Here is a 488,711-nt window from a genome sequence, read left to right on the forward strand (position 1 = left end):
TCCGAAATGATCTGCATAATTTCTGGGTTAATTAGATTAAGCAGGTCAGATTTTAAGACTACGGCATTTAGATGTGTTCCGGGAAGTAGATGCATTTCTGCTCTTTCTAGCCCAACCGCCAAGCATCTAGTGCTTTCTGTTTTCTTCAGCCCCTAGCCCAGGGTGGGAGGCTTCAAAAACAGCCAGAAGCTCACCCCTTCCTATACATTCTCCTGTCTGCCTTGTGGCATTGCCCCTCCTTCCATCAAGAAGGGTTTATTTTCCACCTCCTTGAATCGGGGCCTGAACAGGTGACTTGCTTTGGCCAAAAGAACAGTAGAATATATGATGCTACTTTGAAAAGCGCTTGTGCATCAGGGCTTGTCCCTTCTTACCAGCCCTGGGTATCTTCCAACTGCTACTGTGCAAATAAGCCCCGACCAAGTAGAGAGAGGGATCCCAGTCCTCTCTGGATCCCATCTGACACAGTCTTTTCTGCATCCCTCTAAAACAAATCTTCCCGTAACACCGCTTTCCTCCCCTGTTCAGTGCACTGCAATGCAGTTGTTCTCACGAAGTGTGGAATAAAACTAAAATCCTTCACTTGGCTTTCAAGAGCTTGACTTTGGAGCCCGACCCCGTCCTTCCAGACACTGTCCCCACTTCATGCCCTGAAGAGCTCTCGGCTACAACCTGGCTTCTTCCTCTCTCCAATCCCCAAGGCCAAGGCCCAGCCCCTTTACCTATTCCGTATCCTCTTTCCTACTGTTCAGAGTCAGTGCTAACTCCCTTTGGCATTCACACCGAGACCCTCTTCTCGGGAAAGGGAACCTCTTACGCTGCGATGTAATGGGAATGCAAGCTGGGGCAGCCACTCTACAAAACAGTACGGAGGTTCCTCAAAAAGCTAAAAATAGAGCTACCCTACAACCCAGCAATTGCACTACTGGGTATTTATCCAAAGGATACAAACGTAGTGATCTGAAGGGGCACGTGTACCCCAATGTTTATAGCAGCAGTGTCCACAATAGCCAAACTATGGGAAGAGTCCAGATGTCCATGGACAGATGAATGGATAAAGAAGATGTGATATACACAACGGAATAGCATTCGGCCATCAAAAACGATGAAATCTTACCATTTGCAACAACAGAGATGGAGCTAGAGGGTATTAGGCTGAGCGAAATAAGTCAACTAGAGAAAGACAATTATCACATGAGTTCACTCATGTGGAAATTAAGAAACAAAACAGATGATCATAGGAGAAGGGAGAGAAAAATAAAATAAGATGAAATCAGAGAGGGACACAAACCATGAGACTCTTAACTCCAGGGAACAAACTGAGGGTTGCTGGAGGGGAGGTGGGGGGGGCGGGGTAACTGGGGGATGGGCATTAAGGACGGCATGTGATGAAGTGAGCACTGGGAGTTATATGCAACCGATGAATCACTGACCTCTGCCCCAGAAACTAATAAAACACTATATGTTAATTAATTGAATTTAAATTAAGTAAATAAATAAAAAGACGTTTCTTCTCCACAGTCTTTCCTGATGATTCCAGATTCTTCATTCACACATTCATCCAAAACTGTGGAGACACAATGGAGAGATTGCTGAGGTGCCCGGGGGGCTCAGTCAGTTAAGCATCTGCCTTCCACTCAGGTCATGATCTCCGGGTCCTGGGATCCAGTCCCGCGTCGGGCTCCCTGCTCAGCGGGGAGTCTGCTTCTCCCTCTCCCTCTGCCACTCTCCCCCTGCTTGTGCTCTTTCTCAAGTTAATACATAAAGCGAAGGAAGGGAGGGAGGAAGGGAGGGTGAAAAGAAAAAGAAAGAAAGAAAACTGCTTCAGTCCCTGCTTTCACAGAGCTTGTAACCCAGGAGTAAAGCAGAAACCTTACAGCCATTCACTTGACCCTTAGCGTACATGTCCCTGTATCTGATAGTCAATGGATAAGCTCTTTAAGGTCTAGGGCATCTTTTCCTCCATCTTGTAAACATCTGTGTACTTCCTACAATACCTAATGGAATGTCTTGCGCAAAGTAGACACCTAACAAATATTCCTTGATCGGGAGGCTGCTTGCCCTGAGAAATTTCCTAGACTTCTTCACACTCCGGTATGTCTTCAAGTTTTACGGATGTAAATAATTGTGTGGGCCTTGCTGGTTCTTCCAAGTTCACAGTTCGGATGTCCGTGACTGAAGGCACTGCTTGTTGCTCCGTCCTCTGCTTCGCTGCCACGTCGTCATGTCTTTGAAACCGTTAGAATTCCAGATAATTCCACTCACTTCACTAGGCTTCGCTTTGGTTTTCTTGGTCACAATGATATCAAAGTTTTGAGATATAAGGTGACAGAGACAATGTTTTTAACCTCTTTATGCCCTATACCAAACCAAGCCAAGCAATATTTAGATGTACCCTGTATTTCTCCCAGCCTCTGCCAGAGGTGAGGATTTTCTTTTTCCCTTAGCCACATAGAGCAAGAGATACCAACCAGCAAAGGTCTAGCCACATCCCAGCTATCCCTCCACAGCGGAATAGGTAAACACACCGGGATGTGCTCATGCAGTGGGATAAGACCCTGGGGGAAAAATCAACGCACTGCGCCCACAGGCGACAATACGGGCAAATCTCTGTAACAGCGTCCAGCGTCCACAAGACAGAACAGTGCGTGCGGTATGAGTCCGTCTGGACGAAGGTCCACACCCTGCAAAACAAGACAAGGTATTATTTCAGGATACAAACATGTAGTGGACCTACAGACAAAGGGGGGAAGGATAACTTCCAGGAAGGAAGGTCAGGGCAGACAATGGTGGGAGGTGCTCTGGGGGCCGCAGAGATGACTGAGCTCATTGCAAAGACTTGTCAGATCTGGACCCTGAATGCGGCTGTTTCCACCTGTCAGATGGATCCCACGGAGTCTCCCCATCACGTCACCGCAGTGTGTCCCTCTCATTGGCGTAGCCTGGGTCATGTCGCTACACCTGAGCCGCCAAGGCAGAGCGCATGCGATGTTTTCTGCTTCTTTTGTGGGATAGAGTCCCTGCTTCGCAGGTTAGGGGCCTCTCGTCACATGGAAAGGGGTTTCTGATATGGTTCAGCCTAAAGGAATTATTGGGTCCAAACACAAAGTTCTCTGGAGACCCAGGACAAGCAAAGTATAAAATTTAGACTCTCTAAAGAAATACATGGACTTTAGGGCTTTGCTAAGTGATAACCAGCCAGCGCTGTGCTGGAGACCAGTTCTCGAACACCCTGGGTCATGATCCCAGGGTCCTGGGGTCGAGTTCCGCATTGGGTTCCCTGCTCAGCAGGGAGCCTGCTTCTCCCCCCCGCTTGAGCTCACTTGCTTGCTCTCTCTCTCTCTCTCTCTCTCTGACAAATAAATAAATAAAATATTTTTTAACAAATTATATTTTTAGGGGTGCCTAGGTGGCTCAGTGGGTTAAAGCCTCTGCCTTCGGCTCAGGTCATGATCTCAGGGTCCTGGGATCGAGCCCCGCATCGGGCTCCCTGCTCAGTGGGGAGCCTGCTTCCTCCTCTCTCTGTCTGCGTCTCTACCTACTTGTGCTATCTCTCTCTGTCAAATAAAGAAATAAAATCTTAAAAAAATTGCCAAGGGAAGGGAAGGACTACTTGGTATAAAATTATCATAGTGACTCCTGATAATTTATTCCCTAATAGTCGAGGCTGTGAAAAATATTTATGCATAGATAAGGAAGAGAGTGTGGAAAGAGTAAGAGCCCTCATTCTGCTCCATATTAAAGTGGCCTTTTGATTGGTCAGCAAACAAGTCAGGCACATTAATTCTCAGCATCTTTGCTCTCTCTCTTCCTTTGGCTAGAAGTGTCCTCTGCTCAAATACATACATGGTTTAGGCACACCTGGCTGGCCAGTCAGTAGAGCATGTGATTTCAGGGTTACAAGTCTGAGCCCCATGTTGGGTGTAGAGGGTTGCAAGTTTGAGCCCCATGGTGGGTGTAGAGATTACTTAAAAATAAAATCTTAAAAAAAAAAACACATGCATTTTACTCCATCATCTTCAAATCTTCACTCAAATGTCACCTTCTCAGTCAATCAGAAACTGAACATCCCCATTTAAAACTGTGATCTTTCTCTCAAAACTCCCAATCTTCTTTACGCGGCTCCATATTTTTCCCATAAGATTTCATCACATTTGAACATACTCTATTATTTCCTTATATGCAATATCATGGTTTAGTTTCTGTTAGAAAGGACAGCAGAGATTTATTTCTTCTGTCCCAATACCTAAAAGAGGGTTGGAGAATACGCAGTGAAGCTAAAACTTCCAAGGTTCTAATCATGGCTTCGTTTTATCTAGTGTCCAGCCCCACCCAGGAGCCCACCAGAGTGGCCTCATACAATGACCGTGCCATCGCCCAGGAAATTCCTAGGGATTTAGAAGCCCTGTGTCACACATAAGCTGCAAAGACCAAACTGCAGAAGCAAAGATGCACTTAGTACTCTTGTCATTTAGGGAATTACAAGAGTTTTAGTGCCTCGAACTGGAGGTAGAGACCAATGTATATATTTTCTATTCTATACCTTTAAAATCAAATATTGGCCTTATATAATTAGATAATATTTGAAGAGTGCAGGGTAAACTTTTTAACTTACTCCTTTAACAAGTTCAAAGACGACATTTTTCATCTGGACGGGATCTACTGCAGAGTCAAGCCCTGTTGTTGTCCGGAAGCGGACTAAAGAGAAAAAAAAATAATTGTTTATATATTTGATAGTTTCATAAGATTTCAACCACCCTATTATTCAGATGTAAGAAAGTACAGAAAATTATATTTAAGTTTACATACATTAATTCATAGTGAGGTAAAGAAACTACATCTTCCAGATTCCTAGACCATGTTCAAGGAATAAATGACTCACATTAAAATGACATTTTTTTTAAGATTTTATTTATTTGACAGAGAGAGACACAGCGAAAGAGAGAACACAAGTAGGGGGAGTGGGAGAAGAGGAACAGGCTTCCGCCAAGCAGGGCGTCTGATGCGGGCTCCATCCCAGGACTCTGGGATCATGACCTGAGCTGAAGGCAGACGCTTAATGACTGAGCCACCCAGGTGCCCCTAAAATAACATTTTTACACCTTCCAGTTAAAATAAAAAATTGGGGCACCTGGGTGGCTCAGTGGGTTAAGCCCCTGCCTTCGGCTCAGGTCATGATCTCAGGGTCCTGGGATGGAGTCCAGAATCAGACTCTCTGCTCAGAAAGGGAGCCTGCTTCCCCCTCCCACTCTGCCTGCCTCTCTGCCTACTTCTGATCTCTCTCTCTGTCAAATAAATAAATATTTTAAAATGAAAAATTATTTCCCTCTTCCCCTATCATATCTAAGAGAAATTTAAACCAATCATTCTCAAACTCAACTCTGCATAAAAATCACTTGAGAAATGTATAAATGCAAGTTCCCAGGCCATGGCCCAGAATTTCTGGTTTATAGTTTTAGAAAAAGGCCCAGGACAGTTTGCATTTTTAACAATCACCCTAAATTATCCTGATACAACTGGTCAGGGATGCACACCACAAAATTCATTGCCTTAAAATTAGCATAAAAACTGGCACTAACATTTTTTTTTTAAAAAGGGTAAACCTTAAAAGAGATTATTTCACTTTTCACGCAGCCTCCTCCTCTAGCAGCTGTTATTACTTGCCCTCAGATGATATATATCAGTAATGACATCATTAAGAATGACAGTGAAAGCTTGAAAGACAGTAAAATACTTCAGATCAACTACAGGGAACTATCACAAAACTTTCTTAAAACCTCTCCCCTTTGGTTAAACTTCCCTACTGAACAGAAGTAAGTGAGTAATTAGAGCAATTTCTAATTTCCTCAGAAGAAGACAAAAATATTGTCTTTAAGACAGAAATTTAGATGCAAAAAAAAAAAATCAGTAAGCAAAACTAGAGTTTTGTTGAAAACACTTAACATACCAAGAATACACAAGTTGGAAGAGTAAATGTAGTGTAGTAATTCTACATTGGATACTAACAGTTTTAGCCCACTACATTGTTTATTTAAGGATTTATACAGAGGGACTTTATAAATTATGCAAATTAAATTTATAGCCAAACCACTTGAACCTTATAAGAAATTATAAGGCAATGCACTTCATATTTTGATACATATTTTTGTTTAATATAAGAAATTAAGAAACATAAAATAATAGCCAGAACTAACCCCACCCCTCCAGTATCAATCATATGGTGTCCCTACACTGGTTGTGTTTTGAAAATGAGGAGACAAAAGAAGGTGACTCTGACTATAAAAAGAATATTCTGGGGGTACCTGGATGGCTCAGTCAGTTAAGCATCTACCTTCCGCTCAGGTCATGATCTCAGGGTCCTGAAACTGAGCCCCACATCCGGCTCCCTGCTCAACGGGGAGCCTGCTTCTCCCTGGGCCTGCTGCTCCCCATGTTTGCACTCACTCTTTGTCAAATAAATAACATCTTAAGAAAAAAAAAAAGAAAAGGATATTCCTGGATGGATGTTAAAATCTCATCTAAGGTTTGATGATACAAAAACCTTAAAATATCTGGGGTAACATGCAAGTTCTGGGATGAGGTCCTGATCCAAACCAACTGTTATTCTTTTTTTTTTTTTTCTAATTTTATTTATTTATTTGAGAGAGAGAGATGACAAGCAGGCAGAGAGGCAGGCAGAGAGAGAGAGGGGGAAGCAGGCTCCCCGCTGAGCAGAGAGCCCGATGCGGAGCGATCCCAGGACCCTGAGATCATGACCTGGGCGGAAGGCAGAGGCTTAACCCACTGAGCCACCCAGGCGCCCCTGACCAACTGTAATTCTTTAATTGTTATCCGTTTTTCTCTCAAGGTAAACAATCCTAAAGAACATAGAAAACACAAGGTAAAAACTGAATAGCTGAGAAAGCAACAGGAACTACTTAGGATGGGCGTTATTACTTCATTTTAGACTGGCAAACGGAGAACTATGAGAATCGCTTGAGGCAATTCTTAATTGTATACTAAATTTATATATATATATATATATATATATTTTTTTTTAAGATTTTATTTATTTGAGAGGGGGTGAGAGAAAGCACACAAGTGGGGGAAGGTGCAGGCGCCTCGATCCCAGGACCCTGAGATCATGACCTGAACTGAAGGCAGATGCTTAACCAACTGAGCCACCCAGGAGCCCCAGATTTTTATACACTTATGTATTATATATACATTTTTCATAAATTTATTAGTGTGTCTTTGAAATAGGGGACTATTTCACTTTGTATTGTTATTATAAAATTATTCTACATGTTTTCAAATTTTATAACTGGACAGGTGTAACTTTCTAGAAGTCTGGAAAACCAACCATTACCAGAAGCTAAGCTAACATTTTTGCTATAACATAATCCTTGGAACATTAACAAAATATTAATTATTTTCTCAAAATAAAACTTGAAATTCGTACAGTGTCTGAAGGAACTTTTCTTGTAACCCACAAAGCAATGTAAATATAATGAGCCCTGATAATGCAGTTGGCATGTAACCATAACAGATTAAAACTTTTCTACTTCAATGCAAAAAAACACCTCAAATTGACCCAATCTGTGAACTGTTGACTTAGGAAAGAAAGGCCTAGACACCAGAACAGTAAATGCTGGGGCACCCAGGTGGCTCAGTGGATTAAGCCTTTGCCTTCGGCTCAAGTCATGGTCTCAGGGTCCTGGGATCGAGCCCCACATCAGGCTCTCTGCTTAGCAGGGAGCCTGCTTTCCCCGCTCTCTCTGCCTACTTATGATCTTTCTCTCTCTGTGTCAAATAAATAAAATCTTTAAAAAACAAAACAGGAAATGCTTCTTCTCTCCTGTCTAAGGCAGACTATGAAAAATAGTCAAGTATTTAAAAGATTAAAAATAAAAGTCAGATAAATAAAAAGAGCCTTCACCAGAAAAACATGGATTTTTTAAGAGTCCATAAATGCCAAACAGCAGCAGAAAGAAGAGAATCAGACGAGTTCGTCTCAGAGAATCTGGAGGAGGAAAAGAAAAGAAAAAAAAAAACTTAAATAACAACAATGACAAATGACACCTTGATGAAAAGCAAGAATTAGGTTATTGACAGTAATCATATTCCATCAAATGCAATTTTGGAACCTGACATTCTTTTGTATAATTGCCATGATTTCCTTTCAGCACCCTATTATCAAAAACCTCACGAAGGCACTCATGCTTCTGTCCTTGACTCTGGTTCTCATTTGAGAAAAGGGAGAGTGTCAACAGGTATTTCCATTTTGACACAGCTTAAGTTACAAATATAATGGAATATAACCAATGAAAAGGTGCATATGTGTTAGAAAAAATATGTGTAATCACTTAAAGGTAGGACTATGACTTCCTTTTAGATATTATTCCCAAATATGGATGGTGTCTAATCAACTTACCATTGGTTTTTTGCGTTAGGGCTTGAGCTTTCAGAAAACCCTCTGCAAAACCGGTTTTAAATGCATCTTGGTGAGCTTCAGGTAAATTTTTGGTTTTCATGAGTTTGTCCAAACTCTCAACATCTGATCCCCTGTCCCGCAACAGGAACCCCTAAATACACAAACAAGGCATCAGTACTGACTTACTATACAGATAACACTGCCCAATAATATAATGATCACTCACAAAAAAATCCTTTCCAAAATTCTAGAATTTCTAGTTTTTGTTGATCATCAGAAGAATTACACTAAGACTCAAAAATAAATTACTTGATCAATGGCAAGGAAACTAACTCTGGAACTTACACTTCCATCCATTGATTAATAAAGAAACTCTCTGTAAGAACACTATACTGAAAACAGTAGGTCGCATGTGGACTCAGGGTTCCAATGGTTTGATGTTCACACTCCTTTATCTCTACTAGAGGAAAAACCTCATTAATTTATTAAATGTTTACTGAGTACCTTTTACAAACTTGAACTTGTATAGGTTGTGAAAATGTAAAGATAAATAACCACTGATCAGAATGTTTTCAGTCTACTGGGGAGAGATAAACAAATAACTAATTTTTTGAAATCATTTTGATATTATGTTAGAAGTTCTAGGTCTGGGAGCACCCGGGTGGCTCAGTCGGTTAAGCACTCAACTTTTGGGTTTTAGGTCAGGTCATCATCTCAGAGTCATGGGATCAAGCCCAACATCAGTCTCTGAGCTCAGCAAGGAGTCTGCTGAAGATTCTTTCCCCTCTCTTTCCCTCCCCCACCCTGCTCCTCCTCTGGTCGCATGCATTTCCTCTCTCAAATAAAGAAGATCTTAAAAAAAAAAAAAAAAGAGGTTATAGGTCTGGTGGTAAAAAAAAATGCTACCTCAGAAGTCAAGAGAGGCATCACAGCGAATAGGATTTCTAAACCACAGGGAACACAAAGCATAAACAATCTGACAGAGCCATGAAATAACAGGCCTTAGCACTCAGGAATGGCAAGCGATCTTGTATGACAGGACTTTAAATGCCAAGAAACAAGCGGAGAAGAGGTTCAGAGGGGGGGCCATATTTAAAGGTGAGAACAGAAAAATGGTTTGCAGAGGCCAAATGGATACTCCAGCAGGAAACTGACAAGAAAGCAGGGGAATACACTTATTACATTAAAACATTTTAGATGGATGGTGGCTTGGTGGCAGTCTGGAGGCTGGAGCCTGGAGAACTAGCCTGCAGCTCAGAACTTTCTACCTTGCCTCTCTGCCATGCTCAGCATGTGTCTCATCTGCAGACTAGTTCCCATGTCACAAGCTGGCTGCAGCCTTCTCAGGACCCCATTCACCCACAACAGCATTGAGCAGAAGGAGGGGGACTGCTTATCCATGTGCTTCTGATAACAAGAGAAGAGCCTTTTCTCCAAGAACACGAAGGCCTCTCACATGCAGTGGCATGCCTGCATCAGATTCAATAACTGACAAGGGAACTGGGTCACAATGGCTGGCTTAGATCCACTAGAATTTCTTGCTGGGGTCTGGATACTGTATCTTTCTCAAGGCGCATGAGTTAGGGTTACACACTGGAATGCAATAAAGACTCTACATCCCCAGAAAAGGTGGGAACAGTTTTTAGGTAGGCAAACAAGATTTTTATTTCAGGTAACACTTCTGGAAACTTTGACATGCTTCCCAACGTGTATAGAAGAACACCAATTGCAACTGTCCACAGCCAATCTCAGACCACCTTGACTATCCTATAATGCTATCCCATCCCAGGAATAGTGTGAGACTTCATCTGAAACTGTGCTAAATTAACTTGCTCCATTTAGTCTGCTTTTTACGTGGCTAGACAGGAAGTGAGGTGGGAGCAACATCTATTTCTTCTGAGAAATTGGGCTCCTCTATCCACAACCTCCTCTGAAAGAACATACACAGTAGCCTGCTACATCCCTTTCATGTATGCCACTGAAGGTTCTGCTGGCCACTTCACAACAATGCTCAAGGCAGCCCAAACCTAACAGTAACCGCACACCGCTTTCTTTTAGATAGAAAAGTAAGTCGTAAAGCAATATAAGCAATCTTTCATCTAACAACTATTCATTGAGCTCCTCTTACATTCTCTTGCCTGGGACTATGGAATTAATGATTGGCAGACATAAGTCATGACCTTGTAGAGCTTGAGTCCAGTAGGGAAGATAGGCATTATTGGCTAACAATAATAATAGAAGCAAATGTAAAATTATCAGTGATAAGTGCCAAGAAAGAGCTGCAAGGCAGGTCCACGAAGGCAGACTCGAGGAGCTGAAGCTTGAGCTTATATTGTGGGAAGATAGGAGTCCGCTTGGTAAGTAGTGGAGAGGTAGAAGAGTGATCCAGACAGAAGGAGCCTCATGTGAGAAGACTCTGTGGCTAGAGAGAACATGGCCAGAGAAGTTGGAGCATGGAGGAGTGAGGGAGGTGGTGCAGGTGAAAGCCAGAGTCTAAGGGAGGGGCCAGATCATACAGGCACTGGTGACTTATGTTTAGAAATAGTCTTTATCCTAAACGTAAAGGGGAATTTCTGAAGTGTCTTGTCTAAGCGGTGGTATCAACAGATTCATATTTGAAAGGGTTATTCTGCCAGGGTGAAGGTCAGATTGCATACAAGAAAGCCATTTTTAAGGCTAATAATGTAGTAGTCCACATTAAAAAAAATGTTGTTCAGACTATGGTGGAAAGTGACAGAAGAATTCAAAAGATGTTTTGAAGGTAAAAATTTTAAAATTCAGTGGTTGATGGGATGAGAGATAAACTAACCTGTCCAAATGAAGGGTGGTACCAGTCAATGAAAAGGGAACATAGAAATAGGACTTGGAGTAGAGCGGATATCAAAAATACAAGATCTTCTACAACTCAATAGCCAAACAAAACAAAACACAGTCGGATTTTACAACGAGTAGAGGCTCTGAATAGACATTTTTCCAAAGAAGACATACAGATGGCCAACAGGTACTTGAAAAGATGTTCAACATCATTCATCATCAAGGAACTTCCAATATATGTGCCAACTTTTCAGATGTTGTGCCTCGTTAGCCCACTAACAATGGATTATTGTCTATCTCATTTCCTTAAGACCCATAGGACAATTAACAGGATACAAATTATTCCTTAAAGTCAAGCTTCTTACCTGGTTTTTCATTCATAACCACTGTCAGAACCTTTCTTTCCACAGCTTTGCTGTCAAAGTAAATGTTAAATACTCTGAGAATGCTGTGTAAAATAGTGTAGAAACTGTCATTGTAAGACTATGATCAATTCTCTCAAACTAAACAATCTAGTTTTCAGGGCGGGGGGGCCGGGGGACATTTTATTATAAGTCTGTTTCCAAGTTTTCCACAAGGAAAGCACAGTCATCATGCTAATATAATGGGTTGACCCTTTATAAAATAAACTTAGCCTAAAATATATGAGTATATAATTAAACTTCTCAGTATGCTGTTGAGGTCTACAAAAGCTTCTAATACCTGGCACCAAGAACGTTTACCCAGAAGAACTCTTCTTTTCTTATATTCTCCAGATTTGGCAAGAGCCATCTTCCCAGGCACTCACTACAGAACCCTTATTACCTTTGTGAGATGGAAATTAATGAAAGTAACTACATCTAGAGCTTTCGTTATTGGCATAATTATATCACCACACATCAGTATAAAGAAACATCTCCAATTCCCTGCTTTGAACACAAAGATTTTAGTCCCAAGATTTCTGTTGGATGTCTCATTTCAGGATTCCAAACGAGTCCTACATACAATGGGGCAAGGGAAATCCAGTCACATTTGATGATGGGGTGGGAAGGTACAGAGGGAGGGATAGAAGGAGGGTGAGGGGAAAAGACTGATTTTAGTTCAGGAGACTCTGAGACCAGAAATTCTTCTCGAGTCAACCTGACCACCATTATACTTACTCATAGAAGTCAATGGCTAAAAAGAACAGGAAATACTCGAGGGTAACAACAGATCAAACCTTTAATTCTCTCTAAGAGACTTTCCTCCTAGGTTGAAGATCTCCAAACTTAGATCTAGTCCTTATCCATAATTATGAGCTGTGCATTTTCCCTGCACTTAGTAGATTAGTTCTTACTACATTGGGAACATTGGCCTGGGGCCATGTTACTATCCAGATACTTTCTTAGGAAGATATAATGGACATGGGTTACACTTAAAATCTGTCCATAAACCTTTTCTTTTGATTATTGCACCTTGTGTGGTCCATATAATTCTTATGCCAAGTGGACACACAACCCAGAGCCATCAATGAGGGTCTTTGTAGGAATACGGGGAGAGAAACTAATGGCTTCTGAGATTGATGGCTATGAAAATCATGAAGGTCTAGGGCTGCTGGGGCAGTCTTTCCTGCAACCCGGACAGATGTGAGGAAGGATGAAGACAACAGGGGAAAAGCAACAACAACAACAGAACCAACAGTAGAACATCTATATGTAACTGTTTGAAGTTATTCAAACCTTGAACTTTTAAGTCTCATGCGTGGATAAATTCCCCTTTGTTTAAGCTACTTTGCACTGGGTTTCTACTAACTATAACCAAAAGGGATTGGACTGATGAAGAGAAGGAGAACAGGGAATGAAGGGACGGTGAGGACAGGAAGGTCTTATAACTATAGCTAGACAACAGCCTTACAACAGCATTTATGACAGGAAGGTGGTTGGTTCCCCATTGGTTCCCTTCATTTGTCTTTTGTAGGCCCAGGACAGTTTGCTAAACCAGAATATGTAAACAGAGTTAGGTCAGAGCTGAGGAGTGGGTGGAATTGCCTTCTACTTTTTGCTTCGGCCTTAGGTACGCTTCTCCTCCTCTGATCTCTTCCTTCTTCCTCAAACACAACGTCAGCACTCCCCTCGCTTCAAAATATCATTTCTAGGAGAGTTCAACTCTCAGCACAGCTGACATTCTTACCCTCCTTCTCCTCCTGCCTATATTCTCTGCCAGCTCATACCCTTGGACCAGACAGGGAACTGCTGGCCAAGACCACTTTACATCTGACTTCTCATGGTGTAACCCAGTTTAAGTTGCCCATTGCCTTTTTCACTTACAAAATCCCCAGAGAAACTCCTTTCCCTTGGGCTGAGATTCCAACCATTTAAACCATTTAAATCCCATGCATATGCGATGCATATTATAAATCTTATTCCACCTACAAATTCTTATTTAATACCATAACTCTAGCCTTGTAGTCTATGAGCCTGTATTTGAGGGAAAGTTATAACCAAATGTCCCCAAACAGCTTGTAATCTTTAAAAAAATGTAAAAAATGAAAAACAGCAGTGTCAAACTTTTAAAAATAGGAAAGTGGTGCCATCTTGTGGTTACAAAGAAGTAAAAATAAAAATTTTATCTCACTTTTTCAATATATTAAAGAATCATTGCCAAAATCAGGCCCACTTTAAACAACCATTTCCCTCAGTGTTCTGAAATTCCCAGATAAAACCTCTTTATTCCTCCTTTAGAATATTTTTCATGTGGAGAGTTTTCCTTGTCAGTCAGACTTATTGCTATCTCAGCCAGGAAAATCTAATTTCCTGAAAAAATAGTTTCCATGATTATACTTTGATTTTTGAATCAGAGACAGATCTTAATTCTGAATGCTAAGGTAATGCATTCATGGAAAAGAGCTCTAAAACATTTTTTAGGCATTAACATGGTAATCAGCAAATGTCTTTGAGAGATGATTCCAAGCACTGGAAACAACATATGACTGGATTTTTTAAGAGTCCATGAAAGTATAGGTTGACTTCCAGAAAACGTAATGCTATAAAAAGTGTTAAAATCTTTCTTCCCAGAAACATCTGGATTGACCAAAGAAATAAGATGAGCATGAGCTAAAATGTCCTCCCATATGCTGCACATCTCATAGACTAAAGGAAAATGCCATGAGCTAACTAACAAGCATCCTTACTTTGAATACAAAATGGTGCCATGGAAAGCAGAAGCAGGCCTTCTGCATAGTAAAGGCATTCTGGTACTTCACATCTGTCCATGAAGACTAAAGGGATATCCCCATAAGCAATAATATTTGGGTGGTCTGCATTTATACTTATAGGACCTCCTAGTATAAGTTGATACAGTAATTTAAATAGTTTATGTTTAAATTTAATAATATACCTCAATAAGAAACACGTTTGTGGGCGCCTAGGTGGCTCAGTCATTAAGCATCTGCCTTTGGCTCAGGTCATGAATCCAGGGTCCTGGGATGGAGCCCCTCTTCGGGCTCCCTGCTCTTTGGGAAGCCTGCTTCTCCCTCTCCCACTTCGCCTGCTTATGTTCCTGCTCTTGCTGTCTTTCTCAGTCAAATAAATAAATAAATAAACTCTTAAAAAAAAAAAGGAAGAAACACATTTGTACTTTATAGGACTAGAAAATAAATATACAGGAGAGCCTGCGTGGCTCAGTTAGTTAAGCATCTGCCTTTAGCTCAGGTCATGATCTCAGGGTCCTAGGATCTAGCCCCACGTTGGGCTCCCTGCTCAACCAGGAGCCTGACTGCTTCTCCCTCTCCCTCAGCCCAACCCCCACCACTCATGTGCCCTCTCTCTCTCAAATAAATAAATAACATCTTTTTTTTTTTTTTAAGTAAACATACAAATCTGCACTATTTGCCTGATGGGAGTTATTGATAGGAACAATGAGAACAGAAATAGTAGCAGACTTAGAGGATGATTGTGGCGCTGACTAGAGCAAGAAGAAAAGAAAAAAAGTGAAGAATGAAAGAGCCAGGTCAGGGAGAGAGGAGGAGAGCAAAAAGGTATTACATAAGCATAGGGTAAAATTGTTGTGTGATGATCACATGTGGCTGAGCAAATTAAAGAGTAGTAACAATAAAAGCCAACATTTGTTGAACACTCACCATATGCCAGGTAGAATGTGAAATTCCAACTGTGTAATATTTAATCATCTTTGAAAAGGAAAAAAAAAGTAGATGAGCTTCCTAACACTACTAGAATTAGACAGCTAGATGGGATATTCTGCAGAATTTTTCTCTAACTTCAAAATTCCAGAGATGGATTTTAATGTATATGACATTTTGCTTCAGAACCTTGCATGGTGTCTGTACATTAACTAAACAAATATGCCAGACTTTTTTTTAAAGGAGACACTGAAACATTTTTAAGTGTTCTAAAGTCAGGATAAAATGGCCATATACACACAAATTTTTGAAATCTCTCTCTTTCTTTAAAGATTTATTTATTTAATAATAAATAGAGAGAGAGAGAGAGAGAGCATGCGTGCAAGCAGGAGGAGGGGCAGAAGGAGAGGGAAGGAGAGAGAGAATCTCAAGCAGACTTCCCACTGAGCGTGGAGCCTGACATGGGGCCCCATTCCACAACTCATGAGATCACAACCCATGTGATGACCACCTGAGCCGAAATCAAGAGTCAGATGCTTAACCAGCTGAGCCACCCAGGCGCCCTTCTTGAAATCCCTTTTGAAATCACTCTTGAAAGTGAATGACATGAACTTAAAAAATAAAAACAGTAAAGAACAGGTCTTCCATGATGAAACAAACAAACAAACAAAAGGTGCAATCTTATACCACAACCTTGCACCAAATTAAGATATAATGCCAGGGATGGAAAAGTGACTCCCTTTCCAGAGAAGAGTATGCAAAGTAGCAGCAAGTGGGAAAATTCTGGAAAACCCGCCGTGCTGACAGGTCAGGGGCAGAAAGGGCATAGCTGGTTTCCAGCCTCTTTCCCATGCTGGCAGGAAAGGGCTCAAGGCCCACACTTGGAAGAATGGCCAAATTTATCTTCCACTCTGGCCCAAGGAGAAAAAACTGAAGGGCCAAAGTGCAATCACCATTTGTACACTCCTGGCAGTGGAAGTAGCAGTGATTCAGCTAAGAGAGGAAAATCCAGAACTATTTTTTTCACATTTGAATGTCTCTGTAATCTAACTGCTTAAAAAACTACAGCAAAAGAAATTTTCCATCTCCCAGATGGAAGAGTAAGTGATAATACAATCATCATTCCTTGTATTTTTTCTTTACCTTTGAATAGAAGAGTTAACTTTGCTGTGTTTTTTAAAAATTTTATTCTAAATGTAGGTCTCTGATTTTTTTTAATATCTTCTAAAAATTAGTCCATGAGGCATTATCAGCATAGAACTAATATGCATTTACCATATGAAGAAAATATTTGTTATAAGAAAATAACTGCCCTTCCATACTCATTTGTGGATCTCTCTGGGACTTTCTAGGACCTTTCTTACTGCTAATAGAACTAGATTTTGCTCTAGGCTCTGAAATGGGACAGAATGGTTTATTAATTGAATGATCTCAGTGACCGTTCTGAATTTAAAGATGAACGTTCACTTCTGTTCTATTTCCTATTCCAAATTTTGCCCAGCTATATGGCCCAACATAGCCTCTCAGAGTTTCTGCAATGAGGTTAAATAACAGCACTAAAACATTAAAATGAAATCAAATATTCCAAATTAAATTAAAATATTCCAAAAATCATATATCAACATACCGTGATACTCCTAAATTCAATAAGAAACTCCTCCCATTGTTAATTTCCCATTGATATAATTAAAAGATATAAATCTTAAAAAATTAAAATCCAAAATCTTTTAGTTGAAGTCCCAAAGGGCTAAAGTGTGAAAAAATTCTGTTGTCCCTGTGCATTACGAATCCAAGAAATTAAAGTCCCAAATTTCAGTTTAAAGTCTAAATAATCATTCTCTTCAACTGCTCATTTGCTCAATTTCAGTTAGATGAATTTTCCATGTCTTCATTCTTTAAGCAGCTGCAGCCTGGACTGTCTTTCTCTAGAGTGGCTGCAGTTCAGGACCTCAGATTTTGTGTCTGTTTGCTTGCCACACAGCTCAGCAGCCTCACTATGAAGGATCTAAAGCTTATAAAATTACACAGCAATTGTTTTTCACACCTACATATTAACAAAAATAAAATAATCCCCAAATCTAAAAGATAGTTAACCCAAACATAATTATGCTCCAAATCTCAGCACTTAGTGTTGTCAAAAGTCATAACAGAAACTCAAAAGTATCTGAAAAATATTTCTTTCAACTTTACTAGTCAACCTATGTTGCTTGTCTGGGGCCCATGATTATGACCCCCAAAACCAATTAGGATTGCACAAGAATGTCCATAGCAGGGCACCTGGGTAGCTCAGTTTGTTGGGCAACTGCATTCGGCTCAGGTCATGATCCTGGAACCCCAGGATTGAGTCCCACATCGGGCTCACTGCTCAGTGGGGAGTCTGCTTCTCCACTGACCTCTTTCCTCTCATGCTCTCTCTCTCTCTCTCATTCGTTCTCTCTCTCTCAAATAAATAAATGAAATCTTTGGAGAAAAAAAAAAGAATGTTCATAACATTATGCATAACAGCCAAAAAAAAAAAAAATGCAAACAATCCAGGTGTGCCTGGGTGGCTCAGCTGAGTACCCAACTCTTGCTTTCAGCTAAGGTCCTGGTCTCAGGCTCACTACCCTGAGGTCGGCTAGGCTAAGCGCTCAGCAGGGAGTCTGCTTCTCTCCTTCCCCCTCGCCCTCTGCCCCTCCCCACTGCTGTCTCTCTCTTTCTCAAATAAATAAATAAATGTCTAAAAATAAATGTAAACAATCCAATGCCATCAACTGATGAATGGATAAACAAATGTGGCTCATCTATGCAATGAAAAATTATTCTGCTAAAAACTAATGGGAGTTGCTACATGCCACGATATGGATGAGCCTTGAAAACATTATGCTGAAGTGAAAGAAGTCAGTCACAAAGGCTACACAATGTGTGATTCCATTTATATGAACTATCCAGAATCGGCAAATCTGTAGAGATAAAAAGTAGATTAGTGATTACCAGATGGTGGGGTGGAGAGAAATGTGACTGACTGCTAATAGATGTGGGGTTTCTTTTTGGTGTGATGGAAATATTTTGGAATTTGTTACTGGTTTTAGTTAATGGTAAACTGGCAATAGTGATAGTTAATATACTAAAAATTACTGATATGTACATTTTTAAACCAAGAATTTTATTTATATATTTATTTATTCATTCATTCATTCATTCATTCATTTTTAATCAGGGTGCCTGGGTGGCTCAGTCATTTTTAATTTCAATCATTTTATTTTTTTAAATTTTAATTCCAGGGTACTTAACATAGTGTTAAATTTGTTGCAGGTGTATAAGATAGTGATTCAACACTTCTATACATTACTCAGTGCTCATGATAAGTGCACTCTTTCTTTTCTTTCTTTTTTTTTATTTTATAAGTGCACTCTTAATCCCCTTCACCTATTTCACCCATCCCCCCACCCGTCTCCCCTCTGGTAACCATCTCTGGTAACCGCTCTCTATAGTTCAGAGCCTGGTTTTTGTAAACGAGTCCTTTTATATCTCAATTTTTAAAACCCTTGGGAGAATATCTCAAAAGAGGTTAAATTTGATACTATGAGATTTACCACTTTTGTGGGACGAGGATGTGGTAGGGGCTGGGAGTCACTCATTTCTTTTCTCAGGGATTGTCATTTGAGATATTCCCCCGCCCCTCTCTCTTTTTCCCTTTAAACTGGCAAGGGAAGCAGTTGGCATCAGACCCTAAGAAGCAGCTCTTCCCGTTCAGTTTCCACTTCCCCTTGAGGGCCATCTTTCTGCGTCGGTGTGGGCTCCCACATGGTGACAGGGCCTGCACCCTCTCCCAGGAACCGGTGTTTTTGGTCCAGAGCCACAATAGAGACTGCCCCTTGCTGTGGAACATCTTAGGTCTGTGAATCCAGCTTCCCAGGGAATGTTCATCCCCAGAACTATTTCAGCAGGAGAACCAGTTTCAGCAAGTTCCTGAAATAAAGGGGCTTTTGGTGAAGTGCGCCTCTAGAGGCCTTGTGGGACAAATCCCTGTGTCATTTCTACTGGAGACCCCACATCCTAGGGTTTGAGATGTTACAGGCTCTGGACGTCAAAGTGGGGAATGAATCTTAAAGGCTTTTATAAACCATGCATATCCATGGCTTAGTCCCTCCATAGATTCCTCCCTTGGCTCTGAATTCAGTTCAAACAGAATTAAAAGGGGTGCACGTGTGAGTAAGTCGGTTATGCATTTGCCTTTGGCTCAGGTCAGGATCCCGGGGTCCTGGGATTGAGTCCCTGCTCAGCTGAGAGCCAGCTTCTCCCCCTCCCTTCCCCTCTGCCTGCTGCTCCACCTGCTTGTGCTCTCCCTCTGTCAAATAAATAAAATCTTAGCAAATACAATTAAAAAAAAAAAAGCATAGAAAGAGAGCAGCCAACCCACGCCTGCACAAGCCCTTTACTTGCAAGCTAGTTATCAAGCTCACACACATGAATTAGCTGCATTAAATTCTTGGCCTGCAGACCTGGTTGAAAATCAAATTGTAAAAGCACAAATAATTATCCCCAATCAAGATGCTCTTGTCCCTTTGAGTGAATCCTTGCCTCAGATGCACTTGTTACTGAGGTCCTGATGGCCCCCTGTCTGCAGGCAGTGAGACCCTGTAAAGCTATTAAATACCAGTGTCATTCAAAATAAACTGTTGTAATTCAAATTCTAAAGCCAGCCTCTGCTAGGCACCATGACCACCCACCATTAGTTCAAGACCAACATTTAAAACAACCACTTCCCTATGGTCAGAGTGGCCATAAATCACAGTGACTCACCAAAGTCAAAATCTCACGTTGCCTAAGACTTTAAGTGTTTGCCAGGGGCCATGAAAAGTTAGAAAGAAAAAAATTATTACAATCTCACTGCACAAAATAGGCCACTGCAAACTCCTAAGGATATGAATCCAGGCTCTAGAGAAACCAGTCTGAATATCATTGTGTTCCTGATTCACAAACAGAAATGGATAGATTATCTGTAACTTCCTACATAACCTCAAAGCCCTCAAACCTTAACCAAACACAAAGCTCTCTCTGTATAATGATCTCAATGGCTTTAAAAATAAGCATCAAAATCCTACGCTCCAAAACAGAATATACAAAAATGGTAACAACAAGTGTCTTCAAGTGATTGGATGGTGAATGATTTTATTTTCTAATTTTAATCTCCAAAATTTTTCTATAAAAGTTTCAATTATTTACACAATGAGAAAATTCCCTAACTGCCTCTGTGTCGTGGAAGGGCCACACTTCCTGCTTTCACCTCCAGAAGCCAAGGGATGATTAGAATTCTGACACTTCCTAGAAACTGCTACAGCCTCCTGACATTGGAATGAGTCTGGATCTCACAGTTGTATCACCGCTAGCCCAGGAGCCTCTATTTCTCCCATAAAGGTATGGGGTTTAACATAGAATCTCTGAAATTATAAGCAAAACAAAAATAAAGCAAAGTGACCAAATGTTTGGATTTGTCTTCATTTACCAGATAGCCAGTAAGCTCACAAAAGCCTTGACTGTCTTCCAGAGAGTCCTAGAGAACAGAGGACAAGACACAGTTTTACTTTCACTAGCTAAACAAGTCCACAAGATGGGGCTATGATCATTTTCAATTTAGAACAGTAGCTGAACGAGAAGAAATCTCAGCAGGCACTAAACAGATGTTTACTGTCATGGTGAAGTCTATAAAGATACATTTTAAAGTTAAAAGAATATTTGATCAGGGGTGCCTGGGTGGCTCAGTGGGTTAAAGCCTCTGCCTTTGGCTCAGGTCATGATCCCAGGGACCTGGGATCAAGCCCCGAGTCAGGCTCTCTGCTCAGTGGGGAGCCTGCTTTCTCCTCTCCTTCTCTCTCTGCCTGCCTCTCTGCCTACTTGTGATCTCTGTCAAATAAATAAATAAATAAATCTTTAAAAAAAATTTAATCATACTGAATCAAACTCAGCATGATGAACAACATGCCGTATACACACATACACAGCCCCATCCAATGTTTATCAATGTATGGATTTAAAAAAAAAGTGAGTCATCTCCCCATCACCTAGTAAGAAAAGCAGTTGAGGTAATAATTTGAAATTCCCTTCCCTCCACTGTATGGGTAAACCAGCCCTCCCTCTTCTGCAAGGGTCCTGAAGGAGAGGAGAGCGGCACGGGCCTGCCTCCAACCGTACTGTCTCTTCTTCCTCATCTCCCTGTCCCTCCTCAGCTTTCCGCACCAAGCCACGGAAACTGCTTTTGCCCTCTTGGTTACCAGATTCAATGGGGACTTTCTTGCCCTCAGCTGTATTTAATATTGACCCCACTGTCTTTCTGTCACCACATAGTCCTGGTTTCCTCCTCCCTTTTGGACAATTTCTCCCTGGCTCCTTGGCTGGCTTCCCCACTGCTGAAACAATGAATGTTTCAGGGCTTCAGGGCTTCAGGGCTTCAGGGCTCACTTCTGGTCCTCTTCCCTATACAAACTCTCTGCAAGTGACTTCATCTAGTTACATAGCTTGGAAGACCATATACAGACACTGACTTATATTTCCGGGTCAGACTTTCATCCAAGTTCCAGTCTCATGGACCAAACTGTCTACTCCACACCCCCAACTGGCTGTCTATCGAGCATTTCAAAATTCCTATGTCCCTAATGGAACATTCCCTTTCTCTCTCCCTTTCTCATTTCAATATGTTCCTTTCTATTCGTCACCATCTCAGCAAATGATACCATTACATACTCAGCTATTCAAGCCAAAACCTAGGAGTTTCCTGGGCCTCCCAGTCCAATCTAGCCCTGACTAGTTGACTCAGCTATCAACATACCTTCCCTGGAAAATTCCAATTGTCTTCTAAAGGGTCTTTCAATTTACATTCTGGCCTCCTTATATTCCATAAGGCGAAGTTTGAAAATATCAATTCAGATAAGGTTACTTTATTGCTTAAAATCTTTCAATGACAGGCAACTGGGTGGCTCAGTCAATTAAGCATCTGCCTTTGGCTCAGGTCATGATCCCAGGGTCCTGGGATGGAGCCCCACCACTGGCTCCCTGCTTCTCCCTCACCTCTCTGCTTGTGCTCTCACTCTCTCTCTCTCTCTTTCAAATAAATAAATAAAATCTTAAAAAAAAAATCTTTCAGTGACGTCCTATCATACTTTAAACACACATTTTTAAAGATAGTCTACAAAGCACCCTGTATGACCTAGTTTACAATTTCATCTTCTACTATATATCCATATATTTGATTTTTTTTCTATTTCTTTGTTACCTCAGATCTTGGCACTTTCCCCTTTTACTTTTGTGCTACAACTGAAGACTTTTTAAATAAGTCTTAAGATTCTTTTGATCAAACCAATATTTTAGATAACCTATTGGAGTTGTTTTCAAACCTTCATAAAAGTACGGCCAATTAAGGATGCATCCAAATTCTTTGCCCCAGATAATAAGCCATGTCTTCCATTGGGAGCTGTAGGGACTTCCTGGAACCGGCAGCCTGTAGAAATGGTTCATTTAGCCTCCTAAGATTCTGGGATTACTGCTTCAAACGTCTAATGACAACATGAACATTGATTCCCTCCAAATCCAAAATTGTTAACCCTAGCTCCCCTGATAAATTCTTGGGACTCTTTTACAAGCCTCCAGGCTTGCTGGAATGGACAGATTCAACCTCTTAGTGTTTATGCTGTTTACACTGTCTAAATAGTGCAACTATGGAAGGCTCTCTACATAGTGTAGCTTAATGAGGCCTACTATTCCCCCTGCAGATTCAGTGTGGCCACTGCTGCCTTTCACTGACCAACCTTCAGAGCAGGAGTCCCCTGTTGCTTATTTCTTCCAATGGTGTTTGCCAAGGTCTCCACTTTAGTGGGATCTCCAGCAGACATTTCCATGCTGTGAGTCTTGTACTGTACTCTTATTGGGTCAACATGAGTCAAATAGATGCTCTGCAGGGGCCTTTCCTGCTCTTCTGAGATGGTCTGGTGATGAGAGTAGCTGACTTTGGTTGACAGCGATGGCACTGATGACTCCCCAGACGGTGGTACGGCCTTCTAGAGCTTGGTAAAGAAAATAATAAAAATGTTATATCTTTTATTTCCCAAATTAATTCTAAGGGTAACAGTGATGATAAGTAAATAATATGAATTTTTAATGACTGTCAATATAAGGAACTGTGCTGACCCGGGATCAATAAAACATGGTACTTGACTTCTCCCTCTTTTACTATCTTGGACAATGATTCACAAATTTTGGAGTGCATTTAAAAATCTGGGAAAGGTGGGAGTGACATCACCAAAACAACGATGTAGGGACACCTCCATCCCTTCACAAAGATCAATAATCAGAAAGCTCTCCATGAACAAAAACGGCTCTGGAAGAGCTCAGGAGTCCTCTTAAGAAACCTTAGCAACACAGTGAAACAAAAAAACTTGAGAATAATTGCACTAGAAAAGAAGAACGTTTCATTTTGCCTACATCATCTCACCCCTCAAGCTGGCACTGCTCAGTGCCAAGAGTCCCCAGCCAGAAGGAGTTCCACTTACCAGAAAAGGAAAAGCAGAGTGAGGGACCAGCTTCTCCAGGCTTTCGGGATACTGCACAAAGGCCCCAATTCAGGATTACCCTACCCAGAGACCAACAAAAGTGAGATATGCAGAGATGGTTAGGAACAAAAGGAAACAAAATAGCTACTAATAGCAGCCACGTAGCAGGACCCCTGCAGTGAAGCCCAGCAGGTTTTGCCAGTGAAGAAATCAATCGCCAACTAAGCCTCCATGGAAGTAAGTTTCACTAAATTTCACTAAGGTGAAAACCTGCAGTTTTCACCAGCTTTCAGGTATTGGCATTTGCTGACACCCGTTGTCTGAGTCTCTTCCCTCTAATTCCCCTCTCTGGCTGCAAAAAGAGCCTGGGAACTGCACCAGCAGCCAGCTCAAGCCTCTGTTTTTCCCCAGGTGTAAGATGCCAGTCTAAACCCCCAACGCTGACCCCACCCCCATGGGTGCACTTGGGGCTACCCATCTAGCTGTGCACTTGCACGCTGCAAGCCTGGTAAGCCTGAAAATTGTCACTGGCCTCTGGTGAAGTGTGTAGGCCTTGGAGTAAGACTGTGGCGACATAGGGGAGCACACCAACAGCCAGGGATTCTGTAATTGCTTGTGGGCCTGGATTAGGCCCTGTATTCTGTCATTAGCCCCACCAGCTGTGCACCCACACATCCCAGGTTTGAATCCTGCCAACAGTTTACACTACTGTGAACCCATGGCAATACCCAACAGCCACAGTAGTGCATGCCAGTGAGCCTGTAGCTGGGCCTGTCCTTTGCTGCCTTCCATGACCCCACCACTGCATGATGTGCCCAACTGACACATGACACGACACAGGCACCTGCAGCTGGACTCTGCAGCCAAGTATGCCACCACGAGCTCTGGCCACCATCACTACATGCCTGGGCCCTAGCCATTGTACCTGGAAGTGTCACTGAGGACCCCAACTGCCATTGAAGCCACTATGGACCCCTTGAATGCTTATCAAGGACAACAATGTTGTCAATGCTGTGGACCCTAGTGGCCTTAGCCAAAGAGAACCATGCCACTCACACCCCACACTTGGTGCCCAGCATGCCCCCACTTTGAGGTCAAAGTCTTATATTACCCAAGTCAGGCCATAAAGTTCAGGTGACTACTTCAAATGCACAGACCTACAAAAGGCTATTGGAATCACAAAGAATTAGGGAAAGATGACTCACCAAAGGAATAGAGTAAACCTCCAGGAACTGGCCCCAAAGAAATGGAAATTCAAGAATTGCTCAACAAATAGTGCAAAACAGTTGTTCTAAAGATGTTCAGGAAACTATTTAAAAAAAAAAACACATATAAACAACTTAACAAAATCAGGAAGACAATACAAGAGAAAAATGAAAAGTTCAACCAAGAGAAAACATTTTTTAAAAACACCAAACAGGGGTGCCTGGGTGGATCAGTGGTTAAAGCCTCTGCCTTCGGCTCAGGTCATGATCCCAGGGTCCTGGGATCAAGCCCTGCATCGGGCTCTCTGTTCAGCAGGGAGCCTGCCTCCTCCAATCTCTCTCTCTCTGCCTGCCTCTCTCCCTACTTGTGATCTGTCTGTCAAATAAACAAATAAAAATCTTTAAAAAAATAAAAAATAAAAACAGCAAACAGAAATTTTGGACCTGAAGAATACAGTAACTGAATAGTTCAATAGAGAGCTTCAATATCAGACTCGACAAAGCAGAATAAGGAATCAGTGACATAAAAGAGAGATTAACTGAAATTATCCAAATAGGGGAGCAAGAAGGAAAAAGAATGAAAAAGAATAAAGAAAACTTATGAAAATTATGGGGCACCGTCAAAACAAAACAAAACAAAACAAAAAACAATGTAAGGATCACTGGAGTCCCAGAGGAGGAGAGAAAAATGTGATAAAGAGGTTAGTTAAAGAAATAATGGCTGAGGGGCACCTGGGTGGCTCAGTGGGTTAAAGCCTCTGCCTTCGGCTCAGGTCATGGTCTCAGGGTCCTGGGATCGAGCCCCGCATCGGGCTCTCTGCTCAGCGGGAAGCCTGCTCCCCACTCTCTCTCTCTGCCTACCTCTCTGTTTGCTTGTGATCTCTCTCTCTGTCAAATAAATAAATAAAATCTTTAAAAAAAAAAAAGAAAGAAAGAAAGAAATAATGGCTGAGAACTTCCCAAACTTGGGGGAGAGATTTGGAGATCCAAGTTAATGAAGGTAATATGTCACCACAAAATTTCAACCCAAAATAATCTTCTACAAGATGCATTATAATGTAACTCACTAAATCAAAGACAAAGAAAGAATTTCAAAAGCAACAAAAGAAAAAAACTCTCTCATACAAGGTAAGCCCCATAAGGCTACAGCAGATTTCTGAGCAGGGACCTTGCAGGCCAGGAGAGAATGGAATGATATATTCAAAATCCTGTGAGAAAGAAACTGCCAAAGAAGAATATTTAACCTGGCAAAGTTGCCTTCAGAAAGGAAGGCAAAATGAAGACTTTCCCCCAAAAAAGGAAGGTGATGGAGCTCACTACCACTAGAACTGCATTCCAAGAAATGCTGAAAGGAATACTTGAAACTGAAGTGAAAGGATGATAATTAGAAACATGAAGACACATGAAAATACACAACACTGGTATGTTAACCATTTAACTCTAGTTTAACAGTTAAAGGACAAAAGTTTTTAAAAATAACTACAGCTACTTATCGCCTGGAGCACTGGGTATGGTGCATAGACAGTGAATTTTGGAACACTGAAATAAAGTAAAATAAAATAAAAAACTACAGCTACAATGATTTATTAATGGATACACAATACAAACAGAAGTAAACTGTGACATCAACAATATAAAAAGGTAGTATATAATATAATATATATATACTATATAACATATATAGTATATAATATAAAATATATTGTATATTTATATGTATTTATATTTATAATATAAACATATAAAAGGGAGTAAAAGGGTAGAGTTTTCATGTGATTCAAGTTTAATTGTTATCAGTATGAAATAGACCGCTATACATATAAGATGTTTCATGTAAACCTCATGGTAACCAAAAAGCAGAAACCTACAATAGATTCACAAATGATACGTGGAAGAGAATCAAAGCATACCACTACAGAAAATCATCAATTCAGAACAGAAGGCAGTCAAAGAGGAAGAAAGGTATAAGGGAACTATAAAACAGCTAGGAAACAATGAGATGGCATAAGTAAATCTTTACCTATCAATAATTACTGTAAATGAAAATGCACTGATTTCTCCCAGGAAAAAAACACAGAGTGGGTGAACAGATAAAATATATAAGACCCACATATATGCTTCCTACAAAAGACTCACCTCAGTTTTAATACACATAGGCTAAAATTGAATGGATGGAAAAAGATATTCCATGCAAGTGGAAACCAAAAGAGAACAGGAGCAGCTTTACTTACATTAGACAAAAGAGAATTTAAGCCAAAAATAGTAACAAAAGACAAAGAAGGCTATTACAGAATGATGCAAGAGTGAACTGATCAAGAAGATACAACAATCATAAATACATATATGCATCCAACACGAGAGCACCGAAATATATTAAGCAAATACTACTACATCTGAAGAGAGGGGCGCCTGGCTGGCAGAGTTGGTAGAGCATCCAGATTTGGGATTTGGCTTAGGTCATGATCAGGGTCATGAGATGGAGCCCTGCATCACGTTCTGCACACAATGCAGAGTCTGCTTAAGACTCCCTGTCCTGGGTGGAAAACAACTTACCATACTAATGGACATCAAAACAAAGCTGGGGTGGCAATCCTTATATCAGATCAATTAGATTGTAAGCCAAAACTGATAATAAGAGATGAGGAAGGACACTATATTATGCTCAAAGGGTCTGTCCAACAAGAAGATCTAACAATTTTAAATACCTATGCCCTTAACATGGGAGCAGCCAACTATGTAAACCAATTAATAATAAAATCAAAGAAACACAATGACAATAATACAATAATAATAGGAAATTTTTACACCCCCCCCTCACTGAAATGGACAGATCATCTAAGCAAAAGATCAACAAGGAAATCAAGGCCTTAAATGACACACTGGACCAGCTATATTCAGAACATTCCATCCCAAAGCAACAGAATACACATTCTTCTCTAGTGCACATGGAACATTCTCCAGAATGGATCACATCCTGGTTCATAAATCAGGTCTCAACCAGGATCAAAAGATTGGGATCATTCCCTGCACATTTTCATACCACAATGCTCTTAAGCTAAAATTCAATCACAAGAGGAAATTTGGAAAGAACGCAAATACATGGAGACTAAACAGTATCCTTCTAAAGAATGAATGAGTCAACAAGGAAATAAAGAAGAATTGAAAAATTCAAGGAAACAAATGATAATGAAAATACAACAGTTCAAAATCTGTGGGACACAGCAAAGGCAGTCCTGAGAGGAAAATATATAGTGATACAAGCCTTTCTCAAGAAACAAGAAAGGTCTCAGATACACAACCTAACCCTACACCTAAAGGAGCTGGAGTTAGAACAACAAAGAAAACCTAAACCCAGCAGGAGAAGAGAAATCATAAAGATCAGAGCAGAAATCAATGAAATAGAAACTAAAAAACAATAGAACAAATCAACGAAACTAGGAGCTGGTTCTATGAAAGAATAAATAAGATTGATAAACCCCTGGACAGACTTATCAAAAAGAAAATAGAAAGGACCCAAATAAATAAAATAATGAATGAAAGAGGAGAGATCACAACCAACAGCAAAGAAATACAAACAATTATAAGAACATATTATGAGAGTGCTGTGAAATGTGTAAACCTGGCAATTCACAGACCTGTACCCCTGGGGATAAAAATACATTATATGTTTATTAAAATAAAAAAATTTAAAAAAAAGAACATATTATGAGCAACTCTATGCCCACATATTTGACAATCTGGAAGAAGTGGATGCATTCCTAGAGACATATAAACAACCACAACTGAACCATGATTCTTTATATGGAAAACGCAAAAGACTCCACCCCCAAACTACTAGAACTCATAGAGCAATTCAGTAACGTGGCAGGATACAAAGTCAATGTACAGAAATCGTTGGCTTTCTTATACACTAACAATGAAAATACAGAAAGGGAAATTAGAGAATCAATTCCATTTAGTATAGCACCAAGAACCATAAGATACCTGGGAATAAACCTAACCAAAGAGGTAAAAGATCTGTACTCAAGGAACTACAGAACACTCATGAAAGAAATTGAAGAAGACACAAAAAGATGGAAGACCACTCCATGCTCTTGGATCGGAAGAATAAACATTGTCAAAATGTCTATACTGCCTAGAGCAATCTATACTTTTAATGCCATTACAATCAAAATTCCACTGGTATTTTTCGAAGAGCTGGAGCAAATAATCCTAAAATTTGTATGGAATCAGAAGAGACCCCGAATTGCTAAGGAAATGTTGAAAAACAAAAATAAAACAGGAAGAAATAGAAAACCTGAACAGACCCATAACCAGTAAGGAGATTGAAACAGCCATCAAAAATCTCCAAACAAAGAAAAGCCCAGGGCCAGATGGCTTCCCAGGGGAATTCTACCAAACATTTAAAGAAGAATTAATTCCTATTCTCCTGAAACTGTTCCAAAAAATAGAAATGGAAGGAAAACTTCCACACTCATTTTATGAGGCCAGCATCACCTTGATCCCAAAACCAGACAAGGATCCCATCAAAAAAGAGAATTACGGACCCAAGTCCTTGAAGAACATAGATGCAAAAATTCTCACCAAAATACTAGCCAAAAGGATCCAACAGTACATTAAAAGGATTATTCACCACGATGAAGTGCGATTTATTCCAGGGCTGCAAGGGTGGTTCAATATCCACAAATCAATCAATGTGATACAATACATTAATAAAAGAAAGAACAAGAACCATATGATACTCTCAATAGATGCTGAAAAAGCATTTGACAAAGTACAGCATCCCTTCCTGATCACAACTTTTCAAAGTGTAGGGGTAGATGGTACATACTACAGTATCATTAAAGACATCTATGAAAAACCCACAGCAAATATCATTCTCAAAGGAGAAAAAGTGAGAGCGTTTCCGCTAAGGTCAGGAACATGGCAGGGATGTCCATTATCACCACTGCTATTCAACATAGTACTAGAAGTCCTAGCCTCAGCAATCAGATAACAGAAAGAAATTAAAGGCATCCAAATCGGCAAAGAAGTCAAACTATCACTCTTGGCAGATGATATGATACTATATGTGGAAAACCCAAAAGACTCCACTCCAAATCTGCGAGAACTTGTATAGGAATTCAGGAAAGTGTCAGGATATAAAATCAATGCACAGAAATCAGTTGCACTTCTTTACACCAACAACAAGACAGAAGAAAGAGAAATTAAGGAGTCAATCACACTTACAATTAAACCCCAAACCATAAGATACCTAGGGATAAACCTAACCAAAGAGACGAAGAATCTATACTCAGAAAACTATAAAGTAGGCATGAAAGAAATTGAGGAAGACACAAAAAAATGGAAAAATATTTCATACTCATGGATTGGAAGAATAAATATTGTGAAATGTCTATGCTAAAGTAATCTACACATTTAATACAATCCCCATCAAAATCCCATCCATTTTTTTAAAGAAATGGAACAAATAATCCTAAAATTTATATGGAACTAGAAAAGACCTCAAAGAGCCAAAGGAATATTGAAAAAGAAAGCCAAAGTTGGTGACATCACAATTCCAGACTTCAAGCTCTATTACAAAGCTGTCATCATCAAGACAGTATGGTACTGGCACAAAAACAGACACATAGATCAATGGAACAGAATAGAGGGTCCAGAAAAAGACCCTCAATTCTATGGTCAACTAATCTTCGACAAAGCAGGAAAGAATGTCCCATGGAAAAAAGACAGCCTCTTCAACAAACGGTGTTGGGAAAATTGGACAGCCACACGCAGAAAAATGAAACTGTAACACTTCTTTACACCACACACGAAAATAGACTCGAAATGGATGACGGACCTCAATGTGAGAAAGGAATACATCAAAATCCTTGAGGAGAACACAGGCATTGACGTCTTCAACCTCAGCCACAGCAACTTGTTCCTAGGAACATCACCAAAGGCAAGGGAAGCAAGGGCAAAAATGAACTATTGGGACTTCATCAATATCAAAAGCTTTTGCACAGCAAAGGAAAGAGTAAACAAAACCAAAAGACAACTTACAGAATGGGAGAAATTATTTGCAAAGGACATATCAGATAAAGGGCTAGTATTCAAAATCTATAAAGAGCTAAGCAAACTCAACACCCAAAGAACAAATAATCCAATCAAGAAATGGGCAGAGGACATGAACATACATTTCTGCAAAGAAGACATACAGTTGGCCAACAGACACATGAAAAAGTGCTCCACATCACTCAACATCAGGAAAATACAAATCAAAACCACAATGAGATACCACCTCGCACCAGTCAGAATGGCTAAAATTAGCAAGTCAGGAAATGACAGATGCTGGTGAGGATGCGGAGAAAGGGGAACCCTCCTACACTGTTGGTGGGAATGCAAGCTGTTGCAACCACTCTGGAAAACAGTATGGAGGTTCCTAAAAAAGTTGAAAATAGAACTACCTTACAACCCAGCAATTGCACTACTGGGTATTTACCCACATGATAAAACGTAGTGATCAGAAGGGACACATGCACCCAAATGTTTATAGCAGCAATATCCACAATACCCAAATGATGGAAAGAACCTAGATGTCCATCAACAGATGAATGGATAAAGAAGATGTGGTATATATACACAATGGAATACCATGCAGCCATCAAAAGAAATGAAATCTTGCCATTTGCGATGACGTGCATGGAACTAGAGGGTATTATACTTAGCGAAATAAATCAATGGGAGAAAGACAATTATCATATGATCTCCCTGATATGAAGAAGTGGAGTCGCAACATAAGGGGTTTGGGGAGTAGGAAAAGAATAAATGAAACAAGATGGGATCTGGAGGGAGACAAACCATAAGAGACTCTTAATGTCACAAAACAAACTGAGGGGGGTTGGGGGGAGAGGGGTAGGGAGAGGGTGATGGGGTTATGGACATTGGGAAGGGTACGTGCTATGGTGAGTGCTGTGAAGTGTGTAAACCTGGAGATTCACAGACCTGTACCCCTGGGGCTAATAATACATTATATGTTTATTAAAAAAAAAAAGACACCCTGTCCCCTCTGCCGTTGCCCCCACCCCATGCTCCCTCTCTAAAATAAATAAATCTTTAAAAAAAAAGTCTGAAGAGAGAAACAGACAAAATCATAAGATTGGAAGACTTTAATACCCTATTTTCCATAGTAGATAAACCACCCAGACAGAAAATCAACAAATGAATAAATTTTGGGGTAAAATGGGCAATAATAAATACCAGAGCAAAAATAATAAAACAGAGACCAGAAAAATAATAGAGAAGATTAACAAAACTAAACCAGGGGTGCCTGGGTGTCTCAGTGGGTTAAGCCTCTGCCTTCTACTCAGATCATGAGCCCAGGGTCCTGGGATCGAGCCCTGCATCGGGCTCTCTGCTCAGCAAGGAGCCTGCTCCCCCCGCCCAGCTCTCTGCCTGCCTCTCTGCCTGCTTATGATCTCTCTCTGTCAAATAAATAAAAATAAAAATAAAAAACTAAACAAAACTTTGGCTACACTAAGACTGAAAGAGAAGAAGACTCAAATAAATAAAATCAGAAATGATTTTCTATTTCCTCCTCATTCAGTTTTGGAAGATTATATGTTCCTAGGATTTTATCCATTTCTTCTACTTTGTCCAATTTGTTGGCATATAATTTTTCACAGTATTCTCTTATAATACTTTCTATTTCTGTGGTATCTATTGTTACTTCTCTTCTTCCATTTCTGTTTTTGTTTATTTGGGTCCTTTCTCTTTTTTTCTTGGTCTCAAAATACCTCAAATAGACATAGCAATCTTGAGAAAGAAAAACAAAGCTGGAGATATCACCATTCCAGATTTCCATAATCAAAACATTATGGTACTGTCACAAAAATAGACACACAGATCAGTGGAACAGAAGAGAACTCTGAAATAGACCTATACTCATTAGTCACTTAATCTATGACAAAGGAGGCAAGACTACAAAATGGGGAAAAGACAGCCTCTTTAATAAACGATATAGGGAAACAGGAGAGCTATATAAAAGAATAAAAATGGACCACTTTCTAAAACCATACACAAAAATAAACTCAGAATGACTTAAAGTCCTAGATATGAGACCTGAAACCATAAAAATCCTAGAAAAGAACACAGGCAGTAATTTCTCTGATATCAGTCATATCAACATTTTTTAAGATCTGTTTTAGATATGTCCCCTAGGGCAAGGGAAACAAAAGCAAAAATAAACTATTGGGACTTCGTCAAAATAAAGAGCTTTTGCACAGCAAAGTAAACCATAAACAAAACAAGAAAACAACTAACAGAATAAGGGAAGATATTTCCAAGAGACATATCCAATAAAGGGTTAATATCTAAAATACATAAAGAACTTCCATGACTCAACACTTAAAAAAAATTCCAGTTTAAAAAATGGGTAAAACACCTGAAAAGGACTTTTTCAAAGAAGACATACAGATGACCAAAGACCATGAAAAGATGCTCAACATCACCCATCATCAGGGAAATGCAAATCAAAATGACAATGACATATCATTTTATACTTGTCAGAATTGCGACAATCAAAAACACAAGAAATAACAAGTGTTGGAAAGGATGTGAAGAAAAAGGAATTCTTGGGCAGTGTTGGTGAGAGTGCACATTGGTACAGACACCGTGGAAAACAATATGGAGGTTCCACCAAAAATTAAAAATAAAAATACCATATGACCCAATAATTCCTCTACAATTTACCCAAGAAAAGGAAAATGCTAATTTTGAAAAGACATATACATCCCTACATTTATTGCAGCACTATTGACAATAGCCAAGATATGAAAGCATCCTAAATTTCTATCAATAAACAAATGGATAAGGAAGAAGTAGTAAATGGAACAAACTGAGGGTTTTAGAGGAGAGGGGGGTGGGGGATGGTGATGGGTATTAAGGAGGACACTGGGTGTTATACACAAACAATGAATCAAGGAACACTACATCAAAAACTAATGATGTACTGTATGGTGACTAACACAACATAATAGGAAGGAAGGAAGGAAGAAAAAAGACAAGACAAGACAAGAAAAGAAGAATGAAAGAAAAAAGGAAGAAAGAAAGAGAGGGAGGGAGGGAGAGAGGAAAGAAGAGAGGAAGGAAGGAAGGGAGGGAGGAAGACAGAAAATGGAATTTTATGCAGCCTTAAAAAGGCTGAGATCCTGCCATATGCAACAAAATGGATGGACCTGGATGGTATTATGCACAGTGAATTAAGTCATACTGAGAAAGACAAATGTGGAATCTAATAAACTCAAATGAATAAACAGACCAAATGCAGAATCAGACCTATAAATACAGAGGATAACCTGATGGCTGCCAGGGGAGTAGGAGTGAAGGGATGGGCGAAAACGTATGAAGGGGAGTGGAAGATATAGACTTCTAGCTATGGAACAAATCAGTCATGGAAATAAAAGCCACAACATAGGGACTATAGTCAATGTTATTGTAATAGTATTGTATAGTGAAACATGGAAGTTACAGGGGCACCAAGGTGACTCGATCAGTTAAGCATCTGTCTTCGCCTCAGATCATGATCTCAATGTCCTGGGATTGAGACCTGCACTGGGCTCCCTTACTCAGCAGGGAGTCTCCTTCCCTCTCTCCCTCTGCCCCTCCCTCCTGGCTTGTGCTCTCTCTCTCTCTCAAATAAATAAATAATCTTTTCTTTTTTAAGTGGTTTAAAAAAAAACCATGGTAGCTACATTTGTGGTGAGTATAGCATAACGTATAGAGAAATTGAATGACTATATTGTACACCTGAAACTAATGGAACATTGTGTTAACTCTGCTCAACCAGAAAAAAACAATTAAATAAAATCAGAAATGAAAAAGGAGACATAACTGACACCACAACTATACAAATATCATAAAAGATTACTGTGAACCATTATATGGCAATAATTGGAAACCAAAAAGAAATATATAAATTTGTAGAAACATATAACCTATAAAGACTGAATCATGAAGAAACAGAAAATATTAACAGACCAATAATGAGTAAAGACATTGAATCATTAATCAAGAACCTCTCAATGACAAGAAGACCAGGACCAGATAATTATATTCGTTGAATTCTACTAAAGATTAAAGAAGCATTAACAACAATCCTTATCAAACTCGTCCAAAAAATTGAAGAGGAAGGAATACTCCCAAATTCATTTTACATGGCCAGCATTGTCCTGATACCAAAGCCAGATAAGAACACTACAAGGAAAAACAAAACAACGAAACCAAAAAACCACAGACCAATATCCTCTCTGAACATAGATGAAAAATTCTCACTAAATATTAGCAAACCAAATTCAAATCGCAATAAAAGTACCATACACTATGATCAGGCAGGATTCATCCTTGTGATACAGGGATGGTTTAATACACACAAATCAATAAAAAAACCTAATAATAATAAGAATGGGTAATAAATAACATCTTTAATAGAATAAAAGATAAAAATCACATGATAATCTCAGTAGATGCATAAAAAGCAATTGACAGAATTCAACATCCATTCCTGATAAATACGCTCAACAAATTAGATAAAGAAACATACCTCAACATAATAATAAAAGCCATATGGAATAAGCACCCATATATCATACTCAATGAGGAAAGCTTGACAGCTTTTCCTCTAAGATCAACAACAAGACAAGGATCCCCACTCTCACCACACTGACTCAGTGCAATCAGGCAAGAAAAAACAAAACAAAACAAAAAGTTTTCTGAATCAGAAAGGAAAAAGTAAGTTCTGTCTATTTGCAGATGACATGATTTTATATATAGAAAATCCTAAACATTCCACCAAAAAAACTGTTAGATGTAACTAACAAATTCAGGAAAGTTGCAGGATACAATATCAACATACTGATATCAGTAGTGTTTCTATACAATAACAACAAATGATCTGAAAAGGAAATTAAAAATCCCACTTACAATAACATCCAGCACAATTAAATACTTAGAAATATATTTAACTAAGGAGGTGAAAAGATTGTGAATAGCCAAAGCAATCTTGAGAAAGAACAAAGCTGGAGACATCATACTTTCTGATTTTAAACTATGTGTAGTAATAGAGCTATAGTAATCACACAGTGCAGTATTGTCATAAAAACGGGCATTTAAATGGAACAGAAAAGAGATCCCAGAAATAAACCCATACACTTAGAGTCAACTAACTTTTGACAAAACATCAAGAATATACAATAGGGAAAAATGTCTCTTCAATAAATGATACTGGGAAAACTGGATATCCATATGCAAAAGAATGAAACTAGACTCATTTCATCATTCACAAAAATCAACTCAAAAAGTATTGAGGACTTGAAGGTAAGACCTGAAACAACAAAATTCTTGGAAGAAAATATTAGAGGTAAGCTCTTTAATGTCTTAGCAATGACCTTTTTTTTTTTTTTTTTGGATACCAGAAGCAAAGGCAACAAATGAAAAATATACATATGGGACGGCGTCACACTAAAAAACTCTGTGCAAGGGTGCCTTGCTGGCTTGGTCAGTAGAGCATGCAACTCTTGATCTTGGGGTTGTAGATTTGAGCCCCATTTTGGGCGTAGAGATTACTTAAAAATAAAATCTTTTCTAAAAAATTAAAAAAGAAAGAGCTCTATACAGCAGAGAAAACCACAACAAAAGCAAAAGGCAAGCTATAAAACAAGACAAGGATGTCCACTCACCACCTTTATTCCACATATTCATGGAAGTTCTATCTACAGCAATCAGACAACAGAAACATATAAAAGGTATCCAAATTGGTAAGGGAGAAGTAAAACATTCACTATTTGGAGATGACATGATACTATATATAGAAAACCAAAAAGACTCCCCACAAAACTGCTAGCACTGATAAACAAATTCAGTAAAGTTGCAGGATACAGAATTAATGCACAAAAATCTGTTGTATTTCTATACACCAAATATGAAGCAACAGAAAGAGAAATTAAAAAAACAATCCCATTTACAACTGCAATGAAAATAATAAGATACCTAGAAATAAACCAAAGAGATGAAAGTTCTGTACTCTGAAAACTATAAAAAACTGATGAAAGAAACTGAAGAAGACACAAAGAAATGGAAATACATTCCATGCTCATGGATTGGAAGAACAAATATTGTTAAAAGGACTTTGATACCCAAGACAATCTACACATTTAACACAATCCTATTTAAAAAAAACAATAGTATTTTTCACAGAACCAGAACAAACAGGTTTAAAATTCGTATGGGATCACAAAAGACCTCAAAGAGCTAAAGCAATCTTGAAAAAGAAAAGCAAATCTGGAGGCATCACAATTCTGAAATGCAAGTTATATTACAAAGCTGTAGTAATCCAAACAGTATGGTACTGGCACAAAATTAAACACAGAGATCACCTGAACAGAGTAGAAAACACAGAAATAAACCCACAATTGTATGGGCAATTAAATTATCTCTGACAAATCAGGAAAGAATATCCAATGGGGAAAGGTCCTTTCAACAAATGGTGTTGGGAAAACTGACAGCAACATGCAAAAGAATGAAATTAGACTACTTTCTTTCAAAATACACAAAAATAAATTCAAATTCAAAATGGATTAAAGACCTAAATGTGAGGCCCAAACCCACAAAAATCATAGAAAAGAGCAAAGACAATAATTCTTCTGGCATTGGCTATAGCAACGTTTTTTTCTAGATAGGTCCCTGAAGCAAGGGAAACAAAAGCAAAAATAAACTATGGGGACTACATCAAAATAAAAAGCATCTGTGCAGTGACAGAAACAATCAACAAAACTAAATGGCAAACTATGGAATAGGAGAAATTTACAAATAACACACCTGATAAAGGGTTGACATACCTAATAAAGGGTTAGAATCCAAAATCTATAAAGAACTTACAAAGCTGAACACACACAAAATGAATAATCCAATTTTAAAATATGCAGAAGGCACAGACATTTTTCCAAAGAAGACTTACAGATGGTCAACACACACATTTGAAAAGATGCTCATTATCATATATCATTATCATATGCAAATCAAAACTACAATAAGATATCACCTCATACGTGTCAGAATGGCTAAAATAAAAAAACACCAGATATCAGGAGTGGTGAGGATGTGGAAAAAAAGGAACTCTTGCAATGTTGGTGGTGGGAATGCAAACTGGTACAGCCACTGTGGAAAACACTATGGAAGTTCCTAAAAAAGTTAAAAATAGAAATACCTGACAATCTAGTAATTGCGCTACTGGGTTTTTTTTGGGGGTGGGGGGTGGGGGTTGTTCTTGTTTTTGGTTTTGCACTACTGAGTTCCTAACCAAAGATTACAAAAACACTAATTCAAAGGGATCCATGCACCCCTATATTTACTGCAGAATTACTTAACAACAGCCAAGATATGGAAGCAACCCAAGTGACCATTGAGAGAAAAATGGATAAAGAACATGTGGTATATATACAATGGAATATTTTTCAGCCATAAAAAAAGAACAAACATGGTTAAAACTAGAGAGTATAAGGGTGTATAGAGGGAGAAGGAGCAAGATGGCAGAGGAGGAGGAGACCTAATTATCATCGGGTCCCAGGAGTTCAGCTAGATAGTTATCAAACCATTCTGAACACCTACAAACTCAACAGGAGATCGAAGAGAAGAGCAACAATTCTAGGAACAGAAGAGCAACCACTTTCTGGAAGGTAGGATGTATGGAGAAGTGAATCCGAGGTGATACACAGGAAGATAGACTGTGGGGGAAGGGGCTGGCTCCCAGGAAGTGGTGGAGAAGCAGAGCACAAAATCAGAACTTTTAGAAGTCGATTCCACTGAGGGACCTCTCTCCAGAGGCTAAGCAGGGGTTAGAGCCCTCGCGGGAACAGTGTGGTTACAGAAAGACCAGGGGTGTCTGAGTGTGGCAGAGCTCCCAGGTTTCAGAGCAGGGAAGATGGCAGCAGAGATGGAGCCGAGGAGGGGCTCTCAGCTCGGGGTTACCTTCAACCGTGATCTCAAAGAGCAGGGACCACACAAGTGGCTGATCCGGGGAGACTCACCTTCCTCTTCCGGGAAGAACAGGATGGCAGGAATCTGCTGGGCTTGGAGACTCCAAACAGGGCCCTGCACCAGAGATAGAAACACTCAGACACAGGCTGGGTGAACTTGGAGTGTGGCCAGAGACCAGGGAGACGGGAGAGATTGACGCTTTTCTCTCAGGGCGCACTGAGGAGTGGGGCCCTGAGCTCTTGGCTCCTCCAGCCAGAGATTGGGAGACCGGCATCATTATTCCCGTCCTCCAAAGCTCTACAGAAAGCGTTCAGGGAACAAAATCTCCCAAGACCATAACTGTGCAGATTACTTAGCCTGGCCCCTGGCAAAGGCAGTGCAATTCCGCCTCGGGCAAAGACATTTGAGAATCACACAGGCCCCTCCCCCAGAAGATCAGCAAGAACATCCAGCCAAGACCATATTAACAGATCAGTGAGAACTGAGGAACTCCAGAGCTAGGGGAATGCAACACATGGAATTCATGGCTTTTCCCCTTGATTCTTTAGTCTTTCAAAGTTAAATATTTTTAATTTTATTTTTTTCTTATTTGGTTTTTAAAAATTTTTCCTCTTTCCTATTTTAACCTTTTTAAACTATTTTATCTTATCAATACCTTTTTAAAAAATCTTTTAAAATTTTCATTGTTATATTCTGTCCCTTCATTGTATTTAACCTTACTTTTTGTGTACATATAGACTTTTCTTTCTTCTGGGATACAGTTTCTTCTAACAGATCAAAATATACCTTAAGTCTAGTGCATGGCTTTGTTTCAGTCTCCTGCCTGCTCACATTCTTTCCTCTATTTTTTTCAACCAACTTATCTTATCAAAAATTTTTTTAATCACTCAGCATCAGGGAAATACAAATCAAAACCACAATGAGATACCACCTCACACCAGTCAGAATGGCTGAAATTAATGAGTCAAGAAATGACAGCTGTCGGCAAGGATGTGGAGAAAGGGGAACCCTCCTACACTGTTGGTGGGAATGCAAGCTGGTGCAACCACTCTGGAAAACAGCAGGGAGGTTCCTCAAAAAGTTGAAAATAGAGCTATCCTATGACCCAGCAATTGCACTACTAGGTATTTACCCTAAAGGTATAAGTGCAGTGATCTGAAGGGGCACATGCACCCAAATGTTTATAGCAGCATTATCTGAAATAGCCAAACTATGGGAAGGGACTAGATATCCATCAACAGATGAATGGTTAAAGAAGATGAGGTATATACACTGGAATACTATGCAACCATTAAAAGCCCAAAATCCTGCCATTTACAATGATATTGATGGAACTAGAGAGTATTATGTTAAGCAAAATTAGCCCACCAGTGAAAGACAATTATTATATGATCTATCTGATATGAGGAATTTGAGAGGCAGGGCAGGGGGTCATGGCGGTTCTCCCTCCCAATCCCAAGATGGGATTGGGAAGAAGACAAACCATAAGAGACTCTTTTTTTGTTTGTTTGTTTGTTTGTTTGTATTTATTTATTTATTTATTTTTAATTAAATTTTTTATTTATTTTCAGCGTAACAGTATTCATTGTTTTTTCATCACACCCAGTGCTCCATGCAATCTGTGCCCTCCCCAATACCCACCACCTGGTTCCCCCACCCTCCCACCCCCACCCCTTCAAAACCCTCAGGTTGTTTTTCAGAGTCCATAGTCTCTCATGGTTCACCTCCCCTTCAATTTCCCTCAACTCCCTTCTCCTCTCCATCTACCCTTGTCCTCTATATTATTTGTTATGCTCCACTAATAAGTGAAACCATATGATACTTGACTTTCTCTGTTTGACTTATTTCACTCAGCATAATCTCTTCCAGTCCTGTCCATGTTGCTACAAAAGTTGGGTATTCGTCCTTTCTGATGGAGGCATAATACTCCATAGTGTATATGGACCCCATCTTCCTTATCCATTCATCCGTTGAAGGGCGTCTCGGTTCTTTCCACAGTTTGGCGACCGTGGCCATTGCTGCTATAAACATTGGGGTACAGATGGCCCTTCTTTTCACTACATCTGTATCTTTGGGGTAAATACCCAGCAGTGCAATTGCACGGTCAGAGGGAAGCTCTACTTTAATTTCCTGAGGAATCTCCACACTGTTCTCCAAAGTGGCTGCACCAGTTTGCATTCCCACCAACACTGTAACAGGGTTCCCCTTTCTCCACATCCTCTCCAACACATGTTGTTTCCTGTCTTGCTAATTTTGGCCATTCTAACTGGTGTAAGGTGGTATCTCAATGTGGTTTTGATTTGAATCTCCCTGATGGTTAGTGATGATGAACATTTTTTCATGTGTCTAGTAGCCATTTGTATGTCTTCATTGGAGAAGTGTCTGTTCATATCTTCTGCCCATTTTTTGATATGATTATCTGTTTTGTGTGTGTTGAGTTTGAGGAGTTCTTTATAGATCCTGGATATCAACCTTTTATCTGTACTGTCATTTGCAAATATCTTCTCCCATTCCGTGGGTTGCCTCTTTGTTTTGATGACTGTTTCTTTTGCTGTGCAGAAGCTTTTGATCTTGATGAAGTCCCAAAAGTTCATCTTTGCCTTTGTTTCCTTCGCCTTTGGAGATATATCTTGAAAGAAGTTGCTGTGGCTGATATCAAAGAGTATTATGTTAAGCAAAATTAGCCCACCAGTGAAAGACAATTATTATATGATCTATCTGATATGAGGAATTTGAAAGGCAGGGCAGGGGGTCATGGTGGGTCTCCCTCCCAATCCCAAGATGGGATTGGGAAGGAGACAAACCATAAGAGACTCTTAATCTCAGGAAACAAACTGCAGGTTGCTGGAGGGTGAGGGGAGGGATAGGGTAGCTTGGTTATGGACACTGGGGAGGGCATGTGCTATGGTGAGTGCTGTGAATTACATAAGACGGATGATTCACAGACCTGTACCCCTGAAGCAAATAATACATTATATGTAAAACACAACAAAACAAAACAAAACCAAAAAAAAACTAGAGAGTATAAAGCTAAGTGAAATAAGTCAGTCAGAGAAAGACAAATACCATATGATTTTATTCATATTTGGACTTAAGAAACAAGGCAAATGAATAAAGAGGGGAAAAAAGAGAGACAGACAAACCAAGAAACAGACTCTTAACTAGAGTAAAGAAACTGATGGTTTCCAGATGGGAGGTGGGTGGGGAGATGGGTGAAATCGGTGATGGGAATTTAAGAGGGCCCTTGTGATGAGCACTGGGTGATTACATTTTTTTTTTTAAAGGCAACCTATGAAATGGGGAAAACATATTTCCAAACCATAATCAATAAGTCATTAATATCTAAAATATACAAGGAACTCATGCAATTCAATAGATAGCTAGATAACCTAATTGAAATATGGTCAAAAGATCTGAACATTTTTCCAAGACATAAAAACACATCCATGAAAATGTGTTCAACATCACTAATCACCAGAGCAACAAAATCAAAACTATAGTGAGAAATAACTTTATACTTCTTAGAATGTCTAGTACCAAACGGAAAAAAAAAAAAAAACCCAAGAAGTACCAAATGCTGCTGAGAATGTGGAGGAAAGGAACCCTAATATACTCTTGATGGGAATGTAAACTGGTACAGGTACAACTGAAAACCGTACGGAGGTTCCTCAAGAAGTTAAAAATAGAACTACCATAGGATCCATGAATCCCACATCTGGTATATGTATCCAAAGAAAATTAAATTATCTCAAAAAGATATCTATCCTCCTATGCTCACAGCAGTATTCACAACAGCCAAGGTACAGGAAAAATCCTGTTTTCATTGATGGATGAATGGATAAAGTAAAATGGATAAAGTAAATATATATATTTACTTTATCCAATTACCCAATTCATTTATATATATATATATATACACACACACACACATATGTGTATATGTATATATATACACATATATGTGTATATAGATAGATAGATAGATAGATAGATAGATAGATAGCCTTTGAAGTAAGGAAATCCTACCATTTGCAAGAACATGAATGGACTTGGAAGGCATTATGCTAAATAAAGCAAGCAAGAGAAAGATAAATACTGCATGATAACATGTATATGTGGAACCTACAAAAGTTTTTTTTTTTTTTTAAGTTGAACTCATATAAACAGAGCAGAATGGTGGTTTCAGAGGCTAGAGAGTGGGGAAAATGTGTAGAGGTTGAGAGAAGGACATAAGCTTTTAGTTATAACATGAATATGGTCTGAAGATCTAATGTGTAACATGGTGGCTATAGTTGATAATTCTGTGTTGTGTAATTGGAATTTGCTAAGAAACTAAAACAACTGTTCTCACTAAATAAATAAAAAAATAAATAAATATGTGGGGGGCAGAATGCATTAATTAACTAGATTGTGAGAATCCTTTCACAATGTATACATATATCAACCCGTCACACTGCACACTTTTTTTTAGAGGTTTTTTTTTTTTTTTTTTTTTGAATTCTAGTTAGTTAACATGCAGTACAATATTGATTTCAGGAGTAGAATTCAGTGATTTATCACTTACATAAAACACCCAGTGCTCATCACAACAAGTGCTCCTTTAATACCCACCATCCATCTAGCCCATCCCCTACGCACCTCCCTCCATCACCACTGTGTTTGTTCTCTATAGTTAAGAGTCTCTTATGGTTCGAGGTGCACCTGGGTGGCTCAGTCGTTTAAGCAACTGCCTTCAGCTCCAATCATGATCTCAGGGTCCTGGGATAGAGCACCACATTGGGCTCCCTGCCCAGCGGGGAGCCTGTTTCTCCTTGTCCCTCCCCTCCTCCACCCTGCTCATGCGCTGTCTCTCTCTCCCAAAGAAAGAAATAAAATCTATTTTAAAAAAAAGAGTCTCTTATGGTTTGGTTCCCTCTCTTCTTTCCCCTCCCATATGTTCATCTGTTTTGTTTCCTAAACTCCACATATGAGTGAAATCATATGGTATTTGTCTTTTAATGACTGACTTATTTTGCTTAGCATAATACACTCTAGTTCCATCCACATCCCTGCAAAAAATAAGATTCTATTCTTTTTAATGGCTGAGTAATATTCCATTGTGCATATATACTACATCTTCTTTATCCATTCATCAGTCGATGGACATTTGGGCTCTTTCCATAGTTTGCCTATTGTTGATAAAGCTGCTATAAACATCAGGGGAACTATACCTCTTTGAATCTGTAGTTTTGTGTCTTTGGGTAAATAACAAGTAGTACAATTGCTGGATCATAGGGTAGTTCTATTTTTAACTTTCTGAGGAAACTCCATACTGGTTTCCAGAGTAGCTGCACCAGTTTTCATTCCCACCAAAAGTGCAAGGGGGTTCCCCTTTCTCCACATCCTTGCCAACACCTGTTATTTTGTCCGTTGTTATTTTTAGCCATTCTGGCAGACATGAGGTGGTATCTCATTGTGGTTTTGATTTGCATTTCCCTGATGATGAATGATGTTGAATATCTTTTCATGTGTCTGTTAGCCATCCGGATGTCTTCTTTGTAAAGGTGTCTATTCATATCTTCCTCCCATTTCTTAACTGGATTATTTGTTTTCTGGGTGTTGACTTTGGTAAGTTCCTTATAGATTTTGGATATGAACCCTTTATCAGATATGCCATTTGCAAATATCTTCTCCCATTCCATAGACTGCCTTTTAGTTTTGTTGTTTCCTTCACTGTGCACAAGCTTCTTATCTTGATGAAGTCCCAATAGTTCATTTTTGGTTTTGTTTACCTTGCCTCTGGTGATGCATCTAGTAAGAAGCTGCTCTGGCCAAGGTCGAAGAGGTTCTTACCTATGTTCTCCTCCAGGAGTTTGATGGTTTCTTATTTCACATTTCAAGCCTTCAACCATTTTGAATTAACTTTTATGTACGGTGTAAGAAAGTGCTCCAGTCTCATTCTTCTGCATTATGTTATCCAGTTTTTCCAAACCATTTGTTGAATATCCTTTGGATATTCTTTCCTGCATTATTGAAGCTTAGTTGACCGCGTTGTTGTGGATCCATTTCCGGGTTTTCTCTTCTGTTCCAATTATCTACATATCTGTTTTTGTGCCAGGAGCATACGGTCTTGATGACTACATTTCTGTAATATAGCTTGATATCTAGAATCACGATGCCTCCAGCTTTCCTTTTCCTTGTTCAGGAGTGCTTTGGCTACTCAAGGTCTTTTGTGGTTTCATATGCATTTTAGGATTGTTTGTTCTAGTTCTGTGAAAAACACTTGTGGTATTTTGATAGGGATTGTGTTAAATGTGTAGATTGCTTTTGGTAGCATAGACATTTTAACATTTGTTCCAATCCACGAGCATGGAAAGTTTTTCCAATTCTTTTTGTCTTCTTCAATTTCTTTCATAAGTGTTCTGTAGTTTTCTGAATACAGACCTTTTACCTCTTTGTTTAGGTTCATTCCTAAGTATCTAATTACATTTTATGCAATTGCAAGTGGTATCAGTTCCTTGATTTCTTTTTCTGCTGCTTCATTATTGGTGTATAGAAATACAACATATTTCTGTATATTGACTTTATGTCCTGTGACTTTGCTGAATTCATGTATTTGTTCTAGCAATGTTTTTGGTGGAGCCTTTCAGGTTTTCTACATAGTGTATCATGTCATCTGCAAATAGTGAAAGCTTGATTTCTTCCTTGACAATTTGGATGCATTTTATTTCTTTTTGTTGTCTGATTGCTGAGGCTAAGACTGCCAGTACTATGTTAAATAGTAATGGTGAGAGTGGATATCCATCTTGTTCCTGACCATAGGGGGAAAGCTCTCAGTTTTTCCCAGTTCAGGATGATATTACCTGTGGGTTTTTCTTATATGACCTTTACGACATTGTGGTAGGTTCCATCTATCTCTACTTCGTTGTGGATTTTTATCAAGAACAGATGCTGTAGGGGTGCCTGGGTGGCTCAGTGGGTTAAGCCTCTGCCTTCGGCTCAGGTCATGATTTCAGGGTCCTGGGATCGAGTCCCGCATCCGGCTCTCTGCTAGGCAGGGAGCCTGCTTCCTCCTCTCTTTCTCTTTGCCTGCCTCTCTGCCCACTTGTGTTCTCTCTCTGTCAAATAAATAAAATCTTAAAAAAAAAAAAAAAGAACAGATGCTGTATTTTGTCAAGTGTTTTTTCTGCCTCCATTTAGAGTATCATATGGTTCTTATCCTTTTATTAATGTGGTGTATCACATTGATTTGTGAATATTGAACCACTCCTGCAACATAGGAATAAAACCCACTTGATCGTGGTGAATACTTCTTTTAATGTATTATTCAATTTGATTTGCTAGTCATGTTCATCAGAGACACTGGCCTGTAGATCTCCTTTTTAGTGGGGTGTTTGTCTGGCTTTCACATTGTACATTTTACAGCTAAAAATTTTTTTAGAAAGAACAAAAATGTAGTCATTCCCATTGTCTGATTAGTGGTCCCTAACCTTAACCTTTATTTCTTTCTTAAAAGCAGATCCTCGGGCACCTGGGTGGCTCAGTCATTGAGCATCTGCTTTCAGCTCAGGTCATGATTCCAGGGTCCAGGGATCACGTCCCGCATCGGGCTCCCCACTCTGCGGGAAGCCCGCTTCTCCTTCTCCCACTCCCCCTGCTTGTGTTCCCTCTCTCACTGTGTCTCTCTCTGTCAAATAAATATATAAAATCTTAAAAAAAAAAAAAAGAAAACCCTCAGTTAATGAATTAAAAAAACCATGTTCTCAAATAATGGAAAACTAATTATTTTAAAACTTTTTTTTTTTTAATTTACTTATTTGTTAGAGAGAGAGCGCGAGGGAGCACAGACAGACAGAGTGGCAGGCAGAGGCAGAGGGAGAAGCAGGCTCCCCGCTGAGCAAGGAGCCCAATGTGGGACTCGATCCCAGGACGCTGAGATCATGACCTGAGCCGAAGGCAGCTGCTTAACCAACTGAGCCACCCAGGCGTCCCGGAAAACTAATTATTTTAATACATTTTTTAAAGACCCAAAGAAAATGTATTTAAAAATGCAATTACCCCAATTTAAATTCCTATGGCTAGGTCAGACAGCAGACTGGATACAGCAGAGGTGACAATTAACTTGGAAAATAGAAGAAATAATTGAAAATATAAGGAGAGAGACCAAAAAACCACCATGGAAACAAGAAAAAGAGGTTAAGAGATATGAAGTTTAGATAAGAAAGCCTGAATATGTTTTGAGATACCAAATCATAGATTCAAAAAGCCAAACGAAATTTATTATGTAGTTAGACAGGATATAGTACATCATAAGTTTTTGTTGTAGTGGTCAATGATTTATTAGTTGCATATAACACCCAGTGCTCATCCCAACACATGCCCGCCTTAATACCCAACACCCAGTTACTCCCTTGTTTGTTTCCTGGAGTCGAGAGTCTCTCATGGTTTGTCTCCCTCTCTGATTTCATCCCATTCCATTTTCCCTCCATTCCCTGTGGTCCTCAACTGTATTCTTTATGTTCCACATATGAGTGAAACCATACGGTAATTGTCTCTCTCTGCCTGACTGATTTCACTTAGCACAATCCCCTCCAGTTCCATCCATGTCAATGCAATATTGGGTATTCATCCTTTCTGATGGCTGAGTAATATTCCATTGTATATATAAACCACATCTTCTTTATCCATTCCTCTCTTGAAGGGCATCTCGGTTCCTTCCACTATTTGGCTATTATGGACATTGCAGCTATGAACATTGGGGTGCTGTGCCCCTTCTTTTTACTACATCCTTATCTTTGGGGTAAAGACCTAATAGTGCAATTGCTGGGTCATAGGGTAGCTCTACTTTTCACGTCTAGAGGAAACTCCACACTGTTTTCCAGAGTGGCTGTACCAGCTTGCATTTCCACCAACAGCACAAGAGGATTCCCCTTTCTCCACAACCTCACCAACATTTGTTTCCTATCTTGCTAATTCTGGCCATTCTAACCGGTGTAAGGTGGCATCTCATTGTGGTTTTGATTTGAATTTCCCTGATGGCTAGTGAAGTTGCATATTTTTTCATGTGTCTGTTAGCCATGTGGATGTCTTCTTTGCAGAAGTGTCTGTTCATGTCTTCTGCCCATTTCTTGACTGGATTGTTTGTTTTTTGGGTGTTGAATTTGAGAAGTTCTTTATAGATCTAGGATATCAGCCCTTTATCCAAAATGTCATTTGCAAATATCTTCTATTCTGTGGATTGCCTCTTAGTTTTGTTGACTGTTTCCTTTGCTGTGCAAAAACTTATCTTTATGGAAGTCCCAAAAATTCATTTTGCTTCTGTTTCCCCTACCTTTAGAGAGGCATCTTGAAAGAAATTGTGGCCAGTGTCAAAGAGGTTACTGCTTATGTTCTCCTCTAGGATTTTGATGGTTTCCTCTCACTTTGAGGTCTTTCATCCATTTTATCTTTGCATATGGTGTAATAGAATGGTCTAGTTTCATTCTTCTGCATGTTGTTGGAGAGTTTCCCCAGCACCATTTACTGAAGAAACTATCTTTTTTCCATTGGATGTTCTTTCTTGCTTTGTTGAAGATTAGTTGAATGTAGAGTCCATTTCCGGGCTCTCTATTCTGTTCCATTGATCTGTGTGTCTGTTTTTGTGCCAATACCATACTGTCTTTTTTTTTTTTCTTAAGATTTTATTTTTATTTGTTTGACAGACAGAAATCACAAGAAGGCAGAGAGGCAGGCAGAGAGAGAGGGGGAAGCAGGCTCCCCGCTGAGCAGAGAGCCTGATGCGGGTCTCGATCCCAGGACCCTGAGATCATGACCTGAGCTGAAGGCAGAGGCTTTAACCCGCTGAGCCACCCAGGTGCCCCAATACCATACTGTCTTGATGACTGTGGCTTTGTAATATAGCTTGAAGTCAGGCATTGTGATGCCTCAGTTTTGGTTTTCTTTTTCAACATTCCTTTTGCTATTTGGGGTCTTTTCTGGTTCCACACAGATTTTAGAATTATTTGTGTTAGCTCTGGGAAAAATGTCTATGGTATTTTGATAGGGATTGTATCGAAAGTGTAGATTGTGCTCTGGGCAGCATAGACATTTTAAGGATGTTTATTCTTCCAATCCATGAGTATGGGATGTGACTTCATCTCCTTGATTTCCTTCATAAGTGTTCTGTAGTTTCTAGAGTACAGATCCTTTGCCTCTTTGGTTAGGCTTATTCCTAGGTTTATCGTGGTTTTTGGAGCTGTTGTAAATGCAATTCTAATTATGGAACGTTATTAAGATAAATAATAAGACATCCAAATCTAGACACATAAGAGCATACCTGCAGTAAATGAAAAAGTGTTTTTTTTTTTTTTTTCCCATGAGTAAAATCTTTAAAGTAACCAAAAATTGTGGGGAAAAGGAGAAGAGTGGGGAAAAGATTATGTTCAAAGGAGAAACAGGGAGACACCTGATTTCTAAAGAGCAATTATGAAAGACAAAGGCAGTGGAATAACATTTTCTGTACGATAAACGAATATAACTATTCACCTAGGATTCTCTATGCAATGAAAATGTATATCAAGAGGAAGAGGAAATAAAGACATTTACTTATTTAAAAAAAAACTTTTATTCATTTGTAACTGAGTGATAGAAGAGGAGAGAAAGAGGGAGCACAAGTGGTGGGGAGGGGTAGACAGAGTGGAAGAAGACTCCAGGCTGAGCAGTGAGCCTGAAGTGGGACTCAATCCCAGGACCCTGGGATCATGACCTGAGCCAAAGCCAGACATTTAATCAACTGAGCCATCCAGGTGCCCAATAAAGACATTTTTAAATAGAGGTTCATTACCTGGCAGTTCTCACTCATGAAAATTTTAAAGTATATACATAAACAAACAGAAGAAAAATAATCCCAAATAGAAATTCTGAGATGTAAGAAGAGAGGAAAAAACTTAAATATATAGTTCAATTTAAATGAACATTGAGAGTATCCTATAAAAGTTATAAAAATGTTGATTTTTTTAAAAGATAAAAGACAGAAAATACAAAGCAACAATACACATAAGTTTGAAGCCAAGTAAATTGAGTTAAACGTATTCATATCCCTTGTATTAACATTGTCCTAGGACAGGAGAAAATCCTCACTAAGATATTAGCATATCAATAGTAGCAATGCATGAAACAAATGAATGAAATCACAACTTACTTCAGTTTACCTGAGAAATGCAAGGTTGGTTTAACATGAGCACATAATGTAATTCACCACACTGACAAATTATTAAAAAAATTATCTCAATATATGCAAAATAAACATTCATTCAACATTAATCCATGATAAAACTTAGAAAACTAGTAGTATAAGGGATCTGTTAATATAATTATAAAATAAAGACCCTTGATGACCCCATAATAAATGCTCTTTGGTGTTCTCACCTTTTATAATCCTTTCCCTTAAGTGTAGCCAAGATCTGTGACTTGACTCTAGCCATTAGAACATGGCAACTGTAATGGAATCTTGCAGATATAATTAATTGTTCATTTCAAGTTAATCAAAAAGGGATTAGTCTATGTAAGCCTGATTGAAGCAGGTGAAATCCTTAAAAGACGACTGAGCTCTCTCTGCAGGGAAATTCTCCTTACTGGCCTCAGGAAGTAAAAAGCCATATTGGAGAGGTCTACCTGGCAAAGAACAAGGAACAGCCTTGCTATAGACTGAACATTTCTGTCCCCCCGGCTCCCAAATTAGTGTGTTAAATCTTAGTGTTAATGTAATTGTATTTGGAGGTGGAGACTTTGGGAAGTGATTACTCATGAAGGTTGAACCCTCATGAATGGGATTAGTGCCCTCACAAAGGAGTCCTGAGAGAGCCCCCATGGCCCTGTGCAGTACGAAGAAACAGGAGGAAGACCACCATCCATGAACCAGGAAGCAGGCCCTCACTGGACACTGAATCTGAGAGTGCCTTGAATTTGGACTTCCCAGCCTCCAGAATTGTGAGAGACAATACAATAAGATAGTTTAGCAAGATAGGTGAATCTAAGCTCAATATGCAAAATAATTTTATTCCTATATCCTAGCAACAGGAAATGAAATTGATTTTTTAAAATAATATTTATAATAGGATCAAAAGTATCAAATAACTGGGAATAAATCTAAAAAATATCCACAAGACCTTTATAGGAAATTTTTTAAACATTGGGAGTTAATCAATTAAAATCGTGTTTGGAAAACTCAGTATTATGAGAGAGAAAACACAAGCAGGGAGAGCAGCAGGCAGAGGGAGAAGCAGGCTCTCCAATGAGCTTGGAGCCCAATGCGAGACTCAATCCCAGAACCCTGGGATCATGACCTGAACCACCCAAGCATCCCTGATCTGAATTTTATCATAAGGAAACATAAGAAAAACCTGCACTGAAAGACATTCTACATTACTGGAATTAACTCTTCGAAAGACTAAAAGTCATGAAAATCCAGGAGAGACTGACTAAGGAACTGTTCAAAACTGAAAGACTAAGAGACACAACATCTGAATTAAATATATGGCTCTGAACAGGACCTTCCTTGCTGTAAAGATAGTACAGACAAGTGGCAAAACTTTAAAAAAGCATGAGGATTAAATGATTAAATGATAGAACGTATAGTGTGCTTAGGTGGCTCCGTCGGTTAAGCAACTGCCTTGGGCTCACGTCATGATCCCAGGGTCCTGGGATGGTGTTTTGTATTAATCTCTGTTTTCAGCAGGGAGCTTGCTTCTCCATCTCCCTCTGCCTGCCACTCTGCCAACTTGTGCTCTCACTGTCTCTCTCTCTCTGTGTCAAATAAATAAATGAAATCTTAAAAAAAATGTATAGTTGACACAGTTTGAATGGGTGCATTTGTATTCAGATTTTTTCAATAAATACATGACAGTACTGTAAGTGTATTTTCTCTTCCTTATGATTTTTTAAAAGATTTTCATTTATTTATTTATTTATTTATTTATTTATATGACAGAGAGAGAGACAGAGATCACAAGTAGGCAGAGAGTCAGGCAGAGAGAGGGAGGAGGAAGCAGGCTCTCTGCTGAGCAGAGAGTACAATGTGGGGCTCGATCCCAGGACCCTGGAATCATGACCTGAGTCGAAGGCAGAGGCTTTAACCCACTGAGCCGCCCAGGCTTCCCCTCTTCCTTATGATTTTAATAACATTTTCTTTTTTCTAGCTTACTTTATTGTAAAAATATAGTATGGAATACATATAACATATAAAACAGAAGTTAATTGTTTTTGTACAAGTAAGTTTTCTGGTCAACAGCAGACTATTAGTACTCAAGTGCTTGGGGAGTCAAAAGTTATTCACATATTTCTAACTACAAAGGGTCAGTGCCCTTAACCCCTGCATTATTCAAGGGTCAACTGTATTTGAATTAATTGTCTGATTGTCAAAGTTGTACAGTAGTTATGTGGAATGTACTGACTTGTAGGATATAAATGCTATGGGAATCAGGCATAATTTAACAATTGTCTTGCAAATGGTTCTGGGGTAAAAGTTCTTTTTTTTCTTCTAATGTTAAGACTGTTCTCAAAAAGTAAATAAAAAATAAACAGAAAAGGTGAAAAGCCTTAGGCAAATCTTATTTCACCATGAGGGAAGAGCTATGAATCACTATTTATTTATTTATCCATTTATTTTCTTTTCTAAAGATTTTTCTTATTTATTTGACACAGAGAGAGAGAGATCACAAGTAGGCAGAGAGGCAGATGGAGAGAGAGATGGAAGCAGGCTCCCCTCTGAGCAGAGCACCTTATGTGGGGCTCAATCCCAGGATCATGAAACCATGATCTGAGCTGAAGGCAGAGGCCCAACCCACTGAGCCACCCAGGCGCCCCAGAATCAGTATTTAAAACTAAAATCATACATAGGTTTTATGGCACTATAAAAATGAGAATACATGCAAACATTGACAATAAACATAGCAGCAATATATCAAAATAATGTCTGTCTAAATATCTAGGTTCATATGTAGTAATAAAAATTGGGAAATACCAAAAAGTTATCAATTAACATGACTGAAGTATTCATGAAGTCTTGGTTGGTTGGGTGCTGTTTAGAAAGCTGGTATTTGGGCAGCCTGGAGCATGTAAAACCCATAAGGCTGATTTCCATATAAAAAAATCTGCTTAAAAGTTAATTAGCTGCCAAGAAACATAGCTCCAAATATTATATAAACTTTCCTTACACACATGATCCAGAAATATTTTCCTTTAGTAAAGATTTTTTGCACATCATCCATTTAATAGAAAACAAGTAAAATGTTGTATAAACATCTGGTAAATAAATTTTTACTATTTATCTTTCAGATGCTTTACTTTTTCTTCAGAAACTGTGAGTAACCTCTGTATGATTTCAGTACGTCGTCACAATTTATATGTCTTTCAAAAGTAGATTCTAAAGAGGTGGCCCCACCAGATGAGCCTGATGCAAGGTAGGAGGTGTGGCGTGGAGAAGTGAATCCAAGGTGATTTATGGGAAGATAAACTGTTGGTGGGGGGAGGGGCATAAACCACCTATCAGAAAGTGATAGAGCAGTGGCGTGCAAACTGGAATTTTTATAAGTCCAATCTGGTGAGGGACATCCCTGCTTGAAAAGCACTCAGGTGGAGAAGTAGGTTGGAATCCTAGGTAGAACTGCCTGATCTCAGGATCCCCGAGGTCACAGAAAGAATGGGGTGCCTGAGTATGGGAGAGTTCCCAGGTGTTTCAGCAGGGAAGCCAGCTGCAATCAAAGAGCAGAGGAGGGGGCTTTCAGCTCAGTGTTGCCATTAACCACAAACCCCATCCCATTGGGTAACGGCTCTTAGAGCAGGGGCCCAACACACAGAAAATCCAGGGCAAAACCTCCCTCCCTCCCCCTGGAGGAGCGGCATGAATGCATGCCACAGGAGACTGCAAAGTTTGGAAACTCCAAAGGGGGTTGCATGGCTGAAATAAAAATGCTCAAAGGCTGGGCATATACAGAGTGCATACAGAAACCAGGGAGACAAGAGTGATTGACAGCTTTGCTGTGAGGGCACACTGAAGAGTGGAGGGTGCCTGCTTTCAGCTCTGGGCTGGACACTGGGAGGCTCACATTTTCATTCTAATCCTCTCAAGCACTGCAAAAGCCACAAAGGGGAATCTGGAAACCCTTACTTAGCCTGGCCCCCTTGCAAGGGCAGTGCAATACCACCAGGGCAAATACCTCTGAGAATCAGTTCAAGCTCAAAGGCCCCTCCCCCAGAAAATCAGCAAGAACTTCCTGCTAGGATCAAGTTTAACCAATCACAGAGAATTGCAAAACTCTAGTGCTGGAGGAAAATATTATATAGAACCCATGGCTCCTTAACCTTTCAAGTTTAATTTTCTTTTTCTTTTTCCATTTCAACCAATTTCTAATTTTATCTACTCGGGTTTTTTAAACTTTTTTAATTTCAATTTTTATAGTTACATTCTATCCTTTCGTAGTGTTTAACGTTATTTTTGCATATATATATATATTTTTTTCTTTCTTAACAATTTTGGGATGCAGTTCCCTCCAGCAAACAGACCAAAATGTACCCAGAATCTAGTGTATTGCTCTGTTCTCATCATCTGTCTGATTATATTCTTTCTCTTTTTAAATATTTGTTTTATTTACTTATTTATTTTGGTTTCTGGTCTCTTCTCATTGGTTTAAGATTATATTTCTCCGGGGTTGTTGTTATTTTAGTATTTTGTTCTCTCATTTTCTATTCTTCTCTAGACAGAATGACTAGATGGAAAAACTCACCTGAAATAAGAGAACAGGAGGTACTACTGACTGGCAGGGACCTAATCAGTATGGATATAAGTAAGATGGCAGAATTAGAGTTTGGAATAACAACTATAAAAATACTAGCTGGGCTTAAACAAAGCACAAGACACTGGAGAATCCCTTTCTGCAGAAATAAAAGAACAAAAATATTACCAAGTTGAAATCAAAAGGTTATTAAGGAGATGCAATTAAAAAAAAAAGTGGAGGCTCTACCTCCGGAAACAGTTTGGAGGTTCCTCAAGAAGTTAAAAATATGACCTTGTAATTCTACTGCAAAGTATTTACCCCAAAGATGCAAACATACTGATCTGAAGGGCACCTGGACACCAATGTTTATAGAAGCAATCTCCACAATAGCCAAACTGTGGAAAGAGCCCAAATGTCCATCAACAGATGAATGAATAAAGAAGATGTGGTGTATATATAAATACAATGGAATATTACGAAGCCACCAAAATGGATGAACTCTTACCGTTTACATTGATGTGGATGGAAATGGAAGGTACTATACTAAGACAAATAAGTCAATCACAGAAAGACAATTATCATATTGTTTCATACATATGGGGAATGTAAGAAAGAGTGCATAGAATCATAAGGGAAGGGAGGAAACACTAAATAGAAGAAATCAAAGAGGGAGACAAATCATGAGAGACTCTTAACTATAGGAAAAAAACAGACGTTTGCTGAAGAGGAGGTGGGATGGGGTGAGGTAATTGGGTGATGGGCATGAATCAGGGCATGTAATGTGTAGAGAACTTGGTATTATATACAACTGATGGTTAACTGAACACTATATCTGAAACTGATATATCATGTATCAGCTAATTGAATAGAAATTTTAAAAAATTCATCACGTACATAATGGGTAATGGTGAAATAAAACACTACTTATCTTTTACAGACTTACTGAGCTGTAATTAACTAATAAATATTAACTGTTTCAAATTTTAGAAATTGGAGGCTCTAACTGCTAGGCTAAATGACACAGAAAGGAGAAGTAGTGACATAGAAGACAGAATGATGGAGAATAAAGAAGTTGAGAAAAAAGAGAGATAAACAATTATTGGATCACGAGGGGAGAATTCAAGACATAAGTGATACCATAAAGCAAAACAATATTAGAATAACTGGAATCCCAGAAGAGGAGGAAAGGAGGTGTGGCAGAAGGTATATCTGAGAAATTATAGCAGAGAACCTCCATAATCTGGGGAAGGAAAAAGGCATTCAAATCCAGGAGGCACAGAGACCCCCCTTCAACATCAATAAGAATAGGCCAACACCTCGACATATAGTAGTGAAGCTTGCAAATTTCAGAGACAAAGAGAAAAATCCAGAAAGCAGCTCAGGACATGCCAGAAAGGACTGGCATGGTACAGTCAGGGTGCTAAACCAGAACAATATGCAGCCAGGAATACTTTATTCAGCAAGGCTGTCATTCAAAATAGAAGGGGAGATAAAGAATTTCCAGGACAAACAGAAACTAAAAAATTTGTGACCACCAAACCAGCCCTGCAAGAAATACTAAAGGGGATCCTTTAAGCAAAGAGAGAGCCCCAAAGTGAGATAGACTAGAAAGGAAACGAGACAATATACAGAAACAATGACATTACAGGTAATACAATGGCACTTGATTCATATCTTTTGATAGTTACCCTGAAAGTCAATGGGCCACATTCCCCAAGCAAAAGACATAGGGTATCATTGGATAAAAAAGCAAGACCCATCAATATGCTATCTGCAAGAGACTCATTTTAGACCCAAGGACACCTCCAGATTGAAAGTGAGGGGGTGGAAAAACCATTTACCATGCTAATGGACATCAAAAGAAAGCCGGGGTGGCAATCCTTCTATCAGACAAATTAGATTTTAAGCCAAAGGACATCATAAGAGATTTAGAAAGAGACTATCATAGTTAAAGGGTCTCTCCAAAAAGAAGATCTAACAATTGTCAAGGTTTATGCCCCTAACATGGGAGCAGTCAATTACATAAGCCAACTAATAACAAAATTAAAGAAACACATCGAGCATGATACTATAAATAGTAGGGGACTTTTACACCTCACTCACTGCAATGGACAGATAATCTAAGCAGAAGATCGACAAGGACACAAGGGCTTTGAATGACACACTGGACCAGACAGACTTCACAGATATATTCAGAACACTCTATCTCAAAGCCACAGAATACATATTCTTCTCCAGGGCACATGGAACTTTCTCCAGAAGAGATCACATACTGGGTCACAAATCAGGTCTCAACCGGTACCAAAAATTTGGGTTCATTCCCTGCATATTTCCAGACCACAGTCCCTTCAAACTTGAACTCGATCACAATAGGAAATTTGGGAAGACCTCAAATACACGGAGGCTAAAGAGCATCCGCCTAAAGAATGAATGGGTCAACCAGGAAATTAACGAACAAGTAAAAGAATTCATGGAAACAAAGGAAAATGAAAACACAGCCGTTCAAAATCTTTGGGATGCAGCCAAGGCAGTCCCGAAGAGGGAAGTATAGAGCAATACAAGCCTTTCTCAAGAAACAAAAAAGGTCCTAAATACACCACCTAACCTTCCCCCTAAAGGACCTGGAGAAACAACAGCAAAGAAAGCCTAAATCCAGCAGGAGAAGAGAATTAATAATGACCAGAGCAGAAATCAATGAAATACAAACCGAAAGTACAGTAGAACACAGCAACAAAACTAGGAGCTGGCTCTTTGAAAGAAGGAATAGGATCGATAAACCCCTGGCCAGACTTTGCAAAAAGAAAAGAGAAAGGACCCAAATTAATAAAATCATGAATGAAAGAAGAGAGATCACAACCAACACCAAGGAAACACAAACAATTTTAAGAATGTATAATGAACAGGTATTTGCCAACAAATTAGGCAATCTGGAAGAAATGGTAACAGAAAAACCTGAACAGACCCATAACCAGCAAGGAAACTGAAGCAGTCATCAAAAATCTCCCAACAAAGAAAACTCCAGGGCCAGATGGCTTCCCTGGAGAGTTCCACCAAACATTTAAACAGGAATTAACACCTATTCTTCTGAAGCTGTCTCCAAAAATAAAAATGGATGGAAAACTTCCAAACTCTTTCTATGAGGCCAGCATTACCTTGATCCCAAAACCAGACAAAGACCCCACCAAAAAGGAGAATTACAGACCAATACTGCTGATGAACACGGATGCAAAAATCCCCACCAAGGTACTAGCCAACAGGATCCAACAGTACATTAAAAGGATTATTCACCATGACCAAGTGGGATTTATTCCTGGTCTGCAAGGGTGGTTCAATATCCCCAAATCAATCACTGTGACACAATATGTTAATAAAAGAAAGGACAAGAACCATATGAGGCTCTCAATAGATCTAGAAAAACCATCTGACAAAGTACAGCATCCCTTCTTGATTAAAACTCTTCATGGTGCAGGGATAGAGGGAACATACATCAATATCATAAAAGCCATCGACAAAAAGCCCACAGCGAGTATCATTTTCAATGGGGAAAAACTGAAAGCTTCACCCCTAAGGTCAGGAAAACGGCAGGGATTGCTACTCTCACCACTGTTGTTCAACATAGTACTAGAAGTCCTATCCTCAGCAATCAGACAACAAAAAGAAATAAAGGCATCTGAATCAGCAAGAAGTCAAACTCTCACTCTTCACAGATGATGTGATACTCTATGTGGAAAACCCAAAAGACTCCACCCTAAAATTGTTAGAAGTCCTACAGGAATTCAGCAAAGTGGCAGGATATAAAATCAATGCACAGAAATCAGTTGCATTTCTATACACCAACAATGAGTTAGAAGAAATAGAAATTAAGGAGTCAAACCCATTTACAATTGCACCAAAAACCATTAAGATACCTAGGAATAAACCCAACCAAAGAGGCAAGGGATCAGCACTCTGAAAACTATGGAACACTCATGAGAGAAACTGAGGAAGACCCAAAGAAATGGAAAAACCTTCCATGCTCATGGATTGGAAGAACAAATACTGTTAAAATGTCTATGCTTCCCAGAGCAATCTATACATTCAACACAATCCCTATCAAAATACCATCAACATTTTTTCAGAGCTGGTACAAATAATCCTAAGATTTGTATGGAACCAGGAAAGACCTCAAATAGCCAAAGGAATGTTGAAAAAGAAAACCAAAGCTGGTGGCATCACAATTCCGGACTTCAAGCTCTATGACAAAGCTCTCATCATCAAGACAGTATGGTATTGGCACAAAAACACACACATAGATCAATGGAACTGAATAGAGAGCCCAGAAGTGGACCCTCGACTCTATGGTCAACTAATCTGTGACAAAGCAGGAAAGAATGTCCAAAAAATGTCCAATGGAACAAAAGACAGTCATTCCAACAAATGGTGTTGGGAAAACTGGACAGCCACAAGCAAGAAGAATGAAACTGGACCATCTTCTTACACCACACACAAAAATAAGATTCAAAATGGATGTAAGACCTACATGTGAGACAGGACCCATCAAAATCCTAGAACAGAACACAGGTTGTATTCTCTCTGACTTCGGCCAAAGCAACTTCTTGCTAGACACGTCTCCAAAGGCAAGGGAAACAAAGACTTCATCAAGATAAAGAGGTTTTGCATAGCAAAGAAAGCAACTGACAACACTAAAAGATGATCTACAGAATGGAAAATGATATTTGCAATTGACATATCAGATAAGGGGCTAGTATCCAAAATCTATAAAGAACTTATCAAACTCAACGCCCAAAGAACAAACAATCCAGTCAAGAAATGGGTAGAAGAAATGAACAGACATTTCTCCAAAGAAGTCACACAAATGGGCAACAGACGCGAAAAAAATGCTCAACATCACTTGGCATCAGGGAAATAAATACAAAAGCACAATGAGATATCACCTCACACCTGTCAGAATGGCTAAAATGAACAAGTCAGGAAACAGCAGATGTTGTCAGGCATGCAGAGAAAGCAGAACCCTCTTACACTGGTGGGAATGTAAGCTGGTGCAACCACTCTGGAAAACAGTAGGGTGGTTCCTCAAAGAGCTGAAAATAGAGCTACCCAATGACCCGGCAATTGCACTACTATGGATTTACCCCAAAGATATAAATATATTGATCCAAAGGGGCACCTGAACCCCAATGTTTATACCAGCAATTTTATTGATTTATTTATTTGAGACAGAATGAGAGATGGGGGAAGAGGCAGAGGGGGAGGAAGTAGCAGACTCCCCACTTAGCAGACAGCCTGAAGTGGGGCTCTAGCCCAGGACCCAGGAATCATGAGCTAAGCTGAAGGCAGTCACTTAACCAACTAAAGCCACCCAGGCAACCCTCAGTACCCCACATTAGACCCCATTTGGGGTATTCAGTGAGAGGATAACTTCCATGAGAAAGGTATAAGTAAGAAAATTCTAGATGGGGATATTTGTAATATACAGCTGACCCTTGACCAACATGGATTTGAATGATGCAGGTCTACTCCACTTACACATGGACTTTTTTGATACTGTATTTTAGTGTATTTTCTCCTATGTTTTTCTCATTAACATTTTTTTCTCTAGCTTTATTGTGAGAATATAGTATATAATACATGTAATGAATGTTACTGAACTATTTATGTTATCAGTAAACCTTCAGTCATCAGTAGGCTATTAGTAGTTTAGTTTTTTAGATTCCATGCAGAAGTGAAATCATATGGTATATGCCTTTCTCTGCATTATTTCACTTAGCATAATACTAGGTCTATCAATGTTGTCACAAATGGCAAGATCCCATTCTTTTATTCTTTTTTATAGCTGAATAAATATTTCATTGTATATCACACATCTTCTTTATCTGTTCATCTATTGATGGACACTGGGGTTGCTTCCATACTTTGGTTATTGTAAATAATGTTTCAAAAAACATAGGGGTGCATATAACTTTTCAAATTAGTGTTTTCATTTTCTTTGGGTAAATACCCAGTAGTGGAATTACTGAATGGTACTGCATTTCTATTTTTAATTTTTTGAGGAATCATAACACTTTTTGACAATAACATTATATTCAGGCCTTATAAAATTAATAATCTGACAACATTACTAGACAGCCTTGTAAAACTAATAACTCAATACCACTTGATGGGAGAAACTTTTATTGAAGCAATTTTATAATACCATTAATAAATACTATGTAAAATATAAAACACTTTTTTATATGACATGACTTAAGGAATTACCAATGTGATGTTACTGTCTTTTACCCAAGAGCTTTTCCTAAGTATTTACTTCTGTGACTTTTATTTCCAGGTGAGAACTGTGTTTAGATGGTAGAAATAGCTAGAAGTCCACTAATAAGGAGAATGCATTTGCAATTTTATTTATATTTTTCCATTTATCAAAAAAATAGGAGGGTGAGAAAATTATACACAGAAAAACAATATGCAATGTATCAGCAAATTTTAATTCAAAGAATTATTAACTAGGATTTTCTCATAACTGTTAGTTTTCAAACTATGGCTCATAGAAATCTAAGGTTCCACTGGGACACAGCAGGATTGAGGGACAAGGAAGTCTACAGGTGTAGTCTCATCTCTCCTTTAGCTAAACAGCTCTACTTGTCTCTGTTTTATATAATATAGTTAAATGCAAAAAAAAAAAAAAAGTTAGTTCTATTCTTTGGAAAAAAAAAATTTTCCCCAGAGGTATAAAAGTCACTAACTTAGTCAAAGTCCTTAATTTTACATAAGAGACAAAAAGGCCTCAGAGAGATTGTAGTTTGCCTGAGGTCAAAATACCACCTAGTTGCAGGCCAGGAATTTGCTTTAGGTCTTACTGAGCTTAGAGTTCTATGCCAGTTACTTCCTCATATTCAGGAAAAATACATGCATTTTTAACTAGAACTCAGAGAAAATGAATACATAAAACTTTGTCATGTGGCTCAATAAAGTTAAGGCATTAGGCAGAAAACAGCTTTCTAACTAAACTATAAATTTTTATAGTCATGAACAAAAATAAAGGAAGAGAAGTTATCTTAACTCCTATTAGTAACAGTCAATATACTCAATTTATAAGCACAATTTTTTTTAACTTGAAGGGACAGGGAACTTGAAGGAGAAAATCGTTAGTTGAACCAAAGAACCTGAACCTGAGGAAATTCTTCCTTGAAAGAATTATTCATTTCCTTCAAATAAAACTTGGTTTATCAAAATCAATGAACAAATGAGTTACCTATGTTGTGAGTTATTTATAGCGAAATTTAAAACACTGAACAGATTTCTCTTTGCCATCTAGCCTCTCCATTAGTTCATATGTACAAAAGACACAATTAACTTTAATTATAAATTAAATTCACTCAGAAATTACAGGTAAATCTTCATTTCCATGTGAGAACATTTCTCTACCTTCTTCGTGACAGGAAAGGAGATTTACCTAGTGGGTGAATTTGGGAGAAGGCACTCAGCAGTGCCTATGTGCTTCCAGATCTCTTCTTTGAAAAGCTATGCCTGCCATAGTAACATGAATCAAGGTCTGCTTTCATCTTTGTGGGTTGGGCATCAAACACCTCTTCCTTCCATTTACAACTGTGTGTGGAAGTGCCTAATTTGAAATAAAGCATTAGGAAGTTTTCTGTGGCTACATACCTAAGCCACATCCTCCAATTTGCTAGTATGTATTAAAGTCACTAGGCTTATCTCCAACTGCCTGACTCCTGTGTCCTCAACTCAGAAAAAGAAGAGCAATGTCATCTGCCACCTACTCCACCACAGTTCCAACAAGAAAAATGATCAGACAATACTTAGAAAGGGTTTCTTCTTCCTTGACTTGATACCTAACATTCATTGTTCAAAGCAACATACTTTAAAGAGGGAAAAAGTTGAAAAGAACAATTGCAGAAATAAACTCAGAAAGTCAGACAAAATGAGGAGATAGAGGAATATGTTCCAAACGAAAAAACAATACGACACTTCAGAAAAATAACTAAATGAAACAGAGATAAGTAATCTATCTGATAAAAAGTTCAAAGTAATGGTCATAAAACGCTCAGCAAACTTGGGAGAAGAATGGATGGATTCAGTGAGAACTTCAACAAAGAGAAAATATAAAGAAGAACGAATCAGAGCTGAAAAATACAATAACTGAAATGAAAAATACACGAGAGGGAATCAACAGCAGATTAAAAGCTGCAGACGAACAGATCAGTGATCTACAAGACAGGGTAGCAGAAATCATCCAAGACAAAAAACAAAAAGATAAAAGAATTTTCAAAATGAGGACAGGTTAAGGAACCTCCTAGGATCAAGCCCCACACCAGGCCCCATGCTCAGGGAGTCTGCTTCTCCCTCTCTCTGTGGCCCTCCCCTCCCATCTGTGTTCTCTCTCACTTGCTCTCAAAAATAGATTGAAAGAAAGAAAGAAAGGAAGAAAGAAAGAAGAAAGAAAGAAAAGGCCATAACTAGAAATAAGGAAATTATGAAAGAAAGAGTTTTATTGGTAAAAGCAAACATACAATAAAAGTAATAAATCAATCACTTTATAAAGCCAGTATGAATGTTAAAAGACAAAAGTAGTAACAACAATTATATCTACAGTAATTAGTTCAGGGATACACAAAATAAAAAGATGTAAACTAAGACATCAAATACATAAAACAAGGTCGGTGGAAAAATGTAGTGTTTTTAAAATGTGTTTGAACTTAAGTAACCATCAACTTAAAATAGAATTCATGGGATACACATGGGATGTTATATATGAACTTCATTGTGATCACAAAAATCTATAATATACAAAAAAGAAAAAGAAAGGCAACCAAGCATAACACTAAAGAAAGTCCTCAAATTAGAAGGGAAGAGAGCAAGACAATAAGGAAACCAAATAAAAGAACAAGATTGAGGCCTCATTTACCATGAGCCTATGCTACCTTTGTCTACATTAGTAAGACCATGAATATACCTTCAAAACCATAAACCTATGTACATTGATTGAAATGGATATTTTAATAACAATGATACACAATGGAAACTAGCTGCTACTTAAAGACTCCCTATTATTCCCATTTTAGTCATCAATCATTCAAGTGATGGCAAGGTCGATATACGTGAACTTCATTTGAAAAATTCCAATTGTGGGGCACCTGGGTGGCTCAGTCAGTTAAGGATCTGATCTTGACTTTGGTTCAGGTCATGATCTCAGGATTGTTGAGACTGAGCCCTGCATCAGGCTCTGCACTGAGTATGGAGCCTGCTTACCCTCTGCACCTCACCCCCCACCACCAGCTTGCACACACGCTCTCTCACCCTCTTTCTCTCTCTCAAAAAAAAAAAAGAATCCAGTATTTGCTTGATTTAGCGATTTAGAAAATGCTCTACAATTGCTCAGCAAGACATTTTGTAAAAATTGAAATAGAAGTGTTATAAGTTTTAATAAATGCTCCAAGTAAGATAACAATTAAGGATGTACTCACAGGTAAAAAAAAATGACAACAATTACAACTTAAAAAGAAAAATTAATCTCTTTAGCATTACAAGTTTATTTAAATCATAAAAAGGACTTATCATGGATTCTTTTAAATAATAAATATCCATATGTGATTAAGTGTTTGGATTCTTGTTGTTCAATTATACATAGGGGTGGGAAAAATGGGTAACAGCGAACTTTAAAATTGTTATGAACCACTGCCAACCAGGCAATTAGTCAAAGCATCTAAGTATAGATTTCATTAGTGAGCAATAATATTTACTTTCTAAAATTGAATTTAGATGTAGGTTTTCAAGAAATTTAAAATGTGTCCGTTTTGGGGTGCCTGGGTAACTCAGTCAAGTGTCTGGCTCTTGTTTTTGGCTCAGGTTCTGATCTTAGGGGTGTGAGACTGGGCCCCATGTAGGGTTCCACACTCAGCAGGAAGTCTGCTTCAGAGTCTCACACTCTTTCCCCCTCTTGTACACTCTCTCTCTAAAATAAATAAAATCTTGAAAAAATAATAAAATATGTCAGTTTAGTTACATTTATCGAATAAAGGTAATAATAGGTAACTCTTGAAAGTAAGAGCTCCAGGAACTAAGAAAAAAAATCAAAATTTCTCTCTCATTTCTTTATTAGCACAAATAATTATGACTTTTACTTAGTCTGTATTAGTTAGCTAAACAACTCAGAATTTTACCAAATTAAAAACAAAAATTATATCAGAAATATGAAACCCAAGGTAAAAAAGGATGGATAATATAACTAACCTTGGTCAAGAAAGTCCCGATGTCATTACTTGAACGCCGTGAGTTTGAGGTATGAATCACCACATCTTCTCTTAGAGCAACATTTCTATTGAATAGTGAACTATTATTATTAACATTTCTACCATAAGGCAGATCAAGGGCTGCCTCATATTAATAGTGTCAGGCAAAGTTTGCTTCTGCTGCTTCTCCACCAGAAGTTTGGTACTGGTCTCTGCCAGCCTCTCACTAGTCCTGTTCAGATTACAAAACACAATGCTTAGTATTTCATTTCTCCCCAAATCAGTCCTAAATTACTTTCATTTTTTTAAGTTTCCATAATAGTAAACAGAATGTGCCGTTAAATAGTGTTTTAACATGCTAAATGTGACAGAGCAGACGTACTATGTATAATTATAGGTTTAAAACTGTTCTAAAGAAGTACATATATTTCTAGGGTTCCTAACTAACAAGTAATTCAAATTAAGGAGGGAGAGAAATGGCTATCAGTGATGTCCATGGCTTAACAGGTAATACCCGCTGCCTTCTGGAATGGTTGTACTTCAAAGATTCTTGGGGATGCCATGACACATACTTATATTTAGTAAACCAGTTTAGAGCTGCAAAAATAAACCATCCTGGGGGGTCTGGGTGGCTCAGTCAGTTAACCATCTGCCTTCAGCTCAGGTCAGGACCCCAGAGTCCTGGAATTGAGCCCCACACTGGGCTCCCTGCTCAGCGGGAAGCCTGCTTCTCCCTCACCCTCTGCCTGCTGCTCCCCTCTGCTTGTGCTCACTTGCTCTCTCTGTCAAATAGATATGTAAAATCTCTAAAGGAAAATACAAATAAAAAAACATCCCTCAAAGACATTTTTCAAGCATTGGCTTTCACCACTCTTGCACACTTCACACATTACCTCAGAGAAATTGGGCATTTGGCACTGAGGAATAATTTAGACGAACAACTGCTAGGGGAGAAGTAGATGGCAGAGTTGTGATCAGAAAGAACTGAAACAGCTCCAGAGGCAATTAGGTTATAACACAGATACCAGGGTAGTGGAGGTGGAATCTGCCCTTTCCGTCTGGACCTTTTGGGTTAAAGATGCACTCTTCCAAAAATAAACTAACATTAATAAATAAATATTAATAAACTCATTTCTATTTAGGATAATTCTGACAATTTTATAATAATATGCTGTCTAAATTATAAACCTTCAAACAATTAGTTTAAAGTTTGGGGAGTTTGTTAAGAAAAAACAAACAGACAGAAAAATGGGTGACAAAAAGAGTTAATAAGATACATAATTTATATAGCAGAAATTGGTCTCCATTAAAGTGGGAAGTAATAAATGTTAAGATTAATTTTTTTAAATTTTTAAAAATTTATTCGTTTGGGAGAGATACGGAGAGACAGCACAAGCAGGGGGAGAGGCAGAGGGAGAGGGAGAAGCAGACTCCCTGCTGAGCTGGGAGCCTGACATGGGACTCGATCCCAGGACCTGGAGATCATGACCTGAGCCGAAGGCAGACACTTAACCATCTGAGCCACCCAGGTGCCCCTAAGATTAATTTAATAATGACAAACAGTGCTAATGAGAAGAAGCCCATAACTAGAAGCAAGACCTAAGAAGTTTTTCTTTGTGTTTTGCCCCATTTAGGATGTCATTACCTGTTCATTTTGTTTTTTAATTTATTTGACAGAAAGAGATCACAAGTAGGCAGAGAGGCAAGCAGTGTGAGAGGGGGGGAAGCAAGCTCGCCGCTGAGCACAGAGCCCGATGCGGGGCTCGATCCCAGGACCCTGGGATCATGACCTGAGCCGAAGGCAGAGGCTTTAACCCACTGAGTCACCCAGGCACCCAAACCTGTGCATTTTTTATATATGACCTTTATTATGTTGAAGTATGTTCCTTCTAAACCTACTTTTTGAGGTTTTTTTAATCATGAATGGATGTTGTGGTTTTTTATCATGAATGGATGTTGCACTTTGTCAAATGCTTTTTTTTTTTAAGATTTTATTTATTTATTTGACAGAGATCACAAGTAGGCAGAGAGGCAGGCAGAGAGAGGGGGTGGGGGGAAGCAGGCTCCCCGCCGAGCAGGGAGCTTGATGCAGGGCTAGATCCCTCGATGTCGGAATCATGACCTGAGCCACCCAGGTGCCCCTCAAATGCTTTTTCTACATCTTTTGAAATGATTAGATGATTCTTCTCCTTTTATTAATTTGGTGTATCACAATGATTGATTTGCTGATATTAAAACACCCCATAACCTAGGAATAAATCCCATTTGATCATGGTGATGATTTTTTTAATGTATTGTTGGATTCAGTTTGCGAGTATTTTGTTGAGGATTTTTGCATCCATGTTCACCAAAAATACTGGCTTAGAGTTCTTTTTGTGGCGTCTTTGTCTTATTTTGGTATCAGCGTAATACTGGCCTCATACAATGAATTTGGAGTTTTTCCTTCCTTTTCTGTTTTTTGGAATAGTTTGAGAATAGGTACTAACTCTTCCTTTAAATGCTCGGTAGAATTTGCCTCTGGTCCTGGACTTGTGTTTCTTCATAGTTTTTTGATTAATGATTCAATTTCTTTGCTGGTTTCAGTCTGTTCAAATTTTCTATTCTTGTTTCAGTTCTGGTAATTTATATGTTTCTGGGAATTTATCCATTTCTTCTACATTGTCCAAATTGCTGGCATATAGTTGTTCATAATATTCTTTTATAATTGTCTGCATTTCTGTGGTGTTGGTTGTTATTTCTCTTCTCTCATCTGTGATATTATTTTGGTCCTTCTTCTCTTCTTTCTGATAACTCTGGCTAAAGCCTTATTGGTTTTATTAATTTTTTTAAAAAACCAGTTCCTGGTTTCATTGATATCTCCTATTTTTGTCTTTTTAAAGTTTCTATAGTGTTTACTTCTGCTCTAATTTAAAAAAAAATTATTTGAGAGAGAGAGAAAGTGGGGAGAGGGTCAAATGTAGAGGGAGTGAGAGAACCCTCAAGTAGACTCCCTGCTGAGCACAGAGCCAGAAGCAGGGCTCAATCCCAGGACTCTGAGATCATGACCTGAGCTGAAATCAAGAGTCTGCTGCTTAACCAACTGAGCCACCTACTACTACTACTGCTCTAATTTTTATTATCTCCTTCCTTCTGCTGACTTTAGGCTTCATTTGTTGTTCTTTTTCTAGCTTCTTTAGGTGAAGGTAAGGTTGTTGTAGATTTTTCTTATTTCTTGAGGTAGGCCTGTATTGCTATATACCTCACTCTTAGAACCATATTTACTGTATCTCAAAAGTTTGGGCAATTGTGTTTTCATTTTCACTTGCTTCCATGTATTTTTTTTTAATTTATTCTTTTATTACTTTGTTGGTCCATTCATTATTTAGTAGAATGTTACTTAACCAACATGTATTTGTGGTCTTTCACATTGTTTCCTGTGGCTGACTTCTAATTTAATAGTATTATGATCAGAAAAGGTGCATGGTATGACTTCAATCTTCTTGTATTTATTAAGACCGGTTTTGTGGGTATTATGGAGGGCACGTATTGCATGGAGCACTGGGTGTGGTGCATAAACAATGAATTTGGGAACACTGAAAAAAAATAAAATTAAATTTAAAAAGAAAGACTTGTTTTGTGGCCTAATATGTGATCTATTCTACAGAATGTTCCAGAATGTATATTCTGTTGTTTGAGGATGGAATATTTTGAATATATCTGCTTAGTCCACCTAGTCCAGTACATCATATAAAGCCACTGTTTCCTTGTTGACTTTCTGATCTGTCCATTGATGTAAGCAGTGTGTTAAATTACCTAAATATTGATTATTTTTTTCTTGCTTCCTTTTTTCTTTTTTTCTTACACATTTTATTTTATTTTATTTTTATTTATTTTTATTTTTTATTTCTTTTCAGCATAACAGTATTCATTGTTTTTGCACCACACCCAGTGCTCCATACAATCCGTGCCCTCCCTAATACCCACCACCAGGCTCCCCCAACCTCCCGCCCCCCACCCCTTCAAAACCCTCAGGTTGTTTTTCAGAGTCCATAGTCTCTCATGGTTCAGCTCCCCTTCAATTTCCCTCAACTCCCTTCTCCTCTCCATCTACCCTTGCCCTCCATGTTATTTGTTATGCTCCACAAATAAGTGAAACCATAGGATAATTGGCTCTCTCTGCTTGACTTATTTCACTCAGCATAATCTCTTCCAGTCCTGTCCATGTTGCTACAAAAGTTGGGTATTCATCCTTTCTGACGGAGCATAATACTCCATAGTGTATATGGACCACATCTTTGTTATCCATTCATCCGTTGAAGGGCATCTTGGTTCTTTCCACAGTTTGGTGACCGTGGCCATTGCTGCTATAAACATTGGGGTACAGATGGCCCTTCTTTTCACTACATCTGTATCTTTGGGGTAAATACCCAGTAGTGCAATTGCACGGTCAGAGGGAAGCTCTATTTTTAACTTCTTGAGGAATCTCCACACTGTTCTCCAAAGTGGCTGCACCAGTTTGCATTCCCACCAACACTGTAACAGGGTTCCCCTTTCTCCACATCCTCTCCAACACATGTTGTTTCCTGTCTTGCTAATTTTGGCCATTCTAACTGGTGTACGGTGGTATCTCAATGTGGTTTTAATTTGAATCTCCCTGATGGCTAGTGATGATAAACATTTTTTTTTCATGTGTTTGATAGCCATTTGTATGTCTTCATTGGAGAAGTGTCTGTTCATATCTTCTGCCCATTTTTTGATATGATTATCTGTTTTGTGTGTGTTGAGTTTGAGGAGTTCTTTATAGATCCTGGATATCAACCTTTTGTCTGTACTGTCATTTGCAAATATCTTCTCCCATTCCGTGGGTTGCCTCTTTGTTTTGTTGACTGTTTCCTTTGCTGTGCAGAAGCTTTTGATCTTGATGAAGTCCTAAAAGTTCATTTTCACTTTTGTTTCCTTTGCCTTTGGAGACATATCTTGAGAGAAGTTGCTGTGGCTGATATCAAAGAGGTTACTGCCTATGTTCTCCTCGAGGATTCTGATGGATTCCTGTCTCACGTTGAGGTCTTTTATCCATTTCGAGTTTATCTTTGTGTACGGTGTAAGAGACTGGTCGAGTTTCATTCTTCTACATATAGCTGTCCAGTTTTCCCAGCACCATTTATTGAAGAGACTGTCTTTCTTCCACTGGATATTTTTTCCTGTTTTGTCAAAGATTATTTGACCATAGAGTTGAGGGTCCATATCTGGGCTCTCTACTCTGTTCCACTGGTCTATGTGTCTGTTTTTATGCCAGTACCATGATGTCTTGGTGATCACAGCTTTGTAGAAGAGCTTGAAATCAGGTAACGTGATGCCACCAGTTTTATTTTTGTTTTTCAACATTTCCTTAGCGATTCGGGGTCTCTTCTGATTCCATACAAATTTTAGGAGTATTTGCTCCAGCTCTTTGAAAAATACCGGTGGAATTTTGATCGGAATGGCATTAAAAGTATAGACTGCTCTAGGCAGTATACACATTTTAACAATGTTTATTCTTCTTCATAAAATCTATCTATGAAAGACCCACAGCAAATATCATCCTCAATGGGAAAAAGCTTGCAGCCTTCCCGTTGAGATCAGGAACACGACAAGGATGCCCACTCTCACCACTCTTGTTCAACATAGTATTAGAAGTCCTAGCAACAGCAATCAGACAACAAAGAGAAATAAAAGGTATCCGAATTGGCAAGGAAGAAGTCAAACTCTCTCTTCACAGATGACATGATTCTTTATATGGAAAACCCAAAAGACTCCACCCCCAAACTACTAGAACTCATACAGCAATTCAGTAACGTGGCAGGATACAAAGTCAATGTACAGAAATCAGTGGCTTTCTTATACATTAACAATCGAAATACAGAAAGAAAAATTAGAGAATCAATTCCATTTACTATAGCACCAAGAACCATAAGATACCTGGGAATAAACCTAACCAAAGAGGTAAAGGATCTGTACTCGAGAACTACAGAACACTCACGAAAGAAACTGAAGAAGAAACAAAAAGATGGAAGACCATTCCATGCTCTTGGATTGGAAGTATAAACTATTGATTATTTCTATTCCTTCCTAAAATATCTGAATTGTACAATGTCTTCATGGATACTTTTGCAATTAGGAATAAAAGCAATGAATTTCATTTAAAACATATATAATAAAATTAAAGGGCCCTAGTATTATTGTATTATTATCAATTAGTTCTTTTATGTTAGTCATTAACTGTTTTTTGTACTTGGGTGATCCCATGTTGGGTACATAAATATTTACAATAGATAGTTCTTCTTCCTGTCAGACTGTCCTCTTTATTATGATATAGTGCTCTTGTCTCTTACTACAGTCGTTCTTTCAGACTCTATTTTGTCCAACATAAGTATTACTATTCTGGCTTTCTTTTGATATCCATTTGCAGGATACATGTTTTTTCCATCCCCTGACTTCCAATCTGCAGGTGTCCTTATGACAAAAATAAAACTCTTGCAAGCTGCTTATACATGGGTCTTGTTTTTTTTTCTTCTTCTTTTTTTTAATCCACTCTGACATCCTATGTCTTTTGATTGGAGCAATTACCCCATTTATATCCAAAGTAATTATTGATAGATATGTATTTGTCATTTTACTACTTGCTTTGTGGTTGTTTCTGAGGATTTTCTCTGATCATTTTTTGTGTCTTCGATGTTTTACTGGTTTTCTTTAGTGATATATTTGGATTTCTTCCTCCTCTTTGAGTGTTTTTCAGTGGTTTTGTTTCCTTTTTAGAGAGGGCATGAGTGGAGTGGGGAGAGGGAAAGAGAATCTTAAGCAGACTCCATGGCTGGAATAGAGTGCAGTGCAGGGCTCGATCTCATAACCCTGAGATTATGACCTGAGCTGAAATCAAGTCAGATACTTAACCAACTAAGCCACCCAGGCACCACTATTAGTGGATTTTGATATATAATTTGTATATAACCTCTTCTGCATATAGCAGTCTATATTAAGCTGCTGGTCTTTAAGTTTGAGTTCATGCTTTTCTCTTCTTCTCCCCATGCTTTAGGTGAGGTATTATATTTCATATCCTTTTTTTTCCTGAGTTCCTTAACTTGTTTTTTATATAAATGTTCATTTTTGCTACTTTTGTGTTTCCTGCCCTTATACTGTCACATTTGGTCTCTTCTTTCCACTCAAAGAGTCCCCTTTAATATTTCTTGTGGGGCTAGTTTAGTAGTCACAAACTCTTTTAGTTTTTAATCTGGGAAACTCTATCTCTCCTATTCTGAGTAATAGGCTTGCTGGATAGAGTATTCTTGGCTACAGATTTTTCCCACTCACCACGTTGAATAGATAATACCACTCCCTTCCGGCTTGCAAAGTTTCTGCTGAAAAAGTTCCTGCTAGCCTTAAGGGGTTTTCCCTGGAAGTTACAGACTTGCTTTCCTGTTTTTAAGATGTTTTCTTGATCAGTATATTTTGCAAATTCAGTTACAATAGGTCTTGGTGTTGGCCTACTATTGTTGATTTTGATAGTTTTCTGTGTCTCCTGGATCTTGATGTCTGTTGCCTTCCCTAGATTAGGGAAGTTTTCTGCTATTATTTCTAGAAACAACTTTTTTTACACCTTTTTTCTCTCTTCTACTGGGACTCCTATAACATGAATGTTATTACATTTGATGGAGTCACTGAGTTCCCTAGGTCTGGTCTCATTTTGCATAATTCTTCTTTCTCTCCCTTCTTTGGCTTCATTGCTTTCCATTACTTTGACTTCTAAGTTGTTAATTTGTTCCTCTGTTTTTTTCCAGCCTGCTGTTCATTGCATTAGGTGTGTTTCTTATCTCATTTATTCCACTCTTCATCTCTGATTCTTTTTTAGCTCTTTTATCTCTGTTGTAAGGGTCTCACTGATGTTGTCCGTTCTTTTCTCAAGTCCAGTGAGTATCCCTATGATCACTGCTTTAAATCCTCCATCAGGCATGATATTTACATCTGTCTCACTTCAATCTCTGGACCCATGGCCTTATCCTGTTCTTTTGTTTGAGATAAATTCCTCTGTTTTCTCATTTTATCTAAGTCTCTACCAGCTTCTCTGTGTTAAAAAAGCCAGTTACATCATCTGCTCCCGAAAGTAATGGACTTATGAAAAAAGACGTCATGTAGTGCCCAGGGTCTCGTGCTTAGGGGAGAATCTCTAGTGTGTGCTGCATGCACTCTGCTGTTGTGTTCTGGCTGCTCTGTCCTTCAGGCCAGACATCTGCAGAGGCTCTCCCTCACTGCTGTGGGCAGTGTTTAGTACCTGGCCTGAAGGTAGCAACTTTTAACTAGGTGTGCTCTGGTGTGCTTGTGAAATGAGACCTGTCACCACCTCCACTGGAACTGAGGCCCTCCCGAATCTGGTCAGATGTGGTGTGGGCAGGGGCTTGTGCTGATTTTCTGGGGGAAAGGCCTGCTGTGGTGGAACTGAGGCAAGAATGATTGAGCAGGGCAGTTCCACTGGAGTGCAAGGGGATGGTGCTCAGTGTAAGCAGATTAGGCAGCCAGTGTCAGAGCTGCCCTGTGTCCCACAGATGGCTCTGTGCTTGTGCTGAGGGGCACTGGACGGAAATGGTACAAGCTGGTTCCTTTGTTCCTAGAGAGGGGTCTCTGTGAACACTGCCTCTCAGGGAAATGCTCTGAGAAGACTGAGTAATTTCCCTACTGTATGCCCCAGACACTGTTCAGATCACTGTTTCCATGCTGTATGTTCCCAGGTGGTTTGCCTGCCTTCTCTCCAAGAGCAGCACAGTGCCCTACAGGCTCTATCCCAGCCAAACCCAGTGACTTTTAGAATTCCAGGTTTTAAGTCCCCCTAGTTGTAAGAACTCATGACATTATACTCCTCTCACTTTCCTGTGTAGTCAGTGGCTACAGGGAAACGTTCTCTTTCTGCAGTCCCATGTCTCACTCCTGCCCTTCTCCATGACCATGACTCCCTCTCCTCTGCAGTAGCCAGGATGTGTTTCTCTCCTAAACCACATCTATGTACTTCCTGCCTTCTTTGGTGTGGCCTCTTCTCTCTAATAGTGGACTTTGTTCTGTTAGTCTTCAGGGATTAGTTGAAACTAGGCTCCTCTTACTCTGCCACCATATTCTTTTCTCTTAAGATATTTTTCTAAGATTCCCTTCAATTACAAATTATTACAACTGGCAGAAACACCTTTTCAGAATTTCCCCTCAAGTTAGGGGAAAAGAAAAACTCGCAAGCAGAGAGACAATATGATTTGAAGTATAATAGCTGAAAAACTAGAAATAGTTTAATAACCAAAATTTGACCTTTTACCTGATCTCCATTAACTGAAATTCTAAAAGAAATAGGCATCTTTGAGTATTTTTTAACCAATCTAATACTCAATCTTTATTCTGCTTTCATCAGTGAGGAAACAAAGACAACATTATGAAATCATTCTTAATCTTTTCAGTAGAAAACCAAAGGTACTCTCCTTTGGCATTATTTTAATTGAATATAACTTCTCCTTTATTTTACTCCAAGCTTGTTTATGTGGGGAGGTAAGTAAGACCATCTCATCTTTATGTTGTGCCACAAAGCTTTCCCTATCATGCAAACAGGCTTTGAAATTTTTTTTGGGAATTCAAACTGATTATCTACTATGTGTCTCTGATAACCCCATTAAATAAAACCTGATAATTTACAGCTGTATTCTTGAAATAATGTAATAAGTGTTTATTCCATTAATTACGTATTGAGCATTAAAGTACATATCTTTCTATTTAAACTAAAAGAAGACAGATAAAGACACCTGTGTTTTCTGAGAATGTAGGATCTGTGCCAAGAACAGGATCAATACCAGTGTTATACACAAGAACCAGGTCAAAAGAGTATCTAATTGTGAGTTGCAATTTTGGATTAGCAGGATTTCAAAACAGGAAAGCTGAAGGCCCAGAGTTCATCTTTTCCTTCCTACATGGTGAAATTTATGGATGAGTCTACACTTTATAGCAAGTTCATAAAACGTAATGAAGTAAATAGTAGACGGCAGATCCTACAACCAAGATTTGATAAAAATGGATATGCGAGGCACTGAGTGAGAGACTAAAGATATGTATAGAGAAAAGAAACAGGACTCTAGCTTTCTGAGCCTAACTTCTCATTGGATCATGGAGTCAGCAAGGCATAAGTTGGTAAAAGTCTCCTTTTTAAGAAGCAAAAAATGTCTATAGGAGTATAGTTAAGTTCTCCTACAGTGACTTTTTACTATTACATAAGTGAGTGGTAATTTGCAAGACGACTAGGGAAGATGTCTCATAAAATTTGATTGGACAGTGACATAAGGATAGACATATAGATCAATGTATTAGAATTGACAATCTAAAAAGAAATTGCTACATTATGGTGAACTGACGTACAACGAGGGTATAAAACAATTAAATGAAATAAGAATAGTCTTCTTAACAAATGGTACTAGGACAAATGGATATCCACATGCAAAGTAATAAAATTAAACTTCTACCTCATAGCATATATACAAAATTAACTCAAAGCATAAGAGCTAAAACTATAAAAAAACTTAGAAAAAAACATAGGTGTATCATTTGTGACTGGATTTGGCAACAGTTTCTTAGATATGACACCAAAAGACAAAAAAAGATTAAGTATATTTCATTAAAATTAAAAACGTCTTTGCTTCAAACGTTGCCATCAATAAAGTGAAAAGTCAAGCTACTGAATAAGAGAAAAGATTTGAAAATCTTATATCTGATAAGGGATCTGTATTTAGGATACACAAATAACTCTTACAATAATGAAAAGACAATCCAATAAAGAAGTGGGCAAAATAATTGATTCAGTCTTTAAGGAAGATATAGAAATGGATAATAACACACATAAAAAGATGAGAAGCTCAACATAATTAAGTTTTTGTGGGTTTTTTTTTTAACATTTTATTTGTTTATTTGACAGACAGAGAGAAAACAAGCACGGGGAGCTGCAGAGGGAGAGGGAGAAGCAGGCCCTCTGCTGAGCAGAGAGCCTAATGCAGGGCTTGATGCTGGAGGCATCACAATTCCAGACTTCAAGCTCTATACAAAGATGTCTTCATCAGGACAGTATAGTACTGGCCAAAAACAGACACATAGATCAATGAAACAGAATAGAGAGCCCAGAAATGGACCCTCAAGTCTATGGTCAACTAATCTTCAACAAAGCAAGAAAGAATGTCCAATGGAAAAAAGACAGTCTCTTCAACAAATAGTGTCGGGATAATTGAACAGCCACAAGCAGAATGAAACTGGACCATCTTCTCATACCACACACAAAAATAGACTCCAAATGGATGAAAGACCTCAATGTGAGACAGGAATCCATCAAAATCCTTGAAGAGAACACAGACGGCAACCTCTTTGACCTCAGCCGCAACAACTTCTTCCTAGAAACATCCCCCAAAGCAAGGGGAGCAAGGGCAAAAATGAGCTATTGGGACTTCATGAAGAGCAAAAGCTCTTTGCACAGCAAAGGAAACAGTCAACACAACCAAAAGACAACTGACAGAATGGGAGAAGATATTTGCAAATGGCATATCAGATAAAGGGCTAGTATCCAAAACCTATAAAGAACTTATCATACTCAACACCCAAAGAACAAATAATCCAATCAGGAAATGGGCAGAAGACATGAACAGACATTTCTGCAAAGAAGACACCCAAATGGCCAACAGACAGATGAAAAAGTGCTCAACATCACTTGACATCAAGGAAATACAAATCAAAATTACACTGAAATACCATCTCACACTAGTCAGAATGGCTAAAATTAACAAGTCAGGAAACATCAGGTGTTGGCAAGGATGCGAAGAAAGGGGAACCCTCCTACACTGTTGGTGGGAATGCAAGCTGGTGCAGCCACTCTGGAAAACAGCATGGAGGTTCCTCAAGAAATTGAAAATAGAGCTACCCTATGACCCAGTAACCACACTACTGAGTATTTACCCTAAAGATACCAATGTAGGTATCCAAAGGGGCACATGCATCCAAATGTTTATAACAGCAATGTCTACAATAGCCAAACCATGGAAAGAACCTAGATGTCCATCAACAGATGAATGGATAAAGAAGATGTGGTATATATACACAATGGAATACTATGCAGCCCTCAGAAGAAATGAAATATTGCCATTTGCAATGACGTGGATGGAACTAGAGGGAGGGTATTATGCTGAGCGAAATAAGTCAATCAGAGAAAGACAATGATCATATGATCTCCGTGATATGAGGAAGTTGAGAGGCAATGTGGGGGGTTTGGGGGGTAGGAAAGTAATAAATAAAAGAAGATGGGATCGGGAGATAGACAAACCGTAAGAGACTCTTAATGTCACAAAACAAACTGAGGGGGTTGGCGGGAGGGGGGTAGGGAGAGGGTGGTTGGGTTATGGACATTGGGGAAGGTATATGCTATGGTGAGTGCTGTGAAGTGTGTATACCGGGTGATTCACAGACCTGTACCCCTGGGGCTAATAATACATTATATGTTAATAAAAAAATAAAAAATTATATTAAAAAAATGGGCAGAAGACATGAACAGACACTTCTCCAAAGAAGACATACAAATGGCTAACAGACACATGAAAAAATGTTCATCATCATTAGCCATCAGGGAAATTTAACTCAAAACCACAATGAGATATCACCTTACACCAGTTAGAATGGCCAAAATTAACAGGATAGGAAACAACAAGTGTTGGAGAGAATGTGGAGAAAGGGGAAACCTGTTACACTGTTGGTGGGAATGCAAGTTGGTGCAGCAGCTTTGGAAAATAGTGTGGAAGTTCCTCAAAAAGTTAAAAACAGAGCTACCCTAAGAACCAGCAATTGCACTACTGGGTATTTACTCCAAAGATACACATGTAGTGAAAAGAAGGGCCATATGCATCCCAATGTTCATAGCAGCAATGTTTACAATAGCCAAACTGTGGAAGGAGCACAGGTACCCTTCAACAGACGAATGGATAAAGAAGATACGGTCCATATATACAATGGAATATTCCTCAGCCATCAGAAAGGATGAATACCAACATCTGCATCAACGTGATGGAACTGAAGGAGATTATGCTGAGTGAAATAAGTCAAACAGAGAAAGACAATTATGGCATGGTTTCACTTATTTGTGGAACATAAGGAATAGCATGGAGAACATTGGAAGGAAGGGAAAAATGAAGGGGGGAAAATAAGAGGGGGAGATGAACCATGAGAGACTATGGACTCTGGGAATCAAACTGAGGGTTTTAAAGGGGAATGGGGTGGGGGAGTTGAGTGAGCCCAATGATGGATATTAAGTAGGGCATGTATTGCATGGAGCACTGGGTGTTATACACAAACAAAGAATCACAGAACACTACATCAAAAACTAATGATGTACTGTATGGTGACTAACATAGCATAATTAAAAAAAGAGAAAAAGAAATGCTGGGATAGAAAAATAAATAAGTAAATAAAAGTATTCCAAAATTTGCATAAAACATGACATCAAACCAAAAACTTTAAATACCCTTTGTTAAACAATCAGTACCTTGTAGACCTAAACTCATTTTTTCAAACAGTCGCATACTACATTGTTTTACAGGGTGAAAATTTACTTCCCTATTGACAGATACTTAGACTATCTCCAACTTTTTAACCCCCCCACCCCCCGCCGAGTGGGGATCATAATTGAGAAGCAAAGAGAATTTCCCATTGACCCAAAAACTTGGTAGCTAGCCTGTAAAGCAGAAAGTGATCTTCCATGGTTTACAAAAATGCTGACGTGGTTATAAAGCATAAACACATGAACTCTCATGTTTATAGCAGCAACGTCCACAATTGCCAAAACATGGAAAGAGCCCAGATGTACAATAACAGACGAATGGGTAAAGGAGATGTGGTAAATATATATAATGGAATATTACTCAACCACCAGAACGAATGAGGTCTTGCTATTTGCAACGACATGTTTGGAACTAGAGATAGGTACGATGCTAAGCAAAATAAGTCAGAGAAAGACAAATACCATGATTTCACTCACATGTGGAATTTAAGAAACAAAACAGATAAACATAGGGGAAGATTAAAAACAAAGAGGGAGGCAACCCATAAGAGACTCTTAGCTCTAGGAAACAGAGGGTTATCAAAGGGGAGATGGGGTAAAAGTGTGGTGGACATTAAGGAGGGCACATGATATGATGAGCACTGGGTGTTATATGCAACTGATGAATCACTAAAGTCTACCCCTGAAACTAAAAAAAAACACAAAAAACAAAAAAACCCCAATAACAACAACAACAACAACAACAACAACAACAAAACATCTATAGGGACCTAAGCCCTGCTAAAGGGAAAGTGCTGGTCCTACCCTCAAGACACCTGCAGCCAGGGGCACCTGCATGGCACAGTTGGTTTAGCATCTGACTCATGGTTTGGGCTCAGGTCATGATCTCGGGGTCGTGGGATAGAACCCCACATCAGGCTCTCACTCAGTGAGGAGGCCGCCTGAGATTCTCTCTTCTCTCCCCTCCCCACTTTCTCTCTCTCAAATAAACAAGTCTTTAAAACAAAACAAAACAAAACAAAACTGAAGCTGGTGTTGACCCGAGTCTACCAAAACTGCAACAAAGTCCCTACTCAGTTCAACTAAAGATTAGATTAACTCAGACCCCTACATTTACTTTCTGAGAGTAAATACTATTTTCCTTTCCCTTGTTTTTTCACACATTAGTTGCCTGATCTAATATTTAAAATTATGGCACATTCAAAGAAGGAAGAAAATGTGGGCTGTGTTTGAGAAAGGAAACAATCAATAAAAGTGAACCCAGAGATGGCCCAGACAGTGGCCTTATCAGACCAGGACATTAAAATAACTATAATAAATATGTAAAAGAACCTAGTAGGTAAAAAATGGATAATGCATAAATAGATGGGCAATATCCAGAGAGAGCAGGAAATCATAAAAAAGAAACAAATAGAAATGTTAGAATTGGTGCCCAGGTTGCTCAGTCAGTTAAGCAACTGCCTTCAGCTCAGGTTACGAACCTGGAGTTCTGGGATTGAGGCCAGCGTCCCCCTCCATCAGGATCATTGGGGAGTCTGCTTCTCCCTCTCCCGCTGCCCCCTCACACCACTCATGCTCTCTCTCTCTCAAATAAATAAAATCATTAATAAAATAAAATTAAAATAAATAGAATTAAAAATTAAAAACAAATAAAAACATAACATAGAATCATTCAATGGACTCAGCAGACTAGACACAGCAGAGGAAAAGAAATCAGAGAGGTTGTAGACAAGTAACTGAAATTATTCAACTTAAACAAAGGTGGAGGGGGCAGAATGAGGTTAAAAAGAGAATCTGAGTTCTGTGGGACAGTTATAATAACGACCTAACATCGTGCATGAAATGGAGTCCCCAAGGGAAAGGGAGAGTGGAACATGGGGAAAATCCGAAGAAATAATGGTTGCGAAATTTCTTGGATTAATGACATTAACTCACAGATTCAAGAATCTCAGGGGCCTCCGAGCAGGATAAACATGAAGAAAACCGCTCCTGGACACAACAGAGCCAAACTGTTAAGAACCGAAGAGGGGTAGCAAATCTTACAAGCATTCGCAGAGGGGAAAAAATTGCTTTAAGAGAAATAATAATGCGAGGGCCGCCCGGGGGGGGGGGGGGGGCTGGGCTCAGTCGGTTGAGCCTCTGCCTGCGGCTGGGGTCATGATCTCAGGGTCCTGGGATGGAGCCCGGCATCAGGCTCTCAGCTAGGGGGAGCCGGGTGCCTGCTTCCCCCTCTCTCTCTGCCTGCCTCTCCGCCTACTGTGATCTCTCTGTCAAATGAATAAATAAAATCTAAAAAGAAAAAAAAAAGGAGAGAGAGAGAGAGAGAAATGATGATGCAAATGATGGCTGAATTCTCCCAGAAACAATGAAAACCAGGAAACACCAGGCCGGCATCTTTAAAGTCCTGCAAAGGGAGGGGTGGGGGAGGGGAACTGACAAACTAAAATTCTATATCCAGCAAGATCTTTCCTCCAGAACCGAAGGCAAGGTAAAGACACTTTCAAATGGCGTAAAACTGAGAGAATTCATTGCCAGCACACTGTCGCTGCGGGAAATGCCCGCAGCAAGTTTTGAGGCTGAAGGGACGTGACGCCCACCAGAAGCAAGACTGCAGACAAGACGAGGAGCCCTGGGAGCAAGAAACACGTGGGTTTAGACCAACTCAGCCTAAAAGCGCGGCGTTCATCCCCAAGCCGTGGTCACCAACACTTTGCCCTAATGGGTGTGTCACGGGAGGTGGGGACCTGTCCCCTACCGTGTCAAGGGTCAGCCGCCGTCTCTAGCTCCGCTGTGACAGTGGTGAGCCCTTCCCCTACAGACACCGCCCCCGGGGTTCTTCCTTTCTTTCCCCTTGACGACGGCTCTTCCGTACAGACCGTTTAGACGGAAACCTGAGACGCCGCCTGCCTGCGATGCGGCAGGAGCTGACGAGTCTGAGCGACCCCAGAAGGGCAGGAGCCTCGGGGTGGGGCAGGCGGCGGGGAAGCGCGCAGCGGCCGGAGGGGCCGGAACTCAGACCCGCTGCAGCGCGGCTCGCAGGGAGCTCGGGTGCAGCCGGCCGCCGGCTGAGTGCCTCTGCTGTTCCCGTCCGAGAGAGCTCCTTGTTCTGGGCAGGCCGTCGAGGCAAATCAAAGCCGCCTTCTTTCTTTATTGCTGGGATCCCTGCTGCGTTAGTTTAGAATTCACAGCACACAGAGCCCAGAATGTGTCCCTTACTCAGCCCACCCCCAGAGATAGAATAGCGCAATTGTCTTTCAACTTTGCAGGGGTTTTGGGTTTTTTGTTTGTTTGTTTGTTTTGTTTTGTTTTTACCAACCCCCCCTTACTTTCCCATACTGTTTCCAGTTTTCGCCCCTTTGTGTATCTTCTTGGGTATTTTAATGGGAAAGTTACAGAGGTCCCACCAGGTAAGTACAATTTTTTTTCACTTGTATTATGTAAACTTTCATAGATACAGGAAAGCAGAAATAATTTTACAGGGGATACTCGACCTAAAGTATTGCTTAGGATTGATAAATTTTAATTTTTAGACACATATGACAATAGATTTTAGTTTAAGTAGGTTGTGGTTATACACGTTCTCAGGACCTAACGAGCATTGGCTATGCTTTAAGATATTAATAATAAAAAATAATTCACCACGGAAATAAAAACTGGAGTATAAATAATTGGGCTATAACAGATGTGTCTGTGTAACATTAATACATGGGGAACCGAAGCAATCGCTTCAACTATGCACGTTTTAAAACCTTTTTGTGAGAGTTACTTGCACAATTTTTCACAACTATCCATGGCATTCCAGATAAAAATCAGCCAAATGAGGGCAAAAGAGAAATCAGTGACCTCAATGTCAATCTGGGCCTATGTTGTGCGAAGTGCAAGTTTCCCTAAAATGTAGATCAATCTTAGAATTCAAGAGATCTCCTTTTGTAGATGCTTTTTAAAGGATATTATCTAGTTATATAGTCTCATGCCAGGTGAGGGCAAGAATGAGAGGCTTCTTTTGGCTTTTGTGACTCATCACCTTCTCATACTTCCAAGATTTGCGAGAAAACCCCAGCAGCAGTAAATGGGGTGACTTCTTGAAAAGTCACAGGATGGCCTCAACGTCCTTTAAGAGAGGCACTTACACTCCAAGTTTTTTAAAAAGGGTATGTTTTATACCAAAGCCTTGGTTGCAGTATTCTTCCATGTTACTTCCCCCCCACCCCCCATAATACAGCATTTTAAAACATCCCAGCCAAGGGACCATAAAGCACTCTTAACTCTTATATAACAATTCCCTGCATGTTGTTGTTGTTATTATTATTATTTAAAATCACATTCCCCTGGCACACGTTACAAAGTTTTCCTACAGATCAAAACCAAGAGCTTGGACGGAGCCAATGTTCATTTCAACTTGAATCACCACCCACCTGGGCCTGACTCAGGCCGGCAGTCCAAAGGGAAAATCCTGCCTAAGTGCATTATGGTCTCTGGATCGGTCCCCTTACCCAGGTGTGGGAAAGAACCTGGGTTGCTCGTGATTCCAAACCGTTGCCAAGAGCTTGCTGAAGCTTTCAGCGAGAAATGCTTTCAAGACAAGGCTTTTCCTTCTGGAGACGCTTAAGACCTGAACACCGGCCATCTTTTGTTATTATGAAACTTCACAAGATATAAAACTTTAAAACAAAGATTCGTGTTCAAGAATCATATTAAAATACAAAGAAGCTAGAATTGATCTGTTCGTTGCCTTTAGAGATCCCTTTCAACTTGAGGTTTTTACATACCCGAAGTAGGATCCCTTTTCAAATTAACTTTCAGGAAAAGGAAGGGGAGTTTTATTGGATAATTATTGCTCTTTCCTTTCTCCCACGGACCGGATTTCGCCAGGTGGGTAAATAGTGTCCATTGGCTGAAGCTACCTGTAAATATCTTTAGTTCTCTTAAGTCTCCAGGATATTGTTTATTTAGGACAGGCATTAATCACCCTCTACCCAAGGGCCTAGCGATGTGGTGGGTCTCGTGAAAAGCTGGTGGGGAGGAGATGCTGAATGCCTTAGGTTGGGTTAGTCAAAAGGCCAGAAGCCTGGGAGACCGTGTTGGTCGCTCCTGGAAGTTTAATCCCTGTAACTGTTTGGAGAACCCTGATAGCATTTCCAGCCGCTCCATCCATCGCGGCTGGACAGATCGAGACGAGGTCCTTAATCTCTAAGGCCCATTTCCTCATCTGTAAAATGAGACCAATAGTAATGCCTACATCATAGCGCTGTTTTCAGGATTTGTGATGCATGGAGAGCACAAAGTAAATGTTAAGCATATGTCAGCATTGCTATCATGTCTGTGTGTGTGTGTGACTCACAGAAGTGCAACGAAGACCGATTTTTAATTTGTGCCAGTAGGATTTCATTGTCAGCTTTCGTCAGATAGGTCATGTTCCTAAAATTTTTTTATGACCATGAAAAGATCACAAAAAAACACTGACAATGAGGGGCGCCTGGGTGGCTCAGTGGTTTATGTTTCTGCCTTCGGCTCAGGTCATGATCTCAGGTTGTGGGATTGAACCCCGCATCGCGCTTTCTGCTCAGGAGGGAGCCTGCTTCCCCCTCTCTCTCTGCCTGTTCCTCTGCCTACTTGTGAACTCTCTTTCTCTGTCAAATAAATAAATAAAATCTTAAAAAAAAAAAAAAGACTGAGAGCTGAGGCAGAGGGAGACTAGGGATCTCCCGGAATGGCTGCTCCCAGGGCCCCTTCCAGTTCCAGCACCATTGAAAGCTACCTTTTGGGACCAAGAGAGAGCACTCTCGGGAGCCTCTGTGAAGCAGGCTTAGTGTATGTGTGTGATTATTCCTCAACAAATATATGAAGCTCTGCTTTGGGGACACATGTCATAGATCCACAAAAAGAAATCCATAGAAACATTATGGACCTAAAAAACTCTGTAGGGACCTCACTAATGCTCAATTACTTTTGTTGCTTATATTTATGAAGAAAACCTTCAAATTACCAAAAAAGGTGACCCAAACAGGGACAACATAAACATGCTTTTAATGTCACTAGTGTCTAGATGGCTACAGTTTAGTTGCAAATAAATTCACAACAAATGAAATTACAAAATGCAGCTTCTGTCCCCATGGGATGATTTTATGGCTTTTGTATCCGTTTTGCCAAGTACATTCTCAACGTGGAGGCCTACTTAGTGATCAGAATCACTAGATACTAGGGAATGAACTACACTGAAAGACATTCGGGTTCTTGGGAATTTTGGCTTTTTCTTTCCTATTTTACTTTTTCTAAAAGAAAAATGTAATTCATTTTTTGCTTGTATTGCCAGAGAAACATGGAAGGACTCTTCATTTTATTTGCATTTGAAAAGAGGTCATAATATCACACTTTGGATTCTGACTCCTAGTCAGACATTCTGAGCCACAGGGCAACACGGCTCACAAACACTCAAATTCACAATGTGGCTGCTGACATCATAGGGAATTATTTTATTGTTCTATTGGCCAAATACTGGGGGGGGGGGGGGGAAAGTCAGATATTGAATACAACTCAACTAAATATTAACATCTCTTAGCATTTATAACACATTGTACTCTGGTATCACCCGTGATGCTGGAAGAAAAGATATTTTTTCTAGGTTACGTAAATTCTTGATTTTCATCTTCTGAGATGGTACAAAGTCTACAGAGGGCTCATAAAATCATACGTGTCTTAATTTTACACACAGACAGTGGCATGAAACTGAAAGGCTTTAGTTCACCCACTCTTGTGAATATATTCCTATAGAAATCCCCCAGATTAACATTAAACTGATGCTTTAATTTTGCCAGGAATGTATAAAATTCAGGAAAATGATAAAACAGGGGACATTTGATTTCGATAGTCTAATTGGTCCTAGATTGTTGATTTCTTAAAACTGCAAATCCTCCAATTTCTTTTAGACATATTTTCCAGGAGGTATTTATAAACACTAACACAATTCCTGGTGGTGTGAAGACACTGCCTTAACATATTTTTGGAATAGTGTAACTTCTGAAATTAAGGGACCAGTGTTACCAACCGTTTGTCCATTGAGGATATTAATAACAAGCAAAACCCGACCATTAATTATCCCAGCATCCTCTCAGCTCAAATGTAATATGTCCAAAAACGAAACTGCTCATCCTTTCCTGCCAACACAAACCGGTTTCTCTGGTGTCATCCAGCTTAGCCAGTGGCACCCCCAATCCAGCCAAAAATGTCTGCTCGAGCCAAAGGCTTAGCAGTTATTCCTGACTTCTTAATTTCTGTCACACCTGGCATCCAATGTAGTAGCAAATTCCTTTGGGTCCATCCTTCCCAATTATCCCTAATCCAATCACTTCCCAGCTCCCTGACCTCCCAGCACTCTGGTCTAAACCATCGTTCCTTCTGGGCTGATCTACAGCAGGAGGCTCTTAACTGGTCCCTTACGTCCCCTCTTGCACTTGGTGCTTAGCCCGTTCTCCCCAGAGCTGCGAGGGTAATCCTTTTAAAAGACGGATTAAATTATTTCACTCCGCTGTGGCTTCTCCAGCCCATTAGAATAAAGCCAACTTCCTTCCATGGCCTACAGGGCTCTAAATGACCTGCCCCTTGCTTACCCCAGAACCTAATGCTGTCTCACCCTCCCGCTGGCTCACTCGGTTGCACCCAAGCATGCAACCTTCCCACCCCGAGAGCACACCAAGCCTGCACTCACCCCAGGACTTGGCCTGTGCGGTCCATCTCCTTGGACTGCACTTCGGATAGGCTCTTGGCTCACAGTCTGTCCCCTTTGGGTCTCTTCCCATGTGACTGAGTCAGAGAGGCAGTCTCGGACCACCCAGCTAGAGGAGCATTTATGTCCCTCTCTAACCCAGTGGTTCTCAGTTCTGGTTGTACATTAGACCTACCTAAGGAGCTTAAAATTCCAGTTGCCCAAGCTGTACTTCAGAGCAACTAAAATAGAATCTATCCGGGTGGGATGAAGTCTTCAGCATTTCTTAAAGCTCCCAGGTGCTGGGAGGCCTGGGTGGCTCAGTCGGTTAAGCATCTGCCTTTGGCTCAGGTCATGATCCCAGGGTCGTGGGACTGAGTCCCACATGGGACTCCTCACTCAGCATGGAGCCTGCTTCCCCCTCTGTCTGCTGCTCCCCCTGCTTGTGCACGCTCTCCCTTTCTGTCTTGACAAATAAATAAAATCTTTAAAAGAGAAAAGCTCCCAGGTGTTTCTAGTGTTGAGCCAGGCTGGAGCCTCACTGCTTGGACTCATGACCTTGCTTCATTTTTCTTCATAGCACTTATTACATAATTACTCAATACATAGCATTATGCATTTGTTCATTTTTTGGAATTTGCTTTGGAGCTAAAAGGCTTCCTGTGTTTCATTCACTGCTAACACGTGAGGACCTAGGACGGTTTCTTGCAAATTACAGGAATTCTTTTTTTTTTTTTTAAAGATTTTATTTATTTATTTGACAGACAGAGATCACAAGTAGGCAGAGAGGCAGGCAGAGAGAGAGAGGAAGGGAAGCAGGCTCCCTGCTGAGCAGAGAGCCTGATGCGGGGCTCGATCCCAGGACCCTGGGATCATGACCTGAGCCAAAGGCAGAGGCTTTAACCCACTGAGCCACCCAGGCACCTCAAATTACAGGAATTCTTAATTAATTTCATAAAAGGGCATTCCCCCCACTGCCAAAACAGAAAGAAGATAGCATCAGAAATAAGAACATAGTCCTTTCCAAGAAACAAAGTTTGACTTTGCTATGCTATTTTTTTTTTTTAGCTTTGAGTGCAAAAATATTGCGATGTGATGTTGTGTGTCATTTGATTATTTTCCTTTAGATATGTTTCTAACATGGGAGTCCATATTTAACACTGCAGAAGTAGAACTAAAAAGCCGGCTTGTTCAGTTGCTTCATTTTTAATGCCATATCAAAAATGGCAACAACATTCACCACAATTTTTTACTAAACCTGAGACAGTCTCCCAAGATACCAAGAGGAGCTCAGAAGACCAGACCCCACTCCTCACACTATCCAAAGCCAAGGGCTTAGAACCAGGTACGAGTGGTGGCTGAGCGCTGGAGGGCTCTGCCACATCTTTCCAGCCTTGAGTAGCCAAACATCTGGCAGTATTCTTTCTCTTGGTCCTGGGGAAGTGAGGATGGGACTTTTGGGGAGGGGGAGGAGGCAAGAGAAATGGATATAATCCTTCTGAGTACACAGTTATCTAGGAAGAAAAGCACATTCCTCAGCATCTTGAAGGGGAAGAAGCAGGTATCACAGGTGAATGAAGCCTAGTACTGGTTTCCCTTAATCTGTTAAATAAAAAAGAAACTTCCTCTCCCACTCCCACCAGCAGAGAGTTGAATGGATAAAGCTGTCTGCATGGAGTTTCATCCTCTAGCACGTGTGATATCTCATGTCAAGAGAAAGCCCAGTCAGAAGACATGAACAGACATTTCTCCAAAGAAAACGTATAGAAGGCCAACAGATACATCAAAAGATGCTTAGCATCAGTCGCCATCAGGGAAATGTAAATCAAGACCACAACAAAATATCACTTCACACCTCTGAGAATGACTAAAACAAAACAAAACAAAGCAAAAAAAAAAAACACAAGAAACAAGTGTTGGCGAGGCTGCGGAGGAAAAGGAGTCCTCGTGCACTGTTGGTGGGAATGCAAGCTGGTGCAGCCACTGTGGAAAACAGATGGAGGGTCTTCAAAATGTCAAAGACAGACCCACCTACCATATGATTATATACGCAAAGAGTACAAAAACACTAGTTCAAAAAGACACATACACCCCTATACTTATTGCAGCATTATTTACAAGAGCCAAAATATGGAAGCCAAAACTCAGTAACAATCTTTCCGCTCCATTAGGACGCCAGAACACATGGAGCCTCTTTGTCTCCGACTCTATGCACCTGAGGGAGCTCTGGCCTCACTGTTGCAAACCACAGGGACCAGGGAAACAGCCACATATGCTGTAGAAGGTCCACCGCCTTCTATTAGAGAAACACCTACAGCCACAGCTATGTGACCGCCATTGCTTCGTCACGGCCAACTGTTCGAGTCTCCTGATTTGTTTAATTGTCCTTTGTTAACGAATATTCATATTATATTGCTCCCAGCCTCCAGCTTTTTACTATGACAAAAAATGCCACATTTCTCCTACAATTGTCCAATTCTGCAAGATGGGAATATTTTCTTTTTAAATCTTATTTTACAGATGAAGAATAGAGAGAGACACGGGGAAATGAAAGAAAAAGGGGAAATACACTAACCTTTATTTAATAGATTAAGTAAGATGTTGGAGGAGTGCTGCAGTGTGCCCACCAGCGGCTTCACTACCATTTGTAAACATTATTTTCTAAGCTCAGCTCATGTTTATTTTTGTGCTTCTTACCTTACATTGCTGTTACATATGATCTTTCATATGTATCATCCACAGCACAATTAAAACGATAAAAAATCTTGGTACCAGTATAAAGATGTGTGGGTAAAATCTAAAGAAATGTTCTTAAATGTTTAAAATTTTTGACCTATTCCAACATGGCTGAGGAAAGGAGAGATTGGAATGGTGATGTGGGAACCCATGGAGAGCATATCTCAAGTTCGTTCACATAGTGGCCTCCATGACAATCATTTATCTGGCACCCCTTTCCTAGGAACTGCCTTTTACCCAGAACTCATGGTTATGGTGGGAGGCACTATGACCCCACTTTTGGGACACGGTTGGTCCAAGAGTGATGACTTGAGCCAAGAGATTGTTCTGGTGGTAATTCATTTCCTGGCCAAGGCCAGTTGGTCTATAAGCAGACACATGACTCAGGCTAAGCCATTCAGTGTCTTTTTCTCAGAATCTTAGAACTGGAATTGGCAATCTTTTGAGATTTAGATTTATGCCTGTTAGGACTTCCGGGGGGGAAAAAAAAGGAAGCCAAGGCAGACAGAAAAACAGATGAGCCACAAAATTCTTGGTGGCATTCAAGGCTTGGTCCCAGATCTTCCTGAGGCCCAACTAGACCCCAGACCTTCTAGAAGCTAAGTTGCCTTGTAAGACTCTATAGTTTACATTTAACAAATTATTTTTTAAGCACTTAAAAAATTTTTTTTTCACATTTACCTGACAGAGTTCTGATTTCTTTGTCAGTGAATCAGCAGGTAGTGCTGTAAAATCACAAGGCAGCTAAGGGGTGTCTCAGTGGCTCAGCTGGGTGAATGTCTGACTCTTAATTTCAGCTCAGGTCATGAGCTTGTTTCGGGGTCAGGTCCCACAGTAGGCTCCGCGCTCAGTGCAGAGTCTGCTGGAGATTCTCTCCCTTTCTCTCCCTCTGCCCCTCCCCTGATCATGCTAAGTAAATAAATAAATTTTATTTACTTTTATTTACTTATTTGACAGAGAGAGAGAGCAAGAGAAGGAACACAGCAGGGGGAGTGGGAGAAGGAGAAACAGCTTCCCACTGAGCAGGGAGCCCATGCAGGGCTCAATCCCAGGACCCTGGGATCATGACCTGAGCCAAAGGCAGATGCTTAACCAACTGAACCACCCAGGCACCCCCAAAAGGCAGAGAATCTTAAGCAGGCTCCACACTCAGTGCAGAGCAGGACTTAATCTCAAAACCTGAAGATCATAAATGGAGGCAAAATCAAGAGTTGGATGTTTAGGGGTGCCTGGGTGGCTCTGTCATTAAGCATTTGCCTTCAGCTCAGGTCAGGATATCAGGGTCCTGGGATTGGGCTCCCTGCTCAGCGGGAAGCCTGCTTCTCCCTCTCTCACTCCCCCTGCTTGTGTTTCCTCTCTCACTTTGTCTCTCTCTGTCAAATAAATAAATGAAATCTTAAAAAAAAAAAAAAGTTGGATGTTTAACCCACTGAGCCACCCAGGAACCCCCGTCCTCATTAGTTCTAAAATTCTTTAGCTCTCATGTTAAAGACATCAATGGTAATTCATAAATTTTTGAAAGTTCTAAAAATAGGATTTTCCTATTGAACATAACTGTCAAAAATGGAGGTCTGAGCTGACTTAGTTCCAATAGTGAAATCAGACCGACTGCTTCAGAATATTCTTTATGGGTTGGTTAACGAATTTGTGTTAATGACAAATTGTTATTACCTCTCAGACGTGATTTGTGAAATCTACGTTATAGTCTATACTTTTTAGATGCTAAAAATACATAGAAATGTTGCATACAGATCCAAGAAAGCAAAATCCAATCTCTATCATTTTATTTCTGTATAGCTTTTAATTTAAAATTGCTGCTCAGCTCAAGATCCAATTCATATTTATTTTCATTTTCAAGTCTGGCTCATTTTTCATTTCACACCAGTGGTTCACTTTATTATGAATATTTTCTTCACTGTGACTTAGAACTATATATTATACACACACACACACACACACACACACACACACATATATATATATGTAAATATAATTAGAGTAATGATTACCAAACATTTTGACAAGTATGGAAAATAGTAGTTAATGTTTTCCATCTGCTACATGGTATGTCCCTCAAAAAACCACTGATCCTACAGAATAAGGAAACACCTACACAAGTACATGACAGAAATATAAATGTCTAATGAACTTATTTTCATCATTTACTCACACATTTTTATAAACGTTACCATATGTTGTTGAAATTACCCATTATCACAACTAGTGCCTGAATGCTGTCACTTCCAGAACTTCACTCTGGAAAGCATTTTAAAATTGTAATTATTTTATTCCTGTAAAATAGATCATCCTTTATTTCTAAATATTTAATTGCTAAAATTCAACAAGAGCTCTGAAATCTATTCCTTACAACAGCTTTCGCAGTGTTGTTGCAAAATCCTTTGTTTGTTTGGCAGACTTGAGTTCTTTCAAGAGTCAAAACCTGTATCTAATCACTTCAAATTCAGACTGCAAATGGCAGAAAGGAAGGGCAGAATGCTTCATTCCTTCTGTCTGCAGGCCTGGAAAGAAAGCGCTGCAGGTTACCCGTGTTCCAGGAGCTCGCCGCAGAGTGTGAGGACCCATCTGTCCCCGCACTACCCAGCCTTCCCAGGGACTGTGCTGGGGCAAGACGGCTCAGTCACGGCAACACAGGAAAGCCTAAGAAACTCTTCCTAGATTGAGTCCATTTCACCGAATGGCACAAAAAGAGAGCTCAGGAAGGCATATCCAAACAATCGCTTCAGGTATTATAAATAACTGGCATAGTTCTTTTGTTGTGCATTGGGCATTTATTGAGTTTGTAAAAGTGCTGGCACTATCTTACACTCCTTAGAAGCAGGTGCTCTAGTTGTCCCCCATTTAACAGACATCTCACTGTAGAGCTCATGCCACTAACTGGTGTACGATGCTATCTCTGAATAAATGAATGTGAGGGGCTAGATTTATTGGTAAAAATGACACAAACATGACTTCCTGTCTTCTTGCCCTAGGTTATAGTATGAGGGATTTAACTAAGCAGTTTTCTAGCCTGACATTTTTTTTTAAAGATTTTATTTATTTATTTGACAGACAGATCACAAGTAGGCAGAGAGGCAGGCAGAGAAAGAAGGGAGGAAGCGGGCTCCCTGCTGAGCAGAGAGCCCGATGCGGGGCTTGATCCCAGGACCCCGAGATCATGACCTGAGCTTAAGGCAGCGGCTTTAACCCACTGAGCCACCCAGACGCCCCAAGCCTGACATTTTTTAGGCTTTTTTTTTTCTCTTTTTCTTCTTCCTTTTTTTTTTCCTTTTTAATTTTATTTGAGAAAGAGAGAGAGAGCATGAGCTGGGGGAAGGGCAGAGGGAGAAACAGGCTCCCCACGGAGCAGGGAGCCGGATGTGGGACTCAATCCCAGGACCCTGGGATCATGACCTGAGCCGAAGGCAGATGCTCAACCGACTGAGCCACTCAGCCGCCCCTATTTTTTTTGGTCTTATATTAATATTTACAGACTCTGGTGTATCACAGTTAGTATTGCATGTGCAAATTCCACACAATAAATTTTTTTAAAAAATAGGAATTGGATCACATAGCTGTCCCATTTGCAGTACTGGCAAAATGAGTATCAAAGAATCTGTTCTGGAAAAAAAAAAAAAAAGAATCTGCTCTGCTCTCAAACTGCTAAGTCAGAAATGAACCCCACGAGGGGCGCCTGGGTGGCTCAGTGGGTTAAGCCTCTGCCTTAAGCTCAGGTCATGATCTCGGGGTCCTGGGATCAAGCCCCGCGTCGGGCTCTCTGCTTGGCAAGGAGCCTACTTCTCTCTCTCTTCCTGCCTACTTGTGATCTTTCTCTCTGTCAAATAAATAGAATCTTTAAAAAAGAAAGAAAGAAAGAAAGGAACCCCATGGAGTCAGGAGCTCCCAAAGACAGGCAAAACTGTGAACATAGGCGCATGTACACATTTTCCCTGAGAAGAGGTTCACGTGGCCTTTATCAGATATTCACATCCTAATACATGAAGACCCACTGCACTAAAATCTCTTAAAATGTGAAGCTGACTTCCCACATTACTTTCTTACCTAGGAAAATGTTAATCCATAAAAGAAAACCTTGCCTGTGATATATTTTTCATGGTAATGTAATAACTTGATACTGTCATCTATTCAAAAGCAAAGCTAGAGAAAAACTGAAAATGTTTGCCATAAGGTTTACAATGAACCACTATGTTAAAAGAGGAAGCAACATTAAGTTGATACAGTGTTGGCTGTTTCATCAATACGTGGGCCTGGGTCTCTGAGTAATCTTTCCTTCACTTACTCCCAAAGGGACAAGAATACATGGTTCTGTTCTGTTTATAATATCTCCTTACAAGAGTCACAGCACTGAATTCCCATCTCAGAGATTATCCTTCTTTAGCTTCCACATTTGAGTTCAAGTGCATTGTTACAACAGGAATTAAAAACTTCAACTGTATGCTGATGATATAATGCAATCACTTGACATCTTTGATAAAAAGCACCTAGGGTGTATTTATTGCCGAAAAATAGCATATTTTAGAAATTCAACTATGAATGTCCTGAATACTCCATCCCATTTTGTAGAACGGAGCAGGGAATGTGAGAAGGAAGAGAACTGATGTAGAATGTAACCAATTAGAGAAAACTAAAGCTTACTCACAGCACATATTCCCCTTACTATACAAACACATTACAGCAAAGAGATAAAATGGTCTTGCCCAATCCTGGTATCTCTTCTCTTTATGCAGCAAGTATCAACAAGATGAGTGCATGTCATGTACAGTGAATAAGGAAACTGCTTTTGAATCGTACAACATGTGCTTTTACTGATTTTTATGTTACAGAGAGTTAGGAATTTAATCTCTCTCACTCCCTCTCTTTTGTGAGAGAGATAGAGTCTGCACATGCGGGCATGGGTGTACAAGCAAGGGGAAGGGTTGGGGCCAGGTTAGAAGGAGAGAATTTTAAGCAGACTCAGCACTGAGCTCTGAGCCCTAGGTAGGACTCAATCTCATGACCCTGAACCATGACCCAAGCCAAAATCTAGAGTCCGACTCCTAACTGACCAAGATATCTGGGCACCCCAAGGAATTTAACCTGTTCTAGGAGTTAACAAATATAAGGACTCCATCCTTTGAGTTGCAGGAAACAAAAACAGAATTCACGGTCTTGTTACATTATCACTATACAATTGAAGTGTTTGAGTCTAGACCTATCCATGCACTCCAGTAAGATCAATGACATTCATGTGGTATCCAGTAATTGTTGTGCAAAACAGCTTTAGATTTACTTACTTATCTGGGAGAGAGAGAGAGAGAGAGAATGCTCACATGAGTCAGGGGCAGGAGCTGAGAGAGAAGGAGACAGAATCTCAAGCAGACGCCAGCTGAGCATGAAACCCGACTAGGGGCTCCATCTCATGACTCTGAGATCATGACCTGAGCCGAAATCAAGAGTGAACAATCAACCAGCTGAGCCACAGAGATGCCCCAAGTGTACTTTAATCTTGATAATGGATGGAAGGAGTTTCCTCCTTCTTTTGCAAAAGAAAGAAACCCTATGGCAATCTATAAAAGGAATGGTTTTTTTTTTTTTCCCCAAACTAGACTACAATATTTGGTACCAAATATGCATTTAATATTTGTTGAGCATCAGCATAAAAAGAGATAGACTTATATATAGAAATACTTACGATGTATCCCTGAAAATCATTGATGATCTTGCTTTGGACACTTATTCCAGATGTCCAGAAACATTCTTAGGGCATTAAAATGACATTGATGAACAATCCAAGACTTATGTTTCTTTACTATACTGTTAACCCAACAACACCAAGCTCAAGCTTCAGATAGAGCAAAGCCAAATGCCTAGCAAATCAAGTAAGTCACTAGCACTGATCGTGTACAGTAGAAATGTCAGTCTTAATCCAAAAGCAAAGACAACAGAGGGTCGGGAGGGGAGTCTAATCCACAAACAAAAGTGGCTGATAGGAAAAACAGGCAGAGCATCAGTAGGAACCCAGAGCCAATTAAATCTTGGGCCAAGAGTCCATTGAGGCTTGTGAAAAAATAGCCAAAGACTTACCTCTTTCCTTATTGTAGAAACAGACATTTGAATTAGGGCTCTCCTGACCAAGAAAACACAATCATTCATCTTCTTTTAAGAATTTAAGCCCAGTGCGCAGCCACAATCTTTGAATACAGCCCCTATTATCAATGGAAATCACAGCAGAAATCTACCAGCTATTTTCATAATTCCCAGATTTCACTCAGTTTCACACTGATAAATGTTTTGAAATTTTACACTCCATTTTCTCTCATGGTCGTTTTGCATTCTTAATCACCTCTCCAGAAACTGTGTTTCTTTAAATTAGGCATCCTAATAAAAGTGTATAAAAACATATACATGAACACACATCTTATTCTTCCTTGGCTTTTCCCTCAGCCTCTGAACCTGCAAATTTTTAATTTCTTTTTGTCACGTTGTCCATAATAACAAGACACCCGATATTCTTTCCTTTGTAACTTTCCGCAATTTCAATGGCATGATGTGTGAACTTGACTGACGGAAAGGGAATAGGATATATTTTTAAAGATTTTATTTATTTATTTGTCACAGAGAGAGAGAGAGAGAGAGAGCACAAGCAGGGGGAGAAGCAGAGGGAGAGGGAGAAGCAGGCTTTCTGCTGAACAGGATGCCCAGCTCCAGGCTCACAACCAGGACCCTGGGATCGTGAACTGAGCCAAAGGCAGACACTTAACTGACTGAGCCACCCAGACATCCCAGGGGAATAAAGTATTGTAAAGTTTATTTTATTTTTTTTAATTTCGAGATTATTAATCAAATCATTTATTTTAATTCTCAAGTTAATATTACTATTATTATTTCAGGCAAAATTATGGGTTTTTTGCAAAGTTATTGGCAAATTAACTTGAATCCTCCCAAATATTTCATGGCAATATAGTGCAGAGATAAAAGCTCTTTATCTCTGCACCGGAAGAGACAAACACTCTTCCACCTTCCCTCTGACCCCAAATCCCTATAAATGACAGGGGAGAAATAATTAAAACCTAGAACAGTGCAGGAAAGCAAGAGAGTAGAAAAAGTTCCGAGGCATTTCTGAGAGACGAATAGGTAGGACTGGCTGAGGGAAAAGCCAAGGCAAAAACACACAGGAAACGGAATGTGAAACGGAATGCTCTGCAATTTCCAAACTCAGAGAAGATGCTTGCGAGGTGGATGCTGGATGCACGGACCCTCCCTCCTGCTGCAGAGACCCTCTTCCCCATCGTCGAGGAGCAAGTCGCTGAGGCATCCGCTCCAGGCTGGAGAAGCGAGCGTAGATAGCTAAGTTGCTCCTTGCAACTGGTGTCTCTCAGGCCGAGCAAAGTGGTCCCCTCCAAAGGTATGAATGCCTAGCATGTTTCATCCAGCAACCCTTCCTGTTCCTTCTCCCCATCATGGGAGACAGACCTCGACACGTACAGTACCCAAACCCAAAACTGCCACATACAAGAGGGAAATCAGTATTATATCAGTATCACATACCAAACTTCATTATTACAATGAAACTGGAGGGAAAAATGCTTAATAGAGCAAACAAAATGAGGCTTTAATAGAAGTGAAACTATGATCCACAGGAGAACATCATCACTCTGAAAAAAGAATAGGTATTATAAAAATGTAACTTTAGATCTTAAAAGTAAAAAAAAAATGTTTTATTATTATAGTGAAACTCAATATATCTGCTGGATGATAGAATGGACACAAGGGAAGAACAAGTTAATAAGCTGATCACCCAGCCCTAAAGGCAGCGCAACACAATGAATGGGTGGGAAATATGACATAAACGTTGAGGTTTGAGAGGGGTTCCTGGGTGGCTCCGCTGGTTAAGCATGTTGGTTTCCTCTCAGGTCATGATCTCGCAGTCGTGAGATCGAGCCCTGCATCGGCTCCACACTCAACACAGAGTCTGCCTGAAATTCTCTCTCTCCTTTTCCCTCTGCCTCTCCCCACTGCCCCCTCTCTCCCCCATCTCTCTCAAATAAATAAATCTTAAAAAAAAAAAAAAAGAATCCCAGGCGCCCCCAAGATTTTATTTTTAAGCAACCTCTACACCCAACATGGGGCTTGAATTCCCAACCCCGAGATCAAGAGTCCCATGCTCCACCAACTGAGCCAACCAGGCACCCCATGTTCTTTGTTTCAATGACAGATTACCTACAAGAACAACAGCAACAGCACCAACAAAATATCAGGTTGATAGCAAAGCTCTCATCGGCAAAAATAAATGCCAAAAGATAGCAGGAAACTATCTTTCACATACCTAAAGTAAAGAACTCAAAACCTAGAATTCTATACATAATCAATGACTGAAGAAGGAAGATAATTCAATATATATTCAAGTACAAAAAAATCAGAGTTTACTCCTCACTGACATTTGTAAAGGAACTGCTGAAGACTATGCATCAGCCGTAAAACTGATTCAAAAAATGAAGGAGGAAATTCAATGGTGAGTAAGTTCATTTGGCTAAGCTAAATGAAGTACTGAGTGTGAAAAAAAAAACAAACACCACAGTATGGGGTGCCTGGGTTACTCAGTTCGTTAAGCGTCTAACTCTTGATTTTGGCTCAGGTCATGATTTCATGGTCTTGGGATCAGGTGCCACACTCAGCAGGGAGCCTGCTTGACGATTACCTCTTTCCCTCTGCCTCTTCACCCCACCTGATTCTCTCTCTCTCTCTCTCTAAAATAAAAATAAATAAATCTTAAAAGGAAAAAAAATAACAACAGTAGTTTTCATGGATGTGTTTAAAAATCAGAAAATTCTAGATAACAATACTAGGAAAGCTGATAGCAGGATATTTCAACTTGAAATAAAAAATTACAAATATTTTCACTGCTTTTGGAAGAGAACAGTTAGTAATTAACCTTGGAACTTGTTGGAGAGGGGCACTTGGGTGGCTTAGTTGGTTAAGAGCCCAACTCTTGGTTTTAGCTCAGGTCACGATCTCAGGATCGTCAGCCGGAGCCCTAGAGTCAGACTCCCTTCTTACTCTCCTTCTTTCTCTCCTTCTGCCCCTCCCCCTGTATGCATGCTCTCTCCCCCACCAAATAAACAAATAAATCTTAAAATAAAAAGGAAGACCTTGTTGGAGAAATATAAAACTAAGATACATGTTGAAAATTTAAGAGTAACTTTTAAAACAAACCATGAGAATTAAGAAAAATGTACTACTCCAACAAAAGGAGCAAGAATAAAAGTAGAAAAAGCAAGTAGGGATAAAATCTTGGTAAAAAGATGACATAAGGTTGGACAAATTCTAAGGAAATTAATAAATTTTTGAAAATTTATCTTTAGAACACTACCCATCAAAATCTGTAGGGTCATTTATCCAGTATGTAAGTGAAAAGTCATAGTTTTATATGTACTTATTATAATACAAGAAATAGTCAACTTAAATCTGGAAAATAATTTAAAAAGTTGGAAGGATGAAATAAAAGCAAGGGTAGAAATTAAAGAAATGATGATCAAAGAATTTTAAAATAGAGTTAAACTGCAAAATCAGAACCTGCTTTTCTTAAAAGAGTAGTAAATTTAAAAAGCTTTAAAAGCCTTCCTAAGGAAAAAAGAGAATAGACACAGATTAATATTAAGAATGGGAAAAGGTTCAAAAGTACAGATAAAGAATAGATTTTTTTTAATTTTTAAAAGTGTTTGAAAATGTTATGGCAATTTAAAAATTAATGACAAACACATTTTTAGAAACATTTTCAAGCTGGCTAAAGAAGAAATTTAACACTTGATTCACCCAACACTGTCAAAGAAATTGAATTGGTTGGTAAAAATTTCCATCTCTTAAACGCACTAGACCCAGATAAGTCAGAGGAGAGATTTAACAATCTTCTAAGAAACAGGTTATTTCTGGTCTGTGGGGGAAAAGGCAGAGTAGGAGGGTCCTAAGCTTGTCTCCTCTCATGGATGCAACTAGGTAACACTCACAGCAGTGCAAATCACCCAAAAAATGACCTAAGACTTACAGAAGAAAGAGAAGATGTCACATTGAAGAAAGTTAGGAAGGATGAAGTGACAGCAGACAAAGTCTAAGAGCTAAATGGACTGTGGACATGCTTGGTGGAGAGGGAGCTGGCAGTGCAGAGAAGCATAAAAAACAGACTTTCACATTGGGTAGCCACAAATGGGGATGACAAATCCCCAAAACATTTGCCTTTGAAAGAGAGAGAGGACAAATTTCATGCATTCTTATAAATAGAGGGACTTAAAGCCTGGAATCTTAAAAACTGGCAGGCTCAGCTTTAAGAGAGCCCAAAGGGTCCAGGAAAGCAGAGTCCCCACCCTTAAAAAGACCCCATAAGGCAATCAGCAGAAACTTTGCAGGCCAGAGGGAATGACATGATATATTCAAAGTGCTGAGAGGAAAAAAGAATGCAGGTAAGAATATTCTATCCAGCAAGACTATCATTCAGAACAGAAGGAGAGACAAAGAGTTTTCCAGACAGGGGCACCTGGGTGGCTTGGTCAGCTAAGCTTCCAGCTCTTGATCTCAGCTCAGGTCTTGATCTCATGGTTATGAGTTCAAGCCCCTCATTGGACTCCATGCTGGGTGTGGACTATACTTAAAAAAAAAAAAAAAAAAAAAGAATTTCCCAGACAAACAAAAACTAAAGGAGTTCATGACCACTAAACCAGCCTTGCAAGAAATACTATAGGGGACTCTTTGAATGAGAAGGAAAGACCATAAGAGAGAATATGAAAAGTAAAAACACAAAAGCAGTAAAAATAAGTATATTTGTAAAAATCAGTCAAGAGATTCATAAAATAAAAGGATGTAGAATATGACCCCACATACCTAAAAATGTGGAGGGAGAGGAGAAAAGAATGGGTTTTAACTTAAGCAACCATCAAATCTGCTAGATGTAGATTTTATATATAAACGTAATGGTAATCACAAATCAAAAACCACTAATCGATATGCAAAAAATAAAGAGAAAGGAATCCAAGAATATCACTAAAGAAAGCCAACAAATCACGAAAGACAGCAAGAGAGGAAAAGATCAAAGAAAATCTATAGAAGCAACCATAAAGCAAGCAACAAAATGGCAATCGATATGTATCTATCAATACTTCCTTTGAATAAAAACGAGCTAAAGGCTCCAACCAAATGACATATGTGACAGACACCCAGCTGTATGCTGCCTACAAAAGACTCAATTCAGACCAAAAAACACCTGCAGATTTAAAGTGAGAAGATGGAGGAACATTTATCATACAAATGGATGTCAAAAGAAAGCCAGAGTAGTAATAGTTAAATCAGACAAAACAGACTTTATTTTTTTTTTCAGACAAAACAGACTTTAAGACAGAGATTGTAACAGACAAAGGATACTGTATAATAAAGGGGACAATCCAACAAGAGGATATAACAATTGTAAATATTTATGCACTCAAATACATAAATCCATTAATAAAAACATAAAGGAAATAATTGATAGTAATACAATAATAGTAGGGGACTTTAACACCCTCCATGCATCGATGGGTGGATAATCCAAGCAGAAAATCAACAAGGAAACAGTGGCTTTGAAAGACACACTGGAGCAGACGGATGTAACAGACATTCAGAACATTCCATCCTAAAACAGCAGAATACCACATTCTTTTCAAGTGTACACAGAACATTCTCCAGAACAGATCACACATTAGGCCACAAAATAAGTCTCAACAAATTCAAAAAAATATAAGTCATACCATGTGTCGTTTCTGACCACAATGCTATGAAACTAGAAATGAACCACAAGAAAAAATTTGGAAAGAGCACAAATACATGGAGGTCAAATTACATGCTACTAAACAATGAGTGGGTCAATGAAGAAATAAAAGAAGAAATAAAAAATTACATAGAAAAAAATGAAAATCAAAACACAATGATCCAAAATCTTTGGGATGCAGCAAAAGTGGTTCTAAGAAGGAAGTTCATAGCAATAGAGGCCTGACTCAATGAGCAGGAAAAAATCCCAAATAAACAATCTAACTTGTACCTAAAGGATCTAGAAGAAAGACAAAACAATTCAAACCCAGCAAAAGGAAGGAAATAATAAAGATCAGAATAGAAATAAATATATAGAAACTAAAAGGAACAAAAGAACAGATCAATGAAACCAGCAGCTGATTCTTTGAAACGGTCAACAAAATTAATAAACCTCTAGCCAGACTCATCAAAATAAAGAAAGAAAGAAAGAGAGAGAGAGAGAGAAAGAAACCAAATAAACAAAATCACTAATGAAAGAAATAACAATGAACACCACAGAAATACAAAGAAGTTTAACAGGGTATTATGAAAACCTACAACAAATTCAACAATCTAGAAAAAAATGGATAAATTCCTAGAAACATAAAAATAATCAAAACTGAAACAAGAAGAAATAGATAATTTGATCAGACCAATTACCAGGAGTGAAATTGAATCAATAATCAAAAAACTTCCATAAAACAAAAGGACCAGACAGCTTCACAGGCAAATTCTATCTAACATTTAAAGCAGAGTTAATACCTATTCTTCTCAAACTATTTCAAAAAATAGAAGGGAAGGAAAACTTCTAAATTCATTCTAATGAAGCCGGTATCACCCTGATACCAAAGCCAGATAAAGACACTACAAAAAAGAGAAACACAGGCCAGGATTTCTCATGAATATAGATGCGAAAGTCCTTAACAAAATATTAACAAACTGAATACAACAGTACATTAATAAAAAAAAAATCATAAGCACAATCGAGTGGGATTTATTCCCAGGATGCAAGGTGGTTCAATAGTCCCACAACAATCAACATGATGGGTCACGTCGTTGAGAGAAAGGATGAAAACCATATGATCATTTCAATAGATGCAGAAAAACCACACAACAGAGTACAACATCCATGCATGATAAAAACTCCCTAGAGAGTAGGTCTACAGGAACATAAACTCACTATAATAAAGGGCTTATGTGATATGTAGAAAACCCTAAAGACTCCACCAAAAACTACCAGAACTGATACATGAATTCAGTAAAGCTGCAGGATATAAAATCAATGTGCAGAAATCTGCCGCATTTCTGTAAGTCAAGAGTGAAACAGCTCAAGGAGAACTTAAGAAAACAATCCCATTCACATTCTAAGAATAAACTTAACCAAAGAGGTGAAAGACCTCTGAAAATTATAAAAAACAAGCAAACAAACAAACAAACACCAAACAACTGATGAAAGAAATGTAAGATGATGCAAAGAAATAAAAAGGCATTCCATGCTCATGGATTGGAAGAAAAAATATTATTATAATGTCTATACTACCCAAAGCAATCTACAGATTTAATGCAATCTCTACCAAAATATCAACAGCATTTTTCACAGAACTAGAACAAACAATCCTCAAATCTGTATGGAACCACAAAAGACCTCAAATAATCAAAGCAATCTTGAAAAAGGAAAACAAAACTTGAGGCATGACAATTTCAGATTCCAAGTTACATTATAAAGTGGTAGTAATTAAAACAGTATGGTACTGGCATAAAAATAGACACATAGATCAACGGAATAGAGTAGGAAACTCAGAAATAAATCCATAATTATATGATGAATTAATCTTCAATAAAGGAGGAATGAATATACAGTGGAGGAAATACAGTATCTTCAATAAATGGTGCTGGGAAAACTAGACAGTTACATACAAAAAAAGGAAACTGTATTACTTCTTTCCACCATCCATAAAAATAAACTCAAAATGGATTAAAGACCTAAATGTGAGACCTGAGACCATAAAAATCCTTGAAGAGAGCACAGGTAGTAACTTCTCTGACACTGGCTGTAGCAACACTTTTCTAGGTATGTCTCCTGATGCAAGGGAAATAAGAGTAAAAGTAAACTATTGGGACAACATCAAATAAAAAGCTTCTGTACAGTAAAGGAAATAATCGACAAAACTAAAAGACAACCTACAGAATGGGAGAAGATATTTGCAAATGACCTATCTGATAAAGGGTTAGTATCTGAAATATATAAAGATACATAAATATCTTTATATACGAATATATAAAGATATAAATATAAAAGATATATAAAGATAAAATATAAATAAAGATATATAAATATATATAAGATATATATATATCTTATATATATATCTTATATATATAAGATAAACATATATAAATACAAAAGATCTATAAATATAAAAATATAAATATAATAAATATAAACATATAAATATAAAGATATATAAATATAAAAATATATAAGGATACAACTCCATCCCAAAAAACAAATAATCGATTAAAAAATGGGCAGAGGACATTAACAGACATTTTTCCAAAGAAGGCATCCAGATGGCAGACAGACACATGAAAAGATGCTCATTATCATGTATCATCAGGGAAATGCAAATCAAACCACAATGAGATGTCACCTCATATCTGTCAGAATGGCTAAAATCAAAAACACAAGAAACAAGTGTTAAGAAGGACGTGGATAAAAAGGAACCTCTTGCACTGTTGGTGGGAATGCAAACTGGCGCAGCCACCGTGCAAAAGAGTATGGAGGTACCTCAAAAAAAATTAACAATAGAACTACCCTGTGACCCAGTAATTGTACTACTGGGTATTTCTCCCAAAATACAAAAACACTGATTCAGAAGGATACATGCATCCCTCCTGCTTGTTGCAGCACTGTTTACAATAGCCAAGATAAGGAACCAGCCCAATGTCTATCGACAGATGAATAGGTAAAGAAGTGATACACAGACACACATACACGCATGCACACACACACACACACACACACACATAATGGAATATTATTCAGTTATAAAAAGGAATGAAATCTTGCCATTTGCAATGACATGGATGGAGCTAGAAAGTCTAATGGTAAGCAAAGCCAAAGAAGTCCATCAGAGAAAGACAAATACCACGTGATCTCACTCATATGTGGAATTTAAGAAACAAAAACCAGTGAAGGGAAAAAAAGAGCAAGAGAGAAAGAAACCAGGAAACAGAGTCTTTCTTTTCTTTTTTTTTTAAAGATTTTATTTATTTGACAGACAGACACAGCGAGAGAGGGAACACAAGCTGGGGGAGTGGGAGAGGGAAAAGCAGACTTCCAGCCCGATGCGGGGCTCAATCCCAGGACCCTGGGATCATGACCTGAGCTGAAGGCAGACGCTTAACAACTAAGCCACCCAGGCGCCCCTAGAAATAGAGTCTTAACTCTGAGAACAAACTGATGATAACCAGAGGGGAGGTGGCGGGAGATGGGTGAAACTGGTGATGGGTATTAAAGAGTACACTTACCATGATGGAAAAATAAAATAAAGAAAAAGAAGTGGGGGGAACAGGTTACTTCTATCTCATATAAACTTCTGCAGAGAATAGAAAGAAATTTATTCTTATAAGGCTCCTATAACACTGTTACCCAAATTAGACAATAAAAGAAAATTAGAGGCCAATCTCACCTCAGCATGAATGTACTAATGCTATATAAACTTTAATAAAATGAAACTGCATTATATTCTGACATTTAGGGTTTTCAAGCATTTTTTCAAGATTAAAAAACAATAATAATACCATTTGTCACATGCGTAGAAGGAGAGACTCCCTATGTTCTTCCCAAAAGATTAACACACATGATTTGATGAAAATTTAACTCACTCATGAAAAAAATACTTTGTAGCAAACTTTCCTTACCTCCATAAAGGTATAAAACTAAAACAAACAAGAAGTCCCACTCAATGATGAAAATATTTCTAACAATTAGCCCTCATTGAATTTCATGTGTTTTAAATAATTTCACATGTTTTAAATAATTTAATCCTAAGAACCCCGATAGTAAGGTCTTATCTTCTCCATGTGACAAATGGAAATTGTGACAGAGAGAAGTTAAGTAACTTGCCCCAAATCACACAGGTAGTAAGAGGTTGAGCTGGGCAGTGAACCCAAGCGCATCAGCCTCAAAGTCCATACTTTTAACTAGGATGCCAGAATTCCTTGAAAAATATCCAAAACAGCTTCATTTCCACTGCCCGTGTGGACCACAGACTCCCGGATTGAGTGTGTATTCTGTCTAGTCCTGTTTGAGCAGAATTTATGTGGGCCCTAGAATTTGTGTCTTAGGGTCACTTTCCCCCGGGGTCCCCACATCCATTTCAGCTTTAGAGTCATTCTCAGCAGATTCCTGAACAGAATCTGCTCTTCATGCTCCTGAAGTCTATGCCCCTTGGGGCCTATAATGAGGTTCAATACTTCTGCCATGTTCTCTCCCCCAAAAAACTAACCTTAATTGGCTTTTGGATTTTCTATAGTCTTAAGAAGTTACTTGACTTCAATGGGATGCAGAAGATCTTCCCTTTCTCACGTTGTTTTCTGTGGTAGAGATCTATGACAAAGCTCTTCCAGGCTACATTTCCCCTACTCTTTTAAGAAGGTTCCCTTAATTTTACAAATCTTATCCTGCCCCTCACAGTGATCCCTTTCCTTATCAAAAACCTGTCAGCAGCCCTGTTGGGTGGGACTGAGTGTTCTCCCTTCATTATTTCCCCTTGGTTTAGGGCTCAGACATTGCTTTGTTAACATAGTCTTCTATTTTTGTTTTAGGAAGGTTCCCACAGGACAGAAATATAAAGCCAAGGAGTTACTGAATGATCAAAACCACCCACTGTTTACCGAATCTTGCCCACCTTTGCCTCCATTGGAAAACTTCATACTCACCCAGTAGCCACCCGGCCCAGGTCAATCAATTTGGTCCCTCCTAGTTCCTTGTAGTACTTCTCCTCTTTCCTGTGCTTCTCTTTGGAGAAGATTTAACTCAAGAAATTCTTGGTCCCCTAGGACTCAGGAGATACAAAAATCTTTACCTAAATAACTTTATCACTTCGAGACTGACAATAATATGTGAAAGGGTCTAATTTAACCGTCCTTGTTCTAGACTGAAAAGTCTGTTCAGATGTTTTGTAGCCACTCTGACTAGCTCTCCTGCTCTTCAAGGGAAAATCTCCAAGGGCACTTGCAGTTACTCAGTTATCTCCTGGATTTGTGCTCCCTCTGGGAGCATTAGTCCGGTTTCCTCTGTTCCATTTTTCAAGACTCTAGTCACTCTCTCTAACCTATTAATTTTTAATTATTCCCTGCCCCTTTAAAGTCCCCGGTCAAGTCTGGTTATTGTTGCTGTATTTTCCTTTCTGTATGTTGAGTGTGGCCTTCAAGATCGCTACTTCCCTGTTCTAATTTGTTCTCCCAAATTCCAACAATTCCTTTAAGGAAATCTCTATTTTTCTTTCTCTCAAGCATTCTCCAGCCTGTCTTCTGCTATTTCCCGAGCCATGTTTTGGGGCATCACTATACTAAAGAAAATGAGAGATTCACCTTATTATATAAAAAGAAATTTAATGATAAAGGAACTACTTCAAAAAGTTTTACCATCAGCATTGTGAACCCCAAGTCCATAAAGACCTGAGTTCTCTTGCTTCCAAGAAGGCAAATCCCAAATGCATAAGTACTTATCAACCTTCTGTTTGTGTCACAGTTGCTCATGTCCCATGGGACCAAATAAGTCACATGGCCAGTGTGGGAGGGAACCACAAAATTCATAAATGCTGGGAGCCATGATTCATTGGAGACCATTAGTATAAAAGCCTACCACTCTACCATTATGTGTACATGCATTTTAACCATATGTTTCTTGGGGTGCCTGGGTCACTCTGCCAGTTAAGTGTCTTCTCTTGATTTTGGCTCAGGTCATGATCTCAGGGTTGTGTGATGGAGCCCCAAGTCAGGCTCCACACTAGGCATGGAGCGTACCTGGGATTCTCTCTCCCTCTTCTTCTGTTCCTTCTCTCTCTCTCACTTTCTCTCTCTCACACACACACACACACACAAAGAAAATTTTTTTCTTCCCCAACACTACATTCATGATCAGTTCTTGCTGCTGTCGCTTTTCAGTTTCTTAACTATTCATCTCTCAGTTTTACAGCCTCTCCTCAATGGCCAATCAATTTTTTAAACCTTTAGATTTCAATCTAGAAAAGGAAAATTGAGTGACTTCATGACACTCGGTGATGGATTATTATGCGAGTTAGGAGGAAAGCTCTACTGTTTTAATTTCAACAAGGAGCAAAGGAAAAGGTAAAAGGCTTAAGAGAGGGCAGCGCAAAAGTCGCAAAATGATACCTGGTGCTTCAACACAGGCATCTGAGCAGACCTCCAGCATCTACAGAATACATTTCAGCCATTATTATTTCTGCCATTTTTGAATTTTATAATTTCTAGAGCTGTGGAAAGACAAGCAGTAGCACCTAAGTTATGACTAACATGAGAGTGTCCTCTGAACAACAAAAACAAGACGTCCTCCTTGTCTCTGAGGAGCTCATACTCAAGTGCAGGAAACAGAGTAACCAGTAACTAAAATACACAGTTAAAAGAGAAGCATCTTATGCATAGTAATGGGCAAAAATGTTTTTGAAATAAAAAATAAAAAATAATGGGCAACTGCCCTTTATTTATACCAAACTCAGTTTGGCTAACCTGAGAGAATGAGACTTACAAAAGGAGAAACGGGGCAAGAGAAAAAAATGGGACACGGGGGCTGCTTGAAAGGACTGGGGAACAGAAGGAAATGGTATCCACATAGCGATAAGAGATAAAGAAAAGGTAATGCTTTGCCTGTTTAATTTTACCTAGACTGAAGATGGATAAGAAATAGACTAGATAAAATTTTAAGTCCTAAACTGTATTCTTGAATTCCCAATACCCACCCCCTTCTCATCCAGAAGGCATTTTACAAAGTATGGAGAATCCAATCCTGACAAAGTAGACACCATTCTCAGATTAAAGGCCAGAGTGTTGTGTGAATTGAGAGGAAGCAACTTAAGAGACTTGTCACTTAAGCCATGTGACTTCTAGGCCATGTGCTGGCTGTACTGGATATAGTCTAGAGCTCCAAAACCAATATGAAAAGCTTTCACAACTCAAATATAGCAGATGAGCTCATTTTAAAAATGTCAAATTCCTTTTGTGGAATGATACAGAAAAACTGGTGGGGAATAACTATTAGTGATATTTTTTATTGACCTTCTAAACCCACACAAACATTAGTAATCTACATAACTAGATTAGTGAAATTAAATAATCTAGAATTAATAAACTAGAATGAAGAAACTCAATAAAATCAAATCTCGAGGTACATATTTTTCTATAGAATTTAGTACTTCACGGTGGCTGATTTATGAGCAATTGTAGAAGTTTAGGGTTGTGTTTTGAGAATGAAAAAAAAAAAAAACCACGCTGATGTTGTGCTAAAGAACTACCATAAAGATGGGCAGTAAAAGGCCCTAGTTTTGCACATTACAGAGTACTTGTGAACACCCTCCCTCTAACATTTCATCCTCAATGTTTAGGACAAGAACTGAGCCATTCTTGCCATAATATAGATATGGTTTAACAAATGGAATTCCCAAATCAGTTCCCCCATTTTTTTAATGTGATACAGATGCCATTAGATTTATACCACACCAATGATAAACTCAAGATATAGCTATAACTAGGACTTGCAACAAGCAGACGAAGAAGAGGAACCCTCCTCCCATTTACTGTAACTTTTAGAACAGAAAACGGGGGCCACCTTGTAGTTATTAAGGTCACCCTTAAACAATGACTTTCTGGAAAGCCAACTTAATATCTCCTATTTCTTTCTCCTTTTAAATACTGTTAAAGATATCTTCCTTAACGTCTTGGACTTGACATTCTTACAATCTGGAGATTTCATTAAAACGCGGTATCTCCGCACATAAAAACACAACCACGATGACTGCTAAGTGACTGCCAACCACGGAAAACATGGCGAGCAGTTTTCCTAATTCGAGGACCCGCTCACCACCTGCCTGCCTTCTAGTCACCTGCACGTTAAAAGGTAGGTGAGGACTTTCTTAAAAATGGTGCCATGAACACAGGGGTCCCTCCGTCCTGGGAACTGTGGAACAGACCAAAGATAAACACTCATTTTTCCTTCTACATACTGCTTTCTAACTTTTTACGAGGAGAATGTTTATGTTCGGTCTGATGAAAATAATAAATTAAGTGTACCAGGCTCACCCTACCCAAGAACGGTGTTCCTGGATGATCCCAGAAAGGCTAGAACGTGTGTGTGCGCGCGCGCGCGCCAAATTCCCCCCAAAGATGTAAGCCTCGTAGAACAGGCACGCATCTTCCCTTTAAGAAGTGCTTCTGTATTAACTCGACTCCGGAGGGCACGGGCACGCCACACGCAGATTTGGGGCCAGTCGGGCCGTGGGTCAAAACACGTGCTCCCCACCGAAGCCGCAGGCTCGGGCGCGAGCGGCCGGAGTCAAACAGACTCCCCGTCGAACTTCTCCAGGAAACCGTCGGGTGCGGTGGAGGGGGGCGCGCCGGCCGGTGGCCGCTGTCCCACCTGCCGCCCGGAGTGAGAACGTTGCCTTTCCTTCCCGGAAATGGGCCTCAGTCCCTCCAAGGTTGCGCCAGGGGCCGGGCCCCAGTCCGCAGCCCAGAAGCCGGAGCGGGAGCCGGGGCCGCCGCGGCAGCCGCAGCGGGAGGCGAGTCGGAAAGCCGAGGCCCGGCCCTGGCCGGACTCCGGGAGGCCGTCGGAGGGGGAGGCGCGCCCGCGGGCACAGCCGCTCCCCGCCTCCAAGCCCGAGTCAGAGCGGCCCTGGCAGTCACGTCAAGGACGGGAACCCAAGCTTAACCGGGCTTCCGGGCAGCGCACGCAGTCCCTTGGGGCGTCGCACTCCCAGTCGGGGTCAGCGAGGGGGCGTTCGGGCCTGCCGGCGTCAGGGTCACGCTCAAGGTCACGGTCGGGAAACCAGCCATGGGAGAGACCCCGCTGCCACACCGACTGCCTGGAGGCGCCCCTCTCCCGCGCCTTCGGAAGGCTGGGGTGGGTGGTGGGCTCGCACCCCTGGGTCTTCCTGCTGGCGCCCATTGCGCTGACGGCCGTTCTGGGCACTGGCTTGATTTACTTACCCAAGGATGAAGAGGAAAACCTGGAGGAGCAGTACACCCCCATCGGGAGCCCGGCCAAGGCTGAGCGGCGCTTTGTGCAGGGACATTTCACCGCCAACGACTCCTACCACTTCTCCATCTCCAGGAAGAGCACTGACGTCCATTTCGCTTGCATTCTGGCGGTCTCCAACACCACCTCCCTGCTGGAACAAGAAATCCTGGAAGAAATCAGTCAACTGGACGCTGTGATACAGGATCTGTATGTGACCAAGGAAAACGGAACCCAGACGCGCTACGATCAGGTGTGCGCTAAGAACGAGGATTTCTGCGTTCCCTCCAACCCGCTCCTGGCTGTCTGGCAGAGGAACAAAAACCTCGACCTGGGAAACGTCACCTTCCCAATCTTCAACCCAACAGGCCAGCCCATCTACCTGGCCGGGACCCTTGGAGGAACATTTTTAGGCAAGAGGATGGGGAAGAACCAGTTACTCGTGAGGGCCAAGGCCATGCGGCTACTGTACTTCCTGAAGACTGAGGATGGCGAGGTCAACGAGCTTAGCAAGATGTGGCTGATCCATTTCCTGAACCAATTTAGCAACATCGAAAAGAGTCTGGCCTTGAAGAAGATCCAGGTACCTGGTGGCTGGGCCTTAGAGGGAGGCCGGGAGAAGGTGGGAGGAATAAGGGCACTTTTCCAAGGATTGTAACGGTAGCGCTGCCCAATTATTTGATGGAGTCCTTGCCTTGACGCTGGGAGTGCTCTACTCTATTTGGTACTTAATCCAATGTCCTTAATCTCACACATCAAAGGATGCCACAAATCTTAAATCCTTAGTAATGTTGATGGAAAACACAAATTCTACATCCTCAAGGTAGGTCTGTTCCATACAGACATTGCTCATCAGGTTTCCTAGTCAAATGTCTTTGAAATTCCTACTTTTAGTTAAAGTCTTTGCTGTTTGGGGAAGCTCCCTAAAACTTGTTTGGAGTTCACTGAAATTAAAAAAAAAAAAAAAAAAAAAAACCAACGACAACAAAAAACCCTTCAAGCAGAATTCATGGTGTTTATGAAAAAAGAACTAGCTTAGCATTTTCTGCGTAAGTTCTAGCACAGTGCCAGGCACATGCTAACCATTCGGTAATGTTGGGCCAGCAAGCCCTTTAATACTTGTGAATAAGCCCGGTAAAGTGAGACAGCTCCTGGAAAAAGCCTTTGAATACCAGATCTTTCTGAAATATCAATGCACTTAAAATAGTAAAAGTCAACAACCTAATGAAATTTAGAAAAAGTGACACTTTTCTGTGGCTATTAATGACTTCACGGTCTTATACAGAACTCAGATTTTGTATATTCAGGAGTTTTAAACTTTGGGTTTTTGCAAGAGACTTTGGAAACCATGCCATAGAGTTGTGGGAAGAAGCAAATCTATGTTGTCTTCTTTATTCTAAAGTCATAGTCCACAAATTTTAACATGTCGTTTCAATGAATAAGCTGTAGTGTTTCAGTAGTTTTTGTCGCTTACACACAAATATTGGAATGAAAAGTTATTTACTTGGGTATATTTTCTGTGGCAGGTGGTCTACTTTACATCACTTTCCAGACAACTAGAATTTCAAGCCACTTCTATGACAGTGATCCCTTTGTTTCACTTGGCATACCTTCTAATCATATTATTCGCAATCATATCATGCTACAGGTAAAACAGTTTTATTAGTTGCTTAACTCTTTTAAAAAATAGTTGTGTGTGGTGAAATACATATAAAAGATATAAAATATGTCATTTCAATCATTTTTCAATGTGCAATTCAGTGGTATTAATTAGATTCACACTGTTGTACAACCATCACAACTATCTGTTTCTGAACATTTTTTATCACCCCAAACAGAATTTGTATAAGTCTCAGCTGGTAACCCACCATGGCCTCCCCACATCCCAATCCCTGTTAACTTCTTTTTTTTTTTTTTTTAAGATTTTATTTATTTGACAGAGACAGTAAGAGAGGAATCACAAGCAGGGGGAGTAAGAGAGGGAGAAGCAGGCTTCCCCCTCAAACAAGGAGCCCCACGCAGGGCAATCCCAGGACTCTGGGATCGTGACCTGAGCCAAAGGCAGATGCTTAACCGACTGAGCCACCCACATACAACCTTCCCCTGCCCCCCAGTTAATCTTTATCTACTTCCTATTTCTATGAATTTGCCTATTCTAGAGATTTCATCTAAGTGAAATCATACAATATTTGTTCTTTTGTGACTGGTTTATTTCACTTACTATAATGTTTTCAAGGTTCAACTATGATGCAGCATGTATCAAAACTTCATTCCTTTTCCTGACTAATGTTTCATCATATATAAACAGTGCTGTTTATTCACTTATCTGTTGTTGGGCACTTGAAATGTTTCCACCTTTTGGCTATTGTGAATAATGCTGCAGTGAACACGGGTATACAAATATTTGTCTGAGCTCCTGTTTTCAATTGTTTTCAGTATATACCTAGCAGTTGAATTGGCAAGTTATGTAGTTCTGTGTTTAGCTCTTTCAAGAAGTGCCAAACCACTTGCCACAGAGGCTACCCCATTTTACATCCTACCAGCAGTGTTTAAGGGTTCTAATTTCCACACATCCTCACCAACATTGATGACAGCCATCTTAGTAGTGGCAAAGTGTGGTTTAATTTACATTTCCCTAATTATGAATGATGTTAAGTATCTTCATGTGCTTATTGGCCATTTGCCTGTCTTCTTTGGAGAGATATCTATGCAAGTCCTTTGCCCATTTTTTTCCATTGGGTTGTTTGTCTTTTTGTTGTTGAGTTCTGTTGTTAATGAGTACTTTGTGTATTTTGGATAGTAAACCCTTATCAGATTTGTAGGGACATCTGGGTGGCTCAGTTGGTTGAACGTCGAGCTCTTGGTTTCAGCTCAGGTCATGATCTCAGGGTTGTGAGATCAAGCCCTGAGTCGGGCTCGGTGCTGGGCATGGAGCCCACTTAAGATTTTCTCTCTCTCTCTCTCTCTCTGCCCCTCTCCCCTGCTCATGTTCTTGCTCGATTGCTCTCTCTTTCTTTCTCAAAAAAAGATATATGATTTATGAATATTTCCTCCCACTCTGTCCTACGGTCTCTTCACTTTCTTGATAATGTCTTTAATGCACAAAAGCTTTTAATTTTAAAGAAACCCAATTTATCTTTTACCATTTTTCTTTTGCTACTTATGCTTTTGGTGTTACATCTAGGAATCTGTTGACAAGTCCAAGGTCATGTACCTTTGCCCTGTTTCTTTCTAAGAATTGAAAACCTTCTATGGTTTTAGCTCTTATATTTAAGTTGTTGATGGGGTGAATGGGGTGAATAGAGGTCTAACTTCATTCTTGCACATATGGAAACCTAGTTCTCCAAGTACCATGTGATGAAGAGACTGTTCTTTCCCAGTTGACTGGATTTGGCATCCTTGTCAAAAATCAATTGGCTGTAGAGGGGCACCTGGGTGGCTCAGTGGATTAAGGCCTCTGCCTTTGGCTCAGGTCATGATCCCAGGGTCCTGGGGTCGAGCCCCACATCGGGCTCTCTGCTCGGCGGGGAGCCTGCTTCCCCCTCTCTCTCTGTCTGCCTCTCTGCCTACTTGTGATCTCTGTCCATCAAATAAATAAATTTTAAAAAATCAATTGGCTGTAGATATATGGGTTTATTTCTGTGGACTCTCAATTCTATTCCATTAGCCTACATGTCTGTGGTATGCCAGCAACACACTGTTTTAATTGCTATAGCTTTGTTGTGAGTTTTGAAATCTGGAAATCTCAGTCCTCCAATTCTTTTCTTCTTTTTCATGATTATTTTGGGTATCCAGGGATTCTTGCAATTCCATATGAATTTGAGGGTTGACTTTTCCATTTCTTAAAAGAAAAAGGCAATTGGCATTTTGTAATAAGTAATAAATTTATTTATATAAATAAATTTATTTGTAAATTTAAATAAATAATTTAAATAAATAATTTAAATAAATCTGTAATAAATAAATTTATTTATATAAATAAATTTATTTATTAATAAATTTTGTAATAAATAAATTTTGTAATAAAGATGTTGAATTTATAGGAAAAAAAAAAAGCCTGCTTCTCCCTCTCCCTCTGCCTGCCACTCCCCCTGCTTGTGCTCCCTCTCTCTCTCTCTAACAAATAAATAAATAAAATCTTAAAAAGAAAAAGAAATTGTGGACAGTTTTGTTTGATTTGGTGTATTTTTTTACCTTACATATTTGCCAATTATGACCATTTGGAGGCAGATATGCTGATAGAACTAAACAACAAGTCCTTATTTCTAAGTTTGAACTAGTACTTTTAACTATATAAAAATATCTTTAATTTAATTGACTTAGATATCTTCATTGTTCTGATGTGGGCTTTATCTTGTTAAGCACTTAAAAATTGTTATCTAGGCCTTAGGGTTAATTTAGTCTCTTGTGATCACAAAGCTAAAATGTGAAAAATATCGACAAATAAAAGAATTTAGGTGTAGAAAGTACACTACAGGTTATATCATTCCAGTGATTCTCACAGCGGAGTCACAGAGACAACTGTTAAGCCCACGTATTCTGAGGCCTTGCTCTATTGAATCAAGTCTCTGGGGCTTCAGTTTGAAAATCTTATTTCAAAAACTTGTCTACTTGATTCTCATTTGTAGGTTGGTTTGGGAACAAATGATATAATTCAACCTCTAGATTTTAAGGTAGAGGAAAATGAGGCCCCAGTAGGCAAAGGGAGTCAATTAACTACAATGGGTACCTCTTTAGAGTCAATAAACTACCTCACAACTTTGTTATTCTGGAAAGAAAGACCACAATGCCCTAGAAAATGAACAAACCAAAATACTAAACAGCAAGTGTAGGAGGGAGGGAGGGAGCAAGTGAGAGAGGCAGAATGTGGAGAGGGGAAAAGACAAAATTCTGTCTTTTTCAAGTCAGTAGAGTTAAAAAAAAATGTTAAACTAGTGTGGAATCTACAAGGTACCAACAACTGGTTTGATAAAACTTGTCTACTAGATAGTTGGTTCTGAAGATACAAGTTCATATCAATTCTTGCTTATCTTTACAAATGACTATGGACAGTAATACAGAAAATAAATCCTGTACCAAAGGCAATTAGAAAATGATTTATATTTATGTGTCTTTGAAGACTTTATGTGTTTGTAACCAACATACTGAACACATAGGACTCATGAGGTATAAACATACAGCAACTTTATTTTTGTCTCCCTTTGTTCTCTTTAAGTTTTGTAGGTAGAGCAGTTCTTCCTCTGCCCCATGAAAACTCAGGCAGGCCCTGTGACTTTTGTGGTCATTCTTAGGTAAGACAAAATCCTCCAGTCTGAATTAAAATGTCCATGTCCATGTAATAGACAAAACAAAATCATGTAATAAAAAAAAAAAAAGCAAAAAATAACTAGATTTGAAGCTAAGGTTCCCCCCAACCCCCACGCCGCCAGCACTCTTAGGCAGAGTGTGCTGCCTGGGACAGTCCTTAATGGGGAAAAAAGGGACTCACCAGTCCTCTTGTAGCACTTTTCTTCCTACTTCTCATCTTGCTAAGTTGGCTCCTGGTTGGAGCATGCCCAAGGAGAAGAGGAAAAGGAGCAGGAAAATACTTAAAGTAAAGATGTTGCCATGATGGTTCAATTCATGCCTTTTCTGGTATCAAAAATAAAACCCATTCTCCTGTGAGAGTGTTTCTAAGTTTCTTAGACACCTCCCACTCCTCTCTCTCTGTTATCACAGAGAATCTCTTATCTCTGTTCTGGGCCGGGCCTCCTAGACAGTCCCTAAAACATTGGCCGTCCTGCTCGTCTCAGATCCTTACACAGGAAGGCTACTCCTTGCATACCTGCATTTGCCTCACACAGAAGCCTTGCTCGAACACATTTTAGGGTTCAATATTCATTGTCTTATAGTGAAGTCATAAGAACAATAGTAAGACTTTTCCAACTTTATGCTCTAACCTGAACCTCATTCTACAGCACAGTAGTGGTATGTTGAGCTTCCAGACTATTTCAAACTTGTCTAACATTTTGGAAAGGTCAAAACTCACCCCAAATATTCAATCAGTTTCTGAAACAATCTGGGGAAAATCTTTCCCTTCTCAAATACACTGGAAATTATTGTTTACTCATGGGAGACATGATTACCTTTCAAGGGAGATAAGGATCTCTCACCAAACATACAGAGTGTTTTCTAAGGACAGTAATTTCTAGTTCAGCCCTTCTCTGCTAAGTGAATTAAAACTTCAGAGGATGGGCCATCTTGCTGTCAGCGATGCCCAAATCGGCCTGAGCACTGGAATCATATGAGGAAAGATTCAGACGTTGAGACCCTGCAGCTTCCCCACAAACCTGTCGCGTCAGGACCTGCAGAGCTAGGTCCCAGGAGATCCGAAGTTCTAAGACTCTCCGAGGTCATTCTGATAAACTGCTTAAAACCGAATCCTTCTAGGGCACTGGAATATCTGCACATGTATCCACCAAACTCCTACAGTGTTCACGTTCAAATTTTTTCCTCCCTGGTCTATTGAACATTAAAATAAAGGACATTGAGGGGCCCCTGGGTGGCTCAGTGGGTTAAAGCCTCTGCCTTCGGCTCGGGTCATGATCTCAGGGTCCTGGGATCAAGCCCCACATCGGGCTCTCTGCTCAGCGGGGAACCTGCTTCCTCCTTTCTATCTGCCTGCCTCTCTGCCTGCTTGTGATCTCCATCTGTCAAATAAATAAATAAAATCTTTAAAAAAATAATAAAAATAAAATAAAGGTCATTGAGAGAAAGTCAACTCAGCAATTAAAATCATATCTCCCACCCTCTGGAAAATTTATACCAAAAAATCCGGAAACTTGAAAGAGGGAATGGAAATAAATGTGTCATATGTAACTTTTATCCTCCTTAATCTTTCTGATTTCAGAGTTCATCTTTGTTACCTTCTTCTTTTAAACTGCCATAAGCCAGTATTGTTTTTTTAAATTATTTTTAAATTTTTTTTTATTAACATATAATGTATTATTAGCACCAGGGGTACAGGTCTGTGAATCGACAGGTTTACACCCTTAACAGCACTCACCATAGCACATACCCTCCCCAATGTCCATAAACCCACCACCTTCTCCCTACCCCCTTCCCCCCGGCAACCCTCAGTTTGTTTTGTGAGATTAAGAGTCTCTTATGGTTTGTCTCCCTCCCAATCCCATCTTGTTTCATTTATTTCTTTCCTACCCGCCAAGTCCCCCACATTACCTCTCAGCTTCCTCATATCAGGGAGATCATATGATCATTGTCTTTCTCTGATTGACTTATTTCGCTCAGCAATAATACCTTCTAGTTCCATCCATGTCGTCGCAAATGCCAAGATTTCATTTCTTTTGATGACTGCATAGTATTCCATTGTATATACATACACACATTTTCTTTATCCATTCATCTGTGGATGGACATCTAGGTTCTTTCCATCGTTTGGCTATTGTGGACATTGCTGCTATAAACATTTGGGTGCCTGTGCCCCTTCGGATCACTACATTTGTATCTTTAGGGTAAATATCCAGTAGTGCAATTACTGGATTGTAAGGTAGCTCTATTTTCAAGTTTTTGAGGAACCTCCACGCTGTTTTCCAGAGTAGCTGCACCAGCTTGCATTGCCACCAACAGTGTAGGAGGGTTCCCCTTTCTCCGCATCCTCACCAGCATCTGTCATTTCCTGACTTGCTAATTTTAGCCATTCTAACTGGTGTGAGGTGGTATCTCATTGTGGTTTTGGTTTGTATTTCCCTGATGCCGAGTGATGTGGAGCACTTTTTCATGAGTCTATTGGCCATCTGGATATCTTCTTTGCAGAAATGTCTGTTCATGTCCTCTGCCCATTTCTTGAATGGATTATTTGTTCTTTGGGTGTTGAGTTTGCTAAGCTCTTTATAGATTTTGGATACTAGCCCTTTATCTGATATGTCGTTTGCAAATATCTCCTCGCATTCTGTCAGTTGTCTTTTGGTTTTGTTAACTGTTTCCTTTGCTGTGAAAAAGCTTTTGATCTTGATGAAGTCCCAATAGTTCATTTTTGCCGTTGCTTCCGTTGCCTTTGGCGATGTTCCTAGGAACAAGTTGCTGCGGCTGAGGTCGAAGAGGTTGCTGCCTGTGTTCTCCTCAAGGATTTTGATGGATTCCTTTCTCACATTGAGGTCCTTCATCCATTTTGAGTCTATTTTCATGTGTGGTGTAAGGAAATGGTCCAATTTAATTTTTCTGCATGTGGCTGTCCAATTTTCCCAACACCATTTGTTGAAGAGGCTGTCTTTTTTCCATTGGACATTCTTTCCTGCTTTGTTGAAGATTAGTTGACCATAGAGTTGAGGGTCTATTTCTGGGCTCTCTATTCTGTTCCATTGATCTATATGTCTGTTTTTGTGTCAGTACCATACTGTCTTGATGATAACAGCTTTGTAATAGAGCTTGAAGTCTGAAATTGTGATGCCACTAACTCTGGCTTTCTTTTTCAACATTCCCCAATAGGGATTGCATTAAACGTGTCGATTGCTTTAGACATTTTCACAATATTTGCTCTTCCAATCCATGAACATGAAACATTTTTCCATTTCTTTGTTCCTTCCTCAATTTCTTTCATGAGTACTTTATAGTTTTCTGAGTATAGATTCTTTGCCTCTTTGATTAGGTTTATTCCTAGGTATCTTATTGTTTGGGGTGCAATTATAAATGGGATCGACTCCTTAATTTCTCTTTCTTCTGTTTTGTTGCTGATGTATAGAAATGCAACTGATTTCTGTGCATCAATTTTGTATCCTGACACTTTACTAAATTCCTGTACAAGTTCTAGCAGATTTGGAGTGGAGTCTTTTGGGTTTTCCACATAAAGTATTATATCATCTGCAAAGAGTGATAGTTTGACTTCTTCTTTGCTGATTTGGATGCCTTTAATTTCTTCTTTTTGTCTGATTGCTAAGGCTAGGACTTCCAGTACTATGTTCAATAGCAGTGGTGATAGTGGACAGCTCTGCCATGTTCCTGACCTTAGCAGAAAAGTTCTCAGTTTTTCTCCGTTGAGAATGATATTTGCTGCAGGTTTTTCATAGATAAGCCAGTATTGTTTTAAGAAAGTATTCATTATAGTCAAATTTTAGTCTAACAAAGCAACTTATTTTTGCTCTGGAATTTTGTCTGTGTGGTTGATTTAGGGCCCTGAATTTAACTCCTAGAACTGGTGGGTTGACAGAAAGTGAGCTACAACCATGGTGCAGAACATTTTTTTCATAATAAGAAAGTTTAGCTATTTTACTGTTACAACAGTAAAAGGTCTTTAGTCATGTTGTTACTGTATTAGAATCAATGCTTCCGTTTCCATAGTTGACTCTTAGGTTTCAATCCAAACTTAGTTTGTCTCTCCTACTAAAAATGTCTAGAGATGAGTATCAGTCATTTGTTTTGAAGCACTTAACAAACAATGTGAAATATAAATTTTAAAATTTTTAAATGTAATGTGGTGGGCACCTGGCAGGCTCAGTCAGTTAAGTATCTGCCTTCAGCTCAGGTCATGATCCCAGGGTCCTGGGATCAAGTCCCGCATCAGGTTCCCTGCTCAGCAGGGAGCCTGCTTCTCCCTCTGCCTGCCACTCCCCCTGCTTGTGCGCTCTCTCTCTCTGAAAAATAAACAGATAATCTTTTAAAAAAGTATAATGTTGTGGCTGTTGGGTAGGTAAAGTACTGAACCCATACTTTAAAATGCTGTCTATATATTCCCACTTCTGGGAAATGGGCCCAGGCTGTGTTATTCTAAATGGACTACATTTCCAATTCTTTTGCAATTAGTAGCAACTTTTCTAGAGCCCGCTTCAGCAGTAGATGAAAATCCTGAAAACGTCTTAGGAGGAGTCTTTCTACATTTTGCTAACCAAAATACATATTGAACTGGCTCTGAAATACATGAGCTATTTAGGCTTGTATCTATGGTGAGCTGGAGTCAAGAGTTGGGTGAAAAGAACACTGGATATGGATACTTACTCTGCTAAGTCTTGCCCTCCCTTTGCTGTGGTAGTCCATTTATACCCTTTGAAGAGCAGAGTGGAATTAACCATCAGGAGTGTTTTAGTATAACTCTGTGGTTCTCGACTACCAATCAGTGGAGTAGTAGCTTGCTTAGCTGCAGAAGAATCACCTAGAAAGTTTTGTAAAAGCTCAGATAGCTTTTCTGTTCGCTCTCTCCTTTTTCCTACTTGGTCTGGGATAGTGCCTGGGAATTAAAGGTCTCCACTAGACTAGTACGGGAATTATTGCCCAAGAGCCTTCTGAACAGGTGTCCAAGTAAAAAATGTTACAAACTGATGGAATTTCAGTATAGAACCTACCACCACAAATCCCATGATTTTTCCTTCCAAATTTACAGGTGTGACTGCGTACGTAACAAAATGTGGACTGCAGCCTTTGGGGTGATTTCTGCTGCCTTGGCAGTGGTGAGTGGCTTTGGCCTGATGTTGTACATGGGGGTGCCATTTGTGATCATAGTTGCAAATTCACCGTTTCTTATTCTGGGTGAGTAAAACAAAACAGGAGGTTACATGTTGTATATGTGAGGGTGTGGGGTAGATAAGGGAGGGAGTTTAGGTTAGATTAAGCAAAATAATTATATCTGGGTGGTTCTATAGATCAAAATGAGGTGACAGGAAAAAAGAAAATAAAATTGAATTGTGTGTCTTTAGAGGGAGAAAATCTAGCACCCCAAATGGAAAAACACAGACAAGGGACATGAACAGATGGGTCACACCCAAATCTAAAATATGAATCACTGGAAATAATAAGAAAAAAAATTGACCTCTCAATTAACCAAGGGATACAAATTAAAACAAAAATGGACACCTTGTTTTCATATCAGATTAATGAATATCGGCAAGACTGAAGGAAGGTTGTATGGAAATGAACACTCATCCTGCTAGCGGAAAACTGTAACCTGGTACACCCTTTTTTGAGTCCAGTTTTGCAAATCAAAAGACTTAAAAATTAAACAGGGAATGTCTTTGACTTACTGATTCCACTTCCTAGGAATTTGTCCTAATAATTGGACAAGTGCTCAAAAAGTAAAAGCATGTTCACTTTGGCATTATTTAGAACAGGAAGGTTTTGAAAACCATTTAATTCCCTATCAGCATGGGATTGGGCAACTCAAATGTAGCATATTAAAATTGTGAATCATATTCAATCCTTAGAAAGAGGTAGATTTATAAGGTATATAAGGTAGACAAAAGATATATAACCACTACCAGAAAAATGCTTGTTATGAAACAGGGTGTTCAAAACAGAAAGATATAGTTGTATTGGTGTATTTGTATAGAGCAAATTCTGGATGGATATATGTAAAAATGAAGGGTGGAATTACAGCTGTTTAAATTTTTTCTCCATATTTTCCTATACTTTCAGAATTTATTTTATAGGGGCGCCTGTGTGGCTCAGTGGGTTAAAGCCTCTGCCTTCGGCTCAGGTCATGGTCCCAGGGTCCTGGGATCGAGCCCCGTGTCGGGCTCTCTGCTCCGTGGAGAGCCTGCTTTCTCCTTTCTCTCTGCCTGCCTCTCTGCCTACTTGTGATCTCTGTCTCTCGGATAAATGAATAAAATCTTTAAAAAAATTTATTTTATAATAAGCATGAGAAAACAAAGGTGTTTCTCCTTGAGAAAATAAGGAGCTTGGAAGAGGTAGTATTTGGTTTCCCAGGGGAGACAGTGGATGAACTGTATGCTGGATGTCAGGGCATCTCTTCCTAGTACACAGCCATACTTAGTCACTCACCACCACCCCCCCACAGCCATTAATAACAAGGTTAAGGTGTATCTAATTGATTTCATGTAAACCAGGATTGTATAGTTTGTGTATTCACAGGAGTGTGAATGGCTCTGTGTGTGTGTGATTTAAACAACTCAAGAAATGTGCGAGGACAATTTCTGAATAAGGTTCTATAAATAATAAAACTAGTTTTTAGGGCGCCTGGGTGGCTCAGTGGGTTAAGCCTCTGCCTTCAACTTGGGTCATGATCTCAGAGTTCTGGGATCGAGTCCCGCATCAGGCTCTCTGCTCGGCAGAGAGCCTGCTTCCTCCTCTCTCTCTGCCTACTTGTGATCTCTCTCTGTCAAATAAATAAAATCTTTAAAAAATAAAAAAATTTAAAAAAATAAAACTAGTTTTTAAATACCTTGTAAATATCAATGAATTCATTCTTGGTCCTTAGTACTTCTGATTCTTCCCTTTTGTCCCACTGAGTACAACTGAAATCCTCAAGGCCGCTAGCCATGGGATGTCAGGATGCATTTGTGACATTCTGTGTAGCCTTATGTTAATTTAGATCCTTCGGCCTGCTTGATCATAACCAGAGAACATCTGATTAGAGACAAAGTTGCAATTCCTAGTACCCTCCTGTAGAGAAGATACCCCCAAATTGAAGTGGAGAACAGCATTTTATTCTACCTTGTGTATTTCCTTGTTTATTTCATTAAGTTTGTATCAATATACATGGGTGAAAGTAGTGTCAACTCTAGCAGAAATCTTGAGGCAGGTGAAACTTATCTGCAAATGCTCTTGCTGTCCTCACTATCCCCATTCTTCTTTCTAGTCCTCCTTTCCAAGTTTTCAGTGGTGATTTCAAAGTCCTCAAATGTTCTGTCCTCTCTATTCCAAACCCATCATGAAACATCCTTATAGAAAAGGATTACCTAGTAGATATTAATATGCAAGGGATTCTTTTTTTTTAAAGATTTTCTTTATTTATTTGACAGAGAGAGATCACAAGTAGGCAGAGAGAGAGAGGAAGGGAAGCGGGCTCCCTGCTGGGCAGACAGCCCAATTAGGGTCTCGATCCCAGGACCCTGGGGTCATGACCTGAGCCGAAGGCAGAGGCTTTAACCCACTGAGCCACCCAGGCACCCCTATGCAAGGGATTCTTGAGATTTACTTTGGTGCACATGTCTGATCTCAAGAGTACTTGCATTTTAATAATAATGCCTTAACCTGGGAAAGTAAGTTTAAGTGATAACATTCTGGGTATCAAAAACAGGCTAGGAGGAAAACGGTGTGTGTGTGTGTGTGTGTGTGTGTGTGTGTGTGTGTACTATGCGGTGCCTCTCAAATCCTACCACATTGATACTTAGATGCTAACTGTAGAACAGATAAGTCCAGCTTATATTTTAAGCAACAGAATGTTGGCTCAGTGTGTCTGTACATTTGTGTAAAATGGTTTATGAGGGAAAATGGTCTCTCAGATAATCCAGTGGAATCAAAGATAACATTGCTAATCCTGCTTCAGCTAACATCCACAACAGGTTTCCTGACTCATCGTTAAAACACCCTGCACGAAGACTAGGAGCAGAGTATCGGGTCTATCCTATGCTATGTACAAATAACAGGAGGGCATACAAAGCCCAGAGTTGTTACAGAGGAAGGGGCGAATTCTGGTGTGCCTTCAGAGGCAAGCAAAGGAGGCAACAGAGAACATAGTATCAAAGCACAGATTGGGCGAGATAAATCAGACCTTAAGAGATGGACAAAGAAGATGGTTTGAGTTTATGCATTTAATTTTTAATGGATATTAATATGTATGAAGATGGATTCTTCTTCTTTTTTTTTTTTTTAACAGGTGTCAGGGTTGATGATATGTTCATAATGATTTCTGCCTGGCAGAAGACCAGCCTCATGGATAACATAAAACAGCGTCTGTCCAGTGTCTATTCCAAAGTGGCAGTGTCGATTACAATTACCACCATCACCAACGTCCTGGCCTTCTATACAGGGATTATGACCTCTTTCAGGTCCGTACAGTACTTTTGCATCTATACAGGAACAACCCTGCTCTTTTGTTATTTCTATAACATCACCTGTTTTGGGGCATTTATGGCCCTGGATGGTAAAAGAGAAAGAGTCTGTCTACGCTGGTTGAAAAAGCCAGAAAATCCTGACCAAAAATGTTCCTCATTAAAAAGATCCTGCTGTCTCCCATGTGATTCTCTCCCGGACGAAGAAGAAACCGATGTCCATCCAATGAATGTGTTCTTTCGAGACTATTTTGGCCCTTTTCTCACAAGAACCGAGTCCAAATTTTTTGTAGTGCTTGTATACATTTTGTACATCATAAGTAGCATCTATGGGTGTTTCCAAGTGCAGGAAGGTTTAGACCTTCGAAATTTGGCAAGTGACGATTCCTACATCACACCATATTTTAATGTAGAAGAAGAATATTTTTCAGATTATGGTCCCAGAGTTATGGTTATTGTTACAGAAACCTATAACTACTGGGATGAAGGTGTTAGGCCAAAACTGGAAATATGTCTGTCAAATTTGGAAAACAGTGACTATGTAGATAAAAGTCTTACAGAGTTTTGGTTACGAGAGTATGTGCAATATATGGAAAAGAGCCAGCAAGATTTAAGTGATAAGGATACTTTTATGAATAATTTGCCCAATTTTTTAACACATTTTCCACTTTTTATGTATGATATTAACATTTCATCATCACATGAAATCATTTCTTCCCGGGGCTTTATTCAGACCGTGGGTGTTTCTTCTTCAATCAATAAGAAGACGATGTTATCCCAGTTACGAAGCAAAGCTGAAAAGTGCGAAATTCCCCTGATGGTGTATAACCAGGCATTCATATATTTTGATCAGTATACTGCAATATTAGAAAATACTGTTAGAAATGTCATTGTTGCATCAACCGCTATGTTCATTGTTTCTTTATTGTTAATTCCTCACCCACTGTGTTCCTTGTGGGTAACTTTTGCTATTGCTTCTGTGATTGTGGGAGTAACAGGTTTCATGGGATTCTGGAATGTCAATCTTGATTCCATATCCATGATTAATCTTGTCATTTGTATAGGGTTTTCTTTCGATTTTTCTGCACACATTTCTTATGCATTTGTTTCCAGTTCTAAGCCCTCAGTAAACCAAAAAACAATTGAGGCATTGTATCTGCTAGGCTATCCAGTGTTACAAAGTGCACTTTCAACAGTAATAGGGGTGTGTGTTTTATCTGCAGCTAAAGCATACATCTTCAGGACATTTTTTAAGATTATGTTTCTTGTTATGGTATTTGGGGCTGCTCACGGCCTAATTTTTATTCCGGTATTCTTAACCTTTTTTTGAAGGTTTGTTTGAATATCTGCTAACAAATCAAAGACCAATTTTAGAATTCCTGATTGCCAGAATCCAATCTGATAAAAATGCACTATCAGAAATAGTCAATAAACTTAAAACAAAGGCATGTTTCCTTGGCTTGGAAATCCCATTTAAAGATGTTATTTAAAATATCCTGAGAAAAATTAATTAGTCTTACATTAAAATATCTTTACTAAATTAGGAAGTGTTGTCATCTTTATTATAGTCTATACAATCAAGCATAAGGTATGACTTTCCAATTATTTTTTCCTTTTGTTTCATTGTTAGAAGTTTATGCCTGGAATTCAAATATTTTATAATTATAATATAAATGGAATATTATTTTCATTGTACTTCCTCTATCATTATTATGTAAAAGTACAACTTATTATTTATTCTCCCAGTCTGGTGCTTTGTATGCATTTTCTTTTTTTTTTTTTTTTTTTTTAATTTTTTATTTATTTTCAGCATAACAGTATTCATTGTTTTTTCACCACACCCAGTGCTCCATGCAATCTGTGCCCTCCCTAATACCCACCACCTGGTTCCCCCACCCTCCCACCCCGCCCCTTCAAAACCCTCAGGTTGTTTTTCAGAGTCCATAGTCTCTCATGGTTCACCTCCCCTTCCAATTTCCCTCAACTCCCTTCTCCTCTCCATCTACCCTTGTCCTCTATATTATTTGTTATGCTCCACCAATAAGTGAAACCATATGATACTTGACTTTCTCTGCTTGACTTATTTCACTCAACATAATCTCTTCCAGTCCTGTCCATGTTGCTACAAAAGTTGGGTATTCGTCCTTTCTGATGGAGGCATAATACTCCATAGTGTATATGGACCACATCTTCCTTATCCATTCATCCGTTGAAGGGCATCTTGGTTCTTTCCACAGTTTGGCGACCGTGGCCATTGCTGCTATAAACATTGGGGTACAGATGGCCCTTCTTTTCACTACATCTGTATCTTTGGGGTAAATCCCCAGCAGTGCAATTGCAGGGTCATAGGGAAGCTCTATTTTTAATTTCCTGAGGAATCTCCACACTGTTCTCCAAAGTGGCTGCACCAGTTTGCATTCCCACCAACAGTGTAAGAGGGTTCCCCTTTCTCCACATCCTCTCCAACACACGTTGTTTCCTGTCTTGCTAATTTTGGCCATTCTAACTGGTGTAAGGTGGTATCTCAATGTGGTTTTGATTTGAATCTCCCTGATGGCTAGTGATGATGAACATTTTTTCATGTGTCTGGTAGCCATTTGCATGTCTTCATTGGAGAAGTGTCTGTTCATATCTTCTGCCCATTTTTTGATATGATTATCTGTTTTGTGTGTGTTGAGTTTGAGGAGTTCTTTATAGATCCTGGATATCAACCTTTTATCTGTACTGTCATTTGCAAATATCTTCTCCCATTCCGTGGGTTGCCTCTTTGTTTTGATGACTGTTTCTTTTGCTGTGCAGAAGCTTTTTATCTTGATGAAGTCCCAGAAGTTCATCTTTGCCTTTATTTCCTTCGCCTTTGGAGACATATCTTGAAAGAAGTTGCTATGGCTGATATCAAAGAGGTTACTGCCTATGTTCTCCTCGAGGATTCTGATGGATTCCTGTCTCACGTTGAGGTCTTTTATCCATTTCGAGTTTATCTTTGTGTACGGTGTAAGAGAATGGTCAAGTTTCATTCTTCTACATATAGCTGTCCAGTTTTCCCAGCACCATTTATTGAAGAGACTGTCTTTTTTCCACTGGATATTTTTTCCTGTTTTGTCAAAGATTATTTGACCATAGAGTTGAGGGTCCATATCTGGGCTCTCTACTCTGTTCCACTGGTCCATGTGTCTGTTTTTATGCCAGTACCATGCTGTCTTGGTGATCACAGCTTTGTAGTAAAGCTTGAAATCAGGTAACGTGATGCCACCAGTTTTATTTTTGTTTTTCAACATTTCCTTAGCAATTCGGGGTCTCTTCTGATTCCATACAAATTTTAGTATTATTTGCTCCAGCTCTTTGAAAAATACTGGTGGAATTTTGATTGGAATGGCATTAAAAGTATAGATTGCTCTGGGCAGTATAGACATTTTAACGATGTTTATTCTTCCCATCCAAGAGCATGGAATGGTCTTCCATCTTTTTGTGTCTTCTTCAATTTCTTTTAGGAGTGTTCTGTAGTTCCTCGAGTACAGATCTTTAACCTCTTTGGTTAGGTTTATTCCGAGGTATCTTATGGTTTTTGGTGCTATAGTAAATGGAATCGATTCTCTAATTTGCCTTTCTGTATTTTCATTGTTAGTGTATAAGAAAGCCACTGATTTCTGGACATTGACTTTGTATCCTGCTACATTATTGAATTGCTGTATGAGTTCTAGTAGTTTGGAGGTGGAGTCTTTCGGGTTTTCCATATAAAGAATCTTAATGGTATATTTTGATAAACTGAAATTTTTAAAGTTTTGAAATCCATTTTATCATTTTTTTAATGACTAATGCTTTCTGTGTCCTAAGAAGTCTTTGTCTATTCCAAGATGACAGAAAAATCCACCTATGATATCTTCTCAAAGCTCATAGTTTTAATTTTACATTGAGGTCTGTGATCCATAAATCTTTTGTTGAGAAGTGTGGATAGAAGTTCATTATCTTCCCATAATAGTTATCATCCAGTTTTCCAGCATCATTAGTAAAAAGACTATATTTTCAGCGTAGGATTAAGTTGGCACCTCTGTCAAAGAATCAGCTGACAATTTATGTGTGGCTCTATTTCTGTGCATTGATCTGTTTGTCTATCCTAAAGCCAATACCACAGTGCCTTGATTATTGGACCTTTCTATTAAATCGTCAAATTAGGTTGTATAATGTGTCCAACATTTTTTTTCTTTTCTAAATTATTTTGGCTATTCTTGGTTCTTAGCATTTAGATACTAATTTTAGAATCACTTGTCAATTTATCAGAAAGCTTTCTGGGTTTGTGACTCAGTTATAGTGAATCTATACTTTAATTTGGGGAAAATAGGTATCTTAGCCATTTGGAATCTTCTAATCTATGAACATGGTTTATCTCTCCATTTATTTGTGTCTTCTTTAATTTTCCTCAGGACTACCTTATAGATTTAGGTAGATTTACTTCCAAGTAAATTTTCATCTTTATGGCTTGTAAGTAAATTTAAATTCCTTTTCCATTTTGTTTTTGCTACTATATAAAAATACAATTGATTTAGGTATACCTAAGTTATATTGTGTAACCTTGTTAGGTTCATTTATTAGTTCTTGTCGATCCTTGTAGTTTCTTTAGCAGTTTTTATCTGTGCAATTATGTAAAGGACACATAAAGGCATTTTATTTCTTCCCATATAATCTTTCTCTCTTACTTGACTTATTGTACTGGCTTAAAACATCCCGTAAAATGTGGGAAAACACACTAAAGGCAGACCTCATTGCCATGTTCCCAGCTCTGAAATGTTCAATATTTCATCACTAAATATGATTACCTGGAGGTATGTCATAGCTGTTTCTATCAGATTGGGGAAGTTCCCTTTTCCTTCTAGTGTGCTGAGAGGTTTTACCATGGATGTGTATTGAATTCTGTCAAATAATTTTTGTCCATCTATTAAGATTATCATTTTTTCTATTTTAATCTACAAATGTGACAATTTATGTTGAATGACTTTTTAGTGTATTCATCAACCTTGCATTCCTAAGATGGCTCATATTAGGTCATGGCATATTAGTGTTACTGTATATTACTGTCTTTGTTTTGTCATTTTTTCAATGATATTTGTTCCTGTGATCATGAGGGATATTGGTCTGCATTTCCCTTTTCTCATAATGCCTTCTTCAGGTTTTGATAAGAGGGTTATGCTTCCCTCAGGAAATGAGCTGGTAAATATTCCTCTTCTATTTTCTGAAATATATGATGTATGGTTGATACAATTTCTTACTTAAATGTTTAGTAGAATTCACCAGTGAAGTCAACTGGGCATAGAGCTTTTCTGGAAAGTTTTTTTAATTTAAAATTCACTTTCTTTAACAAATATAAGGACATTCAGATGTTTTCTCCTTGGGTCATTTTGGTATGTTTTAATTATCCCTTTTAGCTAAATGGACAATGGATAATTTTCTTATTATCATTTTAATATCTCTAGCGATGTCCCCTGTGCAGTTCTTGATATTGGTAATTTGTATTATATCCCTTTTATTTCTTGATCAAGGAATTATCAATTTCATTAAATTTTTCTAAGAACCAACTGTTGACTTTATTGATTTCTTCTTTTATTTCTCTATTTGCTGCTTCACTGCCTTCTACTCTTTGCTCCTTCTTGTTTTCTACTTTGAGTTTAATTTTCTCTTCATTTTCCAGCTCTTTAAGGTAGTAGCTTGATTTTAAACCTTTATTCTTCTAAGAAAGCATTTAATGCTATAAATATCTTTCTTACTACTGTTTTAACTGTATCCACAAATTTTTATACAATGGGTGTTCCTTAACATTCCTTTCAAAATAAGTTCCCATTTCTCTAGTGATTTCTTCTTTGATCATGGACCAAATGATCATGCCTTTGCTTTCTCTTCATTTTTTTTTTTTAAAGAATACTTTAACTGGATTTACAACTCTAGGTTGAGAGGGTTTTTTCAGCACTTTAAAAATGTCCTTGCATCGTCTACTTGACTAGAATCCAGTTTCCATTGTTATACCATTCTTCTCTATGGAATATGTCTTTTTTTTTCACTAGCTGCTTTTAATACTTTCCTTTGTTACTTGTTTTCAGCAATTTGACTATGATGTTGTTGTGTGTGGTGTTTTTTTCTATTCAACCTTCTTTGGGTATCTTGAGCTTTTAGGACCTGTAGCTTGATATTTTCTATCATATTTGGAAATATTTTAGCCTTTACTTCTTGAAATATTTTTCTGCCACATTGTCTCTATCCTCTCTTTCTGGGACTCTAATTACAAATATGTTCTTGTTATTCTTAGTTCATGCATAATATTGTAATATTCTTCAAGTTTGCATTTTGCCATTAATAAATTTGAATTTGTTGATACCTTCAATAGACTCTTCTCTTTAGCCCGTATTTGATTGAAAAAACAAGTGTTTCTACATATGGTGAGATTCCTGGTCAGCTCAGGAATAGTCTACTCTGTGAAGGTTATTAATAAGTATGGAAATATTTAAATAATTCAGTCAATATATGTTCATCTACTGTCTCTTTTTATTTCATTGAGATTATCATTCTTAGAAAATATTTTATAACACAAAATTCATCAAATAAATTCTATCTCGGATTATCTTCAATATTTGGCCAACAATTGGAGATGTTGCAAAATAATAGGTCTTTTCAATTTCATTCCATTCATTAAAGAATGTAAATTTATCCCCCAAATGGAAGCTCATCAAAAAATTCTTCTCCCAAGTTAAGAAATTACAAAACACAATTATAAAATTGCAAAATTAAATCAGATACATTGTTTGAGCTCTCCTTGTTTGATTTGTTCATTTCCTTCCTGGCTTTTGTAGTGATGAATTCAACGGCTTCCCATTCACACATTTTGTTTTCAATAATTCCAGTTTGCTAAAGGCTTCAAAGCTTTACGTTTCTTTGGTCTTCCCTTCATTGAACACTTGATTAAAGATCACAACTGATTTTGAACAAATTGCAACAAGAACAAATAGAGGACTCATTCACAAAGTAGTCCAATACCATTGTAGGGCACTAGATTGATTTTCAAAGTAGTTTTTCAAAGAGTCAAGCATTTGTAAAATCTGGCTGATGTTGGACCGTTAAGAGGAAAAAGTACATACTGTCATGCTTGAATATTTTTAAATTCAGTGTCCGCTTTATCAGCAAATATTTGTTGTTCACTTACTTCAGGTATTTTATTAGCTCATCTTGTTCCTTCTGTGTGTATTCCTCAGATGTAATCTTTGATTACCCATTCATATTTATAAACGAAGCCTATTTTGCTTAGTATAGGTTATTATTAAATTTTCTATGTGATTGTTAATTCTATCTCCAGCAGCCAAAACTGGTTTTCCACTACTGTCCTGGTATACCACTTAATTTAAATTAAATTTGAATGTCTTATTTTAAATGAAGTATTATTATTATTAATAGTTGAATTAAAATAAGCCGGGATTGGTTTGATATACTTCTGCTTTTTACTTTCAGATTCTTCCTGGTCTAGTGATATGGGTGACACAGGTGCACTGAATAGAATTCTCACTTTAACATGTGGTTAACTCTGAAAGTCACCCATGGTAAATCACCTCTCTTCCAGATCCTTTACAAATGCTATGTAACTAACACTTCCCTTCCACTGACAGTTGGCAGAGTGTTCACTGAGTAAAATGAAGTGTGCTCAGACACGAGTGGTTAGGGACAGCTATCTCTTCACTGGATACTTTATTGGTAAAGCCATACTAGCCACTTTAATAATATGGCCCAACATTGTAGTGGCTTATCCCAATGGAAGAATGTTTCTCACTCATGTAACAATCACAGTAGATTTTCCTAGTCAGTGAGTAGCTATCTCGACCATGGTAGTTCAGGGACCCAAATTCCTGCCAACTTATAGTGCCACAATTTAAATGGGTTCCTCTGTTGCCTCAGTCTAGATGGCAGGACAGAGAACTTCTTAAAGGTCTTGGCCTATAGGTGATACACATCACTTCTGCTTATATTCTGTACTTGATTACAGGCCACATGGCTACACATGTATGCCAAAGGGACTAGAATATGTAGTCCTTGAGTGGGCACCCATGTTTCAATTGCCATTCCATATTATGGAAAGACAGCACAATTTTTGCTTAACAGCAAGCACTCAATGTCATTGATTCTTAACCTCTTACACTATACTAAAATAAATTCCAGATGGTTATTTAAATTTTTTATGTAGTAGTTAATTACAATCACAAAGTCTGTCTATTATGACACAAAATCTAGAACTCATAAAAACAAAGTGTTAGTTAATTCACCTACAAACATGTGCCATGGTCACCAACAAAGGTGGCAGCGGTGGGTGGGTGGAGGGAAGAACTTATGACTCAAAATACAAGTTAAAGTGATCCTTTCTTTAATATATGAATGGTTCTCATAAATCAAGAAGAAAATCCCAACAGTCCAAAAGGTAAACCAGAAAAATGGTTGAGAGCTCACCCAAAGAAGAAATATGATGATTCTAAGCAATAATATAAAAATAAAACCAAAGTAAGATACCAATGACCCAAATCAAATCATTTACTGACATTCTGGTATAGGCTATGTCAAAACAAAACCTCATACACTGCTTTTGAGGGTGTAAATTGACAAACTCTAAGCATATTAGTTTATCAATCGCTCTAGAAACTTGAAAGGGGATATCCTCTGGCCCAGTAAATCTACTTCTAGAAAATTATCTCACAGATATGGATCTTGTGTTCTGAATAAAAGACATTCATTCACTTAGCATTATTTACAGCAATGTTCTTTTTAACAGTCTCTGCTTATAACAGAAAAGACTCTAAACCACCCATAGATCAATAGGGTTATGACTAATTTATGTTTCACTCATACACTGGAAGATTAGAGAACAGTTCAAAAGAATAAGATATCCATATGCACAGACATGTTAAGATCCTTTGATATATTATGAAAAATGAAATTTGCATACACAAATAGTATATAACATTTATGAAAAACATATACTTACATGTATTTTGAAATGTGCAAATGCATAAAAAATGGTTTGTTAGGATGAACACCCATTTTTCATTTTACGTAATTCTAACTTTTTACAAGGAGAATGTATGCACCAATTTTGTAATTAGGGAATGAAAATAACTAAATTAGGTGTACAGGTTCACAAAAGCCCTACCTAAGAACTATGCTGCAGGATAATCCCCTGGAGGGTAAAAACTGCCAGTTGGAATTCATTTGTATGTGGGTGTGTGGGTGTGTGGGTGTGTGTATCTGTGTCTGTGAACAAGCCAAATTCCCCCTATAAACTGTGAGTCCTGTAGAACCTGTATGCATTTTATGCACCTTTAAGAAGTGTTTCTTGTATTAACTTAGCTCCTGCGAGGACAGACACACCACAAACCAGTTTTGCTCAAACTGGTTGCTCCCCACCGTAGGAAGATCCCAGGATCTGGGCACAAGCAGCAGGAGCTCAAACTGACTCTCTTAGAATTTCTCCAGGAATCTGTGGGGTGGGGTGGAGACGGGCAATCTGTCCAGTAGCTGCTGTCTCACCTGTGGTCAGGTTTGAGAACATCCTTACCTTCCCAGAAATGAGCCTCAGTCCCTCGAAGGCTATTCCTGAGCGGAGTCTGATCACTACCCAGGACCCAGCCTGTAACTGAGAGCCAGTCTGGAACCAGAAGCCAAACTGCAACCAGAAGCAGAGCAGGGCCGGGGCCAGGACTTCTTGTCAACCTGAGAGGGGTTGTCAGCAGTCATCAGTGGGCACTGGGGTCAGAGTGGTTAGGATCCTCAAGGGAAGTGTCAGAGCAGCTCTAGAAGAAAGTGTAGTGCAGGGGTCAGGGGCCAGATCCAAGCCAAACATCCGGACCTAGGTCACAAATCTTCGGGGTCCCTAAACTAAGTGGAGACCGGCATCAGGAGGGTTTCTGGAAGTGTTCTGGGTGTCAGAGCACAGGCTGATGGCAAGCCAAGCAGGGAGTCAGCCCTGTTCCTTGGGACTGTTGGACCTGGTAGAGATTTAAAGAGAAAGATGACCCCAGTAGGTAAAAAGACTTGAACACAGTGAGTAACCCTGATAAATTACCTCCTAATTCCATTATTCTGGGATAATGGCAAACCACATCTCTTAAAAAACAGAAAGGAAGGGGAGGAACAGGAAGAAAAAAAAAACTGGTGTTGTAAAATTAGTGGGCTAAAACATTTTAAAACGTTCTGGCTCTCTCCAACCACATATCCTTCTCATCGACCTGCTGAACTGGCTCCTGGGTTAGAGCCTGTAGGCTGGGCTGCACAGCTCCTCGCGTCCTCTGATTAGGATTCCTGCTTAGGTAAGATTGTGAGCTCTATTCTGCAGTATGCAGGCTTCGAATTTGCTTCCCTGCCTGGGTGTAGTGACAGAACAGGGTCCGAGGCTGGTATGGCTGGTTGGATGGGTACCTGAATCAGGCAGAACTTGCCACCAAGTTTGCTGACCCAACAGGCCCCTGGCTTGGCTCTGGAGATCAGAAGAGCTACCGGCTGGGCTCTCTGTGCAGCTGCTCCTACTACATATTGGGGCTGTAGGATCGTCTATGCAGTGTCCCAGGTACTCTGGTTAGGCTTCCTGCTCCGGCAGGACAGGGCTGTATTCAGTATCAGGCAGGGCTTTGAGCTCACTTCCCTGCCAAGGCAGAAGGACTGAACAGGCTCCCAGGTGTGTATGGCTCACTTACTGTGGACATAATCCAGCTGAGCTGCTCCCTGGCCAGACAGGGCCACCAGCTCAGCTCTGCAGATGGGCAGAGCCATTGGCTGCCATGCCTACTTGCTCGCTCCTGCAAGAAGAATGCTGTCAGCCAAGGTCTGAGCACCAGTTGCTGTAAACTCTACCCCAACCCCTCCATCTCAGTCCCATCCCCAGGGATCAAACCTCACAGATTTCCCCTATGATCCTTGTGAGGCAAGACCCAAGTGGGCCCTGCAGGAAACATCCCACAATGCCGGGAGAGCTAGATGTTCACCTTGGGCTCTTTTATTTTTCCCACCAGAGAAACCATCAGCCTGAGGGGAGGGGAAGAAGAGGGGTGCCTCTCAGTGCATCCCGGTGCTGGCCTGTGGATGGGTGATGCCATCAGAGTGTAACTGCTCTTCTTACCCTTCTAATGCAATCCCTTTTCAGTCTCTGTGTTCTGGGGGGTAGGGGGATGCTTCAACCCTACCCCCATGTCCTGGATTTTCAAGTGGTGTCTTGCCTATGGATAGTCACTAGTTGTTCTTGGGAGGAGGGCTGCATTTGGGAGCCATTGTGTTGCCATCTTGATGACGTCACTCCGCTCCATGCCTGGTTTCATCTTGAGACCATGCTTTCCTAACAGTTCTTTGGACTTGATCTTTTCCTAGAGCCATTTCTTAATTTTAGCCTTGTCTGCTATTTGAAGAGATGGGGCACTTTCAAACCTAGCAGTTCCCTCGTGTTTAACAACTTTTCCTTTAACTTTTCTCTCTCTCTTCTTTACGTTGAGCAACAAACTGCAAAAGGAAGCCAGATGGCACCTGCAACATCCTGCCCTAAAAGATTCTTAGTTTAATCATCCAGCTGACTCAGGGCCTTCTCTAGTTCCCAGGATTCCACAGTATCATGGCCATCGACCATGCCTTTCAACTTTTGGCCACCATGTAACAGGGATTCTCTTTTCACCACTCTCCACAATCATATTCTTCTCACTTTCCACCTCCGTGGCAGCCTCCTCAAGGGCCACAAGGTTGTTAGTAGTAGCTCCAAGGCCTTTGGCCTTTCACTAAAAGTCTCCTTAAGATATTCTAGCTTTTTGGGGCGCCTGAGTGGCTCAGGGGGTTGAGACCTCTGCCTTCGGCTCAGGTCATGATCTCAGGGTCCTGGGATCGAGCCCCGCATCGGGCTCTCTGCTCAGCAGGGAGCCTGTTTCCCTTCCTCTCTCTCTGCCTGCCTCTCTGCCTACTTGTGACCTCTGTCAAATAAATTAAAAAAAAAAATCTTTGGGGCGCCTGGGTGGCTCAGTGGGTTAAAACCTCTGCCTTCGGCTCAGGTCATGATCCCAGGGTCCTGGGATCGAGCCCCGCATCGGGCTCTCTGCTCAGCAGGGAGCCTGCTTCCTCCTCTCTCTCTCTGCCTGCCTCTCTGCCTACTTGTGATCTCTGTCTGTCAAATAAATAAATAAATAAATCTTTAAAAAAAAAAAAAAAAATCTTTAAGATATTCTAGCTTTTGAGGAAGAGTCAAGATGGCGGAGAAGTAGCAGGCTGAGACGACATCGGATAGCAGGAGATCAGCTAGACAGCTTATCTAACCATTGTGAACACCTACAAATCCAACGGGAGATCGAAGAGAAGAAGAGCAACAATTCTAGAAACAGAAAATCGATCACTTTCTGAAAGGTAGGACCTGCGGAGAAGTGAATCCAAAGCGATGGGAAGATAGACCCCGGGAGGAGGGGCCGGCTCCCGGCAAGTGGCGGAGCAACGGAGCACAAAATAAGGACTTTTAAAAGTCTGCTCCACAGAGGGACATCGCTCCAGAGGCTAGACTGGGGGAAGCCCACGCGGGGTCAGCATTGCCCCAGGTCCTGCGGGGTCACAGAAGGACCGGGGGTGTCTGAGTGTCACAGAGCTTGCAGATATTGGAGCGGGGAAGCCGGCTACATGACAAAGCCAAGTAGTGAGCTCTCAGCCCGGGCTTACCTTGTGCCGGTCGCTGGCTGGGTGGGCTCGGAGCGTGGCTGGAGGCCACAGAGACGGAAGCGACTGGGCGCTTTTCTCCAAGTGCGAGCGATTGAGCGCTTTCCTCTAGGCACGACCAGAGGCCAGGGAGGCGGGGCGGTTGGGCGCTTTTCTCTGAGGGCACACTGAGGAGCGGGACCCCGAGCTCTGGGCTCCTCCGGGCCGGAGACTGGGAGGCTGCCATCTTCATTCCCATGCTATGGACTCTATGGAAAGCACTCAGGGAACAAAAGCTCCCAAAAGCAAACCCGAGCAGATTACTTAGTCCACCCCTGGCAAGGGCGGCATAATTCTGCCTGCGGCAAAGACACTTGAGAATCACTAGAACAGGCCCCTCCCCCAAAAGATCAACAAGAAACCCAGCCAAGACCAACTTCACTCACCAAGGAGAACAGTGGAATTCCAGAGGAGGAGAAAGCAAATCTTATCTGGACAAAATGACAAGGCGGAAAAACTCACCACAGGAAAAAGAACAAGAGGCAGTACCGAAGGCTGGGGACCTAATCAATACGGACATTGGTAATATGGCAGATCTAGAGTTCAGAATGATGATTCTCAAGGTTCTAGCTGGGCTTGAAAAAGGCATAGAAGATATTAGAGAAACCCTCTCCAGAGAGTTAAAAGCTCTTTCTGGAGAAACAAAAGAACTAAAATCTAACCAAGTTGAAATCAAAAAAGGTATTAATGAGGTGCAATCAAAAATGTAAGATCTTACTGCTAGGATAAATGAGGCAGAAGAAAGAATTAGTGACACAGAAGAGCAAATGACAGAGAATAAAGAAGCTGAGCAAAAGAGAGACAAACAAATGCTGGACCACGAGGAGAGAATTCAAGAGATTAAGTGACACCATAAGACGACACAACATTAGAATAATTGGGATTCCAGAAGAAGAAAGAGAGAGGGGAGCAGAAGGTATATTGGAGACAATTATTGGAGAGAATTTCCCTAATATGGCAAAGGGAACAAACATCAAAATCCAGGAGATGCTAAGAACGCCCCTCAAAATCAATAAAAATAGGTCCACACCTCGTCACCTGATAGTAAAATTTACAAGTCTTAGTGACAAAGAGAAAATCCTGAAAGCAGCCCGGGAAAAGAAGTCTATAACATACAAGGGTAAAAACATTAGATTGGCAGCGGACCTATCCACAGAGACCTGGCAGGCCAGAAAGAACTGGCATGATATATTCAGAGCACTAAATGAGAAAAACATGCAGCCAAGAATACTATATCCGGCTAGGCTATCATTGAAAAGAGAAGGAGAGATAAAGAGCTTCCAGGACAAACAAAAGCTGGAAGAATTTGCAAACACCAAACCAGCTCTACAGGAAATGTTGAAAGGGGTCCTCTAACCAAAGAGAGACCCTAAAAGGAGTAGATCAGAAAGAAACAGAGACAACATACAGTAACAGTCACCTTACAGGCAATACAATGGCACTAAATTCATATCTCTCAATAGTTACCCTGAATGTTAATGGGCTAAATGCCCCAATCAAAAGACACAGGGTATCAGAATGGATAAAAAAACAAAACCCACCAATATGCTGCCTACAAGAAACTCATTTTAGACCCGAAGACACCTTCAGATTTAAAGCGAGGGGTTGGAAAACAATGTACCATGCTAATGGACATCAGAAGAAAGCTGGGGTGGCAATCCTTATATCAGATCAATTAGATTTTAAGCCAAAGACTATAATAAGAGATGAGGAAGGACACTATATCATACTCAAAGGGTCTGTCCAACAAGAAGACCTAACACTCTTAAATATCTATGCCCCTAACATGGGAGCAGCCAACTATATAAACCAATTAATAACAAAATCAAAGAAATACATCGTCAGTAATACAGTAATAGCAGGGGACGTTAACACTCCCCTCACTGAAATGGACAGATCATCTAAGCAAAAGATCAACAAGGAAATAAAGGCCTTAAATGACACACTGGACCAGATGGACATCACAGATATATTCAGAACATTCCATCCCAAAGCAACAGAATATACATTCTTCTCTAGTGCACATGGAACATTCTCCAGAATAGATCACATCCTGGATCATAAATCAGGTCTCAACAGGTATCAAAAGATTGAGATCATTCCCTGCATATTTTCAGACCACAATGCCCTGAAGCTAGAATTCAATCACAAGAGGAAATTTGGAAAGAACGCAAATACATGGAGACTCAACAACATCCTTCTAAAAAGTGAATGGGTCAACCAGGAAATTAAAGAAGAATTGAAAAAATTCAAGGAAACAAATGATAATGAAAACAAAACGGTTCAAAATCTGTGGGACACAACAAAGGCAGTCCTGAGAGGAAAATATATAGTGGTACAAGCCTTTCTCAAGAAACAAGAAAGGTCTCAAAAACACAACCTAACCCTATGCCTAAAGGAGCTGGAGAAAGAACAACAAAGAAAGCCTAAACCCAGTAGGAGAAGAGAAATAATAAAGATCAGAGCAGAAATCAATGAAATAGAAACAAACAAACAAAAAATAGAACAAATCAATGAAACTAGGAGCTGGTTCTTTGAAAGAATTAATAAGATTGATAAATCCCTGGCCAGACTTATCAAAAAGAAAAGAGAAAGGACACAAATAAATAAAATCATGAGTGAAAGAGGAGAGATCACAACCAACACCAAAGAAATACAAACAATTATAAGAACATACTATGAGAAACTCTACGCCAACAAATTCGACAATCTGGAAGAAATGGATACATTTCTAGAGACATAAAAACTACCACAACTGAACCAGGAAGAACTAGAAAACCTGAACAGACCCATAACCAGTATGGAGATTGAAACAGTCATCAAAAATCTCCAAACAAACAAAAGTCCAGGACCAGGACCAGATGGCTTCCCAAGGGAATTCTACCAAACATTTAAAGAAGAATTAATTCCTATTCTCCTGAAACTGTTCCAAAAAATAGAAATGGAAGGAAAACTTCCACACTCATTCTATGAGGCCAGCATCACCTTGATCCCAAAACCAGACAAGGATCCCATCAAAAAAGAGAATTACAAACCAATATCCTTGATGAACACAGATGCGAAAATTCTCGCCAAAATACTGGCCAGTAGGATCCAACAGTACATTCAGAGGATTATTCACCACGACCAAGTGGGATTTACTCCAGGGCTGCAAGGTTGGTTCAACATCCACAAATCCATCAATGTGATACAATACATTAATAAAAGAAAGTGCAAGAACCATATGATACTCTCAATAGATGCTGAAAAAGCATTTGACAAAATGCAGCATCCCTTCCTGATTAAAACTCTTCAAAGTGTAGGGATAGAAGGCACATACCTCAATATTATCAAAGCCATCTATGAAAAACCCACCACAAATATCATTCTCAATGGAGAAAAACTGAAAGCTTTTCTGCTAAGGTCAGGAACACGGCAAGGATGTCCATTATCACCACTGCTGTTCAACATAGTACTAGAAGTCCTAGCCTCAGCAATCAGACAACAAAAAGAAATTAAAGGCATCCAAATTGGCAAAGAAGAAGTCAAACTATCACTCCTGGCAGATGATATGATACTATATGTGGAAAACTCCAAAACTGCTAGAACTTGTACAGGAATTCAGTAAAGTGTCAGGATATAAAGTCAATGCACAGAAAACAGTTGCATTTCTTTACACTAACAAGAAGACAGAAGAAAGAGAAATTGAGGAGTCAGTCCCATTTACAATTGCACCCAAAACCATAAGATACCTAGGAATAAACCTAACCAAAGAGGCAAAGAATCTATACTCAGAAAACTATAAAGTAGGCATGAAAGAAATTGAGGAAGACCCAAAGAAATGGAAAAATGTTCCATGCTCATGGATTGGAAGAACAAATATTGTGAAAATGTCTATTCTACCTAAAGCAATCTACACATTTAATGCAATCCCTATCAAAATCCCATCCATTTTTTTCAAAGAAATAGAACAAATAATCCTAAAATTTATATGGAAACAGAAAAGACCTCGAATAGTGAAAGGAATATTGAAAAAGAAAGCCAAAGTTGGTGGTATCACAATTCCAGACCTCAAGCTCTATTACAAAGCTGTCATCATCAAGACAGTATGGTACTGGTACAAAAACAGACATATAGATCAATGGAACAGAATAGAGAGCCCAGAAATAGACCCTCAACTCTATGGTCAACTAATCTTCGACAAAGCAGGAAGGAATGTCCAATGGAAAAAAGTCAGCCTCTTCAACAAATGGTGCTGGGAAAATTGGAGAGCCACATGCGGAAAAATGAAATTGGACTATTTCCTTACACCACACACGAATATAGACTCAAAATGGATGAAGGACCTCAATGTGAGAAAGGAATCCTTGAGGAAAACACAGGCAGCAACCTCTTTGACCTCAATCGCAGCAACTTCTTCCTAGGAACATCGCCAAAGGCAACGGAAGCAAGGGCAAAAATGAACTATTAGGATTTCATCAAGATCAAAAGCTTTTGCACAGCAAAGGAAACAGTGAACAAAAGCAAAATACAACTGACAGAATGGGAGAAGATATTTGCAAACGACATATCAGATAAAGGGCTAGTATCCAAAATCTATAAAGAGCTTAGCAAACTCAACACCCAAAGAACAAGTAATCCAATCAAGAAATGGGCAGAGGACATGAACAGACATTTCTGCAAAGAAGACATCCAGATGGCCAACAGACATGAAAAAAGGCTCCACATCACTCGGCATCAGGGAAATACAAATCAAAACCACAATGAGATACCACCACACACAGAATGGCTAAAATTAACAAGTCAAGAAATGACAGATGCTGGCGAGGATGCGGAGAGAGGGGAACCCTCCTACAATGTTGGTGGGAATGCAAACTGGTGCAACCACTCTGGAAAACAGTGTGGAGGTTCCTCAAAAAACTGAAAATAGAGTTACCGTATGACCCAGCAATTGCACTACTGGGTATATATCCTAAAGATACAAATGTGGTGCTCCGAATGGGCATGTGCACCCGAATGTTTATAGCAGTAATGTCTACAATAGCCAAACTATGGAAAGAACCTAGATGTCCATCAACAGATGAATGGATAAAGAAGATGTGGTATATATATACAATGGACTACTATGCAGCCATCAAAAGAAATGAAATCTTGCCATTTGCAACGACGTGGATGGAATTAGAGGGTATTATGCTTAGCGAAATAAGTCAATCGGAGAAAGACAATTATCATATGATCTCCCTGATATGAGGAAGTGGAGATGCAATGTGGGAGGGTTGGGGGGGTAGGAAAAGAAAAAATGAAAGAAGATGGGATTGGGAGGGAGACAAACCATAAAAGACTCAATCTCAAGAAACAGACTGAGGGTTGCTGGGGGTTGGGGGGACGGGAGAGGGTGGTGGGGATATGGACATTGGGGAGGGTATGTGCTATGATGAGTGTTGTGACATGTGTAAACCTCGCGATTCACGGACCTGTACCCCTGGGGATAAAAATACATTATATGTTTATTAAAATAAATAAATAAATTAATTTTTAAAAAGATTTTAAAAAAAAGATATTCTAGCTTTTCCCTACTTTCTCAGTCCCAAAGTCACTCCTAGATTTAGGGGGTTTTACTAGAGTGGCAGTACCAATGTCTATATTAACTCTCTATTGTTCCCTAAGAAATTAGCCCAAAATTCAGTGGCATAAACCAGTAATCACATTTACTGTCTTTCATATTTTCTGTGGTTAAGGAATTGGGGAGTGGCTTTGATTGGGCGTACTATCTCGCAGTTCTCGTGAGATTTAGTCAGATGTCAGCTGGGGATGCATGTATCTGAAGGCTTGACTGGAACAGGAAGAAGATTCATTTTCAAGGTGGCTAACTCATGGAGATGGCAAGTCTCAGTTCCTCTCCACCTAAGCCTCATTATGGGGCTGCTCATGGTGTAGCTGCTGGCTTCTTCCAGAACAAGGGATCCAACTGTCCTTTTGTCCTAGCCTAGAATGTCACACAGGGGCACCACTAATGCACTCTGCTGATCATAGCAACTCATGCTAACACAATGTGCAAGAAGACTAAAGGGCATGACCATCAGGAGGTGATGGTCATTGAGAGCCATCACTGAGTCCCGCTACTGTTTGCTATTTGTTGATTTCTACCAAAGTTGTGAGTCATATTTTCCTTCTTTGTGTGCCTAGTAATTTTGCATTGGGTGCTGGGCCTTGTCGACTATGTATGTTGAGTACTAGATTTCTTTGCTTCCTTTAAATACTGTTGGACTTTGATCTGACAGGAAGTTATGTATGCATCAGTCTGATTTTTCAAGACTTGTTTTTAAGCCTTGTTAGGGCAAGTCTAGAGTAGTCTTTAGTCCCAGGGCTGGTTTTGCCATAATATGAGGCAAAACTCTCTGGAGTTTCTACGGAAAAGGCCAAATGAGGACTCTGCTTTCTGGCTGTTCAAAACATCCCCCAGCTCTGGATGAGCTCAAGCAACTTTTTAGCATCTATTTCTCTAGTTATGTTTTGCCTCATCTCATGGAGTTTTATCCCATGCATGTGTGGCTCAGTGTTTGGTGATAGGCTCTGGCCAAGCTTTGCCTGACTTCAAAGAAGTTGATCGTCCACATCCGTGACTGGGGATTTGAGGACAAACTGAAGGGAACCCTGAGTACATGTCTGAGGCACTATATCTCCAGAGTTACCTCCTCCCTGGCATTCAGCCTCACATATTCCAGTCCCTCCCCCCCCCCCCCCCCCCGCAAACTCTGCTTGGTCTCCTTGACTTGGAGAAAATGCTGTGCTTTGCTTAGAATCTCCTTCCTGGGCTGCAGTCTGGAAGATGTCTCTAAGGAGGTCAGAGGGGTCCTATGGTTCACCTCATTTGTTTTCTTTTTTCCAGGGATCATAGTCCTCCACTATTTATTGCCCAGTTTCTGAAGATAATAGCTCAACATATTTTGTCCCATTATTTACAGTAAGAAGACAGTCTTCCATTTATCTCATCAGAGCTGGAAACAAGTCCCCTATCTTTCTTCCTACTTATGTCATTCATTTTGCTATCTAAGTTTACAGTTTGGGTTCACTCTAGTTCATCTCCTTGAAGTAAGCTTTGAAGTAAATTAATTATATGGGACTTCAATATATCTGGAATATCCCTTTTCTCTCTCAATAAATTAATAGCCATATAACACAAAAATGATCTTATAATTCCCTTGATTGGCTCTTAAATTTTCTAAAATAACAACAAAAAGACTTTGCTTTAACAAAGTAAATAGGTTTTCAAGGAAGTTGCAAAAGAGACTGAATGCATACTATGCCAGTTGCGCAGAAAGTTCAGAAAAGTTCTTCCGTATAACATTTTTGTCTTCAAATTCCAAAGAATTACATCACCACTATAAATAATATCCTTTTATCCTGTAAATCTGCAAGATAAGATGACTTTTACCCCTATTCCCATCCTCTCCCCACTCCCAACTTTTTTCTTTTTCTTTATGGAGAAAGATCCTTAAGGTGATTTAAGTATAGCTTTGTTGGTCAATGTTTATCAAAGTATAGATTCATAGCATCTAAAGTTAAAGAATTTGTTGGCCATGTAAGTATCAAACTAGAGGGGTGCCTGGCTGGCTCAGTAGAGCATGTGACTTTTGATCTCAGGGTTGTGACTCTTGATCTCAGGGTTGTGAGTTCAAGCCCCATGCTGGCTGTAGAGGTTACTTAAAAATAAACATTTTTTTAAATATCAGCTGAGAGTAACTTTAAAATAAAAAGAGATAGGGTGCCTGGGTGGCTCAGTGGGTTAAAACCTCTGCCTTCAGCTCAGGTCATGATCCCAGGGTCCTGGAATTGAGCCCCTCATCAGGCTCTCTGCTCAGTGGGGAGCCTGCTTCCTCCTCCTCTCTCTCTCTGCCTGCCTCTCTGCCTACTTGTGATTGGTCTGTGAAATAAAGAAATAATTTTTTTTAAAAAAAGAGAGATAATCAAATTATAACATGTCTATCCTTATAGTGAAGAATATACAAGCACTTAAAATTGTCACTTTGATTTGCTACTCAGTCCACAACTTATATCTGTTATTGTTTTATATGTATGTACACATGTATCTATGTATACATATATACACACATACTACATACATAATACAGAATAAAATATTTGTTATCTGATGCTATGCTGAGGAGAGTTGATTATTTCTGGCAATTATAGATTTAAAATGATCTTACTGCTTATTTTTCTAACATCAGTAGAGACAGTCAGCATTCATTTTCTCTTTTTGCTTAGATAATTGCAAAGAATATATTCTTTTCTCCAAAAAGAAAAAGGCTTTAAGAATTCTAAAGTTCAAGATTTTCTCAGAGGGCATCTGACCTGAATCACAGTGGAACAATTGTGGACTTCATCATCTTTACGCTGCATCGACAATGCCCTGAGACAGAATCCTTTTGACCAGATTTTCTTCAAGAGTCAGGGCAGGGACTGCAAATAGAGTCAGAATCCAGGAAGAGCCACTGCAGCCACATATCTTGTTAGGCATTTCAGTCTTGATAAGAAGAACAGACTCAGAGAATATCCTACTAAAAGAGGGAGGGTAGATGAGAGGTAGTTGCTGACACTCCTTTCTTTTTGATAACAGTAATAATAAATCTCTTTTCTAGTGTTAAAGGCATGCAATGAGCTCATTGACTTCACAAATATTTTTTTGAGCATTTGTATTGTGGCAGACATTCTTGTGGGCACAGACCATAAAGCAAAGAACAAAATAAACAGAAGTCTCTGTCCCCATGGAATTTACATTCTAGCAGCTGAAGAAGAAAACACACAAGATAAGTAAGTAAGTTAGGAGGTGATAATTGTCAGGGAGAGACCTAACAGCAATTACCAAGAAGTCCAGCAAGACAACGTGAGACCTCATCCCTGAGGAAGAGTGTGTGTGTACATGTATGCGCAAGTTACTGTCTGTGCATGTGTCCACGTGTGTTGGTGGGAAGGGCAGGAAATTGCCACAGCAGTTGATAACAAAACTGGGGCAGAAATGAAAGTTTATTCTTATAAGTATATTAACATACATTAACCTGGGAAGTAAATTTAGGTAGAAGAAGTACAACTCCCCTACACATTATCAATCATGATTACAATTTTATTCGCTTTTCTAAAATGGCTTGGGATCAGCATCAACCTTCTGGGTATCAACAGGGAAACTGATAGTGAATTATAAATTATGTATTTTATTTCAACCAAATGTATTAGATTTAAGGGTTCACTGTAAGGTTTTTAGTAAGTAAAAAAACAATTTAAAAAAATAGCACTGACATTCCAGGGAGACTTCACAATAAAAAGCCCACACCTCATTATTTTGCCGTAACAAAAGTCTTCACTCACTGGACACTCGAGCCAAGCCCTCCAGATCTTCACCACACTCTGGAATGTTGAAAGATAATCTTCAAAATGCAGGAATCATGAAATTTGTTCTATGGAATACTACCTTTTTGAAAGTAGAAGAGAAAAAGGAATTCCATAATGTGACACAACAAAATCCAACCAAAGGTACATTTTTCTCAAGTCTGGTGTGATATCTGTGCCCTAAAGAGTTATGGAGAATCAGCCTATCAGACACAACAAGACACGTGGAAGTAAACTGACTTCAGGGATATACGAAACCCAGTATCTAGCAACATAGAAATATAGCAAACAGCATTGGCATGTACTTCCAGGCAAAATAAGCAATTATGTTTTGTACAGGCATGTCAGATGTCCAGAGCCTGCCTTCAGGGATTCAGAAGGGTACCATTTTTTTTTCATCCTCTGTTATAATGTTGGTCCAACAAAATAAAACTCACACACTTAAAGTTTCAGGTTGACTAAGCCCATATGACAGTTAATTCATTCAAATAATAACTATCATCAACAACCCAATGAGGAAAATCATCAAGGTCATGATGTTAGAAGACCTTGAAAAAAAATTAATAAAATGAAATAAATAAGTTTTCTTCCTCCAAAATAAAAACGATATTCCAGGTGTTAAACTGCTATGGAAATCATAAAAGAAATGTTAATAGGAAAAACACACAGCTCACCAATAAAAACCTAAAGCCAACTAAATCTTGAGCCAAGAATCAATTTCAAGCCGTGATAGAGGTATTGAGGTTTTTTAAAAGTCATTTATTGCAGAAACAGATATTTGGCATAGAGATGGTAGAGCCTAAAACATCCTTAGTAGGTATGCATAGCTTTTGAATAGATATTACCAATAGAGGTAGCAGTCACCAATCCCTCTTACTTTCTTCCCCCCTCTCTCTCTCTCTCCTATTTCTCTCTCTCTTTCTCTTCTGTCTCTTTCTCCCTCCCTCTCTTTCTCTCTCCCTCTATGTCACACACACAAGATGGCAAACAGATTCCCAAATATATTAATTCTTTAAGGTTTTCCTTTCCACTCTTCTCTTTCCACAAGTATTTTTTCAATAGATACTCTCTATTCTCTAGGAAGCTAATGAAATCACACAAATATTCACCCACGTAAAGAAACACAGACTTTTTTTCTTGGTTTTTGTATCCTACCCATACTGGTTCTATCTCTAAAGCAGTCTTTTATAATGTTATTCAAATAACAGGCCACCAGATATTGTTCCCTCTAAAAGCACACCTGTGTCTTTCATCAACTCTAATAGAAATTCTGGGAGCACGCTACTGCTGCTCAGTTCAAGAGTCAAAGAGGGGACAGGGTTTTATGAATTTTTCAGATTGCTGACCAAGAAATATAGTTCATTTCCTACGTTATCTATACCATTTAAAAGTGAAGGTCATACTATTTCAAGAACAGAAATTTGGTAACTTTAAAAATAAGCAATAGCTTACTTTTATTTCAATACTTTTTCTGGTGTTTAAAAGGAAATAAATTATCGAGGCCTTTTGCCAAAAATTTGTTAGTAGTAAAATGAATAAAAGCTAGTGTGTTGCACAGTTCCTTTGCCAGTAAGGAATGAGTAAATATAATCTATAATCTCAATACCCTTTTCAACAATACTTACAGATTTTCCACACTCCTGGTGGCTTATTTAATCTCAAACAGACAAATGCGTACAAGACAAGCCATTGTCCCCACAGCACTTCCTTAATATCTTGCTGAAATGTGGTGAAATGCATTAGTTTCAGGTGACTTCAGGAATGTTGAGAAATACTTTGCCCATTCCCTGAGAAAAAGTTTCATTATTTTCTTCATATGAATTCTGCTCCTAGTTGATTCCTCCTGTATTAGCGTTTTGAGACCAAAAACTTTTCAGCAGACTTTTTTCTAGGATAGAGCTCTACTTCTCACAGGCTAGTTTTTCTTCACTTTGTCCCCATTGCCATTGGTTAGAGGGACTAGGTGATTTTGAAGCTTCTAATCAACAACGGCTGCTTGCCTAAATTTGGCTAAGGCGTCCTCCTCTGACCGAAGGAAGAATCTTCAAATCATTGAGGGCTGGCAGCACCAGAGGGTACATATATGAAGACCCAAGATCAGCTTAGGAGGCGTTGTGCTGCTCCTTACTTTACCACATTTATTCTGGGGTCAGCTGTGCTGAGAAGCAGTTGGGTGTACTTACACGTAAAGTTTGAAGGCACCTAGATTTCCATGTACCCCTTCAGAAATGCAGAGATGATAACCCTGTCTATGCCTTTTGAAAAGAGCAGAGGTAGTCGTCCTACTCAAGGAGGATCACAAGGGCCTTCCTCCCTTTCAGTCACCTCCTCTCCTGGCCATCTCCCGCCATAGACTGCAGAGACAGTGCCCATCACTAAACAAGAAATTATCTTATCTACTGCTTAGTGACCCCGTTCCACTTCCTAAAGATCAGAGACCAGCTCCACTTTGGGCCTGTGCAACAAATCCCAAGGACAAAATGGCAAAATCCAAAGCGAAGGTTCGTACTATGTTTATTCACAATTATGAGACACAGATCTTGACATACTCCTTCCTGTGCATGTGACATTTATTTTGACAGGTAAAGAGTCTCCTCGAGTCGGGGGTATTTATTTCAAACCATAAATGTGTCAGCTTGTGTCCATTATCTTGGATCTCATTGGTGGGGTCTTTGCCTTCCCCAATGCAGATACTCTTCCAGCTGACTGCTCTTAAAATCCCTTTTGTGGTTCACGCCACACAAACTCCTGCTGAGGTCCCCTGCCCTCCAGAGAGGGACACATCTGTTCACTCAAGTGCAGCTCCTCTGTGCAATATCCACCAATCCATGAAATCACATATCCTTACTTCCCAAGTGGCATGTTTTTCTGCTGCCCTTCCTCCTTGCCCTGCTAATGGCTAACTCCTGCCAAAGTCCTCCCTTTAGAATTCTCAAGGCAAGAGTCTGCAAGTCTCTCCACCAGGAGGAGAGAGGAAAAGCCACTCACAGACTCGCATGCACTCACATACGTATGTATTCCTGATGCATGTCAAAGAAAACCTCAAGAAGTCTTTATTCCTTTTTGACTGTTGGAAATGGCCATCACTGAACTTTATGGATGCAAGGAAGAGTCTATCACCCGCTGTTCTCAGCTGAAATTCTGTGAAAACAGGGAAAGCTGCATTCCTATTTTGTTTTCCAGGTCTGGATGTTATCGTAAAACAAAAACAAGACCTGAATTCTTCATACATAACACAGCCATTGATGCAGAGGGAAAACCACCAGACAAGCAAGAAAATCACAATTCGCACACTGTCGCCATGTCCTTCCAGCTGCACCCCTGGATAAAAGTAGTTTTACCTCAGTTTAACTTCCGGTTGCTCCACTAGAAAATGAAAAACACACATATACACATACCTCTAGAATATCTAGAATAGGATGGCTAGACTATCTAGAACAATATCTCCCTTATCATTAAATCGAATGCTACAAATTAAAACATTTTATGAGCAGGACATCACTAAATTATCACCTCCTTAAATGCAGGGACCATGTCTCACATTTCCAAAGCAAGTGCCCAAAAGTTTACCAAATGGATACATTTTTGAATCAACTTAAAATGGAAGAAATACTAAGATGACAAGGATGTGAATGGCACCCAAATATGTCTGCATCCTATTTCCCAGAACTCATGACTATGCTTTGTCACATACCAAAAGAGAATTAAAGTTGCGCTTGGAATTAAGATTGCTAATCAGCCGACCTTGAGACAGGGAGCAGATCCTGGGTTATTCAAGAGGGGCCAGTGTACTCTCCAAGCTCTTAAAAGTGGTAGAGACTGGGAAATTTCTGTGTTTTCCATTCCACAGTTTTTCTTTCACCTGTAAATGAAATTGGTGAAAGTGCTTAATTTTCACTTTTATTCCTGAAACCCAGCACAACAAGATTCTGCCCCACGATGGAGATAACTTTTACGTATATACATGCAACAGCAGAAGGAAACCGAAGCACATGATGTTTTGCCAAATTCTTTGCTGCACACGTACAAACGTGTGTGTGTGTGTGCGTGTGTCCAGGCAATTGTGCGGTGCTTACCCAGCCATATCAGTGAGGAGAACTAGCCTGCAGCTCAGAGCTTTCTACCTTCCCTCTCTGCCATGCTCAGCATGTCTCTCATCTGCAGACTAGTTCCCATGTCACAAGCTGGCTGCAGCCTTCTCAGGACCCCATTCAGACACAGCAGCATTGAGCAGAAGGAGGGGGACTGCTTATCCATGTGCTTCTGATAACAAGAGAAGAGCCTTTTCTCCAAGAACACGAAGGCCTCTCACATGCAGTGGCATGCCTGCATCAGATTCAATAACTGACAAGGGAACTGGGTCACAATGGCTGGCTTAGATCCACTAGAATTTCTTGCATTCTCAAGAAATTGAGAATCAATTCTTCTCATTCTCAAGGTGCATGAGTTAGGGTTACACACTGGAATGCAATAAAGGCTCTACATCCCAAGAAAAGGTGGGAACAGCTTTTAGGTAGGCAAGCAAGATTTTTATTTCGGGAAACACTTCTGGAAACTTCGACACGCGTCCCAACGTGTATGGAAGAACACCAATTGCAACTGTCCACAGCCAATCTCAGACCACCTTGACTCTCCTATAATGCTATCCCATCCCAGGAATAGTGTGAGACTTCATCTGAAACTGTGCTAAATTAACTTGCTCCATTTAGTCTGCTTTTTACATGGCTAGACAGGAAATAAGATGGGAGCAACATCTATTTCTTCTGAGAAATTGGGCTCCTCTATCCACAACCTCCTCTGAAAGAACACACACAGTAGCCTGCTACATCCCTTTCATGTATGCCACTGAAGGTTCTGCTGGCCACTTCACAACAATGCTCAAGGCAGCCCAAACCTAACAGTAACCGCACACCGCTTTCTTTTAGATAGAAAAGTAAGTCGTAAAGCAATATAAGCAATCTTTCATCTAACAACTATTCATTGAGCTCCTCTTACATTCTCTTGCCTGGGACTATGGAATTAATGATTGGCAGACATAAGTCATGACCTTGTAGAGCTTGAGTCCAGTAGGGAAGATAGGCATTATTGGCTAACAATAATAATAGAAGCAAATGTAAAATTATCAGTGATAAGTGCCAAGAAAGAGCTGCAAGGCAGGTGCACGAAGGCAGACTTGAGGAGCTGAAGCTTGAGCTTATATTGTGGGAAGATAGGAGTCCGCTTGGTAAGTAGTGGAGAGGTAGAAGAGTGATCCAGACAGAAGGAGCCTCATGTGAGAAGACTCTGTGGCTAGAGAGAACATGGCCAGAGAGGTTGGAGCATGGAGGAGTGAGGAGGTGGTGCAGGTGAAAGCCAGAGTCTAAGGGAGGGGCCAGATCATACAGGCACTGGTGACTTATGTTTAGAAATAGTCTTTATCCTAAACATAAAGGGGAATTTCTGAAGTGTCTTGTCTAAGCGGTGGTATCAACAGATTCATATTTGAAAAGGTTATTCTGCCAGGGTGAAGGTCAGATTGCATACAAGAAAGCCATTTTTAAGGCTAATAATGTAGTAGTCCACATTAAAAAAAATGTTGTTCAGACTATGGTGGAAAGTGACAGAAGAATTCAAAAGATGTTTTGAAGGTAAAAATTTTAAAATTCAGTGGTTGATGGGATGAGAGATAAACTAACCTGTCCAAATGAATGGTGGTGCCAGTCAATGAAAAGGGAACATAGAAATAGGACTTGGAATAGAGCGGATATCAAAAATACAAGAAGATCTTCTACAACTCAATAGCAAAACAAAACAAAACACAGTCTGATTTTACAACGAGTAGAGGCTCTGAATAGACATTTTTCCAAAGAAGACATACAGATGGCCAACAGGTACTTGAGAAGATGTTCAACATCATTCATCATCAAGGAACTTCCAATATACGTGCCAACTTTTCAGATGTTGTGCCTCGTTAGCCCACTAACAATGGATTATTGTCTATCTCATTTCCTTAAGACCCATAGGACAATTAACAGGATACAAATTATTCCTTAAAGTCAAGCTTCTTACCTGGTTTTTCATTCATAACCACTGTCAGAACCTTTCTTTCCACAGCTTTGCTGTCAAAGTAAATGTTCAATACTCTGAGAATGCTGTGTAAAATAGTGTAGAAACTGTCATTGTAAGACTATGATCAATTCTCTCAAACTAAACAATCTAGTTTTCAGGGCGGGGGGGGGGCAGGGAGACATTTTATTATAAGTCTGTTTCCAAGTTTTCCACAAGGAAAGCACAGTCATCATGCTAATATAATGGGTTGACCCTTTATAAAATAAACTTAGCCTAAAATATATGAGTATATCATTAAACTTCTCAGTATGCTGTTGAGGTCTACAAAAGCTTCTAATACCTGGCACCAAGAACGTTTACCCAGAAGAACTCTTCTTTTCTTATATTCTCCAGATTTGGCAAGAGCCATCTTCCCAGGCACTCACTACAGAACCCTTATTACCTTTGTGAGATGGAAATTAATGAAAGTAACTACATCTAGAGCTTTCGTTATTGGCATAATTATATCACCACACATCAGTATAAAGAAACATCTCCAATTCCCTGCTTTGAACACAAAGACTTTAGTCCCAAGATTTCTGTTGGATGTCTCATTTCAGGATTCCAAACGAGTCCTACATACAATGGGGCAAGGGAAATCCAGTCACATTTGATGATGGGGTGGGAAGGTACAGAGGGAGGGATAGAAGGAGGGTGAGGGGAAAAGACTGATTTTAGTTCAGGAGACTCTGAGACCAGAAATTCTTCTCGAGTCAACCTGACCACCATTATACTTACTCATAGAAGTCAATGGCTAAAAAGAACAGGAAATACTCGAGGGTAACAACAGATCAAACCTTTAATTCTCTCTAAGAGACTTTCCTCCTAGGTTGAAGATCTCCAAACTTAGGTCTAGTCCTTATCCATAATTATAAGCTGTGCATTTTCCCTGCACTTAGTAGATCAGTTCTTACTACATTGGGAACATTGGCCTGGGGCCATGTTACTATCCAGATACTTTCTTAGGAAGATATAATGGACATGGGTTACACTTAAAATCTGTCCATAAACCTTTTCTTTTGAGTATTGCACCTTGTGTGGTCCATATAATTCTTATGCCAAGTGGACACACAACCCAGAGCCATCAATGAGGGTCTTTGTAGGAATACTGGGAGAGAAACTAATGGCTTCTGAGATTGATGGCTATGAAAATCATGAAGGTCTAGTGCTGCTGGGGCAGTCTTTCCTGCAACCCGGACAGATGTGAGGAAGGATGAAGACAACAGGGGAAAAACAACAACAACAACAACAGAACCAACAGTGGAACATCTATATGTAACTGTTTGAAGTTATTCAAACCCTGAACTTTTAAGTCTCATGCGTGGATAAATTCCCCTTTGTTTAAGCTACTTTGCACTGGGTTTCTACTAACTATAACCAAAAGGGATTGGACTGATGAAGAGAAGGAGAACAGGGAATGAAGGGACGGTGAGGACAGGAAGGTCTTATAACTATAGCTAGACAACAGCCTTACAACAGCATTTATGACAGGAAGGTGGCTGGTTCCCCATTGGTTCCCTTCGTTTGTCTTTTGTAGGCCCAGGACAGTTTGCTAAACCAGGATATGTTAACAGAGTTAGGTCAGAGCTGAGGAGTGGGTGGAATTGCCTTCTACTTTTTGCTTCGGCCTTAGGTATGCTTCTCCTCCTCTGATCTCTTCCTTCTTCCTCAAACACAACCTCAGCACTCCCATCACTTCAAAATATCATTTCTACGAGAGTTCAACTCTCAGCACAGCTGACATTTTTACCCTCCTTCTCCTCCTGCCTATATTCTCTGCCAGCTCATACCCTTGGACCAGACAGGGAACTGCTGGCCAAGACCACTTTACATCTGACTTCTCAGTTTAAGTTGCCCATTGCCCTTTTCACTTACAAAACCCCCAGAGAAACTCCTTTCCCTTGGGCTGAGATTCCAACCATTTAAACCATTTAAATGCCATGCATATGCGATGCATATTATAAATCTTATTCCACCTACAAATTCTTATTTAATACCGTAACTCTAGCCTTATAGTCTATGAGCCTGTATTTGAGGGAAAGTTATAACCAAATGTCCCCAAACAGCTGTAATTTTTAAAAAAACATAAAAAATGAAAAATAGCAGTGTCAAACTTTTAAAAATAGGAAAGTGGTGCCATCTCGTGGTTACAAAGAAGTAAAAATAAAAATTTTATCTCACTTTTTCAATATATTAAAGAATCATTGCCCAAATCAGGCCCACCTTAAGCAATCATTTCTCTCAGTGTTCTGAAATTCCCAGATAAAACCTCTTTATTCCTCCTTTAGAATATTTTTCATGTGGAGAGTTTTCCTTGTCAGTCAGACTTATTGCTATCTCAGCCAGGAAAATCTAATTTCCTGAAAAAATCATTTCCATGATTATACTTTGATTTTTGAATCAGAGACAGATCTTAATTCTGAATGCTACAGTAATGCATTCATAGAAAAGAGCTCTAAAACCTTTTTTAGGCACTACCATAGTAATCAGCAAATGTCTTTGAGAGACGATTCCAAGCACTGGAAACAACATACGACTGGATTTTTTAAGAGTCCATGAAAGCATAGGTTGACTTCCAGAAAACGTAATGCTATAAAAAGTGTTAAAATCCTTCTTCCCAGAAACATCTGGATTGACCAAAGAAATAAGATGAGCATGAGCTAAAATGTCCTCCCAAAGGCCTCACATCTTATAGACTAAAGGAAAATGCCATGAGTTAACTAACAAGCATCCTTACTTTGAATACAAAATGGTGCCAAGCAGAAGCAAGCCTTCTGCATAGTAAAGGCATTCTGGTACTTCACATCTGTCCGTGAAGAAAAAAAGGATATCCCCATAAGCAATAATATTTGGGTGGTCTGCATTTATACTAACATATAGGATCTCCTAGTGTAGTTGATATAGTAATTTAAACAGTTTATGTTTAAATTTAATAATATGCCTCAATAAGCAACATGTTTGTGGGCGCCTAGGTGGCTCAGTCATTAAGCATCTGCCTTTGGCTCAGGTCATGAATCCAGGGTCCTGAGATGGAGGCCCTCTTTGGGCTCCCTGCTCTTTGGGAAGCCTGCTTCTCCCTCTCCCACTTTGCCTGCTTGTGTTCCTGCTCTTGCTGTCTCTCTCAGTCAAATAAATAAATAAATAAATAAATAAATAAATAAAATCTTAAAAAAAAAAGGAAGAAACACATTTGTACTTTATAGGACTAGAAAGTAAATGTATAGGAGAGCCTGCGTGGCTCAGTTAGTTAAGCATCTGCCTTTAGCTCAGGTCATGATCTCAGGGTCCTAGGATTTAGCCCCACGCTGGGCTCCCTGCTCAACCAGGAGCCTGCTTCTCCCTCTCCCTCAGCCCAACCCCCACCACTCATGTGCTCTCTTTCTCTCTCTCAAATAAATAAATAAAATCTTTTTTTTTTAAAGTAAACATACAAATCTGCACTATTTGCCTGATGGGAGTTATTGATAGGAACAATGACGATAGAAATAGTAGCAGACTTAGAGGATGATTGTGGAGCTGACCAGAGCAAGAAGAAAAGAAAAAAAGTGAAGAATGAAAGAGCCAGGGAGGGAAGAGAGAAGGAGAGTAAAAAGGTACTACATAAGCATAGGGTAAAATTGTTGTGTGATGATCACATGTGGCTGAGCAAATTAAAGAGTAGTAACAATAAAAGCCAACATTTGTCGAACACTCACCATATGCCAGGTAGAATGTGAAATTCTGACTGTGTAATATTTTATCATCTTTGAAAAAGAAAAAAAAAAGTAGGTGAGCTTCAGAACACTACTAGAATTAGACGGTTAGATGGGATGTTTTGCAGAATTTTTCTCTAACTTCAAAATTCCAGAGATGGCTTTTAATGTATATGACATTCTGCTTCAGAACCTTACATGGTGTCCATACATTAACTAAACAAATTTGCCAGACTTTTTTTTAAAGGAGACACTGAAACATTTTTAAAAGTTCTAAAGTCAAGATAAAATGGCCATATACGTACAAATTTTTGAAATCTCTCTTTCTTTAAAGATTTATTTATTTATTTTAGAGAGAGAGCATGCGTGCAAGCAGGAGGAGGGGCAGAAGGAGAGGGAGGAGAGAGAGAATCTCAAGCAGACTTCCCACTGAGCGTGGAGCCTGAAATGGGGCCCAATTCCACAACCCATGAGATCACGACCCATCTGATGACCACCTGAGCCGAAATCAAGAGTCAGATGCTTAACCAGCTGAGCCACTCAGGTGCCCTTCTTGAAATCCCTTTCGAAATCACTCTTGGAAGTGAATGACATGAAGTTAAAAAATAAAAACAGTAAAGAACAGGTCTTTCATGATGAAACAAACAAACAAACAAAAGGTCCAATCTTATACCACAACCTTGCACCAAATTAAGATATAATGCCAGGAATGGAAAAGTGACTCCCTTTCCAGAGAAGAGTATGCAAAGTAGCAGCAAGTGGGAAAATTCTGGAAAACCCACCGTGCTGACAGGTCAGGGGCAGAAAGGGCATAGCTGGTTTCCAGCCTCTTTCCCATGCTGGCAGGAAAGGGCTCAAGGCCCACACTTGGAAGAACGGCCAAATTTATCTTCCACTCTGGCCCAAGGAGAAAAAACTGAAGGGCCAAAGTGCAATCACCATTTGTACACTCCTGGCAGTGGAAGTAGCAGTGATTCAGCTAAGAGAGGAAAATCCAGAACTATTTTTTTTTTTTCACATTTGAATGTCTCTGTCATCTAACTGCTTAAAAAGCCTACAGCAAAGAAATTTTCCATCTCCCAGATGGAAGAGTAAGTGATAATACAATCATCATTCCTTGTATTTTTCCTTTACCTTTGAATAGAAGAGTTATCTTTGCTGCATTTTTTAAAAATTTTATTCTAAATGTAGGTCTCTTATTTTTTTTAGATATCTTCTAAAAATCAGTCCATGAGGCATTATTAGCATAGAACTCATATGCATTTATCATAGTGAAGAAAATATTTGTTATAAGAAAATAACAGCCCTTCCATATGCATTTGTGGATCTCTCTGGGATTTTCTAGGACCTTTCTTAGAATTAGATTTTGCTCTAAGGTCTGAAATGGGATAGAATGGTATATTAACTGAATGATCTCAGTGGCCATTCTGAATTTAAAGATGAACGTTCACTTCTGTTCTATTTCGTATTCCAAATTTTGCCCAGCTACATTGCCCAACATAGCCTCTCAGAGTTTCTGCAGTGAGGTTAAATAACAACACTAAAACATTAAAATGAAATCAAATCTTCCAAATTAAATTAAAATATTGCAAATATCGGGGCGCCTGGGTGGCTCAGTGGGTTAAGCCGCTGCCTTCGGCTCAGGTCATGATCTCAGGGTCCTGGGATCGAGTCCCGTATCGGGCTCTCTGCTCAGCAGGGAGCCTGCTTCCCTCTCTCTCTCTCTGCCTGCCTCCTGCCTACTTGTGATCTCTCTCTGTCAAATAAATAAATAAAATCTTTAAAATATTCCAAATATCATATATCGACATACAGTGATACTCCTAAATTCAATAAAAAACCCTCCCATTGTTAATTTCCCATTGATGTAATTAAAAGATAAAAATCTTAAAAAATTAAAATTCAAAATCTTTTAGTTGAAGTCCCAAAGGGCTAACGTGTGAAAAAATTCTGCTGTCCCTGTGCATTACTAATCCAAGAAATTAAAGTCCCCAATTTCAGTTTAAAGTCTAAGTAATCATTTCCCTCAACTGTTCATTCTGCTCAATTTCAGTTAGATGAATTTTTTGTGTCTTCATTCTTTTTTATTAAAGATTTATTTATTTTTTTTGAGACACAGAGAGAGATCACAAGTAGGCAGAGAGGCAGGCAGATAGAGAGAGGGAAGCAGGCTCCCTGCTGAGCAGATAGCCCGATATGGGACTCGATCCCAGGACCCTGAGATCATGACCTGAGCTGAAGGCAGAGGCTTTAACCCACTGAGCCACCCAGGCACCCCATGTCTTCATTCTTTAAGCAGCTGCAGACTGGACTGTCTTTCTCTAGAGTGGCTGCAGTTCAGGACCTCAGATTTTGTGTCTGTTTGCTTGCCACACAGCTCAGCAGCCTCACTATGAAGGATCTAAAGCATATAAAATTACACAGCAATTGTTTTTCACACCTACACATTAACAAAAATAAAACAATCCCCAAATCTTAGGATAGTTAACCCAAACATAATTATGTTCCAAATCTCAGCACTTAGTGTCGTCAAAAGTCATAATAGAAACTCAAAAGTATCTGAAAAATATTTCTTTCAATTTTACTGGCCAACCTATGTTGCTTGTCTGGGGCCCATGATCCTGACCACAAAAACCAGTTAGGATTGCCCAATAATGTACATAGAAGCCCACCTGGGTAGCTGTTTGTTAGACGACTGCGTTCGGCTCAGGTCATGACCCTGGAACCCCAGGATTGAGTCCCGCATCAGGCTCACTGTTCGGTGGGGAGTCTGCTTCTCCACTGACCTCTTTCCTTTCATACTCTCTCTCTCTCTCATTCCTTCTCTCTCTCTCTCAAATGAATAAATGAAATCTTTGAAAAAAAAATGTTCATAACATTGTGCATAACAGCCAAAATAAATAAATAAATAAAACAATCCCTCTCCTCTCTGCTAGTGCTCTCACTCTCTCTCTCTTTCAAATAAATAAATAAAATCTTAAAAAAAAATCTTTCAGTGATGTCCTATCATACTTAAAACACACATTTTTAAAGATAGTCTACAAAGCACCCTGTATGATCTAGTCTACAATTTCATCTTCTACTATATATCCATATATTTGATTTTTTTCCTATTTCTTTGTTACCTCAGATCTTGGCACTTTCCCCTTTTACTTTTGTGCTACAACTGAAGACGTTTTAAATAAGTCTTAAGATTCTTTTGATCAAACCAATATTTTAGATAACCTATTGGAGTTGTTTTCAAGCCTTTATAAAAGTATGGCCAATTAAGGATGTATCCAAATTCTTTGGTCCAGATAATAAGCCATGTCTTCCATTGGGAGCTGTAGGGACTTCCTGGAACCTGCAGCCTGTAGAAATGGTTCATTTAGCCTCCTAAGATTCTGGGATTACTGCTTCAAACGTCTAATGACAACATGAACATTGGTTCCCCCCAAATCCAAAATTGTTAACCCTAGCTCCCCTGATAAATTCTTGGGACTCTTTTACAAGCCTCCAGGCTTGCTGGAATGGACAGATTCAACCTCTTAGTGTTTATGCTGTTTACACTGTCTAAATAGTGCAACGATGGAAGGATCTCTATATAGTGCAGCTTAATGAGGCCTACTATTCCCCCTGCAGATTCAGTGTGGCCACTGCTGCCTTTCACTGACCAACCTTCAGAGCAGGAGCCCCCTGTTGCTTATTTCTTCCAATGGTGTTTGCCAAGGTCTCCACTTTAGTGGGATCTCCAGCAGACATTCCCATGCTGTGAGTCTTGTCCTGTACTCTTAATGGGTCAACATGAGTCAAATAGATGCTCTGCAGGGGCCTCTCCTGCTCTTCTGAGATGGTCTGGTGATGACAGTACCTGACTTTGATTGACAGCGATAGCACTGATGACTCCCCAGATGGTGGTATGGCCTTCTAGAGCTTGGTAAAGAAAATAATAAAAATGTTATATCTTTTATTTCCCAAGTTAATTCTAAGGGTAACAGTGATGATAAGTAAATAATATAAATTTGTAATGATGGTCAATATAAGGAATTGTGCTGACCAGGGATCAATAAAACATGGTACTTGACTTCTCCCTCCTTTACTATCTTGCACAATGATTCACAAATTTTGGAGTGCATTTAAAAATCTGGGAAAGGTGGGAGTGACATCACCAAAACAACGATGTAGGGACACCTCCATCCCTTCACAAAGATCAATAATCAGAAAGCTCTCCATGAACAAAAACGGCTCTGGAAGAGCTCAGGAGTCCTCTTAAGAAACCTTAGCAACACAGTGAAACAAAAAAACTTGAGAATAATTGCACAAGAAAAGAAGAACGTTTCATTTTGCCTGCATCATCTCACCCCTCAAGCTGGCACTGCTCAGTGCCAAGAGTCCCCAGCCAGAAGGAGTTCCATTTACTAGAAAAGGAAAAGCAGAGTGAGGGACCAGCTTCTCCAGGTTTTCGGGATACTGCACAAAGGCCCCAATTCAGGTTTACCCCACCCAGAGACCAACAAAAGTGAGATATGCAGAGATGGTTAGGAACAAAAGGAAACAAAATAGCTACTAATAGCAGCCACGTAGCAGGACCCCCTACAGTGAAGCCCAGCAGGTTTTGCCAGTGAAGAAATCAATCACCAACTAAGCCTCCATGGAAGTAAGTTTCACTAAATTTCACTAAGGTGAAAACCTGCAGTTTTCACCAGCTTTCAGGTATTGGCATTTGCTGACACCCGTTGTCTGAGTCTCTTCCCTCTAATTCCCCTCTCTGGCTGCAAAAAGAGCCTGGGAACTGCACCAGCAGCCAGCTCAAGCCTCTGTTTTTCCCCAGGTGTAAGATGCCAGTCTAAACCCCCAACGCTGACCCCACCCCCATGGGTGCACTTGGGGCTACCCATCTAGCTGTGCACTTGCACGCTGCAAGCCTGGTAAGCCTGAAAATTGTCACTGGCCTCTGGTGAAGTGTGTAGGCCTTGGAGTAAGACTGTGGCGACATAGGGGAGCACACCAACAGCCAGGGATTCTGTAATTGCTTGTGGGCCTGGATTAGGCCCTGTATTCTGTCATTAGCCCCACCAGCTGTGCACCCACACATCCCAGGTTTGAATCCTGCCAACAGTTTACACTACTGTGAACCCATGGCAATACCCAACAGCCACAGTAGTGCATGCCAGTGAGCCTGTAGCTGGGCCTGTCCTTTGCTGCCTTCCATGACCCCACCACTGCATGATGTGCCCAACTGACACATGACACGACACAGGCACCTGCAGCTGGACTCTGCAGCCAAGTATGCCACCACGAGCTCTGGCCACCATCACTACATGCCTGGGCCCTAGCCATTGTACCTGGAAGTGTCACTGAGGACCCCAACTGCCGTTGAAGCCACTATGGACCCCTTGAATGCTTATCAACGACAACAGTGTTGTCAATGCTGTGGATCCTAATGGCCTTAGCCAAAGAGAACCATGCCACTCACACCCCACACTTGGTGCCCAGCATGCCCCCACTTTGAGGTCAAAGTCTTATATTACCCAAGTCAGGCCATAAAGTTCAGGTGACTACTTCAAACGCACAGACCTACAAAAGGCTATTGGAATCACAAAGAATTAGGGAAAGATGACTCCACCAAAGGAATAGAGTAAACCTCCAGGAACTGGCCCCAAAGAAATGGAGATCCAAGAATTGCTCAACAAATAATTCAAAACAGTTGTTCTAAAGATGTTCAGGAAACTATTTAAAAAAACGCATGTAAACAACTTAACAAAATCAGGAAGACAATACAAGAGAAAAACGAAAAGTTCAACCAAGAGAAAACACTTTTTAAAAACACCAAACAGAAATTTTGGACCTGTAGAATACAGTAACTGAATAGTTCAATAGAGAGTTTCAGTATCAGACTTGACAAAGCAGAATAAGGAACCAGTGATGTAAAAGAGAGATTAACGGAAATTATCCAAATAGGGGAGCAAGAAGGAAAAAGAATGAAAAAGAATAAAGAAATCTTATGAAAATTATGGGGCACCATCAAAACACAACAAAACAAAACAAAACAAAAAACAATGTAAAGATCACTGGAGTCCCAGAAGGAGGAGAGAAAAATGTGGTAAAGAGCTTAGTTAAAGAAATAATGGCTGAGAACTTCCCAAACCTGGGGGAGAGATTTGGAGATCCAAGTTAATGAAGGTAATACGTCACCACAAAATTTCAACCCAAAATGATCTTCTACAAGATGCATTATAATGTAACTCACTAAATCAAAGACAAAGAATGAATTTCAAAAGCAACAAGGGAAAAAAACTCTCTCATACAAGGTAAGCCCCATAAGGCTACAGCAGATTGCTGAGCAGGGACCTTGCAGGCCAGGAGTGAACGGAATGATATATTCAAAATCCTGTGAGAAAGAAACTGCCAACCAAGAATACTTAACCTGGCAAAATTGCCTTCAGAAAAGAAGGCAAAATGAAGACTTTCCCCCCCAAAAGGAAGGTGATGGAGCTCACTACAACTAGAACTGCCTTCCAAGAAATGCTGAAAGGAATACTTGAAATTGAAGTGAAAGGATGATAATTAGAAACATGAAGACACATGAAAATACACAACACTGGCATGTTAACCATTTAACTCTAGTTTAACAGTTAAAGGACAAACGTTTTTAAAAATACAGCTACATATCGCCTGGATCACTGGGTGTGGGGCATAGACAATGAATTTTGGAACACTGAAAAAAAGTGAAATAAAATAAAAAACTACACCTACAATGATTTATTAATGGATACGCAATATAAAAAGAAGTAAACTGTGACATCAAAAATATAAAAGGGTAGTATATAATATAAAATATATATACTATATAAAACATATATAGTATATAATATAAAATATATTCTATTTATATGTATTTATATTTATAATATAAACATATAAAAGGGAGTAAAAGGGTAGAGTTTTCATGTGATTGAAGTTTAATTGTTATCAGTATGAAATAGACCACTATACATATAAGATGTTTCATGTAAGCCTCATGGTAACCAAAAAGCAGAAACCTACAATAGATTCACAAATGATACATGGAAGAGAATCAAAGCCTACCACTACAGAAAATCATCAATTCATAATGGAAGGCAGTCAAAGAGGAAGAAAGGTATAAGAGAACTATAAAACAGCTAGGAAACAATGAGATGGCATAAGTAAATCTTTACCTATCAATAATTACTGTAAATGAAAATGCACTGATTTCTCCCAGGAAGAAAACACAGAGTGGGTGAACAGATAAAATATATAAGAACCACATATATGCTTCCTACAAAAGACTCACCTCAGCTTTAATACACATAGGCTAAAAGTGAATGGATGGAAAAAGATATTCCATGCAGGTGGAAACCAAACGAGAGCAGGAGTAGCTTTACTTACATTAGACAAAAGAGACTTTAAGTCAAAAATAGTAACAAAAGACAAAGAAGGCCACTATAGAATGATGCAAGAGTCAACTGATCAAGAAGGCACAACAATCATAAATACATGTATGCATCCAACACGAGAGCACTGAAATATATTAAGCAAATACTACTAGATCTGAAGAGAGGGGCGCCTGGCTGGCACAGTTGGTAGAGCATCCAGATTTGGGATTTGGCTTAGGTCATGATCAGAGTCATGAGATGGAGCCCCGGATCACGTTCTGCACTCAATGCAGAGTCTGCTTAAGACTCCCTGCCCCGGGTGGAAAACAATTTACCATGCTAATGGACATCAAAAGAAAGCTGGGGTGGCCTTATATCAGATCAATTAGATTTTAAGCCAAAGACTATAATAAGAGATGAGGAAGGACACTATATCATGCTCAAAGGGTCTGTCCAACAAGAAGATCTAACAATTTTAAATACCTATGCCCTTAACATGGGAGCAGCCAACTATGTAAACCAATTAATAATAAAATCAAAGAAACACAATGACAATAATACAATAATAATAGGAAATTTTTACACCCCCCCTCACTGAAATGGACAGATCATCTAAGCAAAAGATCAACAAGGAAATCAAGGCCTTAAATGACACACTGGACCAGATGGACATCACAGCTATATTCAGAACATTCCATCCCAAAGCAACAGAATACACATTCTTCTCTAGTGCACATGGAACATTCTCCAGAATGGATCACATCCTGGTTCATAAATCAGGTCTCAACCAGGATCAAAAGATTGGGATCATTCCCTGCACATTTTCAGACCACAATGCTCTTGAGCTAAAACTCAATCACAAGAGAAAATTTGGAAAGAACCCAAATACATGGAGACTAAACAGTATCCTTCTAAAGAATGAATGAATCAACAAGGAAATAAAGAAGAATTGAAAAATTCAAGGAAACAAATGATAATGAAAACACAACAGTTCAAAATCTGTGGGACACAGCAAAGGCAGTCCTGGGAGGAAAATATACAGCGATACAAGCCTTTCTCAAGAAACAAGAAAGGTCTCAAATACACAACCTAACCCTACACCTAAAGGAGCTGGAGAAAAAAACAACAAAGAAAACCTAAACCCAGCAGGAGAAGAGAAATCATAAAGATCAGAGCAGAAATCAATGAAATAGAAACTAAAAAAACAACAGAACAAATCAATGAAACTAGGAGCTGGTTCTTTGAAAGAATTAATAAGATTGATAAACCCCTGGCCAGACTTATCAAAAAGAAAAGAGAAAGGTCCCAAATAAATGAAATCATGAATGAAAGAGGAGAGATCACAACCAACAACAAAGAAATTCAAACAATTATAAGAACATATTATGAGAAACTCTATGCCCACAAATCTGACAATCTGGAAGAAATGGATGCATTGCTAGAGACATATGAACTACCACAACTGAACCAGGAAGAAATAGAAAACCTGAACAGACCCATAACCAGTATGGAGATTGAAACAGTCATCAAAAATCTCCAAACAAACAAAAGTCCAGGGCCAGATGGCTTCCCAGGGGAATTCTACCAAACATTTAAAGAAGAATTAATTCCTATTCTCCTGAAACTGTTCCAAAAAATAGAAATGGAAGGAAAACTTCCAAACTCATTCTAGGAGGCCAGCATCACCTTGATCCCAAAACCAGACAAGGATCCCACAAAAAAGAGAATTACAGACCCATATCCTTGATGAACACAGATGCGAAAATTCTCACCAAAATACTGGCCAATAGGATCCAACAGTACATTAAAAGGGTTATTCACCACGACCAAGTGGGATTTACTCCAGGGCTGCAAGGTTGGTTCAACATCCGCAAATCCATCAATGTGATACAATACATTAATAAAAGAAAGAATAAGAACCATATGATACTCTCAATAGATGCTGAAAAAGCATTTGACAAAGTGCAGCATCCCTTCCTGATCAAAACTCTTCAAAGTGTAGGGATAGAAGGCACATACCTCAATATTATCAAAGCCATCTATGAAAAACCCACTGCAAATATCATTCTCAATGGAGAAAAAATGAAAGCTTTTCCGCTATGTTCAGGAACACGGCAAGGGTGTCCGTTATCACCACTGCTGTTCAACATAGTACTAGAAGTCCTAGCCTCAGCAATCAGACAACAAAAAGAAATTAAAGGCACCCAAATTGGCAAAGAAGAAGTCAAACTATCACTCCTTGCAGATGATATGATACTATATGTAGAAAACCCAAAAGACTCCACTCCAAAACTGCTAGAATTTGTACAGGAATTCAGTAAAGTGTCAGGATATAAAGTCAATGCCCAGAAATCAGTCGCATTTCTTTACACTAACAACAAGACAGAAGAAAGAGAAATTGAGGAGTCAGTCCCATTTACCATTGCACCCCAAACCATAAGATACCTAGCAATAAATCTAACCAAAGAGGCAAAGAATCTATACTCAGAAAACTATAAAGTAGGCATGAAAGAAATTGAGGAACACACAAAGAAATGGAAAAATATTCCATGCTCATGGATTGGAAGAACAAATATTGTGAAAATGTCTATTCTACCTAAAGCAATCTACACATTTAATGCAATCCCTATCAAAATCCCATCCATTTTTTTCAAAGAAATGGAACAAATAATGCTAAAATTTATATGGAACCAGAAAAGACCTCAGATATCCAAAGGAATATTGAAAAAGAAAGCCAAAGTTGGTGGTATCACAATTCCAGACTTTAAGCTCTATTACAAAGCTATCATCATCAAGACAGTATGGTACTGGCACAAAAACAGACACATAGATCAATGGAACAGAAGAGAGAGCCCAGAAATAGACCCTCAATTCTATGGTCAACTAATCTTCAACAAAGCAGGAAAGAATGTCCACTGGAAAAAAGACAGCCTCTTTAACAAATGGTGTTGGGAAAATTGGACATCCACATGCAGAAAAATGGAACTGGACCACTTCCTAACACCACACATGAAAATAGACTCGAAATGGATGAAAGACCTCAATGTGAGAAAGGAATCCATCAAAATCCTTGAGGAGAACATAGGCAGCAACCTCTTTGACCTCAACTGCAGCAGCTTCTTCCTAGGAACATCGCCAAAGGCAAGGGAAGCAAGGGCAAAAATGAACTATTGGGACTTCATCGAGATCAAAAGCTTTTGCACAGCAAAGGAAAGAGTAAACAAAACCAAAAGACAACTGACAGAATGGGAGAAATTATTTGCAAAGGACATATCAGATAAAGGGCTAGTATCCAAAATCTATAAAGGGCTCAGCAAACTCAACACCCAAAGAACAAATAACCCAATCAAGAAATGGACAGAGGACATGAACAGACATTTCTGCAAAGAAGCCATCCAGATGGCCAACAGACACATGAAAAAAGGCTCCACATCACTCGGCATCAGGGAAATACAAATCAAAACCACAATGAGATACCACCCACCCCAGTCAGAATGGCTAAAATTAACAAGTCAAGAAATGACAGATGCTGGTGAGGATGCGGAGAAAGGGGAACCCTCCTACACTGTTGGTGGGAATGCAAGCTGGTGCAACCACTCTGGAAAACAGCATGGAGGTTCCTCAAAAAGTTAAAAATAGAGCTACCTTATGACCCAGCAATTGCACTACTGGGTATTTACCCTCAAGATACAAAGGTAGTGATCGGAGGGGCACGTGCACCCGAATGTTTATAGCAGCAATATCCACAATAGCCAAACGATGGAAAGAACCTAGATGTCCATCCACAGATGAATGGATAAAGAAGATGTAGTATATATATATACATATACATATATATATATATATATATATATATATATACATATATATATATACAATGGACTACTATGCAGCCATCAAAAGAAATGAAATCTTGCCATTTGTGACGATGTGGATGGAACTAGAGGGCATTATGCTTAGCAAGATAAGTCAATCGGAGAAAGACAACTATCATATGATCTCCCTGATATGAGGAAATGGAGATGCAACATGGGGGGCTTGGGTGGTAGGAAAAGAGTAAATGAAACAAGATGGGATCTGGAGGGAGACAAACCATAAGAGACTCTTAATGTCACAAAACAAACTGAGGGGGCTAGAGGGAGGGGGGTAGGGAGAGGGTGGTGGGGTTATGGACATTGGGGAGGGTATGTGCTATGGTGAATGCTGTGAAGTGTGTAAACCTGGCGATTCACAGACCTGTACCCCTGGGGCTAATAATACATTATATGTTTATTAAAAAAAAAAAAAGACTCCCTGTCCCCTCTGCCTTTGCCCCTACCCCATGCTCTCTCTCTAAAATACATAAGTTTTCAAAAAAAAGTCTGAAGAGAGAAACAGACAAAACCATAAGAGTGGAAGACTTTAATACCCTATTTTCCATAGTAGATAAACCATCCAGACAGAAAATCAACAAATGAATAAATTTTGGGGTAAAATGGGCAATAATAAATACCAGAGCAGAAATAATAAAACAGAGACCAGAAAAATAATAGAGAAGATTAACAAAACTAAACCAGGGGTGACTGGGTAGCTCAGAGGGTTAAGCCTCTGCCTTCTGCTCAGATCATGATCCCAGGGTCCTGGGATCGAGCCCTGCATCAGGCTCTCTGCTTGGCAGGGAGCCTGCTCCCCCAGCCCAGCTCTCTGCCTGCCCCTCTGTCTGCTTGTGATCTCTCTCTGTCAAATAAATAAAAATAAAATAAAAATAAAAAACTAAACAAAACTTTGGCTACACTAAGACTGAAAGAGAAGAAGACTCAAATAAATAAAATCAGAAATGATTTTCTATTTCTTCCTGATTCAGTTTTGGAAGATAATATGTTCCTAGGATTTTATCCATTTCTTCTGGTTTGTCCAATTTGTTGGCATATATTTTTTCACAGTATTCTCTTATAATACTTTCTATTTCTGTGGTATCTATTGTTACTTCTCTTCTTCCATTTCTGGTTTTGTTTATTTGGGTCCTTTCTCTTTTTCTCTTGGTCACAAATTACCTCAAATAGACATAGTCATTTTGAGAAAGAAAAACAGAGCTGGAGATATCACCATTCCAGATTTCCATAATCAAACATTATGGTACTGTCACAAAAATAGACACACAGATCAGTGGAACAGAAGAGAGCTCCGAAATAGACCAATACTCATTAGTCAACTAACCTATGACAAAGGAGGCAAGACTACAAAATGGGGAAAAGACAATCTCTTTAGTAAATGATATAGGAAAACAGAACAGCTATATAAAAGAATAAAAATGGACCACTTTCTAAAGCCATACACAAAAATAAACTCAGAATGGCTTAAAGTCCTAGATATGAGACCTGAAACCATAAAAATCCTAGAAAGAACACAGGCAGTAATTTCTCCTATATCATTGTGTTAACTCTACTCAACGAGAAAAAAACAATTAAATAAAATCAGAAATGAAAAAGGAGACACAACTGACACCACAACTATACAAATATCATAAAAGATTACTGTGAACCATTATATGGCAATAATTGGAAACCAAAAAGAAATATATAAATTCGTAGAAACATATAACCTATAAAGACTGAATCATGAAGAAACAGAAAATACGAACAGACAAATAATGAGTAAAGACATTGAATCATTAATCAAGAACCTCTCAATGACAAGAAGACCAGGACCAGATAATTATATTCGTTGAATTCTACTAAACATTAAAGAAACATTAACAACAATCCTTATCAAACTCGTCCAATAAATTGAAAAGGAAGGAACACTCCCAAATTCATTTTACATGGCCAGCATTGTCCTGATACCAAAGCCAGATAAGGACACTACAAGGAAAAACAAAACAAAACAACGAAACCAAAAAACCACAGACCAATATCCTCTCTGAACATAGATGAAAAATTCTCAATAAATATTAGCAAACCAAATTCAAATCACAATAAAAGTACCATACACTATGATCAGGCAGGATTCATCCTTGTGATACAGGGATGGTTCAATACATACAAATCAATTAAAAACATAATAATAATAAGAATAGGTAATCAATAACATCTTTAATAGAATAAAAGATAAAAATCATATGATAATCTCAGTAGATGCATAAAAAGCAATTGACACAATTCAACATCCATTCCTGATAAATACCCTCAACAAATTAGATAAAGAAACATACCTCAACATAATAATAAAAGCCATATGGGATAAGCACCCATATATCATATTCAATGAGGAAAGCTTGACAGCTTTTTCTCTAAGATCAGGAACAAGACAAGGATGCCCACTCTCACCACACCAACTCAGTGCAATCAGGCAAGGAAAAAAAAAAAAAGTTTTCTGAATCAGAAAGGAAAAAGTAAGTTCTGTCTATTTGCAGATGACATGATTTTATATATAGAAAATCCTAAACATTCCACCAAAAAAAACTGTTAGATGTAACTAACAAATTCGGGAAAGTTGCAGGATACAATATCAACATACTGATAACAGTAGTGTTTCTATACAATAACAACAAATGATCTGAAAAAGAAATTTAAAATCCCATTTATAATAACATCCAGCATAATAAAATACTTAGAAATATATTTAACTAAGGAGATGAAAATATTGAATAGCCAAAGCAATCTTGAGAAAGAACAAAGCTGGAGACATCATACTTTCTGATTTTAAACTATGTGTAGTAATAGAGCTATAGTAATCACACAGTGCAGTATTGTCATAAAAACGGGCATTTAAATGGAACAGAAAAGAGATCCCAGAAATAAACCCATACACTTAGAGTCAACTGACTTTTGACAAAACATCAAGAATATACAATAGGGAAAAATAGTCTCTTCAATAAATGATACTGGGAAAACTGGATATCCATATGCAAAAGAATGAAATTAGACTCATTTCATCATTCACAAAAATCAACTCAAAAAGTATTGAAGACTTGAAGGTAAGACCTGAAACAACAAAATTCGAGGAAGAAAATATTAGAGGTAAGCTCCTTAATGTCTTGGCAATGACTTTTTCTTTTTCTTTCTTTCTTTCTTTCTTTTTTTTTTTCTTTTCTTTTCTTTTCTTTTTTTTTTTTTTTTTTTTTGGATACTAAAAGCGAAGGCAACAAATGAAAAATATATGTATGGGATGGCATCACACTAAAAAACTCTGTGCAAGGGTGTCTTGCTGGCTTGGTCAGTAGAGCATGCAACTCTTGATCTTGGGGTTGTAGGTTTGAGACCCATTTTGGGCATAGAGATTACTTAAAAATAAAATCTTGTCTAAAAAATTAAAAAAGAAAAAGCTCTATGCAGCACAGAAAACCACAATAAAAGCAAAAGGCAAGCTATGAAACAAGACAAGGATGTCCATTCACCACCTTTATTCCACATATTACTGGAAGTTCTATCCACAGCAATCAGACAACAAAAACATATAAAAGGTATCCAAATTGGTAAGGGAGAACTAAAACATTCACTATTTAGAGATGACATGATACTATACATAGAAAACCAAAAAGACTCCCCACAAAACTGCTAGCACTGATAAACAAACTCAGTAAAGTTGCAGGATACAAAATTAATGCACAAAAATCTGTTGTATCTCTACATACCAAAAATGAATCAACAGAAAGAGAAATTTAAAAAACAATCCCTTTTACAAGTACAACGAAAATAAGAAGATACCTAGAAATAAACCAAAGAGATGAAAGGTCTGTACTCTGAAAACTATAAAAAACTGAAGAAACAAACTGAAAATGACACAAAGAAATGGAAAGACATCCCATACTCATGGATTAGAAGAATAAATATTGTTAAAAATGCCTTTGAAAAAAAAATGCCTTTGATATCCAAAACAATCTACACATTTAACACAATCCTATCAAAAAACAATAGTATTTTTCACAGAACCAGAACAAACAGGTTTAAAATTCGTATGGGATCACAAAAGACCTCAAAGAGCTAAAGCAATCTTGAAAAAGAAAAGCAAATCTGGAGGCATCACAATTCTGAAATGCAAGTTATATTACAAAGCTGTAGTAATCCAAACAGTATGGTACTGGCACAAAAATAGACACAGAGATCAACTGAACAGAGTAGAAAACACAGACATAAACCCACAATTGTATGGCCAATTAAATTATCTCTGACAAATCAGGAAAGAATATCCAATGGGGAAAAGTTCTTTCAACAAATGGTGTTGGGAAAACTGACAGCAACATGCAAAAGAATGAAATTAGACTACTTTCTTTCAACATACACAAAAATAAATTCAAATTCAAAATGGATTAAAGACCTAAATGTGAGACCGAAAACCACAAAAATCATAGAAAAGAGCAAAGACAATAGTTCCTCTGGCATTGGCTATAGCAATTTTTTTTCTGGATAGGTCCCTGAAAGAAGGGAAACAAAAGCAAAAATAAACTGTGGGAACTACATCAAAATAAAAAGCATCTGTGCAGTGACAGAAACAATCAACAAAACTAAATGGTAAACTATGGAATAGGAGAAATTTACAAATAACACACCTGATAAAGGGTTGACATACCTAATAAAGGGTTAGAATCCAAAATCTATAAAGAACTTATAAAGCTGAACACGCACAAAATGAATAATCCAATTTTAAAATGTGCAGAAGACACAGACATTTTTCCAAAGAAGACTTACAGATGGTCAACACACACATTTGAAAAGATGCTCATTATCATATATCATCAGGGAAATGCAAATCAAAACTACAATAAGATATCACCTCATACCTGTCAGAATGGCTCAAATAAAAAAACACCAGATATCAGGAGTGGTGAGGATGTGGAAAAAAAGGAACTCTTGCAATGTTGGTGGTGGGAATGCAAACTGGTACAGCCACTGTGGAAAACACTATGGAAGTTCCTAAAAAAGTTAAAAATAGAAATACCCGACAATCTAGTAATTGCGCTACTGGGGTTTTTTTTGGGGGGGGTGGCGGGGTTGTTCTTGTTTTTGGTTTTGCTCTACTGAGTTTTTAACCAAAGATTACAAAAACACTAATTCAAAGGGATCCACGCACCCCTATATTTACTGCAGAATTACTTAAACAATAGCCGAGATATGGAAGCAACCCAAGTGACCATTGAGAGATGAATGGATAAAGAAGATGTGGTATATATAAAATGGAATATTTTTCAGCCATAAAAAAAGAACAAACATGGTTAAAACTAGAGAGAATAAGGGTGTATAGAGGGAGAAGGAGCAAGATGGCAGAGGAGGAGGAGACCTAATTATCATCGGGTCCCAGGAGTTCAGCTAGATAGTTATCAAACCATTCTGAACACCTACAAACTCAACAGGAGATCGAAGAGAAGAGCAACAATTCTAGGAACAGAAGAGCAACCACTTTCTGGAAGGTAGGATGTATGGAGAAGTGAATCCGAGGTGATGCACAGGAAGATAGACTGTGGGGGAAGGGGCTGGCTCCCAGGAAGTGGTGGAGAAGCAGAGCACAAAATCAGAACTTTTAGAAGTCGACTCCACTGAGGGACCTCTCTCCAGAGGCTAAGCAGGGGTTAGAGCCCTCGCGGGAACAGTGTGGTTACAGAAAGACCAGGGGTGTCTGAGTGTGGCAGAGCTCCCAGGTTTCAGAGCAGGGAAGATGGCAGCAGAGATGGAGCCGAGGAGGGGCTCTCAGCTCGGGGTTACCTTCAACCGTGATCTCAAAGAGCAGGGACCACACAAGTGGCTGATCCGGGGAGACTCACCTTCCTCTTCCGGGAAGAACAGGATGGCAGGAATCTGCTGGGCTTGGAGACTCCAAACAGGGCCCTGCACCAGAGATAGAAACACTCAGACACGGGCTGGGTGAACTTGGAGTGTGGCCAGAGACCAGGGAGACGGGAGAGATTGACGCTTTTCTCTCAGGGCGCACTGAGGAGTGGGGCCCTGAGCTCGTGGCTCCTCCAGCCAGAGATTGGGAGACCGGCATCATTATTCCCGTCCTCCAAAGCTCTACAGAAAGCATTCAGGGAACAAAATCTCCCGAGAACAAAACTGTGCAGATTACTCAGCCTGGCCCCTGGCAAAGGCAGTGCAATTCCGCCTCGGGCAAAGACATTTGAGAATCACACAGGCCCCTCCCCCAGAAGATCAGCAAGAACATCCAGCCGAGGCCACATTAACAGATCAGTGAGAACTGCAGAACTCCAGAGCTAAGGAATACAACACGAAGAATTCATGGCTTTCCCCCCATGATTCTTTAGTCTTTCAAAGTTAAATATTTTTAATTTTATTTTTTTCTTATTCGGTTTTTAAAATTTTTCCTCTTTCCTATTTTAAACTTTTAAAACTATTTTAACTTATCAATACCTTTAAAAAAATTTTTTTTAAATTTTCATTGTTATAGTCTATCCCTTCATTGTATTTAACCTTACTTTTTGTATACATATAGGCTTTTCTTTCTTCTGGGATACAGTTTCTTCTAACAGATCAAAATATACCTTAAATCCTGTGCATGGCTTTGTTTCAGTCTCCAGCCTGCTCACATTCTTTCCTCTTTTTTTTTTCAACCAACTTATCTTATCAATTCTTTTTTTTTAATCGCTCAGCATCAGGGAAATACAAATCAAAACCACAATGAGATACCACCTCACACCAGTCAGAATGGCTAAAATTAATGAGTCAAGAAATGACAGCTGTCGGCGAGGATGTGGAGAAAGGAGAACCCTCCTACACTGTTGGTGGGAATGCGAGCTGGTGCAACCACTCTGGAAAACAGCAGGGAGGTTCCTCAAAAAGTTGAAAATAGAGCTATCCTATGACCCAGCAATCACACTACTGGGTATTTACCCTAAAGGTATAAGTGCAGTGATCTGAAGGGGCACATGCACCCAAATGTTTATAGCAGCAATATCCAAAATAGCCAAACTACAGGAAGAGACTAGATGTCCATCAACAGATGAATGGATAAAGAAGATGAGGTATATACACTGGAATATTATGCAACCATCAAAAGCCCAAAATCCTGCCATTTATGATGATGCAGATGGAACTAGAGAGTATTATGTTAAGCAAAATTAGCCCACCAGAGAAAGACAATTATTATATGATCTATCTGATATGAGGAATTTGAGAGGCAGGGCAGGGGGTCATGGTGGGTAGGAAGGGAAAAAAAGAAACAAGATGGGATTGGGAGGGAGACAAACCATAAGAGACTCTTAGTCTCAGGAAACAAACTGAGGGTTGCTGGTGGATGGAGGGGAGGGATAGGGTAGCTTGGTTATGGACATTGGGGAGGGCATGTGCTATGGTGAGTGCTGTGAATCACGTAAGACTGATGATTCACAGACCTGTACCCCTGAAGCAAATAATACATCATATGTAAAACAAAACAAAACCAAAAAAACTAGAGCATAAAGCTAAGTGAAATAAGTCAGTCAGAGAAAGACAAATGCCATATGATTTTACTCATATTTGGACTTAAGAAATAAAACAAATGAACAAAGAGGGGAAAAAAGAGAGACAGACAAACCAAGAAACAGACTCTTAACTAGAGTAAAGAAACTGATGGTTTCCAGATGGGAGGTGGGTGGGGAGATGGGTGAAATCGGTGATGGGAATTTAAGAGGGCCCTTGTGATGAGCACTGGGTGATTACATTTTTTTTTAAAGGCAACCTATGAAATGGGGAAAACATATTTCCAAACCATAATCAATAAGTCATTAATATCTAAAATATACAAGGAACTCATGCAATTCAATAGATAGCTAGATAACCTAATTGAAATATGGTCAAAAGACCTGAACATTTTTCCAAGACATAAAAACACATCCATGAAAATGTGTTCAACATCACTTATCACCAGAGCAACGAAATCAAAACTATAGTGAGAAATAACTTTATACTTCTTAGAATGTCTAGTACCAAATGAAAAAAAAAAAAAAAAAAAAAAAAAACAAACCCCAAGAAGTACCAAATGCTGCTGAGAATGTGGAGGAAAGGAACCCGAATATACTCTTGGTGAGAATGTAAACTGGTACAGGTACCACTGAAAACCGTACGGAGGTTCCTCAAGAAGTTAAAAATAGAACTACCGGGACGCCTGGGTGGCTCAGTTGGTTAGGCAGCTGCCTTCCGCTCAGGTCATGATCCCAGCGTCCTGGGATCGAGTCCCACATCCGGCTCCTTGCTCCGCGGGGAGCCTGCTTCTCCCTCTGCCACTCTGTCTGCCTGTGCTCACTCTCTCTCTCTCTCTCTGACAAATAAATAAATAAAATCTTTAAAAAAAAAAAATAGAACTACCATAGGATCCATGAATCCCACATCTGGTATATGTATCCAAAGAAAATGAAATTATCTCAAAAAGATATCTATCCTCCTATGCTCCCAGCAGTGTTCACAACAGCCAAGGTACAGGAAAAAGCCAGTTTTCATTGATGGATGAGTGGATAAAGTAAAAAAAAAAAAAAATAAATAAAAATAAAAATAAAATATATATATATGTGTGTGTGTGTGTATATATATATACACATATATATGTGTGTGTATATATACACACACACACATATATATATGTAAATTAGCCTTTGAAGTAAGGAAATCCTACCATTTGCAAGAACACGAACGGACTCAGAAGGCATTATGCTAAATAAAGCAAGCAAGAGAAAGATAAATACTGCATGTTACCATGTATATGTGGAATCTACAAAAGTTTTTTTTTTAAGTTGAACTCATATAAACAGAGCAGAATGGTGGTTTCAGAGGCTAGAGAGTGGGGAAAATGTGTAGAGGTTGAGAGAAGGACATAAGCTTTTAGTTATAACATGAATATGGTTTGAAGATCTAATGTGTAACATGGTGACTATAGTTGATAATTCTGTGTTGTATAATTGAAATTTGCTAAGAAACTAAAACAACTGTTCTCACTAAATAAATAAATAAATAAATATGTGGGGGGCAGAATGCATTAATTAACTAGATTTTGAGAATCCTTTCACAATGTATACATATATCAACCCGTCACACTGCACACTTTTTTTTAGAGGTTTTTTTTTTTTTTTTTTTGAATTCTAGTTAGTTAACATGCAGTGAAATATTGATTTCAGGAGTAGAATTCAGTGATTTATCACTTACATAAAACACCCAGTGCTCATCACAACAAGTGCTCTCTTTAATACCCACCATCCATCTAGCCCATCCCCTACGCACCTCCCTCCATCACCACTGTGTTTGTTCTTTATAGTTAAGAGTCTCTTATCGTTCGAGGTGCACCTGGGTGGCTGTCGTTTAAGCAACTGCCTTCAGCTCCAATCATGATCTCAGGGTCCTGGGATGGAGCCCCACATTGGGCTCCCTGCCCAGCGGGGAGCCTGCTTCTCCTTGTCCCTCTCCCTCCTCCCCCCTGCTCATGTTCTGTCTCTCTCTCCCAAAGAAAGAAATAAAATCTTAAAAAAAAAAAAAAAGAGTCTCTTATGGTTTGGTTCCCTCTCTTCTTTCCCCTCCCATATGTTCATCTGTTTTGTTTCCTAAATTCCACATATGAGTGAAATGATCTGGTATTTGTCTTTTTCTGACTGACTTATTTGGCTGAGCATAATACACTCTAGTTCCATCCACATCCGTGCAAAAGGTAAGATTTTATTCTTTTTAATGGCTGAGTAATATTCCATTGTACATATATACTACATCTTCTTTATCCATTCATCATGTCGATGGACATTTGGGTTCTTTCCATAGTTTGCCTATTGTTGATAAAGCTGCTATAAACATCAGGGGAACTATACCTCTTTGAATCTGTAGTTTTGTATCTTTGGGTAAATAACAAGTAGTACAATTGCTGGATCACAGGGTAGTTCTATTTTTAACTTTCTGAGGAAACTCCATACTGGTTTCCAGAGTAGCTGCACCAGTTTTCATTCCCACCAAAAGTGCAAGGGGGTTCCTCTTTCTCCACATCCTTGCCAACACCTGTTATTTTGTCCATTGTTAATTTTAGCCATTCTGGCAGGCATGAGGTGGTATCTCATTGTGGTTTTGATTTGCATTTCCCTGATGATGAATGATGTTGAATATCTTTTCATGTGTCTGTTAGCCATCCGGATGTCTTCTTTGTAAAGGTGTCTATTCATATCTTCCTCCCATTTCTTAATTGGATTATTTGTTTTCTGGGTGTTGACTTTGGTAAGTTCCTTATAGATTCTGGATACTAACCCTTTATCAGATATGCCATTTGCAAATATCTTCTCCCATTCCATAGACTGCCTTTTACTTTTGTTGTTTCCTTCACTGTGCACAAGCTTCTTATCTTGATGAAGTCCCAATAGTTCATTTTTGGTTTTGTTTACCTTGCCTCTGGTGATGTGTCTAGTAAGAAGCTGCTCTTGTCAAGATCGAAGAGGTTCCTGCCTATGTTCTCCTCCAGGAGTTTGATGGTTTCCTATTTCACATTTCAGTCCTTCAACCATTTTGAATTAACTCTTATGTACGGTGTACAAAAGTGCTCCAGTTTCATTCTTCTGCATTATGTTATCCAGTTTTTCCAAACCATTTGTTGAATATCCATTGGATATTCTTTCCTGCATTATTAAAGCTTAGTTGACCACGTAGTTGTGGATTCATTTCCGGGTTTTCTCTTCTGTTCCAATTATCTACATATCTGTTTTTGTGCCAGTAGGATACGGTCTTGATGACTACAGTTCTGTAATATAGCTTGATATCTAGGATCACGATGCCTCCAGCTTTGCTTTTCCTTGTTCAGGAGTGCTTTGGCTACTCAAGGTCTTTTGTGGTTTCATATGCATTTTAGGATTGTTTGTTCTAGTTCTGTGAAAAACACCGGTGGTATTTTGATAGGAATTGGGTTAAATGTGTAGGTTGCTTTAGTAGCATAGACATTTTAACAACATTTGTTCCAATCCACGAGCATGGAATGTTTTTCCAATTCTTTTTGTCGTCTTCAATTTCTTTCATAAGTGTTCTGTAGTTTTCTGAATACAGACCTTTTACCTCTTTGTTTAGGTTCATTCCTAAGTATCTAATTACATTTTATGCAATTGCAAGTGGTATCAGTTCCTTGATTTCTTTTTCTGCTGCTTCATTATTGGTGTATAGAAATACAACAGATTTATGTATATTGATTTTATGTCCTATGACTTTGCTGAATTCATGTGTTAGTTCTAACAATGTTTTTGGTGCAGCCTTTCAGGTTTTCTACATAGAGTATCATGTCATCTGCAAAGAGTGAAAGCTTGATTTCTTCCTTGACAATTTGGATGCATTTTATTTCTTTTTGTTGTCTGATTGCTGAGGCTAAGACTGCCAGTACTATGTTAAATAGTAATAGTAATAGTAATGGTGAGAGTGGATATCCATCTTGTTCCTGACCATAGGGGGAAAGCTCTCAGTTTTTCCCAGTTCAGGATGATATTACCTGTGGGTTTTTCTTATACAACTTTTATGACATTGTGGTAGGTTCCATCTATCTCTACTTCATTGTGGGTTTTTATCAAGAACAGATGCTGTAGGGACGCCTGGGTGGCTCAGTGGGTTAAGCCTCTGCCTTCTGCTCATGATTTCATGAAATCATGAGGTCATGATTTCAGGGTCCTGGGATCGAGTCCCGCATCGGGCTCTCTGCTAGGCAGGGAGCCTGCTTCCTCCTCTCTTTCTCTCTGCCTGCCTCTCTGCCTACTTGTGTTCTCTCTCTGTCAAATAAATAAAATCTTTAAAAAAAAAAAAAAGAACAGATGCTGTATTTTGTCAAGTGTTTTTTCTGCCTCCATTTAGAGGATCATATGGTTCTTATCCTTTTATTAATGTGGAGTATCACATTGATTTGTGAATATTGAACCACTCCTCCTGCAACATAGGAATAAAACCCACTTGATCACGGTGAATACTTCTTTTAATGTATTATTCAATTTGATTTGCTAGTCATGTTCATCAGAGACACTGGCCTGTAGTTCTCCTTTTTAGTGGGGTGTCTGTCTGGCTTTCACATTGTACATTTTACAGCTAAACATTTTTTTAAAAAGAACAAAAATGTAGTCATTCCCATTGTCTGATTAGTGGTCCCTAGCCTTAACCTTTATTTCTTTTTAAAAGCAGATCCTCGGGCGCCTGGGTGGCTCAGTCATTGAGCATCTGCCTTCAGCTCAGGTCATGATCCCAGGGTCCTGGGATCAAGTCCCGCATCGGGCTCCCCACTCTGTGGGAAGCCCGCTTCTCCTTCTCCCACTCCCCCTGCTTGTGTTCCCTCTCTCACTGTGTCTCTGTCAAATAAATATATAAAATCTTAAAAAAAAAGAAAACCCTCAGTTAATGAATAAAAAAACCATATTCTCAAATAATGAAAAACTAATTATTTTAATACATTTTTTAAAGACCCAAAGAAAATGTATTTAAAAATGCAATTACCCCAATTTAAATTCCTATGGCTAGGTCAGACAGCAGACTGGATATGGCAGAGGTGACAATTAACTAGGAAAAGAGAAGAAATAATTGAAAATATAAGGAGAGAGACCAAAAAACAACCATGGAAACAAGAAAAAGAGGTTAAGAGATATGAAGTTTAGATAAGAAAGCCTGAATATGTTTTGAGATACCAAATCATAGAAGCCAAGTGAAATTTATTATGTAGTTAGACAGGATATAGTACATCATAAGTTTTTGTTGTAGTGGTCAATGATTTAGTAGTTGCATATAACACCCATTGCTCATCCCAACACGTGCCCGCCTTAATACCCAACACCCAGTTACTCCCTTGTTTGTTTCCTGGAGTCCAGAGTCTCTCATGGTTTGTCTCCCTCTCTGATTTCATCCCATTCCATTTTCCCTGCATTCCCTGTGGTCCTCAACTCTATTCTTTATGTTCCACATATGAGTGAAACCATATGGTAATTGTCTTTCTCTGCCTGACTGATTTCACTTAGCACAATCCCCTCCAGCTCCATCCATGTCAATGCAATGGTGGGTATTCATCCTTTCTGATGGCTGAGTAATATTCCATTGTATATATAAACCACATCATCTTTATCCATTCATCTCTTGAAGGGCATCTCGGTTCCTTCCACTGTTTGGCTATTATGGACATTGCAGCTATGAACATTGGGGTGCTGTGCTCCTTCTTTTTACTACATCCTTATCTTTGGGGTAAAGACCTAATAGTGCAATTTCTGGGTCATAGGGTAGCTCTACTTTTAACGTCTTGAGGAAACTCCACACTGTTTTCCAGAGTGGCTGTACCAGGTTGCATTTCCACCAACAGCACAAGAGGATACCCCTTTCTCCACAGCCTCACCAACACTTGTTTCCTATCTTGTTAATTCTGGCCATTCTAACCGGTGTAAGGTGGCATCTCATTGTGGTGTTAATTTGAATTTCCCTGATGGCTAGTGAAGTTGAATATTTTTTCATGTGTCTGTTAGCCATGTGGATGTCTTCTTTGCAGACGTGTCTGTTCATGTCTTCTGCCCATTTCTTGACTGGATTGTTTGTTTTTTGGGTGTTGAATTTGAGAAGTTCTTTATAGATCTAGGATATCAGCCCTTTATCCAAAATGTCATTTGCAAATATCTTCTCCTAGTCTGTGGATCGCCTCTTAGTTTTGTTGACTGTTTCCTTTGCTGTGTAAAAACTTAGATTGATGGAAGTCCCAAAAGTTCATTTTGCTTCTGTTTCCTCTACCTTGAAGGAGGCATCTTGAAAGAAGTTGTGGCCAGTGTCAAAGAGGTTACTGCCTATGTTCTCCTCTAGGATTTTGATGGCTTCCTCTCATGTTGAGGTCTTTCATCCATTTTATCTTTGTGTATGGTGTAAGATAGTGGTCTAGTTTCATTCTTCTGCATGTGGTTGTAGAGTTTTCCAAGCAACATTTATTGAAGAAAGTACCTTTTTTCCATTGGATGTTCTTTCTTGCTTTGTCGAAGATTAGTGGAATGTAGAGTCCATTTCTGGGCTCTCTATTCTGTTCCATTGATCTGTGTGTCTGTTTTTGTGCCAATACGATACTGTCTTGATAACTATGGCTTTGTAATATAGCTTGAAGTCAGGCATTGTGATGCCTCAGTTTCGGTTTTCTTTTTCAACATTCCTTTGGTTATTTGGGGTCTTTTCTGGTTCCACACAGGTTTTAGAATTATTTGTGTTAGCTCTGGGAAAATGTCTATGGTATTTTGATAGGGATTGTATCGAAAGTGTAAATTGTGCTCTGGGCAGCATAGACATTTTAAGGATGTTTATTCTTCCAATCCATGAGTATGGGATGTGATTTCATCTCCTCAATTTCTTTCATAAGTGTTCTGTAGTTTCTGGAGTACAGATGCTTTGCCTCTTTGGTTAGGCTTATTCCTAGGTATATCGTGGTTTTTGGAGCTGTTGTGAATGCAATTCTAATTATGGAACATTATTAAGATAAATAATAAGACATCCAAATCTAGACACATACGAGTATACCTGCAGTAAACAAACACAAACAAAAAAGGTGTTCCCCCCCCCCATGACTAAAATCTTTAAAGTAACCAAAAATTGTGGGGAAAAGGAGCAGAGTGGGGAACAGATTATACTCAAGGGAGAAACAGGTAGTCACCTGATTTCTAAAGAGCATTTATGAAAGACAAAGGACAGTGGAATGACATTTTCTGTATGATCAATGAAAATAACTATTCACCTAGGACTCTCTGTGCAGTGAAAATGTATATCAAGAGTAATAGGAAATAAAGACATTTACTTACTTTTAAAAATTTTTTATTCATTTGTAAGAGAGTCAGAGAAGAGGAGAGAAAGAGGGAACACAAGTGGTGGGGAGGGGTAGACAGAGTGAAAGAAGACTCCAGGCTGAGCAGTGAGCCTGAAGTGGGGTTTGATCCCAGGACCCTGGGATCATGACCTGAGCCAAAGCCAGACATTTAATCCACCGAGCCATCCAGGTGCCCAATAAAGACATTTTAAAATAGAGGTTTATTACCTGGCAGTTCTCACTCATGAAAATTTTAAAGTATGTACATAAACAAACAGAAGAAAAATAATCCCAAATAGAAATTCTGAGATGGAAGAAGAGAGGAAAAAAGTTAAATATATAGTTCAATTTAAATGCATATTGAGAGCATGATATGAAAGTTATAAAAATGTCGATTATTTTTTAAAGATACAAGACAGAAAACACAAAGCAACAATACACATAAGTTTGAAGCCAAGTAAATTGAGTTAAACGTATTCAATATCCCTTGTATTAACATTATCCATGGACAGAAGAAAATCCTCACTATGATATTAGCATATCAATAGTAGCAATGTATGAAACAAATGAATGAAATCACAACTTAATTCAGTTTACCTGAGAAATGCAAGATTGGCTTAACATGAGCACATAATGTAATTCACCACACTGACAAATTAAAAAAATTATCTCAATATATGCAAAATAAACATTCATTCATTCAACATTCATCCATGATAAAACTTAGAAAACTAGTAGTATAAGAGATCTGTTAATATAATTGTAAAATAAAGACCCTAGGTGACCCTATAATAAATGCTCTTTGGTGTTCTCACCTTTTATAATCCTTTTCCCTTAAGTGTAGCCAAGATCTGTGACTTGACTCTAGTCATTAGAACATGGCAACTGTAAAGGACCCTTGCAGGTATAATTAATTGTTCATTTCGAGTTAATCAAAAAGAGATTATTCTATGTAAGCCTGATTGAAGCAGGTGAAATCCTTAAAAGACGACTGAGCCCTCTCTGCAGGGAAATTCTTATTGGCCTCGTGAAGTAAAAAGCCACAGTGGAGAGGTCTACCTGGCAAAGAACAAGGAACAGCCTTGCTATAGACTGAACATTTCTGTCCCCCCGGCTCCCAAATTAGTATGTTAAATCCTAGTGTTCAATGTAATTCTATTTGGAGATGGAGACTTTGGGAAGTGATTACTCATGAAGGTTGAACCCTCATGAATGGGATTAGTGCCCTCACAAAGGAGTCCTGAGAGAGCTCCCATGGCCCTGTGTAGTACGAAGAAACAGGAGGAAGACCACCCTCTATGAACCAGGAAGCAGGCCCTCACTGGACACTGAATCTGCCAGTGCCTGGAATTTGGACTTCCCAGCCTCCAGAACTGGGAGAAACAATATAATAAAATAGTTTAGCAAGATAGGTGAATCTAAGCTCCATATGCAAAATAATTTTATTTCTATAACCTAGCAACAGGAAATGAAATTGATTTTTTAAAATAATATTTATAGTAGGATCAAAAGTATCAAATAACTGGGAATAAATCTAAAAAATATCCACAAGACCTTTATAGGAAATTTTGTAAACATTGAGAGTTAATCAATTAAAATTGTGTTTGGGAAAACTCAGTATTAGGAGAGAGAAAACACAAGCAGGGGGAGCAGCAGGCAGAGGGAGAACAGGCTCTCCAATGAGCTCGGAGCCCAATGCGAGACTCAATCCCAGAATCCTGGGATATTGACCTGAACCACCCAGGCATCCCTGATCTGAATTTTATCATAAGGAAACATAAGAAAAACCTGCACTGAAAGACATTCTACATTACTGGAATTAACTATTCAAAAGATTAAAAGTCATGAAAATCCGGGAAAGACTGACTAAGGAACTGTTCAAAACTGAAAGAGACTAAGAGACGCAACATCTGAATTAAATACATGGCTCTGAACAGGAACTTTCTTGCTGTAAAGGATATTACAGACAAGTGACAAAACTTAAAAAGAGCATGAGGACTAAATGATTAAATGATAGAACGTATAGTGTGCTTAGGTGGCTCAGTCGGTTAAGCAGCTGCCTTGGGCTCACGTCATGATCCCAGGGTCCTGGGATGGTGTTCTGTATCAGTGTCTGTTTTCAGCAAGGAGCTTGCTTCTCCATCTCTCTCTGCCTGCCACTCTGCCTACTTGTGCTCTCACTGTCTCTCTGTCAAATAAATAAATGAAATCTTAAAAAAATAAAAAGAATGTATAGTTGACATGGTTTGAATGGGTGCAGTTATATGAAGATTTTTTCAATAAATGCATGACAGTACTACAAGTGTATTTTCTCTTCCTTATGATTTTTTTTAAAGATTTTATTTATCTATTTGATAGATCACAAGTAGGCAGAGAGGCAGGCAGAGAGAGAGGGAGAAGCAGGCTCCCCACTGAGCAGAGAGCCCGATGTGGGGCTCGATCCCAGGACCCTGAGATCATGACCTAAGCTGAAGGCAGAGGTTTAACCCACTGAGCCACCCAGGCACCCCCCTTATGATTTTTTAAAAGATTTTTATTTATTTACTTATTTATTTGACAGAGAGCGAGAGAGAGATCACAAGTAGGCAGAGAGGCAGGCAGAGAGAGAGAGGAGGAAGCGGGCTCCTTGCTGAGCAGAGAGCCCAATGTGGGGCTCGATCCCAGGACCCTGGTATCATCACCTGAGTCAAAGGCAGAGGCTTTAACCCACAGAGCCACTCAGGTGCCCCCTCTTCCTTATGATTTTAATAACATTTTCTTTTCTCTAGCTTACTTTATCGTAAAAATATAGTACACAGGTTAATTAACTGTTTTTGTACAAGTAAGTTTTCTGGTCAACAGTACTCTTGGGGAGTCAAAAGTTATTCACATATTTTTGACTGCAAAGGGTCAGTGCCCTTAACCCCTGCATTATTTAAAGGTCAACTGTATTAGAATTAATTGTCTGATTGTCAAGGTTGTACCGTAGTTATGTGGAATGTACTGACTTGTAGGATATAAATGCTATGAGAATCAGGCATAATTTAACAATTGTCTTGCAAATGGTTCTGGGGTAAAAGTTCTTTTTTTTCTTCTAATGTTAAGACTGTTCTCAAAAAGTAAATAAAAAATAAACAGAAAAGGTGAAAAGCCTTAGGCAAATCTTATTTCACCATGAGGGAAGAGCTATGAATCACTATTTATTTATTTATCCATTTATTTTATTTTTTGAAAAGATTTTATTTATCTATTTGACAGAGAGAGAGAGATCACAAGTAGGCAGAGAGGTAGATGGAGAGAGAGATGGAAGCAGGCTCCCTGCTGAGCAGAGACCCTGATGTGGGACTCGATCCCAGGATCATGAAACCATGATCTGAGCTGAAGGCAGGGGCCCAACCCACTGCGCCACCCAGGCGCCCCAGAATCAGTATTTAAAACTAAAATCATACATAGGTTTTATGGCACTATAAAAATTAGAATACATGCAAACATTGACAATAAACTTAGCAGCAATATATCAAAATAATGTCTGTCTAAATCTCTAGGTTCATATGTAGTAATAAAAATTGGGAAATGCCAAAAAGTTATCAATTAACATAACTGAAGTGTTCATGAAAACTTGGTTGGTTGGGTGCTGTTTAGAAAGCTGGTATTTGGGCAGCCTGGAGCATGTAAAACCCATAATGCTGATTTCCACATAAAAAATCTGCTTAAGGGGCGCCTGGGTGGCTCAGTGGGTTAAAGCCTCTGCCTTCGGCTCAGGTCATGATCCCAGGGTCCTGGGATCGAGCCCCACATCGGGCTCTCTGCTCAGCAGGAAGCCTGCTTCCTCCTCTCTCTCTGCCTGCCTCTCTGCCTACTTGTGATCTCTCTCTGTCAAATAAATAAATAAAATCTTTAAAAAAAAAATCTGCTTAAAAGTTAATTAGCTGCCAAGAAACATAGCTTAAAATATTATATAAACGTTCATTACACACATGATCCAAAAATATATTCCTTTAATAAAGATTTTTACATATCATCCATTTAATAGGAAACAATTAAAATGTTGTATAAACATCCAGTAAATAAATTTTTACTATTTATCTTTCAGATGCTATACTTTTTCTTCAGAAACTGTGAGTAATCTCTGTATGATTTCAGTACATCATCCTAATTTGAATGTCTTTCAAAAGTAGATTCTAAAGAGGTGGCCCCAACAGATGAGTGTGATTCAAATTCAGCAGCAGCTGAAAAGGAAAAAAAATTAGTCTTTATCTACAATACTTCATTCTTAACTAAAAGTTAGTAAAAAAACAAAGTTGAAGCCTTATGAGTGTTATGAAGAACGAAAAATGTCTAATACAACTACAATATAAAATACAAGATTACTTTTAAATGCATTTTGCTCATGGTTGCCCACTGAGGTAATTGCTATTGTGGATAAATATCAGAGCTTCTGTTTTTCTCATTACAAGATGATAACAGAGCCCACCCATGAACAATCATATACGACAGACTGAAAAATCAAACAGGCAACTTTCAGAGTTGAACATAAGAACACAGAAGGAAAATGCTAGTTTTCTATCAATATTGTCTGCTTTTTGGTGGAGGGTATATGTAAGTTGATACCTGAAGGACAGGGAAGAAGTGTGCCAGGTAGAGGGAAGATGCATATACAAAGAACATACACAGAGAGTGAGGAACAACACTTGTGGAATTGCAAGTAGTCGACGCTGAAGAGGTGCGAGAGCAAAGCAGCAGAGTAGGGTAAATGTTAGTGATAGAGAAAGTTTGAAAAATCTGGCTAGAACCAAACTGATTTGGGTGTTTTTATTCCATGTACGGAGCTTGGAATTTTACCCAAGGGCAAAAGGTAAATCAATGAGAAAATCAATGACTGAAGATTTAAATGTCACCTGTCAAGTGACAGCTATTTGAACTATAATTGCTTAACTAAGTATTACCTAAGACAAGACTGTTTTTTTTTGGGGGGGGCATATCATTAGCAGAAACAAGGATTTGAGAAAGCCCACATATTCAGGTTGACAGTTCCAAAGGGATGGCAGAAGTGAAGGAAGATTACAGCTTGAAATAACAGATAAATAGGCATTTGGAGATTTTCTTTTTTAAAGTCTGAAACACAATGACTAAATGAGGAATAAGTATATTTCTCATTATGTTTATATTTTACATTTTATTAGATATATATTAAAAATTTTAACATACTACCTATTATCCAAACAATGGAAAGCAATGCCATTTACCATTCATAGTCTATTTCAGAAATCAATGACCATCTTAATTCAGAAATTTGGCAACATACCTTCCTCTACTTCTCTAGCTATATTTTTTTCCAACTCCTGCTGCATCTGAAATAAGTAAAATATTATTTATAATGTTCAAGTTAAACAAGAGACATTATTGTAGGAATCATATATAGCTTATGAAGTGTGAACTTAAAATAACACTATTATGTCCTCCATGTTGTTATGCTCCACAAATAAGTGAAACCATATGATAATTGACTCTCAAGAGAAGAAGGGAGTTGAGGGAAATTGGAAGTGGAGATGAACCATGAGAGACTACAGACTCTGAAAAACAATCTGATGGTTTTGAAGGGGCGGGGGGTGGGAGGTTGGGGGACCCAGGTGGTGGGTATTATGGAGGGCACAAATTGCATGGAGCACTGGGTGTGGTGCATAGACAATGAATTCTGTTACACTGAAAAGAAATTAATTTAAAAAATTTCATATAAAACCACTATTAGGAATAAAAGTAAGTTAGGGATTGCTTAAATAGAAAGATAATCACATAAATAAAATAAATCCCTACTTATTTTAATCTTAGGTAACAGAAGAAATACATGTAATGCTATTTAGATAAATCTGATAAAAAGTACAATTAATATTGGTCTATTAAATATACAAAATTTCTGGAAGAAGAGGAATATGGCAGAGCCATAGGGGACCATAGTTTTGTCCAGTCCCTGGAATTCAGCTAGAGGTTTCAAATCATTCTGAACACCTGTGAACTCAACCTGAGATCTAAGAAAAGAACTGTTATAATTCTACAAATAGAAAAGTGACCACGTTCTGCAAGGTAGGAGGTGTGGCGTGGAGAAATGAATCCAAGATGATATATGGGAAGATAAACTCTTGGTGGGGTGGGGGGCATAAACCGCTTATCAGAAAGTGATATAGCAGTGGCGTGCAAACTGGAACTTTTATAAGTCCAATCTGGTGAGGGACATCCCTGCTTGAAAAGCACTCAGGTGGAGAAGTAGGTCGGAATCCTAGGTAGAATTGCCAGACCTCAGGATCCCCGAGGTCACAGAAAGAATGGGGTGCCTGAGTATGGGAGAGTTCCCAGGTGTTTCAGCAGGGAAGCCAGCTGCAATCAAAGAGCAGAGGAGGGGGCTTTCAGCTCAGTGTTGCCATTAACCACAAACCCCATCCCATTGGGTAACGGCTCTTAGAGCAGGGGCCCAACACACAGAAAATCCAGGGCAAAACCTCCCTCCCTCCCCCTGGAGGAGCGGCATGAATGCATGCCACAGGAGACTGCAAAGTTTGGAAACTCCAAAGGGGGTTGCATGGCTGAAATAAAAATGTTCAAAGGCTGGGCGTATACAGAGTGCATACAGAAACCAGGGAGACAAGAGTGATTGACAGCTTTGCTGTGAGGGCACACTGAAGAGTGGAGAGTGCCCGCTTTCAGCTCTGGGCTGGACACTGGGAGGCTCACATTTTCATTCTAATCCTCTCAAGCACTGCAAAAGCCACAAAGAGGAATCTGGAAGCCCTTACTTAGCCTGGCCCCCTCGCAAGGGCAGTGCAATACCACCAGGGCAAATACCTCTGAGAATCAGCTCAAGCTCAACAGGCCCCTCCTTCAGAAAATCAGCAGCAACTTCCCCCTAGAATCAAGTTTAACCAATCACAGAGAACTGAAAAACTCTAGTGCTGGGGGAAAATACTATATAGGACTGGCTCCTTAACCTTTCAAGTTTAATTTTCTTTTTCTTTTTCCATTTCAACCAATTTCTCATTTTATCATCTCAGGTTTTTTAAACTTTTTTAATTTCAATTTTTATAGTTACATTCTATCCTTTCATAGTGTTTAACGTTATTTTTTTCTTTCTTTACAATTTTGGGATGTAGTTCCCTCCAGCAAACAGACCAAAATATACCCAGAATATAGTGTATTGCTCTGTTCTCAACACCTGTCCGATTATATTCTCTCTCTTTTTAAATTTTTCTTTTATTTATTTATTTATTTTGGTTTCTGGTCTCTTCTCATTGGTTTAAGATTATATTTCTCTGGGGTTGTTTTTGTTATTTTAGTATTTTGTTCTCTCATTTTCTATTCTTCTCTAGACAGAATGACTAGATGGAAAAACTCACCTGAAATAAGAGAACAGGAGGTACTACTGACTGGCAGGGACCTAATCAGTATGGATATAAGTAAGATGGCAGAATTAGAGTTTGGAATAACAACTATAAAAATACTAGCTGGGCTTGAACAAAGCACAAAAGACACTGGAGAATCCCTTTCCGCAGAAATAAAAGAACAAAAATATTACCAAGTTGAAATCAAAAGGTTATTAAGGAGATGCAATAAAAAAAAAAAATGGAGGCTCTACCTCCGGAAACAGTTTGGAGGTTCCTCGAGAAGTTAAAAATATGACCTAGGAATTCTACTGCAAGGTATTTACCCCAAAGATGCAAACATACTGATCTGAAGGGGCACCTGGACACCAATGTTTATAGAAGCAATCTCCACAATAGCCAAACTGTGGAAAGAGCCCAAATGTCCATCAACAGATGAATGGATAAAGAAGATGTGGTGTATATATAAATACAATAGAATATTATGAAGCCATCAAAAAGGATGAACTCTTACCATTTACACTGATGTGGATGGAAACGGAGGGCACTATACTGAGATAAATAAGTCAATCATAGAAAGACAATTATTATATTGTTTCATACATATGGGGAATGTAAGAAACAGTGCATAGAATCATAAGGGAAGGGAGGGAACATTAAATAGAAGAAATCAAAGAGGGAGACAAATCACGAGAGACTCTTAACTATAGGAAAAAAACAGATGTTTGCTGAAGAGGAGGTGGGATGGGGTGGGGTAATTGAGTGATGGGCATGAAGGAGGGCACGTGATGTGTAGAGCACTGGGTATTATATACAACTGATGGTTAACTGAACACTATATCTGAAACTGATATATCATGTATCAGCTAATTGAATAGAAATTTTAAAAAATTCATCACGTACATAATGGGTAATGGTGAAATAAAACACTACTTATCTTTTACAGACTTACTGAGCTGTAATTAACTAATAAATATTAACTGTTTCAAATTTTAGAAATTGGAGGCTCTAACTGCTAGGCTAAATGACACAGAAAGGAGAAGTAGTGACATAGAAGACAGAATGATGGAGAATAAAGAAGTTGAGAAAAAAGAGAGATAAACAATTATTGGATCACGAGGGGAGAATTCAAGATATAAGTGATACCATAAAGCAAAACAATATTAGAATAACTGGAATCCCAGAAGAGGAGGAAAGGAGGTGTGGCAGAAGGTATATCTGAGAAATTATAGCAGAGAACCTCTGTAATCCGGGGAAGGAAAAAGGCATTCAAATCCAAGAGGCAGAGAGAACCCCCTTCAACATCAATAAGAATAGGCCAACACCTCGACATATAGTAGTGAAGCTTGCAAATTTCAGAGACAAAGAGAAAAATCCAGAAAGCAGCTCAGGACATGCCAGAAAGGACTGGCATGGTACAGTCAGGGTGCTAAACCAGAACAATATGCAGCCAGGAATACTTTATTCAGCAAGGCTGTCATTCAAAATAGAAGGGGAGATAAAGAATTTCCAGGACAAACAGAAACTAAAAAAATTGTGACCACCAAACCAGCCCTGCAAGAAATACTAAAGGGGATCCTTTAAGCAAAGAGAGAGCCCCAAAGTGAGATAGACTAGAAAGGAACCGAGACAATATACAGAAACAATGACATTACAGGTAATACAATGGCACTCGATTCATATCTTTCGATAGTTACCCTGAAAGGCAATGGGCCACATTCCCCAAGCAAAAGACATAGGGTATCATTGGATAAAAAAGCAAGACCCATCAATATGCTATCTGCAAGAGACTCGTTTTAGACCCAAGGACACCTCCAGATTGAAAGTGAGGGGGTGGAAAAACCATTTACCATGCTAATGGACATCAAAAGAAAACCAGGGTGGCAATCCTTCTATCAGACAAATTAGATTTTGAGCCAAAGGCCGTCGTAAGAGATTTGGAAAGACACTGTCATAATTAAAGGGTGTCTCCAAAAAGAAGATCTAACAATTGTCAAGGTTTATGCCTCTAACATGGGAGCAGCCAATTACATAAGCCAACTAATAACAAAATTAATGAAACACATCGAGCATGATACAATAAATAGTAGGGGACTTTTACACTTCACTCACTGCAATGGACAGGTCATCTAAGCAGAAGATCAACAAGGACACAAGGGCTTTGAATGACACACTGGACCAGATGGACTTCACAGATGTATTCAGAGCACTCTATCCCAAAGCCGCAGAATACATATTCTTCTCCAGGGCACATGGAACTTTCTCCAGAAGAGATCACATACTGGGTCACAAATCAGGTCTCAACCAGTACCAAAAGTTTGGGATCATTCCCTCCGTATTTCCAGACCACAGTCCCTTCAAACTTGAACTCGATCACAAGAGGAAATTTGGGAAGAACTCAAATACACGGAGGCTAAAGAGCATCCGACTAAAGAATGAATGGGCCAACCAGGAAATTAACAAGCAAGTAAAAGAATTCATGGAAACAAAGGAAAATGAAAACACAACCCTTCAAAATCTTTGGGATGCAGCCAAGGCAGTCCCGAAGAGGGAAGTATAGAGCAATACAAGCCTTTCTCAAGAAACAAGAAAGGTCCTAAATACACCACCTAACCTTCCCCCTAAATGACCTGGAGAAACAACAGCAAAGAAAGCCTAAATCCAGCAGGAGAAGAGAATTAATAATGACCAGAGCAGAAATCAATGAAATAGAAACCGAAAGTACAGTAGAACACAGCAACAAAACTAGGAGCTGGCTCTTTGAAAGAAGGAATAGGATCGATAAACCCCCGGTCAGACTTTGCAAAAAGAAAAGAGAAAGGACCCAAATTAATAAAATCATGAATGAAAGAAGAGAGATCACAACCAACACCAAGGAAACACAAACAATTTTAAGAATGTATAATGAACAGCTATTTGCCAACAAATTAGGCAACCTGGAAGAAATGGTAACAGAAAAACTTGAACAGACCCATAACCAGCAAGGAAACTGAAGCAGTCATCAAAAATCTCCCAACAAAGAAAACTCCAGGGCCAGATGGCTTCCCTGGAGAGTTCGACCAAACATTGAAAAAAGGAATTAACATCTATTCTTCTGAAGCTGTCTCCAAAAATAAAAATGGACGGAAAACTTCCAAACTCTCTCTATGAGGCCAGCATTACCTTGATCCCAAAACCAGACAAAGACTCCACAAAAAGGAGAATTACAGACAATACTGCTGATGACTACAGATGCAAAAATTCTCACCAAGACACTAGCCAACAGGATCCAACAGTACATTAAAAGGATTATTCACCATGACCACGTGGGATTTATTCCTGGTCTGCAAGGGAGGTTTAACATCTGCAAATCAATCAGTGTGACACAATACGTTAATAAAAGAAAGGACAAGAACCATATGATACTCTCAATAGATGCAGAAAAACCATCTGACAAAGTACAACATCCCTTCTTGATTAACACTCTCCATGGTGGAGGGATAGAGGGAACATACCTCAATATCATAAAAGCCCACAGTGAGTATCATTTTCAATGGGGAAAAACTGAAAGCTTTACCCCCTGGGTCAGGAACACGGCAGGGATAGCTACTCCCACCACTGTTGCTCAACATAGTACTAGAAGTCCTAGCCTCAGCAATCAGACAACAAAAAGATATAAAGGCATCTAAATTAGCAAGAAGTCAAACTCTCACTCTTTGCAGATGATGTGATACTCTACGTGGAAAACCCAAAAGACTCCACCCTAAAATTGTTAGAAGTCCTACAGGAATTCACCAAAGTGGCAGGATATAAAACCAATGCACAGAAATCAGTTGCATCTGTATACACCAACAATGAGATAGAAGAAAGAGAAATTAAGGAGTCAAACCCATTTACAATTGCATCAAAAACCATTAAGATACCTAGGAATAAACCCAACCAAAGAGGCAAGGGATCAGCACTCTGAAAACTATAGAACACTTATGAGAGAAACTGAGGAAGACCCAAAGAAAGGGAAAAACCTTCCATGCTCATGGATTGGAAGAACAAATACAGTTAAAATGTCTATGCTTCCCAGAGCAATCTATACATTCAACACAATCCCTATCAAAATACCATCAACATTTTTTCAGAGCTGGTACAAATAATCCTAAGATTTGTATGGAACCAGGAAAGACCTCAAATAGCCAAAGGAATGTTGAAAAAGAAAACCAAAGCTGGTGGCATCACAATTCCGGACTTCAAGCTCTATGACAAAGCTCTCATCATCAAGACAGTATGGTATTGGCACAAAAACACACACAGAGATCCATGGAACAGAATAGAGAGCCCAGAAATGGACCCTCAATGCTATGGTCAACTAATCTGGGACAAAGCAGGAAAGAATGTCCAATGGAACAAAAGATAGTCATTCCAATAAATGGTGTTGGGAAAACTGGACAGCCACAAGCAAGAAGAATTAAACTGGACCATCTTCTTACATCGCACACAAAAATAAGATTCAAAATGGATATAAGACCTACATGTGAGACAGGAACCCATCAAAATCCTAGAACAGAACACAGGTTGTATTCTCTCTGACTTTGGCCAAAACAACTTCTTGCTAGACACGTCTCCAAAGGCAAGGGAAATAAAGACTTCATCAAGATAAAGAGGTTTTGCATAGCAACGAAAGCAACTGACAACACTAAAAGATGACCTACAGAATGGAAAATGGTATTTGCAATTGACATATCAGATAAGGGGCTAGTATCCAAAATCTATAAAGAACTTATCAAACTCAACGCCCAAAGAACAAACAATCCAGTCAAGAAATGGGTAGAAGAAATGAACAGACATTTCTCCAAAAAAGACACACAAATGGGCAACAGACGTGAAAAAAATGCTCAACATCACTTGGCATCAGGGAAATAAATACAAAAGCACAATGAGATATCACCTCACACCTGTCAGAATGGCTAAAATGAACCAGTCAGGAAACAACAGATGTTGTCAGGCATGGAGAGAAAGCAGAACCCTCTTACACTGTTGGTGGGAATGTAAGCTGGTGCAGCCACTCTGGAAAACAGTAGGGTGGTTCCTCAAAGAGCTGAAAATAGAGCTACCCAACGACCCGGAAATTGCACTACTATGGATTTACCCCAAAGATATAAATATATTGATCCAAAGGGGCACCTGAACCCCAACGTTTATACCAGCAATTTTATTGACTTATTTATTTGAGACAGAATGAGAAATAGAGAGCATGGGTGGGGGAAGAGGCAGAGACGGAGGAAGTAGCAGACTTCCCACTTAGCAGACAGCCTGAAGTGGGGCTCTATCCCAGGACCCAGGAATCATGAGCTAAGCTGAGGCAGTCACTTAACCAACTAAGCCACCCAGGCAACCCTCAGTACCCTACATTAGACCCCATTTTGGGCATTCAGTGAGAGGATACCTTTCATGAGAAAGGTCTAAGTAAGAAAATTCTAGATGGGAATATTTGTAATATACAGCTGACCCTTGACCAACGTGGGTTTGAATGATGCAGGTCTACTCTACTTACACATGGACTATTTTTGATACCGTACTTTAGTGTATTTTCTCATGTGTTTTTCTCATTAACATTTTTTTCTCTAGCTTTGTGAGAATATAGTATGTAAACATGTAATGTACAAAACCTGTGTTAATGAACTATTTATGTTATCAGTAAGCCTTCCAGTCACCAGTAGGCTATTAGTAGTTTAGTTTTTTAGATTCCATGCAGAAGTGAAATCATATGGTATATGCCTTTCTCTGCGTTATTTCACTTAGCATAATACTAGGTCTATCAATGTTGTCACAAATGGCAAGATCCCATTCTTTTTTATAGCTGAATAAATATTTCATTGTGTATGTATCACACATCTTCTTTATCTATTCATCTATTGATGGACACTGAGGTTGCTTCCATACTTTGGTTATTGTAAACAATGTTTCAAAAAACATAGGGGTGCATATAACTTTTCAAATTAGTGTTTTCATTTTCTTTGGATAAATACCCAGTAGTATAATTACTGAATGGCACATGGTACTGCATTTCTATTTTTAATTTTTTGAGGGATCATAACACTTTTTGACAATAACATTATATTCAGGCCTTATAAAATTAATAATCTGACAACATTACTAGGCAGCCTTGTAAAACTAATAACTCAATACCACTTGATGGGAGAAACTTTTGTTGAAGCAATTTTATAACACCATTAATAAATACTATGTAAAATATAAAACACTTTTTTATATGACATGACTTAAGGAATTACCAATGTAATGTTACTATCTTCTCCCCAAAACTTTTCCTAAATATTTATTTCTGTGACCTTTATTTCCAGGTGAGAACTGTGTTTAGATGGTAGAAATAGCTTGACGTCCACTAATAAGGAGAAGGCATTTGCAATTTTATTTATACTTTTCCATTTATCAAAAAATTAGGAGGGTAAGAAAATTATACACAGAAATGCAATGTGCAAGGTATCAGCAAATTTTAATTCAAAGAATTATTAACTAGAAGGATTTTCTCATAACTGTTAGTTTTCAAACTATGGCTCATAGAAATCTAAGGTTCCACTGGGACACAGCAGGATTGAGGGACAAGGAAGTCTACAGGTGTAGTCTCATCTCTCTTTTAGCTAAACAGCTCTACTTGTCTCTGTCTTATATAATACAGTTTAATTTTTTAAAAAAAGTTAATTTCTATTCTTTGGAAAAAAAATATTTCCCCAGAGGTATAAAAGTCACTAACTTAGTCAAAGTCCCTAATTTTACATAAGAGACAAAAAGGCCTCTGAGAGATTGTAGTTTACCTGAGGTCAAAAAACCACCTAGTTGCAGGCCAGGAATGTGTTTTAGGTCTTACTGAGCCTAGAGTTTTATGCCAGTTACTTCCTCATATTCAGGAAAAATACATGCATTTTTAACTAGAACTCAGAGAAAATGAATACATAAAACTTTGTCATGTGGCTCAATAAAGTTAAGGCATTAGGCAGAAAACAGCTTTCTAACTAAACTATAAATTTTTATAGTCATGAACAAAAATAAAGGAAGAGAAGTTATCTTAACTCCTATTAGTAACAGTCAATATACTCAATTTATAAGCACAATTTTTTTTAACTTGAAGGGACAGGGAACTTGAAGGAGAAAATCGTTAGTTGAACCAAAGAACCTGAACCTGAGGAAATTCTTCCTTGAAAGAATTATTCATTTCCTTCAAATAAAACTTGGTTTATCAAAATCAATGAACAAATGAGTTACCTATGTTGTGAGTTATTTATAGCGAAATTTAAAACACTGAACAGATTTCTCTTTGCCATCTAGCCTCTCCATTAGTTCATATGTACAAAAGACACAATTAACTTTAATTATAAATTAAATTCACTCAGAAATTACAGGTAAATCTTCATTTCCATGTGAGAACATTTCTCTACCTTCTTCGTGACAGGAAAGGAGATTTACCTAGTGGGTGAATTTGGGAGAAGGCACTCAGCAGTGCCTATGTGCTTCCAGATCTCTTCTCTGAAAAGCTATGCCTGCCATAGTAACATGAATTGAGGTCTGCTTTCATCTTTGTGGGTTGGGCATCAAACACCTCTTCCTTCCATTTACAACTGTGTGTGGAAGTGCCTAATTTGGAATAAAGCATTAGGAAGTTTGCTGTGGCTACATACCTAAGCCACATCCTCCAATTTGCTAGTATGTATTAAAGTCACTAGGCTTATCTCCAACTGCCTGACTCCTGTGTCCTCAACTCAGAAAAAGAAGAGCAATGTCATCTGCCACCTACTCCACCACAGTTCCAACAAGAAAAATGATCAGACAATACTTAGAAAGGGTTTCTTCTTCCTTGACTTGATACCTAACATTCATTGTTCAAAGCAACATACTTTAAAGAGGGAAAAAGTTGAAAAGAACAATTGCAGAAATAAACTCAGAAAGTCAGACAAAATGAGGAGATAGAGGAATATGTTCCAAATGAAAGAACAATACGACACTTCAGAACAATAACTAAATGAAACAGAGATAAGTGATCTATCTGATAAAGAGTTCAAAGTACTGGTCATAAAAATGCTCAGCAAACTTGGGAGAAGAATGCATGGATTCAGTGAGAACTTCAACAAAGAGAAAATATAAAGAAGAACGAATCAGAGCTGAAAAATACAATAACTAAAATGAGAAATACACGAGAGGGACTCAACAGCAGATTAAAAGCTGCAGACGAACAGATCAGTGATCGACAGGGTAGCAGAAATCATCCAAGACAAAAAACAAAAAGATAAATGAATTTTTTAAATGAGGACAGGTTAATTAAGGGACCTCCTAGGATCAAGCCCCACACCAGGCCCCATGCTCAGGGAGTCTGCTTCTCCCTCTCTCTGTGGCCCTCCCCTCCCATCTGTGTTCTCTCTCGCTTGCTCTCCAAAATAGATAGAAAGAAAGAAAGAAGAAAGAAAGAAAAGGCCATAACTAGAAATAAGAAAATTATGAAAGAAAGAGTTTTATTGGTAAAAGCAAACATACAATAAAAGTAATAGATCAAGCACTTTTATAAAGCCAGTATGAATGTTAAAAGACAAAAGTAGTAACAACAATTATATCTACAGTAATTAGTTCAGGGATACACAAAATAGAAAGACGTAAACTAAGACATCAAATACATAAAACAAGGTGGGTGGAAAAATGTAGTGTTTTTAAAATGTGTTTAAACTCAAGTAACCATCAACTTAAAATAGACTTCTATATGCATGGGATGTTATATATGAACTTCATTGTGATCACAAAAATCTATAATATACAAAAAAGAAAAAGAAAGGCAACCAAGCATAACACTAAAGAAAGTCCTCAGATTAGAAGGGAAGAGAGCAAGACAATAAGGAAACCAAATAAAAGAACAAGATTGAGGCCTCATTTACCGTGAGCCTATGCTACCTTTGTCTACCTTAGTAAAACCATGAATATACTTTCAAAACCATAAACCTATGTACATTGATTGAAATGGATATTTTAATAACAATGATACACAATGGAAACCAGCTGCTACTTAAAGACCATCTTAGTCATCAATCATTCAAGTGATGGCACGGTAGATATACGTGAACTTCATTTGAAAAATTCCAATTGTGGGGCACCTGGGTGGCTCAGTCAGTTAAGGATCTGATCTTGACTTTGGTTCAGGTCATGATCTCAGAATTGTTGAGACTGAGCCCTGCATCAGGCTCTGTACTGAGTATGGAGCCTGCTTACCCTCTGCACCTCACCCCCCACCGCCGGCTTGCACACACTCTCTCTCACCCTCTCTCTCTCTCTCTCTCTCTCTCTCTCTAAAAAAAAAGAATCCTGTATTTGCTTGATTTAGCGATTTAGAAAATGCTCTACAATTGCTCAGCAAGACATTTTGTAAAAATTGAAATAGAAGTGTTATAAGTTTTAAAAAATGCTCCAAGTAAGATAACAATTAAGGATGTACTCTCAGGTGAGAAAATGACAACAATTACAACTTAAAAAGAAAAATTAATCTCTTTAGCATTACAAGTTTATTTAAATCATAAAAAGGACTTGTCATGGATTCTTTTAAGTAATAAATATCCATATGTGATTAAGTGTTTGGATTCTTGTTGTTCATTTATACATAGGGGTGGGAAAAATGGGTAATATCAATCTTTAAAATTGTTGTGAACCATTGCCAAACAGGAAATTAGTCAAAACATCTAAGTATAGATTTCATTAGTGAGCAATAATATTTACTTTCTAAAATTGAATTTAGATGTTGGTTTTCAAGAAATTTAAAATGTGTCCATTTTGGGGTACCTGGGTAACTCAGTCAAGTGTCTGACTCTTGTTTTCGGCTCAGGTTCTGATCTTAGGGGTGTGAGACTGGGCCCCATTGTAGGGTTCCACACTCAGCAGGAAGTCTGCTTCAGAGTCTCACACTCTTTCCCCCTCTTGTACACTCTCTCTCTAAAATAAATAAAATCTTGAAAAAATAATAAAATATGTCAGTTTTGTTATATTTATCAAATAAAGGTACTAATAGGTATCTCTTGAAAGTAAGAGCTCCAGGAACTAAGAAAAAAAGTCAAAATTTTTGCCTCATTTCTTTTTCTTTTTTTTTTTTTTTTAAGATTTTATTTATTTATTTGAGAGAGAGGGAGATCACAAGTAAGCAGAGAGGCAGGCAGAGAGAAAGGAGGAAGCAGGCTCCCCGCTGAGCAGAGAGCCTGATGTGGGGCTCGATCCCAGGACTCTGGGATCATGACCTGAGCTGAAGGCAGAGGCTTTAACCCACTGAGCCACCCAGGTGCCCCTGTCTCATTTCTTTATTAGCACAAATAATTATGACTTTTACTTAGTATGTATTGGTTAGCTAAACAACTCAGAATTTTACCAAATTAAAAACAAAATTATATCAGAAATCTGAAACCCAAGGAAAAAAAGGAAAGATAATATAACTAACCTTGGTCAAGAAAGGCCCGATGTCATTACTTGAACGCCGTGAGTTTGAGGTATGAATCACCACGTCTTCTCTTAGAGCAACATTTCTATTGAATAGTGAACTGTTATGATTAACATTTCTACCATAAGGCAGATCTAGGGCTGGCCTCATATTAATAGTGTCAAGCAAAGGTTGCTTCTGCTGCTTCTCCACCAGAAGTTTGGTACTGGTCTCTGCCAGCCTCTCACTAGTCCTGTTCAGATTACAAAACACAGTGCTTAGTATTTCATCTCTCCCCAATCAGTCCTAAGTTACTTGCATTTCTTTAAGTTTCCATAATAGTAAACAGAATGTGCCATTAAATAGTGTTTTAACATGGTAAATGTGACAGAGCAGACCTACTATGTATAATTATAGGTTTAAAACTGTTCTCAAGAAGTACATATATTTCTAGGGTTCCTAACTAACAAGTAATTCAAATTAAGGAGGGAGAGAAATGGCTATCAGTGATGTCCATGGCTTAACAGGTAATACCTGCTGCCTTCTGGAATGGTTGTACTTCAAAGATTCTTGGGGATGCCATGACACATACTTATATTTAGTAAACCAGTTTAGAGCTGCAAAAATAAACCATCCTGGGGGGTCTGGGTGGCTCAGTCAGTTAACCATCTGCCTTCAGCTCAGGTCAGGATCCCAGAGTCCTGGAATTGAGCCCCACACTGGGCTCCCTGCTCAGCGGGAAGCCTGCTTCTCCCTCACCCTCTGCCTGCTGCTCCCCTCTGCTTGTGCTCACTTGCTCTCTCTGTCAAATAAATATGTAAAATCTCTAAAGGAAAATAAAAATAAAAAAACATCCCTCAAAGACATTTTTCAAGCATTGGCTTTCACCACTCTTGCACACTTCACACATTACCTCAGAGAAATTGGGCATTTGGCACTGAGGAATAATTTAGACGAACAACTGCTAGGGGAGAAGTAGATGGCAGAGTTGTGATCAGAAAGAACTGAAACAGCTCCAGAGGCAATTAGGTTATAACACAGATACCAGGGTACTGGAGGTGGAATCTGCCCTTTCTGTCTGGACCTTTTGGGTTAAAGATGCACTCTTCCAAAAATAAACTAACATTAATAAATAAATATTAATAAACTCATTTCCATTTAGAGTAATTCTGACAACTTTATAATAATATGCTGTCTAAATTATAAACCTCCAAACAATTAATTTAAAGACTAGAAGATCAGATTAACTGAAAATACTCAAGGGAAAAAAATAAAATCATTTAAAACCAAAAATAAGAGAAATGCAAACTGTCTTGGACTAACATTTCAACAGTAAGTTCATTTACAAACATCATTTTTCAAAATTATAGTATCTAGTTGGCTTTCACTTACTACTGTTCTCATGAACGTGGCTCCAAAAAAATTATGGTTTAGAGGCAAATTCATAAGCTAACTCTACTTTCCATGATTGTTTTAACTTACTTGTTCAGTTCATTTGTCGATGACATTCGATGTTTTACTTCTTCTAGGTAGAGGTGCTTGTATCTGTCCAATTCTGTTTTAGTAACATCTTGACAAGTTTTCATTTTGGATAATTCAAATTCCAGCTCTTTAATTCTGAGTTCCATTTGACTTCTTACTGAAGCATTATTATTTTCTCTTAACTGTGCTAAGCTTTCTTGAAATGCTACTTGTGTCTAAAGCAAATTAAAAGCATAGTTTTAAAATTGTTACAATCTGGGTTATTACAGTAGATTTCTTTCTTTTAGTTTTGTGTCAATGATTCAGAGAGCATTTTTAAAGTGAAAAAAAAAGTTGAAATGTAAAATATTTATCATTAATGTGAAGCTGAATTAAATGTGAATAATGTTCATTCTTACATGAGAACTCATGCAATCTGATAATTCAAAGAATAATAAAATCATTTAAATTTTTAAAAAGTGAACAATACAACTTAAGAATAATTGAGGTACATGGGGTGCCCGGCTGACTCAGTCATCTGAGTGCCTGACTCTTGGTTTCTGCTCAGATAGTGATATCAGGGTCCTGGGATAAAGCCCTGTGTCGTACTCAGCATGAAGTATGCCTGGAATTTTCTCTCTACCTGTCCATCCCCCACTCGTGCTTTCCAAATAAATAAATTAGATACTTAATATAAAAAAAAGAATAATCCAAACATGGTACCATTTCTTTTATGTAGACATGCCCAGAATGGAGCCCAAACAAGCAACCGAATGAGCCACCCAGGTACTCCATGGTAAAAATTTTTAAAGCACAATTTTTTCTTTTCCTCTCAATAGCCTTATTTTATACTAACTGGTCTTAAAAAATAAAATAACTTTCTACTGTGAATCATTCTGAAAGATCAATTTAGTGTGAATAATGATGAAAACTGAAATTTTGAAAGGGAAGGAACAAATGCTTCCATTAATTTACCAAATTGCTATAAAGGAAGTAGAGGAAAACTCTACACTGCCTATAACCAAAATGTAATTTGCAGTGAAATGAATTAAAGCATTTTATAGACAAATAAATTAACCTCTAAAAATCTATCGACTTCTTTTAATTTTTCTGCTAGGGTCAATCTTGTCCTTTCTTCAAACTCCTGTTTATATTGTTCTATTTTACTGTATTCTATCACGTTGACTTCTACACAACTTCTGAGGTTTACTACTTGTTGTTCCAACTTCTTTTTATTCTTCTCTAGGTTTTCACATTTCATCTGTATTTCTTTCATAGATGATAATTTCTGAGTAAGAATCTGGTTTTTTGAAGACATAGTTTCCAGTTTTGCTGTAAGATCATCAACCTGCATTAATAAAATAATACAGTTTAGATGTAGAGTGAAACGAGTCTAATGCAAAACTAAGGCGCCAAATTTTTTTTTAAAGATTTTAAATCTCTGCACCAAACATGGGGCTTGAACTCACAACCCCAAGATCAAGAGTCACATATGTTACTGCTGCTCCAGCCAGGTGCTCAAATTTTAAAATAAGTTCATTTTCAACAAAATGTTATCTATATTGTACAGTCTTGGAATGTGGAACCTCAAATAACTCAGAAAATCAAGAACAAAATTAAAACCACTAGGAGTTGCTAAAATCAATCTCTGCTGTCATCCTCTTTGCCACACATTTGTATTTGATTCTTATATTTTTATTTTTCTATGATTGTTTCAGATTTTTCCTCCATAAAATAACTGTAAGTCACGTCTTAGTAGAAAGTGTCTGAACCCTTCCCTCACCTTAACACTCCATAATTTTTTTAAGGATTTTATTTATTTATTTGAGAGGGAGAGAGAGCAAGAGAGCGAGAGCACAAGAGCAGGGAGAGGGAGAAACAGACTCCCCACTGATCAGGAAGCCCAGCATGGGGCTCAATGCCAGCATCCCAGGATCACGACCCAAGCCAAAGGCACTTAACTGAGCCACCCAGGTGCCCTCGTACTCCATAATTTTTAAAGAAGTTTTAGGAATACCATATAGACTTATGTAGGTCTGAGCCAATAAATGCTTACCAAAATAAGACTTTGAAAATAAGACTCTAATTAATGAATCTATAAATACTGATTCTAATGCCATCAGCCTTTTTCTGAATTACAAATGTTTTATGCTAATTTGAATTGCATTCTGAGGAGAAATGATTCACAAGGTTAAGAAAGCACATCTCTCAGTAAAAAAAAAATTAGTGGGGAAAAAAATTTAGTGAGATGATCCATATATTTTTCGACAAAAAAAAAAAAAATTCCTTAACTCGACAGTGTTATAGTCCTTTGTTACTTCCCACAAAATAAGAGAATATACTAAGCAATGAAAATAGCCAAAAAACTTGCTGGAGTTTCAGTTTCAACCAAAAAACTTTCTTCCAGTTGGGAAGACCTCCTTTCCTTTAGATATGATTGGAAAGACAAGGTGAGTGGATGTGGTGGTTTTATAAATTGACACTTCTCCCATGACAATCCCTCCCCTTAATGTGCGCTAGCCTTAGTAACTGGTTCCTAGTGAACAGAATATGGCAGAACTGCTGTGTGATTCTTAAGGCTAGGTTAGAAAATGTGATATAGCTTCCATCTGACTTTCTTCTTCTAGGAAACCTCACCCTTAGAATCCAGCTGTTGTGGGAAAGCCCAGGCTACCTAGTGAGTCTTCATGCAAATATTCCAGCTGAGACTGCCCTAGCTAACCACCTAGCCCAAAGCCAGCCTCAACAGCCAAACATGTGCAGGAACAAGGTTTTAGATGATTCTAGTTCCCAGCTTCCAGTCACCCCAGGTGAGGCCAAATGAAGAAGAAATGAGTTGGCCTTCCTCAGCCTTGTCCAAAGATTTGTGAACAAGATAAATGCTGTTTTGAGCCACTAGGTTTTGAGATGGTTTATTATACAGCAATAAATAACTGGCACAGATACTGATATTAAAATGGGGTGCGGCCATTAAAAAAAAAAACCAAAAAACTAAAACTAAACCTTCTTCGAACCAGGAGGTGGGTGGAACCTGAAAGAAGAGTAAGAGTGCGAAGTGGAGAAGAGTAAGAATGAAAACCAAAAGGGCTTCCAAGAGACTGTTAGTGGAAACCTGATGGCCCCTGAAGAGGCTTACAGCAAAGGCTTCTAGACAAGGGAAGAAAAGGACACTAGAGGGAAAAGGAACTCGTGCCACAAACCACTTGAAAGTAAAACTGATAGGAGAGATAAGCTAAAGAAAGACTATTCAATATGAAGGAACCAGGACTTACTGGGTTCATCTATCTGTTCCTCATTTACAGCCTCTCCACATGCTGTATTGTCAAATAACGCTAAAAGAAAGAGATGGTTTCTGGGTTAAAAGCAAATCCAGGAAGACATGGCCTATGGATGAAGCCAAAACTATAAACCCTTTATTAAGACTTGAGAAGGATTTAAGGTGTGCCTCAAATTTCTTTAAGGATCTTAAGAGTAGGAGAATTTGAAACGCATTGTCAAATGAGAGCTGCACAGGAAACCTGAGGTGAAAAGCTTATCTCAAAAAGACCCGGGAGAATGGCTTTTCTAATGGCATGAAATCCAATCATATTCACGGAAAATTCAAAAAACTAAGATAATTACAGTAGCAAAAACACTGTTTGCGAGCTTGGACTAAAAGAGACCAAGATAGTACAAACTAAAAATAGGCCTTTGAGTCTTAGAAGTCCCACCAGGAGGAAGCAAGCTGAGAACGAAGCTACAAACACAGGTCATTCCTTATGAAAAGGACAGAACCAAGAGCTCCAAGAGTAAAGCAAACAGCCATGGAGAAGCATTCCCATGGTTAGGACTAAGTCCTAACTGAAGAACTGACAGCATGCTTCAGGGTGTGTTTCAAAACTGCTGTGGACTAGTGTGCCTCCCATTTTCTTTCAATGGGAGAGTCCTGAGCAGGTTACCAGAGTGTTCCATTTGGAGTGGTAGAGAACTGCCTTCCTTAATTCCCAAGTGCTCGGATGGAGAGGACTTGGACTCAAGGGACTATACTTCAGGTACCTTATCCCTGCTGTACCTGATTAAGATGGTAAGATCTTGGACTCAAGCTTAAACCCAATGCCAGGAGAACTGAGATTTGTGGGAGGTATGGGGGGAAGGTGAGTGTATTTTTCATGTGGGAGGAATACAAAAATTTGTGGCCACTGGGTAAATCATGCTGCTTTTTAAATGTGTCCATAGGTTTTTAAATATTCATTCCATTTAAAAAAAGACCATGGGCCTACCTTCGTGACTTTCTCCTAACAGAATATGGTGAATGTGATGCTCTGTGTATTCCAAGGCTAGATTACAAAAGACAACAGAGCTTCTGCCTTGCTCTGCAGCTCAGGCAGCTTCCTTGGAATTGAGCCCCCCATCTTGTAAGAAAGTTCAGGCCACAAAGAGGCTAGTGTGCCAGTGTAAGTGTTTTGGCTGCCTGCCCCAACTATAGCCCTAGGCAACAGCCAGCATCAACACCACCAGATGTGAGTGAACAAATCTTCAAACAGTTCCAGCCCCAAGACTTTCAGCTGCCCCACCTGAAGCTAGGGGAAGAGAACAACCTGTGCTGGCCACACTTTTCCTAACAGTAGATTTGTGAACGAAATAAATGTTATTTATTTAAGCCACTAAACTTTGGGGAGTTTGTTAAGAAAAAACAAACAGAAAAATGGATGACAAAAAGAGTTAATAAAATACATAATTTATATAGTAGAAATTGGTCTCCATTAAAGTGGGAAGTAGTAAATGTTAAGATTAATTGTTTTAAATTTTTTAAAATTTATTCATTTGGGAGAGATACGGAGAGACAGAGCACAGGCAGGGGGAGAGGCAGAGGGAGAGGGAGAAGCAGACTCCCTGCTGAGCTGGGAGCCTAACATGGGACTCAATCCCAGGGCCTGGAGATCATGACCTGAGCTAAAGGCAGACAAACCATCTGAGCCACCCAGGTGCCCCTAAGATTAATTTAATAATGACAAACAGTGCTAATGAGAAGAAGCCCATAACTAGAAGCAAGATCTAAGAAGTTTTTCTTTCTGTTTTCCCCCATTTAGAATGTCATTACCTGTGCATTTTTTATATATGACCTTTATTATGTTGAAGTACATTCCTTCTAAACCTACTTTGTTGAGGGTTTTTATCATGAATGGATGTTGTACTTTTTTATCATGAATGGATGTTGCACTTTGTCAAATGCTTTTTTTAAAACATTTTATTTATTTATTTGACGGACAGAGATCACAAGTAGGCAGAGAGGCAGGCAGAGAGAGAGAGGGGGAAGCAGGCTCCCCTCTGAGCACAGCACGGAGCCCGATGCGGGGCTAGATCCCAGGACACCGGAATCATGACCTGAGCCAAAGGCAGAGGATTTAACCCACTGAGCCACCCAGGTGCCCCTCAAATGCTTTTTCTACATCTTTTGAAATGATCAGATGATTCTTCTCCTTTTATTAATTTGGTGTATCACAATGATTGATTTGCTGATATTAAAACACCCCCATAACCTAGGAATAAATCCCATTTGATCATGGTGATGATTTTTTTTAATGTACTGTTGGATTCAGTTTGCGAGTATTTTGTTGAGGATTTTTGCATCCATGCTCACCAAAGATACTGGCTTAGAGTTCTTTTTGTGGTGTCTTTGTCTCATTTTGGTATCAGCGTAATACTGGCCTCATAGAATGAATTTGGAGTTTTTCCTTCCTTTTCTGTTTTTTGGAATAGTTTGAGAATGGGTACTAACTCTTCCTTTAAATGCTCGGTAGAATTTGCCTCTGGTCCCGGACTTGTGTTTGATCATAGTTTTTTGATTAATGATTCAATTTCTTCGCTGGTTTTCAGTCTGTTCAAATTTTCTATTCTTGTTTCAGTGCTGGTCATTTATATGTTTCTAGGAATTTATCCATTTCTTCTACATTGTCCAAATTGTTGGCATATAGTTGTTCATAATATTCTTTCATAATTGTCTGCATTTCTGTGGTGTTGGTTGTTATTTCTCCTCTCTCATCTGTGATATTATTTGGGTCCTTCTTCTCTTCTTTCTGATAACTCTGGCTAAAGCCTTATTGGTTTTATTAATTTTTTTTAAAAAACCAGCTCCTGGTTTCATTGATCTCTCCTATTTTTGTCTTTTTTAAGTTTCTATAGTGTTTACTTCTGCTCTAATTTTTAAAAAAAATTTATTTGAGAGAGAGAGAAAGTGGGGAGAGGATCAAATGGAGAGGGAGTGAGAGAACCCTCAAGTAGACTCCCCACTGAGCACAGAGCCAGAAGCAGGGCTCAATCCCAGGTCTCTGAGATCATGACCTGAGCTGAAATCAAGAGTCTGCTGCTTAACCAACTGAGCCACCTACTACTACTACTGCTCTAATTTTTATTATCTCCTTCCTTCTGCTGACTTTAGGCTTCATTTGTTGTTCTTTTTCTAGCTTCTTTAGGTGAAGGTAAGGTTGTTGTAGATTTTTCTGATTTCTTGAGGTAGGCCTGTATTGCTATATACTTCCCTCTTAGAACCATATTTACTGTATCTCAAAAGTTTGGGCAATTGTGTTTTCATTTTCATTTGCTTCCATGTATTTTTTTTAAATTTATTCTTTTATTTCCTTGTTGCTCCATTCATTGTTTAGTAGAATGTTACTTAACCAACATGTATTTGTGGTCTTTCACATTGTTTCCTGTGGCTGACTTCTAATTTAATAGTATTATGATCAGAAAAGGTGCATGGTATGACTTCAATCTTCTTTTATTTATTAAGACCGGTTTTGTGGGTATTATGGAGGGCACGTATTACATGGAGCACTGGGTGTGGTGCATAAACAATGAATTTGGGAACACTGAAAAAAAATAAAATTAAATTTAAAAAGAAAGACTTGTTTTGTGGCCTAATATGTGATCTATTCTACAGAATGTTGCAGAATGTGTATTCTGTTGTTTAAGGATGGAATATTTTGAATATATCTCCTTAGTCCACCCAGTCCAGTGCATCATATAAAGCCACTGTTTCCTTGTTGACTTTCTGATCTGTCCACTGATGTAAGTGGTGTGTTAAAGTGCCTAGCTATTGATTTTTTTTCTTGCTTCCTTTTTTATTTCTTTTTTTACACATTTTATTTTTTTTTAATTTTTTATTTCTTTTCAGCGTAACTCTATTCATTGTTTTTTCACCACACCCAGTGCTCCATGCAATCCGTGCCCTCCTTAATATCCACCACCTGGTTCCCCCAACCTCCCACCCCCCGCCCCTTCAAAACCCTCAGGTTGTTTTTCAGAGTCCATAGTCTCTCATAGTTCACCTCCCCTTCCAATTTCCCTCAACTCCCTTCTCCTCTCCATCTCCCCTTTTCCTCCATGTTATTTGTTATGCTCCACAAATAAGTGAAACCATATGATACTTGACTCTCTCTGCTTGACTTATTTCACTCAGCATAATCTCTTCCAGTCCCGTCCATGTTGCTACAAATGTTGGGTATTCATCCTTTCTAATGGAGGCATAATACTCCATAGTGTATATGGACCACATCTTCGTTATCCATTCATCCGTTGAAGGGCATCTTGGTTCTTTCCACAGTTTGGAGACCGTGGCCATTGCTGCTATAAACATTGGGGTACATATGGCCCTTCTTTTCACTACATCTGTATCTTTTGGGTAAATACCCAGTAGTGCAATTGCAGGGTCAGAGGGAAGCTCTATTTTTAATTTCTTGAGGAATCTCCACACTATTCTCCAAAGTGGCTGCACCAATTTGCATTCCCACCAACAGTGTAACAGGGTTCCCCTTTCTCCACATCCTCTCCAACACATGTTGTTTCCTGTCTTGCTAATTTTGGCCATTCTAACTGGTGTAAGGTGGTATCTCAATGTGGTTTTAATTTGGATCTCCCTGATGGCTAGTGATGATGAACATTTTTTCATGTGTCTGATAGCCATTTGTATGTCTTCATTAGAGAAGTGTCTGTTCATGTCTTCTGCCCATTTTTTGATATGATTGTCCTTTTTGTGTGTGTTGAGTTTGAGGAGTTCTTTATAGATCCTGGATATCAACCTTTTGTCTGTACTGTCATTTGCAAATATCTTCTCCCATTCCGCGGGTTGCCTCTTTGTTTTGTTGACTGTTTCCTTTGCTGTGCAGAAGCTTTTGATCTTGATGAAGTCCCAAAAGTTCATTTTTGCTTTTGTTTCCTTCACCTTTGGAGACATATCTTGAAAGATGTTGCTGTGGCTGATATCAAAGAGGTTACTGCCTATGTTCTCCTCTAGGATTCTGATGGGTTCCTGTCTTACATTGAGGCCTTTTATCCATTTCGAGTTTATCTTTGTGTACGGTGTAAGAGAATGGCCGAGTTTCATTCTTCTACATATAGCTGTCCAGTTTTCCCAGCACCATTTATTGAAGAGACTATCTTTTCTCCACTGGATATTTTTTCCTGTTTTGTCAAAGATTATTTGACCATAGACTTGAGGGTCCATATCTGGGCTCTCTACTCGGTTCCACTGGTCTATATGTCTGTTTTTATGCCAGTACCATGCTGTCTTGGTGATCACAGCTTTGTAGTAAAGCTTGAAATCAGGTAACGTGATGCCGCCAGTTTTATTTTTGTTTTTCAACATTTCCTTAGCGATTCGGGGTCTCTTCTGATTCCATACAAATTTTAGGATTATTTGCTCCAGCTCTTTGAAAAATACCGGTGGAATTTTGATCGGAATGGCATTAAAAGTATAGACTGCTCTAGGCAGTATAGACATTTTAACAATGTTCATTCTTCTTCATAAAATCTATCTATGAAAGACCCACAGCAAATATCATCCTCAATGGGAAAAAGCTTGCAGCCTTCCCGTTGAGATCAGGAACACGACAAGGATGCCCACTCTCACCACTCTTGTTCAACATAGTATTAGAAGTCCTAGCAACAGCAATCAGACAACAAAGAGAAATAAAAGGTATCCGAATTGGCAAGGAAAAAGTCAAACTCCCTGTCTTCACAGATGACATGATTCTTTATATGGAAAACCCAAAAGACTCCACCCCCAAACTACTAGAACTCATACAGCAATTCAGTAACGTGGCAGGATACAAAGTCAATGTACAGAAATCAGTGGCTTTCTTATACATTAACAATGAAAATACAGAAAGGGAAATTAGAGAATCGATTCCATTTATTATAGCACCAAGAACAATAAGATACCTGGGAATAAACCTAACCAAAGAGGTAAAGGATCTGTACTCGAGGAACTACAGAACACTCATTAAAGAAACTGAAGAAGACACAAGAAGATGGAAGACCATTCCATGCTCTTGGATTAGAAGAATAAACTATTGATTATTTCTATTCCTTCCTAAAATATCCAAATTGTACATTGTCTTCATGGATACTTTTGCAATTAGGAATAAAAGCAATGAATTTCATTTAAAACATATATAATAAAATTAAAGGGCCCTAGTATTATTGTATTATTATCAATTAGTTCTTTTATTTTAGTCATTAATTGTTTTATGTACTTGGGTGATCCCATGTTGGGTGCATAAATATTTACAATAGATAGTTCTTCTTCCTGTCAGACTGTCCTCTTTATTATGATATAGTGCTCTTGTCTCTTACTATAGTCGTTCTTTCAGACTCTATTTTGTCCAACATAAGTATTACTATTCTGGCTTTCTTTTGATATCCACTTGCAAGATACATGTTTTTTCCATCCCTTGACTTCCAATCTGCAGGTGTCCTTATGACAAAAAGAAAGCTCTTGCAAGCGGCTTATACATGGGTCTTGTTTTTTCTTCTTCTTCTTCTTTTTTTTTAATCCACTCTGACATCCTATGTCTTTTGATTAGAGCACTTACCCCATTTATATCCAAAGTAATTATTGATAGATATGTATTTCTCATTTTACTACTTGCTTTGTGGTTGTTTCTAGAGATTTTCTCTGACCATTTTTTGTGTCTTCGATGTTTTACTGGTTTTCTTTAGTGATATATTTGGATTTCTTTCTCCTCTTTGAGTGTTTATCAGTGGTTTTGTTTTCTTTTTAGAGATGGCATGAGTGGAGTGGGGAGAGGGAAAGGAATCTTAAGCAGACTCCATGGCTGGAATAGAGAGCAGTGCAGGGCTCAATCTCACAACCCTGAGATTATGACCTGAGCTGAGATCAAGTCAGATGCTTAACCAACTAAGCCACCCAGGCACCACTATTAGTGGTTTTTGATATATAATTTGTATATAACCTCTTCTGCATATAGCAGTCTATATTAAGCTGCTGGTCTTTAAGTTTGAGCCCTTTCTTTTCTCTTCTCCCCATGCTTTAGGTAAGGTATTATATTTTATATCCTTTTTTCCTGAGTTCCTTAACTTAGTTTTTATGTAAATGTTCATTTTTGCTACTTTTGTGCTTCCTGCCCTTATACTGTCACATTTGGTCTCTTCTTTCCACTCAAAGGGTCCCCTTTAATATTTCCTGTGGGGCTAGTTTAGTAGTCACAAACTCATTTAGTTTTTAATCTGGGAAACTCTATCTCTCCTATTCTGAGTAATAGGCTTGATGGATAGAGTATTCTTGGCTACAGATTTTTCCCATTCACCACGTTGAATAGATAATACCACTCCCTTCTGGCTTGCAAAGTTTCTGCTGAAAAAGTTCCTGCTAGCCTTAAGGGGTTTCCCCTGGAAGTTACTGACTTGCTTTCCTGTTTTTAAGATGTTTTCTTGATCAGTATATTTTGCAAATTCAATTCCAATAGGTCTTGGTGTTGGCCTACTATTGTTGATTTTGATAGTTTTCTGTGTCTCCTGGATCTTGATGTCTTTTGCCTTCCCTAGATTAGGGAAGTTTTCTGCTATTATTTCTAGAAACAACTTTTCTTACACCTTTTTTCTCTCTTCTTCTACTGGGACTCCTATAACATGAATGTTATTACATTTGATGGAGTCACTGAGTTCCCTAGGTCTGGTCTCATTTTGCATAATTCTTCTTTCTCTCCCTTCTTTGGCTTCATTGCTTTCCATTACTTTGACTTCTAAGTTGTTAATTTGTTCCTCTGTTTTTTCCAGCCTGCTGTTCATTGCATTAGGTGTGTTTCTTATCTCATTTATTCCACTCTTCATCTCTGATTCTTTTTTAGCTCTTTTATCTCTGTTGTAAGGATCTCACTGATGTTGTCCGTTCTTTTCTCAAGTCCAGTGAGTATCCCTATGATCACTGCTTTAAATCCTCCATCAGGCATGATATTTACATCTGTCTCACTTCAATCTCTGGACCCATGGCCTTATCCTGTTCTTTTGTTTGAGATAAATTCCTCTGTTTTCTCATTTTATCTAAGTCTCTACCAGCTTCTCTGTGTTAAAAAAGCCAGTTACATCATCTGCTCCCGAAAGTAATGGACTTATGAAAAAAGACGTCATGTAGTGCCCAGGGTCTCATGCTTAGGGGAGAATCTCTAGTGTGCGCTGCATGCACTCTGCTGTTGTGTTCTGGCTGCTCTGTCCTTCAGGCCAGACATCTGCAGAGGCTCTCCCTCACTGCTGTGGGCAGTGTTTAGTACCTGGCCTGAAGGTAGCAACTTTTAACTAGGTGTGCTCTGGTGTGCTTGTGAAATGAGACCTGACACCACCTCCACTGGAACTGAGGCCCTCCCGAATCTGGTCAGATGTGGTGTGGGCAGGGACTTGTGCTGATTTTCTGGGGGGAAAGGCCTGCTGTGGTGGAACTGAGGCAAGAATGATTGAGCAGGGCAGTTCCTCTGGAGTGCAAGGGGATGGTGCTCGGTGTAAGCAGATTAGGCAGCCAGTGTCAGAGCTGCACTGTGTCCCACAGATGGCTCTGTGCTTGTGCTGAGGGGCACTGGAGGGAAATGGTACAAGCTGGTTCCTTTGTTCCTAGAGAGGGGTCTCTGTGAACACTGCCTCTCAGGGAAATGCTCTGAGAAGACTGAGTAATTTCCCTACTGTATGCCCCAGACACTGTTCAGATCACTGTTTCCATGCTGCATGTTCCCAGGTGGTTTGCCTGCCTTCTCTCCAAGAGCAGCACAGTGCCCTACAGGCTCTATCCCAGCCAAACCCAGTGACTTTTAGAATTCCAGGTTTTAAGTCCCCCTAGTTGTAAGAACTCATGACATTATACTCCTCTCACTTTCCTGTGTAGTCAGTGGCTACAGGGAAACGTTCTCTTTGTGCAGACCCGTGTCTCGCTCCTGCCCTTCTCCATGACCATGACTCCCCTCCTCTGCAGCCGCCAGGATCTGTTTCTCTCCTAAACCACATCTCTGTACTTCCTACCTTCTTTGATGTGGCCTCTTCTCTCTAATAGTGGACTTTGGTTCTGTTAGTCTTCAGGGATTAGTTGAAACTAGGCTCCTCTTACTCTGCCACCTTCTTCCTTTCTCTTAAGATATTTTTCTAAGATTCCCTTCAATTACAAATTATTACAACTGGCAGGAACACCTTTCCAGAATTTCCAGAATTTCCCCACAAGCTAGGGGAAAAGAAAAACTCGCGAGCAGAGAGACAATATGATTTTAAGTATAATAGCTGAAAAACTAGAAATAGTTTAATAACCAAAATTTGACCTTTTACCTGATTTCCATTAACTGAAATTCTAAAAGAAATAGGCAGATTAGAGTATTTTTTAACCAATCTAATACTCAATCTTTATTCTGCTTTCATCAGTGAGGAAATAAAGAGAACATTATGGAATCATTTTTAATCTTTTCAGTAGAAAATGAAATGTACTATCCTTTGGCATTATTTAAATTGAATATAACTTCTCCTTTATTTTACTCGAAGCTTGTTTATGTGGGGAGGTAAGTAAGACCGTCTCGTCTTTATGTTGTGCCACAAAGCTTTCCTAGATCATACAAACAGGCTTTGAAATTTTTTTTGGAATTTAAACTGATTATCTACTATTTGTCTCTGATAATTCCTTTAAGTAAAACCTGATAATTTATAGCTGTATTCTGGAAATAATGTAATAAATATTTATTCCATTAATTACATATTGAGCTATTAAAGTACATATTATTCTATTTAAACTAAAAGAAGACAGATAAAGACACCTGTGTTTTCTGAGAATGTAGGATCTCTGCCAAGAACAGGATCAATACCAGTGTTATACACAAGAACCAGGTCAAAAGAGTATCTAATTGTGAGTTGCAATTCTGGATTAGCAAGATTTCAAAACAGGAAAGCTGAAGGCCCAGAGTTCATCTTTTCCTTCCTACATGGTGAAATTTATGGATGAGTCTACACTTTATAACAAGTTCATAAAACGTAATGAAGTAAATAGTAGATAGCAGATCCCACAACCAAGATTTGATGAAAATGGATATGCGAGGCACTGAGTGAGAGACTAAAGATATGAATGGAGAAAAGAAACAGGACTCTAGCTTTTTGAGCCTAACTTCTCATTGGATCATGGAGTCAGCAAGGCATAAGTTGGTAAAAGTCTCCTTTTTAAGAAGCAAAAAATGTCTACAGGAGTAAAGATAAGTTCTCCTACAGTGACTTTTTATTATTATATAAGTGAGTGGTAATTTGCAAGACGACTAGGGAAGATGTCTCATAAAATTTGATTGGACAGTGACATAAGGATAGACATATAGATCAATGTATTAGAATTGACAATCTAAAAAGAAATTGCTACATTATGGTGAACCGACATACAACGAGGGTATAAAACAATTAAATGGAATAAGAATAGTCTTTTTAACAAATGGTACTAGGACAAATGGATGTCCGCATGCAAAGTAATAAAATTAAACCTCTACCTCATAGCATATATACAAAATTAACTCAAAACTTAAGAGCTAAAACTATTAAAAAAAACTTAGAAAAAAACATAGGTGTATCATTTGTGACTGGATTTGGCAACAGTTTCTTAGATATGACACCAAAAGACAAAAAAATATTAAGTATATTTCATCAAAATTAAAAACGTCTTTGCTTCAAACGTCACCATCAATAAAGTGAAAAGTCAAGCTACTGAATAAGAGAAAAGATTTGAAAATCTTATATCTGATAAGGGATCTGTATTTAGAATATGCAAATAACTCTTACAATAATGAAAAGACAATCCAATAAAGAAGTGGGCAAAATAATTGATTCAGTCTTTAAGGAAGATATAGAAATGGATAATAACACACATAAAAAGATGAGATGCTCAACATAATTAAGTTTTTGTGGGTTTTTTTTAACATTTTATTTGTTTATTTGACAGACAGAGAGAACACAAGCAGGGGGAGCTGCAAAGGAAGAGGGAGAAGTAGGCCCTCTGCTGAGCAGGGAGCCTAATGCAGGGCTTGATGCCGAAGGCATCACAATTCCAGACTTCAAGCTCTATGACAAAGCTGTCATCATCAAGACAGTGTAGTACTGGCACAAAAACAGACACATAGATCAATGAAACAGAATAGAGAGCCCAGAAATGGACCCTCAAGTCTATGGTCAACTAATCTTCGACAAAGCAAGAAAGAATGTCCAATGGAAAAAAGACAGTCTCTTCAACAAATAGTGTTGGGAAAATTGAACAACCCCAAGCAGAAGAATGCAACTGGACCATCTTCTTATACCACACACAAAAATAGACTCCAAATGGATGAAAGACCTCAATGTGAGAAAGGAATCCATCAAAATCCTTGAGGAGAACACAGACGGCAACCTCTTTGACCTCAGCCACAACAACTTCTTCCTAGAAACATCCCCCAAAGCAAGGGGAGCAAGGGCAAAAATGAGCTATTGGGACTTCATGAAGAGCAAAAGCTCTTTGCACAGCAAAGGAAACAGTCAACACAACCAAAAGACAACTGACAGAATGGGAGAAGATATTTGCAAATGGCATATCAGATAAAGGGCTAGTATCCAAAACCTATAAAGAACTTATCATACTCAACACCCAAAGAACAAATAATCCAATCAGGAAACTGGCAGAGGACATGAACAGACATTCCTGCAAAGAAGACACCCAAATGGCCAACAGACAGATGAAAAAGTGCTCAACATCACTTGGCATCAAGGACATACAAATCAAAACTACACTGAGATACCATCTCCTACTAGTCAGAATGGCTAAAATTAACAAGTCAGGAAACATCAGGTGTTGGCAAGGATGCGAAGAAAGGGGAACCTCCCTACACTGGTGGGAATGGTGGGAATGGTGGGAATGTCAGCTGGTGCAGCCACTCTGGAAAACAGCATGGAGGTTCCTCAAGAAATTGAAAATAGAGCTACCCTATGACCAGCAACCACACTACTGAGTATTTACCCTAAAGATACCAATGTAGGTATCCAAAGGGGCACATGCATCCAAAGGTTTATAACAGCAATGTCTACAATAGCCAAATGATGGAAAGAACCTAGATGTCCATCAACAGATGAATGGATAAAGAATATGTGGTATATATACACTATGGAATACTATGCAGCCATCAAAAGAAATGAAGTCTTGCCATTTGCAATGATGTGGATGGAACTAAAGGGAGGGTATTATGCTGAGCGAAATAAGTCAATCAGAGAAAGACAAATATGATATGAGCTCTCTGATATGAGCAAGTTGAGAGGCAATGTGGGGGGTTTGGGGAGTAGGGAAGGAAAAAATGAAACAAGATGGGACCAGGGAGGGAGACAAACTCTTAATCTCAGGAAACAAACAGGGTTGCTGGAGGGGAGGGAGGTGCAAGGGATGGGGTGCCTGGGTGATGAACATTGGGGAGGGTATATGCTATGCTGAGTGCTGTGAGTTGTGTAAGACTGATGAGTCACAGACCTGTACCCCTGAAAGAAATAATGCATTATATGTTAATTTAAAAAAAATACTGAGAGATGGTGAAATCAACCCAATTAACTGAGAGGATAAAATGTGATAGCAGGGAAATAAAATGAGATGTCCAGACAACAACTAAATGAACATTCACAGCAGCATTATCAATGGCCAAAAAGTGGAAACAACCCAAAGGTGCATCAAATGATGAATGAACAAGGGTTTTAGCCCACAATGGAGTACTGTTTGATAATAAGGAATGGAGCACTGATATATGCTATGACACAGATGAACCCCAAAAACATTAAGCGAAGGAAGCTAGTCACAAAGGACCACACATTGTGTGATTCCCTATATATGAAATATTCAGAATGGGCAACTCTATAGAGGCAGGAAGTAGACTGGTGGTTGCGCCTGGGGGCAAGGATTACGGGTTTCTTTTCAGGGTTATTAAAATGTTCTAGTTGATGGCAATAATGGTTGCACAACTCTATCAATATACTCAGAAACATTGAACTACACATATTAAATGGGTGAAATGTATGGAATGTGTATTCTATCTCAATAAAGCTTTAAAAAAATCCAATGGCAAGACATAGATAATTTTCTTAATTCTCTCTTTTGGGTGTATATAGCATACATGATTTAAATATTTCTGTGCATTTATTATATATTGAAAAGGAAAAGAAAATGAAGGAAATGCCTAAGTTCAACTGGTTTGTGAAATCACTTTTCTGTACAAGTTACCCTGAAATCAGTACAGATTCTGTATCCATTCAAAAAAGTAAAGATGAAAAATAAGATAATTTTCTGAAACATTCTATTAAACATTATCTTCTGCTTTTACATGGTTTAGCTCATCATGGTAACAGAGATATCATTAAAAAACATTGTTTAGCGCACCTGGGTGGCTCAGTTGGTTAAGCAGCCAACTCAGGATTTTAGCTCAGGTCATGACCTTATGGTCATGGAATCAAGCCGGCATGGGGCTCTTGCTGGGCAGGGGTCTGCTTGAAATTCTCTCCGTCTCCCTCTGCCTTTCCAACCCCCCCACCAGACCACAAATAAATAAATAAGTCTTTAAAAAAAATTATTTAGTAGGGAAAAAGTCCCAATTTCTGTGAGGAATGATGTGTAAGTTTCAACTTTCAAGGGTAACTACTATAAGAAAAAAATGTATAACACAAATAACAGAATGACAGTCAAAGTTTAAGAAATAAATACATTGTGAAGATACTAAAATTGTACTAAATTAATTGTAATGAAAATACAGAAGAAAGTGGTCCATGGAAATAAGCATCCTAAAACACTTCATATTATTTAATCAACTACAGATTAACTTGACATGTTACATTTCATACATACCTGATTCCTACTCTGAGCCAGTTTTTTCTTTAAGTCCTGTACCTCATCTTCTAAATTCATACGACAACGTGATGTCACGTCCAGTGAAGACTCTGACATAGATAGTTTTTTTAGGGTATCGGCCAGTTCTTCTTGAAGTTTTCTCACAACTACCTAATAAGACATTTCTGTTACTGGTTTTATAAATCATCTTACTATTAAATTACGTTAACAATATATAACTTTAACCTATGTACTTGGAAAATTTCACTACAAACGTCAATTCATCTCCTTTTCCTAACATGTACACATTATGGCTGTTTAATGAATTTGGTTAAAGACACAAAAAGATGTTATCCTGCCTAGTCAGTATTATGGTACTTAGATAATTAATTCAGCCCCACTATCCATTCCTTGTGGATGAATTTTCCCAAAGCTTCCCAAGCTACTGAAGTCTCAAAAAGAAATGGCTATATAGGTGGAACTAACTTTGGTAAATTCTACAGTATGAAATGTTTTCCCTCTTTTTTATTAGAGGCTTCAATTAATGTCGGAGTTCCTCACAGGTTCAATCCTCTGCTCAAATCCTTTTAACAGATAACTATCTCAGAACATAAGTGAAGTCATTCTAATGGCCTTCAAGACCCTAGATGACTGGCTTTCACCTCTCTCCCTGACCTCCATTCCTGCTACACAAGAATCCTGCCACCCCTCATTAATCTGAAAATGGAGATGCAATGCCCAATTAATAAATTACAGAGATACAATTCTCTTTGTGTTGGACAAACTTATGCCCAAATGATAGTAATTGAGCTTTGAAATGAGCAAATTATTTGTAAAATTGCTTAAAAAATTATAAATAGCAGTGGGAAGATTAAATCAAATATAGTTTTGCTAAAGCTCATTACAGTCGTCCCAAATTATGATTTAATGAAAAGTAAGGGCCTGCAAAAGATTAAAAGGTCATAAGAATACATGATTTCAGACTAAAAATTCAAATTTATATAAATAAGAATAAAATTATGCCAACCTAAAATGTATAAAAAGCTACCATGTATAGCTTGCATAAATGTATAAATGTATAAAAGTATATATGTATGTATATATACACATATATTTATACTTATAAATATATACTTATACTTATGTATGTATGTATAAGAAGTACTGAGATACTGTAATTTTTATTCAGTTCATTTGGGAAATCTGGAGCTAACTGTCAAGTTAACCCACTTAATTGAATCTCAATTTCAAAATATGCATGCTTTAAAAATCCTCTATGCTTGGAGTGTTGGCTTTTAAAATATATATACATATATACATGGAGAAAATATATATATATACAAACACACATATATATACATATATATGTATACATATATATACACATGGAGAAATATATATATGTATATGTACACACACACACGGAGAAAAAACAATAATTTCAGAAAATAAAATATATATACATACAAATACATACACACGTGTACTTCAAAATAACTAAAGAAAATACCCCAGAACTCATTTTGTTATCCATTTCTATCTCTTTTTGTTTGCAAAGGTGATTGTTTAGAATTCCATCTCGTAATATTCTGGCATCCTGTTTTCGACAAAGTTGTTTCTCAGTATCATACCGTTCTTCCACAACCTAAAGACATATTTTCATTAGAATTTTGGATGACACCATTAAAAAAAAAAGTCAAAAGCTTAAGAGAACTTAAAAAAAAAAGTTCAAAAGAAGTAGCCTTTTTAAATACAAGGATTTTTATCCTACACGAATAACTCAAATTTTAATTTAAATGACAGCTATATTTGTCATAGAGTAAAAATACAGGTAGATACAGTATGTGAAATAAAATTTCTTTACAAAGCATTTAACTAATTCCATCATAGTCTCAAGGTGATTTAGCCTGTACTTTAATACAAAAAATCCAAAACTGGGGTGCCTGGGTAGCTCAGTTGGTTAAGTGTCCTAGTCTTGGTTTCAGCTCAGGTCATGATCTCAAGGTTTTAAGATCAACCCTGAGTCAGGCTCTGCACTCAGAGTTGCTTGAGATTCTTATCCCTCCCTTTCCCTCCCCCTCTACACATTCCCCTACTCATGCTCTCTCTCTAAAAATAAATAAAATCTTAAAAAAAAAAAGCCAACATGCATATTTATCTCAATTTATCCTCCATCCCTTCATTCAGAAAATAGACATAGCGTTTATATGAGAAGCCAAGAATTCCAATAAATTAATGATCTTAGCTATAAATATCATAGTTCCTATTAGTATAAAACTAAATTTTTATCTACTTTATACCTAAGTAATATACATTAAATCAAAGGGTATTATAAATAATAGTGATGGAAATATGAAATTTTTATCAAAGACTTACCTGATTGAAATTATTTCTTACAGTCCTCAGTTCCATATCTAGTGCTCTAAGATTAAGTTCAAGTTCTTGTTTCATTTCAACTTCTTTCTTATACTGCTCTTCTTTTCTTGTTAGTTGCTCCCGAATCTTTTCATATAACATTTCAGCAATTGCTCTGTTCTTGTTTTCTTGTTTTAAAGTAAATCTGCAAATAAATGTGCTTATTTTAAAATTTATTTTGTAAGCAATAAAAAGCTCATGTTATGATCTGCTTCCACATATGCTGTTTTTTTATCCAAATGAAATTTCTACATTCTCAATTTTTTTTTCCTTTCTAGGGCTCGTGTTTTTAATTTCTCACTTCAATCTCTTCCAAAAGATATATATAGTTGAAAAGAAGCAATGAAAAAACATTGTGCTGCTTAGTACTAAGTTTTAGTCAGTAATAACTGTGGGAGACATTGTAGGGAAAGGAATTTTGAAATTATTCAAGAAAGAATGGAAAATTATTGTTTTTTCCACATAGTCCTAATTACTCCTCCATTAGAAGAGATAATTTAGTTACTATTTAAAAAAGAGAAGTTGCTGTTTATAAAAAAGTTATAATTCACTACAAGTAAATTGCTACTTCATGAAACATCACAGGTACAGCCGTGTAAGACAGTATCTGCAGATGCATTTACACAACATACACCTGCAGATTACTGTGATCCAGGACCAGGCTAGGGAGTCGAATATTTGTTGCCCTATAATTTTTATGTTTCTTCTTCTGCAATACTCTCAATTTACCTTATTGATTATTATTCATTTCATGTTTTTAAAGATTTTATTTATTTATTTGATAGAGAGAGCACAAAAAGGTGGAGTAGCAGGCAGAGGGAGAAGGAAAAGCAGGCTCCCCGCTGAGCAAGAAACCCAATGGGGGACTCAATCCCAGCACCCTGGGATCATGACCTGAGCCAAAGGCAGACACGTAACCAACTGAGCCATCCAGGTACCCCTTATCAGTTGTTTTTTTTTTTTATTAACATATAATGTATTATTTGTTTCCCCTACTATCCATTTAATAAATCATTTAAAAACCCCTTTTATAACAACACAGGATCTATATTAAGTAAACAATAAAGAGTAATATGCGCTTGCAGCATAGGCTTTTGAATTAATTTTATCAACATATAAGAGAGATGCTGAAAAAACATAGCAGTAGTCATTTTCCATTTTACTTTTTAGTCACACTAAAATTAGTTTTAAAAAAAACTAATTTTAAAAATGTTTTCTGTCTCGAGAAAAATGGCCATTTTATACCTGTTGATGGGTCCAATTTAAAAATACGATCAAAGAACTTTTTTAAAAATTTTTATACTTTAAGTAAACAATAGTACATTGAAGAATTTATTCCAAGTAACCAGAAATGTATAAACAGATTTATATAAAAAAACATTGCTTACAGCATTAATTAAAGTATAGAAAAATGGGGGTAAAAAAACCCAAAATTCAATTTGTTAAATAATGAGGTTTCCACATGGTGGATTTCTATATGATCATTAAAATTATATTTGGAATATTCATTAAATTATTAAAAGCTGTTAAGAACTTGCTGTATTATTTTGAAGAATCTCATACTTCACAATACTAAAGAAGTTTTCTTCCCTATAAAATCCCAGAAGGTAAGTTAGCAATTTTAAAACTTCTACACATCTGTAGTATAAAAGTAAATAATTCAAGGGTGCCTGGCTGGCTCAACTGATAGAGCATGTGACTCTTGATCTCATGGCTGTGAGTTCAAGCCCCACATATATTGGGCGTGGAGCCTATCTTAAAAAAAAAAAAAAGTAAATAGTTCAAGTATTTCCTTAAAACCAAGATATCATACCTCAAACTGTAGAGTTCTTGCTTCCATTCCACTTTTTGAAGCTCTAACTTCGATATCATTTCTTTTGTTTCTAATAGCTCCTTTTGTAGTTCATTAGCCTTATTTTCCATTTTTTTATTTTCTCTTTTAAGTTGTCCACAGTGATATTTTTTAAGTTCTATTAATCTTTCATATGAAAGAACCGCCTCCTGGATTTTCAATAAACTGACAGGATCTACATCAGAGAAAAAACAAAAACAAATAAAATATATAGGGCACCTGGGTGGCTCAGCTGGTTAAGCACCTAACTCTTAGTTTCAGCTCAGGTCAGACATAATCCCAGAGTCGTTGGATCGAGCCCTGCATCGGGCTCCACTCAGCATGGAGTCTGCTTGAGATTCTTTCCACCCTTCCTCCCTACCCCTCTGTTCTTTCCCACACCCCTAGTCATGCTCACTCTCAAATAAATTAATTAAATATTAAAAAAGAAAAAGAATAAAATATATGAGTACTTTTACATATAAAGGACTGTATACTTTCACATTCATTCATTCATACATTAAACAAATATATATTGAAGGATTTCAATATGAAATATATTACTGGGATGCCTGGGTGTCTCAGTTGGTTAAGCATCTGCCTTCAGCTCAGGTCATGATCTCAGGGTCCTGGGATCAAACTCTCCACTGGGCTCCCTACTCAGTGGGGAGTCTGCTTCTCTCCCTGCCCCTGCCCCTCCCCCCGCTTATGCACTCTGTCTCTCAAATAAATAAAATTTTTTAAAAAGCAAAAGATATTACACTAAGCTCTGCAGATCTCTGGCTTGTATTTAGCTTAAAGTCTAGGGAAGGAGAAAACAATTAGGAATTCAGAGAGTTCCTATAATAAAAGAGTTCTATGATCACATAACATAACTTGATCTACGGTAGGAAGGGAAGATTTCCCTGAGAAAGAGATAACTATTCTGAGAAATGAAGGAGGAGCAGGAAACACGTGAGCAAAGGAGGAAGGAGAGCATTAAAGACAGTCTACAGCATGTGCCAAAGTTCTATTGCAATCTGCTTCTGGCCAAGATGGAGTAACAGGTACTGATTTATCTTCCTACCTGAAAAAAGCCAAACAAAAACAGGTAAAATACACTTTAAAATCACTTTCAAGAAAAAGGAATTCAGGCAATGAAGGACAATGATCCCTGAAAACACAAGAAGTTAGCCTAACACATACTGGAACTCACTGCCTTGGCACAATTTCCAGGCCATGACACAGGTGAAAAAACTGAGATAGACTCCACCAGACTCCCTGAGTTGAGGTGATGAAACTGAGTCCGGTGAAACCAAGACAGATGAGATCAGCGGTCAAAGCACTGGCGAGGAGAAAGCAGAAGAACGAACGAACCCCGGAGAACAGAAGAGTAATAACCAATGCATGCACGTAAGGAAATCTCCTGTGACCAGGGGAAAGATCCATCTGGAAAGAGCAGAGGAAACCCTGCCTGGTGCTCACACGGCACCAGGGGCAGTATCTATCCCCATTAGCCATGCTGGAAAAACTCATAACCCGCAGCACAATGAATAGCGTAAGTAGGTCGTGCCTCAGCAGTGGGGAATTATGAGCTCTAGGCTGAACACTACTCTGGATTCACCTAACAATTCATAAGAGCAGGACGGGAAAGGATCAAACTGTTTGTCACTAACTTAGCTAGAACTCCAAAGAAAGCATAAAAAGGTAAGTGGAGGCATAGAAGCTATTTTTTAAAAACTAAATAGCACTTACAGAGATGTAAATTATATCACACATGAAAAACACACTGGATTTTCCAATAAACACATATGAGACAGCTCAAAATAAAAGACTGAAGTTTGACATCTGAAAACTGTGAGAAGCTAATATACAATTTCCCAAAGAGGCAGAGGAAAGGAACTAGAAAAAAATATTCAAAGAAAAAATGAGGGGGGCACCTGAGTGGATTCGTCAGTGGGCGTCTGCCTTCAGCTCAGGTCATGATCTCATGATCTCATGATCTCAGGGTCCTAGGATCAAGCCCAGTGTTGGACTCCCCAATTAGAGGGGAATCTGCTTCTCCCTCTCCTTCTGCCCCTCCCCCCTGGCTTGTGCTTGCACTCTCTCTCTCTCTCTCTCTCTCTCCTTCTCTCTCTCAAATAAATGAATAAAATCTTTAAAAAAAGAAAAGAAAAAATGGCCAAAACCTTTCTAAACTTAATGAAAACTATAAACCCACAGATCCAGAAGGATCTGGCTAGGAGTGAAGAAAAGAAAGTAAACCTTTATAATTTTCTTAAACGACATATGATGTGTTATAACATTACTAGATGGAGGACTATGATGCTTACGTCATATACTTTAGGCCCTAATCACCAAAATAGCAAAACTAAAGAGTTACAGCTAGTAAGCGAAATACATACATACACATAAACACATAAATAAAACTAAATCATAAAAATTACTTGCTTAATCCAAAAGAAATCAGAAAAAGAAGAGAATGGAATGAAGATCGGAAAGGACAAATTGAAGTCAAACAACATGATGACAGATTCAAATCAACTACATCAATAATCACAGTAAATGAAAATGGTCTAAAAGTCTCAATGAAAAGGCAGGCTGTCAAAATGGATAAAAAAGGAAGACCCAGCTATCTGCCACCTATAAAAAAAAATGCACTTTAAATGTAAAAACTACAAATGTGTTAAGAGGCCAGAAATATGATAGACCACACTAACACTTGACAAAAGAAGGCTGAGCCTGAGCGGTTACATTAATACCAGACAAAATCGATTTCAAAGCAAAAACATTAGCAGCAATAAATAAGTTCATTTAATAATGATAAAAGGGTCAACTAAAGGAAGCATAATAAACCTAAATGTTTATGCATCTATTAATAGGTTCAAAATACATAAAGTAAAAATTGACAGAACTTCAGAGAAACAAGCAAATTCACAATTATAGTCTGAGAGTTCAGTAGGCAGAAAATCAGCAAGGACATCGTAGACTTGAACACTACCGTTCTTCTCAAGCATCCGTGGAACACTTACCAAAAGAGACTATATTCTGGGTCATAAAATAAATTCTAATAAAAGGAGTAAGTCAAAAGAACTGAAGTCATAAGAGTGTGTTTTGTGACCACAAAGAGATCAAATTAGAAATCAAGAATAAAAATATCTCTGGAGAATACTCAAATATTTGCAAACTAATTAACGCCCATCTAAATAAACCCTGGGTCAGAGCGCCTGGGTGGCTCAGTTGGTTAAGTGTCTGCCTTCGGCTCAGGTCATGATCTCAGGGTCCTGGGATCAAGCCCCACACTGGGCTCCCTGCTTAGAGGGGAGTCTGCTCTAAGAGTCGCTCGCTCTCGCTCTCTCTCTCTCACTCTCTATCTCTCTCTCTCAAATAAATAAAATCTTTAAATAACCCCTGGGTCAAAGAAGTAAGGAAAAAAGAAATTAGAAAATATTCTGAACTGAATGGGAATGAACATATAACACCTAAGAATTTCTGGAATCCTGCAGTAGCAGCACTCACATGAACATTTATAGCACTGAATGTATATACTAAAAAAGAAGAAAAGTCTCAAACTGATGACCTTTGGCTCCACCTGAAGAAATTAGTAAAATAGTAGTTAAAAAAAGTTTGATAAACTTTGGTTATGTAGAAAAATCTGACAGAATTTTTTAAAAAGCTACTAAAACTAATAAGTAAACTTACCAAGTTCAAGAATGAACCTAGATCCATACCCTGTATCATAAATAAAAAAGAACTCAAAATGGGAGTGCCTGCATGGCTCAGTCAGTTAAGTGGCTGCCTTTGGCTCAGGTCATGATCTCGGGTCCTGGGACTGAGTCCTGTGTCCAGCTCTCTGCTCAGCAGGGAGCCTGCTTCTCTCTCTCCCTCAGCCTGCCATTCCCCCTGCTCACGCTCTCCCTCTCTGTCAAATAAATAAATAAACAAATAAAATCTTAAAAAAAAAAAAAAGACACAAACTGGATCTCATGGATCACGGATCTAAATGTAAGACCTAAAACTATAAAACTTTGTTATTCAACTGCAAAACTTCTAAAAGAAAGCGTGAGAGAAAACCTCTGACCTTGTGCTAGGCAAAGATTTCTCAGATAGGAATACCAAAAGCAAAAATCTATAAAAGAACAAAGGTATAAACTGGACTTCATCAAAAAGAAAAACTGCTCTTCAAAAGATACTGCTGAGAGAATGAAAAGTCACAGACTGGGAGAAAATCTTTGCAAAAAAAAATACAGGTGATAAAGGAACTATATCTAGAATATACAAAGAATTCTCTAAACTCAACAGGTAAGAAAACCTAATTTTTTTAAAGGTTTTATTTATTTGTTTGACAGACAGAGATCACAAGTAGGCAGAGAGGCAGGCAGAGAGAGAGGAGGAAGCAGGTTCCCCGCTGAGCAGAGAGCCCGATATCGGGGCTCGATCCCAGGACCCTGGTATCATGACCTGAGCCGAAGGCAGAGGCTTTAACCCACTGAGCCACCCAGGTGCCCCAAGAAAACCTAATTTTTAAAATGACAAAGGATTTGGACAGTTCAAAGAAGATATACAGATGGCAAAGAAGCCCACGAAGATATGCTCAACATTATAAGTTATTAGGGAAATGTATATTAAAACCATAATGATACATATACTACAGACCCATCGGAACATCTAAGACTTAAAAAACTGACAATACTAAGTGTTCATGAATATATAGGGAGAAATCAGAACTCTTACACATTGCTAGTGGGAATTGGAAATGGTGCAACTACTTTAGAAAACCATTCGGCAGTTTCATAATGAGGGAATACAAAGAGACACGAGACTTAAGGGTTATTACCTGCCTGAATTACAGTTAAGGTTTCATATGCATATACATATGTCAAAACTATCAAATTATACACTTCATAATGTGCAGTTGCCCTAACTTAAGCTGTTGAGGGGAAAAAAACCTCTATTATAAGAAAAAATATCTAAAACAGTGGCTGAGACACGGACAGAAGAATATGAAACAATCCAAGATGAAGCTGAGAACTGTGGTTTTTCACCCCAGAACGATGAGACGTAATAACTAAGCTTTAAGCAAGGGGGTCACGTGATGAAATATAAATTTTTAAAAATATATGGTGACTATGGTTGCAGTGTAGACCAAGATTCTGGGAAGTGGAATGCCAGGGAAAACAGTCCTGGGTCGTTTCAGTATTCTAGGACAAATGTAGTGGTAACCTGACCTGACCTTGGGTGAAGGCACAGAAGAGGAGAGTTAACACACATCAGGTGTGCCATTCCTATGACGAAAAACATAGTGGAAATTACAGCTCTTTGGCTAAGAGTATTCAACATTTCTCTATTTTCATATAAAACGTATTTCTGAGATGAGTAGCTCTATAACACATCAGTGTTGTATGGTACAGCACTAGACAAGAAGTGCACATATTACTATAGGAATGTACATACAAAGGCTTCATATTTACACAAGGGTCTTACCTTTACAATCCATGCCATGTTGTTCAATTAGCGACATGCAAATCATATAATTAGAGCAAGGCATGCGGAAACCCTCCGAAATTGTTTCAGATGACAGAGTTAAGTCATCAAAGTCATCCATAGAATCAATTTGCTTTTTAACCTACAAATAAATAATACTACTTCAAAATGTCCCCTAAATGTTGATAAAATATACTAAGTGTAGAGAGATGATAAATACCCGTATCTTTTTACAAGAGTAAAAAAAAGGTACTTTCAAAAGGACTGATTTTTATCAAAATGACCTTTATCAATAACTAGTGTTTCTGAACAACTTTTTCAACGTATATGTCTGTACAACAAAGGCAGATTTTCTCTTTATTCACTATGCCTTTCCTAAAGTAATTTTTTATCATGGAATAATATTTCTGATAAACATTATTTATCAAAATAACGTAATAAAATAAAAATTTAAAAATAAATGAAAAAAATTATATGTATATATTTACCTTTTCCTTGTCACTAGATGTTTCCTTTGCAGATCTAAAAAAAAATCAATTCTTTTCAGGCAAACATTAAATACTTAACATACAAAGAATATCTAAATCATATCTAAACTATATTATGAATCATGTTAACAAAGCATTAAATTTAGATCAAACTGACAAAAAGCAAAGGAAAATCATAACGTTACTTGCATTATTTGACATGAAGAAACATACCACATTTTTTGTCATCATTTTCAATAAAAACAAGCTTTTACTGGTTCTAAAAACTATTCGGAAAGTGCAAGTTAAGTTCTTATATGAAAGAAACCCTTTTTTGATAATCATGATATTAGTGTTTTGAGGATCTACTGTGTAAACACTATGCATTATTATGAAAACTTCACATGTTTTAAGGGTATTTTAAGCCTCACAACAATCTTATAAACGTAGGTAATTATATTGGGTATTTTACACAGGAAGAAAATGAGGCACAGAAAAAAGTAACTTCCCAAAGCTGGTACAGGTGGTCAGGAGTAGACCCAGAATTCAAATCCAGGAAATGTGCCTTCAAAACACGTGTTTTACAGTATATGGTGAAAGTAATATTTAAGTGTTTTTAAGTAATCTGATAGCAAATGAATCTATGCGTATTCCATTTTTAGCTATAATTGTAAATAATAATTCATGAATCTTAACCATTTTTTTAAATAAAAAACTTCATATGTAGGCAATATTGAAAATCTACTTTCAAACAACTCAAGATTTGCTTCTTCTAAATAAGTTGATCAATGCGCATTCATTTATTCATTCAACTGTTTATTCACAAACAGACACTTATTGAGTATACTATGTAGGTGTCAATGACACTGTTGGTACAGGAATCTTCAGCTTTGTAATTTAGAACTTTATAAACCAAAAGTAATAATCTATGATAGATTGATAGTTTTTTTTTCAATTATAAATAAAATCTTTCCCCTTCCCCCAGAATCTAAACAAATATTAAGTAAATATAACCAGATAATTCAAAGTCCCTAATAAAACCATAGCTATTCATGATACTGTCAAAGGCACTGAATATCTGAAATTATCAAGGAATGGGGATGCCTGGGTGGCCCAGTGGGTTAAAGCCTCTGCCTTCAGCTCAGATCATGACCCCAGGGTCCAGGATCAAGCCCCACAACGGGCTCTCTGCTCAGCAGGGAGCCTGCTTCCCTTCGTCTCTCTCTCTGCCTGCCTCTCTGCCTACTTGTGATCTCTGTTTGTCAAATAAATAAATAAAATCTAAAAAAATTATCAAGGAATGATTAGTTCTATTCAGAATGGCCTAAGGTTTGTATATTTACTATTATATGTATAGTTTTAAGTGAATGAATGATAGTATCTGCATATTCAATTATATGAGAATACTCCACGGTGGAACCAATTCTGAATAAACAATTTCTTGACACAAAACTACATGAATAGGAGTACTAAGGACAATTACTATATCATCTTTAAAAGAATGTAATACAATCAATAAGCTTTCTAACATTTGGAAATGTGAAAAAAATTAAATAAAATAGCCATGCCTATCTCCATTGGATCATTTCTGGGAGCATACAAAGGTATTCTAAAAGCTCCCATCTTAAAATTAAAAAATAAAGAAAATTCTTTTGAACTCCACATTCTTTTTCATATCATCCATTTCTCTATTACCTTTCCCTGTAAAAATTCTTTAAGGAGTTCTTTATACTTATTCATTACAGTCCAGCTTCCATGGTGACTGTTGAAACTGCTCCTTGTCAAAGTCACTTGTCCTCATCTTAACCTTTCAAGCAGTGTGTCTGATATACTTGAGTATTTCTTGTCTTCACTTGTACCTACGCTACAGCATTTCATTTCCATAAAAAGTAATCACTGTTAAAATTCCTTCAGAAGGAAATAAAGAATTTGTAGATTTTACCTTCCTTCATCCTGATCCATTCCACTTGAAGTGTTGTCATCATTCATTTGTAGAGGATGAGAAGTTAGAGAAGGGGCTTTCTCAAACCTTGATGTAATCACAGATTCTTTTGATGTTTGTTTTTCTTTATCCCCTTTCCTTACTTCCTTTATATCCAAAGCAGGAGCACTATTTTTCAAAAAAATCCATTTAAAACATCCATTAAAAAGCTAATGTTTTCGGGAACCTGGGTGGCTCAGTTGGTTAAGCCACTTCCTTTGGCTCAGTGGTCTTCTCCCTTCTCATGCTCTTTCTTACTCTCTATCCCTCTCTCTCAAATAAATACTCGACCATTCTCTTATACCATACACAAAGATAAACTCGAAATGGATAAAAGACCTCAATGTGAGGCAGGAATCTATCAAAATCCTAGAGGAGAATATAGGCAGTAACCTCTTCGACATCGGCCACAGCAACTTCTTTCAAGACATGTCTCCAAAGGCAAGGGAAACAAAAGTGAAAATGAACTTTTTGGGACTTCCTCAAGATAAAAAGCTTCTGCACAGCAAAGGAAACAGTCAACAAAACAAAGAGACAACCCATGGAATGGGAGAAGATATTCGCAAATGACACTACAGACAAAAGGCTGATATCCAAGATCTATAAAGAACTCCTCAAACTTAACACACACAAAACAGAAAATCACATCAAAAAATGGGCAGAGACATGAACAGACACTTCTCCAAAGAAGACATACAAATGGCTAATGGACACATGAAAAAATGTTCATCTTCGGTAGCCATCAGGGAGATTCAAACCAAAACCACATTGAGATACCACCTTATACCAGTTAGAATGGCCAAAATCAACAAGACAGTAAACAACAAGTGTTGGAGAAGATGTGGAGAAAGGGCAACTCTCTTACACTGTTGGTGGGAATGCAAGTTGGTGCAGCCACTTTGGAGAACAGTGTGGAGATTCCTCAAGAAATTAAAAATAGAGCTTCCCTCTGACCCTGCAATTGCACTACTGGGTATTTACCACAAAGATACAGATGTAGTGAAAAGAAGGGCCATCTGTACCCCAATGTTCATAGCAGCAACGGCCACAATCCCCAAACTGTGGAAAGAGCCAAGATGCCCTTCAACAGACGAATGGATAAAGAAGATATGGTCCATATATACAACGGAATATTATGCCTCCATCAGAAAGGGTGAATACCCAACTTTTGTATCAACATGGACGGGACTGGAGGAGATTATGCTGAGTGAAATAAGTCAAGCAGAGAGAGTCAATTATCATATGGTTTCACTTACTTGTGGAGCAAGTAATAACATGGAGCACATTGGGAGATGGAGAGGAAAAGTGAGTTGGAGGAAATCGGAGGGGGAGACAAACCACGAGAGTGGTGGACTCTGAGAAACAAACTGAGGGTTTTGGAGGGGTGGGGGTGGGGGGTTGGTTGAGCCTGGTGGTGGGTATTAAGGAGGGCACATATTGCATGGAGCACTGGGTGTGGTCCATAAACAATGAATATTGGAGCACTGGGAAAAAATTAAATTTAATTTAAAAAAATCTTTTAAAAAATTTTTTTAAAGATTTAAAAAGCCAATGTTTTCTAATAATTTCACTGGTCAAGAATTTAAAAAAAAACAATTTTTTGTAAAATGCGGCTACCCATTTCAATTCATTTATTAGTTCACAGAACAGTTATGAAGTCCAACCATATATAAGCAAATACACATCCCTTGCTTCAAAGACTGATCAATATACAACTACAATACAATGTCTTTGTGGTGACAAAGCAGCTGTGGACCTCTTTGTAGGAGCTGTGGAACCAAGCACCATAAACCAAGGGACGTAGGAAAACTCTTGCCTACCCATGCATCAGATAACAGGCACACTCACTACAGTCCCAGCTATGGACCCAGCAATAGCCCATAGACTGGCTCCAGCCCCTTCCTCTCAACCACATCTGGGAGCCCCTGGAAAACACTTAGATAATCACCCATTGACAAAAGAGCTTTTTTAGAAAAACTAGATTTCCTACAGTAAAGTTCCAGCACACCACCAGAGCAAAAACAAAACAAAACAAAACAAAATCAGGTTTGGATACACTGGAAAGGTAGTCATTAAAGACTACTTCAAATGCAAAGACAGCAATGTAAAACTTCAAAGAATATAAAAAGTCAAGGAAATATGATACCACAAAATGATCACAATAATCTTCCAGTAATTGATTTCAAACACATGAAGATCAGTAGTTTATCCAAAAAAGAATTCAAAATAGCAGTTTTAAGTAAACTCAGTGAGCTACAAGAAAACACAAAAAGCCAATTCAGGGGTGTCTGGGTGGCTCAGTCTGTTAAGCACCTGACCTTTGATTTTGTTTCATGATCGCAAGGTCATGAGATCCAGCCCAGCATCAGCCTTATGCTCAGTGTGGAGTCTGCATGTGGCTCCCCCTCTGCTACTTGCCCGGCTCACACACATGCTCTCTCTAAAATAAATAAATAAACAAATAAAATCTTAAAAAACAAAACAAAACCAAAAAAACAGTTCAATAAAATGAGAAAAATACTAGATGAACAAAATGAGAAGTTTAATAAAGAGTTGGAAGGGCACCTGAGTGGCTCAATGGGCTGAGCCTCTGCCTTCAGCTCAGGTCATGATCTCAGGGTCCTGGGATTGAGCCCCACATCGGGCTGTCTGCTCAGTAGGGAGCCTGCTTCCCCCTCTCTTCAGCCTGCCATTCTGCCTACTTGTGATCCCTCTCTCTGTGTCAAATAAATAAAAGCTTAAAAAAAATGCTGAGAGAAAAGAACTGCCAACCAAGAATACTTTATTGAGCAAAATTATCCTATAGAAATCAATCAAATCAAATCAGTAAGTTTGATACACATTAACAGAATGGGAAAAAAATTACATGATCATCTCAATATGTGCAGAAAAAGCATTTGACAAAATTCAACATCTTTTCATGATAAACACTCTCAATAAAGTGGGTACCAAAGTATCATACCTGAACATAACTAAGACCACATATGAAAAACCCACAGCTAACATCATACTCAGTGGCAAAACACTGAAAGTTTTTCCTCTAAGTTCAAGAATAAGACAAAGGCGCCCACCTTACCACTCGTATTAAACATCAGACTAGATAAAGAAATGAAAGGCATCCAGATCAGAAAAGAAGAAATCAAACTGTCTTTGTCTGCAGAGGATATGATCTTACATATAGAAAATGCTGAAGACACCACCAAAAAGCTGTTAGAACTAGCAAAGATGAAGGATACAATATCCACATATACAAATCCGTTACATTTCTATACATTAACCAAAAAAATCTGAAAAAGAAATTTAAAAATACCATTCACAAAAGCATCAAAAAGAACAAAATACTTAGGAATAAACTTAACCAAGGAGGTGAAAGATATGTACACTAAAATCTATGAGACTTTGATAAAAGAAACATCAGACACACAAATAGGAAGATATCTCATTATTCATGGATTAGGAAAATCAACATTAAATATCCACGTGACTCAAAGCCATCTGTAGATTCAATGCAATCCTTGTCAAAATTCCAGTGACATTTTTCAGAGAAATAGGAAAAAGAATACTTAAATTTATATAGAACAAAAAACACCCCAAATAAGCAAATCAGTCCAGGAAAGAACAAAGCTGGAAGCATCACACTTCCTGTTTTCGAACTGTTACAAAGGTACAATAATCAAAATAGGATGACCATTCATAAAAACAAAACAAAAAAAAAAAAACACAAAACGCAAAGAAACAGAATCAAGAACCGGACAATAAACCCATGGATATAGTCAACTAAAATTTGATAAGGGAGCTGAGCACACTCAAGGAAGAAAAGATAATCTCTTCAATAAATGATCCTGAGAAAACTGGATATTCACATGCAGAGAATGAAACCGGACCCCTAACTTACACCACTCACAAAAATTAACCCAAACTGGATTAAAGACTTAAATATATAACCTTAAACCATAAAACTCCTACAAGAAAACGGGGGAAAGCTCCCTGACATTGATGTTGGCAATGATTTTGGATGTGACATCAAAAGTACAAGCAACAAAAGCAGAATCGGTGGAACAAGCAATGTTTCTGCACGGCAAAAGAAACGAGCAACACTCTAGTTCCATTTACGTTGAATATATAGGGGAAGGAAAGGAAAAAATAAGATAAAAACAGAGATGGAAGCAAACCATAAGGGACTCTTAACTAGAGGAAACAAACAGGGTTGCTGGAGGGGAGGTGACGGGAAGATGGTCTAACTGTGCGGTGGGCATTAGGGAGGGCACTTGTGATGAGCACTGGGTGTTACATGCAGGTGATGAATCACTAAAGTCTACCCCTGAAACTAGTAATACAATATATGTTAACTAAGTTGAATTTATCTAAAAAACAAAGCAAATGAAAAAGCAACCTACACAATGGATGAAAATATGTGCAAACCACACTATCTGAAAAAAGGTTAATATGTAAAGTATATAAGAAATTCATAAAATTCAACAGCAAAAAACCAAATACAATTAAAAACTGGGCAAGGCATCTTAATAGACAGCTCTCCTCAGAAGATATTCAAATGGCCAACAGGACCAAAAAATGGGCTCGACATCACTATTCATCAGGGAAATGCAGATCAAAACCATAATGATATATCGATCACCTCACACCTAATAAAATGGCTTACAACAAAAAGGGAAGAGATACCACTGGCAAAGATGTACAGAAAAGGGAATCCTTACACACTGTCACAGGACTGTAAACTGGTACAGCCACTATGCAAAACAGTGTGGAGGTTCCTCAAGAAACTAAAAATAGAACTATCAGAATATCCAGTAATCCTATTTCTGGGAACATTCTGACAGAAATGAATCAGTATCTCAAAGAGGTACCTGCGCCTCTATGTTTACTGCAGCATTATTTACAACAGCCAAGACATGGAAACAACCTACATGCCCATCAGGGGATCCACGGATTTAAAAATGTGGTGTATATATATATAGGAGAAGGGAGTTGAGGGAAATTGGAAGGGGAGGTGAACCATGAGAGACTATGGACTCTGAAAAACAACCTGAGGGTTTTAAAGGGGCGGAGGGGGGGGTGTGAGGTTGGGGGAACCAGGTGGTGGGTATTAGGGAGGGCACAGATTGCATGGAGCACTGGGTGTGGTGAAAAAACAATGAATACTGTTACGCTGAAAATAAATAAAAAATTTAATTAAAAAAATGTGGTATATATTTACAATGGAATATTTTTAGCCACAAAAAAAAGAGGGAAACCCTGCCATCTGCGACAGCATGAATGAACCTTGAGGGAATTAAGCTAAGTGAAGGAAGTCATCCAAAAAGACAAATACTCTATAATCTTACACACGGAATCTTGAAAAAAACACATTTATAGACTTGTGGTTGCCAGGGGTAGGAGGCTGAGGGAAATGGATAGATATTGGCTAAAGGGTACAAACTTCCCATTACAAGATTAGTAAGATCTGAGGGTCTAATGTACAGAATGGTGATTACAGTTAATAATACTGTTACATATTTGAAAGTTACTAAAAGAGTTGCTAAAAAAGAAATGATAATTATGCGAGGTGATAGAGTTATTAACACTATTATCATTTGACAATATAAAAGAGTATTAAAGTAATACAGGTATACCTTACACCTACACAGTTATCTGTCAATTATACCTCAAAAAATCTGGACAAAATTCAACAATACTCACATGTCAAAAATAGCAATAATCTGATTAATTTTGTTTGAAAATAAAATTATTTGAGGGTGCCTGGATGGCTCAGTTGGATAAGGTCTGCCTTCAGCTCAGGTCATGATCTCCAGGTCCTGGGATCGAACCCCAAATCAGGCTCCCCGCTGAGCTTCGCCCTCTCCCTTTGTCCCTCCCTCCTGCTCATACTCTCTCTCACACAAATAATTTCTTCTTAATTTTCTTAAAGAAAATGATTTGGTAACTTTTGTATACTTTTACCTTACTATTTAATCCTAACATAAAAAGCTAGATTTACTAATACAAAATTATAATTACTTTTTCGTGGACTAAATGCATGCAAGAGAATATTATTAGCATATAGCTACCTAAACTCACAAAAAGACTAAATTTCCCACAAGAGATGATTAATTTAGGAATTGAACATGAGCCCCTCAGAGCACTGAAAACAAAAACAAAGCTAGCAATTACTGTTTTAAAACTGTTAAACAGATAACTATTCTAGTTAAAATTTAACATCCAAAAAAGAAGGATCTTCCTGAAAGCAATTATTGAACAATCTCTCTCGACCTAAATTTCAAAAATAAATCTATAATTACAGAATATGAAATAGCTTTCATTTTGAACACAGTTGATAGAAGCAACTTTTAAATAGAAAAAATCTAGTTAAAGTCGCCTCAAACTTAGGGTGGGGGGAACCCAAATAGGAATAGGAAGCCATAGTAACAAGAAGCCACCATATGCAGTTTTAAATGCGTGTAATTGATCAATGCCTACTGGCCTCACTCACCAATCAGGCAATGTCAGCTCCTCCTTTCTAAAAGAAAGCCAGGGGCGCCTGGGTGGCTCAGTGGGTTAAAGCCTCTGCCTTCGGCTCAGGTCATGATCCCAGGTCCTGGGATCGAGCCCCGCATCGGGCTCTCTGCTCAGCAGGGAGCCTGCTTCCTCCTCTCTCTCTCTCTCTGCCTGCCTCTCTGCCTACTTGTGATCTCTGTCTGTCAAATAAATAAATAAAATCTTTAAAAAAAAAAATAAAATAAAAGAAAGCCAATATGGAACAAAATCACTCCAATACACATGCCTCGAGTGCCAACCAACCAACCAACAGTCTCACCCAAATTACCATGGTGTTTCAGATGATGACAAACCACTTAATTCTCTGAAAGCCCCCCAAACCTTAAACTCTACTCTTCCCAAAACCCTATATAAGAATAGCAGACTGCTCTGTCAGAAAAGACTGACCAGCATAGTTCTCTCTTACTAGTAGGCAATAAATTCCAGCTTCATCTTCTTAGTTTACATATTGAGGGCTCATAATCCTTTTGCAAGAATTGTTAAAATCTTATAATAATTTACAATCATATTTCATTTTCCCTAATAAAATATAAATGAAGTTTGTGATTCCTTTGATCCATTTTACTATAATTAAAGCTAACATAAATACCAGTAAAAGAATAAGTAGCAAGTAACCACAATATTGGGCCCCCAAAAAATTAAAAAAAAAATGCATACAACTGACAGGTTAAATTGTCAGAAGGGACCCATGTCAAACTTTCCTTTTGTTTAAGTGAGAATCAGCATTATGTTAAAAACAATACATGCAGGTTAAACCCCATTCACTCAATAAACATTTATTGAATAGAACTATATATGCTAGAACATTTTCTAGGCACTGAGAACATGGCAATGAACAGATAAAAATCCTATTCATGAGTGAAGTAAACACAAAAAACAATAAACTACACAGGCAAAATAGCCAGTAGTAGAGGAGAAAAACTAAAGCAGAGAAATCAAATTTTGATGTGCTATAGGATAACCAAGAAATCAGGATATTTCCCAAAATATAGGATAACCAAGAAATCGGGATAACCAAGAAAGGCCTTAATTTTTTTTAAGATTTTATTTATTTATTTGACAGAGAGAGAGATGACAAGTAGGCAGAGAGGCAGGCGGCGGGGCGGGGGTGGGGGGCGGCGGAGCAGGCCCCCCACCAAGCAGAGAGCCCGATGCAGGGCTTGATCCCAGGACCCCCGCATCATGACCTGAGCTGAAGGCAGAGACTCAACCCACTGAGCCACCCAGGCACTCCGAAAATTTTAATTAATTTAATTAAATTAATTTAATTAATTTTTAAGCAAAAATTAAATTAAAAAAAAAAAAGGAAGGAGCAAGGAGCAAGCAAGCCATAAGAGTATTATTGATGGGAAAAGCACTCCAGACAGAGTCAACAGGAAGTAGAGAGGTAAGCTCAAAGTGTTTATAGTGAGAAAAAAAAAAAAGTGAAACATTCAGTGTACCTCAGCAGAGTGAAAAGGACAGAAAATAGGAGTTCAAATCAAGGAGAGGTAGTAAGCAACAGGGAGAGACCTGAGATGAATAGATCACACAAAGCCTTGTAGGTGTTAGAAAGAACTTCGGCACATACTCTGAGCGAAATGGGAGGCAACTGGGGTTTGAGCAGAGGAAGACATAATCTGACTTATGTTTTAAAAGATCCACTGTGTTTAGAATTAATGGAAAAAGAAAAGGCAAAAGAACAAACAAACAAGAAGACCAATTAGTTAATTATTACACCGATACAGACAACAGATGACAGTGGCTTGGTCATGGAGGATGTGTTTGGCTTCTGATTATATTTTGAAGGAAGACCTGACAAGATTGGCTGACAGATTAGATGGGGTATGTATGAAAAAGAAAAAGACAGGAGTCAAAGATGATACCAAGTTTTTTGGCAGAGCAACTAGAAGAATTGTCATTAACTTAATTAGGAAAGACAAGAAAGGCAGGTATAAGAAAGAATATCAGTAGTTCAATTTTGGGCATGTTAAGTTTGCAATACCCAATAACTATCCCCCAAAATATCAAATAGGTGGTTTTATGTGTAAGTCTGGAATTCCACAGAGAGATGTGGGCTGGAGATACAAACTTGAGGGTCATTAGAATATACAAGATAGTAAAAGTCAATGGGACGCCTGGGTGGCTCAGTTGGTTGGACAGCTGCCTTCGGCTCGGGTCATGATCCCAGCGTCATGGGATCGAGTCCCACATCGGGCTCTTTGCTCCGCAGGGAGCCTGCTTCTCCCTCTGCCTCTGCCTGCCACTCTGTCTGCCTGTGCTCGCTCGCTCTCTCTCTAACAAATAAGTAAATTTAAAAAAAAAAAAAAGATAGTAAAAGTCAAGAGAAAGAAAATCAAGGACTGATTCCTGGAAGGAGAATCAGGAGAATGAGGAGAAAGAAGCAAATCAGGCTGAGATGTACAGACTAGAAAGGCAGGGGGAAACCAGGTGAGTGAGTGATATTCTGAAATCTACATGAAGACAGAATTTTGGAGAAGAGAGTTTTCCAATGGGTCAAATATTGCTGATAGGTTAAAAAAAAAGATCTAAGAAATTATGTCTAGATTTATTAAAATGAAAATCAGTGGTAACCTTTGAAAAATCAATTTTGGAGTAATGGGAGTGAAAATTACTAGTGAGAATTCAAGAGCGAATGGGAGGGAAGTAAGGATCACTGAGTGTATGTGGTTCTTTTAAGGATTTCATAGCAAAGTGGAATGATCACAGATGACTCAATTTTCTTGTTTAGTTCAATCCTTACACAATGATGATGTAGTATTTTTGTAATATTTTGAAATTTTTTAAATTGCATACATGTAGCACTAATTTTTTTTTTATGTGCCTGACCAAGGGGACGCCTGAGTGGCTTAGCCGGTTAAGTCTTCGACTCTTGGTTTTGGCTCAGGCCATGATCTCAGGGTTGTGGGATCAAGCCCTGCACAGGGCTCTGCTCTCAGTGCCAAGCCCGCTTGTCCCTCTCCCCACCACTGCACCTCACCCCCCACTCTCTCTCTAATATAAACAAATAAAATCTTTTTAAAAAGCCAAACCAAAGCATTAAATAATTCAGGAAATTATACAAGCAAAAGACTCCTTAAAAATTTTCTAGATATATAATATTATATAAACTGATTATCATTTTTCTCATGCTTAGAAAGACCACAGAAAAACTCTAAGTTCCAACAGCAGTATTTCATGCTTGATAAAAATCATCTAACTCTAGGATAAATTCTACTATCCAAAATCATTAGTCATATTAAAATTCTGTAAGGAAAGTACAAGGGGTTTAGAATGTAGAAAATATTCCTATTTTGTAAACTGAATTCTCATAAATTCTATAATATGAAGTCACTATTGAAAATTTTGGTGAGGCGCATGTAGAAATAGATTCTCTTTAAAAAGGAAGGATAATATGCTGGGGTGGGGGGAGGGAGAGGGGGGTGGGGTTATGGACATTGGGGAGGGTATGTGCTATGGTGAGTGCGGTGAAGTGTGTAAATCTGGCAATTCACAGACATGTACTCCTGGGGATAAAAATACATTATATGTTTATTTAAAAAATAATAATAAATTAAAAAATTAAAAATAAAATAAATTAATTTTTGTAAAAAAGGAAGGATAATAGCACGCGTGCATGGTACCTTAAGAAGAAGATTCAACGCATTAGCAACATCTTGGTTTATAGCACAGGGATCAAATCAAATGTTTGTATAGAACATGGGAGAAGTTGCTATATGAAATCTCTTGGTAATACTCAGATCAATTTGAGGGTCCAACATTTGAGCACTCATGCATTAGGAACCAAAACAAAAACCTAGTGACTAGCAATTTTGTTGGTAATAAGAGTGCCAGTATAGCAGGTAACTTCCTTTTGCAACACAGCAGATTTTAAAAGTATTCCATTTTTCACAAAACTCGACCATTCTCCTACACCATACACAAAGATAAATTCTAAATGGATGAAAGACCTCAATGTGAGACAGGAATCCATCAAAATCCTAGAGCAGCACATAGGTAGTAACCTCTTCGACATCAGCCACAGCAACTTCTTTCAAGACATGTCTCCAAAGGCAAGGGAAACAAAAGTGAAAATGAACTTTTGGGATTTCCTCAAGATAAAAAGCTTCTGCACAGCAAAGGAAACAGTCAACAAAACAAAGAGACAACCCACGGAATGGGAGAACATATTCGCAACTGACACTACAGATAAAAGGCTGGTATCCAAGATCTATAAAGTACTTTATATCCAAGAGGCTGGTATCCAAGATCTATAAAGTACTTCCCAAACTTCACACCCAAAAAACAAATAATCAAGTCAAAAAATGTGCAGAACAACAGACACATGAAAAAGTGCTCCACATCACTCAGCATCAGGGAAATACAGATCAAAACCACAATGAGATACCACCTCACACCAGTCAGAATGGCTAAAATTAACAAGTCAGGAAATGACAAATCGTGGCGAGGATGCGAAGAGAGGGGGACCCTCCTACACTGTTGGTGGGAATGCAAGCTGGTGCAACCACTCTGGAAAGCAGCATGGAGATTCCTCAAAAAAGTGGAAAAGAGAGCTACCTTATGACCCAGCGATCACACTACGGGGTATTTACCCTAAAGATACATATGTAGTGATCCGAAGGGGCATGGGCACCTGAATGTTTATAGCAGCAATGTCCACAATAGCCAAACAATGGAAAGAACCTCGATGTCCATCAACAGATGAATGGATAAAAATGATGCGGGGTATATATACACACACACACACACACACACACACACACACACACATATATATATATACACACAATGTGTGTGTGTGTGTGTGTGTATATATATATATATATAATGGAATAGTATGCAGCCATCAAAAGAAATGAAATCTTGCCATTTGTGATGACATGGATAGAACTAGAGGGTATTATGCTGAGTGAAATAAGTCAATCAGAGAAAGACAACGATCATATGATCTCCCTGATATGAGGAAGTTGAGAGGCAACATGGGGGACTTGCAGGGTAGGAAAGAAATAAATGAAACAAGATGGGATCGGGAGGGAGACAAACCATAAGAGACTCTTAATCTCACAAAACAAAGTGATGGTTGCTGGGGGGAGAGGGGTAGGGAGAGAGTGGTTGGGTTATGGATATTGGGGAAGGTATATGCTATAATGAGTACTATGAAGTGTGTAAACCTGGTGATTCACAGACCTGTACCCCTGGGGCTAATAATACATTATATGTTAATAAAAAAATAAAAAATTATATTAAAAAATGAGCAGAAGACATGAACAGACACTTCTCCAAAGAAGACATACAAATGGCTAATGGACACATGAAAAAATGTTCATCATCATTAGCCATCAGGGAAATTCAAATCAAAACTACATTGAGATACCAACTTATACCAGTTAGAATGGCCAAAATTAACAGGACAGGAAACAACAAGTGTTGGAGAGAATGTGAGAAAGGGGAAACCTGTTACACTGTTGGGAATGCAAGTTGGTGCAGTCGCTTTGGAAAATAGTGTGGAGGTTCTTCAAAAAGTTAAAAACAGGGCGCCTGGGTGGCTCAGTGGGTTGGTCCTCTGCCTTCGGCTCAGGTCATGATCTCAGGGTCCTGGGATCAAGTCCTGCATCGGGCTCCCTGCTCGGCAGGGAGCCTGCTTCCTCCTCTCTCTCTCTGCCTGCCTCTCTGCCTACTTGGGATCTCTCTCTGTCAAATAAATAAATAAAAATCTAAATATATATATATATAATATATATAATATATATATAATCTAAATATATATATAATATATATTTTATATATATATATAAAGTTAAAACAGAGCTATCCTAACACCCAGCAATTGCATTACTGGGTATTTACCCCAAAGATACAGATGTAGTGAAAAGAAGGGCCATATGCATCCCAATGTTCATAGCAGCAATGTCTGCAATAGCCAAACTGTGGAAGGAGCAGAGGTAACCTTCAACAGATGAATGGATAAAGAAGATACGGTCCATATATACAATGGAATATTCCTCAGACATCAAAAAGGATGAATACCAACATCTGCATCAACGTGATGGAACTGAAGGAGATTATGCTGAGTGAAATAAGTCAAGCAGAGAAAGACAATTACGACATGGTTTCACTTATTTGTGGAACATAAGGAATAGCATGGAGGAATTAGAAGGAAGGGAAAAATGAAGGGGGGAAAATAAGAGGGGGAGATGAACCATGAGACACTATGGACTCTGGGAATCAAACTGAGGGTTTTAAAGGGGAATGGGGTGGGGGAGTTGAGTGAGCCCAATGATGGGTATTAAGTAGGGCATGTATTGCATGGAGCACTGGGTGTTATACACAAACAACGAATCACAGAACACTACATCAAAAACTAATGATGTACTGTATGGTGACTACCATAGCGTAATTAAAAAAAAAAGAAAAAGAAAAAGAAATGCTGGGGTAGAAAAATAAATAAGTAAATAAAAGTATTCTAAAATTTGCATAAAACATGACATCAAACCAAAAACTTTAAATATACTTTGTTAAACAATCAGTACCTTGTAGACCTAAACTCATTTTTTCAAACAGTCGCGTACTACATTGTTTTACAGGGGTGAAAGTTTACTTCCCTATTGACAGATACTTAGACTATCTCCAACTTTTTATGTGAAAATAATGCTATAATAAATATCCTTAACATATGTCATATTTTATATATATATATATATAAATGTATAATAAATGTCCTTAGAATGTGTGTGTGTGTGTGTGTGTGTTTACACAAGTCATGTTTTCCTATAGGATCTAGTCCTAGCAATGAAGTTCTTGGGATAAAAGGTCAGAATATTTAAAATTTTTGAAACACACTGCTAAATCACCCTTCGGAAGGGCTTTACCAATTTTATTTAACAACAGTGTATAAGAATGCCTTTTTCTTCACATTTGCTAACTTTGGTTGTTAATTTTTTAATAAAATATGTATCACTATGATAGCAAAAAATGGTATCTCATTATTTAAATTTTTCTGATTAGCACCCAAGATGACATAGCCTTACTAAAAAACATAAAATTTGTTAATCATGAATGTTAGCTCCAACTAGAATTTGTTTTATAGGAAAATAATAATTACCTACTATTTAAGCATTGCTATAGGCTTACCCATCAGATTCTTCATTTTCCATAATAGGACATAGGTTGTTATCAGTTTTTCCACTCCCTCTTTGATGCATTAGTCCAGCAGCAGCAGAAGCATATACGCTTTCTAATACTGCCATTTCATCATTTTGGTGCTTCTCCGTTTCTTCAATCTTTAATGGAAGTTTGATAAGAAGGATAATCGTTACTAGTTTATTCATTAAAATGAACTTTTTTCATTAATTATACATGTTTTAAAGATTTTATTTATTTATTCATCAGAGAGAGAGAGCGCACAAGCAGGAGGAGGTGCCAGCAATGGGAGAAGCAGGCTCCCTCCTGAGCAGGGAGCCCAATGCAGGACCCCATCCCAGGACCCTGGGATCATGACCCAAGCCAAAGGCAGGCTCTTAACCAACTGAGCCACCCAGGCATCCCAGAACTTTTTTCATTAATTATATCATTTGACTCTTAGTTTGTCCTAATTTTAATTGATAAAAATATTTTGTACTTATCATTACAAGTAACTGCAATTTTTATAAATTCTGCTTCATTTCTGTGTCAATAAAAAGAGAGGAATTGGGACACGTGGATACCTTGTTGGCTAAGTATCTGCCTTGGGCTCAGGTCATGATCCCAGAGTCCTGGGACAGAGTTCAGGCCTGCTTCTTCTGCCAGGACGTCCCCCTGCTTGTGTGCACACACTGTCTCTCTCTCTCTCTCTCTCTCTCTCTCTCTCACTCTCTCTCTGACAAGTAAGTAAAATCTTTAAAATAACTAGTTTGATTATACTTTTTGCCATTTGCATGTCAAACTCCTGGTCTTCTTTCCCTTCAAACGTAACCCCTGGGTTCCTTACTTTTTTATTTTCTATGTCACTATCAAAACTGTCATTTTTGTTAAAAATATGCTCAAAGTCTGATTTGTTATCATTTTCAGAGTCTGATTTATTTTCACTTAAGGAAAGATCAGAAGATGACTGGCAACTATGATCTGAGGATGAATGAGAAAGAACGACATTTTCAAGTCTAGACTCTTTCTGTTCAAAGATGCAAATGCATCTTTTTTCTCACAATCAAGTCTATCATTTGTCAAATTAGAAGGTATTTCCATTAAGTTTGCTCCTTCTTTAAAGTGACCATGTAGTGAATCTTCCTTAGGATAAGCAGTAATTTTTTTTTTTCCACAAATTTCACCAAACTTCTGCTTTAACTCTCTGGTGATGAGTTTTAACTTATTTTTCCACTCTAATTTGTCTTGTTTGGTCCACATGTCCTCACACTTTTGAACAGAGGGATGTTCTGAATATAAAAATCTATCATCCTCTCTATCACATTCCTTATTCATTCCTGGTTCTTGAGCCATTTTTGACAGATATAAAAGTTAAATTGCTGTGTTTCATTTTCAGATGTCCTTTCTGTTGGCATACATGTTTGTAAAATAACTTTATCCTTAAGTAATCAAGTATGGACAAAGAAAAAATTAGAAAATAATTAAAATTTAACTGTTAAATGTCTTAATCTATGTTAAGCTGCTCCCAAATCACTGGATTGTAACTAAGAAGCGAAAATAACTTGCCCTAGCCTGAGACAGAAGAAAAACACAAATCCATAAACTTAACTTTGTCAGTTTTTTTAAACTAAACAATTCATTACATGTCACATCTACCAAAAAATGAATTAGATGATTTTCAATGTTATAAACTTAAAACCATTTTATCTTACCATACCTTAAACAGTGACCCCAATAGTGCATTTGAGAATTTTTTTAAAGATTAATAACTAGAGAATAGACAAACTTATTATTAGGAGCCAAAATCAATAAACATCAATCAGAAAGAAAAATAAATTCCTAAATTTTAATTCAAATTATATACTATGATAGTGTTATACATCACTATAAATTATCTGCCTGTATCCAGCTATTGTAACGTCCACTGAGAGTGGATAAGAAAAATGCGAATAATATTTACAGATTCCCTATATGGAAATGAAATAACTGAAAACGTTCCTGTTTATTACCCAAATACAAAGGTCCCATCCTGGAAGGTTTGATTCTACAATAGGCAATTGTGTTCATTTTATGATCCTACTCTCTGAAGTCAACTACACAGAGATCACAAGACAAAATAAATCTTTAATCTTGGCATTAGTGACTGACAATACAGAACTGCACGTTTTGAACCACTGAGAACTGCACATTAAGAACCACTCCTTCTACATGAATCTAAGTCAATAGTCATAATTGTTATACTGCACTTAATTTCAACTGCTTAAACATATGGTTCAGTATTTGATGTCAACTTTTTAGCATGTAAAAACTTACAAAAATGGAAGAAGCAAACAATATTCAGGAATTTTTTTGGTCCAATTCCAAGGATGAAGTTTAACTACAAGCTACTATAAATTCTAACAATATTTTAAATATGGTAACTTGTAAAATTTTAAAAAACTAAATACTAAATTATAATCGATCAACTTCAATACATTTTGTTCAGAAGATAATTTCATTTGAGCTATGTTACATTCTTAAAGCAGGGAAAACAATATAAAATTGGAAATTTAAATTTAAATTTGTATATACCTGCAGGTGTTTATTTTCACTTTCATTAAGACTTTCTTCCTCTTTTTCTGTTGTCATTTCTAAGTCTAGTTCTGCTGAAAAATCTATATATTTTATTAAAATAGACAAATTAGACTGGTTAGATAAAAGCTATAACCTTCATAAAAATAGAAAACAACATCTTATCAATTAAGAGTTTAAATTAAACTTAATCTTTAGCTGGATATTTACTTTAAGAAATACTTTTCATTATCAAAAACTTCAACAAACCATTTGGGAAATACTAAATGTCACTAGGTTAAAGGCATACAAACATCTCAAAGAATCATTCACAAATTCACCCACCTAACACCAATGAACAAAACAATCAGAAACAAATTTTTAAAATGCAGCAGAAAGATATAAAATCACAACAGACTATTCTTTACCTTGTTACAGTACCTCTTAAACGTCACCCTAAGCTTCAACTACAACATTATTCATGGTTTCCAAAATTACTAGTATTTTTTATGCCTTTATCAGTGTACAACCTTCCTATGGGTGTATTTCCCTGATGAATGTAAACATTCCTAAAATGTTTTCCTCTACTTCTTGACAAATTTCTTCACATCTTCTAGGACACAGACTGCTACACAAAGTCATCCTTGATTAAGGCTACCCTTCCCTAGATAAATAGATCTCTTTCTTTGGGGCTACGTTAGTACCATAGAGATTTTTCTAGTGCATCTTCACCACCCGAACTGTAAGTTACTTCTTTATGTGTACATATTCCTTTTGTTACTAGACTGTATGGGACAATCTCTCTCTTTCTCTTTTTTTAAGAGAGACGGGGGGAAGGAGAAGAGGGAGAGAGAATTTTGACCAGGCTCCACGCCCAGCACTGAACCCCACTTGGGGCTTGACCTGAGCCAAAATCAAGAGTTGGACACTCAACCGACTGAGCCCCCCAGGGGCCCTGTATGGGACAATCTCTTAAATCATCTCTGTGTAAACAGTCTTTATTCTACTCAGTAATTATTTACTGAGTTCCCAGTAAGTGCTAGGCACCCAGGTTTAAAGCAGCATGTAGATAAAAGGTGTCAGGAATGGTTTTTGTAGAGATAATGCCTGAACTGAGACAGCAACACTGAGGTCAGCCAGAGTCAAAGGGGTTAGAGGGCGCAGTAAGACAAGGGAGAGAAACACACAACAGGGTAAATATCTGTCTAAAATACAGGAATCAAAGAGGAAGACATCAAAAGCAGTTCAGATGCCAGAGAAAAGGGCAGACAGTAGAAAGGGTTAGAGAGCTTAGCAGAACTCAAAATTATGAAAGCCTTATATGTAATTTTAAGATACCTGGACACAAACATATTTTCAACAATGGTTCACAGTCATATTTGCATTCGAGACACATCACTCTAAATGCTGTGGAGAGGGATGAATCTGAGGGGCATTGTAATAAAAGATGGGAGATGAATGAGAAGGCACTGATGCAAAATAAAGATGAAGCACACCTGAACCGACAGAATGGTTCTAGAAATATTGAGGATATAAAATTATCAGGGCCAGTACAGAATAAATCTATATTAAATGAGTAAATACACAATCGTGGGTCCCTAGCAACCAATTTTGCTCGTTACTTTATAAAAGGCATCAAGTGGGAATTATTCTACATGAACTGTTTTAAGTTGAATGTATTTATTTTATAATTTTTCTGTTCCATATCTTCCTATGTTACAGAAGCCTGTGGGTGCTTTGTTTTAAAAGTCCTGCTTCTTGGATCTACCAAGCTCATGAGGAAGTAACAGGAACAAGTCACTTGTATAGGTAAGTAACTTTGAATTTATTGTCTGCATTCACTACTCTAGGAGATAATTGAAAATCTTTTGAAACTATAGTGTTAATTCTACAAGTAAAGAAAGAACATAAAACTACAGGGGTGAAAAAAATACTGTACAATTTATTAGTACCGACCTGATCATATGACTGATGAAAGGCCCTTAGTTAACTGGTACATTAAGTAGAGCACACATTAGATATGGTTAATCAGTAGACTGAGTATATCAGGAGAATGTTATTTTTAAACGGTGTAGTACTCCTTAAAACCAATATTCCACCTATTCATCAAAATTAATGAAGGGGGGCGCCTGGGTGGCTCAGTCAGTTAAGCGGCTGCTTTCAGCTCAGGTCATGACTGGATCCTGGGATGGAGTCCTCCATCGGGCTCCCAGGTCAGTGGGGAGTCTGCTTCTCCCTCTGCCCCTCCTCCCACTTTTTCTCTCAATCTCTCTCAAATAAATAAAATCTTCAAATAATAATAATAATAATAATAATAAGGGGCATCTGGGTGGCTCAGTGAAGTAAGTGTTTGGCTGTTGATTTCATCTCAGGTCATGATCTCAGGGTCGTGAGATCCAGCCCCACATCAGAGCCCGTGCTAAGCGTGAAGCCTGCTGCTTGGGGTTCTCTCCCTCCCTCTCCTTCTGCCTTACCTCCCTCCCTCCCCACCTTCTTGCTCTCTAAAAAAATAAAATAAAAATAATAAAACAAGAACATAGACTATGCATACATAGTTGAGAAGATGATACTATATAGTAAATTCTCAATGATTCCCATTAATGCTGGGAAAGACAACTCTAAAATAAAGTCATAGAGAATATAGGAAATATTTTAATATTTGGTTTGGGAAGCTGCATTTTCTAGTTATATTGAATATAATTGGACCAATACTTGTGAATTTAAAGCTATAAAAATAAAGTTAAGAAACTTTGTTTTCAATAAGCAATCTTTAGACCTCAACCTAGTATCCTTAGCTGAGCACAAACTTCTAAATATAATACTGCCACCCACTCTCAAGTGAATGCTAAAAACAGCCTAAAAGAAATTACAATCTCCAAAATCTTTTTAAAAAAAGATTCTACGGGGGATATGGACATTGGGGAGGGTATGTGCTATGATGACTGCTGTGAAATGTGTAAACGTAGCGATTCACAGACCTGTACCTCCTAGGGATAAAAATACATTATATGTTTATTAAAATTTTAAAAAAATTCTATTTATTAAAATAAAAAATATGTATTTCAGAATTAGTGTCACACTTACTGATAATAACAATTTTAATATTTAGGGAACCAATCCTGTATTTCTATAGTTTCCAAAAGTAGTTTGATTTGGTAGATCATGTCAGTCTTTCAAGGGTTTTTGGAAACAGCTCTCGTACCAAAAAATTACCTATCTTAAAAAAAAAGAAAGCCATAGCTTCCGTATCTCACTTGAGTAATGAAGACCGACGTAACCTGTATCTTTGATGTCCAAAAGACCTGAGGAGGATGGATATGTGGTTCTAGTGCAAATACCCTCGAGCCATCTAAAGTGAATTCTCTGGAGTTTCCTTCTCAACTCCAAGACTTCTAAGCTAACGTAACTTTCCCTTTTCCCTTGTTCCCTTCGCTATGCCCCTTCAAAAAGTAATTTCTGGGAGCACCCGGACGGAACGGCGGGTTGAGCATCTGGCTCCTGATTTCAACTCAGCTCATGAGGACAGAGTCTTCAGATGGAACCCTGCATGGAGGCTCCAGGCGCAGAAGTGAGCCTGTTTAAGGAACCTCTCCCTCTGCCTTTGCCCCTCCCCCTGATCATTCTCTGTCTCTCTCAATCTTGCTCCCTGAAACAAATAAAGAAAAAAAAATCCTAAAAAAAGACTTATTTGTGGATCTATAGTCTTGATTGTTCTGCTTTTACACCCTTTTTATTAGGGATTATCTCCACCACTTCTTTCCTTTTTAGTTAGCACTAGTATCTTACATCTATAACCTCCCTTTCTGCATCTCCTTTCTCCCGTCTAGCTGAAAACATGCTTACAAACAAAAAGGAAATAATGTTTTCCTTGATCCTGTGGTGTCTTGAAGTATCCAGTGGCCTTTCCAGGTGTCTCTACGTGGAAGTCTCCACCCTTGCAATGGAGCACATGACCAATGGACCATTGACATTTGCATCACCTGACAGGTCAGAATGCAGGATCCCAGACCTGCCGCTCACAATGTTCATTATTTTTGAAAGATTGTATTTATCTCTTTGACAGAGAGAGATCACAAGTAGGCAGAGAGGCAGGCAGAGAGAGAGGGGGAAGCAGGCTCCCTGCGGAGCAGAGAGCCGGATGCGGGGCTCGATCCCAGGATCCTGAGGTCATGACCCGAGCCCAAGGCAGAGGCTTAACCCACTGAGCCACCCATGCGCCCCTCACAATGTGCACTTCTTTTTTTTTAAAGATTTCTTTCCTTCTTTCTTTCTTTCTTTCTTGGACAGAGAGATCACAAGTAGGCAGAGAGGAAGGCAGAGAGAGAGAGAGGGGGAAGCAGGCTCCCCGCAGAGCAGAGAGCCTGATGTGGGGCTCGATCCCAGGACCCTGGGATCACGACCTGAGCCAAAGGCAGAGGCTTTAACCCACTGAGCCACCCAGGCGCCCCCACAATGTGCATTTTTAACAAGGTCTCCGAGGATTCAGTAACATTGGAGAAATTCTGGTCCATACTGAGTCTGCTGCCACATTCCTTCACCTTAACTTCACCTTTGAGAAGCAAGCTTCACGTTCGTCACTATCAATTCTTCAAAACTGGAAAAGTCTTAAAAGTCACAAACTTTCTAATAGACTTTTTAGCACGGCTAAGGTTTCCTCAATTTCCCCCAAACTGACCCTGCTCTCTTCTCCTTCCAATACTCTTACTTGGCACTCAATGATACGATTTATGCAGTACCAACATTTCACATGCCATCCAGCCACACATTCTTATAGCTGACTAGAACATAGCTTTGCATCATCAACCACGTCAGTCCTTAATGTCTTCCCAGCAGCGAGGAAAGCAGTAACAGGGGGGAAATTTTGGTATCCGACTCCGACAGGTTTTGGTACCGGAAGCGCCCCTGATACCCTTCCGGCATTTCAAACAGTCGGCTCTTCCTTTTAAAAGAATTGAGCGAAACCTTCCATGTTTCAGAAGCTCTTGTTCTTAGGCTTGTAAATATCTTCTGTTCAAACATAGATATCAGCAATAACATCTACCTTATTTATGTCAGAACCTTCACTGAAGCTTGCCCCCAAAGTTAAATAAATAACTAAATAACTAACTAACTAAATAAAAAGACTTCAGAATAAGAAGACTGTGAGCATTTCAAATATTTTAGTGGACTTCTTTACACCGTTCAATTTGTATTGTAAAATTTACCTGATTGGGATGCTTGAATTTCCTCCATGTCTCTGGGTTGATTCGAAATGAAACCTTTCCCCTCCACAGCAGGCTGGATGGGTATAGAAACAATATGATTAAGACATAATGAACATTTCATGCAATCTGTCGTTAAAGCCTCAAAATAGAAATGTAAGTTTTACCTTCCGGTGAGAATATTTTCCTGCAGAATCTAAAAAGCAAAAGGGTCATCTAGTTAGCTCCATGTACATAGAGAAGCCCACAAACACTCATGCACTTGGTACTAAGCTGAATCCTCATGCCTGGCTCAGATTACAAGTGGGTTTGGGGGTTGTTTCTGCAGACAGGAAGGTGGGTTGGCCAGAAGGGCAATTACTAATGAGAGGAACACATCGTTGACCCTGAGTGGACATACGTGAAAGCCCATGGTAGAATGCTACACCACATCCTTAAGGCAGCACAGCAGAATCATTTATACCATTGGACTCTAAGTATGTATGACCTGCTTCAATTTGTCCTGTCCTGTAGGAGTACACAGTGCTGATGATAGGCCAACTGAATGCATAACTGAGTTTTCATCAAACAAAACCGTAGGAACTGATCAGCTTGGATATACACTTGTGGGATCACAGTTACTAAAAGTACTCATTTTTGTCCGTATCCTTGTGGGCTACCGGTATGCCGACATTTCCTGCATCCACTAGTTTAGCCACCTTAAAGTTTCTTCATTCACTTATACAAGAAGGTGTCTAAAACACATCTAAGAAATAATGTACAATAGCTTTAAATATGGAAATATGACTATGTATATGGAACAAAATCTATTGAATGGCCACAGAAATCCTAGGTACTGAAAATCTTTGGTCACTGTCATACTTATTGATAAAAACAATTTTAGCATTCGGGGAACCAACCCTATAATTTCTTTGGATTCCAAACGTAGTTTGAATTGGTAGATCATGTCAGTCTTTCAAGGGTTTTTGGAAACAGCTCTCGTATCAAAAAATTACCTATCTTAAAAAAAAAGAAAGCCATAGCTTCCGTATCTCACTTGAGTAATGAAGACCGACGTAACCTGTATCTTTGATGTCCAAAAGACCTGAGGAGGATGGATATGTGGTTCTAGTGCAAATACCCTCGAGCCATCTAAAGTGAATTCTCTGGAGTTTCCTTCTCAACTCCAAGACTTCTCAGCTAACGTGCCTTTCCCTTTTCCCTTGTTCCCTTCGCTACGCCCCTTCAAAAAGTAATTTCTGGGAGCACCCGGACGGAACGGCGGATTGAGCATCTGGCTCTTGATTTCGACTCAGCTCATGAGGACAGAGTCTTCAGACGGAACCCTGCATGGAGACTCCAGGCGCAGAAGTGAGCCTGTTTGAGGAACCTCTCCCTCTGCCTTTGCCCCTCCCCCTGATCATTCTCTGTCTCTCTCAATCTTGCTCCCTGAAACAAATAAAGAAAAAAAAATCCTAAAAAAAGACCTATTTGTGGATCTATAGTCTTGATTGTTTTTGTTTACACCCTATTTATTAGGGATTATCTCCACCACTTCTTTCCTTTTTAGTTAGCACTAGTATCTTACATCTATAACCTCCCTTTCTGCATCTCCTTTCTCCCGTCTAGCTGAAAACATGCTTACAAACAAAAAGAAAACAATGTTTTCCTTGATCCTGTGGTGTCTTGAAGTATCCAGTGGCCTTTCCAGGTGTCTCTACGTGGAAGTCTCCACCCTTGCAATGGAGCACATGACCAACGGACCATTGACATTTGCATCACTTGACAGGTCAGAATGCAGGATCCCAGACCTGCCGCTCACAATGTTCATTATTTTTGAAAGATTGTATTTATCTCTTTGACAGAGAGAGATCACAAGTAGGCAGAGAGGCAGGCAGAGAGAGAGGGGGAAGCAGGCTCCCTGCGGAGCAGAGAGCCGGATGCGGGGCTCGATCCCAGGATCCTGAGGTCATGACCCGAGCCCAAGGCAGAGGCTTAACCCACTGAGCCACCCACGCGCCCCTCACAATGTGCACTTCTTTTTTTTAAAGATTTCTTTCTTTCTTTCTTTCTTTCACAGAGAGATCACAAGTAGGCAGAGAGGAAGGCAGAGAGAGAGAGGGGGGGAAGCAGGCTCCCCGCAGAGCAGAGAGCCTGATGTGGGGCTCGATCCCAGGACCCTGGGATCACGACCTGAGCCGAAGGCAGAGGCTTCAACCCACTGAGCCACCCAGGCGCCCCCACAATGTGCATTTTTAACAAGGTCTCCGACGATTCAGTAACATTGGAGAAATTCTGGTCCATACTGAGTCTGCTGCCACATTCCTTCACCTTAACTTCACCTTCTAGAAGCAAGCTTCACGTTCGTCACTATCAATTCTTCAAAACTGGAAAAGTCTTAAAAGTCACAAACTTTCTAATAGACTTTTTAGCACGGCTAAACTTCCTCAATTCCCCCCAAACTGACCCTGCTCTCTTCTCCTTCCAATACTCTTACTTGGCACTCAATGATACTATTTATGAAGTACCACCATTTCACATGCCATCCAGCCACACATTCTTATAGCTGACTAGAACATAGCTTTGCATCATCAACCACGTCAGTCCTTAATATCTTCCCAGCAGCGAGGAAAGCAGTAACAGGGGGGAAATTTTGGTATCCGACTCCGACAGGTTTTGGTACCGGAAGCGCCCCTGATACCCTTCCGGCATTTCAAACAGTCGGCTCTTCCTTTTTAAAGAATTGAGCTAAACCTTCCATGTTTCAGAAGCTCTTGTTCTTAGGCTTGTAAATATCTTCTGTTCAAACATAGATATCAGCAATAACATCTACCTTATTTATGTCAGAACCTTCACTGAAGCTTGCCCCCACAATTAAATAACTAACTAACTAAATAACTAACTAAATAAAAAGACTTCAGAATAAGAAGACTGTGAGCATTTCAAATATTTTAGTGGACTTCTTTACACCGTTCAATTTGTATTGTAAAATTTACCTGATTGGGATGCTTGAATTTCCTCCATGTCTCTGGGTTGATTCGAAATGAAACCTTTCCCCTCGACAGCAGGCTGAATGGGTATTGAAACAATATGATTAAGACATAATGAACATTTCATGCAATCTGTAGTTAAAGCCTCAAAATAGAAATGTAAGTTTTACCTTCCGGTGAGAATATTTTCCTGCAGAATCTAAAAAGCAAAAGGGTCATCTAGTTAGCTCCATGTACATAGAGAAGCCCACAAACACTCATGCACTTCGTACTAAGCTGAATCCTCATGCCTGGCTCAGATGACAAATGGGTTTGGGGGTTGTTTCTGCAGACAGGAAGGTGGGTTGGCCAGAAGGGCAATTTCTAATGAGAGGAACAAATCGTGACTCTGAGTGGACATACGTGAAAGCCCATGGTAGAATGCTACACCACATCCTTAAGGCAGCACAGCAGAATCATTTATACCATTGGACTCTAAGTATGTATGACCTGCTTCAATTTGTCCTGTCCTGTAGGAGTACACAGTGCTGATGATAGGCCAACTGAATGCATAACTGAGTTTTCATCAAACAAAACCGTAGGAACTGATCAGCTTGGATATACACTTGTGGGATCACAGTTACCAAAAGTACTCATTTTTGTCCGTATCCTTGTGGGCTACCGGTATGCCGACATTTCCTGCATCCACTAGTTTAGCCACCTTAAAGTTTCTTCATTCACTTATACAAGAAGGTGTATAAAACACATCTAGGAAATAATGTACAATAGCTTTAAATATGGAAATATGACTATGTATATGGAACAAAATCTATTGAATGGCCACAGAAATCCTAGGTACTGAAAATCTTTGGTCATGTCATACTTATTGATAAAAACAGTTTTAGCATACAGGGAACCAACCCTATAATTTCCATTTTTGTTTTTTTTTAGATTTTTTATTTATTTGACAGACAGAGATCACAAGTAGGCAGAGAGGCAGGCAGAGAGAGAGAGGAGGAAGCAGGCTCCCTGCGGAGCAGAGAGCCGGATGCGGGGCTCGATCCCAGGATCCTGAGGTCATGACCCGAGCCCAAGGCAGAGGCTTAACCCACTGAGCCACCCACGCGCCCCTCACAATGTGCACTTCTTTTTTTTTTAAAGATTTCTTTCTTTCTTTCTTTCTTTCTTTCACAGAGAGATCACAAGTAGGCAGAGAGGAACGCAGAGAGGGGGGGGGGGAAGCAGGCTCCCCGCAGAGCAGAGAGCCTGATGTGGGGCTCGATCCCAGGACCCTGGGATCACGACCTGAGCCGAAGGCAGAGGCTTTAACCCACTGAGCCACCCAGGCGCCCCCACAATGTGCATTTTTAACAAGGTCTCCGAGGATTCAGTAACATTGGAGAAATTCTGGTCCATACTGAGTCTGCTGCCACATTCCTTCACCTTAACTTCACCTTTGAGAAGCAAGCTTCACGTTCGTCACTATCAATTCTTCAAAACTGGAAAAGTCTTAAAAGTCACAAACTTTCTAATAGACTTTTTAGCACGGCTAAGGCTTCCTCAATTTCCCCCAAACTGACCCTGCTCTCTTCTCCTTCCAATACTCTTACTTGGCACTCAATGATACGATTTATGCAGTACCACCATTTCACATGCCATCCAGCCACACATTCTTATAGCTGACTAGAACATAGCTTTGCATCATCAACCACGTCAGTCCTTAATGTCTTCCCAGCAGCGAGGAAAGCAGTAACAGGGGGAAAATTTTGGTATCCGACTCCGACAGGTTTTGGTACCGGAAGCGCCCCTGATGCCCTTCCGGCATTTCAAACAGTCTGCTCTTCCTTTTAAAAGAATTGAGCGAAACCTTCCATGTTTCAGAAGCTCTTGTTCTTAGGCTTGTAAATATCTTCTGTTCAAATATTGTTCAGCAATAACATCTACCTTATTTATGTCAGAACCTTCACTGAAGTTTGTCCCCAAATTAAATAACTAACTAACTAAATAACTAACTAAATAAAAAGACTTCAGAATAAGAAGACTGTGAGCATTTCAAATATTTTAGTGGACTTCTTTACACCGTTCAATTTGTATTGTAAAATTTACCTGATTGGGATGCTTGAATTTCCTCCATGTCTCTGGGTTGATTAGAAATAAAACCTTTCCCCTCCACAGCAGGCTGGATGGGATTAGAAACAGTATGATTAAGACATAATGAACATTTCATGCAATCTGTCGTTAAAGCCTCAAAATAAAAATGTAAGTTTTACCTTCCGGTGAGAGTATTTTCCTGGAGAATCTAAAAAGCAAAAGGGTCATCTAGTTAGCTCCATGTACATAGAGAAGCCCACAAACACTCATGCACTTGGTACTAAGCTGAATCCTCATGCCTGGCTCAGATGACAAATGGGTTTGGGGGTTGTTTCTGCAGACAGGAAGGTGGGTTGGCCAGAAGGGCAATTTCTAATGAGAGGAACAAATCGTGACCCTGAGTGGACATACGTGAAAGCCCATGGTAGAATGCTACACCACATCCTTAAGGCAGCACAGCAGAATCATTTATACCATTGGACTCTAAGTATGTATGACCTGCTTCAATTTGTCCTGTCATGTAGGAGTACACAGTGCTGGGATTAAGCCCCGTGTCAGGCTCCCTGCTCAATGGGGAGTCTCCTTCTCCCTCTCCCTCTGCCCTTCGGCCCCACTTGTGCTCTCTCGCAAATAAATAAAATCTTTTAAAAAGTCTTAAATTAAAAAAATGAGAAAGACATAAGGCCTAGAAAAAGAACAACATTGTAAATTGATTAGTTGGGCTTCCTGACTTTTTCAGTATAGAGGAGTGAACATTTCATAATGGACTGATACTAGACTAAGGAAATAGAAGCGTCCTTTATCTTCCAGTCTCTTTACATGGTTTTTTCCCAATCTATCCTCCACATGAGGGGTGACCAAACTATGGCCACAGGCCAAGTCGGACCAGTCACATGTGACTGTGCTCCCATAAAACTTTATTTACAGGACCAGATGGTTGGTTCTTGCTATTCACCTACGTATTGCTACAGCTGCTTTCACACTATAATGGTAGTTGTAGTTGAGAAACCACAGGGCCTAAAATATTCACTATCTGGCCCTTTAGAGAAAAAGCTTGGTGATCCCTATTTTGTGCCACAACCAGAAGGCCCTAATTCAAATCTAATCTTGTTACCCTTCTGCTTCACATTCTCCAGTGAATCCCTGCATCAAGTACTGCTGGCTCCCTCCCCAATAACCATGCCAGAGTCTTCATTCTTGCTGGAGAACCACAACTTTATTTGGATATTTATTGTCCCAAAGACGAAGAAGGTGGCCTTACCCCAGCTTCAAAAGGAGAAATGATTATTCTAAGCTAATCACAGTACCAGCGGCTGGTTTAGGAACAAGCACGTGATATAACCTAGCTTATAAGATGTTACAGTAAATTTACTGCAAGCTTCTGAGTTTTCTTCCTATTTAAAGAAACATATAGGGATGCCTGGGTGGCTCGGTTGTTAAGCCTCAGCCTTCAGCTTGGGTCATGATTTGAGGGTCCTGGGATCCAGCCCCACATCAGGCTCCCTGCTCAGCAAGAGGCCTGCTTTTCCCTCTGCCGCTTCCCCCTGCTTGTATTCCCTCTCTGTCTGTCTTCTGTGTCAAATAAATAAATAAAATCTTTAAAAAAAAAAAAAGGAACATATAAAGAAAAACAGTCCTTCCAGTCATTGAATATTGTCATGTGAGAATATGCCTCGAACTGTTGCTAATTAGCCAATCAGGAAAGGAAATATAAAATACCGCCAACCTCAAAGCTAAAAAGAGACAACTGGAATCCTGGTGACATCACTGAACCATCAAAACAATTCTGGTTCCTCCTGTTTTAGTCACTGTTTTGTTTGGTTTGCTTTCTTCAGATTTATTGATTTGAGAGAGAGTGCACGCATGCAAGAGAGAGTACACGAACGGGGGGAACGGCAGAGGAGGAGAATCGTCAAGCAGACTCCATGCTGAGCACGGAGCCCAGTGGGATGTGGGGCTTGATCTCATGACCCATGAGACTGTGACCTGAGCTAAAACTAAGAGTCAATGCATAACTGACTAAGCCACCCAGGTGGCCCCGTTTTAGTCACTATTATAAGTCACCTGTTATTCGCAGCTAAAAGCATTCGACCTGATAAATTTGCCAAGGTCTACAGCCTAAGAGCTACACCTTTCCATGGTACTGAAAAACTTTCATTAGCTTGCCTTAGCTAAGTATTCACTCATTCCAACCATTCCCATAGCACACTTTTTGTACCAGCAAAATTGAACTGCTCGTAAGTGCTCCCAAGTTCACTCGTACATCTGAGCATCTGCACTGCTGTTCCCTGTGCAAAACATGTCATCTTGATGGACGTTTCTCCTGCCAAACATGGTTCTTCTGCCTCTTTACCTGGCAAACTTAATACTCGGTCTGCATACTTACCTTAAATTCTACCCACTCTTCTAAAACTCTAACTTGTCACTATCGGCTTACATATTAAGTACCAATAAAAACATAACAATGATAATTATAAGCACTAGGGGACTCTGGCACATAGTAAGCACGGAATAAAGTAGAGTAAATAATAAAAATAGAGTAGTAAAAACAGAGTAAATAATAAGAATGACAATGATAATAACAAACTCCCGGAGGGAAGGGATTGTGTTTTTTGAATGTTTGTATTCTATATCAGAGTAACACTTAGTGGCTAAAAGACACTTGATAGTTATTTGCTAAGTGAACAAATGAAAATGAGTAAATTGCAAAACCAAACCAACCTACAGATTTTCTTTGATAAAAGTCTACTAAGTTAAAGGTTCCTTCATACATGTCAGATTGTACAATGCACTAGGTGCCACATCTAGGGAGCAGTGGTAGCATTTTTGTTATTGTGAACCATTTTTCTGCTTTTGTTATAATCTGTTGAGCCTCAGAGTTGCCCCATTTGAATTTTTATTATGATAATCTTTTTACTAATGGCAACAGAGTGTCGTGTTCTAACAAAATTACAGTATCATGACAATTATGCAACGAACAGAAGAAAACATTGTTCTAATAAAGTCAACATATCTCATTCTCTTTAACTAATGAGAAATGAAGTTGTTAATGATATCTTATTGATACAACAATATATAAAACCACCTATGATTCTCAAGGCATTTCTTTTCTGATTTCTGTACCACGGACAGTCACCTTTAAAGAAAAAAAAAACAGTCTCACTGGTATTGCTGCATACTAGCTAAGTTTTCCAGTTCTTATTGCTTGCCATTTGTTTATGGTACCAGGAAGGTATTATAGAGTTCCCAGTTTTGAGGATAGCTCCTTTTTTAATGAGACAAATCAGTATGTAATACTTACTAAATGTAATCCACTTGTAAAAACTAAAAGATCCATTTTCATAACAAGTTCAAGTTGTTTTAATATGCTTATAAAGGAAACATAAAACATACTAACTTAAAAATCTCTCTCTTATTTACACAAAGATATAAGGGATTTTAGGGGTCATGACTAAAATAATGAATTTCTTTTCAGACAATAATGTCTCATATGTTAAATTACCTACAATTAACTTCCTTTTTCGTTGTTGTTCACACTGAGGTACCTTTTTTTTTTTTAATTATGGTCAGTTAGCCAGCACATACTACATCGTAAGTTTCTGATGTAGTGTTCAATGATTAATTAGCTGCATATAACACCCAGTGCTCATCACGACACGTGCCCTCCTTAATACTCATCACCCAGTTCCCCCATTCCCCCACTCCATCCTTCCATAACCCTCAGTTTGTTTCCTGGAGTCTGGTCTCTCTCATGGATTTGTTCCTATTGTTCATGACAGTATTTAAAGTCTTAAGTAATTCTGAATACTAGACTATTAAGAAAGAAATTAAGAAAGAAAAAAAAAAATAGAGGCCCCTGGGTGGCTCAGTTGGGTAAGCATCTGCTTTCAGCTCAGGTCAAGATCCCTGGACCCTGGGACTGAGTCCAACATTGGGCTCCCTGCTCAGTGGGAAACCTGCTTCTCCCTGTCCCTCTGCCTGTGCTCTCTCTCTCTCTCTCTGTCAAATAAATAAATAAAATCGAGAGAGAGAGAGAGAGAGAGAAAGAGAAAGAAAGGAAGAAAGCAAGAAAGTGAGCTTATGCAATTTACACATTGGGTTTTTTTTTTTCCTCCCACTGCTCTTTCATAATCAAAACTTCCTTACTCTGCCTTCATCTATGTGACCACCAAAAGTACTTCACTCTGAAAAGTCTTACCTGGATTGTTATTTTGCGAAAAATTTTTAAATCTTTCTTCTCTATGTTGGGCAATTATTTGGCGATTGCTACATATAAAAAGGGGTGATAAACAATGTTACTATTTTAATACTGATATGGAAAACATTTACCAAATATATCAATTCATAAGAGTATTTCGAATAATATCAGAGCTAATATCAAACCTTAAATTACCCCATATACTTTAAAGGAAGGTGAATCAGTCATAAAGTAGTAACTTAGCAATTAGTAGTATTAGCTTGCCATAACGGAACGTGTCTTGAACTCAGTGGTCCTAACTCTGTAACCACAGCTATTTGCTCTTGGACGAGCCACTTCTCTCTGGCTCCAAGTCTTCCTCTAGAAAACAGGCATCTTACTGCCTTATTTCACAAGGTTGTTAAGAGGATTTCATGAAATATTAGACCCAAAACATGGCCTCTCGGGAAAGGGGACACCCACCACTCTGGGAAGGGCTGTATGAGACCTTTCATCAGCCCGTAAGAAAAGGCGCTCCTCAGGATTTAAAGCAGGCTTGAGATATAGGCCTAGAAACAAAGGAGAAAGGAAAGTCCAGGCTCTTCCTGTAGCATTACTTGAACCTCTCTAACAGCTTAGAAGGGTCCCAACTGCCATCTGCTAGCAGGATAGAAAAGCAAAATCCTCAAGCGGTACTTCATTATGAAGGTCTGCGCTAACATATGGGCTTCATGTAAGGCTTTTGAGTGCGAAGGGAAGGGTGTGTGTGGCTAAAGCCAGGGGGCCCAGCGGCCAGAACAGGGTGCTGGTGCCGTGGAATAGCAGCTGAGCATACAAGCATATGTCGCAAACTAAAAAATGTTGTAACTTTGAAGTCTCATCGTGGGTCACCACGAAGACTGAGGAATGCGGATCAGCAAGGGCATCCTGGGAGCAAAGGTCAATCATAACCATAACCAAACTGCAGAAAAATAACATTGCCTTCTAGAGGACAGGTCTGCACAAAAAGTTATTTGCAGGGGTGCCTGGGTGGCTCAGTCATTTAAGCATCTGCCTTCAGCTCAGTCACGATCTTGGGGTCCTAGAATTGAGCCCCATGTCTGGCTCCCTGCTCTAACCCCTTCCCCTGCTCATGCTCTCACTCTCTCTCTCAAAAAATAAAATCTTTAGTTTTCTTTCTTTTTTAAAAGATATTTATTTATTTATTTGAGTGAGAGAATGAGAGAGGGAGGGAGAAAACATGAGAGCGGGGAGGGTCAGAGGGAGAAGCAGACTCCCTGCTGAGCAGGGAGCCAGTTGGGGGACTCGATCCTGGGACTCCAGGATCATGACCTGAGCCAAAGACAGTCGCTTAACAGAGTCACCAAGGTACTACACACAGCAATGTTGCAGCAACAGAATCAAAGGAAACAAGGGAATGACAAGAATGTCCTTTTTTCCCTCCAAATGACTTGCGAAAGAGGATGGTCTCTTTGGTCTTAGGGAACTTCTTAGGTTCCTGGAAAATTCAAGGGGGAAAGTATAAGAGATAACCCTCAAGGGAAAGTATAGGGTTTTCTACTAAACTGAAAATCTCAAGACCCAAGTAACTAGTTAGGAAAAAAAAAAAAAAAAAAAAAAGATGTTGGATGTTGGGGCACCTAGGTGGCTCACTTGGCATTTGGTTAAGCATCTGCATTCAGCTCAGGTCACAGTCTTGGGGGACTGGGGTTGAGCCCCACATCAGGCTCCCTGCTCCCCAGGGAATCTGCTTCTTCCTCTGTCCCTACCCTCTCCCTCTCTGAAATAAATAAATAAAATCTACAAAGAAAGGAAGAGAGGAAGAGAGGAAGAGAGGGAGGGAGGGATGGAGGCAGGAAGGAAAAAAAAAACCACACAAATGTAACGTTCTTTGTACGCCATGCATAAGAGTTATCCTTGGAATGAAACAGATACAGTTAAGATCCCTAAAGACAAAGGTCTCAATAGTCCTGAGATAAAGAATCCTGCACCCGTTGTTATTGCTAACTAGTCTAGCCTTTGTCTTGGTTTCTGGCAAATGATGGGGGCTAACTCACTGCCATCCCAACATTGCCCAAATCAAACTACGAACTCTCAACCACTACATAAGAACTAAGAGTTAAACTATTTTAAACTTCAGTTTAGTGATAACTAACATTTTAATGTACACACTTACACATAAAATCCACAAAAATCAGCATAGTCTTCTGCCGTCCATCCACATTCATCTTGAGAAGAGGTATTAACACCTTGCTGAAGAAGAAGCCTGACTACATCTGGAGATTTAAGAGTTGCAGCAAGCATGAGGGCTGTTCTAAAATAACAGAGACATAACTTCACCCTTAGGAACTCAGAGTTATCTAAACAGCAAATTTCATATACTTTACCAGATTAATATCTTGTCTGTCGGTCCAGAATTGACCATTAACACGTTCAAGTGTTTATCTTTGTAAATTACCTCCATGGCTAAAATTAAAGGACAAAAAAGAAGCCTCTTGTCCCCCCTGGGTATGAGAGTAGAAGTTGCTAATTTAAAGTCACTTGATGAACAAGAAACTATGCTAAATTCTTTTAAAAAAGAATTCCCCATTTCTTCCTTAAGCTGATTCAGTGTACCTCCATGCCTTCTAGAGGACAGGTCTGTATAAAAAGTAATTTGCAGGAGTGCCTGGGTGGCTCAGTCATTTAAGCGTCTGCCTTCAGCTCAGTCATGAACTTAGGGTCCTGGAATTGAGCCCCACATATGGCTCCCTGCTCTAACCCCTTCCCCTGCTCATGCTCTCTCTCTCTCAAAAAATAATAAAATCTTTAAAAATAAAAAAATAAAAAAAAACAAAAAAGCTATTTGCAGGCTTAAAATAACAGTATTCACACTAACAGTAACAAAAGAGTCATAGTTGCAGTTAATGATACTAAGATAAGCATGTGTTAGGCACTAAATTAAATACTATATATGTAAGATATTATTTACACACAACAACGCTTGAAGGATATATTATCCTCCTTTTCATATGAGAGAATGTATCTGGTGATGATAGGTAATGTTTCCAAAGTCACATACCCAGCAAGTAGGAAAGGAATTAAACCTAGTCTTGTGTCTATCTAAAGTCCATCTCTTTTCTCTTTATCACCAACCTATGATTTGTCCTCACTAAAAGAAAAATCTATTCAATTAAAGTTATCTTTCATCCTTCTACCCTTACCAACGAAAACAAAACAAAACAAAACAAAAAATATACTGAACACGAAAAAGGATGATAAGCCCACACTATCTGGTAATACTAATTAATAATCACTTAGGGATCATCTAACATCAGTATTCTTTAAAAAAAAAAGGCAATTTAAAGCAAGGAGTCATTCAAAAGATAAAACAACTCCTATTTATGTTTAATATGCATCTTTTAAAGAAAATATATATGAAGTAGAAGTTTCCAAAAAATACTATAAAAGGGTAAGAAGTTCAGTATTGTGTCATAAAATAAAAGGAGTCCACACTTTATAATAAAACTAATATGAAACCCATTTAGCTAACATAAAATCACATGGCAGAAAAAAAAAGATTGCAAATCACATCAGTTAATGATATGAAGGAATATAAATTCTGCCGTATACTGTTCTTCATATTGCCCCATCAGAATAACTGCTTTCTGCCTAACTGATGACATGTCGACATTTTTCACTATATAATTATAAATTAATCCTCTTCTTATTAAGTTAGTTTGACTTAACTGTTACCATCCTAGAACAATATAAGGTTTAAAAAAAGACAACTACTGTACCTTTTCGACTTATCAACCACATGTACATCTGCTTTTTTTCCAATTAACAATTCCACCATTTGGTGTTTGTTTTCATTTACAGCAAGTAAAAAAGGTGTGAGTTCCAACTGTAAAAGTGTAAAAACAATTTATCATTTACAATTTATAATTTACAAAGTTACATATTTCCATACTGAATTTTAAAACCTATAAAGGATCCTCTAAACTTAAACACATATATAAGTACTCTAACCCCCCCATCCTCCCCATCCCCCCATCCTCCCCACCCCCCGACCCTCCCTCACCCCCCTGCTTTCACCAGCTGCTCCTTCTCTTTACAACAGCCCTCCTCAGGGGGTCTGGGTGGCTCAGTCTGAGCTTCTGCCTTCAGCTCGGGTCATGAGCCCAGTGCCCTGGGATGCAGCCCCATGTCAGGCTCCCTGCTCCGTGGGGAGTCAGCTTCTCCTTCTCCCTCTGCCCCACACCTCTGCTCATGCTCTCTCTCCCACTCTCACTCTCTCAACTTAATAAATATTTTTGAAAAAAATAAAACAAATTAAGTTAAATAGCCCTCCTCCACCTCTTCAACAGATTAACTGTAGTCATTCTCCAAATCTTACTTCAAACATTGGCTGGTTCCAAGAATCTCGGCTTCTATCACAGCATTTAGCATTGTATACTCCAATTATTTTATTGCACCCCATCGAAACCAAGAGCGTTCTGAGGGAAGGGACTATTTTTTATCTCTATATCTCCAAACTCTAAGACATAGCTGTAAAAGTTTAAAGTATTTTTACTGAGTTAACAGCCTAAATGATTATCTCTGGAGTAGTGTTTCTCAAATTATATCCCAAAGAACACACACTTTGCTGGAAGGTGAGGATTGTGCCTCAATAGAAAGAGTCAATGATCCTCTATGTTTGAGAAATATTACAGAACTGCACTATATCTCTCGCACAAAAGAAATCGGTTTAAATTTGCTTATCCCCATTTGACAATACTTTTCACGGCAAACATTAACATTTGAGAAATTAGAGTTTCAGGGATACAGTGTCGAGAGCTTTCCAATAAAGGTGAAGGTTTTCTCCAGGTTATACCAACATGCTTGATTCTCTTCTATCAATGGTATCAGGATCCCAGATGTCAACATAAAGCACTCTTGCTCCAAATGGGTCACTGAGGAGATGCACTCTGAATTAAAAGAGCAGCTCTGGGGCATCTGGGTGGATCGGCCAGTTAAGCGTCTGCCTTCGGCTCAGGCCGTGCTCTCGGGGTCCTGGGATCCAGCCCTGCATCAGGCTCCCTTACTTTTCCCTCTCCCTCTGCCCTTCCTCCCTACTCATGTGTGTTGTCTCTCACGCTCTCTCTCAAATACATAAAATCTTTTTTTTTTTTTTTAAACTTCATTAAAGTGAAATCTTAAAACTTCGAATAACTGACTTGACAGTTTACAGCACTGTTAGCCAAAGCCGGCCTCTTTCAAAACTTGAAGAAAACCAACACTTGGGTCAACTAAATCTTAGTAACTATAAGCAATTGTAGATAATTGCTGCATTTAAGAATGAAAATGTATCAAAGATTAGTGTTAATATCAACTGAATCATAGAGACATAGATCACTTCTCTATCTCTATAACAAGATCATGGTCTTAGAGCAGAATAAAGCATATTCCATGTAAAATTACTCAGAAGTACTCCTTGGGTTAGAAGCCGAGGCATAAAAATTCTTGCTATGTGAAGAACATGCTTCTCTTCTTACAAGTCTGTATATGTGCTTTCTTCCTGCTTTCTTTCTTTACAGTTCCTACAAAAATGTATTTCCAAAAAGTACGCTCAAGAAAAAAAAATTAAAAAATAAAAATAAAGGGAAATCTTAGACAATTAAGTTATTTCAAAATATTTTCATTCAGGGAATGCTCGAGCTTCTACATATGAAAAATTGACCCTATCTATGTCAACCAACAGTGCTTCCTTAAGGGCAGTGGTAGGAGGTGACGCACGTCAAAGAAATAACAAGTGGAATAGTGAGCGCGGTCCTCCACTACTCCCCATGCACAGCTATACCCCCCCGAGGACCTACACAATGCTGAGCAGGAACTACTCTGTGAAATGGGAGACCCCATTGCGGTACATGGCAGGCAGAGTGGCTATGAGCGCAAGTAGACGCCCCTGTAGGATGTCATGACCCGATCCCCCTGCTCTCATCTTCAGAACCTTGGGGCCTGGAGTGGCCAGGGCCTGCAACCTGCTGCTTTCTCCTCCCACTTGCACTCACTCAAGTTACCCCACTGGGTCATGGTCTCCCACCCATTCCCAGCAGCACCCATTTCCTAAGCCCCTGCACAGCACTCAGCCTCCATCATCACCTCACTCCCCTCCAGGCCTTCAATCCTTTGTGGGCTCTGAGCCCACCATCCACTCCCAAGCACTAATGGGAAGATTCTCCTTCTGGGGTGGAAGAGTGGCTGGGAAACAGAACTCTGCCCTTTCTGTGCGCATCGTCGATCTCTAGTTCTCCCTGCCCTGGCTTTGGAGTTGTTTCCGTGGTGATAGGACTTGATGTATCGAATTCAGTATTTATTATTTATTACATATATAAATAAATACGTAAATAAATGTTTTGTCGCTAAAAAAATTTACATGTATGTTTTAAAATTTCAAATACTTTATCAATAAAGTTGACGTACCTTGTTTCTTGCTTCAATATTTGCATGGTATAAAATCAGCTTCTCTACTATTGACGTGTTGTCACCAGCAACAGCATAGTGGAGGGCAGTATTGCCAAAGTTATCCGTAAGGTGTGGATTAGCACCGTGTTCTAAGAGAATAGTTACACATGTCTCTTCCTGGTATTGTATAGCCTGTCAGTAGTATCCCAAGAAACAGAGTGTAAGTTCTGGGAATTTAAAGCAAGCATGCCACAGTTTTCACCAATTAGTTACATTTAAATGCAATAAAGTTTCATTCTACGTAATTCAATCAAATCCATCTCAGGCAGACACAGCTGCTACCACACACCTTCATTAGAGGAGTCCTACATTCTTTATCACAGAGATTAAGCTGGCATTTCCTCTGTACAAGAAGAGTCACCATGTCGGCATGGCCAATGGTACAGGCCAGATGGAGAGGAGTCCTAGGAAAGTGAAAGAACGTTTTAGGAAATTATAGTGCACTACTTCAAAACATGCAGTTAATTCATGTAATTGTAAACGTTAAATAGCATCTTATTCCTTTGACTCAAAAACAAAGATTTAGTTTTCTTTTGACGAAAGTACAATATGTATTAGTGATTAGTCACCATGCTAGTAAAAGAGCGGGCTATCTGACTAGGTAGAGCGTGACCTCAGGATTCAGCTCAACCTGGGTTTAAATCCTACTTAACTCTGTCACTTAATAGTTATTACTCAGCCTTATCCTCAATTTCCTCCTCAACAAAATGGACATGAAAATAGTTATCTCGTGTCCCCTGCCCTGCTCAGTTTGAAGGTCATGTAACTCTTGATCTCAAGGGTCATGCATTCAAGCCCCGTGTTGGCTATAGAGATTACTAAAAACTAATAAAAATAAAATAAAGAATAGTTATCTCACAAGACCTCGTCACCATGCTTAAATGAGGATCTATGCAAAGTTTGTTACATATTATTATTATAACTATTACTGTTGCTACTACTGTACAAAGACAACTCTCCTATTAGGTAAAGTGATACAATTATGCCTACTTCTCAGATATGTTTTAAATATTCACAGGAATACTATATATCAATGATTCTAGGAGGCTCATTTTGTCACCTTTTAGTATCTCTGACATTGGGATGCAATTTATAATTCAAAATGTCTTACAACTATAATTGGCAGAATTTTTTAAGATTTCTTCTTGGTATATAAAATGGTGGGGCATCACACAATCAATGTGCCTTACATTAACTGAAATAATGGTATATACATACAACAGTTCTACTGCAGTTCTAGTCACATGGTTGGCATTTAAATACATTTTAGTTCTTGAAAGCATTATGGGAAAAGAGGGCTAAAATAATGAAGAATTCTTTTTAAGTAATTCTTCACTCTGATTTTCAAGAAATTTAAGCCAAAGGAAGCTCAGGATTCAAATAGACAGGACCAGTTTTATTTTTATAGATTATGTATTTTATATATTTTTATATATTAAATAATATTTTATATATCTTATACATAAATATATCATATATTTATATATGATAGATTTTATATACATTATATTAAATAAAAATGAAATTATTTTCTTCATTTTATTAGATATTTAGATTTATAGATCATATGAAAATCAAGAATTACCAATAATCAATATTAGTATTCAATACTATTATAAAAAATAAATAACAGATATTTCTCCACCACTTATGAATGATTCACCTTTTCCTACTAATATGAAATGTCACCATATTTGGGTGTTTGGCATTTTCTACTCTGCCCCATTCATTCATCTGTCCTTTCAGCTATTAGTAACCGTGTAAATTGTGGAAATTTAAGATACATTTTGATATCTGGAAGGGTAAATTTGTCTGCTTATAAAAATTTAAGTTTTTATTTTAATTCCAGTTAACATGCAGTGTTATATTACTTTCAGGTGTACACTATAGTGATTCCAAAAATTTTCTTAATGTCATCACAATGATAAAAGAGAGCAGGTGTAACCCAAAATTCTTTAAACCATGATGATTTTATTTGCTTTATGGAATGTCGATAAATACAAGAAGAGTACACATTTTCAGAAATATATCTTCCTAATCACAAACAGAACCATCTTCCCAATTCAAAATTTCTTTCGACAGCCAGTCAGTAAATAACATACATACAAAGTGGACACAGATATAAATTATATATTGGATTTTATCGAAAGAATTTGTAGCCCAGAAGTTGACCTATTATGGGAATAGATCTTTTTTTATAACATTATCGTATAAAAAGATGTCCATTAAAAATAACAGACTAACTTTTATAGAGGTAGATTAGCCGGGCTATACACAGGTGACCAGTGAGATTGCAATAGGTCTGCAACACACAGAGAAAACTGCTAGGTTACACATGAGTGGCCAACTGAATTTCAATTTACCCTAGTAGATATATGCACACCCCACTGATTGGATGTCTTCACCTGGCCTGACCCGCCCTTGTAACTGGGCTTTGCAAGTAAGTTCCTCTGGGAGGGGCAGGGTCAATCTAAGTTCACAAAATGACTCCCTCTGGCTAAGCAGGCCCTTACAGCTCTATTACCGTTTTTTCTTGTCTCTTTTATTCACGTCTTTCCCAAGCAGTAGCAACCGCTGCATTTTCAATATGTTGTTCATGACGGCAACTCTGTGGATCTTTTTGAGATCTTTCATTCGGATGTTATACACCCGCTGGGACTCGTTGAATTCTCCCTTCTTAACAAGCGGGGCCCTCAAGTCATTCATCACTTCCCTGCGAAAGGTCACGGATGACGCCCCTTCCCAGTCCCGAAACCAAAAAACTTCTTCATTGCAAAGCCTAGAGGCTTCACCAGCACTTCACCTTCCACTGGGCTTTTCACCGCTTCTACACACCAGCACCAGTGCTAGAGATAAGCCAAACCGACCTCACAATGGTTTGGAATCTTGGAGCACCTAACAACCGTAACCATGACGCCAAGCACAAATGCGCTTGCGCACCTCTGAAACCCGCGTGGCTGCGCCTGCGCATAAAGGGCCAGCGACTAAAGGTGCCCAAAGTGCATGTGCGAGGCCCAAGCCTCTCAAATCTCAGTGCGGCGGCGCGCCGCTCTGACGGGGCAGAGTGGCGGGGGCCCCCACTCGGCTCACCGCCCCGAGGCTATAAATCTGGATAATATTATTTTAAAGACTCTGAAGACCTACAACAAACTAAGAAGGGTTTATTCATGAAGATTACTGAAGTTTGGTTAGAGCTGTGTGAGTCTGTGCTGTGCTCTCACTTCCCATGCCAGAAACTTGTCACTTAGAGAAGGGACTTGCCTGACCTGAGGCAGAGTAAGTCAAAGAGGTGGCCTCCATGCTAAGCACACAGAGTTCTCTAGCCTGAGGTTGCAATGCTGTTTAGGGGAAACAAGAGTAGCAAGGTATTTAACTGTAAGCTCTGAGAGGTCAGAGAGCCATCTGGATGGGATAAGCACTCCACATAAACTCCAGGTTTACCCGAGGCAGGCAGTAGAAACTGAAGCTGGTTCGAGCCACCCACATACCCATGGTTGCTAAGCCACGCGCATACACGCAAAGAAGCAGAAAGCTTGTTAGAAAGCAAAAACCAGGCAGCCTTGAAAATGACCCAAATGTTGCATGGACTTAGAAGCCCACACAGATCATGGTGGCTATCTCTTAACAACTAAATGTCAACTAGGCAATCATGTTATAAATAGGTGTCTCTGTCTGTTTCATAAGTAAGTATTGACAGCTTAGCAAAAATTGACCCCCAGTGGGGGGATACCTTAAAGAACTGAAGAACGATTTCCTGACCATTTAAGGGTACAACTGAACACCATTATTCTCCTACCCTCCAAAGATTTATTCCTGTTTAGTTTTTAACTTTAATCTCACATAACGTGAAATTACCACTGAAAGGGAATAATTCAATGCATTTAGTGCATTCACAAGTCACCATCTCATTCCAAGACATGTCTATCACCCAGAGAAGAAAATCCCCTGTGTATCAGTTTTTCAACCTGTGGAACTCACTGATTTCGTATTTTTCTAAGTTTTTAACAAGATACAAAGAAAGTGAATACAAATTGATGCTTTCTTTTTTTTCTGTCCATTTTTCACCCTTTTCCAATTTTAACAATAAAAGTGACAATACAAATTTTAGTTACCATTTGAATTTGTCATCTCTGCTCTCTTTGTACCATCCTAGAATAACTATAGTTGCTGGCCATGTCATACCCACACTAAGGAGCAATGGGACACAGCTCAACTGCGTCTGGCTGACAGACACTGGGCTAAAACTGCCCATAATCACAGGATTACCATTTTGCCTCATTCCAGCTCTGATATCACTTTTGTACATCACATTTTTCAAGCTGTTTTAATAATTTTCTCACTGTAGACAGAGATACATCTTGTTACATGATACAGATTTAGAACTAAGAGTAATATTTTATTTATTTACATTACTCAATTCTGGCCCACAGAAGTGAAGTGGCCATCTACCGTAATTTGGTTAACATGTAACCTCTTAAATTCATGTGCCCAAAATCCAGACACTGTATTTAATTCAAACTACATATTTTTAAACACACTAAAGCATTATCAACACTCATATTGGCCTAATCCATGTGATTTACACTAAGGCACAAGCGATCAAAACCATCCATACTGACAATTTTATAGGTAAGTCATTCTATTTCTTTTCAAATTAAGTTCTTCTTTTAACCAAGGTATTGCTAATGACACAATAAATAACTTTTATTCACTGAACGATGAATCTTTACTGGACAATTTCAGTGTGAAAGTACTGGAGCAATGATAAAGATAATTTCAGACATATTCTGAGACCTCAAAGAATTTGGCATAAATTCACAAAAGGCTTAACCAAGAAGACAAATAACAACTCAAGAAAATCTGCTAAGTTTTACAAAATGTTAAATGACTGACGAATGTGGATGATATAACTGCACTGGGGTAAAGGAAACCCTCAGACTTTCCAGAGACTACTAAACACTGGCTGTGACCTGACACTAAATCTAGGAGACCCAAAACACCACTGTGGCCCACCAGTCAGAGGAAGGGCTTATGGAGGTCAGCCGGTCAATGGAATATTAGCTCAGGTCTCACAGATGTCCCAGTGGGTCTGCAAACCCGGTCTATGGTCACATGCCCAGTGCCGGAATGCACAAGGAATAGAATTCCTGACAGAATTCCTACTGACAGAATTCCCACTCTGGTGCCCTGACCTGTGTAGTAAGGGCTCCTACAGTGGGAAACACCAAGTGGAAGCCTCCAGAATTGCCTCTAACTAGGAAAATAGTAAACCAAAAGTCATGCCACATCCCCGAAAGAAATGCAGAGATTAGTGCCACCATCAAGGGTTAGAAAGACACAAAAGTGGTGACTCCCACATCCCCAGAACAGACCTTAGGACAATGACAGTTGATTACCATAAGCCTCACTCGATGGTGACCCCCCACTGTTGCTGTTGTTCCAGCTGCTGTTCCAGATGTGGTTTCAATGCTTGAGTAAATTAACACACTGGTACCTGGTGTGTGACTCCTGGCCTCTGTCTCCATCTCTGTCCCTAAGACCCACCGCAAGTTTACTCGCAGCTGCAAGGCCAGCAAAGCGCCCTCACTGTTTTCCCTCAGGGCCCTCCCACCCTTCAGACCTGTGTCACGATTTAATGTGCAGGAATTCTGATGGCCCTTCCCTTCCCCAAAATGTCACAGGGGCCTATTCTAATGATGACATTGTGCTGACCGGATCTAGTGAGTGAGAAGTAGCAAGTATCCAGGCTTATGGGTAAGACATTTTCATGTCAGAGGTGGAGAATCAATCCAAGAATAATTCAGGGGCCTTCTACGTCAGTCAAAGTTCTAGGGGTCTAGTGGTGTGGAGCACATGGAGAGCTCTCAGGAGAAGGATGAGCTGTTGAATCGGGCTCCTCCTACAACCAAGAGAGGAACAACTGTCCACGGGCTTCTTGGGATTTTGGAGGTAACATATTCCTCACCGACCCCTCTGGATGTGTTACTCCAGCTCATTTACCGAGTGACGCCCAGAGCTGCCAGTGTACGGTGGGGTCCAGAACAAAAGAAGGTTCTGCGACAAGTATAGGCTGCTGCGCAAGCTGCTCCCCTCCTCAGGCCACCGGGTCCACAAATCCACTGGTGCCTTAAGTGTCCATGGCAGACAGGGATGCTGGTTGGAGCCTTTGGCAGGCACTAGAGACAGATCACGGCACAGGCCCTTAGGACTTTAGAGCAAAGCCCTACAGCACTACAGCCCCTGCCCCTCTGGGACATACAGGAAGATAACAGATAACCAGTCTCTTTTAAGAAACAGATCTTGGCCTGTTACTGGGCCTTCAAAGAGACTGAACACTTCATCATGAGCCACCAAGTTACCACGTGACTGGAGCTGCCCATCGTGAACAGGGTATTTGTCATCTGACCCACCGAGTCATAACACCGGATGTGCAGCAGCACTCCACCATCCAACAGAAGTGGTACAGACGTGATCAAGCCCAAGCAGGCCCTGAAGGTACGAGTAAGTCACATGAACAAGTGGCCCAAATGCCCATGGTCCCCACTCCTACTCTACTACTTCTCTCCCCCAACTTGCACCTGGGGCCTCATAGGGAGTTCCTTACAGTCAGCTGACAGAGGGAAGACTCCAGCCTGGTTTACAGATGGTTCTGCACAACAGCACCCAGAGTGGACGCCACAGCACTAGGGCCCCCCTGAAACATCCCGGAAGGACAGCAGTGAAGGGAAATCCTCCCGAGGCTCCTGGCCGTTCACTTTGCTTGGGAGGAGAAATGGCCAGACATGGGATTATAAATTCATGCGTTGTGTCCAGTGATGTGCCAGATGGTCAGGAAGAAATGACTAGAAAACTGGTAGCAAGGGAATTTGGGGCAGAGGTATACAGACAGAACTCTCTGAATGGGGAAAAAAATGTGAAGATATACATGTCCCATGTGACTGCTCGTCAAAAGAGGACACTGGCAAAGGAGGAGTTTAATAATCAAGTGGACAGGACACCAGTCAGCCTCTTTCCCCAGCACCCCTGTCCTGTTCCAATGAGCTCATAAACAAAGTGGTCATGATGGCAGGGTGGAGATTAGGCATGGGCTCAGCTATGTGCACCTCTACTCATCGGACTCATCTGGCTACGGTTACCACTGCGTGCCTAATTGCCCGCAGCAAAAACCAACACTGAGACCTCACTATGGCACCACTCCCAGGGGAGATTAGCCAGCTACCTGGTGGTGGGTTCAGTGAAATGGGCCACTCCCATCATGCAGAGGGCAACATTTTGTCCTCACTGGAACAGCCACTTACTCTGGGTACAGATTCACCTTGAACGCAAGGTGAGCTGCTGCCAAAACTACTATCTGCGGACTTTCAGAATGCCTTGTCCACCATCATCACAGGAGTGCTTCTGATCTAGGAAATACCTCACAGCAGAACAACAATGGGCCCATGCCCTTGGAATTCACTGGCCATGCATGTTTCCCGCCGTCCTGAAGCAGCTGGTTCAACAGAATGCCCTTTTGAAGACTCAGTTATGGTACTAGCTAGGAGGTAATACCTCGCAGGGCTGAAGAAAGGTACTCAAGAAGTTGTATTTACCCTGAATCTGTGTTCAATACATGGTGGCATTTCTCCCATAGCCAGGGTTCACAGGCCCAGGAATCAAGGGGCAGAAATGCAAGTGGTAGCACTGACTAGTATCCCTACTGACCCCTAGCAAACCTTCTGCCTCCTATTCCTATAACCTTAGAAACTAGTGCTGCTAGGCTAGAGGTTCTAGCTCCAAAGGGAGGAACACATCCACCAGGAGACACAACAGTGATTCCACGGACCTGGAAGCTCAGACTGCTGCCCAGCACTCTGTGGTCCTCCAGCCTCTCAACCAGCAAGGAAGGGAGTCCTGACCACCAAGTGGAACCTGGACTGCTCCTCCACAATGGAGGTGAGGAAGAGTGTGTCTAGAAAACAGGACATGACTCAGGGCATGTCTTAGTATCACCATAATTTGAGCCCATTAATGATTTTTTAAAAGCCAAGAAGCAAGCATGTCTAAGGCTGAAAAATCTTCAACCCAAGACAATCTTAGGGACTAATAATCACTCCCTCGAATGTCATTGACAAGGTTAAAGAAAGCTATGAATTTAGAAGAGAAAGATGAATTTAAAGATTCATGAAATTCACTACATGCAGCAAAGGATACAGACATACCAAAGATTTAACAGAAACAAAGCCAGGGGTCATAAAACCCTCAAGGAAAATTTCCGAGGCTTGCACCCCAGGCCTCCTGAAACCTATTCCCAAGAGTACATTTAGAAGCAGTGACATCATCTAGAAGGTTCTTCCTCTAGTTCCCCGACTTTCAGAGGATGTGGTTTACTGGAGTTCAAAATTATTGCTTATTACATTCTCATTCAACACATTTATTAGGCAATCAACTATGTGGGAATCATTGCTCTAAGCCCTAATTTATAAACAAAATATTCGAGCTTACATGCACACTTTACATCATCATGAGAAAGACTACCAATAAAACAAATATATTTACTTCCAGAGTTAAGGCCTCCAAATATATGGCATGTCATGTGTTAGTAGCTCTTACTTCCAGTCCATAAATAGAATAAAAGAAATGACCTTGATTTAGAGTATGTGAAGGTCATCAAGTATAGCACGCAATTTCTACTCAGCGAAACTGGAAACAAAGGCCAGTTGACCTGTCATACTGGTTAGCCCAGCTTGAAATCACCTGCACTGCTGGTAAAAACACCTGGAGCCCAACCCTGCAAAACATCTGTGCCATAGTACCTACAGCTTTACAGAAAGGTAGGGCCAAGCGGAACCATGCCAAACAGTCCTCCTCAAACATTTTAGACAACACATATAAAAAACGTTTTCTAAATTATATATTATTCACATATTTTTAATAACAAATAACAAGTCATCTAAAAATAACTCACCAAAACATTCATAGCCTTTACTTTCCAGGTTGTTTCCTGCCTTTCATAGTAACAGCGGACTTTTCAGTAGAAGATTTATTTTTTCTATCAATTTCAGTTTGCTTATTTGAGTTTTTTTCAATTGCTAAGCAAAAAGTTAAGTCATTATTAAATTATTCATTTAATAATTAGTTCTAATGTTGCTGAATTCACTTGGTCTTCAGAGCATCATGACTCCATTTGTTTCTACTTTCAAGCACAATGGAAACCACAAAGGCCAAATTCAAATATATGATTAAACTAAAATGTTAAAATTTTTCATGTCAATAAACAGTTTAAGCAGTATTAAAGGACATACGGGAGGAAAGTGTCTGCAATTAACCTGATAAACAACTGATTACTTAAAAAAAAAAAAAGCAGGTGTAAAAAGGAATGAAATCTTGCCATCTGCAACAACATGGATGGAGTGAGAATATAATGCTAGGAGAAATAAGTCACTCAGAGAAAGACAAAGATCCTATGATTTCACTCATATGTGGAATTTAAGAAACAAAACATGCACAAGCGAACAAGAGTTGAGGGGCAAACCAGGAAACACAGGAAACAGACTCTTAACTATAGAGAACAAACTGGTGGTTACCAGAAGGGAAGGAGTGGTTGGGGGATGAGTGAGATAGGTGATGGGGATGAAGAAGTACACTTATCGTGATGAGCACGGGGTGGTGTACGGAGTGCTGAATCACTATATCGTACACCTGAAACTAATATCATACTGTATGTTAACAAACAAGAATTAAAAATGTAATTTAAAAAAAGAAAAAGGGGGAAAAAACACTGTAAAAATGGGCAAAGGAAACACAGGCAGGCAGTTTACTAAAAAAGTAACTATGGCGGCTCAGACATTAAGTGTTTGCCTTCGGCTCAGGTCATGATTCCAGGTTCCCGGGATCAAGCCCCGCTTCGGGCTCCCTGCTCAGCGGGGAGCCTGCTTCTCCCTCTCCACTTCCCCCTGTTTCTGTTCCCCCTCTCGCTGTGTGTCTCTCTGTCAAATAAATGAATAAAACCTTTAAAAAAAAAAAAAAAAACTATGAATGACCTCCGAGTATGTTTTGTAAATGTTGTAAATGTCTACCATACTAGTAATTAAAGAAATGTACATTTACAAGGAGAAATGTTTCACGTTTTTGAATTGGAATGATTGTTTTAAAGATTTGTTTGGGGGTGGGGCAGAGAGAGAGAATCCAAGTAGATCGCACCGAGCATGGAACCCGATGCTCAAGCTCATGACCCTGAAACCATGACCTGAGCAGAAACCAAGACTCGGATACTTAACTGACTGTGCCACCCAGGCACCCCTTGAATTGGCACGTTTTAAGTACCGCCCACAGTTGATGAAGATGCATTCTGGGAAGACGAGCCCCTCCCCCATCCCACCCCTGAAAGTGAAACCACTAGTGGAATTCACACAGCTTTTTGGAATCAGGAAATATCTTCTCAAAACTTTTGAAGTGTGCTTACCTGGAAAGTAAACTGCAGAAATTTATCCTAAGGACAAATATTTATTTGTAAAGATGTAGCTTTTTTAGTTAAAAAAAAATGGGAACAATCCATGCTTATAACAGCTTCAGGCACTACTGTAAATTGCACAGAAAAGTAGTTAATGGCATGGAAACCTCCCCCTTATATGCTGATTTAGGAAAATACAAATTATCAGTGAGTCCATGAAGGTTTCCATCTGGTTATGTATCCACAGGAATACACCTTACTGAAGGCTACAGGCCACAGTATTCCCAATAGCTCTGTGAGTTGTAGGGTTCTGGGTAACATTAATTTTCTTCACTGTATATTGTTTTCCAAATATTCTACAGCAAACATAGCATTTCTTTAAACACAAAGGAGTGAGAGAAAAGGTAGCCATCTATATAAATTCCAGATAAAGAGTTATGCACAAAGTCATCTTTAGAAAATGAGGGAGGGGAAGGGATTATTTGTCACATCTCAGGAAGGGAAAGGATCCTCTAAACACAGAACAATTAGAAAAACCAAAGGAAGAAAAAAGACTGCACACTGGGCAAAATACAAATGTTAATAATTTTGTCAATCAAGAAAGCAAATAAAGTTAAAAAGAAAAATAACCAGGACATATTTACAAAAATCTAATAAAAAGCTGATGTTTCGCATATAAAGAAATCATAATTCAATAAGAATAAAAGGGGGGAGGAAATGAAACATATAAAAAAGATCTATGTATTAGATCTTATATTTTATAAATTAAAATTAAAATGTCCTACTTCATCAAAAATTTCTAGAAAATGGTAGAGTCAAGATTGGAATGCAGGTCTACTTGGCCTCCAAGCAATATACCATGTTGCCCACAGCAAGTAAGTCACTTTTTTAACCACGTTAATTTTAAAGTTCATACTTAACAAAAGAGTTTTTTCCCCCTTCAATTACACATTCTTAAATGAAAAAAGTAACTAAGAGAAAATAAATGAAGTAGAAAACTACGGCTAGTGTTTTTAGGTCTTAAATGGAGGTTGAGTTCTTTTGACATATCCAGATAAACCAAAATTCTCTTGATACATATTTAAATGAGAACTTACTTATCAAAATCATTATTAAGTATAAAGACTGGTTCTTGATTAAGTAAAACAGAAAAGGCTGTCACAACTAAGAACAGGAATAGTAAGTAAAATCTGGTTTTCTGATTTTATGAAGGACTCATGGAGGAAGATGCAAATTATGAAGGAAATTAAGAAAAGGCAAATCTAAAAATACAGTGCAGAAAAACATGAAAACATTCATTATTAAGCAATATATACTGACCATGAATCAGGGAGCCATTTAGCCACTGAATGTAGTAGTTTTGAGGAAAAGAAAGCAGGATTTCATTGCTGATTATTGAAAAGGGTAAAAGCAGAACAGCCCCAGCTGAAACTGCCAGGGTGAACGTGCTCAAGAACAACCTGGAAGAGATCATTGTCACCAGCAACTGGAAAAAGCAAGGAATACAGTAGGAATTCAAAAAGGACAAAAACTCTTAAATCTTTTAATCCAAAAGAGTTACATAAGATTTTCATTAAATACGTATAGTTGGGAGACAAATGTTATCTGTATGATACTACAAGTTCAATTAGGTATACTCCAAAACTCCTCACTCTGTGAAAAAGGTCAGTAACTCGAACGAGCAGGCCCTAGAAGAATCACATACAGAAGACAAAGTACTTTGCACATTTTACAAAGAATAAGCCATAGTTTCTCTCCTCTTTTAAATTTAAATATTTATTCCACAATTGCATTTCATTAACAACTGGCAAATACATCCTAACAGCAATGCAAAAACTGATTCAGGTGAAAAAAAAATACTTGTGAAAACAATATGAAAAACCAATTCAAAATGGTTATTTCAAGGAAAAAAACTCAGCAAAGCCATTGGTCAGCTACCTCTTAAAAGAGGTAAAGGTAAAATAAATTAGACTAGCTAACAGTATCTAACTATTAAATATTCTACTATTAAGCTATTTAAAACACTGCCTTGTCATTTTTAAAAATAAGATACTGCTAATAAATACTAATACAGAAAGATGTCAAAAATAAATTAAGTAAAAAAACAAAAACTGAGAAAGCATGGACAATAAATAGAATACATGCTTACACACACACACACACACACACACACACACCCAAAAAATGCATTTATATACACAGGAAAACAGAGGTACCAAAAAAAAAAAAAAAACAACCTAGCATAATATATAACAATGCCACAGGAGAGTGGGCTTTCACACTCTCACTTATACATGTCTGCAATGTTCAAAAATTTTTTATCTAATTTTTTAAAAAAAAATTTTTAAGACTAAAAGGGAAAGGAAAAGAAAACCTCACCAACATTATAGATGGAACCTTAATTTAATATCCATTCCATTAAAGTCAATATAGGAACAACGTGAAAATAAATGTAAGACGACATAAGGAAAAAATGCATATGAAACGCTGGAAATAAACATCCACTAGAGTAACTTTGAGACCAATGCCATCTTGTGGCAACCAAAAGAAGTGTTTTCCTACTTAAAAGCCAAAACAACCATGAAACCTCTCTGTTCAGTGAATCATTGATAAAGTTCAAATGTAGACCATATCATACATACCAAAAATACAACTCAAATCAGACACAGAAGAAGGCTTAGAAGCTGAGTGGGCACGTTTCCTGGGAAAAGCACTAGGAACAATGTCTACCCCGGTCCACCGCCAACTCTGGCAACTACCAGCCAGTGGCCTGAAGCACGCTTCTCTGGTTTTGTCCTTGCAAGTCAAGTGAGGAACTTACCCCAACCACTACCATTTCTGCCTTCCAATGCTAAAAACAGGATCAAACCCACAAGCTCACCATTCCAGGTCCTGCACAGCTGTTCCAGTATGTGTGCAAGGCTCCTCTCGCCACGACAGACTCCCACATACAGTGCCACGTACCCAGTCTTCTTGTACACCAAACCTCAATGCGTTTCATCGCTCTGTGCTCCAGGGCACAGTCAGCTCTGTCCCTAGGGTCCCCTTTATGTCATTTGCCCTGCGAACCACCACTCTCCACATTCCTCTCAGTAGTCAATCCCTCTCTTCTCAGCTCACATGACACTCACCACACAACCAGCCAGAAGACCAACCATAGTTTCCAAATCAAAAACTGGGTCCTGTAATCTGACAAAAAACTGAGCTTATGAGGACAAATAGGTAAAGTATTTGAAATCAACGATCCAGAAAAGCCTGAATGTATGGTCACCATAACAACGACGCCAACTCTCAACAAAACACTTCCAGAACCTACTGTAAGTATTCCAGGTACCATGACTGGGCTCAGGATGTTCGGACAAGATGCTGTCACCCTCTCGCACTGCCCGTGGGCACCTAGGGTGACAGCTACTCACAGAAGGCCGGAGCAGTGCAGGTCAACGCTGGCAAGGGGTCCCTAAGGTAAGGCCCTGAGTCAAGTCGAAATAGGGCAGTAGTGGCCATGGCTTACAGACCTACTGAAGTGCCCCTCGGATTAAAGCACCGTTTCACAAACGTCACCTTCTGAAACGGAGCAGATTCTGAGGACAGAACCCACAGGACTGCCTGAGGGCGGGGGCAGAGAGGACTCAAGGCCGATCTGAGTTTTAGCCTGAGAACTGGAACGGCAGAGCGGGCACTGCCTGTGGTGGAGAAGGCCGCAGCTGGGGCAGGCTGGCGGGGAAACAGGAACTCAGCTTTGGCCCAGCTTCGTCCGTCACGTCCACAAGGCAGGAGCATCACAGAAGCAATGCTTCACACTTCTCTCTGCAGGCTACCAGGTGGCCTAGACCTTGTCTGCCCCATTGCTGGTCACGTTCCGATGACCACTGGTCAGGATGGTGTCTGCCAGGGCTCTCTGACTCTAACATCACTCTTTTCCCTTTTAACTAATAAGTATTTTGTGGGAAGCTAAGTTTGAAACTAGGGAAAATAGCCTGTTCCTTGCCAAGAAAGATTATTCATCTACGGATTCCTATCAGTTTGGACTCAAGATTGTTCTATTTTATTCTGTGTAGGGTCCACTACAATCATTCTCCGGACACTGAGATTGTCCCTGATTGGTGGGAAAGCCCTCGGAGGCTTCTGGGTCTTTTTGACATGTACCCATCATTCTTGGGGCACTTCCTTGCACTCCGGCAGTACCACACGCACAGAATGAGCCTGGAACTTCCCCTCCCCTACCCTGCAGTCAGCTTCTCCCCCAAGGAGCCTGGGTCCCTATTAGTGGGAAATTGTATTTAGAAATACCGATCTGGTGCTGAATATACTCCCTGCCGCTGGGGTGTCACGCTCCCAACGGACAGGGCAAGGACTGTAAGTGCGCATTATGCATACAGGTACATATACACAGTTACCTACACCCGCCTTTACATCGAGATCTGCTGCGATAACTTTGTGTCAAAAACCATGAGGCCGCACTGATCGTCCACTGGCAAGTCCAACCGCAATGCAACAACCCTGTTCATCTTCATTTTTCTCCCCTTCCTGTAACTGCAAATGGCCCCCATCACCTTCAATGGACCAATCCCCTGGAAATGATCTGACACTCCTACCCTATCCAGAGCCACCCTCCTGCTTAGGTGACTCCCCATTCTGGACTGCCCTACCTCCCTCCCCACTGACTTCTGATACCCATGCCAGGCCATCCCTCCAGGGACACCAGCCTACTTGGGCTCTGTCATCCTGTATGGGTGCCCTCCCCAACCTCTGACACCCTGTGACAGAGCACCCCTAAACACGTGCGGGTGCCCCTCATCACCCCCAAGCTCACACTCCACGCCGGGATTTCCCTCTGCAGGGAAAATTCCCTCCCTCCTCTCAGACCCTGAGAGCCCACACCAGGTCACCCCCCCGGGGCTCTGATACGTCATGCTAGGACCACCTCCTGCAATGGAAACCCTCCTCTCACCTGCAAAGGCTCATAAAAGTCTCACCAGTTAGGCATTCCGATTTCATTCTCAAATCAACTAACTAGCCAACAGTAGCTCGCAGAAAATGTAGTTTTTGGTTGCAAAGTTCATCTGGAGGCACAAGCAGGTACAGGCGAAGAGCAGAACAGAGGAGCAAAGGAGAAAGCAAGCGCAGGGCTAACGGGAGGTGAGGAGGCCGAGGAACAGGCCTTCCATTTTGCCATGCGTGCTGAGCCAGCTGTGGAGACCCCGGAGTGCTGCCAACCACTGCACTTAAGAACCTGTCAAGCCCTTTCCCTTTCTTCTCCCGGTTAGCAGGACTCTCCTCCGCTTCCTCCTCTTCGGTGGAGGGGGCAAGGGAAGGAAAGATGGTGGAGAGAAGAGAGGCAACCCCGAAGTCCCACGTACAATGCCCCAGCACCAAGTCCGGATTACTCTGCAGATGCAACTTAATTCACACAACAGCATGACAGAGTAAGTGGCAGCTCTCCTTCACACAAAGAGAAAACAAATGTTTGTTTCTCAATCTCTTCGGACCTGAACTTAATCTTGAGTTCAGAGTTTGAATCCAGATCTGCCTTCCTCTTCCATTCTCACTCATTCTATCACACAAGGGGGGAAAAAAGCAGTGAAAGCCGGAAGGGTCACTGGGAGGCGGTGGAAGGGAACAGACTAGTCCTGATTCTCCTAGGTGCCCTCACCCCTCCTCCCTCTCCCATCCTTAATGTCAGTGCTCCCCCAGCTGCCTGCCTCCACTCACGGGATGCAGGAACCACCCGCCAGGAGAACCCAAAGCCCTCAGACCCACCGCAACAGCGATGGCAGCAGAACTGGTGAAAGCAGAAGGGGAGGTCAGGGCTCCTGAGCCTCCTCAGAAGGAAACGAGGCACAGCCACCATTTCATAGAATGCATTGCAGGGTAAAGCCTAAGTGCTGTGTTCTGGTCTGTTCGTAAGTGACTGATCCACAAATGCATGTATGGAAATGTACCACCAAGAGTGGAGCGCAGACTAAACAGAGAGGAGAGTGGCACACATCTCACAGGTACTTACTTCATCCCTAGAGGATTTCACTGGGAAGGAATTATATCTGCCCTTTATTCAGTGTGTGATTTGCTGAAGCTTTTTGAGGTAAGTGAATTATCTAGACCAGGAATTTAGACAGAGAAAAATGATAAATCACTGAAGAATTTTCATAAATGTCATGGTCTGAAATAAAACTATAACCCCTAATCCTATAAATTTAAATAAAGTAATAGGCCTAAGTTTTAAATCCACAAAGCAAGAAGAATTCACAATATAAAGTTACAGATGTTTTCCCCAGGGCATTTAAAATAATTTAAATGACCAAACCTAGTAAAGCAAGGTCCATTTAAATTCACTGTTCAGTTATGAATCAAATCAGCCCTATTCAAGTCACTTCTCAGTTGAAAGTATTTTTTTTATTTAAGTGAAATTCACATAACATAAAATTAACCATTTCAAAGTGAACAATCTAGTGGTATTTAGTGTAGTCACAGTGTTGTGCAAACACCACCACTTTCTAGTTCCAGAACATTTCATCACCCCAAAATAAAACCTTGTATTCACTAAGGAGTTGTTCCCCATTCTGCCCTCCCCTTGGTCCCTGGTAACCATCAATATGACATGGATGGATTTACCTTTACTAGTTTATTTCTCATAAATGGAATCACACACTCAACGACCTTTCGGGTCTGGCTTCTTCCACTTAGCATGATGTTTCTGAGGTTCCTGCACGTTGTAGTACCTTATTCCTTTTTACGGCTGAGTAAGAGTACGTGAGAGTATTTGTGTATGTGTGCGTTAAGTGCAGGCAGCCTTTCTCCCTTTCCTCACCTCCGCCCCACCCCAGGCACAAAATGAATAATCTGATACCAAGCATGAAGACACAAATCCGAACAACCGGCCTGCAGTCTTCAGAAGCATCAAGGACAGGGAAGTCAAGAAAACACTGAAGAAGGGTTTCAGTCTGAAGGCAACGAAAGGGACCCGACAACTACAAGCAGCGTGTGATTCTTTTTTTTTTTTTTTAAGATTTGATTTATTCATTTGTCAGAGAGAGTGAGCACAGGCAGACAGAGAGGCAGGCAGAGGCAGAGGGAGACGCAGGCTCCCTGCCGAGCAAGGAGCCCGATGTGGGACTCGATCCCAAGACCCTGGGTCGTGACCTGAGCCGAAGGCAGCCGCTTACCCAACTGAGCCACCCAGGCATCCCGCAGCCTGTGATTCTTAACGGGGTCCTTTCGCAACAAAGGACATGACTGGGACAACTGGTAAATCTGAATGGGGCATGAGTGGTACAGCCTCAATTTCATTATTTTGATGGTTGTATGGTAGATACACAGGAGGACACACTGTTTGTAGGCATTATATACAAAAGTATCCTGAGGAAATGGAGAACCAGGTTGGCAAATTCTCAAACAGTTCTGGGGCAGAAAGGCTCTTTTTTTGTTGTATTTCTAACTTTTCTATAAATTCAGGACTATGCCAAATAAATTTCAAAGTATCGATAAAAAAGAATCCTGGCATAAGAATCTCTCCAATGTAGTTGTATCTGTGTGATTTCAAATTTTAGTCAAGCAAAATCTGATAAAAAGAAACTTATTGCTTCCCATCCAGTTTGACACCTCAAAAATTTAAAGGGCAGAACAATCATATATCAGCATAAATAAGCAGAAAAAGAGCTATAGGGAACCTAAAGAATCATCAGACCGTCCACCTGCTCACAGCAGGTAGATGCTCAGCTGCTACAACAGATGTCTGTTCCTTATTCCAAGACTGTCACAGTCTTCTCAGGAGACCATTAAACAACCCAGAGTTTTCTTTCTTATGGCCCAGCAACTTTCCCACCAGAAGCCCACTTCCTGGCTAAAACCTCTGAAGGTAAAATTTTCAGCTCCTCAAAGAAGCAAATTTTAACAGGAGACAATCAATCCTCATTTTTCCATGTACAGTTGATCCTTGAACAATATGGCTTAGAAATGCACAGGTCCGCTTATAAGTGAATTTTTTAAATTAAATATAATAGAGTATTATAGAGGCACCTGGGTGGCTCCGTCATGAAGTGTCTGCCTTCGGCTTAAGGTCATGATCCCAGGGTCCTAGGATCAAGCCCCACATCAGGCTCCCAGCTTGAGCCCCACATCAGGCTCCCAGCTTGGCAGGAAGCCTGCTTCTCCCTCCCTCACTCCCCCTGCTTGTATTCCCTCTTTCGCTATATCTCTATCAAATAAGTAAAATCTTTTTAAAAATACATGTAGTACTGTAAACGGACTTTCTCTCCCTTATGATCTTCTTTTCTCTAGCTACTTTTTTTTTAATTAAAGATTTTTACTTATTTGACAGAAAGAGAGAGAGCGTGAACAAGCAGGGGGAGCAACAGAGGGAAAAGCAGGTTGCCAGCTGAGCAGGGAGTCCGATGTGGGACTCCATCCCAGGACCAAGGGATCATGACCTGAGCCAAGAGCAGACGCTTAACCAACTGAGCCACCCAGGCACCCCTAAATATAATACAGTATTATAGGGTCCTAGGATCAAACCCCACATTGGGCTCCCTGTTTGGCAGAAGAGGAAGCCTGCTTCTCTCTTTCCCACTCCCCCTGTTTGTGCTCCCTCTTCTGCTGTGTTTCTCTCTGTCAAATAAATAAATAAAATCTTTTTTTAAAAAAATTACAGTACTGTAAATGTATTTTCTCTCCCTTATGATTTTAGTAAGATTTTCTTTTCTCTAGCTACTGTATTGTAGGAATGCAGTATATAATACACATAACATATAAAATATGTGTTAATCAACTGTTTATGTTATCAGTAAGACTTCCAGTCAATAGTAGGCTATTAGTAGTTAAGTTCTGGGGAAGTTAAATATTATACACAATTTCCAACTGCACAGGGCCAGCGTCCCTAACTCTCACGGTGTTTAAGAGTCAACTGTATATTTATATGTTTCTAAAGATAGGGTTAATATCAATAAGAAAGGTGACTGTTTCCCACATTTATGCCCAAAGGTACAAATTAAATTTGAAGAATTTATGACATCGAAATTAGAAACAGAAAAAATGAATTTTAAAATACATACGAAATCCTGTTGACTATGGCATCCTCATCTTCTTGTTCATCTGTAAAAATGGTTACGGTATTAGTTTTTTTATTCTTCAACAAAATGTTTCATTAATTTATTAGAAAATATAAACAAAAATAGAAACTTAAAGAATTACTGAAAAGAACTGATTTTCAAAAAGCACTGTATTTATTTCAGCATGGATCCAAATTTAAATCCTATTAAATTACATATGACAGAATGTAGGTAGAGAAGAGTGTTGTGATTAACCAAAATCCTGATTAACAAAACTAACATATGTAAACTGAGATTTTCCAAATATTTATTGCGCAAGAAAATAAAACTTAGTAAAACCTTAGGACCACTATCAAGTTTACTGTCATACAATATAAGTAAAATTATAATTGCTAATGAATGAAAATTTTTAATTGATAATATCCAACAAAAATCTTTATTATAAAATCATTAGTCGGAATCTTAAAACTCATGTACTTTTCTACAATTTTTGAGTCTGTCATTATTACTGGTAATAAGAAAGACGCTCTTGGACCAGTCTAAACCATTTAGATACCACTGCCTCAATACTTCATAATTATTGTTCAATCTACAGAAGGAAAGTACCAAGTTTTATGTCTTTTACAAGTAGCAGATGCCCTCTGCTCCAATGCTCACTCACCTCCCTCTCTCTCGTGGCTGCTAGCCTTTTCTTTGTCCTCCCACATAAATTACCAGCTAAAGAAAGTGTGATCCAATTACAAGAATATTGCACAACACCCCCTGACCCCTCCTTCTCCTCAATACCTAACTGGGGTTGTCCTCAAAGGCTCTCTCTCTCTAGGTCTCTGTAATTATGAGAGTCTACCTGCTTCCATGTCGATGGTGCATTTGAGCCATTCTCTGACTCCAATCTCCATCCTTAATTACAGGCTGCCAAAATAGCTTTACAACCAAAAGGACAGTCACAATTAATTTTTATACTGTTGTGCATACCCCCAATGAACCATCAACTACTTAAGAATGTTTTAATAGCTCCATATGAATTTCAGTTCTTCTCCCTAAATTCTACTAAATCCAAGGTATTCATCACCCCTCCCTGCTGCCATTACTTTAAAAATCATCTAATGGGTTGTCCCCGTAGCTCAGTCTGTTGGGTATCCAGCTCTTGACTTCCACTAGGGTCACGGTCTCAGGGTCATGGAGCAGGCCTGAGTCAGGCTCTATGCTCAGCCAAAGGGTCAGGGGAGTCTGCTTGGGACTCTCTCTCCCCTTCTGTCTCTGCCCCCCATACATGCTCACACACTCTCAAAATAAATAAATATTTAAAAACCATCTCAATCCTCTCATCTCCAATTTTCCTGCTCATCATACCCTAATTTCCCCTAAAATGATGGATTTATATTCATTAATTCTCTTTCTCCCCCCGCTTCTGTGTCTCTAATCATTAAAACCTGATGCCAAAACATGTGTAAAAACAGCTAAGATACTGTGTTGAATCTGCAGGTCTTCAAATTTTTGAAAGATTATAGATTCCAAAAAGTATTTTAGTGTAATCATAGAGCCAAACTAAAACACTAGAGCAAGTACTATTTCCTAATTGCTTTCAAAAGTCCAACAAGTTTTTTATTATTATAACATGAAGAGTTCCTATTATATGGAATCCTTAAGTATTCACATGGTACCTACTGCAAGCGCAGCACCACAGGCAGAAAATCCTGTGATTTCTAGAAAAGAGCTGAGATTTAACAGAAGGCAGTAAGGCCATTGTTCAGATCCTTACAAAACCATGGCACAAAAAACTGACTTAATTAGCACAAAGTTCATTTAAAAAAAAAAAGAAAAAGAAGAAGGGATTGGACGCCTGGGTGATTCAGTCAGTCAAGCACCTGCCTTCGGCTCAGGTCATGATCCCAGGGTCCTGGGATCAAGCCCCACACCAGGCTCCCTGCTCAGCAGAGAATCTCTTTGTCCCTCTCCCTCTGCACCTTCCCCCACTCATGCACATGCTCACATATATGAAGATTTTATTCACTGTCATACAGTGAATAGAATAAAATAAAATCTTCAAAAATAATAAATCTTCAAAATAAATAAAATCTTCAAAAGTAATAATAATAGGGTGCCTGGGTGGCTCAGATGGTTGGCATTCGCCTTCAGCTCAGGTCATGGTCTCCAGGTCCTGGGATTGAGCCCCGCTTTTGGCTCCTGGCTCAGGGGGAGTCTATTTCTCCCTCTGCCTCTTCCCCTGCTTGTGTTCTCTCTGTCTCTCTCTCTCTCTCTCTCTCTCTCTCTCAAATTAATAAAATCTTTTTAAAATAATAATAATTTTTAATAAAAAAGGAATAAAGATTTAGTAGTCCCTCTGGTATACAGATTACTTATGAAATAATAAAAAGAAAAATATAAAATTGAATCCTCAATTGATACTAAATGGTATCATGGAGATTCTAAATTCTATATCACTTTAGAGAAAGAAAAGATAGTCTAGTAGTCAGAGTAAGGATGGAAAGTATGCTGTTCAAACTCAGAGCCAGTCACAAGAACACATATATCCTTATAAACTCTAGAACTTCCCAGATACTGAGCAGCCCCACACGACTCTTGGACATTAGAACAATGGTAAACAAGGGTTCAGGTCTAAGAGAATGATGACCCTGCAAGCAGTCAGATTCCTGAAGGTTACTGTTTACTCTCTGTACCAAGCTATTGTGTCCTTCAATCATGGCCATACTGAATATATACACTCCATACTGGCACAGTATGAAGCCCATACATCACAGACCACCTGGCATGATGATCTAAGTTTTAACTACAGTGTTTTTACTTGCCTGATTTTCTCTTGTATCTTCTGATGATGAAATAGGAAACAATGTAGAGAACGGCAAAAAGAAGGAAACATATCTGAAAAATAAAATGAACAATTCACTTACATTTGTTGCATATCTTTTTTAAAATTATAGAAGATACACCTTTGGTATTTATAGGCAAGAATGATTTGATCTATTAAAAAGTAAAAATTTTTAGATATTTTGGAAGTGTAAAGAGCCAGACCAACACCAACAATTCTGAAAACTAAAGTCAATGAGACGCTACTATCCCTTCCAAATATTGAACATACTATAAAACTTCAATAACAATTAAAGAGTGTGATGGCACCAAAACTTGACAGATAAATGAAACATTCTATCATACAAAAAATTATATAAGTTAGTTCTACATACAGGAGGCATCACAAATCAATGTAGGGGGGAATAATTATTCAATAAATACACCACATATCAAAAAAACAGCAGTTGAATGAGAAACTTAATTTTAATATTAAATTCAAATTAAATTCCATCTAATTTTATGGGGATGACAGGCAAAAGAGGATGGGTCAAGGATAGGAGATCTCATTACAGTCCAAGACCAAGTGTGCTAGAAATGGTCTTACTAGGGCTATGGATCAAAGTAAAAATACCCTCAAATGAAAAAATTCCAAGTGATGGTAGTCTAGGGAGCACCCCTACGCATGGATTTCTGAAGGAGGACTGTTGTCCACATGACTGAAAATGACCTTGGATCTGGGTGTGAACCGGCACTATACAATGTCATCCACAAAATGACAAACGGACAATGAAGAGGAAGACCATGAGTCTCATGATATCACAATTCTTCCAATGCAAGTGGAGTGGGAAAGTGACAACTGACAATAAGGACAGTGACCAAAAAGGAGCCAAGAGGGCACCTGGGTGGCTTGGTCATTAAGTGTCTGCCTTCAGCTCAGGTCATGATCCCGGAGTTCTGGGATCTAGCCCGCATCAGGCTCCCCGCTCAGCAGAAGCCTGCTTCTCCCTCTCCCACTTCCCCTGGTTGTATTCACTCTCTCACTGTCTGTGTCAAATAAGTAAATAAAATCTTAAAAAACAAAAACAAAAAGGAGCCAAGAGTCAAAAGCATCAAATTGGCCTGCTGCTGGGAGCCCATTAAGAACTCCAGATGGATGGGTGCCTGGGTGGCTCAGTGGGTTAAAGCCTCTGCCTTCGGCTCAGGTCATGATCCCAGGGTCCTGGGATCAAGCCCCGCATCGGGCTCTCTGCTCAGCAGGGAGCCTGCTTCCCTTCCTCTCTCTCTGCCTGCCTCTCTGCCTGCTTGTGATCTCTGCCTGTCAAATAAATAAACAAAATCTTTAAAAAAAAAAAAAAAAAAAAAAAAAAAAAAAAAAAAAAAAGAACTCCAGATGGATAAGAGAATATTAACACCATCCCTACTTTCTCCCAAAATCCTTTGGAGTAGGGAAAATGGATCAAAAAGGAAACCAATCACCGGTGAAGAAATGTGAACAGAGGGGGTCTTCTAGGAAGATGTTAAGGGTCAGGGGAGACTGTGTACAAGGGAATGGTGATGTCTGAGTAGGGCTGCAAGAACACTGGAAAGAGGGCAACTGGCCAGAACTCGGCGACTTACAGGGTTAAAGTCAGAGGGATCGAAGGACCAAAGGAATTAATATTTATGACAGAAGCTACCTGAAATTCGATTCATTCAACAATTACTTGTCATGAGCTTCCTGTACACCAGGCACTCTTTTCAGAACTGAGCACACAACAGTGAACAAAACAAAGCTCTTGTACTCACTGAGTTTACATTCCACTAAGAAAACCGTGGATCAATAAGCAGGCGACGATGAGGCAGGTGACGACCGGTGCACGACTAAGGGAACAGGAAGTACGAGCAGGGGAGGGGGCACACCTCACTACTACGGTGGTATCTGAAGAAGGACTTGTGGGAGAAGAAAGAGAAAGACATGCAGAAATCCGGAGGGAGGATACTCAGTGCACAGAGAACAGTCACACCAAGGGTCTGAGACAGGAAAAGCTCTGGTGTGTTCAAACAGCGAGAGGGGAGAAGAGACGAGGTCTCACAGGAGTTTGAACTATGTGTCAGTTCTCACAAACAGTGAAGAGTTCCTTTTTACGCTGAGTGAGGTAAGAATGCACGGTGGGACTCTGAGCAGACGGGTGACAGGATCTGACAGAGGGCAAAAGGCTCACTGTAGGTACAATGTGGAAAGTAACTTAGAAGGGACACAGACTGCAGCAGACAGACCAGCCAGGAGGGTACTGCAATCATCCAGAAGAGAGGTCACTTGGCCCTGTGTAGCAGAAATATCAAAAATTATCAAGTTCTGGGTATGAAAACAGACTTGACAGGGTTTGCAGGGATAAGGCTTGGCCTACAAAACTGGAAAGAGAAAGTGGCCATTTTCTCAGGCAGGAAAGATTATGAGTAGTTATTTTGCTTGGGAGATAAAAAGTACAGGGTACACCGCTGAACATGAAATACCTCTTATTCACTGAGGTAGAGAGGGCAGATAAACTGGTGGATATAAAAATCTGTACAATCCAAGGAAAAGAGCCTGGCTAGATCTTTTTTTCTAAGGTGAGGACCAGGGGGGACGTAATCAGATAGGTATTTAAGGCCCTAAGACCAGATAAGATTTCCATCCTAGGGAGTGATTACATCCAGAGAAGTCTGAGAACCAAGCCTCAAACCTCTCAAATATTTAGAAGTCAACTTAACAGAAGGAATCAGGAAGCGCTAACTGAGAAGCAGCAGTCAGCAGGTAGGAGGCAAGCAAGAGACTGTGATGTCCCGAAAGCCAAATGAAGAAAGTTCATGTAAGAAAAGGGAATTATCAGCCGTGTCAAATGCTGCTGACAGGCCAAGTAAGATGAGCGCTGAGAATTGACAACTGGATTTAGCAACATGGAGGTCATCAGTGACCTTGACAAGAGCTGTTTTTCTGAAGCAGTGAACATAAAACCCTGACTGAAGTAAATTAAGACAGAAGAAGAATTGAAAATAAAATTTACATCGACAGTTCTTTCCAGGAATTTTATAGGAAAGGAAAGCAAAAGAAATGTGAGGGGAACTACGAAGGGGATTTTTTTTTAAGATGAGAAAAGTCACACATAATTGCAATAATAATCAGGTAGAAAGAAAAATTACTAATGCAAGAAAGAAAAAGGAGAAGTGCTAAAGCAATGTGTTCAAGGTAAGGAGCTAGAGATAAATGTATCCCTAGTCAGAAGGAGGAGGAGCCAAAGCAGAAGAGGACAGAACATTTGAGTTCCACTGCAGGTAGGTAAGCAGATGGGTGGTAAAAGCACAAAAATATTCCCTCCTGATGGAAGTTCCTCGAATAGAGTTACATGTGGAGAGTGGAGACAGAATTCACAGGAGGATGACACCATAAATGGAGTAGAGAATAAAAGGGAAATGAGAGCCACAGCAAGACGAAATGGAAGTCCCAGCTCCAGGCGTGCCCAAGCTGAGCCTCTGAGCCAGGCAAGAGGCCCCCTGCCGCTCTGCAACATGACATCCTGGCTCTTAGATGCCGGGGAAGCTGCAGATAAAACAAGCAGAGGTTTGAGGATTCTAACAACTACCCTCTTCTCTCCTCCCCTGGACAGCCTGTACTTGCAGACTTGCGCAGGGTACCACTCACTCACTCCTCCAATCACAGATCTGCCTTCAGGTCCGCTGCCCAACCCAAGTGCTCCCGCAGTGATCCGTCAAGACCTAGCAGCTGAATTCCACTCCCCCGGTTTCACCTGATCTCTGAGCAGTCCCCCCTATATCAGCAACCATCCTCCTCCTCTGATTATGCACCCAGTCTCGATCACTAGCTTCCCTCTTCCTGATACCCTTTAAACATTATTCTTCTAAAACAAACAAAAACAAAACAAAACACACCACACTATTATTCTTCCCTATGATTTCAGGGCTGAGCCAGAACTCTATCCTCAATCCACAAACTCTTCACAGGTAACCTAATCTGCTCCCAGGGTTTTAACCATCAACCCCCAGAAATCCTTGGACCACAGTCTGAAAACCACTGGATTAGGGTATTAGCAGAAGTAAGTTAAGGGCACCTGGGTGGCTCAGTCAATTGGGCATTTCCCTTTGGCTCAGGATGTAATCCCCTGGGATCGAGCCTGGTGTCAGGCTCCCTGCTCAGAAAGGAGTCTGCTTCTCCCTCTCCCTCTGCCCTTGCTCCACCCCGCTTGTGCTTGTGCTCTCTCACTCTCTCTCTCTCTAAAACATAAATAAAATCTTAAAGAAAAAAAAGTGAGTGAAATGAATGGCCATAAATCCTAAGTAGAGTGAGGGGGGAAAAAAAGAAACTAAGTACAGAGTGATGGGTAAGTAGAGTTGTCTATCAACTGAGGCTCCCAATAAAACTGCAACAGAAGACCAAGGAATGTGGAAGAAGAAAAAGTTATGATTAAAGAATGTTTACAGATCTTTAAACTTAGTATTTAAGTTAGAGAACAAAAGTGTCAGAAATTCCAGAAAGTTCATGCAGAAGCAGAAGATGAGAAGACATGAGAGGTAATGAACAAAAGGCAATTAAGAAACCAAAATGCATGGTATAAAATGAAAAGACTAATGGAAAGTAATTCATTTAAGAATGGAAGTAAGGGGGCACCTGGGTGGCTCAGTGGGTTAAAGCCTCTGCCTTCGGCTCAGGTCGTGGTCCCAGGGTCCTGGGATTGAGCCCCGCATCAGGCTCTCTGCTCAGCGGGGAGCCCGCTTCCCCCTCTCTCTCTTTGCCTGCCTCTCTGCCTACTTGTGATCTCTGTCTGTCAAATAAGTAAATACAATCTTTAATTAAAAAAAAAACAATGGAAGTAAGGCTAACAATTATAAAAACATAAATATTACTAATTTAAATATAAAAGCCACCCATTAGGAAAATAAAAATACAACTATAACAGATTGAAACAAAACTCACAGAATGGGTTAGACTATTTTTCTAGTTCCAAAGATGGGACTAGGAGCCAATGCTCCTCCCCTAAATGAGTGCACCTTCAACAGACAGCAACCCACAGGGATGAGGGAAATAAAAGCAAACTGCCATAATGCCTCTTATTGTCCCTATATCTGGTGGGAATAAAAGGACATTCCTAACCAAAAAGGAGAAAGTCGGGCACCTGGGTGGCTTAGTCGGTTAAGGGTCTGCCTTTGGCTCAGGTCATGATCCCAGGGTCCTGGCATCTAGCCCTGCACTGGGCTCCCTGCTCTGCAGGGAGTCTGCTTCTTCCTCTCTCTCTGCCGCTCCCCCTGCTTGTGCTCTCTCTCTCTCTATCTCTCTCACTATCTCTAATAAATGAATAAAATCTTAAAAAGAAAAAAAGGAGAAATTCATTACAACTCCTCACCACTAACGGTGAGTAAGATACAGCTGAGAAAAAGGGAGAGGAATAGGCTCTCATCTAAAAAGGATGAACTTTCTCCCCTGGTCAGGGAGGAAGAGCAAGGTTCCCAAACCTCACAAGGAGAAACAATACCAGTTGCACATCCTCTGTGCCAGCTAAACCAGAGAGCAGAAAATTCAGCCACATGAATTTCAGTCCTGAAAATTCAGGGGCCACATGGCTTTAGTCAGTATGCTAATCGAGAGTGGCTATCCTAGAAACACACACTCTTCCAAAACTGAAACAGGAAGAAACAGAAGATTTGAACAGACCAATTTCAAGTAATAAAATTGAACGGGTAATGAAAAACTAGCAACAAACAAAAGTCCAGTACCTAATGGCCTCACAGGTGAATTCTACCAAACGTTTAAAGAACAGTTAATACCTATTCTCCTCAAACTATTCCAAAAAGATAGAAGATGGAGAAAAGCTTCCAAATTCATTCTACAAGACCAGCATTACCCTGATATCAAAATCAGACAAAAACACCGCAGATATATCTGCTGAACACAGAGGCAAAGACTCCTCAACAAAATACTAGCAAACCCAACACAACAATACATTAAAAAAAATCAGTCACCACAATCAAGCAAGATTTATTCCAGGGATTCAAACATGGTTCAATATTCACAAACCAATCAATGTGATATACCATACTAACAAGGGGAAGAATAAAAACAATATGATCATTTCATATATGCAGAAAAAGCAACTGACAACATCCATCCATGAAAAAAACACTCAACAAAGTGAGTTTAGAGGGAATATACCTCAACACAATAAAGGTCATATATGAAAAATCTACAGTTAACATCATACTCAATGATGTAAAACTGAAAACTTCCTCTATGATCAGGAACAAAGGAAGGATGTTCACTCTCACCACTTTATGCAACAAAGTACTGGAAGTCCTAGCTGTAGCAATCAAGCAAGAAAAAGAAATAAAAGGCATATATTGCTAAGGAAGTGGAGTGCCTGGGTGGCTCACTCGATTAAGTGTCCGACTCTTGATCTTAGATCAGGTCTTGATCTCGAGGTCATGAGTTCAAGCCCTGCACTGGATTCTACACTAGGCATGGAGCCTACATTTAAAAAACAAAACAAAACAACAACAACCACCAAAAAACCTGCTCATGAAGAAGTAAAATTGTTACTGTTTGCAGATGACATGATACAATATATAGAAAACCCTAAAGACTCCACCAAAAAACCATTAGAACTGATACTGAATTTGGTGAAGTTGCAGGATACAAAATTAATATGCAGAAAACTGTTGCATTTCTATACACTGATAACAAAGTAGCAGAAAGAGAAATGAAAGTAACAATCCTATTTACAATTGCACCAAAAATAATAAAATATCTAGGAACAAACTTATCAGGGAGGTGAAAGACCTATATTTTGAAAACTGTAAGACATTCATGAAATCAAGATGACACAAACAGATAGAAAGATAAAACATGCTCATGGACTGGAAGAATATTATTAAAATCTCCATACTAAAGCTATCTACAGATGCACTGCAATCCCTACCAAAATACCAATAGCATTTTCCCCAGAACTAGAACAAATAATCCTAAAATTTGCATGGAATCACAAAAGACCTTGAATAACCAGAGTAATCCTGAGAAAGAAGAACAAAACTGGAGGCATCACAATCCCAGACTTAAAAATACTACAAAGCTAAAGTAATCAAAATAGTATGGTACTGGTACAAAAACAAGACACACAGGTCAATGGAACAGGAGAGAAGGATCAGAAATAAACCCATATCTATGTGGTTAATTAATCTATAACAAAGGGGGTAAGAAGATACAATGGAGAAAGACAGTCTTTTAATAAATGGTGCTGGGAAAACTGGACAGCTACATGCAAGAGAATGAAACTGGACCCTTTTTGTACAACATACACAAAAATAAATTCAAAATAGATCAAAGACCTAAATATGAGACCTGAAATCCTAAAACTCCAGAAGAAAACAGAGCCAGTAACCATTTGGAAATCAACCTTAGCAACATACTTGCAGATATGCCTCCTGAGGCAACAGCAACAAAAGCAAACATAAACTATTGGGACTGCACCAAAACAAAAAGCTTTTGCACAGCAAGGAAAACAATCCACAAAACAGTCAACTTAATGACTGGAAGAAGATAGTTGCAGGTGAGATGGATATACATAAATGTGTGTGTATATATATATATATACACACACACATACATACACACACACACACACACACACACACATATATATATATATATATATATGTATCCAGATATATCTGAAAAGGGGTTAATATCCAAAATATATAAAGAACTTACACAACTCAACACCAAAAAAACAACAATCCAATTTAAAAATGGACAGAGGACCTGAATAGACATTTTTCCAAAAAAGACATATATGGAGCCTATGTGAAAAGATGCTCAACATCAGGGAAACGCAAATCAAAATCACCTCACACCAAAAACAAACAAACAAATAAATACCACCTCACACAAGTCAGATGGTTAGTATCAAAAACAAAAAATAACAGATGTTGGTAAGGATGTGGAGAAAGGGAAACGCTGTGCACTGTTAGTGGGAATATAAATTGGTGCAGTCACTTTGTGAAACAATATGGATGTTCCTCAAAAAATTAAAAATAGAAATACCATATGATCCCATATTTCCACTACTGGGTATTTACCCAAAGAAAACAAAAACATTAATTTGAAAAGATGTATGTACTATATGTGTATTGCAGCATTTTTTACATTAGCCAAGATATGGAGACAATCCAAGTGTCCACCAAAGGATGAATTGATAAAGAATATGTGACTTATTCATATATATATAAAATATATAATATAATAATATATATAATATAACACATATCCATATATATCTAATGCATATATATATTAGAATATTACTCAGCAATAAAAAAGAATGATATCTCGCCATTTGCAACAACATAGATGGACCTAAACGGTATGCTAAGTGAAGTTAAGTCAGACAAAGAAAGACAAAATACCATATGATTTCACTTACATGCGGAATCTAAAAAAAAAAAAAAATGAAAAGCAAACAACCAAACAAAATGGACTCTTAAAGACAGAAAATAAACTGGTGGTTGCCAGAGGGAAAGTGGGTGGGAGGATGGGTAAATAGATAAAGGGGATTAAGAGGTACAAACTTCCAGTTATAAAATAAGTAAGTCACTGAGATGAAAAGTACAGCATGGGAAATACAGTCAATAATACTGTAATAATGTTGTATGGTGACAAATGGGGACTGCATTTATTGTGATGAGCACTGTGTAATGTATAGAATTGCTGAATCAATGCGTTGTATACTGAAAACTAAGATAACATTGCATGTTAACTATACTTCAATTAAAATTTTTTTAATTAAAAAAAAGGCTAGGCATTTGAGAGTTGAATTACCCAGTCACAAGTAATCTAATAATACTTTTAAAATACATTGTTAAAGGCTAAAATTCTTAAATTCCAGGTACAAGATATGAACGTAAATTCAAACTGGTGCATTATAATCAAATGGTACTACCTAGCTTTTCATTCAAGGCTGATGGGTTTCAACTATTTTAGGGTAACCAGAGGAAGGAGTTTCATAAAAGAGTCATGGGTGCAAACAGGCTCAAGGACTGCTACCATGAACACATTTCTGACAAAATCTTGGCAGAGAAATGAGGAAATTATATTTGAGCCAAAAATCTCATACCACAGCTGAACGCCAACAGACACTGCTTTATTTTAAGGTCACTAAATCAAAAAACAGAGATGTTAAGTATCCTTCAACATTACAAGCTAACCATTAAAATAAAATTAAAATCCTTCAAGTTATCCTAAGAGCCAGGAAAACAACAATAAAACAAAGAAAAATCCAGACTATGTGGTAAAAGACAGGAAAAGACCAATACTGTGAAAATCATAACAGATTAAAGATGAAACATTAAAAGCAAAATTGTAAATAAGACAAATTATTAAAAGAAAACTCTCACAGATACAGACATATCTAAAATAAAGTAACTTGGGCACCTGGGCATCTGCCTTCAGCTCAGGTCATGATCCTAGACTCCCGGGATGGAGTCCAGCATTGGGCTGCCTGCCCAGCAGGAAGCCTGTTTCTCCCTTTCTTCTCCCCCTCCCTCTTATTTGTGCTCTCTCTCTTGCTCTCACTCTCCCTCTTTCTCTCAAATAAAATCTTTTAAAGAAAATGAAATGAGGGGTGCCTGGGTGGCTCAGTCCTTAAGCATCTGCCTTCAGCTCAGGGTCCTGGGATCCAGCCCCACATCCGGCTCTCTGCTCAGTGGGAAGCCTGCTTCTCCCTCTACCACTCCCTCGGCTTGTGTTCCCTCTCTCCCTGTCTCTCTCTCTCTCTCTCTCCCTGTCAAATAAATAGATAAATATCTTTTTTAAAAAATGAAATTTTTAAAAAGTGACTCAAAAAGATTGAAAACAAAAGGATAAACAGACAAACCAGGCAGATGCTAACAAAGAAGCCATCATTTTTTTTTAAAGGTGTGAAGACAAAATAGGACACTTTATGAACAACAGTATAATCCACAGTGAAGAAAGAATCCTCATGTACCAAAACCACAATACCAAAATAATTTTTTAAAACTGAATATGTGGGGCGCCTGGGTGGCTCCGTTGGTTAAGTGACTGCCTTCGGCTCAGGTCTTGATCCCAGGGTCCTGGGATTGAGCCCCACATCGGGCTCCCTGCTCAGTGGGGAGCCTGCTTCTCCCTCTACCTCTGCTGCTCTGCCTGCTTGTGCTCTCTTGCTCTCTCTGTCAAATAAATAAATAAAACTCTAAAACAAAAAAAACCCTGAATATGCAAGGGAAAATGTCAACCACTACTTTGGTTGGGAGTCTTCACTCACCATGAAAGAAAAAGTAATAACCAAATACATAATACATATGTACATATATGTACATATATTATGTACATAATACATAATAAATGTGAATTTTTTAGAAGTAATAAGATTGCTCTAGTAAATAAATGGGTTTCTCATACTCAATGCTACGTACCCCTACAAATCCACATCCTGCCACCCCAGCCCCTCACAGCTACTAATCTGCTTTCTGCCATTTGCCTATTCCAGATATTTCATATAAAATGAAGACACAGCATGTGCCTTTTTGTGTCTGGCTTTTTTCTCTTAGCATGTTTTCAAGGTTCACACGTGCTATAGCATCATTCTTCTAGACTTTCTACAAGAAAAATAAAACCTTATTTGATTAGAAACACATTGAGTATTTTGTTGCTAGCAGCTGAAAACCTACCTTCCAGATACATTTGCTTATGTTCACTGTTTGTTTATAACTGCAACAAACCACCTTTCAAAGAGATAAGAAAACAAAATCAGCAACACTACCTCCAGAACAATTAACGTGATTTTGAAACACAAGCTGATATCTACCTCTCTGTTATTAGCACCATCATCATATATTGCCCTGTGTCCATCAGTTTGTGCTTCAATAAAGGTAAAACAGTATTTCCTGGCAAACAACTCACAGAGAACTTTAACAAGGAGTAGTCTATTTTTCAAGATCATCAAAGTAAATGTCAAATTCTGTAATGTCATCTACGTTACACTTTATTAGTGAGATTTTTGAGATTCTGTATATTCTTACATTGTACGTCACCAGCCAAAAGTTCTCTAAATCCCTTCTGAGACCCAGACTCCGGCAGAACGTAAAGAAAAGACAGCTTTATTTGAGAGAAGCTGGCATCAGAGCCACCTGCCACTCATTCTTTGTCCTTTATGTTCTACATCCCAAGCACAACTATTCTACCCACAAAGCCCCCCTTTATGAACCCCCACAATACTCCTAGTTCACAATATTTCAGCACAACCGCTGACTGCCATTAAATGTTTCATGTAAATAAAATTTGTCTCCTAAACTTTTTATTCTATATAGTTTAGGCACATTAAAGGTACTACTACAAACAGGAAATATCTTATACATCTCTTGAATCTGCCTGAGTGCCTAGATAAATAATTTTAAAATAAACTGAGTAAATTACACTCCTTCCCACTGCTGGTTCCTTAACCTCCATCAGGCCCAATCAGGGCAAGGGGAAGATACTTTGAATAGGATGAAAGACAGAAGTTTAAATTAGACTGGACTTGATTTTTCAGTATGTGAGAGTGACCATAAAGCCGTGAGATGAACCAAGGGAAAGGAACAGAGATCCAGCAAAGGATCCTTGCAAGCACCAGTGGGAGAAAATGAAACTGCTTTACAACTGTTTCCTACCAAGTTTATCCACACAATAACCAGTTAAGTACTGACATCTGAACGATATTAAGTCTTCCTTCCAGGAGAGGAACAGCTCTCCACTAATTCAGATCTTCTTTGATTTTTTTAAATCAGAGTACAGTTTTCCTCATATAGGTCATGTACATGTTTTGTTAGCTCTATATACAAGAATTTTTTTCTTTGTGCTAATGTTAATGGTATATTTTTTATTTCAAATTCCAATTTTTTATCTTGGTATACAGGACAGCAACAGACTTTTGTATATTAACGCTATATCTTAATGTCTTATTAGTCCCAGGAGTTTTATTATTATTGACTTTCTGGGATTTTCTACCTAGACTATCATGTCATCTAAGAATGAATACAGTTTCCTTTTTCTCTTCCCAATTTGTACACCTATCAGTTCCTTTTTTTCTCACTGCATTAGCTAGGGTTTCCACTGCATTGTTAAAAAGCAATGGTAAGAGAGGACATCCTTCCCTTCTTTCTGATCTTAGTCGGAGAGCTTTTGGTTTCTTCATTATTATGATGTTAACTGTAGATATTGTGTGGATGTTCTTTATCAAGCTGAGGAAGTTCCCCTCTATTCTTGGTTTATTGAGAACTTTTATCATAAATGGGTGTTGGATTTTGTCAAATGCTCTCTCTGGATAGGATATTAATAGGACCATAATATGCTATTTCTTCTTGAGTCTCCTGATGTGATGGTTTACACTAAGTGATTTTTGAATGTAGAACCAGCCTTGCATACTTGGAATAAATCCCACTTGGTCATGGTGTATAATAATTCTTTTGATATGCTGTTGGATTTATTTGCTAATATTTTCTTGCAGAACTGTGCATTTATGCTCACAAGAGATACTGGTCTGTAGTTTTCCTTTATTGCAATGCTTTTGTCCAATTTTAGTATTAAGGTAATGCTAGCCTCCTAGAATAAGCTAGAAGTATTCCCTCTGCTTCTATTTTCTGTTAGAGATTACAGAGAACTGGTATCGCGTCTTCCTTAAACATTTGGTAGAATTCACCAGTGAAACCATCTAGGACTGTTTGGAGGGTCAATTGCTGATTCAATTTCTTTAAAAGATACAGACCTACTCAGATTATGTTTCTATTACACTTTATTTGATTTCTACCATTTCTTGGTTCTTTCTTAAAGTTTCCATCTCTTTGCTTACATAATCCATCCATTTTTGCATGTTGTGCACTATTTCCATTACTGCCCTGGGCATATTAATTAGCTATTTCAAATCTGGCCTTTATAATCCTCAAGTCTCTCTCATACCTAAATCTGCTTCTCATGTTTGCTTTGTCTCTTCCAAGTGTATTTTTTGCCTATTAGTTTGTTTTTAAATTTTTTTGCTAAAAGTCAGACATTATAGGGGCACCTGGGTGGCACAGTCACTTAAGCATTTGCCTTCAGCTCAGGTCATGATCCCAGGGTCCTGGGATCGAGCCCCACGTCGGGCTCCTGGCTCTGCAGGGAGCCTGCTTCTCCCTCTCCCTCTGCCGCTCCCTATGCTTGTACTTTCTCTCTCTGTCAAATAAATAAATAATATCTTAAAAAAAAAAGTCAGACATTATAGATAGGGTAAAAGAACTGGGGTAAACAGGACTTGAGTGAGGTTTGTGTTTAACCTGGCTGTGAGCTAGGCTGTTTACTGTTTGATGGAGCTGTATGAGTCAGAGGCTAGAATGTCCTCCAGTGTGCTTGGTTTTATCTCCCCTGCTGTCTGGTTTTCTGTAGAGATTTCCCCCTTAAAGACAGTCTGAAGAGACTGTCTTTTTTCCATTGGATATCTTTCCTGCTCTGTCAAAGATTATTTGACCGAAGAGTTGAGGGTCCGTATCTGGGCTCTCTACTCTGTTCCATTGGTTTGTGTGTCTGCCAGTAAAGACAGTCTCTTCAATAAATGGTGCTGGGAAAATTGGACAACTATATACAGAAGAATGAAATTTGACCATTCTCTTACACCATACACCAAGAGAAACTCAAAATGAATGAAAGACCTCAATGTGAGACAGGAATCCATCAAAATCCTAGAGGAGGACAGAGGCAGTACCCCTTCGACATCGGCCACAGCAACACCTTTCAAGACACGTCTCCAAAGGCAAAGGAAACAAAAGCGAAAATGAACTTTGGGGACTTAATCAAGATGAAAAGCTTCTGCACAGCAAAGAAAACAGTCAACAAAACAAACTGGCAACCCACAGAATGTCATTTGCAAATGACATTATAGGGGTGCCTGGGTGGCTCATCGGGTTAAGCCTCTGCCTTCGGCTCAGCTCATGATCTCAGGGACCTGAGATCAAGCCCCTCATCGGGCTCTCTGCTCAGCGGGGAGTCTGCTTCCCCCTCTCTCTCTGCCTGTCTCTCTGCCTACTTACGATCTCTGTCTGTCAAATAAATAAATAAGATCTTTTTTAAAAAATGACACTACAAAGGGATGATATTCAAGATCTATAAGGAACTTCTCAAACTCAACACCCAAAAAACAGAAATAATCAAGTCAAAAAATTGGGCAGACGACATGAGCAGACACTTCTCCAAAGAAGACATGCAAATGGCTAACAGACACATGAAAAAGTGTTCATCATCATTAGACATCAGCAAAATTCAAATCAAAACCACACTGAGATACTACTTTACACCAGTTAGAATGGCCAAAATTAACAGGCCAGGAAACAACAAATGTTGGAGAGGATGTGGAGAAAGGGGAACCCTCTTACACTGTTGGTGGGAATACAGGTTGGTACAGCCACTTTGGAAAACAGTGTGGAGATTCCTCACAAAATTAAAAATAGAGCTACCCTATGACCTAGCAATTGCACTACAGGATATTTACCCCAAAGATACAGATGTAGTGAAGAGTAGGGCCATATGCACCCCAATGTTCATAGCAGCACAACAGCCAAACTGTGGAAAGAGCCAAGATGCCCTTCAACAGATGAATGGATAAAGATGGTGTCCATATATACAATGGAGTATTACTCAGCCATAGAAAGGATGAATACCCAACTTTTGCATCAACATGGATGGGACTAGAAGAGATTATGCTGAATGCAGTAAGTCAAGCAGATAAAGTCCATTATCATATGGTTTCACTTATTTGTGGAACATAAGGAATAGCATAGGGGAGGAGAAGGAAGGGAAAAATGAAGGGGGGATTGAGAGGGGCAGACGAACCATGAGAGACTGTGGACTCAGAGAAACAAACTGCAGATTTTAGAGGGGAGGTGGGTGGGGATTGGCCCAGTGATGGGTATTAAGGAGGGCACATACTCCATGGAGCTCTGGGTGGGATATGTAAACAATGAATCGTGGAACACTACATCAAAATTAATGACCTACTGTATGGTGACTAACATAATAAAAGATAATAATAATAAAAAAAGAGAACCTGAGCTTTGCAGTTTTAGCTGTAATCCCCTGTTATTATACAGAAGCCTGACTGATGTGGTAGAAAGGGGTGGTTCTGGTAAAAACAATTTCCCTTGAGAGAAGGCCTTTTGTCAAGGTGAACAAAATGCTCTGGTTATTTTTCAGAATGGTTACTTCCCCTCTCCCCTGCCAGAAGCACTAGGGGATATTTTTCTTTTTTAACCAGAGAACCTAATAGAACTCCTAGAAGTAAAACTCATCAAAAAGTGTGGGAGCACCCCATAAGAAGCCTGGACCTCTGGAGGGTCAAACTCTCTGGCTAGTCTACACTACGCCTCCACCCATTAATGAATTACAGATGAAGTGTTCCTACCAGTACTAGCTACTCAGCAGGCCCCTGCTCTATAGGCTTCTGTTCTGGGCAAGCTGATTCCAGGTATCCACCTCTCTTTCCAGTTTTCAAGGCAACAATGTGCCTTATGATCTCAATTCTCTGACGAATCTGAGAAGAGCTGCTGATTTTCCAATTCCTCAGCTTTTCTCACTACTGGACATTGGGAATGACGACTTCCAAGCTCTTTTCAAGTTGGACTGGAAACCAGAAGTCACCTGTATGTTTTATGATTTTATCTCTTACCTTTAGGTCTTTGATTTACTTGGAAATCATTTTTTGTGTACGGTGTATATGATGTAAAATACTATTTTAAAAATACTTTATTCCCTGTGGGAAACGCTCTTGGATTCATCATTTGACACCTCCTTGGGATCTTCCTGAGATACGCATTTAATCCAAATGAGTTATGGCAGGGCTTCTCTCTAACTTACTCTGTTTTACTTTTATTTTAAATAACTTTTTACTTTTATTTCAATAAGTTTTTGGTTGACAGAGTAAAAAATTATTTCAATCCTTAAAAAAAAAAACACACACAAGGTGTGAGATCATAATAGAAAGTACTTTCTTTCCCATTTTAATACTAAGTAGTTTGGAATGATCTATCCTTTAATCTCTTAAGGTGCCTCCTAATTTTTTTTGAAGAGAAAGGAATTTAGTTATTACAATGTACCAATTAAATTAATATAAGCATTTCCTACTATGGCAACTTACAATAGAAAATAAGCATTACTAGGGCACTTGGGTGGTTCAGTCCATTAAGCACTCTGCCTTCAGCTCAGGTCATGATCTCAGGGTCCTGGGATCAAGCCCCACATCAGTCTCCTTGATCAGCAGGGAGCCTAGTACTCCCTCTCCACCACACTTGTGCCCTCTCTTGCTATGCCTGTCACCAACTCTCTTTCACTCAGATAAATAAATAAAATCTTTTAAAAAAGAAAGAAAGAAAATAAGCATTACTTATAAGAGGCTATTCAAATTGTGTCATATATGTAATTATTTCTGTGCTTATCTTATGTATTTCATGGCAGTTAGTCTAAGAGAGAGTTCTTCCACCCTGGCACTTTGAACATTCTAGGCCATATAATTCCTTACTGCTGTGGGGCTCTCGCATTGTAGGAGTTTAGTATTATCTTGGTCTTCTACCCACTAGATGCCAACACATAATCCAAACCCCCAAGTTGTTATATTGCTACATGTTTTCTGGAGGAACCCAGTTGAGAACCACTGGTCAAAGAAAATGTATACTAAATGTGGAAAAACGAAATAATGTAAAAATTGTATTATTTGGTGTTAATTTTTTCAAATAATGTAAATTTTCAAGTGAAAGAATGGTAGCTAAATCTCTAAGGAATGACTTAAACATCATTGTGTCAGAGATACACATGCATATGATACTCGGACCTCAAGGAAAGACTCCCAGGGGTGCCTGGGTGTCTCAGTCGCTTAAGTGGCTAACTCTTCAGTTTTGGCTCAGGTCATGATCTTGGGGTTGTGAGATCGAGCCCCACGTCAGGCTCTACCTTCAGCAGGGAGTCTGCTTGACATTCTCTCTCCCTCTCCCTCCGCCCCTCCCCCTGCTCACACAAACTCTATCAAAAATAAATAATTTTTTTAAAAGACTCCCATTCAACCTTCCTCCATAAGCAATGTTGTTTTTCTAAGTCATTTCCACAGTACTAGGAAATGTTTCAGTTTACCAACAATATATACTGACTACCCAGTACAGAAGTTCAGAATTTACCTACTAGCTTTCTGATACTGAGGATTTATGCCAATACAATGACTATTACCACTACTACCTGTCTTCCACTTCCTCCTCTGGCATTTATTATAGTATTACTCTTTGCTATACTCTTGGGTAACCCTCTAAGGATTTAAATCTTTACTTCTTGTTTTACCAGTTTATTCACAAAGGTGTAGGCCAACAGATGTTTCCTGTTCTTAAATTCTCTAGTGGCTGTTATTACATTATTGTTATTATTAACATCATCATTAGTAAAAAAAAAAAAAAAAAAAAACAAAACCTAATTCTCTAACAATAGATGAATGGTTCTCTTTAGTTTTTCATGGTTTAAGATAATGAGACAACGAAAATTTTAATGCTACAAGCCACCGTTTTGAAATAACTGCAATATAAATTGCCAGGAACAAGATTATTAAATCATAGTGTATAAATACTCCATCATATTGCTTTCCAGCATGGTTATTAGAATCCATTTTATTTTGTTCATATTGAAAATGGTATTATTTTTTCCCAATTATATAAATAAAAATCCTTATGAAAATTTCAATGTATTCAGGGGCACTTGGCTGGCTCAGTGGGTAGACCATGCAACTCTTGATCTCAGGGTTGTAAGTTCAAGCCCCACATTGGGTACAGAGATTACCTAAAAATAAAATCTTTAAAAAACTTGAATGTATTCAAAGGAGTATAAGGAAGAAGGTAAAAATATAAAACTCCACTACTCTGAAACAAGTACCTCTTTCTTTGTATATCTACATAGCTTAAATAATTTTAGTCAGATTATATATGTATTGGTTTTATATAGCAATTTCTTTTAATTTTTCTCTATTATTTCTGGCTTATAATCATACTTTTATTACACACTCTCCCTCTCTGACAACTTTATCATCTCCTCAGGTAGCCAGCAGGAAGAACAGTCTGGTGTGTAGCTTTCCATTCTTACTGGCTCCAAAATATTCCACAACATGTGTAATCGGAAGTATAGGCTAGTTCTCCTAAAAAATTATTTTTACATGTAAGTCTCTAATCCACCTGGAACTTCTTTCTTTTTTTTTTTTTTAAGATTTTATTTATTTATTTGACAGAGAGAGATCACAAGTAGGCAGAGAGGCAGGCAGAGAGTGGGGTGGGGGGGGAAGCAGGCTTGCTGCCGAGCAGAGAGCCCGATGCTGGCTCGATCCTGCTCAATCCCGGGACCCTGGGGTCATGACCTGAGCTGAAGGCAGAGGCTTTAACCCACTGAGCCACCCAGGCACCCCTGGAACTTATACTTATTTCTTATGTATGACATGGGAGCTCAAGTTCACATTTTGTTCCTAAATGGTGAGTGATTAGGCCAAAACAATTTATTAAATCAACCATCTTTTCCCACTGTCAATAACTGCTGTTGCTGTAGACTGAATTCCCGAGTACGCTAGGACATGGTTCTTACTCTCCGTTATGTTTCTTTGTTCTCTTTGACAACTCCTATAACAACAACATGAATTTTTAATAATAATGATTAGATAGCTTAATTGCTCTCTGGGCAAACCTCTCTCTAGGAGTTTCATTTTTCATAATTTCCTAGGCTAGTCTCAGATTTGGGGTTTTTTTTGGGGGGGGGAGGCAAAATTTTAAACAATCTTCCATATAAATTTTAAGATCATTTTTATTCAATTCCAAATAAAACTCTGACTCTAAATGCAACTGCATTAAATAGATAATTTTGGAAGAGTTAACATTTGCATGATATTTGCTTGTCTTTCCCTCCAGAAATGTGGACTATCCTTTCATTTGTCAGATCATGTTGCATACCCTTCATAAGATTTTTATGGTTTTCTGCATATAGTCTTTATTCCTTTCGTGTTTAGTTCTGTTTCACAGTTTTTGTTGCTAATGTGAATAAAGTATTTTTACTATTCTGACTTGTGGCTGGTGATTGCTAGTATAGAGAAAAGCTCTTCACTTAGATATAGTTAAATTGTTTCTAGTCAGTTTACCAAACACACTCATAATTTCAGAATCTCGTGGTTTTTCTAGTTATGCAATCATATCACTATTTAAAAGAGATCACCTTCTTTTCTAATAATTATAATCAATATTAATTTTCTTAGCCTTCTGAATTCCCCAGAATCCTGAAAATAATGTCCAATGCTAATAGGAGCAAACATATCTTTTTTCTCTTGATAATGGAAAAGGCTTTTCAGTTTCCACATTTAGTATAATGCTTCCTCTTGGTTTTTTAACAAATATTTAAGTAATTGTCATTAATTTCCATCTTATTTAGCATAAGCCAGCTACAGGAAAGTGATATAGCTATGGAGCACAAAATCTGAACTTTTAGAAGTCTTCTCCAGTGAGAGATGCCCCTGCCTGAAAAGTGCTCAGGTGGCAAAGTGGGGCAGAATCCTAGGTGGGACAGGGTGGTCTCAGGTCACAGGTCACAGAAAGAACAGGGTGCCTGAGCCGGCAGAGTTCCCAAGCATTGGAGCAGGGAAATCAGCTACAGCCAGTGAGCCCAGGAATGGGCTCTCAGCTTGGTTTGTCATGAACCCTGGTATAATCAGGAGACCACTCTCTGTATAGACGCCCTGCAAAGGGCAGAAACACAGTGACCTTCTGCCTTCCCCTTCCCCTGGGGAGCAGCGGTGTGGGTGGGCACTGCGGGAGTCTGCAGAGTTTGGCACACACAAAAGTGAAGATCGCTTCTCCCTGAGGGTTTACTGAAGAGAGGGGCCACAGTCTTTCAGTTCCAGGGCTGGAGATCAGGGTAGGGCCATTTTTATCTTCATCCTCTGAAGTAGCGCACAAAGCCTTCAGGGAACTAAAGTCACATAGAACAACCCCAAGCAGCTTACACTGAGCTCAAGTCCCCTGGCAAGGGGTAGTGCGAAACAAACTTCGCCCAAGCAAAGACACTTGAGAGTCAGTGCAGCAGGCCCCTCCCCCAGAAGACCAGCAGGAACAGCAGGCGAATACCAAGTTTACTGAACACACAGAACTGCAAAACTCTCAATTCGTGGGGTTTTTTCATGATTCTTTTCTTTCCATTTAAAATTTCCTTTTCTTTTTTCTTTTTTCCTTTTCAACTAGCTTCTGATTTTTATCAACTCTGTTTTTAAGTCTTTTTTAAACTTTCACTTTTACATTAGCATTTTATAGATATAGTCTTCATTTTTGGCTTCCCTTCACTGTATTCAATTTTATTTTTGTACAGATATAAGCTATGCTTTCTTTACAACTTTGGGAGTTCGTGCTTTCTAACAGACCAAATACCCCCAGGACCAAGAAGATCACCCTGTTTTGTCCACCTGGGAGATTATATTCTTTTTCCCCACTTTTTCTTTTTCTTTTCTTTTTTGGTTTCCGACCTCCTCAGATTTCTCTAATGTGTATTTCACTTGGGTTGTGGTTGATATGTTTTTTTAAGATTTTATTTAGGGATGCCTGGGTGGCTCAGTCATTAAGCGTCTGCCTTTGGCTCAGGTCATGATCCCAGGGTCCTGGGATTGAGCCCCACATCAGGCTCCCTTCTTGGTGGGAAGCCTGCTCTTCCCTTTCCCACTCCCCATGCTTGTGTTCCCTCTCTCACTGTGTCTCTCTCTCTGTCAAATAAATAAATAAAATCTTAAAATAAAAAAAGATTTTATTTATTTGAGAGTGAGAGAGCAAGTATCAGTGGGGGGGAAGGCCAGCAATACCATAAAGTGAAACAATATTAGAATTATTGGTGTCCCTGAAGAAGAAAAAAGAGAGAAAGGGACAGAAGGTATATTTGAGCAAATCATAGCTGAGAAATTCTCTAATCTGGGGAAGGAAACAGGCATTCAAGTCCACGAGGTAGACTGGACCACTCTCAAAAATCAATAAAAAAAAAAAAAATCCCAACATAATAGTGAAGCTTGCAAATTTCAGAGATAAAAAGAAAAATCCTGAAAGCAGCTCAAGTCAAGGGGATCTTAACCTACAGGGGTAGAAACATTAGGCTGGCAGCAGACCTACCCACAGAGATCTGGCAAGCCAGAAAGGGCTGACATGATATATTCAGGGTACTAAATGAGAAAACTATGCAGCCAAGAATACTTTATTCAGCAAGGCTGTCATTCAGAATGGAAGGAGAGATAAAGAGTTTCCAGTACAAACAGAAACTAAAAGTATTTGGGACACTAAACCAGCCCTGCAAGAAATATTAAAGGGGATCCTGTATGCAAAGAGAGAGCCCACACGTAACACAGATCAGAAAGAAACAGAAACAATCTACAGAAACAGAAACTTTACAGGTAATACAGTGGCACTAAATTCATCTTTCTATACTGACTCTGAATGTAAATGGGCTAAATGCTCCAATCAAAAGACACAGGGCATCAGAATGGATTTAAAAAAAAAAAAAAAAAGGGCAAGACCCATCCATATGCTGTCTACAAGAGACTCATTGTAGACCTAAAGACACCTCCACATTGAAAGTAAGGAGGTGGAGAACCATTCATCATGCCAATGGACCTCAAAAGAAAGCTGGGGTAGCAATCCTCACATTAGACAAATTAGATTTTAAACCAAAACTGTAGTAAGGAATGAAGAGGGACATTATTATCATAATAAAGGGTCTATCCAACAAGAAGATCTAATGATTATAAATATTTTCATGTGCCTAATTTGGGAGCAGCCAATGATATAAACCAATTCATAACCAAATTAAAGAAACACACTGATAATAATACAGTAATAGTAGGGGACACTTCAACAGCCCACTCACAGCAATGCACAGATCATCTGAGCAGAAGACCAACGTGGAAACAAGGGCTTTGAATGACACCCTAGACCAAATGGACTTCACAGATATATACAGAGCATTCCATCATAAAGCAACAGAATACACATTCTTTTCAAGTGCACATGGAACCTTCTCCAGAATAGATCACGTACTGGGATACAAATCAGGTCTCAACCAGTACAAAAAGACTGGGATTATCCCCTGCATATTTTCAGATCACAATGTTATGAAACTTGAACTCATTCACAAGAGGAAATTTGGAAAGAACTGAAATACACGGAGGTTAAAGAGCATCCTACCAATGAATGGGGCAACCAGGAAATTAAAGAATTTTAAAAATTTATGGAAACAAATGAAAATGAAAACACAACTGTTCAAAAACTTTGGGATTCAGCCAAGGCAGTCCTAAGAGGGAAGTACATAACAATACAAGCCTTTCTCAAAAAATTAGAAAAGTCTCAAACACACAAGTGACTCTTACACCTAAAGGAGCTGGAGAAAGAACAGCAAATAAAGCCTAAACCAAGCAGGAGGCGAGAAATAATAAAGATTCGAGTAGAAATCAATGAACTAGAAACCAAAAGAACAATAGAACAGATCAATGAAACTAGAGCTAGTTCTTTTAAAGAATGAATAAGATTGATAAACCCCTGGCCAGACTTATCAGAAAGAAAAGAGAAAGGACACAAATACATAAAATCATGAATGAAAGACGAGAAATCACAACCAACACCGAAGAAATATAAACAATTATAAGAACATATTATGAGCAACTATATGCCAACAAAATAGGCGATCTGGAGGAAATGGATGCATTCCTAGATACATGTAAACTACCAAAACTGAACCAGGAAGAAATAGAAAACCTGAACAGATCCATAACCAGCAAGGAAATTGAAGCAGTGATCAAAAATCTCCCAACAAACAAAAGGCCAGGGCCAGATGGCTTCCCAGGGGAATTCTACCAAACAATTTACAGAAGAATTAATACCTATTCTTCTGAAGCTATTTCAAAAATAGAAATGGAATGAAAACTTTCAAACTCTTTCTATGAGGCCACAATTACCTTGATCCAAAAACCAGACAAAGACCCCACCAAAAAGGAGAATTACAGACCAATATCCCTGATGAACATGGATGCAAATATTTTCACCAAAATACTAGCCAATAGGATCCAATAGTACATTAAAAGGATTATTCACCATGACCAAGTGGGATTTATTCCTGGGCTGCAAGGGTGGTTCAACATCCACAAATCAATCAATGTGATATACTACATAAATAAAAAGGACAAGAACCATATGATACTCTCAAGAGAGTATGCAAAATGCAAAAAAAGCATTTGACAAAGTACAGCATCCTTTCTTGATTAAAACTCTTCAGTGTAGGGATAGAGGGAACATACATCAACATCATAAAAACCCACAGCGAATATCATTCTCAGTGGGAAAAAACTGAGAGCTTTTCCTCTAAGTCAGTAACACGGTAGGAATGTCCACTCTCACCACTGCTGTTCAACATAGTACTGGAAGTCCTACCCTCAGCAACCAGACAACAAAAAGAAATCAAAGGCATCCAAATAGGCAAAGAAGAAATCAAACTCCCACTCTTTGCAGATGATATTCTACATGGAAAATCCAAAAGACTCCACTCCAACTTGCTAGAACTCATATAGGAATTAAGCAGAGTTGGCAGGATATAAAATCAAGGCACAGAAATTAGTTCCATTTGTATACACTAACAATGAGACAGAAGAAAGAGAAATTAAGAAGTCTATCCCATTTACAATTGCACCAAAAACCATAAGATACCTAGGAAAAAAACCTAACTGAAGAGGCAAAGGATCTGTATTCAGAAAACTATAGAACACTCATGAAAGAAGTTGAGGAAGACACAAAGAAATGAAAAAACATTCCATGCTCATGGATTGGAAAAACAAATATCGTCAAAATGTTTACACTACCCAGAGCAATGCAATCCCTATCAAGATACCATCAACCTTTTTCACAGAACCGGAACAAATATTCCTAATATTTGTATGGAAACCGAAAAGACCTGAAAAGCTAAAGGAATGTTGAAAAAGAAACAAAACCTGGTGGCTTCACAATTCCAGACTTCAAGCTCTATTACAAAGCTGTCATCATCAAGACAGTATGGTACTGGCACAAAAACAGACACACAGATCAATGGAACAGAATAAAGAACCCAGAAAAGAACCTTCAACTCTATGGTCAACTAATCTTTGACAAAGTAGGAAAGAATATCCAAAGACTCTTCAATAAATGGTGTTGAGGAAATTTCACAGCCACTGCAGAAGAATGAAACTGTACCATTTCTTTAAACCATACACAAAAATAGACTCAAATGGCTAAAAGACCTAACTGTGAGACAGGGATCCATCAAAATCCTGGAGGAGAACACAGGCAGCAACCTCTTCAACCTCGGCTGCAGCAAATTCTTGCTGGACATGTCTTCAAAGGCAAGGGAAACAAAGGCAAAAATGAACTATTGGGACTTCATCAAGATAAAAGGCTTCTGCACAGCAAAGGAAAGAGTCGACAAAACCAAACAACCAACAGAATGGGAGAAGATATTTGCAAACGACATATCAGATAAAAGACTAGTATCCAAAATCTATAAAGAACTTATCAAACTCAACAGCCAAAAGACAAATAATCCAATCAAGAAATGGGCAGAAGACATGAACAGACATTTCTGCAAAGAAGACATCCAAATGGCCAACAGACACATGAAAAAATGCTCCAAATCACTCGGCATATACACTCAGGAAATACATACCAAAACCACAATGAGATACCACCTCACACCAGTCAGAATCGCTAAAATTAACAAGTCAGGAAACAACAAATGTTGGTAAGGATGCAGAGAAAGGGAAACGCTCCTACTCTGTTGGTGGAAATGCCAGCTGGTACAGCCACTTTGGAAAACAGTGTAGAGACTCTTCAAAAAGCTGCAAATAGAGCTATCCTACGACCCAGCAATTGCACTACTGGGCATTTACCCTAAAGATACAAACGTAGTGATCCGAAGGGGCACCTGCACCCCAGTGTTTATAGGAGCAATGTCCATAATAGCCAAACTATGGAAAGAGCGGAGATGTCCACTGACAGATGAAGGGATACAGAAGATATTAGATAGATAGATAGATAGATAGATAAGATATATATACAAACAAAGGAATATTAGCCATTAGGATGAATACTTAACATTTACATCTACATGGGTGGAACTGGAGGGTATTATACTGAGAAATAAATCAATCAGAGAAAGGCAATTGTCATATGGTTTCATTCACATGCGGGACATAAGAAACACCATCAAGGATCACAGGGAAAGAAGGGAAAACTGAATGAGAAGTCATCAGAGAAGGAGAAAAACTATGAGAGACTCTTAACTATAGGAAACAAACTGAGGGTTGCAGGAGGGGAGGTGAGTGGCGGGATGGGGTGACTGGGTGACGGGCATTAAGGAAGGCATGTGATGTGATGAGCACTGTGTTATACATAACTGATGAACTATTGAAAATTACATCTAAAATTATGATATACTATATATGTTTGCTAACTGAATTTATTTAAAATATATATATAAAGAAAATTAATCTAGACACAGACCCTATAACTTTCATGAAAACTAACTCAAAATAGATCAGTCTTAAATGTAAAACATGAAACTGCAAGAAATGCCGGTGATCCTGGGTTTGACAATGACTCTTCAGATACAACTCGAAAAGCATAGTTTATAAAAAAATAATAATAATAAATTGGACAGGATTATAATTAAAAACTTCTGCCCTGTGAAAGACACTGGTTAAGATAAGACAAGCCACAGGCTGGTGGAAATTTGTACAAAACACATAGCCAGTTAAAGAAGTTGAACCCAAAATACAGAAGGAACTCTTAAAACTCAAAAAACAACCCAATTAAAAAGTGAGCTAGAGATCTAAAGAGACAGCTCACCAAAATAGATATGCCCCTTTCTTTACCATACACAAGAATTAACTCAAAGTGAATCACACATATAAATGTGACAGCTAAAATTGTAAAATTTTTGGGAAAAAGGACAAGAGTCTTTATGACCTTTGATTGGCAAGGCTTTCTAAAATATGACTTAAATACAAAAGTGATTAAAAAAATTTATAGGTGAATTGTATTTGAACAAGATTAAAAAACTATTGTTGTGCAATCAAGAAAGTGAAAAGATGACCCACAAAATAGAAGAAAATATATGCAAGTCATATGTTTGATAAGGGCATGATGTCCAAAATATATGAGGATTTCTTACAACTCAGTAAGAAGAACAAAAAAGTACCCAATCTGAAAAAGGACAAAGCTGAATAGACATTCTGCCAAAGAAGATACACAGATAAACAGATGTGAAGATGTTCAACATCCTTAGTCATTAGGGAAGTGCAAATCAAGACCACAATGAGGGGTGGGTGGTTGTCTCAGAAGAGAGAGCGACTCTTGATCTTGGGGTTGTGAGTTCGAGCCCCACATGGGGTGTAGAGATTACTTAAATAAAACTTTAAAACACACACATACACAATGAGATAACACTTCATACTCACTAGGATGACTGTAATTAAAAATCAAGGGGGGCTCGCCTGGGTGGCTAAGTTGTTAAGCATCTGCCTTGGGCTCAGGTTGTTATCCCAGGGTCCCGGGATCCCTGCTCGGTGGGAAGCCTGCTTCTTCCTCTCCCACTCCCCCTGCTTGTAGTCCCCCTCTGTCTCTCTGTCAAATAAATAAATGAAATCTTAAAAAAAAAAAAAGGGGGGGTGCCTGGGTGGCTCAGTCAATTAAGTGTCTGCCTTCGGCTCAGGTCATGCATGATCCCAGGGTCCTGGAGTCAAGCCCCATGTTGGGCTCTCTGCTCAGCAGGAGCCTACTTCTTCTCCCTCTCCCTCTGCCTCCCTCTCCCTTTGCCTGCCACCCCACCTGCTTGTGCTCTCTCCCTCTCTATGCCAAATAAATAAATAAAATATTTTTTAAAAAATTAAAATGGCAGTTTATAACAAGTGTTAAAGAGGATGCAGAAAAATTGAAATGTTTGTAGATAGAAATGTGAAATGGTGCTCCAACTTTGGAAAACAGTTGACAGTTCCTCAAAATATTAAACACAGAGGTATCAAACAATGCAGCAATTCCATCCAAGAAAAATGAAAACATACATCCACAGCAAAAACTTGTACATCAATGTTCACAGCAGCATTTTTCATAAGAGCCAAAAAGTGGGAAAAAACCTAAAGGTCCATCAACTAAAGAATGAATAAACATAATGTGGCACATCCATACAATGAAATATTATTTGGCCACAAAAAAGAATGAAGTATTGATGCATGCTACGATGCAGATGAATCCTGAAAACATCATGCTAACGGAATGAAGCTAGACACCCCAAAAAAACACACATTGCGTGATTCACTTTATATGAAATACCCAGAATGGGCAAATCCATACAGAAAGTAGATTAGCTGTTGCCAAGGACTGGAGGGAAGAGAATTCAGGGGGAAATGGGGAATGACTGCTAATGTGCATAGGGTTTCTCCTGGAGATAAATAAAAATATTCTAGGATTAGATTGTGGTGATGGCTACACAACTCTTAAATATACTAAAAGCCACTGAATTGGGTGAATTATATGATATGTGAATCACATCTCAATAACATTTTTAAAAAAACAGTTGAGTTTTTGTGCAGCATTTCCACTGTTCTGGTGAGAACAAAATATATATACATATATGTACTGCTAAATATAAATTGCATAATTTCAGTGATTGCACATGGGTTCAATATTCTTACATTCGCTTTTAAAACTCTACTGCACCTGCCATGTCCACGATAGCCAAATTATGGAAGGAACCTAGATGTCCACTGACAGATGAATGGATAAAGAAGATGTGGTATATATATACAATGGAACACTATGCAGCCATCAAAAGAAATGAAATCTTGCCATTTGCGATGATGTGGATAGAACTAGAGGGTATTATGCTGAGCGAAATAAGTCAATCAGAGAAAGACAATTATCATATGATCTCCCTTATATGAGAAAGTTGAGAGGCAACGTCGGGGGTTTGGGGGATAGGAAAGGAATAAATGAAACAAAATGGGATTGGGAGGGAGACAAACCATAAGAGACTCTTAATCTCACAAAACAAACTAAGGGTTGCCGGGGGGAGGAGGGGAGGGAGAGGGTGGCTGGGTTATGGACACTGGGGAGGGTGTGTGCGATGGTGAGTGCTATGAAGTGTGTAAACCTGGCGATTCACAGACCTGTACCCCTGGGGTTAATAATACATTATATGTTAATTTTAAGTAAATAAATAAATACTGCACCTACCTCCTTAGTGCAGTAGGCAGCACGTCAGTCTCATAAAACTAATACTGCATTATTCTATACACTAATAATGAAACAGCAACAAGAGATTAAGAAAACAGTCCAATTTACAACTGCACCAAAAATAATAAGGTGCTTACCTTATTTTCATAGACAAGAAAATGAAGGTTCCAAAGAGACTAAGGTACTTTCCCAATGTCACACAGCTAGTAAATAGTGAAGATATGACTGGAACCTACACTGCCCCAATCCAAACCCAACAAACGTACCTCCTTGTTCAGCTTTCAGCACTGCTGTGTAATAAGGAAAAGCTCAGGCTCTCAATAAAATAGTTAAAATTTGGGGTTTTGAAGGAAAATATTATACTATGAATAACAACAGTATAGGCCTCAATAATACATCTGATATTCCAATATGCAATATCAACAAACTCATACATCAATCCCAAAGAATCACTACAGAATCATGAATTAGTATGCTAGTGAAACAACCCTGCTTGCAGTCCTAGTTGGTCAACTTTTTGTCAAATTCCATATTTAGTTACGGTGCTCAAATTAATGTCAGATGAATGACTTCGTAAGGCCAAAAGATGTACATTAAAGAGTATGTGGGGGGCACCTAAGTGGCTCAGTTAAGCGTCTGACTCTTGGTCTTGTCTCAGGTCATGATCTCAGGGTCATGAGATCGAGTCCTGTATCAGGCTCTGTGCTGGCATCCTGCTTAAGATTCTTTCTCTCTCTCTGCCTCTGCCCTTCCCCCACACACACTCTCACCCTTTCTCTCTAAAAAAAAAAAAAATTAATTTAGTAAAAGGTATGTGGAATGTTCCTGATGCCTAAGCCCCAAAGAAGGCATGTGAAAAACTGATATAATTAAATATCAGAATACTTTAACAATTCTATCTAGAGAATCCACGGCCTACACAACTGAAACACAAGTTTTATCACCAGTCCTACCACAAAAACATCAACAAAGAAAAGAAAATGATATTATATTCCCTCTCCAACTTCAAGTTCCCCTCACACAATTTGAAGTTCATGCAAATTTAATTCTACAAAGCTTTTTAAAAAACAAAAAAATTCTGGCATCCCTGAATTTCAAGTCACTCCTGGTGGAGATGGGTCAGCAACGCAAAGACAAGTAAAGTGGGACGACAGAGAAATAGTTTCTACAACGTCACCTTGGGAAGGCAAATCTGAGCTGCAGAAGGTACCACACTACCATTCGTGGGGACAGAAGGAAAACAGGAACATAAAAGAGAACAAGTGCTCTGATGCAGAGTCATCACAGACAGAGCTAGGGTTCTATACCCAGCGACCGGGAAAAGGCACCCAAACCATCTCCCACCTCCAGCACACAAGTTATTCTGTGCCAGTGGAATGATAGTCAGGAGCTGGTCCCAGGAGTCAACAACTCTGAGCCAAAAATCAGAAAGCCACCTGGATGGAAAAAGAGACAGAGGAAATACTTCTCATAATGCATATTATTCAAAACAATCCAAAATGCATTACAAGGATCCCAATGAAATTCTAGGGAAGGGGATTCTGAAAATTCTAACACACAAGAGATACGTAAAATTAGAATTTATTGTCTTTATTGTGTGTCCTTTCTGAATCATTTCATCTCAAGTATTAGAACATTTACAAGGGTTTCAAAGATAAATTCTGAACTTTATCGCCTCGTGTGTTTTTTCTTTTAATGCTTTATGTTCTTTGAATTATCTTACCACCAAGGTTTTCAGAAAATTAACCTATACTACTGTATTTATATGTAATCTTCAAAACCTTATCATCATGAGTAAATATCTACAATTACCTTCTACAAATACCGTGCAGAATAAAACAAAAGCATAGAGCTCTCAGAGAATATATAGTCTATCCTACTGTATAAATTAGCTTGGAAACAAAAGGAAAACTAACACGAGAAATCGTGCTGAAATGATATGGCATTCTTTGAAATGTTTATACCTCTCAGGAAATGTACTTCTATTACTTAAGACAGAAAGAATAAAAAGAAAGAAAAAATTTTTACATGCAATTAGAAATTCCTCAGTCTCCTTCAACCCCAAGTACAAAACTAGAGAGAAGTGAGGTAGAGTCACAAGGAGAACAATGAAGGTCAAAGCCTCCTTCCTGATGAAGGATTCTGAGTGGCTGCTGCAACCAATTCTGCAACTCAGTGCTTAACACAAATTTACTACCTCATGGTTCTAAAGGTCACAGACCTAACATGGGTATCACTGGGCTAAAACCAAGATGTCAGCAAGACTAATTCCTTCTATGGACTCTAGGGAGAATCCGTTCCCTTGAATTTTCCAGCTTCTGGAGGCTATTCACTTTCCTTATCTTCAAGGTGCTTCACACTACCCCCTGCTCGTTGTCACATCTCTTTCTCTGACTCTGACTCTCCCACCTCCCTCTTATAGGGATGCTTGTGATTACACTGCACTCACCCAGATAATCTAGGACAATCTCTCCCTTAACTTAATCACATCTGCAAAGTCCCTTCTGCCATGTATGACATACAGGGTTCCAGAGAGTACCACGTGAACATCTTTGTGGGCTACTGTACCACCTACCAGGGGAAGTTCATTTAACCCAGTTAGGCAAAATCAAATACAAACCATCCTCTATACCGCTATCCCATTCCTTTTTGCTCACCTATGTTATAAAATCAATATATGTCAGCTATTGGATTTGCCTCTACTACACCATTCTATACCATACTATACCGTACAAGACTTTATGGACCACACTGAGAAAGAGAAAAGCAGCCCCTGACATCTGGAAGCTGGCTTGCTGCTACCAAGCTAGGCTTTGCTGTCACTACAAACAGAGTGAGGCACTCACAGCTAGGTCTTTTTTTTTTTTTTTCCTTAAGATTTTATTTATTTATTTGACAGACAGAGACCACAAGTAGGCAGAGAGGCAGGCAGAGAGAGAGGGAGGAAACAGGCTCCCCACCGTGCAGAGAGCCCGACGCGGGGCTCGATCCCAGGACCCCGAGACCACGACCCAAGCCGAAGGCAGAGGCTCAACCCACTGAGCCACCCAGGCGCCCCTCACAGCTAGGTCTTGATGATTCTCCTCTTGAAAATAAACAGCTTCAGGAGCGCTTCAGGGGTGCAAATAAATAAATAAAATCTTTTTTTAAAAAAATGACCAAATATCTCCCCACCATGGCTTATATGAATGACTTGCTTCATTTCCAATTAGTTGCAACTTCACCCCACCCAATTTTCTTTCCTTCTATATCAGATTAAGATACTCAATCATAGAATTATCTCTGCTTCCTAACAGCATCCAATACAGATCACAGCCCCATCTCCTTAAATTCTTTCCAAATCACCCAACACAAGCCCAAATCCTATTTTTAAAAGCTCCTTTCAAATGTCTTCTTATTGAAACACCCCACAGTTCCCGGTGGTACGCATTTTCCCTTACTGCAACATGCAATCAACCTAACTTGGCCAACTACAAGTATATTCCTATGGTCTTTGGCTGGAAAACAGTGACAAAGCTCAGAAAAGACTACAGACCTCCAGACACTGCATTTCAAAATTAGATACAAGATTGATCATTGGCTCCCATCTTCTGCCCAACCTCTATTCTCAAGAGGGAAGGGCTAAAGTTTTTATCTGCAGCACATGGAGAGAGCCATGGAGATGAAGGCAAGACCCTGGTACAAAAAGGCAGGTAAACTCACCTACGGAAGAAGTAGAGAGGATGATTCCTGGCATCTCCATTATATCCCCACTCTATTTGGCCCAAAGGAAGCCATGTAGATTAGGGATCCTAAAATCTCCACTGTTGTAAAAGTTCCAGTGAACCCCAGAACTGTTCCCAACAATGCTACAGCCAGAATAAGGAAGAATTTAAATTGTGCAGCTAGACCCCAACATTCCTGGCCAGCTAGTTTCATAGGTTCTCCCTGGTCCTTTCATTAGCCTTACAACAAGCATTTTATGTAACCAACCTAGCTGGATCCCACATAACCCTGTTACAGTGGAGGTTTAAATTTTATAGGACTATAAATATAGTACAGGCTGTGAAATCAGCCTGCCCGGATTCAAACTCTCGTTCCACCACATGCTGACTATGCCACCTTGGCTACATGCTGCAAAATACCTACTTCATGTGCTTGTTATGGGACTCAAATGAGATACCTGGTGAGCACTCAATAAATGTGATTTATTATTAATTTAGTGAAGGTATTACCAGGATTTTGGGGGGTACTGTTATGTATTGATCTGTGACCATTTTAGAGTAATAGCTGTATCAGTGAAAGTAGTATCAACATAAGAAAACCACTTGGAAGATACCATCTAAGTAAATGCACTCAAAGAATAGAGTACAGGGGTGCCTGGGTGGCTCAGTCAGTTAAGCAACCAGCTCTTGATCTCAACTCCGGCTTTGATCTCAGGGTTCTGAGCTCAAGCCCGCTAGGTGTGGAGCCTACTTTAAAAAAAAAAAAAAAAAGAATAGACGGACCAAAAGACAAGCGGTCCTGCGCAGCTATGGCAGGGATAATGAACAAGGACATATAAATTACAGTCCACATTTCACTTCTCCTGCTGGGTATTTAATAAGCTAGAGTCAATGTTTTGGTATTCTGGGTAATAGTTCGTGGGTGCATACTATTTAAAAACAGGTTAATCAAAAGCAGATCACACATGAAACAATGAAAAATTTGTGTATGAACCCAGGATTATAATTAATCCAATTCTGTGAATCTGAAGTTCAAAAGAAAAAGGAAAAAGCGACCAGCAAAAGAAGGAAAGAAAAAAGATCATTACCACCTGGTTAACAGATTTTAGCTACATAATCACTGAAATAATTGACCAGAGAATTCATAAATATTCATAATACTTAAGACAAAACAGAATTATTACATGAGTATTTATAAGTTAAACACCACAGAATACACAAAAATTAACCCAAAATGGATCAAAGACCCAAAATGTAAGAGTTAAAACTCTAACGCTCTAAGAAAACATAGCAAGACATCTTCATGAAACTGAATTTGGTGATGATCTTTTTTTTTTTTTTTTTTAATTTATTTGCCAGATGGAGAGTACAAGTAGGCAGAGCAGCAGGCAGAGGGAGAGGGAGAAGCAGACTCCCCGCCGAGCAGGGAGCCTGATGCGGGCCTCGATCCCAGAACTCTGGGATCATGACTCAAGCCAAAGGCAGTCACTTAACCGACTGAGCCACCCAGGTGCCCCATGGTGATGATCTCTTGAATATAACACTAAAAGCACAGGCAAAATAAGAAAAAAATGCATAAAATGAACTTCATCAAAATTAACAACTTTTGTACATCAAAGAACATTATCAATAGAGTAAAAAGGCAACACACAGAATGGGAGAAAATATTTGCAAATCTGACATTTAATAAGGGATTAATATCCAGAATATATAGAGAACTCCTGAAAGTCAACAACAAAACCACCCAATTCAAAACAGGCAAAGGACTCAACAGATATTTCTCCAAAGAAGATATACAAATGTAAATGGCCAGGAAGCACATAAAATAGTGCTCAACAGCACTAATCATCAGGGAGATGCAAATAAAAGCCACAATAAGATACCTCTGCACACCCATTAGAATAACTATTGTATTTTAAAACAACAGAAAACAACACGTGTTGGTGGAGAAACTGGAATCCTGGAGCACCGCTGGTGGGGCTGTGAAAAAGCACAGCCACTACAGAAAACAGCATGGCAGCTCCCCAAAACATTAAACATAGCATTTTTTTATGTGGTCCCACCAATTCCACCTCTGGGTATGCATATATCTAAAAGAACTGAAAGCAAGGTCTTGAAGAGGTATTTGTACACCCATGTTCATAGCAGCACTATTTACAAAGGCCAGGAAACAACCCAAATGTCCAGTGATGAATGAATGGATAAACAAAACGTCCTATGTCAATACGAGTGAATGTCATCTAACGTTAAAAAGGAAAAAAATTCTGACACGTGCTACAAGATGCATGCAACTTGAAAGCCTTATGCAATAAGCCAGACACGAAAGGAAAAATACTGTGTGACTCCACTTACATGAGATACCTGCATGAGCCAGATGCACAGAGACAAAAGTGCAACGGTGGTTGCCAAGAGCTGGACGGAGAAAGGAATGGTAAGTCAATGACTCATGAGGGCCGTTTCAGTTTGGAAGGACAGCAAAGTTCTAGAGATGGGCAGTGGGGATGGTTGCACAAGATGTGAATGCACTTAAAGCCAATGAATTGTACACTTAAAAATGTTAATCACATGCTATGAATATTGTATCAGAAAAAAGCGTAAAACTTACAGCATTACAGGGCAAAACCAAAAAATCGCTAAATAAAAGTATTGGCAGCACGTCTTAGAGAAAACTCAAGTATTTATATTCCCTCTGAATAATCTGAGAAAAAAATGCCAAAGACCGGAAACCCAGTGGGCTTGTTCGCATCTGTACAGCTTCTGCAGAGGATGCATTCACCACCCAGAGGTGCTGGTTCGGAGAAAGCTGGGGTGACAAGTGGCAGAACTAAGGCACTTTGAAATGAGCACCAAAACTAGGCTGTTTCCAGAGTAGCAAAGGTAATAAAGCTCGTGGCTACTACAACGCAAGTCCCCTTCTCAATCCAAATGACAGACTCCGTAATTAATTAAAAAGTAAGGCAAAAAGCAAACAGATCAATGGAACAGCGTGGATTACAAAATTAACCCCCACAATTATAGTTACCTAAGTCATGACAAAGGTCGTAAATGGTGCTAAAGGGACTGGACATCCAGGTGGGGGGAAAAAATAAAGATTCCTACCTCAAAACATACACGAAAAACAAATTCCAGATGAACTGCAGATCGAAATGAGAAGAGCAAATCAGTAAAGCATTTAGAGAAAACAGAGAATGTCCTCCCAATTTTGGAGCGGGCAAAGAGTTCTTAAACAGGACAGAGCCAGGACTGACCGTGAAACAATTTCTGTTAAAGTAACTCTGAAAACTAAGGATTTCTCATCAGAAGATACGTCGTTGAGTGTTAAAGCATCCACAAAATGGAAAAAAAAAAAAACCTGCAATACATATACCTGACGCAATTACCATATTCGGAAAGCATAAAGAAAACTTGCAAATCAGTATTTAAGAGATTACAGGACTAATCTGAAATGGGGAAAGATTTGAAGACGCTTCACGAAAGCGTTCCAAATGACCATACATATAGGAAAAGGTACCCAAATTCGTTCATCATCAGGGAAGCGCATATACAATTTTTTGTGCAAAACAAAGTAAGAAAATAAAAGTATGAGGACGCGCTTCCTGCAGCGGCTGAAATCCAGAACAGAGCACGGCACGCGCTGAGCCGGCTAAAGGGTGCACCCAGCCGCGGCGGCGCCCGGGGCAGAGCGCTCGGAACCCGTCACCGGCCCGCGAGGGGCGCACACGGGCGCCCCAGGCCCCAAGCCCGGGCCCCCGCGCCGCCGTCGCACGGCCGTCGCTCGCGGAACGCGCTTCGCTCCAAGCCAGGGCCTGGCAAGGCGGTTCTCAGTCCCCGAGACCGAGAGCCACACGAGGGCGGCGATTCCGCAGCAGAACTTCTTCCCCGGCTCCCGGCGCTGCGGCTGAACGCGGGGCCCAACGCGGGAGCCGTCGGTCCGAAGAGGGGACGAGTACACCCGCACACACACGCACGCACGCACGTAACACGGTCCCCGCGCGGCCACGGGGACACAGACACGCGCACACCGCGCTGCGCTGCGGGACGGAAGGCGCACACACCGGTGCCCGAGGCCGAGCGCTGGTCGGAACAGGCACCCCCCGCGCGACGGCTCCCGGGAGCGGCCCCCGAGCACGGCGGGCGCGGCCCACATCGCCGGGCGCCCCCGAACCCGCAGGGTCCTGAGCCAACGCCAGCGGGGCCGGAGGGCGGGCTGCGCACGCTCGGCTCCCGGACCCGCCACTGGGCACCGCACGCTCGCGGGTCCGCCGGGCCGGCATCCGCCCCCCGCGACGAGAAGAGCGCCCAGCGGCCGGCGCGGGTACTGCGCCCACCTGAGCTTCCGCGAGGGAGCGCGGGGCGGGGGAAGGGGAGCGTGGGGACGCGGGGTAGGGGGGGGGCACCGGGCGCGGGCCAGGGGGGCAGGGGACACCGGGCACGGAAGGCGGGGGGCGGGGATCGCGGGGCGGCACCGGGCGCAGAGGGCGGGGGGCGCGGGGCGGGGGGGGGGCGCCGGGCGCGGAGGGCGGGGGGCGCGGGGCGGGGGGTCGGGGCACACTGGGCACTGAAGGCGGGGGGCGCGGGGCGGAGGGGGGAGGAGGCGGGGGGCGTGGCCGGGCCCGGGAGATGGAGGCGGCGGGGCCGGGGGCGCGGGGCGCGAGGAGGGCGGAGGCGCCGGGCACTGGGGGCGGCTGGCAGTTCGGCCGCGGCGGGCGCGGGGGACGCGGGGGCGCGGGGACGCGGGGACGCGGGGGGCGGGGCGCGGGCCGGCTCACCGTGGATCCCGCACTTGGCTGTGGAAGTGCTGCTCCCGCACCGACACCTCGTCCTGCCCTTCCATCCTCCCTCATGCCCGCCGCCGCGCCGCCCGCGTCCGCGCGCTCCGCCACACCATCGCCCGCCGCTCCGGGACGGAAGCAGACAGACAGCCGACCGCCGTCCGCAGGGTCGGCCACCGCAGCCCCCGTCACCGTCACCGCCGCCGCCTCAGCCGCCTCAGCCGCCTCCCCAACGGCCGCCTCAGGCGAAGCCGCTCAAGCTGCGGAGGGCGGGCGCGGGGCGGGGCCGGGGCGGGACCTGACGTCAGAGAAAGGCGCGCTCCTCAGCCGCCGAGGGGCGTGGCCTACTGGTGAGGGGCGGTGGGGCCACGCCCCGAGGAAGTGGAGGCCTGAGCCGGTCGGGGACGCGATCCTGGTGGGGCGGCGGGAGCGGGTTCTTCCTCATTGAAGGATAACGGGGCGGCCGGCCACAGCCTCGGTGCAGTTGCTCCCGGCAGGAGGGGATCTTCGTGGCCCGGCGCGGCCTGCAGGCCAGCAGGTCTCCCGCGGAACTGGCGCTCCGCCACAGCAGGTCAAAGGCCAGGAAGGACCCCCGGAAACCTGGCTCCCTTGGCTCCGATGACGGCGTCTCCCGCCTGGAAAGCGTGGACAGCCCTGAGTGCGAGGCCCTTGCCGAGCCGGTGGAGTCCCCGCCCCCGGGAGGCCCTGGGCAGATGCTCATATTGGGGACCTGTTAGCAGACCAAACACGGTCATTCATCCCCACTTTACCTCAGTGTTCTTTTTTCTGTTTTCGCCGCGAAACTGAGTCAGAAGGAGTATTTATCATTTTACTTCGGGATTTATTTCACTATAAAGAGGTCACTTAAATGCTGCTGGCTGTGCGATTTTGGGGGGCATCTCTAATTGAGAACTCAAAGGAAGTGAGAAGATCTAGAAATTGCTTTCAAATTATTTTAATGATGTATCTGCATCTAGATTTTTCAGTATCTCTTGCAATTTTGAGTTAAAAGTTTGCTCATGACTCAAAAAAAAAAAAAAAAAAAAAACAATGTTTTTAAGGTCTCCAAAAAGCGTGTCAACCCCATACACCGTGCCTGTGATGCAGTAGGCTGTAAATTGTGGGTAGTGGGAGGACCAGAACAGGTTTGCTCTGAGGGAGTGCCCCTGCTGCCACAGGCTGATAAGAAACCAGGCATGCTTCCAACTGCTTAAATGCAATGTTCACTTTTATTCTTAAAATGTCTCAGAGACGGAAAGAACTACGGAAAGACAAAGTTTCTGAGTCTGTTTTTCTAGACACCCGGATTCTGAGAGCTGGGTTAAACACTTGTCTGAAATGATCTGCATAATTTCTGGGTTAATTAGAGTAAGCAGATCAGATTTTAAGACTACGGCATTTAGATGTGTTCCGGGAAGTAGATGCATTTCTGCTCTTTCTAGCCCAACCCCCAAGCATCTAGTGCTTTCTGTTTTCTTCAGCCCCTAGCCCAGGGTGGGAGGCTTCAAAAACAGCCAGAAGCTCACCCCTTCCTATACATTCTCCTGTCTGCCTTGTGGCATTGCCCCTCCTTCCATCAAGAAGGGTTTATTTTCCACCTCCTTGAATCTGGGCCTGAACAGGTGACTTGCTTTGGCCAAAAGAACAGTAGAATATATGATGCTACTTTGAAAAGCGCTTGTGCATCAGGGCTTGTCCCTTCTTACCAGCCCTGGGCATCTTCCAACTGCTACTGTGCAAATAAGCCCCGACCAAGTAGAGAGAGGGATCCCAGTCCTCTCTGGATCCCATCTGACACAGTCTTTTCTGCATCCCTCTAAAACAAATCTTCCCGTAACACCGCTTTCCTCCCCTGTTCAGTGCACTGCAATGCAGTTGTTCTCACGAAGTGTGGAATAAAACTAAAATCCTTCACTTGGCTTTCAAGAGCTTGACTTTGGAGCCCGACCCCGTCCTTCCAGACACTGTCCCCACTTCATGCCCTGAAGAGCTCTCGGCTACAACCTGGCTTCTTCCTCTCTCCAATCCCCAAGGCCAAGGCCCAGCCCCTTGACCTATTCCGTATCCTCTTTCCTACTGTTCAGAGTCAGTGCTAACTCCCTTTGGCATTCACACCGAGACCCTCTTCTCGGGAAAGGGAACCTCTTACGCTGCGATGTAATGGGAATGCAAGCTGGGGCAGCCACTACAGTACGGAGGTTCCTCAAAAAGCTAAAAATAGAGCTACCCTACAACCCAGCAATTGCACTACTGGGTATTTATCCAAAGGATACAAACGTAGTGATCTGAAGGGGCACGTGTACCCCAATGTTTATAGCAGCAGTGTCCACAATAGCCAAACTATGGGAAGAGTCCAGATGTCCATGGACAGATGAATGGATAAAGAAGATGTGATATACACAACGGAATAGCATTCGGCCATCAAAAACGATGAAATCTTACCATTTGCAACAACAGAGATGGAACTAGAGGGTATTAGGCTGAGCGAAATAAGTCAACTAGAGAAAGACAATTATCACATGAGTTCACTCATGTGGAAATTAAGAAACAAAACAGATGATCATAGGAGAAGGGAGAGAAAAATAAAATAAGATGAAATCAGAGAGGGACACAAACCATGAGACTCTTAACTCCAGGGAACAAACTGAGGGTTGCTGGAGGGGAGGTGGGGGGGGCGGGGTAACTGGGGGATGGGCATTAAGGACGGCATGTGATGAAGTGAGCACTGGGAGTTATATGCAACCGATGAATCACTGACCTCTGCCCCAGAAACTAATAAAACACTATATGTTAATTAATTGAATTTAAATTAAGTAAATAAATAAAAAGACGTTTCTTCTCCACAGTCTTTCCTGATGATTCCAGATTCTTCATTCACACATTCATCCAAAACTGTGGAGACACAATGGAGAGATTGCTGAGGTGCCCGGGGGGCTCAGTCAGTTAAGCATCTGCCTTCCACTCAGGTCATGATCTCGGGGTCCTGGGATCCAGTCCCGCGTCGGGCTCCCTGCTCAGCGGGAAGTCTGCTTCTCCCTCTCCCTCTGCCACTCTCCCCCTGCTTGTGCTCTTTCTCAAGTTAATACATAAAGCGAAGGAAGGGAGGGAGGAAGGGAGGGTGAAAAGAAAAAGAAAGAAAGAAAACTGCTTCAGTCCCTGCTTTCACAGAGCTTGTAACCCAGGAGTAAAGCAGAAACCTTACAGCCATTCCCTTGACCCTTAGCGTACATGTCCCTGTATCTACTGATAGTCAATGGATAAGCTCTTTAAGGTCTAGGGCATCTTTTCCTCCATCTTGTAAACATCTGTGTACTTCCTACAATACCTAATGGAATGTCTTGCGCAAAGTAGACACCTAACAAATATTCCTTGATCGGTAGGCTGCTTGCCCTGAGAAATTTCCTAGACTTCTTCACACTCCGGTATGTCTTCAAGTTTTATGGATGTAAATAATTGTGTGGGCCTTGCTGGTTCTTCCAAGTTCACAGTTCGGATGTCCGTGACTGAAGGCACTGCTTGTTGCTCCGTCCTCTGCTTCGCTGCCACGTCGTCATGTCTTTGAAACCGTTAGAATTCCAGATAATTCCACTCACTTCACTAGGCTTCGCTTTGGTTTTCTTGGTCACAATGATATCAAAGTTTTGAGATATAAGGTGACAGAAACAATGTTTTTAACCTCTTTATGCCCTATACCAAACCAAGCCAAGCAATATTTAGATGTACCCTGTATTTCTCCCAGCCTCTGCCAGAGGTGAGGATTTTCTTTTTCCCTTAGCCACATAGAACAAGAGATACCAACCAGCAAAGGTCTAGCCACATCCCAGCTATCCCTCCGCAGCGGAATAGGTAAACACACCGGGATGTGCTCATGCAGTGGGATAAGACCCTGGGGGAAAAATCAACGCACTGCGCCCACAGGCGACAATACGGGCAAATCTCTGTAACAGCGTCCAGCGTCCACAAGACAGAACAGCGCGTGCGGTATGAGTCCGTCTGGACGAAGGTCCACACCCTGCAAAACAAGACAAGGTATTATTTCAGGATACAAACATGTAGTGGACCTACAGACAAAGGGGGGAAGGATAACTTCCAGGAAGGATGGTCAGGGCAGACAATGGTGGGAGGTGCTCCGGGGGCCGCAGAGATGACTGAGCTCATTGCAAAGACTTGTCAGATCTGGACCCTGAATGCGGCTGTTTCCACCTGTCAGATGGATCCCACGGAGTCTCCCCATCACGTCACCGCAGTGTGTCCCTCTCATTGGCGGAGCCTGGGTCATGTCGCTACACCTGAGCTGCCAAGGCAGAGCGCATGCGATGTTTTCTGCTTCTTTTGTGGGATAGAGTCCCTGCTTCACAGGTTAGGGGCCTCTCGTCACATGGAAAGGGGTTTCTGATATGGTTCAGCCTAAAGGAATTATTGGGTCCAAACACAAAGTTCTCTGGAGACCCAGGACAAGCAAAGTATAAAATTTAGACTCTCTAAAGAAATACATGGACTTTAGGGCTTTGCTAAGTGATAACCAGCCAGCGCTGTGCTGGAGACCAGTTCTCGAACACCCTGGGTCATGATCCCAGGGTCCTGGGGTCGAGTTCCGCATTGGGTTCCCTGCTCAGCAGGGAGCCTGCTTCTCCCCCCCGCTTGAGCTCACTTGCTTGCTCTCTCTCTCTCTGACAAATAAATAAATAAAATATTTTTTAACAAATTATATTTTTAGGGGTGCCTAGGTGGCTCAGTGGGTTAAAGCCTCTGCCTTCGGCTCAGGTCATGATCTCAGGGTCCTGGGATCGAGCCCCGCATCGGGCTCCCTGCTCAGTGGGGAGCCTGCTTCCTCCTCTCTCTGTCTGCCTCTCTACCTACTTGTGCTATCTCTCTCTGTCAAATAAAGAAATAAAATCTTAAAAAAATTGCCAAGGGAAGGGAAGGACTACTTGGTATAAAATTATCATAGTGACTCCTGATAATTTATTCCCTAATAGTCGAGGCTGTGAAAAATATTTATGCATAGATAAGGAAGAGAGTGTGGAAAGAGTAAGAGCCCTCATTCTGCTCCATATTAAAGTGGCCTTTTGATTGGTCAGCAAACAAGTCAGGCACATTAATTCTCAGCATCTTTGCTCTCTCTCTTCCTCTGGCTAGAAGTGTCCTCTGCTCAAATACATACATGGTTTAGGCACACCTGGCTGGCCAGTGAGTAGAGCATGTGATTTCAGGGTTACAAGTCTGAGCCCCATGTTGGGTGTAGAGGGTTGCAAGTTTAAGCCCCATGTTGGGTGTAGAGATTACTTAAAAATAAAATCTTAAAAAAAAAACACATGCATTTTACTCCATCATCTTCAAATCTTCACTCAAATGTCACCTTCTCAGTCAATCAGAAACTGAACATCCCCATTTAAAACTGTGATCTTTCTCTCAAAACTCCCAATCTTCTTCACGCGGCTCCATATTTTTCCCATAAGATTTCATCACATTTGAACATACTCTATTATTTCCTTATATGCAATATCATGGTTTAGTTTCTGTTAGAAAGGACAGCAGAGATTTATTTCTTCTGTCCCAATACCTAAAAGAGGGTTGGAGAATACGCAGTGAAGCTAAAACTTCCAAGGTTCTAATCATGGCTTCGTTTTATCTAGTGTCCAGCCCCACCCAGGAGCCCACCAGAGTGGCCTCATACAATGACCGTGCCATCGCCCAGGAAATTCCTAGGGATTTAGAAGCCCTGTGTCACACATAAGCTGCAAAGACCAAACTGCAGAAGCAAAGATGCACTTAGTACTCTTGTCATTTAGGGAATTACAAGAGTTTTAGTGCCTCGAACTGGAGGTAGAGACCAATGTATATATTTTCTATTCTATACCTTTAAAATCAAATATTGGCCTTATATAATTAGATAATATTTGAAGAGTGCAGGGTAAACTTTTTAACTTACTCCTTTAACAAGTTCAAAGACGACATTTTTCATCTGGACGGGATCTACTGCAGAGTCAAGCCCTGTTGTTGTCCGGAAGCGGACTAAAGAGAAAAAAAAATAATTGTTTATATATTTGATAGTTTCATAAGATTTCAACCACCCTATTATTCAGATGTAAGAAAGTACAGAAAATTATATTTAAGTTTACATACATTAATTCATAGTGAGGTAAAGAAACTACATCTTCCAGATTCCTAGACCATGTTCAAGGAATAAATGACTCACATTAAAATGACATTTTTTTTAAGATTTTATTTATTTGACAGAGAGAGACACAGCGAAAGAGAGAACACAAGTAGGGGGAGTGGGAGAAGAGGAACAGGCTTCCGCCAAGCAGGGCGTCTGATGCGGGCTCCATCCCAGGACTCTGGGATCATGACCTGAGCTGAAGGCAGACGCTTAACGACTGAGCCACCCAGGTGCCCCTAAAATAACATTTTTACACCTTCCAGTTAAAATAAAAAATTGGGGCACCTGGGTGGCTCAGTGGGTTAAGCCCCTGCCTTCGGCTCAGGTCATGATCTCAGGGTCCTGGGATGGAGTCCAGAATCAGACTCTCTGCTCAGAAAGGGAGCCTGCTTCCCCCTCCCACTCTGCCTGCCTCTCTGCCTACTTCTGATCTCTCTCTCTGTCAAATAAATAAATATTTTAAAATGAAAAATTATTTCCCTCTTCCCCTATCATATCTAAGAGAAATTTAAACCAATCATTCTCAAACTCAACTCTGCATAAAAATCACTTGAGAAATGTATAAATGCAAGTTCCCAGGCCATGGCCCAGAATTTCTGGTTTATAGTTTTAGAAAAAGGCCCAGGACAGTTTGCATTTTTAACAATCACCCTAAATTATCCTGATACAACTGGTCAGGGATGCACACCACAAAATTCATTGCCTTAAAATTAGCATAAAAACTGGCACTAACATTTTTTTTTTAAAAGGGTAAACCTTAAAAGAGATTATTTCACTTTTCACGCAGCCTCCTCCTCTAGCAGCTGTTATTACTTGCCCTCAGATGATATATATCAGTAATGACATCATTAAGAATGACAGTGAAAGCTTGAAAGACAGTAAAATACTTCAGATCAACTACAGGGAACTATCACAAAAGTTTCTTAAAACCTCTCCCCTTTGGTTAAACTTCCCTACTGAACAGAAGTAAGTGAGTAATTAGAGCAATTTCTAATTTCCTCAGAAGAAGACAAAAATATTGTCTTTAAGACAGAAATTTAGATGCAAAAAAAAAAAAATCAGTAAGCAAAACTAGAGTTTTGTTGAAAACACTTAACATACCAAGAATACATAAGTTGGAAGAGTAAATGTAGTGTAGTAATTCTACATTGGATACTAACAGTTTTAGCCCACTACATTGTTTATTTAAGGATTTATACAGAGGGACTTTATAAATTATGCAAATTAAATTTATAGCCAAACCACTTGAACCTTATAAGAAATTATAAGGCAATGCACTTCATATTTTGATACATATTTTTGTTTAATATAAGAAATTAAGAAACATAAAATAATAGCCAGAACTAACCCCACCCCTCCAGTATCAATCATATGGTGTCCCTACACTGGTTGTGTTTTGAAAATGAGGAGACAAAAGAAGGTGACTCTGACTATAAAAAGAATATTCTGGGGGTACCTGGATGGCTCAGTCAGTTAAGCATCTACCTTCCTCTCAGGTCATGATCTCAGGGTCCTGAAACTGAGCCCCACATCCGGCTCCCTGCTCAACGGGGAGCCTGCTTCTCCCTGGGCCTGCTGCTCCCCATGTTTGCAATCACTCTTTGTCAAATAAATAACATCTTAAGAAAAAAAAAGAAAAGGATATTCCTGGATGTATGTTAAAATCTCATCTAAGGTTTGATGATACAAAAACCTTAAAATATCTGGGGTAACATGCAAGTTCTGGGATGAGGTCCTGATCCAAACCAACTGTTATTCTTTTTTTTTTTCTAATTTTATTTATTTATTTGAGAGAGAGAGATGACAAGCAGGCAGAGAGGCAGGCAGAGAGAGAGAGGGGGAAGCAGGCTCCCCGCTGAGCAGAGAGCCCGATGCGGAGCGATCCCAGGACCCTGAGATCATGACCTGGGCGGAAGGCAGAGGCTTAACCCACTGAGCCACCCAGGCGCCCCTGACCAACTGTAATTCTTTAATTGTTATCCGTTTTTCTCTCAAGGTAAACAATCCTAAAGAACATAGAAAACACAAGGTAAAAACTGAATAGCTGAGAAAGCAACAGGAACTACTTAGGATGGGCGTTATTACTTCATTTTAGACTGGCAAACGGAGAACTATGAGAATCGCTTGAGGCAATTCTTAATTGTATACTAAATTTATATATATATATATATAAATTTTTTTTAAGATTTTATTTATTTGAGAGGGGGTGAGAGAAAGCACACAAGTGGGGGAAGGTGCAGGCGCCTCGATCCCAGGACCCTGAGATCATGACCTGAACTGAAGGCAGATGCTTAACCAACTGAGCCACCCAGGAGCCCCAGATTTTTATACACTTATGTATTATATATACATTTTTCATAAATTTATTAGTGTGTCTTTGAAATAGGGGACTATTTCACTTTGTATTGTTATTATAAAATTATTCTACATGTTTTCAAATTTTATAACTGGACAGGTGTAACTTTCTAGAAGTCTGGAAAACCAACCATTACCAGAAGCTAAGCTAACATTTTTGCTATAACATAATCCTTGGAACATTAACAAAATATTAATTATTTTCTCAAAATAAAACTTGAAATTCGTACAGTGTCTGAAGGAACTTTTCTTGTAACCCACAAAGCAATGTAAATATAATGAGCCCTGATAATGCAGTTGGCATGTAACCATAACAGATTAAAACTTTTCTACTTCAATGCAAAAAAACACCTCAAATTGACCCAATCTGTGAACTGTTGACTTAGGAAAGAAAGGCCTAGACACCAGAACAGTAAATGCTGGGGCACCCATGTGGCTCAGTGGATTAAGCCTTTGCCTTTGGCTCAAGTCATGGTCTCAGGGTCCTGGGATCGAGCCCCACATCAGGCTCTCTGCTTAGCAGGGAGCCTGCTTTCCCCGCTCTCTCTGCCTGCCTCTCTGCCTACTTATGATCTTTCTCTCTCTGTGTCAAATAAATAAAATCTTTAAAAAACAAAACAGGAAATGCTTCTTCTCTCCTCTCTAAGGCAGACTATGAAAAATAATCAAGTATTTAAAAGATTAAAAATAAAAGTCAGATAAATAAAAAGAGCCTTTACCAGAAAAACATGGATTTTTTAAGAGTCCATAAATGCCAAACAGCAGCAGAAAGAAGAGAATCAGACGAGTTCGTCTCAGAGAATCTGGAGGAGGAAAAGAAAAGAAAAAAAAAACTTAAATCAGATAACAACAATGACAAATGACACCTTGATGAAAAGCAAGAATTAGGTTATTGACAGTAATCATATTCCATCAAATGCAATTTTGGAACCTGACATTCTTTTGTATAATTGCCATGATTTCCTTTCAGCACCCTATTATCAAAAACCTCACGAAGGCACTCATGCTTCTGTCCTTGACTCTGGTTCTCATTTGAGAAAAGGGAGAGTGTCAACAGGTATTTCCATTTTGACACAGCTTAAGTTACAAATATAATGGAATATAACCAATGAAAAGGTGCATATGTGTTAGAAAAAATATGTGTAATCACTTAAAGGTAGGACTATGGGGGCGCCTGGGTGGCTCAGTGGGTTAAGCCTCTGCCTTCAGCTCAGGTCATGATCTCAGGGTCCTGGGATCGAGCCCCACATCGGGCTCTCTGCTCAGCAGGGAGTCTGCTTCCTCCTCTCTGCCTGCCTCTCTGCCTACTTGTGATCTCTCTCAATAATAAACAATAAACAAAATTTAAAAAAAAAAAAAAAAAAAGGTAGGACTATGACTTCCTTTTAGATATTATTCCCAAATATGGATGGTGTCTAATCAACTTACCATTGGTTTTTTGCATTAGGGCTTGAGCTTTCAGAAAACCCTCTGCAAAACCGGTTTTAAATGCATCTTGGTGAGCTTCAGGTATATTTTTGGTTTTCATGAGTTTGTCCAAACTCTCAACATCTGATCCCCTGTCCCGCAACAGGAACCCCTAAATACACAAACAAGGCATCAGTACTGACTTACTATACAGATAACACTGCCCAATAATATAATGATCACTCACAAAAAAATCCTTTCCAAAATTCTAGAATTTCTAGTTTTTGTTGACCATCAGAAGAATTACACTAAGACTCAAAAATAAATTACTTGATCAATGGCAAGGAAACTAACTCTGGAACTTACACTTCCATCCATTGATTAATAAAGAAACTCTCTGTAAGAACACTATACTGAAAACAGTAGGTCGCATGTGGACTCAGGGTTCCAATGGTTTGATGTTCACACTCCTTTATCTCTACCAGAGGAAAAACGTCATTAATTTATTAAATGTTTACTGAGTACCTTTTACAAACTTGAACTTGTATAGGTTGTGAAAATGTAAAGATAAATAACCACTGATCAGAATGTTTTCAATCTACTGGGGAGAGATAAACAAATAACTAATTTTTTGAAATCATTTTGATATTATGTTAGAAGTTCTAGGTCTGGGAGCACCAGGGTGGCTCAGTCGGTTAAGCACTCAACTTTTGGGTTTTAGGTCAGGTCATCATCTCAGAGTCATGGGATCAAGCCCAACATCAGTCTCTGAGCTCAGCAAGGAGTCTGCCGAAGATTCTTTCCCCTCTCTTTCCCTCCCCCACCCTGCTCCTCCTCTGGTCGCATGCATTTCCTCTCTCAAATAAAGAAGATCTTAAAAAAAAAAAAAAAAAGAGGTTATAGGTCTGGTGGTAAAAAAAAATGCTACCTCAGAAGTCAAGAGAGGCATCACAGCGAATAGGATTTCTAAACCACAGGGAACACAAAGCATAAACAATCTGACAGAGCCATGAAATAACAGGCCTTAGCACTCAGGAATGGCAAGCGATCTTGTATGACAGGACTTTAAATGCCAAGAAACAAGCGGAGTAGAGGTTCAGAGGGGGTGCCATATTTAAAGGTGAGAACAGAAAAATGGTTTGCAGAGGCCAAATGGATACTCCAGCAGGAAACTGACAAGAAAGCAGGGGAATACACTTATTACATTAAAACATTTTAGATGGATGGTGGCTTGGTGGCAGTCTGGAGGCTGGAGCCTGGAGAACTAGCCTGCAGCTCAGAACTTTCTACCTTGCCTCTCTGCCATGCTCAGCATGTGTCTCATCTGCAGACTAGTTCCCATGTCACAAGCTGGCTGCAGCCTTCTCAGGACCCCATTCACCCACAACAGCATTGAGCAGAAGGAGGGGGACTGCTTATCCATGTGCTTCTGATAACAAGAGAAGAGCCTTTTCTCCAAGAACACGAAGGCCTCTCACATGCCGTGGCATGCCTGCATCAGATTCAATAACTGACAAGGAAACTGGGTCACAATGGCTGGCTTAGATCCATTAGAATTTCTTGCTGGGGTCTGGATACTGTATCTTTCTCAAGGCGCATGAGTTAGGGTTACACACTGGAATGCAATAAAGACTCTACATCCCCAGAAAAGGTGGGAACAGTTTTTAGGTAGGCAAACAAGATTTTTATTTCAGGTAACACTTCTGGAAACTTTGACATGCTTCCCAACGTGTATAGAAGAACACCAATTGCAACTGTCCACAGCCAATCTCAGACCACCTTGACTATCCTATAATGCTATCCCATCCCAGGAATAGTGTGAGACTTCATCTGAAACTGTGCTAAATTAACTTGCTCCATTTAGTCTGCTTTTTACGTGGCTAGACAGGAAATGAGGTGGGAGCAACATCTATTTCTTCTGAGAAATTGGGCTCCTCTATCCACAACCTCCTCTGAAAGAACATACACAGTAGCCTGCTACATCCCTTTCATGTATGCCACTGAAGGTTCTGCTGGCCACTTCACAACAATGCTCAAGGCAGCCCAAACCTAACAGTAACCGCACACCGCTTTCTTTTAGATAGAAAAGTAAGTCGTAAAGCAATATAAGCAATCTTTCATCTAACAACTATTCATTGAGCTCCTCTTACATTCTCTTGCCTGGGACTATGGAATTTATGATTGGCAGACATAAGTCATGACCTTGTAGAGCTTGAGTCCAGTAGGGAAGATAGGCATTATTGGCTAACAACAATAATAGAAGCAAATGTAAAATTATCAGTGATAAGTGCCAAGAAAGAGCTGCAAGGCAGGTGCACGAAGGCAGACTTGGAGGAGCTGAAGCTTGAGCTTATATTGTGGGAAGATAGGAGTCCGCTTGGTAAGTAGTGGAGAGGTAGAAGAGTGATCCAGACAGAAGGAGCCTCATGTGAGAAGACTCTGTGGCTAGAGAGAACATGGCCAGAGAGGTTGGAGCATGGAGGAGTGAGGGAGGTGGTGCAGGTGAAAGCCAGAGTCTAAGGGAGGGGCCAGATCATACAGGCACTGGTGACTTATGTTTAGAAATAGTCTTTATCCTAAACATAAAGGGGAATTTCTGAAGTGTCTTGTCTAAGCAGTGGTTATCAACAGATTCATATTTGAAAAGGTTATTCTGCCAGGGTGAAGGTCAGATTGCATACAAGAAAGCCATTTTTAAGGCTAATAATGTAGTATTCCACATTAAAAATAATGGTGTTCAGACTATGGTGGAAAGTGACAGAAGAATTCAAAAGATGTTTTGAAGGTAAAAATTTTAAAATTCAGTGGTTGATGGGATGAGAGATAAACTAACCTGTCCAAATGAAGGGTGGTACCAGTCAATGAAAAGGGAACATAGAAATAGGACTTGGAGTAGAGCTGATATCAAAAATACAAGAAGATCTTCTACAACTCAATAGCCAAACAAAACAAAACACAGTCTGATTTTACAACGAGTAGAGGCTCTGAATAGACATTTTTCCAAAGAAGACATACAGATGGCCAACACGTACTTGAAAAGATGTTCAACATCATTCATCATCAAGGAACTTCCAATATACATGCCAACTTTTCAGATATTGTGCCTCGTTAGCCCACTAACAATGGATTATTGTCTATCTCATTTCCTTAAGACCCATAGGACAATTAACAGGATACAAATTATTCCTTAAAGTCAAGCTTCTTACCTGGTTTTTCATTCATAACCACTGTCAGAACCTTTCTTTCCACAGCTTTGCTGTCAAAGTAAATGTTCAATACTCTGAGAATGCTGTGTAAAATAGTGTAGAAACTGTCATTGTAAGACTATGATCAATTCTCTCAAACTAAACAATCTAGTTTTCAGGGTGGGGGGGGGACAGGGGGACATTTTATTATAAGTCTGTTTCCAAGTTTTCCACAAGGAAAGCACAGTCATCATGCTAATATAATGGGTTGACCCTTTATAAAATAAACTTAGCCTAAAATATATGAGTATATCATTAAACTTCTCAGTATGCTGTTGAGGTCTACAAAAGCTTCTAATACCTGGCACCAAGAACGTTTACCCAGAAGAACTCTTCTTTCCTTATATTCTCCAGATTTGGCAAGAGCCATCTTCCCAGGCACTCACTACAGAACACTTATTACCTTTGTGAGATGGAAATTAATGAAAGTAACTACATCTAGAGCTTTCGTTATTGGCATAATTATATCACCACACATCAGTATAAAGAAACATCTCCAATTCCCTGCTTTGAACACAAAGACTTTAGTCCCAAGATTTCTGTTGGATGTCTCATTTCAGGATTCCAAACGAGTCCTACATACAATGGGGCAAGGGAAATCCAGTCACATTTGATGATGGGGTGGGAAGGTACAGAGGGAGGGATAGAAGGAGGGTGAGGGGAAAAGACTGATTTTAGTTCAGGAGACTCTGAGACCAGAAATTCTTCTCGAGTCAACCTGACCACCATTATACTTACTCATAGAAGTCAATGGCTAAAAAGAACAGGAAATACTCGAGGGTAACAACAGATCAAACCTTTAATTCTCTCTAAGAGACTTTCCTCCTAGGTTGAAGATCTCCAAACTTAGGTCTAGTCCTTATCCATAATTATAAGCTGTGCATTTTCCCTGCACTTAGTAGATTAGTTCTTACTACATTGGGAACATTGGCCTGGGGCCATGTTACTATCCAGATACTTTCTTAGGAAGATATAATGGACATGGGTTACACTTAAAATCTGTCCATAAACCTTTTCTTTTGAGTATTGCACCTTGTGTGGTCCATATAATTCTTATGCCAAGTGGACACACAACCCAGAGCCATCAATGAGGGTCTTTGTAGGAATACTGGGAGAGAAACTAATGGCTTCTGAGATTGATGGCTATGAAAATCATGAAGGTCTAGTGCTGCTGGGGCAGTCTTTCCTGCAACCTGGACAGATGTGAGGAAGGATGAAGACAACAGGGGGAAAAACAACAACAACAGAACCAACAGTGGAACATCTATATGTAACTGTTTGAAGTTATTCAAACCCTGAACTTTTAAGTCTCATGCGTGGATAAATTCCCCTTTGTTTAAGCTACTTTGCACTGGATTTCTACTAACTATAACCCAAAGGGATTGGACTGATGAAGAGAAGGAGAACAGGGAATGGACGGTGAGGACAGGAAGGTCTTATAACTATAGCTAGACAACAGCCTTACAAACAGCATTTATGACAGGAAGGTGGCTGGTTCCCCATTGGTTCCCTTCGTTTGTCTTTTGTAGGCCCAGGACAGTTTGCTAAACCAGGATATGTTAACAGAGTTAGGTCAGAGCTGAGGAGTGGGTGGAATTGCCTTCTACTTTTTGCTTCCGCCTTAGGTATGCTTCTCCTCCTCTGATCTCTTCCTTCTTCCTCAAACACAACCTCAGCACTCCCATCACTTCAAAATATCATTTCTACGAGAGTTCAACTCTCAGCACAGCTGACATTTTTACCCTCCTTCTCCTCCTGCCTATATTCTCTGCCAGCTCATACCCTTGGACCAGACAGGGAACTGCTGGCCAAGACCACTTTACATCTGACTTCTCAGTTTAAGTTGCCCATTGCCCTTTTCACTTACAAAACCCCCAGAGAAACTCCTTTCCCTTGGGCTGAGATTCCAACCATTTAAACCATTTAAATGCCATGCATATGCGATGCATATTATAAATCTTATTCCACCTACAAATTCTTATTTAATACCGTAACTCTAGCCTTATAGTCTATGAGCCTGTATTTGAGGGAAAGTTATAACCAAATGTCCCCAAACATCTGTAATCTTTAAAAAAACGTAAAAAATGAAAAATAGCAGTGTCAAACTTTTAAAAATAGGAAAGTGGTGCCATCTTGTGGTTACAAAGAAGTAAAAATAAAAATTTTATCTCACTCTTTCAATATATTAAAGAATCATTGCCCAAATCTGGCCCACCTTAAGCAATCATTACTCTCAGTGTTCTGAAATTCCCAGATAAAATATTGTTCATGTGGAGAGTTTTCCTTGTCAGTCAAATCCGGCCCACCTTAAGCAATCATTACTCTCAGTGTTCTGAAATTCCCAGATAAAATATTGTTCATGTGGAGAGTTTTCCTTGTCAGTCAGACTTATTGCTATCTCAGCCAGGAAAATCTAATTTCCTGAAAAAATAGTTTCCATGATTATACTTTGATTTTTGAATCAGAGACAGATCTTAATTCTGAATGCTACAGTAATGCATTCATAGAAAAGAGCTCTAAAACCTTTTTTTAGGCACTACCATAGTAATCAGCAAATGTCTTTGAGAGACGATTCCAAGCACTGGAAACAACATACGACTGGATTTTTTCAGAGTCCATGAAAGCATAGGTTGACTTCCAGAAAACGTAATGCTATAAAAAGTGTTAAAATCCTTCTTCCCAGAAACATCTGGATTGACCAAAGAAATAAGATGAGCATGAGCTAAAATGTCCTCCCAAATGCCTCACATCTTATAGACTAAAGGAAAATGCCATGAGTTAACTAACAAGCATCCTTACTTTGAATACAAAATGGTGCCAAGCAGAAACAGGCCTTCTGCATAGTAAAGGCATTCTGGTACTTCACATCTGTCCGTGAAGAATAAAAGGATATCCCCATAAGCAATAATATTTGGGTGGTCTGCATTTATACTAACATATAGGACCTCCTAGTGTAGTTGATATAGTAATTTAAACAGTTTATGTTTAAATTTAATAATATGCCTCAATAAGCAACATGTTTGTGGGTGCCTAGGTGGCTCAGTCATTAAGCATCTGCCTTTGGCTCAGGTCATGAATCCAGGGTCCTGAGATGGAGGCCCTCTTTGGGCTCCCTGCTCTTTGGGAAGCCTGCTTCTCCCTCTCCCACTTCGCCTGCTTGTGTTCCTGCTATTGCTGTCTCTCTCAGTCAAATAAATAAATAAATAAATAAATAAAATCTTAAAAAAAAAAGGAAGAAACACATTTGTACTTTATAGGACTAGAAAGTAAATGTATAGGAGAGCCTGCGTGGCTCAGTTAGTTAAGCATCTGCCTTTAGCTCAGGTCATGATCTCAGGGTCCTAGGATCTAGCCCCACGCTGGGCTCCCTGCTCAACCAGGAGCCTGCTTCTCCCTCTCCCTCAGCCCAAACCCCACCACTCATGTGCTCTCTTTCTCTCTCTCAAATAAATAAATAAAATCTTTTTTTTTTTTAAAGTAAACATACAAATCTGCACTATTTGCCTGATGGGAGTTATTGATAGGAACAATGAGGATAGAAATAGTAGCAGACTTAGAGGATGATTGTGGAGCTGACCAGAGCAAGAAGAAAAGAAAAAAAGTGAAGAATGAAAGAGCCAGGGAGGGAAGAGAGAAGGAGAGTAAAAAGGTACTACATAAGCATAGGGTAAAATTGTTGTGTGATGATCACATGTGGCTGAGCAAATTAAAGAGTAGTAACAATAAAAGCCAACATTTGTCGAACACTCACCATATGCCAGGTAGAATGTGAAATTCTGACTGTGTAATATTTAATCATCTTTGAAAAAGAAAAAAAAAAGTAGGTGAGCTTCAGAACACTACTAGAATTAGACGGTTAGATGGGATGTTTTGCAGAATTTTTCTCTAACTTCAAAATTCCAGAGATGGCTTTTAATGTATATGACATTCTGCTTCAGAACCTTACATGGTGTCCATACATTAACTAAACAAATTTGCCAGACTTTTTTTTAAAGGAGACACTGAAACATTTTTAAAAGTTCTAAAGTCAGGATAAAATGGCCATATACGCACACATTTTTGAAATCTCTCTCTTTCTTTAAAGATTTATTTATTTATTTTAGAGAGAGAGCATGCGTGCAAGCAGGAGGAGGGGCAGAAGGAGAGGGAGGAGAGAGAGAATCTCAAGCAGACTTCCCACTGAGCGTGGAGCCTGAAATGGGGCCCAATTCCACAACCCATGAGATCACGACCCATCTGATGACCACCTGAGCCGAAATCAAGAGTCAGATGCTTAACCAGCTGAGCCACTCAGGTGCCCTTCTTGAAATCCCTTTCGAAATCACTCTTGAAAGAGAATGACATGAACTTAAAAAATAAAAACAGTAAAGAACAGGTCTTTCATGATGAAACAAACAAACAAACAAAAGGTCCAATCTTATACCACAACCTTGCACCAAATTAAGATATAATGCCAGGAATGGAAAAGTGACTCCCTTTCCAGAGAAGAGTATGCAAAGTAGCAGCAAGTGGGAAAATTCTGGAAAACCCGCCATGCTGACAGGTCAGGGGCAGAAAGGGCATAGCTGGTTTCCAGCCTCTTTCCCATGCTGGCAGGAAAGGGCTCAAGGCCCACACTTGGAAGAACAGCCAAATTTATCTTCCACTCTGGCCCAAGGAGAAAAAACTGAAGGGCCAAAGTGCAATCACCATTTGTACACTCCTGGCAGTGGAAGTAGCAGTGATTCAGCTAAGAGAGGAAAATCCAGAACTATTTTTTTTTTCCACATTTGAATGTCTCTGTCATCTAACTGCTTAAAAAGCCTACAGCAAAGAAATTTTCCATCTCCCAGATGGAAGAGTAAGTGATAATACAATCATCATTCCCTGTATTTTTCCTTTACCTTTGAATAGAAGAGTTATCTTTGCTGCATTTTTAAAAAATTTTATTCTAAATGTAGGTCTCTGACTGTTTTTAGATATCTTCTAAAAATCAGTCCATGAGGCATTATTAGCATAGAACTAATATGCATTTATCATAGTGAAGAAAATATTTGTTATAAGAAAATAACAGCCCTTCCATATGCATTTGTGGATCTCTCTGGGACTTTCTAGGACCTTTCTTAGAATTAGATTTTGCTCTAAGGTCTGAAATGGGATAGAATGGTATATTAACTGAATGATCTCAGTGGCCATTCTGAATTTAAAGATGAACGTTCACTTCTGTTCTATTTCCTATTCCAAATTTTGCCCAGCTACATTGCCCAACATAGCCTCTCAGAGTTTCTGCAGTGAGGTTAAATAACAACACTAAAACATTAAAATGAAATCAAATCTTCCAAATTAAATTAAAATATTCCAAATATCGGGGCGCCTGGGTGGCTCAGTGGGTTAAGCCGCTGCCTTCGGCTCAGGTCATGATCTCAGGGTCCTGGGATCGAGTCCTGCATCGGGCTCTCTGCTCAGCAGGGAGCCTGCTTCCCTCTCTCTCTCTCTGCCTGCCTCCTGCCTACTTGTGATCTCTCTCTGTCAAATAAATAAATAAAATCTTTAAAATATTCCAAATATCATATATCGACATACTGTGATACTCCTAAATTCAATAAAAAAACCTTCCCATTGTTAATTTCCCATTGATGTAATTAAAAGATAAAAATCTTAAAAAATTAAAATTCAAAATCTTTTAGTTGAAGTCCCAAAGGGCTAACGTGTGAAAAAATTCTGCTGTCCCTGTGCATTACTAATCCAAGAAATTAAAGTCCCCAATTTCAGTTTAAAGTCTAAGTAATCATTTCCCTCAACTGTTCATTCTGCTCAATTTCAGTTAGATGAATTTTTTGTGTCTTCATTCTTTTTTTTTTTAAGATTTATTTATTTATTTTTTTGAGACACAGAGAGAGATCACAAGTAGGCAGAGAGGCAGGCAGATAGAGAGAGGGAAGCAGGCTCCCTGCTGAGCAGATAGCCCGATATGGGACTCGATCCCAGGACCCTGAGATCATGACCTGAGCTGAAGGCAGAGGCTTTAACCCACTGAGCCACCCAGGCACCCCATGTCTTCATTCTTTAAGCAGCTGCAGACTGGACTGTCTTTCTCTAGAGTGGCTGCAGTTCAGGACCTCAGATTTTGTGTCTGTTTGCTTGCCACACAGCTCAGCAGCCTCACTATGAAGGATCTAAAGCATATAAAATTACACAGCAATTGTTTTTCACACCTACACATTAACAAAAATAAAACAATCCCCAAATCTTAGGATAGTTAACCCAAACATAATTATGTTCCAAATCTCAGCACTTAGTGTCATCAAAAGTCATAATAGAAACTCAAAAGTATCTGAAAAATATTTCTTTCAATTTTACTGGCCAACCAATGTTGCTTGTCTGGGGCCCATGATCCTGACCCCAAAAACCAGTTAGGATTGCCCAATAATGTACATAGAAGCCCACCAGGGTAGCTGTTTGTTAGGCGACTGCGTTCGGCTCAGGTCATGACCCTGGAACCCCAGGATTGAGTCCCGCATCAGGCGCACTGTTCGGTGGGGAGTCTGCTTCTCCACTGACCTCTTTCCTTTCATACTCTCTCTCTCTCATTCCTTCTCTCTCTCTCTCAAATGAATAAATGAAATCTTTGAAAAAAAATGTTCATAACATTGTGCATAACAGCCAAAATAAATAAATAAATAAATAAAACAATCCCTCTCCTCTCTGCTAGTGCTCTCACTCTCTCTCTCTTTCAAATAAATAAATAAAATCTTAAAAAAAAATCTTTCAGTGATGTCCTATCATACTTAAAACACACATTTTTAAAGATAGTCTACAAAGCACCCTGTATGATCTAGTTTACAATTTCATCTTCTACTATATATCCATATATTTGATTTTTTTCCTATTTCTTTGTTACCTCAGATCTTGGCACTTTCCCCTTTTACTTTTGTGCTACAACTGAAGACGTTTTAAATAAGTCTTAAGATTCTTTTGATCAAACCAATATTTTAGATAACCTATTGGAGTTGTTTTCAAGCCTTCATAAAAGTATGGCCAATTAAGGATGTATCCAAATTCTTTGGTCCAGATAATAAGCCATGTCTTCCATTGGGAGCTGTAGGGACTTCCTGGAACCGGCAGCCTGTAGAAATGGTTCATTTAGCCTCCTAAGATTCTGGGATTACTGCTTCAAACGTCTAATGACAACATGAACATTGGTTCCCCCCAAATCCAAAATTGTTAACCCTAGCTCCCCTGATAAATTCTTGGGACTCTTTTACAAGCCTCCAGGCTTGCTGGAATGGACAGATTCAACCTCTTAGTGTTTATGCTGTTTACACTGCCTAAATAGTGCAACGATGGAAGGATCTCTATATAGTGCAGCTTAATGAGGCCTACTATTCCCCCTGCAGATTCAGTGTGGCCACTGCTGCCTTTCACTGACCAACCTTCAGAGCAGGAGTCCCCTGTTGCTTATTTCTTCCAATGGTGTTTGCCAAGGTCTCCACTTTAGTGGGATCTCCAGCAGACATTCCCATGCTGTGAGTCTTGTCCTGTACTCTTAATGGGTCAACATGAGTCAAATAGATGCTCTGCAGGGGCCTCTCCTGCTCTTCTGAGATGGTCTGGTGATGACAGTACCTGACTTTGATTGACAGCGATAGCACAGATGACTCCCCAGAAGGTGGTATGGCCTTCTAGAGCTTGGTAAAGAAAATAATAAAAATGTTATATCTTTTATTTCCCAAGTTAATTCTAAGGGTAACAGTGATGATAAGTAAATAATATAAATTTGTAATGACGGTCAATATAAGGAATTGTGCTGACCCGGGATCAATAAAACATGGTACTTGACTTCTCCCTCCTTTACTATCTTGCACAATGATTCACAAATTTTGGAGTGCATTTAAAAATCTGGGAAAGGTGGGAGTGACATCACCAAAACAACGATGTAGGACACCTCCATCCCTTCACAAAGATCAATAATCAGAAAGCTCTCCATGAACAAAAACGGCTCTGGAAGAGCTCAGGAGTCCTCTTAAGAAACCTTAGCAACACAGTGAAACAAAAAAACTTGAGAATAATTGCACAAGAAAAGAAGAACGTTTCATTTTGCCTGCATCATCTCACCCCTCAAGCTGGCACTGCTCAGTGCCAAGAGTCCCCAGCCAGAAGGAGTTCCATTTACTAGAAAAGGAAAAGCAGAGTGAGGGACCAGCTTCTCCAGGTTTTCGGGATACTGCACAAAGGTCCCAATTCAGGTTTACCCTACCCAGAGACCAACAAAAGTGAGATATGCAGAGATGGTTAGGAACAAAAAGAAACACAATAGCTACTAATAGCAGCCACGTAGCAGGACCCCCTACAGTGAAGCCCAGCAGGTTTTGCCAGTGAAGAAATCAATCACCAACTAAGCCTCCATGGAAGTAAGTTTCACTAAATTTCACTAAGGTGAAAACCTGCAGTTTTCACCAGCTTTCAGGTATTGGCATTTGCTGACACCCGTTGTCTGAGTCTCTTCCCTCTAATTCCCCTCTCTGGCTGCAAAAAGAGCCTGGGAACTGCACCAGCAGCCAGCTCAAGCCTCTGTTTTTCCCCAGGTGTAAGATGCCAGTCTAAACCCCCAACGCTGACCCCACCCCCATGGGTGCACTTGGGGCTACCCATCTAGCTGTGCACTTGCACGCTGCAAGCCTGGTAAGCCTGAAAATTGTCACTGGCCTCTGGTGAAGTGTGTAGGCCTTGGAGTAAGACTGTGGCGACATAGGGGAGCACACCAACAGCCAGGGATTCTGTAATTGCTTGTGGGCCTGGATTAGGCCCTGTATTCTGTCATTAGCCCCACCAGCTGTGCACCCACACATCCCAGGTTTGAATCCTGCCAACAGTTTACACTACTGTGAACCCATGGCAATACCCAACAGCCACAGTAGTGCATGCCAGTGAGCCTGTAGCTGGGCCTGTCCTTTGCTGCCTTCCATGACCCCACCACTGCATGATGTGCCCAACTGACACATGACACGACACAGGCACCTGCAGCTGGACTCTGCAGCCAAGTATGCCACCACGAGCTCTGGCCACCATCACTACATGCCTGGGCCCTAGCCATTGTACCTGGAAGTGTCACTGAGGACCCCAACTGCCGTTGAAGCCACTATGGACCCCTTGAATGCTTATCAACGACAACAATGTTGTCAATGCTGTGGATCCTCGTGGCCTTAGCCAAAGAGAACCATGCCACTCACACCCCACACTTGGTGCCCAGCATGCCCCCACTTTGAGGTCAAAGTCTTATATTACCCAAGTCAGGCCATAAAGTTCAGGTGACTACTTCAAATGCACAGACCTACAAAAGGCTATTGGAATCACAAAGAATTAGGGAAAGATGACTCCACCAAAGGAATAGAGTAAACCTCCAGGAACTGGCCCCAAAGAAATGGAGATCCAAGAATTGCTCAACAAATAATTCAAAACAGTTGTTCTAAAGATGTTCAGGAAACTATTTAAAAAAACACATATAAACAACTTAACAAAATCAGGAAGACAATACAAGAGAAAAACGAAAAGTTCAACCAAGAGAAAACACTTTTTAAAAACACCAAACAGAAATTTTGGACCTGTAGAATACAGTAACTGAATAGTTCAATAGAGAGCTTCAATATCAGACTTGACAAAGTAGAATAAGGAACCAGTGATGTAAAAGAGAGATTAACTGAAATTATCCAAATAGGGGAGCAAGAAGGAAAAAGAATGAAAAAGAATAAAGAAATCTTATGAAAATTATGGGGCACCATCAAAACACAACAAAACAAAACAAAACAAAAAACAATGTAAAGATCACTGGAGTCCCAGAAGGAGGAGAGAAAAATGTGGTAAAGAGCTTAGTTAAAGAAATAATGGCTGAGAACTTCCCAAATCTGGGGGAGAGATTTGGAGATCCAAGTTAATGAAGGTAATACGTCACCACAAAATTTCAACCCAAAATGATCTTCTACAAGATGCATTATAATGTAACTCACTAAATCAAAGACAAAGAATGAATTTCAAAAGCAACAAGGGAAAAAAACTCTCTCATACAAGGTAAGCCCCATAAGGCTACAGCAGATTGCTGAGCAGGGACCTTGCAGGCCAGGAGTGAACGGAATGATATATTCAAAATCCTGTGAGAAAGAAACTGCCAACCAAGAATACTTAACCTGGCAAAATTGCCTTCAGAAAAGAAGGCAAAATGAAGACTTTCCCCCCAAAAAGGAAGGTGATGGAGCTCACTACCACTAGAACTGCCTTCCAAGAAATGCTGAAAGGAATACTTGAAATCGAAGTGAAAGGATGATAATTAGAAACATGAAGACACATGAAAATACACAACACTGGCATGTTAACCATTTAACTCTAGTTTAACAGTTAAAGGACAAACGTTTTTAAAAATACAGCTACATATCGCCTGGATCACTGGGTGTGGGGCATAGACAATGAATTTTGGAACACTGAAAAAAAGTGAAATAAAATAAAAAACTACACCTACAATGATTTATTAATGGATACGCAATATAAAAAGAAGTAAACTGTGACATCAAAAATATAAAAGGGTAGTATATAATATAAAATATATATACTATATAAAACATATAGTATATAATATAAAATATATTCTATTTATATGTATTTATATTTATAATATAAACATATAAAAGGGAGTAAAAGGGTAGAGTTTTCATGTGATTGAAGTTGAATTGTTATCAGTATGAAATAGACCGCTATACATATAAGATGTTTCATGTAAGCCTCATGGTAACCAAAAAGCAGAAACCTACAATAGATTCACAAATGATACATGGAAGAGAATCAAAGCCTACCACTACAGAAAATCATCAATTCACAATGGAAGGCAGTCAAAGAGGAAGAAAGGTATAAGAGAACTATAAAACAGCTAGGAAACAATGAGATGGCATAAGTAAATCTTCACCTATCAATAATTACTGTAAATGAAAATGCACTGATTTCTCCCAGGAAGAAAACACAGAGTGGGTGAACAGATAAAATATATAAGACCCACATATATGCTTCCTACAAAAGACTCACCTCAGCTTTAATACACATAGGCTAAAAGTGAATGGATGGAAAAAGATATTCCATGCAAGTGGAAACCAAACGAGAGCAGGAGTAGCTTTACTTACATTAGACAAAAGAGACTTTAAGTCAAAAATAGTAACAAAAGACAAAGAAGGCCACTATAGAATGATGCAAGAGTCAACTGATCAAGAAGGCACAACAATCATAAATACATGTATGCATCCAACACGAGAGCACTGAAATATATTAAGCAAATACTACTAGATCTGAAGAGAGGGGCGCCTGGCTGGCACAGTTGGTAGAGCATCCAGATTTGGGATTTGGCTTAGGTTATGATCAGGGTCATGAGATGGAGCCCCAGATCACGTTCTGCACTCAATGCAGAGTCTGCTTAAGACTCCCTGCCCCGGGTGGAAAACAATTTACCATGCTAATGGACATCAAAAGAAAGCTGGGGTGGCCTTATATCAGATCAATTAGATTTTAAGCCAAAGACTATAATAAGAGATGAGGAAGGACACTATATCATGCTCAAAGGGTCTGTCCAACAAGAAGATCTAACAATTTTAAATACCTATGCCCTTAACATGGGAGCAGCCAACTATGTAAACCAATTAATAATAAAATCAAAGAAACACAATGACAATAATACAATAATAATAGGAAATTTTTACACCCCCCCTCACTGAAATGGACAGATCATCTAAGCAAAAGATCAACAAGGAAATCAAGGCCTTAAATGACACACTGGACCAGATGGACATCACAGCTATATTCAGAACATTCCATCCCAAAGCAACAGAATACACATTCTTCTCTAGTGCACATGGAACATTCTCCAGAATGGATCACATCCTGGTTCATAAATCAGGTCTCAACCAGGATCAAAAGATTGGGATCATTCCCTGCACATTTTCAGACCACAATGCTCTTAAGCTAAAACTCAATCACAAGAGAAAATTTGGAAAGAACCCAAATACATGGAGACTAAACAGTATCCTTCTAAAGAATGCATGAATCAACAAGGAAATAAAGAAGAATTGAAAAATTCAAGGAAACAAATGATAATGAAAACACAACAGTTCAAAATCTGCGGGACACAGCAAAGGCAGTCCTGGGAGGAAAATATACAGCGATACAAGCCTTTCTCAAGAAACAAGAAAGGTCTCAAATACACAACCTAACCCTACACCTAAACGAGCTGGAGAAAAAAACAACAAAGAAAACCTAAACCCAGCAGGAGAAGAGAAATCATAAAGATCAGAGCAGAAATCAATGAAATAGAAACTAAAAAAACAATAGAAGAAATCAATGAAACTAGGAGCTGGTTCTTTGAAAGAATTAATAAGATTGATAAACCCCTGGCCAGACTTATCAAAAAGAAAAGAGAAAGGTCCCAAATAAATGAAATCATGAATGAAAGAGGAGAGATCACAACCAACAACAAAGAAATTCAAACAATTATAAGAATATATTATGAGAAACTCGATGCCCACAAATCTGACAATCTGGAAGAAATGGATGCATTGCTAGAGACATATGAACTACCACAACTGGACCAGGAAGAAATAGAAAACCTGAACAGACCCATAACCAGTATGGAGATTGAAACAGTCATCAAAAATCTCCAAACAAACAAAAGTCCAGGGCCAGATGGCTTCCCAGGGGAATTCTACCAAACATTTAAAGAAGAATTAATTCCTATTCTCCTGAAACTGTTCCAAAAAATAGAAATGGAAGGAAAACTTCCAAACTCATTCTAGGAGGCCAGCATCACCTTGATCCCAAAACCAGACAAGGATCCCACCAAAAAAGAGAATTACAGACACATATCCTTGATGAACACAGATGCGAAAATTCTCACCAAAATACTGGCCAATAGGATCCAACAGTACATTAAAAGGATTATTCACCACGACCAAGTGGGATTTACTCCAGGGCTGCAAGGTTGGTTCAACATCCGCAAATCCATCAATGTGATACAATACATTAATAAAAGAAAGAATAAGAACCATATGATCCTCTCAATAGATGCTGAAAAAGCATTTGACAAAGTGCAGCATCCCTTCCTGATCAAAACTCTTCAAAGTGTAGGGATAGAAGGCACATACCTCAATATTATCAAAGCCATCTATGAAAAACCCACTGCAAATATCATTCTCAATGGAGAAAAAATGAAAGCTTTTCCGCTAAGGTCAGGAACACGGCAAGGGTGTCCGTTATCACCACTGCTGTTCAACATAGTACTAGAAGTCCTAGCCTCAGCAATCAGACAACAAAAAGAAATTAAAGGCATCCAAATTGGCAAAGAAGAAGTCAAACTATCACTCCTTGCAGATGATATGATACTATATGTGGAAAACCCAAAAGACTCCACTCCAAAACTGCTAGAATTTGTACAGGAATTCAGTAAAGTGTCAGGATATAAAGTCAATGCCCAGAAATCAGTTGCATTTCTTTACACTGACAACAAGACAGAAGAAAGAGAAATTGAGGAGTCAGTCCCATTTACCATTGCACCCCAAACCATAAGATACCTAGCAATAAATCTAACCAAAGAGGCAAAGAATCTATACTCAGAAAACTATAAAGTAGGCATGAAAGAAATTGAGGAACACACAAAGAAATGGAAAAATATTCCATGCTCATGGATTGGAAGAACAAATATTGTGAAAATGTCTATTCTACCTAAAGCAATCTACACATTTAATGCAATCCCTATCAAAATCCCATCCATTTTTTTCAAAGAAATGGAACAAATAATGCTAAAATTTATATGGAACCAGAAAAGACCTCAGATATCCAAAGGAATATTGAAAAAGAAAGCCAAAGTTGGTGGTATCACAATTCCAGACTTTAAGCTCTATTACAAAGCTATCATCATCAAGACAGTATGGTACTGGCACAAAAACAGACACATAGATCAATGGAACAGAAGAGAGAGCCCAGAAATAGACCCTCAATTCTATGGTCAACTAATCTTCAACAAAGCAGGAAAGAATGTCCACTGGAAAAAAGACAGCCTCTTTAACAAATGGTGTTGGGAAAATTGGACATCCACATGCAGAAAAATGGAACTGGACCACTTCCTAACATCACACATGAAAATAGACTCGAAATGGATGAAAGACTTCAATGTGAGAAAGGAATCCATCAAAATCCTTGAGGAGAACATAGGCAGCAACCTCTTTGACCTCAACTGCAGCAGCTTCTTCCTAGGAACATCGCCAAAGGCAAGGGAAGCAAGGGCAAAAATGAACTATTGGGACTTCATCGAGATCAAAAGCTTTTGCACAGCAAAGGAAAGAGTAAACAAAACCAAAAGACAACTGACAGAATGGGAGAAATTATTTGCAAAGGACATATCAGATAAAGGGCTAGTATCCAAAATCTATAAAGGGCTCAGCAAACTCAACACCCAAAGAACAAATAATCCAATCAAGAAATGGACAGAGGACATGAACAGACATTTCTGCAAAGAAGCCATCCAGATGGCCAACAGACACATGAAAAAAGGCTCCACATCACTCGGCATCAGGGAAATACAAATCAAAACCACAATGAGATACCACCCACCCCAGTCAGAATGGCTAAAATTAACAAGTCAAGAAATGACAGATGCTGGTGAGGATGCGGAAAAAGGGGAACCCTCCTACACTGTTGGTGGGAATGCAAGCTGGTGCAACCACTCTGGAAAACAGCATGGAGGTTCCTCAAAAAGTTAAAAATAGAGCTACCTTACGACCCAGCAATTGCACTACTGGGTATTTACCCCCAAGATACAAAGGTAGTGATCGGAGGGGCACATGCACCCGAATGTTTATAGCAGCAATATCCACAATAGCCAAACGATGGAAAGAACCTAGATGTCCATCCACAGATGAATGGATAAAGAAGATGTAGTATATATATATACATATATATATATATATATATATATATATATATATATACACACAATGGACTACTATGCAGCCATCAAAAGAAATGAAATCTTGCCATTTGTGACGATGTGGATGGAACTAGAGGGTATTATGCTTAGCAAAATAAGTCAATCGGAGAAAGACAACTATCATATGATCTCCCTGATATGAGGAAATGGAGATGCAACATGGGGGGCTTGGGTGGTAGGAAAAGAGTAAATGAAACAAGATGGGATCTGGAGGGAGACAAACCATAAGAGACTCTTAATGTCACAAAACAAACTGAGGGGGCTAGAGGGAGGGGGTAGGGAGAGGGTGGTGGGGTTATGGACATTGGGGAGGGTATGTGCTATGGTGAATGCTGTGAAGTGTGTAAGCCTGGAGATTCACAGACCTGTACCCCTGGGGCTAATAATACATTATATGTTTATTAAAAAAAAAAAAAGACTCCCTGTCCCCTCTGCCTTTGCCCCTACCCCATGCTCTCTCTCTAAAATACATAAGTTTTCAAAAAAAAGTCTGAAGAGAGAAACAGACAAAACCATAAGAGTGGAAGACTTTAATACCCTATTTTCCATAGTAGATAAACCATCCAGACAGAAAATCAACAAATGAATAAATTTTGGGGTAAAATGGGCAATAATAAATACCAGAGCAGAAATAATAAAACAGAGACCAGAAAAATAATAGAGAAGATTAACAAAACTAAACCAGGGGTGACTGGGTAGCTCAGAGGGTTAAGCCTCTGCCTTCTGCTCAGATCATGATCCCAGGGTCCTGGGATCGAGCCCTGCATCAGGCTCTCTGCTTGGCAGGGAGCCTGCTCCCCCAGCCCAGCTCTCTGCCTGCCCCTCTGTCTGCTTGTGATCTCTCTCTGTCAAATAAATAAAAATAAAATAAAAATAAAAAACTAAACAAAACTTTGGCTACACTAAGACTGAAAGAGAAGAAGACTCAAATAAATAAAATCAGAAATGATTTTCTATTTCTTCCTGATTCAGTTTTGGAAGATAATATGTTCCTAGGATTTTATCCATTTCTTCTGGTTTGTCCAATTTGTTGGCATATATTTTTTCACAGTATTCTCTTATAATACTTTCTATTTCTGTGGTATCTATTGTTACTTCTCTTCTTCCATTTCTGGTTTTGTTTATTTGGGTCCTTTCTCTTTTTCTCTTGGTCACAAATTACCTCAAATAGACATAGTCATTTTGAGAAAGAAAAACAGAGCTGGAGATATCACCATTCCAGATTTCCATAATCAAACATTATGGTACTGTCACAAAAATAGACACACAGATCAGTGGAACAGAAGAGAGCTCCGAAATAGACCAATACTCATTAGTCAACTAACCTATGACAAAGGAGGCAAGACTACAAAATGGGGAAAAGACAATCTCTTTAATAAATGATATAGGAAAACAGAACAGCTATATAAAAGAATAAAAATGGACCACTTTCTAAAGCCATACACAAAAATAAACTCAGAATGGCTTAAAGTCCTAGATATGAGACCTGAAACCATAAAAATCCTAGAAAGAACACAGGCAGTAATTTCTCCTATATCATTGTGTTAACTCTACTCAACGAGAAAAAAACAATTAAATAAAATCAGAAATGAAAAAGGAGACACAACTGACACCACAACTATACAAATATCATAAAAGATTACTGTGAACCATTATATGGCAATAATTGGAAACCAAAAAGAAATATATAAATTCGTAGAAACATATAACCTATAAAGACTGAATCATGAAGAAACAGAAAATACGAACAGACAAATAATGAGTAAAGACATTGAATCATTAATCAAGAACCTCTCAATGACAAGAAGACCAGGACCAGATAATTATATTCGTTGAATTCTACTAAACATTAAAGAAACATTAACAACAATCCTTATCAAACTCGTCCAATAAATTGAAAAGGAAGGAACACTCCCAAATTCATTTTACATGGCCAGCATTGTCCTGATACCAAAGCCAGATAAGGACACTACAAGGAAAAACAAAACAAAACAACGAAACCAAAAAACCACAGACCAATATCCTCTCTGAACATAGATGAAAAATTCTCAATAAATATTAGCAAACCAAATTCAAATCACAATAAAAGTACCATACACTATGATCAGGCAGGATTCATCCTTGTGATACAGGGATGGTTCAATACATACAAATCAATTAAAAACATAATAATAATAAGAATAGGTAATCAATAACATCTTTAATAGAATAAAAGATAAAAATCATATGATAATCTCAGTAGATGCATAAAAAGCAATTGACACAATTCAACATCCATTCCTGATAAATACCCTCAACAAATTAGATAAAGAAACATACCTCAACATAATAATAAAAGCCATATGGGATAAGCACCCATATATCATATTCAATGAGGAAAGCTTGACAGCTTTTTCTCTAAGATCAGGAACAAGACAAGGATGCCCACTCTCACCACACCAACTCAGTGCAATCAGGCAAGGAAAAAAAAAAAAAGTTTTCTGAATCAGAAAGGAAAAAGTAAGTTCTGTCTATTTGCAGATGACATGATTTTATATATAGAAAATCCTAAACATTCCACCAAAAAAAACTGTTAGATGTAACTAACAAATTCGGGAAAGTTGCAGGATACAATATCAACATACTGATAACAGTAGTGTTTCTATACAATAACAACAAATGATCTGAAAAAGAAATTTAAAATCCCATTTATAATAACATCCAGCATAATAAAATACTTAGAAATATATTTAACTAAGGAGATGAAAATATTGAATAGCCAAAGCAATCTTGAGAAAGAACAAAGCTGGAGACATCATACTTTCTGATTTTAAACTATGTGTAGTAATAGAGCTATAGTAATCACACAGTGCAGTATTGTCATAAAAACGGGCATTTAAATGGAACAGAAAAGAGATCCCAGAAATAAACCCATACACTTAGAGTCAACTAACTTTTGACAAAACATCAAGAATATACAATAGGGAAAAATAGTCTCTTCAATAAATGATACTGGGAAAACTGGATATCCATATGCAAAAGAATGAAATTAGACTCATTTCATCATTCACAAAAATCAACTCAAAAAGTATTGAAGACTTGAAGGTAAGACCTGAAACAACAAAATTTGAGGAAGAAAATATTAGAGGTAAGCTCCTTAATGTCTTGGCAATGACTTTTTCTTTTTCTTTCTTTCTTTCTTTTTTTTTTCTTTTCTTTTCTTTTCTTTTCTTTTCTTTTTTTTTTGGATACTAAAAGCAAAGGCAACAAATGAAAAATATATGTATGGGATGGCATCACACTAAAAAACTCTGTGCAAGGGTGTCTTGCTGGCTTGGTCAGTAGAGCATGCAACTCTTGATCTTGGGGTTGTAGGTTTGAGCCCCATTTTGGGCATAGAGATTACTTAAAAATAAAATCTTGTCTAAAAAATTAAAAAAGAAAATGCTCTATGCAGCACAGAAAACCACAATAAAAGCAAAAGGCAAGCTATGAAACAAGACAAGGATGTCCATTCACCACCTTTATTCCACATATTACTGGAAGTTCTATCTACAGCAATCAGACAACAAAAACATATAAAAGGTATCCAAATTGGTAAGGGAGAAGTAAAACATTCACTATTTGGAGATGACATGATACTATATATAGAAAACCAAAAAGACTCCCCACAAAACTGCTAGCACTGATAAACAAACTCAGTAAAGTTGCAGGATACAAAATTAATGCACAAAAATCTGTTGTATCTCTACATACCAAAAATGAATCAACAGAAAGAGAAATTTAAAAAACAATCCCTTTTACAAGTACAACGAAAATAAGAAGATACCTAGAAATAAACCAAAGAGATGAAAGGTCTGTACTCTGAAAACTATAAAAAACTGAAGAAACAAACTGAAAATGACACAAAGAAATGGAAAGACATCCCATACTCATGGATTAGAAGAATAAATATTGTTAAAAATGCCTTTGAAAAAAAAATGCCTTTGATATCCAAAACAATCTACACATTTAACACAATCCTATCAAAAAACAATAGTATTTTTCACAGAACCAGAACAAACAGGTTTAAAATTCGTATGGGATCACAAAAGACCTCAAAGACCTAAAGCAATCTTGAAAAAGAAAAGCAAATCTGGAGGCATCACAATTCTGAAATGCAAGTTATATTACAAAGCTGTAGTAATCCAAACAGTATGGTACTGGCACAAAAATAGACACAGAGATCAACTGAACAGAGTAGAAAACACAGACATAAACCCACAATTGTATGGCCAATTAAATTATCTCTGACAAATCAGGAAAGAATATCCAATGGGGAAAAGTTCTTTCAACAAATGGTGTTGGGAAAACTGACAGCAACATGCAAAAGAATGAAATTAGACTACTTTCTTTCAACATACACAAAAATAAATTCAAATTCAAAATGGATTAAAGACCTAAATGTGAGACCGAAAACCACAAAAATCATAGAAAAGAGCAAAGACAATAGTTCCTCTGGCATTGGCTATAGCAATTTTTTTTCTGGATAGGTCCCTGAAAGAAGGGAAACAAAAGCAAAAATAAACTGTGGGAACTACATCAAAATAAAAAGCATCTGTGCAGTGACAGAAACAATCAACAAAACTAAATGGTAAACTATGGAATAGGAGAAATTTACAAATAACACACCTGATAAAGGGTTGACATACCTAATAAAGGGTTAGAATCCAAAATCTATAAAGAACTTATAAAGCTGAACACGCACAAAATGAATAATCCAATTTTAAAATGTGCAGAAGACACAGACATTTTTCCAAAGAAGACTTACAGATGGTCAACACACACATTTGAAAAGATGCTCATTATCATATATCATCAGGGAAATGCAAATCAAAACTACAATAAGATATCACCTCATACCTGTCAGAATGGCTCAAATAAAAAAACACCAGATATCAGGAGTGGTGAGGATGTGGAAAAAAAGGAACTCTTGCAATGTTGGTGGTGGGAATGCAAACTGGTACAGCCACTGTGGAAAACACTATGGAAGTTCCTAAAAAAGTTAAAAATAGAAATACCCGACAATCTAGTAATTGCGCTACTGGGTTTTTTTTTGGGGGGGGTGGCGGGGTTGTTCTTGTTTTTGGTTTTGCTCTACTGAGTTTTTAACCAAAGATTACAAAAACACTAATTCAAAGGGATCCACGCACCCCTATATTTACTGCAGAATTACTTAAACAATAGCCGAGATATGGAAGCAACCCAAGTGACCATTGAGAGATGAATGGATAAAGAAGATGTGGTATATATAAAATGGAATATTTTTCAGCCATAAAAAAAAAGAACAAACATGGTTAAAACTAGAGAGAATAAGGGTGTATAGAGGGAGAAGGAGCAAGATGGCAGAGGAGGAGGAGACCTAATTATCATCGGGTCCCAGGAGTTCAGCTAGATAGTTATCAAACCATTCTGAACACCTACAAACTCAACAGGAGATCGAAGAGAAGAGCAACAATTCTAGGAACAGAAGAGCAACCACTTTCTGGAAGGTAGGATGTATGGAGAAGTGAATCCGAGGTGATGCACAGGAAGATAGACTGTGGGGGAAGGGGCTGGCTCCCAGGAAGTGGTGGAGAAGCAGAGCACAAAATCAGAACTTTTAGAAGTCGACTCCACTGAGGGACCTCTCTCCAGAGGCTAAGCAGGGGTTAGAGCCCTCGCGGGAACAGTGTGGTTACAGAAAGACCAGGGGTGTCTGAGTGTGGCAGAGCTCCCAGGTTTCAGAGCAGGGAAGATGGCAGCAGAGATGGAGCCGAGGAGGGGCTCTCAGCTCGGGGTTACCTTCAACCGTGATCTCAAAGAGCAGGGACCACACAAGTGGCTGATCCGGGGAGACTCACCTTCCTCTTCCGGGAAGAACAGGATGGCAGGAATCTGCTGGGCTTGGAGACTCCAAACAGGGCCCTGCACCAGAGATAGAAACACTCAGACACGGGCTGGGTGAACTTGGAGTGTGGCCAGAGACCAGGGAGACGGGAGAGATTGACGCTTTTCTCTCAGGGCGCACTGAGGAGTGGGGCCCTGAGCTCGTGGCTCCTCCAGCCAGAGATTGGGAGACCGGCATCATTATTCCCGTCCTCCAAAGCTCTACAGAAAGCATTCAGGGAACAAAATCCCCCGAGAACAAAACTGTGCAGATTACTCAGCCTGGCCCCTGGCAAAGGCAGTGCAATTCCGCCTCGGGCAAAGACATTTGAGAATCACACAGGCCCCTCCCCCAGAAGATCAGCAAGAACATCCAGCCGAGGCCACATTAACAGATCAGTGAGAACTGCAGAACTCCAGAGCTAAGGAATACAACACGAAGAATTCATGGCTTTCCCCCCATGATTCTTTAGTCTTTCAAAGTTAAATATTTTTAATTTTATTTTTTTCTTATTCGGTTTTTAAAATTTTTCCTCTTTCCTATTTTAAACTTTTAAAACTATTTTAACTTATCAATACCTTTAAAAAAATTTTTTTTAAATTTTCATTGTTATAGTCTATCCCTTCATTGTATTTAACCTTACTTTTTGTATACATATAGGCTTTTCTTTCTTCTGGGATACAGTTTCTTCTAACAGATCAAAATATACCTTAAATCCTGTGCATGGCTTTGTTTCAGTCTCCAGCCTGCTCACATTCTTTCCTCTTTTTTTTTTCAACCAACTTATCTTATCAATTCTTTTTTTTTAATCGCTCAGCATCAGGGAAATACAAATCAAAACCACAATGAGATACCACCTCACACCAGTCAGAATGGCTAAAATTAATGAGTCAAGAAATGACAGCTGTCGGCGAGGATGTGGAGAAAGGAGAACCCTCCTACACTGTTGGTGGGAATGCGAGCTGGTGCAACCACTCTGGAAAACAGCAGGGAGGTTCCTCAAAAAGTTGAAAATAGAGCTATCCTATGACCCAGCAATCACACTACTGGGTATTTACCCTAAAGGTATAAGTGCAGTGATCTGAAGGGGCACATGCACCCAAATGTTTATAGCAGCAATATCCAAAATAGCCAAACTACAGGAAGAGACTAGATGTCCATCAACAGATGAATGGATAAAGAAGATGAGGTATATACACTGGAATATTATGCAACCATCAAAAGCCCAAAATCCTGCCATTTATGATGATGGAGATGGAACTAGAGAGTATTATGTTAAGCAAAATTAGCCCACCAGAGAAAGACAATTATTATATGATCTATCTGATATGAGGAATTTGAGAGGCAGGGCAGGGGCTCATGGTGGGTAGGAAGGGAAAAAAAGAAACAAGATGGGATTGGGAGGGAGACAAACCATAAGAGACTCTTAGTCTCAGGAAACAAACTGAGGGTTGCTGGTGGATGGAGGGGAGGGATAGGGTAGCTTGGTTATGGACATTGGGGAGGGCATGTGCTATGGTGAGTGCTGTGAATCACGTAAGACTGATGATTCACAGACCTGTACCCCTGAAGCAAATAATACATCATATGTAAAACAAAACAAAACCAAAAAAACTAGAGCATAAAGCTAAGTGAAATAAGTCAGTCAGAGAAAGACAAATGCCATATGATTTTACTCATATTTGGACTTAAGAAATAAAACAAATGAACAAAGAGGGGAAAAAAGAGAGACAGACAAACCAAGAAACAGACTCTTAACTAGAGTAAAGAAACTGATGGTTTCCAGAAGGGAGGTGGGTGGGGAGATGGGTGAAATCGGTGATGGGAATTTAAGAGGGCCCTTGTGATGAGCACTGGGTGATTACATTTTTTTTTTTAAAGGCAACCTATGAAATGGGGAAAACATATTTCCAAACCATAATCAATAAGTCATTAATATCTAAAATATACAAGGAACTCATGCAATTCAATAGATAGCTAGATAACCTAATTGAAATATGGTCAAAAGACCTGAACATTTTTCCAAGACATAAAAACACATCCATGAAAATGTGTTCAACATCACTTATCACCAGAGCAACGAAATCAAAACTATAGTGAGAAATAACTTTATACTTCTTAGAATGTCTAGTACCAAATGAAAAAAAAAAAAAAAAAAACAAACCCCAAGAAGTACCAAATGCTGCTGAGAATGTGGAGGAAAGGAACCCTAATATACTCTTGGTGAGAATGTAAACTGGTACAGGTACCACTGAAAACCGTACGGAGGTTCCTCAAGAAGTTAAAAATAGAACTACCGGGACGCCTGGGTGGCTCAGTTGGTTAGGCAGCTGCCTTTGGCTCAGGTCATGATCCCAGCGTCCTGGGATCGAGTCCCACATCCGGCTCCTTGCTCCGCGGGGAGCCTGCTTCTCCCTCTGCCACTCTGTCTGCCTGTGCTCACTCTCTCTCTCTCTCTCTGACAAATAAATAAATAAAATCTTTAAAAAAAAAAAAATAGAACTACCATAGGATCCATGAATCCCACATCTGGTATATGTATCCAAAGAAAATGAAATTATCTCAAAAAGATATCTATCCTCCTATGCTCCCAGCAGTGTTCACAACAGCCAAGGTACAGGAAAAAGCCAGTTTTCATTGATGGATGAGTGGATAAAGTAAAAAAAAAAAAAAAAAAAATAAAAATAAAATATATATATATGTGTGTGTGTGTATATATATATACACATATATATGTGTGTGTATATATACACACACACACATATATATATGTAAATTAGCCTTTGAAGTAAGGAAATCCTACCATTTGCAAGAACACGAACGGACTCAGAAGGCATTATGCTAAATAAAGCAAGCAAGAGAAAGATAAATACTGCATGTTACCATGTATATGTGGAATCTACAAAAGTTTTTTTTTTAAGTTGAACTCATATAAACAGAGCAGAATGGTGGTTTCAGAGGCTAGAGAGTGGGGAAAATGTGTAGAGGTTGAGAGAAGGACATAAGCTTTTAGTTATAACATGAATATGGTTTGAAGATCTAATGTGTAACATGGTGACTATAGTTGATAATTCTGTGTTGTATAATTGAAATTTGCTAAGAAACTAAAACCACTGTTCTCACTAAATAAATAAATAAATAAATATGTGGGGGGCAGAATGCATTAATTAACTAGATTTTGAGAATCCTTTCACAATGTATACATATATCAACCCGTCACACTGCACACTTTTTTTTAGAGGTGTTTTTTTTTTTTTTTTGAATTCTAGTTAGTTAACATGCAGTGAAATATTGATTTCAGGAGTAGAATTCAGTGATTTATCACTTACCTAAAACACCCAGTGCTCATCACAACAAGTGCTCTCTTTAATACCCACCATCCATCTAGCCCATCCCCTACGCACCTCCCTCCATCACCACTGTGTTTGTTCTTTATAGTTAAGAGTCTCTTATGGTTCGAGGTGCACCTGGGTGGCTGTCATTTAAGCAACTGCCTTCAGCTCCAATCATGATCTCAGGGTCCTGGGATGGAGCCCCACATTGGGCTCCCTGCCCAGCGGGGAGCCTGCTTCTCCTTGTCCCTCTCCCTCCTCCCCCCTGCTCATGTTCTGTCTCTCTCTCCCAAAGAAAGAAATAAAATCTTAAAAAAAAAAAAAAAGAGTCTCTTATGGTTTGGTTCCCTCTCTTCTTTCCCCTCCCATATGTTCATCTGTTTTGTTTCCTAAATTCCACATATGAGTGAAATGATCTGGTATTTGTCTTTTTCTGACTGACTTATTTGGCTGAGCATAATACACTCTAGTTCCATCCACATCCGTGCAAAAGGTAAGATTTTATTCTTTTTAATGGCTGAGTAATATTCCATTGTACATATATACTACATCTTCTTTATCCATTCATCATGTCGATGGACATTTGGGTTCTTTCCATAGTTTGCCTATTGTTGATAAAGCTGCTATAAACATCAGGGGAACTATACCTCTTTGAATCTGTAGTTTTGTATCTTTGGGTAAATAACAAGTAGTACAATTGCTGGATCATAGGGTAGTTCTATTTTTAACTTTCTGAGGAAACTCCGTACTGGTTTCCAGAGTAGCTGCACCAGTTTTCATTCCCACCAAAAGTGCAAGGGGGTTCCTCTTTCTCCACATCCTTGCCAACACCTGTTATTTTGTCCATTGTTAATTTTAGCCATTCTGGCAGGCATGAGGTGGTATCTCATTGTGGTTTTGATTTGCATTTCCCTGATGATGAATGATGTTGAATATCTTTTCATGTGTCTGTTAGCCATCCGGATGTCTTCTTTGTAAAGGTGTCTATTCATATCTTCCTCCCATTTCTTAACTGGATTATTTGTTTTCTGGGTGTTGACTTTGGTAAGTTCCTTATAGATTCTGGATACTAACCCTTTATCAGATATGCCATTTGCAAATATCTTCTCCCATTCCATAGACTGCCTTTTACTTTTGTTGTTTCCTTCACTGTGCACAAGCTTCTTATCTTGATGAAGTCCCAATAGTTCATTTTTGGTTTTGTTTATCTTGCCTCTGGTGATGTGTCTAGTAAGAAGCTGCTCTTGTCAAGATCGAAGAGGTTCCTGCCTATGTTCTCCTCCAGGAGTTTGATGGTTTCCTATTTCACATTTCAGTCCTTCAACCATTTTGAATTAACTTTTATGTACGGTGTAAGAAAGTGCTCCAGTTTCATTCTTCTGCATTATGTTATCCAGTTTTTCCAAACCATTTGTTGAATATCCATTGGATATTCTTTCCTGCATTATTAAAGCTTAGTTGACCACGTAGTTGTGGATTCATTTCCGGGTTTTCTCTTCTGTTCCAATTATCTACATATCTGTTTTTGTGCCGGTAGGATACGGTCTTGATGACTACAGTTCTGTAATATAGCTTGATATCTAGGATCACGATGCCTCCACCTTTGCTTTTCCTTGTTCAGGAGTGCTTTGGCTACTCAAGGTCTTTTGTGGTTTCATATGCATTTTAGGATTGTTTGTTCTAGTTCTGTGAAAAACACCGGTGGTATTTTGATAGGAATTGGGTTAAATGTGTAGGTTGCTTTAGTAGCATAGACATTTTAACAACATTTGTTCCAATCCACGAGCGTGGAATGTTTTTCCAATTCTTTTTGTCTTCTTCAATTTCTTTCATAAGTGTTCTGTAGTTTTCTGAATACAGACCTTTTACCTCTTTGTTTAGGTTCATTCCTAAGTATCTAATTACATTTTATGCAATTGCAAGTGGTATCAGTTCCTTGATTTCTTTTTCTGCTGCTTCATTATTGGTGTATAGAAATACAACAGATTTATGTATATTGATTTTATGTCCTATGACTTTGCTGAATTCATGTGTTAGTTCTAACAATGTTTTTGGTGCAGCCTTTCAGGTTTTCTACATAGAGTATCATGTCATCTGCAAAGAGTGAAAGCTTGATTTCTTCCTTGACAATTTGGATGCATTTTATTTCTTTTTGTTGTCTGATTGCTGAGGCTAAGACTGCCAGTACTATGTTAAATAGTAATAGTAATAGTAATGGTGAGAGTGGATATCCATTTTGTTCCTGACCATAGGGGGAAAGCTCTCAGTTTTTCCCAGTTCAGGATGATATTACCTGTGGGTTTTTCTTATACAACTTTTATGACATTGTGGTAGGTTCCATCTATCTCTACTTCATTGTGGGTTTTTATCAAGAACAGATGCTGTAGGGACGCCTGGGTGGCTCAGTGGGTTAAGCCTCTGCCTTCTGCTCATGATTTCATGAAATCATGAGGTCATGATTTCAGGGTCCTGGGATCGAGTCCCGCATCGGGCTCTCTGCTAGGCAGGGAGCCTGCTTCCTCCTCTCTTTCTCTCTGCCTGCCTCTCTGCCTACTTGTGTTCTCTCTCTGTCAAATAAATAAAATCTTCAAAAAAAAAAAAAAGAACAGATGCTGTATTTTGTCAAGTGTTTTTTCTGCCTCCATTTAGAGGATCATATGGTTCTTATCCTTTTATTAATGTGGTGTATCACATTGATTTGTGAATATTGAACCACTCCTGCAACATAGGAATAAAACCCACTTGATCACGGTGAATACTTCTTTTAATGTATTATTCAATTTGATTTGCTAGTCATGTTCATCAGAGACACTGGCCTGTAGTTCTCCTTTTTAGTGGGGTGTCTGTCTGGCTTTCACATTGTACATTTTACAGCTAAACATTTTTTTAAAAAGAACAAAAATGTAGTCATTCCCATTGTCTGATTAGTGGTCCCTAGCCTTAACCTTTATTTCTTTTTAAAAGCAGATCCTCAGGCGCCTGGGTGGCTCAGTCATTGAGCATCTGCCTTCAGCTCAGGTCATGATCCCAGGGTCCTGGGATCAAGTCCCGCATCGGGCTCCCCACTCTGTGGGAAGCCCGCTTCTCCTTCTCCCACTCCCCCTGCTTGTGTTCCCTCTCTCACTGTGTCTCTCTCTGTCAAATAAATATATAAAATCTTAAAAAAAAAGAAAACCCTCAGTTAATGAATAAAAAAACCCATATTCTCAAATAATGAAAAACTAATTATTTTAATACATTTTTTAAAGACCCAAAGAAAATGTATTTAAAAATGCAATTACCCCAATTTAAATTCCTATGGCTAGGTCAGACAGCAGACTGGATATGGCAGAGGTGACAATTAACTAGGAAAAGAGAAGAAATAATTGAAAATATAAGGAGAGAGACCAAAAAACAACCATGGAAACAAGAAAAAGAGGTTAAGAGATATGAAGTTTAGATAAGAAAGCCTGAATATGTTTTGAGATACCAAATCATAGAAGCCAAGTGAAATTTATTATGTAGTTAGACAGGATATAGTACATCATAAGTTTTTGTTGTAGTGGTCAATGATTTAGTAGTTGCATATAACACCCAGTGCTCATCCCAACACGTGCCCGCCTTAATACCCAACACCCAGTTACTCCCTTGTTTGTTTCCTGGAGTCCAGAGTCTCTCATGGTTTGTCTCCCTCTCTGATTTCATCCCATTCCATTTTCCCTCCATTCCCTGTGGACCTCAACTCTATTCTTTATGTTCCACATATGAGTGAAACCATATGGTAATTGTCTTTCTCTGCCTGACTGATTTCACTTAGCACAATCCCCTCCAGCTCCATCCATGTCAATGCAATGGTGGGTATTCATCCTTTCTGATGGCTGAGTAATATTCCATTGTATATATAAACCACATCATCTTTATCCATTCATCTCTTGAAGGGCATCTCGGTTCCTTCCACTGTTTGGCTCTTATGGACATTGCAGCTATGAACATCGGGGTGCTGTGCTCCTTCTTTTTACTACATCCTTATCTTTGGGGTAAAGACCTAATAGTGCAATTTCTGGGTCATAGGGTAGCTCTACTTTTAACGTCTTGAGGAAACTCCACACTGTTTTCCAGAGTGGCTGTACCAGCTTGCATTTCCACCAACAGCACAAGAGGATACCCCTTTCTCCACAGCCTCACCAACACTTGTTTCCTATCTTGTTAATTCTGGCCATTCTAACCGGTGTAAGGTGGCATCTCATTGTGGTGTTAATTTGAATTTCCCTGATGGCTAGTGAAGTTGAATATTTTTTCATGTGTCTGTTAACCATGTGGATGTCTTCTTTGCAGACGTGTCTGTTCATGTCTTCTGCCCATTTCTTGACTGGATTGTTTGTTTTTTGGGTGTTGAATTTGAGAAGTTCTTTATAGATCTAGGATATCAGCCCTTTATCCAAAATGTCATTTGCAAATATCTTCTCTTCTGTGGATCGCCTCTTAGTTTTGTTGACTGTTTCCTTTGCTGTGTAAAAACTTAGATTGATGGAAGTCCCAAAAGTTCATTTTGCTTCTGTTTCCTCTACCTTTAAGGAGGCATCTTGAAAGAAGTTGTGGCCAGTGTCAAAGAGGTTACTGCCTATGTTCTCCTCTAGGATTTTGATGGCTTCCTCTCATGTTGAGGTCTTTCATCCATTTTATCTTTGTGTATGGTGTAAGATAGTGGTCTAGTTTCATTCTTCTGCATGTGGTTGTAGAGTTTTCCAAGCAACATTTATTGAAGAAACTACCTTTTTTCCATTGGATGTTCTTTCTTGCTTTGTCGAAGATTAGTGGAATGTAGAGTCCATTTCTGGGCTCTCTGTTCTGTTCCATTGATCTGTGTGTCTGTTTTTGTGCCAATACGATACTGTCTTGATGACTATGGCTTTGTAATATAGCTTGAAGTCAGGCATTGTGATGCCTCAGTTTCGGTTTTCTTTTTCAACATTCCTTTGGTTATTTGGGGTCTTTTCTGGTTCCACACAGGTTTTAGAATTATTTGTGTTAGCTCTGGGAAAAATGTCTATGGTATTTTGATAGGGATTGTATCGAAAGTGTAAATTGTGCTCTGGGCAGCATAGACATTTTAAGGATGTTTATTCTTCCAATCCATGAGTATGGGATGTGATTTCATCTCCTCAATTTCTTTCATAAGTGTTCTGTAGTTTCTGGAGTACAGATCCTTTGCCTCTTTGGTTAGGTTTATTCCTAGGTATATCGTGGTTTTTGGAGCTGTTGTAAATGCAATTCTAATTATGGAACATTATTAAGATAAATAATAAGACATCCAAATCTAGACACATACGAGTATACCTGCAGTAAACAAACACAAACAAAAAGGGTGTTTACCCCCCCCATGACTAAAATCTTTAAAGTAACCAAAAATTGTGGGGAAAAGGAGCAGAGTGGGGAACAGATTATATTCAAGGGAGAAACAGGTAGTCACCTGATTTCTAAAGAGCATTTATGAAAGACAAAGGACAGTGGAATGACATTTTCTGTATGATCAATGAAAATAACTATTCACCTAGGACTCTCTATGCAGTGAAAATGTATATCAAGAGTAATAGGAAATAAAGACATTTACTTACTTTTAAAAATTTTTTATTCATTTGTAAGAGAGTCAGAGAAGAGGAGAGAAAGAGGGAACACAAGTGGTGGGGAGGGGTAGACAAAGTGAAAGAAGACTCCAGGCTGAGCAGTGAGCCTGAAGTGGGGTTTGATCCCAGGACCCTGGGATCATGACCTGAGCCAAAGCCAGACATTTAATCAACCGAGCCATCCAGGTGCCCAATAAAGACATTTTAAAATAGAGGTTTATTACCTGGCAGTTCTCACTCATGAAAATTTTAAAGTATGTACATAAACAAACAGAAGAAAAATAATCCCAAACAGAAATTCGGAGATGTAAGAAGAGAGGAAAAAAGTTAGATATATAGTTCAATTTAAATGCATATTGAGAGTATGATATGAAAGTTATAAAAATGTCGATTATTTTTTAAAGATACAAGACAGAAAACACAAAGCAACAATACACATAAGTTTGAAGCCAAGTAAATTGAGTTAAACGTATTCAATATCCCTTGTATTAACATTATCCATGGACAGAAGAAAATCCTCACTATGATATTAGCATATCAATAGTAGCAATGTATGAAACAAATGAATGAAATCACAACTTAATTCAGTTTACCTGAGAAATGCAAGGTTGGCTTAACATGAGTACATAATGTAATTCACCATACTGACAAATTAAAAAAATTATCTCAATATATGCAAAATAAACATTCATTCATTCAACATTCATCCATGATAAAACTTAGAAAACTAGTAGTATAAGAGACCTGTTAATATAATTGTAAAATAAAGACCCTAGGTGACCCTATAATAAATGCTCTTTGGTGTTCTCACCTTTTATACTCCTTTCCCTTAAGTGTAGCCAAGATCTGTGACTTGACTCTAGCCATTAGAACCTGGCAACTGTAAAGGAACCTTGCAGGTATAATTAATTGTTCATTTCGAGTTAATCAAAAAGAGATTATTCTATGTAAGCCTGATTGAAGCAGGTGAAATCCTTAAAAGACGACTGAGCCCTCTCTGCAGGGAAATTCTTATTGGCCTCGTGAAGTAAAAAGCCACAGTGGAGAGGTCTACCTGGCAAAGAACAAGGAACAGCCTTGCTATAGACTGAACATTTCTGTCCCCCCAGCTCCCAAATTAGTGTGTTAAATCCTAGTGTTCAATGTAATTGTATTTGGAGATGGAGACTTTGGGAAGTGATTACTCATGAAGGTTGAACCCTCATGAATGGGATTAGTACCCTCACAAAGGAGTCCTGAGAGAGCTCCCATGGCCCTGTGCAGTACGAAGAAACAGGAGGAAGACCACCCTCTATGAACCAGGAAGCAGGCCCTCACTGGACACTGAATCTGCCAGTGCCTGGAATTTGGAGTTCCCAGCCTCCAGAACTGGGAGAAACAATATAATAAAATAGTTTAGCAAGATAGGTGAATCTAAGCTCCATATGCAAAATAATTTTATTTCTATAACCTAGCAACAGGAAATGAAATTGATTTTTTAAAATAATATTTATAGTAGGATCAAAAGTATCAAATAACTGGGAATAAATCTACAAAATATCCACAAGACCTTTACAGGAAATTTTGTAAACATTGAGAGTTAATCAATTAAAATTGTGTTTGGGAAAACTCAGTATTATGAGAGAGAAAACACAAGCAGGGGGAGCAGCAGGCAGAGGGAGAAACAGGCTCCCCAATGAGCTCGGAGCCCAATGCGAGACTCAATCCCAGAACCCTGGGATATTGACCTGAACCACCCAGGCATCCCTGATCTGAATTTTATCATAAGGAAACATAAGAAAAACCTGCACTGAAAGACATTCTACATTACTGGAATTAACTATTCAAAAGATTAAAAGTCATGAAAATCCAGGAAAGACTGACTAAGGAACTGTTCAAAACTGAAAGAGACTAAGAGACACAACATCTGAATTAAATACATGGCTCTGAACAGGAACTTTCTTGCTGTAAAGGATATTACAGACAAGTGACAAAACTTAAAAAGAGCATGAGGACTAAATGATTAAATGATAGAACGTATAGTGTGCTTAGGTGGCTCAGTCGGTTAAGCAGCTGCCTTGGGCTCACGTCATGATCCCAGGGTCCTGGGATGGTGTTCTGTATCAGTGTCTGTTTTCAGCAAGGAGCTTGCTTCTCCATCTCTCTCTGCCTGCCACTCTGCCCACTTGTGCTCTCACTGTCTCTCTGTGTCAAGTAAATAAATGAAATCTTAAAAAAAAAAAAAAAGAATGTATAGTTGACATGGTTTGAATGGGTGCAGTTATATGTAGATTTTTTCAATAAATGCATGACAGTACTATAAGTGTATTTTCTCTTCCTTATGATTTTTTAAAAGATTTTATTTATTTATTTGATAGATCACAAGTAGGCAGAGAGGCAGGCAGAGAGAGAGGGAGAAGCAGGCTCCCCACTGAGCAGAGAGCCCGATGTGGGGCTCGATCCCAGGACCCTGAGATCATGACCTAAGCTGAAGGCAGAGGTTTAACCCACTGAGCCACCCAGGCACCCCCCTTATGATTTTTTAAAAGATTTTTATTTATTTATTTACTTATTTATTTGACAGAGAGCAAGAGAGAGATCACAAGTAGGCAGAGAGGCAGGCAGAGAGAGAGAGGAGGAAGCAGGCTCCTTGCTGAGCAGAGAGCCCAATGTGGGGCTCGATCCCAGGACCCTGGAAACATCACCTGAGTCAAAGGCAGAGGCTTTAACCCACAGAGCCACCCAGGTGCCCCCTCTTCCTTATGATTTTAATAACATTTTCTTTTCTCTAGCTTACTTTATCATAAAAATATAGTACACAGGTTAATTAACTGTTTTTGTACAAGTAAGTTTTCTGGTCAACAGTACTCTTGGGGAGTCAAAAGTTATTCACATATTTTTGACTCCAAAGGGTCAGTGCCCTTAACCCCTGCATTATTCAAAAGTCAACTGTATTAGAATTAATTGTCTGATTGTCAAGGTTGTACCGTAGTTATGTGGAATGTACTGACTTGTAGGATATAAACGCCATGGGAATCAGGCATAATTTAACAATTGTCTTGCAAATGGTTCTGGGGTAAAAGTTCTTTTTTTTTCTTCTAATGTTAAGACTGTTCTCAAAAAGTAAATAAAAAATAAACAGAAAAGGTGAAAAGCCTTAGGCAAATCTTATTTCACCATGGGGGAAGAGCTATGAATCAGTATTTATTTATTTATCGATTTATTTTATTTTTTGAAAAGATTTTATTTATTTATTTGACAGAGAGAGAGAGAGAGATCACAAGTAGGCAGAGAGGTAGATGGAGAGAGAGATGGAAGCAGGCTCCCCTCTGAGCAGAGTGCCTGATGTGGGGCTCGATCCCAGGATCATGAAACCATGATCTGAGCTGAAGGCAGAGGCCCAACCCACTGAGCCACCCAGGTGCCCCAGAATCAGTATTTAAAACTAAAATCATACATAGGTTTTATGGCACTATAAAAATTAGAATACATGCAAACATTGACAATAAACGTAGCAGCAATATATCAAAATAATGTCTGTCTAAATCTCTAGGTTCATATGTAGTAATAAAAATTGGGAAATACCAAAAAGTTATCAATTAACATGACTGAAGTATTCATGAAAACTTGGGTTGGTTGGGTGCTGTTTAGAAAGCTGGTATTTGGGCAGCCTGGAGCATGTAAAACCCATAATGCTGATTTCCACATAAAAAATCTGCTTAAAAGTTAATTAGCTGCCAAGAAACATAGCTTAAAATATTATATAAACTTTCATTACACACATGATCCAAAAAGATGTTCCTTTAATGAAGATTTTTACATATCATCCATTTAATAGGAAACAATTAAAATGTTATATAAACATCCAGTAAATAATTTTTTGCAATTTATCTTTCAGATGCTATACTTTTTCTTCAGAAACTGTGAGTAATCTCTGTATGATTCCAGTACATCATCATAACTTGTATGTCTTTCAAAAGTAGATTCTAAAGAGGTGGCCCCAATAGATGAGTGTGATTCAAATTCAGCATAAGCTGAAAAGGAAAAAAATTAGTCTTTATCTACAATACTTCATTCTTAACTAAAAGTTAGTAAAAAAACAAAGTTGAAGCCTTATGAGTGTTATGAAGAATGAAAAATATCTAATACAACTACAATATAAAATACAAGATTACTTTTAAATGTATTTTGCTCGTGGTTGCCCACTGAGGTAATTGCTATTGTGGATAAATATCAGAGCTTCTGTTTTCCTCATTACAAGATGATAACAGAGCCCACCCGTGAACAATCATATACGACAGACTGAAAAATCAAACAGGCAACTTTCAGAGTTGAACATAAGAACACACAGAAGGAAAATCCTAGTTTTCTATCAATATTGTCTGCTTTTTGGTGGAGGGTATATGTAAGTTGATACCTGAAGGACAGGGAAGAAGTGTGCCAGGTAGAGGGAAGACGCATATACAAAGAACATACACAGAGAGTGAGGAACAACACTTGTGGAATTGCAAGTAGTCGACGCTGAAGAGGTGCGAGAGCAAAGCAGCAGAGTAGGGTAAATGTTAGTGATAGAGAAAGTTTGAAAAATCTGGCTAGAACCAAACTGATTTGGGTGTTTTTATTCCATGTACGGAGCTTGGAATTTTACCCAAGGGCAAAAGGTAAATCAATGAGAAAATCAATGACTGAAGATTTAAATGTCACCTGTCAAGTGACAGCTATTTGAACTATAATTGCTTAACTAAGTATTACCTAAGACAAGACTGTTTTTTTTTTGGGGGGGGGGGCATATCATTAGCAGAAACAAGGATTTGAGAAAGCCCACATATTCAGGTTGACAGTTCCAGAGGGATGGCAGAAGTGAAGGAAGATTACAGCTTGAAATAACAGATAAATAGGCATTTGGAGATTTTTTTTTAAAGTCTGAAACACAATGACTAAATGAGGAATAAGTATATTTCTCATTATGTTTATGTTTTACATTTTTATTAGATATATATTAAAAATTTTTACATAGTACCTATTATCCAAACGATGGAAAGCAATGCCATTTACCATTCATAGTCTATTTCAGAAATCAATGACCATCTTAATTCAGAAATTTGGCAGCATACCTTCCTTTACTCCTCTAGCTATATTTTTTTCCAACTCCTGCTGCATCTGAAATAAGTAAAATATTATTTATAATGTTCAAGTTAAACAAGACATTATTGTAGGAATTATATATAGCTTATGAAGTGTGAACTTAAAATAACACTATTATGTCCTCCATGTTGTTGTGCTCCACAAATAAGTGAAACCATATGATAATTGACTCTCAAGAGAAGAAGGGAGTTGAGGGAAATTGGAAGTGGAGATGAACCATGAGAGACTACAGACTCTGAAAAACAATCCGATGGTTTTGAAGGGGCGGGGGGTGGGAGGTTGGGGGACCCAGGTGGTGGGTATTATGGAGGGCACAAATTGCATGGAGCACTGGGTGTGGTGCATAAACAATGAATTCTGTTACACTGAAAAGAAATTAATTTTAAAAATTTCATATAAAACCACTATTAGAGAATAAAACTAAGTTAGGGATTGCTTAAATAGAAAGATAATCACATAAATAAAATAAATCCCTACTTATTTTAATCTTAGGTAACAGAAGAAATACATGTAATGCTATTTAGATAAATCTGATAAAAAGTACAATTAATATTGGTCTATTAAATATACAAAATTTCTGGAAGAAGAGGAATATGGCAGAGCCATAGGGGACCATAGTTTTGTCCAGTCCCTGGAATTCAGCTAGAGGTTTCAAATCATTCTGAACACCTGTGAACTCAACCTGAGATCTAAGAAAAGAACTGTTATAATTCTACAAATAGAAAAGTGACCACGTCCTGCAAGGTAGGAGGTGTGGCGTGGAGAAATGAATCCAAGATGATATATGGGAAGATAAACTCTTGGTGGGGTGGGGGGCATAAACCGCTTATCAGAAAGTGATATAGCAGTGGCGTGCAAACTGGAACTTTTATAAGTCCAATCTGGTGAGGGACATCCCTGCTTGAAAAGCACTCAGGTGGAGAAGTAGGTCGGAATCCTAGGTAGAACTGCCAGATCTCAGGATCCCCGAGGTCACAGAAAGAATGGGGTGCCTGAGTATGGGAGAGTTCCCAGGTGTTTCAGCAGGGAAGCCAGCTGCAATCAAAGAGCAGAGGAGGGGGCTTTCAGCTCAGTGTTGCCATTAACCACAAACCCCATCCCATTGGGTAACGGCTCTTAGAGCAGGGGCCCAACACACAGAAAATCCAGGGCAAAACCTCCCTCCCTCCCCCTGGAGGAGCGGCATGAATGCATGCCACAGGAGACTGCAAAGTTTGGAAACTCCAAAGGGGGTTGCATGGCTGAAATAAAAATGCTCAAAGGCTGGGCGTATACAGAGTGCATACAGAAACCAGGGAGACAAGAGTGATTGACAGCTTTGCTGTGAGGGCACACTGAAGAGTGGAGGGTGCCCGCTTTCAGCTCTGGGCTGGACACTGGGAGGCTCACATTTTCATTCTAATCCTCTCAAGCACTGCAAAAGCCACAAAGAGGGATCTGGAAGCCCTTACTTAGCCTGGCCCCCTCGCAAGGGCAGTGCAATACCACCAGGGCAAATACCTCTGAGAATCAGCTCAAGCTCAACAGGCCCCTCCTCCAGAAAATCAGCAGCAACTTCCCCCTAGAATCAAGTTTAACCAATCACAGAGAACTGAAAAACTCTAGTGCTGGGGGAAAATACTATATAGGACTCATGGCTCCTTAACCTTTCAAGTTTAATTTTCTTTTTCTTTTTCCATTTCAACCAATTTCTCATTTTATCATCTCAGGTTTTTTAAACTTTTTTAATTTCAATTTTTATAGTTACATTCTATCCTTTCATAGTGTTTAACGTTATTTTCTTCTTTCTTTACAATTTTGGGATGTAGTTCCCTCCAGCAAACAGACCAAAATATACCCAGAATCTAGTGTATTGCTCTGTTCTCAACACCTGTCCGATTATATTCTCTCTCTTTTTACATTTTTCTTTTACTTATTTATTTATTTTGGTTTCTGGTCTCTTCTCATTGGTTTAAGATTATATTTCTCTGGGGTTGTTTTTGTTATTTTAGTATTTTGTTCTCTCATTTTCTATTCTTCTCTAGACAGAATGACTAGATGGAAAAACTCACCTGAAATAAGAGAACAGGAGGTACTACTGACTGGCAGGGACCTAATCAGTATGGATATAAGTAAGATGGCATAATTAGAGTTTGGAATAACAACTATAAAAATACTAGCTGGGCTTGAACAAAGCACAAAAGACACTGGAGAATCCCTTTCCGCAGAAATAGAAGAACAAAAATATTACCAAGTTGAAATCAAAAGGTTATTAAGGAGATGCAATAAAAAAAAAAAATGGAGGCTCTACCTCCGGAAACAATTTGGAAGTTCCTCAAGAAGTTAAAAATATGACCTAGGAATTCTACTGCAAGGTATTTACCCCAAAGATGCAAACATACTGATCTGAAGGGGCACCTGGACACCAATGTTTATAGAAGCAATCTCCACAATAGCCAAACTGTGGAAAGAGCCCAAATGTCCATCAACAGATGAATGGATAAAGAAGATGTGGTGTATATATAAATACAATAGAATATTATGAAGCCATCAAAAAGGATGAACTCTTACCATTTACACTGATGTGGATGGAAACGGAGGGCACTATACTGAGATAAATAAGTCAATCATAGAAAGACAATTATCATATTGTTTCATACATATGGGGAATGTAAGAAACAGTGCATAGAATCATAAGGGAAGGGAGGGAACATTAAATAGAAGAAATCAAAGAGGGAGACAAATCACGAGAGACTCTTAACTATAGGAAAAAAACAGATGTTTGCTGAAGAGGAGGTGGGATGGGGTGGGGTAATTGGGTGATGGGCATGAAGGAGGGCACGTGATGTGTAGAGCACTGGGTATTATATACAACTGATGGTTAACTGAACACTATATCTGAAACTGATATATCATGTATCAGCTAATTGAATAGAAATTTTAAAAATTTCATCACGTACATAATGGGTAATGGTGAAATAAAACACTACTTATCTTTTACAGACTTACTGAGCTGTAATTAACTAATAAATATTAACTATTTCAAATTTTAGAAATTGGAGGCTCTAACTGCTAGGATAAATGACACAGAAAGGAGAAGTAGTGACATAGAAGACAGAATGATGGAGAATAAAGAAGTTGAGAAAAAAGAGAGATAAACAATTATTGGATCACGAGGGGAGAATTCAAGACATAAGTGATACCATAAAGCAAAATAATATTAGAATAACTGGAATCCCAGAAGAGGAGGAAAGGAGGTGTGGCAGAAGGTATATCTGAGAAATTATAGCAGAGAACCTCTGTAATCCGGGGAAGGAAAAAGGCATTCAAATCCAAGAGGCAGAGAGAACCCCCTTCAACGTCAATAAGAATAGGCCAACACCTCGACATATAGTAGTGAAGCTTGCAAATTTCAGAGACAAAGAGAAAAATCCAGAAAGCAGCTCAGGACATGCCAGAAAGGACTGGCATGGTACAGTCAGGGTGCTAAACCAGAACAATATGCAGCCAGGAATACTTTATTCAGCAAGGCTGTCATTCAAAATAGAAGGGGAGATAAAGAATTTCCAGGACAAACAGAAACTAAAAAAATTGTGACCACCAAACCAGCCCTGCAAGAAATACTAAAGGGGATCCTTTAAGCAAAGAGAGAGCCCCAAAGTGAGATAGACTAGAAAGGAACCGAGACAATATACAGAAACAATGACATTACAGGTAATACAATGGCACTCGATTCATATCTTTCGATAGTTACCCTGAAAGTCAATGGGCCACATTCCCCAAGCAAAAGACATAGGGTATCATTGGATAAAAAAGCAAGACCCATCAATATGCTATCTGCAAGAGACTCGTTTTAGACCCAAGGACACCTCCAGATTGAAAGTGAGGGGGTGGAAAAACCATTTACCATGCTAATGGACATCAAAAGAAAACCAGGGTGGCAATCCTTCTATCAGACAAATTAGATTTTGAGCCAAAGGCCATCGTAAGAGATTTGGAAAGACACTGTCATAATTAAAGGGTCTCTCCAAAAAGAAGATCTAACAATTGTCAAGGTTTATGCCTCTAACATGGGAGCAGCCAATTACATAAGCCAACTAATAACAAAATTAATGAAACACATCGAGCATGATACAATAAATAGTAGGGGACTTTTACACTTCACTCACTGCAATGGACAGGTCATCTAAGCAGAAGATCAACAAGGACACAAGGGCTTTGAATGACACACTGGACCAGATGGACTTCACAGATGTATTCAGAGCACTCTATCCCAAAGCCGCAGAATACATATTCTTCTCCAGGGCACATGGAACTTTCTCCAGAAGAGATCACATACTGGGTCACAAATCAGGTCTCAACCGGTACCAAAAGTTTGGGATCATTCCCTCCGTATTTCCAGACCACAGTCCCTTCAAACTTGAACTCGATCACAAGAGGAAATTTGGGAAGAACTCAAATACACGGAGGCTAAAGAGCATCCGACTAAAGAATGAATGGGCCAACCAGGAAATTAACAAGCAAGTAAAAGAATTCATGGAAACAAAGGAAAATGAAAACACAACCCTTCAAAATCTTTGGGATGCAGCCAAGGCAGTCCCGAAGAGGGAAGTATAGAGCAATACAAGCCTTTCTCAAGAAACAAGAAAGGTCCTAAATACACCACCTAACCTTCCCCCTAAAGGACCTGGAGAAACAACAGCAAAGAAAGCCTAAATCCAGCAGGAGAAGAGAATTAATAATGACCAGAGCAGAAATCAATGAAATAGAAACCGAAAGTACAGTAGAACACAGCAACAAAACTAGGAGCTGGCTCTTTGAAAGAAGGAATAGGATCGATAAACCCCCGGCCAGACTTTGCAAAAAGAAAAGAGAAAGGACCCAAATTAATAAAATCATGAATGAAAGAAGAGAGATCACAACCAACACCAAGGAAACACAAACAATTTTAAGAATGTATAATGAACAGCTATTTGCCAACAAATTAGGCAACCTGGAAGAAATGGTAACAGAAAAACTTGAACAGACCCATAACCAGCAAGGAAACTGAAGCAGTCATCAAAAATCTCCCAACAAAGAAAACTCCAGGGCCAGATGGCTTCCCTGGAGAGTTCGACCAAACATTGAAAAAAGGAATTAACATCTATTCTTCTGAAGCTGTCTCCAAAAATAAAAATGGACGGAAAACTTCCAAACTCTCTCTATGAGGCCAGCATTACCTTGATCCCAAAACCAGACAAAGACTCCACAAAAAGGAGAATTACAGACCAATACTGCTGATGACTACAGATGCAAAAATTCTCACCAAGACACTAGCCAACAGGATCCAACAGTACATTAAAAGGATTATTCACCATGACCACGTGGGATTTATTCCTGGTCTGCAAGGGAGGTTTAACATCTGCAAATCAATCAGTGTGACACAATACGTTAATAAAAGAAAGGACAAGAACCATATGATACTCTCAATAGATGCAGAAAAACCATCTGACAAAGTACAACATCCCTTCTTGATTAACACTCTCCATGGTGGAGGGATAGAGGGAACATACCTCAATATCATAAAAGCCCACAGTGAGTATCATTTTCAATGGGGAAAAACTGAAAGCTTTACCCCCTGGGTCAGGAACACGGCAGGGATAGCTACTCCCACCACTGTTGCTCAACATAGTACTAGAAGTCCTAGCCTCAGCAATCAGACAACAAAAAGATATAAAGGCATCTAAATTAGCAAGAAGTCAAACTCTCACTCTTTGCAGATGATGTGATACTCTACGTGGAAAACCCAAAAGACTCCACCCTAAAATTGTTAGAAGTCCTACAGGAATTCAGCAAAGTGGCAGGATATAAAACCAATGCACAGAAATCAGTTGCATCTGTATACACCAACAATGAGATAGAAGAAAGAGAAATTAAGGAGTCAAACCCATTTACAATTGCATCAAAAACCATTAAGATACCTAGGAATAAACCCAACCAAAGAGGCAAGGGATCAGCACTCTGAAAACTATAGAACACTTATGAGAGAAACTGAGGAAGACCCAAAGAAAGGGAAAAACCTTCCATGCTCATGGATTGGAAGAACAAATACAGTTAAAATGTCTATGCTTCCCAGAGCAATCTATACATTCAACACAATCCCTATCAAAATACCATCAACATTTTTTCAGAGCTGGTACAAATAATCCTAAGATTTGTATGGAACCAGGAAAGACCTCAAATAGCCAAAGGAATGTTGAAAAAGAAAACCAAAGCTGGTGGCATCACAATTCCGGACTTCAAGATCTATGACAAAGCTCTCATCATCAAGACAGTATGGTATTGGCACAAAAACACACACAGAGATCCATGGAACAGAATAGAGAGCCCAGAAATGGACCCTCAACGCTATGGTCAACTAATCTGGGACAAAGCAGGAAAGAATGTCCAATGGAACAAAAGATAGTCATTCCAATAAATGGTGTTGGGAAAACTGGACAGCCACAAGCAAGAAGAATTAAACTGGACCATCTTCTTACACCGCACACAAAAATAAGATTCAAAATGGATATAAAACCTACATGTGAGACAGGAACCCATCAAAATCCTAGAACAGAACACAGGTTGTATTCTCTCTGACTTTGGCCAAAACAACTTCTTGCTAGACACGTCTCCAAAGGCAAGGGAAATAAAGACTTCATCAAGATAAAGAGGTTTTGCATAGCAACGAAAGCAACTGACAACACTAAAAGATGACCTACAGAATGGAAAATGGTATTTGCAATTGACATATCAGATAAGGGGCTAGTATCCAAAATCTATAAAGAACTTATCAAACTCAATGCCCAAAGAACAAACAATCCAGTCAAGAAATGGGTAGAAGAAATGAACAGACATTTCTCCAAAAAAGACACACAAATGGGCAACAGACGTGAAAAAAATGCTCAACATCACTTGGCATCAGGGAAATAAATACAAAAGCACAATGAGATATCACCTCACACCTGTCAGAATGGCTAAAATGAACCAGTCAGGAAACAACAGATGTTGTCAGGCATGCAGAGAAAGCAGAACCCTCTTACACTGTTGGTGGGAATGTAAGCTGGTGCAGCCACTCTGGAAAACAGTAGGGTGGTTCCTCAAAGAGCTGAAAATAGAGCTACCCAACGACCCGGCAATTGCACTACTATGGATTTACCCCAAAGATAAAAATATATTGATCCAAAGGGGCACCTGAACCGCAACGTTTATTCCAGCAATTTTATTGACTTATTTATTTGAGACAGAATGAGAAATAGAGAGCATGGGTGGGGGAAGAGGCAGAGACGGAGGAAGTAGCAGACTCCCCACTTAGCAGACAGCCTGAAGTGGGGCTCTATCCCAGGACCCAGGAATCATGAGCTAAGCTGAAGGCAGTCACTTAACCAACTAAGCCACCCAGGCAACCCTCAGTACCCTACATTAGACCCCATTTTGGGCATTCAGTGAGAGGATACCTTTCATGAGAAAGGTCTAAGTAAGAAAATTCTAGATGGGAATATTTGTAATATACAGCTGACCCTTGACCAACGTGGGTTTGAATGATGCAGGTCTACTCTACTTACACATGCACTTTTTTTGATACCGTACTTTAGTGTATTTTCTCTTATGTTTTTCTCATTAACATTTTTTTCTCTAGCTTTATTGTGAGAATATAGTATGTAAACATGTAATGTACAAAACCTGTGTTAATGAACTATTAACAGTAGGCTATTAGTAGTTTAGTTTTTTAGATTCCATGCAGAAGTGAAATCATATGGTATATGACTTTCTCTGAGTTATTTCACTTAGCATAATACTAGGTCTATCAATGTTGTCACAAATGGCAAGATCCCATTCTTTTTTATAGCTGAATAAATATTTCATTGTATATGTATCACACATCTTCGTTATCTATTCATCTATTGATGGACACTGAGGTTGCTTCCATACTTTGGTTATTGTAAACAATGTTTCAAAAAACATAGGGGTGCATATAACTTTTCAAATTAGTGTTTTCATTTTCTTTGGATAAATACCCAGTAGTGTAATTACTGAATGGCACATGGTACTGCATTTCTATTTTTAATTTTTTGAGGGATCATAACACTTTTTGACAATAACATTATATTCAGGCCTTATAAAATTAATAATCTGACAACATTACTAGGCAGCCTTGTAAAACTAATGACTCAATACCACTTGATGGGAGAAACTTTTGTTGAAGCAATTTTATAATACCATTAATAAATACTATGTAAAATATAAAACACTTTTTTATATGACATGACTTAAGGAATTACCAATGTAATGTTACTATCTTTTCCCCAAAACTTTTCCTAAATATTTACTTCTGTGACCTTTATTTCTAGGCGAGAACTGTGTTTAGATGGTAGAAATAGCTTGACGTCCACTAATAAGGAGAAGGCATTTGCAATTTTATTTATACTTTTCCATTTATCAAAAAATTAGGAGGGTAAGAAAATTATACACAGAAAAGCAATGTGCAAGGTATCAGCAAATTTTAATTCAAAGAATTATTAACTAGAAGGATTTTCTCATAACTGTTAGTTTTCAAACTATGGCTCATAGAAATCTAAGGTTCCACTGGGACACAGCAGGATTGAGGGACAAGGAAGTCTACAGGTGTAGTCTCATCTCTCTTTTAGCTAAACAGCTCTACTTGTCTCTGTCTTATATAATACAGTTTAATTTAAAAAAAAAAAAAGTTAATTTCTATTCTTTGGAAAAAAAATATTTCCCCAGAGGTATAAAAGTCACTAACTTAGTCAAAGTCCCTAATTTTACATAAGAGACAAAAAGGCCTCTGAGAGATTGTAGTTTGCCTGAGGTCAAAAAACCACCTAGTTGCAGGCCAGGAATGTGTTTTAGGTCTTACTGAGCCTAGAGTTTTATGCCAGTTACTTCCTCATATTCAGGAAAAATACATGCATTTTTAACTAGAACTCAGAGAAAATGAATACATAAAACTTTGTCATGTGGCTCAATAAAGTTAAGGCATTAGGCAGAAAACAGCTTTCTAACTAAACTATAAATTTTTATAGTCATGAACAAAAATAAAGGAAGAGAACTTATCTTAACTCCTATTAGTAACAGTCAATATACTCAATTTATAAGCACAATTTTTTTTAACTTGAAGGGACAGGGAACTTGAAGGAGAAAATCGTTAGTTGAACCAAAGAACCTGAACCTGAGGAAATTCTTCCTTGAAAGAATTCTTCATTTCCTTCAAATAAAACTTGGTTTATCAAAATCAATCAACAAATGAGTTACCTATGTTGTGAGTTATTTATAGCAAAATTTAAAACACTGAACAGATTTCTCTTTGCCATCTAGCCTCTCCATTAGTTCATATGTACAATAGACACGATTAACTTTAATTATAAATTAAATTCACTCAGAAATTACAGGTAAATCTTCATTTCCATGTGAGAACACTTCTCTACCTTCTTCGTGACAGGAAAGGAGATTTACCTAGTGGGTGAATTTGGGAGAAGGCACTCAGCAGTGCCTATGTGCTTCCAGATCTCTTCTCTGAAAAGCTATGCCTGCCATAGTAACATGAATTGAGGTCTGCTTTCATCTTTGTGGGTTGGGCATCAAACACCTCTTCCTTCCATTTACAACTGTGTGTGGAAGTGCCTAATTTGGAATAAAGCATTAGGAAGTTTGCTGTGGCTACATACCTAAGCCACATCCTCCAATTTGCTAGTATGTATTAAAGTCACTAGGCTTATCTCCAACTGCCTGACTCCTGTGTCCTCAACTCAGAAAAAGAAGAGCAATGTCATCTGCCACCTACTCCACCACAGTTCCAACAAGAAAAATGATCAGACAATACTTAGAAAGGGTTTCTTCTTCCTTGACTTGATACCTAACATTCATTGTTCAAAGCAACATACTTTAAAGAGGGAAAAAGTTGAAAAGAACAATTGCAGAAATAAACTCAGAAAGTCAGACAAAATGAGGAGATAGAGGAATATGTTCCAAATGAAAGAACAATACGACACTTCAGAACAATAACTAAATGAAACAGAGATAAGTGATCTATCTGATAAAGAGTTCAAAGTAATGGTCATAAAAACGCTCAGCAAACTTGGGAGAAGAATGCATGGATTCAGTGAGAACTTCAACAAAGAGAAAATATAAAGAAGAACGAATCAGAGCTGAAAAATACAATAACTAAAATGAGAAATACACGAGAGGGACTCAACAGCAGATTAAAAGCTGCAGACGAACAGATCAGTGATCGACAGGGTAGCAGAAATCATCCAAGACAAAAAACAAAAAGATAAATGAATTTTTTAAATGAGGACAGGTTAATTAAGGGACCTCCTAGGATCAAGCCCCACACCAGGCCCCATGCTCAGGGAGTCTGCTTCTCCCTCTCTCTGTGGCCCTCCCCTCCCATCTGTGTTCTCTCTCACTTGCTCTCCAAAATAGATAGAAAGAAAGAAAGAAGAAAGAAAGAAAAGGCCATAACTAGAAATAAGAAAATTATGAAAGAAAGAGTTTTATTGGTAAAAGCAAACATACAATAAAAGTAATAGATCAAGCACTTTTATAAAGCCAGTATGAATGTTAAAAGACAAAAGTAGTAACAACAATTATATCTACAGTAATTAGTTCAGGGATACACAAAATAGAAAGATGTAAACTAAGACATCAAATACATAAAACAAGGTGGGTGGAAAAATGTGGTGTTTTTAAAATGTGTTTAAACTTAAGTAACCATCAACTTAAAATAGACTTCTATATGCATGGGATGTTATATATGAACTTCATTGTGATCACAAAAATCTATAATATACAAAAAAGAAAAAGAAAGGCAACCAAGCATAACACTAAAGAAAGTCCTCAAATTAGAAGGGAAGAGAGCAAGACAATAAGGAAACCAAATAAAAGAACAAGATTGAGGCCTCATTTACCATGAGCCTATGCTACCTTTGTCTACCTTAGTAAAACCATGAATATACTTTCAAAACCATAAACCTATGTACATTGATTGAAATGGATATTTTAATAACAATGATACACAATGGAAACCAGCTGCTACTTAAAGACCATCTTAGTCATCAATCATTCAAGTGATGGCATGGTAGATATACGTGAACTTCATTTGAAAAATTCCAATTGTGGGGCACCTGGGTGGCTCAGTCAGTTAAGGATCTGATCTTGACTTTGGTTGAGGTCATGATCTCAGAATTGTTGAGACTGAGCCCTGCATCAGGCTCTGTACTGAGTATGGAGCCTGCTTACCCTCTGCACCTCACCCCCCACCGCCAGCTTGCACACACTCTCTCTCACCCTCTCTCTCTCTCTAAAAAAAAAGAATCCTATATTTGCTTGATTTAGCGATTTAGAAAATGCTCTACAATTGCTCAGCAAGACATTTTGTAAAAATTGAAATAGAAGTGTTATAAGTTTTAAAAAATGCTCCAAGTAAGATAACAATTAAGGATGTACTCTCAGGTGAGAAAATGACAACAATTACAACTTAAAAAGAAAAATTAATCTCTTTAGCATTACAAGTTTATTTAAATCATAAAAAGGACTTATCATGGATTCTTTTAAATAATAAATATCCATATGTGATTAAGTGTTTGGATTCTTGTTGTTCATTTATACATAGGGGTGGGAAAAATGGGTAATATCGATCTTTAAAATTGTTATGAACCATTGCCAACCAGGAAATTAGTCAAAACATCTAAGTATAGATTTAATTAGTGAGCAATAATATTTACTTTCTAAAATTGAATTTAGATGTTGGTTTTCAAGAAATTTAAAATGTGTCCATTTTGGGGTACCTGGGTAACTCAGTCAAGTGTCTGACTCTTGTTTTCGGCTCAGGTTCTGATCTTAGGGGTGTGAGACTGGGCCCCATGTAGGGTTCCACACTCAGCAGGAAGTCTGCTTCAGAGTCTCACACTCTTTCCCCCTCTTGTACACTCTCTCTCTAAAATAAATAAAATCTTGAAAAAATAATAAAATATGTCAGTTTAGTTACATTTATCGAATAAAGGTAATAATAGGTAACTCTTGAAAGTAAGAGCTCCAGGAACTAAGAAAAAAAATCAAAATTTCTGTCTAATTTCTTTTTCTTTTTTTTTTTTTAAGATTTTATTTATTTATTTGAGAGAGAGGGAGATCACAAGTAAGCAGAGAGGCAGGCAGAGAGAGAGGAGGAAGCAGGCTCCCTGCTGAGCAGAGAGCCCGATGTGGGGCTCGATCCCAGGACTCTGGGATCATGACCTGAGCTGAAGGCAGAGGCTTTAACCCACTGAGCCACCCAGGTGCCCCTGTCTCATTTCTTTATTAGCACAAATAATTATGACTTTTACTTAGTATGTATTGGTTAGCTAAACAACTCAGAATTTTACCAAATTAAAAACAAAATTATATCAGAAATCTGAAACCCAAGGAAAAAAAGGAAAGATAATATAACTAACCTTGGTCAAGAAAGTCTCGATGTCATTACTTGAACGCCGTGAGTTTGAAGTATGAATCACCACGTCTCCTCTTAGAGCAACATTTCTATTGAATAGTGAACTGTTATTATTAACATTTCTACCATAAGGCAGATCTAGGGCTGGCCTCATATTAATAGTGTCAAGCAAAGTTTGCTTCTGCTGCTTCTCCACCAGAAGTTTGGTACTGGTCTCTGCCAGCCTCTCACTAGTCCTGTTCAGATTACAAAACACAGTGCTTAGTATTTCATTTCTCCCCAATCAGTCCTAAGTTACTTGCGTTTTTTTAAGTTTCCATAATAGTAAACAGAATGTGCCATTAAATAGTGTTTTAACATGGTAAATGTGACAGAGCAGACCTACTATGTATAATTATAGGTTTAAAACTGTTCTCAAGAAGTACATATATTTCTAGGGTTCCTAACTAACAAGTAATTCAAATTAAGGAGGGAGAGAAATGGCTATCAGTGATGTCCATGGCTTAACAGGTAATACCCGCTGCCTTCTGGAATGGTTGTACTTCAAAGATTCTTGGGGATGCCATGACACATACTTATATTTAGTAAACCAGTTTAGAGCTGCAAAAATAAACCATCCTGGGGGGTCTGGGTGGCTCAGTCAGTTAACCATCTGCCTTCAGCTCAGGTCAGGACCCCAGAGTCCTGGAATTGAGCCCCACACTGGGCTCCCTGCTCAGCGGGAAGCCTGCTTCTCCCTCACCCTCTGCCTGCTGCTCCCCTCTGCTTGTGCTCACTTGCTCTCTCTGTCAAATAGATATGTAAAATCTCTAAAGGAAAATAAAAATAAAAAAACATCCCTCAAAGACATTTTTCAAGCATTGGCTTTCACCACTCTTGCACACTTCACACATTACCTCAGAGAAATTGGGCATTTGGCACTGAGGAATAATTTAGATGAACAACTGCTAGGGGAGAAGTAGATGGCAGAGTTGTGATCAGAAAGAACTGAAACAGCTCCAGAGGCAATTAGGTTATAACACAGATACCAGGGTACTGGAGGTGGAATCTGCCCTTTCCGTCTGGACTTTTTGGGTTAAAGATGCACTCTTCCAAAAATAAACTAACATTAATAAATAAATATTAATAAACTCATTTCTATTTAGGGTAATTCTGACAACTTTATAATAATATGCTGTCTAAATTATAAACCTCCAAACAATTAGTTTAAAGACTAGAAGATCAGATTAACTGAAAATACTCAAGGGAAAAAAATAAAATCATTTAAAACCAAAAATAAGAGAAATGCAAACTGTCTTGGACTAACATTTCAACAGTAAGTTCATTTACAAACATCATTTTTCAAAATTATAGTATCTAGTTGGCTTTCACTTACTACTGTTCTCATGAACGTGGCTCCAAAAAAATTATGGTTTAGAGGCAAATTCATAAGCTAACTCTACTTTCCATGATTGTTTTAACTTACTTGTTCAGTTCATTTGTCAATGACATTCGATGTTTTACTTCTTCTAGGTAGAGGTGCTCGTATATGCCCGATTCTGTTTTAGTAACATCTTGACAAGTTTTCATTTTGGATAATTCAGATTCCAGCTCTTTAATTCTGAGTTCCATTTGACTTCTTACTGAAGCATTATTATGTTCTCTTAACTGTGCTCTGCTTTCGTGAAATGCTACTTGTGACTAAAGCAAATTAAAAGCATAGTTTTAAAATTGTTACAATCTGGGTTATTACAGTAGATTTCTTTCTTTTAGTTTTGTGTCAATGATTCAGAGAGCAATTTTTAAAGTGAAAAAAAAAGCTGAAATGTAAAATATTTATCATTAATGTGAAGCTGAATTAAATGTGAATAATGTTCATTCTTACATGAGAACTCATGCAATCTGATAATTCAAAGAATAATAAAATCATTTAAATTTTTAAAATGTGAACAATACAACTTAAGAATAATTGAGGTACATGGGGTGCCCGGCTGACTCAGTCATCTGAGTGCCTGACTCTTGGTTTCTGCTCAGATAGTGATATCAGGGTCCTGGGATAAAGCCCTGTGTCGTACTCAGCATGAAGTATGCCTGGAATTTTCTCTCTACCTGTCCATCCCCCACTCGTGCTTTCCAAATAAATAAATTAGATACTTAATATAAAAAAAAGAATAATCCAAGTACGGTACCATTTCTTTTATGCAGACATGCCCAGAATGGAGCCCAAACAAGCAACCGAATGAGCCACCCATGTACTCCATGGTAAAAATTTTTAAAGCACAATTTTTTCTTTTCCTCTCAATAGCCTTATTTTATACTAACTGGTCTTAAAAAATAAAATAACTTTCTACTGTGAATCATTCTGAAAGATCAATTTAGTGTGAATAATGATGAAAACTGAAATTTTGAAAGGGAAGGAACAAATGCTTCCATTAATTTACCAAATTGCTCTAAAGGAAGTAGAGGAAAACTCTACACTGGATATAACTAAAATGTAATTTGCAGTGAAATGAATTAAAGCATTTTATAGACAAATAAATTAACCTCTAAAAATAGATTGACTTCTTTTAATTTTTCTGCTAGGGTCAATCTTGTCCTTTCTTCAAGCTCCTGTTTATATCGTTCTATTTTACTGTATTCTACCACGTTGACTTCCACCCAACTTCTGAGGTTTACTACTTGTTGTTCCAACTTCTTTTTATTCTTCTCTAGGTTTTCACATTTCATCTGTATTTCTTTCATAGATGATAATTTCTGAGTAAGAACCTGGTTTTTTGAAGACATAGTTTCCAGTTTTGCTGTAAGATCATCAACCTGCATTAATAAAATAATACAGTTTAGATGTAGAGTGAAACGAGTCTAATGCAAAACTAAGGCGCCAAATTTTTTTTTAAAGATTTTAAATCTCTGCACCAAACATGGGGCTTGAACTCACAACCCCAAGATCAAGAGTCACATATGTTACTGCTGCTCCAGCCAGGTGCTCAAATTTTAAAATAAGTTCATTTTCAACAAAATGTTATCTATATTGTACAGTCTTGGAATGTGGAACCTCAAATAACTCAGAAAATCAAGAACAAAATTAAAACCACTAGGAGTTGCTAAAATCAATCTCTGCTGTCATCCTCTTTGCCACACATTTGTATTTGATTCTTATATTTTTATTTTTCTATGATTGTTTCAGATTTTTTCCTCCATAAAATAACTGTAAGTCATGTCTTAGTAGAAAGTGTCTGAACCCTTCCCTCACCTTAACACTCCACAATTTTTTTTAAGGATTTTATTTATTTATTTGAGAGGGAGAGAGAGCAAGAGAGCGAGAGCATAAGAGCAGGGAGAGGGAGAAACAGACTCCCCACTGATCAGGAAGCCCAGCATGGGGCTCAATGCCAGCATCCCAGGATCACGACCCAAGCCAAAGGCACTTAACTGAGCCACCCAGGTGCCCTCGTACTCCATAATTTTTAAAGAAGTTTTAGGAATACCATATAGACTTATGTAGGTCTGAGCCAATAAATGCTTACCAAAATAAGACTTTGAAAATAAGACTCTAATTAATGAATCTATAAATACTGATTCTAATGCCATCAGCCTTTTTCTGAATTACAAATGTTTTATGCTAATTTGAATTGCATTCTGAGGAGAAATGATTCACAAGGTTAAGAAAGCACATCTCTCAGTAAAAAAAATTAGTGGGGAAAAAAATTTAGTGAGATGATCCATATATTTTTCGACCAAAAAAAAAAAAATTCCTTAACTTGACAGTGTTATAGTCCTTTGTTACTTCCCACAAAATAAGAGAATATACTAAGCAATGAAAACAGCCAAAAAACTTGCTGGAGTTTCAGTTTCAACCAAAAAACTTTCTTCCAGTTGGGAAGAACTCCTTTCCTTTAGATATGATTGGAAAGACAAGGTGAGTGGATGTGGTGGTTTTATAAATTGACACTTCTCCCATGACAATCCCTCCCCTTAATATGCGCTAGCCTTAGTAACTGGTTCCTAGTGAACAGAATATGGCAGAACTGCTGTGTGATTTTTAAGGCTAGGTTAGAAAATGTGATATAGCTTCCATCTGACTTTCTTCTTCTAGGAAACCTCACCCTTAGAATCCAGCTGTTGTGGGAAAGCCCAGGCTACCTAGTGAGTCTTCATGCAAATATTCCAGCTGAGACTGCCCTAGCTAACAACCTAGCCAAAAGCCAGCCTCAACAGCCAAACATGTGCAGGAACAAGGTTTTAGATGATTCTAGTTCCCAGCTTCCAGTCACCCCAGGTGAGGCCAAATGAAGAAGAAATGAGTTGGCCTTCCTCAGCCTTGTCCAAAGATTTGTGAACAAGATAAATGCTGTTTTGAGCCACTAGGTTTTGAGATGGTTTATTATACAGCAATAAATAACTGGCACAGATACTGATATTAAAATGGGGTGCTGCCATTAAAAAAAAAAAAAAAACCAAAAAACTAAAACTAAACCTTCTTCGAACCAGGAGGTGGGTGGAACCTGAAAGAAGAGTAAGAGTGCGAAGTGGAGAAGAGTAAGAATGAAAACCAAAAGGGCTTCCAAGAGACTGTTAGTGGAAACCTGATGGCCCCTGAAGAGGCTTACAGCAAAGGCTTCTAGACAAGGGAAGAAAAGGACACTAGAGGGAAAAGGAACTTGTGCCACAAACCACTTGAAAGTAAAACTGATAGGAGAGATAAGCTAAAGAAAGACTATTCAATATGAAGGAACCAGGACTTACTGGGTTCATCTATCTGTTCCTCATTTACAGCCTCTCCACATGCTGTATTGTCAAATAACGCTAAAAGAAAGAAATGCCTTCTGGGTTAAAAGCAAATCCAGGAAGACATGGCCTATGGATGAAGCCAAAACTATAAACCCTTTATTAAGACTTGAGAAGGATTTAAGGTGTGCCTCAAATTTCTTTAAGGATCTTAAGAGTAGGAGAATTTGAAACACATTGTCAAATGAGAGCTGCACAGGAAACCTGAGGTGAAAAGCTTATCTCAAAAAGACCCGGGAGAATGGCTTTTCTAATGGCATGAAATCCAATCATATTCACGGAAAATTCAAAATACTAAGATAATTACAGTAGCAAAAACACTGTTTGCGAGCTTGGACTAAAAGAGACCAAGATAGTACAAACTAAAAATAGGCCTTTGAGTCTTAGAAGTCCCACCAGGAGGAAGCAAGCTGAGAAAGAAGCTACAAACACAGGTCATTCCTTATGAAAAGGACAGAACCAAGAGCTCCAAGAGTAAAGCAAACAGCCATGGAGAAGCATTCCCATGGTTAGGACTAAGTCCTAACTGAAGAACTGACAGCATGCTTCAGGGTGTATTTCAAAACTGCTGTGGACTGGTGTGCCTCCCATCTTCTTTCAATGGGAGAGTCCTGAGCAGGTTACCAGAGTGTTCCATTTGGAGTGGTAGAGAACTGTCTTCCTTAATTCCCAAGTGCTCAGATGGAGAGGACTTGCACTCAAGGGACTATACTTCAGGTACCTTATCCCTGCTGTACCTGATTAAGATGGTAAGATCTTGGACTCAAGCCTAAACCCAATGCCAGGAGAACTGAGATTTGTGGGAGGTATGGGGGGAAGGTGAGTGTATTTTTCATGTGGGAGGAATACAAAAAAATTGTGGCCGGCGGGTAAATCATGCTGCTTTTTAAATGTGTCCATAGGTTTTTAAATATTCATTCCATTAAAAAAAAGACCATGGGCCTACCTTCGTGACTTTCTCCTAACAGAATATGGTGAATGTGATGCTCTGTGTATTCCAAGGCTAGATTACAAAAGACAACAGAGCTTCTGCCTTGCTCTGCAGCTCAGGCAGCTTCCTTGGAATTGAGCCCCCCATCTTGTAAGAAAGTTCAGGCCACAAAGAGGCTAGTGTGCCAGTGTCAGTGTTTTGGCTGCCTGCCCCAACTATAGCCCTAGGCAATAGCCAGCATCAACACCACCAGATGTGAGTGAACAAATCTTCAAACAGTTCCAGCCCCAAGACTTTCAGCTGCCCCACCTGAAGCTAGGGGAAGAGAACAAGCTGTCCTGGCCACACTTTTCCTAACAGTAGATTTGTGAACAAAATAAATGTTATTTATGTAAGCCACTACACTTTGGGGAGTTTGTTAAGAAAAAACAAAGACAGAAAAATGTATGACAAAAAGAGTTAATAAAATACATAATTTATATAGTAGAAATTGGTCTCCATTAAAGTGGGAAGTAGTAAATGTTAAGATTAATTGTTTTAAAATTTTTTAAATTTATTCATTTGGGAGAGATACGGAGAGACAGAGCACAAGCAGGAGGAGAGGCAGAGGGAGAGGGAGAAGCAGACTCCCTGCTGAGCTGGGAGCCTAACATGGGACTCAATCCCAGGGCCTGGAGATCATGACCTGAGCTAAAGGCAGACAAACCATCTGAGCCACCCAGGTGCCCCTAAGATTAATTTAATAATGACAAACAGTGCTAATGAGAAGAAGCCCATAACTAGAAGCAAGATCTAAGAAGTTTTTCTTTCTGTTTTCCCCCATTTAGAATGTCATTACCTGTGCATTTTTTATATATGACCTTTATTATGTTGAAGTATGTTCCTTCTAAACCTACTTTGTTGAGGGTTTTTATCATGAATGGATGTTGTACTTTTTTATCATGAATGGATGTTGCACTTTGTCAAATGTTTTTTTTAAAACATTTTATTTATTTATTTGACGGACAGAGATCACAAGTAGGCAGAGAGGCAGGCAGAGAGAGAGAGGGGGAAGCAGGCCCCCCTCCGAGCACGGAGCCCGATGCGGGGCTAGATCCCAGGACACCGGAATCATGACCTGAGCCAAAGGCAGAGGATTTAACCCACTGAGCCACCCAGGTGCCCCTCAAATGCTTTTTCTACATCTTTTGAAATGATCAGATGATTCTTCTCCTTTTATTAATTTGGTGTATCACAATGATTGATTTGCTGATATTAAAACACCCCCATAACCTAGGAATAAATCCCATTTGATCATGGTGATGATTTTTTTTTAATGTACTGTTGGATTCAGTTTGCGAGTATTTTGTTGAGGATTTTTGCATCCATGTTCACCAAAGATACTGGCTTAGAGTTCTTTTTGTGGTGTCTTTGTCTCATTTTGGTATCAGCGTAATACTGGCCTCATAGAATGAATTTGGAGTTTTTCCTTCCTTTTCTGTTTTTTGGAATAGTTTGAGAATGGGTACTAACTCTTCCTTTAAATGCTTGGTAGAATTTGCCTCTGGTCCCGGACTTGTGTTTGTTCATAGTTTTTAGATTAATGATTCAATTTCTTCGCTGGTTTTCAGTCTGTTCAAATTTTCTATTCTTGTTTCAGTGCTGGTCATTTATATGTTTCTAGGAATTTATCCATTTCTTCTACATTGTCCAAATTGTTGGCATATAGTTGTTCATAATATTCTTTCATAATTATCTGCATTTCTGTGGTGTTGGTTGTTATTTCTCCTCTCTCATCTGTGATATTATTTGGGTCCTTCTTCTCTTCTTTCTGATAACTCTGGCTAAAGCCTTATTGGTTTTATTAATTTTTTTAAAAAATCCAGCTCCTGGTTTCATTGATCTCTCCTATTTTTGTCTTTTTTAAGTTTCTATAGTGTTTACTTCTGCTCTAATTTTTTAAAAAAAATTTATTTGAGAGAGAGAGAAAGTGGGGAGAGGATCAAATGGAGAGGGAGTGAGAGAACCCTCAAGTAGACTCCCCACTGAGCACAGAGCCAGAAGCAGGGCTCAATCCCAGGACTCTGAGATCATGACCTGAGCTGAAATCAAGAGTCTGCTGCTTAACCAACTGAGCCACCTACTACTACTACTGCTCTAATTTTTATTATCTCCTTCCTTCTGCTGACTTTAGGCTTCATTTGTTATTCTTTTTCTAGCTTCTTTAGGTGAAGGTTAGGTTGTTGTAGATTTTTCTGATTTCTTGAGGTAGGCCTGTATTGCTATATACTTCCCTCTTAGAACCATATTTACTGAATCTCAAAAGTTTGGGCAATTGTGTTTTCATTTTCATTTGCTTCCATGTATTTTTTTAAAATTTATTCTTTTATTTCCTTGTTGCTCCATTCATTGTTTAGTAGAATGTTACTTAACCAACATGTATTTGTGGTCTTTCACATTGTTTCCTGTGGCTGACTTCTAATTTAATAGTATTATGATCAGAAAAGGTTCATGGTATGACTTCAATCTTCTTGTATTTATTAAGACCGGTTTTGTGGGTATTATGGAGGGCACGTATTACATGGAGCACTGGGTGTGGTGCATAAACAATGAATTTGGGAACACTGAAAAAAAATAAAATTAAATTTAAAAAGAAAGACTTGTTTTGTGGCCTAATATGTGATCTATTCTACAGAATGTTCCAGAATGTGTATTCTGTTGTTTAAGGAGGGAATATTTTGAATATATCTCCTTAGTCCACCTAGTCCAGTGCATCATATAAAGCCACTGTTTCCTTGTTAACTTTCTGATCTGTCCACTGATGTAAGTGGTGTGTTAAAGTGCCTAGCTATTGATTTTTTTTTCTTGCTTCCTTTTTTATTTCTTTTTTTTACACATTTTATTTTTTTTTTATTTTTTATTTCTTTTCAGCGTAACTGTATTCATTGTTTTTTCACCACACCCAGTGCTCCATGCAATCCGTGCCCTCCTTAATATCCACCACCTGGTTCCCCCAACCTCCCACCCCCCGCCCCTTCAAAACCCTCAGGTTGTTTTTCAGAGTCCATAGTCTCTCATAGTTCACCTCCCCTTCCAATTTCCCTCAACTCCCTTCTCCTCTCCATCTCCCCTTTTCCTCCATGTTATTTGTTATGCTCCACAAATAAGTGAAACCATATGATACTTGACTCTCTCTGCTTGACTTATTTCACTCAGCATAATCTCTTCCAGTCCCATCCATGTTGCTACAAAAGTTGGGTATTCATCCTTTCTAATGGAGGCATAATACTCCATAGTGTATATGGACCACATCTTCGTTATCCATTCATCCGTTGAAGGGCATCTTGGTTCTTTCCACAGTTTGGCGACCGTGGCCATTGCTGCTATAAACATTGGGGTACAGATGGCCCTTCTTTTCACTACATCTGTATCTTTGGGGTAAATACCCAGTAGTGCAATTGCAGGGTCAGAGGGAAGCTCTATTTTTAATTTCTTGAGGAATCTCCACACTATTCTCCAAAGTGGCTGCACCAATTTGCATTCCCACCAACAGTGTAACAGGGTTCCCCTTTCTCCACATCCTCTCCAACACATGTTGTTTCCTGTCTTGCTAATTTTGGCCATTCTAACTGGTGTAAGGTGGTATCTCAATGTGGTTTTAAATTGGATCTCCCTGATGGCTAGTGATGATGAACATTTTTTCATGTGTCTGATAGCCATTTGTATGTCTTCATTAGAGAAGTGTCTGTTCATGTCTTCTGCCCATTTTTTGATATGATTGTCTGTTTTGTGTGTGTTCAGTTTGAGGAGTTCTTTATAGATCCTGGATATCAACCTTTTGTCTGTACCGTCATTTGCAAATATCTTCTCCCATTCCGCGGGTTGCCTCTTTGTTTTGTTGACTGTTTCCTTTGCTGTGCAGAAGCTTTTGATCTTGATGAAGTCCCCAAAGTTCAGTTTTGTTTTTGTTTCCTTCACCTTTGGAGACATATCTTGAAAGAAGTTGCTGTGGCTGATATCAAAGAGGTTACTGCCTATGTTCTCCTCAAGGATTCTGATGGATTCCTGTCTTACGTTGAGGTCTTTTATCCATTTCGAGTTTATCTTTGTGTACGGTGTAAGAGAATAGCCGAGTTTCATTCTTCTACATATAGCTGTCCAGTTTTCCCAGCACCATTTATTGAAGAGACTATCTTTTCTCCACTGGATATTTTTTCCTGTTTTGTCAAAGATTATTTGACCATAGACTTGAGGGTCCATATCTGGGCTCTCTACTCGGTTCCACTGGTCTATATGTCTGTTTTTATGCCAGTACCGTGCTGTCTTGGTGATCACAGCTTTATAGTAAAGCTTGAAATCAGGTAACGTGATGCCGCCAGTTTTATTTTTGTTTTTCAACATTTCCTTAGCGATTCGGGGTCTCTTCTGATTCCACACAAATTTTAGGATTATTTGCTCCAGCTCTTTGAAAAATACCGGTGGAATTTTGATCGGAACGGCATTAAAAGTATAGACTGTTCTAGGCAGTATAGACATTTTAACAATGTTTATTCTTCTTCATAAAATCTATCTATGAAAGACCCACAGCAAATATCATCCTCAATGGGAAAAAGCTTGCAGCCTTCCCGTTGAGATCAGGAACACGACAAGGATGCCCACTCTCACCACTCTTGTTCAACATAGTATTAGAAGTCCTAGCAACAGCAATCAGACAACAAAGAGAAATAAAAGGTATCTGAATTGGCAAGGAAAAAGTCAAACTCCCTCTCTTCACAGATGACATGATTCTTTATATGGAAAACCCAAAAGACTCCACCCCCAAACTACTAGAACTCATACAGCAATTCAGTAACGTGGCAGGATACAAAGTCAATGTACAGAAATCAATGGCTTTCTTATACATTAACAATGAAAATACAGAAAGGGAAATTAGAGAATCGATTCCATTTATTATAGCACCAAGAACAATAAGATACCTGGGAATAAACCCAACCAAAGAGGTAAAGGATCTGTACTGGAGGAACTACAGAACACTCATTAAAGAAACTGAAGAAGACACAAGAAGATGGAAGACCATTCCATGCTCTTGGATTAGAAGAATAAACTATTGATTATTTCTATTCCTTCCTAAAATATCCAAATTGTACATTGTCTTCATGGATACTTTTGCAATTAGGAATAAAAGCAATGAATTTCATTTAAAACATATATAATAAAATTAAAGGGCCCTAGTATTATTGTATTATTATCAATTAGTCCTTTTATTTTAGTCATTAATTGTTTTATGTACTTGGGTGATCCCATGTTGGGTGCATAAATATTTACAATAGATAGTTCTTCTTCCTGTCAGACTGTCCTCTTTATTATGATATAGTGCTCTTGTCTCTTACTATAGTCGTTCTTTCAGACTCTATTTTGTCCAACATAAGTATTACTATTCTGGCTTTCTTTTGATATTCACTTGCAAGATACATGTTTTTTCCATCCCCTGACTTCCAATCTGCAGGTGTCCTTATGACAAAAAGAAAACTCTTGCAAGCGGCTTATACATGGGTCTTGTTTTTCCTTCTTCTTCTTCTTTTTTTTTAATCCACTCTGACATCCTATGTCTTTTGATTAGAGCACTTACCCCATTTATATCCAAAGTAATTATTGATAGATATGTATTTCTCATTTTACTACTTGCTTTGTGGTTGTTTCTAGAGATTTTCTCTGACCATTTTTTGTGTCTTCGATGTTTTACTGGTTTTCTTTAGTGATATATTTGGATTTCTTTCTCCTCTTTGAGTGTTTATCAGTGGTTTTGTTTTCTTTTTAGAGATGGCATGAGTGGAGTGGGGAGAGGGAAAGGAATCTTAAGCAGACTCCATGGCTGGAATAGAGTGCAGTGCAGGGCTCAATCTCACAACCCTGAGATTATGACCTGAGCTGAGATCAAGTCAGATGCTTAACCAACTAAGCCACCCAGGCACCACTATTAGTGGTTTTTGATATATAATTTGTATATAACCTCTTCTGCATATAGCAGTCTATATTAAGCTGCTGGTCTTTAAGTTTGAGCCCTTTCTTTTCTCTTCTCCTCATGCTTTAGGTAAGGTATTATATTTTATATCCTTTTTTCCTGAGTTCCTTAACTTATTTTTTATATAAATGTTCATTTTTGCTACTTTTGTGCTTCCTGCCCTTATACTGTCACATTTGGTCTCTTCTTTCCACTCAAAGGGTCCCCTTTAATATTTCCTGTGGGGCTAGTTTAGTAGTCACAAACTCATTTAGTTTTTAATCTGGGAAACTCTATCTCTCCTATGCTGAGTAATAGGCTTGATGGATAGAGTATTCTTGGCTACAGATTTTTCTCATTCACCACGTTGAATAGATAATACCACTCCCTTCTGGCTTGCAAAGTTTCTGCTGAAAAAGTTCCTGCTAGCCTTAAGGGGTTTCCCCTGGAAGTTACTGACTTGCTTTCCTGTTTTTAAGATGTTTTCTTGATCAGTATATTTTGCAAATTCAATTACAATAGGTCTTGGTGTTGGCCTACTATTGTTGATTTTGATAGTTTTCTGTGTCTCCTGGATCTTGATGTCTTTTGCCTTCCCTAGATTAGGGAAGTTTTCTGCTATTATTTCTAGAAACAACTTTTCTTACACCTTTTTTCCTCTCTTCTTCTACTGGGACTCCTATAACATGAATGTTATTATATTTGATGGAGTCACTGAATTCCCTAGGTCTGGTCTCATTTTGCATAATTCTTCTTTCTCTCCCTTCTTTGGCTTCATTGCTTTCCATTACTTTGACTTCTAAGTTGTTAATTTGTTCCTCTGTTTTTTCCAGCCTGCTGTTCATTGCATTAGGTGTGTTTCTTATCTCATTTATTCCACTCTTCATCTCTGATTCTTTTTTAGCTCTTTTATCTCTGTTGTAAGGGTCTCACTGATGTTGTCCGTTCTTTTCTCAAGTCCAGTGAGTATCCCTATGATCACTGCTTTAAATCCTCCATCAGGCATGATATTTACATCTGTCTCACTTCAATCTCTGGACCCATGGCCTTATCCTGTTCTTTTGTTTGAGATAAATTCCTCTGTTTTCTCATTTTATCTAAGTCTCTACCAGCTTCTCTGTGTTAAAAAAGCCAGTTACATCATCTGCTCCCGAAAGTAATGGACTTATGAAAAAAGACGTCATGTAGTGCCCAGGGTCTCGTGCTTAGGGGAGTATCTCTAGTGTGTGCTGCATGCACTCTGCTGTTGTGTTCTGGCTGCTCTGTCCTTCAGGCCAGACATCTGCAGAGGCTCTCCCTCACTGCTGTGGGCAGTGTTTAGTACCTGGCCTGAAGGTAGCAACTTTTAACTAGGTGTGCTCTGGTGTGCTTGTGAAATGAGACCTGTCACCACCTCCACTGGAACTGAGGCCCTCCCGAATCTGGTCAGATGTGGTGTGGGCAGGGGCTTGTGCTGATTTTCTGGGGGAAAGGCCTGCTGTGGTGGGACTGAGGCAAGAATGATTGAGCAGGGCAGTTCCACTGGAGTGCAAGGGGATGGTGCTCGGTGTAAGCAGATTAAGCAGCCAGTGTCAGAGCTGCACTGTGTCCCACAGATGGCTCTGTGCTTGTGCTGAGGGGCACTGGAGGGAAATGGTACAAGCTGGTTTCTTTGTTCCTAGAGAGGGGTCTCTGTGAACACTGCCTCTCAGGGAAATGCTCTGAGAAGACTGAGTAATTTCCCTACTGTATGCCCCAGACACTGTTCAGATCACTGTTTCCATGCTGTATGTTCCCAGGTGGTTTGCCTGCCTTCTCTCCAAGAGCAGCACAGTGCCCTACAGGCTCTATCCCAGCCAAACCCAGTGACTTTTAGAATTCCAGGTTTTAAGTCCCCTTAGTTGTAAGAACTCATGACATTATACTCCTCTCACTTTCCTGTGTAGTCAGTGGCTACAGGGAAACGTTCTCTTTGTGCAGACCCGTGTCTCGCTCCTGCCCTTCTCCATGACCATGACTCCCCTCCTCTGCAGCCGCCAGGATCTGTTTCTCTCCTAAACCACATCTCTGTACTTCCTACCTTCTTTGATGTGGCCTCTTCTCTCTAATAGTGGACTTTGTTCTGTTATTCTTCAGGGATTAGTTGAAACTAGGGTCCTCTTACTCTGCCACCTTCTTCCTTTCTCTTAAGATATTTTTCTAAGATTCCCTTCAATTATAAATTATTACAACTGGCAGAACACCTTTCCAGAATTTCCCCACAAGCTAGGGGAAAAGAAAAATTCGCAAGCAGAGAGACAATATGATTTGAAGTATAATAGCTGAAAAACTAGAAATAGTTTAATAACCAAAATTTGACCTTTTACCTGATCTCCATTAACTGAAATTCTAAAAGAAATAGGCATCTTTGAGTATTTTTTAACCAATCTAATACTCAATCTTTATTCAGCTTTCATCAGTGAGGAAATAAAGAGAACATTATGGAATCATTTTTAATCTTTTCAGTAGAAAACGAAATGTACTATCCTTTGGCATTATTTAAATTGAATATAACTTCTCCTTTATTTTACTCGAAGCTTTTTTATGTGGGGAGGTAAGTAAGACCATCTCGTCTTTATGTTGTGCCACAAAGCTTTCCTATATCATACAAACAGGCTTTGAATTTTTTTTTGGAATTTAAACTGATTATCTACTATTTGTGTCTGATAACGCCTTTAAATAAAACCTGATAATTTACAGCTGTATTCTGGAAATAATGTAATAAATATTTATTCCATTAATTACGTATTGAGCTATTAAAGTACATATCTTTCTATTTAAACTAAAAGAAGACAGGTAAAGACACCTGTGTTTTCTGAGAATGTAGAATCTCTGCCAAGAACAGGATCAATACCAGTGTTATACACAAGAACCAGGTCAAAAGAGTATCTAATTGTGAGTTGCAATTCTGGATTAGCAAGATTTCAAAACAGGAAAGCTGAAGGCCCAGAGTTCATCTTTTCCTTCCTACATGGTGAAATTTATGGATGAGTCTACACTTTATAACAAGTTCATAAAACGTAATGAAGTAAATAGTAGATAGCAGATCCCACAACCAAGATTTGATGAAAATGGATATGCGAGGCACTGAGTGAGAGACTAAAGATATGAATGGAGAAAAGAAACAGGACTCTAGCTTTTTGAGCCTAACTTCTCATTGGATCATGGAGTCAGCAAGGCATAAGTTGGTAAAAGTCTCCTTTTTAAGAAGCAAAAAATGTCTACAGGAGTAAAGTTAAGTTCTCCTACAGTGACTTTTTATTATTACATAAGTGAGTGGTAATTTGTAAGACGACTAGGGAAGATGTCTCATAAAATTTGATTGGACAGTGACATAAGGATAGACATATAGATCAATGTATTAGAATTGACAATCTAAAAAGAAATTGCTACATTACGGTGAACTGACGTACAACGAGGGTATAAAACAATTAAATGGAATAAGAATAGTCTTTTTAACAAATGGTACTAGGACAAATGGATGTCCCCATGCAAAGTAATAAAATTAAACCTCTACCTCATAGCATATATACAAAATTAACTCAAAACTTAAGAGCTAAAAGTATAAAAAAAAAACTTAGAAAAAAACATAGGTGTATCATTTGTGACTGGATTTGGCAACAGTTTCTTAGATATGACACCAAAAGACAAAAAAAATTAAGTATATTTCATCAAAATTAAAAACGTCTTTGCTTCAAACGTCACCATCAATAAAGTGAAAAGTCAAGCTACTGAATAAGAGAAAAGATTTGAAAATCTTATATCTGATAAGGGATCTGTATTTAGGATATGCAAATAACTCTTACAATAATGAAAAGACAATCCAATAAAGAAGTGGGCAAAATAATTGATTCAGTCTTTAAGGAAGATATAGAAATGGATAATAACACACATAAAAAGATGAGATGCTCAACATAATTAAGTTTTTGTGGGATTTTTAACATTTTATTTGTTTATTTGACAGACAGAGAGAACACAAGCAGGGGGAGCTGCAAAGGAAGAGGGAGAAGTAGGCCCTCTGCTGAGCAGGGAGCCTAATGCAGGGCTTGATGCCGAAGGCATCACAATTCCAGACTTCAAGCTCTATGACAAAGCTGTCATCATCAAGACAGTGTAGTACTGGCACAAAAACAGACACATAGATCAATGAAACAGAATAGAGAGCCCAGAAATGGACCCTCAAGTCTATGGTCAACTAATCTTCGACAAAGCAAGAAAGAATGTCCAATGGAAAAAAGACAGTCTCTTCAACAAATAGTGTCGGGAAAATTGAACAACCCCAAGCAGAAGAATGCAACTGGACCATCTTCTTATACCACACACAAAAATAGACTCCAAATGGATGAAAGATCTCAATGTGAGAAAGGAATCCATCAAAATCCTTGAGGAGAACACAGACGGCAACCTCTTTGACCTCAGCCACAACAACTTCTTCCTAGAAACATCCCCCAAAGCAAGGGGAGCAAGGGCAAAAATGAGCTATTGGGACTTCATGAAGAGCAAAAGCTCTTTGCACAGCAAAGGAAACAGTCAACACAACCAAAAGACAACTGACAGAATGGGAGAAGATATTTGCAAATGGCATATCAGATAAAGGGCTAGTATCCAAAACCTATAAAGAACTTATCATACTCAACACCCAAGAACAAATAATCCAATCAGGAAACGGGCAGAGGACATGAACAGACATTCCTGTAAAGAAGACACCCAAATGGCCAACAGACAGATGAAAAAGTGCTCAACATCACTTGGCATCAAGGACATACAAATCAAAACTACACTGAGATACCATCTCCTACTAGTCAGAATGGCTAAAATTAACAAGTCAGGAAACATCAGGTGTTGGCAAGGATGTGAAGAAAGGGGAACCCCCCTACACTGGTGGGAATGGTGGGAATGGTGGGAATGTCAGCTGGTGCAGCCACTCTGGAAAACAGCATGGAGGTTCCTCAAGAAATTGAAAATAGAGCTACCCTATGACCAGCAACCACACTACTGAGTATTTACCCTAAAGATACCAATGTAGGTATCCAAAGGGGCACATGCATCCAAAGGTTTATAACAGCAATGTCTACAATAGCCAAATGATGGAAAGAACCTAGATGTCCATCAACAGATGAATGGATAAAGAATATGTGGTATATATACACTATGGAATACTATGCAGCCATCAAAAGAAATGAAATCTTGCCATTTGCAATGATGTGGATGGAACTAAAGGGAGGGTATTATGCTGAGCGAAATAAGTCAATCAGAGAAAGACAATTATGATATGAGCTCTCTGATATGAGCAAGTTGAGAGGCAATGTGGGGGGTTTGGGGAGTAGGGAAGGAAAAAATGAAACAAGATGGGACCAGGGAGGGAGACAAACTCTTAATCTCAGGAAACAAACAGGGTTGCTGGAGGGGAGGGAGGTGCAAGGGATGGGGTGCCTGGGTGATGAACATTGGGGAGGGTATATGCTATGCTGAGTGCTGTGAGTTGTGTAAGACTGATGAGTCACAGACCTGTACCCCTGAAAGAAATAATGCATTATATGTTAATTTAAAAAAAATACTGAGAGATGGTGAAATCAACCCAATTAACTGAGAGGATAAAATGTGATAGCAGGGAAATAAAATGAGATGTCCAGACAATAACTAAATGAACGTTCACAGCAGCATTATCAACGGCCAAAAAGTGGAAACAACCCAAAGGTGCATCAAATGATGAATGAACAAGGGTTTTAGCCCACAATGGAGTACTGTTTGATAATAAGGAATGGAGCACTGATATATGCTATGACACAGATGAACCCCAAAAACATTAAGCGAAGGAAGCTAGTCACAAAGGACCACACATTGTGTGATTCCCTATATATGAAATATTCAGAATGGGCAACTCTATAGAGGCAGGAAGTAGACTGGTGGTTGCCTGAGCCTGGGGGCAAGGATTACGGGTTTCTTTTCAGGGTTATTAAAATGTTCTAGTTGATGGCAATAATGGTTGCACAACTCTATCAATATACTCAGAAACATTGAACTACACATATTAAATGGGTGAAATGTATGGAATGTGTATTCTATCTCAATAAAGCTTTAAAAAAAATCCAATGGCAAGACATAGATAATTTTCTTAATTCTCTCTTTTGGGTGTATATAGTATACATGATCTAAATATTTCTGTGCATTTATTATATATTGAAAAGGAAAAGAAAATGAAGGAAATGCCTAAGTTCAACTGGTTTGTGAAATCACTTTTCTGTACAAGTTACCCTGAAATCAGTACAGATTCTGTATCCATTCAAAAAAGTAAAGATGAAAAATAAGATAATTTCCTGAAACATTCTATTAAACATTATCTTCTGCTTTTACATGGCTTAGCTCATCATGGTAACAGAGATATCATTAAAAAACATTGTTTAGCGCACCTGGGTGGCTCAGTTGGTTAAGCAGCCAACTCAGGATTTTAGCTCAGGTCATGACCTTATGGTCATGGAATCAAGCCAGCATGGGGCTCTTGCTGGGCAGGGGTCTGCTTGAAATTCTCTCCGTCTCCCTCTGCCTTTCCAACCCCCTCACCGGACCACAAATAAATAAATAAGTCTTTAAAAAAATTATTTAGTAGGGAAAAAGTCCCAATTTCTGTGAGGAATGATGTGTAAATTTCAACTTTCAAGGGTAACTACTATAAGAAAAAAATGTATAACAGAAATAACAGAATGAAAGTCAAAGTTTAAGAAATAAGTACATTGTGAAGATACTAAAATTGTACTAAATTAATTGTAACGAAAATACAGAAGAAAGTGGTCCATGGAAATAAGCATCCTAAAACACTTCATATTATTTAACCAACTACAGATTAACTTGACATGTTACATTTCATACATACCTGATTCCTACTCTGAGCCAGTTTTTTCTTTAAGTCCTGTACCTCATCTTCTAAATTCATATGACAACGTGATGTCACGTCCAGTGAAGACTCTGACATAGATAGTTTTTTTAGGGTATCGGCCAGTTCTTCTTGAAGTTTTCTCACAACTACCTAATAAGACATTTCTGTTACTGGTTTTATAAATCATCTTACTATTAAATTACATTAACAATATATAACTTTAACCTATGTACTTGGAAAATTTCACTACAAACGTCAATTCATCTCCTTTTCCTAACATGTACACATTATGGCTGTTTAATGAATTTGGTTAAAGACACAAAAAGATGTTATCCTGCCTAGTCAGTATTATGGTACTTAGATAATTAATTCAGCCCCACTATCCATTCCTTGTGGATGAATTTTCCCAAAGCTTCCCAAGCTACTGAAGTCTCAGAAAGAAATGGCTATATAGGTGGAACTAACTTTGGTAAATTCTACAGTATGAAATGTTTTCCCTCTTTTTTATTAGAGGCTTCAATTAATGTCGGAGTTCCTCACAGGTTCAATCCTCTGCTCAAATCCTTTTAACAGATAACTATCTCAGAACATAAGTGAAGTCATTCTAATGGCCTTCAAGACCCTAGATGACTGGCTTTCACCTCTCTCCCTGACCTCCATTCCTGCTACACAAGAATCCTGCCACCCCTCATTAATCTGAAAATGGAGATGCAATGCCCAATTAATAAATTACAGAGATACAATTCTCTTTGTGTTGGACAAACTTATGCCCAAATGATAGTAATTGAGCTTTGAAATGAGCAAATTATTTGTGAAATTGCTTAAAAATTATAAATAGCAGTGGGAAGATTAAATCAAATATAGTTTTGCTAAAGCTCATTACAGTCGTCCCAAATTATGATTTAATGAAAAGTAAGGGCCTTCAAAAGATTAAAAGGTCATAAGAATACATGATTTCAGACTAAAAATTCAAATTTATATAAATAAGAATAAAATTATGCCAACCTAAAATGTATAAAAAGCTACCATGTATAGCTTGCATAAATGTATAAATGTATAAAAGTATATATGTATGTATATATATATATTTATACTTATAAATATATACTTATACTTATGTATATATGTATAAAAAGTACTGAGATACTGTACTTTTTATTCAGTTCATTTGGGAAATCTGGAGCTAACTGTCAAGTTAATCCACTTAATTGAATCTCAATTTCAAAATATGCATGCTTTAAAAATCCTCTATGCTTGGAGTGTTGGCTTTTAAATATATATATACATATATACATGGAGAAAATATATATATATACAAACACACGTATATATACATATATATGTATACATATATATACACATGGAGAAATATATATATATATGTATATGTACACACACACAGAGAGAAAAAACAATAATTTCAGAAAATAAAATATATATACATACAAATACATACACACGTGTACTTCAAAATAACTAAAGAAAATACCCCAGAACTCATTTTGTTATCCATTTCTATCTCTTTTTGTTTGCAAAGGTGATTGTTTAGAATTCCATCTCGTAATATTCTGGCATCCTGTTTTCGACAAAGTTGTTTCTCAGTATCATACCGTTCTTCCACAACCTAAAGACATATTTTCATTAGAATTTTGGATGACACCATTAAAAAAAAAAGTCAAAAGCTTAAGAGAACTTAAAAAAAAAAGTTCAAAAGAAGTAGCCTTTTTAAATACAAGGATTTTTATCCTACACGAATAACTCAAATTTTAATTTAAATGACAGCTATATTTGTCATAGAGTAAAAATACAGGTAGATACAGTATGTGAAATAAAATTTCTTTACAAAGCATTTAACTAATTCCATCATAGTCTCAAGGTGATTTAGCCTGTACTTTAATATAAAAAATCCAAAACTGGGGTGCCTGGGTAGCTCAGTTGGTTAAGTGTCCCAGTCTTGGTTTCAGCTCAGGTCATGATCTCAAGGTTTTAAGATCAACCCTGAGTCAGGCTCTGCACTCAGAGTTGCTTGAGATTCTTATCCCTCCCTTTCCCTCCCCCTCTACACATTCCCCTACTCATGCTCTCTCTCTAAAAATAAATAAAATCTTAAAAAAAAAAAAGCCAACATGCATATTTATCTCAATTTACCCTCCATCCCTTCATTCAGAAAATAGACATAGCGTTTATACGAGAAGCCAAGAATTCCAATAAATTAATGATCTTAGCTATAAATATCATAGTTCCTATTAGTATAAAACTAAATTTTTATCTACTTTATACCTAAGTAATATACATTAAATCAAAGGGTATTATAAATAATAGTGATGGAAATATGAAATTTTTATCAAAGACTTACCTGATTGAAATTATTTCTTACAGTCCTCAATTCCATATCTAGTGCTCTAAGATTAAGTTCAAGTTCTTGTTTCATTTCAACTTCTTTCTTATACTGCTCTTCTTCTCTTGTTAGTTGCTCCCGAATCTTTTCATGTAACATTTCAGCAATTGCTCTGTTCTCGGTTTCTTGTTTTAAAGTAAACCTGCAAATAAATGTGCTTATTTTAAAATTTGTTTTGTAAGCAATAAAAAACTCATGTTATGATCTGCTTCCACATATGCTGTTTTTTTATCCAAATGAAATTTCTACATTCTCAATTTTTTTTTCCTTTCTAGGGCTCATGTTTTTAATTTCTCACTTCAATCTCTTCCAAAAGATATATATAGTTGAAAAGAAGCAATGAAAAAGCATTGTGCTGCTTAGTACTAAGTTTTAGTCAGTAATAACTGTGGGAGACATTGTAGGGAAAGGAATTTTGAAATTATTCAAGAAAGAATGGAAAATTATTGTTTTTTCTACATAGTCCTAATTACTCCTCCATTAGAAGAGATAATTTAGTTACTATTTAAAAAAGAGAAGTTGCTGTTTATAAAAAAGTTATAATTCACTACAAGTAAATTGCTACTTCATGAAACATCACAGGTACAGCCGTGTAAGACAGTATCTGCAGATGCATTTACACAACATACACCTGCAGATTACTGTGATCCAGGACCAGGCTAGGGAGTCGAATATTTGTTGCCCTATAATTTTTATGTTTCTTCTTCTGCAATACTCTCAATTTACCTTATTGATTATTATTCATTTCATTTTTTTAAAGATTTTATTTATTTATTTGATAGAGAGAGCACAAAAAGGTGGAGTAGCAGACAGAGGGAGAAGGAAAAGCAGGCTCCCCGCTGAGCAAGAAACCCAATGGGGGACTCAATCCCAGCACCCTGGGATCATGACCTGAGTCAAAGGCAGACACGTAACCAACTGAGCCATCCAGGTACCCCTTATCAGTTTTTTTTTTTTATTAACATATAATGTATTATTTGTTTCCCCTACTATCCATTTAATAAATCATTTAAAAACCCCTTTTATAACAACACAGGATCTATATTAAGTAAACAATAAAGAGTAATATGTGCTTGCAGCATAGGCTTTTGAATTAATTTTATCAACATATAAGAGAGATGCTGAAAAAACATAGCAGTAGTCCTTTTCCATTTTACTTTTTAGTCACACTAAAATTAGTTTTAGAAAAACTAATTTTAAAAATGTTTTCTGTCTCGAGAAAAATGGCCATTTTATACCCTGTTGATGGGTCCAATTTAAAAATAGGATGAAAGAACATTTTTAAAAATTTTTATACTTTAAGTAAACAATAGTACATTGAAGAATTTATTCCAAGTAACCAGAAATGTATAAACAGATTTATATAAAAAAACATTGCTTACAGCATTAATTAAAGTATAGAAAAATGGGGGTAAAAAACCCAAAATTCAATTTGTTAAATAATGAGGTTTCCACATGGTGGATTTCTATATGGTCATTAAAATTATATTTGGAATATTCATTAAATTATTAAAAGCTGTTAAGAACTTGCTGTATTATTTTGAAGAATCTCATACTTCACAATACTAAAGAAGTTTTCTTCCCTATAAAATCCCAGAAGGTAAGTTAGCAATTTTAAAACTTCTACACATCTGTAGTATAAAAGTAAATAATTCTAGGGGTGCCTGGCTGGCTCAACTGGTAGAGCATGTGACTCTTGATCTCATGGCTGTGAGTTCAAGCCCCACATATATTGGGTGTGGAGCCTATCTTAAAAAAAAAAAAAAAAAAAGTAAATAGTTCAAGTATTTCCTTAAAACCAAGATATCATACCTCAAACAGTAGAGTTCTTGCTCCCATTCCACTTTTTGAAGCTCTAACTTCGATATCATTTCTTTTGTTTCTAATAGCTCCTTTTGTAGTTCATTAGCCTTATTTTCCATTTTTTTATTTTCTCTTTTAAGTTGTTCACAGTGATATTTTTTAAGATCTATTAATCTTTCATATGAAAGAACCGCCTCCTGGATTTTCAATAAACTGACAGGATCTACATCAGAGAAAAAACAAAAACAAATAAAATATATAGGGCACCTGGGTGGCTCAGCTGGTTAAGCATCTAACACTTGGTTTCAGCTCAGGTCAGACATAATCCCAGAGTCGTTGGATCGAGCCCTGCATCGGGCTCCACTCAGCATGGAGTCTGCTTGAGATTCTTTCCACCCTTCCTCCCTACCCCTCTGTTCTTTACCACACCCCTAGTCATGCTCACTCTCAAATAAATTAATTAAATATTAAAAAAGAAAAAGAATAAAATATATGAGTACTTTTGCATATAAAGGACTGTATGCTTTCACATTCATTCATTCATACATTAAACAAATATATATTGAAGGATTTCAATATGAAATATATTACTGGGATGCCTGGGTGTCTCAGTTGGTTAAGCATCTGCCTTCAGCTCAGGTCATGATCTCAGGGTCCTGGGATCAAACTCTCCATTGGGCTCGCTACTCAGTGGGGAGTCTGCTTCTCTCCCTGCCCCTGCCCCTCTTATGCACTCTGTCTCTCAAATAAATAAAATTTTTTAAAAAGCAAAAGATATTACACTAAGCTGTGCAGATCTCTGGCTTGTATTTAGCTTAAAGTCTAGGGAAGGAGAAAACAATTAGGAATTCAGATAGTTCCTATAATAAAAGAGTTCTAGGATCACATAACATAACTTGATCTACGGTAGGAAGGGAAGATTTCCCTGAGGAAGAGATAACTATTCTGAGAAATGAAGGAGGAGCAGGAAACACGTGAGCAAAGGAGGAAGGAGAGCATTAAAGACAGTCTACAGCATGTGCCAAAGTTCTATTGCAATCTGCTTCTGGCCAAGATGGAGTAACAGGTACTGATTTATCTTCCTACCTGAAAAAAGCCAAACAAAAACAGGTAAAATACACTTTAAAATCACTTTCAAGAAAAAGGAATTCAGGCAATGAAGGACAATGATCCCTGAAAACACAAGAAGTTAGCCTAACACATACTGGAGCTCACTGCCTTGGCACAATTTCCAGGCCATGACACAGGTGAAAAAACTGAGATAGACTCCACCAGACTCCCTGAGTTGAGGTGATGAAACTGAGTCCGGTGAAACCAAGACAGATGAGATCAGCGGTCAAAGCACTGGCGAGGAGAAAGCAGAAAAAAGAACGAACCCCGGAGAACAGAAGAGTAATAACCAATGCATGCACGTAAGGAAATCTCCTGTGACCAGGGGAAAGATCCATCTGGAAAGAGCAGAGGAAACCCTGCCTGGTGCTCACACGGCACCAGGGGCAGTATCTATCCCCATTAGCCATGCTGGAAAAACTCATAACCCGCAGCACAATGAATAGCGTAAGTAGGTCGTGCCTCAGCAGTGGGGAATTATGAGCTCTAGGCTGAACACTACTCTGGATTCACCTAACAATTCATAAGAGCAGGACGGGAAAGGATCAAACTGTTTGTCACTAACTTAGCTAGAACTCCAAAGAAAGCATAAAAAGGTAAGTGGAGGCATAGAAGCTATTTTTTAAAAACTAAATAGCACTTACAGAGATGTAAATTATATCACACATGAAAAACACACTGGATTTTCCAATAAACACATATGAGACAGCTCAAAATAAAAGACTGAAGTTTGACATCTGAAAACTGTGAGAAGCTAATATACAATTTCCCAAAGAGGCAGAGGAAAGGAACTAGAAAAAAATATTCGAAGAAAAAATGAGGGGGGCACCTGAGTGGATTCGTCAGTGGGCGTCTGCCTTCAGCTCAGGTCATGATCTCATGATCTCACGATCTCAGGGTCCTAGGATCAAGCCCAGTGTTGGACTCCCCAATTAGAGGGGAATCTGCTTCTCCCTCTCATTCTGCCCCTCCCCCCTGGCTTGTGCTTGCACTCTCTCTCTCTCTCTCTCTCTCTCCTTCTCTCTCTCAAATAAATGAATAAAATCTTTAAAAAAAGAAAAGAAAAAATGGCCAAAACCTTTCTAAACTTAATGAAAACTCTAAACCCACAGATCCAGAAGGATCTGGCTAGGAGTGAAGAAAAGAAAGTAAACCTTTATAATTTTCTTAAACGACATATGATGTGTTATAACATTACTAGATGGAGGACTATGATGCTTACATCATATACTTTAGGCCCTAATCACCAAAATAGCAAAACTAAAGAGTTACAGCTAGTAAGCGAAATACATACATACACATAAACACATAAATAAAACTAAATCATAAAAATTACTTGCTTAATCCAAAAGAAATCAGAAAAAGAAGAGAATGGAATGAAGATCGGAAAGGACAAATTGAAGTCAAACAACATGATGACAGATTCAAATCAACTACATCAATAATCACAGTAAATGAAAATGGTCTAAAAGTCTCAATGAAAAGGCAGACTGTCAAAATGGATAAAAAAGGAAGACCCAGCTATCTGCCACCTATAAAAAAAATGCACTTTAAATGTAAAAACTACAAATGTGTTAAGGGGCCAGAAATATGATAGACCACACTAACACTTGGCAAAAGAAGGCTGAGCCTGAGCGGTTACATTAATACCAGACAAAATAGATTTCAAAGCAAAAACATTAGCAGCAATAAATAAGTTCATTTAATAATGATAAAAGGGTCAACTAAAGGAAGCATAATAAACCTAAATGTTTATGCATCTATTAATAGGTTCAAAATACATAAAGTAAAAATTGACAGAACTTCAGAGAAACAAGCAAATTCACAATTATAGTCTGAGAGTTCAGTAGGCAGAAAATCAGCAAGGACTTCGTAGACTTGAACACTACCGTTCTTCTCAAGCATCCGTGGAACACTTACCAAAAGAGACTATATTCTGGGTCATAAAATAAATTCTAATAAAAGGAGTAAGTCAAAAGAACTGAAGTCATAAGAGTGTGTTTTGTGACCACAAAGAAATGAAATTAGAAATCAAGAATAAAAATATCTCTGGAGAATACTCAAATATTTGCAAACTAATTAACGCCCATCTAAATAAACCCTGGGTCAGAGCGCCTGGGTGGCTCAGTTGGTTAAGTGTCTCCCTTCGGCTCAGGTCATGATCTCAGGGTCCTGGGATCAAGCCCCACACTGGGCTCCCTGCTTAGAGGGGAGTCTGCTCTAAGACTCGCTCGCTCTCGCTCTCTCTCTCTCACTCTCTATCTCTCTCTCTCAAATAAATAAAATCTTTAAATAACCCCTGGGTCAAAGAAGTAAGGAAAAAAGAAATTAGAAAATATTCTGAACTGAATGGGAATGAACATATAACACCTAAGAATTTCTGGAATCCTGCAGTAGCAGCACTCACATGAACATTTATAGCACTGAATGTATATACTAAAAAAGAAGAAAAGTCTCAAACTGATGACCTTTGGCTCCACCTGAAGAAATTAGTAAAATAGTAGTTAAAAAAAGTTTGATAAACTTTGGTTATATAGAAAAATCTGACAGAATTTTTTAAAAAGCTACTAAAACTAATAAGTAAACTTACCAAGTTCAAGAATGAACCTGGATCCATACCCTGTATCTTAAATAAAAAAGAACTCAAAATGGGAGTGCCTGCATGGCTCAGTCAGTTAAGTGGCTGCCTTTGGCTCAGGTCATGATCTCGGGTCCTGGGACTGAGTCCTGTGTCCAGCTCTCTGCTCAGCAGGGAGCCTGCTTCTCCCTCTCCCTCAGCCTGCCATTCCCCCTGCTCATGCTCTCCCTCTCTGTCAAATAAATAAATAAACAAATAAAATCTTTAAAAAAAAAGTGGATCTCATGGATCACAGATCTAAATGTAAGACCTAAAACTATAAAACTTTGTTATTCAACTGCGAAACTTCTAAAAGAAAGCGTGAGAGAAAACCTCTGACCTTGTGCTAGGCAAAGATTCCTCAGATAGGAACACCAAAAGCAAAAATCCATAAAAGAACAAAGGTATAAACTGGACTTCATCAAAAAGAAAAACTGCTCTTCAAAAGATACTGCTGAGAGAATGAAAAGTCACAGACTGGGAGAAAATGTTTGCAAAAAAAAAAATACAGGTGATAAAGGAACTATATCTAGAATATACAAAGAATTCTCTAAACTCAACAGGTAAGAAAACCTAATTTTTTAAAAGGTTTTATTTATTTGTTTGACAGAGATCAAAAGTAGGCAGAGAGGCAGGCAGAGAGACAGGAGGAAGCAGGTTCCCCACTGAGCAGAGAGCCCGATATCGGGGCTCGATCCCAGGACCCTGGTATCATGACCTGAGCCGAAGGCAGAGGCTTTAACCCACTGAGCCACCCAGGTGCCCCAAGAAAACCTAATTTTTAAAATGACAAAGGATTTGGACAGTTCAAAGAAGATATACAGATGGCAAATAAGCCCACGAAGATATGCTCAACATTATAAGTTATTAGGGAAATGTATATTAAAACCATAATGATACATATACTACAGACCCATCGGAACATCTAAGACTTAAAAAACTGACAATACTAAGTGTTCATGAATATATAGGGAGAAATCAGAACTCTTACACATTGCTAGTGGGAATTGGAAATGGTGCAACTACTTTAGAAAACCATTCGGCAGTTTCATAATGAGGGAATACAAAGAGACACGAGACTTAAGGGTTATTACCTGCCTGAATTACAGTTAAGGTTTCATATGCATATACATATGTCAAAACTATCAAATTATACACTTCATAATGTGCAGTTGCCCTAACTTAAGCTGTTGAGGGGAAAAAAACCTCTATTATAAGAAAAAATATCTAAAACAGTGGCTGAGACACGGACAGAAGAATATGAAACAATCCAAGATGAAGCTGAGAACTGTGGTTTTTCACCCCAGAACGATGAGACGTAATAACTAAGCTTTAAGCAAGGGGGTCACGTGATGAAATATAAATTTTTAAAAATATATGGTAACTATGGTTGCAGTGTAGACCAAGATTCTGGGAAGTGGAATGCCAGGGAAAACAGTCCTGGGTCGTTTCAGTTTTCTAGGACAAATGTAGTGGTAACCTGACCTGACCTTGGGTGAAGGCACACAAGAGGAGAGTTAACACACATCAGGTGTGCCATTGCCATGACGAAAAACATAGTGGAAATTACAGCTCTTTGGCTAAGAGTATTCAACATTTCTCTATTTTCATATAAAACGTATTTCTGAGATGAGTAGCTCTATAACACATCAGTGTTGTATGGTACAGCACTAGACAAGAAGTGCACATATTACTATAGTAATGTACATACAAAGGCTTCATATTTACACAAGGGTCTTACCTTTACAATCCATGCGATGTTGTTCAATTAGCGACATGCAAGTCATATGATTAGAGCAAGGCATGTGGAAACCCTCCGAAATTGTTTCAGATGACAGAGTTAAGTCATCAAAGTCATCCATAGAATCAATTTGCTTTTTGACCTACAAATAAATAATACTACTTCAAAATGTCCCCTAAATGTTGATAAAATATACTAAGTGTAGAGAGATGATAAATACCCGTATCTTTTTACAAGAGTAAAAAAAAGGTACTTTCAAAAGGACTGATTTTTATCAAAATGACCTTTATCAATAACTAGTGTTTCTGAACAACTTTTTCAACGTATATGTCTGTACAACAAAGGCAGATTTTCTCTTTTTTCACTATGCCTTTCCTAAAGTAATTTTTTATCATGGAATAATATTTCTGATAAACATTATTTATCAAAATAACGTAATAAAATAAAAATTTAAAAATAAATGAAAAAAATTATATGTATATATTTACCTTTTCCTTGTCACTAGATGTTTCCTTTGCAGATCTAAAAAAAAATCAATTCTTTTCAGGCAAATATTAAATACTTAACATACAAAGAATATCTAAATCATATCTAAACTATATTATTAATAATGTTAACAAAGCATTAAATTTAGATCACACTGACAAAAAGCAAAGGAAAATCATAACGTTACTTGCATTATTTGACATGAAGAAACATACCACATTTTTTGTCATCATTTTCAATAAAAACAAGCTTTTACTGGTTCTAAAAACTATTTGGAAAGTGCAAGTTAAGTTCTTATATGAAAGAAACCCTTTTTTGATAATCATGATATTAGTGTTTTGAGGATCTACTGTGTAAATACTATGCATTATTATGAAAACTTCACATGTTTTAAAGGTATTTTAAGCCTCACAACAATCTTATAAACGTAGGTAATTATATTGGGTATTTTACACAGGAAGAAAATGAGGCACAGAAAAAAGTAACTTCCCAAAGCTGGTACAGGTGGTCAGGAGTAGACCCAGAATTCAAATCCAGGAAATGTGCCTTCAAAACACGTGTTTTACAGTATATGGTGAAAGTAATATTTAAGTGTTTTTAAGTAATCTGATAGCAAATGAATCTATGCGTATTCCATTTTTAGCTATAATTGTAAATAATAATTCATGAATCTTAACCATTTTTTTAAATAAAAAACTTCATATGTAGGCAATATTGAAAATCTACTTTCAAACAACTCAAGATTTGCTTCTTCTAAATAAGTTGATCAATGCGCATTCATTTATTCATTCAACTGTTTATTCACAAACAGACACTTATTGAGTATACTATGTAGGTGTCAATGACACTGTTGGTACAGGAATCTTCAGCTTTGTAATTTAGAACTTTATAAACCAAAAGTAATAATCTATGATAGATTGATAGTTTTTTTTTCAATTATAAATAAAATCTTTCCCCTTCCCCCAGAATCTAAACAAATATTAAGTAAATATAACCAGATAATTCAAAGTACCTAATAAAACCATAGCTATTCATGATACTGTCAAAGGCACTGAATATCTGAAATTATCAAGGAATGGGGACGCCTGGGTGGCCCAGTGGGTTAAAGCCTCTGCCTTCAGCTCAGGTCATGACCCCAGGGTCCAGGATCAAGCCCCACAACGGGCTCTCTGCTCAGCAGGGAGCCTGCTTCCCTTCGTCTCTCTCTCTGCCTGCCTCTCTGCCTACTTGTGATCTCTGTTTGTCAAATAAATAAATAAAATCTAAAAAAATTATCAAGGAATGATTAGTTCTATTCAGAATGGCCTAAGGTTTGTATATTTACTATTATATGTATAGTTTTAAGTGAATGAATGATAGTATCTGCATATTCAATTATATGAGAATACTCCACGGTGGAACCAATTCTGAATAAACAATTTCTTGACACAAAACTACAAGAATAGGAATACTAAGGACAATTACTATATCATCTTTAAAAGAATGTAATACAATCAATAAGCTTTCTAACATTTGGAAATGTGAAAAAAATTAAATAAAATAGCCATGCCTATCTCCATTGGATCATTTCCGGGAGCATACAAAGGTATTCTAAAAGCTCCCATCTTAAAATTAAAAAATAAAGAAAATTCTTTTGAACTCCACATTCTTTTTCATATCATCCATTTCTCTATTACCTTTCCCTGTAAAAATTCTTTAAGGAGTTCTTTAAGTTTATTCATTACAGTCCAGCTTCCATGGTGACTATTGAAACTGCTCCTTGTCAAAGTCACTTGTCCTCATCTTAACCTTTGAAGCAGTGTGTCTGATATACTTGAGTATTTCTTGTCTTCACTTGTACCTACGCTACAGCATTTTATTTCCATAAAAAGTAATCACTGTTAAAATTCCTTCAGAAGGAAATAAAGAATTTGTAGATTTTACCTTCCTTCATCCTGATCCATTCCACTTGAAGTGTTGTCATCATTCATTTGTAGAGGATGAGAAGTTAGAGAAGGGGCTTTCTCAAACCTTGATGTAATCACAGATTCTTTTGATGTTTGTTTTTCTTTATCCCCTTTCCTTACTTCCTTTATATCCAAAGCAGGAGCACTATTTTAAAAAAATCCATTTAAAACATCCATTAAAAAGCTAATGTTTTCGGGAGCCTGGGTGGCTCAGTTGGTTAAGCCACTTCCTTTGGCTCAGTGGTCTTCTCCCTTCTCATGCTATTTCTTACTCTCTATCCCTCTCTCTCAAATAAATACTTGACCATTCTCTTATACCATACACAAAGATAAACTCGAAATGGATAAAAGACCTCAATGTGAGGCAGGAATCTATCAAAATCCTAGAGGAGAACATAGGCAGTAACCTCTTTGACATCGGCCACAGCAACTTCTTTCAAGACATTTCTCCAAAGGCAAAGGAATCAAAAGTGAAAATGAACTTTTTGGGACTTCCTCAAGATAAAAAGCTTCTGCACAGCAAAGGAAACAGTCAACAAAACAAAGAGACAACCCATGGAATGGGAGAAGATATTCGCAAATGACACTACAGACAAAAGGCTGATATCCAAGATCTATAAAGAACTCCTCAAACTTAACACACACAAAACAGAAAATCACATCAAAAAATGGGCAGAGACATGAACAGACACTTCTCCAAAGAAGACATACAAATGGCTAATGGACACATGAAAAAATGTTCATCTTCGGTAGCCATCAGGGAGATTCAAACCAAAACCACATTGAGATACCACCTTATACCAGTTAGAATGGCCAAAATCAACAAGACAGTAAACAACAAGTGTTGGAGAAGATGTGGAGAAAGGGGAACTCTCTTACACTGTTGGTGGGAATGCAAGTTGGTGCAGCCACTTTGGAGAACAGTGTGGAGATTCCTCAAGAAATTAAAAATAGAACTTCCCTCTGACCCTGCAATTACACTACTGGGTATTTACCCCAACGATACAGATGTAGTGAAAAGAAGGGCCATCTGTACCCCAATGTTCATAGCAGCAACGGCCACAATCCCCAAACTGTGGAAAGAGCCAAGATGCCCTTCAATAGACGAATGGATAAAGAAGATATGGTCCATATATACAATGGAATATTATGCCTCCATCAGAAAGGGTGAATACCCAACTTTTGTATCAACATGGACGGGACTGGAGGAGATTATGCTGAGTGAAATAAGTCAAGCAGAGAGAGTCAATTATCATATGGTTTCACTTACTTGTGGAGCAAGTAATAACATGGAGCACATTGGGAGATGGAGAGGAAAAGTGAGTTGGAGGAAATCGGAGGGGAAGACAAACCACGAGAGTGGTGGACTCTGAGAAACAAACTGAGGGTTTTGGAGGGGTGGGGGTGGGGGATTGGTTGAGCCTGGTGGTGGGTATTAAGGAGGGCACATATTGCATGGAGCACTGGGTGTGGTCCATCAACAATGAATATTGGAGCACTGGGAAAAAATTAAATTTAATTTAAAAAAATCTTTTAAAAATTTTTTTTAAAGATTTAAAAAGCCAATGTTTTCTAATAATTTCACTGGTCAAGAATTAAAAAAAACCCAATTTTTTGTAAAATTCTGCTACCCATTTCAATTCATTTATTAGTTCACAGAACAGTTATGAAGTCCAACCATATATAAGCAAATACACATCCCTTGCTTCAAAGACTGATCAATATACAACTACAATACAATGTCTTTGTGGTGACAAAGCAGCTGTGGACCTCTTTGTAGGAGCTGTGGAACCAAGCACCATAAACCAAGGGACGCAGGAAAACTCTTGCCTACCCATGCATCAGATAACAGGCACACTCACTACAGTCCCAGCTATGGACCCAGCAATAGCCCATAGACTGGCTCCAGCCCCTTCCTCTCAACCACATCTGGGAGCCCCTGGAAAACACTTAGATAATCACCCATTGACAAAAGAGCTTTTTTAGAAAAACTAGATTTCCTACAGTAAAGTTCCAGCACACCACCAGAGCAAAAACAAAACAAAACAAAACAAAATCAGGTTTGGATACACTGGAAAGGTAGTCATTAAAGACTACTTCAAATGCAAAGACAGCAATGTAAAACTTCAAAGAATATAAAAAGTCAAGGAAATATGATACCACAAAATGATCACAATAATCTTCCAGTAATTGATTTCAAACACATGAAGATCAGTAGTTTATCCAAAAAAGAATTCAAAATAGCAGTTTTAAGTAAACTCAGTGAGCTACAAGAAAACACAAAAAGCCAATTCAGGGGTGCCTGGGTGGCTCAGTCTGTTAATCACCTGACCTTTGATTTTGTTTCATGATCACAAGGTCATGAGATCCAGCCCAGCATCAGCCTTATGCTCAGTGTGGAGTCTGCATGTCGCTCCCCCTCTGCTACTTGCCCGGCTCACACACGTGCTCTCTCTAAAATAAATAAATAAACAAATAAAATCTTAAAAAACAAAACAAAACAAAAAAACAGTTCAATAAAATGAGAAAAATACTAGATGAACAAAATGAGAAGTTTAATAAAGAGTTGGAAGGGCACCTGAGTGGCTCAATGGGCTGAGCCTCTGCCTTCAGCTCAGGTCATGATCTCAGGGTCCTGGGATTGAGCCCCACATCGGGCTGTCTGCTCAGTAGGGAGCCTGCTTCCCCCTCTCTTCAGCCTGCCATTCTGCCTACTTGTGATCCCTCTCTCTGTGTCAAATAAATAAAAGCTTAAAAAAAAATGCTGAGAGAAAAGAACTGCCAACCAAGAATACTTTATTGAGCAAAATTATCCTATAGAAATCAATCAAATCAAATCAGTAAGTTTGATACACATTAACAGAATGGGAAAAAAATTACAAGATCATCTCAATATGTGCAGAAAAAGCATTTGACAAAATTCAACATCTTTTCATGATAAACACTCTAAATAAAGTGGGTACCAAAGTATCATACCTGAACATAACTAAGACCACATATGAAAAACCCACAGCTAACATCATACTCAGTGGCAAAACACTGAAAGTTTTTCCTCTAAGTTCAAGAATAAGACAAAGGCACCCACCTTACCACTCGTATTAAACATCAGACTAGATAAAGAAATGAAAGGCATCCAGATCAGAAAAGAAGAAATCAAACTGTCTTTGTCTGCAGAGGATATGATCTTACATACAGAAAATGCTGAAGACACCACCAAAAAGCTGTTAGAACTAGCAAAGATGAAGGATACAATATCCACATATACAAATCCGTTACATTTCTATACATTAACCAAAAAAATCTGAAAAGGAAATTTAAAAATACCATTCACAAAAGCATCAAAAAGAACAAAATACTTAGGAATAAACTTAACCAAGGAGGTGAAAGATATGTACACTAAAATCTATGAGACTTTGATAAAAGAAACATCAGACACACAAATAGGAAGATATCTCATTATTCATGGATTAGAGAAATCAACATTAAATATCCACGTGACTCAAAGCCATCTGTAGATTCAATGCAATCCCCGTCAAAATTCCAGTGACATTTTTCAGAGAAATAGGAAAAAGAATACTTAAATTTATATAGAACAAAAAACACCCCAAATAAGCAAATCAGTCCAGGAAAGAACAAAGCTGGAAGCATCACACTTCCTGTTTTCGAACTGTTACAAAGGTACAATAATCAAAATAGGATGACCATTCATAAAAAAAAAAAAAAAAAAACACAAAACGCAAAGAAACAGAATCAAGAACCGGACAATAAACCCATGGATATAGTCAACTAAAATTTGATAAGGGAGCTGAGCACACTCAAGGAAGAAAAGATAATCTCTTCAATAAATGATCCTGAGAAAACTGGATATTCACATGCAGAGAATGAAACCGGACCCCTAACTTACACCACTCACAAAAATTAACCCAAACTGGATTAAAGACTTAAATATATAACCTTAAACCATAAAACTCCTACAAGAAAACGGGGGAAAGCTCCCTGACATTGATGTTGGCAATGATTTTGGATGTGACATCAAAAGTACAAGCAACAAAAGCAGAATCGGTGGAACAAGCAATGTTTCTGCACGGCAAAAGAAACGAGCAACACTCTAGTTCCATTTACGTTGAATATATAGGGGAAGGAAAGGAAAAAATAAGATAAAAACAGAGATGGAAGCAAACCATAAGGGACTCTTAACTAGAGGAAACAAACAGGGTTGCTGGAGGGGAGGTGACGGGAAGATGGTCTAACTGTGCGGTGGGCATTAGGGAGGGCACTTGTGATGAGCACTGGGTGTTACATGCAGGTGATGAATCACTAAAGTCTACCCCTGAAACTAGTAATACAATATATGTTAACTAAGTTGAATTTATCTAAAAAACAAAGCAGAAACAAGTAACATAATGAAAAAGCAACCTACACAATGGATGAAAATATGTGCAAACCACACTATCTGAAAAAAGGTTAATATGTAAAGTATATAAGAAATTCATAAAATTCAACAGCAAAAAACCAAATACAATTAAAAACTGGGCAAGGCATCTTAATAGACAGCTCTCCTCAGAAGATATTCAAATGGCCAACAGGACCAAAAAATGGGCTCGACATCACTATTCATCAGGGAAATGCAGATCAAAACCATAATGATATATCGATCACCTCACACCTAATAAAATGGCTTACAACAAAAAGGGAAGAGATACCACTGGCAAAGATGTACAGAAAAGGGAATCCTTACACACTGTCACAGGACTGTAAACTGGTACAGCCACTATGCAAAACAGTGTGGAGGTTCCTCAAGAAACTAAAAATAGAACTATCAGAATATCCAGTAATCCTATTTCTGGGAACATTCTGACAGAAATGAATCAGTATCTCAAAGAGGTACCTGCGCCTCTATGTTTACTGCAGCATTATTTACAACAGCCAAGACATGGAAACAACCTACATGCCCATCAGGGGATCCACGGATTTAAAAATGTGGTGTATATATATATAGGAGAAGGGAGTTGAGGGAAATTGGAAGGGGAGGTGAACCATGAGAGACTATGGACTCTGAAAAACAACCTGAGGGTTTTAAACGGGCGGGGGGGGTGTGAGGTTGGGGGAACCAGGTGGTGGGTATTAGGGAGGGCACAGATTGCATGGAGCACTGGGTGTGGTGAAAAAACAATGAATACTGTTACGCTGAAAATAAATAAAAAATTTAATTTAAAAAATGTGGTATATATTTACAATGGAATATTTTTAGCCACAAAAAAAAAGAGGGAAACCCTGCCATCTGTGACAGCATGAATGAACCTTGAGGGAATTAAGCTAAGTGAACGAAGTCATCCAAAAAGACAAATACTCTATAATCTTACACACGGAATCTTGAAAAAAACACATTTATAGACTTGTGGTTGCCAGGGGTAGGAGGCTGAGGGAAATGGATAGATATTGGCTAAAGGGTACAAACTTCCCATTACAAGATTAGTAAGATCTGAGGGTCTAATGTACAGAATGGTGATTACAGTTAATAATACTGTTACATATTTGAAAGTTACTAAAAGAGTTGCTAAAAAAGAAATGATAATTATGCGAGGTGATAGAGTTATTAACACTATTATCATTTGACAATATAAAAGAGTATTAAAGTAATACAGGTATACCTTACACCTACACAGTTATCTGTCAATTATACCTCAAAAAATCTGGACAAAATTCAACAATACTCACATGTCAAAAATAGCAATAATCTGATTAATTTTGTTTGAAAATAAAATTATTTGAGGGTGCCTGGATGGCTCAGTCAGATAAGGTCTGCCTTCAGCTCAGGTCATGATCTCCAGGTCCTGGGATCGAACCCCAAATCAGGCTCCCCGCTGAGCTTCGCCCTCTCCCTTTGCCCCTCCCTCCTGCTCATACTCTCTCTCACACAAATAATTTCTTCTTAATTTTCTTAAAGAAAATGATTTGGTAACTTTTGTATACTTTTACCTTACTATTTAATCCTAACATAAAAAGCTAGATTTACTAATACAAAATTATAATTACTTTTTCATGGACTAAATGCATGCAAGAGAATATTATTAGCATATAGCTACCTAAACTCACAAAAAGACTAAATTTCCCACAAGAGATGATTAATTTAGGAATTGAACATGAGCCCCTCAGAGCACTGAAAACAAAAACAAAGCTAGCAATTACTGTTTTAAAACTGTTAAACAGATAACTATTCTAGTTAAAATTTAACATCCAAAAAAGAAGGATCTTCCTGAAAGCAATTATTGAACAATCTCTCTCGACCTAAATTTCAAAAATAAATCTATAATTACAGAATATGAAATAGCTTTCATTTTGAACACAGTTGATAGAAGCAACTTTTAAATAGAAAAAAATCTAGTTAAAGTCGCCTCAAACTTAGGGTGGGGGGAACCCAAATAGGAATAGGAAGCCATAGTAACAAGAAGCCACCATATGCAGTTTTAAATGCGTGTAATTGATCAATGCCTACTGGCCTCACTCACCAATCAGGCAATGTCAGCTCCTCCTTTCTAAAAGAAAGCCAATATGGAACAAAATCACTCCAATACACATGCCTCGAGTGCCAACCAACCAACCAACAGTCTCACCCAAATTACCATGGTGTTTCAGATGATGACAAACCACTTAATTCTCTGAAAGCCCCCCAAACCTTAAACTCTACTCTTCCCAAAACCCTATATAAGAATAGCAGACTTCTCTGTCAGAAAAGACTGACCAGCATAGTTCTCTCTTACTAGTAGGCAATAAATTCCAGCTTCATCTTCTTAGTTTACATATTGAGGGCTCATAATCCTTTTGCAAGAATTGTTAAAATCTTATAATAATTTACAATCATATTTCATTTTCCCTAATAAAATATAAATGAAGTTTGTGATTCCTTTGATCCATTTTACTATAATTAAAGCTAACATAAATACCAGTAAAAGAATAAGTAGCAAGTAACCACAATATTGGGCCCCCAAAAAATTAAAAAAAAAATGTATACAACTGACAGGTTAAATTGTCAGAAGGGACCCATGTCAAACTTTCCTTTTGTTTAAGTGAGAATCAGTATTATGTTAAAAACAATACATGCAGGTTAAACCCCATTCACTCAATAAACATTTATTGAATAGAACTATATATGCTAGAACATTTTCTAGGCACTGAGAACATGGCAATGAACAGATAAAAATCCTATTCATGAGTGAAGTAAACACAAAAAACAATAAACTACACAGGCAAAATAGCCAGTAGTAGAGGAGAAAAACTAAAGCAGAGAAATCAAATTTTGATGTGCTATAGGATAACCAAGAAATCAGGATATTTCCCAAAATATAGGATAACCAAGAAATCGGGATAACCAAGAAAGGCCTTAATTTTTTTTAAGATTTTATTTATTTATTTGACAGAGAGAGAGATGACAAGTAGGCAGAGAGGCAGGCGGCGGGGCGGGGGTGGGGGGCGGCGGAGCAGGCCCCCCACCAAGCAGAGAGCCCGATGCAGGGCTTGATCCCAGGACCCCCGCATCATGACCTGAGCTGAAGGCAGAGACTCAACCCACTGAGCCACCCAGGCACTCCGAAAATTTTAATTAATTTAATTAAATTAATTTAATTAATTTTTAAGCAAAAATTAAATTAAAAAAAAAAAAGGAAGGAGCAAGGAGCAAGCAAGCCATAAGAGTATTATTGATGGGAAAAGCACTCCAGACAGAGTCAACAGGAAGTAGAGAGGTAAGCTCAAAGTGTTTATAGTGAGAAAAAAAAAAAAAAGTGAAACATTCAGTGTACCTCAGCAGAGTGAAAAGGACAGAAAATAGGAGTTCAAATCAAGGAGAGGTAGTAAGCAATAGGGAGAGACCTGAGATGAATAGATCACACAAGGCCTTGTAGGTGTTAGAAAGAACTTCGGCACATACTCTGAGCGAAATGGGAGGCAACTGGGGTTTGAGCAGAGGAAGACATACTCTGACTTATGTTTTAAAAGATCCACTGTGTTTAGAATTAATGGGAAAAGAAAAGGCAAAAGAACGAACAAACAAGAAGACCAATTAGTTAATTATTACACCGATACAGACAACAGATGACAGTGGCTTGGTCATGGAGGATGTGTTTGGCTTCTGATTATATTTTGAAGGAAGACCTGACAAGATTGGCTGACAGATTAGATGGGGCATGTATGAAAAAGAAAAAGACAGGAGTCAAAGATGATACCAAGTTTTTTGGCAGAGCAACTAGAATTGTCATTAACTTAATTAGGAAAGATAAGAAAGGCAGGTATAAGAAAGAATATCAGTAGTTCAATTTTGGGCATGTTAAGTTTGCAATACCCAATAACTATCCCCCAAAATATCAAATAGGTGGTTTTATATGTAAGTCTGGAATTCCACAGAGAGATGTGGGCTGGAGATACAAACTTGAGGATCATTAGAATATACAAGATAGTAAAAGTCAATGGGACGCCTGGGTGGCTCAGTTGGTTGGGCAGCTGCCTTCGGCTCGGGTCATGATCCCAGCATCCTGGGATCGAGTCCCACATCGGGCTCCTTGCTCCGTGGAGAGCCTGCTTCTCCCTCTGCCTCTGCCTGCCACTCTATCTGCCTGTGCTCGCTCGCTCTCTCTCTAAAAAATAAGTAAATTAAAAAAAAAAAAAAGATAGTAAAAGTCAAGAGAAAGAAAATCAAGGACTGATTCCTGGAAGGAGAATCAGGAGAATGAGGAGAAAGAAGCAAATCAGGCTGAGATGTACAGACTAGAAAGGCAGGGGGAAACCAGGTGAGTGAGTGATATTCTGAAAGCTACATGAAGACAGAATTTTGGAGAAGAGAGTTTTCCAATGGGTCAAATATTGCTGATAGGTTAAAAAAAAAGAGATCTAAGAAATTATGTCTAGACTTATTAAAATGAAAATCAGTGGTAACCTTTGAAAAATCAATTTTGGAGTAATGGGAGTGAAAATTACTAGTGAGAATTCAAGAGCGAATGGGAGGGAAGTAAGGATCACTGAGTGTACGTGGTTCTTTTAAGGATTTCATAGCTAAGTGGAATGATCACAGATGACTCAATTTTCTTGTTTAGTTCAATCCTTACACAATGATGATGTAGTATTTTTGTAATATTTTGAAATTTTTTAAATTGCATACATGTAGCACTAATTTTTTTTTTAATGTGCCTGACCAAGGGGACGCCTGAGTGGCTTAGCCGGTTAAGTCTTCGACTCTTGGTTTTGGTTCAGGCCATGATCTCAGGGTTGTGGGATCAAGCCCTGCACAGGGCTCTGCTCTCAGTGCCAAGCCCGCTTGTCCCTCTCCCCACCACTGCACCTCACCCCCCACTCTCTCTCTAATATAAACAAATAAAATCTTTTTAAAAAGCCAAACCAAAGCATTAAATAATTCAGGAAATTATACAAGCAAAAGACTCCTTAAAAATTTTCTAGATATATAATATTATATAAACTGATTATCATTTTTCTCATGCTTAGAAAGACCACAGAAAAACTCTAAGTTCCAACAGCAGTATTTCATGCTTGATAAAAATCATCTAACTCTAGGATAAATTCTACTATCCAAAATCATTAGTCATATTAAAATTCTGTAAGGAAAGTACAAGGGGTTTAGAATGTAGAAAATATTCCTATTTTGTAAACTGAATTCTCATAAATTCTATAATATGAAGTCACTATTGAAAATTTTGGTGAGGCGCATGTAGAAATAGATACTCTTTAAAAAGGAAGGATGATATGCTGGGGTGGGGGGAGGGAGAGGGGGGTGGGGTTATGGACATTGGGGAGGGTATGTGCTATGGTGAGTGCGGTGAAGTGTGTAAATCTGGCAATTCACAGACATGTACTCCTGGGGATAAAAATACATTATATGTTTATTTAAAAAATAATAATAAATTAAAAAATTAAAAATAAAATAAATTAATTTTTGTAAAAAAGGAAGGATAATAGCACGCGTGCATGGTACCTTAAGAAGAAGATTCAACGCATTAGCAACATCTTGGTTTATAGCACAGGGATCAAATCAAATGTTTGTATAGAACATGGGACAAGTTGCTATATGAAATCTCTTGGTAATACTCAGATCAATTTGAGGGTCCAACATTTGAGCACTCATGCATTAGGAACCAAGACCAAAACCTAGTGACTAGCAATTTTGTTGGTAATAAGAGTGCCAGTATAGCAGGTAACTTCCTTTTGCAACACAGCAGATTTTAAAAGTATTCCATTTTTCACAAAACTCGACCATTCTCCTACACCATACACAAAGATAAATTCTAAATGGATGAAAGACCTCAATGTGAGACAGGAATCCATCAAAATCCTAGAGCAGCACATAGGTAGTAACCTCTTCGACATCAGCCACAGCAACTTCTTTCAAGACATGTCTCCAAAGGCAAGGGAAACAAAAGTGAAAATGAACTTTTGGGATTTCCTCAAGATAAAAAGCTTCTGCACAGCAAAGGAAACAGTCAACAAAACAAAGAGACAACCCACGGAATGGGAGAACATATTCGCAACTGACACTACAGATAAAAGGCTGGTATCCAAGATCTATAAAGTACTTTATATCCAAGAGGCTGGTATCCAAGATCTATAAAGTACTTCCCAAACTTCACACCCAAAAAACAAATAATCAAGTCAAAAAATGTGCAGAACAACAGACACATGAAAAAGTGCTCCACATCACTCAGCATCAGGGAAATACAGATCAAAACCACAATGAGATACCACCTCACACCAGTCAGAATGGCTAAAATTAACAAGTCAGGAAATGACAAATCGTGGCGAGGATGCGAAGAGAGGGGGACCCTCCTACACTGTTGGTGGGAATGCAAGCTGGTGCAACCACTCTGGAAAGCAGCATGGAGATTCCTCAAAAAAGTGGAAAATAGAGCTACCTTATGACCCAGCAATCGCACTATGGGGTATTTACCCTAAAGATACATATGTAGTGATCCGAAGGGGCATGGGCACCTGAATGTTTATAGCAGCAATGTCCACAATAGCCAAACAATGGAAAGAACCTCGATGTCCATCAACAGATGAATGGATAAAGATGATGCGGGGTATATACACACACACACACATATATATATACATATATATACATATACATATATATGTGTGTGTGTGTGTATATATATATATATATAATGGAATAGTATGCAGCCATCAAAAGAAATGAAATCTTGCCATTTGTGATGACATGGATAGAACTAGAGGGTATTATGCTGAGTGAAATAAGTCAATCAGAGAAAGACAACAATCATATGATCTCCCTGATATGAGGAAGTTGAGAGGCAACATGGGGGACTTGGGGGGTAGGAAAGAAATAAATGAAACAAGATGGGATCGGGAGCGAGACAAACCATAAGAGACTCTTAATCTCACAAAACAAAGTGATTGTTGCTGGGGGGAGAGGGGTAGGGAGAGGGTGGTTGGGTTATGGACATTGGGGAAGGTATATGCTATAGTGAGTACTATGAAGTGTGTAAACCTGGTGATTCACAGACCTGTACCCCTGGGGCTAATAATACATTATATGTTAATAAAAAAATAAAAAATTATATTAAAAAATGGGCAGAAGACATGAACAGACACTTCTCCAAAGAAGACATACAAATGGCTAACGGACACATGAAAAAATGTTCATCATCATTAGCCATCGGGAAATTCAAATCAAAACTACATTGAGATACCAACTTACACCAGTTAGAATGCCCAAAATTAACAGGACAGGAAACAACAAATGTTGGAGAGAATGTGAGAAAGAGGAAACCTGTTACACTGTTGGGAATGCAAGTTGGTGCAGCTGCTTTGGAAAATAGTGTGGAGGTTCCTCAAAAAGTTAAAAACAGGGCGCCTGGGTGGCTCAGTGGGTTGGTCCTCTGCCTTCGCCTCAGGTCATGATCTCAGGGTCCTGGGATCGAGTCCTGCATCGGGCTCCCTGCTCGGCAGGGAGCCTGCTTCCTCCTCTCTCTCTCTGCCTGCCTCTCTGCCTACTTGGGATCTCTCTCTGTCAAATAAATAAATAAAAATCTAAATATATATATATAATATATATATAATATATATAATGTAAATATATATATATATACATATATATATATATATATGTATATATATATATATATTAAAACAGAGCTACCCTAAGACCCAGCAATTGCATTACTGGGTATTTACCCCAAAGATACAGATGTAGTGAAAAGAAGGGCCATATGCATCCCAATGTTCATAGCAGCAATGTCTACAATAGCCAAACTGTGGAAGGAGCAGAGGTAACCTTCAACAGATGAATGGATAAAGAAGATACGGTCCATATATACAATGGAATATTCCTCAGCCATCAAAAAGGATGAATACCAACATCTGCATCAACGTGATGGAACTGAAGGAGATTATGCTGAGGGAAATAAGTCAAGCAGAGAAAGACAATTACGACATGGTTTCACTTATTTGTGGAACATAAGGAATAGCATGGAGGAATTAGAAGGAAGGGAAAAATGAAGGGGGGAAAATAAGAGGGGGAGATGAACCATGAGACACTATGGACTCTGGGAATCAAACTGAGGGTTTTAAAGGGGAATGGGGTGGGGGAGTTGAGTGAGCCCAATGATGGGTATTAAGTAGGGCATGTATTGCATGGAGCACTGGGTGTTATACACAAACAACGAATCACAGAACACTACATCAAAAACTAATGATGTACTGTATGGTGACTACCATAGCGTAATTAAAAAAAAAAGAAAAAGAAAAAGAAATGCTGGGGTAGAAAAATAAATAAGTAAATAAAAGTATTCTAAAATTTGCATAAAACATGACATCAAACCAAAAACTTTAAATATACTTTGTTAAACAATCAGTACCTTGTAGACCTAAACTCATTTTTTCAAACAGTCGCGTACTACATTGTTTTACAGGGGTGAAAGTTTACTTCCCTATTGACAGATACTTAGACTATCTCCAACTTTTTATATGAAAATAATGCTATAATAAATATCCTTAACATATGTCATATTTTATATATATATATAAATGTATAATAAATGTCCTTAGAATGTGTGTGTGTGTGTGTGTGTGTGTTTACACAAGTCATGTTTTCCTATAGGATCTAGTCCTAGCAATGAAGTTCTTGGGATAAGAGGTCAGAATATATAAAATTTTTGAAACACACTGCTAAATCACCCTTCGGAAGGGCTTTACCAATTTTATTTAACAACAGTGTATAAGAATGCCCTTTTCTTCACATTTGCTAACTTTGGTTGTTAATTTTTTAATAAAATATGTATCACTATGATAGCAAAAAATGGTATCTCATTATTTAAATTTTTCTGATTAGCACCCAAGATGAAATAGCCTTACTAAAAAACATAAAATTTGTTAATCATGAATGTTAGCTCCAACTAGAATTTGTTTTATAGGAAAATAATAATTACCTACTATTTAAGCATTGCTATAGGCTTACCCATCAGATTCTTCATTTTCCATAATAGGACATAGGTTGTTATCAGTTTTTCCACTCCCTCTTTGATGCATTAGTCCAGCAGCAGCAGAAGCATATACGCTTTCTAATACTGCCATTTCATCATTTTGGTGCTTCTCCGTTTCTTCAATCTTTAATGGAAGTTTGATAAGAAGGATAATCGTTACTAGTTTATTCATTAAAATGAACTTTTTTCATTAATTATACATGTTTAAAGATTTTATTTATTTATTTATTCATCAGAGAGAGAGAGCGCACAAGCAGGAGGAGGTGCCAGCAATGGGAGAAGCAGGCTCCCTCCTGAGCAGGGAGCCCAATGCAGGACCCCATCCCAGGACCCTGGGATCATGACCCAAGCCAAAGGCAGGCTCCTAACCAACTGAGCCACCCAGGCATCCCAGAACTTTTTTCATTAATTATATCATTTGACTCTTAGTTTGTCCTAATTTTAATTGATAAAAATATTTTGTGCTTATCATTACAAGTAACTGCAATTTTTATAAATTCTGCTTCATTTCTGTGTCAATAAAAAGAGAGGAATTGGGATACGTGGATACCTTGTTGGCTAAGTATCTGCCTTGGGCTCAGGTCATGATCCCAGAGTCCTGGGACAGAGTTCAGGCCTGCTGCTTCTGCCAGGACTTCCCCCTGCTTGTGTGCACATGCTGTCTCTCTCTCTCTCTCTCTCTCTCTCTCTGACAAGTAAATAAAATCTTTAAAATAACTAGTTTGGTTTATACTTTTTGCCATTTGCATGTCAAACTCCTGGTCTTCTTTCCCTTCAAACGTAACCCCTGGGTTCCTTACTTTTTTATTTTCTATGTCACTATCAAAACTGTCATTTTTGTTAAAAATATGCTCAAAGTCTGATTTGTTATCATTTTCAGAGTCTGATTTATTTTCACTTAAGGAAAGATCAGAAGATGACTGGCAACTATGATCTGAGGATGAATGAGAAAGAACGACATTTTCAAGTCTAGACTCTTTCTGTTCAAAGATGCAAATGCATCTTTTTTCTCACAATCAAGTCTATCATTTGTCAAATTAGAAGGTATTTCCATTAAGTTTGCTCCTTCTTTAAAGTGACCATGTAGTGAATCTTCCTTAGGATAAGCAGTAATTTTTTTTTTTCCACAAATTTCACCAAACTTCTGCTTTAACTCTCTGGTGATGAGTTTTAACTTATTTTTCCACTCTAATTTGTCTTGTTTGGTCCACATGTCCTCACACTTTTGAACAGAGGGATGTTCTGAATATAAAAATCTATCATCCTCTCTATCACATTCCTTATTCATTCCTGGTTCTTGAGCCATTTTTGACAGATATAAAAGTTAAATTGCTGTGTTTCATTTTCAGATGTCCTTTCTGTTGGCATACATGTTTGTAAAATAACTTTATCCTTAAGTAATCAAGTATGGACAAAGAAAAAATTAGAAAATAATTAAAATTTAACTGTTAAATGTCTTAATCTATGTTAAGCTGCTCCCAAATCACTGGATTGTAACTAAGAAGCGAAAATAACTTGCCCTAGCCTGAGACAGAAGAAAAACACAAATCCATAAACTTAACTTTGTCAGTTTTTTTAAACTAAACAATTCATTACATGTCACATCTACCAAAAAATGAATTAGATGATTTTCAATGTTATAAACTTAAAACCATTTTATCTTACCATACCTTAAACAGTGACCCCAATAGTGCATTTGAGAATTTTTTTAAAGATTAATAACTAGAGAATAGACAAACTTATTATTAGGAGCCAAAATCAATAAACATCAATCAGAAAGAAAAATAAATTCCTAAATTTTAATTCAAATTATATACTATGATAGTGTTATACATCACTATAAATTATCTGCCTGTATCCAGCTATTGTAACGTCCACTGAGAGTGGATAAGAAAAATGCGAATAATATTTACAGATTCCCTATATGGAAATGAAATAACTGAAAACGTTCCTGTTTATTACCCAAATACAAAGGTCCCATCCTGGAAGGTTTGATTCTACAATAGGCAATTGTGTTCATTTTATGATCCTACTCTCTGAAGTCAACTACACAGAGATCACAAGACAAAATAAATCTTTAATCTTGGCATTAGTGACTGACAATACAGAACTGCACGTTTTGAACCACTGAGAACTGCACATTAAGAACCACTCCTTCTACATGAATCTAAGTCAATAGTCATAATTGTTATACTGCACTTAATTTCAACTGCTTAAACATATGGTTCAGTATTTGATGTCAACTTTTTAGCATGTAAAAACTTACAAAAATGGAAGAAGCAAACAATATTCAGGAATTTTTTTGGTCCAATTCCAAGGATGAAGTTTAACTACAAGCTACTATAAATTCTAACAATATTTTAAATATGGTAACTTGTAAAATTTTAAAAAACTAAATACTAAATTATAATCGATCAACTTCAATACATTTTGTTCAGAAGATAATTTCATTTGAGCTATGTTACATTCTTAAAGCAGGGAAAACAATATAAAATTGGAAATTTAAATTTAAATTTGTATATACCTGCAGGTGTTTATTTTCACTTTCATTAAGACTTTCTTCCTCTTTTTCTGTTGTCATTTCTAAGTCTAGTTCTGCTGAAAAATCTATATATTTTATTAAAATAGACAAATTAGACTGGTTAGATAAAAGCTATAACCTTCATAAAAATAGAAAACAACATCTTATCAATTAAGAGTTTAAATTAAACTTAATCTTTAGCTGGATATTTACTTTAAGAAATACTTTTCATTATCAAAAACTTCAACAAACCATTTGGGAAATACTAAATGTCACTAGGTTAAAGGCATACAAACATCTCAAAGAATCATTCACAAATTCACCCACCTAACACCAATGAACAAAACAATCAGAAACAAATTTTTAAAATGCAGCAGAAAGATATAAAATCACAACAGACTATTCTTTACCTTGTTACAGTACCTCTTAAACGTCACCCTAAGCTTCAACTACAACATTATTCATGGTTTCCAAAATTACTAGTATTTTTTATGCCTTTATCAGTGTACAACCTTCCTATGGGTGTATTTCCCTGATGAATGTAAACATTCCTAAAATGTTTTCCTCTACTTCTTGACAAATTTCTTCACATCTTCTAGGACACAGACTGCTACACAAAGTCATCCTTGATTAAGGCTACCCTTCCCTAGATAAATAGATCTCTTTCTTTGGGGCTACGTTAGTACCATACAGATTTTTCTAGTGCATCTTCACCACCCGAACTGTAAGTTACTTCTTTATGTGTACATATTCCTTTTGTTACTAGACTGTATGGGACAATCTCTCTCTTTCTCTTTTTTTAAGAGAGAGACGGGGGGAAGGAGAAGAGGGAGAGAGAATTTTGACCAGGCTCCACGCCCAGCACTGAACCCCACTTGGGGCTTGACCTGAGCCAAAATCAAGAGTTGGACACTCAACCGACTGAGCCCCCCAGGGGCCCTGTATGGGACAATCTCTTAAATCATCTCTGTGTAAACAGTCTTTATTCTACTCAGTAATTATTTACTGAGTTCCCAGTAAGTGCTAGGCACCCAGGTTTAAAGCAGCATGTAGATAAAAGGTGTCAGGAATGGTTTTTGTAGAGATAATGCCTGAACTGAGACAGCAACACTGAGGTCAGCCAGAGTCAAAGGGGTTAGAGGGCGCAGTAAGACAAGGGAGAGAAACACACAACAGGGTAAATATCTGTCTAAAATACAGGAATCAAAGAGGAAAACATCAAAAGCAGTTCAGATGCCAGAGAAAAGGGCAGACAGTAGAAAGGGTTAGAGAGCTTAGCAGAACTCAAAATTATGAAAGCCTTATATGTAATTTTAAGATACCTGGACACAAACATATTTTCAACAATGGTTCACAGTCATATTTGCATTCGAGACACATCACTCTAAATGCTGTGGAGAGGGATGAATCTGAGGGGCATTATAATAAAAGATGGGAGATGAATGAGAAGGCACTGATGCAAAATAAAGATGAAGCACACCTGAACCGACAGAATGGTTCTAGAAATATTGAGGATATAAAATTATCAGGGCCAGTACAGAATAAATCTATATTAAATGAGTAAATACACAATCTTGGGTCCCTAGCAACCAATTTTGCTCGTTACTTTATAAAAGGCATCAAGTGGGAATTATTCTACATGAACTGTTTTAAGTTGAATGTATTTATTTTATAATTTTTCTGTTCCATATCTTCCTATGTTACAGAAGCCTGTGGGTGCTTTGTTTTAAAAGTCCTGCTTCTTGGATCTACCAAGCTCATGAGGAAGTAACAGGAACAAGTCACTTGTATAGGTAAGTAACTTTGAATTTATTGTCTGCATTCACTACTCTAGGAGATAATTGAAAATCTTTTGAAACTATAGTGTTAATTCTACAAGTAAAGAAAGAACATAAAACTACAGGGGTGAAAAAAATACTGTACAATTTATTAGTACCGACCTGATCATATGACTGATGAAAGGCCCTTAGTTAACTGGTACATTAAGTAGAGCACACATTAGATATGGTTAATCAGTAGACTGAGTATATCAGGAGAATGTTATTTTTAAACGGTGTAGTACTCCTTAAAACCAATATTCCACCTATTCATCAAAATTAATGAAGGGGGGCGCCTGGGTGGCTCAGTCAGTTAAGCGGCTGCTTTCAGCTCAGGTCATGACTGGATCCTGGGATGGAGTCCTCCATCGGGCTCCCAGGTCAGGGGGGAGTCTGCTTCTCCCTCTGCCCCTCCTCCCACTTTTTCTCTCAATCTCTCTCAAATAAATAAAATCTTCAAATAATAATAATAATAATAATAATAAGGGGCATCTGGGTGGCTCAGTGAAGTAAGTGTCTGGCTGTTGATTTCATCTCAGGTCATGATCTCAGGGTCGTGAGATCCAGCCCCACATCAGAGCCCGTGCTAAGCGTGAAGCCTGCTGCTTGGGGTTCTCTCCCTCCCTCTCCTTCTGCCTTACCTCCCTCCCTCCCCACCTTCTTGCTCTCTAAAAAAATAAAATAAAAATAATAAAACAAGAACATAGACTATGCATACATAGTTGAGAAGATGATACTATATAGTAAATTCTCAATGATTCCCATTAATGCTGGGAAAGACAACTCTAAAATAAAGTCATAGAGAATATAGGAAATATTTTAATATTTGGTTTGGGAAGCTGCATTTTCTAGTTACATTGAATATAATTGGACCAATACTTGTGAATTTAAAGCTATAAAAATAAAGTTAAGAAACTTTGTTTTCAATAAGCAATCTTTAGACCTCAACCTAGTATCCTTAGCTGAGCACAAACTTCTAAATATAATACTGCCACCCACTCTCAAGTGAATGCTAAAAACAGCCTAAAAGAAATTACAATCTCCAAAATCTTTTTAAAAAAAGATTCTACGGGGGATATGGACATTGGGGAGGGTATGTGCTATGATGACTGCTGTGAAATGTGTAAACGTAGCGATTCACAGACCTGTACCTCCTAGGGATAAAAATACATTATATGTTTATTAAAATTTTAAAAAAATTCTATTTATTAAAATAAAAAATATGTATTTCAGAATTAGTGTCACACTTACTGATAATAACAATTTTAATATTTAGGGAACCAATCCTGTATTTCTATAGTTTCCAAAAGTAGTTTGATTTGGTAGATCATGTCAGTCTTTCAAGGGTTTTTGGAAACAGCTCTCGTACCAAAAAATTACCTATCTTAAAAAAAAAGAAAGCCATAGCTTCCGTATCTCACTTGAGTAATGAAGACCGACGTAACCTGTATCTTTGATGTCCAAAAGACCTGAGGAGGATGGATATGTGGTTCTAGTGCAAATACCCTCGAGCCATCTAAAGTGAATTCTCTGGAGTTTCCTTCTCAACTCCAAGACTTCTAAGCTAACGTAACTTTCCCTTTTCCCTTGTTCCCTTCGCTATGCCCCTTCAAAAAGTAATTTCTGGGAGCACCCGGACGGAACGGCGGGTTGAGCATCTGGCTCCTGATTTCAACTCAGCTCATGAGGACAGAGTCTTCAGATGGAACCCTGCATGGAGGCTCCAGGCGCAGAAGTGAGCCTGTTTAAGGAACCTCTCCCTCTGCCTTTGCCCCTCCCCCTGATCATTCTCTGTCTCTCTCAATCTTGCTCCCTGAAACAAATAAAGAAAAAAAAATCCTAAAAAAAGACTTATTTGTGGATCTATAGTCTTGATTGTTCTGCTTTTACACCCTTTTTATTAGGGATTATCTCCACCACTTCTTTCCTTTTTAGTTAGCACTAGTATCTTACATCTATAACCTCCCTTTCTGCATCTCCTTTCTCCCGTCTAGCTGAAAACATGCTTACAAACAAAAAGGAAATAATGTTTTCCTTGATCCTGTGGTGTCTTGAAGTATCCAGTGGCCTTTCCAGGTGTCTCTACGTGGAAGTCTCCACCCTTGCAATGGAGCACATGACCAATGGACCATTGACATTTGCATCACCTGACAGGTCAGAATGCAGGATCCCAGACCTGCCGCTCACAATGTTCATTATTTTTGAAAGATTGTATTTATCTCTTTGACAGAGAGAGATCACAAGTAGGCAGAGAGGCAGGCAGAGAGAGAGGGGGAAGCAGGCTCCCTGCGGAGCAGAGAGCCGGATGCGGGGCTCGATCCCAGGATCCTGAGGTCATGACCCGAGCCCAAGGCAGAGGCTTAACCCACTGAGCCACCCATGCGCCCCTCACAATGTGCACTTCTTTTTTTTTAAAGATTTCTTTCCTTCTTTCTTTCTTTCTTTCTTGGACAGAGAGATCACAAGTAGGCAGAGAGGAAGGCAGAGAGAGAGAGAGGGGGAAGCAGGCTCCCCGCAGAGCAGAGAGCCTGATGTGGGGCTCGATCCCAGGACCCTGGGATCACGACCTGAGCCGAAGGCAGAGGCTTTAACCCACTGAGCCACCCAGGCGCCCCCACAATGTGCATTTTTAACAAGGTCTCCGAGGATTCAGTAACATTGGAGAAATTCTGGTCCATACTGAGTCTGCTGCCACATTCCTTCACCTTAACTTCACCTTTGAGAAGCAAGCTTCACGTTCGTCACTATCAATTCTTCAAAACTGGAAAAGTCTTAAAAGTCACAAACTTTCTAATAGACTTTTTAGCACGGCTAAGGCTTCCTCAATTTCCCCCAAACTGACCCTGCTCTCTTCTCCTTCCAATACTCTTACTTGGCACTCAATGATACGATTTATGCAGTACCACCATTTCACATGCCATCCAGCCACACATTCTTATAGCTGACTAGAACATAGCTTTGCATCATCAACCACGTCAGTCCTTAATGTCTTCCCAGCAGCGAGGAAAGCAGTAACAGGGGGAAAATTTTGGTATCCGACTCCGACAGGTTTTGGTACCGGAAGCGCCCCTGATGCCCTTCCGGCATTTCAAACAGTCTGCTCTTCCTTTTAAAAGAATTGAGCGAAACCTTCCATGTTTCAGAAGCTCTTGTTCTTAGGCTTGTAAATATCTTCTGTTCAAATATTGTTCAGCAATAACATCTACCTTATTTATGTCAGAACCTTCACTGAAGTTTGTCCCCAAATTAAATAACTAACTAACTAAATAACTAACTAAATAAAAAGACTTCAGAATAAGAAGACTGTGAGCATTTCAAATATTTTAGTGGACTTCTTTACACCGTTCAATTTGTATTGTAAAATTTACCTGATTGGGATGCTTGAATTTCCTCCATGTCTCTGGGTTGATTAGAAATAAAACCTTTCCCCTCCACAGCAGGCTGGATGGGATTAGAAACAGTATGATTAAGACATAATGAACATTTCATGCAATCTGTCGTTAAAGCCTCAAAATAAAAATGTAAGTTTTACCTTCCGGTGAGAGTATTTTCCTGGAGAATCTAAAAAGCAAAAGGGTCATCTAGTTAGCTCCATGTACATAGAGAAGCCCACAAACACTCATGCACTTAGTACTAAGCTGAATCCTCATGCCTGGCTCAGATGACAAATGGGTTTGGGGGTTGTTTCTGCAGACAGGAAGGTGGGTTGGCCAGAAGGGCAATTTCTAATGAGAGGAACAAATCGTGACCCTGAGTGGACATACGTGAAAGCCCATGGTAGAATGCTACACCACATCCTTAAGGCAGCACAGCAGAATCATTTATACCATTGGACTCTAAGTATGTATGACCTGCTTCAATTTGTCCTGTCATGTAGGAGTACACAGTGCTGGGATTAAGCCCCGTGTCAGGCTCCCTGCTCAATGGGGAGTCTCCTTCTCCCTCTCCCTCTGCCCTTCGGCCCCACTTGTGCTCTCTCGCAAATAAATAAAATCTTTTAAAAAGTCTTAAATTAAAAAAATGAGAAAGACATAAGGCCTAGAAAAAGAACAACATTGTAAATTGATTAGTTGGGCTTCCTGACTTTTTCAGTATAGAGGAGTGAACATTTCATAATGGACTGATACTAGACTAAGGAAATAGAAGCGTCCTTTATCTTCCAGTCTCTTTACATGGTTTTTTCCCAATCTATCCTCCACATGAGGGGTGACCAAACTATGGCCACAGGCCAAGTCGGACCAGTCACATGTGACTGTGCTCCCATAAAACTTTATTTACAGGACCAGATGGTTGGTTCTTGCTATTCACCTACGTATTGCTACAGCTGCTTTCACACTATAATGGTAGTTGTAGTTGAGAAACCACAGGGCCTAAAATATTCACTATCTGGCCCTTTAGAGAAAAAGCTTGGTGATCCCTATTTTGTGCCACAACCAGAAGGCCCTAATTCAAATCTAATCTTGTTACCCTTCTGCTTCACATTCTCCAGTGAATCCCTGCATCAAGTACTGCTGGCTCCCTCCCCAATAACCATGCCAGAGTCTTCATTCTTGCTGGAGAACCACAACTTTATTTGGATATTTATTGTCCCAAAGACGAAGAAGGTGGCCTTACCCCAGCTTCAAAAGGAGAAATGATTATTCTAAGCTAATCACAGTACCAGCGGCTGGTTTAGGAACAAGCACGTGATATAACCTAGCTTATAAGATGTTACAGTAAATTTACTGCAAGCTTCTGAGTTTTCTTCCTATTTAAAGAAACATATAGGGATGCCTGGGTGGCTCGGTTGTTAAGCCTCAGCCTTCAGCTTGGGTCATGATTTGAGGGTCCTGGGATCCAGCCCCACGTCAGGCTCCCTGCTCAGCAAGAGGCCTGCTTTTCCCTCTGCCGCTTCCCCCTGCTTGTATTCCCTCTCTGTCTGTCTTCTGTGTCAAATAAATAAATAAAATCTTTAAAAAAAAAAAAAGGAACATATAAAGAAAAACAGTCCTTCCAGTCATTGAATATTGTCATGTGAGAATATGCCTCGAACTGTTGCTAATTAGCCAATCAGGAAAGGAAATATAAAATACCGCCAACCTCAAAGCTAAAAAGAGACAACTGGAATCCTGGTGACATCACTGAACCATCAAAACAATTCTGGTTCCTCCTGTTTTAGTCACTGTTTTGTTTGGTTTGCTTTCTTCAGATTTATTGATTTGAGAGAGAGTGCACGCATGCAAGAGAGAGTACACGAACGGGGGGAACGGCAGAGGAGGAGAATCGTCAAGCAGACTCCATGCTGAGCACGGAGCCCAGTGGGATGTGGGGCTTGATCTCATGACCCATGAGACTGTGACCTGAGCTAAAACTAAGAGTCAATGCATAACTGACTAAGCCACCCAGGTGGCCCCGTTTTAGTCACTATTATAAGTCACCTGTTATTCGCAGCTAAAAGCATTCGACCTGATAAATTTGCCAAGGTCTACAGCCTAAGAGCTACACCTTTCCATGGTACTGAAAAACTTTCATTAGCTTGCCTTAGCTAAGTATTCACTCATTCCAACCATTCCCATAGCACACTTTTTGTACCAGCAAAATTGAACTGCTCGTAAGTGCTCCCAAGTTCACTCGTACATCTGAGCATCTGCACTGCTGTTCCCTGTGCAAAACATGTCATCTTGATGGACGTTTCTCCTGCCAAACATGGTTCTTCTGCCTCTTTACCTGGCAAACTTAATACTCGGTCTGCATACTTACCTTAAATTCTACCCACTCTTCTAAAACTCTAACTTGTCACTATCGGCTTACATATTAAGTACCAATAAAAACATAACAATGATAATTATAAGCACTAGGGGACTCTGGCACATAGTAAGCACGGAATAAAGTAGAGTAAATAATAAAAATAGAGTAGTAAAAACAGAGTAAATAATAAGAATGACAATGATAATAACAAACTCCCGGAGGGAAGGGATTGTGTTTTTTGAATGTTTGTATTCTATATCAGAGTAACACTTAGTGGCTAAAAGACACTTGATAGTTATTTGCTAAGTGAACAAATGAAAATGAGTAAATTGCAAAACCAAACCAACCTACAGATTTTCTTTGATAAAAGTCTACTAAGTTAAAGGTTCCTTCATACATGTCAGATTGTACAATGCACTAGGTGCCACATCTAGGGAGCAGTGGTAGCATTTTTGTTATTGTGAACCATTTTTCTGCTTTTGTTATAATCTGTTGAGCCTCAGAGTTGCCCCATTTGAATTTTTATTATGATAATCTTTTTACTAATGGCAACAGAGTGTCGTGTTCTAACAAAATTACAGTATCATGACAATTATGCAACGAACAGAAGAAAACATTGTTCTAATAAAGTCAACATATCTCATTCTCTTTAACTAATGAGAAATGAAGTTGTTAATGATATCTTATTGATACAACAATATATAAAACCACCTATGATTCTCAAGGCATTTCTTTTCTGATTTCTTTACCACGGACAGTCACCTTTAAAGAAAAAAAAAACAGTCTCACTGGTATTGCTGCATACTAGCTAAGTTTTCCAGTTCTTATTGCTTGCCATTTGTTTATGGTACCAGGAAGGTATTATAGAGTTCCCAGTTTTGAGGATAGCTCCTTTTTTAATGAGACAAATCAGTATGTAATACTTACTAAATGTAATCCACTTGTAAAAACTAAAAGATCCATTTTCATAACAAGTTCAAGTTGTTTTAATATGCTTATAAAGGAAACATAAAACATACTAACTTAAAAATCTCTCTCTTATTTACACAAAGATATAAGGGATTTTAGGGGTCATGACTAAAATAATGAATTTCTTTTCAGACAATAATGTCTCATATGTTAAATTACCTACAATTAACTTCCTTTTTCGTTGTTGTTCACACTGAGGTACCTTTTTTTTTTTTAATTATGGTCAGTTAGCCAGCACATACTACATCGTAAGTTTCTGATGTAGTGTTCAATGATTAATTAGCTGCATATAACACCCAGTGCTCATCACGACACGTGCCCTCCTTAATACTCATCACCCAGTTCCCCCATTCCCCCACTCCATCCTTCCATAACCCTCAGTTTGTTTCCTGGAGTCTGGTCTCTCTCATGGATTTGTTCCTATTGTTCATGACAGTATTTAAAGTCTTAAGTAATTCTGAATACTAGACTATTAAGAAAGAAATTAAGAAAGAAAAAAAAAAATAGAGGCCCCTGGGTGGCTCAGTTGGGTAAGCATCTGCTTTCAGCTCAGGTCAAGATCCCTGGACCCTGGGACTGAGTCCAACATTGGGCTCCCTGCTCAGTGGGAAACCTGCTTCTCCCTGTCCCTCTGCCTGTGCTCTCTCTCTCTCTCTCTGTCAAATAAATAAATAAAATCGAGAGAGAGAGAGAGAGAGAGAAAGAGAAAGAAAGGAAGAAAGCAAGAAAGTGAGCTTATGCAATTTACACATTGGGTTTTTTTTTTTCCTCCCACTGCTCTTTCATAATCAAAACTTCCTTACTCTGCCTTCATCTATGTGACCACCAAAAGTACTTCACTCTGAAAAGTCTTACCTGGATTGTTATTTTGCGAAAAATTTTTAAATCTTTCTTCTCTATGTTGGGCAATTATTTGGCGATTGCTACATATAAAAAGGGGTGATAAACAATGTTACTATTTTAATACTGATATGGAAAACATTTACCAAATATATCAATTCATAAGAGTATTTCGAATAATATCAGAGCTAATATCAAACCTTAAATTACCCCATATACTTCAAAGGAAGGTGAACCAGTCATAAAGTAGTAACTTAGCAATTAGTAGTATTAGCTTGCCATAACGGAACGTGTCTTGAACTCAGTGGTCCTAACTCTGTAACCACAGCTATTTGCTCTTGGACGAGCCACTTCTCTCTGGCTCCAAGTCTTCCTCTATAAAACAGGCATCTTACTGCCTTATTTCACAAGGTTGTTAAGAGGATTTCATGAAATATTAGACCCAAAACATGGCCTCTCGGGAAAGGGGACACCCACCACTCTGGGAAGGGCTGTATGAGACCTTTCATCAGCCCGTAAGAAAAGGCGCTCCTCAGGATTTAAAGCAGGCTTGAGATATAGGCCTAGAAACAAAGGAGAAAGGAAAGTCCAGGCTCTTCCTGTAGCATTACTTGAACCTCTCTAACAGCTTAGAAGGGTCCCAACTGCCATCTGCTAGCAGGATAGAAAAGCAAAATCCTCAAGCGGTACTTCATTATGAAGGTCTGCGCTAACATATGGGCTTCATGTAAGGCTTTTGAGTGCGAAGGGAAGGGTGTGTGTGGCTAAAGCCAGGGGGCCCAGCGGCCAGAACAGGGTGCTGGTGCCGTGGAATAGCAGCTGAGCATACAAGCATATGTCGCAAACTAAAAAATGTAACTTTGAAGTCTCATCGTGGGTCACCACGAAGACTGAGGAATGCGGATCAGCAAGGGCATCCTGGGAGCAAAGGTCAATCATAACCATAACCAAACTGCAGAAAAATAACATTGCCTTCTAGAGGACAGGTCTGCACAAAAAGTTATTTGCAGGGGTGCCTGGGTGGCTCAGTCATTTAAGCATCTGCCTTCAGCTCAGTCACGATCTTGGGGTCCTAGAATTGAGCCCCATGTCTGGCTCCCTGCTCTAACCCCTTCCCCTGCTCATGCTCTCACTCTCTCTCTCAAAAAATAAAATCTTTAGTTTTCTTTCTTTTTTAAAAGATATTTATTTATTTATTTGAGTGAGAGAATGAGAGAGGGAGGGAGAAAACATGAGAGCGGGGAGGGTCAGAGGGAGAAGCAGACTCCCTGCTGAGCAGGGAGCCAGTTGGGGGACTCGATCCTGGGACTCCAGGATCATGACCTGAGCCAAAGACAGTCGCTTAACAGAGTCACCAAGGTACTACACACAGCAATGTTGCAGCAACAGAATCAAAGGAAACAAGGGAATGACAAGAATGTCCTTTTTTCCCTCCAAATGACTTGCGAAAGAGGATGGTCTCTTTGGTCTTAGGGAACTTCTTAGGTTCCTGGAAAATTCAAGGGGGAAAGTATAAGAGATAACCCTCAAGGGAAAGTATAGGGTTTTCTACTAAACTGAAAATCTCAAGACCCAAGTAACTAGTTAGGAAAAAAAAAAAAAAAAAAAGATGTTGGATGTTGGGGCACCTAGGTGGCTCACTTGGCATTTGGTTAAGCATCTGCATTCAGCTCAGGTCACAGTCTTGGGGGACTGGGGTTGAGCCCCACATCAGGCTCCCTGCTCCCCAGGGAATCTGCTTCTTCCTCTGTCCCTACCCTCTCCCTCTCTGAAATAAATAAATAAAATCTACAAAGAAAGGAAGAGAGGAAGAGAGGAAGAGAGGGAGGGAGGGATGGAGGCAGGAAGGAAAAAAAAAACCACACAAATGTAACGTTCTTTGTACGCCATGCATAAGAGTTATCCTTGGAATGAAACAGATACAGTTAAGATCCCTAAAGACAAAGGTCTCAATAGTCCTGAGATAAAGAATCCTGCACCCGTTGTTATTGCTAACTAGTCTAGCCTTTGTCTTGGTTTCTGGCAAATGATGGGGGCTAACTCACTGCCATCCCAACATTGCCCAAATCAAACTACGAACTCTCAACCACTACATAAGAACTAAGAGTTAAACTATTTTAAACTTCAGTTTAGTGATAACTAACATTTTAATGTACACACTTACACATAAAATCCACAAAAATCAGCATAGTCTTCTGCCGTCCATCCACATTCATCTTGAGAAGAGGTATTAACACCTTGCTGAAGAAGAAGCCTGACTACATCTGGAGATTTAAGAGTTGCAGCAAGCATGAGGGCTGTTCTAAAATAACAGAGACATAACTTCACCCTTAGGAACTCAGAGTTATCTAAACAGCAAATTTCATATACTTTACCAGATTAATATCTTGTCTGTCGGTCCAGAATTGACCATTAACACGTTCAAGTGTTTATCTTTGTAAATTACCTCCATGGCTAAAATTAAAGGACAAAAAAGAAGCCTCTTGTCCCCCCTGGGTATGAGAGTAGAAGTTGCTAATTTAAAGTCACTTGATGAACAAGAAACTATGCTAAATTCTTTTAAAAAAGAATTCCCCATTTCTTCCTTAAGCTGATTCAGTGTACCTCCATGCCTTCTAGAGGACAGGTCTGTATAAAAAGTAATTTGCAGGGGTGCCTGGGTGGCTCAGTCATTTAAGCGTCTGCCTTCAGCTCAGTCATGAACTTAGGGTCCTGGAATTGAGCCCCACATATGGCTCCCTGCTCTAACCCCTTCCCCTGCTCATGCTCTCTCTCTCTCAAAAAATAATAAAATCTTTAAAAATAAAAAAATAAAAAAAAACAAAAAAGCTATTTGCAGGCTTAAAATAACAGTATTCACACTAACAGTAACAAAAGAGTCATAGTTGCAGTTAATGATACTAAGATAAGCATGTGTTAGGCACTAAATTAAATACTATATATGTAAGATATTATTTACACACAACAACGCTTGAAGGATATATTATCCTCCTTTTCATATGAGAGAATGTATCTGGTGATGATAGGTAATGTTTCCAAAGTCACATACCCAGCAAGTAGGAAAGGAATTAAACCTAGTCTTGTGTCTATCTAAAGTCCATCTCTTTTCTCTTTATCACCAACCTATGATTTGTCCTCACTAAAAGAAAAATCTATTCAATTAAAGTTATCTTTCATCCTTCTACCCTTACCAACGAAAACAAAACAAAACAAAACAAAAAATATACTGAACACGAAAAAGGATGATAAGCCCACACTATCTGGTAATACTAATTAATAATCACTTAGGGATCATCTAACATCAGTATTCTTTAAAAAAAAAAAGGCAATTTAAAGCAAGGAGTCATTCAAAAGATAAAACAACTCCTATTTATGTTTAATATGCATCTTTTAAAGAAAATATATATGAAGTAGAAGTTTCCAAAAAATACTATAAAAGGGTAAGAAGTTCAGTATTGTGTCATAAAATAAAAGGAGTCCACACTTTATAATAAAACTAATATGAAACCCATTTAGCTAACATAAAATCACATGGCAGAAAAAAAAAGATTGCAAATCACATCAGTTAATGATATGAAGGAATATAAATTCTGCCGTATACTGTTCTTCATATTGCCCCATCAGAATAACTGCTTTCTGCCTAACTGATGACATGTCGACATTTTTCACTATATAATTATAAATTAATCCTCTTCTTATTAAGTTAGTTTGACTTAACTGTTACCATCCTAGAACAATATAAGTTTTAAAAAAAGACAACTACTGTACCTTTTCGACTTATCAACCACATGTACATCTGCTTTTTTTCCAATTAACAATTCCACCATTTGGTGTTTGTTTTCATTTACAGCAAGTAAAAAAGGTGTGAGTTCCAACTGTAAAAGTGTAAAAACAATTTATCATTTACAATTTATAATTTACAAAGTTACATATTTCCATACTGAATTTTAAAACCTATAAAGGATCCTCTAAACTTAAACACATATATAAGTACTCTAACCCCCCCATCCTCCCCATCCCCCCATCCTCCCCACCCCCCGACCCTCCCTCACCCCCCTGCTTTCACCAGCTGCTCCTTCTCTTTACAACAGCCCTCCTCAGGGGGTCTGGGTGGCTCAGTCTGAGCTTCTGCCTTCAGCTCGGGTCATGAGCCCAGTGCCCTGGGATGCAGCCCCATGTCAGGCTCCCTGCTCCGTGGGGAGTCAGCTTCTCCTTCTCCCTCTGCCCCACACCTCTGCTCATGCTCTCTCTCCCACTCTCACTCTCTCAACTTAATAAATATTTTTGAAAAAAATAAAACAAATTAAGTTAAATAGCCCTCCTCCACCTCTTCAACAGATTAACTGTAGTCATTCTCCAAATCTTACTTCAAACATTGGCTGGTTCCAAGAATCTCGGCTTCTATCACAGCATTTAGCATTGTATACTCCAATTATTTTATTGCACCCCATCGAAACCAAGAGCGTTCTGAGGGAAGGGACTATTTTTTATCTCTATATCTCCAAACTCTAAGACATAGCTGTAAAAGTTTAAAGTATTTTTACTGAGTTAACAGCCTAAATGATTATCTCTGGAGTAGTGTTTCTCAAATTATATCCCAAAGAACACACACTTTGCTGGAAGGTGAGGATTGTGCCTCAATAGAAAGAGTCAATGATCCTCTATGTTTGAGAAATATTACAGAACTGCACTATATCTCTCGCACAAAAGAAATCGGTTTAAATTTGCTTATCCCCATTTGACAATACTTTTCACGGCAAACATTAACATTTGAGAAATTAGAGTTTCAGGGATACAGTGTCGAGAGCTTTCCAATAAAGGTGAAGGTTTTCTCCAGGTTATACCAACATGCTTGATTCTCTTCTATCAATGGTATCAGGATCCCAGATGTCAACATAAAGCACTCTTGCTCCAAATGGGTCACTGAGGAGATGCACTCTGAATTAAAAGAGCAGCTCTGGGGCATCTGGGTGGATCGGCCAGTTAAGCGTCTGCCTTCGGCTCAGGCCGTGCTCTCGCGGTCCTGGGATCCAGCCCTGCATCAGGCTCCCTTACTTTTCCCTCTCCCTCTGCCCTTCCTCCCTACTCATGTGTGTTGTCTCTCACGCTCTCTCTCAAATACATAAAATCTTTTTTTTTTTTTTTAAACTTCATTAAAGTGAAATCTTAAAACTTCGAATAACTGACTTGACAGTTTACAGCACTGTTAGCCAAAGCCGGCCTCTTTCAAAACTTGAAGAAAACCAACACTTGGGTCAACTAAATCTTAGTAACTATAAGCAATTGTAGATAATTGCTGCATTTAAGAATGAAAATGTATCAAAGATTAGTGTTAATATCAACTGAATCATAGAGACATAGATCACTTCTCTATCTCTATAACAAGATCATGGTCTTAGAGCAGAATAAAGCATATTCCATGTAAAATTACTCAGAAGTACTCCTTGGGTTAGAAGCCGAGGCATAAAAATTCTTGCTATGTGAAGAACATGCTTCTCTTCTTACAAGTCTGTATATGTGCTTTCTTCCTGCTTTCTTTCTTTACAGTTCCTACAAAAATGTATTTCCAAAAAGTACGCTCAAGAAAAAAAAATTAAAAAATAAAAATAAAGGGAAATCTTAGACAATTAAGTTATTTCAAAATATTTTCATTCAGGGAATGCTCGAGCTTCTACATATGAAAAATTGACCCTATCTATGTCAACCAACAGTGCTTCCTTAAGGGCAGTGGTAGGAGGTGACGCACGTCAAAGAAATAACAAGTGGAATAGTGAGCGCGGTCCTCCACTACTCCCCATGCACAGCTATACCCCCCCGAGGACCTACACAATGCTGAGCAGGAACTACTCTGTGAAATGGGAGACCCCATTGCGGTACATGGCAGGCAGAGTGGCTATGAGCGCAAGTAGACGCCCCTGTAGGATGTCATGACCCGATCCCCCTGCTCTCATCTTCAGAACCTTGGGGCCTGGAGTGGCCAGGGCCTGCAACCTGCTGCTTTCTCCTCCCACTTGCACTCACTCAAGTTACCCCACTGGGTCATGGTCTCCCACCCATTCCCAGCAGCACCCATTTCCTAAGCCCCTGCACAGCACTCAGCCTCCATCATCACCTCACTCCCCTCCAGGCCTTCAATCCTTTGTGGGCTCTGAGCCCACCATCCACTCCCAAGCACTAATGGGAAGATTCTCCTTCTGGGGTGGAAGAGTGGCTGGGAAACAGAACTCTGCCCTTTCTGTGCGCATCGTCGATCTCTAGTTCTCCCTGCCCTGGCTTTGGAGTTGTTTCCGTGGTGATAGGACTTGATGTATCGAATTCAGTATTTATTATTTATTACATATATAAATAAATACGTAAATAAATGTTTTGTCGCTAAAAAAATTTACATGTATGTTTTAAAATTTCAAATACTTTATCAATAAAGTTGACGTACCTTGTTTCTTGCTTCAATATTTGCATGGTATAAAATCAGCTTCTCTACTATTGACGTGTTGTCACCAGCAACAGCATAGTGGAGGGCAGTATTGCCAAAGTTATCCGTAAGGTGTGGATTAGCACCGTGTTCTAAGAGAATAGTTACACATGTCTCTTCCTGGTATTGTATAGCCTGTCAGTAGTATCCCAAGAAACAGAGTGTAAGTTCTGGGAATTTAAAGCAAGCATGCCACAGTTTTCACCAATTAGTTACATTTAAATGCAATAAAGTTTCATTCTACGTAATTCAATCAAATCCATCTCAGGCAGACACAGCTGCTACCACACACCTTCATTAGAGGAGTCCTACATTCTTTATCACAGAGATTAAGCTGGCATTTCCTCTGTACAAGAAGAGTCACCATGTCGGCATGGCCAATGGTACAGGCCAGATGGAGAGGAGTCCTAGGAAAGTGAAAGAACGTTTTAGGAAATTATAGTGCACTACTTCAAAACATGCAGTTAATTCATGTAATTGTAAACGTTAAATAGCATCTTATTCCTTTGACTCAAAAACAAAGATTTAGTTTTCTTTTGACGAAAGTACAATATGTATTAGTGATTAGTCACCATGCTAGTAAAAGAGCGGGCTATCTGACTAGGTAGAGCGTGACCTCAGGATTCAGCTCAACCTGGGTTTAAATCCTACTTAACTCTGTCACTTAATAGTTATTACTCAGCCTTATCCTCAATTTCCTCCTCAACAAAATGGACATGAAAATAGTTATCTCGTGTCCCCTGCCCTGCTCAGTTTGAAGGTCATGTAACTCTTGATCTCAAGGGTCATGCATTCAAGCCCCGTGTTGGCTATAGAGATTACTAAAAACTAATAAAAATAAAATAAAGAATAGTTATCTCACAAGACCTCGTCACCATGCTTAAATGAGGATCTATGCAAAGTTTGTTACATATTATTATTATAACTATTACTATTGCTACTACTGTACAAAGACAACTCTCCTATTAGGTAAAGTGATACAATTATGCCTACTTCTCAGATATGTTTTAAATATTCACAGGAATACTATATATCAATGATTCTAGGAGGCTCATTTTGTCACCTTTTAGTATCTCTGACATTGGGATGCAATTTATAATTCAAAATGTCTTACAACTATAATTGGCAGAATTTTTTAAGATTTCTTCTTGGTATATAAAATGGTGGGGCATCACACAATCAATGTGCCTTACATTAACTGAAATAATGGTATATACATACAACAGTTCTACTGCAGTTCTAGTCACATGGTTGGCATTTAAATACATTTTAGTTCTTGAAAGCATTATGGGAAAAGAGGGCTAAAATAATGAAGAATTCTTTTTAAGTAATTCTTCACTCTGATTTTCAAGAAATTTAAGCCAAAGGAAGCTCAGGATTCAAATAGACAGGACCAGTTTTATTTTTATAGATTATGTATTTTATATATTTTTATATATTAAATAATATTTTATATATCTTATACATAAATATATCATATATTTATATATGATAGATTTTATATACATTATATTAAATAAAAATGAAATTATTTTCTTCATTTTATTAGATATTTAGATTTATAGATCATATGAAAATCAAGAATTACCAATAATCAATATTAGTATTCAATACTATTATAAAAAATAAATAACAGATATTTCTCCACCACTTATGAATGATTCACCTTTTCCTACTAATATGAAATGTCACCATATTTGGGTGTTTGGCATTTTCTACTCTGCCCCATTCATTCATCTGTCCTTTCAGCTATTAGTAACCGTGTAAATTGTGGAAATTTAAGATACATTTTGATATCTGGAAGGGTAAATTTGTCTGCTTATAACAATTTAAGTTTTTATTTTAATTCCAGTTAACATGCAGTGTTATATTACTTTCAGGTGTACACTATAGTGATTCCAAAAATTTTCTTAATGTCATCACAATGATAAAAGAGAGCAGGTGTAACCCAAAATTTTTAAACCATGATGATTTTATTTGCTTTATGGAATGTCGATAAATACAAGAAGAGTACACATTTTCAGAAATATATCTTCCTAATCACAAACAGAACCATCTTCCCAATTCAAAATTTCTTTCGACAGCCAGTCAGTAAATAACATACATACAAAGTGGACACAGATATAAATTATATATTGGATTTTATCGAAAGAATTTGTAGCCCAGAAGTTGACCTATTATGGGAATAGATCTTTTTTTATAACATTATCGTATAAAAAGATGTCCATTAAAAATAACAGACTAACTTTTATAGAGGTAGATTAGCCGGGCTATACACAGGTGACCAGTGAGATTGCAATAGGTCTGCAACACACAGAGAAAACTGCTAGGTTACACATGAGTGGCCAACTGAATTTCAATTTACCCTAGTAGATATATGCACACCCCACTGATTGGATGTCTTCACCTGGCCTGACCCGCCCTTGTAACTGGGCTTTGCAAGTAAGTTCCTCTGGGAGGGGCAGGGTCAATCTAAGTTCACAAAATGACTCCCTCTGGCTAAGCAGGCCCTTACAGCTCTATTACCGTTTTTTCTTGTCTCTTTTATTCACGTCTTTCCCAAGCAGTAGCAACCGCTGCATTTTCAATATGTTGTTCATGACGGCAACTCTGTGGATCTTTTTGAGATCTTTCATTCGGATGTTATACACCCGCTGGGACTCGTTGAATTCTCCCTTCTTAACAAGCGGGGCCCTCAAGTCATTCATCACTTCCCTGCGAAAGGTCACGGATGACGCCCCTTCCCAGTCCCGAAACCAAAAAACTTCTTCATTGCAAAGCCTAGAGGCTTCACCAGCACTTCACCTTCCACTGGGCTTTTCACCGCTTCTACACACCAGCACCAGTGCTAGAGATAAGCCAAACCGACCTCACAATGGTTTGGAATCTTGGAGCACCTAACAACCGTAACCATGACGCCAAGCACAAATGCGCTTGCGCACCTCTGAAACCCGCGTGGCTGCGCCTGCGCATAAAGGGCCAGCGACTAAAGGTGCCCAAAGTGCATGTGCGAGGCCCAAGCCTCTCAAATCTCAGTGCGGCGGCGCGCCGCTCTGACGGGGCAGAGTGGCGGGGGCCCCCACTCGGCTCACCACCCCGAGGCTATAAATCTGGATAATATTATTTTAAAGACTCTGAAGACCTACAACAAACTAAGAAGGGTTTATTCATGAAGATTACTGAAGTTTGGTTAGAGCTGTGTGAGTCTGTGCTGTGCTCTCACTTCCCATGCCAGAAACTTGTCACTTAGAGAAGGGACTTGCCTGACCTGAGGCAGAGTAAGTCAAAGAGGTGGCCTCCATGCTAAGCACACAGAGTTCTCTAGCCTGAGGTTGCAATGCTGTTTAGGGGAAACAAGAGTAGCAAGGTATTTAACTGTAAGCTCTGAGAGGTCAGAGAGCCATCTGGATGGGATAAGCACTCCACATAAACTCCAGGTTTACCCGAGGCAGGCAGTAGAAACTGAAGCTGGTTCGAGCCACCCACATACCCATGGTTGCTAAGCCACGCGCATACACGCAAAGAAGCAGAAAGCTTGTTAGAAAGCAAAAACCAGGCAGCCTTGAAAATGACCCAAATGTTGCATGGACTTAGAAGCCCACACAGATCATGGTGGCTATCTCTTAACAACTAAATGTCAACTAGGCAATCATGTTATAAATAGGTGTCTCTGTCTGTTTCATAAGTAAGTATTGACAGCTTAGCAAAAATTGACCCCCAGTGGGGGGATACCTTAAAGAACTGAAGAACGATTTCCTGACCATTTAAGGGTACAACTGAACACCATTATTCTCCTACCCTCCAAAGATTTATTCCTGTTTAGTTTTTAACTTTAATCTCACATAACGTGAAATTACCACTGAAAGGGAATAATTCAATGCATTTAGTGCATTCACAAGTCACCATCTCATTCCAAGACATGTCTATCACCCAGAGAAGAAAATCCCCTGTGTATCAGTTTTTCAACCTGTGGAACTCACTGATTTCGTATTTTTCTAAGTTTTTAACAAGATACAAAGAAAGTGAATACAAATTGATGCTTTCTTTTTTTTCTGTCCATTTTTCACCCTTTTCCAATTTTAACAATAAAAGTGACAATACAAATTTTAGTTACCATTTGAATTTGTCATCTCTGCTCTCTTTGTACCATCCTAGAATAACTATAGTTGCTGGCCATGTCATACCCACACTAAGGAGCAATGGGACACAGCTCAACTGCGTCTGGCTGACAGACACTGGGCTAAAACTGCCCATAATCACAGGATTACCATTTTGCCTCATTCCAGCTCTGATATCACTTTTGTACATCACATTTTTCAAGCTGTTTTAATAATTTTCTCACTGTAGACAGAGATACATCTTGTTACATGATACAGATTTAGAACTAAGAGTAATATTTTATTTATTTACATTACTCAATTCTGGCCCACAGAAGTGAAGTGGCCATCTACCGTAATTTGGTTAACATGTAACCTCTTAAATTCATGTGCCCAAAATCCAGACACTGTATTTAATTCAAACTACATATTTTTAAACACACTAAAGCATTATCAACACTCATATTGGCCTAATCCATGTGATTTACACTAAGGCACAAGCGATCAAAACCATCCATACTGACAATTTTATAGGTAAGTCATTCTATTTCTTTTCAAATTAAGTTCTTCTTTTAACCAAGGTATTGCTAATGACACAATAAATAACTTTTATTCACTGAACGATGAATCTTTACTGGACAATTTCAGTGTGAAAGTACTGGAGCAATGATAAAGATAATTTCAGACATATTCTGAGACCTCAAAGAATTTGGCATAAATTCACAAAAGGCTTAACCAAGAAGACAAATAACAACTCAAGAAAATCTGCTAAGTTTTACAAAATGTTAAATGACTGACGAATGTGGATGATATAACTGCACTGGGGTAAAGGAAACCCTCAGACTTTCCAGAGACTACTAAACACTGGCTGTGACCTGACACTAAATCTAGGAGACCCAAAACACCACTGTGGCCCACCAGTCAGAGGAAGGGCTTATGGAGGTCAGCCGGTCAATGGAATATTAGCTCAGGTCTCACAGATGTCCCAGTGGGTCTGCAAACCCGGTCTATGGTCACATGCCCAGTGCCGGAATGCACAAGGAATAGAATTCCTGACAGAATTCCTACTGACAGAATTCCCACTCTGGTGCCCTGACCTGTGTAGTAAGGGCTCCTACAGTGGGAAACACCAAGTGGAAGCCTCCAGAATTGCCTCTAACTAGGAAAATAGTAAACCAAAAGTCATGCCACATCCCCGAAAGAAATGCAGAGATTAGTGCCACCATCAAGGGTTAGAAAGACACAAAAGTGGTGACTCCCACATCCCCAGAACAGACCTTAGGACAATGACAGTTGATTACCATAAGCCTCACTCGATGGTGACCCCCCACTGTTGCTGTTGTTCCAGCTGCTGTTCCAGATGTGGTTTCAATGCTTGAGTAAATTAACACACTGGTACCTGGTGTGTGACTCCTGGCCTCTGTCTCCATCTCTGTCCCTAAGACCCACCGCAAGTTTACTCGCAGCTGCAAGGCCAGCAAAGCGCCCTCACTGTTTTCCCTCAGGGCCCTCCCACCCTTCAGACCTGTGTCACGATTTAATGTGCAGGAATTCTGATGGCCCTTCCCTTCCCCAAAATGTCACAGGGGCCTATTCTAATGATGACATTGTGCTGACCGGATCTAGTGAGTGAGAAGTAGCAAGTATCCAGGCTTATGGGTAAGACATTTTCATGTCAGAGGTGGAGAATCAATCCAAGAATAATTCAGGGGCCTTCTACGTCAGTCAAAGTTCTAGGGGTCTAGTGGTGTGGAGCACATGGAGAGCTCTCAGGAGAAGGATGAGCTGTTGAATCGGGCTCCTCCTACAACCAAGAGAGGAACAACTGTCCACGGGCTTCTTGGGATTTTGGAGGTAACATATTCCTCACCGACCCCTCTGGATGTGTTACTCCAGCTCATTTACCGAGTGACGCCCAGAGCTGCCAGTGTACGGTGGGGTCCAGAACAAAAGAAGGTTCTGCGACAAGTATAGGCTGCTGCGCAAGCTGCTCCCCTCCTCAGGCCACCGGGTCCACAAATCCACTGGTGCCTTAAGTGTCCATGGCAGACAGGGATGCTGGTTGGAGCCTTTGGCAGGCACTAGAGACAGATCACGGCACAGGCCCTTAGGACTTTAGAGCAAAGCCCTACAGCACTACAGCCCCTGCCCCTCTGGGACATACAGGAAGATAACAGATAACCAGTCTCTTTTAAGAAACAGATCTTGGCCTGTTACTGGGCCTTCAAAGAGACTGAACACTTCATCATGAGCCACCAAGTTACCACGTGACTGGAGCTGCCCATCGTGAACAGGGTATTTGTCATCTGACCCACCGAGTCATAACACCGGATGTGCAGCAGCACTCCACCATCCAACAGAAGTGGTACGGACGTGATCAAGCCCAAGCAGGCCCTGAAGGTACGAGTAAGTCACATGAACAAGTGGCCCAAATGCCCATGGTCCCCACTCCTACTCTACTACTTCTCTCCCCCAACTTGCACCTGGGGCCTCATAGGGAGTTCCTTACAGTCAGCTGACAGAGGGAAGACTCCAGCCTGGTTTACAGATGGTTCTGCACAACAGCACCCAGAGTGGACGCCACAGCACTAGGGCCCCCCTGAAACATCCCGGAAGGACAGCAGTGAAGGGAAATCCTCCCGAGGCTCCTGGCCGTTCACTTTGCTTGGGAGGAGAAATGGCCAGACATGGGATTATAAATTCATGCGTTGTGTCCAGTGATGTGCCAGATGGTCAGGAAGAAATGACTAGAAAACTGGTAGCAAGGGAATTTGGGGCAGAGGTATACAGACAGAACTCTCTGAATGGGGAAAAAAATGTGAAGATATACATGTCCCATGTGACTGCTCGTCAAAAGAGGACACTGGCAAAGGAGGAGTTTAATAATCAAGTGGACAGGACACCAGTCAGCCTCTTTCCCCAGCACCCCTGTCCTGTTCCAATGAGCTCATAAACAAAGTGGTCATGATGGCAGGGTGGAGATTAGGCATGGGCTCAGCTATGTGCACCTCTACTCATCGGACTCATCTGGCTACGGTTACCACTGCGTGCCTAATTGCCCGCAGCAAAAACCAACACTGAGACCTCACTATGGCACCACTCCCAGGGGAGATTAGCCAGCTACCTGGTGGTGGGTTCAGTGAAATGGGCCACTCCCATCATGCAGAGGGCAACATTTTGTCCTCACTGGAACAGCCACTTACTCTGGGTACAGATTCACCTTGAATGCAAGGTGAGCTGCTGCCAAAACTACTATCTGCGGACTTTCAGAATGCCTTGTCCACCATCATCACAGGAGTGCTTCTGATCTAGGAAATACCTCACAGCAGAACAACAATGGGCCCATGCCCTTGGAATTCACTGGCCATGCATGTTTCCCGCCGTCCTGAAGCAGCTGGTTCAACAGAATGCCCTTTTGAAGACTCAGTTATGGTACTAGCTAGGAGGTAATACCTCGCAGGGCTGAAGAAAGGTACTCAAGAAGTTGTATTTACCCTGAATCTGTGTTCAATACATGGTGGCATTTCTCCCATAGCCAGGGTTCACAGGCCCAGGAATCAAGGGGCAGAAATGCAAGTGGTAGCACTGACTAGTATCCCTACTGACCCCTAGCAAACCTTCTGCCTCCTATTCCTATAACCTTAGAAACTAGTGCTGCTAGGCTAGAGGTTCTAGCTCCAAAGGGAGGAACACATCCACCAGGAGACACAACAGTGATTCCACGGACCTGGAAGCTCAGACTGCTGCCCAGCACTCTGTGGTCCTCCAGCCTCTCAACCAGCAAGGAAGGGAGTCCTGACCACCAAGTGGAACCTGGACTGCTCCTCCACAATGGAGGTGAGGAAGAGTGTGTCTAGAAAACAGGACATGACTCAGGGCATGTCTTAGTATCACCATAATTTGAGCCCATTAATGATTTTTTAAAAGCCAAGAAGCAAGCATGTCTAAGGCTGAAAAATCTTCAACCCAAGACAATCTTAGGGACTAATAATCACTCCCTCGAATGTCATTGACAAGGTTAAAGAAAGCTATGAATTTAGAAGAGAAAGATGAATTTAAAGATTCATGAAATTCACTACATGCAGCAAAGGATACAGACATACCAAAGATTTAACAGAAACAAAGCCAGGGGTCATAAAACCCTCAAGGAAAATTTCCGAGGCTTGCACCCCAGGCCTCCTGAAACCTATTCCCAAGAGTACATTTAGAAGCAGTGACATCATCTAGAAGGTTCTTCCTCTAGTTCCCCGACTTTCAGAGGATGTGGTTTACTGGAGTTCAAAATTATTGCTTATTACATTCTCATTCAACACATTTATTAGGCAATCAACTATGTGGGAATCATTGCTCTAAGCCCTAATTTATAAACAAAATATTCGAGCTTACATGCACACTTTACATCATCATGAGAAAGACTACCAATAAAACAAATATATTTACTTCCAGAGTTAAGGCCTCCAAATATATGGCATGTCATGTGTTAGTAGCTCTTACTTCCAGTCCATAAATAGAATAAAAGAAATGACCTTGATTTAGAGTATGTGAAGGTCATCAAGTATAGCACGCAATTTCTACTCAGCGAAACTGGAAACAAAGGCCAGTTGACCTGTCATACTGGTTAGCCCAGCTTGAAATCACCTGCACTGCTGGTAAAAACACCTGGAGCCCAACCCTGCAAAACATCTGTGCCATAGTACCTACAGCTTTACAGAAAGGTAGGGCCAAGCGGAACCATGCCAAACAGTCCTCCTCAAACATTTTAGACAACACATATAAAAAACGTTTTCTAAATTATATATTATTCACATATTTTTAATAACAAATAACAAGTCATCTAAAAATAACTCACCAAAACATTCATAGCCTTTACTTTCCAGGTTGTTTCCTGCCTTTCATAGTAACAGCGGACTTTTCAGTAGAAGATTTATTTTTTCTATCAATTTCAGTTTGCTTATTTGAGTTTTTTTCAATTGCTAAGCAAAAAGTTAAGTCATTATTAAATTATTCATTTAATAATTAGTTCTAATGTTGCTGAATTCACTTGGTCTTCAGAGCATCATGACTCCATTTGTTTCTACTTTCAAGCACAATGGAAACCACAAAGGCCAAATTCAAATATATGATTAAACTAAAATGTTAAAATTTTTCATGTCAATAAACAGTTTAAGCAGTATTAAAGGACATACGGGAGGAAAGTGTCTGCAATTAACCTGATAAACAACTGATTACTTAAAAAAAAAAAAAGCAGGTGTAAAAAGGAATGAAATCTTGCCATCTGCAACAACATGGATGGAGTGAGAATATAATGCTAGGAGAAATAAGTCACTCAGAGAAAGACAAAGATCCTATGATTTCACTCATATGTGGAATTTAAGAAACAAAACATGCACAAGCGAACAAGAGTTGAGGGGCAAACCAGGAAACACAGGAAACAGACTCTTAACTATAGAGAACAAACTGGTGGTTACCAGAAGGGAAGGAGTGGTTGGGGGATGAGTGAGATAGGTGATGGGGATGAAGAAGTACACTTATCGTGATGAGCACGGGGTGGTGTACGGAGTGCTGAATCACTATATCGTACACCTGAAACTAATATCATACTGTATGTTAACAAACAAGAATTAAAAATGTAATTTAAAAAAAGAAAAAGGGGGAAAAAACACTGTAAAAATGGGCAAAGGAAACACAGGCAGGCAGTTTACTAAAAAAGTAACTATGGCGGCTCAGACATTAAGTGTTTGCCTTCGGCTCAGGTCATGATTCCAGGTTCCCGGGATCAAGCCCCGCTTCGGGCTCCCTGCTCAGCGGGGAGCCTGCTTCTCCCTCTCCACTTCCCCCTGTTTCTGTTCCCCCTCTCGCTGTGTGTCTCTCTGTCAAATAAATGAATAAAACCTTTAAAAAAAACAAAAACTATGAATGACCTCCGAGTATGTTTTGTAAATGTTGTAAATGTCTACCATACTAGTAATTAAAGAAATGTACATTTACAAGGAGAAATGTTTCACGTTTTTGAATTGGAATGATTGTTTTAAAGATTTGTTTGGGGGTGGGGCAGAGAGAGAGAATCCAAGTAGATCGCACCGAGCATGGAACCCGATGCTCAAGCTCATGACCCTGAAACCATGACCTGAGCAGAAACCAAGACTCGGATACTTAACTGACTGTGCCACCCAGGCACCCCTTGAATTGGCACGTTTTAAGTACCGCCCACAGTTGATGAAGATGCATTCTGGGAAGACGAGCCCCTCCCCCATCCCACCCCTGAAAGTGAAACCACTAGTGGAATTCACACAGCTTTTTGGAATCAGGAAATATCTTCTCAAAACTTTTGAAGTGTGCTTACCTGGAAAGTAAACTGCAGAAATTTATCCTAAGGACAAATATTTATTTGTAAAGATGTAGCTTTTTTAGTTAAAAAAAAATGGGAACAATCCATGCTTATAACAGCTTCAGGCACTACTGTAAATTGCACAGAAAAGTAGTTAATGGCATGGAAACCTCCCCCTTATATGCTGATTTAGGAAAATACAAATTATCAGTGAGTCCATGAAGGTTTCCATCTGGTTATGTATCCACAGGAATACACCTTACTGAAGGCTACAGGCCACAGTATTCCCAATAGCTCTGTGAGTTGTAGGGTTCTGGGTAACATTAATTTTCTTCACTGTATATTGTTTTCCAAATATTCTACAGCAAACATAGCATTTCTTTAAACACAAAGGAGTGAGAGAAAAGGTAGCCATCTATATAAATTCCAGATAAAGAGTTATGCACAAAGTCATCTTTAGAAAATGAGGGAGGGGAAGGGATTATTTGTCACATCTCAGGAAGGGAAAGGATCCTCTAAACACAGAACAATTAGAAAAACCAAAGGAAGAAAAAAGACTGCACACTGGGCAAAATACAAATGTTAATAATTTTGTCAATCAAGAAAGCAAATAAAGTTAAAAAGAAAAATAACCAGGACATATTTACAAAAATCTAATAAAAAGCTGATGTTTCGCATATAAAGAAATCATAATTCAATAAGAATAAAAGGGGGGAGGAAATGAAACATATAAAAAAGATCTATGTATTAGATCTTATATTTTATAAATTAAAATTAAAATGTCCTACTTCATCAAAAATTTCTAGAAAATGGTAGAGTCAAGATTGGAATGCAGGTCTACTTGGCCTCCAAGCAATATACCATGTTGCCCACAGCAAGTAAGTCACTTTTTTAACCACGTTAATTTTAAAGTTCATACTTAACAAAAGAGTTTTTTCCCCCTTCAATTACACATTCTTAAATGAAAAAAGTAACTAAGAGAAAATAAATGAAGTAGAAAACTACGGCTAGTGTTTTTAGGTCTTAAATGGAGGTTGAGTTCTTTTGACATATCCAGATAAACCAAAATTCTCTTGATACATATTTAAATGAGAACTTACTTATCAAAATCATTATTAAGTATAAAGACTGGTTCTTGATTAAGTAAAACAGAAAAGGCTGTCACAACTAAGAACAGGAATAGTAAGTAAAATCTGGTTTTCTGATTTTATGAAGGACTCATGGAGGAAGATGCAAATTATGAAGGAAATTAAGAAAAGGCAAATCTAAAAATACAGTGCAGAAAAACATGAAAACATTCATTATTAAGCAATATATACTGACCATGAATCAGGGAGCCATTTAGCCACTGAATGTAGTAGTTTTGAGGAAAAGAAAGCAGGATTTCATTGCTGATTATTGAAAAGGGTAAAAGCAGAACAGCCCCAGCTGAAACTGCCAGGGTGAACGTGCTCAAGAACAACCTGGAAGAGATCATTGTCACCAGCAACTGGAAAAAGCAAGGAATACAGTAGGAATTCAAAAAGGACAAAAACTCTTAAATCTTTTAATCCAAAAGAGTTACATAAGATTTTCATTAAATACGTATAGTTGGGAGACAAATGTTATCTGTATGATACTACAAGTTCAATTAGGTATACTCCAAAACTCCTCACTCTGTGAAAAAGGTCAGTAACTCGAACGAGCAGGCCCTAGAAGAATCACATACAGAAGACAAAGTACTTTGCACATTTTACAAAGAATAAGCCATAGTTTCTCTCCTCTTTTAAATTTAAATATTTATTCCACAATTGCATTTCATTAACAACTGGCAAATACATCCTAACAGCAATGCAAAAACTGATTCAGGTGAAAAAAAAATACTTGTGAAAACAATATGAAAAACCAATTCAAAATGGTTATTTCAAGGAAAAAAACTCAGCAAAGCCATTGGTCAGCTACCTCTTAAAAGAGGTAAAGGTAAAATAAATTAGACTAGCTAACAGTATCTAACTATTAAATATTCTACTATTAAGCTATTTAAAACACTGCCTTGTCATTTTTAAAAATAAGATACTGCTAATAAATACTAATACAGAAAGATGTCAAAAATAAATTAAGTAAAAAAACAAAAACTGAGAAAGCATGGACAATAAATAGAATACATGCTTACACACACACACACACACACACACACACACACACCCAAAAAATGCATTTATATACACAGGAAAACAGAGGTACCAAAAAAAAAAAAAAAAACCTAGCATAATATATAACAATGCCACAGGAGAGTGGGCTTTCACACTCTCACTTATACATGTCTGAAATGTTCAAAAATTTTTTATCTAATTTTTTAAAGATTTTTTTAAAAAAATTTTTTTAAGACTAAAAGGGAAAGGAAAAGAAAACCTCACCAACATTATAGATGGAACCTTAATTTAATATCCATTCCATTAAAGTCAATATAGGAACAACATGAAAATAAATGTAAGAAGACATAAGGAAAAAATGCATACTAAACGCTGGAAATAAACATCCACTAGAGTAACTTTGAGACCAATGCCATCTTGTGGCAACCAAAAGAAGTGTTTTCCTACTTAAAAGCCAAAACAACCATGAAACCTCTCTGTTCAGTGAATCATTGATAAAGTTCAAATGTAGACCATATCATACATACCAAAAATACAACTCAAATCAGACACAGAAGAAGGCTTAGAAGCTGAGTGGGCACGTTTCCTGGGAAAAGCACTAGGAACAATGTCTACCCCGGTCCACCGCCAACTCTGGCAACTACCAGCCAGTGGCCTGAAGCACGTTTCTCTGGTTTTGTCCTTGCAAGTCAAGTGAGGAACTTACCCCAACCACTACCATTTCTGCCTTCCAATGCTAAAAACAGGATCAAACCCACAAGCTCACCATTCCAGGTCCTGCACAGCTGTTCCAGTATGTGTGCAAGGCTCCTCTCGCCACGACAGACTCCCACATACAGTGCCACGTACCCAGTCTTCTTGTACACCAAACCTCAATGCGTTTCATCGCTCTGTGCTCCAGGGCACAGTCAGCTCTGTCCCTAGGGTCCCCTTTATGTCATTTGCCCTGCGAACCACCACTCTCCACATTCCTCTCAGTAGTCAATCCCTCTCTTCTCAGCTCACATGACACTCACCACACAACCAGCCAGAAGACCAACCATAGTTTCCAAATCAAAAACTGGGTCCTGTAATCTGACAAAAAACTGAGCTTATGAGGACAAATAGGTAAAGTATTTGAAATCAACGATCCAGAAAAGCCTGAATGTATGGTCACCATAACAACGACGCCAACTCTCAACAAAACACTTCCAGAACCTACTGTAAGTATTCCAGGTACCATGACTGGGCTCAGGATGTTCGGACAAGATGCTGTCACCCTCTCGCACTGCCCGTGGGCACCTAGGGTGACAGCTACTCACAGAAGGCCGGAGCAGTGCAGGTCAACGCTGGCAAGGGGTCCCTAAGGTAAGGCCCTGAGTCAAGTCGAAATAGGGCAGTAGTGGCCATGGCTTACAGACCTACTGAAGTGCCCCTCGGATTAAAGCACCGTTTCACAAACGTCACCTTCTGAAACGGAGCAGATTCTGAGGACAGAACCCACAGGACTGCCTGAGGGCGGGGGCAGAGAGGACTCAAGGCCGATCTGAGTTTTAGCCTGAGAACTGGAACGGCAGAGCGGGCACTGCCTGTGGTGGAGAAGGCCGCAGCTGGGGCAGGCTGGCGGGGAAACAGGAACTCAGCTTTGGCCCAGCTTCGTCCGTCACGTCCACAAGGCAGGAGCATCACAGAAGCAATGCTTCACACTTCTCTCTGCAGGCTACCAGGTGGCCTAGACCTTGTCTGCCCCATTGCTGGTCACGTTCCGATGACCACTGGTCAGGATGGTGTCTGCCAGGGCTCTCTGACTCTAACATCACTCTTTTCCCTTTTAACTAATAAGTATTTTGTGGGAAGCTAAGTTTGAAACTAGGGAAAATAGCCTGTTCCTTGCCAAGAAAGATTATTCATCTACGGATTCCTATCAGTTTGGACTCAAGATTGTTCTATTTTATTCTGTGTAGGGTCCACTACAATCATTCTCCGGACACTGAGATTGTCCCTGATTGGTGGGAAAGCCCTCGGAGGCTTCTGGGTCTTTTTGACATGTACCCATCATTCTTGGGGCACTTCCTTGCACTCCGGCAGTACCACACGCACAGAATGAGCCTGGAACTTCCCCTCCCCTACCCTGCAGTCAGCTTCTCCCCCAAGGAGCCTGGGTCCCTATTAGTGGGAAATTGTATTTAGAAATACCGATCTGGTGCTGAATATACTCCCTGCCGCTGGGGTGTCACGCTCCCAACGGACAGGGCAAGGACTGTAAGTGCGCATTATGCATACAGGTACATATACACAGTTACCTACACCCGCCTTTACATCGAGATCTGCTGCGATAACTTTGTGTCAAAAACCATGAGGCCGCACTGATCGTCCACTGGCAAGTCCAACCGCAATGCAACAACCCTGTTCATCTTCATTTTTCTCCCCTTCCTGTAACTGCAAATGGCCCCCATCACCTTCAATGGACCAATCCCCTGGAAATGATCTGACACTCCTACCCTATCCAGAGCCACCCTCCTGCTTAGGTGACTCCCCATTCTGGACTGCCCTACCTCCCTCCCCACTGACTTCTGATACCCATGCCAGGCCATCCCTCCAGGGACACCAGCCTACTTGGGCTCTGTCATCCTGTATGGGTGCCCTCCCCAACCTCTGACACCCTGTGACAGAGCACCCCTAAACACGTGCGGGTGCCCCTCATCACCCCCAAGCTCACACTCCACGCCGGGATTTCCCTCTGCAGGGAAAATTCCCTCCCTCCTCTCAGACCCTGAGAGCCCACACCAGGTCACCCCCCCGGGGCTCTGATACGTCATGCTAGGACCACCTCCTGCAATGGAAACCCTCCTCTCACCTGCAAAGGCTCATAAAAGTCTCACCAGTTAGGCATTCCGATTTCATTCTCAAATCAACTAACTAGCCAACAGTAGCTCGCAGAAAATGTAGTTTTTGGTTGCAAAGTTCATCTGGAGGCACAAGCAGGTACAGGCGAAGAGCAGAACAGAGGAGCAAAGGAGAAAGCAAGCGCAGGGCTAACGGGAGGTGAGGAGGCCGAGGAACAGGCCTTCCATTTTGCCATGCGTGCTGAGCCAGCTGTGGAGACCCCGGAGTGCTGCCAACCACTGCACTTAAGAACCTGTCAAGCCCTTTCCCTTTCTTCTCCTGGTTAGCAGGACTCTCCTCCGCTTCCTCCTCTTCGGTGGAGGGGGCAAGGGAAGGAAAGATGGTGGAGAGAAGAGAGGCAACCCCGAAGTCCCACGTACAATGCCCCAGCACCAAGTCCGGATTACTCTGCAGATGCAACTTAATCCACACAACAGCATGACAGAGTAAGTGGCAGCTCTCCTTCACACAAAGAGAAAACAAATGTTTGTTTCTCAATCTCTTCGGACCTGAACTTAATCTTGAGTTCAGAGTTTGAATCCAGATCTGCCTTCCTCTTCCATTCTCACTCATTCTATCACACAAGGGGGGAAAAAAGCAGTGAAAGCCGGAAGGGTCACTGGGAGGCGGTGGAAGGGAACAGACTAGTCCTGATTCTCCTAGGTGCCCTCACCCCTCCTCCCTCTCCCATCCTTAATGTCAGTGCTCCCCCAGCTGCCTGCCTCCACTCACGGGATGCAGGAACCACCCGCCAGGAGAACCCAAAGCCCTCAGACCCACCGCAACAGCGATGGCAGCAGAACTGGTGAAAGCAGAAGGGGAGGTCAGGGCTCCTGAGCCTCCTCAGAAGGAAACGAGGCACAGCCACCATTTCATAGAATGCATTGCAGGGTAAAGCCTAAGTGCTGTGTTCTGGTCTGTTCGTAAGTGACTGATCCACAAATGCATGTATGGAAATGTACCACCAAGAGTGGAGCGCAGACTAAACAGAGAGGAGAGTGGCACACATCTCACAGGTACTTACTTCATCCCTAGAGGATTTCACTGGGAAGGAATTATATCTGCCCTTTATTCAGTGTGTGATTTGCTGAAGCTTTTTGAGGTAAGTGAATTATCTAGACCAGGAATTTAGACAGAGAAAAATGATAAATCACTGAAGAATTTTCATAAATGTCATGGTCTGAAATAAAACTATAACCCCTAATCCTATAAATTTAAATAAAGTAATAGGCCTAAGTTTTAAATCCACAAAGCAAGAAGAATTCACAATATAAAGTTACAGATGTTTTCCCCAGGGCATTTAAAATAATTTAAATGACCAAACCTAGTAAAGCAAGGTCCATTTAAATTCACTGTTCAGTTATGAATCAAATCAGCCCTATTCAAGTCACTTCTCAGTTGAAAGTATTTTTTTTATTTAAGTGAAATTCACATAACATAAAATTAACCATTTCAAAGTGAACAATCTAGTGGTATTTAGTGTAGTCACAGTGTTGTGCAAACACCACCACTTTCTAGTTCCAGAACATTTCATCACCCCAAAATAAAACCTTGTATTCACTAAGGAGTTGTTCCCCATTCTGCCCTCCCCTTGGTCCCTGGTAACCATCAATATGACATGGATGGATTTACCTTTACTAGTTTATTTCTCATAAATGGAATCACACACTCAACGACCTTTCGGGTCTGGCTTCTTCCACTTAGCATGATGTTTCTGAGGTTCCTGCACGTTGTAGTACCTTATTCCTTTTTACGGCTGAGTAAGAGTACGTGAGAGTATTTGTGTATGTGTGCGTTAAGTGCAGGCAGCCTTTCTCCCTTTCCTCACCTCCGCCCCACCCCAGGCACAAAATGAATAATCTGATACCAAGCATGAAGACACAAATCCGAACAACCGGCCTGCAGTCTTCAGAAGCATCAAGGACAGGGAAGTCAAGAAAACACTGAAGAAGGGTTTCAGTCTGAAGGCAACGAAAGGGACCCGACAACTACAAGCAGCGTGTGATTCTTTTTTTTTTTTTTTTAAGATTTGATTTATTCATTTGTCAGAGAGAGTGAGCACAGGCAGACAGAGAGGCAGGCAGAGGCAGAGGGAGACGCAGGCTCCCTGCCGAGCAAGGAGCCCGATGTGGGACTCGATCCCAAGACCCTGGGTCGTGACCTGAGCCAAAGGCAGCCGCTTACCCAACTGAGCCACCCAGGCATCCCGCAGCCTGTGATTCTTAACGGGGTCCTTTCGCAACAAAGGACATGACTGGGACAACTGGTAAATCTGAATGGGGCATGAGTGGTACAGCCTCAATTTCATTATTTTGATGGTTGTATGGTAGATACACAGGAGGACACACTGTTTGTAGGCATTATATACAAAAGTATCCTGAGGAAATGGAGAACCAGGTTGGCAAATTCTCAAACAGTTCTGGGGCAGAAAGGCTCTTTTTTTGTTGTATTTCTAACTTTTCTATAAATTCAGGACTATGCCAAATAAATTTCAAAGTATCGATAAAAAAGAATCCTGGCATAAGAATCTCTCCAATGTAGTTGTATCTGTGTGATTTCAAATTTTAGTCAAGCAAAATCTGATAAAAAGAAACTTATTGCTTCCCATCCAGTTTGACACCTCAAAAATTTAAAGGGCAGAACAATCATATATCAGCATAAATAAGCAGAAAAAGAGCTATAGGGAACCTAAAGAATCATCAGACCGTCCACCTGCTCACAGCAGGTAGATGCTCAGCTGCTACAACAGATGTCTGTTCCTTATTCCAAGACTGTCACAGTCTTCTCAGGAGACCATTAAACAACCCAGAGTTTTCTTTCTTATGGCCCAGCAACTTTCCCACCAGAAGCCCACTTCCTGGCTAAAACCTCTGAAGGTAAAATTTTCAGCTCCTCAAAGAAGCAAATTTTAACAGGAGACAATCAATCCTCATTTTTCCATGTACAGTTGATCCTTGAACAATATGGCTTAGAAATGCACAGGTCCGCTTATAAGTGAATTTTTTAAATTAAATATAATAGAGTATTATAGAGGCACCTGGGTGGCTCCGTCATGAAGTGTCTGCCTTCGGCTTAAGGTCATGATCCCAGGGTCCTAGGATCAAGCCCCACATCAGGCTCCCAGCTTGAGCCCCACATCAGGCTCCCAGCTTGGCAGGAAGCCTGCTTCTCCCTCCCTCACTCCCCCTGCTTGTATTCCCTCTTTCGCTATATCTCTATCAAATAAGTAAAATCTTTTTAAAAATACATGTAGTACTGTAAACGGACTTTCTCTCCCTTATGATCTTCTTTTCTCTAGCTACTTTTTTTTTAATTAAAGATTTTTACTTATTTGACAGAAAGAGAGAGAGCGTGAACAAGCAGGGGGAGCAACAGAGGGAAAAGCAGGTTGCCAGCTGAGCAGGGAGTCCGATGTGGGACTCCATCCCAGGACCAAGGGATCATGACCTGAGCCAAGAGCAGACGCTTAACCAACTGAGCCACCCAGGCACCCCTAAATATAATACAGTATTATAGGGTCCTAGGATCAAACCCCACATTGGGCTCCCTGTTTGGCAGAAGAGGAAGCCTGCTTCTCTCTTTCCCACTCCCCCTGTTTGTGCTCCCTCTTCTGCTGTGTTTCTCTCTGTCAAATAAATAAATAAAATCTTTTTTTAAAAAAATTACAGTACTGTAAATGTATTTTCTCTCCCTTATGATTTTAGTAAGATTTTCTTTTCTCTAGCTACTGTATTGTAGGAATGCAGTATATAATACACATAACATATAAAATATGTGTTAATCAACTGTTTATGTTATCAGTAAGACTTCCAGTCAATAGTAGGCTATTAGTAGTTAAGTTCTGGGGAAGTTAAATATTATACACAATTTCCAACTGCACAGGGCCAGCGTCCCTAACTCTCACGGTGTTTAAGAGTCAACTGTATATTTATATGTTTCTAAAGATAGGGTTAATATCAATAAGAAAGGTGACTGTTTCCCACATTTATGCCCAAAGGTACAAATTAAATTTGAAGAATTTATGACATCGAAATTAGAAACAGAAAAAATGAATTTTAAAATACATACGAAATCCTGTTGACTATGGCATCCTCATCTTCTTGTTCATCTGTAAAAATGGTTACGGTATTAGTTTTTTTATTCTTCAACAAAATGTTTCATTAATTTATTAGAAAATATAAACAAAAATAGAAACTTAAAGAATTACTGAAAAGAACTGATTTTCAAAAAGCACTGTATTTATTTCAGCATGGATCCAAATTTAAATCCTATTAAATTACATATGACAGAATGTAGGTAGAGAAGAGTGTTGTGATTAACCAAAATCCTGATTAACAAAACTAACATATGTAAACTGAGATTTTCCAAATATTTATTGCGCAAGAAAATAAAACTTAGTAAAACCTTAGGACCACTATCAAGTTTACTGTCATACAATATAAGTAAAATTATAATTGCTAATGAATGAAAATTTTTAATTGATAATATCCAACAAAAATCTTTATTATAAAATCATTAGTCGGAATCTTAAAACTCATGTACTTTTCTACAATTTTTGAGTCTGTCATTATTACTGGTAATAAGAAAGACGCTCTTGGACCAGTCTAAACCATTTAGATACCACTGCCTCAATACTTCATAATTATTGTTCAATCTACAGAAGGAAAGTACCAAGTTTTATGTCTTTTACAAGTAGCAGATGCCCTCTGCTCCAATGCTCACTCACCTCCCTCTCTCTCGTGGCTGCTAGCCTTTTCTTTGTCCTCCCACATAAATTACCAGCTAAAGAAAGTGTGATCCAATTACAAGAATATTGCACAACACCCCCTGACCCCTCCTTCTCCTCAATACCTAACTGGGGTTGTCCTCAAAGGCTCTCTCTCTCTAGGTCTCTGTAATTATGAGAGTCTACCTGCTTCCATGTCGATGGTGCATTTGAGCCATTCTCTGACTCCAATCTCCATCCTTAATTACAGGCTGCCAAAATAGCTTTACAACCAAAAGGACAGTCACAATTAATTTTTATACTGTTGTGCATACCCCCAATGAACCATCAACTACTTAAGAATGTTTTAATAGCTCCATATGAATTTCAGTTCTTCTCCCTAAATTCTACTAAATCCAAGGTATTCATCACCCCTCCCTGCTGCCATTACTTTAAAAATCATCTAATGGGTTGTCCCCGTAGCTCAGTCTGTTGGGTATCCAGCTCTTGACTTCCACTAGGGTCACGGTCTCAGGGTCATGGAGCAGGCCTGAGTCAGGCTCTATGCTCAGCCAAAGGGTCAGGGGAGTCTGCTTGGGACTCTCTCTCCCCTTCTGTCTCTGCCCCCCATACATGCTCACACACTCTCAAAATAAATAAATATTTAAAAACCATCTCAATCCTCTCATCTCCAATTTTCCTGCTCATCATACCCTAATTTCCCCTAAAATGATGGATTTATATTCATTAATTCTCTTTCTCCCCCCGCTTCTGTGTCTCTAATCATTAAAACCTGATGCCAAAACATGTGTAAAAACAGCTAAGATACTGTGTTGAATCTGCAGGTCTTCAAATTTTTGAAAGATTATAGATTCCAAAAAGTATTTTAGTGTAATCATAGAGCCAAACTAAAACACTAGAGCAAGTACTATTTCCTAATTGCTTTCAAAAGTCCAACAAGTTTTTTATTATTATAACATGAAGAGTTCCTATTATATGGAATCCTTAAGTATTCACATGGTACCTACTGCAAGCGCAGCACCACAGGCAGAAAATCCTGTGATTTCTAGAAAAGAGCTGAGATTTAACAGAAGGCAGTAAGGCCATTGTTCAGATCCTTACAAAACCATGGCACAAAAAACTGACTTAATTAGCACAAAGTTCATTTAAAAAAAAAAAGAAAAAGAAGAAGGGATTGGACGCCTGGGTGATTCAGTCAGTCAAGCACCTGCCTTCGGCTCAGGTCATGATCCCAGGGTCCTGGGATCAAGCCCCACACCAGGCTCCCTGCTCAGCAGAGAATCTCTTTGTCCCTCTCCCTCTGCACCTTCCCCCACTCATGCACATGCTCACATATATGAAGATTTTATTCACTGTCATACAGTGAATAGAATAAAATAAAATCTTCAAAAATAATAAATCTTCAAAATAAATAAAATCTTCAAAAGTAATAATAATAGGGTGCCTGGGTGGCTCAGATGGTTGGCATTCGCCTTCAGCTCAGGTCATGGTCTCCAGGTCCTGGGATTGAGCCCCGCTTTTGGCTCCTGGCTCAGGGGGAGTCTATTTCTCCCTCTGCCTCTTCCCCTGCTTGTGTTCTCTCTGTCTCTCTCTCTCTCTCTCTCTCTCTCTCTCAAATTAATAAAATCTTTTTAAAATAATAATAATTTTTAATAAAAAAGGAATAAAGATTTAGTAGTCCCTCTGGTATACAGATTACTTATGAAATAATAAAAAGAAAAATATAAAATTGAATCCTCAATTGATACTAAATGGTATCATGGAGATTCTAAATTCTATATCACTTTAGAGAAAGAAAAGATAGTCTAGTAGTCAGAGTAAGGATGGAAAGTATGCTGTTCAAACTCAGAGCCAGTCACAAGAACACATATATCCTTATAAACTCTAGAACTTCCCAGATACTGAGCAGCCCCACACGACTCTTGGACATTAGAACAATGGTAAACAAGGGTTCAGGTCTAAGAGAATGATGACCCTGCAAGCAGTCAGATTCCTGAAGGTTACTGTTTACTCTCTGTACCAAGCTATTGTGTCCTTCAATCATGGCCATACTGAATATATACACTCCATACTGGCACAGTATGAAGCCCATACATCACAGACCACCTGGCATGATGATCTAAGTTTTAACTACAGTGTTTTTACTTGCCTGATTTTCTCTTGTATCTTCTGATGATGAAATAGGAAACAATGTAGAGAACGGCAAAAAGAAGGAAACATATCTGAAAAATAAAATGAACAATTCACTTACATTTGTTGCATATCTTTTTTAAAATTATAGAAGATACACCTTTGGTATTTATAGGCAAGAATGATTTGATCTATTAAAAAGTAAAAATTTTTAGATATTTTGGAAGTGTAAAGAGCCAGACCAACACCAACAATTCTGAAAACTAAAGTCAATGAGACGCTACTATCCCTTCCAAATATTGAACATACTATAAAACTTCAATAACAATTAAAGAGTGTGATGGCACCAAAACTTGACAGATAAATGAAACATTCTATCATACAAAAAATTATATAAGTTAGTTCTACATACAGGAGGCATCACAAATCAATGTAGGGGGGAATAATTATTCAATAAATACACCACATATCAAAAAAACAGCAGTTGAATGAGAAACTTAATTTTAATATTAAATTCAAATTAAATTCCATCTAATTTTATGGGGATGACAGGCAAAAGAGGATGGGTCAAGGATAGGAGATCTCATTACAGTCCAAGACCAAGTGTGCTAGAAATGGTCTTACTAGGGCTATGGATCAAAGTAAAAATACCCTCAAATGAAAAAATTCCAAGTGATGGTAGTCTAGGGAGCACCCCTACGCATGGATTTCTGAAGGAGGACTGTTGTCCACATGACTGAAAATGACCTTGGATCTGGGTGTGAACCGGCACTATACAATGTCATCCACAAAATGACAAACGGACAATGAAGAGGAAGACCATGAGTCTCATGATATCACAATTCTTCCAATGCAAGTGGAGTGGGAAAGTGACAACTGACAATAAGGACAGTGACCAAAAAGGAGCCAAGAGGGCACCTGGGTGGCTTGGTCATTAAGTGTCTGCCTTCAGCTCAGGTCATGATCCCGGAGTTCTGGGATCTAGCCCGCATCAGGCTCCCCGCTCAGCAGAAGCCTGCTTCTCCCTCTCCCACTTCCCCTGGTTGTATTCACTCTCTCACTGTCTGTGTCAAATAAGTAAATAAAATCTTAAAAAACAAAAACAAAAAGGAGCCAAGAGTCAAAAGCATCAAATTGGCCTGCTGCTGGGAGCCCATTAAGAACTCCAGATGGATGGGTGCCTGGGTGGCTCAGTGGGTTAAAGCCTCTGCCTTCGGCTCAGGTCATGATCCCAGGGTCCTGGGATCAAGCCCCGCATCGGGCTCTCTGCTCAGCAGGGAGCCTGCTTCCCTTCCTCTCTCTCTGCCTGCCTCTCTGCCTGCTTGTGATCTCTGCCTGTCAAATAAATAAACAAAATCTTTAAAAAAAAAAAAAAAAAAAAAAAAAAAAAAAAAAAAAAAAGAACTCCAGATGGATAAGAGAATATTAACACCATCCCTACTTTCTCCCAAAATCCTTTGGAGTAGGGAAAATGGATCAAAAAGGAAACCAATCACCGGTGAAGAAATGTGAACAGAGGGGGTCTTCTAGGAAGATGTTAAGGGTCAGGGGAGACTGTGTACAAGGGAATGGTGATGTCTGAGTAGGGCTGCAAGAACACTGGAAAGAGGGCAACTGGCCAGAACTCGGCGACTTACAGGGTTAAAGTCAGAGGGATCGAAGGACCAAAGGAATTAATATTTATGACAGAAGCTACCTGAAATTCGATTCATTCAACAATTACTTGTCATGAGCTTCCTGTACACCAGGCACTCTTTTCAGAACTGAGCACACAACAGTGAACAAAACAAAGCTCTTGTACTCACTGAGTTTACATTCCACTAAGAAAACCGTGGATCAATAAGCAGGCGACGATGAGGCAGGTGACGACCGGTGCACGACTAAGGGAACAGGAAGTACGAGCAGGGGAGGGGGCACACCTCACTACTACGGTGGTATCTGAAGAAGGACTTGTGGGAGAAGAAAGAGAAAGACATGCAGAAATCCGGAGGGAGGATACTCAGTGCACAGAGAACAGTCACACCAAGGGTCTGAGACAGGAAAAGCTCTGGTGTGTTCAAACAGCGAGAGGGGAGAAGAGACGAGGTCTCACAGGAGTTTGAACTATGTGTCAGTTCTCACAAACAGTGAAGAGTTCCTTTTTACGCTGAGTGAGGTAAGAATGCACGGTGGGACTCTGAGCAGACGGGTGACAGGATCTGACAGAGGGCAAAAGGCTCACTGTAGGTACAATGTGGAAAGTAACTTAGAAGGGACACAGACTGCAGCAGACAGACCAGCCAGGAGGGTACTGCAATCATCCAGAAGAGAGGTCACTTGGCCCTGTGTAGCAGAAATATCAAAAATTATCAAGTTCTGGGTATGAAAACAGACTTGACAGGGTTTGCAGGGATAAGGCTTGGCCTACAAAACTGGAAAGAGAAAGTGGCCATTTTCTCAGGCAGGAAAGATTATGAGTAGTTATTTTGCTTGGGAGATAAAAAGTACAGGGTACACCGCTGAACATGAAATACCTCTTATTCACTGAGGTAGAGAGGGCAGATAAACTGGTGGATATAAAAATCTGTACAATCCAAGGAAAAGAGCCTGGCTAGATCTTTTTTTCTAAGGTGAGGACCAGGGGGGACGTAATCAGATAGGTATTTAAGGCCCTAAGACCAGATAAGATTTCCATCCTAGGGAGTGATTACATCCAGAGAAGTCTGAGAACCAAGCCTCAAACCTCTCAAATATTTAGAAGTCAACTTAACAGAAGGAATCAGGAAGCGCTAACTGAGAAGCAGCAGTCAGCAGGTAGGAGGCAAGCAAGAGACTGTGATGTCCCGAAAGCCAAATGAAGAAAGTTCATGTAAGAAAAGGGAATTATCAGCCGTGTCAAATGCTGCTGACAGGCCAAGTAAGATGAGCGCTGAGAATTGACAACTGGATTTAGCAACATGGAGGTCATCAGTGACCTTGACAAGAGCTGTTTTTCTGAAGCAGTGAACATAAAACCCTGACTGAAGTAAATTAAGACAGAAGAAGAATTGAAAATAAAATTTACATCGACAGTTCTTTCCAGGAATTTTATAGGAAAGGAAAGCAAAAGAAATGTGAGGGGAACTACGAAGGGGATTTTTTTTTAAGATGAGAAAAGTCACACATAATTGCAATAATAATCAGGTAGAAAGAAAAATTACTAATGCAAGAAAGAAAAAGGAGAAGTGCTAAAGCAATGTGTTCAAGGTAAGGAGCTAGAGATAAATGTATCCCTAGTCAGAAGGAGGAGGAGCCAAAGCAGAAGAGGACAGAACATTTGAGTTCCACTGCAGGTAGGTAAGCAGATGGGTGGTAAAAGCACAAAAATATTCCCTCCTGATGGAAGTTCCTCGAATAGAGTTACATGTGGAGAGTGGAGACAGAATTCACAGGAGGATGACACCATAAATGGAGTAGAGAATAAAAGGGAAATGAGAGCCACAGCAAGACGAAATGGAAGTCCCAGCTCCAGGCGTGCCCAAGCTGAGCCTCTGAGCCAGGCAAGAGGCCCCCTGCCGCTCTGCAACATGACATCCTGGCTCTTAGATGCCGGGGAAGCTGCAGATAAAACAAGCAGAGGTTTGAGGATTCTAACAACTACCCTCTTCTCTCCTCCCCTGGACAGCCTGTACTTGCAGACTTGCGCAGGGTACCACTCACTCACTCCTCCAATCACAGATCTGCCTTCAGGTCCGCTGCCCAACCCAAGTGCTCCCGCAGTGATCCGTCAAGACCTAGCAGCTGAATTCCACTCCCCCGGTTTCACCTGATCTCTGAGCAGTCCCCCCTATATCAGCAACCATCCTCCTCCTCTGATTATGCACCCAGTCTCGATCACTAGCTTCCCTCTTCCTGATACCCTTTAAACATTATTCTTCTAAAACAAACAAAAACAAAACAAAACACACCACACTATTATTCTTCCCTATGATTTCAGGGCTGAGCCAGAACTCTATCCTCAATCCACAAACTCTTCACAGGTAACCTAATCTGCTCCCAGGGTTTTAACCATCAACCCCCAGAAATCCTTGGACCACAGTCTGAAAACCACTGGATTAGGGTATTAGCAGAAGTAAGTTAAGGGCACCTGGGTGGCTCAGTCAATTGGGCATTTCCCTTTGGCTCAGGATGTAATCCCCTGGGATCGAGCCTGGTGTCAGGCTCCCTGCTCAGAAAGGAGTCTGCTTCTCCCTCTCCCTCTGCCCTTGCTCCACCCCGCTTGTGCTTGTGCTCTCTCACTCTCTCTCTCTCTAAAACATAAATAAAATCTTAAAGAAAAAAAAGTGAGTGAAATGAATGGCCATAAATCCTAAGTAGAGTGAGGGGGGAAAAAAAGAAACTAAGTACAGAGTGATGGGTAAGTAGAGTTGTCTATCAACTGAGGCTCCCAATAAAACTGCAACAGAAGACCAAGGAATGTGGAAGAAGAAAAAGTTATGATTAAAGAATGTTTACAGATCTTTAAACTTAGTATTTAAGTTAGAGAACAAAAGTGTCAGAAATTCCAGAAAGTTCATGCAGAAGCAGAAGATGAGAAGACATGAGAGGTAATGAACAAAAGGCAATTAAGAAACCAAAATGCATGGTATAAAATGAAAAGACTAATGGAAAGTAATTCATTTAAGAATGGAAGTAAGGGGGCACCTGGGTGGCTCAGTGGGTTAAAGCCTCTGCCTTCGGCTCAGGTCGTGGTCCCAGGGTCCTGGGATTGAGCCCCGCATCAGGCTCTCTGCTCAGCGGGGAGCCCGCTTCCCCCTCTCTCTCTTTGCCTGCCTCTCTGCCTACTTGTGATCTCTGTCTGTCAAATAAGTAAATACAATCTTTAATTAAAAAAAAAACAATGGAAGTAAGGCTAACAATTATAAAAACATAAATATTACTAATTTAAATATAAAAGCCACCCATTAGGAAAATAAAAATACAACTATAACAGATTGAAACAAAACTCACAGAATGGGTTAGACTATTTTTCTAGTTCCAAAGATGGGACTAGGAGCCAATGCTCCTCCCCTAAATGAGTGCACCTTCAACAGACAGCAACCCACAGGGATGAGGGAAATAAAAGCAAACTGCCATAATGCCTCTTATTGTCCCTATATCTGGTGGGAATAAAAGGACATTCCTAACCAAAAAGGAGAAAGTCGGGCACCTGGGTGGCTTAGTCGGTTAAGGGTCTGCCTTTGGCTCAGGTCATGATCCCAGGGTCCTGGCATCTAGCCCTGCACTGGGCTCCCTGCTCTGCAGGGAGTCTGCTTCTTCCTCTCTCTCTGCCGCTCCCCCTGCTTGTGCTCTCTCTCTCTCTATCTCTCTCACTATCTCTAATAAATGAATAAAATCTTAAAAAGAAAAAAAGGAGAAATTCATTACAACTCCTCACCACTAACGGTGAGTAAGATACAGCTGAGAAAAAGGGAGAGGAATAGGCTCTCATCTAAAAAGGATGAACTTTCTCCCCTGGTCAGGGAGGAAGAGCAAGGTTCCCAAACCTCACAAGGAGAAACAATACCAGTTGCACATCCTCTGTGCCAGCTAAACCAGAGAGCAGAAAATTCAGCCACATGAATTTCAGTCCTGAAAATTCAGGGGCCACATGGCTTTAGTCAGTATGCTAATCGAGAGTGGCTATCCTAGAAACACACACTCTTCCAAAACTGAAACAGGAAGAAACAGAAGATTTGAACAGACCAATTTCAAGTAATAAAATTGAACGGGTAATGAAAAACTAGCAACAAACAAAAGTCCAGTACCTAATGGCCTCACAGGTGAATTCTACCAAACGTTTAAAGAACAGTTAATACCTATTCTCCTCAAACTATTCCAAAAAGATAGAAGATGGAGAAAAGCTTCCAAATTCATTCTACAAGACCAGCATTACCCTGATATCAAAATCAGACAAAAACACCGCAGATATATCTGCTGAACACAGAGGCAAAGACTCCTCAACAAAATACTAGCAAACCCAACACAACAATACATTAAAAAAAATCAGTCACCACAATCAAGCAAGATTTATTCCAGGGATTCAAACATGGTTCAATATTCACAAACCAATCAATGTGATATACCATACTAACAAGGGGAAGAATAAAAACAATATGATCATTTCATATATGCAGAAAAAGCAACTGACAACATCCATCCATGAAAAAAACACTCAACAAAGTGAGTTTAGAGGGAATATACCTCAACACAATAAAGGTCATATATGAAAAATCTACAGTTAACATCATACTCAATGATGTAAAACTGAAAACTTCCTCTATGATCAGGAACAAAGGAAGGATGTTCACTCTCACCACTTTATGCAACAAAGTACTGGAAGTCCTAGCTGTAGCAATCAAGCAAGAAAAAGAAATAAAAGGCATATATTGCTAAGGAAGTGGAGTGCCTGGGTGGCTCACTCGATTAAGTGTCCGACTCTTGATCTTAGATCAGGTCTTGATCTCGAGGTCATGAGTTCAAGCCCTGCACTGGATTCTACACTAGGCATGGAGCCTACATTTAAAAAACAAAACAAAACAACAACAACCACCAAAAAACCTGCTCATGAAGAAGTAAAATTGTTACTGTTTGCAGATGACATGATACAATATATAGAAAACCCTAAAGACTCCACCAAAAAACCATTAGAACTGATACTGAATTTGGTGAAGTTGCAGGATACAAAATTAATATGCAGAAAACTGTTGCATTTCTATACACTGATAACAAAGTAGCAGAAAGAGAAATGAAAGTAACAATCCTATTTACAATTGCACCAAAAATAATAAAATATCTAGGAACAAACTTATCAGGGAGGTGAAAGACCTATATTTTGAAAACTGTAAGACATTCATGAAATCAAGATGACACAAACAGATAGAAAGATAAAACATGCTCATGGACTGGAAGAATATTATTAAAATCTCCATACTAAAGCTATCTACAGATGCACTGCAATCCCTACCAAAATACCAATAGCATTTTCCCCAGAACTAGAACAAATAATCCTAAAATTTGCATGGAATCACAAAAGACCTTGAATAACCAGAGTAATCCTGAGAAAGAAGAACAAAACTGGAGGCATCACAATCCCAGACTTAAAAATACTACAAAGCTAAAGTAATCAAAATAGTATGGTACTGGTACAAAAACAAGACACACAGGTCAATGGAACAGGAGAGAAGGATCAGAAATAAACCCATATCTATGTGGTTAATTAATCTATAACAAAGGGGGTAAGAAGATACAATGGAGAAAGACAGTCTTTTAATAAATGGTGCTGGGAAAACTGGACAGCTACATGCAAGAGAATGAAACTGGACCCTTTTTGTACAACATACACAAAAATAAATTCAAAATAGATCAAAGACCTAAATATGAGACCTGAAATCCTAAAACTCCAGAAGAAAACAGAGCCAGTAACCATTTGGAAATCAACCTTAGCAACATACTTGCAGATATGCCTCCTGAGGCAACAGCAACAAAAGCAAACATAAACTATTGGGACTGCACCAAAACAAAAAGCTTTTGCACAGCAAGGAAAACAATCCACAAAACAGTCAACTTAATGACTGGAAGAAGATAGTTGCAGGTGAGATGGATATACATAAATGTGTGTGTATATATATATATATACACACACACATACATACACACACACACACACACACACACATATATATATATATATATATATATGTATCCAGATATATCTGAAAAGGGGTTAATATCCAAAATATATAAAGAACTTACACAACTCAACACCAAAAAAACAACAATCCAATTTAAAAATGGACAGAGGACCTGAATAGACATTTTTCCAAAAAAGACATATATGGAGCCTATGTGAAAAGATGCTCAACATCAGGGAAACGCAAATCAAAATCACCTCACACCAAAAACAAACAAACAAATAAATACCACCTCACACAAGTCAGATGGTTAGTATCAAAAACAAAAAATAACAGATGTTGGTAAGGATGTGGAGAAAGGGAAACGCTGTGCACTGTTAGTGGGAATATAAATTGGTGCAGTCACTTTGTGAAACAATATGGATGTTCCTCAAAAAATTAAAAATAGAAATACCATATGATCCCATATTTCCACTACTGGGTATTTACCCAAAGAAAACAAAAACATTAATTTGAAAAGATGTATGTACTATATGTGTATTGCAGCATTTTTTACATTAGCCAAGATATGGAGACAATCCAAGTGTCCACCAAAGGATGAATTGATAAAGAATATGTGACTTATTCATATATATATAAAATATATAATATAATAATATATATAATATAACACATATCCATATATATCTAATGCATATATATATTAGAATATTACTCAGCAATAAAAAAGAATGATATCTCGCCATTTGCAACAACATAGATGGACCTAAACGGTATGCTAAGTGAAGTTAAGTCAGACAAAGAAAGACAAAATACCATATGATTTCACTTACATGCGGAATCTAAAAAAAAAAAAAAATGAAAAGCAAACAACCAAACAAAATGGACTCTTAAAGACAGAAAATAAACTGGTGGTTGCCAGAGGGAAAGTGGGTGGGAGGATGGGTAAATAGATAAAGGGGATTAAGAGGTACAAACTTCCAGTTATAAAATAAGTAAGTCACTGAGATGAAAAGTACAGCATGGGAAATACAGTCAATAATACTGTAATAATGTTGTATGGTGACAAATGGGGACTGCATTTATTGTGATGAGCACTGTGTAATGTATAGAATTGCTGAATCAATGCGTTGTATACTGAAAACTAAGATAACATTGCATGTTAACTATACTTCAATTAAAATTTTTTTAATTAAAAAAAAGGCTAGGCATTTGAGAGTTGAATTACCCAGTCACAAGTAATCTAATAATACTTTTAAAATACATTGTTAAAGGCTAAAATTCTTAAATTCCAGGTACAAGATATGAACGTAAATTCAAACTGGTGCATTATAATCAAATGGTACTACCTAGCTTTTCATTCAAGGCTGATGGGTTTCAACTATTTTAGGGTAACCAGAGGAAGGAGTTTCATAAAAGAGTCATGGGTGCAAACAGGCTCAAGGACTGCTACCATGAACACATTTCTGACAAAATCTTGGCAGAGAAATGAGGAAATTATATTTGAGCCAAAAATCTCATACCACAGCTGAACGCCAACAGACACTGCTTTATTTTAAGGTCACTAAATCAAAAAACAGAGATGTTAAGTATCCTTCAACATTACAAGCTAACCATTAAAATAAAATTAAAATCCTTCAAGTTATCCTAAGAGCCAGGAAAACAACAATAAAACAAAGAAAAATCCAGACTATGTGGTAAAAGACAGGAAAAGACCAATACTGTGAAAATCATAACAGATTAAAGATGAAACATTAAAAGCAAAATTGTAAATAAGACAAATTATTAAAAGAAAACTCTCACAGATACAGACATATCTAAAATAAAGTAACTTGGGCACCTGGGCATCTGCCTTCAGCTCAGGTCATGATCCTAGACTCCCGGGATGGAGTCCAGCATTGGGCTGCCTGCCCAGCAGGAAGCCTGTTTCTCCCTTTCTTCTCCCCCTCCCTCTTATTTGTGCTCTCTCTCTTGCTCTCACTCTCCCTCTTTCTCTCAAATAAAATCTTTTAAAGAAAATGAAATGAGGGGTGCCTGGGTGGCTCAGTCCTTAAGCATCTGCCTTCAGCTCAGGGTCCTGGGATCCAGCCCCACATCCGGCTCTCTGCTCAGTGGGAAGCCTGCTTCTCCCTCTACCACTCCCTCGGCTTGTGTTCCCTCTCTCCCTGTCTCTCTCTCTCTCTCTCTCCCTGTCAAATAAATAGATAAATATCTTTTTTAAAAAATGAAATTTTTAAAAAGTGACTCAAAAAGATTGAAAACAAAAGGATAAACAGACAAACCAGGCAGATGCTAACAAAGAAGCCATCATTTTTTTTTAAAGGTGTGAAGACAAAATAGGACACTTTATGAACAACAGTATAATCCACAGTGAAGAAAGAATCCTCATGTACCAAAACCACAATACCAAAATAATTTTTTAAAACTGAATATGTGGGGCGCCTGGGTGGCTCCGTTGGTTAAGTGACTGCCTTCGGCTCAGGTCTTGATCCCAGGGTCCTGGGATTGAGCCCCACATCGGGCTCCCTGCTCAGTGGGGAGCCTGCTTCTCCCTCTACCTCTGCTGCTCTGCCTGCTTGTGCTCTCTTGCTCTCTCTGTCAAATAAATAAATAAAACTCTAAAACAAAAAAAACCCTGAATATGCAAGGGAAAATGTCAACCACTACTTTGGTTGGGAGTCTTCACTCACCATGAAAGAAAAAGTAATAACCAAATACATAATACATATGTACATATATGTACATATATTATGTACATAATACATAATAAATGTGAATTTTTTAGAAGTAATAAGATTGCTCTAGTAAATAAATGGGTTTCTCATACTCAATGCTACGTACCCCTACAAATCCACATCCTGCCACCCCAGCCCCTCACAGCTACTAATCTGCTTTCTGCCATTTGCCTATTCCAGATATTTCATATAAAATGAAGACACAGCATGTGCCTTTTTGTGTCTGGCTTTTTTCTCTTAGCATGTTTTCAAGGTTCACACGTGCTATAGCATCATTCTTCTAGACTTTCTACAAGAAAAATAAAACCTTATTTGATTAGAAACACATTGAGTATTTTGTTGCTAGCAGCTGAAAACCTACCTTCCAGATACATTTGCTTATGTTCACTGTTTGTTTATAACTGCAACAAACCACCTTTCAAAGAGATAAGAAAACAAAATCAGCAACACTACCTCCAGAACAATTAACGTGATTTTGAAACACAAGCTGATATCTACCTCTCTGTTATTAGCACCATCATCATATATTGCCCTGTGTCCATCAGTTTGTGCTTCAATAAAGGTAAAACAGTATTTCCTGGCAAACAACTCACAGAGAACTTTAACAAGGAGTAGTCTATTTTTCAAGATCATCAAAGTAAATGTCAAATTCTGTAATGTCATCTACGTTACACTTTATTAGTGAGATTTTTGAGATTCTGTATATTCTTACATTGTACGTCACCAGCCAAAAGTTCTCTAAATCCCTTCTGAGACCCAGACTCCGGCAGAACGTAAAGAAAAGACAGCTTTATTTGAGAGAAGCTGGCATCAGAGCCACCTGCCACTCATTCTTTGTCCTTTATGTTCTACATCCCAAGCACAACTATTCTACCCACAAAGCCCCCCTTTATGAACCCCCACAATACTCCTAGTTCACAATATTTCAGCACAACCGCTGACTGCCATTAAATGTTTCATGTAAATAAAATTTGTCTCCTAAACTTTTTATTCTATATAGTTTAGGCACATTAAAGGTACTACTACAAACAGGAAATATCTTATACATCTCTTGAATCTGCCTGAGTGCCTAGATAAATAATTTTAAAATAAACTGAGTAAATTACACTCCTTCCCACTGCTGGTTCCTTAACCTCCATCAGGCCCAATCAGGGCAAGGGGAAGATACTTTGAATAGGATGAAAGACAGAAGTTTAAATTAGACTGGACTTGATTTTTCAGTATGTGAGAGTGACCATAAAGCCGTGAGATGAACCAAGGGAAAGGAACAGAGATCCAGCAAAGGATCCTTGCAAGCACCAGTGGGAGAAAATGAAACTGCTTTACAACTGTTTCCTACCAAGTTTATCCACACAATAACCAGTTAAGTACTGACATCTGAACGATATTAAGTCTTCCTTCCAGGAGAGGAACAGCTCTCCACTAATTCAGATCTTCTTTGATTTTTTTAAATCAGAGTACAGTTTTCCTCATATAGGTCATGTACATGTTTTGTTAGCTCTATATACAAGAATTTTTTTCTTTGTGCTAATGTTAATGGTATATTTTTTATTTCAAATTCCAATTTTTTATCTTGGTATACAGGACAGCAACAGACTTTTGTATATTAACGCTATATCTTAATGTCTTATTAGTCCCAGGAGTTTTATTATTATTGACTTTCTGGGATTTTCTACCTAGACTATCATGTCATCTAAGAATGAATACAGTTTCCTTTTTCTCTTCCCAATTTGTACACCTATCAGTTCCTTTTTTTCTCACTGCATTAGCTAGGGTTTCCACTGCATTGTTAAAAAGCAATGGTAAGAGAGGACATCCTTCCCTTCTTTCTGATCTTAGTCGGAGAGCTTTTGGTTTCTTCATTATTATGATGTTAACTGTAGATATTGTGTGGATGTTCTTTATCAAGCTGAGGAAGTTCCCCTCTATTCTTGGTTTATTGAGAACTTTTATCATAAATGGGTGTTGGATTTTGTCAAATGCTCTCTCTGGATAGGATATTAATAGGACCATAATATGCTATTTCTTCTTGAGTCTCCTGATGTGATGGTTTACACTAAGTGATTTTTGAATGTAGAACCAGCCTTGCATACTTGGAATAAATCCCACTTGGTCATGGTGTATAATAATTCTTTTGATATGCTGTTGGATTTATTTGCTAATATTTTCTTGCAGAACTGTGCATTTATGCTCACAAGAGATACTGGTCTGTAGTTTTCCTTTATTGCAATGCTTTTGTCCAATTTTAGTATTAAGGTAATGCTAGCCTCCTAGAATAAGCTAGAAGTATTCCCTCTGCTTCTATTTTCTGTTAGAGATTACAGAGAACTGGTATCGCGTCTTCCTTAAACATTTGGTAGAATTCACCAGTGAAACCATCTAGGACTGTTTGGAGGGTCAATTGCTGATTCAATTTCTTTAAAAGATACAGACCTACTCAGATTATGTTTCTATTACACTTTATTTGATTTCTACCATTTCTTGGTTCTTTCTTAAAGTTTCCATCTCTTTGCTTACATAATCCATCCATTTTTGCATGTTGTGCACTATTTCCATTACTGCCCTGGGCATATTAATTAGCTATTTCAAATCTGGCCTTTATAATCCTCAAGTCTCTCTCATACCTAAATCTGCTTCTCATGTTTGCTTTGTCTCTTCCAAGTGTATTTTTTGCCTATTAGTTTGTTTTTAAATTTTTTTGCTAAAAGTCAGACATTATAGGGGCACCTGGGTGGCACAGTCACTTAAGCATTTGCCTTCAGCTCAGGTCATGATCCCAGGGTCCTGGGATCGAGCCCCACGTCGGGCTCCTGGCTCTGCAGGGAGCCTGCTTCTCCCTCTCCCTCTGCCGCTCCCTATGCTTGTACTTTCTCTCTCTGTCAAATAAATAAATAATATCTTAAAAAAAAAAAGTCAGACATTATAGATAGGGTAAAAGAACTGGGGTAAACAGGACTTGAGTGAGGTTTGTGTTTAACCTGGCTGTGAGCTAGGCTGTTTACTGTTTGATGGAGCTGTATGAGTCAGAGGCTAGAATGTCCTCCAGTGTGCTTGGTTTTATCTCCCCTGCTGTCTGGTTTTCTGTAGAGATTTCCCCCTTAAAGACAGTCTGAAGAGACTGTCTTTTTTCCATTGGATATCTTTCCTGCTCTGTCAAAGATTATTTGACCGAAGAGTTGAGGGTCCGTATCTGGGCTCTCTACTCTGTTCCATTGGTTTGTGTGTCTGCCAGTAAAGACAGTCTCTTCAATAAATGGTGCTGGGAAAATTGGACAACTATATACAGAAGAATGAAATTTGACCATTCTCTTACACCATACACCAAGAGAAACTCAAAATGAATGAAAGACCTCAATGTGAGACAGGAATCCATCAAAATCCTAGAGGAGGACAGAGGCAGTACCCCTTCGACATCGGCCACAGCAACACCTTTCAAGACACGTCTCCAAAGGCAAAGGAAACAAAAGCGAAAATGAACTTTGGGGACTTAATCAAGATGAAAAGCTTCTGCACAGCAAAGAAAACAGTCAACAAAACAAACTGGCAACCCACAGAATGTCATTTGCAAATGACATTATAGGGGTGCCTGGGTGGCTCATCGGGTTAAGCCTCTGCCTTCGGCTCAGCTCATGATCTCAGGGACCTGAGATCAAGCCCCTCATCGGGCTCTCTGCTCAGCGGGGAGTCTGCTTCCCCCTCTCTCTCTGCCTGTCTCTCTGCCTACTTACGATCTCTGTCTGTCAAATAAATAAATAAGATCTTTTTTAAAAAATGACACTACAAAGGGCTGATATTCAAGATCTATAAGGAACTTCTCAAACTCAACACCCAAAAAACAGAAATAATCAAGTCAAAAAATTGGGCAGACGACATGAGCAGACACTTCTCCAAAGAAGACATGCAAATGGCTAACAGACACATGAAAAAGTGTTCATCATCATTAGACATCAGCAAAATTCAAATCAAAACCACACTGAGATACTACTTTACACCAGTTAGAATGGCCAAAATTAACAGGCCAGGAAACAACAAATGTTGGAGAGGATGTGGAGAAAGGGGAACCCTCTTACACTGTTGGTGGGAATACAGGTTGGTACAGCCACTTTGGAAAACAGTGTGGAGATTCCTCACAAAATTAAAAATAGAGCTACCCTATGACCTAGCAATTGCACTACAGGATATTTACCCCAAAGATACAGATGTAGTGAAGAGTAGGGCCATATGCACCCCAATGTTCATAGCAGCACAACAGCCAAACTGTGGAAAGAGCCAAGATGCCCTTCAACAGATGAATGGATAAAGATGGTGTCCATATATACAATGGAGTATTACTCAGCCATAGAAAGGATGAATACCCAACTTTTGCATCAACATGGATGGGACTAGAAGAGATTATGCTGAATGCAGTAAGTCAAGCAGATAAAGTCCATTATCATATGGTTTCACTTATTTGTGGAACATAAGGAATAGCATAGGGGAGGAGAAGGAAGGGAAAAATGAAGGGGGGATTGAGAGGGGCAGACGAACCATGAGAGACTGTGGACTCAGAGAAACAAACTGCAGATTTTAGAGGGGAGGTGGGTGGGGATTGGCCCAGTGATGGGTATTAAGGAGGGCACATACTCCATGGAGCTCTGGGTGGGATATGTAAACAATGAATCGTGGAACACTACATCAAAATTAATGACCTACTGTATGGTGACTAACATAATAAAAGATAATAATAATAAAAAAAGAGAACCTGAGCTTTGCAGTTTTAGCTGTAATCCCCTGTTATTATACAGAAGCCTGACTGATGTGGTAGAAAGGGGTGGTTCTGGTAAAAACAATTTCCCTTGAGAGAAGGCCTTTTGTCAAGGTGAACAAAATGCTCTGGTTATTTTTCAGAATGGTTACTTCCCCTCTCCCCTGCCAGAAGCACTAGGGGATATTTTTCTTTTTTAACCAGAGAACCTAATAGAACTCCTAGAAGTAAAACTCATCAAAAAGTGTGGGAGCACCCCATAAGAAGCCTGGACCTCTGGAGGGTCAAACTCTCTGGCTAGTCTACACTACGCCTCCACCCATTAATGAATTACAGATGAAGTGTTCCTACCAGTACTAGCTACTCAGCAGGCCCCTGCTCTATAGGCTTCTGTTCTGGGCAAGCTGATTCCAGGTATCCACCTCTCTTTCCAGTTTTCAAGGCAACAATGTGCCTTATGATCTCAATTCTCTGACGAATCTGAGAAGAGCTGCTGATTTTCCAATTCCTCAGCTTTTCTCACTACTGGACATTGGGAATGACGACTTCCAAGCTCTTTTCAAGTTGGACTGGAAACCAGAAGTCACCTGTATGTTTTATGATTTTATCTCTTACCTTTAGGTCTTTGATTTACTTGGAAATCATTTTTTGTGTACGGTGTATATGATGTAAAATACTATTTTAAAAATACTTTATTCCCTGTGGGAAACGCTCTTGGATTCATCATTTGACACCTCCTTGGGATCTTCCTGAGATACGCATTTAATCCAAATGAGTTATGGCAGGGCTTCTCTCTAACTTACTCTGTTTTACTTTTATTTTAAATAAATTTTTACTTTTATTTCAATAAGTTTTTGGTTGACAGAGTAAAAAATTATTTCAATCCTTAAAAAAAAAACACACACAAGGTGTGAGATCATAATAGAAAGTACTTTCTTTCCCATTTTAATACTAAGTAGTTTGGAATGATCTATCCTTTAATCTCTTAAGGTGCCTCCTAATTTTTTTTGAAGAGAAAGGAATTTAGTTATTACAATGTACCAATTAAATTAATATAAGCATTTCCTACTATGGCAACTTACAATAGAAAATAAGCATTACTAGGGCACTTGGGTGGTTCAGTCCATTAAGCACTCTGCCTTCAGCTCAGGTCATGATCTCAGGGTCCTGGGATCAAGCCCCACATCAGTCTCCTTGATCAGCAGGGAGCCTAGTACTCCCTCTCCACCACACTTGTGCCCTCTCTTGCTATGCCTGTCACCAACTCTCTTTCACTCAGATAAATAAATAAAATCTTTTAAAAAAGAAAGAAAGAAAATAAGCATTACTTATAAGAGGCTATTCAAATTGTGTCATATATGTAATTATTTCTGTGCTTATCTTATGTATTTCATGGCAGTTAGTCTAAGAGAGAGTTCTTCCACCCTGGCACTTTGAACATTCTAGGCCATATAATTCCTTACTGCTGTGGGGCTCTCGCATTGTAGGAGTTTAGTATTATCTTGGTCTTCTACCCACTAGATGCCAACACATAATCCAAACCCCCAAGTTGTTATATTGCTACATGTTTTCTGGAGGAACCCAGTTGAGAACCACTGGTCAAAGAAAATGTATACTAAATGTGGAAAAACGAAATAATGTAAAAATTGTATTATTTGGTGTTAATTTTTTCAAATAATGTAAATTTTCAAGTGAAAGAATGGTAGCTAAATCTCTAAG

The 488,711-nt window shown here is 39.0% G+C and overlaps 3 protein-coding genes across 3 annotated transcripts; 1 reads left to right on the forward strand and 2 right to left on the reverse strand.

Annotated features, from left to right (window-relative positions):
* Window positions 1-109,547: 109,547 nt before the first annotated feature.
* LOC308347171 (patched domain-containing protein 3-like) lies at window positions 109,548-125,209 on the forward strand (the record flags this gene model as incomplete). The annotated part of the gene is made up of 4 exons (XM_080810298.1): window positions 109,548-110,687; window positions 111,631-111,752; window positions 120,474-120,619; window positions 123,705-125,209. The coding sequence occupies 4 exons, from the start codon at window positions 109,548-109,550 to the stop codon at window positions 125,207-125,209; spliced, it is 2,913 nt and encodes a 970-aa protein (XP_080666424.1).
* A 60,589-nt stretch (window positions 125,210-185,798) lies between these two features.
* On the reverse strand, window positions 185,799-326,809 carry LOC308347273 (ankyrin repeat domain-containing protein 26-like). The gene is made up of 28 exons (XM_080810516.1): window positions 326,536-326,809; window positions 289,742-289,814; window positions 286,935-286,974; window positions 267,748-267,862; window positions 267,417-267,590; window positions 264,752-264,858; window positions 263,149-263,286; window positions 260,994-261,061; window positions 256,975-257,003; window positions 256,811-256,883; window positions 254,896-254,924; window positions 254,732-254,804; window positions 251,924-251,952; window positions 251,760-251,832; window positions 246,577-246,659; window positions 244,018-244,166; window positions 230,296-230,463; window positions 228,375-228,408; window positions 227,887-228,028; window positions 222,406-222,619; window positions 220,554-220,737; window positions 219,688-219,822; window positions 218,196-218,348; window positions 202,152-202,421; window positions 201,095-201,309; window positions 199,634-199,865; window positions 187,122-187,167; window positions 185,799-186,045 (listed from the first exon to the last, which is right to left on the reverse strand). The coding sequence occupies exons 1-28, from the start codon at window positions 326,608-326,610 to the stop codon at window positions 185,969-185,971; spliced, it is 3,198 nt and encodes a 1,065-aa protein (XP_080666642.1). The 5' UTR covers window positions 326,611-326,809; the 3' UTR covers window positions 185,799-185,968.
* Window positions 326,810-327,756: 947 nt separating this feature from the next.
* On the reverse strand, window positions 327,757-471,938 carry LOC308347274 (ankyrin repeat domain-containing protein 26-like). The gene is made up of 25 exons (XM_080810517.1): window positions 471,902-471,938; window positions 469,095-469,134; window positions 449,897-450,011; window positions 449,566-449,739; window positions 446,901-447,007; window positions 445,297-445,434; window positions 443,148-443,215; window positions 439,129-439,157; window positions 438,965-439,037; window positions 433,783-433,865; window positions 431,234-431,382; window positions 417,731-417,898; window positions 415,810-415,843; window positions 415,322-415,463; window positions 409,863-410,076; window positions 408,009-408,192; window positions 407,142-407,276; window positions 405,650-405,802; window positions 389,609-389,878; window positions 388,551-388,765; window positions 387,090-387,321; window positions 336,485-336,635; window positions 335,776-335,859; window positions 332,471-332,553; window positions 327,757-330,550 (listed from the first exon to the last, which is right to left on the reverse strand). Exons 3-25 carry the CDS (start codon window positions 449,969-449,971, stop codon window positions 330,437-330,439), a joined length of 3,075 nt encoding a protein of 1,024 aa, XP_080666643.1. The 5' UTR covers window positions 449,972-450,011; window positions 469,095-469,134; window positions 471,902-471,938; the 3' UTR covers window positions 327,757-330,436.
* Window positions 471,939-488,711: the final 16,773 nt, after the last annotated feature.

This window comes from Martes martes (genome assembly GCF_963455335.1).
Source record: "Martes martes genome assembly, chromosome: 8".
Classification (NCBI taxonomy): domain Eukaryota; kingdom Metazoa; phylum Chordata; class Mammalia; order Carnivora; family Mustelidae; genus Martes; species Martes martes.

Excerpts from the sequence above, each read along its gene's own strand:
- LOC308347273 (XM_080810516.1), bottom strand. The coding sequence starts at position 326,610 with ATGAGGGAGGATGGAAGGGCAGGACGAGGTGTCGGTGCGGGAGCAGCA. Across the intron at positions 286,975-289,741 it reads AAGATACAAGAGAAAATCAG|ATGAACAAGAAGATGAGGAT; the intron begins GCAAGTAAAAAC and ends CCATTTTTACAG. Across the intron at positions 219,823-220,553 it reads TAAGAAATAATTTCAATCAG|GTTGTGGAAGAACGGTATGA; the intron begins GTAAGTCTTTGA and ends ATATGTCTTTAG.
- LOC308347274 (XM_080810517.1), bottom strand. The coding sequence starts at position 449,971 with ATGGTGACTCTTCTTGTACAGAGGAAATGCCAGCTTAATCTCTGTGAT. Across the intron at positions 388,766-389,608 it reads AAGTCAATCTATTTTTAGAG|TCACAAGTAGCATTTCACGA; the intron begins GTTAATTTATTT and ends AATTTGCTTTAG. Across the intron at positions 387,322-388,550 it reads TTGACAAATGAACTGAACAA|GACTAGTGAGAGGCTGGCAG; the intron begins GTAAGTTAAAAC and ends TAATCTGAACAG.